Source organism: Lichenostomus cassidix, chromosome 5 (assembly GCF_008360975.1).
Source record: "Lichenostomus cassidix isolate B80296 chromosome 5, HeHo_3.0, whole genome shotgun sequence".
In the NCBI taxonomy this organism is placed as follows: Eukaryota; Metazoa; Chordata; class Aves; order Passeriformes; family Meliphagidae; genus Lichenostomus; species Lichenostomus cassidix.
Genome location: NC_139486.1, coordinates 21,325,564 through 21,896,932, shown reverse-complemented (window position 1 = coordinate 21,896,932; position 571,369 = coordinate 21,325,564). Strand labels below are relative to the sequence as shown.

Sequence of the window (571,369 nt, the reverse complement as noted above, 5' to 3'; positions counted from 1 at the left end):
AAAACAAGAAATCTTCAATCTGCAAGGCTATCAGGCAGTGCTTTACACTCATACAGAAAAATTAGAAAATAGAAATTGTCTTCTTACTCATGATGAAATGGATATAAGTAGAAATAACAGTCTTTAGTCAAACAACAGAGCACCTCTCCAATCTAACAGAAGTTCGGCTTTAGCTAAACACCCAGAGAATGAACTGGGAATACAGCCCAGCATTTGGGTGGGTTTTTTTTTTGTACAGACTTCTGCATGTGCTGCTCTGATGAGGTTATCATACAAGCAAAGAGGTAAGACACCCTGTTAGTCAAGGAGTGCTTTCTCTCCCACTGATAGAACAGGAAGAAAAAGGTGAGTTTGATTCTCATTTAAATCAAAACCATTTTGTATGCCTGGGAGCAAAAAAAAAAGAGCTCAAAGTCAAGTCTGCATTAGGGAGCACTTCTCTGGGGTAGGTAACCTGTGAAAACACTGCAAATATGCTTGTAGAGGTGAGCAATGCTTTTGTGCATGGAACAGGCTCACTAGGTGAGGAGACTAAAAGAGCTGTGGCCCCAGCTCTCACATGGCTTCCCACCCAGAGCATAAGCTTCCAGACACACCATGCAAAAGTGCTTGGCAACCCTCCTTACCTTCCCCTCCATGCCTGCTGCTGTGTCTTCCTACAGAAAGTAAGATGCATTCCATCTTGTCTCCTTTTCTCAAGTAAAATAACCTCTTCCAAGAAAAGCATGTCTTTGTCATTTTAAACACCATTGACACTAGAAATTCTTATTTCTAGTAGCAAAGCTACACTGGTCAGAAATTATCTGTACCATACTCATGTCAGCAGGTCTAGGACAGAGCAGCCCTTAGATGGAGAGAAAATAATTTTGTGCCAAATTCTAATTTACACCCATAATTTTTTATAGTTCTTGACATCATGAAGAAGCACTGAAAGAGGCATATAACATACCTGTTTCGACCCTGCTTGCACTTCATACTAGTGTGAATGAGAATTTGGAACTGTGAGTCCATATGTGCCTCCAAATTGCTTCCAATTTTTCTACATGCTTATTTTAGCAGTATTTGTCACCCATGTGTATGCAAATTAAGCTTGCAGAGGAGCTCTGAGTAATAGGGAGAAAACAGCCTACCACTGTTTATTAGACTACAGCTGATGCCACAGTAAAAAATGCTGTTGGTAATTTTAGTTCCCTTCCTCAGGGACACTTCCTGCTCTTCCACATCATTATGAAAACTGCTGGTGACAATGCATCCAATCCCAGTACTGGGAGCTCCTCACAGAGACTCATAAAGAAACAGGCTCTTGAGCCTGATTTTTTTTCCTGCTAATCTTCCAAGTCTGGATCTTCTTTATCTTCCAGATCAGATGTGAAATGCATGGCATGGCAGAACAAATGAGGCTTTTCTATCGCTTGCCCATGGATCTCCTTCTCCTAAAGTCACATAACTTCATTCACAAGAACTGTCAGTCCAATTCCTTTCACAGCCATGATATTACCTGAAAGAATTTTTAATGCACTTCGATTTTAGTATTGTATTTTTACACTTTTCATCATAGATTTCATTGTCTGATACATCACCTAAGACTTTGAAAGCCACATTTTCTTCTGAGTTATTATTTTTCCACCTGGCAAGTGTCACAGTTTTCTGTGATTTTCTTATGGCACTTAAAGCAACAGAAACATTTTTATATACTTCTCTCACTGGACATTCACATCATTGCTCATTTCTCTAGAAAAATTTACAACTCCAGGGTTACTGCACCTGCAAAATCATCCAAAGAAGCCATCTACTTTGTCTGACCTCCAAAGCTGGTGGCAAATTTAGCTTTTAATTTAAGCGAAAATTCTGAGTTATTCAGATACGTAGATTCAAGTTTTCAGCCACTTTACATATTAGGCATATACTAAATTTGAATGAAATCATTTGCACATGTGCAACCTACATTTATGCATGCAAATCAGGCAATTAGGTACAAAATTACCTGATTTGCATACATAATGCTAGAACTGAGCAAGTAATATGCAACAAAAACCATATTCTATTAATATTATTTTCTTCTCCTCTGAAATTAGCTGCAACTGGATTAGAAAATACTCAAGATTTTCATCACTCAAAATGATTAGTCTATCTGATGAACATTCCTAGGTCTACTGATATGTTGGCTAATTACACATCTCAAATGATACCGATTTTGTATCATGTTTGGTAACCTAGCATGAAGTTTATAATAAAATGTGCAATACTACCTTTTTTACATTTAGAATTCAACTTAAAATTCATTTGTACAAATAAATCTTGAATGCACGAATATTAAGGCATAGCAACACAGATGCCCCAAAATTTGCTTTTGAATTCAAATTGAAATTTCTTGCTGTTTGTGCAATGCAGCTGCTTTTCCATGCACTCAAATATGGAGCTGCTGTAAAAGCATCTGAATGTGTAGAAAAAGAAGCCAGTGAGAACAGTCTGTGGAGTCTGGAGGGTATTTCCTACAGGACTGCAATTGTAAGCAGACAGGTCACACCTCATAGATAATGAAACAAGAAGCTTTCCCCTGGCACAGCAACACTAGAGGGGCCTGCCTTACTGGAAGGTAAGTGCATACCCTGGGAGGGCTCTGGTGACACCTTTGACCGTGACCTCTCCTCTCCTGTGGCTCTTTCTGCTTCCTACTGCCTCACTGCTCTGCACATGTACCAACACACTTCTTTTGGTTTGCTTCCCTTTGCTGTGCTCCGTCTTGCTCAGATGGCAAACTCCTCAGGCACGGACCTGCCCTATTTGTCTACAAAGTCTTATGCATACTAAGGGGCTTTAGCTGTAGAATAAATAAACAATAACCACACTTCTGCTGTGGTGCAGAAACATTTTTGCATGTCTCTAACTGTTCTCATGGGCTCATCTCCAAACTCCTTTAAGCAGTTCATTATAATTTTTAAGATGGGGTCACCAATACTCTGTCAGATAAGGGCAGATCTTGGTTCCTGTCATAGCAGTACAAAGCTTCACATAGCATCCAGTATTTCATGCCTCCTGCATCCTGGCATTCGCTTTCTGATCAGATGCCCATTCTACAGACATGAGATTTCAGTAAGTTATCTAGTGGCAATCAGATCTTCCCCACAAATACTCTGGTGCCTTTAATGAAACTAGGCAGTGCGCTTAGGAAAATGGTTTCTTAACAGCACACAAAACTTCGTATGCCATAAATAAAACCTGTTACTGGCTGGATCATTCACCTATCACCAGTGTGCCAGGTCCTACTGGTTTGATTTTTTTATGTTCAAATAGCTCTTTCAAACATTTCAATGTTTCCTCTTGCTTTTTCTCCTTTAGTATTTAAATTATAAGCATTTCTAAGATAAACATGTCTTTGTCTTCTAAAAACTGTTGCACATCTTTGGCTGATGCAAGAATATAACAATAAAGATCACCAAGGTATTTGACAAGATCCACATTTAAGAACCATCATCTTGCAACCACCTTGCTGCTCATTGTCTGTTGCCTCTCATTTCAGGAACTTGTTTCTTATTCATTGACAAATTGGTAATGAGGGACTCTTCACCTCACAATCTATTGGTCAACTATAATTAATTTTATTTCCAGTGCCTCTGCTGCTCTGCAAAGTTTTGCTGCTCATAACTACGCAATAATTTGGCTTTTATGTGTCTGTCCCTCACAACAGCTTCAGAGCAACTCCCAAGCATTTAAACCAAGAAAACTCTGCATGTCTCCCTCTCCTTTTCATCCCCACCTGCTGAAGGATAGAGTTTGGATAATTTTCCTTTTTTGCCTTTGCCATCGGCATTTGTTCTTACTTCATCCTCTATTTCAGGTTAAGGGTCTCCAGATGTCCTTGACACAGGTCCTAAAAGAGGTACATTTCCATTTCTTAATCTTTCCTGATAGCAACCCTCCCTTTCAACATTCAGCAATTTCATCTCTGTAAGAAAATATAGACAGAGGCAATTCAGCACCACTTCTGTAAGCTCACGAATTTGTAAGAGGCACTGGAAAGTCCTGCAGGCCAAGAATATAAGTGTATCTGTAAGTGGTGGCTCAGCTGGTTAGAGTACAGTGCTAATAACACCAAGGTTGTGGGTTTGATCCCTGCATGGGCCATTCACTGAAGACCTGGACTTGATGATCCTTGTGAGTCCCTTCCAACTCAGAATATTTCTGTGAAATCTGTGATACATATTTCAAACTATGAAGATAAAAAACAAGAGTAGTTCTTCTGTCCCAAGTAAGGTGTGCTTCATTCTAATCCTAACATCTATCACACTTTGAAAGGAACAATGATTCACAGCCTTTCAACATTCATATTTGTCACACACATCTAATTTAACACACAAATTCTTAAAGAGATAAAAAAAAAAAGCATTTTGTAGGAGTTGCTATACTTATACCACAAATAAAGCTTCCTTGCTACAAATTGCTAAATGTAACATGCCTCTCCTAAGGACCCACGGTCCTGGAGCAAGTCAATTATGAGAAGTTACAGAAAGGACTTAGTAGTGGGAGCAAATTAAATGGGTGTATTTGTGTGGTTTGTCTTGCTGCAGCAAGCAGATGTACGCAAAGGGGGACAAACTGCTGACTGAATGGACTTGGGACCCTGAGAAAGAGAAATCCTTGGGGAAAGCAAACCAGAAGTTTATGCACCATGAAGCACATAGACAGACAAATGGACTGTATCACTAAGAGAAAAACAGAACAACTACATAAAAGATATTGGCAAAACCAGTAGGTAGATACATCTCAAAGGACTCTCGTGCTGTGAGGGGGAAAGACAGCAATGTTATTTATCTGCTGGTGAAAAACCAGTAGCAGACCAGGCACTCCTCCTGCAGAGTCAACAAATGCAACAGGAACTCCAGCTTGCACTCCAGCAGGAGAGACTGCTGCAATGTATGCTGACATGGGGCCATGGGCCTTCTGCTGGACTGGCAGAAGACAGATTGAGCTGGCTTAGCTCAGTGCTGATGGAATTAAATGTTACCCGCAACGAATGTTGCGGATGAGCTGATGGAGTTAAAATGTTACCCACAAATGCACAACTGCATGTCTGGATGCCTAATGCTGCTGCTGTAGAGGGTTAAAATTGAGTAGCTACAGAAAATCTTCCCTCAAGGAGGGAGGGCCATGCAGCATAGAGAGTGTTGAGCTGTTTGGCTCTTGTTCTGGCTAGGCTGAGACTGGCTTCAGAAGCATACTTTCATGGCATCTGGGCTGCATTACATTCATGGGGAGTGTGCCCATTTACACCCAGGGAACATCACTACCTGCGTGTTCAGAGATGAAAATAGCCTTGGAATGACTTCACAGGGCATCCTGCTAGAGCTTAAATGGATTGCCACCCTGAGAACTCCTCTGCAAGTAACATGATGGAGGAAGTAGAGGTGGAGGGGATGAATTCATGTTAGACTACAGAATTTTGCTACAAGAGGTAAAAAAGACTTGTAGCTTGCCCAAAAGTGCCCACTTGCTTTAGAAGTGTTATTAATCCTCCATCAGATTACAGAAGGCCCTCTGAAAGCAGGGATACTCCAATGATGTGCAGCTGACATGCAAACTTGCACAAGAGGGGATTGTTCACTGGAGCACATACAGGTATGCACCTATCATATATAGATCATGTCTGTGCCATCTGAGACATTGGTCTCTGTTCAACAGAGCAGCTTCCTGCATAAGGCAGTTAGAGAAAATCTTGAGTAATAAGTGAGTGGTATAATGTTGAATTGAGACCAAATGGTCATAAATTGTGTGGGAACTCCACTGTGAACCAAATGAAAAACCAAGAGAAGTCTGGTTTTTCTGTGATTGCCAGGAGTCCTTAGGGAACAACAGCCAAAAGGGCTTAAGCAGCTTAGTAAGAGCTATCCAGACCCAGACATCTTTAAGCAGCAAGGAAAGCTGGTGTATCAGAACACACACTCTACAACCCTGAAACAGAACATCACTGAGAAGTCTCCAGATGGCCTCCAGGGTGGAGACGGAGACCCTGGTGTGGTAATGAGATGTGTTCCCATCAAACTGTAGAACTTAGTTTGGACAAGATCCTGAGAGTTAGGATGTGTGCGCTGCCAAGGACTGATGTCTTAAATGCTTGCAGCAACTAATGGGGTGACTCTCAGAGTACTGGCAAGGAATCAGGCAACGCTACAAAGCACATCTGAGGGGGAAATGGTTTGGTGCAGGTGACAACCTATAGTTCCCACAGACTCAGACCATGATATGACCATGAAGGGCCTGCTTTGAGCAGAGAAATAACCTTGCTCTAATCTGGTCCCTTGCTTCTAAGATTTGAAGAACTTTACTGGATTTAAGCATTTTTCATCTTTTCTGGGCTGGAGGACATATCTGAGAGCTATGCATGTGCTGGTCAAATGAGGAAGAATACAACTGTATTTACAGGTTTTATGCTAGAAGGATTATTTTCCTTAAAATATTAGAAAATAAATCTTTAATTTTATGCAAGTCCTCATTTGCAACAGCAAAAAGGAAGTCTGGGGGGTTTTAAAGTGACTTTAACCTGATGTTGTTTTCAACAAAGGTGCTATTAAGAACTTTTATTGTTATACAGTTTATGTTGTAAATGATTTCCACAGCAACATGATCCTGTCATATATTCTGGGTTATAACTCGGAAAGGAGATGGGAAAAGCACAAAATGAAGACTACAGAGCAAAACCTGTCCTGGTTGTTACCTGAATCTTGAATGTTCTTATTAGTCCAATTTGTTTAAACTGTGTTTATTTGCAGGCAATGTTGAGGATCCAGCCAGGCTGCACCTGCCTTCCCAGGCATGCTCAAACACAGCCTAGGATTGCACATCATCAAGGGAGAGCAGGGTGGGGTTCCTTCAAATGACAGAACCTTCTGAGAGGAGGAAGTTTCAAGCTGTAACTTGCAAAATATGTACTGTAAAAATCCAGCCATCAGAACACGGAAGATCTATGCAGAGGCCTGCAGCTAATCATGCAAAAACCTGAAAGGGGCTGTGCTCTTTGTATTAAGCATGTGCAGTGCAGTTCTCAAGAAATGCTGTCATCAGCTCTAGCATGAGGAAAGACAGGTACAAAAGAGCATAAGAATTTCTGCATTGCTTCCTGGTATTTAACTGTCACACAGGCCACTAGACATTCTATAAAGGCTGCTGACTAATGAATCTATCTTAGGCCACGGGTCCTTGTTAGCACAATGTGACTAGACGTCCACAGAGCACACGACTGATACTATCCCTGATGGCTGCACCTCTTACAGCCTCCCCTCTAGCAGAAATGATGCAGTGAGCACAGCTGAATGAATACAGTTGGATGAACAGAAGAGCTGACTGCTGGAAGGGGGGGTGGAGATCTGGGGGAGTGGAGTAAGAAAACTACTCAAAACTACAGCAAATGTGTGCCAAAAAGTGAGTGTGTATGCTTAGCAAGGTACAGCTCTTGAAAGGCTGCATCTTTTTGATATGACACACAGCATAATCTTTCATTGAAGGAGGTGGGATACAATAAAAGTGCTAACTGGCCTTTCTTATCCATGAAGTCTGAGTTCTTCAGTGAGGAATTATCTTTACATGTAACAGGGAGTCAAGCACAACAACACTTGAGCAAGTAATAAGAAATACTCCAAAATTTACTGCTGCAGGAAGACAAGAGTTCCTGCAGTTGTTTTAATCCCAAATGTTTTATATTTTGTCTTTTGATATTACAGAAATTGGTTATAGACACTGAGAGAGTTCTAAGAGAAAATGGCTACCACATCAAGCTAGATCAAATAAACCTTCAACATCTATAAGTCAGTGGCCTATATTTTCCAATAGCAGACCAGATATTCAGGCTTCCCACTCCCTCCCTAATTCTGCCTCTAGCTCTTAAACACATCAAAACTACAAAAGTGCATTGTCCTTACTCCAACTGTGTGCCAGTCTGGACACGTTAAAATGAAAACTTGAGCTACATTATAATCTTGTCTCTTGTTGCCATGATGTGTGCAGTGAAGAGTAAGATTGCCTCAGATAATCCGGAATACAGCAATTCAAAGCAACCCCCTCCTGTCTTTGATTTGGATGTGGTGTGCTTTCCACCATAGCCAAAGGGGAGCTCCTACCTCTGACACACAGGTATGCACTCTCCTTCACCCCAGCCCTCTGTATGTTTCATCAGCAAGAACAGCAACAGCCTCCAGCCTTGGAGCTATCAGAGTGAAGGACGCAGGCTACAGGCAACTGGCCTGGCACCAAACGTTGCTGTTCCCAAACACCTGTGTCACACAAGCACTTTTGAGTCCAGCTGCACAGTCGTTGTAACAACATGCTTTTATCCCAGAAGAAGGGAGAGGAGCCTTTGGGGCAGTAACCAATGGCCACGTTCTCCCTTGTTCTGATAAGCGTTTGCCGTGTGACCTGGCTCGAACATTTGAGATTACCCATCTGTAAAATGGATAAACTAATGTGGTAACTTGAGGAGTAACTTCACCCTTTCCTAGGCACAGTTCTCAGTCATGCTTAGCAAAGCCCCGGCCAGCTTTGTATAAAAAAGCACTTGCTTAAGGAAGGGCAAAATGCTGTTCTGGCCTCGGGGTTGTACCCCCTGGAGAAGGCCCCTACGCCTCGCCAGTCTGGCAGCCCAGAAGCAGAAGCAGGCTGCTAAATCCTGAGGAGTGAGCGGAGGCTGTTTGCCTGAGGAGCGAGCGGAGGCTTGCCGCAGCATGGCTGCTTTCTCTGCACATTCCTCTGGTGACGCTGCTTATTACCCAGCATGCAGATAACCCTGAGTCAAGGCTTTGGTATGAGCGGCACTGCCAGGAGCTGCGTGCTTGGAATAGAGGGTTACAGTTTAAACCGAGGTGAAGCGCCGTCCCCAGGCAGCTGCACCCTGCCTGCCTCTCCTACTCGGTTGGAGCCAGCCACCCCTTCACCTATTTGCAGGAAAGGAGCTTTCCAGTCCCTCCCCTCCACCCCATCGCTCACGCAGGGATCATTCCCATTGAGAAGCTCTCAGTCTAATAGTAATCCCGACGAATTTAGCTGCTGCTAATAAATCCCACCCTCTGCCCCTCCCAACCTGCCTCCATGCAAATCCATTTGTAGGTTACTTGAACAATAGCGGAGCTGTAATCAGCCCTCCCCTCTGGCAGCCTGCAGGGAGGGAGGGGAGGAGGATGATGACAGTGGGGAATTCTGCTCTGTTCCTTGAAGCTGCACAGACATGTTTCATGTCCCCATTCCCATCCCCTGCGCAGAGGCGGGCAGGCAGGAGGGCAGGCAGGCAATCACATGGCTGTCTAGGTCGGCCCAAGCCAGCGGCAATTGCGTGCCCTGGCGACCCTCCCCAGCCCAGCCCGGTTAGGTTCAGTTCGGTTCAGTCCCTGCCGAAGCTGCCATGCTGCAGCAGTGCCAAGCCGCTCCGCGCTGCGGTGGAGTTGCCAGGCTCAGCCTCCACTCACTAAACAAAGTAAAGGGCCTTCGCGCTGGCCAAAAAAAAAAAAAAAAAAAAAAAAAAAAAAAAAAAAAAAAAAAAAAATCAAAGACACACCAGTGAAGTAGACTTGAGGGAACGGGTAGCCTGGCACACCCGGTACTGCCAGCAGAGCAGTGCCAGCCAGAGAGAAAGGAGCAGCTCTCCATTATAGCACTCTTTCGGAACGACAGAAAACCAGTCTTCTTCGCTGTTAAAGCTGATCGTGTAGGAAGGGGGCGTTTTTCTGAAAATAAATTGCTATTTGCAGCAGTTCACATCTCAAAGGTTTCTTTGCAAAGGATCATAAAAGCAGCAGCCAGTGCATATGGCCGCGTAGGGCTGCGGGGGGAGGGCTGTGAGCGGATGCCAAATCAGCTGAAACCTAAGAAGCTTGACCTTCCTCACCTCCACCCCTGCTCCCACCACCTCCAAAAAACCTTACAAGGGCCCTTCGGGAAGGCAAGGCACACAGCAGCGAGGAGAATGCAGGCTCAGCCTGGCAACAGGCAGGATTGTATGGCTGTGTCAGTGAAGGGGGAGAGAAGACACTTCAGGGTAGCTGCATCCAGTCAGCAATACAGATTTACACTAGCATGGTTCATTGCATCGAGCAAGCAGTCAGACCTTGGAATCTTGAACCTACCTAGCCGCAAGTAGCTCAGCCAGTCCAACCAGTCAGAGACCATACTGGCCAGACAGACTTTTGGTGAGCATCCTCCCCCTCCCATTCACGTCTAACTGCTCCCTTCTGATGTTCACTCTGCAGTTTCCCTGAATGGCTGAAAGAGAGTGGGTATGCTGTCAGAAGCTTTAAGTGACATGTAATCTCCCATGTTTCTTCTCATGGAGGTAGGCAAGCTCATTCCCAGGGAGAAGAACTGCATTCCCGCGAAGCCTCCCAGTCGGGGGTGGTGGCAGCATGGGGCTGGGCTGCCCTGTGGCAAACACGTGGAGACAGAGATGTTTGTCTGGCTCATCAGAGGAGCCCCACTCAGTGCACACATGCCTAATTCTTTTTTTAAGACATACATCTGGGAACAGACATTGTATGCAGCTCTTCTCACATCACCCTATCAGCAGAGGCATCACCCCCCGCTTCCCAGTCTGCATTACACGTTTTAAGGCAGGGGCTGAAATAATAAAAGGTTGGTACATGGTTTTCAGACACTTTGAAGATAAACCCAGCAGTGCCTGTTTCTATACAGGAGGGTGTAACTATGCCCTCCGTGTCTTCTGGGGGATGGTTGTAAGGACAACTCTGTAGGTACAGAGCCGTGTTTTGGGTAGAAAATGCATGCTGTAATGAATCCTGATGGCTGAACGCCAAGGGGGAAGCTGTTCTGCTTCAAGAATAGCCTTACAAGAGTCAGCACTACAGTGACAGTTCAGTACTCTGCTGCAAATCTACAGGATGTGTCACTTTGGCAGAGAAAGAGGCTGCTAATGCACAACACAATCCATCCTACAATGAATGGAGAATGACTGCATTAAAAAAAAGGGAGGAAAGAAAAAGGCAAGACCTAGGGAAAAGGCAAGCTGCAAGGCAACTACTGCATAGTAAGCTGGGAACCTGAGAGCTCTGAAGACAAAGCCCTTTCCCTTGAGGGGAAGAAAATCTCAGCTCACAAGACACATAAAGAAGCAGACAACCCTTTTTCCAGTGACTGCTGCAGCCCTGCAAAGCTGTGCTGGCAGCCAGCCTATTTGAAGAGATTGCAGTTTCAAAACAATGTTAGTCCTGACTAGTTTGGGGAGGCAAGCATGCTCATACGCACAACATTACTAAGCAAATAAAAAAGATAACAAGGTTTGTATTAAATTACACCAGTTGCCATTGGTAAACTCAAGCTCCTGTTGGAACTGTGTAGTATTTTCCCCAAATGGACGTAGCATCTCTTCACTGCACAAACACTTCTATCTCCAACTCACACACAGCTGCCAATGCTTAAAAAATAAACATCCAGTGACACACATGTTCTAACGCATTTCTAAGAAAATAGGCTACAAGGCTATTAAAAGAAATGTCAAGAATAATCTAACTGGGAAAAAAAACCCCAAAAACAAAAACACAACAACCCTCCCTGGGAAAATAAACCATTTAAATACTTCCCCATTACAAGAAGGAATGAGAGCACAATAAATGACCACCTGGACAAATAAATTAAACTTACACCATTTATTCAAGCAAACATTGGGCTGTATCTTAAATAACTGGCAAGTATGGGGGATGGGAGCATTACTGTAAAAAACAGAAATCAGCTGAATCTCTGTACATGAGATTTGCTCAGCAGCTCCCTTTTCCTCCTCAAAAAAAGGTTACAACTTGTTTGTCAGCTGTGGACATCTTCAGGAGAAAAACCTATGGAGTGGGTTCAAAAAAATGCTGGCTAATATGCCCAGACTGGCTGCTTAATGAGCCAGAGTAAAAGAAAAGGTCACATGGTTACAAAAAACCTCCATACAACAAATACCCCGTAGCTATGGTTAACTTTAATTAACTGCAGTATTACAGTTCACTTCAAGCTTATTTTCCACCTATGTCTACTGCACCTTACCTTTCCTTTGCCTGCTAAAAATCAAATAGATCAGGCTCATAAGTGGGCTTATGTTTCAAAAAATAAGAGCTTTTCAAAAATGATCTGAAATTTTAAAAAATCCACCCAATTGGTCTCTTTCCACCTATAACTATTGATGAATGATTTCAAGATTACAGGAATGGTTCTGTTTACATAAATCAGGGTATTCACGCTTGTGTGATATAATTAAGTGTTGAATAGCCAGTAGTTCTTCTCTTTTAATGGCAGTTGCAATTCACACATGAATATTATCTCTCAAGTTTAAGCTTGAATTTCAACCATGTGTACAATTTTTTTTTCTCTGCCCATCATGAGCTTACAACGTTAGTTCCCCTATGTCACAATTTAAAAATTAACTGCTGTGTGAGAATTGCATGCTTAGAAATAACTGAAAATAGGATCAGTACAAACCTATACTCTAAAAAACATGTTGTATCCAACAATTAACTCAAATTATATAGGTTAAATCTAACGATTAACTCAAAACATTCTTCCTCTGCGTTATTTCTCTGATCCATTACATAAGAACGGTATGTTTGGAGAATTTTAAGCACCGATGTATCACCTGACAGGAAAAAAATATATATATACACACACAAAGTCATTGCCTGAAATCACAGATATTGTGATGCCAAATACTAAGTCTCAAAACACAACAAACCCCCACCCCCTCCCCACACCCATGAAACAGCCATAGTGTGTATCTGTACAGGAGAGCAAGTATCTGTAGGCACACTAAGCATATAGTCTAAAGGCTTCTACCATCCTTCCCACCAGGAACACAAATCAAATATGTATTAAGACCCAGCAGATACCAAATGCCATCCAGACTTTCCTTTATGCAATTATGGATCTTTGGCAGGTGGGGATCCTTACTATTCAATAAAACTAAGAGCTCATAACCTATTACACTGTTGCATTTGGAACAGCTCTATGTTCTGCTGGTCAAACTGCTAAGATTTCTGCAATGCTGCTGGTTTTGTTTCAGGTTTTCCCCTCTTTCCTCCATTTGCCTCACTGGAAAGGACAAAGTTCACATTAGGTTTGTTTGCATTTTCTAGCTAGCATGAGGCCTGTGTATTTACTTTGTCTGTTGATCACTTAACAGGTATTACACTGATCCCCTATCTCCAGAAAATACCAATGTCACATAGAATAGTTAATTATACAAAGAATCCCATATAATCATTGCCCAAAAAAAAAAAAAAAAAAAATCATTCACTTCAGTGCTTTAAGGAAGCTTCCTTGCCTGAAAACACAATAAAGCCCCATAACTGTTCATCAATTCAAGTTATGAAAAGCCAGTGCCTAAACAGGGTAGCAACCCACCAGCTGCAACATCAACTGTAGAAGCTGTTATTTCGTACTACCCCTTTTTGTGCTGTGCTCAGCTGCAGTCCTGCCTTACCAGGAGTTTATGGCTAATATCAAACTTCCACAACCACTCTTAAAATCAACTGAAATTATTTATCACATGATGCTGCGGGGGGGGGGGTGTGAAAAGGGGGCTTCGTTTTAAATCTCAAGCCTTATTAAATTGCACAGGCAATGTATGCATCCTGTATTGCAAACAGCTTGCAGCTGGAGAGCTGGTGGGGGGGGAGGAGAAGGGAGGAGGAAATGAGATGCAGGAACAGTAAATAGAAAATGCTTAGTCAGCAACCGTTACTGCAACATTAAAGGTGAAATGTAAATAGGCACAGTGCCAAAATTTAAATAAGTTTGATAACACCATCAACATCATCATCTTACTACATATAAGTGAAAATGTGCATACAAGTACCACAATTATCACAACGAACTGCAGACTCTTGGTATAATGGAGACCTTTAAAAAGGCAACATGGCTTGCGCATACTGCCTAAGCTCTGAGAAAAATAAAACTTTCTACTCGAGAAGTATTAATATCAATTGAATTTATTACAATTTACTAAGCTCCAAGGCACATTACAGTGTTCTGTTAACTACAGAAATGTATAAAGGACAAACAGAGCATGTTTCTCATGTACAGCATTTTGCTCTACTGTTCAAAAGCATCCGTGCATCAATAAAAGCAAAAACAAAAAACACATGAAGATTAAAAACGTTCAGATCAATAGAAACCAACTGAAACGTTTTTCTTACAAACTTGCAACAAAAAACACCCTCCCCCCAGAGCCACCCCACCGTTTTACAACAAAAACGAAAACGAAAAAAAAAAGTGAAAGACTAACACTCAGGGCTTGTAAAACATAAGCTGTCACCATTTTTGTAGCAATTTTTAGGCATCAACACTGGCCTTGGCAAAAAAAAAAAATTTTTTTGTCTTTTTTTGTGTTTTTCTTCTTCTTTCAGAGAAGTGCATACATTTACAAAAATACACACCAGCAGCAGGTAATCGCTAAGGGCTATTAACTTTGTACCTAGCCAACACACTGCCAAAGAAATGAGAACAGGTATTATGTAGTAACCAAACAATATTATATTCTGTTTAACAAAAACCAGCTCTATCCTTCAAATGAAGAAGAGTACATACCTTTGTTTCAAAATATAGAAACATACGACGAAAATAATGTCTATACATAAGACTAACTTTTGCAGTTTGTTATATTCACAATTCTACATCTTCAGGAGTCTGAAGCGATTGGATTTCTTACTCAAGGGTCTCTCTCCTTTTTCACTTTAACGTCCCCAGCTAAAATGGTCGCGATCTCGCCCTGCATGAATGCCCAAGGCACATTGGAACCGACTAGGGGGCATTTCTCTCCGCTGGGGCAGTAGACTTCGCCAGTCGCCCCTTGGGCCTTGATGCTCTCTCTGGAACAAGGGAAGCAGAACTTGTGGCTGGGCACAGAGGGGCACTGAACAAAGTGGGTGTCCTCCAAGCGTTCGTGGCAAATGGTGCAGCACAGGGGCCCACTGTTGGCCATTGGGGAGTCCGGAATGTTTTGGGGGTGCACTTGGTCCATGGCGGGGTGGGTGCTGGGGGGAGGAGGGGCCACTTGTAGGTTCATGTCCCCGTTGCGGGAGGCCAGACGGCGCTGGCCCGGCACCGAGGCCGGCGACACGGGGCTGCTGCTGTTCCTGCGGGTGGATGTGGTGGAGTGCACCGAGCTGCCGTCTTTGGGCGAGTGGGCATTGCCCAGCGTGTCGGCCACCGACATGAGCGCGGCCATAGGGGATTGTCCGTTCTGGGGGGCAGACTCGGGTGGCGTGGTCCGGTTGGAGTGAGGCCCGAGGGGCGGCGGCGGCGGCGGGGGGCCCCCGCCGTGCACCGCCCCGAAGCCCCCGGCCGACATGGTGAGCTTGAGCGCTTCGCTCTGGCTGGCCATCCACTGCTGCCGCTGCTGCTCGTCGCTGAGCTTCAGAGCCCCCTCGGCCGAGTCCGAGGGCTCAGGAGAGGCTTTCCTCTTGCGCATCGCCCCGCCGCCGCCGCCGCCACCGCCACCGCCAGGTCCCCTAGAGGCGGCGGCCGTGCCCTGCGCCCCGCCGGCCCCGGTCCCCGGCCGCGGGAGACTCACCAGCGCCGTGGGCAGCATGGGGCAGCTGGCGTCCAGGTAGGGCTGCGGCAGCATGTCGGCGCCCACCAGCTCCTTGAAGAAGCGCACAGACTCGGGCAGCAGATCCCCCAGAAGCCGCCAGTCACCAGAGCCGTGCTTCTTCTCGTACTCCAGGTACTTGAAGCCAGAGGAGAGGCCGCGGCCGAAGTCCTTCATGCAGTCCTGGTACATCTGCTTGGCCACGCCGGAGGCGCTGGAGAAGACGGTGCCGGAGCCGCTGGGGTACTCGATGAAGAGCTTCAGCTCATAGTCCATGCCCGGCTTGGAGACGGCGTCGAAGGCAAAGACGCGGCCCAACAGCGCGTGATCCTTCTTGAAGCGCACCTCGTAGGGGGTGCAGCCGGCCAGAGTGAGCAGCGTGTCCCGCACTATCTTGGGCTTGCTGGCCCACTCCTCAGCCCGATTCCGCAAACTCTCGCTGAGCTCGGCCAGCGCCTCCGCATTACGCTGCTTCTCCTTCAGCTCCCGCTCTTGGTCGCTGCTGGACACCGAGCCAGGCCGCTTACCGCAGGCCTCGGAGGACGAGCCGCCGCCTCCCCCAGCACCGCCACCGCAGGTGCCTCCTTGGGAAGAGGCGGAGGGAGCGGGGGGACCCCCGCCGCCGCGGCCGCTCAGGCCTCCGTGCGGCGGGGGCAGCGCCACGCCGGAGGCGGCGGGGCCGTTCAGCAGCGTCTGCGGCAGCAGGTTGGGGGGCACATTCATCTGAGCGCCGGCGGCCCCCGGCGGCAGGCCAGACACGAGCCCCCCGTGCGCTCCGCGACGGGAGGAGGAAGAGGAGGAGGAGGAGTTGGGGCTCTGCCGGTTCAGCTCCGGCGGCCCGTCCTCAGGCGGCTTGGGGAAGCCATTGGGCCCCCCCAGCCCGTTGGGCAGGCGGGCGCCATGGCTGCTGCCCAGGCTGCCCGGCGGCGGCGGGTACTCGAAGCGGCTGCGCTGCTCCGCCGCGGCGGCGCTGAGCCCGTAGCGGTCCAGGCTGGACTGGGTCAGCCCTGCCGAGGCTGCCTTGGAGGTGGCATCCACATGGTTGAGTTGCTGCTGGGCCGCCGCCGCCGCCGCTTCTTTGGCGGAGAGCGTCACTGCCTTGACGCCGACAGGCGGCGGGGGGCCCGGGGAGCGGCCGTCCTGGAAGCAGCCGTGAGCCCGCTTCAACTGCCGGGCCGTCTCGATCACGAACTCGATGCGGTCGGCGCCCTCGTAATTAACGCAGCCGCGGCAGACGGGCTCTGTGAAGTCCCAGATCATGGCCCAGGGCATGCGGGGCAGATCGCATAGGTAGCATGACTGCCTCCGCGACGAGGACACCTGTGCGGCGGACATGGTTCTACTGGCTGGGGAGCTGCTGCCGCTGCCGCCGGGGTAGGGGCTGGCTCAGTCTTCCCCCCCGGGCTGCAGCGGGGGGTGGCTCTCCGTACCTGATCCTGTTGCCCCTTTCAGCAAGGGGGATCGTCTGCTTTTAATCGACTCCTGCTGCCGGAGATGGCTCCTTCTACCTGGTCCTGCCGCTGCTGTCTCGGTGGGGTGGGAAACGCTTCCACTGTTCCTCCGGGGGGCTGGGTGGGGGTCGCCTTCTAGCCGCTTCTGTTTCCCTGCGCTCTCTAGCTCTCCGCTTGCTGCTGCTCCTCCTCCGGGAGGAGGCGGAGGTGCACGGAGGAAGATGGGGGGGTCACCTTCCACCCGCCACGGCTGCCTCGTGAGCTCGCAGTTCGGTACGTGCCGATCCACCGCCGTGAGCAAGACAGGGGCACCCGCACAGAGCTGTTCGGTCCCGGCAGCGGAGGCTTCCCCGAGCGCCGGCGGAGCTGTGGCAACCCAGGAGCAGCAGCGGCGGCGGCAGCAGCGTGGCGAGCGGCGCCGCCTGCTCCTCACTCACATCCTCGCCGCTGCTCGCAGTCCGAGCGCGGGGTGCTGCGCGCCGCCGCGTGTGGCTGCGCGCCCCCTCCGCCGCGCCGCGCTCCCCCCGCGCCGCGACGCCCCTCCCCTTCTCCGCGCCGCGCTCCCGGCTCGGCTGCACCCGGGCGGGGCCCCGCGTCACCGCCGAGCGCCCGCGCCCCGCTCCCCTCCCCCCGGCCGCCGGCGCGGAGCCCACTTGTTGCGCGGCGCGCGCATGCCCGGCGCGCTGCCCGCGCCCTCCCCGGCGCGGCCGCAGCTGGAGCGCGGCGGGGCGCGGGCAGCCTGCGCTGCCGGCTATGTTTGGAAACTTGAACGCCAGATCGCGCCCTCACCCTCCTCCCTGGCCGCGCTGCCGGCCTCCCGCCGCGGCACCGCGGCCAGGGCGCGCATGCACAGTCGTCGTCGTGGTGGTGGGTGGTGGGGATTTTTTTGTTTGGTTGGTTGGTTGGTTTTTTTCCCTGACTGCGCTTTCTAAGTTCAGATGCCTCGCTTTCAGGATTTTGTAAACCCGCGGCTCGCCCCGCTTTGCTTCCGTGACGGCTGCGCGGCGTCCTGCCACCGCTGCTGTCGGTGGGATTCCCGTGCGCTCCGGCTGCTGAGGCAAATGGGGGGATCCCGCCTTAATATCCGATTTCGTGTTTCTCTTTCAGTGATCCCAGTGACAGAATGACACAGTTTTTGTAAGCCTGTGACTGCATCAGAAGCTCTTCCACTTTTGATTTGTTTAAACCAGCCATGTTTGCCAAGTGTTTAAGGTTGGGCTGGGAAAGGTAGTGCTGTGCGTTGCTCAAGGGTGTAGGAGAGGCCAGGCAGGTGAGTAATCGCTGTGATCTCATCTCGCTAATGCAAAGGGACACAGGATTTCCCCGGCGCTGTGAGAACACACGGATTGGTGTTTTTTTTTTTTCTTCTATTTCCCCCTTTAAATAGCTAGCTAACATTTGCATAACACTGTTAACAGGCAAATTGCTCAAAACAACCTCGATTCATGCAAATAAGCCGAGAATTGATTTCACTGTGAGGAAAACAAAATAAAAACCCCCGAAGCTTGCCTTCTCCCGCCCGCGATCCCCGAAGTTGCCTGCTCCCCGCCCAGCCCCGCGGCCACGCCGGTGCCCGTGCTGGCCGGGAGGGGCTCTGCACAACCCCTTTTTGCTCTCGTTGCAGTCGGCGGCTGTTCCTGCAAACATCGACATCGCTGTCCGCGTCCATAGAATAATAAACTCTCACTACGGGGACGCGGTTCGACCGGGACCCGGCGCGGTGCGCTGCGGGCGGCCACCGGCATCGCGTCACTGGCGCGCAGCCGGGCACATGGTGCCCGCGGAGACAGCGCGCAGCGGGGGGAGGCGGGGGGGAGCTCTCGCACGCTCGGCGAACGCGGAACCTCTCCCAGCTGGGCTGTGTTGGATAGATTTCTTTCTTTCAGTACCTCTTCCTGATTCCTTTGTTGCTCGAAACGCCGAAACCCTCGTCCATTACAGGTTTCCCCCTGCGCTTTAAAGGGACTTGGCGTTTCTACGGCGAGGTGCACGGCACCCTTACACAGGCACGCTCAGCAGCCATGCAGCACCACACAGGAAAGATACCTTTTTATTCGATTAATAACGTTTCAGAACTCACATGAAGAAAAACCCTTGCTTTAAATATTTCGTTTCATATCGCCAATACGTCTCAGTTCCATTTTAGTTGTCTAAAGCATTTTATATGTGTCTGGTTCTAATCTATAAAGCGGGCAAATGAATTTGATTATATATGTGAGTGGAATTATTTTATAGGGAAGACTTAATGAAATGCACACGTTGAAGTTACAGAAATTGTAGGACCAGATAAAAAACAGTTAGAAAATCAATTGTGACAAAGTGACTCTTTTTTAGGGGAAGCTTGTAGAAACAGTAAGTAGAGATAGAAAAGTCTTTGAATTATGTGAGTCTCCTGTATGCAAATTGGCTGAAGAAGATGCGCTAAAGGGGAGTGGATTTCACACTTAGAAATTTCACACCTAAACTGTGGACATTATAGAAGCTTCACAGAAGTATGGCAGATGAAAGCTGGTTAAAGTAAAAGTCTTTGCTTGCAGCCACAGCGATTTCGTGATGGCTGCAGGATTTCTACATTAATATGCCTTTACTTGACTGAACAAGCATGTGTTCCCTCTGATTCATACTGGAAGGTCAACTCCTTTACTATCCTTTTGCTGTCCCATGTTGATCGTCATATGAGGAGCAGAACTGGGCTGTGGTCAAGGGTCAGCTCCTGCTTAAAAAAACTCAGGTTGAGAGAGCTGAAGCTTTCCCTTCATCCTGCATGTCTGGGAATGCAGAACTGCAGCATATCCTGACTGTGTTTCTGTCCCCGGGTTATACAAACCCAACACATGACAAGGCACTTCATGTGCTTGAACCGCCCCTCACTCCACTGGCTCCTCACTCCACTGAATCCTCCTGCAAGAAAGCCCTTTTTTGGTAAACTCACCTCACAGGAACAGACTCCTTGGCTCGCAAGAGCAAACTTTATAGTGGGTGTAAATAATAATCACCTTAGATATAATCTAGCCTCAGAAAACCATTTACAGGTGTTGTCAACTCCCTTTGTAGTTTGGAATAGAAAAAGAGACGAGATTAGCATCTGTGACCCGACCAAACTGCCTTTACTCTTACTTGCAGGATACACAGTTGTGGAAATATGTTTGTCTTTCCGTAATGATTAAACTTTGATTTAAACTTTGGTCATGGGCACGTACTGTACCATTACGCAAGCAGTACTTAAGGATGAAGTGTCAGCATAGCAACAATATGGCCAGCAGCAGCAGTGATCTCTGCAAAGCTGATTGATGAAGAGAACTGCAATGTAAATGCAAATAAATGCCACGTCGTGGCACCTTCACAGGGAACGAGTTGTCAGTATCAATCTAATCTGGGTAGGGAAAAATAGATTGAACGGTGGCAATGTAACAAGCCTCCCATCTATGGCAGTACTGTCCTTGCAAGTATAGCAGCAAGCTTTCCTGCTCACCTTCTGCCTTTCTTTGCCATACAAATGGTGGGGCAGGAGCAATCCAGATCAGTCTTGCTGGATTTATACTAAACACGTCTGGTGTTTATTTAGCTCTGAAATAATCCAGGAATTAATATTGCTTTTGGAGGAGGCAAAGAGGAAGCCCAAACAATGAATCCATTCAGGTGTCTAATCTGGCTAACTGAAAGAACCAAGCAAACAAAAAATAGCATAAGAACCCCCCAAACAGTAGCTTGTTTAATGGGATGGAGGGGAGTGCAAGAAGGCATGGAGCGTCGGCTGCAAACAGTTGCTACCCAGCTACTGCTTCTTGCGCAGGAACACAAGTCAGCACTGTGGATGCAGTGTTAGGAATTCGGCAGAGATTGCCCAAAGTTTACAACCTGCCAGTAGTCCCAAGGGACAAGGACTACAATTTTCACAGTCAGAAGTGAAATCTACTAATTCCTTCCTTTCAGTCCCAGGATAAATACTGCCATTCGATAATCCCTTTCCCTTTGTTCCTATTACCATCTTTATTTGAAGTATGTGTACTTAAGTGCATAAGTACACTTCTGCACACGTCGATCTGTGTAACAATAAAACGACAGGTGAAGCATCGATTTAAATGAAGGAATCAAAATAATCATGCAAAACACAGTGTTCAGGAGCTGGCCAGTACCTTTCCTAATGCCACCAGCAGGCATGGGAAGCAGAAGGTGCGACACACCATGAAGGACAGAGACAAAACCCAGGTGGCCTGACTGCACCCCAGGCACTACTCCATGCCATTTCCAGACAGGAGCTCCCAAAACACGGGGGCCACTGTTGATCTGAACGAGAGAGGAGTACTGTGGGTTATCGATCAGCAGTTCAGTGTTAATTATGCAGAATATAGGACAGCCCCAAAGTTTGCAAGCAATAATTAGGAGCCCATGATCTCAGCAGCTTGGGAATAAACAGTCTGGTCTGGCTCTAAATGCTCACAGCCTGGGAATATGTTTAACCCTTTCCTACTCACTTTACAAAGTTTTGGCACTGATCATTGCAGCAGTTACAGCAGCTGTCTCTTCTGCAGGCACTCACCTACAGAAATGGCTCTTTCCTTACTTATCAAAACAGCAGCTACAGCGGGAAAAAATACAAGAACAAGAAGGGTAGCGCACTCCCGAAAGTGTGATTTACATGGGTTTACCTCAGAACAGCAAATAAAATAAAAGCCATCACAATCAAATGACTGGCTTCAAAACAACACAGAGATTAGCAGTGAACAGAGCACTTCGTGGTAAAGGGAGTGTGTTCAGCAAATCAAAACACAAACACTTCAGGAAGAAGTTGCATAATTTTGTCAAATTAAAAGTTAAACAACATTGTCTTCTACTAGAAGCTGCCAGGAAGTGTCAAAACACTCAGTTACAAAGAACAGGAGTAATTACGTGTTTCTGTTTATCGTTTCAGTTCTCATCTCGTTATAATTCTGGTTTTTTCCTACCATTCTTCAGGTAGTGAGCCTCGCTGACATACAGAGCTTATTGCTTTCCCACCTAGGAGCTCTTCTTAGGACACATTTCTTAACGGACGTTGCCTCTCGTTTCCTGTGCTTTTCCCGGTGCCATTTCCCCATCGGTGCTGGAGCTCGGAGCCGAGGGCACAGCCGGGCGGGGGCTGCCCTGCCCTGCCCTGCCCTGCCCTGCCCGCAGCCGAGCCGCCGCCCCATGTGTCCAGCCGCAGCAGCTCTGCAAGTCCCCCCGACACAGCAGCCTCTCTCTTCTGCCCCGGGGAAGCAGTGAGGGCTCCTCTTGGAGATCGACCCCACACCGATTTTCCTACAGCTGTCTTTAAGGTTTGAAAACCTGCCTGGGAGCCTAGATTTCTGCACAGTAACCTTTGCCAAATCTTACTGTGCAAAATAAGACACCTATAATTAATTCTGCTCGCTCCACAACGGACTAGTGACCGGGCAGTGTGTTTTAGGCTGGAATATGCACAGGTTGGGGCCTTCACTGTTGTTATTTTTACTTTATCCCTGGACTGTTTTCATCTTACATCCTGTGGATGTAGTAAACTATCAACAACAATGAATCAACTAAATCGGTACATTTTTAAGGCTATTCCCACTGAGAGCCACTTGCACTTTCGTGACAGTTAAGAATCTGCCAAACATTAGCTTAGTTACCAGCAAGACAGGCTCCTCCCTCCCTTCACCCCATACACAGATTGTTTATCAAAACGTGCTGCCAAGAAAAATATCCCTGCTTTTGGCCTCCACCAGTGATTAATAACACTTGAGAACTGAACAAAACTGTACTGTGTTTTCCAAAAGAATGATGGAGGTGGGAAAGGGGGGAAGAAAAGACAGAAAGACAGAAAGACAGGCAGACAGAGAAAGCAAGCAAGAAAGCAAGCAAGAAAGCAAGCAAGAAAGCAAAAGAAAAAAAGCAAGAAGGAAGGAAGGAAGGAAGGAAGGAAGGAAGGAAGGAAGGAAGGAAGGAAGGAAGGAAGGAAGGAAGGAAGGAAGGAAGGAAGGAAGGAAGGAGGGAAGGAGGGAAGGAAGGAAGGAAGGAAGGAAGGAAGGAAGGAAGGAAGGAAGGAAGGAAGGAAGGAAGGAAGGAAGGAAGGAGAGAAAGAGAGAAAGAGAGAAAGAGAGAGAGAAAGAAAGAGAGAAAGAGAGAAAAAGAGAGAGAGAAAGAAAGAAAGAAAGAAAGAAAGAAAGAAAGAAAGAAAGAAAGAAAGAAAGAAAGAAAGAAAGGAAGGAAGGAGAAGAAAAGAAAAGAACTGACACTATATTATTTCACACGGCATAACCTCCTTTTCTTCTGCAACTAGGCCAAATGAAAAGACCAAACCCCCTTTTTCTCCAAAACCATGTACAAATGCTGATTAATATTGTTATTGAAAGAAGGATGATATGGACAGAAGATAATGGTGAGAATAGAGGTGGGGGTGGGGGCAGTTTCTTTTATTAGCACATATCAAGATGAGCTATGGGGAGAAACCAAGAGGAAAAAAAAGATCATTTACTTTCTTTACAAAGACTGTTGGTAAAATTCCTGAGGGAAACTAAGTGCCAAAATTAACTGTCTTGGTGTATTACTTTTAGACACCACTGCCTGGGTGAATTAAGTCAAATCTTCAAGCAGTAGCCCAAGATAGCTGCAAGCTGAAAAAGAGGCACTACATTTCCTTGTTTTGTGGTGAAACTCACAAATTTGTGGAGATTGTCTTTGCTCCAGGGTTTTTTTTTCATCTCTCTCTCTCTTTTGCCTTCTGGGCTATTTTTACTATTTTATATTTGTCATTATAAATGTGTTTTGTAATGGGAAGGCAAGGTAAGAAACAAGCAATTGTTCAGAAAAAACAGAAAAGTAAAAAAATGAGAGTACAACCATGTATATCATATCTATTTATATGTATACATACATGTGAGAGTATACATGTGTATGTAAGTAATACCAGGTATTTTTCATTTCTCTGTTCTCCAAAATACATTATTTAGTAAAAGATAATAAACAGCTCTTGAACAGTGGAATATAGACTAGTGAGAAGAGTTTACTGAAATTAATGATGCTGGATTGAACCAAACCTTCCTCCCTTTGGAATTAGTGCCAGACATAGTTTTCCTGAACCCTGTCCAACTGCCTGAGCGACAGACAATTTTCATTCTATTTGTGCTAAAGGCTTATGACTAGTGCTGGAAAATGAAGCCCTTGCCCTTGATCTCAGTGCAGATTAAAAAAAAAAAAAAAAAAAAAGCAGAACTGTGCCAATTTGTTTCCTCTGCCAATAGAAGCCCTTGTGCTTTGGGTAATGCAAAACAATAAAAAGTTCACATGAAAACTCTCCATTGAAAGGAAACCAACCAAGATGTATCTCTGCTACACTCATCAGTCAGTTTCCGAGACTCTCACAATGTCATCAAAATGCAGAGGCTAAGGACAAAAAGTATTTACCAGCCAGCAGTACTATCTTATTTTTCTATTCCATATCTCACTGCTATGCATTTGATAATGACTGCTTAAAAATACCTCCCTGCAAGTAACCACACTCTCCCTTGTGCTAACCCTAATCTCCCCACACTCAGGTACTGCATGTAGACTTAGGGCTGTGCAGCCTCTGTTGTCTGAGCTAATTCTATTTCTAAGGGATGAAATACACATTTGACAAACACACCTCAAGTTATACACAGTGGCTATACCATAGTGCTCTCAGCCAGCTAATCTTATTCCTTTTTCCTAGATTATTAATAAAATTAGAATCCCAAGCAGAAGGCGTTTGCTTTCATTGTACAGTCTGCACTTGTGACATGGTACATGTGGAAAATTTTGAGTGCACTGCAGTGAATGGTCTGGGGGTTAGTTTTAGCTTCCGCTAAGTACCTGGCAGGCTGCCATGGCTGAAGGATTCTGGGAACTGAAAGGCTCCCAAGTACAAACTGCCAGCATTAAGCAGTCCTGACAGCTCTGCTCCTTCCACACTTGGCAGCAGTTCAAAGTGCTCTTTCATTTGAAAGGCTGGAAGGCTGCCATGTGCAATGCAGATTTGCTGTGCCTGCTCTCATAAGGAACTGATAAATGCCGTTGCTGTTGCCATGGGGACAGGAGGCTATCAGAATGGCCTTGTGATCTGCAGCCTCTCAGCTCTGCAGGTTTGGGTTTGGGGTTTTTTTTGGTTTCTCTTTTTTTTCCTTTGTGTGTGTGGGTGGGTGTGGGTTGTTCCCCCCCCCCCCCCCCCGAGATGGTGAAATAAGTGTTCTAGAGAAGGTTAACTCTTGAAGGACAGGAAGCGCTGATTTGAAAGGACAGGGTGACCCTCTGCACGGCTCCTCCGAAGTGCTGGGAACAAGATTAACACATACCTGCCAACTGTCCCTGTTAGGGAAGGAATGGCCCCAGGGTTGTGGGTTTTTGGTCTTTGGTTTTTTGGGTTTTGGGTTCTTTTTGGTGGTTTTTTTTTTTTTCCGGAAGGCCGGGAGGGAGGGAGGGGGAAGGAAAGACCTCCTTCTCCTCACTCAGTCCCTTCTGATTTTTCTTCTAGTTTAGGATCTCCCAACATAATTAAAAGGCCATCCCCTTTCTTCGCCTCACTATCCCCACATACAGTTTTCAGATGCTGTGGAAATTAATTAATTTACCACTGGATGTTGTAGGATGCCTGATGCCTTTAGCTCTCATTAACATCAGTGGACAGCTAGCAGGATTAGACCCATTATGTGGACTCCATGTGTGGTTAATGAGAGTAAAAAGAATGAACAGTGTGATATAAGACTGCATGTTTAAGAGCAATCTTAGTGATGATGCAAGTCCTGAGAGTGAATCTCGGCTTGTCCTAGTTCCCAAGATTAAAATAAATACACCCTTGAGCTATGCACAGTTTGACTGTGTGTATAGATGAGTGTGCACAACTACTTCTGTAAAGGTGTAGAGAAAAATATAGGCAGCAAATATTTTAGTCCGAATTTATACTCTTTTCCTCTTTTCCTTATGCTGTCTTTTTTTTTTTTCACATGTTATTTCTGTACATCTCTGCTACAGCAATAAATTTGTCTTCCCTAAAGACATTTTGCTGCAATCCAGTAAACTGAATTCTGCTTAACCAAGGCGAAGTCTGAGCATGACATCATAGCAGGGAACAATGGAGTGCATCACTGCTCTCCCTGACCACACAGCAAACTTCAGGGCAGCATTTAAAAAGATCAATATGGACATGTATCTATGTTTACAGGCACATGTAAAATGCAATATGCATTCAGAGAATGGTATAAAACAGGAAATAGAAAGCACTGGGGGAATATTATTTATATACTCAAGTGTTAGCAGTCTGAAAGCTTTGTTCAAAACTGGGGAAAAAATCAACCACCCCCCATGTGAACAAATCCTCCCTTCCTTCTCTAAACATGGATCTCTGTCTTTCAGAATTGTATACTTGTATCTTTCCAATATAGATACAAGTATACAATTGTATCTATTGTATCACAGTACTATATGAAATGAAACATTGAAACTGAATAAACAGAATTTCAAGCCATATTCAACAGATAATCTGGTTAACCACCTGCTGGTTAACCTGTAGCTTTTTAAAATAAATATCACCACTCTTACTTATTTGAGTTTCATTTCACTTTGGTTTCTTTTTTTTTTTTTACTGTATTCCATTTTAAAGCTTTTTGGTTGTGCATGTGTTAATCAAAGCTTTGAATGAAGAAAGTAGTCATTTGAAAAACATACAAGAGAGAATTTTTAAGGACAGAGAAATACACACTGTGTATCTACCCATATTGTATGTACATACCTATACTCCCCTTTATCTTTTCTGAATTATCTTTTAGCTTATGTTTTCAAACAAATTAAAGCATATGTAATTCTGAGTTTTGTATTTGACATCAAATCCTGCTGGTTAAAACAATCAGTGTATTCAAATCGAGATAAAAGCTACTTGTATATATTTATAAAGCATTTCAAAATTACAAACAAGGCTATATTTCACAAGACTTTGCACCATAATGAGCTAGGCCAAAGGAAATATTTCTTCCTGATTGATTGCGAGTATTATTATTTTTTAAAAAATAAACATATGCGAAGGTAACTGTAATTCTACTGTAATATCTTTACCTGATGCTATCTGGGTTCTTGCCTATGGTTGTCATGGTAATTTGATAATTCTGGCTTGCTCTCTACACATTCTGTTTGTCTCACTGGATTTCCTGATTATTCAGAAAACTCTTTTAAAAAACCCTCTCATCTCTCCTCCTCTGCCCCCATTCTGAGCTCAGCCCTGGTTTTTTTTCCTTCCTTTCGCTAGAGTTATGTATAGTATTTTGCCACAAATCTGCTAGAGTGAAATTGTTTGCTTCACTTACCTGAAAATGGAGATAATGAAATAAGCATACATACTAGAGCTCTCCTTAAATTATCTTCCATAGTCTATGATGGGATAGAGAGGAAATGTGGAAAGACAACTGCATATAGATTTCTTATAAAGTACTTGGATCTTAATCCTATTGATATGATTTAGGGTTTAACTCTGCTGCATTTCTGACAGCAGAAACATGTATTTTACTGTTGCCTTTTCAAATGTGACAGACACGTTTGTACCTAGAGCGAGAGAGTCAGAAATATTCTCTCTATATGACAGTAGAAGCAGTATTTTTATTCAGGGGTTCAGGTGACAGTTTATGCCAAAAGAAACAAACTGATAATGCTTTGAATGCACTGGTGAAACTCAAAGAAAAATGCACACTGCTAAGTAATATTTAGCTCAGGTGTGTAGTTGCAAAAAGGTTTATGTCATTGATATGTGCATATTTTAAAAGCACTCAGCATAAAATTATGTCTACAAAAATATATATGTACTTATTATAGATGTATACATATGTGTGAAGGTACATAAAATTGTATTTTGGGGGGCAGGGGTTCTTCCCCAGCCTGTACATGCTTTTGTGATAAAAGCATGGAGCTACCATTTGTACCATTATTTAAATACATTTGTATTTAAATACATTTGTATTTAAATAATTTGCTTGAATATTACATCTCATGTTCTTACCTTTCATAGTCCTTGTACATTTAGCCTCTACGCTTTTCAAGAAAGGGTAGGTATTTTATTGTGCTGGTCAATACCTCATACAACTACACTCTGAAATCATAAGAATCTCAAAGAATTATTTCAAGGAAAGTAATTCACCATCATTATGAGTCATAACTGGAACAACAGTCCAATTTATTACAATTTGGACCCACTAATTTCCGCCATCCCCTGTCTCTGCAATGTATCAATGGAATATGCAATCCCTCTGGATTAAAAGTATCTGTATAAACTAAAAGTACCTGTATCAATGAAATCTACAAATTCTTCTGTGTGGCCTCTTTTGCTTACTTCTTCTTCTTCTTCTCTTTCGTGTACTGTAAAGCACATTTGGGATTTCTTACTAAGTCCTTTTGATGGCTACATGCTGTGGAATCTGCTAAGCTCAGTAAGCAGTCCAGCTGTGTCAGTCAGTCACTCTGTCCCAATCTATTGCCATAATCTAGGACATCAGTGACATCATCTGACAGTGTGTGACATCACCCTGTGAATCACAAGACTAGTAAAGGTTGCTGTTGGTGTCACAAGTAGTATTTGTCATGTGAGTGCAATGTTTACACTCCATTTTAACTGTGAAAATGCTGCAAAACCTTGTACCTATACATTTATTTGGGATTTTTTTCAACTGTACAAACCTTATTTTCTTCTTACTTTGATTTTCAAATTTTCATTGTCAGTCAAACAAAAAGGAACATATTTTATACAATTCCTATGTAGCGCAATAAAGCAGCAATGAAGACAATTTTTCTTATGTGCTAAAAACCACGTATTTCTGCTAGTCAGCAGAAAAGATTTCAGTAAATCACATGCAGGACATCTAATGTTAAAATGTTCTTAAATTTACTTTAAATTCCTATTTATTCATGTATTTCTACAATGTAGACACTGCAGAAACTCAATAGACCGTACATGTCATGCTTAGCACAAAAATTATGGCTTCTCGCTTCTGAAAAGAACACTGAGCAGGGCAATGGTCTATTTTACATTCTGCTAACACCTAATTATTTTTCTGAAACATATCCAGTAGCATTTATTATTTGAGCAATCAAAAATATTTACAAAGAAATTACAGTCTTGAAAGTAACCTACATGCTGATGCTTTTTGCTTTTCTTAGAATGTTGTTTGTTTACATACCTGCTAATTGTTAAAATTCAGTAATCTGTAGTGATCTTACTTTTATTTGTGTAAATGAAAAAAGTCTTGCTGCACAATTATCAAGGCTTTGCCACGCAACTGTAATAGGCTCAGCTATTTCATTTAAAAGTCAGTGTGCTCCAGTCCAGTTTTTCATTACTGTTATCTTTAGTTCTGTGAAGCCTTGGAACGTTTCCCAGTCTGGATCTATAGAAAGTTTCTCAGGAAAATGTATAAAGAGCCTGTGTTCTGCTTTACTCTGCAGTGCCTATGTGCTTTTGGTGAGCTAGGTCTTTGAAGACCCAGCCCATGCATGCAGTCCGGTCAGGCTGAAAGATTTAGCAATTGAGATATTTTACAATCCAAAATCTCTTTTAAACAAAGGTGTGGTTTAACAGGACTGGCTGCTTCTGACCTCTTTCAGCCTCTTATTATTGCAGCTGCTATGATGTAAGGCTGAGTATGGTAGAGCTAAAGTAGCTGAGGCTCAGGGAGAAATGCTGAGACCAGCTGTTTTACTGTAAACATTAACAAGGGTTTGACTTCATTTGCAAGCTGGGAGCATTCACAATTTCTGCACAAATAATACTTCGGGAATTTGTTCTAGATGTTCACAGCACAAAGAAAAAAAATTATCCCTTCTATACATTACTGCAGCTTTGAATGAAGCAAATTCTCTGCAGAGAGACGCATTCCATTAAAATCAACAGGGAATTTTTCACATTAATACACAGCTTCACACAGACGATACAGAAATACACACAGGGAAGGAAGCAATATTTATCTGCTTTAGCTATTTCTAAAGCTCCTATCACATTGGCATCTAAGTGCCAATTAGATACCAAAAATACTCAGTTGTAGCAGACACTGATGTCTGCTGATTATTATGGAGCTACAAACAGAATTCTATCCAAGAGGGCAGAGAGGGATTTGAATGCTTTCCCCCTAGCTCAGTGCTGCAATTCATGGATGTTAGGAAACAAATTTCAGACCTCATTTCCTTCACTACATTCTCGAGGCTGCTTTATTCTGAAGCAAATGAAAAATCTCAGAAAAATGACCTTTGCAGGGAGCAGGAGACATTCACTGACATCACATACATCTGCATATGCACACACAGGCATACAGGCCAGATCCTCCAGACACTGAAAGCTCTTTTTTTGCCACATTATCAATGCAATGGCGTCTGTGAGGCAGCTCAGCCAGCTACTTGCGCATCAGCCGGTGCAGATATGACAAAGCCTCAGCTGGTTTGCAGCCACTGAAGGGACTGCAGTGGCTATTCCTTTCCTGAGTCTGTGTGAAAGGCATACCGTTTAGAAATGGCTGGGCCAAGACTATTTCTCATGGATTCCCAGAGTAGTTTCTTGGGTACAATGGTAGCCCCTGCAAAAGTCAGTAGCTCTGCTGGTGTTACAATTTACACAAGGGATTGTGCTGGCAGGGAGACAGCCCTAGGATGATGCAAGGATGGCTTAAAGCTGCATTTTCACCACCTTCTTTGAAGCCTGCCAAGAACTGCTTGGCTAAAGCCTGGAGCCTGGGCAACAGTCCCTACTTACAGACTCCTTCTAGAAACTCTCTATATTAAATATAAAGCTATATCAATCCTCACTATCTTCTTCATTTGCTACTATTACGGTTCACAGGCTAAGTAGCATAAAATCTGCTCAGCCATTTGATAAAAGACCAAGGCAAACTTGGAATCCAGAAAGCCTTGTTAAAATTCATCATTTCATCTTAAAGTTGTGTCCATGCTGTTGGATGTGGAACCCTTAAAATGAGAAATAAAATTAACCAATTAGACATCTGACCTTTTAATGTTCCCAGGACATTTCCCACAAATCTGGAAGTGTTGAATTTAGTACATCTCTACAATTAAAAGCTAGTTAAATATATTCTGTTCTTAATCTGTTTGTGTTTATGCAGGATAAGGGGAGGTTTTTGGTGTCTGTCCTGTTTTATAGTGTTAATCTCTTGTGCAGTGAAACAACTATTTTCTCCTCCTCCAGAGGGGCTGTGTTTTTCCAGACCATGATTTGTTTTTATTTTGGGATAAAACAACATAAAACTCTGTCTGCCTGGTACAGCTGTAAATAATGCTTCTCTTGCATCTCTCTGTATAGTGGAAAACAAAAATATTCTGAGTGCCATTTATTCCTGATCACAGGCATCTTTAAATCTCCAATTAGAGTTTCACCATTCATGTGTGACAATGGAGGCTTTGAAATCCACCTGGAAACATATCTCTCTTTTTTCCTTCCTTCCCTCTGACAAGATTTCAAACCTCTGGAACCACATCTGCTGTGACTTACCTTTCCCTAGTCATCCTTTTTATTGTATAAAAGTTAAAAAAACTACTCAGTTGTTTGCCTAGATGTTGTAATCAAAACAAGGCCCCATCCTTGTTCTACTGCCCATGCCTATAATTTCTTCTCAAGCTGAATGCTGAATGGGGCTAAAGCCAGCATACTGTTATGTTTGGAACCAGGTTCAATCCAGGAAAATGATACAAATGAACCTGGGAAATAGGCTGCAGCTTGAGAAAGTAATAAAGCATGTTACAGTGCTCATATGTAACTAGAGATGGAGGAGTTGCTTCCAGAACAGTGACTGGAAAGGACATACTGGCACCTGTGTAATTTGTGAACCACTGAAGTAAAATTCTTTCCTCTGTGTCTTGGCAAGTGCAGTGATCAGATGAGATGCCGTGGCCTGGCCAAAAGAGAGACTGCTCTGGCACTACACAAAACTCTTCTATAGCAAACTTTTTCTGTGCTAGTAACTCTTCTCACCACCTCAAAAATGCTTCCTGAAGAACCAGCCCAAGCTCACTTTCTACAACCTGATGAAACATCTGTCACCACCACTAGAAACATTCAAACAAAGAGTGTGATGAGGCACCTACAGCACTGGGCCAGCAGAGAATAACCCTGTTCAAGGCTGGCAGCACATATGCAGGCTGCTGTACCAAGGCATGGTGATTCTGAAGGGCACGGAATGCTCTTTCACAAAGCTTCCTGAGAAAACTAGGTCTGAAAATTTTAGGGTTATATTGAAATTCCCATTAAACTTCCCTGTAAATTGAAACATTTGGTCTTGTTTTCTGTTCCCATTTACTAATTCCACCTAGAACCCTTCGTGCCTGCAAACCTGCCAGACACACACAGCTGTCCACCAGAAAGCAGATGAAACCAACAAATTGGGTAACTCACAACACTAGCCTACACAGGTTTTCCTCTATTTAAAACAGGACTGTTAAAGTATTTAGAGATCTGAGAGAGGCTGACCTCGAAACATACAATTCAACGCTATTGACTCACAATCTAAATTATAAATACTTTAAAAAATTCACCCATTTCTCAATTTGTCAGAAATAAAACCTCATTTCTTAAATGAGACAGTGTATTTGAAAATCAGTCTGCCACTTCTGGCCCTCACTGCTGTCCTGCAACTCCTATGTCACCATCACAGCCCACTTCCAAATGTCCCTCATGCCAGTGAGACACCTCTGGTTGTAAAGAAATGCACATATATCCTTTCCTAGTGCTCCCTTTTAGAATGCTGAGCCAGTCATCCTTAAGGAAATCACTGCAAAACTGTAGAAGTTTAGGTCAGAAACTGAACTCTCAGCCAATCATATTGCAAATGTTCTAGTTAAAAAAAAAAAAAAGAGGTGGGGGGAGAGTCCTATGATTTCCCTCAAACATTTTTCAATGTCAGTTTTTCTACAAATATAACCTAAAACTTCATTTGGAAGGGTTTGTGTTTATTCCAATCCAGGCAGTCTTTGGGGGAAATGCATAAAACACCAAACTACATCACAAACATTTTTTATTAGAAAAACAACTCCAATCTAGCTTGTTATCTGAAAATAGGCATAGTCAAGCTTCTGTAATGGAAAAAGGGCTGCATTCTCCAACAGGTCAAAACAGAAATGTACCCTAGTCAAAGATAAAGCCTGACCTGATTTTTGAAGCTTTTAATTTTAAAGCTATCCAAAAGAGCCAAAGGAATAACAGAGCATTTGTAAGGAAAAAAAAACGCATCACTGCCAGTTACACTCGGATGGGGAATATGATGAAGACTGTGGATCTCTGAAATCGACTGCCGAGGTGACAGCCTGAGGATTATGTCCAATATGGGAATTAGTTACCCAGAACTTCAACCCTGCAGTGCCAAAGTGAAAGGTACTGTTTTCCTAGAAGGTAGTTCAGAACCTCTTGTCCTGCGTCTAGAGTTCCTATATAGAGCATGGGGGAAATTAGGTACCTCTGATATATGGTATCCAAAACATCTGTTTCTGCATTTCATCCGGTGACTATTCATAGGAAATGTTTAAGAAAAAGTCCTGAAAGCTGGGAGGGGAATCTAAGGCTTTCTCTGTCAGATGGGTGCCTTAATGAGTACAGTCATGCTTTCTCTTATGCTTTCTCTGCTCCCTGTGACCCCCCTTCTCTTTCTCTGGACCAATGAACTTAAATTATTTTCTGCAGCATGGCACAGTTTCAATAGGAAGGGTGGAGAGTGCCTGCCTCCAAAACAGCTTGCAATCTGGTGGTCAGACTGGTCTCCTGGGACATGTGAGTCGGAGTCTCCTCACGCACAGAACATTCCTGTGCTCAGAGACAGGAAACAGTGAGGGTGCACTTTAGAACTCAATTTTTTATTTTTTTTTAAACTGTAGCTGCTATTATACAGATAATAAAAGGAAATATTTAACAATAACCATGAGAATTATTGACACTTATAGATGTCTTTAATCTGTGAGATTCCAAAGCAAACAATGGACCATGCTGAAGCAACTTTGCCCTTTGGACTTAGCAGAAGCACCCAAGAATGCACAAATAGGCTTTTCTGTACTTCTTAAAATGTTGTAATGCCTGTTTTTTTGTGAGCTTGTCCAGCTCTGTAGGCTGAGTCAGAAGAAGATTCTGCTTGCACAGTATCCTTTTCTGTCCACTCTATGAAGACTCGCTAATACCATTTTGGCTTTAACCTTCTTCAGCTCCTTCCGCTTTTCTTGAGCAAAAGTACAGCAGTTGTATTTAAGCACTGTGCAGTACCTCAGAGGGGTGAGCCTTACCCACAGGTATGTACATTTGAATCACATTGCTCCCTATCAGTTTATCATCTCCTGGGGCACCAGGCAAGCAACAGTGCACAAGCTTAGGCTAGGAGAGGAAGAAAGCTACTTCAACTTGTTATTGGAAGTGCAGGAAAGAGCACAGAAAATAATGCGTGTTGGATTTTGGCCAAGACAGTAAGTATTAATAACCTGACTTCCATCAGCATAGCATGGGGCCTACTGTAACTACAGCTATGGCCAGTTGCCTGCCAGGTTGTCAGTTTCACATAGATTTCACAGTCTTGCAGGGGAGTCCACTTTGAATCTACTTTAATTCCTACTATATTTAAACAAAAGAAAAAAAGGAGGAATTTCTCAGTTGTACAGCACAGCTCCTGCTGGCAAAACTCCACAGAGCTCATAGAACAGTAGGAAGGGAACTTTCCAGAGTATGGATGGCTCTTTTTCTGGCCAAAGCAACACTTGCTGCTCAGATAATGACAGCCAGTCAGTCCCAGGCTGTCTCTGTGCTGCAACCAGCCGGGAGTCTTAACAGTGCAGGTCCCATTTCCAGGGCTACTCCATCATCCCTCCAGCTCCTGCACTTACATGAGATGCAGTTATAATGGCCCCATGCTGTGCCTCCATTTGAGTCAGCCTTCTGTGCCAGTTGCTGTGCATTAGCAGACCTTGTATACTGAAGGAATATGAGCCAAACTTGTCTCAGTTTCTGTTTTTTTAACTCAGGAAGTTTATGCAATGCAGGAAGTTATGGTTTCCCAAGTCCTTTCTATAAATAGTGTCTTTGGTAAGCATTTTGCTCCTCTACGACCCAATCAAATAATGGGCAGTTAGAATATAAATAACTTCATGTCTGTATTTAAATGTTTTGCTGAATATGGGCCTAAGTAAGATGTACTTTAAAAGATTCATAAAATTATGGATTGGGAACCTTAGTGCATACCTTAAAAATTAGGAACTATGACATTTTTCTAATAGCTTCTTCAACATTCTACATAAATTCCTTATTTTTCCTATTTAAAGGTAGAGTATTTAAGACTTGTGAAATGCAAGCTTGTACTGGGTTTGCTGTAATCTTTGCTTTTGTATTTTTTGTTATACAAACATATGTGGTTTTCAATTTTATGCATTAAGGATGATCAATTTTGGTTTTGATAAAGGAGGACCTCCTTTAAAACATTTCCCTTTACCAGCAGAAAATCTCTAGCACACGACAGGGGAGAAAAATGAATGTCACCTATTCTGTGTCATCAAAGATTACATCCTAAAACCTTAGCATGTACTATTTTTTCCCGATTCACACGAATTCCTAATGCTGTATCTTGTTATATCTTATTAAAGATTTTGAGGAATTAGATTATGAATATAACTCAGTTCGTCTCTCACAAGCAAACACTCAGAGACACACATATGCAGTAATATATTCTCACCACTTGTAATTATGAGTCTTTATTGTAGCAATGGCTACACTGGGAAAACACATATTCTAATTGCATCTTTGTTAGGCACGTCACTTTATATACCTGATCATGTGACATGGGCTGCACACACTATTCCAATCTGAGGACCTTTTGAGAAGGCAAGATGTGCCCACATTCTCTGAGCATACACTGAATAAGCAGATTAGAACAACAGCACAAGAGCTACGCTCTTGCTCCTCCTCCCAGTAGTACCAGTCCCTCCAGCATGTGCTCCCCTCTGACTCATTGGCTTCACATAGCCTATGTGTATACAAACAGGACTTCAGCCAGCACTCTGCATCATCTTCTGCTTTGCAACTTCGATACATACACATGGTGCCTCTTGCAACTTCTCCTTCTGCTGCTATTGGTTTGGATGGGATCAGAGTTTGGACACAGTGGAATGGGACACAATTGGTCTCAATGACTAGAGTTTAGGGCTGCAGGACTCTCCCTCACCCTAGACAAAGGGAGACTATTCTGTTTAGAACAGAGCACCTCTGCTACTTATCACCTAGCTTACTCCTATAGCAGAGCTTCTCAAATACACATCTCACCAGCAAATAGAAGATGGGAGAAGAAGATGAGCATGCAATGGGAGGACTGCTTCACATTCTACAGCGAGAGGACAGACAGTCACTCCACCACTTCAGATAAGGAGTCACTCTGTGCAAACAATTGGAGCTTGCCCAGTATCACGATGGGATTTATCCTCATGTCCATAAGCACTGAGATCTGCTCACAAAGTCTGGACATGCCTGACGCCTGCAGCCAGCTTTGCAGTGACAGAAAAGTTAATTCTCAGCTGGCCAGCTCAGATATGCTCAGGTCCACCATACCCAAATGGTGTGGACCACTGTTGCCATGACATCATAAGGCAGTTTCCCAGAAAGTATGCTCAGAGGGAAAGCGGCTAAGGGATTGGCTAATTGTACCTGGCACAGAGGGCCTTCAACAAAGTTATTCAGAAGAGATTTCACTTCCTGACCAACAGAACCTTGCTGGGTACAAGGAAGAATACAAGGACATCATGACACAATGTAAGCACTGAACATGACATTCCTGTATTTTCTGCATTACAATATTGATTACAGTTTGATCAGTGCTATCTATTTTGTGCTCTCCTGGTCATGCTGTCCTACCAGACAGGGAGGCAAACACGAGTATTTCATCAAGCACTAAACTCCTGATGGGTAGAGAAAAAATGAGCTTTCGATCAACTCATCAAGGTTACCATGTCCTCCAAAACTTCTATACTGGGGCCCATGAGAGCCTTTCCAATCAGAATGGATGCTGCAAATAAGAGTCCTACCTAGCAACATCTTAAAAGCACCAGGGTAGGCAGTGAGTCTCCTTCTTGATGGGGAGACAAGTCAGAGGTTATTTTGCAACAGGACTCACAGCATGCTCAGAAAGTGCAAACATGTAGGTAAATGGCCACTACCAGTGGTCATTTCTCTTCCCCATTTGTCTTAGCCACTCTTTTCACTCCTTGTTTTCCCTCATGACCCAGCCCTTCAGCCTCTCATGAGTGATGTCTTATTCCCCAAGAATGTCCATGGGCTTTAGCCTCTAAAAGGAAGCCAAAGGCTAATTAGTGTGATTTTTCAGTCACTGTGTTATGTGCATTTGGTAGGAGCTCCCTCCTACTATGCTAGAAAAGCTTCTCTCCTGTCAATGAAGTGTCATTCTGGGCATGGTAGGGAGTTTCTTCCTCTGCACAAGATGCCTATTTTGCCATAAACACAAAGCCCAGGAAGGTGAGGAGAACATAGCATAAAGAAAGTGCCAGAACCTAAAAATTCTGAAAAACGTAAGAGGCCACATCATTGTAGAGCAGTATTCATTTTACAACTAGCTCGTTGCTTTGCAAAAAAAGCCCAAAGAGAGCAATAAGCTATTTATTCTCAGCAAACAAAGTAATTCAGGATTGGGCACTGATACAAATATAGCACAATGTTTAGGAGTCATGTAGATACTTATTAACATGATGAAAAGGGACTGAAATATCTTTACATTTTGGTATCTCTTCTCCCATCAATTCCTGCTCACTGTCCACCAGGAAGACACCAAGTTTTGCAAGGAAGCATCTTCACTTGCAAGGCCAGAATATTTGTCAGGATATCTCTAGAGACCTGAAACTTTATAATGTTTTGCACAGGTTGAATCTTTACTGTTTGCCTAGCAAACAGAACCAAAGCAAGTTCTCTCTGCCCCAAGACCTATTAGTTTCCCATTTAGTAGAAAACCGTGGCATAAATTAAGCTTGTATTTTGTAAAGATGGATGAGGGACGAGGAGACCAGCATGAAACAGGGGTTCATGGTATACAGATACACACAAAATAGAACATCTGTTAATAGGCATCTCTAATTTTAGCATGGTCTGGTAAACTATGCTCTTTCCTGGGTCAGGTAAACTATAATGTCCCAGATTAAGCCCAGTACTTCTCAAAAATATCAATAACTGTCCAGATTTTCCTCTGCAAACAACTATCACATTAACTGGCAGATCATCTATTTCCAATGTAGTAGCCCAGTGTTGATACAGCTAGAAAATTATTTATACTTCTAATTAGTGGGGATATATGGTAACTGTATTAAATTAGAACTTCTGATCTAAAACAGAACACAAGTTAATATTTTGTTCAAAATTTAGAACTTTTGAAAATCTCACCTAATATGGGCAATAATTCTGTATACTGCAACAGAGATTCTAATTAGCTTTTTACATAAAAAAGGAATTGCCACTATATCTATTTTTAAATACAGTTATTTTAGTGTCTTTGAAAAAAACGACAATAAAACACTTAATGATCAACAGCACTACATAAATGCTAGTGAGCTACAGAAGATAGAAACTAATAGAAATAGCAAGATAAAATTATTCCATTTGCCATATGTAGGTTTGTTTCCAGCCAAATACCAAAATAAGTAAATTGTTTTGTTAGGAACCTATGTTTCATACAAAGGTCTTCAGAAATGTCACAGTTTATAGTGACTAAAAATGCTGAAAGGCGATTATCAAGATTAATTTTTCTGTTTTGAATGCCCTTGCTAACAAAATCTATTATACAGAATCCAAAAGCCCTTAAAAATTATTTTGCAACAATTAGTCTGCTTAGTTTGTTTGATTTCCCTAAATACCGGCAACAAAATAAAGCTGATCTGTGTCAGGGTTGTTTTGAATCAGTTGTGCTTTCTGAGTCCCATGTATCTCTGTACACGTATTGTCCATATTACAGTTTCAGATCTTACTGGGAAAGTTCTGCATTTGTCAAGAGCTGGTTAAACAGAGTGTTAGTCACCTAACGCTTGATGTTATAAGGCCTTGGTTCAGTTGCTTGTAACTGCCAGACTATAATAATTTGAATTTAAATTTTCTGTGCTGTGTGCCTCAGGCTGATGCATTTTACAATGCCAGCATAGATATCCCTGTCTTTTCTGATGAATAACTTACAGACAATTATATTGTTATGTCAACGCTAAAGAATTCTTACACTTATTGGCAGAGGGTTCACTACCTTGATGCTTCAGAACTGCACACCAAATGCTAGAGTAGCCCTGGTGGAGAGAAATTTTTTTATGTTCCCTAGGAAATTTGTGTGAGTGGAAAGCGGCGAAAATAACCTGACATAATAAAGTCTACAATGGCTAGCTGTGTATACTCAGCACATATTAGAGATTAGAACATAAATTTGTTGATCATTTCATCCATACTGAGCACATCCTACCAAAGGCTAAGCTGGGCTGACAGGGAGTTCCTTTCCAAACACAGGAGACAGACTTTAGAGAGTCAGGGCAGAGGATCTGTAGCCATTAGGCACTTACAGTACCAGGACATGGCTTCCTGAGTCCCGTCATTCTTCGGATGTCAGCAAATAGCCATGAAATCCCTTTGCAAAGTGGTTGTCTCATCTTGCCTTTAGAGGCTGGTTGTAATAAAGGATAGCTGCCTGTTGTTAAGGTCAGTTAGCTCAAATAGTAAAGGTCTGCACAAGCATATCTAAGTTTCAGTTCTACTAATGATACTTATGAGACTTACTGTGGTCCCACATGATGGAATTAACACAGGAAATTACATATAAAGACATTATTTTAAAAGAATATTATGGCTGCAAAGTCAAACACTTCAAAATTTAAAATACTAAAATTCACATTGCCATGAAATCTTAATTCATTCTTTTCCTGTTGTTCACATAGAGCACAAGATGAGCAACATGGTCAAAACTGTGGGTACAATCAGGTCCCAGGAAATCAGCTGCATAATTTACTTTGTACTTGGCAGAGGATACATACTTAATTGTTGCACTGAAGAGGACAATGCAGCCTAAAAATAAGGACAATGATATTGATTTTTTTATCAGCCATTCATGTACCATGCAAATATTTTGAAAAATAAAACCTGGTTTCATGAGTGATGCAAATCTTCTCATCATCAAAGGTGCTTCATGATGCATGAATTTAGGCCTTCTTGATAGAAGACGACTTTGTGTTTCTAGGAGTGTGTGACTGGTATAGCCTGCTCAAGACTCCTGATAATATGTTAGCACAACTAGCACCATTTTATGAGTCAAAGTTGTTCTCTGTGACAGAGTGAGTCATGCATGAGTTCCCTTTCCCCTCATTATCAGGCTCTGAAGGTCCTGTGAACCAAGTACACAAAACAAACAGATTTCTTCATTCCTCTCTGCAAGTATCAGGATTCCTGGGCACCAAGCTGACTTCCTTCCTTACTGGCCTGGAATGTCCCAGGTCCTAGACATTGTCACAGGACAGGGAAGCCTAACAGCACACAGAGCACTGTCTCTGTTGCAAACAGTTGCAAGTCCTGAGTGGGGAACTTGGACCAGTCCTGCTGATAGACAGTGAGACTTGTGACCTCCCCATGGCCAAGGATGTCTCCATGGTCATTTGCTTCCTCTGAGGATTAAGTGACTTGAATTCTTTATATGAATTTTGAATCTAGATTATACTGGTTACATTGACACAGCAAAATGTGTATTAAGATCTGGTCTGTTCTGCAGAGGGAGTAGGTGATTAGAAACTGTAAGATAAGTTAAGGTCTAGGTGATTTGAAATCGTAAATTGTATTATAAATTCTGTATTACGCTATTTATAAATTGTACTACATTGATTCTGCTTGTAGAAATCTTGTGCAATTCTAATAATAAATTTGACTAGTCATAATATCCGGTTGAGAAAAGTTTTAATTGTAACTGCATTTTAGTGCCATTATAACTGCCAAGATCCCTAAAAGAATCTGTCTGTCCCCTTAGTGTGTGACAGTTATTTAATCCCATCAAAATTTGTAATAAATTATAATTATTGTGCTATGTAAACAATCAGCTTCATCACCAAACAGAAGCTGGAATGTGAAATAAATTGTAAATTCACAATCGAAAAAAATGCAGATGCTAGATTATACATACACAGCAGCTTAAACCCTGGAAATTTCAGATCTAACATGTAGTGATTTGAGCTTCATTTCCACCATTCTTGGTGTCACTTCTCCTTGATGGAATTATAGCTTTCACTTGCAGTGGTGATTATTGATTTTACGTAAGTCTGCATGCAAATAATTAAACTGATAATTCTAGCTTATACATGATTGATGAACATTAAAACCCAGTGCCTCCTGAAGCTTGGAAATGTTCCTCTCCTAGTGACATTACAATTGATCTTGAATTGGTCATCTGAAGTTTGACTCCATAATTTTTTCAATGTTGTTTTCATCTTACTCACTATTGAACAAATTATCTGTTCATTGATTACCACAGTAAATTTTCCAAGATAAAAATCCTGGGTTCTTCTTCTGATAAAATAGACACTCTTTGAAATAACCCACGGTCTACCAATAAAACATGTACATATTGAAACAGCTCATTTTATTTGCCTGACCCTCAACTATTAGGTACCTTACCTTTCTATACTGTGCCAGCAGAAAATCAAACGCCCCAATCAGAACCTCAAAAAGGATTAGTGGTGTGCTGCACAAAGATGCAAAATGGGAGAGAACTCTGAAATGCTCTTGAACCCAGGACTCGTATCTTAAAGGTGAGAACTCGGAGTACCAGGTTAGCAAATCCTGCCTCTTCTTGTCTGCCATTTTTCTGGAACCATAAATCTTGTGCTCCTTTCAGCACAAAGGCATAGAGCCAACAGGAAGAAAAGTGCTGCCCCTACCTCAACCAGTTTGTTAACTGTTAGGGCAGGCTCCCAGGGGAGGAAGAAGATGGCATAACTCAACCTTCTAATGCAAACCACTAGCTTAGATGGTAAGACAAGAGCTCTAGCACAAAGTAAGGTAACTACTGTATAAAAGGTGATTACATTCTACAATCCCATTTGAAGAAGAAATTAGTTATGATTCCTTGTGTAATTTTCAGTCCTGAAACTATTGTGTAGTATAAAATTCCACTGTTAAACAGCTGCAATATTCCTACCCAGAAGGGGTAGTATTTTAGCCATGAATAAGCAGCCACATGGGATATATGTAACTGGAAAAAAGGGAGAGGATCTGATTATCTATGAAATATTTTTCTATCATCAGGATGAATGACAACAGCAAAAGGTAGTATTTTTTACCCAGAGTTTCATAAGCTGCCTAAACAAAACAGGTAAATCATAATAATACATTTCTCTACCTTCCTTGCTCTTTCCCCTCTGAGTAAATACAGAGATTTACAATCAGCTTAGCTTTGCTATCTTGATAGGAAGCCATCTGCCCAACATGAAAACAAGAAAATTAGCAGTAGAGCATATTTTTACTTGAAGCTATGATACTTTTCATATTTAAATCAAAAGCTCTCCTTAAAAGAGTCCATAATAAACTCAACAGGTAATTTGTATTTGAGGTTTGGCTTCTTCCCTTGTGACCACCTCTAACACCACTTGCTTTTAAATTAACCAGAACTGGCAACTAATACAGAGCCAGATACATTCTCTTACTTGATATTATTAGATGCTTTATACCATTTTTTAAAATTGAAAATGCAGTGATTTTCTTTCACTTTTCCCCCCCATTTTCCTAGCATTCTCTTTTCTATGAGCCATAATAATCAGAGGAGTGGATTGAGAGCTGTCGCATAGAGACAGCCTCCCTCAGTACCTGCTCTGCATACTAATTAAGTGCTTCCAGTCTGCAGACTGGGACATGGATTCAGTCTTTCAAGTCATCCCAAAGCTGAAAATGAAAATGAAAAGCTATAAACCTCACTCAGCAGAATGGAAAGCATAAGGTTGCTGGGATGTTGTATTATGCAAGTTACATTCATGAATACAGTGAAAAGGACTAAAAGAATCTGCTGTGATAAAAATGCAGTGGATCAGGGAGATTTCTTAGGAGGGCTGGGTATGGATCTGAATTCAAGCTACTGATATACTTTCATGTCATCTGCAATATCTGCCATCTCATTGTTCACTCCCCCTTTTATAAGTATATTACATGCAATCGGAGTAGTTAGTACTGTACCTTGTGGCACACCACTATTAACCTTTTGTCATGTGGAAGATTGAACAGTTCTGCCTTTTAATCTGCATCTAATTCATGAAAGTATTACCTCATATCCCTGATTTTAATAATGTTAATAACTTAGTCCGAAGCTCTGCTTGTGAGATTAATGATTAGTAAAGGTATAACTCCTTTGTTCTATAGTATCCCTTCCTACCCTGTACCATCCAATGGGAAGACTGAAAACTCAGGCAGGTAGGAGTTTCCTGTGCAATTTCCATGTAATGAAGCTCGGACTAGGCAAAGTTAAGGCTGATGGTTGAGCTGAGTGGATAATGCAGCCAGAGAGAGATGAGGCATTGTTTTCAAATAATGTATAACTTGGTTATGGAAGACTGAGCTGGCTTCATTGTTCAGAACCTGAAAAGAAGGAGTGAGAGACCTTGGTTATGTACATTTTGTTTCAGTTGCATCTGTCTCTTGCACCTGGAAAATAAGCTCTAGCTTCTCTGTTCTGCAAGCAGAAGCAGCTTGGGGTTCAAGCATTCTCTTGAAGAAAAAGAAGATGACATTTTTCCTTGCAGCAAGGAATGTGGTAGAGCTCTGTTAATGTGCATATTTACCACAGATTCAGAAGACATAAATCTCTTTTGATGAGCTGTTGGCAAACCAGAGCTAGGGTAGAATCCTCCTCCCACCTTTGCTGTGGAAAGATACTGTGGATGTCACAATTTCTAGGGACTCTTCTGGGCGTAAATCTGGCAAGTGGATTGCCCTGGAACCACAGATACCATCTGGATAAGCCTATTCTGATGATGTTTGATTCCTAAAGCCAGGGATTGAATGTCCTCATTTTTTTCTTGAAAGGGAAAAACTGTGAGAATGAGCACATTTTACCATGAAACTGATGCCATAAAATCTTCCTAGTGCACAAAGGAGCACTGTAGCCTGGCTGACAGAAAAGGGAGCTGATTAATGTAAATGGTAGGCCATAGCTTACTGATTGTAAAGTTTTCTCTATGTTGGCATTTTTATCCTGAGAAATATGGAAGTTCAAAAACAGTTCATTACCCTTTCAAGGTAGGGGAAGTACGTAGAGCAATACTCCCCCCCCAGCTTATCTGAGAGCTTCTCAGTCTGCTCAAAACCAAAAGAGAAGCCTATCAGAGACGGAAAAGCAGACAAATACCCATTGAGAACTGCAAAAGCATTTCCAGGGTGTGCAGAGGTGCAGTTAGAAAAGCAAAATCTCAGCTCGAATTGAAATTGCCCAGAAATGTCATAAACCACAAGAAAGGGCTCTTCAGGTATGTAAACAACAAGCAGAAACAGAAGGAAAACACTGACCCATTGTTAAAAAGGAGAGGTGAATCAGTCACCAACAACACTGAAAAGGAAGAGGTTCTCAACGCTTTCTTCACATCTGTCTTTACCAGCACGGTTAGGGTGTAGGCCTTGGGAACAAAAATCCAGGTTGATGCAAACACAAACCTACCATCAGTAAAGAAAGAGTTGGTATGTCAGCTATTACAGGAGCCTGATCCCTGCAAATTGATGGACCCTGACAATATCCACCCAAGGGTAAGAGAGCTGGCTGATATCGTTGCAGGGCTGTTCTCCATGAGCTTTAAGAAGTCCTGGAGACCAGGGGGCAGTTCAGAAGACTGGAAGAAGGCTAATATCACCCTCATCTACAAAAAGGGCTTAAAGGAGGATCCAGGAAGTTATAGGCCCATCAGTCTTACTTCAGTCCCTGGGAAAGTTATGAAACAAATTCTTGTGGGGGCTTTCATCAGAAGTCAGATGAAACATGTGATAGGGGGAAACCAGCATGGATTCACGAAGGGCAAGTCATACAAAACAAACGTTGATCAAACCTTGACAAACCTGATCACCTTCAATGACAAAATAACCTGTTCAGCTGATGTGGGGTGAGCGGTGGACATTGTGTACCTGGATTTCTCCAAGGCTTTCGAAATGGTTTCCCACAGCCTCCTCCTAGAGAAACTGATGTGATCTGTGTGGTAGGTGGGGAACTGGCCGACAGGCAGCACCCAGAGGGTAGTGGTGATCAGCTCCCGTTCAAACTGGCAACCTGTCACAAGTGGGGTTCTTCAGGGATTGATATTAGGCCCACCACTGTTTAGTATCTCCATAAGTGATCTGAAAGATGGGATCAAGCGTACTCTGGCAAAGTTTGCCAATGATACCAAACTGGACTCTTCAGAAGAGAGAGACAACACTGCAAGAAGACCTGGATGGGCTGGAAAAGTGGGTTAAAAAGAACCTTAGGAAATTCAACAAGGATGAGTGTAAGGTCTTGCACTTGAAAAACATAATCCAGGAGTGCAGCACAGGCTGGTATCTACTGGGCTGGTGAGCAGCTCTGTCAAAGGGGGCCTGGGGGTCCTGATGGACAAGAAGCTCAATCTGAAAGAACAGTGTGCTGCCACAGCAAAGAAATCCAACAGTATGTTGGGTTGCATCAACAAGGACATCACCAGCAGAGATAAAAAAGTCATCCCACTCAGTGTTTGTCAGGATGCACCTGGAATACTGTGCTTAATTTTGGTCCCTTCTACATTAAAAAAAAAAAATAAAAAAAAAAAATGGACAGGCTGGAGAGGGTCCAGAGAAGATGATCACAGGACTGGGAAGCCTTCTATGTGAGGAAAGGCTAAGAGGACTGTGTTTGTTCAGCATCAGAAAAGAAAGCTTAGAGAAGACCTTATGACCAGAAGATGGAGACTCCTTTTTTACAAGGAGTTCCATGGAAAAGATGAGGGTTAATGGGTGGGTAAAAGTTAATCCTGGAGAGACTACTGTAAAACACAAGAGAAAAGTTTTCACAATGTGAACAATCAACCATTGGAATATTCTCCCCGGGGAATATTCAACCCGGGGAGGTCGTGGATTTGCCAGTGTTGGACCGGTTAAGATTCAGCTAAACAGAGTGCTGGGCCATTTTGTCTAGACCACACTTTTGCCAAAAAAAGGTCGGGCCAGATGATCCTCAAGGTCCTCTTCCAACCTGGTATTCTATGATTCCATTATTTAAGAGTCGCTCTGGTTTTTTTGAATGGAAACAAATCAGGACTTTTGGAGCAGGCTAAAAGAAGAACACAGTCATCAAAGTATATTTGGTCAGTATTGGATCAAGTCTTTCGTGTCTTGACGGAAAATGCACCAAGTCCAAACTTCAAAGGCTCATTTTGTACTTTAAACTCTCTTTTTCTGGTATAGATCATATCCAAAGTGCATAATTTCAGTATAAAATTAACAAAATAAAGTAACCTATGTATTCTATTGTGGATGTAGCTTGATCTTCTGTTTACACTAAATTCTGGAAGTTATCCAAACACATGTAACCTAAAGCCCTTTTGAGATCCTAAGTGGACTCTGTCAAAGGAAGAACTTGAAATGGGGCAAAAAAAAGTCTTATTTTGACAAGGATTCTTCAAGTAATGTTTCCCAGAAGGCATGAACTACCTACTGTAAAAATGATCTCTAATAAGCAAGTTCTCTAGATAACTAATGCACCTGCAGACATTAACAACAAAGATAAGATAAAACCATTGCCAAGCATTTAATGATAGCCTAAGGACTAATGAAGATCTGAAGGACTGAGACTTGAAAGGCAATAGTCACAGCCCACCGAGAACATGATATACTTTCTTGTCTTGCTGAGAAATTGGTGGAAATGATTCAGAAGCCTAGAGACCCAAATTCATCTTGAATGTTGAAAGAATGGATTACTGTTCTCTAGTAAAGCATGCAGAATTTCCTTCTACTGAAGTATTTGTCCTAATTGTAGAAATTCAAGGCCAGTATATATATATTGTGTGTGTGCATTTGGAAAAAGAAAGAGGAATTGAAACTCTTCTTCCTGGCAATGTCTTCTATGGTGCATATTTTCACAACGGCCACATATTACTCTTCAAGGGTGTTTTTCAGAGCTACAGAGCTAAGGGCTGTTCATCACAGGATATTCTGAATTGGAAAGGACAAGGAACATTGAACTCAATGCATACATGAAAGGCCCATACTGGGATCAAATCCACAACACTGGCATTATTAGCACCATGTTCTAACCAACTGAGCTAATCTCAGGGGTTTCATGAAAAAGATACCAGAAGCAGAAGGGGACAAGACTTTGGTTCTATTTCTAGTCAGAATCCTTACTCTTTTGAGCCTTTCAAACCAAATGACCCGAAGAAAAGGCAAGACAAAGGATCATGATAAAGAGAGAAATAAAACCATCTCCTCTCTGGCTTTAGATCTCTCACTCATATTCATAAATATAAATTTATTTATATTCAACTTTGTCTTTAACTTTGAATATCAGGGGCAATTTTTATTTATTTCAGAAGTGGCAGGAAGACAGAGAATGGCAAGAGGGGTGTTGTTTTTTGCATTCTCTCTTGATTAGGACTGACAGATTCTTGTTGTCTTCGAAAGTAGCCAGTTCCTAAAAGAGGACTGCTGTCAATCACAGAACTGGAAAGATTTTCTGCAAAAGCCAAGTTTTGTTCAAGCCCTGAAAACAGGCTGTGAACTCAGTGGCTTTCAGCTCTTCCCAAAATTTGCCTGCCTTGGGCTGAAGAGATCTCTGTGAATCCAGTTTCTCAGATGAACAGAAAAGGAATTCTCATTTCTCTATTGAAGTTCCTATACTAGCCCAGTCTCTGAGGTATGAGTCAGAAATGTTTTCTGAGAGAAACCATCATGTCTAAAGGCCATCAGCAGCACAAAATATAAAAGGAACATTGAGGAAATGTCCGGACACTTCCCTAGATTTCCCTGAAAAATTCCAGTTACTTCTGAACCCAAGAGCCAGCCATGAACCATGGTGAGTCTGTCTGGCCATTAACTACTCAATAATTGGCAGCTACAAGCACTGAGAGAGCCAAAGAATAAACCTTTCCTCCAAACATGTTCAATTGTTTGGACACTGTCTCTAGGGGCTGATGACACTTCTCTCAGTTTTAGACTTGCAATCTTGCAGCCAAAACCACAACAAGACAGGATAGGATGCAGGAAATAAATCAGATGCCACCCTTTTCTGGAAATTATTTTTCTGCAGCTATTTGGCAACATTTTTAGGTTTGTGGACCGGAAAGTTGTTAGACTGAACAACTCAGGAGACAGGGAAAGGAACAAATTTAATCACTGGAATTGCTATGCATTCCTGACCATCTTCTCCCACCCAGTTTATTATCTCTCCTTTAGGTTTTTTTTTAAACTGTCCTTGAAAAAGCTACAAGAATGGTTGGGTGAGGAGACTGTACTGGATATCTGTGCCACCATATTTAGATGAATCTTTAATGAATGAAATATTTAAAGAATCTTTAATGTTTAGAATATGAACTAAGATTCCTATTAACATTTTCTTCCCCAAAGTAGTGGTGTGCCTAGTTCTCCCACAAATTCTTTTCTGGTCTTTCCCATCTTCCTTATGTTTGCTTTCTGTCTAAAGAAGGTTTGATGAAGGCAGCCCCAACAATCCTCCATTTGCACAATGCTCTGTGAACCAGTGACCACAAAGTGGTGCCTTAAAAAAATCAAAACTAGGGAAAATCTTTGTCGAAGAAGAATGCTGGACCTGTCACTTTCCAAAAACTATTCTCCATGGTATAATAAAAATGAAAGTCACACTCACCCTCTATGCTATTTTTTTTCTTTCCCACAGATCCTCATTTTTTGAATTGATAAAGTAAACCAACGAACAAACCAACCCAAGGCATCTGGTGCCAGCAAGACAATCCCACCTAACTAATAATCCACTTTATTTTTTTTCTTCCTAGACGGAACACTTAATACCACCTTTTAAAGCTTTGTATAGAATGATTCAATTTAAGTGCACACACCTGGTGGACAAGATAAAGACCTTGCTTTGCTTCTTTCCCCCTGTGTCAAAACTCTTTCCCCTCTCTTTCTGTATCTAAGGAAAAATAAAAAGGTTTTAATTGATCACTTGCAGGTGAGTGTACCTGCTATAAATACACTAGCAAGGCATGTCACAAGCCAGTGTGAACATCATCTACAGAAGTATTCCCCTGAAAGAGGGTAATGCCTGAATTTCTATGCACTGACAAGTATAGAAACAAAGTTTCCTCCCAGAGGAATGGGTGATAGAGAAGTAGAATCTTAGCACCAACAGCCCATGCTACAGGATGACTGGAAGAAAATCGAAGTCAGATGGTGAACTCCAGAGCTACCTAAACTATCAGCAATGGCTTCAAAAGTGTTCTCTTGCTTAAACATGATTTTTTTTAGGTGGAGTTCCAAAAGCTGGGCTCTCGAGTTTGAGGGGTTTATGACAGCAAGATGGGATCTATAGGTTTCAGAAATTTGGTGACATAAACTTTATGTCTTTAAACTTTGACTTCCATTACACAAAGCAGTCATTTTCCTGGACTCTCATTTAGTCCAGAGAAAATGCTTCCTAGAGATGATAAGGCACCAGTAACTGATTATTTGACATTTTCTTCATAACTACCTCCAGAGACTTCAGCTGATGGTATCTTAGCCAGGCAAGGTTAAGTGGCACATTGCTATAGGTGAATGACCCAGCCATTCTAGATGCAAGAAGCTTTTGTCCCTAAGATAGGATCCAAGGTTGTTGATTAAACTGAACAGCAGAGCCAACAAATTGTTGGAGCAACTTCTCTTCCTTTCATTGCTAATATTACAGGAGTTGGTTTCCTTCATTTCTTCTGACAAAAGCTAAACATCTAGCACTGGAAACCCCTTAACAGTTCAGTGTCAGGGAAAACACACATAAACCCCTTCCTGGTTCACTTTGCATTTAAATTCTCCCACTGTGTCAAAACAGGAAAGTAGCTCCTTCATGCTGCTTGAACTAATAGCTGTGACTTGTTAGACCACTAGAAAGAGGAGCTGAAAACTCTCTTCTTAGTAGGGGAGACTGTAAAATAGCAAATCAGGAGGAGACAGGAGAATGAGTACATTCCTCCTGGGTAAGGGAGGAGGAAACTAAAGAAAAAACCTGTAAGCCAAGGAGGTGGCCACGGCTTCCCTATAGCTTCTTCTAGTCTGACTTTATAAGAGAATTCCTCCTTTGAAAGATTTCATGAAAAGGACTGTATTGGCCACACCTACTCGATCTTTTAGGAGATGGCTTTTTTTTTTAGGTTTAAGTGGAGAGGCTTGAAAGCCAAAGTTCTTAAGATAAGAACTGTATCCCTGGATACAATGTATTCTGGATCCCTTACGGAAAGGTTTGCAACACCATATCCCATTAACAGCATGTTTTTAATGGCATAAAGGCAAGTTCTGTGTCCTGGAGTGACAAACACTGGGAATGCATGTGCCATATTGAGAAGGGTCAAAATATCAGGTATGTACCCTTAAGATTTTTTTTTAAATAACTTATAATTTTACAAATTTCTTTCCTCCATAAGAAAGGTGTGTTCTGAATACCAATCTCTAGTGTGGCTACTTGAAAATAAGGTCCCCCATAAATAAATTGGTTTCATTGCATTTAGTAATGCAATGAAACCAATTATGTAATATTACTAATACAATTTAGTAATGTAAATTCAGTATCTTTCCCAGCAGCATTTGCAAATAGGAACAACGTTTACCTCTATGCAAATGTTTGGAACATTGTGGTAATTTATTTCAGATTTTTAAAAGTAAACTGAATATTTTATGAGTAGCTCAGTTACTTCAAGAACTCTGTAAAAGCTAAAAAGTGGTAGAAGATAATACTTTTGTCCCATTAGAATTGCTCATATGTCTTTTAAATTCTTCCTTACACCTGGCATTTGAGCTTCATTTTTCTTTTCTAAAGGTAAAAATACTCATTTGTCTTAAATTACAATGTGAACTACTTCACTTAATGTTTTCCTTTACTATTTTTCTGGTTTGGAGTTTAATCATTACAACCCCTTTTAAGGTAGGATATGCTTTTATACTTCATATCATATTTAATAGTAAAGTCATAATAATTTAATAAAAACCTAAGATGATAAATGTTAATGTCTTAGCACAATGTGTCTTAGAAATGGCTCTCTGCAAGACAGCATGATAAGGATTATAAATTTATCTGTCCCATAATTTAAATGCATCCAAACTCTCAAATGCAGAAAAGCATATAGCAGTGCTATACAGCAGTTCAGGAAGTGATCAAATACATCATGCCTAGTTCAAAGTTTAGAGGGAATGCAGTCAGCCAGCTGGTAACTCATCACAAAACTGAAGCTAGAAATTCAATACTTGAGTAAGATGCTACCAAACTTTAATAAAATCAAATGACAAGAACTTGAGTTTATACTTCATCAATAAAACAGTATTTTCTGAATCATATCAATGTCATGTATCAGTTCAATCCTTGAACACAGAATGGAGAAGTACACTACAGGCTCAACAACACACACTTCCCATCTTCCAGAAGTCACTTCTGAGACCTCTATAATGACAGGGGTTTTGTTAGGTGAAATGAACTCAAATGACACTAAAGTGAAACTCTTTACATGCAAGGAAAGGCACCCTCCACCCCATCTTGCACCCTCAAGAAGATCTTTGCCAACTTGACCAGTAAAACAGTTTTTGTTCTGACTTGAAATCAGTGCACCAAAACTAAAATCCCATCAAAGCTCATCTCATGGCCAATCTCACCAGAGAAAGTTGGAAGAGTGAAAAATATTTCAAAAATTAAATTACACTAACAAAAAGGATTGAAGAAAAGAATTTTTTTCTCCTCTTCCTCAGGCGAGGAATGGAAACTCAGAAGCACATGATACATTAATTAATTACAATTAAATACAACAATTACTACTGAAAGCTCATGATCCAGCATGAGATAAATACCCTTATCTAATGAGTGAGTATGGGTGGGCTCAATCCTCTGTCCTTGCACATATTAGCCTTAGAAACCCTTGGAGCCCATATTAAAATCTGGCCTTGAACAGTTGCTTTGCTTTCCTAGACGTGCCTGATATCCACAGGACAGAAACCATGCTATTACTTAGCTTTTTCTTTTGCCTGCGCCACTGTATCTCATTAACAACTTTTCTGGCCTCACTCTCTTTTACTTAATAATTTTACAGCAAAGGTTGTGCCACCAAACACTTCCTGACACAGCCGTACATGGAGAGCAAATCTTCCTTTAGCACTCTTACAAGAATGACAGAAAACCAAATGCACAATGCCTCATTTCACAAGCTTTGCTTTTCAACTTCATGACCATCTCTAGCTTGCCCTTAATTTGCCAAGCTTCACCTTTTAAGCCATTCAGATTGCTTGCACCCATTACTGTGTCTGGGAGACAGTTCCAGAAGTTCATTTTTCTGACGGCTTGAAAACTTCTTTCAACTTCCCATCTAAATGCATTATCGATTAATTCATATCCATCTGATCTTATATTTCAACTTTAATTGTTCTCCTCCCCACTTGCTATTTACCTTAAATGTATTTCTAGAAAACAATCATATCCTCTTTGAATCTTCATCTTGGTCAGCCAAACCAAGCCATATTCTTGTAATCTCCTCTCAAAAGACTTTTTTACCATTCTATTAATAGTCCTTGAAGATCTTTCCTGGGTTTATTCCAGTTTAAATTCACTTTTTTTTCCAGTACAGAGGGTCAGACTGATACCAGTAATCCAGATGAGATCTAACAGTATTTTGTCTTAATTGTATCAATATTTTCCAAGACCCACAGAAAAATCTGGGCTTGACATTTACAAAGCCTTCTTCATGGTTGAAAAATACTACCAGTGCATTTATCTTATTAAACACAGGGGATTAACCTCCTGCTTCCCTGCTGACCAGTGAGCTTCCAGCTGACAGCGGAAGGTCCCTAAATGCATGACTTTGCAGTATTACATTTTTTTCTCATTGTGATGATTCCTGTTGAGTGTCATGTCATTCTTCCTATCTCATAGGCAGATTCTCCTCAATATCTTAGTAATACCTACTAACTCTCTGTTATCTGCAAATTTCATGAGCAGCAACTGAGTTTTGCATTAGGGTCGCTAATGTGAAATAGTACAGCAAATCAGTCATGAGATGAATCTTTGAAAAATATAATAAATAAATCCCCTATGTTTTTACAACCTCTTTCAAAAAAACCTCACTATAAATCTTCAGATAGTTTTTAATTCCAAATCCTGTTGTCTTCTGCTTAAATAAAGATTTCCGTGAACCCAGTTGCAAATGTTTTGCTTAAATCCAGATATATCAGGTCCACTACACTACACTTTTTAAAGAAAACCATTATCCTATCAGAGAAAGATGAGGTTTGTCTGACATGATTTAGTTTTGCTAAAACCATCTCACATCTTATCCCATTCTCTATTTACCTCTAATTCCATGATCTTGATTGCTCCTTCCTTTAAATGTTTTTGGAGACCTTGCACAATATCAAGGTCAAAACAACAGTACTGTAGTTTTCCCTCTCTTTTTAAAAACAAAGAATTTTTGATGTATGCCAATCCCATTGTACCACCCCAGAATTGAAAGATTAATAAAAAATCCTCGCTAGTGAAGTTGCAATTTCAAATGCCAGTTTTTTGTGGCACATAATACTAGTTTCCCATTTTCTCAGGTAAGAACTCCAAATTTTCTATATTCTTACACACTGGTGACGGTAATTTCTATTACCCTGTAATTATTCCCATTGGGTATACTATCCTTGTCCTTGGAATGTAATTATCTTTATTATCCATCTAATTCTCAAATCATGAAGACTACACTTGCACCTTTAAAACCTCTTTTCATATTTAAATACAGGTCACCAAAACAAGAGAAGTACATGCCTTATATTAGCACTGTGGTTAATGGGATATAAGAAATGGTCAATATAATATAGAAGAGTGTTAAGAAAACTCCATGAACATAATTTGGCGCAGTGATATTAGAAGGGTATCACTGAAACCAGGAAAACATTCAAAAGAAGGTATAATTCCCACCAGAGGCACCAAGATTGTTGCACTTTTTCCATTTAGTGTTAAGAAAAAGCTATTACATTGTTTTCATTCCTTACTTCATGACAGGAGGATGAGGAGGAAGATATTGCAAAAGGAAATTAACATCTAAGTTTTATGCCACGAAATTTTTCCAAACAAAAAAGTGTATACTTTGTAAAATGTACGTCATACACTGTAAACAGAAAAGCACATGGATTCGCTGATTTGTTATATTTGCTTTTTATTTCGTATTGCTTTCTTTTTACTATTACTATTCCTTGACAGAAGCCCATTTAAGTTCCTCCTGAAGCAGCATATGTCAGAAAAAATGCCATCCCTATGCCATTATATGCATCTAAGAACAAGAAGAAATCACTAAAATTAACTTCTTATTCTCTTTTTATTCAGAGAGTTATGACATTTCTTCTATCTGCCTTTTCAGCCCACAGAAATGTGAAATAAAATGTTCTCACAGCTCTCCAATCATAGTTTTCAATCATCCTTGAGACTGGAGAACCATGAACAAAATTTGGAGAAATGGCATCTCTTTTCTTTCATTCCAGCATCTCCAGATTCCCATTAAGCTCTGCTCAGTCAACTTTAGTATGCTTGGACAAACAAGGTAACCAATCAATCTGGCAATTAGTTAAACATAATACCCTTTAAGATTTCTTCCAAGTTAACCTACAACAGAACAAAGGAAATGAGGAACTGGTCTAAATAATTCTTTTGAATGCAGAAACAGTCCCTGAAAGGGGCCTATTTCTTCCACAATATTTTTACAGCACTCAATATTCTTCTCAGAGAGATCTGCCTTTAGGATACTCTCTTCCTATTTAACTGCCTTGGCCTCTTTCTCATTCCCTTCGATCTCACTGTTCCCATTAAAGGGTCACAGATGTTGCAGATACAAGCAAGCTTGTAAATGACAGCAGTAGTTTTGTTCATGTATATTCATTAGAAAAAGTTCATAATTGTATGATCACATAGTATTTCCATGGTGCTATTCCACTGCTCTATCCAGGCAGTGTCTTTTATGCATTATCCATTTTCCACATGACTTCGAACATCTAAGAACATGTAATTGGACTATTTCATAGTGCACAGATAAAACAGTTGGGAGAAAATTTGCCCAGGAAGCCTACATGCTGTTTTTGCCCCTTCTGAATGCATGACTTAGAACTTTAAAATCCTTTTGAGGTATTTTTATTGGTAAAATGCATTTTTTTTTCTCTAAATTCATAGGTCAGAAAAGACTTTAAAATTCTTTAGAGGAATCTCTGGTGTATCACAGTCCATTGAATTTCATTTCATACTATGGCTACAAACTTATATTTTACTAATGCAAAAAAAAAAACCCCTTGTTTTGATTAAAGGTTATTCATATTTCTTTAGAGAAACTTTCAGATCTTCATGTTAGGGGTTGAAGAATTTCCATCTTCCTCTATAGATTGTTTCATCACTGTTAAAAAATTTTGAGTTTTGTTCCTAATGTGCATTTATTTGGATACAGGTTCCAGAACAAAAGGATGCTACTGTACTATGCCTATCTTCCCTAAAATGAATAGCTCATTAGAATGTTGGATTTTCTCTACAGGAAAGTATCTATGCATTGTAATCAAACCACTTCTGAATAATTTCTCTCTCCCCCTCTCTTAGAAAAATGAAATAGACAGACTGGGCTCTTCAGTTTACAAACTACAAATTAATTCTCCACAATTATTTCTGTGGCTCTCTATCCACTCAAATTGCTCACCATTCTCTTTAAAATGCAAGTCTCATAGTTATTCAGGATTCCAGCACATTTCCATATGCAAAATTTAAATGACTTCTCAAGTGGTCCATTTCCAATTCAATTTACCTATTTTTGCAAAATCATTACAGTAGGAACCCATGTTGAGTCATTTGTCCACTGTGACCTTGAAATCTTTTCAGAATCACTGTTTTCCAGGACACAACTCCTCTTCCTACAGACAAACAGACAGCATGTTTTCTGCCCACAAACATATGATCTTGCTTTTGCCAGTGTTACAATGTAACTTCCTTTGAATGGCCATAATTTTTTCAACAAGTCCAGGTGGTCCCATAAGACTGCCCTGGCTACATGCAGTATTCACTATTTCTCCTGTTTTTATATTATCCACAAATGTTATCAAATGTACTTGGTACCATTTATTTCTTAAAATAATGGGGAAAATATAGAATAGCACTAGCCTTCCACTAGCCTACTAATAACATGTCAATCCTCGTGGAAGGTAAACTCCATTCATGATGAGTTTACTACCTACTAACAACTACTTTTTGTCTTCTTCAACCAGAGCAGCATGTGCCTTGTTAACTCTGTATAAGGTTCATTCTTGAAGCACAGTGTTTTGTGTTAGTCCCAGTTCAACTGCCTTGTAAGAATCTGTATATATTGTCTTCATAAATTAGTAAATACATAAATGTCAATCAGACTGACTAGACTGATTTTCTGTAAATTGACTTTGACTGGCATTCATTATATTTCCATGATTTAATTTCTTTTTTTAAAAATTAATTCTTAATAACTTTCCATTGTATTGGCATGGTATGATGGCAGAGCAGATCTATAATTACTTGGGACAGTCTGCTTGCCTTCTAGAATGTGAGCACAACCTTATTGCTCTCACACTGTCATGGACTAAATCATTAATTAGGGGTGAATGCAAATGCACCTATGCTGATCTCTATAATAATAGGGTTCTAATCTTTAAATTCATAGTACATGCTGCTGTCAGAGTCAGACTGCACTAATAAAATCACCAGTATAAATGCAATATAGGTCAGAGCATAGAAGTGAGTAAGATGCACTTTGCTAGTAGATATCAGGTATATTTTATGATTGCAAAAGAACATCAGGACTCAGGTTTAATTACATATTCTGCTAATTAAAGAACATTTTTTCCCCCCTTTCTCTTTACCAAACCTAGCTGGTGCTGTGCTTCTTATGTCCTGACAAATACCTGGCCCATGAGTATCCTTTCTTCCTCATTCCTTTTAAGTCAGGTACCTTGCTTTATCTACTTTATTCCCACTCTTAACAAGAGGAAGCAGCTTTAGGATTCAAGGAAAAAGGCTTTACCAGCTTTGTCTCTGGTACTATGGCACTCCAGAATAACAATGTCTGGAAAAGTAATTGACCATGCCAGCCTGTTCAGGGAGTTTTTGGAAATGGACCATTTGTTCTCCCTTTATAAAGGGGATTCATCAGGAGGAAGGAAGATGAGTAGAGACAGAGAATGCTCAGGATATTTGGCAGCTGGATTCTGACAAGCCATTCCAGAATATTTAAAAAGTGTTTTTCAGAGATTAACTGTTCAACCAAATAAATGTGAATCACCAGAGACATATACTGAGCTTGCTGAACAGAACTGTATATATTTTGCAAAACTGACATCTGTCAGAATTTGAGTATCTATTCACTGTGATTCATCTCCCAAATTTCACTCTTCTGACATAAATTGTGGCACAGCTTCTTCCCATACATGTCATGTACAAAGCCTGTTAGTGTTAAAAGGAAGAAAAGTAGGCTTAGAGACTACATACCACATTTCTGCTACTTTTCCCTAATTTAGACCAAAATCCAGCAATTGTATGAATAATCAACGATGATGGCTAAACAACATTTCTAATTATAAAAATCCTGTTAATAATCAAAGAACTTTTCTTCTCCCCGTGCAGTTCTAGCTGTTAAGCAGATGTGCCATTTTTTTCACTCTGACCATGGCTGTAGACTTGCATGTCCATAAAATTTCTATCTCCCAACTTCACAGGGTACTAGCTTTTGTAACTGCAACATCTCTGTGAAAACAAAAACAAAACAAAGACCAAACAACAAAAAAAAACCAAACAAAAAAACCCCCAAAAAACAAAACAAAAAAAACCCCCAAACCCCAAACCACTTGTAAAGTCTGTTGTGTTTTGACCACATTTTGTGCTCAATGGAAATTTGAAAGCCTATGTTATTTTTAATGAAATTATAAAGACCTTTCAGATCTGATTTCCTTTGACCAAAAAATGACATAATGCTGCTTGGATGCTGTAAAATGGACTTACAGGTATGTTTAGGTCAGTGTATGCTATATAAATCATTATCTTTCTGTAAATGACAATCAGGTCCAAAATTTTGCATGGAGTTACTCTGAATGTTCTTGAGAAGGTGCAGCATCAATCCTCTTCTTTTAAGCAAACAAATATGAGATAGATGGTTGCAGGAAAGTATTTGAACTCCCAAAATATGCCATATGATGGTGTCAAATGCTAAATTATTTCACAATTATACTTTCAATGTATATTGAACACCTACCATAGAAACATTTAAAGCGATTATTAATGTAAATAGCTTTATTATTTTTATTTTCATCATTAGAATAAATGAAAAGATTCCTTCTCCAGTTTTCTTTTTAACTAATAGGCAACATTTATACCAGCCTGGACACAATATTCTTCGCTTTTCTTTTCAGACACAAAATCGATAGCATTAAGTAGGAACTCGTTTTCCTCTATGGATACTTGTATCTGTTATTGGATCATTTCTCATGTGCAACGAACCATTTGCTTTAATGTCAAAGTTGATTCTTTTAGTTGTTCCTTTAATTTTTTCCCTCTGTCTCTTCTATTTTAGTATCTAATATGAAACCACAAATTTAAATCTGTCTGGATGAGAGTATTCAGGGCAAAATGCTTCAATCACTTTCAAAATGCTCATTTTTGCTACACTGAAGATGATGTTTTTAGAAGAAAAGAAGTTTGCAACTTTCTATCAAGTTCAAGTCTTTAACTTCATTTCTTTCTTTCTTCTTTTTAACGTGCAGTCACCAATTGATCTGTCATATTGTGGTTTTCAAAGATGAACTGAGAATGCTCTGAAAGGAGTTTGCAGTTGGAGAGCTGCAGGAAGACCTAGAGCAGGGAATTACATTTTCATTGTGGCTAACTTTCAGTGACACTGAAGATGTCTCACTTGGAAGATCATCAAACCCACGTTTTCTCTTCCACTTCAACAGACAAAGCTTCATTCATTTGATGTAGAGACTCTGAAGAAACTAATTTTCTTTTTGAAATAAGTGTGAATTCTTTTTATCTTGTGATTTAACAACTCTTGACGATGCTTACATTTCACTTCAGAAAAATGAGCTGGTTTTGTAACTTCAGCCTTTCCAATCACTTTTCTCCACTAAGTGTTTTAGTATTCCCATTCTCAACCCAGGTTAATATACATGCAATCTTAGTAACAACTACTTCTAAATTACCTATTTGTTGTATTAATACAAAAACTTTTTCATTTACTAAAAACAAAATAAAAATAACCATTTCTTTAATTTAACACTGTAAATAATGGGAAAAATATTTGCTAATCATGATCTTCAATGATTTATCTTCCATTAATTTCTAGCAGATTAAATCCATCCTTGATTACATGATACTCTTAACAATTTTCTCCTTCACTGTATCTAACATTTAGCTCCATCTCTGTTCTCCTGTGACTAAGAATATAATGAATTCCAGCCATAAGGCTTCCACTTCTGTAACTATGCATAGTACAAGGAAATATATATTTTTCCAGTTTTATAATATGTATTTGACAAAGATTTAAAGTGCAAAAATGGAGACAGGAATAAAAGCGAAACAAGGCTTAATTTCTGCAAAAGTATATTATTTGGTACTTTCTTTTTGTAAGAATCCTGATTTTTTCAAGTTGCTGAAGGTCTGAAACTTGTTTTCTATTAAAGAGTTCACACACATTGTTCTGTGACATACCACCATGTTACTGGGCAATAACAATAATATTCCAAGTTCTTATTTTGTAAGCAGAGCAGTGCTAAGGCCTTGTCATGTTCTTTGGTGTGATGATACTTTACACAGACATAACAATTTGTACCTGAACTACAGATACACCTTCCAGAATTTTGTTAGGTGGAGCCAAAACTGTCTAACTACCTTAGAAGTCAGTTTGAAGCTCCCAATACAGTATTTTTAAAAGATAGTGGAGGAAAAATATTGGAAAAGAAAAAATGAAGATGGCTTACAGTTGATGGGTGGCTTTTGCACTGAAAACATTAAAGTTATTTTTGGTTTAAATATCAACAGCATATAAATCAAATAGTTTCTGCCCCCAACTTACATGGATACAGAGAAGCTCTTTCCGACATCTGTATGACAAAAATCTGAATACCTGTTTCCTTTTCACAAAATGTTACTGAAGTGAATGTTGGTGGAAAGTGCTTGGTTGCCATCACTGTTGTCTAAAAAGTGTGTGACATACACACAAGATAGGGACAGCCAAGGTTGGAGAAGGGGAAATTTCTGACACAAGGTGTCAATGGAAAGTACTGTGAAAGCTCATCTCATCTATCTATTGTCCTGATGCAGAGCAAAAGTATCAGTAACATTTCTGAGCACAAGTAATGTGAACATAACAAACTCCAGTAACAGAGATTTGACATCATCTCTTCATAACATATGCCAGTGTTTCATTATTTCAACTTATGCCCCCCAATAACCTGAATTTCTCTAGCTGCATTTTAAAACTCTTGTTTCTTGTCCTAACCATGCTGAACATGGAGAAAAATTATTCTGCTTCTTTTTGGGGTAGCCTAGAAGCTTTATCTGAAGACATGTTTCACCTCAGACTTTTCTTATAGACTAAATGCTATCAGTTCTTCAAACTTTCCTCATAAATCATGATCACCCTCATTTTTCTCCTTTGGATTCATTCCAGTTAACCCACCTCCTCTGTGAAGTGTAATGCTAAATGTTAACGACAATATTCTGCATGAGACCTTACTGCTGCTGAGTACTGTAATTTCCTTTATCTTACAGGCTACATTTCTAGTTTTGCATCCAAGGGAGAGATACTCTATCCCCCAGATCCTTTTTTAAAGGACTAACCAGTCATATTCCAAGATGTTAAAGCTTTTTAATCCCACCTAAATATGAAATTTCTAATTGCTCCATATTGAACTTCATCCGATTTTCCAGACTGCTTCTCCAACCAGCCAAGACCATTTTAAATTTGAATTCTGTCCTTCAACTTGCTCTGGTCAGCCTACTGCCATCTGTAAATGGAATAAACTTACTTGGTACTGCCCAAGCCACTACTGAAAATACCAAATAGTATGAAACACAGGAGAGATGCTCATTCATCCCAACTCATATAACCTTCCAACTTCATAGTGCTGACTACTTTTGCTATTTTGCTACTACTGCTGCTGGTAACAATTGTTTGAGCATGCTTTCTGAATAATTCTGCACTAATCTTACCATCATGATGTTCAAATCAAGGTTTCCTGCTTTGCTAAGGAAAATGTGGCATATGTATGACATGCAAAGATATCGAGAAACCCTGCTGAAGTTAAGATACACAACATCTATTACTGTTCTGTTCACAGTTCTATTAACCCAAAGCAGAAGGAAAACAGATTGGTTTGATGTGGGCTGCTCTCAACAGATCCATTCTGTCTGTCAGACAGAATCTTCCAGAGGTTTACACATAACTCATTTGGTTATTTGTCCATTTTATTTGCTCTAGCATTTTTTTAGGAATTGCAGTTAAAGTGGCTGATGAAAAATTCCCTCCCTTCTTCTTTTTTATCCTTTAAGCACTACATTTTTCCTTTTTCAATCTCTTAGAGCCTTAGCAAGCATCTCCCATGTTATCAGAGATGCCTGCTGACAGCTTTAAATAGTTTTGGCCAGAGCTCTAAATAAGCTAGAATCCATTTTATTAGTCTGTAAGATCATGGTCCTTTGTTTTTCATAATAATTATATTAGCCACATGATTACAGCAGACTTCTGTGGTGAATACGGAAACAAAAATGGCATTAAATTGATCTAAGACATTACTAGTTTTCTCCCTCAGCTGAGAACTGAATAGTTTCTCAGTCTTTCTCTTATTCCTTACAGAATTCAAGTAGAAACTCCATAGTCATAAGTTGTGATGTTTTTTATAAAAACAGATTTTTTAAGCTGGTCACTTATAAAAGGTTTCTTGTTCCTCCTAATTATAACTTCTTCTGTGCCTTGTTCTTTTTGATTTCTGTCCCCACATACTTATGCATTCCTTTATACTAATCCTAGTAATCTCATATAATTTTCATTTCCTGTATGACTCACATGTTTGAGGTCAATGTATATGATTTAACCAGATGACTTCTTGCTATATACTTACTATTCTTTCCTTGCATTGGGATCATTAAATTCCAAATAGCATGTTTTTCATCAAGAAGTGTTTTATTCCTTTAAATTTCTCTTCCATGATATGTGATCTCCCAGTATCCTGAGTTCACTGAAGTCTGCTTTCTTGAAATCCTTTTTCTTCTACTTCACTGTTCTCCGTCGTTTCCTTCAAAAGGATCATGGATACTTTCATTTCATGTTCACACAAGTTCTCTTCCACTCTCATGTTCTCATCCACATCCTATTTAGCACAAGGCTGCTATTCTAACCTTTCTAGTTGCTTCCTCTGCTTCCTGTATCAAGGCTGCCACAAAATATATATTTTGCTCTCTTACTGTAAGCTGTTATATTCCTTTCCAGCTGAAGTTTACATAAACTTTTCCTCTGTTTTTATGAAGTTTCATGCACTAGAGCATGTGGCTAGTTTCTCAAAGAGAGCAAAAACACCCCCAAAAAGTGCCACCCTACAAAAGCCAAAACTGAACTCCAGCCTTATACAACAATATTTCTGGCTTGGGATTGCAACAGAAATCTCCCTATTTTCTCAACAGGTGTATGTATCCTCTTTCTGGACAAGCCACCTGCTGTGCCCTTGTATTTCCATCAAACAAGCCATTTTAACAATCCTTTACCACGTTAGTTGAGTTGGAGTTTGGCATTAAAAATCCCAGATTTTATATTACTATTTGCTATTCCCACCTTCTATGTTTGAAGAAATATTTCTAGATTTGAAAGGAGAGCAGATCACTCAGGCTTCAGATTGCCTGCTTAGCATGTCATCAAAGGAAAAACAACCATTCTCATGGAACTGTTTATAGTAGTTTTTCAATGAAAACCCCCAACTTTTCCCTATGTGCATTCATCATTTAGGTTTTTTTCTGCTGACTCTCAGTCTGAGATTTGGAGTTTGCTTCTATACACTGTAAGTGGAAGAGAATGGCATCTATACTCCAGATTTAGGAGCATTGCTATATACAGAAGAAAAATGGGAGGAATATTTGCCCTCAAAACTAGAAAATAGGTTAGAAATCTCAGGTTATTTTCTCACTCTCCTACTTATGCAGATATTGAGTTTACTAAGAAGAATACATATTTAAAGCAGTTTTCATGTGCTTTAAATGAAGTACAGGTATAATGCTAGTGACGACAAGAGAGCTATAGCAGGAATCCACATTAACTGCTTGAAGTAAACTCCAAGATAAAATCTCTTTTTCTGGTGATGACAGTGCACTGGTGTGTGAACTTTGGGAACTCATTTATCTGTCCTTTAATTTTTGGTTCCCCAGGTGCAAAATGACTACAACAAGAGTTATCAAATTCATGAGATGTTTGTCTTAGAGAATATGTATAAGCCCAAAACGGTCCCTAGATGATAAGTGCCACAGAAAGCAAAGGATTATAATTAATGAGACCCACTCGGAATGATGCTTGTATCTTAGTGATAGCTTCATCTCTAAAATCACTAAAAGAAGATTTAAAAGCTTACTGAAAATGCTGAAATGAGGCAAATTTTCTCTCATCTCTGTAGAGCAGCAGCACTGAGAGCTCCAGCACACATCTGTCATCTGGAGGCCAAGCAGGCCTTCCACAATTCCAGGAAATCAATTCCAAAGACTGTAGATTGTCAGTTGCTTGTACACTGGAGGCCATCCAGGCAGCAGATTAAATTGTATGAGAAAATTGTGGCAGGCTCTAGACTGCATGTAATGGAGACCCTCAATGACCTTTCCAAGGACTTGGGAAATACGCATTGAAATTGCCAGTGGGCCCTTTTGTAGCACCAAAACTGCATACTGAATTTCTCTTACTCATCACACAGGGTCATTCACAACTGATCTGTTTCTGAAGAGGAAAAACAAACCAGAAAATGTAATCACCATCTTCTTGCAGCAAATGTACAAGGTTACAAGAGATGCATTATCTGTGTGACAAAAAAAAAAAAAGTTGGTACTTGTGAAAGTCACAGTCGCTAGGAGCATTTAATGGGGCTACTATTTCAGAATCTTTCACCCCTGAGAGATTTTGGCAGAATACCCAAAACATTGGCCAAAATAATTTCTGATTGAAGAAGGTTCATTTAGATGAGTAACAGTTTCAGTTTTGTTGTTTTATTGAGACTCTGTTAACCACCCCCTGGTTTTTAGGTTACATTTTTTTCTAGATTAGACCTTGACAGTTCAAACTGCAAATATGACCCTTTCAGTGCTGCTGACCTGGGGGTTCAGGATACTGTGTGTAACTCTCCTTGTCAGGAACAGAAGAGCTGCATGTACACAAAGAATGTAATCCCTTTAAAAATATTGATGAGCAACATGAAATCCCGTTTCTTACGTATGATCAGCCTACGGTTTCAAAAATTGGGGAGTTAACAGCCCTGACTTCTACTTTCCCATTTATCAGTGGCAAGGTGGGCTGGTCACTTTATTTCACTCCTTAATAGAATTTCTACTCTTTAGGAAAGCTGCATGGCTTAACTTCTTTTTGTTATTATTGTTTTTTAAATATATTAGAAAATATTTTCAGGGCATTTTAAGCAGATGGAATGAGTAGATTTGTTGGTGTGGAGTGTGATTGTAGTTCTCTGAATAATTCCTTTACATTCACTATGGCAGATAAACATGTCCTTTTGCTTTGCTAAAAGATCATATGGAATCATATCCTAAGCTGTCATAACTTGAGAGTTCTGTGTTTAGGTTCAAAGCAGCTTTTAGGGCATCAAACTAAGGGAGTTTTTGGTTTGACAGCAAGGCTCAACAATCTCTGTAAGGCACATGATCAGAGAGGGAAGTGGTGAATAGGAACTGCCCTTACTATTCTCATGTTTTGTTGACTCTGCCACAGACTTCCTATATGACCTTAACCAAGTTTTTAAAACTATTTCCTAATTCCCTGTACAGTGTTCTGGGGTAATAATTGCCCATGTCAGAAGTATCTGAGTATAAATTTATTGCCAAATGTGTTTTATGCTAATATTTCTAAGTAATATACACCTTCAAGAAAAGTTACCTTTCTTCTAAAGGAGCAGTTGCTCTACTAATTATAAACTAATTATCATATTTTTAACTTTGCTTTATCAGAAACCTTGTTCTGATACATCTGTATGTTATACCTTATGCTCTCACTTACACATCAGTATTTTTCTGTCAGATATTTTTACAAACATTTTGATCAGCTATAGCACTTTTGATGCTAGGCACTGTAGAATTAGACATCCTATGTTCTGGGAAGGAAAGATGGGGAGAAAAGAATAGAGCAGCAATCCTTGCACACACACAAAAAGGAAATCTATCGGCTAAATGACTGAAGAATGGAATGAAAGGCATCTGAATATAAAGGGCAGAATTTCAAAGCCTGTTTTAGCCACAGGCCTTTTCATGTCAAATATCTGGTGTATCCAGGCCATAAAAAGCAAAGCAGGAATTTCTAGGATTGATTTTCATCCCTTTGACTCATCCCTTTCCTTTGCCCATTTGCTCTCCTTAGACAGGTCCAGAGTGTGCAACAGGAAACCAAGCAAAAACAATACAAGAAAAACACATTTTAATTTTAGCCACACAGCTGCTTCTGGGTTCTTTAAATACACTCCTCTCTAAGTGCTTCCATACACCAAGATATCCAAGCACTCTAGACAGGCTGAGTCTCAACTGCAAACTCATTCCACAACTAATCTCTGTCTGGCATTGTTACAGCAATCAAACCAAGCTGGTCAAATGCCCAGTTGGGGCAAACTGGGTCCTTATCCAAGGGCTCTCAGTTATGTGGCTTGAAGTGATGAGCTACATTCTCCAAGTTCTTTGGGCAGAGACAAGTTTGTGGATAGGGATTAAACACAATCTCTTTTTTTCCTTATCCTCTCCCTCTGCACATTAATACACAGCACAAGAAACCAAAAATATCTTCTGAAGGCATGCCTGTGAGTGACACTGTGGCCTAGTATAATGTGACAGGTGACCTATTCTCCTTGCTCCAGACTGCATGTAGCCTTGCTGTCTGGAAAGCTATCTGGGGAATTTAAGGACTACCAGGAGAAAAATGAGAGATCTAAAAGCTCAGTCACATACTCAGTTCTTCATCTTGGGTTGTTTTTTTCCCTATGGCTTTTGAAGGTGAAACAAACCACCTCTGAATTCCAGAGGTTTTTTACTGCCATCATGTGGAGATTCTCCTTAAAAAGAGAGAAAAACTGTCTTTCATGACAAGATAAGATTTTTCCTGCCCTTGGCAAAACTGAAAGAATCTAATCCAGTCTTACATCTACGCAGAGCTAGTCCTGGAGCCTCAATTGCTATAACATCCAGTAAATATTCAACTGTCCTTAGTACACTTTGCTTTTGCCCTACTGAAGCAGTTTATTTGTTGGCATAGCAGAGCTGGACAAGGTTGTGACAGCCTGGGTATGCTTGTTATTTCTGATATTCCATTACAGGTTTCTTTCTCTGGTCTGCAGGAACATACAAGAATTTGATATATAATTGCTATTTCTCTCCATGCAGCAATGCTACAAAGAAAAGCAATATTACAGCAGGGTATCACAAATCCAATTACATAAATTATTTTGGGATCAGAAAAATAATTTTTCAGGCATTCCTATTCCCACTGTGAAATCCTCCATTTTATCTGACCACCATAACAATCACATTTGAGAAATCTGATAAACATTAAAACTGTTCCAGAGGGTTGGAAATTTAGAGAGCTATATTAATTTTAATAAAAGAAGAAGAGTATTTCTACATTCCAGGAAAGTCCAAGATTTCAAAAGTTTTTACCAAAACCAATGATTGTATTTCAATTAGGAATACCACATTTTATTTCTATTTTATTTATTTTTAATTTTGTCTTGTACTGATTAACATTGTATTTACAAATAAACTATGTCATTTTTCAGTGAACTTTTCAGTGATACTGACAGATTTTCCTTAAAGGTTTTCTTTTTATTAAATCAACACAATCTGGAAGACAATTACTCTCAGAACATTTTATAGAAACTCTGTTATTTTCCCAAAGACATGCAAACAAGTGGTCCCATTTTCAAGACTGGTAAGCCCCCAGTAGCTCCTCATGAATTCAGCACAACAGAAATCAGCCTTGCATGTAGATTAAGAATCCAATTGGTATCTTCAGTCCATTCTGCTATATCACTTGAAATAAAAACTAGTTTTTAGTTTCTCCCTGACCACAGATGGCAAACAGTAATTAGGGACCTCAGCAAGGTCCATAAATTACTCCAGAACAAAAGCACGCTTTAAATGATACTGACATGCTCTTAACAAGACTTCTTCAGAAGTGCTGCTACACCAACCAAGTTTAAAAAGTTGGTCTGAATATCTGTGAAGTACTACCACCAAGACTTTGCCTTTTCCTAGTGTCATAAAAAACTGTTCAGATTTGACTACATTATATGCAGTTCACTGTAAAAATCAGCACTTAGAAGCTTTTTCTTGATCTGCTCCTATAAGCCTCACAATTCCTGTAGCACTGGACACAATTTGTTCAGCGTTTTGCTGTGACAGTCACTGCAATGCAGGTTTCTAAGTTAAAGGTAAAATATATCCCACTACTGTTCCCTACCATAAGGGAACATACTTTGCCCTGCGAACCAAGAGACAGTTCTATAATTGTCTTTTAGATGGTTCTAGTAATTCTGAAGGTTTCACAATCATACTGTTAGGCAAAACTTCAACCACTACTAAGAGAACCCACACACACCAGATTAGTTCAGCCATCTAAAAAAACAAGCCCACAGGGAAAGCAACTGAGTCACAGTGGCATCTGAGATTCTCAGAAAGCCTACGTCCAGTCTACATCCTTGGCTCATCTATCCATACTGTGAGGCACAGCACATGGCTGTATCAATGTTACCACATCATATGATCTCCTACTGACTAGTCTGTAGGAAATGTAATCCTTTCATGTGCAACTAATATGGTTGGTCTTTAATCCTCTGCAGCACAGGTCTGTACTGAAGGTTCAAGTTCTCTTCTGCATGGAGTACATTTTTCATCCTTGCATATAAAGTTACAAATTCTTGCCTTCTCATTTGCTTGCAAAAATGATGAAAACAGGCCAAAATCTTTATCAAAATCATAATCTCAAATACAGCCATGTCAAACATAGCTCCCAAAAATTAGGAAAATACAGATTTAAGATCACCAATTCATCCTTAATTCTGCTACGTTATGCATTTATGATATCAGGATTTCTATAATTACCTACTATCATCTTAGTGTTTCTCTACCAAACAAGGTGTTGTTCAGTTGAAAGGCTAAATGGTATTGGGAAGAAATAATTTGTAAAAAAAAAATTTGTAAAAAAATAGGCTGTTGTTTGTAGTATTCCTATCTCATATTAGTTGCCCTCGGTACATAAATAAAGAATCACAGAATCACAGAATATTATGAGCTGAAAGGATCCCACAAGAATCAACAATGTCCAACTATTGGCCTGCACGAGACAGCCCCAAGAATCACACATTTACCTAAACAAATAACATTATTTTCAAGTAAGATTTGGGACTCATTGTAATTCTCTGTAAATTAGATAAAGGTCTTTTCATCCTGAAGAAGAAGCCCACAAGCAGTCCTTGACTGGACCAAGTTTGTTCGTCTCTGTATCCTGTAATCCAAAGAGACTCACGACACCCAGTGGTTGTTAGAAATAATGCAGGCATACCGAAGCCATATAGAATGTGAAGATGCTGATCTCAATTCTCAGGGTCACAAAATTAAGATGCAACTAGAAAAATTAAGAAACTGGACAAGTTACAATCCATTTTAAAGGGTTGGTAGAGATGGTCTTAGCAACAACACTTATGAGACAAAAAAATTCCCAGGGCCTCCACCACCATCTGAAATACAAACCCAAATAATTTTTGAACTCCAGGAAAACATGACATCTAGCCTACTTTGGAGCAAATGGTAGCTCTTTCATGACAACAGTGTAAATCCTGTAGATTTTTCCATCAGAAGAAAAACACTATCATAAGAAGATTTCCCTGACAGCATTGCACTGATTAAGTAAAGCTATCCTTCTACACCCTGTAGCTTTCCACACACTGTATTGAAGACTAGGCAGAGAAGATGACTGTGCTGGGGAAGTGAGGGAATACAAAAGGGGTTGCTGCTCTCCAGAGTACTCTGGAGTACATCAGTGCTCTGATGCTGCAAGGGTTAAAAGCAGTCACTGGGGCTGCACTTTTGCACCGCTTCCCCAAATGCTCAGTTGGCCCAATGGTCTGGGAGTTGCAAAGGGGATATTAAATCCACCTTTGTTCTCCTCCAACATAAAATAGTACAGAAGAGTGTAAGAGCATCAAAAGTGCTTTATTCTTGATATGCCATCTTTGCTAATCACTTGTTATTTTTAAACTCAAATAATTCTACCTTCTCTTAAATTGGATACATTTATGGTAAAGATGAAGTTGTAGATGGACATAACAATATGAAAGATGTGTACTTTGAAAAGAATACATATCTAAAGTTGAAATTTAGAAGAAAAGGAGCCATTACTACAATACTTTACTTAGAGAAAAATCTTGTTAAGTCAACTGCTGGATGAGACCCTATGACCTGTGATAGACTGCAAGCCAGAGCACATGATCACACAATGTTTCCTGCTTTGATATTTATTAAATAAGATACTAATTATTAACAAAATCCATACGTGGAATGTTTTTTCAAAGAGATTTCAAGCTTTAATATTGTTTTAATATCCAACAACACACTTTATTTGCATTAATTAATTCTTTTGTTGAGACCAATGAAAACTTGAAGGCATCATTTGAACAATATTCTTCTATTTATATATTATTACAGAAGTGAATAACAGAAGAAAAAAAAAACCGGCATTAAAAAATCATTAAAATTAGACTAGTTCAATGAAGTGAGATGAATAAAGCTATTTATTTGCAGAGTAACTTAATACAATATAGTACTTGTTAAATTGTATTTTGTCTGTGATAGCAAAACAAAGCAGTGAGTATTTGAATAAAAAAGATTGAGTACACGATGTTTCCAGACCTAACCTTTCCAGTTCAGACCATGTAATATGAAACCACATTCTTCCAACCTTGCTATGCTTTACTTCCACAGTTTGCCAAACATTTCTTTCTACTGCTGTGTTAGGACAAAAGATTCTTTGTCTCATAAGCATTTATGAAGTCCATGCATCAACACCTTTATTAATCGTTCAGTAAGCACACAAGACCTATTATTTAACCACCTCATTGGATTAAAACTTGCCTTTGTCACTCTCTAAACCATGAAAGATGATTTCTACATCTTCTCCTGAAAGAAGAGATTCAACACCTTTTTTAGTAAGTGTTGAAACACCTAAACTGAATAAACATGCAGTCATACTTCACTCCTATTCTTTTCACTCTTTTCCTGTTGTAAGACCAGAATAAACAAGGAAGTGAACAAAAAGTTAATACTTATTTGTGAAAACACTCACCTTTAGGATAAACAAATCAACGACTGTATAACATAAGAAAAAAGAGAAAACATCCTGTTGCCACTGACTGTAATCACTGAACTCACACAGTAAATAATACCTTGGATCAATGAAGAATCAAATGAAAGGAAAAGGGAAAGAAGGAGCAATGACAGAAATATTATTAAAACTACAAAAAAGGCATATTTGGAGGAGGAAAAATCCAGATGATAACTCTCGGTATAAACCTAAGGTTTAATTCAGGTTTAACGGAGGTCTACCTTGACTATTCAAGAAAACTTCTCTTTTAAATAGTATAATATTTCAGTTCTCCTACCTGCTGCCCCTTGGATGAAGGCCTGGTATCACACATTCCAAATCTGTTCTCAATCACCTGAACTGAATAGCAGGTTGTCTGTCCCAAACACAGGCTGCTTGCTCTCTGGTGAGCTGTTTTCACTGAGCACCCACACATACTCCATATCCTGAGAAATCTGGCCTCTGTGGAGGACAGTAAAGGTTGTTTCTGGGTATAAGGCAACCCAGGACCATTCCTGTGCAAATAAGATGATACAACAGCATTCTTAGCATGCTTTTCCTCAGAACTCAAAACTCCTGAACAATAAGGGATCCAAATCCAGAGTCTAGAGATCACTAATCTCACACTACAGTTTAGATGTAATCAGAGCCAACTCTGGCATTTAAGTACTCAAAAATACATCCTAAGAATAGGAGTCGCTAGTGTTTTCTCACAGCATTTCAGATTGGTAGGACTGGAACCCATCAGTGCCATATTTTTTAAAATGACAGTGTCATTTCACATAATCTCAAACATTTTTGTGTTGCATTTGACAAGTTGTTTATGAGACTATGCTGAGATGAAAGGTCCTTCTCTTTTTCATTTAGGAATTCATTAGATCTTGTTGATCTCTTTAATCAGTATATTTCAGGTTCTTTAACAAGACCATCATAACAATGAAAGTGTTTCTTTCATCCATTTCTATTCAAGGAATTCGTTGTGCCTTTGCTCAATTCCTCCGCACAGCCTTTTCACTTTTCTCTAATGAAATGGCTTTCATGTCCAAATGCAAAATATTCTGACAGATTTCAGGGTGCTGGTAGTGTTTATGCAGTTCTCAGAAGAATAGCTATTCTGGTTATATTCATTGATTCAGGGACTCATTTCCTCCTATTTATTTGCCCTTGGTTTATATGCAGTTCATGGAAACCAAATCCACGTATTTCACACTTCCCAACCATGTAAAAGTTGGTTGGTTTTCTTGCTTTTACTCATGACAGGAAGAAGTGATTCTTCCCCTGTACTTGGCACTGGCAAGACCACACCTCAAGTTCTGTGTCCAATTCTGGGTCACTCCACTCAGGAAAGGACATTGAGGTGCTGCAGCGAGTTCAGAAAAGGGCAATGAAGCTGGTGAAGGATCTGGAGCACGAGTTCTGTGAGCAGCAGCTGAAGGAGCTGGGGGTGTTTAGTCCAGAAAGAAAAGGAGGATGTAGTCTGGTGAGGGTTGGCCTCTCCTCCCAGCAACCAGTGACAGGACAAGAGCACACAGTCTCAAGATGAGCCAGGCCAGATTTAGGTTGGAGAGGAGAAGGAATTTCTTCACAGAAAGGGTCATTTAACGTTGGAACAGGCTGCCCAAGGAGGTGGAGTCACCATCCCCAAGGTGTTTAAGACTGGATGTGGCACTTAATGCCATGGTTTAGTTGACAAGGTGGTTAGGTCATAGGTTGGACTCAACGATCTAAGGTTTTTTCCAACCTAATTTATTCTGTGATTCCATGATTCCTCTTTTTGCAAACTTTTCCTCCTTTGAGACAAGTTTGACACCTCTTTGATGCTGCTTTCCTCATATTTGAAGTGCCTGCCTGTGTTTCATCTCTCATTCATGGAGCTAGAGAGGCCGCACAAAAGCCTAACCTTCCGTGTGGGGAAGAACCGTACTTTTTTACTCGGTATTCGGGGGCCCGGCAGCACCCCTCAGCCCGGCTCTGCTCGCCCCGCCCAGCTCCCTCACACGCCAGGCCGGGCAATGACCTCCCGCGAAGCGCGCGCTCCCGCCAGCCCGCCCTGCGCATGCGCGCTCGGGGCGCGGCCGGCCCGCTCCCCGCGGCGGCCGTGAGGGCGGGGCGTGCCCGGGGCGGGCGCGGCGCATGCGCGGCCGGCGCGGCTGAGCTGTGGCGGCCCCGCGCCCAGGTGAGGGGCGGCCCGGCCTGGTTCGGTGCGGCCCGGCTCGGCCCGGCTCGGCCCGGCGGGAGGCGGCGGCTGTGGCCGTGAGGGAGCGGTGGCGGCCCCGGGGCCCCGGGACCGTGCCGTACCTGCTGCGCCTCGCCGTGTGGCGGGGCGGCGGCTCGGGCCCGGTAGCCGGGTGGCTCGGCCCGCCTGCGCGGGCTTTCCTCGCGCCGAAGAAATGTGGCGTGCGGGCCCGGGAGGCGGCCGGGTGGGATCAGCGGGAGGGACGGCCCTGGGCGCCTGGCTCTTGTGGCGCTGCGCGGCGGAGCTGCTGCCCGCCGGGCCCGGGGAGCGCCTCTGGCCCGGGGATGGGCAGGAGAGATCTCACGCCCGTGCCTTGGGGGAGTGGCGCTTCTGGTTTGTTTATTTTCGGTTGTGGTGGTTTGTTTTTTTTTTTTTTTGGTAAGAGAAGATGATGTATAGGCCTTTCCCAAAGCTTCCCTTGATGCAAAGCTGGCAGATGAGGTGTTCTTACCTTATTCGTTTGTAGCCCTCTTTCTGTTTCTTGCTTTCGTTTGAGGTGGTTTTGGTGTTTAGGGTTTTTTTTAGTTTAGCATCCCTGTGTATTACTTTTTTAAAAAATACATTTGTTTTGGAAAGGCCTAAGTAGTGAAAGCATGGATCAGGACTTAAACCACATCTTCCTTTGCAAGGATAGCATCTAGGTTGTGCTTACATAATCGTGTTGGTTCCATACTTGCTAGCAGCCAAGCAGGTGTGACTGGAGATGGAAAGTTAAAATGATGCAAGTAGCTGCTTGAGGAAATTTTCTTCTGTTGAAGAAGATTCCATCGTTTTTGTGATAGACAGTCATATTCCCATGTCAGAATTCATTACTAGTGTGAAGACTCAGGATCTTGGAGCACACTTCTAACAAACAGTTGGCAGGACCTGAAGAAGAAACTTGCATTTTGGGGTAGACTGTTCCAGAATGTCTGCTGCAATGTCATTTGAAGCAGCTTGTCCTGGATACTGCTGCTGCTGGACTGATGACCTGACTATGATGCAGACTCCTGAGTTCCTGTTTTTGTAATTTAAATATAAAACTTAGCACGAGACATAACTTCAGTGGGTTATCTTATAGGAAAATAATTTCTACAAATAATAATAGAAATCATAATTTCTGCACTACATTCTGTCAGTTTTCAGTTAGCCAAACTCTCAATTACCTTCTTTGAGAGAAGCAGAAACTTCGTCTTACTAGAGGCTGCCTCTCCTTAGGAAGCAGCTGAATGTTGTGACAAGTATGTAGTGTGGGAGGCCACAATGTTACTACATTTTTCTCATTTTCGTAGCTTTTCGTTTCAGCCTTTCAGTGTTTTCATGCTGGGTGTGGGCATTTCTAAGGCCCTGTCTCCCCTAGGAGTGCATTGCAGTGTGTGTTTCTCTTTTAGCAGCATGGATTTCTTTAGCCCCCAGTGTGCTCACTGATCACTCACATTCTTTTCTCTGATGACGTACTCTGCTCTTGAAAACTGTCTTAACAAAACCACAGCTTTGCAGGTTCAGATATATTTGTTGTAAGAGCTTCACCCAGCACAACTGTCTTGGTTTTGTAATTCAGCTCTTGGGGCAAAAAAATTTTTTTAAGATAGATATGGCCTGATTAACTTTCATTCTTGAAATAAATGTTGTTTATGAATAGCCTTTAAATTTTAGTTTGTTTTACTTTTTGGGGGTAGAGAGACATGGCCAGTACATTAGGTTTTGATCTGTGTTTCATTCTTTCTGCATTTTGAGATATTTCTTAAGGTCTCCAATTAGCTCACTGGCAGTATAAAAGGAGATATGCAGCTATCCCATTTGACTCAGAGGGACATTGTTTTAATTACAGATGACAAGAGTACATTTTGTATTTGCTATTTTATTTTGGTTGCCCATGTTGCTAAACTTCCTAGATTTGGGCATTACATTTTTAGCAAGTATAGAAATTGTGTTCCTATTTCCCAAGTTTTGTGTGGGCAATAAGGAATTTTTATCTTGTCCAACATGATTTGTAATGGAGTTAGAAATTACTGACGCACTGTGTTCTCCAGGTGAATCTACTATGCACTTAGAAATTTTAAGTATGCAATAGTCCTGCTTCAGGTAATTGAGTAAGATTAAGTAATTGAGTACTGCTTCAGGTAATTGAGTAAAATTGACTGCCCTGTGATCTGCCTTGCTTAGCCACTAAAGAAAGGAGCTGAATACACTGGGTGCGTTCTGCCCCTTCAGCTGCATCTCTACTTCTAAAATACCTTTGATTATTCAATGGCATTCAATAAAGATTTTTTAAGAAGGAAAATACCTGTACCATATTTTTGCTTCAGTTAGTTGCATCCTTCCTATGCCTTGGATGTTTTGGCATCTTTAGCCTGTACTAAAGGATTCAAAGCCATGCCTTGTATGATACTGTTCTCTTGTTGGTGCAGGAAACTGAAGATTGTCTCGTGGAAACTTTCCTGAAATGTAAAAAATTAGCTTAAGTCACGTGGAAACTTCTTTAGTTCTGAAAATTCCACGAAGTGTTAACTTCTTTAGTTCAGAAGATTCCACAAAGTGTCAGTTGATGCAAAGAATTGTTGCCTATGTTTTCTACCCTGTAATGAGTTACGAAACATGCATAGTTTGAAGTTTTACAGAGAATAAACTTCTATGATCAACTTTATTTTCTACTCTGAATGTGTGATAAACAGCAAATGTGAGGCTGGGAGTTTAATAGCACTCTGCAGATTGCTTCACAGATACAGCAAATCTTCCGTAATGAGATTTCCACATTGACAAGCACGGCCACTGTTGTTGTCTTATACTGATGGAACTTTCTTTAGATTCAGATAAAGTTCTTCTTTGTTCTTAACTGTTTCTGTAGTTCCTCAATGGAAAAGGTGTTAAAAACTGCCTGCGACACTATGGAAGCACACAGACAAAATAGTAATCTATGGACACCCTTGAGGAACTGTTGGGCAAAGTGACGGAAATGAAGAGCTTTAACCATCGCTTCAGTATGGCGGCAGCTGAATCTGACAAAGACTCCGGATATTCAGGTGTTGAAAACCACTGTGTTACCTTTTTTGTATGTTGCCTTACTGAGGCTTTGCTTTAATTAGGGATGTTTAACAAATCTGAGTAACCCCTTGCAGTTTGTCCCATTATCTTAGAGGGCCTTTCTATGCAAGACAGTTTTCACTTGCAATCATCATACCATCAAAGTCTTTTGAAGTGAAATATTACCTTGTTATAAAGTTCATCCTGTGGATTTGAATGGCCTGGGAATTTAAAATTAATGAAAGAATCTTACACTTCGGAGTCTAGAAATGGAGATGGCAAAATTACTTTTTGTTCTTTCTAGTGATGAATGAGTTCTTGGATTATGCTGCCCAGAGTGTCTTATGATCTGACCATATTGTCAGTAGAGCCTGATGAACCAGAGAGTAATGGTTATAACACCCATAAAATAATAGACATGGTGTGCCATTTTAGTACTCAACAAAACTGCAAATATTACCTTTAAAGGAGAAAAGCATTTTTATGAGAGATACCTGCTTTACTGGGGTTTTAGATAGAACATTTCAAGACACAAAATGCCTGCATCACAAACTACAGATGTGGCAATGCTGGGGCCTATAGTGCTTTCTTGTATCAGTTTTTAGAGCAACCTTCATGATAGTATGCAGTCTGTTGGAGGCTAAATACAAAAGAACAAAAATTAATAGATTTTTGGGGAGAAAATAATGTCTGCATAAGAACTGATCTGAAATACAGTGCCTTTTATTAGAGTCTGTTTGACAGCTGTCACAGCGGCTTTAATTTTGTTAATATTACAGAACCAAACTTTATTATTCTTTAGGACTTGGTTGAAAGTAGGCAGAATAGTAGAACTGAAAGGCAGTAGTAAGCTTATTGCATGTGAAGCAACTAACAGCTGAGTTCTGCATCTGGCAGATGGAAGTTCAGAGTGCCCAAGTGCTATGGAGCAGACGGACTCGGAGGATGTGCTGAATGCGCTGTGTTGGAATGCAGAGGATGGACCTTGGCAATGCCCGAGGACCACAAGCAGCTCCTTTCCTGCACTATCTCCTATGGTCGTAATGAAAAATGTGTTGGTTAAGCAGGTAGGGAAAAAATAGTATCTTGAAAAATACTGCATTTTCCTAATTTTTTTAAAAAACATTTTTCCTTTCAAAAAGGTTGTGGAAAGTTGTTGCAGTGCAGAAAGTAACTGGTAATTTAAAAAGTTCTGATGTGATTCTCTGTTCATTTGAGAGGCAGCTGGAATCACTGCGATGGAATGTGAAATGTAGAAACTCTGCTCCATCTAGTAAACCTCTTTGTTTCAAAAGAATCCCTCCAAAATTCATCTTTAAGAATGTTATGTGAATAGCACCAAAGATTAAGCAGAAAAGGTTGATGTCTTTTTGAAAGCTGCTGTTGCCTTTCTCATTCAATAAAGGTGGTGAAGTAGGACGATAGGTTTGTTTCCTCATTCTTAGTTTCCAGAAGTGCTTCATATGCAATGGAAAACACTGATGCAGAATGTTATAAATGAAAAAGTTGAATTCTTACCCTAAGTTAGCTGTGGTACTTCTACTTTAATAGTTGTTTCTCTTAATTGCATGTGATGGCTCACATTGCAACAATTCCATTCCCTATTTATGTTCTCCAGTATTTTTGTAATGTATAGTTCCTCCAGCACATCTGTGAGACCCCCATGTGTGACTTTTACATTTTAACAGAATATATGAGAAGTCCAAAGTACTGTCATATTATTAGACCTCCCGCTCTGTACTCACTCATTTTTGGAGCAGAGTGAGTTCTTAGGTGGTATTTTTACAAGAATACTCCTGAGAATACACTGAGAAGGGGGAAAAATAATATATATCCTGATTCTTTCTCTACTGAATCTGTTATGACAGCAAGCAAGACTTAGTAAACACTGTTAGTATTCAGCAGATTATGCATTTGTGGGGGAGGTGGTTCTGTTCTCTGAGCATCGTGCTTTATCTTGACAAGAAACAATTTTATTTCATAGTCACATTCCTAGATGTGTGGACAAAATACTGTGTAAACAAATGCAGAAGTTTTTATATAGCTGGGAATAGGCAAGCTTCACCAAAGGTTGGTATTTTGGCCCAGAGCTCAAAAATTAAGACATTACCTGTGCTGATTCCACCGTTAAACCCCAAGCTGTGTTGCTAACAATCAGGAGAAGTAGCTAATAATAAGTAGCTTGTGTAGATAGATATTAAAAAAATCCAACCACATACATAGAAATATATTTTAAAAAAATCTGTGGTAGTAAAGCAAAAAGAAAATTTGAAGAAAGAGTAGGAGGTGGATGAAATAACCACATGTGGTTCTCTTGAGCAGTGCATCCTAATATCTAAGTCTAATTATGTATGATTAAAGACATTAATGTTAAATTGGAAAACATTTAATACAATAAAGAAAAGCAGCAAGTCTAGGTCAGAATAATAATGAAAAGTCTTTCTGCCTCTTTTCATTATGCCTGGTTATCTCAGATGGTCATCTTCATAAAATGGTTTTTTCAATACAGCACTCAGTTGGGCTTGCTGGGCCAAAAAAATAAAAAGCAGCATCCAGTTAATCCAGTTACTGCTATTTATTTCTTCCAGTTTCAGTTTCAATCAGCATTATCCTTCTGTCTTGGAACCACTGTGATCCTCCATAGTGATGGTTACATGCTGTTACTTGCTGGCCCAATTTCAGAATGTAAACAGCTAACAATAATGCTACTAAAAAAAAATAAAGTGGCAATTAATTCTCTAAAAGTGCTGATTGTGGTAAGGTTTCTGTAAATCTTGTAAAAGTCTTTAATAAATGGGAAGGCTTCTTAAACAAATGACACCCATACATCAGGATGATAGATTTCATAGCTTTCATTAAAAAAAGGCAACAAAACACACAATTTGCAAAATTAGTGAAATAAAGGTCTTTCTCTATTGAAACTGAGATTTTGACTAGAACAAGAGCAGAATGCAATGTGAGAAGGAAAAGAAGAAAGATAACAGAGATAACCCAAGAAAACAAGATAAAGAGTTACCACAATTCTTTTGGCCTGTGTTTATGGGGCTCCACTGTGATAGGTGCTGTTCAGTGGTGCAGCAAATGACAGCTGCTGACTCCAAACCCTTGCTTCTTAAGGCTACATGTTGAATCCTGTGTATGTATAGCTGCAGTATTTATATGCTTCCTCACTCCTTACATCTCCAGATACCTTTCTTTTGACTGTTCTTTCTTCTGTGTTAAAGTAGAAATATTTATTTTTACAGGTAGCTGTTGTCTACCCCTATTCCATAAGCCTCTTGCCCACTGAACCAAAGAAACATTGTGTCAGAGTAGGTAATTGAATATTATCTCCAAGTCTCAGTGTCCTAATTAGCGGGTAATACCTGCTTTTGGTAAGTTCCAAGTCCTTTACTGGGGGAGTGGACTTTAGCAAAGCATGTTAGTGTTTGCCATTTTAAAACTTACAGGACTGGTGGAAAGGATATGGATTTCAGATTACTCAATATAGTACTAAAAATAATGTGTATTTGTGGTAACTAAAAACTGTGCCTTCAGCAGGCCTGCCAGTTGTGTTCCAAGTTGAAAGGAATTGAAAAAGCAGGACAATGTATTAATATAATTGTAGCTGTGATGGCTTAAATATATTGAGATTTTGCTTTAGAAATAGTGTCTGTTACTAGACCATTTGATATCTTTGGAGAAAAGCAGGCATACTTTTGGCCGGAAGATCTCTTGAAAATCTGTAGTGAGGTTTTGGAGGAAAAAGAGGTAATGTCTTGTAAAAATTGGTGTTTTCCCCTATATTCCAGAATATGGCTTGTGAGAGGAGTCAAAACTTGGGCATTGTTCTTGAATTAAAATGTTTTTAAGGTTTATCAGTGTGCACTGCTTCACCAGACGTACGAAGATAAACTCCTCTGGGCTTACAGCAGGCTTTTCTTCTTGCATTGGTTGATATTCAGCATTTTTTTTTTCTACTTCGTGGTTTTAAATTTATTGAAACTGTGTATTGTATTTCAAATTACAAGACTTACAGAACAGCTGTTGTGTATCTTAAATAACCATTTTGAAAGCTTGCTATAAGAATAGAATCGAGAAGATTTGAGTTGCTACCTTTCAACAAAGAGGGAATCTGAATTGTTCCCAACATGTCTGTGCAGTCTTTCCTTGACTCTTAATATATTGCATAACTACAAAGCTTAATTATTTTTCAACTTTCCTGTGCACTTGTAGTTTGACCCCAAGTCTGGGTCGAACTTTTAGATGAACATTGTACGATATAAGCTTGCACTGTAATCCTCATTTTGGAGAGCATGTATAAATTCAGATTGAATTGTTTTTAAATATATCTGCTGTTGCATAGTGAAAGGATTATGGGTTACAGTTTTATTTCCAGCATTAGGCTTTATTGTCAGAGAAAGAGAAGGATGAGTTTGATAGAAAACTCTCAGAACACATTGATTGGATAGTAGGTATATATCAAATATGGAAAAATGACACAGTCCATGTGTTTCATTTAAAGTTTTATCATCTTCTACAATGCTTTTGTAAGACTTGTGGTTTTTCCCTGTTTGTGCTTCTCAGGGGAGTTCATCACAGCTCCAGTCTTGGACTGTGCAGCCATCTTTTGAAGTGATTCCAGCTCAGCCACAGCTAGTGTTTCTTCGTCCATCAATCCCACCTCCCATTAATCCTCACCCTGTTGGGAAAAAGAGAAATGACTCCACAAATTACCTGCCCATCCTGAATTCTTATCCCAAAATTGCACCACAGCCCTGCAAAAGAGATCACTCCTTTGATCTAGAAGAATGTCAGGAAACCACTTGCCATAAACGACTCTGCACAGAAGTACCCAAGATGGAGACTTCTCCTGTACTGACGAGTACAGATTTGCCTACTAGTCCTTTTGCGCACCTACCAGTTAGCTTTAAGACTCCTCAGGATTCGAACCAGCAAAGTTCTTCAGCTCTAGTGACAAGTGGAAAACTGTCAGCTCTTCCTGGTTTTCATCGTGTTTCCAGTGACACTCAGAAAGTGCCAGGTTTGACTTCCCTTTTGCCTTTCGGAACTCTCCAGGCAACAAAGTGCACCCTTCATGAGGGTGAGAGTGCATCACAGACTACAATGCCATCTGCAGTGTGGAGCCCTCCATTGATGCCAGAAGAGACTTGCACTACTCCTGAGCTGCTCTTGCAACAACAAAGCAAGTGCAGACGGTTTCAGAATACACTTGTTGTCCTACGCAGGTCAGGATTGCTTGAGATCACTTTAAAAACCAAGGAGCTAATTCATCAGAATCAAGTGACTCAGGCCGAGTTGGACCGGCTGAAGCACCAAACACAGCTTTTCATAGAGGCAATAAAGAACAATGCACCACAGTCATGGGCAGAGCTAGAAGCATCTCTAACAGGATCTGATAAAACTGATAGCAACCTTGAAGACCCCACATATCCTAACATGTAGTAAAAAGGTGCATAGCTGTTGGTTAAGTTACTTCTGTGCCTCCTTTTTCCTGTATTAAACTTGTACTTGAGCATTTTTTTGAGTCCAAGACTTGCAGAGTTGCATTGCCGTTAACAATTTGTCTTCAGAGCCAGCTGTGGGACTGCGATAGCATGGTGGGTTCTAGACAGAATGGGTACTTAGTACTGCAGTGTGACCTTGAATTCCATGCTAACTCTGTGTAATTCCTTGGTCTCAGGAAGCTTGGATGTGCTCTGCTGGCATGTTACCATTCTTGAAAAGACAGTCATTTGCAGTATTCTGCAAGCATCTTCCTATTCCTATCTACAGGTAGTTGTTTCTGAGCGTGCAGCATGGCCCCACTGTTAGGCCATGATCAGTTCCAAGTAGGTGAAGGGAGTTGGTGTGAGGTGAAATAAGTATTTCTCCCATCCCCTTCCTTTTTATTTTTTTTTTCATTTAGAGAAAGATGAATGTAGTGAGGGTAGGAGGTGTGTCAGCTTAAATAAACTCTAAAAATTTTATCTATCTAAGCTTGAACTTCAAAAAACAAACTCCAAAACATTTTTTCCTCCATATAGATTAATAACATTCCTAGGCTGCTTGCCTTGAGATACTGCTGACACTGCTGTGTGCATAAGATACTGAGTTTGCTAGCAGAGAGCCACAGTAGTCATGTTACAAAAGCTGTTTTACAGACATTTATTTCATTGCCGGACACTTAGCTACATCACTCCCTGCAATCTGAAGGGACTTTTTCCAGAGGCAGTTTGTGTAGAAAATTGAGAACACCTTTGTCTAACGAATCTGGATCATCTGTGATATGTTCCTTTCTGTGTGATAATGTTTTCAAAAACTCATGCCATCTAGATGACTAGATATTTGATGCTTTGATTCCTCCTATCATCTGTTTCAGATTGTTAAAAAAAGAAACTTGAAAGTAGACTGGATGTCTTGCTAATTTGTGACTAGACCTTTACATTTTCTTATGCCTCTAGGAATCAGTATTGCAGAAGACTGTAGAGAATACTTTTGTAGTCCTTCCTCAAGTAGGTGGTTTTGAGAAATTGTGACTTCTCTCTTGTAAGGAATTTCATGCTTTTTACACTGATGAAAAGAAATACTGTACATGTCTTACAAAGCTGAGGCATGTGAGTCTTATTTGTATACTAGTCATGGGCCTAGAGAGAAATGTCGTGGCAGGGTTTGCCCTAGTGGAGCTGTAGCAAGCTTGTAGCCATGCCTTTCAAGGTACCACAGTGCAGTGTAATAATGTAGGACATGTCCAGTATAGACACAATATTACCAGTTGTGATACCTGCACTGAATGACATTTGGCAGGATAGATGTGATGGTACCTTAGGCCATTTATCAAAGAAGAAGGTGATCTTGTTTCATCTCAGCTTTTTACAAGGAGGAGAGGATGCGGTTCCATTGATCAGATACATGTAATAGGCCTAGAGGTGTGAGTTATGAGAATGTGCATAGGGTATTTTTCCTACTTTTCCTAAAGTTCTTATTCTACTAAATAGAGAGGAGAATTTGAAGTTCAGAGTATGTATTTTTAGGAAGCGATTGCCCTAGAAAACAAGATGATGGGCTGAGGGTATCTAGAGATGAAAGAGAGGCAGAAGAAATGAAGACCAATCGTAGCTGTTTGAGACAAGGAAAAATGAGTCTTTCGGTGACCTCCATTCTATTTCCACTGCTCTGATAGAGTATAAAGGAATTCAAAACTTGCCTTGCAGGGTAGTACCCTCTGACTTAGGGAGACTTAGCTGATGGAAATCTCTCATAGTCCTCCTAATACCACATGTATTTTTTCCCCAGCAGTACGGAGGGTGGGCTGAAGTGGGTGTGCTTACAGCTAATGGGTCTTTCAGCTGGTGTAATTTGTATAAATATATGTTCAATAAATCTGTGAATAAAGTCCAGCAGCTGGTTAGAAATCTCATACTGGGCATCAGTCCAGACTTAAATAGTATTTACTGAATTAGAAAAACCCACTCTGGAATTCAAATCTGGGGGCCCTTAGGAAGCATATCCCTAGATAATGGGAAATCTTGATACAACATCTATTTTAAAAAATGGATGTTGACTGTCCCTGGTGGTAAATATGTCATCAGGTACCATTCTGTTCAGTTTTCTCAGCTGCCTTTATTCCTGGAAGCCCTGATAAAGCCTTAAACAATAAGGGCTTTCCTTTCTTGGCTGTAATGTAATAAAATAGGTTAGCTTGGAAATGCGTTGAGAAAATTAGTTGACTACATCAAGACCAGGAAAAGTCCTGATTCTGGGCAGGATCTGGAAGTTGTCCAGTAGATTTGAACAGAAATACTAGGCTCTGAGTGGAAATCGTAAGCAATGAATTCACAGATTTTTTTGATCTTTGAAACAGCAAGACTTGGTGTTAAGAAGTTAGCTGAAGGCAGCTGTCTCAGTCTAATCAGTCAATCGGGTGGCCTGCTGCAGCTTCAGCTGTTGTTGGCAACTTACAAGTGGGGTAGCTTGATGGATCAGACAGACTGATGTTTTTGTATTAAGTTTTAATAAATGTTCGTATTTTTGATTACTTTTACTATGTCTTTTTGAAATTCTACTGTTCTCATTGGAATGTAAATATTTTCTGTACTTTCAAAGTCTGTTGTCTGAATACAGTAGCCTAAGACTTCTGTTATAAAACATGATCTTTTTGGTAAAACTTTACAGAAACTGACTGTGAAATACAAATGAAATAAAGTATATACTTGAAATGTTTGTGGGTTATTTAGTACTGTTGAACTTCAAAGTCCCTGGTCTCTGGTTCCAAAGCATGCTTTAAATACAGCTCCACATCAGCATGTTGCCCATGTGGGAAAGTGCAGATCCAAAAGTGATACTATGATGTATCTCTCTGAAGAGACTCATGTGAGCTTTAACAGTATGTATGAATTAAAGGGTCTCTGGGAGGAGCATGCATAGAAATGGGCTGTACAGGACTCTAAAAATACATTGTCGTGGGTGACCGCTGCCATAGATCTGTCATGAACAACCTGGAAGGATTTTTCCATCTCTGAACTGTTGTCTCTATGATGAGTGTACATTATGCTCACCGTCTGTGCAGGGTGAACTCCTACGCTGTGTCTTAATCCTGTCAGCTGGGTATGCAGAAGTTTGAAACTGTGAAGTAAGAATCTTGGCTACTGGAAGAATTACTAGATTGAAAAAAATTTATACTCTCTCTTGAAGAATATTCTCTGACAAATCTGTATACCAGCTTTTCACCAAAATACATTTCTTCAAAATGTGACTGTCTTTACACGGTCTTTCTTTTGTTCAAACATGACTCTTGTGGGAAGAATTAGGCAGTCATGCCCAAAACATCCAGCAGCCTTGTGGCATGAGATCTTGTCCTAAGATACAAGAGATCTGGTTAAAGCTCTTGACACCAGACAAAACAACTGGAATCTCATTGCCTTATATCCAAAAAGGAGTGCCATCATTTTATTTCCTGAGACTGGAAACTCAGTGTTTGCAAATTTTATATTCATAGAAGTGTGGATGAAATTCAAGCAGGAAATTCTCAGGTTTCTGTCACTTCTGACTGCCTTTTCCTTTATGTGGTAAGAGTGTCTGCAGCATGTCAGGCCTCTTCATCTTTATTTCACTGAGGCCAGAAAGATTAATTTCTTCTTTCAGGTGCATTGCATCTGTGTTGTTTTTCTCTCATGATAAAAACGGACTGAAAGGAGCAGTACCCCTGCAGGCTTGGGCTGAGCAATCTCCTGGCATGCAAAATTTCTGGCATCCACTAGATTGAATATAGCATGCTGTTACTGGTTTCATTTTCATAATTTATGGTACAGAAATGTAGGGTCCCTCCCTACCTACACAATTTTAGACTCTTACTGTACCTAGGTGATGCTTCTTTCAGGCTGGTGCTTCTTTCAGCCATATAGTCTAACTGTATCGCGTGGTCTTACGTGTCCAAAATGTTCATGCTCACTTCTCTTTCCTTTTTAAATCTACCTCCTTTGAGGTATTTCCATGAGAAAAATTTAACAGTTCCAGTGTAATCTGATTCAGAAGGCAGAAGGAAACACCATGTGTTCAGTCTGCTCTCTTGCAGAGCACAGTTTCCAAGACTTCCTCAAATTCTTGTTTGAGCTAAAGCTGTTCTTAGAAGCATCCTGCATGGATTTGAAAGCTCCTAAGATTAGGAATCCACCCAAATTGTTTAAAATTTAATTATTTACTGTTAAACACATGCTTCTTACATTGAGCCTGAATTTGTCATCTTTCTATATCCAGGTGTCAGATCTTTTGTCTGCTGTCTGCAAAACAAGTTTTGCTGTGACGTTGTTTTCACTGTAGGCATTTACAAACTGAACAAGTCACTATTCCATTTTCCTTTTTAAAATAAGTAAATAGACTCAAGTCTTTTGGGTTCTCTATTTGTCTGTGGCAGTCTTCTTTCAATCCTTAAAAATAATTTAAATGCATTTTTAATTGGAACACTAATAGCAGAACAGGACTGCTAAAAAAATTGTATCAACTCTCCCTACTGCTACTCTACCTCATTTCTATAACAGTCTTGGCCGTGACATCAGATTAGAAGTCTAATCCCTGTACCTGTTGCTTCTGTGGCTGATGAACCCCCATCCTCTAAGTATCCACGATCATTTGAATGCAGTTTGTAGCCAGAAAACAAAGTAAGTTAGTTTTAGGAAGTGGCCAATTGTATTCATTACTTTTCTCTGCTTCTCTCCTTTGAAATTTTTTCATCTTTAGATGAGACTTTTAAGGTAATTTCATCTTGTATTTCAATTATTGAAAATAATATTAAATAATTCTATAGTCAAGAACCAATTTTGAAAATACAAATAGAAGATAGTGCTGAATGGATATCTGTATACAATTCAGAAACCATAGTTGCAATGTATTTCATACCAGCTAGTCAATTTTGTACAAATCTGGCTTCAGTCTGTCATGTGGCACACTTTTAAATGCCCGTCAGTAGTATAAATACATGTGTGTTGGCTCTGTCTTTAACCAATTTTTAATTCTAGCTGATAAATATGTCAGTTTTATCTGACCAGCTCTATTTCATATAAGCTTCAGTAACTTCAATTAGTTTTCCTTTCTATCTCCTGGAATAATCAAGATTTACGGGTTATTTCATTATTTTCTTTCCGTTGTCCTGCTATGCAAATTTAAATCAGTCTACCTGCTTACTGGAAAGCTGATGCTGTATTCATTCTTTCCTCACCTCAGTCCTCTGAAATCTTTCCTAGTAGTGTGAAATTCGTTTAAATAGTATTGTGAAATTCATTTAAATAGTATTGGTAGTTCAGAGAGTTTCTTGATTAGCTTAGTTAGATTTTCAGTCACAACTTATTCAGACCTGCTGAATTTAAAATGCATAATAACTGTTGTTTGAAATGTTTTGAATTACTTTTTGAAGTGGAAATCAAGCTACTGTTATGATCTGAGAGGAATAATACATCTGTCTTTTTTCTAATTGCTCAACAGGAATTTTTGTGAAATGCTTTTGCCATTGAGCACTGCAGCAATATAATTTTTGTCTTGAACTGAAGCACTGCCAGCAAAAATTTCTTGTGCATCTTGTACATATTAAGAAATAGAGGAAATGGACTTTCCAGGGCCAAAAGGGGAGTTTCATCAACTTCTTCATTGTTTTCTCCATGTTCTTATTGTGATTAAATTAATTTAGTTAATTGGAATTGAAACACTTTTTACCACGCTCACTTAACACAATCTTACTTTTTTCCATAGCAGTAGTAAGGAATTTTTTTTAGGCCACGGATTAAGACCAGGACCAAGAAATTCAAAGACAGAAATCCAGTCCTTGCTGGTTTTTAATGGATAAGACTGCTTGAAAAATTCCTGTGTTTTCAATTGAAAACTCAGGTGTTTTTACTGAAAATGAAAATACATTTTGGCTGAAAGCTTAAGTGTTTTTCAGTGTTAGTCATAGCATTCACTTTTCAGTAAATCTCAAGTACTATAGAAATAGTCTGCACTGTGGGAAAGGGGGAAGATGTTATTTCTCTAAAGAAGTGAGGTAAACCTTCATCTCCTTCACCTGGATTGTTTTGGGTTCCCTGTACAAAAAACAGGACTCCAGCTTTGATGAGTGATTCCACCACCTCTTGCTGAAGAGGCAGAAGTCTACATAGACAGTCAAAACTGCTCAGTTGTTTGCAATGGCAGAGACTAATAGATTCTGAGTAAGTGAGGACAAAACAGCATCTCCTGAGAAAATCACTGGCTCAGTGAGTAAAAATACCATTTTTAAAACATTTAAATATTTAAAATTCTACTTAAAAAAAAAAAAGGGTTTTGTTTGGCACAAAACATCATGGTTCCAGATAGGTCTTGTTCTACATTTGCCAGGGGCAGAATCCAGTGCAGTGACTATTTTGTGAAATGGGCAGTGTTTAGTGTGCAAAGTGTGAAATACAAGTGGACAGTAGGAAAGCTGTTTTACCCGGGGTGAATGTTAGCAATGCTTATTGTTTTGTGTTCTTGCTAAGTATTGTCTCCCATGCAAATAATAATGTTATACATATCCAAACATGCTTAGAAGTCAGAATAGAATAGTCTATATCAAAGTGAAATTGGCCCTCATTTTCAACATCCTGTCACTAACCATGCTTGCAGCACACTTGCACATTAATGCTTTTTGAGAATATTCTGAAAGTGGGTTGCTGAGAATGTTTGTGTGATAAATGGCCAGAAAGTATTCCAAAACATTTGATTGCAAACTGATTATGCAAGGATGAAAGTCTGAGCTTGATGGTAATCATCTAAATAGTGAAACGCCTCCAGATGTATAATGGGAGCTGCAGCTGACGCAAGCTGGGACAGAGCAGAGCAAGTAACTGCACTGAGGTCTGTTGTTGTAGTGCTTTTGGTCCTGCAGTAGCAGCATTTGGGTAGCAACTGTTAAGAGACTGTAGTTAAGATAGATATTGTCACTGAGAGTGAGATGTTGGTGCACAGATAAACCAATGGCCCTGACTACCTTCTAGAAGTTCAGAAACAAGCTGGCAGTCTGAGCATGCACCTCAGAGCCAAAGGCAAAGGCTCTATTTCTTTGAAAGACTGGGATGCAACGGTCCAACTTGCCTGCACATTAAAATTGTTACTCCATTCATTCTTTTCCTCAGCCAAACTTAAAACAGTGGTGTTAGGAGAAGCAGCGTGATACAATACCTCTGCCTGATCCTCGAGCCAGCAAAGTTATGGGAAGGATAGCTGCAGTTTCTAAGGCTTGCTTTTTTTTCAAATTCCACTGCTTCTTCAGCATCTAAACACCTACCAGCCTGAGACACTACAGCTATCTGATATGAAATATTTATCAGTAAGCTTTGTTGGGTGAATGAAAGGGCAAGTGGCACCCTGATACCACTTTTCCTGTTTCCTGCTTTCTGTTTCCACATTATAACATCTGTTTATGTGCAGATGCACACCTCAGAGGAGTGCCTACATTCTTGCTTCATCTCACTGCTCTGGCAGTCAGCTCAGTAACAACCAAGTGCTCAGTAGCCATGCAGAGATTCACTGTTTCATAAAATATGATTACAATAACAATAACAAGCCACTGCCTAAACTCATATTTGGATGGGGAAGGAAGGAAAACACCCCATTGTTCTCTACAGCTTAGTTTATCTTTGGGCATGCTTTTGTAATTTCTTTCTCAAACCCTGTTCTGATGGAAGATCAGCCCTTAACACCTAATTTTCCAGTAAATGGGCTACTGCATCCATTTTAGGTCCCTTCAAAATATAAATATTACCAAAAATAAATCTCAGTAATTTGCCTGAAATTGTTTGTGTTTGAGATTAGAACAAGTATAGCAGCACTCAATTCTTCTTGGACTCCTCATACATTTCCATGGCACCCAAGCTCCAGATGAGAAGTTCTCTAACCTAAGTATGCATAACAGCATGAAATTGGTATTGGCAATTGTGTTCATACTTAATGCCCTACAAGTGCCATTAGCGCTGACATGTCTAGCATGTGCTTTTGGACTCCTTCCTTATTTTGAGATTTGCCCTGATCTCTATCTTATCAATTGAAAAAAGATCTCAAAGAAAATGTGGTATTTATGTTGTGTAGCATCAGCTCTCAATCTTAGTTTAGTGGTTACTATTAATGTTCAGTATTTCCTTGGCATGAGAAAAAAGTATTTGTTTTAAATCACACACTGTTCTCAATGAACTGTAATTTTCCATTGCTTTTCTACAGTCTAAATTGTCACATCAGGTAGAAGATAAAATAGAAGAACTTTGAGTGAGGGACTGGTTGCCATATGGCTGACACCTAAAATCTCAGCAATTTGACATAAAAGAAGTGGAAAAAGATGAAGTAAATTCCACAAAATTAATGCCATAAGTAGGTGGCAGCTGTTAGTAAAGGAGAAAGAACAAAGGCAAAAGAAAGGAAAAGAATACTGGACAGCAGTGTTACCAAAGATTTCTCTCACAGGTGCGTGAAAATAGATTTTAAGGTAACTGTCCACATGGTTGGCCAGTTTTCCAGGTTTCTTTTTTAAAATCTGTTTTTAAACACGAAGATTTTTTTCCCATTTGATTTAGATATATAAACTGAAGTGTAGCTTGCTGGTGGGGATGAACTAACTTGCTGCTTTCATTGAGTGCTCACTCCTCTCCTCCAGCCAAAAAGTATGCTGTAGACTTAAATTTGTGGCTTTAATCCCACAAATCACACCCACCTCAAAGGCACTTGGCACCAGCATTGCTACTGCTGCATGAAATAATTCAAACAATAACATATGGCTGGAATTGAGATGGCCCCAGGCTCAGTTTCTTGTTTCCCCTTGTAGAAGGTACTTTGATCTTCTCTGCTGTAAAATAAGAAAAGCAAAACTTGTTCCCTATTATAAAATGCTTCAAGGCTCTTGTATAGGAGCTGCAATGAGTCGTGTCTGTGGGCTGTCATGGTTCTGGTGCTAGATTTTCTAAAGGCAGAACATTTGTGTGGTTATACTAACCTACATTTGGTTTCATGTTAATAAATCAAACTACATACTTAGGGTTAATTTCCCTAATGTAATTCCACAAGTGAGCATAGAGACTGTTTCCTTGTGGTTTGGAAAACTGAAAGGAAATACAGCTAACTAAAATCTCTACTTCTATGCCTGTCCAGGGAAACTTTTTTAATATCTCAAGGTTGATAAGGCTAGAGAAATGGATAGAGTGCTAGCTGTCTGTGTTGCAGACACTAAAAAAACCTTTTGTGGTGTAAACAGACATCTGTTGTGCCCTGCTCATGTATTAATTTATGCCCACACATGTAATGTTCCTCCTCAGCACGTAAAACTCTTCATGTAACTGTAATAATGCAACATATGAAACTGGGGTCAAAAGCCTGGTGACTTATCAGATGCCACATTATTCTATCTAAAAAGTTAAAATATTTGAAATTAAAAAAATGCAGTCCTGGAAGACATTGAGTACTGCAGTCTAACCAACATAACTGCACGACACATGAGTAAAATGAAGGGTGTGAGTAGTGCAGCTGCTGTTATGGGTTTATGTCTATGCTTCAAGCTAAGAATATGCTGTAGGATTGAGTGTTTTCATTGTCTTCATCCATGAAGCTTCTGTCCTGCTTGCTTGCATGTGTTTACATAGTTTGCACAATTATCTTGGAGAGGTGCTGCAATTTATCAGAGCCCGTGGTAAAAAGGATCAGGACCTTTAAGTACTGACTTTTGAGTCACTGTAAATTTTTGAAATAATCTCAGGTGGCTTCTTCTATAGTAGTGCATAAATGAGTGGAATATTTGTATGCCTTGAATATTTAGGGGCACAGTATTGCCATTTGTGCATCTATATAACCCAGATGATTGAGCATTCCTCCCAAAATTCACATTTGTTAAAACATTTGATGTTTGGCTAGTTAACAGCCAAATTACTTTAATTACTTTTTCTGATGTAGTGCTGGAGACTTCTGTCCACCAGAGTAATGCTTCTTGTGCCTCAGGGACTTCCTGAGGGGAGTGAAAATCTGTACAGCCTCTTAACACTTCAACTTAAATATGAACCTTAATTTTAGGCTTTTTCTGGAAATCTAAATTATGAATTGGTTACATTTCCACTGGGGTTTCAGTAAGTAAATTTTATCAAACAAGTGTAAAAGGTCATTCTAGTTGATTCATAAATAATAGTAGCCGAGCTAATGAAATGTCTGCTTTCTCCTCTTTGGTATTTCCCACATACTGTAAAGGATTCCCAATTCTTCCATGTAAATCTTTTCTATATGACCTGCTGTGTTTTATCACAAATGTTTTATCAAAAATGTTTCCATGTATTATTTGGAAGGAGGGGGAAAAGGAGCAAGAGTAAAGAAGAAAAAGAAAGAATAGCCTAAAATTATGTAAGAATTCAAAAATTATCTTAAATCTTTTATGACATCTCAGTTTGCATGTGTTTATGTAGCTGCTCTATTTGAGGGCCTTGACATTACCAGAAGTTCTTAGCTGGCAGCATTTTTCCAAACCATCTAAAGGTTGTGTTATGGAAAGTTAACATACATAACTGTTCATTTCAAGGTTAAAAAAAGTCAAATATAAATGCAAATAGGTTTTCTTCATTTCTTATGGACACAGAGTGGTTATTCTGACAGTCTCTAAAAGTCTAAAAAAGGGTGAAAACACAAGCAGCTTGGGTATCTCTTAGTCCTATTGAAATTCTGAGAAATAACACCATAACTCATCATTGAACAAAAGCTACTTTAGGAGTATAACATTGTGATATTCTTGGCTTTCTCTCAATCATTGCTGAAGCATTTACAAACAGAAGCCATGTGGGAATCATGCTCTAATCCCGTGCTTATGAAGGGATGACCAAAACACTGATTTTTGCTTCTTTCCACACATATCACCTATCTATAACTTTATTTACACGATTATTTCTGATTCATGTTACTTTTATTGAATAAATTAGCACTGGTACTAATAAATATGTTGAACCCAGATGAGATGGCAAGAAGTGAAACAGAATAGAAAAGGGTAGCTCCTCTTGAATTAAGCTTGAACAACTGTCTAGGTAAAAAGTGGAAGCTTTTCTGGTTTATTTTTGCCACTATTTTTATTTATTTTTTCCAGCAACAGCAGGCACTTCCCTATTCACTGTGCTTTGCCCTCTTCAGTCTGTAGCTCCCTAGATTCAAAGATTTCAGCTTCTCCAGCCTACGTTTATTCCAAAGGCTGACAGTGGAAGAACTGCTGTTTGGAAGTACTTCCTGAAATGTTAACATATAATTTCCTATTTTAAATTGAACACTGTTTCTAGCTGATGCTTGTTTGTCCAACATGAATTATTTTTCCCACCCTCCAAAATACATGGGTGGTTGCCACGTTTTCCTCACATTGACTTTAGTTGTAGTTTCCTGAGCTAGATAAATACAACAATTTTATAAATCTTAAAAATCTATTTCTCAGCTTCTTAATCACTTATGTCTTTTCTTTGAACTCCATCTGGTTGACTAATAAAGGCAAAGCTGAATATAATATTCCATGTCTTTCTGCATTACAGAACTATGGAAAAGGTTTATTATAATTTTTTGCTTCAAGTTCATATGCAGTTTGAAGTGCTCCCATCTTATTTTGCAGGTCATCTCAGTTTGTCCTTCATGCTATAATTTGCAGGCTGGCTTGGCATGCTCCTTCATGTATATTGCACTTTCCTTCTCTTTTCCCATCAATATAATACATATCCTAATAAGTCCCTGCTGAAATTCATCCTTTCATAGAAGATGCTAATAGCTGATTGGATGATGCTGGACAAGTTTTGGCCAAATTAGTTAATGAGGAGTAGTCCATGCACAAAGTCAAAAAGAGATGGTCAAGGGGAGAAATGTGGTGTTGGCCTCCAGTCTGATGTAGCCAGGTCTGACAGGAAGCTTCTGTCTCATGGGAAAGCTCCTTTTCTGAACTAGGGGTCTTTTAGTGCCCTGTTGACAGCCTGGATAGTAAGATTTTTTCTGAGCTGATGGCATCTCTTGCATCAGGCATTGGCTCTGCGCAGGCTGACTGTGCCTCCAGCTGCACTGATTATAAATAGTCAAATTTCTGACCTGCCTGTCTATCCTGAAGCCATGGAATGATCCGAGGTGATGGTGGGTTGAATTCATACACCTAGAAAACACCCCAGTTCTGGTAGAGAGAAACTGGGTCTTGGGTCTTGCAGTTACTGTTGCTGCTTATGCTTTTTATCCATGCATCTCCTTCTTGTAATATAATTTGCTGTTCAAGAGAGAAAAATCCTTTTGGCTCTGCTGAGACTTTGAAGTTTTTTGAGCAGAAAGTGATTAGCAAGGAGTTATCTTAACTTTCTTTGTGTCCATTCAGTAAACAATCAATGAAGTTAACTTGAATTCTGTTGTCATACCTCATACTGCCTGATGGCTCTCATGATCAAATCACTTCTGCTCTCACTGGGGCCACTTTTTCTGATTGCTCTTGACCTCAGCTTTTCTTTCAGTCCAGGACTGCTTGTTCTATTCCAGCTATATCCTTACAGTTAATGAGTCTTCTCATTCATTCAGTCTGTCTCTGTGCAAGTATTTTTAGACTATGATCATCTCCCTTGAGTTGTCTATGTCTTAAGATAAATGCTATCTCACGTCATCTTTTCTCCTATGTTCCCTGTGCCTTATTACTTGAGACTTTTATGTTTTAACTCTATATCCTCTCAGGATATCTGATGAAGACCTTTTGGCATGCAGGCCTTCAGGGCTGCCCAGTAGTGCAGTATGAAGAAGAATACTACCTACCACTAACTTTGTATGAGATTCTTACCATATATAAGGACCAACTTCTGGTTTACTTCATGGTTGCATCCCCCAATTTCCTCTATAGTGCCATTGCAAAGACTTCTGAGACCTTAGAGGTGACACCATTTTTTCAGGTAGTCACACTTAAAATAGTCAAGCCACTAAGCAAAAGTCTGTGGTTTCTGTGCGAGATCTTTATCAACAGGGAGCTTTTACTTCAGCCACTAGCATTATCAGAGAAGAAATCTGGTGGTCATCTGATTTCCCAAAGCCACAGAAGCCTAAGTGCTTTATTTTTAAAACCTTTGCAAGTGTTTAGACATTGTCACAAGAAATCATGTTCCAAAATATATTTGCTCTTGCAGCTGCTATTTAATGAAATGCAAATAGTAAGTAATGACACTTTAAGCACAGAAGATGAGAAGCTTTTATTATTTATCCTTAGAAAACTTTAGACCCATGGAACAGATTTAGAATTTGTGACATTGCCATTGAGCTCAGCCTCCATTTACTAAATCATAGCTAAGAGCAAAGGTTCTGTTCATAGTTGTTGAGCCCTTTTACATTTTCTTGCCAAGGATTTCTGTAAGTATGGAAAGGTATGACAAGGAAGGGATATCAGGGCAGCTGACTAATTTAAAAAATACTCTTAAGTGGGCATAGCCACTACCCCAAACAGGGCAGTCTGCACACTTGGGAATGAGCAGAGAACTAAGCCAATATACAGGGTCAGTCTAATGTTACATTTTTATAGCTCTTTCCATCCCAGAGGATCATAATTGTAAAGGCTGTATCCATCTGAAAGTCCCACCACGACTGCTGAAATCCAGTAGTTTTCTGCAAATGAACCATTTAGCTGCATAAGATGGTGATGCAGCAATTTCCAGCAAGGAACACAGGTGTCTGACAGGAAGAATAGTTGTGCGTGACTGTGCTGCAGTGACTCAAACTGGGATCTGTCTGCTTCTGCAAGGACTGAAATTTTGTGGTGAGGGCACACAGCTGTAACCCTGACGCAGGGGCCGGGCATGATCCAGTCCTGATGTGAAGAGGCAACAGGCTTCATGGGCAACTAACATACTGGGTGGATTCTGTCCTTGCAGAGTGGCCACTGAAACTCTCAGTTGTTTTGCCCTTCTCAGTGTGCAGCCCCATGGAGCTTTACAGCCCAAGGCACTGTGGCAGCAGGTGCCAAGCACTGTGAGCTGCCCAAGACTGCAGTGTCCTTCAAAAGCCAAAAGCAGAGGGTAAAGATGTCAAACCATAATTTCTACTGGTGGCAGATAGCTTTCTGGCTGAAATGTTGAAAGTCTGTTTTCTTTAAATCTACAAAAGTGGATAAGTTGGATCAGTGAGTCTGTGGAATAAGAATAATCCTTCCAAGGCAAAGTGTATGGCATGAGACTGGCTCTGGTTCCAGTGTTGAGGTGACTGTCTGCTAACCTTGACACCGTTGGCCAGGAAGGAATAATTTATGTTGAGATGCTGTTTGTGGGTGATGATAATAGCTTAATTTTCCCACAGCTTTGAGTTGACAAGCTATGAGTGTGGTAGTGTAATTTATTAATAGAAATTATAATGGGTCTGCGAATTGGTTATTAGATGCATTTTTAGATTGGTCATTACATTAAAGCAGGGAGGATGAAAGGACTTGTCAAAAATCACATGATGAATTATTGGCAAAGCCAATAAACAAATCCTAATTTCTTTAACAAATGTACAGAGACAGCTAATGACAGCTAACTGTCAAAAAGAACAACACAGCTCATGTAAAAATCAGAACACCTTTTATTGTTCACTGTCAGAGAAAATACAGCATATTACACATGGAAATAATGTGTGTTCATGTGAACACACACAGTGTGGAAGGATGTATATCCTCCATGTTTTAGTTATCCAGCTAAAGGTTTTTCCAGTATATTTTCAAGGTTAGTCTGCTCATCACAATAGACTTTGTTTGTTATTGATTCAAACAATTTGTTATTGATTCAAAATGTATTCAAGTGTAAAGCAGTCAAAGATGGTTACAAAGCCTGTAGTAACAAGTGCCTCTGTTCTGGCTTCTGAGAAATGCAAGGACGAAAGCAAGGTACATTCCGCTACTGGGAATGCACCAAGAGCATTTCTGAGGAAGAAATAACTTTTTTCACGGCTTGTCAGTGTACTCCCCAGCCTATTAAAGAGAAGCAATGGATTCCTATCCAGCCCACACTAGCTGATGCAGTTTGCCAAAACAGAGGTTGCTTGTTGCAGCTGCTGGGGAATCCAGCATTGTGATCCTGGTAGAGATGTCATGGTATCCTTTCTTAAGGCACCTATCAGCATAGGATCTCACCACTGATCTCATAGGCTGCTGCTGCCGCTAAAAAATCAACTGACACATTAGGTTACTTAATCCCTGTAGTAATTCTATTAACATCCTTAATGGAGGTATAACAGGAATGAATTTACCCCTCTACACTAATGTGAGAGGGAATTGCCCTGGAGAGCCTGTAACTACAGTGTGGCAGGGATGCATGAAAAAAACCATTTCTCTGTCTGTTTTAGTGCAAAATGAAGTGTCCTGATGGGCTGGAAAACCTCCCTGTCTTCTGGGATTTTGAACTCCTCACAGCACTAATGGTGCAGGTGTTCCCTGTGAGAGGGTGATGTATCAGGGCTCTGGCACAGCAGCAATGCCCTCCTTACTGTTTGCTGTGTGGCCACACTTCCTTCTGTCTCTCTCACAGGTATGCATAGCCTGCCTCATCACACAGCTTCTCAAACACAGCATTTTCATTCACCTTTATGGTTTCTTCTCCTTGTCCCTCCATCTGATTGTGATTTATCTGCTTGCTGCTCCCTGTCAGAAGGGCAGCTTTGCCTGGACTCTGTCACTGGACAAAGGACTGCTAAAAATAAGTAACAGAGCTACAGTCTTGACACAGCATTGTATAGGGAACAGATCAAGAACAGAAATGAGAAATTCTCATTTTCTTTTTGTTTTCCTCCTGATTATCTAGCCTGTGAGGAGAAGATTTACCTGATGCAATACCCATGTGCATAGCCTGTTCCTAGGACAATTTCATTGCAGTGCAGTTCTGTCATAAGGGCTTCTCAGCATTGTGAATCAAGAATCATATCCTGAGTTGGAAGGGACCACAAGGATCACTGAAATCCAACTCTTTGCCCTGCACAGGACAATCCCAAGAATCACACCATGTACCTGAGATCATTGTCCAAACACTTTTGAAATTATGGTCTCATGAAATTACCTCAAGTATGTAGGAGCTAAAAAGTCACCCCACAAAACCTTCCCAAGGACTAGACACCATTTTTACAGACTTCTACAACAGCCCAGCCTCCTGCTGTGGGGTTTGTTAAGACTATATAGGGTGACTAATGGGGCTGGGGACTGGAGGATTCAGACAGGAAGCCACAGGAGAGTCTGACTAATTTTTCTGCTAGCTCAAAGACTATTGCCACATATGCAGGTGCAGTGATGTGACTACTACGCTGCAGTATCTCATCTACATGGTTGGTGATCTCCATGTTAATATACTAAATTTATTCTGTTTGATAGCCCATCCTTTCCTCCCACAGCGGCTGCAATCCCAAGAGATGGAGTAGCCCAGCTCTGTAGTGATCCAGGAGACAGCGAGAGAGAACAGGCAAGGTGTTGTGTGCGTGGGATGCACACACACGCACAGGGATTTTATTTCTCTTTCTGCCTACGGTAGTTACTCTCCACATTCAGCACAGGGATGAGAAGTCCTAGCAGCCACTTCTTCCCAAAGACTTCTTGCAGGTTCTCCCTCCAGGGCCGGGCTCTTACCACCATTCCTTTCCGCACCTGGTACCGTGTCTGCCCACGCAGGATCAGCAGCATCTGGTGGCAGCAGAAGCCAGCACAGGCCAGTCCAATCCCAAGCCAGAGGTAGAGCATGAGGACGACAAACATCTCAGAGCTAAGGAGACGTCCTGCAAACCAAGAGTTGGGAGGAGGGAGGGAAATAAAAGAAAGAGCTTCGACACACCTCACATGCAGCTTAACACAGCCCCAAGAACCAACAAGCCACCTGATTTCACTGCCCACAAGTAGGGAAGTAGGAATAAGACAGGCTGGTTGCTCTAACTACATTAAATTATTTTCTTCATAATGTCTGATACAATGGACCTGCTGGGGAAATACTAAAATGATAATGGTCTCTATACACATCTCCTTTCGCTGTTAATGTGAGGATCTAGATTACAGGGACAAATTCAGCCAGATGTAAAGCACATCTTTAAGACTCCAGCACTATTTTGAAGAATGATTAATTTATTTAAGGATTTACCTGCTCATCACAGTGAATCTAAGATTTCTAGGATTTTGAAAAGGCAAGTGGATCCTACAGCATGTAGATCCTTCAACAAGCCTTCCGGTTTGTATTAACACCAGGCAGAAAGATTTGAGATTTCTCTCTCTTTTTCTCCCTCTCTTCTATATATATACAAATGTTTAGAAAGCAAAATAAATTAATAATGACTTTCCTACCTTTGAGGAAAGGCAGTTTCCATGTGAATGCAAGAAAGAAACAGAAACCTTTCTAAAATACAATCTAAATTCCTTTTATTAGCTGCTGCTAGAATACTCAAAATACTTTGAAAGTCTGAAGCTCCTAATTCAACTGGGGGGTTAGTATATATTTCTGATTAATATATTTGAATAAAAATATTCTGTAGGCCCTTTCCTCTACAATGATTTTAGAACTCCTTCTGGAAAATATTAGTACAACAGCAGGTGTCACTCAGTGACCTTTCAGTGTGTAAGCAGATCTAAACCCATTAATATAATATTCTCTGTGTGCCCATATGATGTTTATGCACATATTTTGTGTATATGGGTATATTATTAAACACCCATATTTACACACAGGCACACAAAGGAAATTAAATGTGTGTCAATGCTGATATAAATAACTGATATATTTTCACTGGTTCCTGTATGATTTAGAAATAAAAAAAGGTCTCACATGCTCCTATTCCTCTGGATGACCATGGGCCCTACAAGCATAACTGTGATGATAGAGCAGAGTTTGCATGGACAGTAGAGGTGTGCTGCCTAGAGGTGATACACTGGTGCTTCAGGTTCAATACAAGGGTCACTGGATATGCATCTCTTGCTTCCCTTACACAGAAGGCTGGATTAGGTGGTAGCATTTGGTTTTGCAATCTGTGAATCCTATTTTTTCCACCTGGCAGTGCTGTAAGTGAGAGATTGGGACAGGCTCCTCTGAGGATAATTTGTAAGGACACTGACTACAGCCTCAAGCTTTCAGAGACTGTCCTCACTTGAAAAAGGCACAGGCACTTCCTAAATGCAATGTCATCTTTCCCTTCTTATTAGATCCCATTCAGCTCAGTGGGCTCCGTATGCAACACAGCAAGAGAAGAACAAGCCCCTTAGGATAATGACAAATCCTCATACCAATTCTGTCAGAATGACTTAATCTACCACATAGGAAACCCAGAGCCAAATATTGGATTCTCTATCCCTCTTTTACTGGACCAGAGCGTGACAGATATTTGTTCTTTCCAGACAGCTGATACTGAGATGGGATAGGGAGAGAGACATTTTCTTTAGACCCTGTGCAAGGCAGATATAAGCTTTATTTATTTGACCTGCTGAAAATCAATATCCAGGAAGTAATTACCCTTGTTTCCCCTTGAAAATATTAAGCATCTCTGAGCCATCCTTTCCAGATACATAATTTTTTTAACCTTTTCTTCAGGTTACCTACATAAAGCCTTTTCTATAATTTCTTTTGTGAGTCCAATCTGCTCAGTGTTTACAATAGTGCTCTCCATTTGTCCCTGATCTCCACAGTCTCTTTTAGGCTTGGATTCTTTTTTTCTCTAAGTGACCCAGTGTGATCTCAAGCTTATATTGCCATATATTATCCATGCCAGAAAATTGGCTGTATTGTAGGCTGCAGTTATAGACTTTGGGTCAGATTCTGAAATCCATGCCTGAGTAAAGTCTGGGTAGAATGAGCCAGCTGAAAACTTTCCCAGCATGAAAGCAGGGAACACTTAGTTGACATAATACCAGCAGATCCACCCTTTGTCCTCCTTGACTACTTCTGCAGTACAGTGGGCATGAAGGAGAAGACGAAAAGATAAAGTTTTTTCCCTGCTATCGCATTTCTCTGCTGGGATCATACAACAACTTAAGTAATAGTTACATTAGATGAAAAATACTGTGTGAGCAGCCCTTCCAGGCAACTGTTCAAGACCATGTTTTTCTTTACTGAAATGGAGGTTAAATGTGCTGGTAGAAACCCAGTAGGCCCTTCTTCCCAAGCAACCAAGACACCACATGCCTGTTTCTTGCTGTGTGAGGGAGCAGTTCGCATCTCAGCAGAACTACTGGTTTGGTGGGAGCTGCTGGGAGCTGCTGGGAGCTGCTGGGAGCTGCTGCTTCTCAAGGGTGTTCTGGCTCTTAGCCCTGCACCCAGCCCCATTGTGTCCCACTCAAACAGTGCCCACATGTTGTCTTCGTATCCCCAGTTGCTGACACCAGAGCTGGGGCACTTCAGTGTCTCTGCAAAGATATGCCAGGACCCACCTCTGTGCAGATGAGCCCTCAGAGTCAGAGAGAACTAATTCCTTGATAATCTCCTCCCACATCCCTGCTCCCCCTCCCAGACTGCTGTGCTGAGCAGAGCTTAGGCACAGGGGAAAATCATTCCCAGTGTTTTTAATGCTAGTAAAGCTCATACAACATTATTTACAAAAATTCTTCTAGATGGAAAAATTACTCCATAAAAATGTCATGGCAGGATTTCATGTTTATTGTCTCTCAGTGATTACCATGACAAATCTGCTAATTTGCCAAGTAGAGAGATATTTGTTTGTTTTCAGATGGCAACCCTGCAAACCCAGCCTGGAATCTGAAAAGCAAGCTGGGGCCTCTCTGGCTTCTGTATCCCCAGCAGTGGAGACTAAACACTCAGATCTTAATCAACACTTCTGGTGACAGTGCACAAGCCAAAACAGACTCCCTTCTTACTGAGCTCAGCTGAACCTGCAAAGCTAAAATTTATGGGATACCTATTTTAGTCTAGTAAAAGCTGATGTAAGTGTGTGAGGTAGGAGCTGCATAGAGGGGAAATGGCAATTTTCTGCAGTCGCTCTCAGGGCAGAGTAACAGTCTAGGCTGTCTGCATAATCCCTTCTCTGAGATCAGGTTCTGTCTAACTCTTGGGTTTGGACAGAGAAAGGATTGAGGTTGGAGAGTTTGAGGGTGTGTTGAAAGGTGAAGAGGAAAGGCTGGAAGACCCGAGGATGAGTTATGGGAGCAAAATCAGGAGGGGGAAGGAGAAGGGTTGTGGAGATTTATGAAAAAGCAGGGAGACAGGGGAAAGGGGAAGAAGCCAAAAGAAGGGTAAGGGGTGGTGGCAAGGAGAAAGGAGGAATTTGCTTTTAGTGTGGAGCTTTTGCAAAGAGCAGCACAGAGAATTTCCCCTGGTTCTCTGTGGACTTGTGTCCCAGACTCCGGTCACAGAACAGGTAGCTAATCACGTCACATTAACTCCTCTCTGTTTCTGTTGCCTGAACCCCAATTCTCCTGTACTGGAAGGATGAAAATATCTCAGTAAGTTTGTGCTGCCAGGAGGCAAGAGGTGGGTGACAGTGAAAGGAGCGAGTGGACCTGGATTAAGAGAATGAAGACATGGAATATGGGATACCTGCAGGGATATGGGGAACCTGCAGATTTGTAGGGTACAGAAACCTCCAGAACCCCCCACCCTTGCCTGTAGGACAGGCAAAAGATCCCCCATACGTGCAGTGAAATCCATCTCCTCTGTCTAATTAAAACACATGCCCTGCACAACAGATAGCCCTATTCTATCGCCACTAAGTTGGTTATGGGGCATTTTCCAGAGCCTAATGCATTAGGAATATGGCTATGGCTATAACCTGGAGTGGGTCCCAGCTTCTATTTCAGATGAAGCAAAGTCTTTTGAAAAGGCTGGCTGTAGCCTCCAAAGAAGGCCAATTGCCCCTCTTGCCCATTTCCATACCACACCTCCACACAGATGGCTATCCAAATAAGATCATGTCCCCCCATCCCAGGAGCCCTGGAGGAGGAACATGCTCCTCATCTCTGAGCAAGGAGTCCTTACCTGAGAAGAACTGGCTGATGGAGTGAGGCAGAAGAGTGAGGAAGGCCAGTGGGTCTGCAAAGGACATGGAAAGTGTGGCAGAAATGTAAGCCATGCCTGCCACCAGGGAGTCAAGGCAAGCCAGGGAGGTGTAGAGGCAGAACATGATGAAGTTTCGCATGTTCTTGCTCCCGATGCAGTTCCCTGTGAAGAAACAGTGGTGGTCATGCCTCTGGGTGACTCTGGTACACAGTCTACAGAAGTGAGTGCTGGGCAAGGCTGAGCCAGGGGACCTGCTTCCATCCAGCCAGTCTGCCACTTCGGCTCCTTTGCCCAAGTTTAAGTCCTTGCCCAAGTCCTCGGGGGAGCTCTGGATCACAAGGACGTAGTTGCCCAGGGCATTAGCTGAGAGGAAGAGGAAGAGGGCCCCATGCAGCAGAGCAGGCGAGAAAAGAGGGGTGGTGGAAGGGTCTCTGAACATGCTGGGGATGAAGACAAAGATCTGGAGGACGAAGGTCACTAGGGAGATGCACAAGAAGTAGGCTGGAGCGACAACATTGAGCAACCTGAGAACTAGCATTGCGGATTACGTTCCTGCAGGGGAAAGCAAGGAGAGAAGGAACATCACCGCTCCGGCTGCACACTTCATCCTTCCATTTCCTGCCGGGTCCCGGCCCCGCTGCCTTCGGGAAATGCCCTCCGGGAGCCGCTCTCCCTCGCCGCCGCCCCACGGCCCCGGCCGGGCCGGAGCAAAGGGACAGCCCGTGGGCAGCGACCGCTCCCCGCTTCCCGGAGGAGACACCCCGGCCCCGGCGCCAGCCTCCGGGGAACTTGCAGCAGCGGTGCCCCGGAGGGGCTGCAGCAGCTGGAAGGGGAGAGGCGGCTCCCGCGGTGTGCTGGCGATGTGAGCACTGCTCTGTTCGCCTAGCAGAGTCTCTCTGCCAGGCAGGGTCAGTTTTGGTATTGCATGAGAGGAAAAAAGGTGGTGCTGGAGGAGGGGGGAGTGAATTGGAAAGGAGGGGTGGGAGGAGGAGAAGGGGAGGGGGGAGAGTTTGCTCTAATCCACTGCAATACGGATCAAATCCAATGCTCTAATTTATCCCTTAAAGCCACGGATCTACAGATTACCTCTATGACCGCTGCCCTATTCTGCACGAAATTAGAAAATATACAAAACAGCTGGTCAAGTGCTGTCCGGATGCAACCTGCGGCGCTCGGCTACCGAGCCGGGGCAGCCCCGCAGCTGCAGCCGCAGCTCCGGCCGGGCACGACGCATCCCCGCCGGACGGGCGGGCACCGCCGGCCCCGGGGCTCAGCCTGCAGCGTCAGGACACAGGAAGCCCGGGGGGGCACACGCGGCGGGCAGCGAGCTGGGTGGCCGTGTGGGTGCTCCGCCACCCCGAGCAAACCCACGCCGGCAGCCCCAAGGACTCTCCAGCGCCGGTGTCTGCAGAGCCCCCGCGGCCCCGGACGCGCCTCGGCCCCGCGGCGCTGCGGGCTGCATCTGCCACCTTGCAGTCCCCTTGTCCCCAGGCGCGGCAGGTGCCGCCCGGTACCGGCATGTCTGGCGCCGGCGGAGCCGCTGCTACAGCCGGCCATGCCGAGATCCCCACGGCAGCCGAGCCGGAGCGCAGCCCAGAGTCCGCCCTGTGCTTCCTCTCCCTCGTCCTCTTCCTCTCCCTTTCTGCTCCTTTCCTGTCCTTCTTCTCTCTGCCCCTGCCCCGTGTCTGTCTCTCTCCTTCCAATGCCCCGTGTCTCTCCCTGTTCCTGTCCTTGTCCCTGTGCTTTTCAACCCCGGAGTTCTCCTTCTCCCTCCCGCTCTTTATCTCCCTCCCCCGCCCTGTTCTTGTCCGGTCTTCTCCCTTCCCGACCCTCCCCGCCCCGTCCCGTCCCCACCGTAGCTGTCGTTCAGCACCACCCGCACCCGCTGCAGGTCCTTCCACCTCCCTCCGAGCACGACCTGGGCTAGCGGAAGAGTGTTCTTGGGGCTCTGAGGTCCTGACAAGTCCCACGGGGAGAGAAGTGTGAGAAGAGGCATTCTGCTGCTCCAGCCTGTGGAACACCATTTTTTCCCACAGTGTGGGTGAGAGAGGCAAGGTGAGGCTTCTGTGTGTCCCTGTGCCGCCCCAAAGCTGCTCCTGTTGGAACCAAGGGGAGGCAAGGGGAAATGTTGGGGGAAGTCTCTGCAGGTTCAAAGCCTCCCTTTACACAAGAAGAGGAAAGGCTCTGAATTGGGCAGGTGGTGCCTGGACAGTATGACACACTGGTAGAAGTTTTGCAGACGTGTGTTTGCTCTCCAACACCTACACACCCTCACCCCCTCTGCCCACTCACTCTATCCTTGTACTGTCTACACAGGCTCTGTGCACAGCCTCTCCTTCTCCTACACACCTACATGCTGCACCCTCCCAGCTCTGATGAATAGCATCCCTGTCTCCCTCCACAGACGAGTCACCCGTGACAGGAGGAGGGGAGAGAAGAGGGCTATTGGGCTACAGTTGTGTCCCTGGAGACAGTCAAACTCTACACTGGTCAAAAGTCAAGGAAAGATGCATTTTACCTAATCTTAGGACCTAGGCTCGCTGGCCAGCTCCTCAGCACAGACTCTGCTACTCCACAAGAGACTCTTCCTTTGCCAGGTTCAGAGCAAAATGAAAATGTGTTTCATGTCTCAGTTTCTAGGGAGAGAGTCCTGGAGGAGAGAGCGGCTGTGCTTGTCTCCTGCACGTGCACTAGCATGGAAGGTGATGGCAGCAACCGAGTGTTCAAGGGTTCTTTATTAGAAATAACTTTTCTCCCAGATAATTTTCACGGTTCAACATTTCTGAGAAAAGCATTGGCAATAACACAAGCAAGTGCAAACCAAGCCTGTAGGCTCTGGATCTGCAGTGACGAACAGCTAAGAGACACCTCTGGCAGAACTGAAGGGGAAGCTGCTCAGAACGGATCTAGTTTTCACTCCCACCTCCCTCATTCTCCTGTCACGACTACTGAGAATAAAAATCCTCCAATATTCCCTTAACTCATCAATTTAAAGTAGATTGAGCCTTGCAATAGAGATACATGACCCAGTCTAGATTTTATCTTTAAATAATTAGACAGTGTTTTCTCCATATTTTAACAGCTTACATCAAAATAATAATAAAAAAAATTACAGAGAAATCTTTTCATGTCATGAAAGACTCCCGACTGAAGGGACTGCATCTCATGAAAGACATTAAGCCTGCCTGCGTAGGGAACATCAAAAGCTATAGCCAAAGTGGGGGAAGGGAAGGGAAGGGAAGGGAAGGGAAGGGAAGGGAAGGGAAGGGAAGGGAAGGGAAGGGAAGGGAAGGGAAGGGAAGGGAAGGGAAGGAAAGGAAAGGGAAGGGAAGGAAAGGGAAGGGAAGGGAAGGGAAGGGAAGGGAAGGGAAGGGAAGGGAAGGGAAGGGAAGGGAAGGGAAGGGAAGGGAAGGGAAGGGAAGGGCTGGTTTTCACTGGAATGAAAGATTGGTGAGGCAGATTATTCCCCACATTCTCCTACACATTGCACAATGCTCCTGCACATTGATGCTTACGATTTGTTACTGTAAAAATAGTGGATTCATATTTTACAATATAGCAAAAAAAATCCTCTTTCAGTGCTCTGCTCTTGTGTTGATATTATGGGCTGTTTGCAGGAGGGGGAGAAGTTGACTGGGGAGGAATTTGCCTATGTATATGCATGTGTATAGAACAGAGAGATGGGTAAATAAGATTAGCACAGGAAGTAAGCAAAGAAAAAGAAAGGGAACAGTAGTTAATTTAGAGTGAGCATTAAAAAGTAACAACATTTACTGCATTAATTGGGTTTTCTCCTGCTGTAAAATGAACATCATGAGACAACTTGGGTGTGTGACACTCAGAAAGATTATCTCCCTTTTTCGTCTCTGAGTCTGGTTGTGACCCAGAAGATGGAGTACTTCCCCATTCTGCTTTTCAACCATAGGTAAAATCACCCATGTGTTAAGATTTTCTTGTCTTTTGAGTAGGGCAAGGATTATGCTATCTGCCTTTGTTTGGAAGAACATGGCAGCTGGGCATAAGGAAGGTGTGTAACGTGTGTATTCTTTTTATTACCTACTATGCAGATTTCTCCAGAAATCAGCACAGCATACCACAGCCAGTCCCTCCCCCACCCCAGCCTTGATGTATCTTGAGTGTCACCACTCCACTCTCCCCTGCTGGCCAATTGTGTGCAGGGATTTTCCTTAGTTTGGACTCTTTCCCAATATGTCCCTTTAGCTAGCAGGGTAGGAAGCCACTGATATAATCTATACAGTTGTCAGCCAGCTGGTGATTTCATCCTCTCATTCAATCATCTGGGCTACATTTGATAATGACTGGCAGATGACAGTTTTCATAGCTTTGTCCCCAGATCTCCTAGCTCTTTTTGCTCAGAGATTTCAAACAGAATAAAATACTGCTGCAGTTAATGCCACGCTCTTATACAGCCTGCCCAACATCTTTCAAGGTTTCACTTAAAATTGCATCCCAAATTATGTATAATTTCTTTCATCTCAAAATGTGCATTGCCTTAGCCCGTACCATTAGTTTACTGTTCAAGATACAGTTCAACGGTGATTTTTCTCTGAAATGAGTCAGTTAACCTCTGCTATTTGCTGTGACATTTTAAAGGAAATTAATGCTCTCTGTGGTAAACCAGGTGCTGCTTGATTTAAATTATCACTTAACTACAAGTTTTACGAAGTGGTTTTTGGTTTGGTTTAGTTTGGTTTTTCTTTTTCTGGATAGTTAGCCTTCAAAATTTGAACATCCACAATGTCTGAAGAGGTTTTGTGTTTGATTAGGTAAAGCTGAATGGCCATGAAAAGTAACAGGGGAGGCCTGATGTCTTCAGTTTAGCAACAAAACAAATTTAGCATGGCTGAGCTGCATGCTTTTATGCTGACCAGCTTCCAATCTGCCAAGATGGAGGCATGAACACTGTGAGAAAATGGGTGCTCAGCCCTTTCCTCATTCAGTTCTGGGTTAGAGTACATAGGTTGTCAGGATGGACCCAATCTTCTTTAAACACAAATCTAATGCTAAGCTTCTACTCACAGTGAGAAATGCCCTTCAGGGGCCAACTCAACCATCTTTCCCAATTTTTCATATCCTTGCTCCAAGTTTACTTGTCCCCTGCAGACAAAAGTCTGATCAGGTCCTGAAGATCTCAGGTGATGGAGATTCCCCACCACCTCCAGGCAATCCATTCAGCTACTTGCTATCCAACTGAGTAGTCCCATCACTCCCAGGTGACTATCACAGGAATGTTATTGGACCAAGGTTCCTGACATTCTGCATCACTTCCAGGCAGGACATTGCAGGAACTAAGATCTTAAGGAACAGAAAATTAAGATAATAACCCCCAGCTGGTTGCTCAACCCTTATCTGCCATCCTTTGATGCTTTGAGCATTGTGTCAAATTTATACTGGGCACATCAAGGTGCAGGAGCCTGGGTCTTCCTTTCTGCTTGTGTAGAGTCAAGCACACCTAGGGAATCCTATAAATAATAAATAACAATAACACATGCACATACGCATAACCAAGTCATTGTTTATGAAGTGAATATTCAGCACATACCAGATGGTTCTACTTTCACTGCCTCCAAAATGGAAATGACCAGTTACTAAAGATATAATATTCCTTCCCTCTGCTGCTTCCCTAGGGCTCCTACTTGTTGTTCTCTAGTAGAACTGCTGCTCCCTAGAGAAGAAAGCCTTTCAGCCCTGGAAACAGTGAAATCAGATCTGAAATATGAAATGTTTCAGGAGAAGCTGCAGATAAATGAACACAGTGTTAAATCAATTCTGGAAAATAGACTTGGATTAATCCTCCTGCCTGCTGCAGCAGTGCTCTGGGAGAAGCAATCTCTCTCCACACTGTCACATGGCTGCTGCCTCTGCTATCAAGATGTCCCTCCACTGGGTCTGTAAGAGCAGTTCCTAAATTACTTCTGCTCTTCAAAAATGCTAGCTAGCAGCCAGTGCACTACACACACTGCACACAACTACCACCCAGCCACACTGCAGGTGGCAATAATTTTAACTGACTACTTGGTTGCTACACGGAGGGCCAGACTCTGCCTGCTTCATTTCCACCCATCCCAGTGGCTGCAGTTTCCATTTATGATCTCTTACATAAGATGCACTGACAGTATTGGGAGCAGAGACCACGCCCTCAGCCACTCAATGCCAAGTCAAACACCATCTTGCTTCTTGCCTTTCTTTGCTCTCACATGCAATACACAAGCTTGCCCAGCTCCATTGAAGACTGTCCCATCCCATCAAGTAGTTTGGTATGAAAGACGCTGGGCTCAAACTGTGGCAGATTTAGGAGGACCTTGAGTCCAGGCACTTCCCTTTCCGAGCACATGTTTAAGCCCTGTATTTGGTGCAGAAGAAGGGCCATTATCTGTGCCAGTCAGGTGTCCACATGGAGGGGATTCACACACTGATCCCTGAGTCAAGGTCCATCCTGTGCAGCTCTGAACTAGACAGCTGTTCAGCTCCATCACCAGCCAGAGCATCCTCTCGGCAGCTCTCTGTCCCTGGTGGTGAGCAACAGCATCTTTTCATAGCACAAATCTGGCTTGCTTTAACAGAAGAAATTCAAACTACTGTTCAGGAAGAAGAGGCAGAACCATGTCCTCTTCCCAGGAGGCTGAAGGCAGCCCCACACTCACCTTTTCCCAGTCTCCATGTGACTCGGACTTTCAGGGGAGGCAACTCTTTCTTTATGCCAGAAGGATGGGGGTTGGGGGGGGAGGGAATGGGGAAGCTATCCCTAAAAATGCTGGGAGCAAATCCCAGGCCCCTGAGGCCAATACCACCTCTGGGCTAGGCAGGGCTGAAGGGTGAACCTTGTTCTAGTAATATCATCTCCCTAGATAAGCCAAGGAAAAATAATTGAGATGCTACTTTCTTTTCTCAGTTGTAGGAAAAGAAAGCCATGATTTGATCATGGGTAACTGCCAGTTTCCAGGACCCACCTGATGTATTTGTTATCAAACAAATTAAGACCTTTGCATTGCTTTGAGTAAGACTAAGGTTAAGCTGATGGCACTGTATCAAGGGCTACTACAAATAAGTCTGCCTGAAGAAAGAGCATGCATCTGTCAGATGGTAATTCCCCTTATCCCTAAGCTTCTGGGCACCTCCAAAGGCCAGTGGGAGTTCAGAGACTATGGAGCCACTGTCATGTCTGCTGTGGGGGATGGCAGCTTCAGTCATATCCTCCCTCCTTTCAGGGGTAGTGGCTGAGTGAAGAAAAACAGAGGATTGCACTGGAGGAACAATGGTTCTCCTCATGGAAGGACTGCAGAGGATGACTAGTGAGAACCAAAGTGTAAACAGCAAGAAGAAAAGTTAATTATACCCATCTCAAGACCCACTGAGGAGCTAGGGGAGGAAACAGAAAAATGAGGAATAAATATAAGGGAGAAATTCCATGGCAGTACGACTTGGACTTTCTCCAGACTTGTCTTCACTTACTTCTCTCAGATTCCTGTCTGGTGGATTTGGGGTAAGCACATCCACTACCTAGGTTTCCAAAATGCCTGCCAGAAGAAGCAGCCAGGATCTGTTTCACTCACAGCTTGGGAAAGGGATCTCTCCCATAGAACTGGAGGGGGTAGTAGGCACATTTCACTCTGGGAGCAGAGAGAGAAGTGGCTGCACAGTAGGCAGCAAGGATAATGTCACTTTTGGGGGTTCGAGGGAACCAAGGCCAAGAAGAGCCCTGTGGAGAGCTCAGGCAGGAGGAATCCTGGCATGATATGGAGGACAGGACATAAAGGAGCTGGGGAAAAAGAGTGGAAGAGGTGGAAACGTGGGGATAGAGAGGATTTCGGTGTGATGTGAAGGTTGAAAAGAACAAGGGTGGTTGGGGTCAGAAAGAGCCAGCAGAGAGACCGGGGTGATCGCCGGGATGAGAGGATCAGAGGGAACTGACTGCCCAGGCACCCTCCCAGCGCCAGCCCTCCTCGCCGAACCTCCTCAGGCACCCGCCCCAGGCCCGGTTTTCCAGCTGCCGCTGGCGCCTCTCCGACACGTTTGCAGCCAAGGAAGGGCTGCGGGTCGCCGTGTGACAGGTGAGTCTGTCACCTCCCGAGGAACGGCCGGCGGGGTGCTGGGGACCGGCTGGAGCACGGAGGGACAGAGCCTGGCACACGGAGGGACAGAGCCCGGCACACGGAGGGACACAGCCCGGCGCACGGAGGGACACAGCCTGGCACACGGAGGGACACAGCCCGGCACACGGAGGGACACAGCCCGGCGCACGGTGGGACACAGCCCGGCACGGCCCGGCACACGGAGGGACACAGCCCGGCGCAGGGAGGGACACAGGCCGGCGCACGGAGGGACACAGCCCGGCACGGCCCGGCGCACGGAGGGACACAGCCCGGCACGGCCCGGCGCGGCACTGGGCGTGGCGGGCATGCCGGGCCGGCCGGCAGGTGGCGCTGGGAGGCCGCCGGGAGCTGCACGGAGCGGCGGGAGAGCTGCGCGGCTTGCCCGCGGTGTCACAGGGCGAGGACATTGTGGGATGGGAGCCAACCATCACTACCCAAGAGAGATCTCTGCCGTGTCTCTCTCTCCAGCTCCGCCGGGGAGCACCCAGCCCTGCAGCTGTGAGCTCCTTTGGGAGGACAGCGCTTTCTTGCCGAGCGGGACCCACCTGCTGCAGAGCAGCATCCCACACCCACAGTTCCCCCAGTTGCCACTGCTGAGGCCTGTAGTCCTCAATACAGGACGATAAAAGATGTATCAGGTGTGAATCCTACCCACTGCAGTCGCATGCTCTTTTGCAACATGGCTAAATGTGCTCCAGCAGTTCTCTGAGCTTTTGCTTGGGAGGTGCAGTGCTTTCTCCTTGTTTGTTATGCCACATATGACACTGGTCACCAACAGGGAGCAAAGGAGCTGCTGCATCTGCCTTGTCTCAGTATGGTGGAGCTCTCCCTGTGGCTCTGGGAGGTCTGCTGAAGCAGTGGCAGAGCTGCCAGCTGCTGAGCTACCTGGGAAGGTGGATGAGGGACCAGATGTAGCGCTGTGATCAGCAGTGACTGTCAGTGTTTTAGGACTCTGCTTGTCATGGGGTGGCATTATTAGCCACAAATTTTTTGTCTGTGACCAACATTTTTCTTCTGGTTTCAGTTCAGTCGAGCATTCCTAGCTTTTCCGGGTGTAAATACAGCCTGATAAACTCCATATTACCTCCACCTGAGTGCTGCCTTCATTTCAGTGCACGTGGAAAGGAAGAGGGGGGATAAAAGAGGTACAAAGAATAGAACCATAGAATCATAGAGTGGTTTGGGTCTGAAGGAACCTTCTAGATCACCTAGTTCCAACGGCCTGCCATTAGCAGGGATACCTTCCACTAGACCAGGCTGGTCAAAGGCCCATCCAGCCTTGGCCCTGAACATTTTCAGAGATGGGGTAGCCACAATTTCTCTGAGCAACCTGGTCCAGTGCCTCATCACTCTCACAATAAAGAATTTCTTCCTAATATCTAATCTAAACCTACTCCCAGTTCGACACTACTGCCCCTTGTCCTATCACTACATGCCCCTGTAAAAGTCCCTCTCCAGCTCTCTTACAGGCTGTCTTTAGGTACTGGAAGGCTGCTATAAGCTCTCCCTGGAGCCTTCTTTTCTCCAGTCTGAACAACCCAAACTCTCTCAGCCCTTCTTTATAGAAGATGAATGAAGTTGGAGATGATAAATTATACACACAGTAAAACCATAGGTAAAGCCAGCAGCATGAGCAGGGAAATTAATAAATAATTATTGGTTGTTGACTAGGCTCAAATGTTGACCACATGTTACAGGCAGAGAAATAGGTGAAAGTAGCTTGTCAGTGGATCAGAACAGACACAAGGAGACATTGTGTCCTTTATACAATATGTGGCCTCACCAGGGAGCATCTTGCTGCAAAGTGCTGTCTATTTTATATGCTTCTGAATCTCTTTCAAGAACAATGTGTTTACTGGTGAGTGTGAGAGGACACTACAGGAGCATCATCCACCTGCTCTGTGTTTATGCTTTTCTCAAGGTGTTTGCTGCCAGCCGCTTCCAGAAACAGAATGATAGCCTACACAAACCTGTTTGCTGACCTAGAACAGCCCTTCCTTTTTTCCTTTTTTCCTTTTTTTATCTTTTTTTTTTCATTCTGATGCTACTCTCTACATAGAAGAAAGGCAAATAAGCTATTTAGAAAACGAGTTTTTGTTGAATATCTTGTTTATGAGACAGCCTATTTAGAGTTAATGATGTTCACAAAAGACTGTGCCACTGTGCATTAGCTAGCTGCACTGCTGGCAACTGTTTTAGCCAGGGAGAACATCAGTGCATTGAGTGTTTGCTCCCAGGAAGGCTGGCATGTGGGCAGAGACACAGCCTGCATACAGAGCCCTGTGTTTGGCCAGAACAGTATGGTTCATTACATGATGTGCATCTTCCTCACTGCCTCTCCCAGCTCAGTCTGTTAGCTTACATCTTTCACCTATAATCCACTGACATTCTCATTAAAACTATCGTCCCTTTTCCCTGGTATATCTGCAATCAGTCTTTCGTTGCTCTAGACATCATCAAAAATGCCCTTTTCTGCTTCAGAAGGTCAAGTGCTAAGCCAGGATCTTTTTGTCCTCTGTCAGGAATTACCAGTTGCACCTCTTGAAGCAGGTGGGTAATTTCCCTGAGATCTCCAGAAAATATTTCACTCTGATCCATGACCTCCACTTCAAACTCCATATAACCACGTATTTATTTTTTCTCTCACACAGACATTTGTCTAAGAGAGGGAGATGTATTTTACACAGAGTAAATGAGCCCACGTTCCTTTCTGCATCCATCTCCCCAAAGGAAGTGACACGGCACGTCCTAGGCTTTGCGAGCAGACACGGGGGGCCAGCTTAGAATCTCTGGTTTTGACAGGGTAGGTGAGCAGCAGGCCTGACCTCTGGGGAAGTGCAGACTAGCTATTTGCAGAATAACGCAAGGATGTTTGGTGCACAAAAGCTGGATTGGTGCTATGAAGTGCAAGTCTGAATGTCTAGCTCTCAACTGGGTCCTTCTGCAAGGAGGTGAGTGAAGTGTACCATGATGCTAAGGCCGTATCAGGGGAGGGGAAAGTGGAGGAACATTCGATTAGTGGCAGGATGTTGGGGTGAAGAGAGGTAAGCCCCAAGCAAGAAGTTGCACCATTTGCTTGATACAGAACAGGTGGGGGCATCCACAAAGACACTGCTCCAGGCAGTAGTGGCAGACAGCCAGGAGGGCTGGGGATGGTATTAGTGAAGATTAACATGCTGGGTTTAGGGTGCACTGGGGACTTGGACAACTTGAGCTGCCGGTGCTGAGGGCCTAGCTATGGTGACTTTTGGAGCAGGGCTGGTGGTGTCCAGGCAGCACCATGGGAATGTCTTGCTTACCCAGGCCAGCCAAAGAAGAGAGATAGAGTCACAGAGAAATCCTGTGCCTGCAAGTACTGAGCCACACTATCCCACCTGACTGGCAACTGGGAAGAGCCAATTAGCATATTTTAATGCAATTGATTAATGCGTGGTCACGCAGCCTGGGTGGTGGATGATTTTTGAAGCAGATTGGAAATTATAAGCATGCAGACACTAAACCACGAGGGAGCCGGCATGGGGGAGAGATGATTTCCCAGCGTGGCAGCTGCGGCCCCAGTTTCTCAGCTATTCCCAATGGCAAGCTGCCTTCAAAGAGCCCCGAGAAGGTCCGGGGTGAGCACTTGAAAATTAAGAAATTAACTTTTTTAATTAACGGAACTGAGGTGGTTGGTGTGATGATGGCTCAGCCTCTGCTGCAGCTCTTCCAGCCTCTCCTTTTGCACAGCCTAAGTCCCATGGTCTCCTGTGGGAAGGGACAAGCACCTTGCCTGGGGCCGCGGGTGCCAGCCAGGCAGCCCCCAGTGCAGGGCACAGAGCCCTCCCTGGCGCAGGGGGCTGCGGTCCTGCGGCAGCCGCCTCTGCTGGATGTCGGGGGGGTGTGCGGGAGCTGCTGCCCCGCATCCGGGCTCTGGGAGCGGGCTGTGGGGCAACCCGGAGTTCCCTGGCCGAGCTGGGGCTGGGGCTGGAGCTGGGGCTGCTCAGCCCGGGGTGGTGCCCGCAGCTCCCCCGCGCTCCGATGTGCGCACAGCAAGGAGCTGCTGCCGACAGGAGCTCCGTTTCCTTAGTTACGGCAGGCAGGAGATATTTCGGGAAGGAGGCGGGCAGCGCTAGGAAAGGCCGGCAGGTCTGGGGAGAGAAAGCCTCGCAGGGCCCGCGCTTCACTAACCCCTTACCCAGTGTCTGAGCTGCCTGGGCTCCGTTTCCCGGGTGTCCGCCCGGCACCAGGGGGTGGGCGCAGCTCCGACCTCCGCAGGTGGGCGGTTCCATCTCTTCCCGGGGGTAATCCCCCACTTGTCCAGGGATAAGACATTCATTTCTTCTTTTGCAGCATGAAAATAATGTAATGATTCTATCAGCCCTCCAAGGAAAAAAGTAATTCTGTCCTAGAAGCAGTTTGCAGGTGAGAAAGTCTGGGCGCACATCCAGGGCTGCGCTATGCCAGCACTGCCATTTTGTGCCTTTGTCCATTCCAAGCCTCACTTTCCAGGTTCTGTATCCAGGCCTGCCCACACTGCAGAGATCCATGGAGCCCTGCATTGGCTCCAGCCCCTGCAATAGGGAGTTCAGGGCTCTCTTCACTGGTTGCCTACAGACAAGCATTTGCCAGGGGCTCACATGCCATGCTTTCCACACCCCAGCTGGCCCACTCATCGTGGTGAGGAGCAGCCAGGATGGGGACATCCTGGCAGTGCCATGCCTTGCCAAATTGGGCTGTCAGCTGGGGACACAAACCCAGTCTGGGCTGGCTCCAGTTGCAGGGATCAGGGACTAAAGGGTGTTTTCATCCCTTGAGCTTCAAGTCTTCCCCTGGTCTGGGCAAATTGCAGTTTTCCAGTTTCACAAACAGCAGTTCTATTGGGGTACTCAAAGGCACATCTTCAGCTAAAGGCCACACCTTTGCCAGTATTTGGCTCTGAAGCTCAGAGACACTGGTGCTGCCCAAGGGTAAACCAACAGTCTTTTTGAAAAACATGGACACAATAGCCTTTTTCTCCAGATGCCATTCTCAGGAACAGCTGCATCATTTTGCTTGAAATGTGTCTAGACAAATTCAGCCTGAGTCCCTGAGTCTGCCTGGAGAAATTCAGTGTAAATATTAAAGCCATAGATTATGGAAAAGAGGAATCACAATTGGGAGATTCACATAGACCACAGGATGCAGTGCTACAATCCCAGCTGCCAAGCAGCTCCCTGTGCCTCATCCTCCTGCTGCCTCTGGCTGCAGCTCCTCGTCTCTCTTGCACTGCTCTAGTGTTATAAGTGATGCAGGAAGGAGGTATTGTGCTCCTTCACACACAGAGCTGGAGCTGAGCTACACTGCTCATGCTTCTCATGCATGTGGAGGACTTAAAAACCATGAGATGGCTGAGCCCTTGTGAAACCATACCTGTAAGGCTCTTCTTGGGCCAAAATCATGGCCACTGAGGCCCAGTACATAACAGAAAATGAAGGAGTTTTTTTCTTTTTTGGGGCTCCTCAGTATTTCCTTTTTGGTATTCTATTCTATTCTATTCCATTCCATTCCATTCCGTTCCATTCTGTTCCATTCCATTAGGCATAATCTGGGCCACAGGCAGGAAGAAACAAGTATCTCTGGGGAATGACCTACACACAGGCTAGGTTTGTCCAGCCTTGTGTGATCCCTGATGTTTTGGCAGGCCAAAGGAAGGGGAGCGGGTGTTCACTCCTTTGGGACTGGGGCAACTCACCAGCAGCAAGGTTGCCAAATGTGCTCAGAGGTCAAGATTTCCCAGCAGCTTTTGCCAATTTAAGTGATGGAACATGTTGGCTTCCAGTTCATTAGGTCAGAGAAGCCATGGCTTATGAAAAACAGTCTTTACTTGCTGAGAAGTAGGGTATCAAATATTGGGGATCCAATGGTAGATCACAGTCATAAGGCATTTTAGAAAATCCCCATGGATTTGTTTCTCCCACAAGCTCCCATTACTCAGTGTTTGCAGAGCACATTGTACTTAGTTGTACTAAGCTGGCAAAGTGGTCTCTGCTCTCTCCTGAGGTAGACAGTGTCCCCTGATGCACAGCAGCAGTCAAGGCGTCCAAGCCTCAGTGATGCTGTGGGACTGGGACTGGCACTGGCTTGTTTGGAGTGAGAGGGCAAGCTATGTGGCTTCTGCACATTATACATATGGCTAAAGAAGATAGCAGTGACAGAGATTTGGAAATATTTTTTTATTCAGCTGTTCCCTAAAGTTTTAGGAACATGTTGTTTGGGCTATGGTGGCTCCTAGAAGTCACCGGCTGGTGACAAAGGTCTCATTTAAGAGAGACTTGCTTACATGAAAATGGAGTTTTATCAAAAGACATCACATTGCAGCCAGCCTGTTTTCTGCACCATGCTCCAGCAGACCAGAAGTCAGCTAAGCACTACCTCAGCCTTGGGGAGCCCAAAAAAAAAAGAAAGGAAAGACACTGTGGGGAGCACCTGGCTTTCACCCCTTGGTTCCTCATGGTCTGTGAGCTGTGCCAGCCATTTCTACTTGCAGTATGAATGAAGATTCTTTGCTGGCAGCTGTTACATTACACTCATTCCCTGATGCTTCTCCTGGTGATTTTCATAGCTGTGCTTGTGAGACTGGAAGGTCCTTTACTTACATGGCTGGGGTTTAACCACTGGACTATGCCTCTTCAGCCCAGAAAAGATGAAATGAACCAAAACAAGCCTTCAGCAGATGCTGCAGAACAACACTATTTACTCAGTATCTGGAGAAGCCACAGATGTGGGACCCCAGGTCTCCCATATGAGGCAGGAGCAATGATGCACTTGGAATGTCAGTGAGACTTCCCTGCAGTTGCATTCTGGAGACTGTTCCCTGGTAGCCCACTTGCAGATGTGTCCCTGACCATCACTTGGAACAGTGCTGGCCGTGTGAGACACCCAGTACTGCAGCCCTGAGGGTGCTGCCAGCGGCTTCTCCAGCACAGAGCGCACTGCCTGCATCCTCATGGACTGGAGAAATGGGGACCAGGCTGGGATGCTCATGGAAAACGAGGCTCTCAGTGCCCCTTTGCCCTTGGTGGGTCAGGTCCCTGTCTCTCCTGCTGGTCGTTCCTGATGAAGGCAGAGACCCTCTGCACGAACAAGACCCCGAGGAAGTTTCTTAGCTACCACCCCTGCTGCCACTCCTGCCAAGCAGCTGAGCAATCAATGCTTCAAGGAGAGAGATTTTGCAAACGATGCTGAGGTCTCAAATGTACCCACCCATCTGCCCCTGCCACTGCGTTTGGGGCTGAGCCCCGTGTGCCCCACCGCAGCGGCTGATGGCCCCGGAGGCCCGTTCCGCTCGCCCCCGGGGCACACAGCGGGCAGCCATCCCGAGGAGCGCCGCGGAAGCTGCTCGGAGCGGCGGATGCGGCGGGCACAGCCTCACACCCAGAAATAGCCTGAGCCGCGCAGACCCCGCACCCAGCGTTCTGCCGGCAGCTCCCCGCCCGCTCCCCGCTCCGAGCGCCGGGCCGCCGCCTCGCCCCCTCCTCCCCGCACGGATGCCGCGGGGCGCACGGTAGGCAGAGCGGCGGGGGCTGCCCGACCCCTCCCGGGCCGGGAGGCGGCTGCGGCTCCCCACGCGGGGCCCGGAGCTCCGGCGGGGCCCAGCACCGGTGAGGCGGGGGGAGCGGCCCGGGCACCGCAGCCCGCCGACCGCGGCCTCTCCGCCGCAGCGGGGCGGGCGGGGGGCGGGGCGGCGGCGGCCCCGGCCCCTTCCCCTGCCGGTGCCGGGCCCGGGCCGGTGCCGGGCAGCCCGGGGCGACCGCGGGGAGGGGAGGAGGGCCCGGAGCGAGCGGGGACGGGAGCCCCCGGCAGGTCAGTGCGGGGCGGGAGGCGGCGGCAGGACGGGAGCCGCGGTCCGGGCAGCGGGGCTCGGCAGCGGGCTGGGGGCCCGGCGGGCAGCGGGACTCCGGCGAGTGGGGCCTGGGGCGCCCCTGGGGTTCAGGACGGGCCCGAAGGCACGACCTGCCCGTGCGCTGGTTGGGGTGGGGAGGAAGCGTGCGCCCACTAACCCCGGCCCGCCCACGCCGAGCTGCGCCTGCCGGGTGCGACTGCGGCGGGGGATGCTCACCGGGCGGGTAAGCCAGCATCTCCTCGGGCAGCCCCGGGACAGCTCGCCAGGGCCGGTCTGCGGCTCCGGGAGGTAGGGACGGGTTTGGTTCGGTGTTGTGGCAGCTTTGTGGGCACTTGGCTCTGTTTAGACACTGTTTGCCTGCCTTCATCTTGGAGCAGGTACCAAAGTGTTTGTAACTAATGCTTGTGTCTGCCCGCCCGGTGGGCGGCTGAGGCCCAGCAAGGCACAGGGGCTTCCCTGGGCTGCTGGAGCAAGTTGGTGGCAGGAGCAGGGAGTGAGCCCCAGCCCCTCAGTGTCCTCTCCCAGTGCACATGCACTGGCCTGCGCCACTGTCCTGTGATGTGAGATAAAATGTCACCCCACCGCTGTGTCATGTTGTGGCTTGTGCTCAGTCCCCACGTCATCCTGGCCACAGAATCCTCCTTCTGGGAGCTACACCTTAGTGTTAGATATGCTTTGTGCTGGCAGGGGAGAGGCGGGGGAACTTCTCCCTGTTTCTCACTCCAGTTTTGTGATACTGATGGTTTTGAGAGGGCAGGGAGGTCAGGATGATCTAATGATGTGGCCAAGCTGCTCTCCCCCAGTTTATGACTTCATCCAGATTTGTCCATGGACGAAGGCCCTGCCTTCTTCCTTGCTTGCTTCCCCATCCTCACAAGCCGCAGCAGTGCTGCACAGTGGATTTGCTGTTCAGAAACCTCCTGAACAGAAGGAGTGTTATCCAGGAGAAAGAGAGAGAGAGAGAGACCTTTGTCTCGCTGACAGATGTTATTTCTGCATGAACATCTTTTTTCCTTTTAACTGTTTAGCCACCATCTCCAGTATGGATGTACATGCCAGCCTTCTCCCCTTTCAGAGAGGTCAGGAGGTAGCAGGGTGGGAAGGGAGAATAGGGTGGGCAAACAAGGTATGAGAAAGCACTTTGCCCCATGTTTGGGATTTACAATGCTGTATGACCAGTCAGGCTGCCTCTCTGAGTAGAACAGAGACAACAAAATATGCCGTTTGGTAGAAAAGGTGCTGTTGTAGTGGTTTGCAATATTTGTTCAGAGGGTAGAGGGGAGAAAGTGGAAAAAAATTGGAAGTCGAAAACTGACCCTGATACCAGACCCGAGCCTTGGCCTTGCTGCCTTCCCTGCTGCCCTGCAAAGTGGTGGTCGAGGCTGGGCAACAGATGGAGAGGGAAGCAGAAGCAGCTCCTTCAGGAAGGATTTGTCTTTAAGTATCCTGGCGAACAGCCATTGGCAAACAAATAAGTAATAAATAAAAGCAGGGAGGCCACCAGCACCCCTGCAGCCTCTGACTCCATAGCACATATGGGCTTTTCCGGCTTCCCTGTGAGCTTAAACCTCTGCCTTCTTACCATGGCTCTATCCTGGCTGCTGAAACTCCATTCAAATGCCTTTCAGCTCTTTTTTTTCCTTTTTTTTTTCTTTTTTTTTTTTTTTTAAATGATAACATTGACTCGATCTGTAACTACTGACCTCTTCAAAGCTTTCCCTGAGGTTAACTATTTCGTCTCTGGTTTGGTCGCTGCTGACAATGGTAAGCATATGGTGATCCTGTGAAGGACAGAAATAGCAGTGCTTGCTGGGGATGCTGATCAGGGCTGTGTGTAGGCCCTTGCAGGTAAATATTGTCCTCCTTCCATGCAGAGTCTTCTGGCCCACGGGAACATAAGGCAGATTTCAGCACCGTTTCAGAGTCTGCATCTGCAGAGTTGTAAAAGGATGAGTTTCTCTGCTTTAAAATATTTCTTGCAGGAAATACTGTTGTCTTAGGAAACTTCGAGAGCTTTCCGAAAGCAGTAAGAAGAGGAAGAAATGTTTCTAACACCCACAAGTGAATTAAATTGATATTAAACGAATCAATCACCTAAACTCCTAGGCAAACATCAGTGTGCTGTGCAAATGCTGACTCCCCCGTGAGTCCTACAGACACCAAAGCCTTCTACTGTTGTCACTCCTGCATTTCTTACTTACTTTAGTTGCTGTAAATATATTTTGTGTACTTAGCCCTAAGTTTGAAGAAAACATTGCACTGCTCATGCACTGTGCTCAGAGCAAAAGCAGGTTTGCCTTGAGATTATTTCAGGAGAAGCAGCTCTACTCCTAATTTCATTCAGCTATGGCTTGAATGCATTCAGTCCCTAACCAGCTGTCAACCTCAAACATAAGAGGTCTTAGAGCTTTAAAAGATCCCACTTGGCATCTACCTGCACTTTAAGGTGCCTTAATATCTTTTCAAAGCTTGTTTGAAGTTATTGCTTCAGATGTGTCTGAGACTGGTAATTAGGCCATGATCACACCTTGTTATTAGGTGGGGACAAAGTCAGCAGTTTGCTCACAGTTACAACAACAATGGGACAGAGAACAGTTCACAGCCCTTCACATCACCTGGGCCACTATTGTTGCTGGTTAATGGGTGAGAAAGGGCACAGCAGGTCGCCCTGGGCCTCTGCAGAGTAGGTGGCAGAGGGGTGGAGACGGGGTGGGCATGGGCTTACCTCTCCCAGCTTGCTGCCCTGGTCCCTGTGTCACCTTCACCTCCCTGGCAGTTCAGCCATCACTCGATCTCACACCTCCTCACCAGGTTTGTTTTTTATGACTTGACTTGATGGTTATCTAAGCCCCAGTGCTATCCTTCCTTGCCAGTTCTGGTACAGCCTTCTCTTGGTTGATGGCTGTGTTGGCTTAAGAACTGCAGCCGTGCTAAAGGCGGCAGAGAAAACCTCTTTGCCTGAGAAATTGACTTACTAATTGAAATTACTATAATGTTGTCCAGCCTCTGAGGAGCATGAGCACAATTGCATAGAAGCATTTCAACACTGGAATCAGTTGTGTAGTTCCAAGCAGAGTCCCCATGAGAAGCTGGGGGTACCATTTTGACTCAGGAGGGGCTTCTTGCAGTCATTGTTTGATCTTAAATAAAGATGTGTTTAAAATGGGGTACCAGAGCAGAGACCTTCAGTGCTCCTATTCAGTGGGAGCATGTGAAAGCTTTGGGTGACCTGATTCACCTATCCCCAGCACCAAAGTCTTGTGTCTTGTCATCCACAGATTTGTGGGTGAACTGAGAGGAAGGCAGGATCTAAACAAGACAACCTCCACTGCACCCTCAATTCTACAAGGCACCTTATGAGAGGCGGAAAAATATGTCGTCATGTAATTCTGAGTTCCTCTAACAGACGTAGGAAGGGGCTCTGGCCCTGCTTCACTGGAGAGCACAAGTACCTGGTTTTAATCTTGCTGTGTTTGTACACTTCTGCTCTTTTCCTAAGGAGAAGCTGATTATCAGTGAGGAGCATGATGTGGTGCTTAGGGCATAGCAGGAAGCTTCACTGTGCTTAAGTGAGTGGGTTTATAGCTAATATGTGGTTTTTTAGATACTTAATGTTTATATTTCTTGCATTACAAAATGGTGAGTGATGCACTTCATATTAGATATCACTTAATTATTTATTATAAATTTGGTCCAGCTGTATTTCAGTGGAAGATAAAGTCCAATTCAAAATGCAGAATGTGAGCATTTAAAAAGTGGTTTCTAGCTGGTTGGATAAAACTGCTTAAAATGTGAGTCCACAAAAAAAAAAGAGAATAAGTTTATGAAGACATTATTTACATATGTAATTAATTTAACAATACTATATTGATATAGTCTATTGTATTACTATAATATCATGTCATAGGAACAGAATTTTGTTATAGGAGATACAAAATACAGCCAGTGATATAACCTGATTATTTCTGGCATTTAAGTATTCAGAACTAGTAGAGATTATCCTCTCACAGTTCATCTTCATTGGGCTTTGAAAGGAAACCAGGCTTTCCTGCATTAACTTGCAGTAATTTTTCAGAACTTTTACTGAACTAATCAGTGTACTAAGTTAATGGAAACATTTTTCCCCTCTACCTTCAAAAAAGGTTGCTGCTGTCACAGCTACTTTTGCAATTCATCAGGCTTTAGCTGCAGGTGCTCAGCCACTGAGTGGATCTGGCAGCAAGGACATACTACATGAATTTCTAGTGACATATTTTTTGCTGATGAGAGGGATCTGAGGTCTTAGCATGTAGGTTTTAAGAACCTGAAGTTTTAAATTGGCTGTCTTTTTAATTTAAAAAGTTTTTAGTTCAGACAAAATCTGATTAGTTTTCAGTCAGGTGTATGTTTCCACGAGTCATAATTCTTATATTTGTTCTGGTTCCAAGTCCTCTTTATTGCTTTTTCCTTTCATATTACTTCTACTAATCTTCTCATCAGGCAGTTTCATTTGATTTTTCTGTTGGGAGGTTTTCATCAGGCTTAATTTTCTTTTATCCAAGTTTTTAGTTTCTTAATTTTCTTTCATGAAATTGCATCAGATTTTTCCTTCTTTGAAAACAAAGAAACCCCAAACAGAGGGAATACTGATAATAATTTTGGTAGTAGCTGTGTAACCTTCTGAGAATGGTGCATTTTAAAGACTTTTATGTTTCGTTCACTCATTTCAGCAGTCAGAAAATGGACATCTTTGCAAATACAGTCCTCTTATATCCTACACATTGGGTTGGAAAAAGCTAGCCGTGGAAAACTTTAGTAGTTGGACTTATTGAAGCTATGACCATGCCCTAAGTCTTGTCTTGGGTGAATACATACACTAGGATGACAATAGCTTTGTGTGTGCTCCAGGTTTCAGGATTCCTTCATCCTGGCAGCTGTATCTGAGGGACCAGCTGTTTATTTGGACAGTCCCTGCAGAGAGTTAAACTTCATAATGAGAAGGTGAATTTCCAGCCTCTTAAGAGGCATGTTGCAGTGTATTTCAGCAGAGAAGGGATTTCTCTCCCCATTTATTTGGGCCTCATTTTTTTTTGTTTTGTTTTGGGATTTTTTTGTGAAAAATATCCTGGAGGCAACATAAGTTTCCGTACATTTGCAGCCTTAAAAGTCCAAGCTGAGAGCAATATTCTGGGCTGCCTGTTCAAAGCTCTGCTTATCCTCCCAGGGCTATGGTTGGCACAAGGATGTTGGGATGAGCCAGAACCTCCTGAGCATCTGATTTTTGTCTCTAGTGAGTGCAGGTGTGCTGCTGGCACCAGTGAAGCAGAGGAGTATTTCGCTGCAGGATGTGTCTGTGCTTTACTGGAAGCACAGGTTGCCCCAGGGAGCTAGTCTGGGAGGTGGCAGCTGTGCTGAGGTCTCATGCATTCGCACCTTGCATTTTCTCAAACTGGCTGGAGGTGTTCCTAGGTGGGTAACACATGCTTCCCAGAGCAGGGATGGCAGCCATGCACCAAACTGCCCCTTCCGTCAGTCACATAGTGGATGAGAAGGTGGAGAACCTCACTCATTTAGTAAATGCCTTGCTGGTGCTGCAGAGCCCTAATGTGGGATCAGGTTCTCAGGGCACTCAGTGCAGGGCTACAGTACACGGTGGCAAGTTGGGATGTGCTGGGTGGGGATGCAGGCAGGGAGAACAGCATATACAAAGCCAGGCATAAAGCAGGAGCTTTAATGGACTGGGCCAGGATACCCAGCCACTCTGCAAACACCTGTGTATCAATGCCATGTCCCCAAGCCTCTCTTCCAAAATGGACATAGAGCCTGTCTGATTCCTGCCAGTTGTGGCAGGGCCTCAGTAGCTGCTGGGCTGGGGGGAGGCTTGCAGTGGCTCTTGCTGGGACACTGATTCTACCAGGTGGGGGAATCAGAGAGAGAGATACCATCCTGCTAACACTGGGTCCCCAAGTCTCTTCAAGCCAGCTGTATTCCTAGTGCTGGCTCCGCTGTGCCCAAACCGCCCTGGAAGGACAAGGAGGCATGAAGTTGGGGAGGTTCCTTTTGCAGCCATCTTCTGCAGTGCCTCATGTTTAATTTCCCATTCTTTTCTGTTCCATGTGAGCAGTGTTTATGTGGAGGGCAGGGGGTGACTGCCTGAGGACCCTGTGCTGCCAGCAGAGTAGGCAAATCAGCACAGGGGCTGCCAGCCCTTTCCTGAGCACCAGCCTGGCTGCTGTGTGCAGGGAAGGCAGGTTTATGAAGAGAAGCCAGTGACAATATCTCTGCCTTCCCTCCCATTTTTCTCCCGGATCCTAGACAGCCTTTTTCCAAGGCTGAATTGCCCATGAAGCGTCTCTTATGCTGCCTTTTGGATGCAGCATGTTTGGAAGGATGCAACCGCCCAGCAAACCTGCCAGGCTGGGCTTGCAGCCCCTATGCAGTGTTGTGTTGTGTGCTCTTGCAGCAGAAAAAAGCTTGCAGGTCGCTCTGTGACCACCTCGCTGCCAAATCTGCCATCTGTCTCACATCCTCTGGGCAATGCTGTGCCTCCCAGCCCACGGCTTCTCTTCTCCCCTTGCCTCATCCCTTTTCCAGCCCGGCTGCTGTACATGTCCAGATGTGACACTTCCTTCTCTGCCTGAAGGGTAACAATTTCTTGTGTTTTTCTCCATCACATCCGTCACTCCCAACACCCCTTGCGCTGGTGTGGGCAGCTGCTGGCCATTGGGCATAGCCAGAGTAGGGCAGGACAGCAGCACAGTGGGTGCAGGCAGTGCCAGCCTGCAGCACTGGCACAACAGAGTCTGTTTGCTGACCATCTGTGTCCCACTCATCCCCTGTGCTAGGCCACCTGCCTGTGATAGGTGTGTATTGGAGGGGAGGATCATGAACCCCAGTTCTCATCCTGAAAGTCCTATGATTTGCTTCTTATCTCTGGTGCTCCAGGGCTGTTTGACTCCCCGGCTCCTTTCCATGGAGGAGATGAGAGCAGGCTCGTGGGTGTGATGGGCTGCCTGCTCTGCTCTGTTTGGCTCTGCTATGCCCTGCAGCAGGTACACAGCAGCTGTGCTCGGGTATTGTGGGCAAGAGGAATTCCTGGGGTTGATGCAAGTGACGGGGACAAGTCTTGTCACCATACATGAGGACCTGTCACCTTGGAAGGAGGTCGAAACAGTCATGCTTTGCAGAGTCACACATCTGCAGCTCCACATGTGCTTGGGAGAGCTGCCTTCCTTCCTGGCTGCAGCAGCAGCTTTCCTCTCATCTCCTCCAAAGGCTGTGTGGGCTGCAGAGACAACTGAAGGTGTGCCCCAGCAACTGGAGGAGAGTGACTACCTGCTCTCTCCACTTCCCCAGTGAAAAGCAGCACCAGGACTGCATTGCATGGTGTACACTATCAAAAGCTTTCCCTTCCCTTTGATGCACTATCAACTCAAACCAGTGTGCTGAGTGCTAATCCCTCTGGCATGGCTGGATGCAACTAGCGTGGCTGGATATGACTGGCACAGTGGCTGTCAGGGCCATCCCCCCTTGTCCAACCCACTGGAGGTGGCACTTTGCTTCACAAAGGCCTTCAAATCCTCCACTGGATGAACACTGTAACCTGAGTGGCAGAAGAAGCAATCTGCCTGTAAATGCCTGACATCCCACCACTGTAGCAGCCTTGCTGAGAGGTGCCCTCCTTGGTCTTCAATGCCACATGGGAGCTACCTGTGCCAAGCTGGCTGTGCGTGGGGGCACGTGCTGTGGTCTCAGAGCTGGCAGGCAGTAAGGAACCCAGAGATACACTTTGCAGGGAAGTTCAAGCCCTTCCCTAGGGCCAGCTGCTGCTGTGTCCCTCAGTCACACAGGCAGCAGGGGCTGGGATTTGTCCTCATCTGCGTGTATCATCATTAATTAATTGCAAGCGCAGGGGTTGCTCTGGGGACCATGAACAGCATGCAGCAGCCCAGCTTGGAGCAGGGGTCTGATGTGTCTCTTTACTGTTTTCCTGAAATACTGTTTTTCTGAATGGACATGCATGAGTAAAGGCTAACTGAGAACCCTGGAATGATACTCTGCCCCTTTCCCACTTGTGAGCTACCTAGGTCTCCGTTCCCTGAAGTCAACCCTGGCTTTATCATAATATCATACAAAAGTTTGGGTTGAAAAGAACCTTTAAATGTCTTCTAGTCCAACACCCGTGCAATGAGCATGGACATCTTCAACTTGACTAGGCTGCCCACAGCCTACCTGACCTTGAATGTTTCCAGGGGTGGGGTATCTGCCACTTCTGTGCGCAACTTGTGCCAGTGCTTTACCATCCTCAACTAAGAAAAAATCTTTCTTGTATCTAGTCTGAATCTACCCTCTTTTAGTTTACAACTATGTCACTACAAGGCCTATTAAAAAGTCTGTTTCTGTCTTTATTATAAGGTCCCTTTCCCATCTCTCTGTTCCCAGCCATCACCTAGCAGCAGCCCAGCAGCACCCTGCTCTCTGCTTGGACTGGGCCTGGCCCAGGTACTCCTTTGTGCACCTACAAGGGTGCATGATACTCATGATTGCAGCCCCATTAGCTGATGTTTGCTTGGTGTATTGCACACACAAAGTGTGGTGTGAGGGGCTATGTGCACAGCGGGAGAGTGAAATGCAAACCAGATATGGGTTAGAGCCAACCTGCATTGGCAGCTTAGTCAAACGTGGCAAAAATGGCTGGGGGTGGAATAAATAAATTCTGCTCCGATTCTTCCTTCCCAATCTCAGTGCGCTGGCTGCAGTAGCCGCTGGCTCACACATGTGTGGAGGAGGCGCTGGAGAAGGGCTGCTCTGTGCACTGTGTTTCCCACGCACTGGCCCAAACAATTCTCCCTGGCTGTAGATCTCACTGTAGGCGCTGTTTGCTCTCATTTCCTGGGGTTTGGCTTTATTCTGCCAAGAAGCACTGCAGCAACTCAGTGTTGGCCCTCTCGGTCCACAGCATCCCTGCAGGAGAAGGGGCTAATGCAGGTGGTTGGTTGGAAGGCCACAACAGTTGTCCTGCAGAGAGTCCCAAGGGAGGCTGGGGACTGGGATGCCTTTTCGTTCAAAACCTTGATGGAACTTAATCTGTCCAAATGCCAGAAACCCACCCTTCATGGTGATGCTGGGGAAGGAGGGGAGGGTAGAGAGCTGTGGGTGATGTGGCAGCCACCACAGGGACACATAGCAGGGGAGGGGTTTGTATTGGTTACAGGTGAGTCCCTGGGGCAGTATGACCTTGCCAGCATTTCCTGAAGGTAGTGGCAACCTGCCACTCCTTGGTGCAGGAAAAACTTGCTTAGCTCCCCAAAATGGAGTCAGTCTCAGCCTCCTAGTGGTTTACATTATTTAGATGAACAGTGTTGGCAGGGCAAGTTGGGAATGGTGAAGCATTAGGGGTAGGAACAGCAGTGCCAAAGGCAGGGTCACCACTGAGGGGAAGGACCTCACTGTGGGGTTTGCATCTCCAGGGCCTGGGTGGGCTCATGGGCTGGCTCTGTCCCCAGCTTTCCTGCCTTGGCTGGACGTGAGCCTCAGTGGGAGAGCAGTCCCAGATGAAGTTTATCTATACCGTTTCTAAGCATGTTTGTGGTATGCAGTCATGAACTCACATTCATTTTCGCATTGACTGGTGGGTATGGGTGTGAGATGGAGTAGGATCAGCGAGAACATGAGTCCTCCTGACCTCTCGAGTGATCATATCTTCATTGGCAATGACAAAACTGGTATTTGAGCATGTGTTTTGTACCTTTTAGGAGTCATCTGCTGCTGCAGAGTGGTCCTTTGCCTCCAAACCTTACTAACTCCAGCATGGCATCAGTATGGTCCTTGTTTGAAAGATTCCTCTGATTTGCAACAGGCTAGCAGATCAGCCTGGTGTATGTCCCATGTCTTGTGGGTGATAGGATGGGGTCTTCTGCTTGTGGGCTGTCTGTCTCGTGCCCTGACAGGGTGTGGGCACAGCATTCACACCAATGTCAGTGAGCCCTACCCAGGGATGCTTCTGTGCTCTCTTTGTGTTTTGTACCTGGAGGCCATGAATCTTAAGAGGGAAGATTGAAGGGAGAGCTAGGGAAGGAATGCCTTGGACCTGTGTAGGGTTTGGAGGGCTGTGTCTCTGGTCCCATCCCCTCTGTGCTCTTACCCCATGGGGACAGATGTGGCCCGTGGCGTGCCTATTCTCCCATGGACCAAACTACAGAAATGGTGAGGTCACCGTGCCCTGTGGTGCCAAAACTGCCCGGGTGTGTGCTGAGCTCAGTGCAGGCTGTTGATGAGCCTTTTCCCATCCTGAGGTACTTGGTTAACCATGCTGAGTCAGTGGCAGTCTCAGGTTTCCTACCCTCCCAGTCACTGCAGTCCTGCAAGGTCGGTCACTGCAGTCCCACGGGGTGGAATGCTGGAGGTTTTGCCTCCCTGCCTCGTCCTGTGCACCTGATCTCTGTGTTACAGCAGTCCTTGTTTTTCCCTCCTGCAGGCTGGCCACAATCTACTTGTGATGGAAGAAGGATGTAGAGGCAGTCGGGTAGCATAGATGCTTGTTTTCTAGGTCTAGGTCCTCAGCCTGGCTTTTCTGTGTGGCCACAGACTGCTCCACCAGCAGCCCTGTGCCCTGGCTCCTCTCTGGCCAGCCAAAGTCAGTAATCCCACCCCTGCTAGAGTGGGATGCTAAGGCTGGATGAGTGTAGGCATGCTGGGAAACCCAGCTGAGTCATCTCAATGCTCCCAAGACTGTTTTGATGTTTTGCTACCCCAGCTGTCCATGAATCCCCTAGCAAATTAGTTTGCTGGAAGGATGCTTCAAGGGAAAGACAAATTATGAAAAATTGCATTCGCATAAAAGACATGCCTTATTTTTAATTGGAAATCTGATTCTCTGGATTAGTGCCCACCCAACCGGAGAGAAGAAACATATGCTGATGTATCAACAAAACAAAGAGGGCACTGAATATTCAAGGCAAACCTTACACACACTGAAAATGCTTCATATAATTATCCAACAAATCAGCTTCAATGGCAAATCTCATGCATTCACTGTCCATTTGCAGCCCACAAAGAGGAGGAAGAATTGCTCTACATGTTTTCTGACTTTTTTATGACCCTATTGTAGTATCTTTTCTCTAAGTAAGACCTATAATGGATCAACCATATATTGAAATTTCTGCCTTTATGTTACTGCTTCATTTTCCCACCTGGAACCATGTCCACTCCTGTGTTTCTTGACATTAGTCCATTGTTGGCACTTCTCCAGGACAGTGGCTGCTCTGAGGGACATCTGTCTGTGGTTGGCATCTAGAGGCCCTACCTCATACACAGCTAGCAGGAAGCTGTCCTGACACCTTCTGGAGGTGAAAGTACCCAGCCAGCTCTGTTATTCACAGCGGTATTTGGCCCCTAAAGATTGGGAAAAGCACAATGGCAGTGGCATAACTGGGAACAGGAACTGGTTTGGTGATGCTGTGGGTTTTGTTGAACCTTTCAGATACTGTTGCAGAGTGCCATCACCTGAGTATTGCAAAATGCTGAATTTTCTCATAAGTATGATGTGAAAATTTAGCTTAGGCATTTCAACAATGACTTTAAGTGTTACCTGCAGTGTCCATGTGATCTCTCACTCTGTATACCAAAAAACTTACCTTTCCAGCCAGAGGGAGTTTGAACATGTTCTACAGGTCTGAGTTCAAACTGTTCTTGGTGCACGTGAGCGGAAATCTCCTTGCTGTTTCTGCTGCATGTGCTGTTCCTGGAACATATACACGATTTTACTTTTAGCTGGTTGCTCCCAATAGTTATTTTAATGGTAATACTGCAGATATATAATTTGCATAAGCTCTTCTGAGAGCAGCACCATAAAAGGTGAGACTAGCTGGAAAAAATGGTCTAGAAAGGTACTGGTTTGGATATTTGGAGGTGAGTTTCTGTGGCTATCTGGCGATGAATGGGCCAGTGAAAAGGCAGGAGGGTGTCTTGAGATCAGGTTCAGAGGTGCTGTGATACACTACAAAGACCTGAGCATGACGTGGCAGCTCCTTTGCACTCCTTTGGAGTTGGAAGTGCTTAAGAGAGAGGGGACAGAGCTGACTGGGTCTTCAAGTATCTTCTACTCCTGAATTTCTCTGTGCAAGTCTGGCATTGAACCAACAGTTCTGTGTGGAGAGAAATGAACTGTTTGGGCTGGGAGGGTGAAGGCTTGCCTTTGGGAGGTTTCTGGGCAGGAGAGCTTGGAGCAGGAGATACTAGCACCATCTCCAGGAGGAACCCATTGCTTTTGGCCACCAGGAGCAAAATATCTGCTATGGGAGAGAAGGGGATAGCAACAAGGACTTGATAGAGAAACACAACTTGTACAGATCCCTGTGAAAATCCCCCTCACCCTGCCATCCTCTGACAGGATGTTCCTCCTACGAGCATGAGCCGGTGCCTAGAAACAAGCTGCAGGATCTTGCTGCTGGGTAGTGGAGTAGTGGTGACTGAGAAGGGACTTGGAGGTTGCTAAGAGTCTCCTTGTTTATTTGCTGATGGTCTAACAGCTCCCTCGGTCAGAGATACACTCTCCTTGTTAACAAAAAGGCAGTGAATTATTTAGCAGATGAAAATGCCAGATGGCAATGGCTCTGCTGCTTACAGAGGAGGAGAGAGAGTGAGATATGCATATGGAGGGGGGAACAGATTGAGACCATTTCCATAGCAAAGAGCAGACCCTGGCCAGAGGTCCTAGTAGCCCAGGTGGTTGCCTGATGGCAAGCATGAGGCAGCCGAGCCAGGGCAGACAGCTGCTGTTTGCCAGAGTACCCAACTCACTTCCCAGAGGTCTCCTGTTCTGGAGGTCCCTTGCCCAAGGGTCATTATCCTGATGGGACCATGCTGACCCTTGAAGTACAGGACTCCCAACCTTGGCTGGGAGGCAGACTGTGACTGAGGGCACTGCAGGGAGGCTTTGCCAGCCCATCCATCACTTCACACCTGGGTGCAAGGGTCAGCCCTAAGTCTACTGGGATGCCTTTTGGAGAAGTATCAGCATATCTCAGGTGACTTGGCAGTTCTTTTGAGAATCACACTAACGTTCAGCAGGCCTAGCTTGGGCAGTGATGTCTTCAGACATCATAGACGGGACAGATGGATGGACATATGGATAGGGACCTCTCCTCCTCCAAGGAGAACTGAAGATGCAGCATGGGCAGGTCTGTAGCAGACACTGAAGCCCATGGCTCAGGTGACAGTGCACCATATGCACAGGAAGAGGGACTGCTGTGTGTGTGCATGTCCTGGGTGCCTGTAGCTCAGCAGCTTCTGACATCTCTTCAAGCCATCTATGCAGGTAGTCAGATGCCAACCTAATCCTGCAGTGGCATGAGACTCAGGCGTTTCTGGGCTCATAGCCTTGGTCCAATCATCCTAGCCACTCTTAGGCTTCCAGTGGAGATTTTTCTTCGGGATGGAATTTATGCTTCAGAAATTAAGAAAATAGCAAGTCACCATATTTTTGTTTGTGTTTAATTTGGAAACTGCAGGCTCCAAGAGTAGTTCGTAAATTCTTCAGCCCTCTGGAGCAGTTGGGTTGAGAATCCTTAGTGTCCAGGCTGTCAGACTCCTTTTTTTTTTTTTTTTTTTTGTGTGTTGGAAAACCTCCCTCCTACTCATCTTTTCCTTTCCCTGGACGAGGAGGTCAAAGATAGTCAGTCTCTCAGACATGTAACTTATGTCAGCTCCTGCACTAGCACTCTTGTCAGCTGTGGGACGGGGGTGTCTGGGCTCCTTGTGAACTTTAGGACAGGACTAATCTCCTCCTCCTCATGAGCTTTGGGCAGGGCTAATCTCTTCAAACAGCAAACTGCAAGGTCTAAGAGAGAGAGGCTGAGGCCACAGCAGTACATACAAAATCAGGTGCTACTGTAGTCTCCCATCTGTCACAGTGACATAGCACAAGTAAATGTTTCCTAACAAAAGCAAATCTGTAGAGCTCAGGAATAACCCCTTTCTAAGCCAAGTCATTTTTTGTGTGCTGTCTCTGTGCTCCCCAAGGACCTCTCAATTAGGATTCTTTTGGTTTTGAAGAAGAGTTGATCCTGTTTGGTTTTGGTGGAATAAACTGCCTTGAACACTTTGCTTCTCCAGATCCGTGGAGGTCCCATCTGTCTTTGTTTGCATTCTCCACCATTGCTTAATCAAACCATGGGTCCTGCCAGTGAAGACTGTAACCTGTGGTATCAACTCCTGGGGAAGGTGGCAGAAAGCCTGGCATTTAGGGTTTTGAGAAGCTAACTCTTCTGAAAAGATCAAGATATCTTGGAAAGAGCAATTCTGCTTATGTGGAAAGATGAAAGGGAGGTCCCATAACTCCTGAGTCACACAGATCATGATGTTGGAGGAGGACAGCAGGCTTAGGGATATTCCATAGGCAGTAGATATCTGGCTGTGGGGAGAGAAGCAAGTGCAGCCCAAGAAGCCCAGTTGTCAATATCATCATTTTTTTCAGAAATTCAGACAAATGCTTCAGCTTCTCATTCCTGCCTGCTGACCATACCAGGGTGGCCATGACTCAACCCAGCTTCCAGGACTGAGGGGCAGAAGTGGTGAGAGACCTGTCTCAGGTATGACAGAAACAGCCAAATAGCATGGGGTTTAATGGGGTGGGGAAAGGGCAGGAAGTACCTGTGAGATTTCTTCAGCAACACCCTCTGCCTTGTGTCCCACAACCTCTCCCTGAGACTGAGACTGGGACTGGGGAAGCTCCGAGGTCACCAGCCAGTCCTCTCCCCTCCCTCCCCTTAGTGAACTCCTTAGACCTTGATGGAGGAGACCTGGGAGAGCAATGGCCCCTTTCCAGGCAAAGGCTTCTCCATCCACACCTCTGCCTCTGTGTTGCAGGGTGAGACCCCACGACAGCGCCGATGGAGAGCACATACTCGATGGAGCCGGCACCTGATGGTGCTGGCCTCACCTCGCTGGATGTGCTCATCTTCCTGGATGCACCAGTGAACAGCACGGAGGAGCAGTGCTTCAGCGCGCGCTCCCGCAGCACCGTCCTGGAGGGGCTGCCGTTCGGTGGTGTGCCCACTGTGCTCGCCATCAACTTCATCCTCTGGCTGGTGAGCGGGCCAGGAGGCTGCCGTTTCTAGGGGCTCTGCAGCTCCTGCGTGCCCTGACAGCCTCACACGAGTGTAGCCAGTGACTGGGGAACTGGGATGAGTGCAGGGGTCCAAGGGCTCTGCCCACATCATGGTGGGTAGCAGGGGATGCTTGGGTAGCAGTGGTGAGATCACTGAGCAGGAGCAGTTTGCAGCAAGAGTTTTTCACAAGCTTGGGCTCATGAGTGAGAAAGCAGAAAAGAGGGATATAAGAAGATCCCATGGGGTGAGACCCTGCAGCAAAACTTTTCACTTCTCCTTCTTCTTCCAGCTTCTCCTTCTGATCTTCTCATGTCTTCGGAAAGCAGCTTGGGACTATGGGCGCCTGGCACTGCTGATGGACAATGACAGGTGAGGAGGATGCAGAGCTGCTGCAGGTGATGGCTCCATTCTCTTCGAGAGGGCTGGAAGGAAGGCCAGCACTGCAGGGTGACACACAGAGAAGTTCGTCAGGTGTTCCTGTCCCTCTTTCCCACTGGGAATGGCCTGGTGCCCGCCTTTCCCATGGAGACACAGCCACCGTCTGCTGCAAGGAGAGGGAAAACCCAGGCCAACTTTCATTCCCTCTAGCATTTGGTGACAATGCTCTTGGTGCCATTGAGGGCACTGTTCTGGGAAGGATAAAGGTCTGAGAGCTACTTTTGAGTGAGGACTGCACCACTGCCTCTTCTCCTGCCACACTCTTGAGATGAACAGGACTGGCTGGTGGAGGGGGTAGAGGGAGACACACAGCAATAACACTGTTCCTCATGTCACCACAGCAACTTTCCTGGCCCATTATTTAGGCTAGGTGCAAAATTTACAAAAAATAAGCAATGTTCTGGTAAAAGTAGAGCCTAAACCATATTTCCAGGTAGGCTGTGCTGCCGACAGCAGCCTGCCTGCTAAAGCACAGCTCACCTGGGGCAACAAAGCATCTTTCTTTGCACAGGCAGGTGCACATAGGAGGGGTCTGTGCAAGGCTGGGCAGCCCACATGAGCAAGCTCTGTGAAAGTCCCTGTTCTGCCCTCTCCCCTCTCCAGCTCCTCTTGGTCTCTGAATCTGGAGCTGAGTCTGTCAATGAATAGGTGATGTTTCCATTCACCAGTGAGATCAAAGGGCAATCAAGACTTGAAATGCAAGCTCTGATTACATTCTTTTTTACTGTAAAATCATTTGAGACATCTGAAAATAGTGGAATCGAAAATATCTGATTCAACAGTCCCTTGTAGTGGAACTAAGGCAAGTTCTCCATGAGCCCATCATGAGTCAGGGCCACGAAGAAGCTGGGGAGACTTGTTGGTGTGGAGGCAGCAAGATGTCTTTGTCCCAAGCCCAGCAGTAATCACTGTTCCAGCCCCAGTGTAGGATGCAGGGAGGGGGGCAGGCATTTCCTGGGCTACTCTCCTAGGAGAGACTTCTGCAAGGATGCTTATCGTCTCCTGTCTGCTGCTTCTCTTCTGCCTCACCCCTCCACTCCTCCCCTCGCTGCAAAGCCTGACGTCGCTTTTCTATGGAGAGCAGAGCGAGAAGGAGAAGTCCCCATCAGAGAGCAGCCCTCTGGATGCTGACAACAAGGATGTGGTGAGTGCCAGTGGCTGTGGCAATGGCAGCCTGGCCTGGGCTCATCCTGGGCCAGCCAGTCCTGTTCTTTGTTAGAAACCCAGAAGTTAAATGGGAGAAATTAAATCTCCTGCTCAACACCCTTTAGCAGTGGGGAATTCCTGGAAGCTGGAGGGGTTTTTTTGTCCTGGATTCTTTGAGTCATGTATTTTGAATGGCAGTTTGGAGGGGATGCTCCTGTCAGGGCAAGTGTCTCACAGCTGTATGGCTGTCCTTGCAGCTGTGGGAACCTAGCTGGATGAATGGCCAGAGCCTTGCTGCATGCCTGGAGGGATATTTCCCACCCCTCAGGACAAAGTCCCCCATACCACATTTCCTCCTCTGCCAACACGGTGAGGCTTTAAAGTAATCTTCTGTTTCTCTCTACCACACCAGACTTTGCTGGAAACAAACACAGATAGACACATTTTGCTGCCTCTTTCTATTTCTTTTTTGGCAGCAAAAGCTCAAAAATCAGTCACTGGTATGACTATGAAAAAGATATCAGGACTTACTTAAAAATCCAGGCAGGAAAGAAGCAAAAGAAGCATAATTCTTGCAGGTGGCAGGAGGCCTGTTTAAAGGCTCTGTAACAGATGCTCTAGGCAAATGTATATTGCTCATTAAAAAAGAAGAGATAAAGACTACAGGGAAAGCCAGCACGCTAAAGAACAGATTAAAGGAGATTATTAGAAGTAAGAAGACATCCTTAAAAAAGTCAAACTGTTCACAAATGAGGAAATTCTCCAGGTTAGATGTAAAATACACTAAGAGGGCAGAAGAGCAGTTTTAAAGAGAAAATTTGTAGAGAGCATAAAAAGCCCAGAATCACAAAATCACAGAAGGGGTAGAGTTGAAAGGGACCAAAGTGGGTCATCTGGTCCAACCTCCTTGCTCAATCAGAGTCATCCTGGAGCACATGGCACAAGGTTGTATCTTGAGTATCTCCAGTGAAGGAGACTCCACAACTGCTCTGGGCAATCTGGTCTAGTGCATGGTGCTTTCTGACAGTCCTCTCCTGATCACCAGGACCTTTCCAGGATGATAATGAGCTGCCTTGCTGTGGTGTCCACCTGCTCTCTCAGCAGTCATGGATGTACCCTGTCAGGGCCCATGGACTTGTGGATGTCAAGTCTGCCTAGGTGTTTTCTAACCCAATCCTCCTTCACCAAGGGAAAGTCTGTCTTCTGACATTCCTTTATCCTGGGCTCTTGGGTCAGAGATTCCTGAGGACTGGTCTTGTCAGTGAAGATTGATGCAAAAAAGTACTGGATTTTTCTTCCCACATCAGGAACAGGAAACCTGCCAGAGGGTTTACAGTGCTTTTAGATATTGAAGATAGAAAATATTCACTGGAGAAGGCAAAAATGTTGCGGGAGAGCTAAATGAGGTTTTGGTGCCTGTATCCAGTGAGGAGAAGTTTGACCAGTTCCTGCCCAGGAGCTCTTTTCTGTGGGGATGCACCAGAACACCTCTCCAGCAGTGAGGCTGGAGGACGAGGTTGCAATAAAAGCAGCCTCACAAATTTCCATTGCCATCAGAAATTCCCAGGAGTAGGCACAGGACTTCTTACCTTGAGATGAAAAGCTGCCTCTGAGTGTGCATGTGGGAATCCTAGAGAATGTAGAATCAGCTAATAAATGCTGTTTTTTCAAGAGGGTTTCTGGACAACCCGAGAAATTACAACCCAGGGAGCTTGGGGTCTGCACAGACAACCTCCTAGACATGGTTATCTGGAGCAGAACCCTGGAGTAGGACATAGGAAGGGAACCTGCTGAGCTGTGCTAAGGAAGTGTCTGGTGCCTCCAGAGCTGTTGGGGATGTGGGTGTGACTGCACCTCCAAAGCCTCCTGTGGCTTTTGGCCAGATGAAGCTGAGTTGTAAGGTAGGAGGGAAGGTCCAGGCATGGCTAAAGCCAGGGGATGGAGAGATGGAAGAAAATGCCAGCTCTCACAGGGCACAGTAAAGGAGTCCCTCAGGGGGCTGGGGGTGTCCCTCCTATCCCAGGTCAGCATAAACAGAGCTGGTGAAGGCTCTGGAGCACAAGCCTTATGAGGAGCACATGAGGGAGCTGGAGTTGTTTAGCCTGAGGGAAAGGAGGCTCAGGGGAAACCTTACTGCTCTTTACAACTGCCTTTGTGAGATGGGGGTCAGTCTGTTCTCCCAAGTAACAAGACACAGGACTAAATGGCTTTAAGTTGTATCAGGGCTTGTTATTGGAATATATTGGATATTAGAAAAAAGTTCTTCCCTAAAAGGGTGGTCAAGTATTGGAGCAGGCTGCCCAGGCAAGGGGTAGAATCACCATTCCTAGAAGTATTTAAAGAATATGTAGATGTGGCACTTAGGGATATGGTTTAGTGGTGGACTCGGCAGTGCTCAGTTAATGGTTAATGATTTTAGGGGTCTTTTCTAACCTTACGATTCTCTGATTCTATAAACCATCTGGAAAGTGGTGAAATGAAGAGGCCAGATGGATGAGTGTTATTTGGCACAGCCATGACGTGGACAACTGCAGAGGGACCTTGAACTTGCATGATCTCTGGTGTTAGTACAGTGTAAAATAATGTACAGGGGAGAAAATCCCTGTGCATGCACAGTGACAGGGAATAAGCTAGTACACAAGAACTTAGGTTGTCCTGTAGCACACTGGAGCAGTGCCACCTCAGCACTTGGTAGTGGTCAAAAAGGTGCATTGAATGTTAAGGACTGTCAGAGAAGGGGAAGAGGAGGGAGCTCTGGAAGCAGGAGCCTGTACCAGTGATGCTCCTTAATATTCAGAGGAAGCTGAGGTCCAGCAAGTCACACCAGACAGTGGGTTAATGCTTGACCTCAGCTTCCTCTGCAAATCCTTCTGCAGCCAAAAATATGCACCTAACAGCCATCACCTATTGGTTGATGTTTGTAGGGAGACTTCCCTGTTCCTTTATACCCCTGCCTCAGCAGACTCCTTGTTCCCCCTCACAGCAATTCTCTAATCACTGCTTTCAGAAAGGTCTCATGGTCCCTCAGGGTTTTCACCCACCTGGAAGAGAGGTTTTGCTCAGCTTCCCACCAGTTCTTTGGAGTATATTTTTCCTGCTTCTGCTGAGGCAGCTGTCTTTGCCACTGGGCTGAGCACTGCTGAGCTGCCTTGGGCACTGCCTGCACTTGCTCAGCCCCCTGGCATAGACACACCACCACCTCTGCTTGTGTCCCCAGCATATGTTGTGACCCAGCTCCTCACTGGGGAGGTGGGGGTGGTTACCCTCATCTCATCCTGAATCTTTTTCCTTCTAGGGGTTCTGCTCCTGGCTCCTTTCTATCTACCAGATGAAGTAAGTGTGTGTCCTTGGCATTATGGCCATGCCCCACCGCTGCCAACCCCTGGGGAGCTGGTGCCCACAGGTAGTGGCCCATCACTAGGAGCTGCTGGGACCAGCGGCAGAGGAAAGCCCTCTTGAAACATCCATTCTGAAGAGAGAGCAGAGAGCTCACCTCTGCATTTCCTCTTGGCCCCTAGATCCTATCCCAAAGAAAAGGGCTTCAACCTCTCATGGTAGGAACCAGTCCTGTAATGAGATGGCAGCTGCAGGCCTGCTTGGGTCCCTCATTCCCTCTGCTCAAATCCTTTGTGCCACAGTCAGGATGCCATGAGTTGGTGTGGGTTGTGGGAGACTGGAGCAAGCCAGTGTCCCCATGGCAGGAGGTGTTGGGGAGGAACCACCAATGCTCACCACCCCCTGCCTCTCTCCAGGGACGAGGAGATTCAGAGCAAGTGTGGGATCGATGCCACCACCTACCTCTCCTTCCAGCGGCACCTCCTGGTCCTGCTGATGCTGGTTTGCGTGCTCTCCGTGGCTGTCATCCTGCCTGTCAACTTCTCAGGGGACCTCCTGGGTAGGTGCTTCCTTAGTCACAGGATGACTCAGGAGTGCCATGCAAGCTTCCAAGCCTTTGGGCAAGCACTGTGCCTCAGGGACAGAAGGCAAAATTCCCTCTCAGAAGCCCCTATGTGAGCAGGAGCCCACCATCAGCTGTGGGACAGAGGAACATAAGAGGCAGGGAAATTCAGGGCAGTGGGGACTTGGTGGGGACCTGGGAGATGGAAAAGAAGGGAGCAAAGACCAGAGCCAGTAACTGCAAGTGCAAACATGCACACCGCACTGGGTTCCCTTAACCTTCTGCTTCTTCTCTTCCTTTGCAGGACACAATCCCACCCACTTTGGCCGGACAACCATCGCCAACATCCCAACTCAGTAGGTGCTCCCACAGGAGGGGGGCTGTGTGTGCTGCTGCTGTGGTGGGCACTGCTGGGAGTACCTAGGCACAGAACTCACTGCAGCCCCACGCTGGGGACAGGGACAGGTCCATGTGAGCAGCACTGCACTCGCAGTAGCTCCCGTGTCTCTCTGTACTACGCATGAGCACAGTCAGGGCACTGCTCATTGCACCCTGCTGCTGGCAAAAGTGCTCCCAGGGGTGCTGCGTGGCCTCATTTCTGTAGTATCTCAGTCGACACCATGGGTAATGCCCCTCTAGTTCCTGGGGTGGGTGTCTGATGGCTGGCATGGGGAGGTCCTCCTGGGTGGAAGGGGTGGCCATGGGTGAGATGCTAAGTGCCAGGCTGGTCCCCATGCCACATGCTCACCACAGTGCTCATTGATCCCCTCTTTCTCTTCAAGAGACCGTCTCCTGTGGCTGCACAGCATCTTCGCCCTCCTCTATTTTATCCTCACCATCCTTTGCATGGCTCACCACTCTGTCCACCTGGAATACAGAGAGAATGAGAAGGTGAGCAACCACCCCTCTTTCAACCGTGCCTTGTTTAGTGCTAATAGACAACTTTTTGCTTTGCACAAATGCTGGTCCCAGTAGGTATGGAGGGCTTTAGGAACACTCTGGAACTGGGCTGGCAGGGAAAGGTAAGGCTGATTTCATGAGCTTCTGGAGAAACTGACAGCCTGGAGGCAAATCTCTCTCTCTTGCTGTCTTGTCTGTTGAGACTGAAGCTCTCCTGTATCCATCTGTCTGGGGTATGGCATTGTCTGGCTATGCCCCCAGGGTTTGGGAGTGGACATTAAGGAGGTTTGTGCTGATTAGCCTCCGGGGTGGCAGTCGGTGCCCCAGCTCACTGCTGGGTGAACAGGGTGGCAACAATATGTCCTGCAGATCACTGCCCACACACCACATCTGCCTCTTCTCTTCCCCCAGGTTGCCCGGACGCTGATGGTTACCCACATCCCCAAGGAGATCACAGACCCTTCCCTTATCATCAAGCATTTCCAGTGAGTAGCCATGTGCCACAGCCTTGCTGGGTGAGTGGCAGACAGGTGGCAGGGATTGTCCCCGTCCCCTGGCTCCTGGTGTCACCGTGCCCCTGTGCTTGCAGTGAGGCTTATCCCAGCTGCACCGTCACCAATGTGCAGTTCTGCTTCGATGTGCGCAAGCTGATGAAGCTGGATGCAGAGAGGTGAGTGCATGCACGTCCATGTTGCCTCTGTGGGTGGGTGTTGTACTCCTGCCCACCGCATCAAGGCACCAAGTCTGGGTTTCTCTTTGTATGGCTGCTGCTCCCAAAATGACCTTTGCCCCTGTTGGCTTCCTGGCAGGCGCAAAGCAATGAAGGGGAGGCTTTACTTCACCACCAAGGCACAGAAAGAGGGGAAGATCATGATCAAAACCCACCCCTGCGCCCGCATCTTCTGCTGCCGCTTCTGTGGCTTTGATGAGGTAGGAGGGTGTGGGCAGGGCTGCAGGCAGCACACCTGCACAATGGCAAGGCAGAGCCTGGCAGCTTGCCCCTGCCCCAGCCCGGCATGCGGCACTGTCCTGGCTGCTCCACAGGTGGATGCTGAGCAGTACTACGGGGAGCTGGAGGAGAAGCTCACGGATGAGTTCAATGCAGAGCGCAACCGCATCACGCTCAAGCGGCTTGACATGGCCTTTGTCACCTTCCAGGATGAGCGAATGACAGCTGTGTGAGTGCCCCTCATGCAAATGGCCATGGGGATGTCCCCCAGCCTGTTGGCCAGCACTGCTGGGGAGCTGGGGTTCCTAGCCAGCTTTTCCAGCCAAACCAGGCAATGAGTCTGTCCCCTCTATGCCTCCGCTATCTGTGGAGTTGGCTGCCCTGTTAAGGCTGTGGGAAGGGTCTCAAAAGAAGTGAGACCTGACCCCTGGCTCCCTCTTCCTGCAGGATTTTGAAGGACTACAGCCACATCCACTGCCGCAAGCACCCCCAGCAGTCCTCTGTCACCACCGTGGTCAAGTCACACCACTGGGGTGTTCGCTATGCCCCTGCACCCAGCGATATCATCTGGTGAACCCCCGTGGCAGAAGGGAGGGAGGAGGGGGGAACAAGCACCCATGGGGAAGCCCATGTCCATACCTATAAGGAGCCCATGCCCATAGCTACAAGGAGCCAGTACTCATAGCTATAGGGAGCCCATATAGCTGTAGGGAACCTGTGTCTGTATCTGTAGAACACTTTCCCAGGGTGACAGGGGCTGAAAATCCCTCCTGTTGCTGTAACAGAAGTCAGCAGGAGTGATTGGGATGATCACCCCAAGGGTGGCAGGGCTCAGCCAGCTGAGACTGGGGGTGATCACCAGGCTCTGATTTCTCCATCATGATTCCAAAGCCTCCTGGTGGTATGGACCTCTGCTGTGGCTGTTCTCTGGTCCAGGGGGCTCTGCATGTGACAGCAAAGCAGTGTGGGGAGGAGAAGAGGGCAAGCTCAGAGCAGCGTCTGCCAGAATGGTTGGGGCAGATAGCAGGAGGCAGAGCTTCATTAAGCTATGCTGGGAGGACACATGGCTTTTTCCACTTAGGCTGGACACATGGCTTTTCCTCCTCATCATGTCCAAGCTGTGTTTTCCTCTTACAGGGAGAATTTATCAGTCCGTGGCACATCCTGGTGGGTGCGATTCATCCTCCTTAATATTTGCTTGTTCGTCCTTCTCTTCTTCCTCACTACGCCAGCCATCATTGTCAACACTATGGACATGTTCAATGTCACACACCCTGTGGAGAGCCTCAAGGTAGTCCCTAACCCATGCCAATTTTCCTAAAGGTCCTAATTTCCAGGCTTGTCTGTGACAGGGGGAGGGTACCAGCTCTACACTGGCCCAAGAAGACAAGCCATCACTAGGATGAGAGACAAAAAGTGGTCATGTCTCTGCTTGCTATCTATCCCCTTCTCCTTGTGTTTCCAGTGGCAGAGTCCTAGGGCAGCTGTGCAAACCTGAGCTTTGGTGCTGGTATCCATGGGGGAAGTCAGGTTCCAGAAGAAGGGTCTGGAAAGAGCTCAGCAGGTGTTAGGAGCTACCAGCAGCACATCTTCTTGCTCATTGGGCTGTGAGCTTTTGGGTGGGCACTGGGGCACAGAACATGGCTGTGGTACCTTTGGATGGCCTCAAGTTCTTACATCCTGAAACAAATGCCCCTGCCCAGGGAGGGGTTGCCCCAGCCCACCTGCTGCACACACCATCATGTGCTGTCTCTAGCATGGCTGTGCTCTGGTGGGTTCCTGAGAGGGTGTCTGGCATCTCTCTTCCTGCAGAACCCCATCATCACCCAGTTTTTCCCCACGCTGCTGCTCTGGGCCTTCTCCGTCTTCTTGCCCTTCCTTGTCTACTACTCAGCATTCTTCGAGTCACACTGGACAAGGTAATGGGGCCCCACAGTCCCCCAGGGCTGCCATAGATGGGAGCAACTGCAGTGGAAGGGAAACCCAACCTGCAGGGAGGCAGGCAGGGGAGCAGCAGACCCCCACAGTGGAGCAGAGCCCCTTGGGTGTTTCTCTCCATAGAAAGAGCCCCAAGTCCATGCACAAAGGAGCCATTTCCTTCCCATAGTCCTGAACACTTTCAGGCTACTGACAAAGTCAGGTGGTTTTAAGATGGATCTGAAGAAGTTTGTGAGAGGGACAGTGTGATGGTGGACTGGCAGCAGCAGGGCCATCCCAGGCATGTTCCCAGCCCTCCAAGGCAGAGGTACGTGTTCAAGATGCTTAAAGGAGAGGAAACTGCCCAGCTCCTACAATGTGTTCTCTGTCTTGACCCTCCATTAGCCCCTACCCCTGGTCTGATGACTCCTTGTAGGCACTTTGTTACCACCTCCCTTCCTTTTTCTGGAGGAAATGGGAGGTCGTGAACTTGTACTAGACACCCATCTGCCTCTTGTTGGGTGTCTATACCAGGAGGGGTGGTAGGAGAGGGCAAGGACGAGGAGGGGAGAGGCTGGGAGTATGAGAGCTTTCACTACAGCAGATTCCTCATGGTGAGGAGCACACCCTGGCCTGGGAGAGGCTTTACAAGGTCCCAGTGGATGCACAGATCAAATGCACATAGCTTCCTGAGGCCGGGAGTAACTATTTGGTGAAGAGCAAGACCCAGCCCAGCCCCTCACCCCTCCTGCTGCTCTTTCCCAAAAAAGTGCAATGTTCTTTTCTTGTCTTCCCTCTCTTCAGGTCAAGTGAAAATCAGATCACCATGCACAAGTGCTTCTTCTTCCTGGTGTTCATGGTTATCATCCTGCCCTCACTAGGTCTGAGCAGGTATGGACCACTCTGCCATGCTGCTTTCCCTGCTCACGAGCTGCCGGGATCACACCCAGGCCCCTCACCCTGGCAATCCAGCCCCAAAGGGCTAAGGTCCCATTGCCACTGAAACACAACCGTCTCTGGGGAGGAAAACACTCTTTATCAGTGCTGAGCCGCTCACAGCTGGTCACAGACAGAAACCTTCCCTGCAGAATAGTGGAGCAGAGCAGTTTACCAGGCTGCCACAGCTGACCCAAGGGGGCTGGTGGCAGTCATCAGCTGCTGCTTGGGCTCAGCAGACCCTAAAAGGACCTAGGCAGGTATCTGCATAGCCCCAGCTACAGCGATCCTGGCCATCCAAGAGGCAAGCACACACTCCACGGTGGTCTCCTGTGGCAGAAGGGGCTGCTCTGGCAGTGTACAGTCCAGAGGGTTTTTGCCCACTCAGGGCAGAGGAAAGCAAATGCCTGCTGGGTGTCTCTCACATCGCTCTGCAGCTCCCTCTCTTTCTGAGCTGCTCCTCTTCTCTCCCCTCCAGCCTGGACCTGTTTTTCCGCTGGCTCTTCGACACCCACTTTCTGGATGAGGCTGAAATCAAGTTTCAGTGAGTAGCAGGAACTTCCCAAACTTCCCAGGCAAGCGGGAGCACCTCTTGTCAACCACCAGCAGCTCTTGCAGCTCCTGCCTGAGCATCCTCTCTGTGTCTCTGGGGCAGGTGTGTTTTCCTCCCAGACAACGGCGCTTTCTTTGTCAACTACGTCGTCACCTCCAGCCTGATCGGGACGGCCACGGAGCTGCTGCGCATCCCAGGCCTCCTTGTCTACACTGCTCGCCTCTGCTTTGCCAAGTCCGAGCCTGAGCGGCTCCACGTCAAGCGGGTATGTGGCTCTGGTCCCCTGGGAGCCTACGTGACCCCCAGCACAGCAGAGAGGCACTCACTGGAAACTCAGGCTGTTATGGTTCTGTGGGAATGCTTGTGGGGACTTCTGCAGCCTTTTGGGGGCTAGTGGGGGTGAGGCAATCCTGTGGGCCAGGGTGCAAAGGCAAGTGCAGGCTTTGCAGTGACAGAGGCGGCAATGACACTGTTGGTTGTGCCCCAGAGTCAAGCATACCAGTTCCAGTTTGGACTAGAGTACGCCTGGACCTGCTGTATCTTCTCAGTTGTCATGACCTACAGCATCACCTGCCCCATCATCGTCCCCTTTGGTGAGTTTGATTCCATGCCCATGGTCCCAGCCATGCCAAGAACAGCCTGTCCCAACCACCAGCAGCAGCGTGGGAGTGCAGGCTTCCTGCATGGTACAGGAGGGCACCCTTGGGCATCATCCTCAGGGCCTGCCTTGCTGTCCCTGTGTCCTGGCTGTCCCTGTGTCCTAGCTGTCCCCATTGCCCTCCACCCAAATGGCTTCTCTTGTCCCACCAGGGTTGCTCTACATGCTGCTCAAGCACATGGTTGATCGGTACAACATTTACTATGTGTACATCCCCACCAAGCTGAACCAGCGCCTCCACGTCGCTGCCATCAGCCAGGTTGTGGTGGCCCCCATCCTCTGCATGTTCTGGCTGCTCTTCTTCTCTGTCCTGCGCCTCGGTAGGGAGAGCTTGGGGCTGTACCCTGCCACTGCTGAGGGTTGTGTCTGATGCTTGGGGGTGGCAAGCCACTGGTGTTACCCCTGAGTTAGGCATGGCATGGAGGGTGGGAAGGGGGAAGGTGTCATGAAGACCTAGCATATGAAGGAGGTGTCAGCTCATGTTTTGGGCAGGGGGTTGAGAGATTGTAAAACCCAAAGCAGGCACCAGCCTGGGGCTCAGCTGGTGCAGCAGGTTCTTCCAGGCTTATGTGCTGCCCCAGTGTCTCTTTGCTCTAGGTCCCACCCGGCCTGTCACCCTCTTCACCTTTGTGGTCCTCCTCTCTTGCATCGTCTTCTCCTTCTTTGGCCTCTGCCTGAAGAAGCTGCAGCCACGGAAACCCTCCAGCTACCAGGTGAGTGCAGACAGCCACCCACTCTGTTCCTTCACCCCAGTGCATCCCCTCCTCACTTGCCATGGGGAGTCTGAGATAGCACCTGGCTGTCCCCAATCAAAGCTGAGCCCCCCAAACCATCGCTTCCTCACGGCCTCCTTCTCCTCAGATGTCTGACCAGTCTGAGAGCGCCTTCAATGACGTTGAGCGGAGCAGTGTTTCCTCTACCCCTAACTCCAATGTGAGTACCCCTCCCCAGCCCTGCTGTGGCCACTTGTCCTTGTTCCCCTGGGTCCTGATGGCCCACTGCCCCCTGGGGCAGCTCTTTGTGGCCACTGTCCTGCAGGAGCCTGAGCTGAGCCTGACGCCAGCAGCTTCTCCGGCACACCAGTCCTATGGCACCATGGGCAACCACCTGGAGCCAGCAGAGGACGGGGAGGATGGGGGGCTGCAGAGCTTCGAGACAGAGCTGGAGACAGTGGAGGGCGAGTACAGGAGTGGCCCTGTGATAGAGAGCCAGGCTCGTTACCAGTGAACATCCCTGCTGCCGGCTGAGGACCGACCATGCTGAGAGCAGAGGATGTGCCATGGGGCAGGAAGGAGCTTTCCCTGCACTGGTGGGGGCCACCTTGCTAATGGAACAGGGGATGACAGGACTGATATGAGGGGGAGACCCCATTGCATGGGCAGTGGCAGGAGGCTCTGATGGCCTCTCCCGCTCCCTGCACTGGCTGAGCCCCCTAGTGTCCCCCTGTCCCTGCCTGCCTCTTTCAGCCCACACTGGGGAAGAGGGGATGCAGCAGTATGGGGAGAGGGTCTTTCTGAGAGGCCATGCTTTTGAGGGCAGGAAGGAGGCCCTGGCCCCTCTGAGAGGAGGAAGCAGCCCAGACAGCCCAGATGAATGTGCCTGCCACCACACTGTCCTGTGGGTCCTCAGTGGCAGGGGACAGCCACCCCTACCCCTTGCATCTCATCTCACCCCACCCACACACTGCTCGGGCAGTTGTCCTGCTGCCTCCCCTGTTGCTGTCCTGGAGACTGCTGCCTGCCCCTACTTTGCCCATTTTAGCAGGGACTGCTGGCATGGGTGTGCTTTGGTGGAAGAGGTGAGTGTCCCTATATCTGCCATTAGAACCCCTACCTAAGCACCAGCAGCCCTGCACCAAGGCAGGCTTCAAATGCAAGCCCAGCTCTTCCTCGACCTCCCACCCCATCCTCCTATCTCGCTGCACTATGCCTATGTCCTTGGGCTCTTGGGGAGAAGTGGGAGGACAAGAGACAAGTGTGTTTAGTGGCTTTGAGGGCAGCTCCTTGTCACTCCTCTTCCCTGGCAGCACCCTGTCATGCTCACACTCTCTCTGGGGCTGCCCATTGGACCTAGCATGGCTCTATCCTGATGCAACAGAACAGTGGGGACAGGCAGGACCCAGACTTCCAGGTTTTCCTGTTCTACCACATCCTGCCTGCCCATCAACAAACTGCAGCTGTGGGATGCTCACCCAGTAGCCACACTGCCTCTTGAGTGTGAGTCCTGCTGTGGTTAGTGTAAATGCGCCAGTTCCTGCTCAGACAGCATCCATGGAGTTTTCCAGCTCGTCCAGAGTAGCTGTGGTGGTCCCTGGGGATGAGGGCTTATCCTTGTCCTGCTCAGCCCCTCTCCCACCACAGCCCACCTGGGTGTGCTGGGTCTCCTCACTCAACCCTGCTTTGGCCTCAGGGCTGATTTTCCTGTCCCTGATTCTCCTGCTAGTTTCAGAGCAACTAGAGTTGTCACCATCCCAGGGCAGTGCAGGGAGAGAAGGGAGGAAAGTGCAGCTCTGTCAGCACCAGGGCTGCCAGCATGGGGAATGCTGTTGTGTGAAGGCAGATGCTCAGCCGTAGCGCTGGTTAGCATTAGTGGTGCCACTGGGATGCAGGGCACCAGTTCTAGGCCAGGGGGAGGTTAAAAGGCAGCCTAGCAGTGAGCTGTGGATCTCAAGTGGGCCCTTGGGACATTCCTTTGGGGCTGGTGTCTCTCAGCTTGGCTGGCTGGCAGTCCCATAGCCCCTGTCCCACCCACACTCCTGCATGCTGGGGCGGTGGCTGCGGCACACTAGCCAAAAAGCGGTTGCCTCGGGGGAGCCTTGAGCTCAGATGCTCCTTTCCAATCCCAGCCCTGGGGGGTTGTGGCCTCCTGCCCAGGTGCAACTGTGGCTGCCCACAGCTCAGCTGCTCCTCTCACTGCCTGCTCCAGAGGCAGCCCCAGACAGGGCACGGGGATGCTGGTGGCCTCTCTGAGGGTAGAAGCAAGTGCCTGCAAATGGCACTGTGTCCTCGGGAGCTCGGGCTGCTGGTCTGATTGCCCTTGGATACCCCACTGTAGGAATGTGCCAGAGGTCTGTACCTTCTCGTGATTTATTGCTATGATCGTGCCTTGAATAAAACGACTTCACCCAGCTGCTGCCTGGTGTCGTCACCTCCACACATCTTTCCTGGCACCCGTATAGGGGAACCCTTGTCACTGGCAACTTTTCCCACCTGTGGGCTGCTTTTCACCCTTCCTGGGGATGTCCTGTGGAGGCTTCAGTGGCAAGGAAACTGCGTGGACACCTCTAGAACGTCCACCGTGGCCCCCACAACCCCCACAAAAACAAACCCCAACAAGTGGGCAGAAGCAGCAAAATTGCAGGAGTGGAAGAGTGCCTCCCTGTGTCCCATCGGATAGACTGGCACAGCCCTTGGCACCATCCCTGTATTGGGATGAGTTACAGTCCTGGGACAGTCATGTGCCTTTCCTGTCCATCTTCTGTCAGTCGTCACTCCATTGGCAGAGCTGGCTCAAAACACCACCAAAGGTGCAGATGCTGCCTGGAGGTAGCAGGAGGGTGGCCTGGAGCCCTTCTGGGACCACAACAAGGGGCAGGGGGAACCCAATGCCTCTGGGGATGGAGCAGTTCCCAAAGCTGACTTGCCCACCAGTAAGTCCCAGGGAAGGGGACTTTTTAAAGTCATTTTTGAAGTCTTCCTCTAAATTTTGAGTAAACTGTGCTCTTTTTTCCCCTCCCTCCCAAAATACACAGTCTTCCATACCTGAATTCCTACTTGAATGATTTGCCTCTGGTTTCAGCAGGTCCCTCCTGCTGGCTCCTCCACAGCTTCCCTGGGGTGAGCCCTGCCACCCTGGTTTATGGCACAGAGCAGAAGGCATGGGAAGGGCTTGGGAAGGCATGGGAAGCTGCTCCCTAGGCATGGCTGCTGGAGTGACTCTGCAGTCCAGCTGGCAGAGTGGATACTCCACAGAGCCAGACAGGGCTTCATTGTGAGGCCGTGTTCTGCTGCTGTGAGTGACCAGCAGTACGTGACCAGAAACAGGTGAACAAAGGCTATGTCAAAAACCAAAGGCAGCAGCTGAACAACAGAATAGAGATTTTTAGGCTGATTGCTTAAAATTCTATTTCCATTAGAGAATTCTAATTCTACTGCTCACTCTTTCAATTACCAGGCACAAAAGCTCCATACAGGCTCCCTTCTCATGTCAGTTGAGGTGCACTACACAGGTGCTCCCAGTGACCAGTATCTCCAACACTAGAATCAAAAAGAAACCAGTAAATCCCTGTTATCCTTCTTTTCTGGCCTGCTTGGGCCTTTTATATTAAACACAAGGCATCAAAAAGGGCTAAGACTCACTGTTGCTCTTTATTAAACAGTACAGCTGGGTATAAGAGGCACACAGACTAGTTCAGTTCTCTTGGGAGTTACACAGAATGTGGCACAGAAGAGCAGAAGTCAAGGAGCTGGGAAAGCTAGAGGGAGCAGGGATGGTTTGGGCATTAACACCCACACCCCACCCATCACACAGCTGCCTACTTGTCACACAGAGCCAGAAGGTGTCCCACTCCCATGGTGCTGAAGGCTGATGCCTCAGAACAGGGTTGCAAAGAGGACATCTCCATTCCCAAACCCTCCTGCCCCATATCATGCCATCAAAGTTTGTGTCTCCCCACAGCCCCTCCTCCTCCATCCCCCACTGCTGGGTGCAACAATGAGGAGGACTTCACCAGACACAGCTGATGGAGGGAGCTGTGGGCCAGGATGCACCACCACACTGCAGGGCTGCAGAGGCAGAACATGGTACCATGGGGAGGACCATGAACATAGCAATGTTCACTGCCTGTTTCACAACACCTATGAGCTTGCCTCCCAAACACAGCTGGAGGACTCTTTTCTTGCTGGAAGCCCATGGCTAGCATCAGGCCTGGTGGCAGGGAGCTAGAGACCCATCTCACAGGGCACCCCATCATCCCCTCCATGGCATGGGTCTAGGAGACCTCAGTTACGATGAGCAGGCAGCCTTCTCCCACTCTAGAGTGGAGGATATCTGAGAGCAGGAGGAATGTGTCTCCAGAACAGAACCATCTCAGACCTCAACACCAGGCTCCTCTTGTCCTGAAGAAGCAAAAAAAGAGTGCTGCCTGTAACCAAATAATTACTCTGTGTCCTTGCTCTGGGGCTAGTGGTGGCTAGAAACATGGTTCTCCTTGTTCCACAGTGACCTCCCCAGTAAGATGAACTCTTCCTCAAAGCGCTCAAGTCCAGCCCCCCCACCAGAACCCTCAGGTGCTGCCTCTCAGCATCTTCTGGGATTCCTTCTAGCAGATGCTGTCTTCTCATTCCTGTGAGGGTGAGGAACTCTGCAGATGGGCACTGTGAGCAGCTGGGAAGTGCTCCAGATTCTGACAGCATCAGCAGAAGGATTCCAGCTATGCTTCCTCTGGCCAAGAGCCAGATTTTCTGGAAGCAGTTGCTATGACAGGATTGCAACCTCCATTTATATTTTAAGACATCTTTTCCTTGTATTTACTTTCTTTTCCTTAACACAAAGCAGTAAACAGAAACTGCTGCTGCTGCTGCTGCTGCTGCATTTCAGATGGCTCTAAGGTTAATCCAACTGGCCAAATCAAACACAAAGCCTTTCAGCTGGCAGCCCAGCCCTGCCAAAAGCAGTCTCATTTTGGGATTAACGTGACACCACTGCCTGAAACATCCCAGGGAAACCTACTGAGTTGTGGCCAACCTGACACAGGGAAAAGCCAGGGATCTCATCCAGGTCAGAGGCAAGGCAGAAGAAAGCACCTGGATTAACCATCTAGTAGTGATGTGTTGGTGAAGGGAGAGGGGGAAAAGCTCTCTGCAAGGTTTGAGGACAGCCGCATAGTGTGACCAGTCCCACCCTCTTGCTGCCTCTGCCCCTGGATGGAGCCAAATCCATCACTGCCACAGCTGAACCAGGTACAGCAGCACAGGAGGATTGAACAGTGCCAGACCTGGCAGGCACAAGCACAGCAAATAGGATCTTGGGCAAATAAGCCCAAGAGGCCTATGCCACCTGTCACCTAACTAGGGTGGGTAGCAAGAGGAGGGAAGATGAGCAAGCTAAAAGCCAGAGTAGGTACATGGGTGCTGATGTTCCTGAAGGAACTTGGGGCAGGGTGGCATACTGTGCTGTGGCACTGCCAGGCTTTGCTGCAGGGACATACCCCACCAGCCCTTAGCAAAGGCAGAGACACGCTCGTGTTGAAGCAGGCTGGAATCACATGAGAGCCCCGCAGCACGTGTGAGTGGTGGAGACAGCCATGGGCTGGTGTGCAGAGAAAGAGGTGGGGAGAGGCAGAGAGTGAGGCGTGAGTGCTCCCCATGCTCAGGACAGCTGCGTGGTCAGGGATAGGGATGGCTGGCAGGATCTAGTCCCCTTCTGGGAGTGTTTCCCAGCCACGTCGCATGGCTTTCACCACAGCACTGTAGAGTTTGCTCCAAGCTTCCTGCACCTCTGGGCTGAAGGCAGCACCAAGGCATTTCTCCAGCATGTACAGCAAGGACTCGCCAACAGTCTGCAAATCAAACAGGGAGGTGTCAAGCACAGCACCAGAGGATGACATGCAGTCCCTTGTCTCACTTCACCTCCTTTTCTGACTTCTCCTATTGCTGGGCACCTGCTCCTCTTCCACCAACAGTACCAGTGCCCCTCCAGTCCCTGGCTGGTCAGAGGGGGCCCAGAATCATCCCATGTCATTCCCTTCCGCTGCCCTGTGCTGGCCCTCACTGTGGATGAGTGGGGAGTGGAAGTCAGGGAGCAAGGGCTGACACTGCACATGTAACACTGGGGGAGAGGTACACCTCCAATTTCTGTGGCTCCCAGGTGCAGGTAGCTGGCTCTATCCCTTGCCATGCCAGTGGAGCAGCAGAGCTGAGCAATGCCCTGACATCAGGAGAGTGGGTCAGACCCCACGCTGGATGCTTAGGGCCTGCCTTGATTACTCTCAAGCTTCTCCACAGGACACTGCTCCTCACAGAGCTGTGAGCAGCCCCATGCAGGAACATCCCACCCTGAGTGCAGGTTGGTAGGGATCACTACCTCAAACACAAGGGAGCCTGCTCCCTCTGAAGAGAACGAAAGCTAGCACTATCAGGAATGAGCCATGTGTTGATTAGAAAGCTTTTCTTCAACCTGTGCTCCCCCACTGCACTTCTGTCCATGCTTGATGGCAGGAGAGGAGTAATCAAAGGTTTAATATGGAAGATGCTCTGGTCTTACTGCCATGGAGGAAGCAGGGGCTGAGGTGCAGCAAACACCATCCCAGTGCAGACAAAGAGAGGTGGATGCTCCCTTTTCCAGGTGGATGCTCCCTTTTCCACATGTGGTGAGGTATGCCCAGAGCACTAGATGCAAAGGATCCAGGGCAAAGGCTGAGCCTGCAGCCCTGTGGCCCAGGAGAGACTGCAGTGTGCCACACCATGGTCCTCTTCAAACAGTAGAAATGCCGTGCTCCCATCTGTCCTTTCTGCCTGGGCCTACTGGCCAGGGCAGAAAACGAGGGGAGCTCAAGGGTTTCCCTCATTGGGCAGTGTCACTACACTGGTATCAGCACCTTGGACAGGCTGCCCTGAGCCACCAGCTTTCTCTCCAGACAGCGGAGACCAGAAGCAGGATGGGGACAGCTGAGGGCTGCAGGCAGGGGTGAACAAACACAGCCACAGCGGGACAAGAGAGGACACCTCACCGAGAAAGACTCAACCTTCACACCAACTGCCTGGTGCTTCTTGCCGAGGTTGCAGAGATACTCCTCCAGGCAGGACAAGTTTTCCAGGTGGCTCACAGCAGCATCGATCACCAGCATCACCTAGTGCAGGAGCAGAAAGGCAGAATGGCATTAACAGAAAAGTTCTGCTTCCCTCCCAGAGAAAACGAGGACTCTGACACCTCTACTTCACCCTTGTCAGCCTGACCTTCCCAGCCCTGACCTTCCCAGCCCAGATGCCCTCTGAGCTTTCCTTTGCTCTGCTGTGATTGGTGTGTCACATCAGTGAGGCTGGCAGCAGCACACACCCCATCCTTCCAAGGGACACTACCAGAGGTGCACAGCAAGCAGCACTGCTGACCACCCTGTCCCAGAAAGGGTAAAAACCCCAGCAGCAGAGCAGTTGCAGGTTAAGACCCAATGCTGATGTAATCATTATGACTCCTAGGACCCCAGGACAACTGCATGGGACCCCCAGAAGTTGCCAGGACTAGAGCTTCCAATTAGAAGTTGCCAACATGGTGCAATTGTGAATAGGGCCACTCCAATTCCAGGATCAGCCAAGGTATTTTGAAGAGATGGGGTGGAGAGTACAGCCAGGTCTCTTGACCTCATCTGGTAAAACACATACCATGGTATCCCAGAAGCATTAAGAGCCAAATGGAAACCAGGCAGAAAAGATTTAAGGAAGGATGAAGGGAACAGACACACCAAATTAGAAGAAGAGATTAAAGCCAGGCCATGGTTATCTTGGCAAAGCGAAGAGGTGATAGAATTGTGCTCTATAATTTCAACAGGCAATTTACCTCCAACAAAAGAACTATTTCAGCTCAAGGCAATAATCTTAACTTTGCCAATAAAGAGAGGCTAGAAAAATAACAAAAAGCTTGCAGCTATCAGAGGAGCAGAGTCCTGGAACAGCATCTTAACAAGGAATAAAGACAGGCAAGCAAAACACCAAACTGGCTTAAAGATGGAGCCAGGCAGTTTATGAAGGGATCTGCAAGCCAAGGCTGTGCTCTGCCCCAGTGTGGCTGCTTTTCAGGGTTCAGCAAACGATCTCTGCTGCACCAGGGATACTTCTGTCCATGCAAGCACCTCTCCTCAGTGTTTCTCCTTTCTCTGTTTTGGGAGGAGGTGAATGTATACTGCAGCACTCCCTCGGAGGCTCTCTGAGAGGTGCTGTGGGCTTCTGGCTCTGCAGCTGCACTAACAGCCTCCCCACAGCAGGGTCCAGGGTAGCCTGGCCCACTGCCCATCTCTGTGACACCTCCTGGTCAGCACATGGCCAAGCAGGAGGCTTCAGTCCTCATTTGGACAGAGGCGAGCTCCCTGAGGCACCTGCACTGTAGAAGGACTCTTCCAGAGTTCACAGGAGGCAATCCACTCTCAGACGAGGGCATGGAAATCAGCATGGTGCCTCTTAGCCACCACAACCTGCATTCTCATCCCCTGCCCACTGTTGTAGGACACTTTGTCCTGGCCTTCTTCTAGCATGTGTAACTCCCTGCAGTTACCATCTCAGGGGGAGACTTCCCATGCATTCCCTGTTCAGACACACCACAGTCCCATATCTGTGCCTAAAGTTTCTTCCTCCATGGAGGCTGTGCTCCAGCCATGCCACAGCCCCTCTCTCACCTTCCTGATGTGATCCAGGAATTCAGGGGCAGAGAGGCACTCCTGAGGGCTGGCAAACTGCTTGCAGTTGTACTGGAAAAGGGGCAGCAGGTCAGGATCCAAGTCAAACAACCTGCAACAGCAAGAAAGAATGCCCCATCTTCTCACTTCCTCAGCTTTATTTGAAGTCCCACTTAACCCATCACCAGCCCACCCACTGCCCACTTCTGCCTCCCTTCCCACCTACTGATCCCTCCCCACCTGTAAAAGATCCAAAAGTTCTGAAAACTTTTAATGTGGGGCAATCCAGATTACCTATAGACAAAAACCTTTCTTTTTCTCTAGCCCATAACTCCAGGTCTCAGATACAGGTTTATGGCACCTGAGAACCTGTCCCAGCTGCCTCCAAGCTCCAGCAGCCGTCTGGACCAAGGCGGGAGTATGCAGAAATTCAGCTGATGCTCCATTCTCCAACACCATTATCAGCTCCCATTTCCTCCCCCTCCATGCCCCCTGCCCCGTCCTCTCTGCCAGTGTATATCAGCACATATGGGACTCAGGAGCAGCCACCTAGGTAGCTATAATCGGACTATCAGGCCACTGGTAATTCAGGAAAGACAGTCTCTCTTCTCCCTCCCCACACCGTTGTCACTGCTCTAGTCCTGCTCTGGGAGGTCTGGATCCCACTCGCTGTGGAAGCTGCTCATCAACTCTCCAGTTGTCCTTTTAAAACAACTTCTCATTGATTTTTCCTTTTTCTCTTCACATAATTGTTACATCAATCTACTTAAGAGAGGCAAGAAGCTGGGTATCAGCCATTCCCCCCGGCACACCATCTCCTCTGCCCTGCGACTGAATCCCTCCCTGGCGGCCAGGTCTGTGCCTGGGGCTGCACAGCACTTCCCTGCCCAGGGAGCGATCAGGCGGCCCGTTCCATACAGTCCCCAGAGCCAAGCGGACGCAGCCCTTCGAAGAGCACAAGTCGCGGTTACAAGGCAGGGATCAGGGGGCAGAAACGCACAAAAGCTGCCCGCCGCTTCTCTCTCACTCTCCGTCTCCGCGTAGCGAAGTTCTCACTCGCGGAGGGTGGGAAAGGCAGGGCAGCAGTGCGGAGCGGAGCCCAGCCCTGCCCCACGCCGCTGCCCCACAGCACCCGCGGCTTGGCGGCGGAGGGGCTTGGGCTCCCCGCGGACAGCCAGCCCCGGGAGGGGAGAGAGGCCGGGGAAGGGAGCCATCCAGGAACCATCGCCAAGCCGAGGGAAGTGTTTTTCTCCAAGAAGCGGAGCCCGTCCATCCCTCCCGCACCCGTCGTGGGGCGGGGAGGCGGCCGGGACGGGGATGCCGGTGGCCGCATCGCGCCGCTCACCTGCTGAAGAGGACGAGGCCGTGCTGCACGGGGCTGCCGCTCACCCGCTGCCAGCTCTCCCGGATCAGCGCTCGCTGCCCGCCCGACAGCGGCATCCCGCTCTCCATGGCGGGCCGGGGGGCCCTGCCCCTGGCCGCCCGCGGCGAGCCGAGGCGAGGCGCTGGCACGGCTGTTCGGCGGGCGGAGGGCCCGGCGAGCTGTGGCCGCCCGCCCCTCGCTCCGCGCTGCCCCCGCGCCCCCCGGGGTTCCGCCCCCGCGCCCCCCGCCGCGGCCGCATCCGCGCTCCGCCCGCGGAACCGCCGAGCCCCGCGGCCGCTCTGCCCCACCTGCGGCTGCCCCGGCCGGGGAAGCGAGAGCTCACCGAGTATTTCCCACTCGGGGGGAGGAAGGAAGGGGGATGGAAGGAAGGAAAAAGAAATTCAAAATCCCCAAACTTCCCAATCCCAGGCCCGGGGGCCGGAGCAGAAAGTTCAGCTGTTTCACGGTTGACATTTCCCGTTGTCCTGATTTTCCTAGTGAAGCAGCAGGGTAGAGCCATGACAGCAAGCGGACCATCGGGACCCAACCACCTTCGGCCACCATCAGCACAGCTCACTCTGAGTGTAACTTTGCTTGGGAGGGCCTCAGCAATATGCCGGAGCATCCTCTTGCTCTTGGCCACTTCCACTGAGACTAGGGATGCCATGCAGCCACCTGCTATCTCCACAGGCAGATGCAGTCTAGACACTGCAAGATACGTGTCTAATTTAAGGCTAATTATGCCTGCTGAACCAGGCGAAGTTGTTAATAACAGATGAGAAGACATGTCATCTTCATCAAATATGTTCAGGGTGCACAGATTCTCTTTCCTGTTCAGACACTGCTCAATTTGGCCCCAGGATTTAGGCAGCACAGAGGAAACAAAGCAAGAAGAGGCAAATGAGGTCTCAAGCCGGACAAGGGAAGTCAGGAAAGTTAAGGTTTTCAGAAGGATGTGAACAACGCAAAAGCGCAAATATTACTGAAACCATTACAGTCTGCACCAAAATAACAATTGCGCTGATCTTATTACAAGTCCTGCTTCTGTACATCAGATTTATTTCTGGTAATCAGGAGAAAAGACAGCAGCCTCCAACCCATCCCAGGAGCACGTTGATTCAGTGCAGGCAGAAAGGAGGTTCTCCTTGTGGGAGAACTGAAAACATTCCCTGGGAGGAGATGAGTTCAAAGGCACAATGTTATGTTCTCAGCCACAGCTTGTCTCCCACGGCCCATTTTCCAATAGAGCTGGAGTGACAGCACTGACTGCAGTGACAGCAGGAAGCCACCTGAGACAGCTCTGAAAGTGCCAGAATGAATTACCTGTTTTCTCAGGATGTTGAAACCTCGTGTTCTCAGCGCAGACCAGAGAAGATGCTACCTAAGAAAAGCTCCACATGCATTAAAGGAAGCTGAAGAACCCTGTCCTAAAGTTGGGCTCTTGAAGGAAGAGTCCAACAAGCTAAAATAAAAAATTAAACTGTCAGATGGAACTAAGGAGTCAGATAAAACACCATCCTAACTGTGTGGTTTCAAAGGGCATGTTCACACTGGGGGCTGCTGCTAAGTCACTGCGATGATAAACTGCTGAAGCCGCAGGGAGCCTGAAAGGGCAGCTGGGAGAGCAGTGGGAAATACAGGGTTAATCCAAGCAGGGCGGAGAACAGCAGCCCAGCAGCGCCAGCGCCAACATTAACCTTTAGCTATCTCACAGCTGATCAAGGGCACAACAACGAGCATGAAGTGTAATCATGTGTGATCTGTGGAAGGTACTCTGACATTTCAGCCACTTGTCACAACCACACAGATGTGCAGCTTCACCAGAGCCTGGCCGGACAGTTCAGCCTGGCCCTGGCTAACAATAAAAGGTAGAACAGATAGGCAGTGCTGTGCTGCCAGGGCACTGGAAAGGAGCATGGAGAGTCATCCTAGGCCACAGGATTCTGAAGAGCAGAGCTGAAGCACGTATGTGCAGTCGGAGCAGCAGCCAAGGCTGAATATTTGCCTTAGCAATATTTTGTATACATTCAGAGCTGGCTGATAGTGGAGGAAGAGAAACTCCACAAAAGTAAGCTGTATTTAAGAGTGACCAGTTCCTGAAGATTAGTTGGAATGTGGGACACCTTTTCTCCCATCCACATAGGGCATCATGTCAGCTACACTATGCCAGGGCAACAACAAAGTTCATGTTCAGCCATTGCTCCTGATGGCAAGGGTGTCTCAGACAGTAGCAGTGAAGCTATGATGGCAAGAAAAAATGGTGGCTCTTGTCCAAAATGTTCCCTCCTGCACCTTCCCTCTGTGCTGCAGGTGGCAGCTGAACACTCACAAACAAGGCACAGGTGTCGGAACAGACCAGACATAACGGCAGCAGTGAGGGTGCTGAGCCTGATGTGCATTCCTTCCATGGAAAATATGGGTGTCTCAGCTGATGAAAGGGGCAGTGGGCTGCACTCACCCCCACCCACCTGTTGGTACCCAAACCCCACACTGGTATGACACAGAGCAGAGTCTAAGAACTCTTCCCTGCCCCCCAGCAACAGCTCCTTCTGGGCAGGATACATCCAGGAGCAGTTTCCCCACCTTCCCTGACCCTCTGAACAGTGAATCCATCCCTTTGCTGCCTTCTGGCACTGATACATCTCCACTCTTAATAAATCCAGCATTTTTTCCCCTGTGACAGCATAGGTCTCCCAGCACAGGAGCTGCAAGGAGGGACTTGAGATGAGAGACAGGGAGATTTCAGGGGTAAGAAACATCCAAACGACCATTCAAATGATTTAAAAGTCTGAGGGTTTGGGAGACACGGTGGTCTTGCCTGTGTGCAAAGCAGCTTCTCCCTTGCAGGTACGTGGCTGTTGAAGTTCCTCCTGCTGTCACAGCACGGAGCGGCTGAGAGCACAAGTGGAGTCCAGAGAGGATTTGAAGTACCAGGAAACAAAGAAGAAAACCTTTCCTCTTGTTCCAAATGTTTTGTGAGCCTTCACGCATGAGAATCTCAGCAAGAAGTTGAACAATGCAAATGTTTCCTTGGTCTGAAGGTTTCCTGTGATGGTTCCCAGCTCCCTTGGCTTCATGCATCTAACCTGACAGTTCAGCTCTTTTCTGAGCTGCTCTTGGATTTCTACAAGACCATCCCTGGAACCCTCATGAGTGAAGAACAAGCAGGTCAGCAGCACAGACTGCTCCAAAATAATCTGTAGACCATCTGAAGAAAGGGGAGGGAGGTTTTTGAAGAAATTTACTGACATGCAAAGAGGATGATAATGCTCTTTTGCTTTGGGAGAACACAAACTTTTAATGTTTTTAGTTTGCAGTGGGTTTCATTATTGTAATCTACAGCTACTTCAAGTTACAGTACCAACACTCTTAACTTCCCTTGCCACGTGTTGGCTGTATTTGTTCAATGCCTTGGTTTACCCACATGGAAAGAAAGCTGCCCAATCTCATAAAACAGTGTGACAGAACTAGGAATAAACTTGCAAATGCCAGTCCCCAACCCAGCACTCACGGTTCACAGTACTTGGAGAACAACCCTCCCTGCCCAGGGATGACTGCTTTGCACGTGCTGCTGTGGCACTGTCAGTTTTCATCCCAACTGCTGCACTAACAAACCCATATCCCCCTTTGAACTCCTGCTCGTTTCCAATTCTATGTCTGTGAGTCTTCATGAATAATGACACTCTGATCTATCTGCCTCAGGCTCCCTGCTCACTTAGGATACAGACTCCTGGGCTTGGCTAATCCCCTTTGTTTCCCCTTGTCTCCAGTCTCAAACCCACAGATTATGACAGGTTCTGTTTTTCCCAGACTCACATCCCCATCCTTAGGTGGGAGCAGAAGTCATGCAACATCCCCAGCAGTCTTCTCAACCTACCCCCTCAGGCCATGATGCAGCACAGCTGAGTGGCAAAGCAAGTCACAAAACATGTTTGCATAACAAGAATCAAAAGCGATCCAGGAGATAATAATCTTGTCCATAAAATGATTAAGATGCAGAGTTTGCTTGCTCCCACCATTACTATGGAGACCTGGAGTATGAAATTTGGCAATATTCAAAAAGACCAAACAGAAATATTAAGTAAGGAAGAAACAAACTAGCCTGATAAAAAACAGCATAGGGAAAAATAATGGGAAACCCAGTAGGGAGTTTATTATAAAAGCGTTTGAAGATGGGTGTACAACTTTTCAGTGATCCATCAGTTCATGCCTTTCCACCTCTGCCAAGTAGTGATCTAATTCTTGATCCATCTCTTACTACCTATGTCCTGACAGTTTTTCATTAACTTTGATACTCCTCTTTATGTCTTCATTTAGTGAAGCAGCTTTTTTGCTTTCCCCTGCCATGACTCCGTCATAGCAGCCCTTAGTAACTTGCATTCTCACTTTCTGGATACTTCTCTCTTGCATTTGAAGTTAATAACTTCTTACTCAGCTTCTTATCTTTGGCTTCTTTGGCTATTTCTGGCCTTGCCTTGTACTGGGATAGTTGGTGCTTGAGCTCTTGTTGACTTTTATTTACATATTGCTTCTCAGACTTGTTTCCAATGGGATTTTCCCTGGAAGTTATCAAATTGTCTAAATTTACTTTCTTCAGCAGCACTGGCTTTATTTGGCTGCTCTCACACATTTCATAGATCTTAAATAAAGATCATAGAATCAAAGAATTGTTAGGGTTGGAAAAGACCTCCAAGATCATGAAGCCCAAGCATTAACCCAGCACTGCTGGGTTCACCACTACACCACATCCCCAAGTGTTGCATCTACATGTTTTCTGTACACTTTAAGGGATGGTAATTCCACCACTTCCCTGGGCAGGCTGTTCCAATGCCTGACCACCCTCTGAGTGAAAAAATTTTTCCTAATGTTCAATCTAAACCTGGCCTGTTACACCTTGAGGCCATTTCCTCCCATCCTGTCACTTAAGAGAAGAGGCTGCCCCCCACCTCTACAGCCTTCTTTCAGGTAGTTGTAGAGATGGATAAGGTTCCCCCTGAGCCTCCTTTTCTCCAGGATAAACAATCCCAGCTCCCTTGGCTGTTCCTCATCAGACTTGTGATCTAGACCCTTCACGAGCTTTTATGGCCTTCTCTGGACAGGCTCCAGTACCTCAATGTCTTTCATGAAGTGAGGGACCCCAAAACTGAACACAGGATTTGAGGTGTGGCCTCACCACACTGAGTGTGGGGCTGAGTAGGGGACAATCATTGCCTTGGTCCTGCTGGCCACACTGTTTCTGATATAAGTCAAGATGTACCATTTTAGGCATGTTCATATTTTCATCTTAACTGATTCTCTCCACTTCCCAGCTGCTTTCATCCTCCACCTTGTAACCAAATAGTTACTGTCACTAAAGCACTGCAAGGCACCAGCACACTGCCAGGGTGTGACTCAGCTGATCCAACACAGATGCTTTCAAAAGGGCAAGTAATCTAAACTCCCTTTTAGTGGTCAATGGAGAAACCCAGATACTTCAGAACCACCTCACCCTAAAATACATGGTGAAAAAAACAGGTCAGCTGAATGAAGCCTGAAGACTACCTTTTGTCAGCTCCATTGTCATGGGAGATTACTGGCTTTGGATGCAACACAGAGACAAAGCAATGACTGCAAGAAGGATAAAAATGGAAAAGCAATTTACAACAATTATCATGCTTATCAGACTTACATCCATAAAGCACCCAGAGTATGCATTACATGGGCCAGAGTTACAGAGGTAGTGGTGATGCATTAGAAAACAACTCCAAAGTGTACAAGCACAATCCTGGGATGTAAACCAGGCAGCAGTGGTAGGTGTAGTGAAGACAGATTTCAGCACATGGACCTGAGGAGACTGAGGTTGGAAGACATGGTACAGTTTGGGAAACTCTGGGTAAACTGAAGAAAATGAGAACGGAGTCATGGGAAATTGAGGGCCAAAGGAAGCAATTTGCATTGTAAGTTCTAGTTGGTTATAAAATAGAAGATTAAGAAGCAGCTTAAAGACACCATAAAATCTCTATTAAACAGCAGGTTGTAAAAAGGCCTCATTTTTGTTGAGGAACAGATAACAGGGTGATGGCTGGAATCTAGAAGCCTACTAATCTGGCAGGTTCAAATCAAGGGCAAATTGGAATCAGTCACCAATGTTCACCCATGTGAGATCACTTACCAGCAGAAAGAAGTCATTCTTCCTTTAGAGGGCAGTGAGAAGCAAAGTTTTACTTCAGGTATTATTAGCATTTTCTGAACAATACTTCATTCTTTTTTGGTCATCTCTGTACATTCTAGCACAGCTTCTGTATCAGCAATCCTCCCTTCCAGAACAATAGCCCTGATCAGACAATATCCAAAGAGTAACTTGCACTGTGTGAAGCAATACAAGAAGTCAATAGGCTTTTCAGTAACCATTTAATAGCCTATTGTATCACCCTGTACAGGCCAGTCCAGTTTCTAGCTGTCCTGGCTGTACTTCAGCAGCCCTTGGAACATGTCAAAACAAACTGGTTGGCTCTCCTCCAGCACTGATTGGGGCATCAATGTGTAGTCCCAGATAAGGTGGCTGTATTTTAGTTTTTCCCATCTAGTTCCAGCCCAAGCAACCCCTTATTACACTGTACTCAAAAGCATACACTGGCCCCTCAGAACAGCCAGATTCTGCACAGATTCTTGCATTTAGTTCCCAGCAAGGGCCTCATTTGTACAAAAGTGTGCACCAGTTAGATGTTATGGACACTATGGATTGAACACAAGAATGAATTACAGAAAAATGTTGGGTTCCTGAATAAAGTGCTTGATCTGTCAAATGAAGTGTTCATAGGCAACCTATCAGAAGCTTGACGAAAATACCCATTAAACCTGATATATGATACATACTGAAAATTTAACACATCTTTAATAGGGAGAAATAAACCTGCCTCAACAGACAGTATTTCATTCTTCTCCAAATGTACCAGTTTCATCTCCTGTTGTGCTTACCAACACACTGCTTGAATTGCAATAAAATCTGATCTCCTAGAATTGCAGCCCACCAACACCTGTGTGCTAAAAGCTGATGTACATCACCACTATCCTAGATTAAACTCTCCAGTGGGTCTGTTTAAAGTTCCTGTTGTTACTTCAAGCACGTCTGTGAGGAAAAGATAAAAGGAGGAAAAACCCCACCCCAAGATTCTAGACACAGAGAATGCTTCAAAGAAGAGGTATTTATTACAAAATTAAATTCCAAATTCTACCTCATTTTCCATTATCACCTGTACAAAATACATTTATAGCTCAAGGGAACATTCTCCCATCCACACCATATGGTACAGTAATTGCACTGTAGTTAAAGACATTCAGTTCATGGACAGATGCACACACACACACACCCCTACACACACAGGCAACACTACTAAGAAAGGTTCAGGATATAGGACAGAATTACAAAAGAACCCCTCTCACTGTTGCTCCAGACTCGTGCTTAGCCACAGGCAAGTTCTTGAAGGCTGGCTCAAAAGAGTGTCTCTTGTAAAACACAGTAAGTTCACTTGCAAAGCAGGATCAATTACAAATTCAGTAGGAGTGGTATCTATGCTAGTATGTCACCACCTCAGATATTACTGGCAATAACCATAGCCCTTGACATTCAAGTAAAGAACATAAAAAAGTTTTAAAAGTGAAGCAACTTGCAACCAACCACACAACCAAGGTCTTAGAACTTTAAAGACAGAGAATTTTCAGTCCTGACTGCTCGCAGCCCACAGCCCTGCTCCAAAGCAAGGATGCTATGGAGATGGTGTTCTTATCCTCAGCGTTCCTTTCCCAGCAGAGAAGAGCCTTATGTTGTTCTAACAGTCCACATGTTTTTGCTGACATAACACACTTGCCCATGAGTGGGGTCACTCGCTGTAAAGGGGGAAAAAATTTAGCCTACATTCCCCAGCTGGCAGAGGCTGGCACTGCGAAGGAGGTTTTCACATTGCCAGCAGGACCCTGAGAGGAGGAAACAGTGCTTGTGCCCAGAGTGCCAACCCAGAGGGTCACTCAGGCACAGCATGGAAGGGAAGCTGCCAAGTGTGGCAATGGAGAATTTCAGGTTAATGCCTTGTGCTTCCATGTTAACAGTTGTTGTGCTCTCCAATCCCTTGAAAACAATTCTCAGAGGGATTCAGGAGGGACAGGAGGGAACTATCAAGTAACACATTTGTTTACCTCTCCGTAACAAGGTTCTGGTTTTGCCCTCAGTACATGTGGCAGGTATTCATCCACTCAGACTACTACAAGATGTCCTGTCCTACCCCTTATTCAGGCATCTGTATGAAATGGATGCATAGCCCAAAAACTGGGGGAAGCAAAGACATCTCCTGTACTTAGGCATACTTCAAGAACCAGAAGGAAGTGGGAAGATATAAAAAGGTATATCCTGTCAATGCCCTTTGTGCATCAATTAGCCTTTCCAATCAGGATGCAAAAAGAAAACCCTGTACAGACTAGAGAGTGGTGGCAGCTTTCACACTCCTAGGGCTGCAAACTGATGGCAAACAGTGATGACACAAAGTTCTCCACCTGGACCAAGGGCAACCTTGGCACAGAAATCTCCATTCAAATCCTCCTCACAGTCACATCTGAGTCTCATAGCATGAGTAGTCCAGTTCCTGGAAACAGGCCAGTCCCTGCTGCTGGAATAAATATGTGTGTGTATCAATGTCCTGAAGCAACTGTTAACAGAAACCTTTTAAGATGGATGGATTGCCTAGGATAAAGCTAGATGAGCCTAGAGGCCCTCTACCTATCCTTCAGAGACTGAAGTGTTGAAAATAGAGTTTACACACCAAAAAGAATTTGAAGCAGGGAATGTGGCAGCCTGCAGTTTTTTGTGATTTGAATCCATGGATACAGTTTGATGAAATATTTTGTCAGTGATAAAAGGAGCCCTGTCAAGCAAGGTTCAAAGAGAGCAGCTGCTCAAGAGAACAGCACCTTCTGGCCTCAGAAAGCACCATTAGCTATTTTCCACATGACTGGAGAAGACGACTAATGAGCAGTTCTCAAAACGAACCTGAACTCATTCCACAAGCACAACTGGAAAAACTGAACAAAAGCAGCCCAAATTCCATCCTGAAGGCAAAGAGTACCTTGCACCCATTACCTCATGTCTGTACCACTCAGATAGGTCAAGACAGAGTCAGGAAGGGAATCCAAATTATTGTATGCTATTGACCTCAAAAAAGATCAGTTACTATTATGTTTCAGCCATGGCTTGACAAATTCTGTTTGAAGAAGCAAATATTGAAGGTCAAATTCTAATTAGAATAATTTTTCAGTATTTTTCTCCTAAAAGAAGAAAGAGCTACATCAATTTACACTTACTTGAAAACCCAACCCTTGGAGTCCAGAGGGTGCAAAGGAAATGTCTGCCCTCTAGTCTTCAATGTAGACCTTTCAATCATTTTAACTCCAGAACAAAAATAAAAATTCGGCTGGAAGTTGCTCCCTCTTGTGGAATAGCTAGATTTTTTTTTTTCACTGTATGCCTCCATCCCCTTACCAGCACAGAAGACCTAAGAAATAGACCGGTCTCAATGTCAATCAAATGCTGTCAAGAGAATTTCTGAAGGGACAGTCCTAAAGAAAAATAAACCTTTTGTCTGTATTGAAACAGAAGCCGGATTTGTGCATGGGAAGGTAGGATGGGAGCATCACATTTGCCACCTTCAGCACTCAGCTGCCAATCCACATCCAAAAGGTTATTAATAATAAATGCAGGAGGGACTCTAGCCATGGAACAGACTGGCTCATCTTCTTCAGGCAACTCCTACAAAACTGACCCCTTCATAGTAACTGAACAAACCAAAGTCACTGACTCAATTTTTGTATTCTCAAGGTTTAATCTGATTAATAAATAGTGTTAGAAACTGTAATTCCAAAACACTCCCAAGTTTCTTAGATTTTTGATGTTGTTAATGCTAAGGGGAAGTGTGTAATTGTATGTGCTGGAAAAAAACTCCACACTTTAAATTACAGCTTTTGCCAGCTCTTCTGGCAAATCCTCCCCATGACAATGAGACTACCTTAGGGAAAGCTCATATTGAGGATAGCAATGTATTAAGTCAATAATCTCACCAAGAGTAGAAGATGCTGAATCACATTGCTGCAAGGCAGCACTGCACTGTCTGCCTTCCACTTTGCCGACAGTTACCAATTTGCTGCTGCTGTCAGATCTGGCAGGTTCTGAAGAGTTTTGCAGCCTTCTCCCACATCCCTCTTGCCTATATATCACCTCTGTGAACCCCTGGCTCATGCAGGTAGGAGCACTTCCTGCAATAACAAGTGGAAAAGAATCATCAAACCCAGCAACTGATCAGCACAATGACTTCCTACCATGTTTAAGCAGCAGATGATTAACTCAAGCCTTTAGAATCAAAAGCACAGGTCCATCCCATCTGAGTTAGTATCTATAGGAGTCAGCTTCTGGAGAGATGTGACATACCAAGCCAGAGCCTTACAAAAGCAAGCAGTTGCCTTACTGAACAATGCTATGGATCTCTACTAAAGAGGAAGAATGAAAGGAAGTCTGACTGGAGTCTAGTTCCCCCCCACAGAACAACTATGCTAATGCAGCCCTTCTTTGTGGAAGAATATATATTAGAATCCAAGATTAGTAAGAGAAATAAATGCACAATCCATGTTTAAAGGCAGACACACCCACCTGCTGCTCTCCCTCTACCTGTAATTTTGATGCAAGGCTATGAAGCAAAGCAAGAACTCTGAAATGAAAGGCATGAGTTCATTGAAACATACACAAAAGAGTTTTTCAAATACTATTTCTTGAGATGGGAACACAGCTGGGATCCAAGTGTCATTCACTCTGGATGCTACAACGTAGAGACTTGAACCATGACAAGAAATTTAAAGTGGATGAAGAGTACGAAATGGAATAAAAGGAACATCTACAAAAATAAACCTAACACAGGATGAAGGCACCTGATAAATCAAATTCCACTTTCTTGGAAGGAGTGGATTCAACATCCAATGGCTCTTGACATTTCACAGACAAAGAATTTTTGCCTGGCCTCACATTTCCTTCAATACAGTAATTTCATGTTCATCAGTCTATGAGAAGGAACTTGTTCAGTATGGGAATATACTGAGCAGATATTTTGGCACCAGCAGCCAGTTTTGCAGATGCCACATTCATTGAGATGAAGCCTTCCCCTAAAAGTACAGGCACTGGCACTGAAATAGCTGGGAACAAAAGCTGAATGACAGCTGTCTGTAAGCTTTCCAAGCTATCATTTCAAACTCTAGTACACCCCCGTGCTGGTCTCCACAGCATACTGGGGCTGAAAATAAATCACCTGCCATTTCCACTGTGGTTTCCTTGGCAGTTTCAGACAGAACTGGAAAGAAGCTACAAAGAGCTGAGCTGGAACAGTCTGGCTCTGGAAAGAGGCCTGCTAGGTGAGTGTTATAAACAATTAAAGGTGACCAGAAAGCAAGGCAGTATATAGGGATAAACAACTTCCATCTCTGCAGAGGGCCTGGGAGACAGGCAAGGCACAATGGCTCGGGAGATTTCAAACGGACCCCTTTCAGTGAAATTTTAAAAATTCAGGGTCAGAACAAAAAAACCTTCAGGCAGGCAAGGCAGGTAGAAGGTCCCCCAGATACTCATAGTAAGCTTTCAAAAACCCCACAGTAAAAAAAGTTGTTAATCATTACAGAAGTCCTATAGTGCTTCAAACTGTAGTGGTGTTTAGATTACAAGAAGGAAGACACACACACACATACAGGGTGTACATGCAACCGCAGACAGCCTCCAACTTGTACTGGTCTGGCTGCTGGAATGCCACTGCTCTTTGACTGGCATATTCTGCTTCAAATAACTGGCATTTAGGCAGCCAGCTGTCCATTGATATAACCTAAGAATTCAGGACATAAGTATTTTAATTTAAGGGGACCTTCTCATCCTCTGCATCTTCCAATGCAGGCAGTGCAAACAAATGCCAAAGCAACAGGGTTACTATACCCAGAGTTCTCAAGAGAGGGCATTTTACAGCCACGTCTTCAAAGCACCAGAATCAGCCTGACATGCAGCAGATCTCATGTTTCTGATTTGCCATTCCCAGGCTTCCGTTGCTCTAGAACTCCCAGGAGTCCATCCACCGGAGTCCTGCCATGGGGCTCCTAGGGTCAGAGGCCATGGGTCCTATCATCCCATAGGACAGCGGATGGAAGAGGTAGAAGCTGTGGAAAGAAACCAAATGTCCATCAAACACTGCACAGTCTTCTGTCTCAAGAAGTTTGCAGCCTATGGGACCTTTGTCTTTGGGCAGCTCTAAGCTCCACTGGGGACCTTCTAATCTCTGCTGAACACAATATATACATAGCACACAGTTTTAACACATGTGGTACTTTCTCTTAGAATCTGATTAAAACCAATAACGGAAAATTTGCCTGTATTTGAGGAATATGTCACCACCATTGGGATTAGAACCACAAACCACTGAAAAGCGGGTTTGGAGGAGAAGAGCATGTTCACACTGTGTGCTACAACAAAAGAAAGATTCCCTGCAATGGAAAGATGTTCTAAAATGCATTACTGGGATACAGATGCTGAATCTAATAAAATTTGAGGGTTTAGGATTGGGCTTGAGGATGTCTGACAAATTCAGCAGAGAGAAGAAAACAAAGGCTAAGGATAACAAACAGGCAGCATTTCTATTGAGATGGCAATTGTCACACCTTAATGAAAAGTTCAGTTTTTAGCACTCACCTGTACAGGATGAGCAGAACCAGTGCTAGGAACCCACCTCCATACACCTTTCTAGCTGTAGTGCTGGGTGACAAGAACCCAGCACAGAACTTCAGTAGTGCATCCCAGGTGATTCCTAGGAGTAGAAAGGGGTAAAAGTCAGGAGAAGAACAGAGCTGCTATGATCACAGACTAGGCTGATGAAACTCTGCTAACACCAGAAGACCATGTCAATTTTTAAATTAATTTACCTTGGTAACCTTCAGAACTATGGAGACCGTTTTGTATCAGCAGAAGGTTTTTTGTGTCCTACCTTTCCATTTGAATAAATACAAAAAAGATCTGGGCCCCAGTTATTAACAAAGTTGGTATAAAATCACAGGAAAAACTACCAAGGCCAAGTTATAAACAAACAGGACATAAAAGTGGGGGCAGCAAACGAAGGGAAGTAATTTATATAAAAGAATATATAAGAACAGTGAAATAGCAGAGACTAGGAATCCCATTGCTAAATTCAAATGCCCTAAGCACTAGATATGGCTGTCTCTTCAGGGTGATAACAACAACAACAAAAAAAAAAAGGCAATTTTGGCACTGCAAGCTGCATTGTGAAAAACATTTTGAGTCAGTCAATGCTTTCAAGCCATTTGCACAAGCCAGCAGAAAGCCTATAAAAATAACAAACTTCTCAGCCTGAAAACATTCAATTTAACAGAATATCACCTGTTTCCCTACCTTGTCTTCTCCAAGACTCTAGTATTTACCTGTCAACATGCTGGAAAAAAGCATGGCAGGAAAGTAGTGGTGGAAGTAGAGAACTCGTCCCATCATAAAAAAAGGAAGGTAATGAAGGAGCCAGCCCAGTGTGATCTGCCCTCCACCACGAAGCACGACTCTGGACAGTTCTGGAACACAAATAAACAGACTTCAGCAGAGAAACTCAGCTACAGTTCCTATGTGCAAATTGTAACATACTAAGTAAACTCAACAGCAATGATCTTTGCAGGAAGTCATGTATTGGTTCGGAATTGCTTCAAGCCTCTGCAACATCCTAGTTGCATTCTTTACAAACATACAACATGCTCCTCTGAAGAGCAGTTAGAAAAGATATACAAAGACAAGGTATGGCAGGAGATCTCAGGATGTGCATCAGACTACTCAGGTGATTCCAGTTTCTAATGGTTTTCATTTTCTCTGCAATGAGACTGTGAGCCATCCAGATGATCTCTTTGTCAGCCTTTCCTGGAAAGAAGTGGTGCCTAGCTTTCAGAGCCTGGGAAGGGGCTAAGAGCACTGGTGTCTGTATACAGCTTAGCCAATAACTTATTCTATAACTGAGTAGTTTCCCATCACAATTTAGAATTCACTTTCCACGAGGAGATCTACAAAATTAAGCAACCATTGATGTAAACTGGAATGGTCAAAGAATGACTAATTATGGCTTGTGAAAAATTCCATAACCTTGGCAATGAACATAATAAAGTATTGTTTTATCTCTTGCATTTGTCATTTGTTTTGCAAAAATATCAGAAAACATTTCTTGTCCTAAAACACTGTGCGTACTACTGAGTACAGAGCACATGCAGAGCTTGACAGCAGGACATTGATTAATTGGCCTGTATCCCTTGCAGCCAGTGTAGGTAGCCGTGCAATACTTCTGTTGATTTGTGGTGTTCGCTATTAAACTACAGATACAAAGTTCTCACTCTATTCCTTGTGGACTCTAATTGATAATCCAAGCTCAGTGGTTTCCCGCTCTTGACACAAAAAGTCCTGCCATCCACACACTTTTAAGGTGCCTGCAAAAGGCATTTATAAAAAGGAAGACTGACCTCACCTTTGAGTTCAGATGTCAGTTGGACACCTCTCTTCAGGGCCACTGCAGTGCAAACTGTTATCAGAAGATATAACCCAATAGTGACCAGATTTAGCCACCAAATCACCTACACAAGAGAAGAAGAAAGATCTGGGACTTTATGCCGGACATAATGGATGGATGTGAGAGGAAATGAAAAGCAACATGCAAACATTTAGAGTACAGTAAGAGAGACAGTTCAAAAGGAGGAGAAGGAAGAGATACTGGCAGAAGCAAGAGTAAGCTAAAATTTGCTAAAGACATTGGCTTGGAACCTCCCACTCCAACTTACCGGGTTTCCAAGCAAATAAACCCGATAATCTGTCTCATTGACACCAGAAAAACGCAGTCCCTGAGGAAAGAGATCAGAAGGGAGAAAAGCACATATTCATCAGTCGAGTTTGTATTTTGCACAGCGTCTAAGGTGAGACAAATGCCCATCCATGCATCTCAGGTGCTGCAAAATAAAGCTGACAGCATCTTCAATGCAATTACGAGGTGCTATGCTTCAAAAGGCACTGCAAAAGCACTTGAAAATAGAAAAGAAGATGGATTGATCAATATACCTGGTAGTTGATGGGCCAGTGCCAAGGCTTGGATGTAACTTCATTGTCCTTCGGTTTGAGGCCACTGTTTCCCTACAGATAAGTCAACATAAAATTTGAATGAGCAGGCAGTTATGCTGTAATGTCTGCCCCAAAATGTCTGTGTACACAAACATACATCAATACTCTTCTGGAGTGAAAGCTCTTTTTTGACCTACATAAACACATCATCTTCCACAAAGGTCACAACGAAGACTATGAATGTTTTAATACTACTGCGCAAATGAAAATGGTTTTTGGGTAGCATAAGAAACTGTATTCTCTCATTTCTCTTCTCCAGCTTCTCTGTCACTGACACATGTTGCATAAGCAAGACCTTTATTCATTAAGAGACTACTGTGACAGGTTTCCCTCCACTATGAAAAAAAAGCCTCAAAGATTATTTCCATGGAAACTCATGCAGGTGCTTCCTCACCTGAGACAGCACTATCACTGATTGCCATAGAAACGCTTTACAATAACACTTTACAAGCACCAACAATAATGTGCTTGATTACTTTTTTTCTCTTAAAAATCTGAGAAGAGCCTTACAAACAGTAGCAAAGAAAACCCTATACTCCTTTCTCAAAATAGTAACTTCTCATTCTTCAGATGAATGATTGAGGAGCTGGAAGCTGAAGTGCTGTGGCCAAGAGCACAAAGAACAATCATGGGAAAAGACTGCAAGAGCAGTCTTGCAAATATTAAATCTGCTCCTTTTTTTAAAATATATATTCAGAGATAAAAAGGAAACTAGAAATCACAGCTCCTCCATTAACCTGAAAAAAAATCAGAAGTTTGCCATTTTCAATCCAAACACTTATTGTTCTTCTACGTGTCTGTTTAGCTAATTTTCCTGATTTTGACCACAGCAATATCCTTCAGTTTCACAAATACTAATTTTACTCTAAAGCCTTACAGGAAGGTAGGGAAAACATTACATTACTAGGCTGTAGCTAGATCACACCAACAGCAGAGCCAGGCATTAAGTCCAGGGCTTCCAAACTTGGACTTGGAAGATTTAGCTCCAAGACCATCCTTTTTTCTAAGTATAAATTCAAGTAGGTTGCTCAGGCATGTAAATTCTGCCCTAACTTGCTGCCGTCACCCAGATCTCTCAGAAGGTGCTATTTTTTTTTGATGAAAGAGAGAGAAGGAAGAAAATTATAATCTAGAATTAATGATACCCTACCCGAATCATAACCATGTGGGATTCTAGCAGAATTTCTGCAAAAGAAGGCTTCAAAACATCCAGGCTGATATTGGGCACTTCAGAAAAGGAGAGAAAAATAGATTAGAAATTTGTATGGTTTACTTTTATTTGCCTCTTTCATAATAAACTAAACTCCCACTTCCTACAACAAATCTGCTTCTAGAACTTCTTTTAATTCTCTAGGCAATTCATTCATATTCTAAACACAGTGGCTTGCAGTCAAAAGATCCTCCAGTGAATTTTACAACTGGAGTACTCCTAAATTTCCTCCTTTTCTTCCAGAAGCAACAGAAATACATAAATGTCTGTGAAATGAATTATTTGTATTTCTGTCTGAAATTAGAGACATACTCTTCATAGGCAGCTCTTTATTTGTAAAAGAGCCCTAAGTGTGGGAATGTAAAATGCATTACAAGAGAAAAAGAAATTCTAAGTCCAGGATTTCTCTCACTTGGTTTGCATGCAGTTGCTCTCACAGGAGGAAGAACAGTAAGTGCTTTAATAACTCAGAACTCAGCCCAAGTCACCTGCAATTCACTGGATGAAAATTGTGTTGAATAACCTGGGCCAGATGAGATTGTGAAACATATGAAACTCCTGGATGAGGCTGCAAGGCCCCTCTGTCATTACTGGCAAACTTAGATCTCTGTTACACAGTATCCATTTCTTGATGGTACTGCAAAGTCATTGTTTAGCACACTCCCAGGGAGAGAAGGAAAAAAATACACCTTGAACAGAGTGGATCCTAGCTTTTCTTAAAAATCACTGAAATATATACAACATACTCATATCAATGACAATAATTCCCAATTAAACAATGTTATAAATAAAAGTCTATACTGGAGTGCTTCACACTGCTGTAACCCATGAAGATCTTAAAATCCTTAAGTCTTTGTATTTCCACTACACTTCAAGCAGTACCACCAGCTTCCAGTATAAACAGTGAAACAGAAAAGGGCTCTGCACCTCTGCACAGGCTCAAGTTCAGCAAGTTTGCACTTAAGCTGGGAAAGAACACATACATTTCAAATGCAAAATGCCAGTTACTGCCACCTGATAGCTCATCCCTTCCTTTAACAGTAAGCCAATTTGCACTCTCGGAGGCAAAGGAAATAAACTACTCACATTTAGGGTTAATATGATCTTCAAAGTTCCAGAGGGAATTGGGGGTCTCCTTCAGGTATGGTGTACAGGTGACTTCCACTTGTTCCCAACCCCTGAGGATCAGCAGAACAGTTAACCACCATCCTACAGGAACACTCAATATTTCCATTTCATGTTTGATTTTTCTCTATTTCGCTTTATACTTCTCCATAACCCCTACCATTATCATACAGCTTCAGCAGTTGCATTCTTACATGCTCTAAGAACCATGTAGAAACCAAAACAGATTTGCAAGGCAGTCCACATCAAAATTCTACTGGATATTTGAACCACATTTCTCACTTTGGACACATAAAAAAACCTAGGCACATATATAAACAGCAGGATTTTTGAAAATTATGCACATTCCCAACTACAAACTACTTCAGCTCAATCCTTATAGTCCCTCCAGAAGAAAATCACCATCGCTAATTTAAGTCAAGCCATACCTACAACAACTGCATTACAGAAACAGAAGAATTACCATAGAGTATACCAATAGCTGTTCTTTAGTCTATCACCCTATGTCTAGCATGTGACATCAAAGACTTTGGGAGAAAATGCATCAAACCTGGCAGTAATATGACAGATTAATCTATCAATCATCACTTAGCAAATTTCACTTAAGTAATCCAGTAATTAATTACCACTTAATTCTCTGAAGGACGGTGATTACTACCCCTTAAATTTCAAATGTATAAAAATCCAATATACTCTAACCATCCTTATTTGCAGTTAACAAATATTTTTTTCCCCTCAGCTTTTACTATCATCAATATTTTGTGGCAGTAACTTCCATTCACATAGTAAGTTGTTAGTGGGGGAAAAAAAATAAAACAACTCACAACCGCTTTTAAATGCTCATGATGGAGACTGGCTTTTTTTTTTTCAACCAAACACATTATTTACCCATGAGCACAGTTTTATGGTGGCATCTAAGTGGCATTTATACTCCTGATCAGGCAGTTGCCAGAGGTACTTGCCTGCTATCACTATGATTCAGCATCCACAGGATTCCTTAGAATCTGGTTTTACCACAATACAGTGAAGGGAAACCTAAGGTAGCAGTAAGGGAGGCAGCTCTCAAAACAGCAGCAACATGACTGCACAGCCTCTGCTTCAGGATCCATGTCACCATCCCACACAACGCAGCTTTACAGACAGGGCAGCTTGCTTGACATCAGTCTGGATGTCTCTGCATACGTCTCATTTTAATGATGAAGATATGTACGTCAAGGACATATAAAATCCTAACTCCTGTTAACAGCTGCTTGTAACCACTGCCTCTCTTCAGATGCTGCATGCAAAAATGGCAGCAGGTCGTCTAATCACAAGGTAAATTAATACCAATAAAAAGCAATTTTAAAGATTATGATACAGACGAGCATGAACTGCCCCAGTTTCTAGCAATTTTTGCGAACCCTAAGGATAAAACGTGACTTAAAAAACATGTATGTCATCCCCTCCTGGACTTACCTGATGACAAGATTTATGTCCATGCCACTCCTAGATCTCTTAGTATGAGGTATTATTTTTCAGACCTGTATCCCTTCACTGTAACAGACTGCACAACCCTAACCCAGATCTTCCTCTCTGGTCATATTTTTAGTACCTGCTAGTTACACTTTTGTTCTTTTAAAGAAATGGAGGAAATATGGTTATTGCTTAGTCTGAAAGCACGATCGAGTAAAGGAACATGTCAGCTCAAGGCCTTGCAGGAGTGGACGGGGACTACAAACTATTTACCATTTTGGCAGAGTCTTTCCAGAAGAGCCCAATATACACCCTGTGGCCACATGGGTTAGCCGGACCTGACTCCGCAGCACTTTGATGAGCTTCCCAGTCTTTCTGCCTACCACTTCAATCCGCCAGAAGTCATTGGAGTCTCCTGTTCCATTCTATCATGCAAACATACCATTGGAGAAAAAGAAAACACAAAAATAGAAAAAAGAAACAAGAATGCCCAAACTAGAAGACATACAGAAATGGAGTTCTGAAACTCTAATGGTGGCAAAGCTAAACAAACTAGCCCAGACCACCCTCACTCACACTTCACATAAGAGATTCCCCATCAGGGAAGACATCATTCTAGACATAAGCAATCACTCACAAATACATCTCTATCTTGCCAACCTTAATTTTGTTTGCTTTCAACTTATTCTTGACTGTAGCTCAGACTTACAGCATAAACAGGGGTAACTTGGCTGCTTCACAAAAGGGGCTTAGGCAACAGATCTTTGTGTTTAGAAATTCAGCCCTCAAAGCAGATTTCATCTTCATGATTCAAAATTCTGTCACCATTCTGTCAAAAAACCACTTGTCTATGTGACAAGGCCAAACACATAAAATAATACTTGTCAGAGCAACTTCAAGGTTGCTCAGTTTGTCATTTCTGGAGTTGAATGCTGCCAAAGCTAGACTGACAGTAAAAGTTTAAATTATTTTTTTATCTGTGTTCACATTAAATAGACCTTAAATATGAGATAAGCCATTTCATACTACATCAGCTTTTTCCTTCAGGATGGCAGATGTCCTTCTATCATCCTGGCTAACAAACTAAAAAAAGCAACAATAAATCCCCTTGGCATGATATGAACTCTCCCCAAAAGAAGGAGCTTTTGTTTTATCTTGCCTTCACTTACTATTCCATAGCCAGTGACCTGAAAATGCTTCCTTGTCAGGGGAGCCTCATGCTGGTGACTGTGCAGATTTCTAGAAGTTCTGAAATGAAATTACAAGTCAAACCTTTGAACCTTGTCAATTTGTGATAAGAACATTGGTTTGAGCCATTCAGAGATCTGCCAGTATTCTAACCACTGAATTCCAGCTGAGGGCATGGCAAGATGCAGCCTTAACAGGATGGGGGACATGGAGTGAAACTCATGCTTCCCAGCATGCGACTCTGAGCTTATGCCACACTGGGCAGTGATGGAAAAGGATGACAGCATGAATACATCCAACCCTCAAACTACAATCTACCACCTCCAAAAGGGAAAGAGATTTGTTTCATTTTGCTCTGGGATTTTTTTTTTTAATTAACAATAAAAGTGTGCCAAAGAAATGAAGAAGGAAGTAAGACCTTTCGTGATGATCAGTTTTGCTTTTGAGGGGAAAGACTGTACCAGTTAGGGGGAAGTCAGTGGCCACCATTTAGCAGCAGCACAGTGCTGACAAAGAGCCTCCCACCCTGGCAGGGACTGCCAGCTGAGGCAAGCAGAGAAACCTGGCCACAGCCCTTCAGCCCTTGGTAGAGTTGCTGTGCCAGTGCCCAGCGTGGCACTGGGGCCTGGCCGGATCTGCACAGACACCACTGTCCCGTGGGATGCACCGCAGGCCAGCCCCGGTGCCACCTGCCAGACCCTGCCCCCAGCACTGCCCATTCACCTCCAGTGCTGCAGACCTCAGCAGGACTTAACCCTTTTGGCCTAACCAAGGTTTTATCATCCTCTTTATCATATATTTGATAGTAAAGTCCAAAATTCAAAATTAAAAAAATTAGTCTTACATTTTTAAAAAAAAATTAGTCTTACATTTTTTCCATCATTCTAGAAACCTAGTCAATGATTTGTGCATATGCCATACTGAATACAGTATGATGTGATTTCCTGGCTCACAGATTTAGAGGTTCTGTTAAATCAAAGCTGTGAAAGCACAGAGCATTTTGGTACAGTGACATTAGATTAGACAAAGACTAAATATCAAGTCTCTAGAGTTCCCCTGCTTCCCCTTAGGTACTCCCTGCAGAAATGGAAGGGACCAGCTTTCACTTTCATTCAAAGTGTTTAACTGCTATGCTCTCAATGCCGTTGAGAACTTCAGCAGGTGGCTACTGCCTATGAACAGGATACTTACAGTATCCTGACAAAAAACCTATATTCTATTTGCCTAGAAAATTCAGCATGGAGACAGGCAACAGAATGAGGGTTTTGAAATTGTTTCTCTGGAAGAGTTACTCTCATTATTGCACCTCACACAACTGAATGGATCTCCCTCCTGCTTTGGTACGTATTTCTAATAAAGTTGTGTGGTTCTGTTAAAAGTTTCTCATTTAACAGACACCTTTCAAAACATAAACCATAAAAGAACAACTCTACAAACCTCACACTGGAAACTCAGATATACAGCTACCTCTGTCACACAGCCTGCTTATGCTCATCTAACCAGTCTCTAGCAGGACAAGACTCCCACCAATTTTATTCAATCACACCCTCTCTTTGAATCTCAGAAATCATCCTTACTCTTTATGTTCCAGACGAATAATATCTCCGTGCCTCACAAACTCCACAGGGCTGGAGGGGTCAGACAGATCTGCTGAAGGAAGACAAACTAATCATATCACTGCACTGATGAATTTACCAGGGTCTTAGAAAGTTTCTTGCTCAAGCAGACAATAAAGCAAACAAATTTGTGTTGATTCTAAGTCTGGTGTAAAACAGTGCTCTACACTCTAACCCTCAGCGCTACTCCAAAGAATGTGAGCTATAAATGACTCTTGCAACACTGATCATAATTTTTCTTATTTATCTAGGTTACTTACATTTTTTGCTGTTTAGACAGTTCCTGTTAATTTTTATGAACACATGCGACAGATAAAAAAAAAGGAAACTGCCAGACCAGCTACATACACTACATAATGTTCTAAACCAACAACTTTCTGTACAAACCACAGATTTTCACATTCAGTACTCTTATCTTGTCCCAAGCAAGCATCCACAAAAATCTGTCAAACACAATGTACCAGACTGTAACAGGACCCAACTCCCCAAGACTCTTAGCCACAATAACAGATTGCAAAAAATATTAACTGAGTTCAGTCTAGTTTCCTCTCTGCTGTTATTTGCATCCCTACACAGCTGAAAAATTGTCAATGCAACCTTCAGCTAAGAAAAGCTTATTTACTTCATCTGTACAATCTGGAGAAGAACCAAAACACAGTAGAAACAAAAAACAGTAGAAACCAAAACAGTAGAAACACACAATGTAAATCAAGATGGAGACAGCTTCCCCTTGTTCTTCCTCTTCTCCCCCTAAAATCAGTGAAGGATACTCTGTCCTGGAAGGAACTCAAAATATTTATGTAAAAAACAGAAGCAGCAGTTATAAAGGGCACTTTACTGGTATTTGTTACCTGTATCTGAATCATGTTTCTTTATAATCCACAGGTTATTCAAATCTTTATGTAAGTAGGCAGTGACCTGAAATGACAGGATTAATTACTTTACCAAACAAGAAAAAAGCTGGTGATAGCAGACACACATTCACCAGCAAATCAAAGCCCCAAATGAATGTACCAACACCACAGAAATCCTGGGGTTACTTTCATGACAGTGCTCCCTAGGAAGTCAGTTACAGGCCACTCCTTAACCCAGATAACACCTCTTAGCCAGTGTATAGCCCACACTCAGAAGCACTACATTTCATGGCACTTTACATGCATCGTGGGGAACAGCCTCCAAAGAGCCTGACCTCTCTCACCCTGTTTCAGAGGCTCCTTCTACAACAACAGGACATCCAAACCTGAACTCTTGAAAAATCACTGACCACTATCCAAAACAGGAGATGGAAGCAGCACTGGCTTTACAGACAGCAGAGATTTATGACAACAGGCTGACTGTGACAACCGTAACACTTCTGCCAAAAGATCCAGGCAAGGTAAGGATTCAAGGATCACCTGTTACAACCACACATGCTACACAGCAAATCCTTGCCAGCCTGCTCAGCACTACTCCATCTACTGCTACCATGGACATGGGAGACTATCTTATTCCAAGGTACTGCTCCCCAGAGTGTATGGAACTGTACTCCCTTTGCCCACTCTCCTCTTACAGAGCAGCAAGCCCTGCCCTGTGGGACCCTAGCCCAGTGTCAGACCTCTGCCTCCCACTCAGGTGGGAGCAGATGGCCCAGTGGGTGGGTGAGAGGCAGAACACAGAAGAGTGTCTGAGGGTGGGGGAAAAGGGAGAGCTGGAGGTAGAACCTCATACCTTGAGGTCAAGCTGTCAGGAGATGAGGGAAAAGTGGAAGCAGAGAGATCACTTTTTCCTCCCTAAACCTCCTACAAGTTCTAAATTTTCTTCCCCTCTCCAGAGCCCTGGAACTCCCCCAGAACCCTACAGTTATCCTACCACCAGGGCAGGGAGCAAGAGGGGAAATCTCCACCCTTTCCCACTTTTCACGAGGAAATCCCATTAGTGTCCTCTCCAAATTGCCCTTCCCTGCTTTTAGTGCCATAAAACATGCTCTGCACTTGAATTCTGCCTTTGCTTGAACCAGTTTTGCATGACAACTCCATATACTGTAATAAACATTAATGTCATGTTGGAGTATTAGAAATTCTGATTGTGACAAGCAGCAGGAAAAAAAGATTGAGACAAAGTTGTCAATTTTGAAAATTTCCTCCTCACCACAGACAGAAGGGAGTTAAAAACCAAATACTTGTGTTTCTTTGGCAACTGTCTTCCAAGGAGCTCAGAACAATTTTTAGACACTAATAATCAAACTGCAGCATACATCCTGGGAGAAGTGCAGAAGCAGCAAAGATTTGGGAAGCTTGATGATGATGGACAAAAATAAGAAATTCACTTAATTTCTGTAATTCTTAATTAGCGACAGTTCTATGATTTCTGATTTCTACTTTCACTTATTGCTTAATCATTTAATGAGAAGCCCTTAGTTCAGATAGTTTCCATAACAGCTGCATTAGCCTACATGTGTCTAATTTAATGAGCAAAGCATTACAAATTCTTTGGTAACAGACAAAGGAAGCAAGGCACAAAGGAGAGGAATTAATGTTAAGGTCACAGAGGCCGGTGGCTGAGGCAAAAACATCATACAGTAGTTCTATTCCCTTGCTTTTAAAATACAGCCAGAAAACCTGAAAGATATGTATTTGTTTTACATGTAAGTTTTACAGCCTTCCTTGAGATAACTTTCATTATGGAAGACTATTCTGAAGTCCTCTTGGACTCCATTTATGGAGGGTGGTCTTGCTATTACAGCAAAGCCTGGTTACTGTACGTCACTCCTCTGGTGCAATGTGGTAGGCTCTCTTCAAGCCTCCTTTTTAGTCAGAGTTCCAAGCCAAGTGCACCGCTGTGGTACTGAGAGGGTAACAGATGCTGAGTATATACACAGCTCCTGCCACGATGGCCCCTAGTGCTAAATGCAAATGCAAAAGTCAGTGGCTGTAATCACAGGCAATACTATCACAGCACACCAACCTGCTGCTGGCGAGCTCCAATGCCCTCCGGGTAGAGGTGCCAGTGGGAGTGAAGGTATCCCCCTGCCATGCGAAGGTTCTTCATTGTGACCACAGACCCATATGCCAAATCTGCACGGAGAACAAAAGACATAAGAGAGCTCTCCTGTATCTCCCCCAGCTAGCCTACAGTGCTCGATTAGGCATGCATTCTCCATTGTTTGGATGGAAGTTTGTTTCCTGTTTAACACATTACTCCACAGGGCTCATTGCAAGCTACCTCCCATCTCTAAGCAGGATTCAGTGAAAATGGTACATAACATTTGCCTGAAACACTTTAAACCCTTCCACTGAATTTTAACATAAACGGAAGTGCTAAGGCATTCTTTTGTATGTAATTTCATAATGAGAGTTTTGAGATAGCTTTCCCTAAGAGTATACAGTCAAATCAAAACACTGCCAACCCCTAGAGCAATACAGTAGGGAAGGGAGGCAAGCTCAGCTATTGGATAGCAGAGCTGATACCCTGGCTTAAGGCATCTTCCCTCCTAGACTCCCAACACAAATAAGAGAACTCAGACTTGGAGAACAGACCTGATGCTCTCCCAGAAGCAGCTCGGGAGCAGGGAAAGCTATAAAGCTAAACCATATTAAAAGCTCAGTAGTCCCTAGCCAACCTGAGGATTAGGGAACTACCACAGAGCCATCTTTCCACTAAATTCAGGTGAATTCTGAATACAACACAGTTGGACCCATGTCACATCGTGTCACGATATTTGATAGCTTCCATTTACACATATTTTGGAAACAAATGCCCCATGTGAACACCTACAAATCTAAGGTGAACAGGACAAACATATTTTTGTTGTCTTAAGCAATAATGGACCAAACAATAACGATATGCATGCACACAGGTCAAAACCCTCAAAATGGCATCTTTCCCTCTCGATGGAATATGATGAAACAGCTAGTGACCATGCACTGAACATGGTGTTATTTTTAGCTTTTTTCTTTTTGTCAATACATAAAACTGCACAGAGGAACAGCAAGGATCTGACCTTGACCCTGGAAGGCATAAGCCACGCTCTCCTGCACAGAGTCACGGGAGACACTGTTTTTATTGAAGCTCTTATATACACTCACAACACTCAGAGAGGTTTATTCATTTGGACACTCACGCTCTGGAATGGAGACATTATGAAGATTGTTCCCAATCAGCTGGGACTGAAATGCTGAACTGAAGAAACCATCCCCAGGACCACTACAAAAGAGAGCAATGAATGTGACAATTCAAAGTCTCATTAAACAGGCATACAAACCTCTGTCATGTGTTACCAAGTTGTTTTTACAGAAGAAAAATTATAAAACCAGACTGGGCATCAGAAGAAGAATAAGAATGGGTGCAGTTCCCTTAGAGGCACACTTCTCTAATGTTGTGAGTCACAGCAGATAGAGACAGTCTTGCAAGAAATTGTCTAGAGCTGCAAGGTCTTGAGGTCAGAAAAATACACATGCTGGCACCGGACAAAGCACCAGAACTGTCTTTGGAAGCATTTTTAGAACAAATAAACTGACCCACTGTCAGGACAGATATAACAAAGCCTTTCTCTGTGGCTACTGTAGTCTTATTTCTGCTGACAGGTAAGTGGCAAGACCAGTCAACTTTAACTGAAAAATAACAGATATGTTTTTCTATTCTCATTTAACAGTGAAATGTTTATTCACCTAATTTTTTAATGCTGGCATATGGAAAACATTACTTGGCCATTTTACTAGCTGTTGTGCTCTTTCCTTGTAAAAAGCATCCCTTGGTTGCAAGCATTCAGAAAAGACCCCTCCCTTCAGGCACACCCAGACTTCTTTAATCACAGCCATTTTTCAGGAATGTAATGATCTTTTTTTATTCACAAAAACACAAAGAATGGAGATGAGACATTTTAAGGTCCCGGAAAGAGGAAAAAAAAAAAAAAAGAGACAGAAAGTTTGGTTAGGTTACTTGCCTACTAATTCAAAAAGTCTCAAGCTCAAATTCAATTTCACTGCCAGCTTGCTTAGAGAGTTGGGGAAGGGAATTAAACAAAGACACAGCTTGTGGCTGTGCTTCTGACACTGAAAGTGGAGGACTATATAATCAATAGCCAGCAATTCAAAGCAAAGACAAGTAATTCTTCTGGAGAAAACATTGTGAAATACCTTTTATTTAACACTGCAAAATGAACAGCAAACATAGCCGTGTAGAGAGCCAACGGGAGCATGATGAGGCAGAGTACACGAGCCAGTAAATGCTTCCCAAACATGACCTGTAACAAACACCACCTGGATCAAACAGTGCAGCTGCAGGAACAACTCCACTCCTCATTTCACAAGATTCTGAGTAGCAACACTGTAGCTGGAGCTTGCTGTACAAGAAAGCTCACCAGGCTGCAGAATTACCTCAGAAAGGCCCAGAGAGAGGTAAAAGCTGAGGCAGACCTTGCTGTGTAACTCCAAAAGCTGAAGCTATGGTACCTTGAAATTTTACGGTGGGAAAAAAGATAAAAACAGGCAATAGAGAAGTTTAGCATTCTGAAGTGCTGAGCATCCCTAACTTTGGAAAAGGAGGTTGGGCAGCTCCCATTGAAAATACTTTGAAAGCAAGGACCTTAAGTTGCTTATCAATGGTACACATCTTGACCCAAAATCACAGCAAAGAGATGGCTTCCAAAATAGTAACTACCAAAGTTACGCAAGAGGGAAAAGGAAAATTTGTTCCCCCAATAAGTCTATGCAAACGTGAATGTAAGCAGGACTTCTTGGGGACCTTAAGTCCCCAAGATTTCTGTGGCTTCACTCACAGAAATCACCTTGCTTAGTAAGGATGTTCTCACACTGCAACTTCTAGTGCTGCTCAGTCAGAAGCTACAGAAAAGTCAGCAGCAGAAACTCTTCAGCTGTCTCAACATGAAAGCAAAATATTTTATTTCAACCAATTGAAAATGTGGTTTGTAAGCAGATGCCCAAGAAGCTATTACATTTTCACATCCTACTGACACTGCTGGTAGTAGAGTAAATAATGTCAAATAGAGGGTGGGTAATAAATAGCTGTGGAAGAAGAAAAAAATTAAATAGTAAAAACTGTTAGCTAAATGCCCACACTAACTTCAAAGTGGATGAAAGCAGATGCACTTGCTATTCTCCATGTTTTTTTAATATGATGCCTTAATATAATCATTAAGCTAATCATTCTCCATCACATAGTACCAGAACCAATTAATTCAGAAGTAATGGAAAAAGCTGAACACATTGCAAAACTCACTGATGTCAAGAAAGGAAAGAGTTGTTCAACTCAAGTACTTTAGCAGAACACTTAATAACCACTGGACACTTGGAAAAATGCTGATTGATGGTATATAACCAAATATAGGCAGCGGAGAGGCACAGAAACTAACCTCCAGTTCTCTATTTAAAAGGGCTTCAATATGCTTCAATTTTCCTGAAAAGGTTTTCTTTAACTAAATACTTCAATGCAAAGTTAAAAAAAGAAAGTGCATGTGAAAGACAGCAGTGAGCAACCAGAACAGCGGAGCAACACAAGCTGAGAATTCTAGAAATCAAGTTAGCTTCCAAAAAATTGCATGCAAATAATAATGAGTAGCTCCTAACAAATGCAGAGAGAACTTATTCAGGCTTTCAGGAATTTAATCCTCACCTTTTTTTTTCCCTCTCCTCAAGCACCAAGGTTGCCAAATAGCTATTCAGAAAGCATCTACCTCTGGAGGAAATTTCTTTACATATTCTAACACTCAGGGGTTTGCTGCCTTTGCTGCCAGCAGCACAAATGAAATCATTGTGCAGCCGTCTCCTGGCAGAAATCTTAGACATGATGGATTTGTTCCATTTCAAATGCAATTAACTGACTTTGCTCAAGAAGTGCTTCTCCAGAGCTGGAACATTGAATCTTCACAGCCCATATTGATTCACATTAATCAAAGAAAACAAATCACACAGCAGGAATATGAAAAAAGTCTCCCCATGCCCCCACTGTTTATGAGACAAACGAGACAAAAACAGTAAGTGAAAGAAATAGAATTTTCAAGCTTCAGAAGAGGCTGAGACAAGAGGAGAACTGAACACCTTTTAAAAGATGTGACTGAAGATTTTGTCTTCCTTCCGGTTGCAAGATAGCAAATGGTACATCAAGGTATTTCTCCAAATACCTGATTTCACAGTCCACAAACACAGAATGCAATGCAGGACACACAAACCCACTAGTAAAATTTTAAGGGCTTAGAAGAACTAAATGTGTGTGAAATCAAGCAGGCTATGGCTGCCTTCATCCTCTGAACTGGCTATGGATACTGCAAGTTGCAGAGCATTTCTATGACTCGTGCTGCCCTGCATGCTCCTGCTGTGCAGCCTATGCCCTCTTACTCTCATGAAGAAGAACCTCAGCTCACACTGCTTATGCAACCTAAGTCATGCAAGACATGCCAGTCTGCCAGGTAGCACATACTCCTTGGAAGGTCATGTAACAGTGTTGAACAGCATCTTGCTCTGGGCCACTGTAAAGCCATTCCCAATGAGCATTTTTAGCTTAGACTGAAAATTTATCCAACTGGAATGGTAACAGTTTCCCTCAGGAAAAAGTAATAATCTTTCCACAGTCCTCTTATGACAACAGGTCCTGATAAGGTGTGTTTGATTTTTTTTTTTCAAAAGCCTGCCAATAGTTTTTTCATTACAACCTTAATCTCTATTTTTCGTCACCCACATCAAATGCCCCTCTTTGCTGCAGACAGAATATCACTGTTTCAGTACAAAGCAAACAAAACAAAGAAATCCTTAAAGTAAAGAAAAGCCTTTGAAACTCACCAGTGACAGGCTGAGGTTCCCCAGCAAGTCCCATAGGTCATAGATTGTGTTCAGGCCAACCAAGAGGACTACAAAAAGGCCAACAAATTTTACCCCCATTGCTCCAGCAAGGTTCACACCAGTCAGACTCAGCCAGAACCACCAGGAGACTGAAAATGGCCTGCAGGACCAGTAGAACAAGTCAGTAAACAAAATGATGGCTACATGAATGGGCAGCCTGCGATCACAAAAATAAACAACAAATCAGTTACCCCACAAAATTACAGTCCCTCTTCTCAGGAGCCCATGAGGAATAGAAAAACAAGTTTTTCATTTAGTCCAGGATCACGCAAGGATACCGGTTTCAGATACAGGCTTGTGAAGCCTTAATACACGCTTTAGACACACTTAAGCCAAGGTAACCCTAGATCTCCCATTCAACAGAAACACCAGGTATAAGCTAAAATACTAGTGTGAAGGAAGTCTGACTACATGGAAGTTCTGAGAACAGAAACAAGAATTTTGCTCCATAATGTGCAAACTTACTTCTCTCAGAAAGCCAGGGGCATGAGGAAGAACAAGACACAAAGAGCACCCACCCATACTAAAGCAAAAAAACCTTAGTGGAAAACATCTATCCAAAGCACAAACAAAAGCTGCAGCAAAAAGCAGACAAATTATACACTGACACAAAACTGAGCCACAGAAGAGAGATGATAAAAAACAACACCAGAATTTAAAACCCTTTTCCTACTGATTCCTAATGCCTTGACGCTTTTATTTTAACTAGACAAAATCCCCATGACCTACTAAGCAACACAATAGCTAGAGCTGGCTTTTAATTTGCAGAATATCAACTACTTCGACAACAGGATTAGTTCTAAGATATGAAAAATAAATTCAGGTCAAGGCACACAGAGCTGATCAAGCACAGCCCTGTAATTTACTGCTTGCACTCCCTGGGAAATGTGCTGTAGATAAGGATGGCCTTGGATACCCCTACATGATGCTACAAGCTGCATTTCAGCCACATGGACTGAAAATACACTAAGATTGATATGATCAGTTCTTGAATGTTTCATGAAATAAAAATTGCTTATACAAAACACAGTATTTTGAGGTTTTATGTCTTTGAATTTGGGATGCATTGCAAGCAAACTACTCTGTGCAGCCCAGCCACAAAGAAGCCTTTTGACATATGCCAATACATATAAATCACCATCCCACTCTGGATGGGTCTACAGCAAATATCCTTAGCAACTTAGCAACTTGACTACTTTATTCAGAATCATCCTGGCTATATTTCCATCTAAGTTTTTGTAGCAATTTCTCTAAACCAAACAAATTGCACTATTTACCTCAGACAGCAGAATTTTTATCCGTGCTTACAGTCACAGATAAGTTTTTTTTCTCTAGCCTGGAAACAAAGTAACTTATGGTTCAAGATAACCATATTTTTGCCATTGAGGACCAAGGCCTTGAATATGCTACAACCAGCCCTCATTCCTCCTTCTCTGACCCACATTGTCCTTTATTGGCTTTCTTTCCTGTCAAGTTTTAGAATGCTTTAACTTTCTTGTTCCAGACTTGCAGTTCCATAAACTGCATAAACTATTTCTGCTGACATTTCCTCTCATGCTAAAATAATCTATTTAACACTCTCTCTTGGTATATCCCAGTCACAACAATTTCTCCCTAGCTATACAAACCCTTAAAGTAAAATTTTCTCTCCCCTACCAACAGTCATTTTCAGCTTCACATTTCCTGAAATAATCTTGTTTCAGCCATTCACACATCACCAATGGCAGACATTACTTTAACCATGTGAAAGCTGAATACCCAGAGTTTAACAAAATTATCATCCTTATCTTACCTGTCCGCACAGCTGTTACACTTCACCATACTTAGAACAGCTCCCATGAGGAAGAACATCAGAATGGGATCCAGCAGAATATATTGGGACAAGGTAATACAGCCTGTATCTGCAAAGAGACACACAGCAATGTCAAAAAGGCTTGCAGTCTTACAGTGCATCTAAGATTGTGGGAATTCAGTTTCCTCACTGTACTCAAGACAAGAAGAAGGAGAAAACTTTTGAAACAGGAGATCACAACATTTCAACTTCTACCTGGGTAACAATTAGAATGAGAGAAAAAAAAATAAACCAAAAAATAGGCAGTACAGTAGTATCTGTGAAACACCATTAGGAAATGCTGCTAACATATTCAGATGGAGAGGATTACAGACAATAATGATCTACCTAAGGCACCACCATGGTGCCAGAGGATGCTACAGGAGAAGTCATCTTTCAGATGGCACCCATAAAAAATTAATATGGCTTTGATATTTTGTCTCCATGCCTTGATACCTGCGTGTCCTCACAAAACCCCTGTTTGGGTAACTCCATTTGCAAGGAGTCAATTTCTCCACTTGGCTCAATTCAACAAGGAACTTCATTAATTTCTTATTGTGAACTCTTCTAAAGTAATGCAAGGGCTGTTAAACATTTCTGTAATTCATATGGGAAACATCAATATCTCACTACCGGGCAAAATCATTCCTGACCACCCATCTTATAAAAATTTTTAAAATAAGGTTAAATCTAATCCAATACTGTGGTTATGCAAATAATGGAAGTACCTGTGAACTACACAGGACTGTAAAGTTCTCAAGGGGACCACCAATTAAAAAGCCGCATACATACATATATATATATACACACATATATACATATATATATATATATATATATATATATATATATATATAAATTACTTTGCTTTTGAGAAAGTCTCTCATTAACTCAAATATCCCCTGGTTAGGTAAATTAAATTATCTGAACAGTTAAGATACCCAATTTTGCCGTAGCAGGAATACCTACCAAAAATAAGGATGAAAGCCGTGAGTAAGGCTGCTGGCAGTGACTTTGACAGTTCCAACACTGTGAGGTAGGCAAACGGAACCAGGCAGGAGCCAAGGAATGCACAAAACTGCAGCAAAAGATCATGGGAGAAGTTATAACCCCACCCAGGGTGAACAAGAGCTCATACCCTTTCCTTTCCTTCATCTTCCATACCTACAACAGGAGCTGTTGCAGCAGAAGAACTGAGTCACAAAGAACATTGGACAAAAGCCAACTGAACAAAGACACTGTTCAGAGGACAGAGGCTTAATCTGTTCTGCAGAGGTGTCAGTAACAACAGTCAGTCACACTCTTGCTAGACTACATCAGATATTCATAAAAGGCAGTGTCAAGTAGGTGCACTACACATCCACTACACTCAACTTTTTGATAAAATACAAGATTATGACGTCTAAGAACAAAATACACCTGTACATTATATCTTTAGCAGACCAGATTCCCCTCCCCTACAAAAATGAGACCTAGGATAGTTGGAGGAGAAAGAGCAGAAGTCAAAACAAAAGCAAGCCACACCATGGTAAAATTTATTCTCTTCAATGTCTGGTTCTAGCACCTCTTCCACCTTTGGCTCAGGAAAATCTAAACCCATGAACTTCTGGTAACTAAACTAAGAAAACACGTCTTCCCAGTTTTCATTTTTCTTTCTAGGTAGCAACAACTGGCCACTGTTTCTCCTTTTTACTTGTCATCTGATGTCAGTTACACGGCTCTTGGTCTTCCTAAATAGCAGTACAAACAGGGTTTCAGATAGAATACAACCCTGAATTCTGCCCCGCTGTCCCAGGCTCCATCAGCATACTCAGCTCAGCCTTACCCCTCTCATCCCTATGTAGTTGTGCTGCTCATATCGATCCCCTGGCTTTTGGAAAGGAAATGTACCATCATATCCACTAAGGTAGCCAGCAAGTCCAATCAGCATCTGAAGAGGAAAGGTGGAAAAAAATGGTCAGGGAAATCACATTGGAGGAAGAAGTATCCAAACTAGCAGCAGGGAAGATCTTTAAAGAAGCCACATTGATCCAGAGCATAACTACTTAATTCAGACACATCATCCAAAAAAGAGTTTATTTACAAAAATCATACACGCACACATGGCACTTTGTCTAAAGGCAAAATCCAAATTATTTTGGCTACAGGCTATAAGGATGACTGCAAGCTCAAGAAAAATACCAGGTGTGGAACTGAGCAGAGAGAATTCTGTCTCTGTAGAGTCTCCCATAGCTCTCTACCCCTTTAGTTTCAGGAGATTCAGTCTGAAAAGGAGATAACCTTGATGAGGCAGGAGCACTGCACCTTCACCCACACTACACACTCTTGCTAAAATAAGTTCCTCTTTTACAGAATAGGAAATCTGTGTTCTCAGGGTCCTTCGTGGTAGGCATCTCATTTGTTCACAAGTTATCAGGAGTTGTTTGCTTCTTTTCAAATGTAGGCCTCTATTACATATGCCCTCCAAGTGTCACATTTGATTTTTTCATGTCAAGCCTTTCAAACACCCAAGATGCAACACCGTTTGGTTTTCTTACATTTGAAACATTTTGTGCAGACAAAAAAGTTGCAAGTTGAGGCTCTGGACACAGAACACAAATTGCTATGATGTCAACAACAGTTAGGAAAGACTTCGCTGTTCGTCACATCCTTTGGCCAGAAGGCAGAGGCAGACTATTGGCCCACTCCTGTGGCTTCTAAAACATGGAACAGAAAAGCAGTTTACCTTCCCCAAAGGCGGGTGGACATCAAAGAAGAAGGTCCGATTAATGTAGTAACTTCCCATCTTCCCAAAATGAGTTTCATCCCAACTGGAAAAAACACACCAAAAAAACACAAACCACAATAACCAATCTGCTATAATGCTGAAGACAGAAAAAAAACCAAACCCAAAAAAAGTCTTTTTACTTATGCTTTTTATAGTATAGAGGCTTACTGCCATACATTCCATATGAGACAATGCATCATACTCAGTGGGAAATCATGGGGAGCACTTCAGCCATGGTAGGAAAGGTCCTTTTTCAAAGAGTGGTACTATCACTCCAAAACCTCTGGTCTGCCCTTTTGATTCCAAATTGACCTTAGAGAGACTAAAAAGTCAGCCTGCTGTGCACAGATCCCCCAAGCCGCCTCCCCGGGACCCGCCGCCCTCTCTGCGGGGAGCGGCGCACGGGCCTGGCCGGGCTGGCCGGAGAGCGCAGCGCTTCCTCGCGGCCCTCAGCGCCAGGGTCCCGAACCTGCACCTGCCCGGGACACACAGGGATCCCTCCCACGCCGGGCAAGGCCGGGGCGCGCAAGGGGCGCGGGCCGGGAGGCAGGGCGCAGTCGCCGCGCTGTGGCCGGGAGGAGGCGGACACGCACCCACCCGCACCCGGGGCTCGGGCAGGGCCCGGCCGGAGGGGCGCACGCCCCGGCCCGGCCCGTACCAGACGTGCGGCGGCTCCCGCAGGCGGTGGAAGCGGGAGGCGAAGCTGAGGAGGGTGACGAGGGCCAGCGCGGCCGGGCGGGTGGCGGCGGGCGGGGCGGGACGCGCCGGCCCTCCCTGCCCCCGGCGGGGCTCCCGCTGGCGCGGCGGCATCCGCGGGGATCCGCCACGCGCTGCAGCGCGCCGGGCGCGGCGCATCCTGGGCGCGGAGCGCGGGCGGGGCGCGGGGCACGCCGGGGGATGCAGTCCGGGGCATGCGGAGCCGGGCAGCCGCCGAGCCCCGAGCGGAGCCGCGCCGGCAATGAGCGCCGCCGCCGCCAAGGTACGCGGGGCTGGCTCCGCGCTCTCCCGCGGGGCGGGCCGGGAGCGGGGGGCGATGGCGGCGCCAGAGCCGGAGGGAGCGGGGCTCGGGGCGGCGGCTCTCCGCCTTCGGCCGGCGCAGGCCACGCTCGGTTCGGCCCTGCCGCCGGCTGTGGCGGCCGACACGGATCGCGGTCACGATCGGCTCCCGGTGCCCCGGCACCCCGGGAAGGCCGGGATGGCTGCACACATCGCCTCCGCTGCCGCGGCCTGCACCCGTGTCTCTGTCGCTGTTGAAAGCAAGGAATTTGCCGCCATGCTAAATAAAACGCTTTCATGTGCTAATACTTTCTTTCTGTGGTGGTGGTTACTTACCAGATTTTATTCGCGTGCGCTGTTAACACCAAGTCCTGCTTCAGAGATACTGAGAATTTAGGAGCAAATCTGTTCTTTCTGCTTTATTTTGAACCCGGCAGCGTGCAAGCAGTGCCTTTCAGACGCAGAGGTTTCCCCTCTGCCAGCCCCCCAGGAGCAGTGTATGTGTGTGTGCAGGCTGCTGGGCTTGATGGGTGGTCTTAGGAGAGGTGAGAGATTGGGCTTTTCCATGTGCATCCCGTATATCGCCTGGAAAGAGGTGCTATCCAGAGGAGAACAGACTGGAGAAGACATGAAATCTGACAGGTCAACACACAAAGTTTGGGGTGTTTCTTCCATCTTTCATGAGAGTGAAATGCATTTCCCAAATTTTTACTCTGAATGGATATTTAAACCCAAACTTTCCTCACTGATTGCTAGAAATGAAAACAGAACCAAACCAGTAATCTCAGTAGATGTCAAACAAATGCTGTCCTCCTGCTATTATCCCAGCTCCAGCCAGTCTAAGCTGCAGTTTTGGAGAATTTTATCCCATGGGGTTGTAAGTGTAGGAAGTTCTTTCCTGATACTTCCCTGGCCCATGCTCAGCACTTCCTCTCAGGAAGATACAGTGTCACTCTGGGACCTGTGCACTGAGGACAAAACATTCCTGCTGTGTCTGGTCTTTACATAGCTAATTATTTTTGCCTGTAATCTGCCCTGCTGCTGGGAGCAAAACAGCATGAACTCAAGAGATCACTCCAGACCCCAGCCTCTAGAGACAGTTCCCAGCTGAACGATGGATTTTTCATGTTTTCCATGTTCTTTTTGGTGAAATACCCCAGGACTTTAAAATTATAGAGCAAGGCAATTAGCTTAGGCACAGTTTATTCCAAATGATAGCACAGGCTGTAAAACCAAAAAAGAACTGCAGAGAGAATCAGGAGAAATGCCTCTGCTAGCTGAGAAGCCAGAGTCCAAAACAGATGTGGTGAAGGACATGAATTTCTGAGGAAAAAAAATCATTAGCAAGCTCCTCAGGAAAAGCAAGTAAAATTAGTATTCAGGAATGCTCTATGTTTCTCTTTTGAAGCCATAGTTTCTTTTTCTTTCCCTGCAACCTAGCAGGCTGGACATTTGCAAAATGAACATAGCTGATGTTTCTAATGTCCTGATCCAAGGAGCAGAAAATTTAAGAAAATCAGTAAATACTTAGTCCACTAAAGTGTTGCCAGTACTACCATCACTTTCCTCCTAATTTATAAATAATTTTCCAGTAAATTTGAGTAATTTAGTCAAAGACATGCCTCATTTAAAGTTATTTGAACCAATCTAAACTGTAAGAGAAGCATCAAGTTTACAAAGAGGACTAAAGCCCAGAGTTCCTTGGTGTCTCTCTAGTTTTCTGTTGACAGACCACCATTGGGCATATCCCTGCTTTCTTTTGTCTTGCTGCCAGCCTCTGGAAAAATTTCTATGCATTTTGGGAGGGTAGAGACGCAGAGAGATCCATGGCATGCCATAGGATCTGTGTAAGCAAGGAGAGACATGATTACAGGTTTATGTAGAGACATACTTGAGTACCAGTTCCCTGTGTGGAAAGAAAAGACTGTAACACAAAAAAACCCCAATATTTTTATTTTGCATGAAGTTGGTCTGGGAGCAGGGTGGCAGCTTCTCTCACGTCTGCAATGTAGAAAATCCCCTGCACTGGCCAGGACTGGTGGGAGGGTTGCAGGAGCACACTAAGGAACCTCCCTGCAAAGGCAACCGCTGTTCCAGGAGCTAGCAGTCATTTCTTAGTGAAACAAATTCTGCATGCAGCTTTGGTTTCCTTGTTTTGTTCTTCAGGGTTAGATTTCTGCAATGGCAACTGCTGACAGGCTGGGAGGCTCTCTAGGTATCTGTTTCTGGATGAAAAGCTGAGGAAATTAGGATGGTTCCCAAATGTGCTTCCAAGCTTAAATCTGGTTAATGGTTTTGACATCAGGGCTGGGGGAGGGTGACTGCAGTGACTCAGGATTGAATCTGACTGGCTGGTTTTTGTGTCCTTGGCACAGACTGGAGGGCATAGTCCTTTCCTCACTGGTTTTAGGAGAGAAGCCTTCCCCCCCTTAAGCTGAGCTAAAAGGGAAAACAAGGTTGTTTTTATTTCATGGAGACAACTGCACACACTTACCATGGCATCTGAAAAGGTGAGCATTTGGACAGGGTGGAAGCATCTGGGAAGGCTGCCTCAGTGTTATAGCTCAGGTAGAGATGAATTGTCTGTCCTTGTGGCTTTCATCTCAAACAGCAGAAACTCTTGTTTGGAAAGAGATCCAACTTTTCCCTGCATGGCTGGCAAAGCTATTCCATGCCATGCAAATACCCACTGCAGGTCCTTGGCCCAATCAGTGCAGAAATTGTTTCAGAAGTTTAAGATGGGATAGAAGTTAGCAATATTGGATAGGGACAAAGAGGGAAGGTTTATGGGGAATTATTTTAAGGTCAGTTGTGCATTGCTGGAAACATCAGGTGCAACAAAACAAGCAGAAGGCTATTATGAGAGACAGTGATGCTACCTATATGCCCACATCAGGAACATCTGCTTTCAGAGAGGAGCCCTCTCTCCTCCAAACATTGCTCTCCCCTGTCTTAGAGTTCCTGAAACGCCTTCTGCTCATGCATTCTTATCGTTACAATACTCTGGTGCTCCCAGCATATAACCATTTTATCTGTCTTTCTCTTCTCAGCCGGTACTTTACAGCTATTTCCGAAGTTCCTGTTCTTGGAGAGTGCGAATTGGTAAGATCCAGTGCTGATCTCTCTTTTTTTTGTTTCAGCATTGCAGTATCCTCCCCTTCACTAACCCAGTTAATCACTTATTAACAGAGAGGTCAGCAAACATGAACTTGGAACAGTGAGGCATACCCCCACAGGGAGGGAGGGGAGCACTGCAGCTTACCAGGAGCAGGTGGGATAGAGGGGAACAGATAAGAGGGCTTCATGATACTGCCTCAGACTCTCACCTGCCCAGGTCTTGAGTGCTAAGCAGGGCTGGGAATGGTCCCTACTTTTACTGAGACAGAAAGGTATTACAGGTGAGCACATGCCCCCTGCCCTCTATAAGCTGCATCAGGAAGGGCTGTGCTGCAAAGAGATGCAAAGCTTATTTTGAAAAATGCAGTGGTTTTGCCAGGACTGATCTTTAGTACTTTGGTCCTTCGTTTGCCAGAGCACTGTCTTCTCAGTGGGCTCAGGCCACCTTCCTTGAGGGATAGGGTCCTTTTTCAAATGTAGATGCTAACAGTTCCCTGAACCTATGAAAGCGGTCACAGTGTACTTGTCTGAAGCTGTATACTCTGCTCTCCCTAGCACTGGCTCTAAAAGGAATTTCCTATGACCTGGTCCCAGTGAACCTCATTAAGGATGGAGGGCAGCAGGTAAGAATAGAGATGCAAACTCTTCTCTCCAGGGGTACTGAACTTGGGGATCATTAGGAGACTTGGGATTAGCACTAGAAACTTCACAGGCACAGTTACTGAATTCCTCACTGCTTCTCTGTAATTAATAGTTCCTCTCAGCCAATATTCCCTGGCATGTGATACAGAGGGAGAGTATGACTCTGGGAGACTAGAGGCTTTTTCCTTTCTCAAACATTTGTGACTGAATTCATAACACTGAATATTTTTTGCTCCAGTTTACCATGATACAACTGAATATATCTGGCACACAGACTTCAGAGAAACTGCGCCAAGTTGAAGACTCGACTTCATTCAATTAGCACCAGAAAGTGTGTGGGGGTGTCCAAAAGATGATAAATGATATTGCAGGGGGCTGCAAAGGGAAGAAGTGGGCTGCCAAGAGAGATTTTTGCTGAGACCTTACTTGGAGGTCCATAGGAGAGAGCTGTGCGCCTCGCAGTACCTCAGCTCAATGTGCCAGTGTGGGCTAAGGCAGAGTTGGAGAACTAGGACAGTAATGGTGGCTCTGATGCAGTACTACCCATCCTGGGCCCTGCAGTGATGGTTTATCAAGTGATCAGGCAGTCTGGCCCTGGATGCAGTGATCCCCAAGCCCCAGTGAGAGCTTACTGTAGGCTAATAACACAGCATAATTTCCTGCAAAGATTAGCATTAAGGTAGAGAGAAAAAACAGGTAGAAAAAAAATTTGATAACTGGGTTCTGGGAGAAGAAAACAAGGAAGAAGAATTTCTTATTGCTGTAGAGTAATCTCAGGTTTGTTTCCACAGTTTTCTGCAGAATTCAAGGCACTGAATCCAATGCAGCAAGTCCCAGCCTTGAAAATTGATGGCATCACCCTTTCTCAGTCAGTGAGTTATCACCACATCCCTGTTATCCTTTCACTCCAGCCTTCTGCTCAATCTGGATGGAATGGCTTTGCCCTGTCTTTTTCCCCAGAGCTCTCATCTAAACTTTGGAAGAGAGATGGCATTTATGATCCCACTAGGGAACAGAAATAGCACATAGTCTTTGATGGGAACCTACTGTCAAGGATTCAAGTTAAATTCTGCTTTGGTTCATAACTCCACCTTTCACTGAGCAGTTTGTAGTCTGACTTAGATGGCTGTTTCATGGTTTGCCTGAATTACAGCTGGACCAAATGAAAGCAAGGTCACAGGCAGATGTCAGAGAGGTTATTCTTTGCCTTGGACTTGGAACAAACTGCATTCAAAAGCTGTTGTATTCTCTTGAATCAGCTCCCCTTTCCAGGTGTCCAGTATCTGAAGTTTTCATTGGCTCTCCAATAACCTCCCATTATCTCTTTGTTCATTACAGCTAGCTATAATTAATTACCTAGAAGAGACACATCCTAACCCCAGGCTCCTGCCCCAAGATCCAAAGAAGAGAGCCCAAGTCAGAATGATTGCTGATCACATTGTCTCTGGCATTCAACCGCTCCAGGTACTGCCTCGTCAGATCCATGCAAATGAGAAAATCAGAAAAGATTTCTGTCTCAGAAATGCTCAGTCTCTTTAAATTGTTGCCAGACAACAGGGTGGCAGAACTTCAGACTGGTGTGCTAGTAAATAAAATCTCTGCTTAACCTCTGCCTAATCTGCCAATGGCAACAATACACTATTTCCCACACAGCAAATGCCATAGCACCCCAGGTTCTTTCCAGAAAGACCTGAATCCATATGGTTTTACTGCTAGGTCTAGGACATTTTAGGAAGCAGATTATTGAGCAACCCAAGGCAAGAAGCAAAGGGATACCCTGGCAATTGTTACAGAAGGGTAGTGACAAGAGGAGGATACAACAGGGTGCATGATTTGGTGAAGGTGAGGTCAGGGCTGACCCAACCAACTGAACTCAGGCCAGGGGTTTAGCCTTGGCAATTCCTCATCTCCCTTCTCCTCCACTGGATGACACAGTGGACAAGATCCAGCCAGCAGTAGTCATCTAACCTAGAGATTTCTTTGCCTTCACAGAACCTGAGTGTCCTGAAACAAATGGGGGAGAAAAAAATGGAGTGGGCTCAGAACTGTATCGCATCTGGCTTTCAAGGTACATCCCACATCCAAAATAATTAGCATTTTGGCTGACCTTACAAAATTATGCATGGCTGCCATTCTACTTGCCTTTTCAAGTAGAACCAAAAATCTTCCTAGGCTGGTGTGCTGGGGTCCTGCCTTGCTGGCAGAGACAGTGCTTTTCCTGCCCAGAGTCCCTCATCCAGGACTGGTAGTTCCCCAGGACCTCAGCAAAAAGATGTCCACAGAACACTTCCACTGCTGCACAAAGCCTGGGGCCATTTTGCACACTGCAGCAGTTGATTCACTCTGAAGCATGAGGGCTCAGCATTTCTTGAGTTCTACATATATATATATATATATATGTATGCTTTTGTAATCAGACATCTGATGGCAAACTCCCACAGAGTCTAGCAATTATATAATCCTGTATATTATTAGCAAGTACTATAATAATAATGATAGAGTATTTCTTTGCCTCTTTGGGAGAAATAAAGTGATTTTTTCCCTCAAAATCCTTTCCCCATGTGCTGCAATGACAGGCCCATTTTCACTTCTGACAGACACAAACTGACTGAACCTTTGCATTTTTCCCCTCCCCACTCACATATTTCTACATTATAGTCACAAGGTTTCAGGTGCATTGTCTGAAGCAGCTGAAATCACTCTGGGTCCAAAAAAGCTAGAGTCCTAAAGACTCCCATAACTATACTAAGATTTCTGTTCCTTCTAGTTTCTGTCCCAAATTGTACGTTTTCCACTCTCAGTTCAGGGTCGAAATGCTCTTATTCAGAATTCCCAGTCTAGAAAGTTCCCTTTGAGTTGAGTTTCCATTGCCTCACTCCAGTGTACCACCTCTCTTGACAGCACTGGAGCAGATTCTGCAGCACACTGCTGGACGCTACTGTGTGGGGGATGAAGTAAGTACCTGAGAGAGCACTGTGTGCCATTGCAGAGCTGAGAACCCCAGTATCTTCCCCTAAAATAGGAAGGAAAATTAGCTGAGGAGACAAGAGCACAACCCTATCCAGTGCCTAGAGTTACATGCAGTGCCTTCACCATAAGAAAAAACAGCTGTATGGATCCTACTTAGGCCGTTACTGACTGGCAGAGAGTTATGGAGATATTTACTAGTCCCTGCCTATAACCTGCTGATGGCCAGATTCTGCAGCTGTATCTAGGCTCTGGCTGGTCCTAGAGGATGTGGAAAATGATGGTATATTTCATCTTTATGGGATTTGGACTTCAAAGTGTTCTGTCAGGGGCAAAGCTGGCTCAAGCAACATGGGTTCAGTTCTTAGCTCTGTTCTGTGGAACCTTTAACCAACTTGTAATTTTCTGCTCTGACTGCCCAATTTTAACATAGACAGATTTCACAGAGCTCACACAAAAGCTGTTTTGACCCTTACCAAACTAGAGGCAGCTCAGGCCTCTTCCATTTATTAATTTTGCTGGCAGGCAAATGGATCTTTACTATAAAAACCTTAGAAAAAATGAGGGCTCCTGCAATATCCTGATACGCAGAGGATTGTCTAGTAGCAGCCTTATGGAGCCCTTGGTACGCAAAGGCTACTTACAAAAACTAATGTTGGAGAATAACATGTGCTCTGAGAGGTACCCAGGGCTTTGTAGCTGGGGGAGCAGGGTGGGAGCAGCTGCCCCTGTCTGTACAGATAGGCGGCTAGCAGCATTGTCCTTGAGTCTTCAGACTGCAAGTCACTGAGCCTGTGTACAGAGGCCCTATCACATATCAAGTCTTGACATTGGCAGGATCTGCTTGACACTCCTGCAGTGCAAACAAGCAAAATTTACTTATCTTTTCCCAGCCATGCAAACACCCCTCTCCCTCCATCACCTCCCTCTCCAGCTTGCCAGCGGACCTGTTTGCTCAGAGGCAGTTGCCATAGAAGTACAGTGTCCTTGATGTCATAATGATCAGCTGATAAATAGAAAGCTCCCTAAAAGCTGATGGCTTCTACTAGTGACTGCTATGAAGTTCTTTTTCTTGTATTGTTGCTGTATTATTAATGCTGAATTAATTAATTAGATTGTCATGACTACTCTGTACTAGCTGATAAAATAATTTCTGTCCTAGTCTCAAAGCCTGCCAGCTGTGTGAATTGTGATGGGACAGGCTCTGAGTTACTCTAACCCCTTTTCTCTGCTACATTTGCAGGTTTCCATGGCTGATCTGTGTTTAGCACCTCAAGTTGCCAATGCTGAAAGGTAATTAAGGCTAAGCTTGAGGCATTCTCCAACACACCTACACCTTATGGTGGGCTGTCAGAACTTACCTTCTGCTGCTCCTTGTGCCTGCTAGAAAGTATCCCTCCTGCCTGCCCTATCTACTTACAGGTCTTCTCTCCATGAATTTTCCTATTTCATAAATACTGTCTCTTTTGGAAGTAAAGAGCTGTGGTCTCCTCTTAGAGGCCCCTGGGAAAACCTGATCTATGTCCTTAGAAAAGCTGAGGTTGTCACATTCTCTGTCCCTGTTTGCTCTATTCTCTACACTGCACACATGAGGAAAAGATTAATCAGACTTTGTTTAAACCCATACAAGTAGGGGCTGCATGATTCCCAGGAAAAGCAGTGCCTTCTTACCTTGTGCTGCACACTACGTAAAAGCCTGGTGAAGATCACACAATCACAGAATCATTGGGGTTGGATGGGAATTCTGGAGGTCATCCAGTTCAATTTCCCTGCTAAAGGAAGTGGCACAGGATTGCATCGAGGAGGGTTTTGAGTATTTCTAGAGAAGGAGACTTTACAACCTCTCCAGGCACTGATTAATCTTTCTAGCATTTGTTTTTAAACTTACAAGGATGAACCTTTTCTGTTGGTGTAAATGCCTGTGAGATTCTCCCATACTGGGCAGGCCTATCACACTGCTCTGCACTCCTGCTCACTGCTGCACTGGCTCTCCAACTCATAGTACTGCATAAATTTTTTTCCTTTTGCAGATTCAAAGTGGACATGGGTCCATATCCCACAATAACCAGAATAAATAAAGCTCTCTTGGAGTTAGAGGCCTTCAAAGTAAGCCACCCTTCTCGGCAGCCAGATACTCCTGCAGAGCTGCGAGCTTGAAGCCTTTCTACTCATTAAATCTAGAAAGCTGGCATGATAAAGATGACAACACCTACAGTTTGAGTAGGACTTCAGTGCCAATAGGAATCCCTAGTACTATTGTCTCCCTTTCATCTGGGTGGGAAGAAGGACAAAGGACCTGGAAATAGCATGGATGATTTACAGGAGCTATGCCTGTAATGGAATGCCTGCAGCTACTATTTTCTTCCATCTAGTCTATCTCCATGAAGCAAATTAAAGTAGAAGTATCCATAATGATCAAAACTTTCCTCTGTATGGCTTTGGGTTGGGGAATGTGGCCACAAACAACTGTGAGGCATTGACCCAATTCTGTATTCCCCATAGAGGCTACTTCTTTCTACCATCTACAGAAAGAGCATCAGGGAATCAGCGTATGCAGTGTGTTTATCCTTGGAGCTGCCTCAGAGCCACAGCAGAGTCATCAGTTCCATGGACATAAACAATAAGATCTAGTCTCTGATGGAAGACAGCTTAACCCTTGTTGGGTTGGGGTTTTGAAAGAGCCAAGTCAGCAACTCTGTCACCCCTTCATGTGGAATTTATAAAAGGTCTGCCTAGAGCAAAGCTAGGTGACTGTGCCATAGAAAGCAAGGCACAACCAGCTCTCTCCCCTACACTGAAAATTATGTTCTTTCCCATCCTCAGATACTGCTCTAGGTGTTTTCCTACTCTTCAGCTGCAGACTGTTCCCCAAGGCAATCCCACCCCAGATTCCCTCCAAATTAGAATCATACCTGTACTTTTACTGTGAGGACTTGCCAGGTGGCAGGAGTAAATCCCATTTCAGTCGTTCCAAATAAAACTAAACACCTGAGTCACCTTCAAAACTTAAAGCAGCCTGGGAATTCCAGCTAAAAAAACCTGTAGGGCAAGAAGGGAACCCGTAACCTTGTGTCTGTGTTCTTGTGCAGACTCAGCTCAGATCCCACTGAGTATTTTGGCACCTGAGCCCAGATACTGTATATCAAGTACCCTAAGAGAACAATACCCATGGTCTTCAGATTTTACAAACCCATGATCTCTTGTACCAAGGTGGGATTCACCTACAGACAGATACCTGGACTGCCATGTTGCTTGGACTCATTTATTGCCATCCATATCTGTATTTAGGCTGATGAAGAGCCTTGCTGTTCAGGCTCATCCTGAGTATCATGCATTATCCTAGGTCCAGCTGGATCTTGACTGTGCTGTTATAAAAGGTCCCAGCACAGTTGGAGCCCCCAAAGACCAACACTGTGTGCAGGTTCTGCTCCTCTTTGTTCTCCTTGTCCATATCCACCAAGTGGGTGGGAGTCAGGTCAAGCAATGTGTGGCCAGCTCGGGGAACAGAGCAGAGGTCGTGGTGGATCACTGTGCTCCATGAAAGAGTATCTGAAGTAGAAAAAGGCTATCAATACTGACAAGACCATTCCTAGTGCAAGGAATGAAACAAATGGACTAGACTAGGTGTTCAGAAACACCACTGCAGCGCCAGAGGCACCTTCAGTATCAAAACAGGCCAGGAGAGTCACTCACCTAAGTGGAAGACAAAGGCATCATGCAGGGCTCCTTTAGCATTGCAGCCTCCACTGATCAGAACCTTCTGGTCCGACACAGCCACAGCAGCATGAAAACTGTGACCCAAGCAAAGTCAAAAGGTGACTACAACAAAACCTGCTGGGATGGCCTCAGTCAGCAATGGGCAGGGATGGGCAGACTTAATCAGGAGGTTTGGGGCTTAAGCTGCAGGAAGAAAGTTGACTTCTGCTTCTCTCTGCCCTGATTTGCAGAATAATCCTGAAAGAGTTGTTTGTTTGCCTCTGCAAGTCAGGCCATGATCAGGCCTGAAGACCAGCTCATTATCTCAGGAGGAGCTATCAAAACTGCTATGCTTTGCTCTGTGGGATGAAATAGCAGGCTAGCTGGGCTCTGCACTGATTTAGGTCATTGTTCTAGTGAGCAATTGTGTCCCTTTAGGAACAGCATAGTCCTGATACAGGGGTTTCTTCCTCTGTGTGGCACAGTACCTCTCCAGGCACTCTGAAGTCCAAACAGCAGGCAATACAGTTTACTATCACATGGCAGAAAACTTACCCTAGCCTGAAGGGCAGATTTCCAGGGAGACTAAGGAATATATCCCCACACCGTACAGGCACCAACAAGGACAGCACAGGAATTCCTGGCCTCACAGCAGAGAGGAGATCCACTATATTTTTACTAGCGGGGCAGAGATATGCAACTGGGTCTGATCACAAGCACTGTTTAAACCTGGATTCAAAGAGAAATAACAGAAGATAGCTCCTAGGTCTGCAATAGAATCTTACCAACGTGCAGAAGGCTGTCCTGCGAGGAGGGGAACTGGTGTGTACTCCATGAAACCTAATGGCCAGAGAAAAGGCAGGTGAAATGTCCAAAAATCTCAGCCTAATAACTAGACAAAACTTACATACTCTGCCACATCAACAACCTGCCTTCCCTATTTACCCAGCTTCTTCCAAAATAGCACTTGTTTTTTCTTCATCCCCTCCCTCATTGCCCCAGGAAGGGGTTTTTAATCCCATACTTTTAATCCCATCCTTAGTCCCATTGCCTAGTCAGGAGTTTGTATAATGTTATTGCTATTTTCCCATTGAACATACCTCACTCCCAAGACCCTGTCTTAGAGCAGACCTTCCCAAAGCACCCAACTGGCACAGACTTTCTTACCCAGATCCAGAATGTGCATGTCACTGAGGTACAGAGAAGTCTTCCGACCCCCAAAAATCAGCAGCTTGTTTTTCAATAGAGTAGCTGAATGCCTGGGCAGAGAGAAAGCAAGTACATAAAATATCTTCAGCAAGTTCCCAAAACTTCCATTTTAGCCTTGGCCTCTTCTATTGGGCTGACATAGTTTCAGTCTACACTTGCCTCTACCTACAGCCACTGCATCCCAGGGACAGAATCCCATCAGGATTCATGACAGGAGGTACTGAGAGTCACATTGCTCTAACACAGCCCTATCATACAGAGTAAATGATGGCGAACAATCACTTAATATTTAGAAAATCACACTGGTGTGGAAGGGAAGGTGAATAGAGGTTTCCTGCACTATTTTGGATAGCTGAAATTAAAGCACTCTCACCCAAGCCTAGGCAGAGGCTTCTCTCCTTCTAAAATGGGTTGATACCAAATTTCATGCTCTGGATTGAAGACATAAAGCACATTGCTGCAGGGTGCAACTGCCAGCGATGCCTTCCTGGGGAAAGTTCCTCCAAAAACAAAGAGCTCCTTCTGGTAGATAGTTGCACTGTGGTAGGTGAGCACTGGTATCCTCCCTTTAGCCTAGAAAAATTCAGTATGTATTTGTTACAAGAAGTGCAGTATTTGCTGCATGACCCATAGGAAAGGGGCCCACATCATGCAGTGAGTTTGACAAGTCTCAATTTTCATTTTATTGGCTCCCCAACCAGATTTTTGCTGCACAGGCAAACAGTACATTCTTTGCATGCTCTACACCACCAGAATGCTCTGATAAGAAGTCAACCTCCCACACCTTCCTCAGAAGATGTAAGGGAACACAAAGATCTCATTCAGACTTAATCTGTAAAAGCCATTTTGTGCTTTAGCCAGGAAGGAGACATAGTCCCATGCTGACAGGGTCCTCTGCTCAGAGTCCTGCTGTACTCAGAGCAGTCCCTGATTTGAGAAGACCAGGTCTTCACCTCAGCATCTTGTGCTTGTTTCAATGGTACCATATAAAATGAGAGCCATTTCCCTCTGCTGCTTGTAGAGTACCTCCCACCCTTGAGCTTGGTCAGACACAGCCCTCTGCAGCAACCATTTTTTCACGTAGCTTCACTCGTAGGCACAGCTTCTGGTTTCTGTCCAGCATGTGGCTTTTCAACACAGCCTCCTAATACCTGTCAAACCCAGCTATGCATCTCAGGAAACCTGAGCAACAGTGGACCCAGACTACTGGACTAAGGACATGGGCATATCAGCTGCCTCATTCAGGCAGAACCTGCCCTCCCCCTTGCACTGTTGTCTTGGAAGAGATGCAGTACTCACAGCCACAAGGAGCCATTTCCAGGTGACTGTGTCCAGAATGTAGATGCTGCTGTGGTCTTTGTCCTCCCTCATACCCCCAAAGATGTAGATACGCTTGGTGTCAGGGTCGTAGGTCGCTGTGTGACCATGCAAGCACGATGGCATGGCATTTTGTAGCTGGAAGCCCACTGGAAGCCATAAATCACTGTCTGTGGGAGCAATATCAGAGCCAAGATGCTCTTGATTTCTCTAGATTTAAAGAATATGCCATAAAATCTTTACTGAAAACCTTGCTCCCTTCATCTCCTCCTCTCCTTTGGTTCAGGGCTAGAGGGAACTCATGCAGAATTGTTTCTGAAAGGAATGAAGGGGAATAGCAAGGTGAAAGAGAAGACCAGTGAGGTGCAGAAAGACACAAGGCACTGCAATTGTACCTCACACTTCCCCGTGAGTCACTACACACAGACTGCAAACTGCATTGTTGCTTTTACCCCTTAAAATTCTCCCAACTCTTTCTAGAACTTGTACCTTAGCTCCCAGAGGGCTCTCAACTACAATCCCAGAACCTCACAAGGCACTCTATGCTGTCAGCCCAGCCTGGTGACATGCTAGATGTGACACCTTTGGTGTCCCCTCCACATGCACAGATGCCCAAGTTTCTTCTCCCATCTGCATGAGCTATCCTCAAGTTCCACTGAACCCATTGCCTTTGACAGCCCTGAAGTCCCCACCAATTTCCAGCTTCCAGAGAGCATCCCTGCAGGACTGTTGATTGACACCTTCTCCACCAATGAGAACAGCTGTTCCCAGGTCACTGAGGCACATGGCATGGCACCACCGAGGGCTGGGACTGCCTGGGAAGGGAAGAGCACAGGCCCATGAGCAGTCAGACAAGACATCCTCAGCTCCCTTTCCTGCTGGGGAGAACAAGACATCTGAATGCTCAGAGAGGGAAAATGGTAAGGCAAGGGCCTCATGTCCCTTCCCTCCTCAGGGGAAAAAGACATACCACCCTAAGAAATATTTTCAGTTGGCTCAGGGGAATAATTGCTGTACTCAGAGAGACCTCAGGAGCAAGGAGTAGCTGGATGTAGGATGCATTCAGGCTGCCACTTCAGACAGGCTTGGATGTCCACCATTCATTACCCCATCTCCAGAACTGATATTGCAGTTGTGCTACCCCACTCCATGTTACTCCTTGTGAGGGAGGGCTACCCAGGGATAGTTTGTCAGTGCCTAAGATAGAACAAACAGAAGCCTGGAGCTGTTTCCAGAGTTATTCCTTGTGCTGCTCTGTTCCTCCTCCTTTCCTCTCTCAGACCCCTGCAATTGGCTGAGCAAACTAAAAAAAATACTTTTTAATCAAAGTCTATTTCACATCTTGCCTTTTTTCTTCAAAGAACTATGTACCCAGAGGTGTGTCTGAGATTCAGAGGGGCTAAAGAAACATATTTGAGAGCCTGACAGTACCGGAAGCACCTGTACTGATGGCACTTGCATCAAAAGGAATAGTATATACCCACAACCTACTTGTTATTCTTGATCACTGGGGAGATACAGGATGAAGCATGAGAGGTTTCTGATGTTCAAGGGAAGGAATAGCATCACCGAGTGACTGAAGAGACAAACCAGGGTCTAGGAACCAAATCCTCACCTTGCAACTCCTTCACTGCCAGATCTGCAGAGGGAACAGAGAGATGGCCTCATAAAGCAAGCAGCCAGCAGACACACTGTGGAAAGTGATCAGCTTCACTGTTTAAGAGCCCTTTGACCTTCCTTTCTCCAACTTCCTTCCAGCATAAAGCTACCTTACTGCAACAAAGTGCAAGACCAAGAATCGTGAACTAAGTTTCATTAGAAGAAATGCAGAAGCAGGTAAGAGCAGGGCACACCTCCTTCGACTGCCATCATGCTGTCACCATTGCATTTTACCCCCCTGATGGAAGCTTCTTTCCCCCCTTCTCACACTGCCTGCAGCAGAAACAACTTTATGATGGAGCTATATTTGCCTTTATGACAAGCAAGCCAAGTCCCAGTTAGTAATTTCTTATGGGGACCACTAAGTTATTGTCAAACTTTTACGAGTAAACTTGGTCACGCTCTGGAGCTGACTTGGAATTCCCACTCCAGAAGCCTAAGGTTTTGTTCCAAACCGCTTGGCAATTACCTTCTCACTACTGAAAAGTCAGTACAATTATACTAATTACATACATATTTTCCTTTTCATAGTCTCTGTACTGTAATAATAACCAATGTCTTCTATGGACCAAATGGTATGCTGTTAGTAGGAATACAAACAGACTAATGCAGAGGATACAGAACATCACAGTAGGTAACTTCCTTGTGCCTCAATTTACACTTTTGTAAAACAAGGTTAACGATACTTGCCTTAATTTATAAAACACATTTACTAGTATGAAAAGATAGGCATTATGTCATGGTACAAAGTGTTGGCACTAAGAATATCCCATGTTCTATTTTTGGCCTTTTCCCAACAGGCAAAAACTCATAAAGCAGTTGGTCCAGGAATAAAGAGCATTCTCAGTATTTGAAACATACAAGCCCATCATGCCTTGGAAGTATACAGAGAAATGGACTGGGAAGTTGCAGCCCAGCAGCATTGACAGATCATTCAGACAAGACCTGTAAAATAAAGTCGGAAGCTAACAGAGTTACCTTCTTCATCGAGATCTCTCTCAGATGCTGTGGGTTCAAATAAAACTTTCCTGGGCTTTTTGGAGTGGACTCTTGGCGGTCCTTGGTCAGGACTCTTCCTCCAGCCCTCACTGGATTCTGCCTTGCCAGATGGTGACATCAGGGCACAGGGTACTACCAGGGTCCTCAATGGTGGCTGGACATCCTTCTTCACAGGCCTGGATGCTCTGGCAGCACCCTCTGAGCTCTGACTCTTAACCTGTGATATGAGTCCAAATCAAATCAGCCCTGAAGAAAAACACCTGAAGCTACTACAAATTGCATCTTGCTGGGCCAGAGATTAGTTTCATGTGGTAACTGTTTTCAGGCTCATATTCCCACTGAAGTTTAAGGGCCAATATGCCAACAGTATCAGCTGCCAAACAGATACTGAGCAATGCAGCTATCTGCTGCTGCGTGCTGTGGTCAGCGTTCAGACTGCTGGGCACAGCCAGAACATGTAAGGCCAAAAAGGCTACCTGTACTAGGAAGGAACGGGCTGGTTGATCATCCCACCAACGACTGCTAAATTCAACCTTTCAAAAGGCATTTCAATGAGAATATGTCTTTCTTCAGCACAAAAGAAACTTTGGCTCCAAATGTTGCTTAGCCATATCTCTGCTGAAAGAGTTTGTTTCAGCAAATGTTTCAGCTAGACATCAACTGAATGGCTGCTGGTGAGGGAGAAGATACTAAGATGACAGTGAGATAACAAGAAGGTGGCTCCAAAACACACATACCCCAGTAGGATTCTCCAGGTCTTGGCCAAAGGGCCTATCATCTGCTGGGAGCACTGGTGACTGGGTGGTCTCTGGTACAAGGAAGGGATGGGCAGGCGTACTGCTAGAGACACCTCGGAGCAGCTGCAGCAGAAACAGTGACAGAATAAAAGGACATACTAAATGTGCTAGCCTACATCCACACAAAGGGTGAGCAAAAAGATATCTCACAAGGGAGAGACTCCCTGCAATGGAATAACCTGCCTTTCATCTCCCACACCAACAAAACAAACAAGGAAAGGGAAAGCCAGGTGCTGCAAGATTAATTGTTTTAATTGTTTTACCTTGGCTTCAGCTCGAGGTAAAACAATTAAGTACCAAAGACTCAGGAGAGAGTGGAACTGGAAGTGAACCGCTCTCTGCTGCCCATTTCCTGTGACACACTAAGTGTTCTAGCAAAATTGTGTTCAGAGAATAGGCCTGGAGTATCAGAGAGGTTTCAGGCTCAGCAAAGATGTGCATTAACAGATCCACGTTTGTCAGCTCTATCTTGGAGTAGCAGAGAAGGAAAAGGAGAGTATGGGAGAGGAGGTTCTGAGGCTCATAAGTAACACCATTTAGGACCCTGGGCAGGAAGAGAGAAGAATGTAAATTCTTTTACCTGTCCATTGACAGTCAGGACAAGCCTCACAGGGTTGCCTTTGTCCATCTCTTTCAATGAGGCCATGAAAATATCTGTTCTCCAGTCATCTTCCCACACCAGAGACCTGCACAAGGGACCATGGATTTTCAGCCCACAAGTGACACTGAACAAGACAAAGTTCCTGCTCCCATACTAGATGGTAACAGCCCAAAGCCAAAAGAGATCCAACCCTGAAAGCAGCCAAAAGGAAGCTGGAATCATCACTAGAGAGAAACACCATGGTGGAGGACCAGAAGTCCTGAGCAACTTTGGGATGACACCAGCAGAATCAGGCAGCACCAGAGATCAGAAAGCTTTTCCAGGATGCCCCTCCTGACACCCTGGCAGCTCCTGCTGTGACCTGCGGGTGGGTTCCAGCGTGCCAACCCGCTGTGGTGGGACTCCAGGGGACACCAGCACATCCACTGCGATGCTCGTGTCCGGAGAGTAACAGCTCCAGTCTCCCAGCCCGAACACAACCAGCTGCTTTGGCAACGGCAGGGGCAGCCAAGCCTGGAAACCCATCTGGCTGGACTGGCTGCAAGGGGAGGGAAGAAAAATTAGAGATAGTAATCAGGGAGTAAAACAAGAGGTGAAAAAAAGGTCAAAACGCCTGAAAACACGTTTATGTGAGGGAAGGGTGAAAGGAGAGGGCTCGTGTCATTTAAAGATGAAACCGTGCAAGGATGCAGTGAAGGAAATAAACGATAGGAAGGGAGAGCCGCCAGGGGCTGGGGCAGTGCAGCCACGCGGGCAGCAGCAGCTCCAGAGACCAGGGCCAAGGCACGGCGTGCAGGTGCCCCCACAGGAGCCCAACCCTGACAGGGACCGGCCGCGTCCGCTCAGCCCCGGGGCCGGGCTGCACCTGCCGAGCCGCCGCGGGGGCTCCCGCAGAGCCCACAGCACGTAGAAGGCAAGGCCGCCCTGCCGGGCGCTGCCCGCGGGCCACGGCCGGCCCCGGCGGCGGGCGGGCAGCATCGCGGTGAGCAGGGCAGGACCTCGGGGCAGGTATTAAGGCGCCCGGCGCAGGAGGGGCGGCCCGGCCCCGGCATCCCCCGCCCCCGGCCCCGCAGCTGCGGAGAGGCGCGGAGAGGCCCGCCCTGCCCTGCCCTGCCCTGCCCTGCCCTGCCCTGCCCTGCCCGTGTTGAAAGCGGCCGGAGGCGCGGCCATTCCCGTTGGCAGCCCTGGCAACCACGGAGGAGGTCGGGGGAGCAGAGCCAGTTGCTCAGCCCTTCCGAAGCCAGGACCAGCCTTGCCTTCGCACTAAATTATCCTCTACAGAATCAAGTAGGTTCGAAAAGATCTCTGAAATCATCGAGAACAGCCAATGACCGAACTGCACCGTGTCAACAAGACATGGGCACTATACGTCCAGTCTTTCCTTAAACACCTCCAGGTATGGTGACCACCCCCCGCAGTTCATTCCAATCACTCTTTCTGTGAAGAAATTCCTCCTAATTTCAACCTAAACCTGCCCTGGCACAGTTTGAGACTGTGTCCTCTTGTCCTGTCACTGGCTGCCTGGAGAAGAGGCTGGCTACGACTTCCTTTCAGGTAGTTGTAGAGAATAAGGTCTCCCTTGAGCCTCCTTTTTTCCAGCCCAAACAATCCCAGCTCCCTCAGCCACTCCTCAAGGGACTTGTGCTCCAAACCTTCACCATTTCTAGAGACCAAGCCACATGCCCCTTTCCAGAGAGAGATAATTTGCTTGCCAATTCCTAAATTAAGGTATCTGTACACATTTCTTACAGCCTTTATGAAGAAGAGCAAGTGTGAACCTTGCTTCTGTAACTCCTGTCAAAGGAAAGCAGGATGGTGGCAGATGCTCCTTAAACAATTACGTGTGTGTATGTGTGTATGTACTGCTTAAACAATTATGTGTCTGTTACTTCAGAGGCTCCTCTGGGTAACTGGTACCACCTGTATAACAATGAGTAGCTCTGCTAAGCTTAAAAATGCTGTTGATAATCACTACTAAAAGCAGTGACAAGACTTCAGTAGCCAAAGCACAATATTCTCCCTATTCACGTGAAACAGGGAAGAGGCACTTCCCTGGCAGAGACAATAAAGCCTGCTGCAAGGCCTTCACAGAGCACCTTATCATCAGAGTGTTTCTGCTGCAGCCCATCTGTGGTGGGTTTTTTGGGTTTTTTGTGTTTTGTTGTGTTTGGTGTTGTTGTTGTGTGTGTTGGGTGGGTGGTGGTGGGGGTTTGTGTTGTTTTTGGTTTTTGTGATAAAATCAAAACAATAAAGGTCATTCCTTCTTGCCACTGAGAACTGATGCATTCGTTACTCTGCTAGCTGCTCAACAGCAACACCCATCCACAAAAATTACAAAAGAGGGAATAGGAGTGGTGGAGTGGGGGTGGATGGGAAAAACTAATGTGAAATTTTGCATCACTTCCCTGCATCCCCACTGTCTTCTTTAGTTTTCCTCTTGGCCTGAGCCAAGCACAAGAATGTGTAGTGAGTGCATGGTAATTAAGTTGCTGGAACACCGTTTCTCTTTGGTGGTCTTAAAATGCAATGAAACATCTTTAATTTAATAATCTTTCCTTTTGATCATCTATCTTTAATCATCTATCCTTTTGGTCAACCTGCTTTATGATTGCTCCTGCCTATCAATTAGTTTTTAAAAGTGCTCCAATGGAAGATCAGACTAGAACAGAGAATTGAATCTCTGCAGCACTTGTACTGACAAACTTAAAATGGGATAGGTGAGAAAGGATGATTCTGGCTGCAGGCATCATTTCTCATTTTGACCAGCAAGTGCAGGACATGTAAATATAGCCTTTGTAGTATGGTTAAGCTGATGGGCAAAGCAGCTGTAAGGAGCTATGAAGGCCAAACACTTTTCGCTAGACAATTTAATGAGTATGTGGTAACTGAAGAGATGTTTTTAAGTCCTCCAGATTCAAAGTAACAAAGGAGCTAGGGGATCTCTGCAAATGGAGGTGACGAGTACCAGTATGAAGAACTGGGGGGTAAAGTATTCAAACTCCACCTATGTCCATTATATGAGTTTGGCTACTTGCTTGTTCCTCTCCAAGTCTTCAAGCATTCAGGACAATCTCAAAAAAAATATTCCAGCAAGTTGTTTTAACAGACAAAAAATTTCCTGGCTGGAACCATCATTAAAAGCTGGCAACAGAGCATTTTCCTATCAGTTTCCAATTGGAATGTTCTGTACACTGCAAAGTATATTTTGAGTATTTGCCTCTTTTTTGCTCCTAAAACTAACTGCATTCCTGTTTTGTTGGAAGGTCAGTAGTTGAATTTTTCGTATCAAGATACTCACTTGCTTTAAACAGAAGACAAAGTTCTTGGTTGCATAGTGAAAAGTTTATTTAAAGGGAATAAGTTCCAATATATTATTACAAATCAACCACAACACATCAAATATAAACAATACAAACCAAGTGTAGAAGGAATGCAAGCACACTATAAATATAGCCTTCATATATGTGCCCTTCAAAAAGAGTCCATTGCCATATTTTGTTAAAATATCCTCCATTTAAAACCCACCTCCTGGGAGCACATGAAAAGCAAACAGTTGGTGCTGAGAACTCTCTTTTGAAATCACAGGACATCAAAAATATTCACATCACATAGATAAGGACTGACAGGCAACCATCACAGTTCACAAGAACATATCTCTGAAAAAGGTATGACCAGTTGCTCCAAATCAAAAGCCTGTGCTGATGGCTTGGAGCTGAGTGGAAAGCAGCCTGTTTCCTTCTGAGGAGAGCAGTCACCTGGAGGTTGCAGGGAGGCCATCTCCAGCTATTTGTAATTTCCAAATGCAGCTCTTAAATGTCAAGGTCATTACTTGGCAAGGCCTCCTTAGCTGTGAGCTTTGTGGCTTGCATCCTGCTTCTTGCCCAAAGGACTTGACTCACCAGTCCAGATGGGTTTAAAACAGATAACCCTCAGAAAATTCTTCCTCTCTCCCTTCCCAATAAAGGCTACATTTAATATATGATGATTCTGAGAAAGCAACATGTAAAATCCAGACTGGAACCTAAAAAAGCCAAGGGGACTCAAATCTGCTATCCACCTGGCCTGATGCACCTTCAGCTGCAACAGCACCACAATTTCAGAATAAGTAGTCAGAGACTTTCTCCAGACAAATGTGGAATATCCTCACAAAAAACTCTCCTCCTCTCAATATACATTTGAACTCTGCTGGTTTATGTACCTTCTAAAATTTTATTTAGTTGGTATTTACTGCAAATCTACTTCTTTAGATAAATGCCTTAGCACTTTGACTCCTGCTAAACTCCTGGCTTCTTTCACAGTCTAATTAGCAATGTATTTAACACAATCAGTTCCCAGTTTTTCATTCTGCCAATTGTGAAGTTCTCATTCCTCTACATGACATTGTCACATCCAACATTTTCCCAGATATGAGAAAAGGAGAAATAGTCTTTCACATTTGAAGAAATAAAACAAACAAACAAACAAACAAAGAAACTTTGTTGCTTTGGTCTCTCATCCACCCTCAATATGCATACGCACACACCACTCACAACTCTGGATTTCAACACTTTTTTCAGAGAAAATTATGAATGGCCGTAAGAAACACTCTTCTGTGTCTATCTAGTGTTCCTCTGGTCCTTGGGTTTAGCATCAGCATATCAAAAGTAGTCCTCTGGTGTTCCTAGACATCTGACAGCAGCATATGAAGGCAAGAACATATGGCGCCAGGAAACTCAAATACCATTGTACTGCTCATCTTATAGCAACAAGGCAGTCTATGAACAGATTAGATCTCCAGGAACAGCCTATAGGGGCTCTCCCTGCCTGACCTTAGCAAGTACCACCCCCTACCCAAATGGGCAGAGAAATAAGAATAATTTCTTGTCATAATGACACCTATAGTTCTTATTTCAGACATGCTCTTTGTTCCTAAGGCACCTTGTGAAAAATCCTCTGCGGAGTGGCTTTAGTAGGGATAGTGGGACAAGAAGAAAGAGTCTAAGCAGTGGGGATGAAAATGAACTAATTTAGGGATTCATTCTCTACCCTAATTCCCCTCAAGTACAACAAAATCTTTCAGCAACTAGACCTGTAACAAGGTTTACATCAAACCCACCTCACCAGGCCCAGCACCACCACAGCTGACCCACTGCAGGCCATAGATGGAGGTTACATGCACACACACGTTCAAGGAGACAAGCTGACAGGGTAGAGCCACAAAGAAAGGCATGTGGCTGCCTCCTAGTCTCAGTGCATAGTAACTCGACTTTCTTAGCACCTGAAGTCAGGCAACTAAGCACATCCTCTTAATGCATTTTCATCTTGCCTGTTCATGCATTAAATGGGTCCCAAGCATTAATTTGCTGCAAAGCTGTGTCTGACACCAGTAACCTTTCCTGAGAACATGTATTACAGGTCTCCAAAGAGTCTGAGTAAATGTAATCAGTACCAGTGGTCCTTGATTTAAGCAATTTTAACTTTCTGTCCTCAGTAAAACACATACATTTTAAGCTCCTGCTGCTACGTTACACCTAAAGGAAAAAAAACAACAAAAACCAAAAAACAAACAAACAAAAAAACAAAACCACAAAGAAAAAAACAAAAAAACCCCCCAACCAAACCCAGAGAAAACAATGGAGAGCTTATTACCTTCTCTGACATAAAAAATGTTCAACAGATTAGTACCATTATTACAACTAACACTTATACAAGGTAATTTTTATACAAGTCTTTTGCTACAGGATTGTCATATGTCTCTGACTGAACATGTAAATTTTATTTAGAGCTAAATTATATTCAAAACAAAATGGAAAACAATTTTGTGCTTTCACAAAAGCAAACCCAAAATGCAAAAGAAGCTTCTTCCTTGATTTAGGTTTCTGAATTTCTAGAGACAATTTAGAGAGAAAAGAAACACATATTAAAACCTATTTGAAATCTTCCACAGAAACAGAGAGGAAATTTTCCTTTCCTGAGGATTAATTTTCCTCTCTGAAGTGCAACTGCATTTTAAATGTATTTTTCTTTCTTGATCCAAGGTCTAATTCCAAAGATCACTATTTAAATAAGAAGGGTTTTCATAACTGCCTAAGCCAGCTAGCAGGATTGCGTATAAATCCAGGAAATACGCCAAACTGTAAAAATGACACATACAAAATAAGATTATTTCTTTGAAACAACTATGGGTTTGATATTGAATGGGAATGGCTGCTGTTAATCACTAGCCACACAGCCAAGCTATTGGACTTATCACAAAATTAATAAAGACTCTGTATCCTTCCAAAAAGAAGTTGTCACTTGGATAATGAATGCTATTTGAATACCTGAGAAACAACATACTTGTATAATGTGGAAATTAAAGAAAATTTAAAAAAGAGGAATTATCCTGTGCAACTGTGAAGCTTTCCTGCAGATGAAATATTCCTAAAACTATCTTGTGTTCATAAGAGATATCAGATATTTCTGGGAAACTTAAGCAGTGAAACAACACACACCAAATGCTTTCAGTTCCACTGCAGTAGGCCTGGGAGTACACTGCATTTGCAGACCGGGCACATACACACTGGGATGACATTTCACATTCTTTTGGGCTTAAGTCAATGAGACCAGGTAGATGGGCACAGTTCCAAAAGAGTGACCCAAGCCTTATTAAAGGTTGGTCCACACTTCAGAAAGCAAGAACTGAACAACAGGTTTGCCATCTACAGTGCAAATTATCTTAACAAAACCCATTAACCAGTGGTTTGAAAACTGGCATATACTATTTAAGTGACTGATTGAAACTGGTTATAAGGCAGGCTTTATTGATTTTTTAAAACATGACAAAATATATTTCAAACCTTATTATGAGCAACAGACAGAAGGGGGAAGTAGCTGCAAGCTAGCAACAGGGATGCCACAGTATTAAGATGTTTTAGTGGTGATAACCCACTAGCCTCCAACAAGCTGTGCGGCTGAGGATCAGTAATTCTGGAGTATCTCATGTACATACAGGTCAGAGTTCACTTCAACATAAATCCTAATGATAAAGTGGAGTAGGTGCCAAATAGTGCATCATACATGAACCACCATGTACACACAAGGTTCTGCAGATCTCACAGCAAAGGACCAACAGCAATCATTGATTGGGGCAGTGCTGATATTGTAATCAGACTGAAAGGTCTATTCCATCTTCTGTTTAGCGCCTAGTGTGACAGTGTGCTCTCCCATCTCACTTCTACTTGAGCAATAGCCACCAGCAGTGGTCATGAGGGCTGTATTTGGCTTAAGCTGGACTCTGAGAAGACAGGTAAGAACACAACAGCTAGGGGTCAGCTGGGGATGAGGAAACCCAAACTACAGCTTGTATGGAAATACGACTGTAAGTCAGTCATCTTGCTCTATAAATAGTGGACAGCCCAAGGCCTGTTTACCCTCTCCTGCATGGCAGTAGGCTGTGCACCAGGATCTCCACTCGAGTAGGGATGCACCTTAGGGTTAACTTTTTGAGGCTCAGAGATCCTTGCTGTAACAAATTCCTGCTAAGTGCTTACTGCACTTAGCATGCAAAACTTCAAAATCTTAGCTGAGATACACAATTGACTGTGCACATATAATCCTCTGGATGTAAGCTGCTGTCCAAGTCTGGGACTCAGTTGGATTCAGCCACACCTAAATCCCCCTCAAGAAAGGAGTTTAAAAAGCAAGGGGGTTCCTTCTGAACCTCATGACTCTGCAGAGCGTCCTCCTGAGAGTTTTGTCTGACCCCATCCTCTATGAGGTAAAAAATTAAGTATACTTTGCCATCAAATCTTGTTAAACTATTGTCCCATTTACTCATAGAATAGTTTGGATTGGAAGAGGACCTTGAAGATCATCTTGTTCCAACCCCTCTCCCATGGGCAGGGACACCTTCAACCAGACCAGGGTGCTGTAGCTGCAGAGCTGTGTGTGGGAGACAGGTTACACACAGGAGTTGGAGTGCTGCACCTGTGCGGCTGTGCGTGCAGGAGATGGGTTACACCTGGTTCACAGCATGACCTGCATGGAGGATACCTGGTGAGGAGGGAGAGGGGATGGGTTTGGAAGCCATGAGAAAAGCCTTTGGAACATCTGGGAACAACTGGGCATGCTCCAGTTACTGCTGCATGTAGTGCTTCATGAGGCACAGATGTCCTGTGCTCTATCAGTAACAGAGGAGTCACACGTTGCAGTCAAGTCATGGTCAGTGCTGATGTTCCTGTCACAGCCCTGCCTTGCAGTCCTTGTCTATTAAAGTATTTTGTACCATGTGTGTGAGCTGACTGACATGACTGACATCTGCTCTCTGAATGATGCTTCATTAATCTCTTTGTCACATTTTTATCAGTAACTTTCATTATTCACAAACCAATACTTTAAAAAGGGCGGGGGAGTAAAATCCCTAAAAATTTTTGCTTGTGATTTTCTTTTCTAACTCAACTCTCTTTTAAACCAGAACCTGTCATGAAAGGATACTGCCAGTTGCAGAATGTGATGGATAACTCAGGTGCCTGGGCTGCAGAAGTGCCCTCATAACACTCAGCTGCTACTGCTGGGTTTGCTTATCAGCTTTTCAAGGAATTATATACTATATTGGTATGAATAGTTGTGTAAAATATAATGAAACTGTTACTGTATTTAGAGTGCTTCCAGAGATTTCACTAATTCAGATTTTATTAGCAATGACAGTTTGAATAAACTTTTAATGAAATGTTTATTTCTTTTATAAAACAGCTCATGAAAAAAATCTCATTTCTTAAAACCAGTTATTTAAACACTTTTCTTAGTCTAAAGGCCTAGTGAGCCTGGGGGTTTTTTGAGATTTTTTTACATCTCTGTCTGAATGTGAATTACTGCACTTCCTCAGATTTTCCTGCTTCACATCGCCTGTTACACTGTGTATCTGATGGATAGAGACCATAATTTGTAAGGATCCAGATACTTTTCCCTCTTTCTCATAAGACCCACTGGAAATGAAGTGTTGTCCCATCTTCTGACAATTTGGCACAGTTAATTCCAGCAGTGACCTTATTTTCAGAGACTGACTTTTGTTGTTAAAGCATTTACTAAACAAACTTGCCATTTTCCTGTCATTGGTACCTTTTATTCCTATATCATGTTTGAAGAAAATTATTAGCCTGATCCTCTCCTGTAAGATTCTACCTGATGCAGTCTTTTAGGGAATGAAACTAAGTGAAATTCCATAAACTTGTGACAATTTGGAGTTCACAGACTGACTTAAGCTCGTACCCACTTTTACAAAAACACTTCCATGACAAGCATTGAGTGATGAAGTATTTTTTCCAAATTAACAACATAAAAAATGATGTAAAGAACAACCCAGTGAAACCTCTAAGAAAATGTAAGTGCTATTTTTTATTTCCTCTAACAATCCTGCAGAGCTTCACCACTGAGTTTCAACACCACCAAGTTTTCCCAGAGCCTGCAGAACAGACTGAAGAATGCTGGCAGTATTCAGCACACATGTATGTGGCTGATCTTACTGCTCTGGGACATGACCAACTGCCGTATTTTATGTGCAGCGTTTCTTCTGGCATTGGCACATAGTGTTTCCTGGGTGATCATAAGTAGTTTTAAGGTATTTTCCACTGACTTGGTAAAAAAGGTTCATAAAATCATAGAATATGTTGAGTTGGAAGGGACCCATCACAATCATTGAGTCCAGCTCCTAGCCCTGCACAGGACACCCCGAGAATTACAGCATGTACCTGAGAGCGTTGTCTAAACGCTCCTTAAACTCTGTCAGGTTTGGTGCTGTGACCACTTCCCTGGGGAGCCTGTTCCAGTGCCAAACAACCCTGTGGGTGAAGAATCTTTTCCCAGTATCCAACCTAAACCTTCCCTGACTCAGCTTCATGCCATTGCCTCCAGTCCTGTCACTGGTCACAAGAATGAAGAGATTGGTACCTGCCTCTCCACTTTCCCTCATGAAGAAGTTGTAACTGCAATGAGGACTTCCCTCAGTCTTCTCCAGGCTGAACAGACCAAGTGACCTTGGCCACTCCTCACACAGCTTTCCCTCCAGGCCCTTCACCATCCTCACTGCCCTCCTTTGGATACTCTCTAAATGGCTTAATGTCTTTTTTATACTGTGGTGCCCAAAACTGCTCACAGTATTCCAGGTGAGGCCACCCCAGTGCAGAGCAGAGCAGGACAATCTCCTCTCCAGCCCAGCTGGCGATGCTGTGCCTGATGCCCCCCAGGACAGAGTTGGCCCTCCTGGTTGCCAGGGCACTGCTGACTTACATTCAGCTTGCCATTGACCAGGACCCCCAGGTCCGTTTCTGCAGCGCTCTTCTCCAGCCTCTCGTTCCCCAGTCTATACAGAACACACCAAATATCAAATGTTGTTAAATTGCTGTTTTATATCAGCAAACATACTACTACTTCTCTGTTAGAAGTGTGTCAGCAATATCTAGGACCTTGATAGCAAAGGATGAAAAAAAACCCAAGCCCCTTACTAAATTGCTCAGGCCTGATTCAAGTGCTGTAGAAAGGCCACAGGATGGTTCTTCATTTCATCCAAGACAGGTTAAAGGAAGGAATAGCCCCCTCCAAGCTGATAAATGAAAGAGCATCTTGCTCTGACAGATACAAAGCCCTACTGTTCTGTCTCCTTGTTCTTGAGCTGCTTGAATAAGGCAGCTTTGCAATTCCCCCCACCCCAGTGCACGTGCTCTCTCTTTTGAGGAAGGTGGCTGTTTTCTCCCCATCTCAGTGCCCAAAGCAGCAACTCTGCTCCTTGCCCACTCCCCCAGAAAACCACTGTGCTCCAAGCAGTGGTCTTTCAATTTCCACTCCTCCTGCTCCCAGCTTGGGCTGCCCTACTGTAGACTGACTACTCCCTCTCTTACCATCTTGACCTACTAAGTGCTCTGGGGTGGTGAATCAGTAAGCAGAGATAGTTAAAAGAGCTTGAATATGGAGCAAATTGCACAGCATTACAATATACCCTTAATAGGAAATATGCAACCCTCCTACAAGAGCAAAATCTTTGGCTTTAACTACCCCAAATAATTTTGTCCATCATTTTCTCTCAATAGAAGGAATAGACCAAGTAGAGGTGCTTTACCTGGACAACTAAAAAAAAACCAAAAACCTCAGAACTTCTCTAGTATCACCATGGAAAGTAATTTTGTGTCTCTGCAAAGAGGTATCAAAATGTAAATACAGCAGTATTCTTAGAAAAGAGAATGATTTCAAGTTAAAAAGTATTAAAATAAACAACAGTTAAACATGTTTTAAAATTCATCTCTGATGGATTAACTTCTCCTTGTTCAACTCAGCCACTACTTAAGCAGGTGATAACTAATACCATCACCAGTCACCAAAACATGCCAAGGAACTTCGTAGCAACACCTTTGCAACAGCAATAGGAGCTGACAAACTGCATTCCTCTGGGAGCCTTTTCCTTGCTACATATGGTTGCAATACCCGTGAACCAACATGCTGCTACTAAGAAACATTTCCTGTGTATTTATTGGTTGTATTCCAACCGATTTGTATTCATTTGGCATAGCAGTAAGTAATGTCTTCTGCTTCACATCTGGATTACACAAAAAGCTTTTGGTAATCACTGAAGTTTGAATCATCTACATATGCCTACAATCAACAGATATAACATCCAATTCTTCATCTATAGGAAAGCCTTCTAATGGACTATGAGGTGTGCATCCTGCTCCCACGCCCTGTTCAAACATGAGCTGTGACTCTCATTTGGGGCTCACCTGTTGTAGCACTGCCATGCCACTGCAGCACGGGCTGCTGCTGGCCAGCTGCACCCCCGCCCACTCGCATGAGTGGAGGAAGCACTGACTGCTGGTGACTGTAGTGACATTAGGTGATGGGGTTACCCTGGCTAAGTGACAAGCCAGCTGTGCTTCTGGATCACTGCAGCTAACAGCTGCCCTCTAGTGATGCAGATGCAGCAGGAGAGTTGGAAAAGTTACTCACAAAATTGTAACAGATTATTTTCACTTCATTTTGTACCAGCACAACAGATTGGAATCACAACCACCTGAACCTGGCTTAGGGCAATTGCCAGCTGTGATGTGAAGGCCAAGCCCAATGCCTGCATGGAGCAGACCTCCCAAAGTTTTAGAAAAAGAGCAGCTGCCTGGGAACAATCAGGCAGCCACAACTACCTTTCTCCCCATGGACACAGGCGAAGAAGGAGTGGGGAGAAACGAGTTCATGTCTGAAGAAGAGCTGGCAGAGTTGTGCCTTGGTTGTGTCCCACAGCAGTGCCCGTCAGGCTGTACCAGGGCTGGATGGCAGCCTGCTACATTCACCACCACCTGCCTGCCATCCCTGCCCCTTCCCTCTTCTTCAGCTAGTGTAATAGACGTGAAAGAACAGAGTCTTATTGCGGAGCAGGGAGTAGGAGTTATCAAATTTCAGCAGGTAGATGCCCTCGCCCGGGTACTCATGGCTGCCTGCCTGTACCTCCCGATGGCTGTTCCTCCGATACACAGGCATGATCTCTCCATAGCGGTTCCGCAGATAGCTTTTGGAGCCCCTTTCCACATCACCTACAGGGGACAGTCCTGAATGGGACACAGGAGACAAGTAAGTACCAGTTAGGCCACTACATAATCCAGGAGAAGACCAACAAGATCAGAACACAACGCAGACATGCAGCTATATGGAAGGCTAACTGTGATAGTATTACCCAGAGCATCTCCCCTAACCTTTCTGCAAATAATTCCTCAAAGTCCAGTCTTCCTTATCATAACAAAGGTCATATTGAGAACCAGTTCTCTTGGGAATACTGATGGGACAGCATTTACCAGATACCAGCCCAGTCTCCTCTCTTTTTAGCTAACCATTTAGACAGTTCACTGCTTTTATACACACAACAGTGCTTCTGTGATATAGACTTGAAGCAAATGAGAGGCAGGAAAGCTCTTAGCTACTACCTCATTGCGTCTATGCCCTCAATGCACTTCTCCAAGAGGATTCCTCATACAGGAGCCTACCTCTGTTTACAGGACCTGCAAAATTCAGACACCAACCCCCCAGCTACACTGGTCACACATACACTGAAGCCACAGAACAGGCAACATTGCTGTGTGTTTCCCAAGTACAGTGACACAGGTAGCAAACATTTCAAATACAGCCAGAAGGAGCTACTGATGTACTGGGGAAAAAAAGAAAACAAGAAAGAAACAACAACCAAGCAAAAATAAAAAAAAAAGAAAAAATTCCCCACAAACATAACAAACAAACAAAAAGCAAAACAAAACAAAAACCAAAAAACCGAACCAAACAAGAAACAGGAAAAAAAAACCCAAACAAAAAAACCCAAACACCACATCCAAAATCCTTTTGCCTCTAGAAATTTTGCTGCCAGAAATTTCTCAGTCTAAGAGTCTAAGAAAAACAGTCAGGTTAAAATTTCAGACTTTAATCTTTTTATCAGCTAGAAGTTGACTGAGTGAATTCTCATTTCATTTTTCAATGTGTTCAATTCTAAGAATGCTCTTGGAGAGGACAGCCATTGCCATATGCTGAAGCAGGAAGGAACAAATGCTTTCTTATCCCTCTAACCAAAACCCCAAAAGGCTACAAGGATAGCAAATGAGCTGGCTAAACAAAGCAGATGGAAATTATAGCATCTGACAGATACTATCAGAAGCACGACAACAAGAACCACAAATTAACATTTATAGGATCTGCACTAACCTTCAATTTCCTCATCCTCCTCTTCATCCTCCTCATCACTGGATTCACTGACCTGAACAGTAATGGCAGTGCTAGTAACTGTGGTCCAGTCAAAATAGACTCCAAACCCAATGTCATAGTCATCTGTAGCAAACTCCCAGCAAATGCATTTCCCATCAGGATGGGTTGGCACACGGACTGTCACCACCTCGCCTCGCTTCACCACCATCCGGCCATTCTTCTCCTTTCCCATCTTGGCTTTGAATTCCTTCATCTTCTCAGTGGTCCACATGGTGGGTGCAGCCAGAGGGGGAGGCTGAGCTGAGAGAAGAGATCATGGGCTTACGTGATTTTTCATTACTGACAAACTGTTATCTGAAAACAGTGAAGCTATTTCTGATAAGGGCCCTGCATTCTGCGGCCTGCTTCCAGAAGCCCTAGATGTGAAGTTTTTCCACTCACTAGCCAGGACCCCAAATTTCCAGCAGGAATTAGAAGTGTCTCCAGGACAGTCTCTGCTCTTCTAGCCAGGGCAGGCACTTAAAAAATTACCCAAACAAGAGTTCTGCCTTCAGGACTCACCTTTCCTCTGCTCCCCAAGGAGGTCTGCAGTCTCCAGCTCAGCTGTAAGGATATCCACAGCACCAGTGTGATCTGACTGAATCATGACTATATCCCCTACTCCCTGAGGTACATGGTAGTTGGTTACTCGAACAACAGGTTCCTGCACAAAGCACATAAGAAACATTGTCACAACAACCATCCTGGTTAAATAGTCTCTGCCTGGATTTGAAATAACTCAGTAGTAATTCAGGCATCTTTGTGAAACCAAGTCAGACCTGCAGAAGCTTCTATTATTAGTGTAAAATAACTGGCTAGCTCTGAGACACCTCTCAGCATTGTTTCCCCCACTGCACCAAAGTCATGAACTTTGAAGTCAAATGCTGCATTAGTGTCACAAATTACTCTCCCCTTGGCCTCCCCAGGAGTCCCTGGGCAGGCACATTTTTGCACTTGCATCAGAGTTAATTGTCACCCCTCAACAACGAAACAGCCTTCTTTGATTTAGCTGACTATTCTTGGAACAAATTCCCAACACACAATCTCTCTAGGACAGCCTTTCAGCTCTGTGGTGCATCTAGACTACAGCCACAATCAAACTTGCTCTATCCTAGTTAAATGTCCATCTGGTTCACTAGGTCCTCTCTCCTCACATATGCAAACTCAGAGGTCCTGAACTGGGTGTCACTTGCACAGGTTTTCCTGACTCTAGCTGTATGGCAAACAAATCAGCTGCTCATAAGAAGAAACCCAGGACTTTCAGTTCCCCCTTACAGAAACCTGCAAGAACAGAATTCCCAGAAGCACCAGATAAGTGCAGAAGGTGAGAACTACCTTGAAGCCTCAGCAAGCAAGGAAGCAAGGACTAGCCAAAGACACAAGAGGGATTTTGCAAATCAGATGGATACCATTTATCTCCCTCTGAGGTATAGGAAAAAAAATGTAACTGAATCTATGTTAATACTACTTTTATCTTAACACAACCCTTAGAGCCTCAGTCCCATAGTGGTAAGCACAGCAGTAGGGTGGGAGAACTGTTGCTGCACCTCTTTGTTTTCAGACATAAGAAACACCCCTCTACCTTCTTGAAGGACTGGATTTGGTCAGGTAGCTTCTCTTCTAGTTCAGCCACTTTTTGGTCCTCTGGGGTGCCAACTTCTTCCTTTGAATCCTCTGTTGTGTCTGCACTCAGATGCGCCCCAGCCTGTGACCTTTTGGAGGAAGAGAGCACTACAATTCAGCACTGGCACCCAGGGCACAGCCAGCAGAGGAATCACTGCTCTGGAAGTTAAATTCAAATGAACTGAAGGGAACAAGCTTCTGTGGTCAGCACCTGCTAACTGGACAAAGAGCCCCTGCCATCCCAGTCCTGCCATCTCTGCATGACCATCTTCCACGTGAGCCAGAGGGAGCAAATTCAGTGGGATGGTCCATACTTACTGTCCTTTAGATGGCAGAAATTCACTGCACTCACCTCACAGCATGCTGGCTCACCAACCCTGTACTAATGCAGACATCAGTAGCAACTTTTCTGCCCAAGAAAGGACAACTTTTATGCTGCTACTGCATGGCATCTGCATACTCCATCAGAAATCAACTGGACCAGTGAAAGAATTCAAAACTATTTTGACAGCCATCCTAAGAATGCCATCTATTTAAATGGCCCATTATGCCTTTCCAATTAGCAATCCCAACAGATACAGGGAGCACACAGGTGTTTCTGCCATATTCAAATACACTCCACAGATATGCAAGCCATAAGACATACAATGGGCAGCACAATAACTTAAGCAAAGAGGCCAAGTACTGCACTGTAACAAAAGAAAATGGACATGTTAAAACAAAAAGAAAGCTACTTAGCAGAAAAAGAACGGGCAAGAAAGGAAACATCTTTGGCATTTATTCTCTGATGAGGTTTTTCTTCTAAATGAAATTGAAAAAAAATTGCTGCATGTTGTCTATAGCTGGACTTATCATTGCAAATGAACTCAGATGGATGCCATAAGAGTGTCCTCTGTAATGCTCTCATTATGTATATGAAAATTCTGTGAGAAGTAATTTAATATTGAATAAGAATAGGAAGAGTTGCCCTTTTGAAAATCAAAAACTTCTCACAGCACTATAACACCAACGTCAACTGCCTTGCTCTAAAGGACTGGAAACATGTGAACAAAGTATTAATGGAAAATACATGCATTTTCTCAGATGTCTCCTTTCAGAAATGAGAAGAATTCTCATTAGCAAGGAAGCAGACTATCAACATAGTTTGGAATAATTAAAAATAAAATAAAATATACACAGCTCAATTCAGACACATTCTGCATCCACAGAGAAGACTTGAAGAGGTCAAATGTGGCTTTTGTTTTCAAATTTGTTACTCCTATGGCGGTACAGAATTTACCCAGGAACAAAGCCATTTTTTACTTACACTCCCTCAACACTGTGATTTCGTTTCCTAAAATTGGCATGATAGATCAAAAGGTCTGTAAGAACAAGTCAAAATGAGTTGAATAGCAGGATGGAAATGGCAGCAGATGGACAGCATAAGAAGGAACACTTGGTGGGAACAATTTTTTAAAAGAAGAATTATTGGACTTCCATGCTATCATTTTCCAGTCCATTTGCATTTTATATTAGCAGTTGCATGAACATACCTAGAAAGGCTATTTGGTAATTTTCTACCATAGGTGCATACATCTGCTCAAAAAGCTCTCCATCAACACAGGAGCTTTCGTAGCTTGGGAATTTTTTCCTCCAGATATCACTGATCCCCAAGAGTCTCACTGAGAGATTAGGAAGAGCTACACAAGCTTTACTAGCAGACTTACAAAGTTCAGCTGGCTCCTCCTCACACAACCCTTTTGGGCCACCTCCATCCCTTTCAAAGAAGATCTAAATTAGGACAAATTTAATAGGTAATGTCCACAAGTATCCATCATCTTCTTTGGCCATTTTGCCCATGGTCTGTATTAATCTCTTCAAAGAAAATTAGATGATGTAATAAAAAGATGGAAGAACTTTTAGAGTCAAGAAGGCTGATAGAGATGTTAGAGGCATCAAACTAAGTAGTGTAGTTTGTTGTGGATTTTTCCTGGTTTTTTGCTGTTTTTTGGATGAAGTTGTGGTTTACCTACTGTAATTAACTCACACATTTCTGAAATTGTATCCTGTGTAACAAATGTATAATGGTAAATTAAACTCCACTGCATAATATTAGTGCTTGTAACCCATGAAATTACTTGGCCACAAACACCACACACCTAGCAGGTACCAACAAGCCAAATATCTGATAACAGGGCTGATCAGCAGCATTAATGGAATGGCACAGAAAACAATGAAGAAAAAAGTCAAAACATTGTCAAGAACATAGTAAAAGGTGTTTTCTTGTACAGCTTCCACCAGATTTATAGACAGTGGGCATGCTCAGTTATGTAAGTATCCTTCAGACAGGATATAGAAAATTTCCCACTGAAAATGTATTAGCTCTTATAATGGGTTACAAAACCTTGCACAGTTCCTTTCAAGCTGACTGACTCTGTGATTTTAATAGCTGAGCCATGAGCTACACAAGTTTTAAAACAACCTTAAAGCCTGTAAGAACAGGCCCTCCTGTACTTATTCTGGTATATACTGTCCCAAAGCAGGCAATTCAGTCTCCACCCCTTCTTTTTACCTCCATAGAACAAATTGCCACATGGAAGAGGTCACAGGAGTGAACAGACTGTCATGCACATGGGCCACAACACACAAAAATATTTTCCTACCCGCTCTGCGAAGTACTGGACTCCAAAGAATCAACTAGCTGATCTGCAGGCTCTGTCTTTTGGGCTGAGTCTTCATTTTCTAACAACAAACAGAATATACGAAGAGAAGGTGAAATAAATGTTGGTGTTTATAATAAACTGACAGGAGGAGAAACTGCAGCCAGCACTCAAACGCTGACAAGGTCACACAGCTGTGGAACAAAGAGCTGTGCCAACCAGTTTTTCATGTTGTGAGCTGTATCTAGCACCTTGTGGAACAAAGATGTTTAATGGGCTCAACCCCAGGTAAGGGAGAACAAAAACTTATGCATGTTTTTGGTGTAAAGCCATTCTCAGAAGCAGTGTTCATTCAGGAATCACTAATCCTAGCTTTAGAAGGACAGAACAAGGCCGAATTTCATCATGTAAAGCTGAGCTGACAAAGCCCTGGAAAAAGCAATCATGCAGCAGTTCACATAGGACACTGACGAGATGGAAATTCCTAGGTCACTGCTAGAAGGACTCTCTATAAACATGGCTCCTGGTCTTCCCCGAGTCTACTGAACTCAGGGAAAGCTCCGGCCCCCTACGACTAAGGTATGCGCTCCACAGCCCTGCTGTCGGAGCGCGTTAAGGCGGTGAACAGCGCACGGACAAGCTGCAGCTTTTGCAGGTGGCTGGTGCCGCTCGGAGCCGCTGGCCGCTCCCGAGAGTCAGGGCGGGAAGGAGGCAGCTCCAGCCCAGGGGCACGCAGCCCGGCACGGTCCAGCTCCCGCCGACACGGGACCTCTCTCACCGCGGAAAGCACAGCCCTCCATCAATCCTCGCTCTTCCCACTGCACCGGGAGGAACTCTCGCTGCAGCTCCAGGCGCCCGAGCAGCCGGTGAGTCGCGCAGAGACCACAGCCCGCCCCTCTCCGCACAGCCCCGGCACCGCACTGCCACCGGAGAGAGCTGCCACCGCGGAAATACGGCTTCTCCGGAAGAAACGAACAAACCCACCGCGTAAAGGAAACTCTCCCCGGCAGGCCAACGCTAAACACGCGTCCCGGGCTGCCCCCTGCCCTGCTCAGCCCGTACCTGCGCGGCCGCGGGGCGCGGTGCCGTCGCCCGGGGGCTCGGAGCGAGAGAGCGCGTCCGACATGGGCACGGCTCGGCGGGCGGCCGGAAACACCCGAGCGGGGCCGGAGCGGGGAGGCCGGAAACACCCGAGCGGGGGGGACGGAAACACCCGAGCGAGTGCGTGTGAGCCGGGCCGCAGGGAGATGGTGGCGCCTCGGTGCTCATCCCTCAGCCTCCCCCCTCGACAACGCAGCCAATCAACATCTGGTTCTGCAGAGCCGCGGGGCGCGGGCGGCGTTGCAGGCTGACAGCTGGGAGCGAGTGGCGGAAGGGACAACGGAACGCACCTCCAGGAAGTGATGGTCGCCATGGCAACGGGGTCCCGGAAAGACGCGTTGCCGCGGTGGCCTGGGGATGGAGCCAGTGGGGCAGCCTGAGCCCCCGGGCGCCGGGGGGACGCCGTCCGTCAGCCCCTTCCTGACCTGGAGCGCCGAGGAGGTGGCTGAGTGGGTGGCACAGCTCGGCTTCCCCCAGTACAAGGTGCGGGGCTGCCGGCCCGGGCGGGAAAGCCCCGCTCTAGGCGCCGCCTGGCCCGGTAGCCCTGAACTGAGTGTGTGCGTGTGTGAGCGGCAGGGGAGGCGGTAGTGGCAGAGGCGACCCGTCTTTCCCTCCGCTTCCCTACCCAGGAATGCTTCAGGGCCAACGGCATCACCGGCCGCCGCCTCATCCTCGCCAACTGCTCCAACCTGCCCGCCATGGGTGTCACGGACTTCGGCCACATGCAGGTGCGCCCGCTGCGGTCCCCGAGCTCCCTCCTCAGCCCCTCGGAGCCCGGCTGGCCCTGCCTGTGGCCTGCCTGCCCGGCAGAGCGCTGATTCAAAGAGTGAGCCTGAAACTGGAGAGCCGACTTCATTCAGTCACATTTTTAGAGTCTTTTCAGATACAGGTCTTTAGCTGTCTGCAGATCTAGGGCTTCTCTGGGGCACCATACGTGCTTAGCCTTCCTTTAAGCTTATGTCTCCCCTCTGGCCCCATAAAATTGCTTAGCAGGATGCACACACTCTCAGAATTTCTTTTCAGTAATTTTCCACTTACTGATTTGTAGAACTTCTGAAAATCTAGTTTTAACCTGCAGCAATTGAGCCACTGATCACAAGCAGCAGAAGGGCCACTCGTTATTTCCTTGTTTTGCGGTTTGCTGGACGCAAACAGGAACTCTGTCTCTTCCTCATTTTATGAACGTGTAATTGGTCTTTTTCCCTTCAAACCCACATATTTTCTTTGACAAACACTGATAGTTAAGGCTGCATTTCGGGGCTATAGTCTGGCCTTCCAAAATTTCCTAAAGATTCAGAAAATCAATAAGTTGACTTAAATTTCATTACCCTCTTTCACTTCCCTGGTGGAGACCACAGGGGGACTCAGGGCTGCATTTACAGAGCCAAATAATCTGTTTCACATCATAATTTGAAGTTGCTTTCCCCAGAAAACACAGGTAGAAGTTCAAGCCAGGAAAAGAGAAGAAGCTTTATGCTCCAGTGACTAGAATATTAACACTGTTTGTTTTATTCTACAGCACCAAAATGCAATTTCACCACTGTTCTGTCTGGTTGCACAGTCTTAACTGTTTGTCTGAAACAAAATATGCCGCCAAAAACATTGAGTGGTGCCATGACTTTGCCTGTTGTTTTGAGAGAAAGGCATTAATTTACACTTAGTTTTTCAGACAGCAGCCCTTCTAGAAAATTCCTGGTACATGCAGATGGAGACTCAATAATCATTTGTGCTTTCCAAAAGGGGCAAGAATTTTATAGGCTTTGTAAGCCTCATGCTCATATTGGGATATAGGGATTCTGTATGGTGTTAGTTCAACTGCTGAGTAATACTAAGCCATGGCTTAGGGATATCAACTGTAACCCATTCTTCCTCCTGTAGGAACTGAAATTCCTCAAGATAAGTGATAGACAGCCAGGACAGTAAGCCAAGCAGTAAGCTTGGAAATGAGACTGTCTCAGTAATGTTTTCCAAAGCTTGCAAGTAAATTGGGAACATCTTACAGACTTCAGTGGAACCTAGATGTTCTTGAAGGTCATGCTGTATCCTGCTAGTTATTTGTGTTTTGAAGAAGTTTTCTCTGATAGAATCCAAACATGCGGAGCTCTGCAAGATGTGGCCCTTTGGGTCTTTCAGAAGTGTGTTCTAGAGCAGGTGAAACGTTAAAGCCGCAATTTCCCAACAAGAAATGTAAACAAAAGGCCATGAGCAGTCAAAACTGATACAGTTACTATTGAAATAAGAGTGATAGCATCAGCTCAGTGAGACAGGAACTGTTTGCAGTTTAGGGGAAATGGCAGTTTGATAGAGAGCTACACAGCTAAGTAGGTGGAAGCTTTGCAGCATGGACAAGTGACATTACTGCTGGTTTTAGTCCTACTGTACTGGTATTTTAAATGTCAAAACCACTTAAGATACCAGTCTGGTGTTCTTTTGTTATCACTAAAAGTAGGGTACTACTCTTCAGAGTCAAGCTAAAGCTGGGGGAAGGTTTTGAGCAAATACTGTGGAAGATCAGTAAAACCTTGCAAATTGTATTTTGAGTCTTCAATCAAATTAGATGGTTAAATTCTCAGAAGTTACTTCAAAAACAATGGCAAGGCTCTGATCACTGACAGTTCCAGGTCCAGCTGGCTCAGGCAGCCATACACTCATCATTTTCTAAATGAACAGTATGACCTTTTGCTAATTATTTTTTGCACCTGTGTGTAGACTCTGTCATTGGCATTATAATTTAACAGCCATGATTTTGCATTCAGCAGAAGAGACTGTAGTTCATTCACTCATAACTTGTCTGCTCTTGAAGAGTGAAGAGGAAAGCAGAGCTATATTCATGCCACTAAGAGACCAGATGTGATGGCATCTCTGATAATAAATCTGGAGAGAAAGTGATCTGCACTGTGTCAGAGAGGGCTTATGGTTCAGATCCCCCTTGTGTTGCAACTTCAAGTGTGACACTGTTCTAAAATTCAGAAAATAATTTTTCTGCTTCTCTGACATGGAATGGATGGTTTTAGCTGTTGCCCTGTTGTCTTGGTTTGAAAAATGAAAATTTCTGGTGTTTTATCTTGTATTTCAGGAAATTTCACGACATGTGCGAGAGTTGCTGGGGATTGAGGAGCCTCTCTTCAAAAGATCTATTGCCCTCCCATACAGAGACAATATGGGTCTCTTCCTAGAGAGAAAGGCACCAACAGGAAAGAAAGCAGATGCCCTCACCTTCTCAGAGTTTATCCAAAAAGCAGGACTGGAGCCCTATTCTTCTATATAGTTCCTTCGTTGCAAGGATCCCAGACCATGGTGGGAGTGGATGCTGTCCCTGCATTGCAGAACATGCAGATGCAAAATTAGAGACTCATGCTGTACTTTTGCCTTTGTAAGAAGCCCAGCAGCAACAGCAGACTGTACCCTTATTACCTTGCAGATTGTTCAAGGAAGTAGAGTTCCATCTTTTCATAATTATAAAAAAGGCCACTGCAGCTCTAAGATATTTGATTACACTAAACCCATTCCCACATTGACTTTTTTCTGCAATCCTTCATTTGCTTACAGGAACCAAGTGAAGTGGAAGCTGTAGACCAGACTGTACCATTGTCTTTCACTTCTGCTCCACAGTTGATTAAAAAAGACCAAAAACCAATCATAGACATATTTTAAGCACAAGTGATTGATAACAACTTCCCAGATGCTCAAGTGAATAGATTTGTCCCAGGCTCCAGTGCCTGCAGACAGGGCTTGCTCTGAAGCCCTGATGTAAGATAAATGGCATATACAATAAGTACTGTACAGGTGTGGCGACAGCTGCTGTCAGCAATCATAATTAAGCAAGGGGTCTAGTTCAACATGCATAACTAATCCCTGGGCACACCACAGAAAGGATTTCCTGTGAGGCAAAACCAGGCAGGCAGTGTTTTATTTATCATGGTAAACAGTGCTGAAACACATGATAGATGGTGGCAGGAAGTGTGGAAGAATACAGAGCTAGAGAATTTAGGGAATAAAAATTGCTTTGTCCTGCGTGGATTTGGACAGAATATCCAGTTACCTCCTTTTCCCTGAAAGACATACTATATTCTGTGGTGGTGAGGGTGGGATGCATTATCAGCAGCAAGGAAGTAGAAGTAAGTGCTGATGAAAGCCTGGCTCAACAGAAAGAGCGCTCCTGACGAAATCATTAGGATGCAATCAGGATTCAATTGCTTTCTTGAAATCCCCCATGGGGAATAAAAAAATACAACAAAAAAAGACTGGGCCTGATCCTGTTTAGATTGTTGCACCAAAGCTGTAGCCACTACAAAATAACTGTAATTTGGTTTTGTGATTCAGTTTTGTATTGAAGCTGCAATAGAAATATGGTGAAACAGAAGCAATTCATAGGCCAAAAAACTATGTAATTAATTTTTCATGTAATTCATAATTATGCAAATTCAGACAAAAAATAATAGAAAAGCTCAGGCAGCCAGGGATAAGCAAGTTGCTGAGAAGTCTAGAGAGTGAAACTCGTAGAAGAAAATGTGTACATAGGGTTATTGGCTGGAATAGTTTTAAGAGTATGAGAGTGAACAGTGCTGGTTCTCACACTGCTCAGTCCCATGAGGGGGCTGGGGTGAGATTTCAGCAAAGCACTCCACATGGGCCTCATTATGGTTTATGAGGATTTAGAATCATACATGGCAGTCTCCTCTGGAATTTCTGAGAAAATGTTGGAAGCAGCTGTGGAGGATGGAGGTTTGTCATCCAGCATCACACTAGGCTACGCTACAGCAGAAGTGAGAGATATATTGGTGCTGACTAGCCCACATTGCTTTGTAGGCCAGTCTCCGGAGGGTGCCTGGTACAGTAGAGCAGCAGGCATCAGATGGCACCAGACAAGCTCTCTCTTTTCTAGCAGCTGGCTAAAGAGAGGCTTTCTCAGTGGCACAGATGTCAGGTCAAACCAGGGGAAGGTTCTGAGAAGGAAAAACAAGTGGAAACATTTTTGGGCAACAACAGTCTAAAGCAGCTTGCTAATAAAGTAACAAATAGTGGTTTTCTTCAGTGTCTGACTGCAAGAATCTTTCTTGGGTGTTTGAGAAACTATCAGACTCAGAGACTTGAATATAAAATGTTCCAGGCATCACTTGGCCAAGTGAAGTAAAACTGAGGCTAATGGCTCTAGAACAGTCCTGCACAAGCAGGAATCCTTTCCCTCAATCAGTGTTCTCCTGACTTAACATCCTCAACAGTCTAGTTCATGAACTGTCCTCTCTATATATTTCCATAGGAACCATAGAAATTTTCTTTTTTTTTCGTTTTCACATCCAATGCGCTAATCTTGATCAGTGGCTTCATACAGCCCTGATACAGAGCCAAACAGGAACTGGGGACAAAATAACTCAGTCTAGGTTTTCTATTGCTAATACATCATCTAAGGCAATTCCCCTGGTAGAGATGTGGTCCTAAGGACAACACAGAGTTCAGCACCTTCCAACCCAACAAGACAGCCCATGTTTTATGTGAGATGAGGCAAGTTGCAGAGCAGAGACAAGCAGTACCTCAACATTCAACCTCTACTTTCTCCTCTTGAGTAATCAAAGAGGCAAAACCTTTGTCTTGCACACAGACCTGGGCAGGAAGGCTTTTGCTCTGCACAGATGAGGCAGCGTTCAGGAAAGCTGCGGTCATTGTGTAGTTTCAGTGCCTTTTGGTGAGGCAGATTCTGCCACATGATGCTGTTCAGGCCTGCATAAAAAATGGCTACCAGCTATTCACTGAATTTTATTTTCCTTGCAGGATTAGTAAAATCATAAATATCAATTACCAGTGTGCACACAGATACGAAGAGATACTCTTGTCTCACACTGCTGTGAGGAATCACACTGGCAATCAGACCTTTTTGGTTTAAAACCTCTGAACTAGGACCATTTTTGGTGAGGGATGCTAAAATTAATAGTAACAAGTCTAATATAGTCTATATTTTATGTAGCTCACTCTAACTGAGCAGAAGTCCTCTACAGGCTGCATAAATTATGGCACGGTGAGCACCACGGGTGCTTTAAGCGCGCTCAGCAACGCAGTAATTACAGGGTGGCCGTTCCGATGTTTCGAGTCCCCTTTCCTAGAAACAATGGGTTCGAGTCCCATCCAGTGGTAAAACCCAGGAATTGCAGGTTTAAGTCCTGCAGTAAATCCTGTAGTGACAATATATGGTGAAAGGTGCACTGTGAAGTTTTTTTAGGCCACATGTAAGTTAGTTGCTTTTACGGTGGCATTTGCTCAGATTCTTTGTGTTCTTTTAACTCAAAAGGAGGCATCAATGTGGTATGTAAATATTTTGTGTGTGTTAAGGAGAATGAGTTGTGTGTTGGGTCTGTCAGCATAAATAAATTGACATAGGGACACCCATGACATAGAGCCTGTTTGCTCGAAGATTGTTTTCTATAAATGTGTAAATATTTATAGTGAAGTCTTGTATGGCATGTGCAGTTGGAATGATTTTCACTGCACATCCGTGGTGGTGCATTCCATCCCACTCCCCGCTCCTTTCCAGGTTGCGGTGTGATCTGAGAAATGCTTGTTAGGCCTTGTCCTTGAAAACACAGGTCATCCTTGCTTTCTTCATCCAGAGTGCCACATCCAGTTCTGGGCTACTCAGTATAAAAGGGACACAGATATATTGGACAGAGTCCAGCAAAGCACCACTAAGATCACTAAGGAAATGGAGCATCTCTTGTATGAGGACAGGCCAAGAGCTAGAGCTGTTGAACCTGGAGAAGGCTCAGGGGGAACCTTATCAATCTGTCTGTGATGAGAGGGAGTGAAGAAAGGGACGCAGACTCTGTTCAGTGGTGCCCAGTGAGGACAAAGGGCACTGGGCACAAACTGAAATGTGATGATCCACCTGAAGACACAAAACCACCTTTTCACTGTGAGTGTTGCCATATTCAGGAACAGGTTTCCCAGAGAAGCTGTGCAATCTCCAGCTGTTATGATACTGGAAACCCAAATATACACAGTCCTGGTGTGCCTGTTCCAGGTGACCCTGCTAAAGGAGAGGACTAGATGATCAAGAGGTCTCTTCCAACCCAAATGACTTCATAAGAAAAAAACCAAACACCAACAGGAAAAAAAAAGTGCAGCAAGGAGGTTGGAATCTAAACCTACTGTCATGTTTGTGTGAACCCCTATGGCAGCAAATTCTCCTACAACATTAAAATTAATTCATGTGTGTTGATGTCATTGAAGGTGTCAAATAAGGTACTGCTACAAGCAAAATCACTCCCTGGTGACATGCACTGTGCTTTTCAGAACATTAAAAAACACCCTGCAATTTGTTTTGTGGGAGGTGATAAATTGCTCAGGATTAGCACACAAAAGTGACAATTTGCTTAGTGAGGGAAGGAAACAAACAACCCAAGGAGAAAAAGACAGCTTTATTTACAGAGTTGAAGTGAGGTCTGGAAGGATGAAGCCTGCCTGAGGAGTTATGTTTCTGAGAAAGTGCAGTTCAATCCTTCCTGGCATAACACTTTCTGAGAAAAGAGCTGCTGGGGCCAGCAGGTTTGTGTTAACTGAGAGAGGTCCCTGCTTGCTCTCCATCCAACCATCAGGACTCTGACCACCTCCGCACTAGGTCTTTCCCTGATAAAGGGATCTTCCAAATGCTGCAGAGTGCTAGCAGATGGATACTGGCAGAGGTTGCTGTCCTGGCTCTCTGCAGGAGTTCATACATCTCTTTTCCTAGGGTGAGCCAGAACCAACAAACAAACGAACAAACAAACAAACAAACAAAAAAAAAATTAAGGTGCAGCTAGTCCTTTCCCCCAACACTTTCACGCAGGGAGAACATGGTCCAGGTTTTACTCCAGCCACAGCCATGATTTGTGATGCCCAAGCCAGCTTGAGTGTTACAGGAACTGGTCAGCACTGTCTAATGGAGAGTGTCACGAGTGTGACTGATACCTTCCTCTTGCAAGAATAAGCCCAGGCACCATCCAGAGCAAACATTAACCTTGCTGTGCCCAGCAACTTCTCTCCATACACACAAGTGATGCCTGGCTTACAGTCAAGTGAAAGACAATCAGATTCCAGAAAGAATCAACCCTGATGGATCAGTACCACAGTTTCACCAGCTACATTTCAGTAGCTGTCTTCAACCAGCCTGAATGCCACAGTCCCACAAGCAACAGGCACCCACTGTTACCGACGAATGTTGATCATGCAAAGTGTAGTAACAGAGCTGCTCTGTTGGCACTGGACTGGGTTTTGCAGTTCCCTCTTTCAGTGACAAGTCAAACAGGCTGTTTCCCAGCAGCTCAGTTCTTCCACCGGATTTGCTAAAAGAGAGAACAAGATATGACTAACAGCAATGTTGAACACAGAGTCTTAGGGGCCAACTTAGTGACTCCCAATCCCTGACAAGGACTGCTATGGCCAGAGTGTGCCATTGCTATCAGTATAACCATTCATTCCAACCCTGAAAGTAACCCCAAACAGAAGATTAGCTTCCCAGTAGGAATAGAAAGTATGTAGGACAGCCATGCCCTTACACCTAATCTATATCTGTTTCTGATGAGAGTGTCTGGAAGAAAAAGTAAGCATTTCTTACCATGTTGTTGAGAATGCTGTTTATCTTCTCTTCTTCTGCAGAGCCCCGCTCCACCTTGCATTTATATGCTGTCAGCTGGATACGATCCTTTAGATCCCTGTAGGTCTAGATAAAGAGCAAAACCAGTATCCAGCTGAGAGATAGGGACAATTCCACAGTTAGACAGTGCTCTGCAGATGAACAGGTCAACTCTACAATCCTCCATCCAGTTCCCAACACAGACCAATTTCACAACACAAATGCTAGTGGCTCATGGGCTTCTACTGAGAACCTTATCACTTTTCCCAGGCCACACTGATCAACAAACCCCACCAGACACATGACAGAAGTGGCATATGGCAGAGCACAGAAAAGCGAGAGAGAAAAAGCAGGCCCATGTCCCATCTCTTTCACACACACAGCAAGGATCTACCTCTATGACAACATCATGGCACTTGTATTTGGTAGCGAGGTTCAGCCGGGTCTCCACATCCTCCACCAGGCGCACATATTCCTGCAGCACCTGTGAGAGACAAAAGAATGTCTCAGCTCCCTTCTGCAGGTATCTCCTGCCTCATTCCCTCACCCCCATCCCAAAGCCTTTCAAGGTTGCTGGTTACAAAGACTTGACCCATTCCTTAGGGAGCAACTGACCTGGACAAGACTGCTCAGGATCTCAGACACCTTGCTTACAAAGCTCAGAATCACAGAATAAGGCAAGCTGGAAAGGACCCACAAGGATAATCAAGTCCAACTCCTGTCCCTGCACAGCACCATCCTCAAGGGTCACACTGTGTGCCTGAGAGCATTGTCCAAATGCTTCTTGAATTGTCAGGCTCACTGCTGTGACCACTTCCCTGGGGAGCCTGTTTCAGTGCCCAACAACCCACTGGGTGAAGAACCTCTTCCAATATCCAACCTAAACCTTCCCTGACACAACTTCAGGCCATTCCCTTGGGTCCTGTCATTGGTCACCACAGAGATCAGTGCCAGCCCCTCCTCTTCCCCTCACAAGGATATTGTAGACTGCAATGAGGTATCCCCTGAGTCTCCTCCAGGCTGAACAGATCAAGTGACCTCAGCTGCTTCTCACACAGCTTCCCCTCCAGGCCCTTCACCATCTTCACTGCCTTCCTTTGGACACTCTCTAACAGTTTTATATCCTTCTTACATTGTAGCACCCCAAGCTGCACACAGGATTTGAGATGAAGCTGCCCCAGCTCAGAGCAGAGCAGGACAATCCCCTCCCTTGCCCGGCTGGCAATGCTGTGCCTGATGCCCCCCAGGACAGGTATGCCCCTCCTGGCTGCCAGGACACACTGCTGACTTATATTCAGCTTGTCATCGACCAGGATCCATGGTGCTGCTCTGCAGCCTCTTATTCCCCAGTCTGTCCATACGTCCAGGGTTGCCCCATCCCAGATGCAGAATCCATCACTTTCCCTTGCTGAACTCCATACAGTTGGTGATTGCCCAGCCCTCTAATTTGTCTCTCTGCAGGGCCTCCCTGCCCTCGAGGGAGTCAACAGCTCCTCCCAGTTTTGTATCATCCATGAACTTGCTTAGTTCAGTCATGCATTGAAGTAATTTATGAAGATGAAGAGCACAGGTTGGAGGATGGACACCTGTGAAACCCCTCTAGTGACCAGTCACCAGTCTGATGTCACCCCATTCACTGTAACCCTTTATGCACAACCCATGAACCAGTTGCTCACCCATCTCATCACTTGTTTATCCAGCTGTGTGCTGGACATTTTGTCCAGAAGGATACTGTGAGAGACAGCATCAAAAGCTTACTGAAATCCAAAAAGATTACATGGAATGGCTTCCCTTGATCAACCAGGTGGGTTACCATGTCATAAAAGGAAATCAGATTTGACAAGCAGAACTTTACGTTCATGAAGCTGTGCTGGCTGTGACCAGTTTGATTGCGTTGTCCTCCACGTTTTTCAATACCTCCCAGAATATTTTCCTCCATAACTTTACCATGCACTGAAATGAGACTAGCAGGCCTACAGTTTCCAGAGTCCTCCTTCTTGCTGTCTTGAAATTTGCGACATTAATCAGCCTCCAGTCATCTGAGATCTCTCCAGATTCACAAGACCACTCAAAAAATAATTGAGAGAGGTTTTGTGATGATGTCAGCTGGCTCTTTGAGGATTCATGGATGAATCCCATCATACCCCATAGATTTGTATGAAGGAACAGCAGATCCTGCACAAAATCAGGGTCAACTGGGAGTTGATAATTCTCACAATCATGGTCCTCCAGCTCAGGGCACGGAGACCCCCTTGGTTCATCACCTGTTTGTGAGGTGACCATCCTCACCCTGTAATGGGCCAATGTTATTTCTACACTGCCTATTGCCACTAAATATTTCTAAAAACTCTGTGTAATGTCCCTCTAAAAACTCTGTGTAATGTCACAGTTCTGGCCAGCTTCAACTGGCCAATAGAGCATTGGCTGTGTGAATTTTCTCCCTGCAGTGGCAAACAGCATCTCTGTATTCTTCCCATGTCATTTGACCTTGCTTCTGTATCTTCCTTTTTTGCCTTATTTCCAAGAGAAGATTCCTGTTCAGTCAAGCTGGCCTTCTGCCTTGCCTGCCTGACTTCCGACATTTGAGAATTTCCTGCTCCTGTACCCTTAGAGGGTGATGTTTAAAAAGCGACTGATGGACCCCAGCGCCTGCCAAAACATTTTACCAGTTCCCTGAGCAGCCTGAAGTCTGTTCTCCTCATGTTCAGAGTTGAGGTTTTGCTGGCACTTTTCCTCCTGTCAAAAGAATCTTAGGCTAACTCATTCCTATGGATCATGTTAACCATTGCCAGCCAGATAAAGCGAGAAAAAAATTAATGTAGCAAAGAAAGGTGGCAACGCACATGGGAAGAGAGTTCCCAGCCAACTCCAGGCCAGCTGTCCCTCTTGCAGTCAGAGCTAGGACCCAGCCCTCAGTATCAGCCACACCTCTTGTTGAGATGAGAGTGCCCACCTGGCAGAGCCAGAAGATTGGTAAGCTTCTCCCACTTCCAGCTGGGAAGCAGCTCATTTGAGGAGTCATTCACATACCAAATCCCGAAAAAGAGCAGGACAATCCCAACAAGGAGCAGGGGCTCCTGCCTCACCTGCACAGGAGCATTGTTCCTCTGCAAGATCTCCACCACCCGGTGGAAGCCAATAGGTGCTTTCTTCTTGGTGTAGCCCAGCCAGTTCTGAAATGAGAACCAAACCTATGTTAACCCAAAAGGGCAATTCCTCCAGCCACTAGAAAATGTGTTCTTTTCTCCCAGTGCCAGCAATGTACTCCACGGCCACCACATGCACTACGTGGCAGAGTACTTCACGCAGTGGCTGGGCACAGGCTGGCTGAAATCCGTTTGGTAACGGAGCTCAGGGGCAGCTCCCTTCTCTGACCTTGTTGCTGCAGCCAAGCCAGGCCCAGCAAAGGTCATGGGCAGGGAGAGGAGGAAAGTATTGCAACACCCTGCAGCAGAGGTGCTAGGCCCTGCTGAAATAAAACCAGTCTGTCCAGTAACTCAGAACAAGCCAGTTATCAGTAGCAGACACCAGTACCTGGGACTGCATCCCCAGCAAGGCTTTCTGCAGCTCACCTTGGTGGTGAGGAGGGCATCCACATCACCCCAGGCTCGCAGCTTGGCACGGGCAGCCAGGGCAGTCAGTACATACTGCTTATCAGGAATCTGCAAGGCAGAAAGTTGCAGTCAGAGCAGTAGCACAGCTCAGAAGGCCTGTGTGGGCTGGACATGAATGGCATCTGCCCCAGTCCCATCAGGACCCACACCAACAGCCAAAGAGGCAAGATGCCATGGACAGCACTGCAGAGAATAGAAGTGGGGATCTGCAAGTGCTGCTGCAGACAGGGTACACTCATTGAAAGTCTCCACATGGCTCCCACTTGCCTTTCTGAGACTCCAGAAGGACCCTGCTCAAAAAGGATGCTCTGCCCCCCTCCCTAGCTCAGTGCTGAGCCCCTCAAATTTCTCCTACCAAGCCCCTTCATTACATACAGTTTGTCTGCGCATGCTTTCAGCTAGTGCTGCCACAATGGGGAGATTCACGCACCTTAAATGTTTTCTTCAGGTTGCTGGGGCTGCTGAATGTTCCCTAGAAAATGCAGACAAGTCAGTGCAAACTCAGCAGGGCAGGCCACAGGAGGGGTTCAGATACCTGTTTTAAGACATCTGCCTTCCATAGGGTCAATCTCAAGATTTTACTGCTTTTTGTTCATGTCAGTGCCACACGGGGAAATAGGTGGCAGAAGAGAGCAACTACCCCACCCCAATAGCTCTCTGACTTGGTTTCCCTACATCCTCAACTGGTGCACATCCAACACTTCCAAGACCAGTACCATGCACCTCAGCCCCATGGGATTTACGGTGGTTTCTAGGAGGTAACTCCCTGACAAACTACCAGGTTGAATGTCTTGGAGCACAAAAGAAAACTACAAACCTTTGTCCCAGGGGACAAAGTCTCTCTGAGGGATGAAATACCTCTTTCCCTTCCCCTTTCTTTCCTTAATATGCCTCAGCTTGACCACCCCACATCTTGAGGGCTACAAGGATGAGATGCAACCCTTGTCTTCTGCCACATCATCCTCACCTCAGCTTCTGTGTAGTGATAGAAACAGGAATAGAAGAGGGTGGTCACTAGTGGCATGTTGAGAATTGAAGCTTTGCGAGGATATTTCCGAAATAGCTCTGACTGCCCAGCCATCTCCAAGTGCCGATCATTAGCCTGTGCAATCAAGAAGACAGACAGAGTGAACATGAGCCAGGACAACTGCCTGTTTAGCTGTGGGGTAGAGACCTAGGGAGAGTGCTGTGATAGCAACGTGCAAGCACAGCCCTAACATGCTATGAAGTCTCAGATCTGGTATTTCACATGTGTCTGGCACAGCAGCGTGAATAGCAATTAAAAACTACACTAGCCAGGGCAGGCTGGTTAGATCCAAAGAGGTGTAAGTTAGAGACAGCAAGAGATCACACAGGTAGTCCCACCCATCTCCTGACCAGCAGAGAAGATTTCATACCTCAATGATGATCTGACGCTCCAACAGAGTATAATGGTCTTGGATGTGGGAGTTATCCTCAGCTGAAAATGGCAGCCTGGCCAGACACGAAGAAAAGAGACACTGTGACCAGCTCTTAAGTACAGAATCCTTAATTTACTTCTAAGTATACTTAGGAGGATGTTTTTTCTACCAAACAAGCTCCCATTCTCCCCAGCTTGAGTGGCTACTGGGTACTCAAGTTCCTGAATCACTGCCCTCTCCAACTGGCTCTCTCCTAGACAGGCTCCAGAGAAAGGAACATTATGTGGCACCTCTCATAGAACAACCTATAGCGGATGCTACTAACTTCCTCAAGTGCTCAGGCACCCACAGTCTGAACCCGTTACAGTCTGAAGGGTCAATGATCAGAAAGTCCCTTGAAGAGTCTTTCCTCCCGAGTAAGCAGCAAAAGCTGCTGGACCAGCAATCACCACAAATGCTTCCTCCTCTCTGGTCTACACTGTGTCCACAACCCCCTACTCCCACTATGGGAAAACCGATTATCAGCTCCCAAACCACATAAGCCATGGCACTGGGACAGAGGTCTGATTTTCTTCACTACCACCTTCTGTGAAGAACCCACATCCCTCCCATCCTTTTGCATTTTTTCTTACCCAATGCAACCCTTCAGAAATTCCCTTCTTTTTTCTACATCCTGGATGTTCAAATGCTCCCGGTACTGAGAAAGCTGTAGGGAGAGGGGAAAGAAGCAGTCTGTTCTCATGGATTTGGGAGATACAGTATTCCTGAGAGTGAAATGAGGATGAGAAGCTTTTGCTGACTACCAGACACTCTTCAGCCAGCTCCCCCTGCACTAAGGGAGCTTATGCTCCAGGGAATACTCACAGCAACTTCCTCAGTCCTGTCTAGGAACCTGCAAAAGGGAATGAGCAAACATTAACTTGAAGGCATGCTCCCAGCAGTGTGCTCCAGCCCCACCACAAGACAGGTCAACAGCCTCACCTGAGCAGATCCAGAAGAAACTTCTGCTCTCCTGTCTCTCTGAGGAAATGGATGAGATGACACAAGGCCACCTGCCGCACCTCCAGCTCCCGAAACAAGATCTCTACGGGGAGAAAGTTTATGTACAGGTGGGTAGAGTAAGATAGCACTACCAAGCAGAGGGGACTTAGCACAGTGCATGGAGCTGAAAGTCACTGGCAGGATTCAACAACCTTATCCTATCCCAAATCATAGCCTTAAAGACTGGAGCACAGATGAGCCCAGTCACTGGGCTGACAGCTGCATTCACAGCCATGTGCTACCTCTACAAAGTCATTTTCGTTCATCCCACCACCACCACCTACCACTGCTTAAAGCTCCTCTCTGGAGCCTTTGTGGGTATCACAATCCACCCCTCCTCCCTGCCCCCATTTCACTTGCTACAAAAATATGTCATGCTTAGTAAAACAGCAATACTTCAGATGCTCTCTTTGCAACTTGAACCAAGTGAAATAATTACCCCCTCTGTCCTTATGTGAAGCACACTATAGAAACCCTGGCCCCAGTCACACTCACCTCTCCTTAGCGTCCGTTTCAGGAATATCAGGACCTGTGAACACAGAGAGACACCTCAGAATTAAGAGAGTTAGGCAAACAAACAGCAAACTGGTCAAGGCCTAGAGAAGCTTTTGCAAAGGGCCTCTGAAAACACAGCTGTTATGGCACAGAACTTATTTCTGGTACCCACTACACCCAGGACAAGCAGTGAGCCTGGGCCACAGCTGCCTAGATGCCTGCCTAAGCTCCTGCTCTGAAGTTTAGATGAGTGAGACCAAAATTTACAAAGAAAAACCTATCCATGCAAGACCTGGATGAAGTAAACTCTGACACAATCCCATTTGCTGCCTGATACTTTGAAAGCCAGAAAAACTGGTGAGGCCTCAGATCCCAAATGCCAGGTCCCAAATCTTCTGTGCTGCAATGAGCAGATTAAATCTTGACCTTCAAGCAAATGACCTGCAAAAATCTGTAAGGCTCATGGATCAGATTCCTTGTTACTAACATCAATTAACATGAATTCTGCAGAGTGGCAGGAAAGACAGCAGGAATATTGAATTTCCCAGTCTTAAGCTTTAACACTTTTCCGTAACTGTTTGATTTGACCTAAAGAATGCACCCCAGTCTTGCAAGACTGGGTGGCCAGCTGACTGCATTTTCCCAAGCATTTTCTGTGGGGCCACCCAGAAGTCCCAGCCCCATATGGCCTTAGCAGGACTCACAGCTGTAATGACATTCCCATCATGCCCTGCCACAGCTTCATCCAAGAGCACCAGCTTGTCCTGCAGGGAGCGAAATCTCTCTAGAGAGCAGACCTAGAGATAGAAGAGGAGTAAGTAGACATGTGGGACATCAGACAGTCCTCAGGCTGAACCAACCCCCAAGGTATTATCTACTGCTCTCCCATGAGGCCTTCACCAACATGAATAACTGCCCTCCCAATGAGTGGAGAAATTCTCATTTAGCTGAAACCACATGCATAATCCCTGAAAATCTGTCCATAGGGGTTGCAGTCAACCCTAATTACAGTCCAGCCTAGGACAACAGACAATGTACACTCAGCACACACACCCTTGTAAGAAGACAAAACTTTCCCGTACACCACAAACCACTAGCCCTGACAGGAAGAGGGAACTCTGGAGGCCCCTTTCCACAGAGGAGACCAGAAAAGCAGAATTGTAACTCTTTCTCCCTTCTTCTTATCCCACATCTGTGGCCTCTCTCAGCCTTTAGTTCACCTCAGCCTTTAGGGAGACACATGCAGAGTAAAACTACAATCTCCCTATGTGTTCACTGCACACTGAGGCAGTTGAGACTAAGATTACTGCTCCAGTGTGACCAAGACCATTTCTGTCTTCCTCCCTCCATTTGCCACCAACTGCGAATGGAGATAAAGTCCCACCCCCTCAGTTTTTTATAACAAGCCCAGCCCCAGGGACCAAAAAGGGTAGAAAGGGACACAGCAGTACCAATACCTACTGTCAGAGCCTTGCTGAGGGGACAACTCAAGTAAACAAAGCAACAAAACCCTGAAGTTCTCCTGCTGCTCCTGAGCTAGTGTGATCCCAGCACTGCCACCTGGCAAAGTAACAGACAGGCAGAGCACCATCCCTGCTAGGTGTTGCAAGCAACACAGATCCCCTCCCTGCTCCTGGGACAGCCAGAAGCACAGGAAAGTGTAAAGCAGTTTAGAACCACCCACCCTCCAGCTCTTACAAGCAGGTGGGAATGCAAAGTCCTTACCTTGCCCCTCTGCATTCGCCTGACCGTATCTTTGGGGCTCCAGTCACTGCTATAATCCTGCCACAAGAAAAATAAAGCGCTCTTAAGCCTCTGATTATGTCAGCTGCTGTCCACTTGTGCTGCATCAGTGATGGCCCACATGCAGCTACTTACACTTATCATTCAGCTGCTCCAGGGAAGGTGTTAGTAAGATGTGCACCTATATTGTTCAGGTGCAGATGCTGAGCCCTCAGACCCTGCATATGCTGGTGTGGAGGGAAGCTGAAGGCTCATATGTTAATACAACCTTTCTACTGCCTCAGTAAGACCTGTCACCATATCCTTTATAAGAAGTGCACTGCATCAGGTCGTCCTCCTTGCCAGCTATGTTTCTTTCAGGACAGACAAAATACATGCAGAATAGACAAGTGCAAAATGAGGGGCAAGGAGTCAGTTTCTTGTTACAAATCAGACAGACTTCTGCTGGTGAGCCTTCCACAGCTGCCTGGAGAGCACAGGGACAACAGCTTCAGGCAAGCACCTGGCCAGGTAGTTGCACAAGACAAGTACAATGTGACAAGGGCATTGAAGCCTGTAGCAGGACCATCTTAAGGTAATATGCTACCACTCCTGCAATGACCAGAATTTTCCCCCTGCAGCCTGCAGACACTATGATCTGGAAGCACTAGATAAAAAGTGATGGTGTCCTGAGCTATTCCTGAACTCAGACTCCATAAAGTCATCTAGGTCTCTGTGAGGCATTGGAGGCAGTGGTTGTAATTCAGCTTTCTGTCTCAAAAGGCCCAGAGAAAGGGAGCAACAAGAATCAGCTCTGAGGACACTGAATTTTAAATCATTGAAGATTTACTGAAAACCCAAATCTAAGGATAAAAGGTCTGACCCAGACCTATTAGGGCACCTCTGCACATCAGTCTCTCAAATCAGTGTATAGCTGAGTGTCAAATACCCTGAGCACCAGGGTTCTCTCCAACACCTCAGGCCAGAGGCAGCTTCTTAGCTTGTCCCTGTCAGGACACTCACGAAAAGCTGCCACTAACTTTCCCTTCTTTGCTCCACCCCACTTACACCACTCCTGTCTGCATTTAAGGATTTAAGGAGCTGTACAGCCCTTCTCCTTCATGTTTCAGTGCCTCTGCAGGCCCAGAACAGAACATGACATGGCACACTTGTTTCTCCTGCTGTGCTTTGAGGAAGTGCTGTCTGTTAGATTATGTCAATGGCTAACTGACATAAACACACCAGCCTGGAGAGGATCAGATGGCCAAGGACAGGTGGCCCATGAACCCCAGCAGCTCAAGGATGCAAGTGTCAACTACTGGAGGAGACTGAGGTCTGGGATTCAGCTACAAAACAAACCGGATGTTGAAGACCAGTGACTGGAGGGGCCCATAGGGTGTGTGTATGCTCCACTAGTGGAACTGGCTGGACAGAAAGGAAGGTCAGGATCAAGCCTGAGATTTTTCTGTACGTCTGTTCATAAAGGCGCTGGTTTCTGCATGTGTTAATCCATGTGGGCAGCTGTGTTAGTATTGTGCATGTCTGCATCTGTAGGGAGTATGTGCTCAGTCCTGTGACTGGCTGGACCTAGGGACATAGAACTACATCCTCACACCTAGTAAGACGAATCTACCCAGTCCCAAAATCCACTAGATTCTCCAACACCTATCACTGCACATCTGGTAGACAATCATTCCTGCCAATTGGAGCACTGCCTCTGCACAACTCTCTCTGTGGTTGTCCAAGTGATTCACAAACAGGAAATTTCAAAACTTTCGTATTTAAAAAAACGTAAAAAACACACGTGATGCCAGTTTATCTGACCCAGCACGAAAGCAGCTTACAGGCAAAGCACCATTTAAAAATCCTTTCCACAAAGACTGCTGAGCTATTCATTAGAAGAAGTAACCAAGACTCCCAGCAAAGCTCCCTACTTCCGAGTAAAAGCAGGGAATGCCTAAATTACTGCAAGGCAGCATTTTGCAGTTCCCTGCCCTATTCCTTGCATTGTCCTCTGCTGTCTGAAACAGCGACTAACCACTTTCCAGGAAACCAACAGAAAAGGTCTCTGATCTTGGCACATGACAAGCACAGGCTGCTCACCTTGTAGTCAGCTTTTGGTCTGCGCAGCTCTGGGGCATAGTTTTTACCTCCTGTGTCAGTGAGGGCTGAGAGGGAAAGGCACAGCTGAGTAGCACATAAAAATCCTGATTCATACCCACTTCCAATTCCACCCCTTTCTTGCTTTTCATGGCAGAAGACCCAAACTTAAGCACCAAATGGCAATACAGCATTGCTCTAAAGCAAACAATTTTCAGTTGTACATAACTAATTACCCCAAATCATAATGTCAATTCTTTAATTTCTTTGACGAAAGACCAACCCATGATTGAACTTTTAGCATATGAGTCAGTTTCCCTTTCTGCATTGTAAAGAAAGGACACTTCCCCTTTTTTGGAAATGCTTTGTTTCACATAAATCTGCACCCCTCCCAAAATGAGGCAGGGACTAAAAACTTACCATCTGAGAGGGACTGAAAACTTGGAAGTTTGTTTCGTCCTGAAATGAAAACACTGATGAGAGACTGTCCCTTCACCTGCAACATTTCTTGCACAGGGAACATAAGCCTAGACTGCAAGCCAGTTTGCTGCAGCTATGCCACTGCAGAACAAGCCACTCTGTACACTGATTCACACTACACCAGCACAGCTGGGGCTCACCTGCTTACATTCTAAGGCTTTGAAGTTGTCGGTGGCATTGCAAACCATATGACATTCCATCACTATCTGCTCTCTGGGTGCTGAGGCCAGGAGAGGTTAAAGCCTGAATTCACTCATCTCCTTGTAGAGTAGAGGCTCAAGCACACAGCACTGCATTGGCCCTAGCAACATGAGCAGCTCTATCCACTAGGGCCGCAATTTGGCTGCCTTTCTTCCTCACTTTATTGTCAAAGTTGAGAGTTTAAAAAAAAAAACCAAAAAAACCACCCCAGAGAAAGAGAAACAAAGTAAAAGCTGTTTTGCTGTCTGGCTGTGAGAGAACAGAGCTGAACTCTTGCAAGCTGTGTATGTTTGCCCATGTCCTGCTGCACAGTTCCCCCCTGTAACCAGCTACACTGCCACTGCTGCTATCATGTGTTTGCTGAGTCAACACAAACAGCAGCCAGCTGAGCTCCAAATAAAGGATAATCAATCTGTCTTCTCTACAGAACTGAAAATCAAATGAGGGCTACGTGGGTCAAGCCAGTCCCTTTGCAGCCTCTTTTCCACCAACCAAATGGATTGCCACACAGTGATGTGCTCTACTTTGCTGTTCTGTGGAACCTGGATTTTAAGAAGCCATAATCTGCAAAGTCCCTTCCCACTCCAGAAAAGCACACAATTTTCTGCACAAGACAGTCTTCAATTTCTGACCAGTGAGCGACACACTCCCACCCTGAGAAGAGATTGGAGCTTCCCTGTTTTGCAATACACTTCACATAAAACAATTTACATAAGATAACACAATTGATCCTTGACACTCTTGAGGGAAAACACGTTTGTCAATATGGTATATAATGATCCTCACCTTTGAACAGGCTGCTTAGGGAGTAGGAAGAACCTTGCTTGGGAAGAGCAGCAAAGGAGGAAGAGCCCTTCTGTAGGCTGGAGTCCCGGCCATCCAGGGAGCTAGTGCTGCCAGAGGCTGTCTCTTTGATTGACCAGGAGATACCTGTGTGCAGACAGAGGTCATTGGCATGGCAGAAATATTACCAAATGTGTGCTGGTCTGCTCTGCACTAGCACATCTTGGTAAGTCTGACCCTCAGCACTGAGTAGACACAGCGCATCTCTGTGCAGAATCCCAGTCTCATGTAAGATTGCTCGTTAAGTACTTGCATGTTGCTCTTCAGAAAGCATTGGTTTCAGCAACATTGTACAACTGGCAATGGCTTGTGTAAAAAAAATACATAGATTCCTCATCATTTATATGTTATTGCAGGGGGCAAAGCATAGTCCTTATTCTAAAAGTACGAAGCAAGACCGAGAGTCCCTAGCATACCTCAAACTGTGGAAGCCAAAGAGCATGCTTTCCTGAACACTGGAAGACTAAGAGTTTTCCTACACAGACAAAACAGCTATCAGTGTGCATATGCTGCTGGCAACAATGCACAATGTACAACAATGCACAACATACATACTTTAGGACCAGGGTGATAGACAAAAAAAACACAATAGGCAGAGAGACCCTGGGAGAGAAAAGAAATAGCCTGGACCAGTGGAAGGAGCTACAGCAAAGGACAAGAAAGTCAGTTTTGTCCTTTGGATATACATACATATGTATGTATGTATATCCTTTCTTACATATGGACCCTTTGTGTGATCCATATGTAAATTTTCATTGTTTAACACTGGCTAGCAAGTGTCACATATTCTGTGGGTCATGAACTCAAAAGCACAGCACACAGCATTGTGTGTGGGCCGTGAGCTCACTCCTATCATCACTAGGAACACATTTGCTTAATGTTTACAGCTCCCTTTCAAATTTCAAGTGTAAGAGTCTTTCTATAAACACACATTAAGCCATAGATTATCTGCTTAAAGTGCTGTGGGGTCAAAACACAAGCTTTAAATAGTGCCATATCCGGCAGTGGTGTGAAGGAAATGATCACCTGGAATCTTGCAGGCCATCTGAGCATGATGAATAACAACCCATCATGGCTAGCACAGGTCTTTCTTGTGAGAACATTCCGTTGTGTTTTATTAACAAAGATAAAGTTTGGATGTTTTTTAAACAGTGTCTCGAGATTTGGACAGTTCAGGCCTGGCCAATCAGGCCTAGGGGAAGGTTTCTGACTGACCAATCTGGGTGACCTCTGAAAAGTCTATATATATGTTGGATTCAAACAATAAAGGGCCTTTTTTCTATGCTATGCTAAGAATCCGGGTTTTTCTTCTCTGCTAGCAGCTCAACAGCGACAACCCATAACCTCCAAAATACCTCTCTAAGTGTGGCTATTTTTAGAAAAAGCACAGTGAAATCCCTCCACTTTTCTGAACTCTTCTTCTTTACATAGTTTGGGTTTCTGCTCCCTCTCTTTTTAGCGGATCTGCTCAGGTAAATCAAGTAGTTTACAGTGTGACCTGGGAGACCAGGATCAGATTAGATACACAGGATTAGATAGCAAAGTATACTCCTGACCTGACTAAGTGATTTAAGCTCTCTGTCTCGAGGATAACTTGCAGTAGTTCTGCACTTACTTCCCACAGGTTCTCCACTCCAGCTGACCCTCTCGAGGTCATCATCATCATCATCGACAATGTCCCGAAGGCTGTTCACTGCCCGTTTGGATTCCTTTAGCTACACACAAAAGAGTGAGCTTGCGTAAGGTCCACCAGAATTGCAGAGTGCACTTCATTTCCTATTACCATCAAACAGTCTCCCACAAAACTTTGGTTACAACTTCTTCAGCTTCCATTGCTTCTTCTTGGGATGGTATTTTAGTCTTGTAGATGTTCAGCAGACATAGTAGCCCTTCCTCAGCACCGGGAACCCCAAGGACACCTACACAGACACTAACAGCTCAAACACTGGGAGATGCAGTTTGGTGCATGGGAGAGGAACCACGATCCTAATGAGATTTCGGACTGGCTACTATGGGAGGAGAGACGGGAGCCCTTGGTACCCTCCGCACTGGGCAGGTGACAATGTGCAGGGCCGAGGCCTGGGCTGGGACGGCCACGGGGGCCTCCCGACGAGGGTGTCTCACAGGCAGTCCCGGGCTCGGACCTTCCCTACCTGCGAGAGCTCGTCATCCTCATCATCGAAGGTGAAGGCCCGGAACTTGGAGCTGTGCCAGTACTCCTCCTCGTCCGCCCGCGCCCTGCTCATCTGCAACGGCACCGCGCGGCTGCCTCAGCAGAGGGAGAGAGCGGCTCCCTCGGGGGCATCACCACCCCGGCCCCTGGTCCCGGTTCCCGTCCCGGTTCCGGTCCCAGCCCCGCCGCCCCGGCCCCTCTCTCACCTCGCCGCCCCTCCCGCGCCAGCAGCACCACCGTCCTCCCGGCACGGCGAGGCGGGGCAGCCGCGCGCGGTGCACGCCGGGACGCGTAGTTCTCCCGCTGGGCGGGGTGCTGCCGCTTTCCCTTCAGGCACTACGAGTCCCGGCGTGCCCCGCGGGCCGCATAACGTGCCACCGGACTACCAGTCCCAGCGAGACGCGCGCGCGGAGGTGCCGTGTCGGGGCCGGCAGCAGGGAGCGGGGCTCCGGGAGCCGTGGGCTGACTCCGGGAGCCCTGAGCCGGCGGGAACGGAGCGGCACGGAAGAGTCAGCCCTAGCTGCCGGTGGCGCTACGGAACCAATTGTCCAGGCGGAACCAATTAGCCGGGTCTCGCGCCGCAGGGGTGCGCCGGAAGGGCCCGCGGCGGGCGGAAGGCGAGAGGCGGCGCGGCGGTTCTAGCAGTTTCCACGGGCGCTCGGAGCGGAGGCGGCAATCCCGGTCCCGATGGCCAAGTGGGGGGAGGGAGACCCGCGCTGGATCGTGGAGCAGCGGGCGGACGCCACCAACGTCAACAACTGGCACTGGTGAGCGGGGTGGCTGCTCCGGGGCGGAGGGGGCTGCCCGGCCGCAGCCCCGGCAGAGGCTCCCCTTGCGTGCGCCCTGCAGAGCGGCGCTGAGGCGAGGCTGTCCGGGCTGCGCTCTGGGCCGGCCCCGGGTCTGTACGTGTGTAAGGGGCTGCCCGAGCCGCTGCCTGCCGGGCCAGTGCGTGGGGGTGCCCGGGGGAAAAGTCTCCGCGTGTTTAAGCGGGGCAGGGAGACAGGAGCCGGCGAACACTGGGTAGTCCCTGTATGTGCTGGCTGCGTGGCCTGTCCCACGTTCTCAGCACGCTCGGTTTTTCTGCAGGACCGAGAGGGATGCCTCCAACTGGTCCACAGAGCGGCTGAAAGCTCTCCTCCTGCCTGTCAGGGTGGAGGGTGAGGAAGGGGCGTGTGAGGTGACAGAAGTGAGCAAACTGGATGGAGAGGCCTCCATTAACAACCGCAAAGGGAAACTTATCTTCTTCTATGAGTGGGCTATCAAGCTGGCATGGACTGGTGAGTGATGTGCACCCCTCCTGTTTCAAGATCAGATTAATGTATAATATTAAGGTTGAAAACCTTATCTTATTTGGGAAATAATAAGAAAGGGAAGTATTGTATTTTGATAGAAGTTTTCTTTTACAACAACCAGAGTAAGAAAGGTTGATCTGGACAGCATAATTGTAATTGCAGGCACCTCAAAGACAGGAGTGAAATACAAAGGTTTTGTGGAGATTCCTAATCTCTCAGATGAAAATGACATCGATGAAGTTGAGGTAAGCACAGCTGGATGTATGGAGTATTCTAACAGGAATATTCACAGCATTAGTGTTTTCTTCCCCATTACCTTTCTTAAAACATTTGTGCAGAACATTTTACTGCTAGAGACTGCTTATGTTAATGGAATCAAAGAATGGTTTGGGTTGGACACGATCTTTAAAGGTCTTCTGTTACCAACCTCTCAGCCATGAGCAGGGACATCTATCACTAGACTGGGTTACTCAGAGCTCCAGCCAACCTGGTCTTGAACACCTCCAGCGATGGGAGGGATCCACAGAGTCTCTGGCCAGCCTGTTCCAGTGCCTCACCACCCTCAGAGTAAAGAATTGGCCTCCAATTTCTAAAATAAATCTACCCTCTTTCAACTTAAAACTGTTATCCTTCATTCTGTCACTACACTCCCTGATAGAGAGTTAACCCCCATAATTTTGTATCTTTAACAAATTAATTCCTGTCTTCTAGATACAAGGGCTCTGTAGCACATGGAGGTATTTAGGCACATGTGTATGGTACTGTAGGCTGAGAGAGATGAAGTAAAAGATGACTAAAACTGCAGCGCTGTTTATGAGAGTTTAGCTGAAGTCTGTGATGTTGAATTGAGTAACAAGAGGACTGTGCATATTTGTCCTTGTTAATAAATGTTTGTCTTTGCTGTTTAGATCCTTGTCAGCCTTGCTAAAGATGAGCCTGACACTAACTTGAAGACCCTGATGAAGCAAGAGGGTGCAAAAAAAATTAGAGATGCAATGAAGACTTACATCAGCACTCTCAAAACGGGTATGTAGCTGGGAGGGAGAGGTGTTATGGGAGCCCATATGGATTAATGCTAAAGAAGGGATGGGAGTAAAGAGAGTAGTTGTTCTCCCTGTCTCAACAGAAAGGTGTCAGAGCAATAACAGTAGCTTTGGAAATTGTTAGGATTTGGGAAGAAGCATTTCTGGCTCTAGACACTATAGCACAGGCCAGAAAGATTTGTTTTAGTGAAATCCTAGTAAAGAACAATATTTTAGGATTTATCTTTTAAAACTGAGCATGTCCTTTACATGCTGAAGCTCAGCTATAGAGAAAATGAAAGCCAGTAAAATGTGTTTGTACCCCAGTGACACAGTCACTGCCTGTGACACGATCTGGCCTTCAGTTTGCTTACTCCCTTGGAAGGTGGTATCTTCTCCAGTTTGTGATTTGTTTTTTTTTTTTTTTTTTTCCTCTTGCCACACTAGTAAAGACATCAGATATTACTTGGATTTTAGAATAACTATATATATATATATATATATATCTGGAAATCGTGGTGCAGGTTTTGTTGGTGGCTTTTAATGAGCTGTCTCAGCAACTGGATCAAATTTTTTATGTTAAATCTGACTCCAGCAGTTGGAGTTAAATCAGTGTGCTTTGGTTGAGTTTGACTTTCCTCTCAAGTACAGGCTGGGAACGCTCAGTTGCTTTTTATAGCCATGTACCTATATTACACTACATGTTCTAAATATTCTGGGTACAAACCACCGCTGATTACTGTTTTTCCAGGATCAGATTTCTGTACTCTTGGTTTTTTTCAGGCACTGTAGTGTTCAGGCTGGGAGATGCAGTGACCCAGTGAAAGATAAGAATGCTAATCAGGAAAAACTGTATGATCTTGTGGGCTGCAATAAGTGAGAATGGGTGGGAAACAAGTGTTGCAGGATACAGGTTTATACACATATGATAAAATTCTGCTATATAACGGAATTTTCCTAGTCTGAGCAGATGAAGAGGAAGAAAAAGAGCGAAATGTAGAATTGGTAAAAGCAAAAGTGACTGAGCTGGAGAAAAAGCAAATGTAATTCTGAAAAAGGCTGGAGGTTCTGATAGAGTTAAAATATGTTAGTGCTGCTGGACAGGGCTCTGGAGAGGCCTTACCTGGGTTTAGTCTTGGTATCTGGTGTTGATAAAAATAAATCAGAGAGGGAGTTAGAAGTTACTATTGTCTCATATACTATTGTATACTTGTATTTCTTGTATGAAGAATGAAAAGCCAGTCTGAAAAGAATGGAAAAGCTTGGTTTGGTGTGTCTAGACCACCAAGACAAAAATTTTTGAGATGTGATTGCAATTAGAGTGTGAGAGGAAAAAAAAGCTAACCTAAGTCCAAGGCTAACCAACATTAATGTTTAGAGCAGCATGTGAAAGATGCTATGTCTAGGCTGTGAAGAGGAGGTGAGTTTGTAATTGTTAATGTAGGCAGGTTCTGACAGGGCCTTTAGTGCAGAGTAGTGACGGCAAGAATTAATTGCTTGTAAAAAAGAGGTCAATTTACTTTTTTAAAAAACTGTTTCACATCATGGATGCCAGCAAGAGAAAGGGGGAAACCAGGAAGCCCTGTTTGATTTTGTATTTCAAAGTACTGTCAGAAGGTTTACTTGATCTTTTACTTGGTTTCATGGGCACATTCCTGTCTTTCCAGAATTCACACAGGGCATGATTTTGCCCACAGTGAACGGTGAACATATGGAAACAGCACCTCAGGTGGCTCCTAAAGCTGAAGACCGCAAGGTAAGCAAAACTGTGCAAAGATGCTTTGGGATCAGTGAAGAAAGGTATGGTGTATTAGATTCCAGGGCTTACAGGAGCAACCTGTGTTGTGTGTAGGATATAAACATTCAGGAATTGGCAATCTGGAATAGGTGTGACTGTTTCCATTGCAGCGCATGATGTTTCTTAAAAGCAAAAAGTGATAAACCTGCTTTTTACGTTTAAGTATGATTGTATCTAATTGCATCTTTACCAAGAGCCTTTGTTTTTCCCCTTGGATTTGTGAACCATTTGTTGATTTTTGGTTTGCTGTTTCTTTGGGTTTTTGGTTGTTTTAAAAACTGTGTATGTGTTTGTTTTCCTTGTTGGTTTGTTAGATGGCTGCCAGGAGCAGCTCTGCCACAATGCAGTCCAAATCCATAGGAGTCAAGATTCCTACCTGTAAGATCAGCTTGAAGGACACCTTCTTAACATCTCCTGACGAGCTCTACCGGGTATTTGTTACTCAGGAGGTAATGCCCGGCTTGTTCTGAGAATTGTTCTTTGCCTATAGGAGCTCTTCCTAATAAGTTTTTTAAGATGTTCTGTAGGACACTCACAATCCATGAAGAATGGAATAAGAAAGCTGTTCTGCAGAGTATTGCTTAAAGCTTGTGTGTGCATCTTTTCACACAGCTGGCAAGAGGGAATTAATGCCAACCAGAAGCAAGTTCCAGACTGCTGTCAGCATCTGTCTGTAGGTGTATCCCTTACTGCATGTGGCCAGATCACTTGGGATTTACAGTTGTGTGCTTCTGGTTTGTTTTTGGTTTTTCCTTTTAAGGTTAGGTGGTGTCAAAGCATACTTAGGGAATAGCTTCCACTTTCCTACACACTATTATATAGTTTAGGAGGAGAGAACAGCATTGTATCATTATTTAAACATGGTCTTAGTCTTTTGTTCCTCCTATTTTGATAAGAAAAAATGAAAAAGCAAAAAAAAAAATTTTTCTTAGAATTAGGTTTTATTAAGAAATTAACAAAGTAAATACAGTGTGACTCAGAACACTGCATAGCATTAGAAAGCTGGGGGTTCTTTTCTTTGGGCAGGCAGACTGTTGCTGTGGTGACTAAAACCTTGCTTTTCTGGCCAGGGCAGGGGTTTTGGCTTTTGCTGAAAACTTTACACTGTTGACTTACCTCCTCTTCCAGAATTTTTGTAGCTGGGTGGGAGGCATTGAGCAACAAGTTTTCAGTCTGACAATGTCAAGTAATACAGGTGTGCTCCTGAATTCTTTTCAGATGGTCCAAGCTTTCACCCATGCACAAGCCACCTTGGAGGCTGATAAAGGAGGCAAGTTTCAGTTGCTGGATGGCAGTGTCACAGGAGAGTTTGTTGACCTAGTAAGTACTAACTAGTTCAAGTGTATCTTGCCTAGACCCAGCATTTTTATCAGGCTGTAACTTTTTATCAGTTCTGAACTATGCTTCTGTTAGCTAGCTGTGGAGTTCTATATAGTGCCCAATAGTTATTTATAGTTTCTGTGGCTATTGAAGCATTCCTAATAGCGTGGATTAATGCATGGAACATGAGTCTGGGGGAAAAATGTGGCTTCCAGTCATAGATCTTCCCTGTCTTCGTGTGATTTTACTTACCAGGGGTTGGAGGAGTGTTGAAGATGGTAACTGACCCTTTCTCTCTTTGGCCCATATGCCACTAAAGTTTTCTGGACAGGGACTCTGTCTCAGTGTTTGGGGCGATACTATTGCCTGCCTTTCTAGAAGGAGATTGAAAGAAAAGGACAGTCAAAAATCTCTTCCCTTCTGTGTGTGTGTGTTTCTCAAGGGATCTCAAAGGTTTCATTCATATCAACACAATTCTAGTTGTTTTCTATTAGACTGCAGTATTTACAAAAAAATTACTACTCAGTCTTTCTCTCCCTTTTCAAGGTTCCTGAGAAGCAACTTGTTATGAAATGGAGATTTAAATCTTGGCCAGCTGGTAAGTAGTCCAGAAACGGACTATAGTATTACTGCCCTTGCCTGTGTTTGAAGGATTCCAGCCACATTTGCCACACTGTATTGTGGCTTGTGATCAAGGAGCACACAGTGTTCTGGGAGCTGCACCAGTGCTACCCTAGCTTCCTATCCCACACTCTCATGTCTGCTTCTTCAGCTCTTGTGTAGAGCACTGACCAGGGATTCCGAAGGATGAAGTAGCTGCTTGTGCAGCTCTAGCTGCAGCTGCTTCAAACCTCAGGAAGAGGGAGCCCTTTCCTGTCTGTGTTTCTAGGGAAGGCTTACAGCTGCCATAAGTAGATCCTCTGGGAAGGACCTCGAAGAGTCTTTTAAGTGGTGCCCTGTGAAAGGAGGGGCAGAGCAGCCCCTTGGAGCTGTATATACTGTACTACACACACTGCTGACAGATTTGGTTTGGTTCCTCTAGGGCACTTTGCAACCATTACCTTGAACTTCAATGACAAAGGTGGTGAGACAGAGGTGTGCTTGGAAGGCAAGGGCATTCCTGCCAGTGAGGAAGAAAGAACAAAGCAAGGTTGGCAGCGCTACTACTTCGAGGGCATTAAACAGACATTTGGTTATGGCGCCCGCTTGTTTTAATACTGGTTGCTGGGAGGCTCTGCCTGAAGACTCTGCCACATGGACTGATAAATTTCTCGCCTGTTCCTTTCTAATCTTGGCCCTGCCGCTGACTAAAGTGTGATGACAGGTGATGAGGAAGGCCATGGAGCAGCACCACTTTCAGTCCCTCACTGCTTTATGCATGTCTTGTGCTGCAGGGGATTCTCTTACATGTACATACTTCTATTGCTAAATAAACCTAACTTAAAAAAACACTGGAATTTGTGTCCTCAAATCGGCTTGAGTTCAAAGGGTTGGTCAATAGGCTGAGGGAGGGATCTGTCTGGAAAAACATGGATCAATGAGGAGTGCTGATGCCAATGTGATTTACTCCTCACTTCTGGGGGAGTAGAGAGCATGAGCTTGATGCAGTTTTTAGTCTGAGCAGCTGCTCGTTTTCTCTCTGCTTTTGATCTGCCGCTAGTAAATGTTTCAAACCCTTCCCATTTTTGAGGGGATCTGTGATCCTGTTCAAGCTGTTCATCTCCTTTGCACATCCCCTTCTTCAACAGTCATTTCCTTCACTTCCACTAGTGTGCTCTAAAGAATGATGATCATTTAGTCACCTGATGTTGAAGACAGCCAGCAAACCAGTGCTAGGGAAACTCCCATCTACAGAATGGTTCTAGAAGGTTGTGGGGCCCAGGGTCAGCTACCTCAAAGACTTTCAGGCCCAAAGCAAGCGTTATTTTACAGAAATAAATCCCACCCTCATATAGAGTCTACAATGTGCAATACTTTTTGCTCATCACACTTCAGCTATTGCTTTCACTGGTGAGGAAGAAGAAAATCACTTGCTTGTTCTTTCTTGCTAATACAGTTAGGTCCTGGAGCTGTCTTCAACAAATTTGTTTATAGGAGGGGTGAAAATCTGACTGATCAGAATTGTCAATCTGCTTAACCTCAAGGGTGACAGAAGTGCTTGATTTTGGTTTTGAGGCATGAGCTTCTCTTGCATACTTGTTTTGTGCTACTGAGCTCCTCTAGTAAGCGAGAAAAGAGTAATGTTACTGGGTGAAATTTACTGGTTTGGGGACTTTTCTTGGGGTTTTTGCTTTCATTTTTTAAATCTGGTATGTGATAACTGTTCCCTTCAATAGAGGAGACAGGAAAAAACTTTGCTGCCTGTTTAAAATCAGAATGTAATTGAGTCTCCTTTTAAACTATAAAAAGGAGCATTTAGTCTGTTCTCATTCCAGTATGTTCTCACAGTCCAAAGTGATGAAGTATGAAAAATTAATGATGTGTACAGATAGACATCAAGAGTGCAGCATGGAACTAAATTCTGTAGTGTGTACTCATCCCTGAGCTGACATGAAAGCGAAGTTTTACAAAGAGGCACCTGTAGGATACGCTAGAGCTTCCCTGTGTCATGCAGGGCTGTCTTCCCTAAAGCACTTTCTGTCTCGGAAAATAGATGCAGGCATTTTGCCAGGATTTTGTGCACGGATGAACTACTATATGCACCTGGTAGGCTGGGGAGGAGTGTGTGTAACATGATGGAGACACACTGATGTCGCTGTACAGCATGCATGCTTTTTTGGGTTTCTGTTTGGGAAATCTTGGACGGAAACATGGGAGACCTTAAACAGCAGGGCTGGCAAGTGAGTTCACAGCCAAAAATTCAGTAAGAGGAGAGCAAAATTATTTAAAAACTGAAAAAACAAGCTCATTCTGAGACAACTTATGGCAGAAGTGACAGCTGAATTGTGATATCCTTGCTGTGCTTCAGCAGCTGTGCTGTGGTAGCAGTGCTCGCCTGCTGCAGGCTCTGCTGGCACAGCTGGGCCAGGGCAGCAGAAGGCAGGCCCCGCTAATCACCTGCTGCTGGAAGGTTAGGAAGTGGGACAGGAAGGCAACTGAAGTGGAATTTTAATTGCCTTCCTTTCATCACAAGCAGGGTTTACTATGGGCATCCTGCTGCTACTCTAATAGGACACACTTTGGCCTCATCCAACAACCCACAGGCATGGGGCTCAAAGACTCAGGGCTTTGCTCAGAGGCTATTTGAGGGCTCTTCCAGCAAAACTGACTACCCTGAGTTATGCTGATGCTTCCCCAGCTGGCTCCCTGCCCCACAGGCTGGAAATCACCAGCCCCACAGCAGCAGAACAGGCTGTATGATGTAGCCATGCCTTGGCTGCTGCTCACACGTGAATCTCTCAGATGGACCCGGTGGCAAGGGAAAGCTAGTGCTGAAGGGCCAGGCTGTGCCAGCTCTAACAGAGCACAGCAGTGGTAATTAAGGCCTTACACCACTTCAGACATTTACTTGGTGAAGGAGATCTGTGCCTTAAGTCATGCTAGAGAAGGTCGCTGCACTACATCTGCCTGCTGCCAGCAGACACACTCCAGCTACAGCTGACCTGTGGTGCAGCTACATGATGCTAATGAGAAACCACAGACCTTTGCTTTACTTGCAAGTGTTGGCAGGCAGACACAGTTTACAGTCCTTTGGCTACTTGGGGAAGGGAGGGATGTATAAGATTAGGGAGAAAAGCAAGGCTCAGTATACTCTGGCCCAAAGGCTCTTTAAGAATCTGTCATAGGAAAAGAGGGAAAGTCCTGTGACTTAAAGAAAACAAAGGTTAAAAAACTAGATAACAAGTGAATTTTTCACAGTGATGAAAATCAGAGGTGTATCCTCACTGACTATGCCTTTGTGAGGCACGTGGAGATGCGTAAGGAGCAACCATCAAACAACAAACAACAAACCAAAGGGGTCTTTGAACTTTTTTAAGACTATAGGCAATGCTCTATATAATACTTTTATTAGTAAATAAGGGAAGGCCTGATAAAGCTGTAATGAATTCAGTACATTTCAGTATAGAAGATAGTATAATTGGTAATTTAAAAGTACAAAAAAAGGCCCATTACCACTGGTGCTGTAAAAAACAAGTTTAGGAGACACATTTAGGATCAAAACTGGTCTTGACCAAGTGGAAAACTGAAGTCAGCAGAGCTACAGCTGAAAACCTGCAGTGTGTTGGGACTTTTTTTCTTTCTAATCTTCTCCTGCTCCAGAGGTGTGCCACCAGCACATAACACTAATGGGGCCACACAGTGGGGTGTGTCCCTTCACAGACCAGAACAGGGGTGTCTGAAAGGTTTGTTTCTTCTCTAGAACTACAGTTTTAACTCAAGGTCCACAGACCACCACGCCTTGCTCTTTCCTAGGCTAATACTAGGCACTGCAGTTCAGGCCTGCTCCACAGGCTTTGGCTGGCATTATCGTTCTCTGTCTTCTCCTTCCAAAGGAGATTCTTCTGGATCCAGCTGGGCTTTTTGCATGCTTTCCAAGAAAAGGATTCTTGGAGCTGGAGCCCTGAAAAAAATCAGACGGGTAACGGGAACTTTGCTGCTGTAAACATTTCCTACAAAATCTCAAGTTCATCCCTGAGAGATGGGCCATACTCACCCCACCTGTGCCCCAGCAAAATCTGGGCATGGCTCCTTCTGTGTGCAAACTCCACTGCATGCCAGATGCCAGGGGACTGGTACAGCTCAGCTCCAGTCCAGGCTGCAAGACTAAGACAACTCAAATGGTCAGGAAGTTTTGTGTTTAAAGCAGGAGGCAAAAGTGCAGCTTAACACTGCCACAGATCCACTCAGTGATTTCAGGTGACATCTCCAGGTCTTCCGCACCTGCAGAATTAGGGCAGGAATTCTTCCTGCTTCTGTCCTCTGGCTGTGGGATTTTTATAACCCAGGAGCTTTTGCAGCAGGGCTCAGCATCCAACACAGAGGATAAAAGCACATTAGGCATGTTATATACACAGCAGTAACTGCTGACTGCCCCTCCGGAGAAGGAGTGATTTTCTCTGAGCAGAGTGGAGCTCAGCCTGCTCCCCCCGGCTTGGGCTCCATGCAACAATGTTTTTGATGTTGCAGAAAGCCAGCAGGAAGCTCCTAGCATCCTTCACTGAGAGGAGTCACCTGCTCCCCCCAGGCAGGGGCCAGCAATGGTGCCAGGCAGCTGGGAAGCAGAGTCCCATGCTGGAGTAGCAGATAACCTTTGACACACGTGCAGCCAGCACAAAGCAAAAGGAGCAAGAGAGAAGGAGGGAAAACAGCTGGAAACAGCAAGAGCTCGGAAGTGGTTGTGATTTATGCAGTAAATTAATGGCAACAAAAAGTTGGAAAGCTTTGCAAATCCCCCTGCTATAATTAGCTGTTGGCCCTGGAGGTGGTGGAAAACCAGTTTTCCAGCTGGGATGATGCTGGGTTTTTATCCCCTGCTTCCATGCTCAACACCTGCTTAAAGTGGTGTGCTGGACCATCAGCCAGTACGCAGCTCTGGTAAGGCTGACCATGGAATAAAACCTGAGGCGAGGGCTGAGGCACAGGTAATGCATTTGCTTCTCAGCGCTGACTCCGATGGTCTTGTAGGAGACTTCCTTCCCTCGTAAGCAGAACTTGGCATAACCCATGACTGTGGTAGTGGGCTCCAGATAGTCTTAGCTTCGACTTTTGCAGCCAGCCAACTTCAAATGCAAATGTTAAGGGAAGGAAGCAAAGCCATCAGGGCCCCAGCTGGGGCTGGGAACCCAAGACATACAGCATAAACATAGCATCATCCCTTTCAACCAAAATAAATAGCAACATATGCTTCAGTCCCAATTGAATGACATCAGCATGACATATACATATATAAAGTGCTTTATTGCAGCATCAGAATAAAGAATTCTTCTCTGTGAAATTTTGTAGGAATAAAAGACATTTTATATATATATTATATATAAAAAACCACAATAAACTTAAGGAGTCAAAGCTTAGAGATTCATCACTTAAATAGCAGTGGGCTGGACAGAATCTTTGACAGGATATAAAAATAAACACTTGCTTAATGTTGTCTACTTTTCTCACGGTGTTCCGCAAAGCCTCACGGTGTGTAAGGTGCTTGTATGAGGAACAACACTGCTTCTTGTTTCTCATGCTCCAGTTCGTGCCTGCATTGTTCAAACCACAGAGGCAGTGAAGCAGAACAGCTATTTGGCTCTCAACTAGCTTTTGTGGGGGCGGCGGGGAACAGGGGGGTATCAATGCAAAAAAATTTTCTATTTCCCCTTGGACAGGAACTCAAATTATTACAGAAATTATAGAGTTTTTTCTGGGGGTTAGACTGGTTGACATAGCCAGTATAAAGAGGAGGAGGGTACAAATAGTGGGGAACACTCTTATTGTAAGAGCACTTCCTTAGAGAGCAGCCAGTCTAACAAACAAATTGGCTGAGCTTTTGCAAGTCTTCTTCAAGAATGGCTGTTTGTACAAGTCCTGCTTCCATGCGTGAGTCCAATACTGAACACTAGGCAGGTTCAACAGGAGGCTGCTTTAAAGAAGTCTGCACTGATGGTAAATAAACTCCTCTAAGAGTCTGATGATGTTAATGATGGCACGTGGTATGGGAGTGGAAACATGCTCTGCTAAATGACCGCAGGTAACAAGCTCATCTATCCTTCCTTCAGCTAATTTTTTTTGCTTCCACGTCTCTTGCTAAGACTCCCTGGCTCCCAGAACCAAGCCACCAGATCAGCCCCTCCTGACCACCTTTACATGACCCACCTTTTGCCAGAAACTAGCAAGTGAATGACCATCTGGGCTAGAGAACATGTAGTGATCACAAAAATTTTCCAGGGTCTAGGTCTCCATCCATGCTTATTTGGTTCTCTTCCTTCTCACCATTTACAGAACACTGGTCATCTCAGACTGCATGCCTATTGGGAAGTGGATGATGTCTGCCTGTATTTGATAGAACCCATATCCAGAGTCTAGGGATACAAGGGTGTAATAATAGTTAAATAAGAATAATTCAGTGATAACTTCATTAATGCTTTTGGTTCACCAGCTATGAAGTCTTAGGTATGGATGACCAAGGATGCAATGTTCTATCAGTAACCAAGGCCAAAGGATCAACATATACTCAACACATATAAAGATGCTTTCAGAAAGACTCCCGAAAGACCTTCCAGACCAAAGATATTCACTGATGCTGGAGAAAGCTCCTATAAGAAGGACAGACAGAACAGGATGGTCAACCAAGGACCTCTGCAATCAGTTTTTTGGTTCAACAGTGCTCTGCAGAAGTACATGGAGTAGCTAGCAGCCTTGGGTAAAACCTCTAGTGTAGAAATGACTCCATTCTTCTTTATGTGTGCTTGACTTTTATTTCCCCTGATGCATAAAATCTGTTAAATAAAAGCTATAAATTTTCTGCCAGTTCAGCAACTGAATATCCAGGGACAAAGGTGCTCAGCCTAGCTTCTCTGCAGAAAAGCTTCCAAAATATGCTGGGAGACACTGCCATGGACCTGTGAAAAGCTGAATGAAACCCAGGCAAGACCAAAGTGCCAACAGAACACATCACAATCCATGATCCGTGGACACCAGTTATTGACACTATTAGAACATGCGTGTCTTCCTCCTCTGGAGCCACACTTGTGAGCCTGGCCTGGAAGCACGCCTGAGGGGCCCATGACTTGGTTTGTCTGGGCTGCCTCTACGTGGGGACATGGGCAGACACAGCATGGAGCAGCTGGGGACATGGGCAGACACAGCATGGAGCAGGGCCTAGGTTGGCTCAGTGCTTTTTGCTCCTCACCAGCAATGGCATGAGTAGTGGCCAAGGTGCCTCCTGCCACTAGCAGGGCTGAGGGGGCAACATGGGACTTTCTTTTGGGCTGGGTCACAGCTGCTCGTGAGACCATCTGGGGACTGTCAGGGGTCCAAGGTCTGGTGGAGATCTAATGCTGTGACTTGCACAGGTACTACCACCCTGCTCCTCCAAACATCAAGGCAGAGGGGCTGAAATGCACACAGTTGGTGTGTGCCCTGTGCTGACCTCCTCTGAGATCCACCTATGTGTAGCTTTGGCAGCCAAAACCCTGGTGGCAAGGCACTCTTGCCAAGGAAGCCCAGGTAGCCAGTCTCCTCCTGCCCCACAGCCCCCTCCCCCAGACCCTGCTAAGCCTTTCCCTGCTCCTTCCCAACTGTGCATGGACAAACTCAAGGATAGGAGAGGCCCTGTTCCATACGCATGGTTGGGACAGCCCTGCACTCTGTAGGAAGACCTACCCACAGTTTCAGACCTAAACCAGCACATGCCAGGGCAGGTATACAGGCAAGAGCAGGCAGCCATGCCTGCAGCAGCTCCTCAGAGGTGGCGTGAAGCCAGCAGGAGCTGAGCCCACTTCACCCGTGCTCAGCTTTCAGGCTGCATTGAAAGATCATAGAGAATAAAAGCAGGCAGGAGCAGCCCCTTGTTCCCTTTACACCTCCCAGCCCCTGCTGCTCTCCACATGCCAGGCCAGGAGCCCTGGACTGCCCTGGGTGGCATGGCAGGGACTGCACCACAATAACCACCAGCACCCTCAGAAATCAGAAGGGGGCTGAGACATCCCTCTGAGAGGATGAGACAGACGGCACATCCTCCCCGTTTTGCCTGGCACCACTGAGGAGCCCATGAGCAGGGTCAGGGCTCGCCAGGCTGAGCAAGGGTGCAAGCCAGTGGTGGTTGTGGCACCTTTGAGAGTGGCTGTGGCTAGTACTCCTTGGCCTCCTGCAGCTGGGAGAGGTACTCCTCCTCGGTGGGGTTGTCAGCACACCGTTGCCCATTGTTGGGGGGCCGGACGGCATGATAGCGGCTCCAGTCACCCTTGCAGAGGATCCAGGGCAGCATGTCCACCTTGTAGTGCAGCTCTGGGGAGAACTCGGTGCTGATGAGGTTGGGGACACCAGCCCCCTTGCCGCGGGTGATGAGGCGGGTGTGCTCATCATAGCAGCAGTGCTGGGCAGCCAGGGTGGTGCTGTCAAGGGAGAGCATGGAGCGCAGGCAGAAGCGCGCCGTCGGCTTGTAGATGTCCAGGCGCTCCTTGGGGCCGCTGGCATCCCGCCATCGGAAGCTCTTGCCCTGCTGCTCGTCGCGCAGGTTGACGGCGCTGTAGACGGCCTCCAGCGGGTAGGAGCAGGGGCAGCTGGGCAGGTCTGTCAGCACCTTGCTCAGGTACTTGGTGAGGAAGTCGCTCTTGCAGTTCAGCCACTTCTCACAGCTGTCCACCTCTGGGAGAAGGGTACCAAAAGGGTGAGAGCATGCACATTCTGCACCGCACTTTACCCAGTTGCCCTTTGCCTGAAGCCATGCCAACACCACCGTGGAGCCTGCAACCAGCAGGCAGGAGCAGCCAGGCTTTTGGGAAGACCTAGAGCCAGGCTCCACCACCAGAGGCAGTGACAGAGAGAAGAGGTTTTGTGCTGGGGTCAGGCTGGAAACATTCCCCCACAGGAGAGGGCACATGGCAGGCTGGCCTCAGCCACTGAACCTCTAAAGCAGGACTGTGCTGTACCAGGGCTGTGGAAGCAACTGGGTTTCCCAGCATGAGCAGTGAAGCCTGCACATGGTAGTGGTTTGGGTGACTTAAGTCTGGACAGCAGACACAGGATCCTCTGGCAGAGCCCTCCCCACCAGCCAGCTACAACCCTCCCAAGGTCTGTCACTGAAGCCCCCAATACAAGGCAGAGGCAGAGGCTGACCTGAGTTGAACAGCTCTGTGGTGTTGTCACTTTTGAAAGGTGTCTCCTCTGTGGGCAAGACCATTTCTCCTTCTGCTCCTTGAGACAGAAAAAAAAACCAGAACAAAGAGCCAGGTTGAACACCAGGAGGAATGGTTTCTTTCCCTCTGTATGCCCACCAGACACCATCCATCTCCCAGCCCCTCTCCTGCTACTTCTTTGGTAACATGGCCCTGTGTTTGGAAGGAAGGGCCAGCAGCAAGACTAGCCCAAAAGACCTGTCTGAGGCTGTCAGTTATGTAAATCTCAGTGGGTCAAACTGTCTCCAATACACCTCAGGAGAGGATTTCAAGCTGCCAGTGTAAGAGAGGTGCAAGAAGTCACACACCAAGCCTGATGCCAGCTCTACCACCCCTGGGCCCCACACAACTGCCTGAGAGCCATGAAGCCAAGTCATAGCTTCTTTGTGGAAACAAAGCCCCACAGTCATTAGCCCTAATCACATTAAACATAACCAGTTCTTGAAGCATGAGCAATGCCCAGCCTGCAGCAGTGGGGGACCAGCCCACATCAGGGTCACACAGTACCCAAGGACTGGCATGGCAGGGTCTCACCAGGGCAGTGTGTCAGATCGCAGGTCCTCGACTCCGTCGCTGTGCAAGCATAGCCACAGGATCGGGTCCTCTTCTGGCTGCCACTGCCACAGGTGATGCTGCAAGGGGACCATGGGCTCCACTCCTCCTCATCTTCATAGTCTGTGCAGGGCAGGGAAGAGGCAGAGTGATGGACCTCAGCAAAGCTTTAGCAGGAGCAGGGACAACAGCCACCTCAGCTCTGCCTCCATCCCTGAACAGATTCAGTGCTGCCTGGGGCACATGGAGGTGCCTGGCCACGCAATGCCAAGGGCCAAACCCATCCCCACTGCCAGCCCCATGGAAGCAGCTCTAAGCAAAGGCTCTCATTCTCACAGCTTTGCTCCCAGTCATACCAACCCCAACAAGTATCGGCTGCCTATCCCCATCCTCACCAAAGCAGCCCAACACACTGGCTATGATGCTGAAGCATCACATTAACAAAGGTTTGCTGGTTTTGGGGTCATGCCCAGGAAGCCACAGGAAGGAGCTGCTGTGGTGCCCCAGCCCATCTACCCGCTAGCATCTGCCAACTAGCCCTCTGCAGCTCCTCTCTGGGGCGTGTCCAGGTCTGTGGAAAAGGCTTCTAGCACTGGTGTCATTGCAGGAACCTGAGTCAATGGCAGCAGGATTTGTCATTAAACATTTACACTGTATTTCTCATCTGAGCATGCCTTAGCTAGAACCCATGCTCCAATGTGATTACATGCAAGGACAATTCCACTGGCATCTCTGACACCTGGCAGCCCCATCTGAGTGCTGGCCTTGCTCCTTGACATGCTTGCTTATTTTTTAAGTAGGAACTAAGCACCAGTGTGCAGGGCTGTGGGCCAGACAGGATAGGGGAGGGCAGTGCTGGTCTGCAGGGCAGCTGCACATGCCAAGAGAACTCACCATAATTGTATTTTTCCTTAAAGATCCAGTTCTTCTGCCCGGGCCATCGCTGGTCCCAGTTACCTCCTACTCCACTAAGCATGGACTCCTCCTCCTCATACTCTGCTGTGTAATCTTCCTCTTCATCATCATCCTCTTCTTCTTCCTCCCTGTCCTCTACATCCAGGTTGTCATCCTCTTCCTCCTCCTCCTCTTCCTCCTCCTCCTCCTCCTCCCCTTCAGCAGGGTCAGTGTATTCCCAGAAGAGTGGCCAGAACAGGTCCTTGTGAGACAACCACTCAGAGGATGTCAGAGACCAGTCATTGCTTGTCTCCTTCAACAAGTCCATCTCCATCTCAGCCTGAGGATCATCCACCACTTCAATGGTCACCTGGCGGGCAGATATGAGGCAAAGCAGTGAGCTGGGGCACAGCCCTTGGACAGACCTACCAGACCATGCACTGGTTCCCAGCCCGAGAGGCCAGGGACACCCTGGGCTGCAGGACCATATGCAAATGGTCTCTTCCCATCCAGAGGGATTGAACAGGGACAGGGTGGGAAGCACAGGGTGGCTGGAGGCCACCCTCAGAAATTGAGAGGTCACCCACACAGGAGTGTTTGCTCCTGCTCTGTAGAGAAGGGCTGGGGGGACTAGGGAAAAGGCTGTGAGCAAATTCCTCAGTTGAGGAGCTTCTCCATGCCAGCTATCTGCAGCTGGTAGTCACCAAGAAGACAGATGACAGTGGCCTCATAGACCACGCTTACAAGATCTTTCCTCTTAGGGAACCAAATGAGGCTGGAGAGCACCACTTTCACCACAGTGCTCACCCACATCCCCCCGTGGCCTTCCCAGACCCTGTCCCCACCTGGATGTTGGGGTTCTGGGCACTCAGGTCCACATTGGCCAGCCCCGGCAAGTTCTGCAGGTCCAGCATGAAGGGCAAGCTCTCGTCCCGGCCATCAGCGCTGGGCTGGGGCACCGCTGGGCTCCTGGCAGCCTGCTGAGCCACCCCTCTGCGCCTGTGCCGCCGCGGGCCAGCCTGGCTGCTCCGCCTCAGCCCCCGCGCCTTGCCCGATGGTGGCAGCTCCTCGTCCCCTGCCGAACGGGGGTTGGATGAGGCCGAGACCTGGAGGGGGAAGAGTCAGCGAGAGAACATCTCTTGAGTGGGGCGGGGCAGGGAGCCAACGGGTTTGGTCTCCTGCACCAAACAGTTCCTCCATGCCATCTTACTGCAGCATCAGGATAGCAATTAACCTGTTAATCAAGTTAATACCAAGTGCCCTGTGCTGTGCCAGCACTCAGCCCCGATGCACCTGAACCTACAGGTACGTCCAGACTGGTACTTCCCAGCCCCACACCCACCCTCTCTGCACCCCTGTGCTGTCCCATTGCCCAAGTCACCAGGCTTTCCATTTCTCACTCTCCCTTTTTGGCTATTGCTCAGTCCCTGGAGATGGGTAACAGCACGGGCTGCTTCTGCTCACAGAGTTACCACAGCTCATGTTTAATAATTTTATATATATATATTGAAAGTTTACAACAAGGGCTTTATGACAAAGGGGAAAACCTCACCCAAATAAATTATTCAGTGATATTGATATTAGGGCAGACAAACTTTGAGCAACACAGGTTTAATTGAGATTTCTGATGCTGCCCAAAGGCTACCACGAAGAGGGAAAGAAACTGCTGGTAGATATAACAGAGCTACCTTTAGCTCTTCAGGAAAGGGAAGATGCCCAGCCAAACAAGCCAACAAAACTCACTTGCAAGTGCCGCCAATGGCTCTAAGGGCTGCTGCCACTCCAGGGGCACATGGCATTTCACAGCCAGCCCTCCAGTCCCAGGAGGAGCAGGGACAGCAGGCAGGGAGCCTTGCTGGAGAGGCAGCATCAGTCATGCGGGGGGCCAGGGAGGCGGCCAGCGAACGCTGCCAAATGACTGCGCTCACACCGAGTTCCCACGTTCCTCGTCCCGCACTCGGTGCGCACTGGCACGAAAGAGCGTGACTCAAGGGGCCAGCAGGCTCCAGTGTGCCCGAGAAACCGGAGATGGGAACAACTGGCAAAGCCCCCCCGTGGCACGGGCGTCCTTGGGAAGGTCTGCAGGGCCCCGCAGCTCAAGGCTGGGAGCAGAGGTGCCCGAACTCCCAGCATCTCCACCAGTGGCTGCCTATTTCTGGCTGCCCAGCTGAAACCCCCTTTTGTTCCCAAGCTCTCACCCTTCGCGTCAGCCCAGTCGAGAGCCGTGGGATTAACGAAGAGCATGGAGTGCCCCCTCCCCACTGCGCCGGGCGGGGGGGACGCAGAGAGGCATTTCTACCTGCAATTAGAGCCAGATGGTTTGGGGAAGGACTCCCCTCCCTTTCATCCTGATCACTGGAGCACTTCAAAGGCAGCTGGAGCCTGGCCAGACTCTCATGAGCGCACACAGCCTGTCCCCAGCCCTGTCCCTGTACATCAAAGCCCACGATCCCTCCATCCTCGGGGGAGGGAAAAGAGCAGCAGGGACGCTGCTGGTCCCTTGGCTGCTGCCCAGAGCAGGCTGAACGCAAGGAAGGGCCGGTGACAGACTTCACCAGATGGGCCCGAAGGGAGGGCTGCAGAGAGGAGCCTCTGCTTCCTGGAGAGAGCGTTTGGAGCTTGCCCCTCTCCCTGGCCTGGAGGGCTCCTGTGGCACTGCTGGTAGCAAATGTGAGCAGACAGTCCCACCTGCATGCACCTTCCCCTCCCAGCTGCCTCTGTCCCCATCCAATGGTTTTGGGAAGGATGCATGGGAATGATGCCTGGCTCTGTCTCTGCCTATCTCCCAGCAACCTTGCTAGGTTTCCTGTCATGTTGCAGGACTCCTTGGAAGGCAGCAAGGAGCCCAGGTGGAGCAAAAATGGCAAGGGGGGCTGAGCGGGCAAACCTGGCCATGTCCCAGTGCTGGCTGCATGACACTGCCTGCTAGTGCTGGGTTTGCTGCCAGCTGCACATGCCCAACACAATCCCTGCACAAGAGCCTGACAACAGCCCTGCAAGGCTGGCGTTCCTGCCTAATTTGCAAAGAGCTTCTTGAGCTGGGTAAGCTCATTTCACAGACAACCCAAATTTAATACACACGGGAAGTGAGGTCTCCTCTAGCAACAAGATCTGAGCTCATCCAAGGACACCACAGCAAACAAGCCAGGAACAGACTCAAAGTCTCCAAATTCACACTCAGTGCCTAATTCAGATTTTACGCCCAAACAAGCTCAAGAAATTCAGAATACTGTTCCCACAGGGAAAATGTGAAACTGCTCCAGGGGAACTGGCTGCAAGAGTGCTGCAGGGCAAATAGAACTCCCTCAGAACCCAGATACTCTGGAGGCATAAGGACAACGGGGTGGCTGCTCTGGATGGCCCAGAGCCCTTCAGCAATGGTCACTGCAATGTACCACCCAATGCTTCCCTCCTGTTGACGTCTGCATTGCTCTGAAGCTTTGCTGGGTTAAAATTTGTCCCTGCGTCAGATGTCCCCCCCAAATAAGGCTCAGTGCCCTGGCCCCAGCCAATCTTCCATAGAATTTAACAAGTTCTTAGGAGGCCCAGTGCTCCTCCCAGGTCAGAACACCCATGGCATCAGATGTGTCTTCTCCAAGTCATCAAGGGTCCCCTGACAGCCACATAAGCAGCTGCCCTTGAGGTTTGCACTCCCACCGTGTGACACCCACCTTCTGCTCTGCACTGTCCCAGGAGCAGCTGGGTAAAGCCATCAAGCCTGGAGCTAAGCTGCCGCAGTGGACTAAGGGAAGAGAACACTTTGCTTGTCCAGACAGAACACTCTATTCCCCTGCTCTCTATAGAGCACAGGAGAAAGCCTGCAAACCATTGCAGAGCTGGTCAGCAGCAGCTCCCTTCTCCTTCCACCACTGTGGAAGAACACTTGCCACCACCCCACAGAAGCAGGGTGTGGTGCTGGGAAGCCATCAATGTTACTCAGCTGAGCTCCAGCCTTCTCCTGCAACCAGCCAGCACCAAGCAAAGGAAAAAGCTGAACAAGGAATTGTTGCAGCTGCTCCTGCATACACTTAGCTGAGAATAAGGGTTCCCAAGCCAGGAACCTGAGAGAAACTCTGGGGCAGCACTCAGGAAAGAGCATGGATTTTCCATTTGTGAAGATCATGTTTTGACTGAAGGCTACAAACAGGGTCACACCCACCGACCCACCAGCCCAGGAGCCCTTCGCACATAGCCCAGGCTCCCCCACATGTAGGACTGACCAGCTAAACATCTTGGGGCACAAGCTTAGAAGAAATGTTTGGAAGGGGAATTAACTCATTAGCAATTTACCCTGGTGTCATGCTTAGTTTGTACATAACATGGGCAAAAAGGTGTGTGGAAAAGGTGTGGGAAAAGGCCACAAATCACTGCTCTAGAGACTAAAGGCTGACATTTTTCCATCTCTAGTCCATACATCTTTATCAGAATTGCTCGAAAATCTGGAGATGATGAAGGGAGCAGCCACAAAAACATTTCAAGGGATGGAAAGATTTTTCCAGTGAAAGACTTGTACAATTCAATTCGTTTGTCATGTTGAAAAAAGAAAGCAACGGCTTGGTTTTCCAGTTCTTTAAGGCAGTAATCCATCAGGCACCAGAGACTCTATAATCCAGAACAGAAACACATAATAGGAATCAATGTGCCCAAGTCAAAGCCAGACAAATTTAACTGAGGAATAAGGATTGTGCTTTTAATGCCCTAGGTAATTATCCACAGGAACAGCTACCAAGAAAAGTGACAATTTCCCTGATGGAGACTATAAAATCCACATCACCAGGCTCAACACATGAATACTGCAACTGCACTAGGAAAGAAGTTCAAGGCTCTAGTAATTTTTTCTGCTCTTAAAACTTGTGATTTTGCTAGAAATGTCCCTGAGGCTTTGAACTAAATCTGGGTTAAGAAAGCAAATGACCAATGTTCATGTGCTGCAGCTCTTACATAAAAACTACAGCAGTTTAATGAAAACATCAACACACTAGTCCCTGTGCTGTACTGCACTTTGGCAATCAGGGACATCACTACACTGTCACTTACACAACCACAGGTACTTGTCCCTCCAGCTCATTCCTCAGCATCTCTGTAGGCATTGCAAGTTGCCAGAGCACCCACCAGCAGTGCTCTTAGTAACCACATACACTGCTGAGCAGAGCTGCCCCTCATCATGGGGTTAAACCAATCCAAGTACATCTGAGAGAACTCCCCTGGCAGGGAAGCACTGCTGGAGCTTGTGCATCAGCAGCCAGTGGAACAAGCAAGTCACCAGCACAAGACAAGCTCAGAAGATGCAGCTTCTGCCTACACCTATCCCAAGCCAATTATTGAGCACATAAACTCATTCAACTTGAACCAAAGAAACCTGTGCACACGGCAGTCAGATCAGAGGCAACATTCAGGCTGTGCTTAGGGCTTGTTAACACTGCCGTGAAGAAAATGACGTATTTGCTAAAGGCTGGTATCACACTGAGCTATAATTATAAGGAATGGGGGCTTTTGTTGCTTAATCATTACTGCTTGTGTTAGGTTTCCTTTGAACAGTTTTACCATGCTGTATTGAAACAAGAAACCACCAGAAGAACTATTGATCTTTTCCTGAATAGACCTTCCTTCTCTTTTCCCCAAGCTCTCTCCAACCTTATTTTAAAATCTGTCCTGCAGCCTGTTGCAAACTTGCCCACTTATGAATGAGTAAAGTATAAAATGCTTTTTTCTTTTTATCTTTTTTACCATAAAACTTTTCTTTTTATATTTACCTAAATGAGCTGCAAGGATCTGGAGAAAGTATTAAAAAAAATTATCTTTGGACTGAAACTAGGAAGGAACAACTCCAGAGCAGGATTTTACTACAAAGCCATACTATAAAGCTATGGAAGTAGAGAAGGCTGGTTGGTTGCTTTAGAAGGAAACCCAGCATGTCTGAGGTTAGCTCTGGGGCTGCAGTTTGGAGAAAGGCTCATGACAGTTTTTGCTAGTGGGATTGGGAGAAAGGGAGGTTTTTTTAGTGCTAACAAATAACCGTGTAGTTTCTGAAATAAAGTAAGGTTGAATGCAGGGTAATCACCAGGAACAAATGCAGTGTGCCATGATGCCTCCCTCCCATAGTGCATGCTTTCTCCTCTACGAGGCACTGCTCAAATAAAGGGCTTTTTTAGCCCGGCCAGGTGAAACCACTACAGCCTCCTGAGGGCTGTAGTTTGATCCTCCTGGCTCATAACCCATCCACCAGCACAAAACCCGTCCACTGGCAGTCTTTCAGCCAGATGGAAAATCCATGAGATGCACGTTAGGCAAGTGACCTCTGCCACCCATCAGCTCATCACCCACTTAAGGGATTTCCCAGAGCCCTGACAGAGCACAGCAGCTTCTAGAGGTGTCAAGCGCTGGGTGGGTACCTTTGAGATAACAGGGAAGGCAAGATGCCGCTCAGTTCCTGCCTGACTGAGCCACAGTCCCAGTCAGCAGATGTAACACATTTAGACTTACAGGCAGGTGGCTTAGCAGGAGCTACCACTTGGGAATTTGACAGGTGAGCTCTGGAAGATCTGCCAGAGGTAATTTAAAGAACTTATCACCTCCAGTTGCCTCCCTCTTCTTGTGCCCTGGGTTACACTCCTGTCCAAAAAGGGGCTGTGGCACAAGTGAAGAGCAGAACCATGACTTCCCAATTGCTGTAATATCCGGTCCACCTCAGGATCAACTTACATGGGTGCTGGGAAGGGAGGTTATTGGTTGGTTTGTTTGTTTGTTTGTTTGTGGTGGTTCGTTCTTTTTTTAAAATAAAGATTCCCTTTAGGTTTTAGAAGAGTTCTACAAGTGCTCATGGAACAGACAAGGCAGTTGGTAATCATGCTTATGTGGGTAGATCCTATTTATGACAGACCAGCAGGAGCCAGCAGCAAACTGTGGGCTGTGCAGATAATTACTACACCCTCATGATTATAATTTTCACACAGTTATCAAAATACTTTAGATCATATGGTATCACTTTCTTTTCTAACTAGCTCCATCCCAACTGTCTTGGGTAGGGAGCTGTAGGAGGCAGCATCAAAGGCTTCCTCATATTTCACATTTATTTTCATGTCTCACAGTTGCAACAACTGTAATCTCAAAACTCTTTCCAAGGTCAGTGACTCAGTTGCCCCTGAGGCAAAGCCAGCCCTGCAGCAGAAGACACCACAGCACGGAGAAGCAGCAGCACACAGTACCATGAGGAGCAAAAACACAGCATAGCTGACTTTGTGCAACACCAAAAATAAGGAAGTTGTCCAGGCTACTGAGAATGCTCCTCACCATGCATCCCGTTGGCACATCCCAGCTCCTCTCACCGCAGTCGGCTCTCCTGTGGGCATCCACACTCCCCACATCACTTGTGACACAAGGAGGAAAAGGAGCAGCCTCATGGCCTTTCACCTCACCATGCCAGGCTGTTGCCCTCCTCATGCAGATCACAGTCATTTCACTGGCAGATGCTTCTCTACCATCAATATCTTCTCCCACTTTAACAGTGAGACAAATTTCTTTGTCTGCAAAACTCCCCTTTTGCAGACAAAGAAAATTACCTGCTCCTCAGGCAGCCTGCAGCAAGGCCAGGAACACATGTGGGTCTCCCACATCATACTTGGAGAGGACGCTTGAGAAGGTTCACCTCAGCTCAGTTTCTCCTCCTCACCTGCCCCAAAAGAGGGACTGGCCTGCTTTCTACACAGATTAATCACACAGCCCTTGTAGTGACAAAGATGGAGCATATGGTTGGCACCACTGACATGTCCCACAGCAGACGGGGCTGTCCTCGCACCAGAGACTCTGTCCAAGTGCACAGATCCCAAGGGCCAATCGTTGATGGATGGTGCCTGCTGCAAGGACACCAGCTGGTGGCAAGGCACACATCACTTAAACACCCAGAGACTTCTGCTGCAGTCGTGGGTACGGGAGCAAGGCCCCTGCAGAGACTGCATGGAAAGGTCCCCCAAAGAGGTGAACAGACACACATCCACACCCTCTGGTGCTCTCTGGCAAATGCTCCTGCCAGGGGCACATGGTTTCTGTTAACATAGTTGAGCTGTAATACACGTAAGCTCCTAATGCATCGGAGGGAAGTGCTGCTAACTTGTTCCAGCTCTAAACCCCATGTGCTTCAGTAACCATTAACCTGTTCCAGCTAATGATCCGCATGTGCCAGTCTGCACACCGTAACCCTCCAACTGCTCCAGCTGCTGCTGCCTTGCCTGCCACAGCCCAGGCAAAACTGCAAAAGGAGGAAAACCCCAAATATTGCAGAACAGATGTAGAAACTGACAGGACCAGATCAACAGCAGCCTCCCCTGCCTGCTGGTGGTGGGGGTGGATCACAGATCAGGAGGGAGTGCAGGGGGCACCTGCTCCCCTTGTCCCACACAGGGTGCAAAGGCTGCCCCTCCATGCAAGCAGTGGGGCAAGGAATGCAGCCAACCAAACAAATGCAAGTCCATCAGGGATCCTTTCAACAGACAAAATGGGTACCTGAGTCAGACTTGGAGCATCTCCATGCCCTGCACAGCAAGTGATCCAGGCAGGGATGCTGCATCTCATCTTCCTGAAGGGCAAAGCTGGGATGACTCTCAGCCAGCAGCCCCTGCCCCAGGTGCTTTGCTGCAGCTCCCCAGCCTGGGGTCAAGCTCAACTCCCCTCCCAAGCCACTTTTGATTTTTAAGGAGCCAGCAGCCTTAGCATGCAATAAAACCACACTGTCTCCAGAGAGGAAGGAGTTGGGAACTGCATACATGAAGATATCTGTACAACACCTTGTCTCACTGGAGGTGTGCATGGTGTGGCCCAGTGCAGCAGGCATTCCCTGTGATTTTGGCTGCTGTGGGGATGGCTGCAGGTGAAGGCGAGGGCAGGGTGGGCAGCAGGAGAGAGTGCCAAAGTGGTGAGGAAGAGAGGACATCCCAGGAAAGCTAAGAGGTATCGATTTTCCATGGATGGGGCACCTCCTGCAGCACCTCCAGGCCATCCAGCAAATACTGCCTCCTCAGCCAGCAGGTCCCTGGGGGCTCAGCAGCTGGGAAAGAGCCTGAGCTGCCTTGCTCACCCCAGGCTCAGGCTGCCAAGGCTGGGATGGAAGGCAGCTGTACCCATGCCATGTGCCAGCCTCCTATTGAGCCTTCTGTGGTAGCAGCTCCCTTGGTTTGGGACACGTTCCCACACCTGCCTTGCAGTTCAGGTCCTGAGCGCTAGATAAGGCTCTGACAGACCAGGCCAACCATCAGCTCCTAAGCCAAGATAAACCCATGCTTCTCCACCTCTTCCCTGCATGCGCAGTCTCCACCTCATGCCTATCTAATGGTGCCAGGAGGCAGCAGAAGGCAGCAATTTACTGTGTTTTGCTCCCTTTGAAGCTGTATCCTTGCCCTGGAGACTAAACCAACCTGAAGCCCAAGAGGCATTGGTGCCCTTCATGCCAAGGGCCACCTAGGACTCAGAGGCAGGTAGGTCACCATATTTCTGGTGTCTTCATCTCATAAGCACTGAGATGAAAGTACATCTCAAACAGCTTCTCAGACAAGCCCCTGGAGCTCCTACACAAAGGGAACGTGGAGAAACAGAATTGCTTGGAAACAACACCATGCAGGCTGACTTTTACAGCTGACCACATAAAAGCATCAGGCTGCCCAGTGAAGGCTGCTTGCAAAAACATTCTACCAAAACAAACAAACAAACAGTCCTTGCACTGCACTTTTGCAAGCTTCTGTCTGAAACAAAAGCTATTTAACACTGAAATATGCTGCAATCTCTTGCTTGCTCTAGTATATTATACAAAACCTGAGCCTCTGGCTGATACCATTTGCTTTGAAGGAGCTGGACAGCACAGGACACCTTGCTGGCCTGTCTACAGCTCAGACTTCCCTATGGGAAGTGTCAGGCTTCTTGTTTTGAGGATTATTCTGAGAGGAAGAATTCTTACTGCTACTGTGGAAAACAGAATATCTCCAGTTTGCACTCCCTACCTCTAAGACACTGATAAGAGGAAAGCAGGAATTAATTTCAAGCACACCCCCTCCATCACCCCACCGGTCTGGGAGGGATCATGGCTGGAGGCAGGATGAGTCCCCTAGCTTGCCTGTCTGGGTCTGCACGAGTTGGACGCTTTCAGGAACCCAGAGAGAGTGCAGGGCAATACCCTGTGGGGCGATTTATGCCTAATCTCTTCCCCTTACATGTGCCTTTTACAGGAACCCCTTTGATTGTAACAATGGGAACGCAGCAGACCTATTTGTGCAGTGAAAATGGAAGAAGCCCCCTTGTTGGGCAGCTTCCCTACACCCGGCTCTCCTTTGTTACTGCTGCTGTCTCAGCCCCAGGGCGGGAGGTTTTTCAACTGTGTTGACTAAGATAATTTGGCACTTCTCAAAAGGAAATTTGCTACAAAGGGCGAAGTACCTCCCTGCACACAAAGAGCCCCTTTCAGAGCGGAAGGATGCTTCAGTGAACGTTTTGTACCCACAAATCCGACCTCCGCCAAGGACAAAGCCAGGGACAAGAACGCTTAATTGCTGAAGAAATGAAAAGGTAAAAAGCACATCCTCGGGCAAAATGACTCTGCTACTGACACAGCCCGCAGTGGCGGCAGGGATCCGGCTGTGCAGGCAGCCAGCACCGACCCAGCTGCCCACTCGTAGCCCAGCTGGGCTCTCCCGAGGAGGCAGCAGCCAGGCAAGGTGCTCCCCGCAGGGCAGACATGGGTGACAACACGAGCTGCAGATCCACAGCAGGGCCAGATGGCTCCGGGGAAACTGAGATACTCTTCTTGGCAGAGCTCTGGAGGAGTCAAGAGGGAGCAAGAACTGGTGGGGGAGGCACAGGGCAGGCTCCTGCAAACCTCTGTGCCTGTGCAGCCCATTACCCTAGTGGTCTCCCCAAACCAATGTGTCCAGCCTACATTACGGCTCTCAAATGACAGGCCTATCCCGACTTACAGTCTCCTGACAAACTCCACTCAAGCCCAGCTGATATTTCTTTCCTTTTAACACTTTTTTATCTAGTACAGCCTAACCACATTACCTTGGAGCTCCTTCACTCTCTGTTTGCTGACATTTCCGGCCAGGCGTCACATCATTGCTATACATATAATTCTTAAACACTCACATGCACTTATGCACAGAGCAGGTTGATTTAAATCAAGACTGCTACCGATGATTTTTAATCAGGTGTAGACCTTCAGTTTTACATATAGTTTCACATTGCTGTTCTCACTGCCTGGTTTAACCAGTAAATAATCTGTACTGTTGTTACTTGTTTCCTTATTTCTCAGAGGCCAGGAACCAGCTGTATCAGGTGCTGCACAAACCCACTGATTTGCAGCCAACTCAGCCTTTATGCTATGCTTGATACTGCTTTTGTTGCCTTCCATTATCTCTTATCGCAGATGCCAGATTTGCTTTGCTCACAGCCTCAGACCAGGGGAACTCCAACAGCAAGTTCCAGCCTGGATTTGCCCCCTGTCCCAGCCCTGCAGTAACACCCCGGGGGCCTTGAGGAGTTTGCTGATGTTGCTCTTGGGCCCCTCTCTCCGAGTGGTTCCCTCCGACAAAAAAGCACCCATCAAGCGCCCCAGAGCTGGACTGGGCGGCTTGCTCTGCCTCACCCCGTCACTGCCAGGATGTTCCAACATCCCCATCACCATTGCCGCTGGCACTGCTATTCCTATGCACAACTATTGAAGCTGTTGTGTCGGTTCACACGGATCTAATCACTCCTAACGTTTACATTTCTCCCATGTTAGGACTTCGGCTGTTTTCTGTTTACCAGAAGAGCACCGGAACTGATTGGTATCAGTTGGAAAGAATCCGAACATCTATTAACAATGTTCAAAGCCAATATTTTGAAATGCAGTGAGTTTATCAAAACATATTTTTTATTTAAATCTCCTGACTTCATATAAATAAACCATTAAGTGATGTGATGAGCTGTACCTTGTCTTTGGAACACAAGCTTTTCTAACTATTACGTTACTCAAATCTGAAGAGCCACTTAGTGGTCAGTGCTCCGTCCTGCCACATTTCTGCCTGCACCAAAATAAGATGCATCCAACCTGCAAAAGCTCGTCTAAAAACCCTGCTGTAGACCTGTCTGCCGTTTCTGAACCCACCTGCTTTCCCAAACATCACCAACAAACCTCCAAACGAGCAGGTACCTTCTCTTGTTAGATTTAAGTCCCAGTTTGGAAAGAAAACTGCCTTTCAGCTTTTTCATTCTGCCTTTTCACTTGCAGTCAAATAGACTTAATAGCAAAATATTCTCACTACATCTGTTACTTATGCTGAGCACAGTATAATTCAGGCAAGGCTTTGCTGACCAGTGTCACTGCTGAGATAATGTAAATGGTAATGTCTGGAAGTAAAGGATCCTGACTGAGGTACATGACTTTGGACATACCAATAAGGCTAGCACCCCAAAAAAAGCATGTGTTCCCTCCATCCTTCCTACAATAAGAAGAAGACCTTCTATCTCAGAAAATTTACTGGAAAACCTATTTGAATTTTTAAAATTATTTTAGTGTAGAAATGCAACTCTAAGGCTCAGCACAGATTACAAAAATTCTCATTCAGTTTTAAACCAAGGAAAAATGCTTGCTTTAAACGAAGTTGTTAAATTAAAATAAGTCCAAGTTATGTAATTGTTTAATGGTTTTGATTGTCTATCTGCTCTGTCATTTCTATTTTTCTCCTCACAGCCCCCTTCATTCTACCCACATCTGTAGGGCATTACCCATACTGTAACCAATACTCCAGCTGTGGCTGCCCTGCTGCCATAGAGACAGGACGTATCAGTGCTGCAACAGGAACCATCTGTGCAGATGACCCAAAATCACTCTGGATTTTTTTTAACCACCATGCTGCTGCGCTTGTGCTCTCTGTTTTAGTTCAAACAGCTGGGCATGACTACTCTAAATTGTCCCCTGCATGCACCAGAAACAGAGGATTTAATCTCAAAATGCGACCAGAAGACACATGCCAATACCTACTGCTTCCTCCCTGCCATGAGAACTGTGCCGCCAGTACTCTGAGGGACGCAGGGTGTGCACAGGAGCACCAAGAGACTGCCAGAGGAATCCATTCTTCAACTTCCTCCTTGCTCCTAACCTCCACCCTCAAACCTTTGCCTATAACCCTCTTGTATGTTTGTATTTCTGCAGGAAGCAAAGGTCCCGGGGACAGAGGCCGCGCTGTGTAAGTGCCGTGTGTGATCCTTGGCTGGCCGCACAACGCTCCCCATTCACAGCCATTCACAAACCGCGGCTGCCCGCAGCTCACCCGCTCTCCCGTGTATTTTAGATGTCAGATAAAAAGGAGCGAGAGACTGTGCTGCAGGGTCCCGTGGCGGGGACGTGCACAACTTCCTAACAGACAGCTTGTCCCTATCCTTGGTCCCTGCCACAGGGCTGCAACACCTTCTTGGATTTCAAATGTAAATCCCTACTCCTTCTGCAGCCGCAGCCTGAGCTCACTCTGCCTGGCATTTGTCTGGCAATTGAAGCAGCACCTATGCCTATGGCTGAAGTTCCACTAGCAAAGTACAACAGCAACACGGTATTATCAGTGCTGCAGTACATAATCCCCAGCAGTCCTCTTTGCATCTGCTCCCCCTGCGCTCCACTCAAAACCATCACCAGGCTTGACTAATGGTATTTGGCTGGATGCAGCCTGTGCCCTCTCTTGCCCCTTGGCCAAGCATTCCATGTGGCAGACTCCCTCCTCACACTTACGCCCTGGATTTCATGCTGGAATGGAGTTCAGTGCATCCGACAGGAGCTGCCAGCATGCCTCCTCCACAGATCAGTATGCTGTTTTGGCACTAACTAGCAATAAGGTATATTCCCATCACTTCCCACCTCCTCTGCCAGTCTGACACTGAAGATCAAATCTGCTGCTTTCCATACCGCTGCGTATCGCCAGCGAGGATTGAGCTGCTCTTTCCCTGTCCTGCTCAAACTCCTCCTATCGCCACTTTTCTCAATCATTCCTTTCATCTACTTTTAGCAGCAGCATTATTTGAAAGAGTACTTTTTAAATACAGCTCTGCTGCCTGAATAACTTTTCCTCCAGAGAATAGTCTCAAGATGGAAACAGCTTGTTTTAACCATCCAGTAGTCTTTCTCACTATCCGCTCTCCCGACGGTTTCTTTCCCATTCCCTTCCTGTCATCCCCATCAGGTCCCACCAGTTGGCTCCGTCTGGCCAGTCCTTCCTTGCCTGCTGCAGTTTCCCCTTCCCCACTCGGCGCTCGGCAGCCAGCGCGGGCCAGGATGTGGCGCTCAGAGGAGCGAGAGGCGCAGCCCCGGGACATCCCTCCTCCCTGCCGGCCGAGGGGCTCCAAGGCCGCCTGTCCCGGGGGGCACTGCCCGGCTGCCGGGGTGAGAAGGGAGCATGGCCGCTCCGGAACCTGCCTCAGGGGCGTCTCAGCGGGGAGGGGAGGAGAGATGGTGGCTGAAATCCATCCCTTTCCTTCAGCCTCTGTGCAGTGCGAAGATCTGAGGCTGCCCGAGAATCCCGCAGGCCGGGAAAGGGCTCTGCCCCATGGCGAGTGAGGAAACAGCCCATAAAAGCGGGGCCCCAAACCCTGCTTCTCCTCGCTGCTGCTGCTCCTCTCCCCGCAGCTCTGGGCGCCGGGCCGCGGGACACGTGCTGGATGCTGCTGCCGTCCGAGATGCACAGCTACCGCCAAGGCAGCCCCGATGACCGCCCAGGCGGCCGGCTGCCCCCCTCAGCTTCCCCGGGCACGAGAGGGGGTGCAGAGGCTGAGGAGGAGCCCGCCCTAGCACCCTCCCGGCCCTCCGTACTTCCCCAAAAATTGCCCTACCTCCGCCAGCTTGGAGCTCCTCTCCTTCGGGCTATTGCTGCGCTGTTTCCCCCTCACGGGTAGCCCTCTCACCGCAGCCAGGAAAGTTGTCAGGAAGACGAATCCTAGGATGAGCACGACTTTCCCTCTAATCAGAGGCATCTCTCCCTTCCTCTCTCCCCGCCTAGCACGTCCAGGGCAGGCAGTCCGGCAGCACGCCCGCCCGCAATGCTCCAAATCCTGCCCTCCGAAAAAGCGAGGGGAGCAGTAAAAACGTAAGGAAAAAAAAAAGAAAAATAAGTAAAAGGAAAAAAGTATATATATATATATTTGTATATTAAAAAACCACCAGAGCCGGGGAGTGCGGTGCCCCGCGGGCGCGGACAGAGGCCGGGCTAGGGGCAGGGGCAGGGGTAGGGTCTGCCGGCCCGGGCCGCTCCGTTCCCTCTGATCGCTCTTGCAGTTTGTCGAGCACCTTCCGCTGTCGCGGCTCCCCCGGGCTCGCCTGCCGGTACCACTGATGCTGAAGGATAACTCTGAAAAAGCTTCACAAATGTGTGCGGGGAGGGAGGGGGGGAGAGAGCTTCGCCTCCCCACCCCACTTCCTAATCCTTTCGGCAATCCGATTTCTTTTGCTCCTCTTCTCCTCCCCTCGCCGAGTCACTCCCCGGTGCCGCCGCGGCTCTGCAGGGAACGCCGGGCACCGGCGGGCGGACGGGAGGCCGCTCGGCGGGAGAGGCTCCTGCTCGCACGAAGCGCGGTCCAGCCTCTCCCGGGCGACCGCCGCGGCTGCCGGCCCCGGGCACGGCCCCGCCGCGCCCCTGCCCCGCTCGGAGGCTGCCGGCACTGCCAGACCTCCCCCTCTCCCTCCGGGCGCTGCCCCCTCCGGGGCGCCGCCGCCCGCTCCGCTCCTCCCCTCCCGGCAGCTGCATGGCCGGGGCGGCCGCCGCCCCCTTCACCCGGCGGTGCCCGCGGGGCGCTGCCCCTCCGGCGGGGCCGGCCCGGCCCGGAGCTCTTTGTTCCGCGCCTCGGCGGCGCCGGCCTCGCTCGAACCCCGCGGCACCGGGCGCTTCCCGCCGGGGCAGCCCCGCCGCCGCAGAGCCCTCCCGGCGGGGCGGGGCGGGGCGGCTGCGGGCCCGGCGGCTCCGGCCCGGCCGCACGAGGCGGGAGGATGGAGGCGCCCCGGACGGAGGGGCGGGAGCGGGGACGCGGCCGGGCAGGGCGCTCAGAGCCTCCCGCCGTGCCCGCGGGGAGAAGAGCTTGCAAAAGCCGCCCCTTCCCCTTTCTCCGAGCGCCGGGGCTGGGGCCGCTCTGCGGGAGAGCGGGGACGGGGCCCCCGCCCCGGGCCGGCCCGCGACAGGCAGAAACGGGGCTCTGTGCTTCCCGGTGAAAGCTCCGGCTGTTCCCGAATTGCGGGAGGAAGTTTCTACCACTCAAAAAAAAGTCTGCTCTCTTCTGCGCCGGCAGCATCTTATCCAACCCTCAAAGCCTGTTGGAAACACGCAGTGGCTGTTTTACTTGGGGTCTAGAGAGTATATTTTCCAGGATTTCCACAGGCGTTCATGAGCCTGTGGAGGAAATTAGGAAAAGGATTACTAAAGAATTATTAGGGAAAGACACTGAAAGGTTTTGCAGTCCACTAAGGAAAAGTGCACAGTCCAAGAAAGGGACACCTAGAAGGGAAAACCCAACATTTCTACAGCAGCCTTAGCATAAAGCTGCAAATCACCTGGGCCCATTTGTGTATCCACAGCTAAAATCACGACCTGCACCTCCTTTTCAAATACCGACATCTGGTTTATGCAGACCTAGGGCTGAGATGAATGGAAGGAAATGTTTAAAACAAGACACAGACTGCAAGACAGATGTGAGGTCAAGAATCCCATGCAAGATGGATCAAGAAGCCCTTTCAAACGTCTCATTAGCAGCATGACAGCTGAGAGCAGCCTGACACTAACAGCACCCAAGGGTAGGAGCCTGCCTTTCGAGCACAGCAGCTTTTTGGGGCCAGCACTGAGCTACAGTGGGCACTCACCACAGGAGTGCTGCACGTCAGGAACAGCAGCTACCACTGCAGGCATCTCTCTGCAACAGAAGTGGCTTTTCTAGACTGCACATCAAGGCTGCTGCTGTGCGATGGACCTGAGACTGCCAAAAAATAGCTAAGCATCCATCTCACATGCAAGGTTTCCTGACACTGGAGCATAAGGCTAGAGGGGAACAATGATCTGTCTGAGCTGTCAAATAGGCTACGGTTTTACCCAGTCATTCGAGTATGAAATTTGTGGGTTGATTTTTTTTGAGCTTTTTATTTTGGGGGTGGGTGGGAGAGGGACTGGGAAGGAAGAGGAAAAGGGTTTGGTCTCCTTAATAGGGAAAAGCCTCATTAGCATTAAGAAAAAAAAAGCCAAAACCACAATATAGCATTTTTTTAAAGTCTTTATTATGCAGAACATAGAATATATTTGAATGAATTTTTTCCCAAGCAGTTTTTTTCTCCAGTGTGTTTTTTAAACATGCATTGTTACCTCTTTAAAGCCAATGTACCATCCATTTATCTTTTTCCCTGCCCACAAAGCATCCATATTCATGTTAATCACGAGTGTAAAAAAAATTAGACATCTGGCATAAAATATTTTGGGGGGAGCCCATTTAAAAATTTTATCTAAAATGTCTTATCTACAAAAAATCCAATATATATGTACATTATAGCAAGACAGAGGCATAAGAATACAGTGCAATTTAAGATGAAGGGCTGTGACTTGGTAATTCTGCCCAGGGCTTGTGGAAATGTGGGCCACCATTGGCTTTGGTGCTCCTGGCCTAAAGCCTCAGGCTCCAGCATTCCTGTTCTCTCTCAAATGGGTCTGAAGTTAATATTGGGAAGCTAGAGATGTATTAAACTTAATATACCATTAGAGGGTAGCAGAAATACTGTCTGAATAGGATGAGGTTTCACAAAAGAAAAAAAAAAAAAGAATGTTTACAGCGGTCAATGGTTTGGTGCATGTTTCACCTCATGATGGGTTTTTTGGAATGGCACCAACCCTTGGCATATTCATGTGAGACCTGTTCACCTACTGTTGAGGAAATGAATTTGCTAGCTGCCACTGGTTCTGAAGTCCCTGACCCTCTCAATGAGTCTCCCACTTTCAGCAGCCCAGGAACAAGTTACTGATGGAACTACATAGGAACTATGTAAGCTACACAGGAACATCAGTGCAGAGAACTGCACTGCTTTTGGCTCCCACGTACAGACATCTCCTTAAACAGCTGCTAGCCAGGGTCACACACAAATTGAGTTTTGAACCTCTCCCTCCCAAGGAAACAGCAGCGCAGAGTATTCTTCCATGGGTTAAAATCCACTGCATTCTTCAAGGTCAGTCTTAATTTAAATTCTTCATAGCAAGAATCACAGTTTAAGGCCTTCAACACACACCACAGTCATCACGTGCTTCACCTGGCCCCTTTTGGTGATATCAACACAACAACTCCAATGTCTGCAGCAAATGTTTCTCCCTTTAGTGAAAGGTAAAGCACAATACTTCACACAAACACTTTATGTTTGTGCTCTACTGATATGTCTGAATCCTTGAACAGGTGAACAACTGCAAGGCTGGGGATGTCTACAGGAATACAAAGCCATCAGAATGGCATTGGAGATTTTTTTTTCTTTTCAAACCATGTTCAGGTCACACAGGTCAAATGAGACGTGGTTTTCCCAAAAAGTGGTCCAATGCTACTTGGGTATCAGGTCCAGCACCAAAGACAACAATGCACCTGCTGAGGGGTCATACTGAGCATTCCAACAGCTCAGCACTTCACTAGTGCTGAAACAGAACAGACTGTAGATGTCTCAAATCTCCATGCAGAAGGTGCCACCCACACAGATCCCAGCATGCTTGACACTTTAATTGGCTGCATATAAACTGTAAAAATAATACATATAAACTATATAAATTCTGACTGAGCATTGTATATTGGGATACATCTCCACAAGTTTGCTTCTCTGTGATGCAGCAAGGGGGGCTCATGCATAGTGCTCCAGATCCAATGCTGAAGGTGTTCTCTTAGATGAAATGAAGAGTCATGCTCATGCTTTCCTCCAACCTATCCTATGATCTCCCTGAACGGACAAGATGGCTTCTGAACGAGCAAACAGCTGTAAGCCAAATGCTTTTCAGAGGTAAAGAAATCAAAATTTGCACAAAAGGAGAATAAGTATTTACTTGGTGTGGAAAAGTTTTAGAGGAGTGTCCCTTTAGGCACTGAAAGCTGCATTCCTGATTTAGGGCTACTTGTTCAAGTACACATGAAAGATCCCCATACAGCTGAAAGTAAGTGATGATTGAGTACCCTTTTTCTCCATCTCTGCTGTATTGGTCCTTCATCCACACAGCACAGAGTCACTGATTTTATGGGCACACTTCCCTTGCCTGTTCTGTGTGAAGGTGCAGCTCTGATACTGAGTACCACTTCTGCACTCTCAGAGGAAACAGCAAGAGGAGGATGGATAATGCAATTCCTTCACTGAGTGACTTCATCACAGAAAGATGTTTGGTTAGCTTGCTCCTGAGTCTTTGGCTAAAGCAGAAGCATACTACATCAGAAACTCAAGAACCAGAACTGTTCATTAGGATGCTACTTAGAAGGGAAAAGATATAGCAACTTAAGAGTTAAATATACCATACATATATATACTATACAAAAGTTGGTGTTGTGTAAAAAACAAAAATGAAAGCCCTGAATATTCTGACACAAAAAAAACTTGGTTTCTTCTCTGCCAAAGAACTAAAGAAAAACTAATAATCAGGTTCCTTAAGACAAAGATTAACTTGGGAAGGCCAGTTTCTAACAAGAAGCAGATCTGCTCTTTGCTGATGCTCAGTAAAAGGAGCTTCTCAATTTTCTTACAAGTGAAAGAATATGGCCATTAGCCTTAAAAATGCTCATGGTTCTAAACTCTTCACTCTGCTCAACAGAGGCAAAAACTTGCTTCTTAAGTTCTTCAGAGAGGTACTGGGAAGGTAACTATTGTATATTTATGAGTAAGTTTAGCCAATATATAGTACAGGGCAAAATCCTTTGTTCAAAAGCAGCCTTCATTTTCTTTTGAATTTTGCATCTCTTAAGAAATACCAGGAGTCATTTTCAATTAGAATGTCTCTGAAAAGTTGGCAGGGACTGAAGTCTTATTTCTTAAGCAGCTTTTCTTCCTTTGTGATCTCTCAAGATTGGTTCTTTCATTCATTTCTACTGCCAGGAGAAAAAGGAGACAGATTTCTGGTCAGTACATAAATACCAAAGCAGGAATCCATCCTACACATTCTGTGATAGCATACATACTGTAGGTTTGCCTAGCACAAACCAGTACTGGTTTTTTTTTAGTAGATGCAAAAAGGTTTTCCTGGCTCTCATGTCCAGTGAATTACTGAATTAAAAGTGTGAAATATTGGACTTGGAAGTTCTTACTTTTTCAGAAGCAGTTTCAACATGTTTCATTATTTTTACCAGACTTTGGCAAAACAGGTTCTCTTGAACAAAAGGCCTCAGAGGGGAGTGGGGGGGATTTGCTTCCCAAAAAGGATATGGCAAGGCTGAAATGTAACCAACCAATTTGCAAATGCTACTAACTGCCAGAATTATTTCTGAAGTGTCTTTGCAACCCAAAACTCAAAGTTATATGCAGGCAGCATGACACAGCAGAAAGATACTAAAAGGCAGAAGCTTGAACACAATTTCCTTAACAACTCTAGAAACCAAATGGACACTAGTAATTTTTAAACACTGACAATTTTGGAAGCATTACACAGGATTTATCTATATTATGAAGATTTTTCCAGATGCTTTTCTCCATTCCAAAGACAAGCTGCTCTAAAACTGATTCCCAGAGATAAGGTTAAGATTCAAGACTTGTAGAATCTATGATAACCTACTTCTAACTTGATGCATCAGTTTTCAAACTGGCTTTATTACCCAGCAGACAAACACACTGTACATTTGTGAATGCTCAAAACAGCTACCCACTGACCCAAGCCTTTAAATTGGTCAGTTTTATCTGCTCTTAAACCATTCCATGATCAAGCTAATAGGATCAAGGCTGAAGTCAGGGCTTCCTGTACTAACCTCCTCTTGTTCCCTAGTACAATCCAGAGAGACAAAAAAAATCAGTAATTCTTTGAGGTAAAGCTTCTTGAAGTCAGAAAGCAGGTCATCTGCTGGAATGTTAGAGCTAGTCCTGGGCAGAACACGAGTGAGAAAGTAAGCTCAGCTAATTGTGGTTTATTCACTCTCTGGCTGAACATGTGAGACTATTTCATAGCTATCTAAGTTGCACATACAGACTTCTCAGACTCCGCACACACTCTGCTCCAGAAGAAGAGCCAACCAACATTAATGGACTAAGAAAGAAATAGTTATCTGGAGCTATTTTCAAACAATTTCAGTTCTTCTCATATAATTAAATTTCTGAAATTCAACGGTTAAAAAATGAACCAGTGTTTTGAAGTCCCATTACATCAAAATGGAACAAGATCTATAAATGCATGAAGTTAGATATCCTATAAAACAGAAGCTAATTCTGCCTTAAATCACCTGATGTATTTACAGAATTGCTTGGTTCTAGTGGCCAAAGTACTCCTTCCCTGTTAGTTGCAGAGTGAACATAAAAGAATTTTTAAAAAAATTAATCTGGTTTTCTTTTTTGCAGCACCACACAAAGAGCTTTGAGCTGCCCTCTGCTTTAGTATTATGATGATGAGTCTGTTTCTAAAACCTGTTACCTGCAAAAAGCATCTTGCTAACCCAAAGTGAAGAGCTGACCCAACCTAACTGAAACAAGGTTAACATTTTACTATCTTTGCAGAAATTGTATATGTCTAAGTATAAAATACAGAAACAAACTATAGTGCAACTGACTCCTATTAAAAATTTTTGGTACCTTTTTGTTGATCCATTCTGTTCACAGAAAGAATTCAAGATGTAAAGACTAAGTAGCAGACCAGTTCTAAGGTGTGTTAGAGCAAAGGCATCTATTTTAAACAGAGAGACAGTATGAAACTTGCAAATAGAGACTCCAAACAGCAGCTGGCTCAGTGAACACTGATTTGATCAGTGTTGATCAGTAACAGAAATACGAAAGAATAAAGATGTCAAATGCAATACAATTGTGAGGATATTCTCTCTCTTCAGGGAAGGCCTACACAGACATGCAGGTGCCAACTGAGACTTTGCTGGCCAGCCAAAATGTAATGTATGATTACAAGACTGAAGTTGTCCACATGTGCAGTAAGGCCAGTGAAGAACACCTCATATATGACAAGAAACGGTGAACTAACATGGCAAAGGGCAGCAGTGTTTCCCAGATCTGCATGAAATAGGTGCTTCTCCTAACAGTCATGTACTGTATAGGCCTGCTTATTGACAGGGCTTAGTCTTAACAAGCACGAGACTTGCTCTAGTTTACTTAAACCCAGGAGCACCCTTCTAGAACTTAGCAGTGACTTGTTCATGACTTTATGATAATTCTAAAGCAAGAGAAACTAACCTGAGGATGAGAAAGCAACACACACAACCCATATTTTTCCTTTTTTTAAAAACAGAAGTATTAAAAAAAACCCCCAAAAACCAACCCCTCTCCATCACTTACCCTCTATGAAGGGGACAATTAGTGTCAAAACCAGGAGACAGTCTGGTATCCATACTGGGAAGGAAAAGAGGCTACAGTTCCAGAAGTCCTTCTGCCTGTGGCTTACAAAACTAAATAATGTTTGGGAACAATGGTCCTGTCAGTGACATATCAACACCACATTTATTTTAAAAAGGCTAAATTCAAGTTTTAAACATAAGTAACTGCAAATGAAAAAAACAACTTTGGTTGATTATCCATCTTGTTAAATATGTCAAAGTTAGCAATCAACAGTTTCTCTAGGAAGTCTCCAAAAACAGACAGGTCAGCTCATTCCTTATTGGGAAGATCAGACACCTAGCAGTGACACTGAAAATGCTGCCATGCCAGCGTCACACATGCTCACAACATCTCAGCCAGCATTTGGGAGTCTAATGGTGCATACAAAGTCTGAACTAATCAGCCACAGCCAACTTGGGTTGCTGTGAACTCACTGAGACAAATAAATAAAAAAAAGCAACAAGAAAAAATAAAGCCAAGCACCTCTAGGGCCAGACCCTGAAGATACAGGAATCAAAGAATTTTTTTTCTCCTCTCCCTATTTACAAAATGCCATTTAGAGCTGATGTGGCCACTTCAGTATTGTGAGGAAATGTCTTTTATGCTAAGCAGTCATAAGTGTGTTGTTCACGGATGTTGTGGCCTCTGGGCCACGGAGTGTCCCATGGGGTGTGTCCCTCCCACTGAGGCACATGGAGGGAGTTCAGTCTTCTGTTTCTTCATATGTTGTTTCGTCAAACGGCCGGTCCAAGAGAGGTACCAGACGGCGACGGGAATATTTCAGTTGTAAAAGGTCCCCAACTTCATTGACTTCTTTTAAAGCCTGACAAAAAGACCACAGTAGATCAGCAGAGGAGACAGATGCAAGTTATCAGCACATCTTCCTTTATGCATGCCTGCAGACTACTCTGACAGCCATTTTACTTGAGATTTTTACTGTGCTAGAAGCCAGTACCTTCAAATGTGCATAGGATTTTTTTTTTTAGCATTCAGAAATTTTGAGACCAAATCAACAGCACTGGTCATTTGACTAAGAACACCTATGCATCCATCTGACTATTCCAGTTCCAAAACAGGATCATAATATCCAGCAAACTCCATGACTATTCCTAGATAGAAAAACAGAGAATAACATTCCTCCCTTCCTGGAGGTAATGAAGCTGAAGTAGAAAAAAAAACGTACATGAAGGTTTCACTCCTCTTTATGTATCATTCAGTATGAAAACAACCTGTGTTAGCATACCTGATCTACTGTATTTTTTAAATAGCAAAATAGCAAAGACAAACTACAATAGTGAGCTGACAAGTTCTACAGATGCATTTTTTTTGTCTACACTTGGTTAATTTGCATTATCCATATACAATGAGAGATGAAAGCTCTGTATCATAAACAACATGGCACAGAATATTTTTGCCAGACAAGGAATGAAAAATAAAAAGTCAGAGTTTGGTCTAGGTAGGACCCCAAGCATTTTCTCCCTAGAAAGCAAGTCCCACTGAGGTTGCCACAAAGGCCACACTCAAGCAATTGATGACCCAGAACACTGCTACTGAATTAGCACAACCTTTCACCATTTTGACCTGAACTCAAATGTTATGAAGTTTACCAGAGATCAACCATCTGCTTGCGTAAGGAATGAGGAAAGTCCCAGCTCAGTTAATCATACTTCCTTTATGTTGCAATCTCTGATAAGACATTGGTCCACAATAGGGTCTGTTAAAAGCCAAATCCTAAACTTCATTTGCTCTACAGAACAATCCTAAAGCAAAGTACAAAATAAATTAGTTGCTGCAGACAAATCTGCAATAGTATGTGATGCTAGTTATACGCTAGTTTATATAGGCAAGTGACAAAAAATGAATTCAGAAGATTACGTCCAAGTCCAATGCAATTTTTTTTTAATCAAAGGTTAAAAAATTTTTAACCTTTGATTAAAAATTAAAATCAAAGGTTAAAATTTTTAAAATTTTTAATTTTCAAGGCATTCTTCACTGCCTTGAACTGTAAATTTATTGAGACAAGTACATTCAGCATTCCTTCAGAATGTCACTAATTCTACATTAATGCTCGAATTTTAATATGTTGTAGGTCAAATGCTTGTCTCTTGAGGACAGTTGGTAGATGGGGGTTAATATCTCTACATGTTTTTCTTCCTAGATGGATAGTTCAAGTTCTTGTTTCTTTAAACAATGGCCTTTCATGCTTGTTATATCTGGCAGCAAAAACCTCTGCACTCTAAAATCTGGGGGAACAACAAACCCAGAAGTTAGACCTCAGTAAAAACAAAACAAAACAAAAGTGTGGGCATAGTCTGCCAGAGCTTTAAGTAAAGATTCCATATGGAAGCAATTTAAAGCTGAATTTTTGTTGAAAGAGTATGTTAACTGTTATTTTTGAATGCAGATTTAGGATTTTATTAATTTAAAACAAAAAGGGCCATGTGACCAGCAAAGACTACAAAGGAAATGGCATTGGTGTACTTTGACTTTAGGAGAGTGTAATATATTTTTCATCACTGAAAATAAAGCACCAGCCCACAGGGATGCAGGTTATGAGAGACTTCACTCTGATCCTAAGCCAAATATTTTTAGGCAAGGAAATTTTATTTACATAAAGCAGTTAAAATTGTAACTAAGAACTGTTTCCCATAATGTGGGTGTATTTAATAAGAAGAAGGAAGCATTACAAATATCACCATTTGCAAGACAAGCTTCTCTTCCCTGTGCTTCAAACCCGGATAAGTTATGTTTACAAAGATGCCATAAGATCCCTAGTTAGCATCCATGAATACACATATGGGATACCAAGTTATCCTCTCTGTCAGTGACTTGAAGAAGCTGTCTGCCCACTCTCCCCCAAGTCCGTTCATTTTAGTTCTTCCGCCTCCTGGATATTGTTGCCACAGTTAGCAGAGGGATTAGATCTGAGGGCTGCCTTAATTATTAGCTGCCTGAAATCAATACCCTTTCACTGCATCACAAGAAAACACAGCACAAAGTCACTTACACAAAGACTCACTCCTTATTAACGCCTCTTGCCAATGTTCTGGGTTCTGAGCATGCAGCTATTTTGAACCTTAAAGGGGTTACACTAACTTGGAACAAAGCCTCCACATACTGAGCTAAATCAGGATTTCTTCATTCACTTCAAACTTCACACCTCATTTTGCTCTGGATTAATTTTCTTAGGCAGACAAGCTCTAATATATTGAACAAGCATTTCCTCAATTTAGTGCATTTAACACTTACAGAGGTACTCTAGCAATGAGTCTTGTGTTAAATGCACAACATTTGAAATGGTTTTTGGAAAATGCAGTAAGAATTGACAGGAAAAGAGCTTTTTAAAGCACAATAATAAAAGTTACAGATAGATTTTGGAAGAGATCAAGTGTGGTACTTATACAGACCCTACAAAAGCAGCTTGTTACGGCAAAGGCCCAAGCTAGTCACTGAGAGAGAAGACCAAGAACCTAACCAACTGTAAAATTGCATGACTGCTCAGGTAGTGCCCACACATCAAGTTTATACAGTTTCAGTTTTAGCTCAATTTGCAGCAATATGATTTCAGAGACTTCAGTTTTCTTTGTTTTCCTTCCTTCCACCTCTTATCCATTCATCCCCACTGCATCTCCACCAGTCCAGAAGTTCCTGCTCCCTCATTTGTGTCAATGAGCTCAGGTCTATTACCATGCTCTGAGCCAAGTCTGATACTATTCATTTTATACAGGGGGAAAGGAAGCAAAGGGAAGGATCTTCTCTGAACATACTAGTTCAAAACTTTTATGTGGATAAACAACTAAATTGAGATAATTAAGGGAAGAGTAGCAGGACAAGTAGCTGGGAAGGAACTCCTTAAGCAGTCTGTTGTTGGAGTGTTAAGTTAGGGAATCTCTCAGAAGGCAGAAACAACTCAGGAGCAGCAAGTACAGCACCGCAGATACACAGCAGGTTAATACTACTCAATGACACTAAACATACATTACGAAACTGCTGTCACCACTCACTGCCTTACTAACTTTCCTAACAAAAATTAAATTTAAAAAGCATGCATTTTTAGCTGTTGGTTTTTATATAAGTTCTGCAATAGTAAAGCGTGAAAAGATTGAGTCTATTTTTTTTACAAGACATTAGTAAACATCTGTTATATGCCCTATTTACTGTTCACATATTGAAGTGTTAACTGATCATATTTGGACACTGGGCATGACTACTACTCCATGACTACTCCCAATCACCTTCTTGTCCACAAAATGATCAAAAATAGTTTCAAGATTTTTTTTCTCCACAATCCTCTCAAGATAAAGGTGAGGCTTTTCAACCTGCAGTTCCTCACACCTTTTTGCCCTTCTTCAAGGTATTGGTGACATTTTCTGTTTTCCAGTCCTCAGGAGCCTCCCCCAACCACCACAAACTCTTCCTCCAAAGATTATAACCAAGAGTGGCCTTGCAGGGACAGCCAGCTCCCTCAACACTTGGGGATGCACCTCATCAGGTCCCATGGCCTTGTACATGTTGACTTTGTTTAAATGTTCCCTCATTGGAGCCTCCTTCACATCAAAGGTAAGTCTTTACTGCTCCACACTTTTCCACTGATCCCATGGTCTCAGGATTCCTGAAGTCTCACGAATAGACTGAGACAACAAAGGCACTGAGTACCCTTGCCTCTTGGACACATTTGTTACCTGATTCTCTGTGCCATTCAGCAGCAGTCCCCCACATTTTCTCAACTCTTTCTTTTGCTACTAATATCCCCATAAAATGCCTGCTGCATTTCATGTCCTTTGACAGTCTGAGTTCCAGGTGGGCTTTGGCTTTCCTGACCCCATCCCTGCATGCTCAGGACTGTGTCTCTATTCTTCCTCGGTCACCTGTCCCTGCTTGCACCTCTTCAACACTTTAATGAAATATTTTTGCTAGTTTGTTCATCCATGCAGGCTTCCCACCACAGTCACTCTCCTGTAAGTCAGGACAGATTATTCTTCAGGGAAGGAGTGGGGAGGAAAAATCAACTAGCTGTGCTGGACACCTCTGCTCTTTGAGACTGTATCCTATGGGACTCTGTCAAGTAGGTCTTTGAACAGGACAGAGTCTACGCTCATGAAGTCCAAATTCATTACTTAGCCTTGTCTAAATTCTGAGTCACATACCCTCAAAGTGAGGAAAAAAGTTCAGTGGAGAACCTTGGCAGTGCCTAAGACAGCCCATGTACAAACATGGGTCAAAAAAGATTATTCAGAAGACACAAAATTTAATGTAGCAGCCACACCAAAACATTCTAAGAATAGTCTGGCTTATTCATATAATTCTCTTTCAACCCTATTGGCCAGAGAGTAACTGCCATCCTTACTTTTTGATGGCAGCATCTCCAGTGATGCAGGCCTCTTTCGAGGGGACCTCTATTCCCTCTGGGAGTGCAGGTAAGAGTAAGTAAGGCGTTGCATATGGCACAGACTCATTAGGACAGGTTCATTTAAGATACAGTGCTCTGAAGCTTTAAGGAACAGGAATAGTAATCTTTGGAATAGATATTCTCACTAGTAATCATGTGCTCCCTTTTGAGAAGAATATCAATATTTTGGAGGTTCTCAGGCCTTTTTATATGTTTTTCTTACCATTAGCATCCAGTGTCAGAAGAAGCAGAAGAAGCAGAATGTTTCCTTCTAACCAGTTCAATGCAAGGTATAGTCTTTTAAGAGGGGAAAAAGCATTGTCTCACAGGAATACGACTGTCTCCCTTAAAAACAGGACAAGAAAAGTCCTGAGATTTACTGTAAGCAGTCATTCCACACTATTGTAGCAAGGAAAGAGATGGAGTCATTGCCAGCTCTACTACAAAGGGCTTTGAAGATTAGGTTCAACTAGTTTGTGTACCAAACATTGAACCAGTGTACAAAAACCAGTGTACAAAAATTGGTGTATCTATTTATTAGCAGGCATGAGCAAAAGGAAGATGAGACACTTACTGTATCAAGCATCTCTTTGGTATGAGCTGCAGACAAACAGAATCTGGCTCTGGACTCGATGATGGGGGTGGCAGGGAAGCCCACAACCACAACACCGATGTTCCGCTTCAGCATCTCACGCCCAAACGCACTGCCAGAGAGAATGAGATCGTCACAACTATTCCAGAGGTGGCAAAGCAGGAGCATGAAGGACTCAGTATGGTAACCCATAAAGGCCTTTGTTGAAGCAAGGCTGTCAGACCACGGTTTGGAGCTTCTAGTGCTTTCTTTTTAGAGACAGAAATGCCGGCTCACAAAAACCTTTTTTTAATTCCATCCCAAGGTGGTCCTTCTCAAAAGGTTTCACTCTATTAAGTTCTAACAAAGCTGAAAGATTGCACGTGGCAGAGACTGGTCTTTTAGCAGGCTGTTTCTAAATGGATTTGTAACCTAAGCTGGGAAATCTTTCCAATAGGAAACAGTGATTTTGGCTCAGAAGTTTGACTATACAAGGAATCCCTCATGCTGCAATGCCCCAAAGCGAATGTTTCTGCAATTTCAGGATTGTTTTGTTTTCATGAATTTAACTTGATTAAAGTACATTACTGCATCACAGAATGTACGACTTTATAACTATCACAGGAATCACTGAATCATCGCAGTAAATTGAGATCATCTTACATGATACCAAATATTTTTAAGGAAGGTGCAAAAATATCATACAACTGTCACACACTATCTTCCACAAAAAGAATTCTTAAGGAGATTAAAGAAAGTACTGGTTGTGACTTATGCAATGAGAGGCACAAAGATTTTGACCCTTTTTGTAATGGCTGTGCAATTGTGAGTGTTTTTACAGGCCACAGGAAATGGTTAATCCTTTTTGAACTGACCTTGTTGAGAAGTAGCAATGAACTTGAGAGGTTTATAAGAACATATAAAAATAACATTCTTTTACTAGGTTTTTAAATTTTCTGCCACAACTGTTTTCCTTATAAACAGGTGCATCCTGATACACTTCATTTCATATTCATTTAGTACTTTCAAGTCATTTTAAAAACAGGCTACAAGGGACAAAGAAATGATCAAGTAAACCCAATGCAGATCCTAAGGGCCAACTCTCATCAGAGCTCTCTGTTCTTGCTCATTTTAAGTAAGTTACTGGCCCAACTGCTAACCTAATAAATATTTCCATGAACATTTCCAGGGAAAAGATTGTACTGACTGGTACAGAAGCTAGGCAGTGGAAACAGCTGCCTCTGTGCTGGAAGTACACTCTGCAGCACCCATAAAGGTAACACAGAGAAGGGTGCAGAAACACTGTATCTAGCTTCATTAAAAGTGCCAGACTGAAGCCAGAGCTAGTAAAGCACTAGAGATGTTCAGTACAGCTTAAAATGAAATTATGCTTTCCAAATTTGAAAGTGTTGATTGAGCACTGCATTATACAGTGAAAAGTAATGATCAAAGCCAAGCTGTCCTTGAATTCAGGTTTTTGTTTATGTTGCAAAAATTTTTAATATATACATTATATATTCTCCTTGCAGAATGTTACCCTTAATTATCCACACAGCACCCCACAAGTCGACAAGCATTTATAAAGCTATGTGCTACAGTTGTATTTACAATGTATTTACAATACCAACAGCCAAGTGATTAAATCCAGACCTCTTAAAAACTTGGGGTTCATTAAATACATGTTGTTGTGTCCGATCATGTCTTGCCCCGCTGCTTTTCCTTTTTTAATTTTCAAAGTTCATCAGCGGAAATGTTGGCTCCTTCTGATCCAGGAGCTAGTTGAAAGACTTCCTCCAGTGACTTTTAATGTTAATTTCCATTCAATTTCAGCTCCTCTTTAGCACAGTTATAAACTTTACTTTAAATAGAATGGAAACACACCATCCAGCCTTTAAAACATGACACGTAAGTGGCAAAATTGCTTCCCTGAAGTGCTTTCTTCATGCCCCAAGCTACAAGCCTTGATTTCTCAATATTACTTATAGGAAGTTTCCATATTTTATAAGACTCAGTAATGACCATAAAAGCAAAAATCAAACGAGGCTTTTCTTATACTTAAAAAACTCTTCATATTCTTACACCATTCTAGCTTTAAAGAAGATGGATAAGAAGTTACGCTGTCAAACCTACCCAATTTTTGCTGGCATGTACAGCATCAGAGGCACAACGGGGGAATCTTCATTTCCATAGATGATAAAGCCCATTTCTTTCAGTCGTCTCCTGAAATATCTCGTGTTCTCTGCTAGCTGCTGCACACGTGCTCTCCCTAAAAAAGGAATGATGGTGAGACTGTGAACTCAATTGTCATAAGTCATGTGCCTAACTGCAACAAAAGATCTCAAACTAAAGTACAAAACATTAATGTATTGCTTGTGCTTATGGATGTGTTAAAAATAAATGCAAATTGGGTTTTGCAGTTTCTCCTCCTTCATGTAACCAAGATTAATCATACATTTTCTGGTAAGTCTGAATGGACCAGGACCGGCACAGCTATCAAGTCCAAGCACTGCCTAATTTTGCCATATCAGGTTTTCTTTCAATCAAGAGGTACCTGGCAAAAAAACCACAGTTACCTGCTTTTAAATAAGATTCAAAGTGTACTCAGAATTCACTAGTAACTGCATCTTGAAGAAGAGTTTGCTTACACTTTGAATAATTAATGGAAAACCTACTGAATCAGCTGGGGTTGTTCACCATGTTTTATCCTGCTTGTCTGTATTAATGGAAATTACTACTTTCCTCTTTAGATCTCTTGGCTTAACAATCACGTGGCTGCTCCCTAACCTTTTCCAGTTAAAATGAGCTGGGTTTAAATTAAACCGATTACTTCTGATAATCCAGCTCGCTTCACTTAAGTGGCAGCAGCCAATTTATCGTGTATTCAGCAATTTCTGTATGGATTTTTTTACTTTTGTCAAAATTAGTACACAGGACATTAGACAACTAGTATAATGAAATATTCCAGCTGTTCCAATATATGCATTGAGCAACCTATTTATCAGTTAATTACATTCTAGCCGAGCACACTGTACTACATTCCAGTATTGCCCACAAGAAAGGTTCATATCACCTAAACAGATCATAATGCATTTCTGATCAACTAATATCCTAATGTGCTTAAGAGATTAATGAGAGTTATAGTCTCATTGATGAGACTATAATAAGTAACACTTAACTTACTTGTCTATGGTCCCCAAAGTATATTTCTGGATAATTGATTACCCAAACATTGCCATGCCCAGATGAGTGATTCATAAACTGAACCACTAAATGTACAGCATGCAGATCTATGCCACGTAGTGAAGACAGCTGCTAGACATTAATCATCTTTCTTTAAACTTGTAGATAACATAAGGTGATTAACTAAAAGGAATGCCAGGTCTCAAAGAAACATCCAACACCCACATAGCTCTGCTCCAGGCCAGAACAAATGTAATTTTAAGAACCTATATAATATTTGTTGCCAAGAGTATCAGACATTCCACCCACAACTGGGCAATCAAAAGCAAAATCCCATCAAAGGCATAGCGTAAGAAACTGTTAAGTTTACAAAACTTGGCCATCATTAGTGGGTAGAAGCTGGTATTTTTAATAGCACTGACTGCCACTTAAGACATCTCTTCTTCTCCATTAACTGCATTGTTTCTTAATCTTTTCTCCCCCAGAGTTTCTCCAGAAGCTTAATTCCTCTTCCCCCAAAAGCAGTAAGATTTCAGTAAAACACAAAGGCTTCTTGAGCTTATGAAACAAAATTTTTAATTGATTCACATCAGATCAGATCCTCTACTGGAGACCCAGCTTTCTCTTATGTTTCCAGACCAATTATTTGGTCATTTTAAATACCCCAGACTGCAAAATGAAGTTGAAAAAAGAAACAAACTCAATAAAATTAAAAGAACCAGGCTTCCTGCAAGATACTAAAACCAGTGGGTCAAAAGTGACTACTTGGCATTTCTAACATTAAGGCAATCAATAAATACACGAGTGCCCACAGCAAACTACATGCAGAAAAAAGATATTTTGGTATCTTCTGAGAAAGCTGCATCTGCACATCTCCTACACAGAAATGCACCAGTTTCTGACATGTCAGGTCAGTGATGTACAATAGCATCAAAATACAAATCAGATTTCAACTCTATGGAGTACTAAAGTAATGTACACAGCTGCTGCAATCAGCCCCTCTCCCATGACTAAGAATGCAGCTTTTGCCATACATACATTTTCCCTGTGTTCCCATAAAGCATGGAGTTTACAGTGTTTAAGCAGAAGGAACTTCATCACCTTTATGGTTTTCCCCTCTACACATTCACACCCTTTCCCATGTTGTTGGGAGCATTCCAGACTAAAGATTAAAGAGCAACCTTAATTTGTAGTTGGCAACCGCTTCACAGTCTTCCCTAAACTCCTACCAATAAAAAGAGATTATGCTTCTAGATTTGTCCTTATAGACTGAAGAGTGCTTTGCGATGTAAACAAGTCTCCAGAACAAGTTTTTCCATTCTCTACAGAGATGTAGTCACCTATTAACAGCAACTGACAGATGTAGAAAATGCTTGCCCTCTTCAGGTTTGTGGGTCTCAAAAGGTTTTACTTGACTCTGGAGCCATCAAGTAATTTAATGAAATTATTACTTCTTTAAAAACTTGTGTCTACAATAATATTACCAAGAACATGAAACTTACTTACAGGCATCTGCTCATTATCCGCCACATGTCATTACCATCTGAAGAGAACTATAATTGTGGTGAAGCAAAGCACCAGGAATCAAAAATTGAGCACAGGTTCCTTGTCCTCTCCTTGCCTTTCTCCCTGCATCCAGTGCAACTACTCTTCTCTGTACTTCAACACATTTAGTCTCCTACTCCACTATAAAATCCTGCACTTAGAAGAGTGATGCCACATGCTAATCGAATGGGGTTTGCATTATTATGCAACAAGCACATATCCAGTTGTTCAGCTCTACTAACATTTGCTAGCTCAGCCCCACTGGTACACAGTATTGTAGCAGGCTGTTAACTGCTACTACAGTTCCACCATGTTTTCCGGGACCACAAAGACAAACCAAGCAGTGCTGGAAACAGCAGTGCATAGGTGTTGTTGCTAATCCCGCTTGCAACCCAAACAGGGCTTGAGCACTCAAACAGGACCTCTAAATCCCTTCCCAGCTCAAGCATCTCCTGTAGTGCAGACCTTTGTCCACAACTGCTCAACTGTAGGCCTAGAAGAATTGTCAGGACTGAAGCAATTCTCCAACAACTGGCTTTTTGGGAATTATGCAGCTTCATTTTTAAGACCATGCAAAAATGGCCAGATCAGACGCCACCCTGTCAGTTGTTCTTGCACAGGAGTTGTGCAATGATTCTGGTAACATCCTTTCATCTAGGAAACTGGAATGTGATGACCTTCAGCAAAGGAAGGAAAGGGGGAAGAAAGGGATGATTACTGGAACTGAGTTCTTCAAAAGTTAAAAAAAAACGTAGAACTGTTTATCAGATCAACTGATTTCAAGTCACTCATGGGTCCTGTAAATGACTTAAACTAGCTACTGACAGAGCAACACTAAAATTAGAGGGTTACTAATAACTTCTCCTGCACTTCTATACCCCTTTGCAACTTTACTGCAGTCATATCAAGATTGCTCTTACAATTTAGTAAGAGCAATTTACACTTCCTTGCTTGCAGCAGCCTGGCCATGACTTAGTCTAAAGTGCACATGTATCTCCTAAAGAACATGCTGCCACTGTATCAGAAGTAACGGTCACATGCCATGTAAAGGGGAGAAACACTCTCCTGTCACAAATATACAACACAAGCAATAGTCTTTTAAAAATGCAGCTAGCATGAACTTGGAAAAAAAAATCCAACAGGCTAGAGAAAGTACTCCATTATGAATCTAAAAGCATGTGAGATGCATATTCCTTGCAACCGCTGGAAGTAAATTAGTGTCTCCGCCAGGACAGGTTCCCACAGGCTAGAACAGAAGAATGACCCTGAGATTAGCTCAAATGATTAGAGCATAGTGGCAATAATACCTTGGTTGTGGGTTCAATACCTGTATGCCCATTCATGTAAGAGCTGGACTTCATGATCCTTGTGGGTCCCTTCCAACTCAGAATATTCAGATTCTGTGAATGACACTTCATCACTTGTGAAGGTGTCTGCTTTAGAAGTCATATTGCTCAGAAAGGCAGAAGTTATAATGAAAACAGGAAGCAGAGAAGGCAGTTACTGAATGCCTTCTTTGCATGGGTCTTCACCAACAAGAGCAGTCCTCAGGAATCTCTGACCCAGAAGACCAGGAAGGGTAAAGGAATATTGTAAGGAAGACTCTCCCCTGGTGAAAGCAGATTAGGCTAGAAAACACCTAGGCAGACTTGACATCCACAAGTCCATGGGCTCTTGACAGGATACATCCACAACTGCTGAGAGAGCAGGTGGACACCACAGCAAGGCAGCTCCTGATCATCTCTGGAAGGTCCTGGTGATCAGCAGAGGTGCCTGAGGACTGGAAGAAAGTAAATGTCACCCCAGTCTTCAAATAGGCAAGGAGGGGTCAGGAAACTACCAGCCAGTTAACCTCACCTCAATCCTCAGAGAAGCTCATGCTTAAAATAACAGTCCAGATACTTAAAGATTCTCATACAACCCTGACTTGTGAAAGTCAGTTTAATAAAAAGACAACAATTGCTCAGAAATTAAAAATTTTTGCAAGGCCAGGATGAACTTAGCCTTTGCCAAAAAAAAAAAAAAAAAAAAGAGAGACACAGTTCTTAGAGCTGATGCCTGTGTAACTTCTCAATTCCATGTTAAAAAAAAGAATCTCTACAAAGAGCCCCAAGAATTTGGGAAAGTTATTTGGGAAAGTTACTCTCTCACAAAAATCTAGTATTTATACCATTTCTGTCTTCTATTAAGGTTGATAAATAAGCTACCATAGATAGTATTGATGGTATTGGACACAAAAGAAAATTCAGTTCAACCAGGATGTTTTTGTTTCCTTCCCTCCCCCTCCCCCCCCCAGCCTTGATCTCTAAGCAGTAAATTAGAGAGCAATCACAAATCTGTTCAAAACAGTGCAACACTTAATCAGCATGGCTTCTGGAGATATAAAAAACATGTTGCATTATACACAGACAGACTACCAACTGACACTGAACTCAGGGGCAAATCAACTTCAGATAGGCAAAACCACACACAGGCAGGATTTTTTATCTGCTTCTCACACTAGAGATCACTGTCTTCTGGATCTAAAACAAATGTATTTTCTGCAGTATAAAGGAAGTATTTACTTTTTTAATTAGTTCTTATGAAGACTTCAAAGCAAAATAGTAGGACACATCTTGAAAATGAGCATTTAGTTGGCCAAGTACCTTCCTTTAGTAAGCTTGATTTTTATTTTTATTTTTTATTCTAAGAAAAACTAAAATTTGTTTTGTTCTGGGAAAGCATTTGTACAAGGGAGGGAAAGTTTTATTATATTGCCTGGATTGTGGCTGTCAGGAGAGAAGAGGACAATAAACCTGCCCAAGTAAGCAATCTTATAAAATTCATAGCCCTCTGTAAGAATTCTGTAAGGATTTGTGAAGATGTAGTCTGACAATAGCACACTGCCTCTGGTAAGACTCAGTATGTGTCTAAGAAGATATAGGTTTTGTTAACAAGGTTGTCTGGTGCATATTAAAGACATGTTTTAAACCACTGCAAGAAGTTTATAGCAAGTTAATATCAGATCCATATGGCATCTTTAAGATGAAAACACTCCATTAATTCTTTGTGGAGAACTTACTTTCAGTCTCTTTTGTAATTTGCTTCACACTGTTTTTCAAGCTAGTCCCATTTTATGAACTCTTGCCAGCACAGAGGCATTGCAGGTGAGACACATTATTATATTAACTACTGATAGATATGCCATCATTTATTTGTGGCAGGATCATTTCTCTTTGTAGAGCTTATTTCAGTCAAGGAAGGGATTTACCTGGCAGTAAGTTAACCCTCACAAATACGACAGCTTTACTGATAATAGCATGACCTCAGCAGATATACTTTGCTCGGAAGGCTATGCACAGAATGGGATAAAGAAGGGACCAAGGTGGGTCATTTCACCAAACCTCTCTGCCAAAGCAGGGTCATCCTAGAGCACATTGTATAGGATTGTATCCAGACATTTCTGTAGTCCCTCCAGTGAGGGAGACTCCACAGCCTCTGTGGGTAATCTGTTACAGTGCTCAGTCACCTGCACGGTAAAGAAGTTCTTCCTCATTCAGGTGGAACCTCCTGTGCATCAGTTTCTGCCTATTGCCCCTTTTCCTGTTCTTGGTACCACTGAGAAGAGCCTGGATCCTTCATCTTGACATCTTCCCTTCAGACACTCGTGTACACTGACGAGGTCCCCTCTCAGCTGTCTCTTCTCAAGGCTGAACAGGCCTGGCTTCCTCAGCCTGTCCTTATTAGAGAGATGCTCTGGTCCCTTAATCATCTTTGTTGCCCTCCAATGGACCTGTTCCAGGAGCTCCAAGTCTCTCTTGTACTGAGGAGCCCAGAACTGGACACAGCACTCCAGATGTGCCTCACCAGGGCTAAATAGAGGAGCAGGATCACCTCCCTCAACCTGCTGGCAATGCTCTTCCTACTGCAGCTCAGGATATCACTGGCCTTCTTGCCCACAAGGAAGGGCACACTGCTGGCTCATTCACAGCTTGCCCACCAGCACCCCCTCGTCCTTCACAGAGCTGCTTCTGAACAGGTTGGCCCTGATGGAAAGCAGCATGAATATAGTGTGAAAGGAGATCAAAGCAGCAGATCTCACTCTCCTTATTCAGAAAATAATCTTAAAGGCATTTTATAACCTAAGCACTAATGTTTACTGACTGTTGTGTAGAATAAAAAGAGCTTGTGGAAAGGGTAGGTTCTGTAGCATCCACCATTGTTCCCAACCTACAACCCAATTTTACAGAAATTCTTGACCATGTAAGCTTACTAAAATTTTTAGCAGACATGGATAAAATTAAAAGTCCTCCATCATAGAAAACAAACCAACCAAAAAAAAAAAAAAAAATCACAATACACTACAAATGCATAGAGAACAATGTGATGTCGTTGTGTCCTGTTCCCCAAACAGATGATGGCTAAATACAACCTACACAGAAAAGATATAGACCAGGCTGCAATATTCTGTGTTTGTTTTTCTGAGAGCACCACCATCAATGACACAGAAGATAAAGAACTATTTCATTAAACATGGATAGTGCTTTTTCTCCAGATACCTTGCTATCAACAGGCCAAACGGAGGACAATAAGATATAACTTCTATTTCAAAAAGCCTATATTTTCAGACATTGGGAAGTGCTTAAATAAAGTAAACTGACAAGGAGAAACTTGGTTACATATATCTTCCTCTAAAAGTTTGTTTCTTCAAGTCAGAGTGATGCTATTATACAATCAAGCTTGTAAATTTTTCCACATTAAAACCCCCTTGTTTTTGCAAAGGCTTATACTTCCATTCTGTTTATTATTCCTACATTTCTATCTTTTGGTTGGCTGTTTCAGTGAAAGACATAATTCAGCATATTCTGTTTTGGAAACAAGCATTTTTCAAATCTCAACCAGGAATTCAATATTCTTCTGCTGATTTAACAGATTCTCCACTAAGCTTTCAGAAGCTAAGTTGCCTCCCAAGGGCTTATGAAGATCTGTTGCAATGTTAACATAATAAGTCAAGTTGTTTTCTGGACACTATACTTGTAAATACCTCATCATTAAAAAAAAAAAAAAAAAAAAATCAACATAACAGCCAATTTCTTCTTTTTTCTGAGAAGACATAAAAGCACTAATACCCTTTTACTGCCATGAACATGTTTTTCAAAGAGGACACAGAAAAATCCCCTCTTGAAGGCTTCTCCTGAAAAGCAGAAGTCACACATGACTTCTAAAAATATTTCCATGATGAAAAAAAATAGCAAAATATTTTTAGATTTGCCAACCAACAGAAAGGACAAGCACAACTTACGACTATCTGACTGGAAGCAAGGGTCAGATTAGAAACAAAGTAGTACCCGTTAGGGGCTACAGTGAGTAACTTAAAACCAGAGAAAGTAAAGTGAGATTTTAAACCAAAAAACACTGGAACACTGAAAAAAATTCCATTTCAACAGTGAGTAAATGCCAAAACTTTTACCTTTTAAGGAAAATTTGCACTAAGGGGGACAGGGAGAGCACAATGTCATTAAAAATGCTGTAATGGATGTTTAAGGACATAGTATGTGCTGATTTCGAGCTGATTTTAAGATGCTTGTAACACCATCTGTAAGAAAGTAGACTCATGACAGGAACTCACAGCCCAAGGCAGAAAGAAAGACCAACAGTGATTCACCTGCACAACTCACCCAAAGGCATCACTCACCCATACAATAACTGAAAGGTAGCCTCCTACAGCAACCTCTTCTGCCAGCCTAAAAAAAGTGATTTACAACAGCTCATAAAAAAAGATGGCGGTATAAAGCAAAGTTTTGCTGGTTTCTTCTAAGAGATCACCCTATAAAAGACCACCCTATAAAAGACAAAGAAAATTTTATTTTACATTACTTACAGATTTCTTATCTTTCAGAATACTTTCTCTATCTCATTAAGTTCCAGGGACAAGGTAGCTCCACATGTTTCAGTCTGCTTCCTCCAAGTTTGCTCATGTGAACACTGCATCACTGCTAATATTTGCAGTAAGAATTTTACATCCTCCACTTCAGATGCTGTCTACAGATTTTCATTACAGATCTTCAGAAAAGTATAATATACAATTATACAATGTAACCTGAGATTGCACAGAGACATGTTTAAATGTATGGGCCAGAATACTATATTTTACATTAGAAAGCACCAGCTCACATCAGCAAATGCCAAGAGAACCTGCCAGAACAATGAGAAACCTCAAGAAAAGTAATTAGAATAATTCCTTAACTCAGTGCTATTATATTACTGTTTAATAGCTCAAACTTTAGTATTCAGCAAACCAGTACAAAGACAAAATCAACTCCCTGGATTTTTTCCACAGGGCTGATGGGGAATCCAGGTTCAAAGCCAATTCAGGAATGGGAAGAGCCTTTGGGCTGCATGTCTCAAGCCCAGGGTCACCAGAAGGACGGGGCAACTTCCACTAGAGGCTGCACCCCAGGAGTCGCCAGCCACGCTACCTGCTCACAGCATGTGCTCCCCACAAAAGGGCTGCACCACAGCACGGCAAGGCTGTGCTTCATTCGCCCAGGAGATGCTAAGGGGACAGCTGAGTTAAGTTATTTATTCTTCTGACATACTTGCATGCTTCCCAAGTTCACCGCTCAGGAGAGAAACTACAAATAACACGGGAGGAGAAGCCCGGTTTAGGAGTCAGCGCACTTGAAAGCGTGGTCGAGGAAATCAAAAGATGGTTGCAAGCTCACGTTCGTTGGCCATATGGCAGCAGCATTAGCAGCGTTTTATTTTAGGAGAAGCAGTGAAGGGCTTGGCTCCTGACCATTCTCAGTTAACCCCATGACTGTGGCTTTTAACAACACTGTATGCAAGGGATTTGCCGGGATTATGTGGGTACTCAGTATGGAGATGCTATAGAGGTGATGCTAAAAATGCTCAGTGCTTTAAAGGAGAGAGGAAAACAGCGAAATCTGATTTTAAAAATTGGCAATAATAATAGAATAGTAATAGAATCAGGAATGGAAAAAGAAGAAAAATTATGGCTGATATTCTTGGCATTAAAATGTATCAGAGAAACAAAATTTATGGTAATATTAAGTATCCATCATTGCATTTGCTATCAAACTAAATAGTTCCAGTGGAGTCTAAAGGCATGCCAAAAAACAGCTGGGTGCATGTACAGTGTACTCACTGAGTTTATATATACTGGTGAGATTGAAGCCTTTGGCATATTCCAGAGCCCAGAGGAGTATTTTTATATTTGCACTTTCTGATTTTGTTTGCAACTACCAGCTGCATTTAGAGAACTCCAAGGCAGCCTGCTCTCCCCATGAACCTTATTATAAAATGATGTGGCTCTCATCGAGAAGAGATCATGTCGCTTGATGTGACTGGAAAGATGCAATCTGTTAGAATCACAGAATGGCGTGGGTTGGCAGGGACCTTAATGATCATCTAGTTCCAACACCCCTGCCATAAGCAGGGATACCTTTCACTAGACCAGGTTGCTCGGAGCCCCATCCAGCCTGGCCTGGAATGATTTCAGGGATGGGCCATCCACCACTTCTCTGGGCAACCTGAGCCTGTGTTCTACCACCCTTGTTGTAAAAAATTTCTTCCTTCTATCTAGTCTGAATTTGCCTTCTTGTAGTTTAAAACTATCGCCCCTTGTCGTACCGCAACAGGTCCTACCAAAAAGTTTGTCCCCATCTATCTCATGAGCTCCCTTTAAGTACAGAAAGACCACAATGGAGGCAATTTGCCAGAGGATCCTACTAATTGTTCAAAATAGCACATGTTTCACAGTTTATTATTCTATTAATAGAAACTCTGTGTTGGTGACCACAAAAGAGCTTCACTGATCTGGCTGCATATGCACTTCAAATACCGCAGCAGTAGCACTGCCCAACCTTGCTGCAGCCAATAAAATAGTAATTGTAATAACAGGGTAAGTCTGATTTCTTCATACTGCCCTGATCTCTGTATCATTTAAACTTCTCTAGAGCAGTGACAATATGTGTACAGCAGTGAGCACAACAGTCTTAGCTCATGTCAAAGGGTTTCTGTAGTATGGGGACACAAAGATGTTACAAAATGCCGCTGTAATAAAATCAGCTAAAATGGCTGCTCCTCTGTGCACAGCCATGACAGTATTATAATTATTTGATTAGTAATCTTTTGCCTCAAACAGCAGGCTTCATCAAGTGAGCAGAGAGACTTTGAAATAAGATACATATGCTAAAGAGACCAGCATGAATAAACATTGAGGAGTTAGTAAAAGCAATATTAAAACGAATTGATTTAAACTGAGCCAATGTTTATCAAACTACAGGAGTCAGCTTTTCTACAGCAAAAACACTCTTTATAAGATCCTGAAAATTCAAGCTTTAAAGAGAAAGTTTAAACCAGTAGAATTCTACTGATCCTACAGAAAAAAAGATGGGTTAGCAGTTCATCCTGCCTCAAATCTGGCCAACACTGGCTCCTAAAATGAGCATAAACCAAACATCTAGCAATAGTTGCAAATACATAAAATGAGTTAATTCCATTAGAGATGTTGATAGCTCCTGAAACTTAGAAATTATTAATCCATAGTCATTAAAATGGAAGGAAAATTATTTCTTGATAACCCAATTCTTTAATTATCTTGTCTGCATGTAGGTTTAATCCTCTGGATGCATATACATCATTAGTAATCAACTTCTCTAATTTTTGCCTTTGTAGTTGGCACAATTGTATAGCAACCTTTCCCCCATGTGATTGAAACAAGGCTAATGGTCAGCCTGACCTGTGTCCTTTACAGTCTCTCAACTACAGAATTCAGTAATATACTCAGGACTCAAAGGAAGGTTATTATGCATGAAAATAACACACCAAGTGTTAAGAAAGGTCAATCTAAAAATCCACAGCATAGAAGACTCCAAGCACTCCCTATCATTACAATTAGCCAAGAGTGGGTCTGAGTCTTCAAAACATACATGAATAGAGGGCTACTTTATCAAACTTAAGATCACTATCACATACTGTACCAGTGGCAGAGATTCTGATGATGTCACAACTGAAATGTAAAATTGATTGACCTGCAGGTGTCTGAAAGACATTTTTAAGTTATCTTGGGCTATGTTAGAATAGTTTAGAAGAGCATGCTTCCACTACTAGAGAAGACTTCTTCTTAGGAACCAGTCCCAATAGTTCATGGAGTGACTGAGCCCTTCAACAAGACTTAATTGCCCTCCATTTCTGGAAGTTTCAGTCCTGAAGTACAAAACTTTAATAAATCTAAAATGCAAGAAGGTAATATTTTGACGTGGACAAAAATCAAACATCACCAGGAAGAAAAACTATTACTAAAAGTTGTCAGTCATTCCTCTGCAGCAATATCATCAAAAAAGTAATCCTCACAGAAGGAAACTGACTGCAGCCCTGATGAGGCAGGTAAGTATAGTAGAAATGAAAACTGGAATTGCCTAAGAGAAGAAGTTTTTTTACGGAAGGAAACAGCTTTATTGGACTGCTTTGGTACTTCAGGACTACATGGTGACTGAACACAGAAAATGGCATCTCAAAGACACAAGAGGCAAGGCAGATGCAAGAACCTATCTAAACAATGGGTAAATTTGTAAGACAGTAATCAAATAGCTACTCCAGAACTGCTGAGCAAGGGACATGTGACAGCTTGTACATGGCACAAAACAGCCAGCTTGGCAAGGTAGGAATGTCCCCTTGGATCTTGTCTGCTTACCAGTTAGCACATCCTTTATAAGTGTGACAGTGTTGTACACATGAGAATCATTCAACTCCAGAGAGAGGTTCCAAATGCTTTTATGATCTCCTGATGTGATTCTGCACAATCAGATCTGAGAGTATGTAATGTATCTATGGTCTGCCCAAGAAATGAGATGCTAGAATTATCCTCACCTGGCCAGGTCTAGTAGGATGGGCTAACTGACACGTTGTATTGGCTTGCCCAAGACCATCAGAAGAAATCTTATCAGAGGACAAGTCAACTTCTCCGACCACAGGCTGGAACTATCCATAAGCAAACAAACATAAATCACCTATGGAGCATCAGGAACTGGTATAATCACAAATGTCAATACAGTGAGGTCATTTGAAGATGCATCTTGCACAGACAATGACTCTGGAAACATCCACTCTGCACCCTTCTTATAGCACTGAAAAAGGTTTTTGTGGAATGTAAAAGAAGCTCTGCAGGTTTATTATCCTCTGCATAGAACTATAAAACGTCCCATGTGGTGAAAATAGCTGTTACTGGCACAGAAGGTACCACTTTCACTTTTCACAAATCCTTTGGATTGGAATAGATGTCCTGAAATCACAGTCCAACTGGCCTGCTCAAGCAGGATCTGCTAGAGCAGGTTGCCCAGAACTGGGTCTACATGGGGTTTTGATTGTCTCCACAGATGGAGACTCTACAGCCTCCGTGAGCAACATGTTCCAATGTTTGAGCACCCTCACAATCTGAGTTTTCAGAAACTCTTTCCCTCTTCAGTAAATCCTAAAATTATCAGAGATTTACATTTTACTAGCGGCAGAAAACATTACACACATTAATTAACATGCGCTAAAATTACACACTCAGTTCTACCTTATACTGTAAGCTGTCTTCCACAACAGAGGATAAAATTTCAAGCCTATTGCTTTGAGAGACTAGTAGTAATGAGCACTCTGTAACTTTTGCTCATCAGCAAACTGTGTATATTAGATATGAGGCATTAGCCTAAATGGCTTGAAGCTGCTGAGGTATTTTGCCCAAAAAAGGTGAAAGTCTAAGCTGCCACACCCCAGAATAACACATATCCGCTTCTTATTTTCCTCTGGCTGCTAAACAGTGAGTCAAACTTGCCAGGATACTTTGCTCATTATATACAGAATTCTTGACTGAATTTTAGTAACAACTCAACATGGCTTCAGAGTTATTTTAACCTGTGGCCAATCCCCACATGCATGTCCAAACTGCATAGCCACAGAAATAACAAGCATAGCAGTGCCAGGTTCAAAGTGTTTTCTCTTTACAGCTAAATCTAAGATAAATGTTATTCATGCCACATTGTGCAAATATAACTGCAAGGATCCATAACTCTAAAACCAGAAGTGGTAGGAAAGTAAGAACTAGTAATGACAGCGGTATTACCGCCATCTCAGCCCAAATAAAGGCTGAAATGTTTTGCAAAGTTAGTTGATGACACTTTCCTCTGCAGCAACTAGCCTCTAAAAAGATATCAGAAGAACTTGTCAAGAATAAGCTTTATCATGGTGTTGCTGTGATTACATTTTTTAAATTAAAGCAAGAAATGGAAGAAATTTCTAAACCAAAACCAGTAATGTGTGACAAAAGAATTTAAAATAGTGTTCTGAAATAAAATCTGGAAGTAGGGACCAGCCAACATTCTCAACAAATCAGACACTATAGGAAGTCATATGCAATATGTTCTGCTCACAAACATTTAAACCTGTCTTACAGTTATAATTTAGACATTATGAGAACCAAAACTCCCTCTCCCCTCCAAGACTCATGCAGACATTTCTGTTTAATAATCACCATTGGCTCAGATGTTTATTTCTGTCAGGGCACAAGAACTGAGCCTGAATGTATCATATAATTAAACAGTATCATAAAATTAAACAGGTTAGAAGAAGAAATAATACTTTGGCTAGGACACCAAGAAAAAGAAGTAGCTGCCAGGAGAACAAATTAGCTAGTGAACTACCTAACAGCAGCCTGAACTTTTCCTTATAGATGTAAGCTGACTACTTGGCAAGCTTTCAGAAAAAGAACCCACCTCCCTGAAGCTACAGCAACAAACACGTAAGTACAACCGGTTCTTGAGAAAAATCCTTTAATAATATGCTCTGTTCTTACTGCTAGGTGAGAACTACACTAACAGTCTTTGGGTGGTAAAGTAAAATAACTGGTGCCAATTACACCTGAAATACTAAAGGTTTCCATCATTATTTTTTCAAGCTCTCCCTCAAGAGATTATTGGAACTTACCTTGCAGCAAGAATTAGTTCTGAAAAAATCCTATACACTATCTTGCTTTCTGAAATCTTCCTTAGAGATACATCTAAAAGCCAGTAAAAAGCAAAAATTTTGTGACTGGGTTTGGGGTTTAACCATGACACCAAACACAGGGAAGTGTGCCATTTATATAAACAATCTTTATTTCTTATTTTCTACCATCTGGACATGAAGCTTTTACGTCACCCATTGGTACCAAACAGCCACAGCCTTGCCAGGGCCATGTAATTTATCACAACCAGATGGTGTGCTGTCAATAAAGGAGGGGCTGCTATCATTCCAGGGCAGAATAATTACCTTTCCTTTGAACCAAGGACAATGTTTTCAATAAAAACCCAAAGCTGTTTAATGCAACTTCCAGTCTGTCAAGACTCCCACTGTGCAGCTCCAGGATTCATTAGAATCACAGAAGTGAAGGAGACCATTTGTTAAAAATATAGCACAAGTATTTCAGAGGACATTGATGACACACAATTAAAAAAAAAAAACCCTGAACAGTAGAGACATTTTGAATCTTCTTTAAAAGATTCAAAGATTTTAGTGTAGACTTTTCTCATCACAAATTTTACAGGAAAAGTAGCTGCACTGCATTAAAATGCCACCTATGTCCCAGGCCTTTTAAGTCAACCATGCAAGATACTGACTGCTCTGCTATGCACTTCTTGCATCTCAAAAACCAGAGCAGCAACATTTATCCTGGGAGGAAGACTAATAGGTAAAGGTTGCTCAGCATAGAGAACTAAAAGGTAACTAACAAGCAAAGCTAAAGAAGAACAGGAAGCTGTCTCTCACATACCAAAACACTACTAGGCTGACACGCTGCCATCTGGAAACACATGGCAAACATAGCGCAGTAATTCAGAGGACTGGACCTCGCAGTGTAATTAAACAAGTTACAATACAACCAAATGGTAACTTCACTTTGAGCAATGCAAGAAACTGGACGATTTTCACTGCATACTAGATTTCCCCTCGAGTTTCAAACCCCGCCAAAGAAAAAGCAGTAATTATTTGAACACTCAAAGTGTTTTCTGAGCCTACTTCCAAGCCAAAAATTGACTTTCAACTTGCCCTTCTTTCAACAGTACATATTTAATGAAGTGGTTAAGAAACACATCCTTTTTTCATAACACCAGAACATTTTGTTCATCTCAAAAAAGTAGAATAACTCTCTAGCTTGGGAAATTAAACACGAGCTGGAAGCCAAAGTGTGACCATTTCCAGGAATTACATCTAACAGAATAGAACAGAAATGTTCACGTAGTTTCAGTTCCACAGTGGTAACAAACATATTAAAAGATGGCTTAGCTCAGTTTACTTTTGACTGACCTCTCTAACTCAGATCAAATCAGTTTGTTCTTTTCTTCATGCAGCAGTTGCCTAAAGGATGATATTATAGATTCTATTACATTTCACATGTGATTTATAGACTTAGAAGAAAAATATATTCAGGGAAAACGTGATAGTAAATAAAAAAACCAAACAACCACAACAACTGAACAGCATTTAAGACTTGTGCAAAGTCTTAGCTGACAAATTTCTGTTTATCAGCTCCAGAAGCTGCAGTTAGTAGCTGATGACTTAACATCCAGAAGACCTCGACTCATTAAAAAAGGGTAGAAGACAAAACATAATCCTTTGGTTCTCCCAAGAAGCACAGTTATGTGCACGTACAAAAATCTTCACAGGGAAAGAATAAGTTGTCTTTCTGTGTAAATGAGCAAAGGTGGCTCTTATCTTAGGATACCAGGACCCAGGATACCAGAATTTCAAATATCACTGGAAAATGTTTGTTGCTCACTCTTAATGAGCACATGCAATGGGGACGTAACACAATGGAGACAGAAACTGATAAACTTCCACAGACACACATATACAGATCTATTTTTACTAACACAAATCGTCTCAGATTTTAAGCATGTCTTGCACCTATGCAGTAGCCTTCAAAGGAGATTTTGCAGGCTTTTCCAAAGCCCAGACACAGGTGCACATCAACTCACACTCAGTGTGCTAGGAGGCATACAAGAAAAAGCTCAATGCCCTTTACAAGTTAGAGGGTCTTGTTTGTTTTCCAACACACGACAATTAGTCTCACCTTGACAACAAAACATTTTTACTGTTCTTGTTTTGTACAATATTGTTATCTCCCACTCTGCCATACTACACAGAGAGTATACTACAAAATAATCTTTTTTAAGATTCCCCGATAGCTATAAAACATTAGTGTTGCCACTACTATTAAAGCCATCTTAATGAAAAAGCAGAGAAAACGGAAATCAGTCAATCCCCAATCAAGCTAAAGGCAACTGGAGGCATTCATCTTTACATGAAGAAAATACATTCAGAACCACCAATATCAACTGACGCACAGTAGCTGGAAAAAGAAAGCCAAAGAACATAGGCTACACTGCAGCACAGATGATCAGCTGCTATTTATGTCAGCACTTACACCAAGGCAGAACCAGACTGAACCTTCCTCTTGATCAATCTGCTCCAGTAAGTGACTGAAGAAGTGATATCAGCTTCTAATTAACACTGTATTAAAATCATGTAATACAACTCTAAGGACAAACATGTCTGAACAGTTTTCATGTAGGTTTTATTATGACTCTTCCTTCTAAGTTGCAATTTAGATTTCCTAATTAAACTTAATTTTCTAGAGCCAGCAACTGAAATCAATCTATTTTATTAACTGAAACACCTTAGTCCTTCTTGACACAGAATGACTTGGCATCTGCACTGAGATGTAATTAAATGAAACAGGAGAACACACCCCAGAAGAGCCCACAACTAACAAAAAACACAAGGCACCAATGACCAATTTTGCTGAGCTTTGTGTGAGCTGTAATGAAGTGAATTTCAGTACAGTTCTGGGGAATAGAGATTTTTAAAGGCTCCACTGGTATGCAGCATTATCGGTTGCATATTGACTAGCATTTTAAAAAATACCAGATATTTTCAGCATTCTGATAAAAATACAGCCAATCGAATACACCAACTATTTCAATGGATGAACTTTCAAATCTCCCCTGTTTAAAATACTGCTCCACAACAGGACCAACACACAACTCTTTGGTACATCCAAAAGACAGGATTATTTGTAATTTAATATGGAAACATTTCAGCTGTTTTAATACCAGGATAATTCCTACACAAGTTTGGCATTTGAGACATGCCACATATTTGTCACTGAAGTGCGTGAATTTTTGTGCTGTTATGTGAGGTTCATCAGTTGATGCCTTGGCCATAACAGTACCTCCTCCCACACATGGGCTCTCAGGTTGCTGAAGAGATCAGCCCTCTGAACATGGAGCTTTTTTATCAGACCATTTATTTGTTCTATAAGGTACATCCAGTCCTCAGGAGTTCACAGCTAAAGGGACACCAAAAGCCTAATCTGGCTGTAATTCAACAAAATGCATGTGTTTACATTTGTCAACCTTTAAAAGAGATCTTAAGAACCTCTGGGCTTGTAGCAGTAACCTTCACAAGGTTTAACACTTGAGCTGCAGTGCTTTCTACCCCAATTTTAAAAACTGCCCTGTCCCTATGTACAGATAAGAAAATGACACACAACAGGGATATGGAGCCATTACCATCTCAGACTCCCTGTGTGATAATCAGAGGAAATGATCTGCTGCCCTCAAGCAGTCTTTCAAGTCTGCACAAACATTACCTAAAGAACAGGGAAGTACTATTCAGCAAGACATACATCACCCCTAGGTAGGCCTGCTGCTGCGAAAGCTCTGCTGGACTGGTGGTTCTCTCAAAACCTGAAAACACCTGAGCTGCCAGAAAACTTGTGGTTACAGACAATATTCAAGGACTGCTGTGAAATCAATTTGGTATATCTGCATTTCATTTAAGCCTAACATGCAACAACTGTCACACAGCAAGCATTGATTTCTTTTTTTATAGGTCTGAATTACTAATAAGTTAGCATCAGGAAAAAACAAAACCAACCACACAAAATCCAATCCCTCTCCAAAAAGCAGCCCCAAATCCAACCACAATTCCCATTTACATTTATACAGGCATTCATCTTATGCAAGATGGCATGCAAAGTAAAATGGAATTCCTCTCATTGTTTAGTGTCAGCAGTCTCTTGATTCTAAAGATACAAGAACTATAAAATAGATCTACATTGCATAAACAATCTACTGGAGTTATCCATGTAAATGAGATCCCCATCCTCAAACATAATGCCAACTTGTATTTTATTTCAGTAACTCAGTTTCAAAAGATGGGAAGTCATAATACCATCTCTTGCCACTTCTCTGCATAGTCAAAATGCACTTTGAATTACAGAAACCTGCCTTTTTTAACACTTAGGGAAATCTAAAAAGACTGCTGGCTGCTGGTACCATCAGATTCCTTAATGACTACTAGAATCACGTGTACCTGATAATTTGCTTTTAAATTCTTTCCCCCAGTGCTAACTCAATGGTATAGCAGACACTGCAAAAAGAGCAACTGTCTCTAAAGTTCACACAACACAGAACTAGGGATCCCAAGCTCTCCATTTGTGTTTAGTGTGACTTTTCATAGGAAATCCACCTAGACAGAAGTAGGATTTGATGTCTTTGATGAAGAATGGATCCTGTCCAAGGCAACAACAACAAACAAAACCAAACCAAAACACTGCCTTCTGTCAGAAGGCTGTCAGAGAAACACACAAGCGCTTTCCACTTAAAGCAGAATTCAAGATAATGACTGGTTGATTAAGTTGGTAAAATTATCCATTAACTCTATTTTACCATTAAAAAAGAACAAGAAAGCAATGGCATGTGCCTGTGTATCTAAAAATCAGTAAGACTGTCTGAACACAAAATAATTTGATACGCGAACAATTGCATGGGAGCAGTTACATTTCATGGTCACATTACAGTCATCTCCTCTGATGTTTCAAGCCCTGTTACAGTGAGAGACTAGGCTCATGAGACCCAAAAGGGTTCCTTGACTCCAGCCCCACAAGCCATCACCATATTTTTCCACACAGATCTTTTCCAGGGGCTGAATTTCTACTGAAAGCAGCTTAAGTTCTCTCTAGAGTCGTCATACCTAAATAGATTAGCTATTCAAAGAAAATCCACTCTGATAGAAAGTGAGAACAAAAGCACACTACCAGCCACCTTCACTCTGAGACTAGCTGAAGGATCTACTGAAGAATAGCAGTATTGCCTGCAAGAATTCCCCTACCACCACCCCCCAAATCAATCCAGAAAGCCATTTCTGAAATGGAATTCACAATAGTTTTTCATGTTTGTTTATACCTTGATCACTGTATCTGGTTGCACTGCTGTCACATGACTAAAATTCCCTGCATCCTAACAATTATGATTTACAGTCATCTTTGTTTTGAAGGTGAAAGTATAAAGCATTGGTTCAGATCAATGGGTAATTTTAAAGTATGTGATTAGGGCTATCTCTCCAGAGCAAAGAAATTAAGTATGTGTTGCCTGGGTACATGTATTATCTAATATTATCTCAATCTACAAATTTATCACCAGGATTTGTGGGATTGTATTAACACATTCGCTTATACAGATTTTTTACTATCACAAATGCAGTAATGATAATAGCACTCATAATCATTAAAAAGACAGCCGTACATATCCTGTTTGACAGCTATTCTTGTGTCCTGCTGAGAAGAAAGAAAAGAAATGTGCCCTCCTCAGACTATTCTCATGAGCTAGTTATGGCACCTTCACCACAAAGTCAGAACCATGAAAAAATGATCTTTATATGGTTTCAGTAAAACTTACCTTGCCAAGTTAATTGAATTGTTGAAAAAAGCAAGCATTTAAAACCCATTTTCTTTTTATTATGATATCATGGACACTGAAATTTAAAAAGCACATCTTTGCTCTTAAAAGTCTCAAGAGAAAGCAAAAGTGAAGAAGACACATAACAAAGAAAGGCTCAAACCTTTGTACAGTACAAATAGGTTGGCAGGCCTTTATGGCAGACGGAAGCCACAGAGAGCAAAAACATCAGGAACACATACAAACACCACATTTCTTTAGAAGCTAAGGAATGTGCAAGCTTTGACAAAGCATATTATATTAAGGATGTTTATAATCTACTTCCATGGAGACAGTTCAGTAGCTTTAAAACATAGCAACAAAGAGCGTGAACTATATTTTCCATCTGTTTTGGGCAGACTGGTTTTTTACAATGGAAGCCAGTATCAAAGCTAATTGTTCCTTGGGATTTCAAACAGCAACACAAGGGGGTAAAGAAATCCTCTTTTCCTTTGCAGCACAAGAGAAGACAGAATATATGAATGGCTATTAAAAATATATACAAAAATAAGTGATGAAGACCACTTGTTTCAATCAGGAAGTGCTACACATAATGTAGCAGTCACCTAGTTTCAGCTAGTATTACTGTGTTTATTAATTGCAAAATATCATACAGATATAAAAAACCTTACAGAACAAAACAGATTATCATCTCCAGCTGAACATGTGCGATAAGAACAGCAAAGCAGCCACTTTCCACATTTTAAGACAGCTATAATCAAAATTGGAAAGATATGGTCTATATAAAACATGAAATCAGCTTTAGGTCAAGCATCAGGAGAACAAAAATGACAGCTTAGTAAGTACTTCTTTCACTTTCCAGAACACAGAGCAATTCCCCTTGTTTACCAGGTATCTATAGAGCTTCCATGAAGACACTTTTATGCAAATCCTTCACTTCATGATGAATTGTTGAAAGAACAAATCCCAAGACAAGACAAACACTCATAGCAGATTATTTTTTTATCTACATAACATCTTCCACAGGTTTCCCTTGGTACTATAATTTCCAAGTTTAGCAGGTACCAAAATCTATGGATTTAACCAAGATATTAGGGCACAATACCTAGAATCAACAGGCTACAAGTTACTAATGCCTTCTCCCTAATGGAGAAAATCCCACCAAAAAAACTACCAACTAAAAAAAAAAACCCAACAAAACCAACCAAAAAACCCCAACAAAATGGCCATGTAGCCTTCTTCTACTCCAAATTGCGCTCATTTCTCTCAAAACATAATGAAGAAAGAAGATACAAATATGAAGCATTAAAAGGTGAAAAGGATTAAAACCCAATAAAAATGACTGCATACAACGCAGGTTATAGCCAAAGCTACAGGGTTAGGAAAGATGAAGAGTCTGACAACCATACCCAATGTCACCGAATGTCCTGTGTTAACAGGAAACACCTCCCAAAACCAAACTTGGAAGAAAGAATTAGCTCTGTTGTGTTCAGAAAAAAAGCAAAGCGACTTTTCCTTGAAATTCTCAAATACAAGAACAGTCTTCAGGGAAATGTAGCGAAGTGTAATCTGTGCAGTTTTATGGAAAAATTATTATTTATCAGCAGTAGTAACATTTAGTCTCTCAGTATATTTATCCTGCCGTTAGGCACATCTCTAAGGAGTTCACGATGGAATCCGTAGACTGGACAAGATTGCCAAGTACTCAACTTTAGAGAAGTAATTCAGTAGCTCTTCTGGCTGATCTAATACACTGGCTTCCCTATGAACTCTTGCTAGCTGGTCATAATAATTAGATTTTTTTACTGCATTATTTTTTTAATTTTACATCAAACCAGTATAAAAGCACAATATCCACAGGCCTTAATCTGTTCTTCGAAAACTCAAAGCCAGTTCAGCCAAACAGAGGGATTTGTATGTCACATAAATCAGAGGCAATAAGGTAGACTAAGAAACAGTGCAAATTAACTGCAGATAGCCACACACTGAAGTGCTGCTCTTAAATATAAAATCAGATAGAAATGCTCTAAGTGCAAGAAACACTACTCAGCAAAAGTCAGCTGACTGGTCACACTCCATTTCAACACCTTAAAAGCTTCTAACAGCATTGTTCCTGAAGCAGCAGGGCTAATGCTCAGGTTCTAGCACAGCAAGGCTTGTCAATCACTGGAAAAGACACACCAGCGCCAGCTATGAAGTGTCCACCTTTGGTTTCAAATAGCCAATAATGAGCTTCATCTAGAAAGCAACAAATTCTCTGACGTGGGTAGTGAGGTGTCCCTGAGGTGATATCACCTGAGGGGTGGGATGTGTTTGACTACGGTACTCTTTCAGCAAACTCCTTTGGGAGGCAGCAGCCTTAAACACTGAAGTACCATCTTCTAGCCAAACTGAACACAAACCAGCTCTATAAAGAAATGATGCCAAGAGTGCTATGAAACAGCCTCCATGAGCTTGAGATAATAATGAACTCCTATACAGAAGTAAGCTTTGACCAGTTACTGATACTGTAAGGTACTGAGAAGTATTTATCTCTGTGTTAGTCTGAAAATCCAGAAAAGTGGCCTGGCAGACAGACTACCTTCTACTATGTCTATTGGTAGAAGAAGCCCTTAAGGGCTGAAGAAAATGAACAGAATAGTCCTCAATATATACTTTTCATCAGTGGTACTAAGTGGGACCTTATGGAATGGAGCACGTCAAGTTCCAAAGCTCTTTCTGTCCTTCAACATGACTGATATACCTCCCAATATAATATTGCCACAGATTTCACCAAACACAAGGCAGAACGGGAGAGACAGGATGCTTCAAGTGTGTATGTGCTCTTCACTAATGTGCCCTAAAATTAAGAACTTCCACTCTGAACAAGCTGGTTTGGTTGGGTTTTTTTTTTTCAATAGGAAGCTTAAGTATGAGATCATTGAGAAGGTAGCACTTGAATCTTTCTCACAGAACATATCTTCATACATCTTTCTGTGAAGACTTTGATCCATTCAATAAGACATTCTGTCCAATATTTCAAGTTTCTTCTTTGACATCAAAGATGCCTATAGCCAAGTACATCTCATGATAAAAACTATACCCTGTAAATTTCCCACCAAGCCAGAGCTGCCGACATCTGCCTGTATACCTGTTATAGTAGCTATACTTGTCCTTCTACAGTGTGCTCTCATATTTACCCTAAAACCCTGCAATAATTTCAACAGGAAGGGTGTTGAGCTTTCCCATGTTAGTAAGTTGTATTTGGCAAGAAGCTCCTGGTATCCTGCCACCTGGAACTGCAGTGAGGTGGAAGAGTAGGCTTTATGCCTGAAAAGGCCCAAACCCTGGAGACCTAGTCTCTCCTTTGACATTTACAGACTTGTTTTCCCTCACAGCTCTGTTTTCCAAGGATCCTGGAAAGATCAAAGCTGTGCATATAAAACCCACAATTGCCTCTACAATGCCAGATCCTGAACAAAAATATATTTGTCAGGAATATAGCTCTAATCCTAGAAAAGACAAGCTATTTTTAATAAAGATTAGAGGTACTAAACATTTTGCTTCCAGCTCTTGGTACAGTTATTCTGTAAGAGTAACACATCTGTTTGCACAGAGTACTTAGTTCTAGAGATGCTAAGTGCAGGACAAATGAGTTCCACTGCCCGTTTAGAGCCTGAATTTGCCAACACACTTATATGATACAATATTAAGCTGAACAGCTGGAAGACAAGCTTGAAAGTCTTAAAAAGCTTCAGAAATATTTTACTGGCGCCGTTTTGGTTTTTTTTTTTGCAATGCCAGTGTCCATGGACAAATAGTTAAGAAATCTTAGGAGCTGCTAGCCAACATGAACTTGAGAAGCATGCATACCCTGTAATACATTTTCCCCCATGCAGGCAGTATTGTAACCACAACTTTTCCACTATGCAACAATTAGGCAATAAACCTGAGCATTAACAGAAACCTACTTGTGGCAGAAAGAAGGCCTACAGGTTGGTTTGTCCTGTCCTTCACAAGTTAATTTGTCTTGAGCTAAACCCGAATACTTAAATTAGACTGCAACTGCAATTACAATCTGCTCAATCTTATTTAAAGCAATCTCAAATCTCTCCTCTACCCATAGGCTCTTAAAACATATTAATTGGTATGCAAATTTTTCAGACAGCTTCTTCCTTCAAATATTAAATCTGTACTATCTAAGAAAGTTTATTAATTCTGAAGCATTAGCAAACATCTACACTGTAGTAGGACAAAAGTACACACTGTAGATTGTCAAAGATTTTCTGCATTTGGGAATTGGTGGTAGGTAAACTGCACTGATGTGAAATGGCATGGAGTTTACCTTGTGCCAACCACATTTTCCATCAGAACCCCCTAAAGCAGGAATGGACAGTAGCTCAGCTGGCCTGCAAGTCCCATGCAGCCTAACACAGCCCACAGAAAGGGCTTCCTTACTGACTATTGCCCATTTCCAAAGAAGATAGAAAAAATTATATTACAAAGTCTTCACAGAAGTCTCTGTACTGCAGACACTATTGCAGTACTAGTATTAATTTTTCTATGCAGAAAATTGGTGCAGTTGCCAGGACTGATGATAGGAGGTGGCGCTTGTGTGAGTCATTCAAATATTTTCTGAAAACTGCTCTAGTAAATCATGTACCACACCAGGAACAATGAACTCTATTTTATACTAACTCAAAGAAAGAGAGAGCGCACATCACCTCATACGTGACTACTCCCATTGAAATACTTTACCTTAACGTTACTGGTTTAGAAGCCTTTTAGTTGCCCTGTCGCTAACAATATATACAGTGTATACTATACATACTAGTAACCTGCTAGCAGTATTTTCTCCTTTCCTTGTATGAGCAGCACACCAGCATGATGTAGAAACTTGGCACCTCATATGCTATTGAGAGTAAAAAGTGAACCACACATTTAAAACCAAATGTAGTATAAGAAATAAAGAAAAATTAAATTACTTCAACAAAGCAACATTTCTAGTTGTATTTCTGCTATGACAGATCAGTGTTTAGCCTGTTAAGACACAGGATGACAGCTCATACCATAACAGAAATAGCAAGAATCAGAATGTAATGAGAACAAAGCAGGTGTATACTTTTACGGTTTATAAGCTCTGTACAAACACCACAATACTGAATAAAGTCCAAAAGAAGAGGCACTGAAGAATTCTCACATTCCAATGTACAACACAAATGGTACATCTCTGTTAATGTCTGTAAACACTCTTCAAAGCATCAAAGACCAAAAGATTTCTCCTGCCCAGCTCAGGTTAAATCAATTTTTCTGGAGACTTGCCATGCTCTGTGGGAGGGAGGTAGGAGTGCAGCAACAAGCTGGATTTAAAAGATCCTCAGCTGGAAGTACAAATACAGAGAACGATGTTTAAAACTGTTAGACCCCTGGAGAGAAGCAGGAAATTCTCTTTATGACCCCCAGAGTATTTGTTTTTCCAACAGTTTCCCAGCTCAGCTTGAGATTCTCAAGGGCAGCAACAAAAAAAAAATTTCACTTTGCTCAAATTAGTTTTGACTGGTCCCCAGGTTCCCAAGGTGATAATTTAACACCTCATTAACAACTGCATTATTGGAGGAAATTCAAATGAACCGATTTTAATGATAATTGAATGTTTGCAGCCTCAGCTTGCAGAAGGAGTATTTTCCCCTTGGAGTACAACAGCAGCCACTGCTTCCATTTGGGGATCCACTGCTAGCAATGAATGGCAAAGTACAGACTTAATTTATAAATATACCATAAGCTACTTAAAATTCAATTCCAGGTGCAGAAACATGGGCTATTCCTTCATTACAGCTTATGTTTGTACTTGCATGTACTTCTGGTTTGTCTTCAAAAAGAAAAAGGTAATGTTACAAAATGTCTAACTTCAAGAAACCCAGGATTAGGCACATGATTGAACTGCTGAGGTCATATCTTCACTTGAGGGCCTGATTAACCACATGGAAGTTAAAATACTAATTGCAATCTTTTCTCCTCCAGAATTTAAGCAGACCATTTAAGCTTAGATTGGCTTGATTTTTTTCCCCCAGCATGCTTCTCCCTGGGCATATTAACAATAAAACAATGGTCTTGAATTCTGAACAGCTCAGTTATGCTCAATTCTCTGCCAAGACAGCTGTACATTCTTATTCTGGTTATAACTGTTTTAACTACCTTCTCTGATTTAACTCACTCAATATTGCTGCACATAGCAATGGCAAAAATAGAAATTGTTAAAGTTTTTCAATGTTTTCACTGATGAGATGGAATCAATTACTAGCTCTTCACAGATGAGATGCTGAGACATACCAATTAGACTGTGTGCTGCTAATTGACACAGTTAAATTAGTTTCCAATAGTTTAGCAGCTGGGATGGCCTATGCAACTGCTACCTCCATTGAACTATGTGGGATAATAATCCTTCATTTCTATACAGTGCTCAAGACAACATTCACTCAAAATTTAAGAGCCATCTTGGGCAAGGTCTACCGACAACTTAATGTATATATGCTATGTATGGTGCTGTGATTAGGCATGGGATATTAGCCTTATATAACTGATACGGACATCGGTAAACTCGTTACAAATGTCAACATGTATAATTGCTATTACTGAGTTAAGGTCTATGGAAAGAAGTAGTCCACCTCTTTTACAAGCTATTAGCACTGCCAGGTTTAGTTCAAACTTAAAACACACCTGGCTTTAAGGCCCATTTTCAGTTTTCAGTACACAGGAGAGCAAATTTTCACCTCCGAAGGTGGTTAACCAGTCCCTGGACTGGTTTTACTTTGCATGTTTTGATTTGCCTGCATCTCATTTGGATTACTTATGATTCCACCTGCCCCCAGCAATGTTATCAGGGCAACAAACAGTCTGGGTCCTGAACACCTACAGTGCCAACAGAACTCCAGTTGTACAGGATGCATCACTGGCTCTCGTGTAAATAACACAAAAGAGCCAGCTGGATTCCCAGTCCTAGTGAGACTGTAGTGGCAAAAAAATCCAGCTTTCAACTCAAACCAAACCATTGATGCTGAAAAATTCACCAAGACAGGTCAAGTACTTAACATCATAAATCACAACAATGTCTCATTTACCATGACAAGCACCAAGCTGTCTCATTTTCCCTACAGTCAATTTAAATCACAGCAAGAATCAAGTGGCTCTATGCTACAGCCTTCCAGAACTCCATTCCAAGAATTAATTTGTCATCTTTGTGTATGTATACTATGACCCTGAAAAGTCTGCTTATTGTGTATTTTTATCATCATTGTTTAAAAAGCTCCTTTATCTACAAAATTATCTGAAATTCATTCATTTCGTGGCTGAACAGAGCACCGTTCACCAAACTGCTGACAAGCATCTGCAACACTTTCTCATTAAAGTACTCAACCGGAGTGACTTTGAATTGGAAAACACTTCCAAAAGTTTGTTTTTGCAGAAAGAAGCCTCCTCCATCTCTCCTGCCCACCTTTCTCTACTATATATATATCAAAGCCAAATGTGCTGATATTCAAGATAGCCACGTACATTGCCACCTGAGTTCTCTGAAGAGAGTCTATATGCTCAACATGTTTAACACTCTTGAGGATGACTGCTCCTTTGAAGAAATTCTCAGAGGAATCACAGATCAAGCATGTTTTGTTTAAGACCACATGATGGTCTTCTAGTCAATTACAGTGCAAGACAAGTAATGCAAAGTAAAATAGGACAGACAGACTATTGATCTGATAACGCAGAGGAACTGCAATACTGGAAGCACCACTATTGAGAACCTGTAACATGGCTCTGCCATTGTTTTAGCTGTCGGCATGGTTTTTGCAGTCTGGGTGAACAACCTAGTAATATATCCATATTTAATTATATTGCTGTAACTGTCTTCAGAGTCACTGAAGTTTGCTAGTCACTTACATGCACACACATTACAAAGAATTAACTGATTTATCTGAATAGAAACCAAACCACAAAAAACTACTGTCCCAACTCAGGCAGCACATTTGCATGTCTTACATTCTCTGTAGAGAAGTTTTTCATAGCATCTGTATTTTGTCTGTGCTGCTTCCTACTAATATCCTATTTAGTCACTGGCAACTTGCTGGAAAAATCTGAAAGGAAACATTAGCTTTTTTTGGTTACGCAAAGTTTTAGTAAATACAATGCCTTATATTGTAGGTTTAGAGTCTTCAGATGCTTCTTTAGATTTAGAAATAACCTGAAGATAATTAACATATTCTAGCAAAATTATATACAAAAACCCTTTCATCTTCAAAACCTACTCGATTCCTATTACTTATTCCTCAACTACAGACTATCTCAATCTGACATGACAATTTCCATGAAGATGCCATGGAGAACAGCAGGTTTTACAAATAGCATGTGGTAAACAGAAGCAGGCAGACAAAGAAGCTGCAAAGGCTCTTTTCAAGAAAGCATTCTTGAAGCTGTTAAAAAATTTAGTTGTGGTCCAAAACACGAGGTTGGGAGCTAGCCATCTACTGTTCTGATTCCAGCTCCAACTCCTATGCTTTTGTAAAACCATTGCCTTATCTCCATTTCCTTCACCCATTCATTCAGCTTGACTAACTTAAAAGCAATGAAATGTTTGTAGTACACAGTCAATTCTGAGGTGCTTACCAGTGACCCAGTTTAACACTGTTTCTCCACTTGTCTTCCACAGTTAACAACTATTACCAGCACCCATCTATTCCTTATTTATTCATAGCCAAACCAGCTGCGGGCAGTGGTCCTCCAGAGTCCCATTTGTAATTCCACAGAATCCAAACAGAATTTTTTCAGCCAAAGCCCTTAAACAAACAAAAATTTTTGTCATACTATCACTAATCAGCTGGCTAGTTCACCCAATTCAACTTTTGCCAACTTCATCCACAGAAAATGTCTACAAAGTAATATTATCTCTAAAGCCTTAAGGCAATTAAACATTGCATGACTGGGAAAAAGCACTCTGCAGAAAATAAACAGAAAAGCACTTTCAAGCAGGAATCATCCTGTGTGAGGTGCTTATCTTAACTCACAGTTGACTTAGATGCTTAAAAAGCCAGTAACACTTTCACAAGACCTGTAGCTGAGAAATCATTTGAGATTTGAGAGGGTTCTGGCTATCCAGCTGTTATATCCATCACTTATGAAAAGCGCTACAGTTCATAAAGAAAGTGGGCATACAGAGCCTTGGAAATGAGACACCTATCAAACACCACAACCACTCATTTTCTCATTACAGTGCCTAGGAATTCTGGTCCTTCTTGGTACCAAATGAGCAGGATGTAGCTCAACATGCATCTAAATCTCATGGTCAACATGAGAACAAAAAAGATCTTTTGAGTTTATTTTTTTGCCAAATTGGTTCCTGATCTGGTTTGCCTTTCAGCTCAGATGGATTTCTCTGGCATAATGGCAGAGCAGTCTGGAATGGAAGTTACTTCCGTTCTCCTGGCTTGAACAAATACCACACTGTAGCATCAGAAAGAGACAAAAATGCTTGAGTTTAAATACTGCAAACAGAAATCAGTTACACATTCCTTGCTTCCCGCTTCATTAAGCAAAACAGATACTGGAAGAAACCCAAAACAAGAAACGCCTAAGCAGACCACAGATTGTCGGCAAATTATCAGCTATAAAAAGCTCAAACAATTACTTTTAAGACTACGGGACAAGACAACTTTTTGAAGTAGTGTAGTTTGAAGCTTGCTTAATATCTGTACTCAAGAGCAGGGAATCAGCTCTTGGTTCTGGGTACAGGTCTCTCACATGGACCATTCAGAAGCACTTCAAAGCTAGCACAGATACAGGCTGCTGCCCAGCTCACTGATGACGTTTCTACTGAGCAACCACCAACACCAACTGCTAGCACTTAAGTCTGTTCTCAGATAATGTAAGCAAATCAAATGAAACCTGTCATAACAGAAAAATTCTCAACTCATTTCTCCAGTGAGCTTTTCCACTGTAAGTTATCCAACAGGTTAGTTGGTCAGTCAGATGATGCATATTCAAAAGTCAATTCATTTCTTCAGCATACACCACCACCACCTTGTGGCCACACACCTCAAGCTCCCAGAACTCACTATATATTGCAGTTGGAATTCTAAGAGCCTCCAAACTGAATGCCACGAACAGATCCTCAGCAAACTACTCTGTCATCCTGTGTGAGCTGCTTACAATTTTTTAATTACCTGTGAAGAAGAAAAAGTATCCTACATGCAAACTGTACCTCTTCAGTTTCAAGGCAGCTTAAAGAGCTATTTACTTCATGCTGTAACTGAAGGAAGCTGTTATCCATAGGCAAATGAGACACAAGAATTTGTCATTACGACTTTGAATGCCCAGAGAGTAGTACAAATTTCCCCTTTTTCACTTCTACAATGAAACAGGAAAACTAAGACAATAAAGACCAATATGCTGAATTTCTTCTAGTCCATTATTAAATTCACTGATTTTGAAAAATGCCTCTAGCTCCCCAAGTAAAAAGGGATTTCAGAAACATTTCCCTACTTTAACTGAGACGCAAATATCAAATTTACTAGAGATTGAAAGCACTGCTCCCACAGTAAACCAGCACACAACTGTAAAAGATACACAGCAAAATACTCTGAAAACAGTATTTGAAGTGGGGCAAATAATAAAGAACAGAAAATGGGAAGGCAGCTAGAATAGCTAGACAGAGAACAAAAACTAATACAAGAAAATAGTACGTCTTAGATAAGACTGAGATGACTTACCTCTAGCTGAAATTCCCTTCATGCTGTTATTAGGCTGATCTGCCAAGTAGGATTGTAAACTGGTTTACTGATCCAGAAATTCCAACCCTACATGTTCTAATAGATAATTATGGAAGTGTCCACTGAATGTGTTATCTGTCAAAGTGATAGAGGCTCTTTTTTGTTTCCCCTTTCTACGTGCTTACTGCTAGAAAGACTCACCAACAGTTGTACCATCTTCACCCATAATGCACTTCATGGAGGTGATGATTTGCTCCACAACAGGAGGTGACATTGATGTTGCATACGCACCACTGTGAGAGTATGTCCTGAGGTAATCAATCAGCTCCTAGCAAAACACAAGAGGCATCAGACATAACCTTCCCAGCATTCAGAGAAATGCTTCTGTTATATCTTTAATCACAATAAAACAGGGCACCACAAAAAAAGGGCACTACAAAAAACAGGGCACCACCTCTTTCAGAACACTCTGTAAGAGAACTAGTATCTCAAGGATTGACTTCACAGTACAAGAAATAAACAGTTGAAATGTGAACAGCAGGGACATGACAACTCATAATAATATCACAGGGCAAGAACGTGTGTTGATCAGAGACAAATGTCTACAACAGACTTGTTTGGCTAACACCATCAGCAGTGGATTGCAACAAGAGTTTGCATTATGTTTGCATTACTTAAGTGCTGCTCAGGGTGAGTTTCCAAAGTATCTATTATAACAGTGGGAATATAAAGAAAACTAAATAGGGGGAAGCAGGATCCATAATGGCTTATCTATCATGCTCAATATACCTTTTTCTCCACAAAAACCACCAAACAAGGGAGCAGGTCAGAAACTCTTCCCTCTCGTTCATCATCACAATACAAATAAAGCAGTAGGTGCAATTAAAGAGTGCAAAAACCTCAGCCTAACCTTTCTGCATTTCCCAGATAAACACATATGCTATTTTTATTAGAGGGCATAAGCAGGTCATATAGGAACAAAGGACCAACACACCTTATATCTAGGCTGCTTGTTAACTGTAACAAAACCATGCTAAAATACCACCCTAGCAAAGTATTATAAAACATCAGTACAAATGCCAGGACAGATTCTGCCTTTTGCTACTACGAAATGAATAATGACAAATCTGTAGCTACCACAAGCTGCAAAAGTATTGTAAAAATATGAAGTGTTCTGTTGCTGTCTGCCTAGGGCCAGAGTTAAATAAAGGAAGTTGTAAAGGGACAAGTAAGGAGATTTAAGGCCTCTTACCTCTGAAGCAATCCCTCATTCAGTAGCTAAACCACAGTTGCAAAGGGCTCTTAGCTGCTTTACCTTATGCCATGGAGATAATCCCACTAGCTCATTATTTTTGGAAAAATATTTATATAGTTTTTTTTGGGGACATTGTCAAAGTAATTTTAATCTAACTGTAGTAAACACTCTACAAGGAATATCTCTAAGTTCCCTCTCCATTTGGGTGGGTGGAAGTAAAATCACAATTAACATGTAAAAAAAGTATTGTCCTGGTAAGAAAATGGTAGAATTTTACCCTCAAATGAAGCTTAGAAGCCTGATCTATGAGATCAGATATTTTTGGCGATGAGAAAGGTAACACAGGGAATTGTTTGCACCATACCTCTGAGAATTAGAGGTTTGGCAAGGGCAACATTTTCTAGCTGTACTTTCCAATGGAAAAGAGATAGTAGCCAAAAAGAAAAACCCACAAAAACCCCAAACCCCCAAACCCGCAAAATGCCAAAATAAACAAACAAAACCCCAACCAATCAATCAGGAAAAAAAAAAAAAAAAAAACACCAAAAAACCAAACAAAAAAAAACCACCACCAAACCCCCCCTCCAAAAAAAAACAGGTGAAAAAGTGTCTTTTCAGAAAGCAAACTGTTTGCGCCCAGGGGAAATCAATTCTACCAGACTAATCCAAGAGGATTTTCCTCCAAACAAGTTGAAAACCTCAAGCTTTTGGCATTTTTCCTTCAAGTCTCATTAAAAGTAACATCAAGAAATCCTTGCTTCCGGGCTCCTAGCAGTTCCTAGAAAGATATTACATCACTACTGTACATTCTGCAGACTGAGATCATCACTGACCATGGAAGAACTAAACAATTATGAGATATTTTACTAGACTAGACTCTTCTGCGCTGTAGACTTTCACAGTATTAGACAGTATGTAAAACTATTAAACAAAAGGACAATAGCGTACTTGAGAAATAGATTGGAAAAATCTTAATGAAGAATTCCACCACCTGCCTGAAATGGACTTCACCACCAGCTGTGAGATTCCCAGCTTTTTACCTTCTTGCCCCCAATGTATCCTCCTGCAGCTCCAAAGCTTTTGGTGAATGTTCCCATCATAACATCCACATCTTCAGGATTGAGTCCAAAATACTCCACTACACCCCGGCCAGTGGGACCCAGGGCACCTATACTATGAGCTTCATCAAGGTACAGATAGGATTTGTACTTCTTCTTAAGGGCAATAACTTCAGGCAAACGGACTATGGATCCCTCCATACTGTTGAGAAACAAAAATTCAGTATAAGTTGTTTTAATAATTGGGACCACCTTATAGAGCCAAAAGTCACTAAGCTTTCATTTCTTCACTCTTTCAGTAATTACGAACACCTAAAATTTGGCAGACACATCAAAGTCTGCAGAGATGCACCTCTCCACCTTGCACCTGGGGCCCAGATCTCTACTTTCTACCTGTTCAGCATCTCTGGGATGCTGACACACAGACTAAACAGTAGAAGCATCAGTAAGTTACGGCACAGGAATGAGTTCAATGATAATTCACTTATAAAATTACCTCAATTTTACTTCCACCCTAATATCAGTATTCTGACTTGACATCTACTTACCTGCTGTTTCTAAGAACTGACTAGGCTCTCATTAGTAACACTCCAAAACACCCAATTTTGTGCTGGAAGTCACTATGATTTAAATGCCTAACACAGCTATGCCTACTGCTCCTACTCACTCTCAGCAAAAATATAAAATTTGTGCAATTCCATTCACACTAGCATAATCCAGCGAGCACAGAAAGAATGGAATGGATAAGCAACTTAAGACCTCGGCTCTGATAAAAATAATCAGTTTTGATTAATTAATTTCTAAAATCTAATCAGGATGTGGGAAGCATTGTGGTAACTAACCAGGTGCAGCTACAGTTCTAGCAACAGAAAGCCCAGGATGTGAGACATACATAGTGTAACTCAATTCACAGATGAGACTAATGAAATAACTATGAAGTGACAATATTCATAGTTTGATTTGGCAAAGAAACCCAAACACTAAGCATTTAGATCTCATGTGGAGGGTCTTAGGAATATAAAGAATAGTTTGTACCTGTATATTCCTTCCACCAAGATAAGAATTTTTTTCCAGGGCCTCCGTGTACGAGGTTGCCCATGCACAATAGCATCTTTGAGCAGCTTCTCCAGGCTTTGCATATCTGCACCAGAAATTACTGTTAAATGGTACCAAAACAGCTACGAGCTTGAGCTTTGACATGACTAAAGACAGCAATACTCCAGAAATGCACAAATTGCTCCAGTGAGAAGGACAGACTGTACACAAGTCAATAAGCACAGGCTTTGTCTACCTACAGGCCCATGGATGAGATTGAAGGAAAGAGGCAACTGTATGAACTCCAAGGAAGAATTTCATCATATTAAGGTAAAAGCACAAGTTAGAGCATTAGGCACAAAAAAAGAAAGTGGGAAAAGAAAAAATAAAAAGAAAAAAAAAGAAAAGAAAAAAAAGAAAAAAGGAAGGTATGTCATTCTGATGAAAAGAAACAGCTATATAGGTAGTAAGAATGTCCTTGTGGATAGAAATAATTCAGAATAGAATAAGCAAGTTCAAGGATAATCAATTAAAGTAGAAGATAGACCAAATTGCAGGACCAGAAGCAAGGCAAGTGTACTTTTTTATTCCTTTCTTTAAAACTGAAGGGATTGGAAGTGTAGAACAGGAAGCTTCTAAACCAAAAGGAGAAAAGGAGAAAAAAAAGAACCACCAGTGTAGGGAAGAGGACAATGTTCAGTGTATCTGAAACTAGATAGATGAAGCTGTTAATAGCATAGTATTCTAAAATCTTGCGAGCTTTGACTACAAACACTTTACAAGATCCTAAGAGACCTAACTAATGTGAACAAATAAATACACATGAAATCAGTCCAGAAAAAAGTCCAAGGAAAGGAGTGAAGATGGATTAATCAAAGCATAAAAGCCAAGTGCTGAGCAAGAGACAGACATAAACACTAGGGCATGAAAAAGAGCACAATTAATCATGAAAAGAGAACTGGTAGACTAGGACAGTTGTAGCAGCAAGAGGAGTTCGTGAACTAGATCTAAACTAAAAATTATACAGCAAAGTAGGTCAGTTAATGGACTGTTAAAAGACACCTAGCATTCAAAAAGTCGACAATGAAGAAACCAGCAATGTAGTCCCTGTCTCCATCAAGTCCCTCAGTGAATGGAAGACAAGGTTAGTGCAGTTAGGGAGAACAATGGAAAATAAACTTCTGTTCTAATTTCTCAAGAAGGAGGGGAAGATTACTCTGACCTTAATAAAATGGACAAACTACAGAATGAGGAAGGAACAAGATAAAACCATTGAACAAAGAATTTCAGAGGAATTTTTCATTCCCCCCCTTAATTTCTAAAAATCTGAATATGAATGAAGCCATTAACATCTCAAGAAAATGACATTAAAAAGGCAGCATAGAGTATAACAAGAGCAGGACTGAGAACACATACAGAAATATGAACTGAACATCATCTTGACAGGCCAAGACCATTGTTTGCATTTTGCCTTCTGATTATAATCTGCCATTACATTCTCTACCACAGAAATCCACCATCTAGAATTTTTCTAGACTATACCCCAATTTCACCACTGTTAGTTTGTACCCCACTGCCACAAATCATCTATTTTTCATCACAGAAGCTTCTAAGTCCTTCTCCTCACAGCCAGAACTATGTTTGTTACCAATGTTCTTTGAAATTCTGCAGCTGGATGTAATGTTCAGAAGCATGTCTATACAAGTGCAGAAGTTGAATGCAAAGCTTTTGTGATCTTGCCCAGCAACCAAAATTTATGAAGAATTAAAAAGAAAAAAATGTTACAATGAGCTCTACTTTTTTGAAAAACAAATTATTTAAAGTACAGAAAACAAGAAAGAGAGAACACAAAAGAAACAGTAAGCACAACAGAGAGAATCCACACTATCAAGTAAGACAAAGAAAGAAAAATAATTGCAGTCACCCAAGTTTTGCTGTTACCACCACACACTTCAAAGAGAGCAAGAGTCATCATGATCTCAGGACTGACTCTATAAAGAGTATTAGGGGTACCTGAAGAATGAAGGTAGTGGCCTTACTAATCAAGAACAGACAGGTACCTCTTTCATCAACAGTAAGAGAAGGAAATCCTAGGTAGTTTTAACCTGAAAGTTGTTAAAAATACCTCCTTTGGAGGAAGACAAACTAGGAAAGTAAAAAATCCATGTATTTTGGAAATAAATACTTAAAGCAAGTAATCCAGTGAACTTAATCTATGTTTCGCGTCCCGAAAACCTTCTAGTACTACATTGTACCAATTCATGACTATCTAGTTCAGCTAGGACATCTGCAATCATAAGCTTTTGTTACTGTAGGAGCATGTTGGCATCTAGGTCTAAAACTAAACTTTCTTATCCCCCAAACTGTAAGCTAGACCCCTATAAGATTGCATTATTATGTGACACAGTCTGTTAGAATTGTCTAACCATGCAAAGCTACCCAAGTAACAAGAAACCATGTTAAAACACCAGAGCCCCTAGACTTGCCAAAGGGTAGCATGCTCTTCTCCATATGCAAAAGATGTAAGCCAGGACAGCTTCAGGATAAAAGTGTTATTAGTTGGGACTGAACATATTAAAAAAAAATCTAATTCAGGTTGATTCAGCTTTCAGTAACAGCAGTCTTCTGACCTTTCAGGTAAACAGCAATTGATTTCCTTGCATGAAATTGGATTTCCAGCTATTAGTAGATATGAAAGATTGTATCTGATCTATAGCATCTGCAGAAAGGCAGAGTCCACCATCTGATACTTACTGTTGTGCTTAAAGATTCGAATAGTTGCTCCTGACAGTCTTGCTCCAAGCACTAGCGATGCATGATTCAGTTCATCACTCAAAATCAGACAGCCCTGAATTAGAAGGGGAAAGAGGAAGATATTGAAAAGGTTATGTTTCACAACCAAGTATATAAAAATTTTTTAGCCCTGAAGTGCTTCAAGATCATTTAAGAAAAGAAAATTCTAACATAAATGCAGCTAGTCCAGGAAAGACTTGCTAAGACCCAATCTGCAGCCTTAGTATGGCAAACAAAAATACACATCTGCTCTTAACTGAATGAACCACTCAAGTTTCACTTTTCCCGGAAGTCCTGCAGCTGAATCTGCCTGAATATCTCATGCTGCTAATGAGTACTCATCCTCCTATGCAGTCAGGTAAAACAGGGAGCAGAGCAGCTGGCTACAGTTCACTCAGTAAGTCTACAGTGCTGCTAAGAAACAGGACACGGAAGTCCTAGATTAAAGGCCTTATCAAAGTTGCACTATTTCTTACATTAGGAGGCAACCACTGACTAAACCCCCGTGTAGATGGAGGTAATATACAAGAGACAGAAAGTGGAAAACAAAATTGCATAGTGAAATGGAGAAGTTTTCTGAAGCCATTTAATATCACATTGGACAATTTGCTTTTTCAAAAAAACCAGAAGCTAAATCCTTGGACAAACATTAAAACAGGATATGTGTGTTTTGAGAGCACTAATGATTACAGGTTAATAATTGATATGCTGAACATTCAGTCACAGCGTTATCACTGTGGACTACTTGAATGTATATTGGGGGATTAACATATAAGGGAGTAACAATATTTCTAAACCTTGGCCCACTGCCAATTACTATGCATAAGTGCTGCAACTTTTGTGCAACAAAGTGACTTTGCTCAGTTAAAAATCCAGAAAGCATGTCAAGATGCTGAAGATCTAACACTGAAACATGCTCATTCCATGCTTCTCTAATAATAATTGGTGGAAGGAAGAATCAAGAGGATTTCTTTTCTTCAATGGAAATTACAAGAAAGGGCTGTGAAGAGCATTGCCCATAGTTACACAAGGAGTGTCACAGGCAACAGGAGTATCTTCTCCACAAAAAAAGGAAACTCTACACTAGAATTGCAATGAACCTAGAAACATTCTACATCCTGAGACAGCTTGAGACTGGATTTCCGCAGAAACTGCAACAAACACCAAGTGTTCATACTGCTGCTACAAACATTCACATTGCATATTTCATAGATTTTGGCATATGAAGTATGAAAATTTCCAACTAGTATTTTCTCTTTGGAACTACTGTATCAGATACAGTATGTATACATCAGAGGGCATTGCTGTTAAAATACGACTGTATCAAAACCCATGAATATAACAATCTGTACTAGTAGCCTTCTTAAATGGTAGAAAGTAGGAAAAGTGACAGATTCAAAAAAAAAAAAAAAAAGAGGAAGAATAGTTTAATAGTCTAGAAAAAGCTTTTCCATGAAAACAAGGACGAGCTTTTGGTGCAGAAAGTAGACTTAACAAATTGATGAGCAGCAGCAGCGTCTTTTCACCCCCTGCTACCAGGACATTCAATTAGAAACAAATTAATTTGAAACTGAAGAAGCAGTAAAGAGTCTAGTACTGTCTGCCACTAGAGAGAGGGCAATGGATCACATAAGCCACTGGCACAGTACAGCAATCACTGACGATCATATGTAAAACTGAATGCTGCTACTACAGTAAGACTGCCATTGCATTTATCAGCAAATTTACATTTGGGAAAGGAGAAAGCTAACAGTAACTGGAGATAATACTACTTGGGCCCTAGAAAAACATGTCAGTGAAGATCAGGCTTACCATCACATCCAACAAGACAGACAAGCAAACTGAAGTGAATGAAAGCACTCAAATGAAGAGTGCTATGTACATGAATTGTGTAATTCAGTCCTAAGCACTTAATTTCCCAACCCACCTATATAAGGAAATGAATTTGCTTACTTACAAGCAAAAAAATATCCTTCAAGCATCATTGTTCTAAATCAATTGTCTAGTCTCTCTCAATCCAGAGCTGTGATGAGAAGCTCTGTGCTAAAGGGAGTACAGAATGCTATAACTATAACTCCTAGTTATACTAACTACGTTAATGACACTAACTCCAAAACAGGCAAGTTTGAGAGCCCAGCTTAGCCTCAACTGGTCTAACAACTTCTAAGTCATCCTCAAATTTCACATTACCTGTGGTCTAGACCCAGCATACTTGGAAGTGACTGTACCAGGCACATGACAACTTGGCTGTGAACAGAGGGTCTCAGCTGCTGAAAACTGCCAGGTGCAGAAAGACCTGGTTCTAGTGATGCTTTAACAGTGCTGAAATACAACTTCCACTCTGCACCAACTATACCTATTTTCAGCATCTGCTTAGTAAAGGCTGCTGTTAACAACACATAGTGCATAAAGATCAAGTAATTAATGATGAAGCTTTTGAATTCCTTTTGCTGACTAATGCTGATCAAATTAGGGTGTAGAGATGGATCTAGGATAGTCACACTGTATTTGCTGCTATTAAAAGAGGATTCAGTATGAACATAAAGTGCTTCAAGATTCCATAGAGCAGAAAAAGAACAGGTGGTCCACAGTATTACATATATGTGAGTAACTATACTCAGTAGCTTGTTTTTTAGCTAATTAAGTAGTAATATAGGAGCCCAGATGCGATTAATTTCAAACATATCATGTTCCAAGTGGCTTTGCAATTGAAAACATAAGTAGGACATGCAGAAAGACACAAACAGTTATGAAAAAAATAGCCCAAGAGTTTAATCAAGCATAGGCATCTCTGAGCTTTACTGAGGACTATCAAAGCATTGCCAAACAGGTTGTGCACACACAATTAATTGTGTACTGGGTGGTGCCAGAATTCAGGATTTATGTGTCCTTATTTGCAGACAATGAAGAAATCAAATGTGTAGCGAGAAGCAACTTCAGGCAGCCAAAAAAAACCCATTTAGTGAACATTCTGAACTGCAAAATGGTTCATTTGATGAGAAGTCTTTTCTTCCCCAGAGTGCATTTTCTGAGTGTAAGGGCATTTTTATTGTTGTGAGGCAGAAGCTTCTTACTACTTTATTTCAAGTGTACAAAAAACTAAGTATCCTCATGACAAACCCAGTACAGACTGCTGTACTCATTTATGACAGGAGTTGGCTTAGTAAATGTACAAGTCAGCTGCATATAACCAGGTATGTTACATGCCTTGAAATTTACTGTTCAATGGTTGTGAAACCTGTTGAAAACTCAGGATCTGAGTAAGCTGTCTTGAGGGTATTCTCATAAGGTACTGAAGATATACAGTGGGCTCCATGTACACAGAAAAAAAGACTGAGTAGGTTTGTAGGAATGAGTAATTTGTACTAACTTACAACAACCAGCAATCTACTTAGATATATCTGACAGTGCATACTGAATCTGAAAGGTCTCACAGAAATCATGAATCATTTTTCTGTTGAATATAAAACTGGAGAGAGGTGGAAAGACAAAGAGCCAAAAAACACAGGTAAAAGATATGTCAGAAGTAACATATGTTGCTCAGATTCATGGCACTGCAGAAGTATTTGACTCCAGAAAGACTAGATTTGAAGCACTGAATTTCTCTCTAGCATCAGACTAAAAAATGGTTTTTATTATGCAAAGCATTTGATATTTAAAACTTAACAGACCAAAAGAAAAAACACATTACATAGACAGTTCTACTTCCTTGCTACAAAAAAAAAAAAAAAATAGTGTGCAGGAAGACACTGCAGCTAACCCAAAAGAGAATCACCAGGAAGAAAAGTTGTCAGGAAGAACAAGGCAGCAAATTTGTAATCTGTAGATAGCACACGTGGAAGGATTTACAAAGTTATCTCAGGAAGTGAAAAAAAAAAAAAAAAAAGGAAAACAATTCAATACACAGGGACAAAGAATTCTAATAGACTAGTAGTATTAGGCTCACAGTGAGTCATTTTCAAAACAAAAACTATTCCAGTACTTGCACTATTTTACACTATGGAGGAGCTAAGAGAATGTGTATTTTGCACCAGAAGATGCAAACAAAAATTTCACTTTAATTTTCCAATAACTAAAAAAAACCATAGCTGGAGATACTGGACACTTGGACTAATTCTATACTGTTTCATGGGGCACACAGTAAACATAATGAGTCTTTGCAGTTTACCTTGATTCTCTCAAACAACTTTTCTACTAGGATTTTGCTTCTTCAAATGGGGGCTTTTTTTAGTTGTCACTCAAAGATAACAAATTGTCTATGTACCAGCATGCAATTCAGCCTATTTGTGTATCTGACAGTCAGTTCTTAGTGTCTCAAAAGCACCGTAATACCTTCAGCCAATCAGCCTGTTAATCAGCCACCATTTCACACACCAAGGGGTAGCCTGAGGCAGCAAGCCTTAACATGCTAGGCTTGCTGTCAGAAAGTTCTGGGCTGCTGCTGGTCCCATGGATGCTATTGCCCAAAGAGATTTTTGCAACAGTTAGAGATGCATACTGTGACCTACAGTTTCCATAGAGAGTATCTGCAGGGGTTGCCACTGAGGAAAAACAAAAGCAAACAAGTAGCTTTTAGAAAAATTAACCACTAGAATCTGTGATAGGTGAACTTTTGTCCATGACTTAAGCCGTACCTTGCCAACTAAAGCAGGAATGTTCATAGAGTTGGTTGCAAATCCCATTCCATATGCCATTGCAGATTCCACACCTAGGAACCTGGCAACTAGCTTTTCCAGCTCCTCATGCTTGTCCAAGTTTCCTGCACATAAAACAAATGGGAAAATTCAGAATAAGGAGAAGCTTTCACTATTGCTGAATGTTACAAAGAGAATTTCCACCAACCAAGCTACACTTTATTTAAAGGCCCATAAGGGAACACTGAAAAAAACCTATATATGAAAATATAAATAAGACAACTGCTGTGCAATGTAAACTAAAACCAGGAAGTCAGTTTGTCTTCACTGAAGTAAAAGCTTCTTTACTGGCTAGTCTAAAGTTCAATGCTGGAACAATTAATGTTTCAAAGGCATGCAATCAGATACAGACTTTGAAATACACGTTCAGGGAACATACTATTGTCCTCCAACTTACCCATCTCCTGCCTAGTGCTGCACACTCCAGCTCCATACTGGGACAGAACTTTAGCAGCTGCTTCTTGGCAAGGCCCAGTGTTCTGTGCAAATCCAAGGTAATTGTAGGAACCCATATTTATAATGTCTTTCATCACTCTCCCTGTGTATCTGTGTTTTAAAAACAGCACAAATTAGGACACCCAAAATTTAAAAAATTATCTACATCACAAGATTATTATTTCACATTTCCAGACTATACAGTGAAATGTTAACACTCAATAGAACCAACCATTAAATTATTTCAGTACTGTCTCTTGTCATCAAACTGCACTCTGATGGAAAGGATTGTGAAAAGGATTCTTTCCCTATCTTACAGCCTCAAATTAATTCCCAGAAGAGTTTACATTTAAAGGTGAATTTGCTATCATATATAAAATTGCTTGAGGCTTCTCAAACCATCTGTTGTTCTGACATGTTTCCCCCTTCATCCCAGAACATACAACTTTTCTTTCAATTACAAAGTAACATCTCTAGATCAATTAACTTGGCAGCCCCTCAAGCGGGATATCCTCTAACCACAGAAAGGAAACACATCTGGCATTTCTGTGCTAACAATACGTGACAAGGAGAATAAGAAAGAAGATTAGCAGAAAAAAATCCATTTTAATTCTTTTGCCCTTGAAAGCCAAGAAGAGACATAACTAGTACTGCGTTGCAAACCTCTTCACATCAAATTTCCAATTTGTAAAAATCCTTTCATTGTATTTCTCTTTTTTTTTCTACAGACTACTTCAGTTCCAACTCAAAACGATCATGTAAATTCAGTTCAGGCAGCAGTATTTACTTCAAGTGTCAGAACTTCTTCTAAATCAACACAAAGTCATAAGCAGCAGTGCAATCCAAAGTATCTACCCAAGGTTCTTGTCATCACACACAAAGGTATTAATTTTATTACAGATGTATGCCCAGGAAATCTTAATACAATAAAGTAGCCAAAAGATTATATACGAATTTTCACCTTGGTGGCTAAATGCATTTCAAACAAGCAAAATTCATTGATTCAAGCTGCTAGAAAGCTCCTTTAACTTCACGGCCTGCAATTTGCTCTTAGAGACCCTATATTTCAAGACAGGTGTTACAAGTGTTTTCTTCAGTTTGGACTCACGTGAATGTCCAGTTATAGTCATGGGAAACTCTCTCCATCATGTCCACTTTGGCCCCTGGCACACTGCAGATTGGACGGTTCCAGCTGTCCCGAATGCGCATGTAGAGGTTTCTGTTGTAGAAATTTTCAAAGTCCTGGTACAATGGGACAAAGTCCTGAAACACATCAAAAGCACTCAAAGTAAAAGGAAAACATGACAGCAAAACTAGAGGAAGAGGAATAATTCTTTTCTCTCATTCTGGTGTAGTAAAAAAACCTCAAAACACAAAACATAAAATAACCGCCTTCATTAAATGCTTGGGCATACAACCTTTGCAAGAGAGGTAGTCAGCCTTCAGAGTTAAGCAGAGCAAGGGAACATGCAATGGCTTTTTGGCACAAAACAGCATACACTGCTCTACTAAATACACAGACTTTGAAAACTAAGGTGGTGCTTTGCTATATTTTACTCTGTGCAAATGGAATGCATTTAATATAGCAGCATTACCATGATTTTACATGTTACCATTAGAACTTTCCACATTTTTTTCTTCTGAATAGAAGCTAATAAGCTACATTATAGCACCTCTCTTCTGCACAGCTTATCAACACTGATGTCCCACATGACTTTTATGAATGAGCATTTCCTGAATTTTAGCTTCCCTTCCAATGTTTTCCAGGAAAAACAAGTGACTGCCTTGAATGGATAACACAAGAATGTCAAACTAACTGTTGCAGCAAGGACATCTGAGCACTCAAGAACGTTTTTTTCTGGCTCTGAAGTCATAAGATTTCCTTTTCACTATTTAATTAAAGAAAGTTTGACATTCAGTAGTGATAAGAATGAATAATTCATTTGCTTCTCTTGGGGGAAAAAAAAAGTACTTTTCTAATCCTCTACAGAAGAAAAAAGTAGAAAGGTATGAGCCAGCAGAGCATTTCTTCCTGTTTTTCACAAGAAAAATGAAAACATTGTGACAGGAATTTTATTTTTGGTGACAGTATGAGAAAGGCAGAGTATCTATCTCACCAAGTACTACAGTGTGAGACATTTGTACCACTGAAGCATTTATGGTAGGTTTTTAATAAAAACACATACAGGCACTGACATGCTCTCACAATGCTTGCCTGCAGGAGGAGTACTTTTTTCATTACCTTCCTATTTTAATGATTTAACAACTTTGCCCTTGCAGTTTGGAGTAAAGGAACATTCAGGTCCACATCTTCTCATCCTCCTACCAGCAGCTAAACAGGAAAGACCGAGCCCAGAAGTGCCAGCTTCTAAGCAGATACAGTTGCACCTAGACCCATTTCTGATTTGCCTGTGCCAAAATGGCACAAAGATATTAATTTTCATCATTTCAACTCTGGAAAAATACACCACATTTAGCTAGCAATCATTCTTCCAGAGAATCACAAGTATATCCTTTCTCAAAGACAGACAGTGGGAATAAAATTTCTAACATGCTAGGATACACAGAAGGGCAATTATTTCTTCCATGCTCCTGTCCCAATTGATGGCACAAAATCAAAATAATTATCGACAATTGTTTCAAACCCTCTGCTACATTAATTGTAGAGGAGTGGGGGAAGTGAAGTCAAAAAGAAACCCTTACACATTAAAAGATCAATACTTGAGAGACTTGTTAAGTCTAATTATAATCTAAGATGCTCCTAAGCGTTTTCAACTCCTCTTAACCATCTATGCACGAGAATTCAGCTTTACAATAGTTATCAAAGCACACCAACTATGTGACCTGAGAAACAATTGATTTTTTAGCCAAGGTTCTTGGCTAGGAGGGCGAGGCTGGAAATGACTCATTATACTAACTTGAGCAGGTATGCCTGGGTTGATACAGCCCAATTCCACTTCAGATTACTCATCAGATGAGTTTTCTTTTGAAACCCAAGCTGACGAAGCTGGAATAGTAACAAGCTCAACTGGGGAGATAAGGACTCACAACAGGTTGGCACCACGATTATATGTAACACAAGCATGATCTTACAAGCCAACATTAGAACTAAGTTTAAAGGGATTTAACTGTGAAGTAGAGAAGTTCTCTGAACCTGATGGATTATGATAAGGAAAAAAATGTGTCTTAAAAGTCAACAAGAACTCAAAGAATAAATTACAGGTAAGGAAATTAAGGTCTAATATAGGACACTAACTTCAGTTTTTTGAGGTACCAAGTTGTAGGATTATAGTGAAGGACTCTAAGTTGAGGTATCACCATACTGTCAACTCCTTTGTTATCTATACACATACCCCTCCCTCAAATAAATCATCCAGATAGATCTCATGAGAAAGTTCCTTGGCATAGGACAGGCAGGAAGTGTTATTTTGGCATAACACAAAACTGGATTGTCTATTTCCTCAGTAATCCTAACCCCACTCAGGGATTCTCGTAACCCATGCATCTGAGAACGTAAAAAGATGAAGGATAAGGATACTGTGCCTTTATAAACTGACACTGACTTTAGGAGTTTGAGAGGCCTCTTTTGGAGCTGGCATACAGGACCAGTCAGTCTGCTGGTTGGTTCGGGAGTTGGTTTGTTTGTTTATTTACCTCCATCCTTCTACAGTGTGGCATTCCAGATGAACAGAAAGACCCCTTGAATTCATCATGCTAATTTAATGTTTTCAATCTTTGAACCAAAAAAACCCCCACAAAACTACCTGGGGAGGAAGGAAGGGATGAAATCTGTCACTCCACACTATACACACAGAGGGTGTTTGGGCACTGGAAGAGGCTTCCAAGGGAAGAAGTCACAGCACCAAGCCTGACAGAGATCAAGATGTTTGGACAATGCTCTTGGGCACATGGTGTGACTCTTGGGGATGTCCTTTGCATGCCTAAGAGCTGGACTTTAGATCCTTGTGGGTCACTTCCAATTTAGCATATTCGATGATTTCAAATTTTTGACACATGCAGCCACAGTGGAGCAGTGCCACAGCTCTAGGACAGCTGCAACAGTGTCCTAGAGCTGGAAGCAACCAGTATTACCTTTTAAAGGCCTTCAGAGCTCTTTATTTTTCCACCAAGTTCTCATCCCATTTCTGACACAACACTTCCTAGCTGTAAGGGTCACGAAGAATATCAGTCTGACATGAAACAGTTTCATTTAGAGGAAAAATAGTCTAGGAGTTGATTCTTTGTGCAATCTTCAGAGTAAGCACAGTCAAACAACTGCAAAAGCTACACTGCCTCCTAAAGAGGGAGCAAAAGCAGCAAGTTCTTTCATTTATGCAGCTAAAAAAAATCCTTAACAGCTCTATTGGTGCCAATTTGAGCCTAGAACACATCCCCTGTTAGTGGGGGGATGCCTGACGAAGAAACCAAAGTACTAGTGGTCTCCCAGAGGCCTGAAAAGCACAGCAATTTCAAGAAAGAGCCAGTCAAGGGAACAATAAAATTCTCCCTTAGGGTGCAACACCTTAGCAAAGGTGATTTGGGAATCCATTATTTCATCATACTGTAAATTAATATTACAACAAGTGAAGGTCATAATGAGAGCTTCGTAGCCTCCAGCTCAAGGCACAGGGTTGTGCAAATGCAGTGATTATGCTTCTTTCAGAGCCAAGTTTTCATAGCACTGCACCTAAGCTAACAAATGGTTCCATGAGCACCAGCAGGGCTTATCTGCAATTCGTATAATGTGCTACCTGATAATATATAACTGACTCTGAACAAAAATCAAGCAGACAATTGCAACAAATTTCAGGCTTCTAAAAGGAAGTAGAAAGACCAGTTCCATCTCACTGCTACATGACTCAAGAAAAAATGGAGCAATAACTGTGGGTAGCATTTATAGCATCAGGAGGCCTCTGACAAACTATACAGATGCTCAGACAACACTGAACAAAAGACTCCAGTTTACTGCCCCTGAGATATTCCTACAGCTGGACTCCTGTGAACAAGTGTTTGAAAACCCCAGATGCTAGAAACACTTTCTAACTGGGCAAGCTACAGAGCATGAAGCAGTATATTAAAGAGTTACAAGCTTCACTTGCACAGTCACTCCCAAACAGAAAACATATAAGGTAATCAAGCAGCAAATCAGACTGAAAGAAAGGTAAGAGTGATTTTCATCCTGCCTATAAAATCCTACAAGCATTTTGCAGATTTAACTACACTGCATGACCAGAGAGCACATTAAATTGGGTATGCATAAATTGATTCCAGGATAATTAAGAATTCTTAATCTTGCCATTTACCCATGCCTAAAACAGACTGGTAATGCTTCAGAGAGGATGTGCTACACAACACTGGTTTCCAGGAAAAGCTCAGCTGGATGTATTTTAAACAAAGCCAAAACCCATGAAACTGTTTCCTGGAAATCAGTACTAGCAAAATCTGTCCCTTTTCACCCTTTTGTGTTTCAACAGTGAGTGAGTATTAGATTTTCCTGGAACCATTCATATCAATGCATGGCTCTAATAAATTCCAAGGAATTTACTTGCCATCAGATACAGTCATAATTCAAACCTGTTCAAAATCCTGTTCTGCTCTTTAAATTAGTTTGGTCACTTGCAGTTTTCTAATTATTATGCAGAATAAGATCATACTATTAAGTGACAATTTAAGGAAGGACTTGCTGTACTGAAATAAACTGCCCTCCATAACACCAAAAACCAGTCTTTTTCTTCTGTTTGTTTTTAATACTACATTTTGGACCTAAGTTATGTTATGCTTTTAAATCTGATCACCTTCAGAATCCCACCACATAAAATCCACATACTTCAATTCTGTGATTTTCAGAACAGGTTCATTCAGCCCCTTACAAAATACTTCCTCATATTATGTAATTTTGTAATTTGTCACCTAAGCAATTATGAGCTATTTCAAAAAGCTAAGGCTAATCTTTTTGCTTGATATTTAAGAAACTTGTAATAACTTAGTTGGCTCTTCAGAATTTAAATAATAAAAATATTACTTTCCACACAGAGGTCACAAATCTACCAGAAAGTACCCCAGGGTACCTGTAATCACAGGGCTCCTCTGATTTGCATGTATTAACAATAATAAAAAGGTGAGTTTTGAGCCTTTTCTGCACATTAGTATCTGCATTCCCTTACCAAAAGGTGATTGGGCTGTCATCCAGCAGAGAGATTCAAATATTTGAAAATCATGACAAAATAATTTCAAAACAAGTAATTGAGCACACACTTCCCCCTCCACCTCCTGCACCAAAATAACCCCTGGCTCCCACACTAGACATGCTGCAACGTGCTCTCATCAACTCATCTGCAGGCAAACAAAGCTTAAAGCAGCAAAGGGTGAGGATAAGTACTGTCTGTTCTAGACCTCACATGATCACTTTTCTATTTGACTGATATCGGAAACAGCTATTACAATCTAAGTGCTAGAAACGTGATTTGGGGCAGTACACTAGGCTGAGATGTCTCCAACACCAAAACTTTTTTTAAACAGGATTTCCTTTTTTTTTATTCTTACGCAATATTCACTGGCACTTCTTATTAGCTCCATCCACAGACATCCTATGCACAAAACAAAACTCAGATACGTGCATCTCTTCATGAAAGCCTTAATCAACACAGAAACTGAAAGAGTTTCAATTCATCTGTCCAGAAGTTACACTTGTTAAGTAAATATCTTTCAGGGAAAGATGCAATGCTGAGTTAATTTATTAAAAAAATTCAAGGCTAAATTTCTTTTAGGACTAGGATAATCTGTTGCTAACAAATTCTATGCTTGAAGGTCCTCTGTGACAATATTTACTGAGAGCCTAATATCAATAATGTGTTACTGAATCAGACCTACTGCCCCCTTTTTGTACACTCACTCATGTAAGAGCCATGACTGCTCCCACAGAAAAGGACTGCTGTAAGCAGTTCTAACATTGTGTAACAGGAGAAGCATTTCACAACAAGTGTGCAACAGAAATGTAACAATTACAGTACAGAGTAACTGCGTCAACACTTCAGTTACTCCTTTATAATCCTCAAGCACCATGAATACATACCGATATTTAAACTTTTATTCTAACGTCTTGGTAGATTTCTACAACTGTTTTGACTGTTCTCCTCTGTATCAACATCTGCTTCATACACAGAAAAATATGAGGGTGTCATGGTCTCAAGTGTCATAAACCAAAGTATCTCAAAAGACATTAATGAACACAACAAGTTTCAAGTTGAAATTTAACCAGCATTCTTTAATCAGATATTTTAACTGTTAAAAGTGTTTTTACTTTCAGATTCCAGAAGATTTTTATTTTTAGATTCCAGAAGCCAGTTTAGTCAATAGTGTAAATTTAAACTCCTGCTCTTTTAACCAATATGAAGTACCTTTTATTCATTAACGCATGTAAGAATATTTCTGCTTTGGAATTTAGTGCTCTACTAGGAATCCGTTTAATTCTACCTCACCATGCTTACGGGAAGAAGCTACTGTGAAGTAATTTTAGGCACTCATCCTTAGCTAATCTACTGTAAAAAGATACGCACTTTACTCCAGTGTTGTCTCCAAAAAAAGGTTCCAAAAGAGCCTTCCCTTTTTTAGTTCCTCTCTGCCACCCTTGATTATTTGTTTGCCTCACTGAGATGTTTTTCCTGTCCCCTCCACTTCGTGCTAGCCAACTGTTTGTGTGGCTGCACAGAGAATCTGAAATCAGCAACTGCAAAAGGAACTCCCTTAACATTTTATAAACCAGATTGGCTCCCCAAAGCAGTTGAGAAAAATGGAACCCAAATTAGCAAGAGTAAGACCTTTGGATAAAGCTCACTGGTAGTCACCTTCTTTGAAGAGGACTTGTACTAAGAGTTAGCAAGAAAATAGTGAACTTCAAGTTTCAGCAGCAGAATTCCTAATAACAATTAACAATAACAATTAATTCCTGTAGGGAATAAAGATCTGTAAAAATAATTTACAACTACAGAAAATCAAAATTATCTATTCCAGGCAAACTGCTGAAGCAGGCAAGACCTTTCACCTAGTAACAGAAGCTTTTGTGAATAGGTGTTAACACGAATGAATTCCTTCTGATTATTATCAGTGAGCCAGGAGTCAGTACATCAAATTACCCACCAGATAACCTGCTCATGTTCTGGACTACAAATGAATTTGAAGTCACATAGCTCGTGCCCTGGATCTGACCCACAAGCTTCTCCTTGCAACTGCTTCAGGTAAAAGGAATGTTTCTAAACCAAAACTCAGCCACCACAGCAGCATCAGAAAGCCTTCCACTGGTGTCAAACTCAAGCCAGAGTCTTTCCGTAGATGGTGATCCTGGTGAATGCAGCCTCTCTCCCCAAAACCCTTGCTTCTGCAGCTGGGGCATCTTTCAGTAAGTTGATATAACTGTTGATGCAGTTTTGCAGTGAAACCAATAACTACTCTGAGGAAAAATAACTCAAAAGAAAGATTTTTTATTTTTTAACAACACAGCAGTACTTGCATAGTATTTGGAGCACCTGGAGGACAAGGAAAACAGCCAAAAACTTTGAACACCACTTTCCGCCAAAGAAACACTTGAGCCTCAGCCTCATCACTTCCCACCTAGTATTATCTCCCAGTGGTTACCTTCTGTTCTTCTCTTTCTGTTGCATTTTGACACTTCTCGATCTTCCACTGCCGCATGAAATCTCGCAGATATCCAAAGAGAGTGAGAACACCATAGCCTACATAGGTCAGCACAGCAACCAGCATCGGTGTTTCTTCAAAAGCTTCATTGAAAGGCCTTTTGTATAATCCTCCATTGTGCACAATATGATTTATCTATAGTAAAAATTTAAAGACAGGCAGTTTGGGTATTAATTCAAGAAAAGGCAGATGGACATTTCAGAGTAGTCCCCAGCCCTCTGGTCAGTTATAGGCTCTGTATCCACCCCACTGAGCAAGAAGTGCTTCTAGCTAAGTTTAGCCATTACCCATAAATACTGCCAGCCTCCATATATGAGGTTGCCAAGCTGCTGATGTAACCAAAGTCACAGTTACCAATCTAGGGCAGTTTAATCTAACATCTCATTAAAATTATTTACCTTGCAAAGCTACATACAGAGCATTGCTTACATCTAAGCAAGGCAAAGTGAAAAAACTGCCTTCACCAAGAGGGCACAAGTAACAGAACAGTGATGCTTCCAAGAATTACCACAGAAAAAACAAAATAGAAAGTAATAGTTTTATTGATCTAAACAATATATTCTCAGATTTGGAAGCCTGTATTAGTGTAACAAAACAAGTATAATCTATGTGTCTCTGTAACTGTAAGCCTAAAGATGCTGACATAAACACTGTACTCATCCATGAGGCGGACATGACACCGCAGACAAAAAAGTCATTGTATATAGAGTCTCAACACTGCATATATGTCAGCACACAGAACAAAGCAAGGCTTTCTGCATAAAATCCACACTAAAAATCATCTTCCTACTTACATATCATCTGAAGGTAAGAGTTTTACTAGCTGCCTAATACACACAGCAGGTTTATCTCAAGTACAATTACTGGAATATGCAGTATTTGTGACTATTACAGAAAAACTTCATAGGTACAGGGCAAGTGCTCTCCCAGCATTAACACTGGGGGGAAAACATCATGGTTTTAACTAGACTACTTTTTCAAATATTTAAGTTAAAGATGAGATCTCATAAGTCAATGAAACAAAACATAGAAACCTGGCCATTAGATGCAAATTGCCCTCTGCATTGCTAAAAGTTATAGAATTGCTGCACTATAATAGCTACATATGAAAGAACACTCTCCAAGACATAAAGCCCCTATGTGTAGTATCAAATATATATATATATATAAACATATACACAAAAAAAAAAGAAATATATTTCTTAAAATCTACTAATCAAAGACACTTCAACACCTAGGAAAGAGACTGAACCTAAATTCAACAAAAAAGGACAACAGCAAATGATTCCTGAGGGCTGTGGGCCAACAGACAGAATAAAATCAGTTATTCACTTATGTCACTCATCACATGGGAAAGTAAGGTAGACTCATACTAACCTCTGCAACAGCTGATGAATCAATGAAGACACACATACATATTTGCTGGCCTCACTAGACACTGCATTATTTGGAAAGTGATACCTGCTCACCTCAGGTGCGGGAGCAAGTCTGTATTTCAAGTCTGTCATTAATACTATGAAAGCAATTATTCAAAAGCAAGGGTCTGCTCTTAGGATACAACTACGTTATAGCTGTGCAGTCACAGAGTATAAACCACAACGGAACCTTCCCACCTGATAGCCATTTCTACAGCTTCCCTTCTGCTAACATAGTTTTCAGCAAAGCAAACCCTTGATTTGGTCACCATAGTTGTGGAGACTTTAGAACCGGTGCAAGTGTGGAAACAAAATAGCAAAAACACAGTAAGAACTTATCTTTCAGCAGCTGCACTTAAAGCCAGGTGCAGGTAACTAACTTGCAGTGCTTCAAGGCCAGGTTTAATACTGGAGTATTATTTTAAAAACATACTGCATACAGTGGTGGCTTAAGTTAGAAAATTACTGTGCTTTGGAACAAGTGTAGGAACACTTGCTCACCACGTTGCAGCTCAAATGCTGGCAATTTAAAGTTTTAATGCAGGCCAAAGGTTCACACATTGTTTTCTTCACAAATGATGCCAGAAGCTTCCCCTGCCCCACTCGTTCCCACTTTGAGCCATCCGCACCAGACTCCAGCTTGCACAACTAAATCTGATTATCAGCATAGCATCTGATAGCCTCCAACACTGAACCGATGCAGGTTGAAAATATAATCGTTTGCAGAAGGTTATTCATTAGACCTTAATAGTCTTTACAGTCCTGCTCTATAAAGTCATTTGATAGAGCTCAGCAAACAAGAACCAGCAGCTTTTGGAGAGGAGGGGCAGCAGTACCATGACAATCCCAGAATCAGTGAGCTAACACTGCCAAGGAAAAACCATGAAAGCCGCCTCTTATTACTCTCATGATTGCTTAACTGTATCACTATGGCTCCAGTACACAAAACTATAGAATTTTATTGCACCCAGGTACAAGAAAGATCACGCACCAAGGCTCCAACCACCACAGTTTCACAGCCTGATGAATTACAGGTTGAAGTTTGCTTCCCCACATTGTCAGACCAGACTGTGAATAGCAGCTGTTCAGGAGCAGGCACACTATATACCTGCCACCTGTGCCTGATTACCAGCAGCTGATTTCTGGATAAGCAGACAGAAAACTGGCAGTGACTACTTCACAAATTACCTAGTATTGAATAAATAGAGATCATATCAAAGTTTCTAACGTCTTTCCCAGGTAACTGGAAGTTCATCTGGAAGACATGAAAGGCTACATCCTAATATAATGATCTGACGTTACCAAACACCAAAAAGTAGCTACTGAAAAAAAACAACTAAGAGACCCAAATCTATATGCAAATTTTATCAGAATAAAAACATACCAATTTTTTTCCAGGTCTTTGGAGGTGCCTGTACTTGTAGCAAATGCTAAGTTATTCCATATGGTCAAACCCAACATTTCACTAAGAAAGGCTGTTTTAGAAATACCTGTATTGTTTCAACCCATACCCCAACCAATTTCACCTCTCAATGTTCTTCCACCAATGTCCTTCCACATCCTTATATTCACATGTCAGCTACTACATCAGCTGAGAAGTTTCTATGTTATCCTGGCTGAATCCAAAAATTAAAGAAAGAGTGAACGCAATTCCACAAACTCTTCATGAAGCATATAACCATAAAAAATCTCTAGAATTGACTACAGAAGAGACATTTGTAGTCACATTAAATACGAGCCTATTCTTTTTTCTAAGATTGCCTTATAAATCCATGCATTAGCCTTCAAATGAAGGCTTACATTCTGCAAGCTCCAAAGCTGCTGCAAAAAAGCAGCAGTTTTAGTTCCAGAGACCAGGAGAGAAGATGGCTACAGTTTAGTGATTTCCTTTTCTCAGGAGGAAAAAAAAAGGCATGGCAGATTAAGACTTTTATGGTTTCAACATGCCTTATGATAATAAAGTGAGCCACGACCTTTGAAGCAGAATATACAGCATATCCAAGCACAAAGAAAAGCCAGAGTTCACTTAAACACGTGGTTCAAAACAGCACGTGTATGCCGACCGACATCTCTTTCCTGTACTATGCAGACTACATGTACACAGAAGAGGACCATCACATTAAGGAATTCAACTGGAAGAGAAACACCAGAGAGCACAACTCAGCGGATTACAGAAGGCAGCAAAGAATCAGCCACAGGAAATGCCTGTGTTGGGCCAAACTCTTGGGGAAACAAATCACATGAAACAGTAATGTAGCAGTTACTGAGCAGCAGCACACAGCTACTGCTAGAAAGGACTCCACTGGTCTAAGCAGACAGAGACTGATGATAATCCCAGAATGTACTGAGCTGGATGGGACCCACAAGGATCATTGAGTCCAGCTCCTGGCCCTGCACAGCACAACCCCAAGAGTCACACCATGTATTTGAGAGAGTTGTTCAAGAGCTTCTTGAACTCTGTGAGGCTTGGTGCTGTGGCCACTTCCCTGGGAAGCCTGTTCCAGTGCCTGACCACCCACTGGGTAAAGAACCTTTTCCTAATAGCCAACCTGAACCTGCCCCAGAACAGCTTCAAGCCATTCCCTTGGGTCCTGCCATTGGTCACCAGCTTGAAGAGATCAGTGCCTGTCCTTCCTCTTCCCCTCACGAGGAAGTTGCAGACTGCAGTGAGGTTTCCCCTCCATCTCCTCTTCTCCAGGCTGAACAGACCAAGTGACCTCAGTTACTCTTCATAACTCTTCCCATTTCGATCCTTCAGCATCTCAGTAGCCCTCCTTTGGACGCTCTCTACATCCTTTGTGAGAAGAAAAAAGCCATGTGCAAACACAGAACATTTGCAGATGCTACTGCAGACAACACATGGGATTCACCACAGGACTCTGGGTACATACCTTGCATGGCAGGCACATGCTTTAGGGAGAGAAGGTATTACAAGTGCAACACACACTGCACACACTGTGAGAGAGGTACACAGTAACTGCTTACAGCTGCTACCCTAGGAAAGGGCCAGCACTCTGTATTAAAGAGGCCATTTCATTTCATGCTGACAGGGAGAACACATTCAGACGAACCTGGCAGACTTTATGTAAACACCTTCAAAAGATTATTTATGCTGGAACACAACTTCGCTAAACTCTTATTAAAATTTAGTAGCTTCCCATTGTTACATACCACACATACTGCAGGAATTTTACTAACAGCTTTGCAGTTCCTATTTTTAGAAACACAATGTGGAAGACCACATCCATGAGTGTGCCTCCATATGCAAAAGTGGTCAGATTTATTACAAAGGATTGAGGAAATCAGCACTACAGAAACCACAGCAGTGATAATTCCACAAAGGGAGCTGCTCTAAACTGTTAGGTATTCTGTGGTAATTTCACTGTCACTTCTAGCCCTTTTACTTGCACTGCTTTGCTTAGACTTCAAATCTCAGACTGTTGCATGGGGAAAAAGACCAAGTATTTATGAGCAAAATTAGAATTAACTGTTTTGAATCACATTTTAAGCTTTTTAAAAAACCCCACAGGAGATAAACTTGTTTTCTAAAACAGATTTTAATAGTATATTCCTAATCAAGTGTTTGTTTTTGATAGGTACTATCAAATATTTTTATTTGCAACTAGTTACTCACACTAAATTTGATAGTCCTTGTTTAAGATGCACTCACCACATCTACAAAAACAGTGTAAATCCTCCTGTTTAAAAGTTGTTTGGGTTTGGAGAGGGGGCCTCCCCCCATTAGCAAGTGAAGGGTAAAATTAAATTTGGATTCTTTTGCTTGCTACATATAGGTGACAATTTGAGTCCTGCTGAGAATATACTTTTTTTTTCTGACAGCTTACCTTATATTACCTTAAACCTTATATGTAACTTTATCCATTACATTCAGCAGATTTAAAGTGTACAGGATTTTGACAGAGAATTTCCTAACTGCATGCTTAATTACTAAACAATGATTTACAATAAAGATTTCCAAAGACAGCACAGGTCTGCTGTGCTTCCCTAACAAGCCAATCTCTAGACTCTCAGATACCTCTGAAAGCATTTCCTCACATACTTTAGAATCTGCTCTCATTTTTATAGACATTAAACTCCATCACTTGCTAAACTTTCCAACTCCTTTTTCTCAACTCTAAGTATTCTTCAAAACTATATTTTTAATTAAAATTCGTTCTTTTTCTAGGATTCATTTCTTAATGATGGCACAAAAACACCCCTGGAAACCTCACTGAAGATGGACCAGTGTTTTATGTTTCACCTAGAGAACCTGGAAGTCAACAGATAATTCAGATAAAACTTTTTTGCCCCCAACAAATTGAAAACATGAAATTTAGAAAAATATTGGTTTTGTTGTACAATTAAGACAGAAAAATACAACCTATCACTCAAGTAGATACAGTAAAAAAATTAACTTGTATAAATTTATAACAATTTCAACAATTTCTTAGAGCATTTAAAGCTTATCACCAGCTAAATTTCAAATGGCAGTCCAAATAGAATCAATATATTTTGATACTTCACCCAAACTAATTTCTCAGTAGCACATACTGAAATCAAAGAGAATCCCATCACATCCACAGCAGCCATGGGCGTTTGTTTTCATACCAGCACAGACACACAAATTCTCAACAAGTACAACACTGGCACTACAACTACTAATTTAATATGATGGCCTCAAACATTCATTTAGCCAGGGAAAATGTTGAGTAGCTATTCCTTCCACAAAGTCTTACAGTCTTTTATAATTGAATTTGGTATTAGAACAAGATCGTTGTGCACAGGTACTTTTTCAAAAATTAAATTTCTGTTAATTAAAGTATCTGAACAAGGTAGCACTCTTTTCTAAATCAGACAACTTTCTTCTTACTTCAGTTTTACATTATGGACAGAATAAATACAGTCAATCATAAAACCAAGCAAGAGTTGGAAAGTAGTAATTTCTTTCCTCAGTTCTGACATAAGCTTCAGAGTACCTGCTACAAGCCCTAAGGCACACATTTTTACAGGGGTTCAAGGATTACATGCCAATGTCTAAACCTGGACAAACTCTCCTGCAATCCATGAGTTCAACTCTGTAACCATGGAATGAATAACCAAGGGAAGGGACCTCCAGTGGTCATCGTGTCCAAGCCCCAGCTCAAAGCAGGGCTAATTACAATAGGTTACCAAGGGCCACATCCAACAAATGGCCCTTGAACTTCTTGAACTCTTATATGGATGGAGATTCCACAACCTCTTTGGGCACCTTCTTCCAGTATTTTACCACCCCTATGGGAAAAATTATTTTCCTTATGTGCAATCAAAATTTCCTATTCTTCCAAATTACGTGCTGCCTCTCACACTATTGCCACAGGCTTCCAAGAGTCTGGGCCCGTTTTATCCACAGGCTACATATCTGGCAGCCAGCTAGTTAAGCCTTCTCTCCTCCTGAGGTTGAGCCAACACAGCTCTCTCAGCCTCTTCATTTCTTGGGGACCCTCTACTGGATCCACAGATTGATGTGGTTATGTCAGCATCTTACTGGGAAGCTCACAACTGGACGCCACTTACAAGATGCAGTCTCACAAAAGCTAAGTAAGGGGGAACAACCACTTCTTCATAAATAAGTTAGTGAGATTTAGTTTCTCAGGATCATTTTTTTTTCCCATCAGAAAATATTTGAATTTCAAATTTGACACTGATGTGAAAAAACCTCACAATTCTGTATTGCAATTTCTTTTTATACCAGTGGATAGGGTAGTTATTTAATATATATATATATCTCATCCTAACTTTCATCTGAAACAAGATTCACATCACTGCTACCACTAACTTACTGCAGCACGAAAAACTTGCAGTATCTGCTGCAGTCATCTTAAGTGAGCTCTCCAAAAGAAGTTACACAAACCTGAATTCCAGCAAAAGCATCTACAAAATCAAGATGAAACCATTGTTGCCCTGCATCCTGAAGCAACCCACAAGATGAATCTACATGCAGTTTGATTCACAGGACTACAAAAGCTGTTTTCTGCATGTACACACCAAAGCTTCCAGGAAAGAAGTATCTATGCTGGCCATTTTAATAGCTGTAAGAATTCAGGACTTGAAACAGTTTTGAAGGAAAGCAAATCTCACAGTGCTCCCACACTTCTCAACCAAACTATTCCTTGTCTTCCTGAGGAAATAGTACAAGACATTGTTTACAAAGGCATGTATGCAATAAGCTATCTGGAAGTCGCTACAGGATGGCATTTGAAAACCCTCTGGAAACCTAAGGGAGATTAAGATTTGTTTATATAATTCCAGCTCCTATCCAACTGTCTTGGAGATACTACACACAACAGAAATGAAGAAGTTGATATCTAAAACCCATATTCCAATTTTTTTTGTTTTTAGTTTGAGACTACTTTTTTAACTTCTAGAAGCATAACAGAACCATTCTAATGTGAGAAGCTCTGTAAAGGAGTAAAATAAAAAAAACACATTACTAAGAATTTCTTCACAATAATAGGTAGATATCTAATAAATTATCTTTGAAAATAAGGGCATCTTATCCCATTAAGGATGTCCCAATCTCCCTATTCTAAGCAAGAAAATTATTTTCAGATGCAGCACTGGAAAACCATTAGTCATTTGCAAAACACTCCAATGGAGAAATACATGCCAGTTTAAAATCACATTGCAGACAGGAAAAGCAATTTTCCCTGCACTTATTCCCACAAGTGTCCTGACAGCTCCTAAACACCATTTTTCTATTGAACTAAATACACTCCCCAAAAGAACAGAGGGGCATAAAAAGCAGAATCATGCACAACTTGAAGAGGTAACCTCACATCTCTTTTACTGCAAATTGCTCTCTTTCTCCTAAATATGTTCAATTTCTCACATAATGACAATACCCATTGAAATGTCAGGCTTTCATCTTACATAGCACAGTAGTACGCAGAGCTCTAAATCAATTTTAAGTCCATCCATAAATTACTATTCTTTCTAACCATGAACTCCCTTAACTGTACAGTCAGAAAAAAGTCTCTTTTCTCTTACATCCCACAATTTTTAATTGCTACATGGTTCTTCAACCTCTCTTAATTAAGGTGTTCATAATGAGATTGAAATTCAGTGAATGCAACAATCTCTAAACAGATCAACTTCAAGCAGGACACAAGTAATTTGAACACAAGAGTTCTCAAGAAAGCCAAGAGCTGTTACTTATCTTAGTATTTCAGCAGAATGTTTTTTAATATGCTGGAACACTAACTTCAAATGGTCACTTTCCTAGTCACTGATGATACTTCATTAGTCTCCAAGGTAGCCAAAGTCAGTTACTGCACAGTCTTAGTGCAAGTTTCCCTCTCCTCTTACCAAAGAGGTTTAGCAGTTCAAAAGGCGATAAATACAACCTCTTTTAAAACTAAAGTGAACAATTTCACCCTCTTCTGCTCATACAGGAGTAACAGTGGAGAACTCATGCTATGTCAAAATACCATTCTCAGGGGAAAAAGTAGTATAAGGAAACCTTTGAATCTAAGCTTTATTTTTTTTTAGGATTAAAAACCCCCAAAACAATATAAACAAACCAAAAAAAAAAACAAACAAAACCCAAACCTTACACAGGTAACCTAAGCAGAAACATCCTAGGTAGAAGAGGACTCCTTTTCTTTTCACATTGTTAAAAATGGGTAAAGCTTTCCTGCACTATAAAGCCCTACTGGAGGGCATGGTAATGTACTACCCCATCTCTAAGCTCTCCTCTCAGAAGCTCCACGGTTTTCCAGATAAATTTTCACTGACTGCAACACTTCTTTAAACTGATGGTTTTCCTTGCCCCTCCTGTTCCCATCATTTTAGCTAGATCTCTTTGCCTCTTATTTCTCTCACAAGCCCCCTGAAAGGCTTTCTTAAAAAAGTTCTTTTCCTCATCCTTACTTTTCTGGTTTGGGGTTTTTTTTTTTCTATTAAACAATTGCATTCTTTCATGCAAGCTGCCTCCTTTTTGGTACTTGCTTACAGCTGCAGATTCTCAAGTGCTGTGTGTGGTATGCACGTAGTATATACATACACAGACCAATATACTCAATACAAAGTAAGCATTAACCTGCTTCCTTTCTTCTGCATAAAGGCCCAAAAACCAAAACTGAAAAGGCAGAAGACTAATCAAGTAGCCAAATCTGTGATATGTCAGCAAACACATCTTTTGGCAGCTTACTACCATTTGATGCTATTTGAGAAAGTTAGTTAGCTAGGGACACAGTTAGTTCCCTTAAACAGCTGCTTCTTCCAGTCCAGTTCTAACATTCAGACCCTCACTTTGAAAGTTAACATAAAGTTAGCCCACATAAAATTGTGGAAAAGAATGTTATACTCCTAATTATAAATCTGTTTGATCAGCAAGCAGCTGCCAGAAAGCTATCAAACTTTCCTGCATTCTTCTCATACCCTCTGACAATGCCACTACGCTTTGTGTTTTTGGTAAGATTTCTCATGACCACTTCTCCAGTGAACCCTCACCTGCTTTAGAAACAATTATCTCAAATGTCTCAGGTGTCCAAAACGTGTCTGAGCATAGTATCACATGCAAGCTACTAAATGAATAGAACATCTCATACACCAGCAAGGTTTTTAAGCTTCCTCAGTTTGACATCTATGGTTATTCCATTCACATGCTGCATTGCCCATGTTTTCCAGATACACAGCTGAACAACATCCTTGAGGAAAATGCCTCCCTACCCCACTTTTCTGTTCTTCTGAAGTAGAAGAATGTAACTATATTCAGACCTTCTTTTTCAGAAAGCACAGGGTGGGGAAAAATACAGAACACTCACCATCACCATGCTTTGTCTTATTTCAATGATTTAAATCTAAGATTCTACAGCCAGCAGTGCTTGGTGTTTGCAAGGCAAGGCTACCAATGCCATGGGTCCCCGAACCCGTACAAGATGACACTGTTCCCAAACGAAGATATTGTACTCTCCTCTATCTGTTCACTCCCAGTACTGTGTTATACCTCCCAAGGGCCAGGGCAAGACTATGAGCACCCATCCAGTCAAAGAAACACAGTAAGTATCCTAAGTTAAAGATAACTCAGGAAAATAAAAGAAGTTTAGTTTAACCCGCATCAGTTCTCAATCTAGTTCACACAGCGACTGCACAAGCCTACATGGAAAAAACAGAAGGGACAGCAAAGGACTGAAAAACAGAAGGGATAGGAGAGATGATGACAGAGAAATGCTTTTCTCAAGCAGCTTGAGGTGTCCAAGGGAACACAATCTCCTGCCATTTGCTGGTAGTGTCTTCACGAGAACCATGAAATTCCCTACACTGTAACACAGAACTCGAGCGTTTGCCAGAGAAACAACTGGCAGTCTGCAAGCACAACTACACACTTGGATCACAGCGTGTTACTCCAGGGAGGTGCTGCATCAACCTCCAGCTCTGCTCTAGAGGGAAGTCCCTGCTCAAGGCTACTTGTACCCACAGCCCCGTGCATCGCGCCTGTCACAGCAAAACAACCGTGAAGAACTGCTAAAACCTTTCCTTCCAAAGCGCAGACCTGCTGGGGTATAACAGGTTTAAGTTCAAAGCTCTGCCACCAGCAAAAGCCTTGCAGTGAAGTTACAGCCGTGACTCGAGGGCCACTCATTGCACAAGCCATCACCGGCGCGGTGAGCGAGCACCCCCGGCCGCTGCCCTCCCTTCCCAGGCGAGGGCCGGCGGCACAAACCACCTGGCCTCTGCCGGAGTCCCTCACAGCCACACCTCGGCGCCTTCCCGGGCCCCGCCGCCGCGCCCCCCGCCCGCCCCGCCGCGCCCCCTCCCCGCGCACACCTGAGTGCCGGGCGGGCCTCGCACGAAGCCGTTGCGGAGCGCGCCGTGGGCGCCGCAGCCGTTGGCGCGGGGCCGCTCGGGCCGCTCCATCGCGCCGGCCCCGCCGCGCCCGCTCCGCCACCCCCGCCCGGCCGCGCCGCGCCGCGCCGCACCGGAAGCGCGACCCGCGCTCCCCCAATGGCCGGCGCGGGCGTCACGCGAGGGGACGGGCGCCACGGGGACGCGCCGGCGCGCGTGCGAGGCGGGCGGAGCGCGCCCAATGAGAGCCCGCGCGGCACCCGGGTGGGAGGGGAGTAAAGCGCAGGGAGGGGATCGCCCAATCGCAAAGCGGAACGCCCGGGCAGGCGGAGCCAGCAGGTGAGCATTGTCCAATCACTTGGCAGAGATGGGACAGGGACGGATAAGAAGGGGACAAAATACCCAATCACAGGGCGAGGGCGAGGGAGGGGCGCGAGCAGGCAGCAGGGTCTGTCCAATGGCGGCCGGAGGAGTGGGGCGGGGCTGAGGCGGCAGCCAATGGGCGGACGCGGGCAGGCAAGGGGCGGGGGCTGCATGGCGTCGGTGAGAGCGGCGCTGCCCGGGGCGGGGCCCGGGCCGGGGATAGGGATGGGATAGTGATAAGGGTAAGGAGTAGGGGTAGGGATAGGGATTAGGGATTAAGGATTAGGGATAGGGATAGGGGTAGGGATTAGGATTAGGGACAGGGATAGGGATAGGGCGCTGCCGCATGGAGCCGCCCCCCCTCCCCTCGTTCTCTCCGGGACGGACCCGCAGCGCCCGTGAGCGCGTTCCCGCACGCGGCGGGGAGGGGACAGCTGCTGCCGTCACCGTCCCCGCTGGGAAACCGGCAGCCCTGCCTCGGGCACGCCGGCGGCTGGAGCGGAGAGAGGGCCGGGGGGCGGTTAAGCAGCAGAAGGCCGTCGCTGCTTCGTGTTGAGGGAGCTGGTGGACGAAGCGCTTCCTCCGAGACCTGGAGGGCTGTCTCAGGACGCCTCGGGCTGTGTCCTGATGAAATCATCCGTCGGAGCCGGGTGAGAGCTCCGGAAAGCGTTTAGGAGATCAGTCGTAGTTACTGTAATGCCCTTAGCAGCAGCTCAGGAGAAATGTATCCTGACCTGAGTCCGCCAGGACATGGAAGGCTCTTGCAGGGAACCCTGCAGACCAGCCTCGGACAGAGTTTAATCCGATAGGATTTATATTTGGGCTCAAGACAGGAGTGAGCCTGGCCGCCCTGCTGAGCTGTATCACCCCTAACAGCTGGAGCTGCCTGGCTGTTCACTCTGCCCACGGCTCTGTTTAAAAACCATACTAGATTTATGTACAAACATGTTTTCTGGCAGGGTTTGGAAATACGCATTTCCTTCAAAGACCAGGTAAACTTAGTAACACCCTACCAACCGCAATACAGTTTGGGTGACCAAATATCACTCAGACAAGGCCAGAAGGAAATCACAAAGCGTCCGTATTTGTGTCCTATTACACACTTGCATGCATCCTGGTGAGGGAGAGGGGAGCGGTTACCGAGCTGCAGGAGTGTTAATTGGCAGAAAGGAAACAGTCTGACATGTTTCATCAGTCACTGAAAGGATGGAAGAGTGTGACCTTTGACTTCTCCAGTGCAATTTAGAGGGAAGGGCTGTGGTGTTTCTTAGCATCAAGAAAAAGCAAAATTAAGAGTTACCAGGTTCAAGCAGATGAATTTGAGAGAATGGTCTCATGCTTTTCTCTATGATTTGCTACTATTGATTGTTATTTTTCCATATTATAGTCACATTTTGGAGCCTTTGTCATGGATCTTATTGTGAATTTGGTACTGGAATTTAGTATGTGAATTTGGTATGTGAATTTAGGGCATGCAGTCCCTAACAAGTGAATTAGCTTCCATGAAAGATAGTAATTTTTCTTCCCTCAGGAACATAGGAAAGCTTCACAGCCTGGTTTCAGCATATTTGTAGGCAGCAGTGTGTGTGCAGCCTGCTGTCTCCATGTCACCTTTGGACAAGAGGGCTTTTTGTAATGAGGGGTATAAACACAGCCTCAGGAGTAACAAGTGGAAGCTGGGTGTTTGACCTTGTTCCTTTTCTTGCTGTCTACAGCCACACCCATATCTGGACTGCCACTGAAGCAGGTATGGACTTGCCTCAGCAGTTAGCTTTCTTCACCTGGTTTCGATATGCAGTGAGAGAGAGTCACCAGCTAAGATGGGCTGGGCCCATCCCATTTCTTGTGTTGCAGGTTGGGGCCATGGGGGAGACTGGTATTACTAGGAAGGACCTTGGGATCAAAGCAGCAAATATCCCCATTTAGCACTTGAGTGCTTGCACTAGTGGACTGGCTTTGGTGTAGGAGCAGTGAGGAGCACTGGTGGGAAAGAGGCACAGATTATTTATTTCCAGATGAGCAGGGGAGGGCTTTTGCAGAGTTGAAGTAATCTATGAGGAAACTAGTAAATATAATGAAAAAAAATGAGCAAGAAAGATGTGTATTAAGGGACCACATACTGTAGAACTTTTTGAAGGATTTTTCCCCCATTGTCATTGTTGGCTATAAGCATTTTCCTCCTGTTTCCTCTCCCTTTGAACAGAACAGATTAAATTATACTGACTGTATATATTGTAGAGTAAAACACAGTTGCTGCTCCCTGGATGGAATGCAGTTGGCATGCTCAAAACCTACTCCATGATGATTCCCCACACTCACAGTCTCCAACCATAACACTTGCTAAGGGGGACGGAGTGGAGTGGAGTGGAGTGGAGTGGAGTGGAGTGGAGTGGAGACACCTCAGCCAGGCTCTGTTGAAATCCTTGCAGGGAGGGGAACTTGATACCACTTTGCAGCTGAAAAACTGCATAGCACCTGTCAGACAAGGGAGACAGGAGATGTCCTGCTGCTGAGCCAACTGCTGTGGTGAAATCATTCTCTTTAGATGAATTTAGTTCATTGTAGCCTATTTGTAATAGTAACTCACATCTCCACGCCAAAGTTACCCACTCCCAAGGTACAACCACCCCTCACTGGGCATGTGCTCTGTATATTTTTGATCGTGTCTTTATAAACAAAGCGAGAGAATTCTACACCAATCAGCAACAAAAGTGTATGACTACAGTCATTCAAACTCCACCTAAACATAGAGAAGTATTATAAAAGTAAGTTGAGAATGGGGGAAAGGTTAGGGAAGACTCCATCATAACTGCTGGGATTGATTGACAGGCTGAACCTGTCTTCTCCCCTGCAGAGATGCCTGTTGGGTAAGAATCAAACTCTATGCATGCTGAATACTTTTGTTGGGGATTAGAGCTTGTCTTTGTATTGCCTTAAATATGTTTTTGCAGTCAGATATTATCACCAACATCCATCAAACCTTAACCTGTCACAATTTTATATTCATAAAGAGTGTTGTTCCATAAACTGTTAGTGTGAGTCCTTAATGGGCACTGGCAGTCACCAGCAGTGGGAAATGTACTCAAAGAAACAGGAAGACCCACTAAGGAGTCATAAAGTGGGAAGACCTGCTAAGGGCTCTCCCTTATGCTATTGGTGTGTGTCCCTGAACAAGTCAGCTGACCCACCCTCTGATCCAGCAGGAGTGTTCAGTGAAGGGTCCCCCTAACAGGGCTCTGACAGACTGGTTGGGCACAAGGAGCTCAGCTTCCCTGGGATGTTGACAGACAAAGGGTCAAGAAAATCTCCACACACTAAGGGTTGAGGAAATTTCCCCTTTTCACATGACGCCACCCCATGATACCACCAGCTTTTTCTGAACCCTGAGTTTTGGATCTTTGTTTATGCCATCACAGTGGAACTGTGTGATTTTGTGTCTTGTCAGGTTGCTTACTGGCACAGTTGGGCCAACAAAGGCTGTAGCTCCAGGAACCTTGTACTTGCCACTGAGAGAAGTTGATACAAGTTAACCTTGCCAGAAATAGTGATTAGTCTGGTGCTACCATGCAATTCACCTTACATCCATGTCAGATACATGGTTTAGCACAGCAGCCTCTGGGAATGCAGAGGCATGTTTGGGAATGAATGGCTGAGATGTGATCAGTTATTTTGTCATTCTTGGCTTATGTTGGCTTTTGTAAATGGAAATATGGCCTGACAGAGTCTGATGTCAAGATCCAGGAGTACTGGGAGAATGGAGGTGTGTGGCTAGCACAGTTTTTCCCATGAGAGGTTTTCTTGTGTTTTGTAAATAAAGATAAAGTTTGGATGTTTTGGAACAGTGTCCCAGAACTTGGGCAGTGCAGGCCTGGCCAATCAGGCCTGGGGGAAGGCTTCTGCTGACCAATCTGGGTGACTTTTGAGAACTCTATAAATGTGATGAAATCAAAACAATAAAGGTCATTCCTTCTTGCCACTGAGAACCGATGCATTCATTACTCTGCTAGCTGCTCAACAGCGACAGAGGTGCAGTCAGTGTGTATTGGGCAGCAGCAGTTTAAAGCAAGGTAATCTCTCTAGCTTCTGATCTCATATTTGGTTCTACTGCAATGTGTAGTTAATTACCCGTGCTGCTTCAACTTTCATGTCCATCCTCCATGGACATTGATTGACACTCATGCCTATTGCCACTGAGACTGGTGAGAGGAGGAGCAGTGTAGTAGAAACTTTAGGTCTCAGATTCAGTTTGTTTCTGATGGTGCAGCTAAACAGGCCTCCATGCCCTGTGTTCAGGGCTCCTTGGTGCATTCATTCCCAATGCCTCCATGTCAAACTCTAACACTTTGGGAATTTGACCTCACGTAATGATAAGGCTCTTATTTCATGATTCACTTCTCTTCTGCTCTTTACAGTCCCATGTAAAAAACAGTCCCATGGCTGTAAACTATGATTGGGATCTCTGCCTTTTTTGACACCTATGTTGGGTGATTTTGAGCTAGTGAGTTCATTTTGTTTGTGCCTTGCTTTCTAAGTCCATGAAATGAGACTAGTGAGACCATTACTGTCCCCACCCCCCATCCAGGATGAAGTGAAAGGCTGCATCTGTGCGGTATAAACAAAGCCCTAATTTACATGTAAATGCATGTGATATCGCTGTAGCAGCAGAGTTGTAGCAGTGAAGCCCTCCTTGTGTGCAGGCAGCTTATGTCAGCAGAATGAGGCTCTTTTTCGAGCAGAACTTTACCGAGCACCATCAGCTATATCAGCAAAAACATTGAATACCAATATAACTACATCCTCATTAGGACCTCAAGGTCCATGGTATTTTAATTTCTAACTTCTTTCTAGGTGCTTAAATACTTTTGAGGATCTGAACCCACCTGTTGGCATTATGGAAGTTACCCTTTTCCCATCAGAATCCTGGCAAACAGGTTCAGAGCAGGTGTGGTCTCACTTCATCAGTGGCTGCAAAGTGCTCTGAGAAGCTCTGGTAAAGGGCCCAGAGCGCAGCAGAGCATGATCAAGCTGCTATGGCTGACTTCAAAGGCAATATAACTGCTGCTGCCTCTGACAGTGCTGTTCGTACTGCAGGAGACTGGACAGGTTCTACCTTATGCATCTATTCCTGTGAGAAGAACAAAACTAAAAATTGTGTTCCCCTGAAAATGTCTTTGTTGGTAGCTTTCATTTAACCCTGTACTGATGCTATTACAAAGGTGGCACATGAGAAGATAGCATACTGTAGAGAAGAGAGACAGTGAAGACAGTGGTCTAGCACCTGAGCAGTGACCAAACCTTAGCTAGGAGAGGACGGAAGGAGCAGTTTGTCACCTTTCCATTAACGGGCATGGTTTTGCAGGTCCTTATTTTCCTACATCTCTTTAGAAAAAAAATGAGTGAAGGAAGAAGATAGACAAGTTGGCAAAAGATGTGGCTAAAGGAGCTTTTTTTTTAAGTGTTCAAATTTCTACTTGCAGAGTGAGTCAGTTCAACTCATCCAACAGAAAATTATCCCATAGAAAATTTTCTTCAGGTTTGTGAACTGGACTGACTTCATGGCTGGAGGAATTAGACATAAGGGGAGATTAGACAGATTAGACATAAGGGGAGACTACCCCATCTGTGCAGCAAACTGCTTTGGAATTAGAAAATCTGGTGTTAGGTATGATGGGAGCACAGAAAGAACTTGAAGTTCAGTCCAGAGAAAAAGGTCCATACAGGAAAACCGAGGGCTGCTGCCTCTCGTTTTGGCAAGGATATTATTACAGATAGAAGAGAGACTTTGCCATACAGTGAAATGGGGTGAGAGAGAAATTGAACATAATCTTTAACAACCCATAACTAGGTAGTTAAAAACTTTCCCTTCAAAGTAAAGGAAGTGAAAGCTTTACCTTGAGAAGATGAAAAATGTAGCAGCTGTGCACTACCAAGAGGGAAAATCTACCCCAGGACCAGGGATTAATATTTGGGCTTCCGTGAGAGAGACAGCATGATGCTGCAGGCAGGACTGAGCGCTCGTGTCTTTCCCACTGACACTGCTCACAGTGTGTGAGCTGATCAGCAGCAGCCAGACAGGGCTTCAAGGCTCACTCGGTGCTTGAGCCTCGAGTGCAAGGGAGACATGTCTGTGTCCAACAAGTGTAAGAGGAAACTATGGGCAATGTCAATATTGATAGGAAAATCACGTCTCCAGTGAAGATACTGCAGGCTTGAGTGGTTGCTGTGTCGGGCATGGCCACAAGAGGGAAATGTGTACTCAGGCATTAGGTGCCTCCTCTGGGCTGGAGCAGCCCCAGCCGGGCTGGCTGTGGGCTCTGCAAGCACCATGGATCTGCCTGGGTCCACCTCCTCCGCAGGACTGAAAACAGAGCCAGTGCCTTCAGAGGCACATGAGCTCAGCCGCAGCCAAGTGTGCAGGTAGCCATGATGGGGATGGGGTGAGAGGGCAGCACGGGTGGGAAAGTGAATTGTCACTTCCTGGAGGTAGGAGAGGATGAGATGTGCAACCCTCACCAGCCCTGGGAGAACTGGGGATGTCTTGTCCAGAGATGATGGGCAGTCAGGCAGGGAAATCTCATTTCAGTTTTCTCCTCACACATTTACATTAGATATCTGGTTGTGTTAGCTGGATCATACTCAGATTATGTCATTCAGGCTTGAGAATGATGGTATTGAGGTGCTTTTAGGAAAGGTAGGGGACTCAGGAGAAAGAGAGCTGAAGTCAGCAAGCTTGAAAGATTTACAAAAAGGAATGAAGGTCCAGAAGGACATGGGCAGGCAACCCTGCTAACTCTCTAAAGGAGACATTTTGCCTGAAGCACTTCTAATAGCATTTTGTAGGCCACATGCATAGAGCACACAAGCTGGGTAGCAGTGACCAGTGGGTATTAGCAACCCTGCCAGACTCAGGTGACTGTTACCCTCAGTGATGGGCCATCCCTGACTGTGTGCCTTTGCTACACACTTGTTACAACTCACCACTGCACAAGGTAGAAAAGGACACTTACGCCATGCAATATGGGAACTTGAGGCTTCACAAAATCTGTGCCTGCTGACTCCCATGGACTGTGGAGCTGTCGTGTATATATGGCTGAGGAGTTTCTACTTGCCTCTGGAGATACTGCAGGGACCCACAGGGTGCTTTAGGGAGGAACAGGACTGAGATTGATTTCCTATAGTTACCTGCCAAGAAATTTGAGCAGCAGGGTCCAGTCAGGAGCATCAAATGACCTGATCACCAGCTTCCCATGAGTTGGCTCTGCAGAGAGGCACCCAGGCTGCTCCTTATAGATCTGCTTCTCAGGGACATTTTTTTTTTTTTTTGGTCAGAGGCAGATACAGAGGAAAATGAATGGGACAGAACTGAATTTATTCCTTGTTCATGCCACAGCATAAGACCAAAATGCATCTAAAATAAACTGTACAAGAGCTATAGGGAGGTGTGGTGACGAGGCTGGGGGAGACAGGGTGGGAGCATCCTTTGGCGCCTGGCTGAGCATGTATTGATCTTGTGGGGACTGGCTGGCTGGCTAGAGGCATAGGTGATGTGAGGGGGAGAGAGCTGAAGGGGTGTGAATTGCTCAGCACATACATGTTGTGTATCCTGTACAGGCAGCAGTGTTGCCCAGCAGGGGATGTGTTGTGTAGGCGTGGGCCGTGGGCAGGGGGTTGCTGTGCTGGGAATGGCTACAAATAACCACAAGAGGTCACTTTGCTGTTAAATGAGCCGAAGAATTACCATGGCGACCGCACTCCTCTCCCTGATAGATGCCAGGCGTCCAGGCAATAATGTTTGTGTGTTGATCTAAAGCCCCCAAACGCTCTCTCCCTGTTTTCAGAAAGGGTGACGACATGCTGTCATGTCTTCAGACTGGGAGAGTGGTAGAGACTGGGATATGGGGTAGTTCCTGCACACTCTGTCTTTTGGTAGAAGGGGCCACTGTCTGGGTACCTCCTACACTGGTTGCTACTGCAGTGCAAAGACAGAAAGGCTGTGGTTCAAATTACTGTGGCACAGGATGGTTCTTGCACTGTGTGTCCACTTAGTGTCATCAGGAGCAGCAAAGTCTGAGGCAGTTGCCAGCCCTTAGGTACAAACTGCATGTGTGTAGAGAGCTGTGTGCTGGAGGACATCACACCCCTGCTGCAAGAGGTGCTCCAGGGAGTGTCACAGTGAGCAACTCCAATCCTGATGCCACCAGGAGCTTGCAGCAAGACTCCAAGGTCAGACAGAAGACAAATGTGCACCAGAACATAAAGCCTTCTTGCACCTAGAGTATTCACACTTGCTGTTAATGCCCACATGGAATATGTTCTCTGTTCTTACTCAGCTGGATCAAATCACGTCCTATGTTGTTTTCCTGGCACAGAAAGTACAGCTGCTTCTTTCAGGTACCACAGGTGGTAAGGTGTGTTCCTCAGAGACTTCTGTATTTCATCTTCAGACATCTTGCTCCTTTTATCTTCAGAAGCCTTATTTCTTTCATCAATTCCCTAGTTCTCAGTGGTCGGTGAGGCTATTATAAATCATAGCTCTCCTGTGTTCTAAGTTAGAGGTTTGGGGAGATGGTTACTTTGTGGTCTGTGGGGAAAACTTGAAGGAGGAAAGGCTTTGTGGACTAAAAATGTTTGGAGATGCTTGGTTTGGGGAGGAACACTGATGCATCCTGAACAGACTGATATGCAAAAGCTGGAAAGAAGAAACCAAGTAGATGGTCACACTGGTCCTGGTAGGCTGAAGTAACACAGGAAACCAGGGAGGTGCTGTAGACCAGCAAGTAGGCCATCATGTCACTTCTGCTGCGCTGGTATGTTCCAGACATGCAGAACACAGGTCAAGGCAAAGGTCCATCTCCTCATTGATGTGCCCATTGCAGCATCTTCCCTTGAGTACTCATCTTTTCCCTGTAAGGGTTTTCTTTAAATCACAGAAAAGCATTCTAGACACTGACAAAGAGATATTGTCATCTTGGAGAGGGCTGGCAAAAGAACAAATAGCTGCACTTCAGTGGAGGTGCAGCAATCTTTCCACACAGCACAGGCTTGCTAATTTGCATGGTCATAAGGTCTCATTGGAAAGATATTTTTAAATGAAAAAGCAAGAAAATGATGCAAAATAGATTTGAGCATATTCCAGGAGATAGCTAAATTTTTCACAGTGAAACCCAATAATAGATCAGTCTGTGTGCTATGAACCTCTCATCACAAAAATGAGGCTTCTGCTATCTATTCTGGGCTGAGCACTGACCTTGGCTATTAGATCTCAATTAGGCATGTATGTGACTAATGTTTCTTTCTCTTACACTTTTCTGCTGCAGAAAATAATATTCATGGAATCAGAGTACTTGCACAGTCACTCTCCAGATGGGACCCAGTGTTTCTCAGCAGGTTTCTGGTGTGAAATTCAGGGAAAGGAGGTATTAAAAATCTGTGGAGCCAAAGATTGCAGCCTTCAGCACTGAGCCACTCTGCTGTTCCAGAATGGTGTGCAGTGATGCTTGCAGCTACAGGCAGGATTGCATAGGCCACAGGGACAGAAAGAGCATACAAAGTCTTCACTTCTTTATGCTTGCTCACCTGAGATCCTTCTTTCCTTTAATTTCATCCTTATCATTTTGATCTAGGAGAAGGGAAGAAATGCTAGTGAAATTGACAGTGGTAGTAATAAGACTGTGCAAGACTTGCTTTGGTGCTTAAGACTCCTATGCAAGCCAGGACCTGCCTGCAGACTTTTTCCACTTTCAGGTCAGGTAAATGCTGAACCATCAAAACAACGAGCCAAACTAAGATCTCTCCTGGAGCATAATTAGAGTGTTGGGGCAGGAAGGGCTTGGAGGCAATCATATCCCTACACTCATATTTGACAGGTCAGGTCTGGGGACTAGAGAACTAGTGAGCCTCATCTTTGTGCCTGGGAAAATCGTGGAGCAGGTCCTCCTAGGAGATATGCTAAGGTATATGCTATGCCAAAAGCAAAAGAGATGACAATTTTTCATCAGCCTTGTGATGAGGATTTGATGGAGCAATGTCATTGAGAAGAACAGAAGACAGTTCTCCTACAAAATGGAATAAAAGCCTTACTTTAAAAGGGCCTGAGGTGTATTTTCAGCTATACACCTGAAAAGAGGCTTATTTGCATGCAGCATTCAGCAGGGTATAGAATGGCTGCAGAGTATTTGCAGTAGTGTGGCTAAAATCTTCCTGACCTGTTATAGACACCTGACAATCAGTAGTTCTGCCAAGTCAGGTTTCATCATAGCAATGAGAACAAGCTGACAAACCAGTGATCACAAGATTGGTGCAGTTCTCTGACAGCCTTTCCAGGAGCTGGTTATATTTGATGAAAGGTCAGGCTAACATCTGACTGTAATCTTAGAGAACTGTTGTCTGAAAAGCCAAGGGAGAAAAGGCCAGTGAAAATGAAAGTATGCTGACTGGAGTGGCAGAAAGGGGTACCTAAGCCTGATCTCAGCCACTGGGACCAGATAAGACAATGCCAAATCAATTCTCTCTGTGCTAGAAAAGATGGGACATGCTATTCAATACCTTGTAGTGAGAGTGTGTTAGATTTTGGTGCTTGTCTCATATTCAGTGTATGTTTTTTTCCATTTCTCTGCCTGCCTAGGCCATGGTGAGCAGTGACACTTTTTCTTTGTCCTTGGAAGAAACTATTTCCAAACATTTTTTTGTTACCACTGCTGCTAAAAATGTCTTGATGCTCCACTCAGGTTTAATTTTTTGGGGCTCCATTCCATGATTCCTAGCTCCATAATCTCAAAATCTGTCTAAGAAGTTACCCCATTATGAGTCAGTGAGTCTTTCAAAAATTTAAATTCTGTCTGAAAACAAATCTAACTCCAAAGCTTTAGTATCAACCAACACCTCTGCCTGAACTAATTATTTTAAGCAAGAACAGTGCTTTGAAAGATTAGTCTCCTTTCCAGGCTGTGTGCTCTCTTTTGGCTACTCCATCATTTCCAAATCAATAGCTGTCTCTGATTGCCCCCCCTCCTATCCAGACCCTGCTCTTTGCTACATCGTTTTGGTTTTAATTTGCCACAGCAAAATTGCAGTCATTTTTCCCCCATCCTAATTAAGAAACCTATCCATTAAGGAGAAAGAAAACAAAAACAAAACCTTTTTATCTAAGCCCTTAGTGCAGAACAGAGGAGGAATGATAGGTGAGATGATCACCTCTAGAAAGCCAAGGCCTTTATTGATTCTTTTGGCCTTCCTCAGTAAATACAGAATGAGTTTTAAATTCACCTAAAAGGAAGCAAAAAGTTAATGTAAAATACTGACTTCCCAACATCAGAGAAGAATGAGACTACGTGTTCTAGGCTGACTCACTTTTTATTCTCTATACATAGTTCAACAAGAATATTTGGAGAGTGTTTCATTGTGCCTCATAGATTCATAAAATCATTTAGTCTGGAAAATACCTCCAAGATCATTGAGTCCGAGCATAAACCTAACACCTCAGCCTAAACCTTGGCTGTGGTGGACAGCCAAGTCCACCACTAAACCATGTCCCGAAGCACCACTTCTACACATAAGTGTGAGTGCCACCTCACATTACCTCTATTTCGGTTTCCCCACATTTTCGCATAAACTGGACTTGCTTCTGAACTTCAGGGGCTAATTGTCCTGACCTATGCTTTGGAAGAGCTTTGAGATCATGAAATAGATTAGAAAAGCTGTTTTGTGGGCAGGTGGCACCAGCACCGAGCTCTTGAGTTAAGGAAATAAGCATTGAGTGATGGTGAAGGAGGGCACAACCTCAGTGCTGAGATGTGTGATTGCATGGACAAAAAGGGACAGGCTACATAGAGAATCTCAGGGGAGAGTCCACTACACATGGGCATTTTGTAGAAGAGGACATTCAACAGCCCCATAGGAAAAGGTCAGAGATAGAATAATTCCTACTGACGCAGGAAAAAAACAAGATAGGAAGTGTCTCCACAAGGTTAAAGCTTTCACTGTCCAGAGGAATAAACATCTCTATTCTGAAGAGAGGGAAAGCTACTACAGACTTTTCCAGATTTTATACCCTCTCTTCTTCACCCCTGATCTAGTGGAAGTGGTATTGTCTATGATGCCTATCTGAATACAAGCCCTAGCTTCAAATAAAAATCAGCTCTGACTCCATGCTGTGCTCCAGAGACTTATTTAACACCTTGGAGAGATAAGCATTTAGCTGATTAAATTCAGTCTCTGTGCATAGTCGGCTCCTTCTAAGATGGGTGATAAAACAGGAGGAACCAGATGGCGATTGTGCCTGATGGACTAAAATTACTCTGATATTCCAGATTGTTTCTCTCCTCTCTGGGACCTCAAGAGCAGAATCCTTCAGAGAAGGACCTGCTATAGAAGTCTAGACCAGCTTGCATTAAGAGTATGAAAATAGCCTTTTGAGACTGGTTTCCTAAGGGAATAAGTTATATGTTCTCATGGGTTGTGCATGTGTTAAACTTGGTGCGCCCTCACACTGCTGTCCAGCAACTTTGAAACCTGTTAGTCTATTTCAATTAGATTTGATAAATTTCACAGCTAATTAAGTTCCTGCAGCTAGTAGGTAGCCAGTTAGAGGAGAGAGACCCTGTAAACACCCTGATTCAGGAAAAGGGTGCACTGTGCATGTATTAAACTGGGAAGATCGCATGGGGAAAAATTACATGTAAGTTCCCATCTGGATGAAAAGCTTCTGTGAGAACTCAGTTTTTCAGGAACAGAAATCCATAGGGGACCATGGTTCATTCATTCTGCACCTTTTATTTTGTTGTGGTGTAGATGGGAGGGAAGAATTATTTAATTTAGGAAACACTGTTAAAAAACCATACAGCCTAAGATTCAGTGGATCTAGCAGATTTAGGAACTAGGATTCAGTACTCAATTTGTTGTTGGCATCCTGATTGTAACAGAAACCAGCCCTAGCCGAGAGAGTGGTGCAGCACCTGAAATCAGACAAGGTTCTGAAGAGGGCTAAAGTGAGGAAATGTGGGGGTGCAGGGCACATTATCTATGGGGAAATATTGGAGTTGCCAGGGTCCTTCCATGCGGCTCAGAGTAGACTAAGGGTAGATGGGTCTAACTGTAGACTTCAATTATTTGTGTGAGAGTTACAAAGAGAGTGGAAACAAACTCTTGGTAGTAACAGATTGTAAGAAAAAGGCAGAGAGAATGGATAGAAGTTGTCCTGGGAAACTCAAGCAGGATATAAGGTGAAATTTCTTCATAAGGTGAATATGACAGCACTGGGCACAAGTTACTGAAAGAAATGGTAGAGTCTTCATCATGGAAGGTTTCTAAGTCTCATGTAGGCAACAGCACAAATTCCTAGCAGGAGTTTGGACTAGACAACTCCAGAGGTCCCTTCAACCACCATTCCTGTGGTCCTTTGACTTCTGTCTAGATGATTATATATATCATCCAGATGATGAGCCAGAAAACAGTCTGTATGAGCAAAGCTGTCACACAGTGGCAACTTTTATCTCACCTCAACTTTACCAGAGGACATATGAACATATTCTTAGCCATTGTTCAATTCCTTGTACAGAAAAACGGTTTTATTAAGGTATTTGTGATTATTATTTGCTGAGTATAAATAATGAAACTTAGTTTGTACTGTGCAAAACTTGCGTCAGACACGTCTTGTGCCTCATTGTACCAGATCTATAGCATTATGCTATAGTTTGTTTTCAATCAGCTTTGTTAAGATTTATGGAGGCATCAGCAGACCATGGATGACTGTCACTGGTTTTCTCTAAGTCTCTTCTTGCACTGAGATTATTAAAAAAAAAAAAAAAAGCCTTTTATATATGGGTCTTTTGAGGCCTCTAGCAACTTATTTTTCTGGGTCATTAATGTCTGCAGGCCATGTACTTCTGTTAACTTTTTGAGGTAATGTGTTCAGAGTCAGGTAAGTTTTACTATTTCATCAGAACTAAAGTGTGCTTAGAGCACATCGAATTATAGCTCAATTAATTCTGCATCCTAATTAAATGGAAGACAATCTTATCACTGACAAGTCTCTTTTCTGTATTAAATCTATCCAGTTTCAGGTGTGATGCAGAGAATAACTTATATGAATAGAAGACAGATCTGAGCTGCTGTCTATTCTACATAAGGTACTGGCCAGCTTCACCCTGGACCTGCAGCTATGGCAGTGCAATGCTGCCACTGCCTCAGCAGTCCCTACCCAGCTTCTTTCCCCAGCCACTTGCTTCTCTCTACCTACTAGCTCAGCAAAGTGCACAGAATAATAGAGGAGCTTAGGTGAGCCTTAGTACAATCTGTAGAAATATCTGCTGTGAAACAGTGAGGGGAAAAATGTCAACAAGCTCTCAAAGAAAGGAAAAATACCCAAGATCAGAATCATTCCAGCAGCAGGCACTGCCTTAGGGACTACCTTGCCCGTAAGTCACTACCTGGCTGATATGGAGAGGCCATGCAGTAAATCTGTCTTGGGCACTAGCCAGCAGTCCAGTTTGTAACACGGAGCTTTTCTAGAACAGTACTCTCAAGAGGATTGAAAATCTTTAGTTTGTGCAGGCAGCTTCCTCTTCTGCTTCTAGTATTCATCCCACTGCACTTTGATTCTCATTTGACTGGAGATTTATTTTCCCTTTATTCTTGATTAAAACAAAGCAGTAATTGTTGGACAGCTAGCTTTATCTGTAGATCACATAATGAACAGCGTATATGTGGTAAACAATGTGCTTAATTTCCAGGTGGCTTTGAAACAAACACGATTATCTTCCTGTAATCAACGCATTACATAAATTTTCTTGCAGAACTGGTCCAGATGTCCTCTTCTTTCCCTCCTCTCCCTCAGAGGAATTAAAAACTAGAGAGGTTCTCTCAGCATGCACCTATATGAACGTAAGTAATCATTTGTGGCACCTACAGATACAAAAATTTGATCAGTGCTATGAAAAAATCATGATGTCATCACAAACCCAAATGCAGTGCAATGTCACACTCTGAAAGCTGTGTGGAGTAGGTCAGTGGTTCCTGAGTGTATCACTGGATGCAGCCCTGTTCCCTGCCTTCTTCCCAGGACTTACTGCCTTGTTGAAATTATATTCTGGAAGCAGTTTGCAAAGCCGGCAGAAATCCCGTGGTTTGCTCAATTGTACTCCACTCTGCTGTGGTCCCAGAATCAATGATCCTGCTATGCTGGCACTTCAGGAAATTCTCTCTTCTTATTGTTGTTTCTCTTGGTATATGGATGCTTTTTTTTCTGGGTCATTTCCCATATGTCCATTTCTGGGTCATGGAATTTTCATTTTCTGGGTGTCTGATACAGAATTAGATCAGGGCTGCCTCACTCACAACGACATTAGGTAAAAAGCTTGACTGCAAGTCAGTAACTCAGCAAATTCTCATCTCAGTTACATAACACTTCAATGTACTGGATACTTCTCATGACCAATTGCTATCAGTAGTTTGCAGCACTTACTACAGTTTTAAACTACAGAGGATAAATAGTATGGTTTCCTGTCCGTGATTCACAGGAACAATCGAATCCTGGATTAAATGACTGCTTGTCATATATTATATATTTATAGGGAACAGAAGACATGAGAACCATGGACTTACAATTCAGCCTGTGACATGAAGTAAACAGCTCTAGTTCACCAACTTCTAGTTCCATGACTGTCTTGTCTCATCATCAGAGATGAGTGAATTGGACAAACTTTGCTTCCCTCTCAAAAATGAAGAACAGTCAGTTTGCCTTCTCAGTCAGGAAAACTGACATTCCTCTCCCTCCTTCTCCACCTTCAGATGCCACTAAGGGAGCTTTGCTGTTTTCTGAGTCTGACTTAGTCAACTTTCCCTTCTGGTCATGTTGTAACCTCTCTGCATAACACAGTCACTCTCCTAGGGCTCAGCTGTAAATATATCAGGCCTAGGCTACAGAAAGGACACACATCTAGCATAGAATAAGATACTAAAACTCATATCTGATTATTTTAGACTTTAAGTTACTGGAGCTCTTGGCATATTGTATAAGGAATTAATTGCACACAAACACACATTCACCTGCTGTGAAATAAGCAGACCAGACACTTTATCCATGAGGAAAAGCTGCCACATACATATTAAATTGGACTTTGATACTGCAGGCAACACCCCTCTGCAACTGCCCAACAAACCATGAACTGCCCATAGGCAAAGCAGCCCTGCAGACATACACAGGGCTTCTCCACCAGAGCTGGCAGATTGCAGAGGCAGTGGATACAAAAGAAGCCTGGAGGGAACTGCACAAGGGATACAGCAGCATTAACAATACACTGAAACAACTAATAGGGAGAAAAAGAAAAGAAAATAGCCAGCCCAAAACTGATAGAGATCTTTAATTTAAAAACCGAGTAAGTTTATTCATTGGGAAAGTGCAACAAAATACCCCAGGGACAGTGCATTCCACTCCAACAATTAAAATTGCATTAAAAAGTAGATAGGAAGGTCTGAGTCTTAAAAAGAGCTAGCATGAAAGCTCGTGCTTTTCTTTGTTTCAATATATTTATCTTTGGGTGACAGAGATAGTCACTGATTAATTTTTTAGGTACTTAATTTACAACTTCTTTGCTTCTATTTGCAAGTCATTCTGTTCCTTACAGATGCTAGTTTGGGACTGGAGAACCATAATCCACAGGCACTTAAGAGAGGGCAGTTTTGAAAAAATGGGGATGTTGGGCTCAGTCACATACTGCTGGGAGGAGACCCAGTTGGGAGCTGCTATATATTCTAAGTAGATATTGCCCCCAATTGTTTCTCTCTAAAATCTGAGATATGAAAAAATGTTCAGTACCATTCATAAAAGCACATTCTGCTGCAGCTGACGGGATGAAAGCAGGCAAAAGGAGAGCACAGGACTACAGCAAGCTTACAGCAGGTGTTGCTTGAGGGAGCTGTCAGTTTCTGACCACTGAACCCATTTTTGCTGTAGAAGTAATTATCTTGAAAAAGTTGCAGGTAGGTCTTGCATCCGTAGCAACCTATTATCATTCACACTTGTTACTGCACTTCAGTTGAGCTTTACAAGCCCAACAGGATTCTCTGTCACATAGCAATTATGTATCTTTTGCTAACACTCTGCCCAATGACTTCAAAATACTTCATGAGCATTACTCCTGCAGCTTAAACCAGGCTTAACCAAAAGCTTAAACCATTTAAACTTAACAAAGCTTAAAATTCTCTGCCATACAGGTATTTTAAAGGAAACAGAGTAAACATCTGCAACAAAATGCTAATAGTTTATCTCCTGAGTTGCAGTCCTGAACTTATCCTTCTTTTCCTTTTACATTATTTTTCTCCACCCACCTATTTATTACAGCAAGGAGGACTACATTTATTCTGCACAAGTTTATTAACCCCAATACAGACAAGTGGCTTCCAACAGTACACAATTTCCTAATTCCACATGGAGATTGCCTGCCCAGTCCATGTTAGTATCATCTCTTGGTCTCAGCTGACTGTGTTTGGTTTATGTCTTTTGGCTTTGCTGTTCTCATGATGACTGTCTTCAGACGGTGTTTCACCCTTTCCATTTGTCCCGGATTCCTCTGGAAATTTCTGACCCTCAGCCAAGACCTGTCGAATAGTCATATTGATGCGGGATGACTGCAGGTACTTGGCACACACCTGCCAATCCTCATCAGAGCTGTGCTCAATGACTGAGCCAACAGGAAGGTCTGAAGGAAGAGCCTGGTCGAGGCAGGAAGGCAGAGCTGTCCCCTCAGGGTTAGGGAGGACCCGGGGCACAGCGTGGTACAGCAGGCGGCTGAAGCCAGACATCACCATGATATCTCCACTGTGCATGAACATTGCTGTCGGGGCCTCCTCCCGCTTCAGGCCCCCAAGCAAAAATATCGAGGATTGCCCAAAACTAGAGATGGTATAAGGATGGAGAGAGAAGAGCAAAACTCAGGTAGAGAGCAGTTTTCTGCACAGTAAGAAAATATCAGTAGTTAAACCCCAAGCAATCATGAAAACCAGATGGACTCCTAAGAACGACTTTTCAGTGGGAACATGGAAAACAACTAAGAGATCTGGTTCAAGATAGGCACAGTGTGAGCAATTGCCCTGCCAGGTTTGAAGCTCTGCTGAGGTACTTCTCTAGTACCCAACTGACGCTCTGCTGCTTTAGAACAGAACTGTGCTCTGTGCAAAAGAACTCTTCACTCCAGGCACTACATCCATGCTATTCAAACAGCTCTTGAAGAGAAACCTATGTCCTTGACCTACAGCCTTCTGCTGTTTAAATCATCTGAAAGTGAAGATGATATACCCAATTAACACACTACATTACACTGCCTTCCTATAACCATATGCAACCCTAGAAAAAAGCCACCAATCTTTCCATAACACTAAAGTGTGCTTTCCTTCACTCACCTGAATGATAACAGGGGCCGAGAATGGTCTAGTTCAGATTCATCCACATGAATTCCCAGTGAAGAGTCAAAATGATAGTAGTTCAAGATGCCTGCTTGGGCTTGGAAACCCCGGAACCCGCAGGCTGCAGCCACTTGTTCTGATAGGAATGCAAGGTCTGAGGGGAAAGGAGTGTGGTGATTTGCTGAGTACTTCTGGAAGGGAGGCAGGAGAAAAAAAAAAGAAAGCCACACCCAACACATCAGAGCAGCAAATACAATTGGAAACTAACACTTAAAAAGAACACAAAAGTCTGGCTGATAGTCATGGAGGACATCACTATTTGCCTAGAAAATGACTACAACACAGGCAGAACCACAGCAAGTTTACCTCCTACCATTAAATTCATGGCCTATGCTAAGACTGCCAGAAATTCAATTAATTGTGGAGTTAATCATTATATCTAGATGCTAAACTTGAAATCAGTAAGATTAATAATAACATCCTGAGGATCTTCTCAGTCACAACCTGAAGCCACCAATGGAAAGACAGTTCTGTAGCTCATCAACAGAACTCCAAAACAAACATCTTTGTTCCTTCATGAATAACAAACAGGAATCAATTGAAAACCTACTTTTTCTCTCTCCCATAAGTGATTCTGAGAGGACTGGAAGAGAATAACCAAACTTTTATTAAGGCCATCCAATAACAGGCTGATCTGGTAAACAAGAGGCTGCAAGCAGATTTTATTACCTGCAATATACAGATAAGATACATATTTACTCTGCCAGTCTTTATCAGCTTCCATCTCAGTCATGAAAAAACGTTTATTTTGATCAGGATCCTCAAAACAGCTGTTAGTTGGTAAGAATGCACTATAGTGATTCAGACTCATTTAAGTTCGAAATCACATGAGGAGCAGTCTCTCCCTGCTCCTGCTCACCCCTCCAAAGAAAAGCAGTTTCCCAGAAGTCATGCTCAGCTTAAGTCGTTAACAACACTTTTGTAATCATCCCTTTTGGTAGGGTAAAAATGTCCCCTTACCCTGAAATAGTTGCAGGTCGAGAGCTGAGTGTATGCTATCATGTTAACTTTCAAAAGAAAGAATAAAGCAATGGACTTTTTCTGTTAAACCCTTCACAGTAAACTAATACAAATGAAAATGTTCTTAAAAGCACAGTTTGTTACTGCCTTTCCTCAAGACTGTCTTGTAGGATCATAAACATCTTATTCCATGATGTCCTTCTCTGTTTGCCATTCTGAGTGCTTACGGCTAAGAAAAATGGAGAAGAATTGAATCTCAATACCTTAGTATCCCAGTTATAATGGTAACCAAGGGTCACCCAGCGCAGCTTCTCCAATAAGCTCCTGGGCTCACATTTATTGGAACCTTTCCTTCTACAAAGACAAAATATAAAAAAAATAAGATGTGTGTTAATTTCTGAGGGGGTCTTCTGGTAGCGCAGCATACTGTAATGAGATTCACTCATCCATATGACAGCCTATTAAAACCAGTCAATGCTTTTAAAACCAATCAATGCTAAACATTTATTTTCAGTGCCAACACTTTCTTCCTCCAAAGACCTTGAAAATTTAGTTCATGCAATGTGTGCAAGCTATGGGGCCTACTGTCAACTGTTGTCATTTTGAAAGCTTGTATTTTCAACATGGTACCTAAGAGGTTATCGGATGGAATCAACACAATGAGCTGTGCCGATTTAGAAATCAGAATTAAACGTGTCCTATTTGAGCACCTGAAAGTGAAGGGCCAGAACGCGAAGACCTGAAAGCTGCAAAGGCAAGGAAAAAATGTTCCAAGCACTTAATGGAAAATTACAAGAAAGGAAAATGAGTTACCTGACAGTGAAGCATATCATGCTGCCTAATACTGCAAAGGATGGTTAGTTCTACTACTTGGTACTTTGATAAGGAGTCCTCAGAATGCACTGACTCATAATTCAGTGAAAAGCAAGACTGCTTTAGCTATGACCACAGTGTCAAGAAGTCTAGACAGCAGGTGTCCCCTCATCCAGACTGCTACGCAGGACAAAGAACTGTTCTTCTCACGTGACAACCCCTAAAGTAGAGGGACTAAGTGGTCTGAAGCCTCACACCAATTTACTATTCTTACTTGAAGGTGATGAAAGAAAGAAGAGGCCTGAAAGAAAGAAGAGGCTTCAAGGAGGGGCTTTTAGTAGGGACTGTGGAAAAGCCCTCGACAAGTTACAGAGCGTACGTAACTAAATCAGATAGAAATATGTTAGTGACAAATACAAAAAGGACAGTACACATCTATCTTCTAGTCTACTCATTCCAGCAATTTCAGCTTATTTTTCTCAAGCCAAGTCACGTTATGGTAAAAAAAGAAAAAGAGAGAAAAGGGAAATATACTCAGAAGATAAACAGTAGCACCAGAAGTTTGCTCTCATTTATAGCCTCATTAGTTCAGCATGACATGCTCTCTTTTACAAAAAAAGATTCATATTGGTGCTGCCATGATCAAGTCTCAGCTGAACATCTGTGTTTAATGTGCATTTCTACCTGGATACAAGGGCAGCTTGTTCCTGCCCTTCAACTGTGCCATACTGATAGCTCCTAAAATCAACCAGGAACAGGAGTAAAAGGCCAGTTTCTTTACCTTTAGTAATTTTTCTTAGCTCACTGACTACTGAAAGTAGTCTTTCCAATTTCCATCTGTCATAGCATAACAGCAATTGCAATTACAAACACCAACACACTATCTGTCAAATACATGCTGCTTGGAACAATTTGTGTAGCCTACAAGCAGGTAACACAGCATTTAGAAAAGGGAGAGCCCACAGCTTGTTCCTGTACATCTTTCAACTGACAAACAATGTTCATAATTAAACATTTTAGCATGTGCCTTTCCAAATTGCCCTTCTTTTGCTACAGTGCTAGAGTATCTACACAATACCAGGAACCCCAATGTGTGTGGGAAGTCCTTATTCCCTAAACTTGGTATTTTGCATATGATTTCATATGTGATTGCTAGGAAGGGGAAAGTCTGAGTGTTATGTATCTGGAAACAATGAGGTCCTAAAAAAAAGGACAGAAAAGGTCTGGTGTAACTATGTCAGAACAAGACTGGGCAGCACAGGAGCTTTGGTCTGAAGGTCCCTCATTTCTTTATTTGCTGGTAATGACTGCATCTATAAAACCCCTCCAGCCTATTCCTTATACACAAGGATGGACTTATCTATATATCTGTATCTTTCTTGTGGGAATGCTCTATCCCCTTTTATGGTTTTAATTGTCCCCACCACTAGAGAAAATACCCAAGCTCCACTTTGTGATGAAAGCGTAACACATATGTCTAGGAACTGTATGGATTTGCTGTACCTTGTGATTCCTGCATCCTGAAAAGAACAGATAAACCATGACCCAAGCACAGGCATGCATCATCCTGATGGCTTTAAAAAGCAATAAAGTTGTGACCCATCTGGAAGTAGACCTCTTTTTAGTTAAGCTCTGTTTCTCACCTCCCTGAAAGGCTTTCACTCTAGATACTAGAGAGACTGGCTAGTTTGATCTGCTGCCCCTAGGTATAAGCAAAAATACAGCAGTTTGCTCACTTGAAGACTCAGGCAAGTGCTTAATAAAACTGCCAGTGTTGCTGCCAACCATCTCTCTTCCAAACACTGTTTTCAACTGAACCGGACTCAGCTGCAAATTAACCTCTGCTCTGATCATTCTCTGCACACAGGAGGTCCTGCTGGGAGAGGCCTGTGGGGCTGGAACAGTACCCCACTTTTTTCAGCCATTGGGCACAATGCACAATCCTGTCAAAGAACAATTTTTTATCCTTGATAGAACACAAAAATGGTGTCTACATTTCTGTAACTAATTCTGACTGAGCCTGGAAAACACAAGTGAGGGCATAACTTCTCTCCTAGGTGCAAATACTTGTAAGTCCAAATCTTGCTTTTGCCATTCTATATCTTGTAGATGTCAAGAGTTTTTTTGAAGAATAATCTCAGCATGTCAATCTCACTAACAGACTGAGGTGGAAAATGAGCATTATAGGGAACTCTGATCACACCATCACATGAAACAATCGTTATGAAAAATGAGTGGTGAAATCAATAAGGTAATGATAAATATCCAAACAGATAAAAGGTTGTGCACTGTAAACAGTCTGTCTTATAAATATTTTTTACAGCTAACTTTATTAAAGTTCAAGCTTTAAAAGACTTTTTCTTTTTTTTAAACTTTTTTACTTGACCTCAAAACTGGGACAAATTCTCCATTAAATTCCAAATCAGGTAGAGGATAGGCAGCTGCATCAGCCACAAAATTCTGAACCTGTAGGAATCTTTCAGATGAAACAGGATCGCCATTAAAATGGTACATTTAATACATTTACTTCAATGTCATGCTGAATTAAGAAGAACCGCAAACAAAACCAAACCAAACCAAAAGAAATGCTTCAGAAAATAAGAACGCAGAAACTGGTAGATTATTTGAAAAGTTCAAAAGAGTACAGCTAACAGCCTTTCAAATACAGTGTACTGGGTCTAAGAGCTGACTGGGAAGAAGTGCTACCATTAGTGTGGAGTTTTGGAAAGGATCTCTTTTGCCGCAGGAAAACTGAGGCCTAGAGGGACTTCACGGTTCCACTTGTAGCTGAGTTTAGCAAGCTTCCAAGCATTACATCAGCCTGGGTCACTATTTAACATTTCACTGATGGCTTTAGAACAATATGCTACAAGAAAATCCCACTGAGCATGAAAGCAGAGAATTAACAAGGATGCACATGAAGCCATGAGATATCCATCTTTAACTTGGCCTGTCTGATACCATCTGTATACTGCCAGCATGCAGTACAGACAATCTTCTTCAGCTTCTCTTCCCCGCTTAACTTTCTCATACCTTCTCAGAGGTGAGATCTGGTTCCTTTTGACCACCATAGGTTATAGCGGACTTACCTCAGCCGCTCCTTGCTCTGTCCCCACAGGTCAATGGTTTTCTCAGGAGCCATGTGCAGGTCCAGGTTGCAGACATTGGGTTTCTCAGGGTATAGCTTGAGACACTGCTTCACCCAGTGACGCTGGCAGCCCGGAAGGAAAGGGTTGGATATGAAAATAAACCCTGGCCACAAAGAAAAAGAGAGAGGATGGAGAGAAAGTATGATTAAGTGTTTCCCTGTTTTCTTCTGAACCTAGAGGAAAGGACAGGAGTCAGAGGTATTGAAAAAAACATCTCAGACATATAATCATTGACTGGGCATATAAGCTGATGAAATCTATTATAGTTAAGTTAAAACTTATTGTTTTTTTCAGAGAAAATAAATGGTGGCACAAGGTAGAAGGCAGACAGGGCAGCTAACTTTGGTCCAAATTAAAAAAGTCAGTAAAGGATATAGCTCTGTAAGGCGTATTGATTACAGGAGATAAAGGAGTAGGAACATGGAAATCCAATTGCTTTGGACTAAATTTTTAAAAAATTATTCAGCATGATTTTGCTCTTAAGCCCTGCAAAGTTAAAGTAATTCTGGCCTAGTTTTTCTAGATATCAAACTAACTTTATCCCTGTCTCTGAACTCATACTATCTTCCTACTGCTACTTCAGACAGCAGTCCCTGGGCTGAGCAAGTGTCTAGTAATGTAAAGTGTTCTCTTCTTTGCTTCATGCTTACTTCCAGGTAAGTCTAGTTATGTCCATATTTGCATTTTGACATGGTAACACTTAGAAAGGGCCATGAAAGTCAAATTATATCCCAAACCACTTGTTGTTGACTGCAAATACTTTGCAGGCATTGTTGATTAACAAAAAAAACCCATGCAGCTATTCTGCACATTCATTTAGCCAGGCACCTCAGGCAGGGTTCAAGCAGCAGCCCAAATTAGAGATGCTAATGATCTGTACAACACCTACTCTGAGAATCAGGGCACTCTCTCCAAGACTGTCAATTCAGTAAGACTCACCAACACAAAAGCCACATGCAAAGAGAGATAAGGGTATAGGAGGAACAGAGGAAAAGGACATTTTTAGGTTTTGGCTTACTGTGTCTTTTTGAACTTCTCAGTCATACCAAGTTAACGGAGACAAAAATAGATGGAAAAAGAAGAAGCAATACTAGGAGTCTCAGTACGATAAAAACTTGCCTTGTGGCCTTATGAAAGTGGTAATAAAAACACAAAAAGAGCTACCTGCCAGCATATCTCACAGACTCAAGATCAATGTAACTGCTTAGAAAAAAAGCCTTCAGTGTATTAATAACATATGGTCATTCACTTCATTCCCTGCACTTTCAGACTATGGCAGGCTTCTGACAGGTTTGGCTACAAGAAATTTCTTTGCCAGAAGCATTACATTTACTTCCTATTGGCCTCTGCATAGAACAGAATAATAATATTTCCCTTCCTGTCTACAGCTTTTGATGTGGGGCTCTTGAAGCACTTTATTACATTAATGAAATTACATTCTACTATGTATTTATTATCCTCAGGTGTTAATGAAGGAATTGAAGCCTGAGGGATTAGATACAAGCAGAGATGAGAACAAGAATCCAGATTTTATGGCTTTTCTATCACAAGCTTAGAATATGCTTATGTCTCTCCAAACCTTTCCTTGACCTATGTTTCTCCTAAGAAACTAGATTGGTCTAGATTTACAAAAAGCAGTAACAACTAAAAAGTGGGCTTTTGCTACTATGCTCACTGTATCAAGAAAGGCAGAAACTGAATTTCTAACAGTTGCAGAGTTTTACTACAAAGTCCTGTGCAAACAAGACTAATAGTGCTAGAAATCAGTGACTTGCATGCATAGGAGGGAGAAGAGTAAGAAATAAGAGATATATTTCTGTAGCAATTTTTCTGAACTGAGTGAAGAACACCACAGACAAACTTTGAAGACAACATAATTGAACCTCTTGGCCTTGAAAGATGTGAGGGGAAAGGAGAAAAGAATTATTCTTTGTGAATCTGTACTCTAAAGAAAATTGCCTTGAGGAAGCAGATGCAACGCTCTTACTGCAGCACTATCTTCCTACATACTAGGAATTAATTTGCACCTAATGAAAGTGGTCCCCAATCTCACTCAAAGGAAGGATAAGACATGCAGATGTTTAACAACAAGAAAAACTCATAAAAAAGAGTCAGTTACAAAGACCAAAGACAGCATCATCTGCTTCTCAAAGAACTCAGGACACCCCAATAGAAATTCACCCACCTTCCTAAGTCTTCTATTTCACTGCTCACTGTGGGGACAAAACCAAATTACTTCCTTTCCACTTGCTCATAGACAAACTAAAGAAATTCTTACTTCATTTAGAAGGCTAATGGGAAAGCTGGTTACACGCCTCCTACTGTTTTAGGATGTCCAGATAATGGTAGCTGGGAAACGACAAAAATATTATTCTTTTCAAGTCCACACATGACTTGATTCTAAACACAACAGATAATTTGTCAAAGTATTTGCATTTCATTTTAGTAAAAGGTTGTCTTTACCAAAGCAGAAGAAAAATTCAGTTAAGTGGAACACCTGTGATTTCCCACACCCCCTATGTAATTACTAGGAAAGTTGTTTAGACAGACAGTAAATAACAATCTGACCAAGTGAGGGCAGCTGTAATATGACAGGTAAGTGGAACAAAACATTTATAGAGGCAAGAAGAGGCGGAAGCCTTTCTCCTGAAGTTACGCAATTCCCTATGCATTAAACATGCCAGATGGGTAGCAGGGCTGCCTCAGTTTCAGAAATGGTAGGCTGGCTTCAAAGCAACTCACACAGAAATTGACTGAGGTCCCAATGAACCAAAAGAAAGATAAGAAAAAACAAAATTATTCAAACAAAAATCCCTGAAATAAGGAGGATCTGGGGAACTACAAACTCATCAGCCTTACTAAAAACCCCTGATAAAATTATGAAGCAAACTTTCATGGCAGCCACTTCAAGACACACAATGGTTGGGTACAGACAGCATGGAAGGCAAATTTTATCTAACCAGCCTTACTGCCTGCTACAATGAGATGTCCAGACAAGGGGAAAAACGGATGCTGTTTACCTTGGCTTTAGAAAAGTTTTCCACTTGGTCTCCTGCAGCTGGGGGCCCATGAATTTTTTTGGCAAATTAAAAGGGTAAGCAGAAGGTGGCTGGATCACCAGGCTTAAAGAATAGCGATTTGATGATTCAAAATCTCACCAGAGACTGTTATGAGCTGCATTTCTTGATCCTGAGGCAAAGACTGATAACTACATCTATATCAACAACCTGGATGATGAGATGTTGAGCCTCATTTCACTTACAGATTACACTAACAAGGGGCAGCAGTGGATATTCTGGAGGCTACTGCTGCCCCTTTGACAAACTTTGACAAATGAAGGAACAGGCTATTGAGAACCTAAGGTAGCTCAACAATGGTAATTCTACATCTGGGGCAGAATAACCCCACACAACAGTACAGCCCAAGAGCAGCTCCAAACCAAGACCAGGCTGCCTTGAGGACCTACTGTGTGAAGCAGCAATGAGGGCTGGTGACACATCCTGGTATTGGTGAGCACTACCAACAGGCATGAGAGAGGGGAGCCAGATTCTTTTCAGATATGCACAGCAAAATTGCAAGAGGCGCCAGACAAAAATTACAGCAAGACAAATGTGTATTAGATCTAAGGTTTAGGAAAAAAAAGTGGCCAAACATTGGTACAGGTGCCCAGAGAGGGTGTGTAATCTCTATCCTTGGAGATTTCCAGAATTTACCCATACAAAGCTCTCCGCATCCTGATCTAATTTGCAACTTCATCCTACTTTAAGCAGGGTTTTTGCCTAGACCTCTGAAGGTGCCTTCCAACCTAATACTTTTCTGTGACTCGGCCAGGCAAACTGCAAACCTAAGCCACATTTCCATTTCTGAAAAAACCTGCCTCATGAAATTACTCTGTATATTGAATAGGCCAGAAAGTTCTTATTCACTTATTATACTCAGTGTCCTACGCTGACAAGTAGATGCCACACTACAACTCTGAAACTACTGTATTTCAGCCACATACCCAATGTGCATGATATATATTGAGGAAAAATAGATTCTACAGAAATAAAGTCTCTGCCAAAGGCAATAGGAATTCATTCTCATGAGCTATGAAAATGGTCTGATTAATCTCACTGTGAAACAACTGATCCTCCTCCTGCACTTACAAAAACATTAAATTACACTTAGGCAAACCAAAACAGCTTTTTCAGGCAGGACAAGAAATATAAGATCGAAGAGGCATGAATTCAAAGCAACAAGGTTGTGTTTCATTTTTTTTGAAATCAGAGGCACCTACCTGGATACCCACTGAGGCCATAGGCTTTCCACTGGCTAACTGGCTGCAATCCTGCTCTGTAGGCATCTTGATCACTGACTGAAGAAATACTGAGCTGTGATCTGACCACCTGGCAAAAGAAAACAGGTCTGGTTAAAAAAAAAAGAAAAGTAAGAAACACAAAAGACATCAAAACAATAGCACCTATAAGGAAGAGTGCTACCCCATTTGAACACAACTCTCGTGAAAATGCCAACTGTTCCACAGAACTACTGTCTGAACAGCAGTGACCAGGACGGGGCAAACAGAGCCAGTGCACATTCAACATAAGAATCAAAAGGTACCTACAGGTTTTACTTCAGGATGAGATGTCCCCCACTCAAAAAACCCCCCAAACAATATATACCAATGAGAAAAAATTCATCGTAATTTGTCCATTTCCACAGTACAGCCTCATCATTATAAAACATTCTGGTAATTATCAACCTCCATTAGAGAGCAACATATTCATAACACTTTATACTTTCAAAGAACATTCCAAATACAAGTTGTTCATGATCCTATAGGGTAGATGACTATTCTCATCTCTAATTTACAGAAGGGTAAGAGGTAAAGTGATGAAGTAGCCAAAGCTGTTGGAAGTGAAGAACTGCAGAAATCCTGTAAATTCTGAATACCACCCTGTCACTCCTGTTTCCAACAGCAGGATTAACAGCTCAAGGCTTGACAAGATGTATTTTCTTGGGATACTCTCTTGGGTTAGAATAACACATGTATTTATGCTAACATCTGCTGAAGAAACCCCACCAAACTTATTCTACTGTGTTCCCACTCCATTCCTCCCTTAGGACAGGGAACTGTCTTGAGGAGGGCTGGGTAGAGGTTGGTTTTGTTATGGCTTAGTTCCCTCCAGTTCTCTATGCAGCAGTGGAAAAGTACAGGCTCATGTAAGGAAAGAGATGGCGAGGCACAGTAGGAATAAACAGACAGAGACTGAAAAGCTTTGTCTACGATAACCTAAAGTGTATATTAACTTAAGGCCTTTGCACACAGCCTCTGTAGTGGTGCATGTGTAAATCAGTCTCTCCGCAGCTGACAGCTCTGGTTAACATTTTCTGAGCAACAGGACTAAATTAAACACATAGAATTTCTAAGAAATTCTGAACTACTGCTGCATAGCACCTTCTGGCGCTATGTAGTCAGTTTTACCCATTTTTCAGCTCTGTCAAAAGCAGCTTTGTGAGTGCCAGCCTTGAAGAGTTTACTTCACAGTTCTGTCCACAGAGTATCCCCAGAAAGGCTCATCCTCTGACTAAGACTCTGCCACCTCGCTGCCTGCCCAAACTGCTTCCACACCAGCTGTTGCCTGGGCTTCTGGAGGAGATTTTCCTCTGCTGAAGAATTACATGTGCTGAATCAGTTAAATAAGCCTGGAAACAGGGCAGATGGGGTATGTCACACTTCACTGAAGAGCTCAATTGCTTGAAGCAGTTTTCCGAGAAAAAAGAAGCAACATTATCCGGGCCAATCTGCCTGGCCTGTAGCTCTTAAAGAGAAAAGCCAGATGTTTTTAACCCGGGGGAAAGAGGAATAAAAGATGTTTTCACTGGTAAACTATCACCTGATATTAGAAGGTAACAGGTGCAAAAAGAACGATATCAAGAGAAAACAAATCCTTCTAATGTTTTCAAATACTTTGAATTTCCCAGAAGAGCCATAACAGTGTAATCCTTTATCAAATACAGGATTGCTGCAAGCTAAAGAAAGGCTGAAATGTTAGCGACTTCCTTGGTTAATTCATATGGGTCAGGTTTTATGTCCCATTAGCAACATTATAGTCCAAAAAGATAAAAAAATAAATATCTTAACAGAACACGTATAAAGAAAAGCCTAAGCATTGAAACTATGAAAAATTAGGCAAAGTTTCATTTTAACTATATTCCCCACTCCTTTGATATAGGTTCATAAGCAGAAAATCCCCGATTAACAACACTTCAGCAGATATCTGTCATCCCTTTGTGAGATGACAAAACAGAAGACAAGTCTTAAGAATCATTTCTTCATCACTTCAGACGTTGTAAACTACTATGGTGGCTACTGCTTTTAGCTGTGCTGCTGACTGTGTGCCCCAACCCACTGCAACAGCTGAACTCACCCTGATGACCAAGCCAAGCATTTAACATACACGAGTGAGAAAGGAGAAGAAACTTGACCGGGGGAAGACAGCACAGCAAGGGGAAACTGATTACAGCTCACCCAGGTATCTCAGGGCTAAGAGAAGGGCCAGCAGGCCCAGGAGACAGTATCAGCTCCGAGAGTGAAACGTCAAGGTTTTATGTCAATGCGCTCCATGGCTTAAGTAACGCCTGGTTCTAGTAGAGGCTTTGGAAATCCCTTACTGCAGTGTAGGGAGCTATGAAAGCAAACATAAGCAAAAGTAGTAGATCTGTGTCTAGGCATGGCGCTGGGCAGGGGCGGCTGCACGCCACCCTGAGCCCTCGGGCAGCGCCCGTAGCCCCGGCGGAGCCTGGGCCAGCCCGGCTGCGGGTCCCGCGGGCAGAGCGGCCCCGGCCCTTCCCGGCTGCCTCTCTGGAGTCACGCAATCATTTTTAACACATCACCGGGACCCGTAAGAGGCTCAGCGCTCGAGTGCGGCGTCCTCTTAGCCAGAAAGGAGGCGGCACTAGCAATTGGGCGTCGGGCACGAAGGGAAACAGCCGGCGGAGAGAACGATGGGCAGCGACGCCCCGCACTGAGACGCCGCGCAGAGGGCGGGACGCGCTCCGAGCCGCTCGCCGCGGGGCACGGGCAGAGGCAGCCTGGCATTACCTGGCCCCCCGGAGCGGAGAAGTCCACCACGCCCCGCAGGTCGGACGCGTCGCGCTGCCGGTAGAAGCGAAAGAGCCTGCGGAACGCATCCTCCCCGCCCTCACGGGTCAGCGCCGCGGCCGCCATTTCGGGCCGGGCAAGGCGGGGCCGCTCCTCCCTCTCTGCGTCCCTCCCTCCCGCCGCACTCCCGACATGGCGGCGGCCAGCGCCGTGCGCGCGGTCGGGCGCCGCTCCCGGCGGCTCTTCGACATCTTCGTGGCTGAGATTCCCTGGACGGTGTCGAGCAGTAAGTCTGCGCCCTCCCTCCCGTCCCTCACCGCTGCTGGGGCTGAGCAGCCCCGCCGCGCGTGCCGGGACAGGCCGGGGGCTCGGGCAGGGCGGCGCGGCTGCGCGGGGGCGCCGGGCCAGGCTAACCAGGTGCGTTTCCCCACAGAGGAGCTGAAGGAGTACTTCTCGCAGTTCGGGTCGGTGCAGAGGTGCCAGCTGCCCTTCGTGAGTACCCGCGCGTCCTCCGCGCCGCACTTCGTGTCTTGTCGGCGAAGCGAGGAAGAGCCGCCGGCTGGTCTTGTGGCCTTGGCCTTGCCCCGCAGCAGCTTCCCGCTTCCTCGGAGCTGCAGTCTGGAAGCCTCATGTTGTAATCTAGTGAGGCTTTCAGTGCTTTCTACCCTTAGCTCCTTTTCCCAGCAGTGTCACTGCTTGTCTGCGAGCTCTAAGTCTCATTGAAGCTTAGAGGTTTCCAGTGGCTTTCAAGGACCTTTACAAAGCACACCCTACACATAGTGTTGATGCTGCCATTTTTGAATAATTAATCTAAAAGTGCTTTGAGCTTTTCTATCATCGTGTTACCATTCTTCTGACAGAGAATAAAGGTTTTATGTGCCTGGTCTAACTGGCCGAAAACTAAAGATGTGGGTATGAAGGTACAATCTTTTCATGCTGTGGATTCACACCCCGTCCAGAGTGCAGCGCTAACACAAAACCTGTAACCTCTGCAGGGTCCTGCCAAGCTGCCAATGCCTTTGCCGTTTAGGCTGTTTATCTTCTGAGTACGTAGGTCAGGGATCGTAGTATCTAGAGCAGTTTTTTAGAGATGAACAGACCAAAAAAGTGTTCCTTTGTGGGCAATTTGCAGGCCATCGCTGAAAGTGTAGAGGTTCTCCTGTCCATTTGTGTTTCTCCATGTAAAGTAATGGTCTGTTAAATTAAGCTCTGTGTGTAGTGAACTTTAGTTAGTGAGCTGATGGGTTCACTCTCAGTTGAGGATTAGTTTGGAAATGGAGATAGTTTGAAACAGGCTGGTTGTTTTGAACATTTGAAGCTTAGGTACCTCCATATCATGTTTTTCATCAGGATCAGGATGGATTGCATTGTTTTGTTGCAAAGTCTGGTTGCAAAGTCTGGTAGTCTGGCTCCATCACTGATTCAAGTGATGCATACATAGACATTTAGATTCAGTGATTACTTAAAGGGTTTCATTAATGCTTAAAACTGCCAGAGGTACAAAAAGCACCAGTGTAGAATGGTCTAATTTAGACATCACTGTAATACTGAAACCAGGCAGTACCTTGTAGGTGAAAACTTCACTGGTGGTTTAGAAGTGTTGCCAGTTATACCTAATGATCAGAGTGGCTGAGCTGTTGTGAGCTCTGAGGAGGATCAGAGTAGGGATAGAGGGTACTTGGATACACCTGGCTTTTCCTCATTAACACCTCTTTATTGACAACTGTCTTTTCTGACTTGCATTCTGCTTTCTTAGTCTCTTAAGCAGCTACTTTATCTTGCTGAATGCTTTTCAAGTGCTCTGGCCATTTAAATGTCAGTACTGTTGTGACTGGCTTATTAGTAAATAAATACTGCAGTTTGAAACTACTAAAGCATTATTCCAGGCTTCAACTATAACTCAAATTCGTGATTTTTAAAAAAAATATTGATAGATTCAAATTGAAAGAGATGTAGAACAGCCTTTGCTAGCCTCCACATGCTGTCCGTGCCAGCAAAGTCTTAGTGTGAAAAAGGCTCTTGAAAAAGCAAGTGTGCCAAGTATTCCTCTGATAATATCTGAATCCTTAAGTTCAGTATCTGTAGAAAGTTTTTAACAGCCTGTGTGAATTTTTGTTTAGTAATTGCATTTTTTTTAACTGATAATTAGGACAGAGATACAGGTTTTCACAGACGGTATTGCTGGATTAAATTCTCAACTCCAGAAGAAGTTCAGAATGTGTTACAGAAGGACTCCCATATACTTGAAGGTTCCAAGGTAATGTGGTAATTCCTTTAATGAAGTAATGTGATGACTTGACCCTAATTCTGCCTTTGATTGGACACAGTAACATGAAAATATTACCATATTCTTTCAAAGTGTGGTTAAGGATTTTGTCCCTCAGCATGCTTTTAGTGTTTTTTACATCATTACTACTTCTGTTTATTCCCTCCTCTCAACTTGAGTTGTAAGGGTATCACAGAGATACCAGAGAGATGACAAGACACCAAAAACTCCTGCTATACCAAAGGAATACGAATGAAGTAAAACTGTTTGGGATTTGCTATGCAACTAGTTTGCAATTTGTAACACAGGTTTGCTGCAGGTGGATTCCAATATCTGATCTGGATGTTGAGTGGCAGGGGGAACACGATAAAGAAAGTAATGCTAAGCTTTGAATTTTAGTGAAATTTGTTTTTCTTCAGCTGTCATTTCATACAGGAGAAATCAGCTGCTTGCTTTCATGTGTTCAAGATAACTTTAATTTTGCTTTAGTTAAGGGTTTTTGTCTCTCAATCTTTAACATTTTAAATGACAGTAAAGGAAAAAGTACAACACTTTGGCAATCTCAGTGCATTAGTGTATGCTGTTGAGACAGTGTAATGGTCTGACACACATACGAAAGTGTCTGTCATTGACTGGTCAGCTAGAGCCAGACACCTGTATCCTCCAGCTTCACTCCAGCACAGAAGCAGAGCAAAGCCATCCCACCACTTTCCAAACATTTAGTATGCTGTGGTGTTGACAGATGAGGAATAAAGAGCAGCAAGTCAATGGCAGCCCAAATCTACTGATTTATGATGAGCTGTCATGTCAAAATCATTAGAAACTTGCATCGGGTATGTTCCCTAAATAGAGAATTTTCTTACAGACTTATATGTGCTACAGCTGATACAACTACTCAGACTGAGTAATATAGAGTGAAGCCATGAGAAACAAGCAGGCTGGTGCATCAGACACAATCAGTTGAAGCCTTTGATTAATTAATAAGAATTCTGCAATGTCCTTTTGACAACTATTTTTCTTATTTTGAGACTTTGAATGCTAGGAGGTAATCAAATGAATGAGCAGGAGACTTCAGTGATGCAGTATTTTGCTTGACATGGTTCATATTACCACATAAGTCATCATTGGTTGTGGTTACTTCAGTACCTATTCCCAGGAAGCAACCTGTGAGTTCCAGCTGTGGTACAGAAATGGAAGCAGAAATTAAGACTCCTTGAACTGTGACAAGACAGGCAGTAGGCTGGTCCCTCATAAATTGTGCTGAACTAGGATGTTATCTGTAGGCAATTATCAAATTAAGTACTAGAAATAGCATAGTATTTAGTACCAATTTCCTGGAAATTTTTGCTGCTTTTTGCTCTTGAAGCTGTAAGGATAGCCACATGCACTTAACTTCCTAGGCTTCAAAGACTATACTCTCACAAGAGGTGCAAGCTAAGAGCCTTCTTTCCAGTAAAATAAAAAGCAGAAGGCAAGCAGTAGGTAATGTCATTTCTTCAAAAATGCAGGCTTCTCTGGAATACATGAGTACTTCTCCCACTTTGTTCTAGGCTAGGTTTAGACAGTTACTTTTTATTAGTTCCAGTTGAAAGCACAAGCTTTTGAGATGCATTTTTTTTGGTACAACTAGCAATTGCTACACATATATGTTCAACTTTCCTGTCAGGAAAGCCCTGGCTTGGGGCTCATGAAACTGAATTGGTTATAAACATATCTTCTGCTTTCCATATCAGTGTTCTGAGTGATCAGAAATGAAACATACCAATCCTTGCCTGACTAATTTTAATAATTCCATTGTTTTCAGCTCGCTGTCAAACAGCAGAACCGTAGAAGACGCAGTCAAAGAAAGAGTCAAAGTGAGTGAGTGGTGGAAGGAGGCTTTATTTCACTAAATGTAAAGAAACTAAAATAAAGATTACTGAAAAACCTATGAATGAGTACTTGTTTTAAAACAGAATCCACCTGTTTCCCCTTCCTTGTTCAAATAAATTGGATGGCCACACTAAAACACTGAATCATAAACACCCCAGCATCTGTTACAGCATAAGACAGTCATTATATACAGCAGGAAAGCTTTTAACAGATCAAAGTCAAAGCTTTAGCTACCTACAAAAACTAAAGCTGTAGGAAGAGGGCTGCATTCTTACCCTGAGATGCTGGGCAATGGGGAATCAGCAACGTCAGAGAACTTGCTAAAGAATAATTAATTCCCTTATGAAATGTTTCAAAGTGGTCTCCATGTCTCCTCTCTCCTGGGGTAGCTGTGCTATGTAGAAGAATTATTGAGTGTATATATCCACACGGCCAGAGTTGTGAACTGCTGTGTAACAATGCCATCCTCCTATACACCCAGTATTAAAAATCCTTTTGCATGAGTCCAAGCTTGCAGTCCGTTTCCCTACCTCTCAAGGAGCAGAGGCATTCAGTCCTTCCTCCTCTTTTTGCTCTCATGCTCATGTTCTTTAGGTCGGCTGCTGTCTGATGGCCGTTTAGAACCACCATGTTGCTTGGCTTCTTCCAGAAACTTGTCCAAACCAAATGGATCTTCCTCAAATTGAACTGGTCCATCTCTGCCCCTCCCTCTTGTGTTACGATCCGAGTTAGAAAACTCTTTGTCAGGAACAAACCTGTAGGAGAAGATGACACTCAGTTGAGTAACTTCAAAGTACTGATTAAGAAGATTTCTTAAATTTATTTTATTTTCTTACCTGTTGGTCTTTATTCGAGCCTCTAGATCATCACCATACATGTCTTTATCCACATTTTTACTTGGCCTGTAGATGTTTTGGGCCATATCCTTGCCACTTCTCCAAGGCTGGTCATAAACATTATAAATTTCATCCTCTCCTCCAGCAAAGCCACTGTCCATACCCTGTTGAAGCAGAACAGCACAAATGAATCTGCAAAACTTAAGCTAACTTATTTTAAAAACAAAAGACACCGATGATGTGAACATGACATTACAAGCCTCAGTCCTACTCTTCCACAAAGCAACAGGAAGGATTCCAGGCCATCCATATTTCAGAATTAATGATCATTTCAGTCTGCCCTGCAAGTACAACTGTCTGTCATAGCTAAGTACAACCATACAGATATGTGTACTATTCAGAATTTCTGGAAAACATTATTTAAGCTGACTGATCCAAATCACATAGAAGCTTATATAAACTGAATGAAGAAGTGTCTGCTTGTTCATTTTTGGTTCATCAGCTTTCCCTTCTGCCTGCAAGTCTTTCATTTGAGACATGAAAAAGAATGATTGACAAACTGCAGGTCTATTCAGGGACTTGCTGAAGTCTAATCTATTTTGTTATCTCTGAATAGTATAAAGTTCAGGGAAAATAAATGTTGCTGTTAACTGTTTATATCATCAGATGCATTATTAACAAAAGCAGTAATGGGAATAGAAAGTATTTACTTGCCTCTGAAAGCAGATTTCCCTATTCAGTCAGTACATTTGTACAAGAGAAGAAAATGAGGTCACTGCAGCTTGAAGGCAAAATAGTTTTTCTCCCCACTCCCCAGTGAGAAAAACCACAACAAAAACACTTTAATCTATACACTTCGAATATTCTTTTTTTTTTTTTTTTTTTTGCATAGGCTCTGGATAAAGGAAATCAATAGTTTCCTAATCAGTTATGTAAACACTTCTTCTGTGTATCCACACCAACCATGAGAACAGGTACCTTTTAGTATTCTAGCCATACCCACCAAGGAAGGATGAGCATGTTCTCATAGAAAGCTACACAGCTGTGAAAAGGTATTTTACCTTGCTCTGGTTGAACAGCCTCTGGTCATATTGGATTTCATTGGACGGCCTGGGGTTGGGTACCCCCAGGGCAATAACTTCACTGATATCTCTGTTCTCATTTCTTTGTAGCTTTGACCTGAATAAAAAATTTAAAGTTTTATGATTTCGGTAAACAATACTTGTTGACATGCTCAATTGCAACCTGATCCTGTGATAGTTGCTAATGATTTGGCTCAGGAGCCAGATTTTGACTGTTCTTCCTTACTAGGTAACATTCAAAATTTGTCTCCTGGCAAAGGAAACATTTGGAAAAGTTATGTTCAGCTGGGCATGACATTTAAATTTGCTTTCACTATCTGCAATTCACATCAAGCTGACTTGGTCTAAAAGGTCATATTTATTTTTTGCAAGAATCAGTGTAGTTATATTCTGGGAAGGTCAAGCAATCAAATTTTAACATATTAGAGATTTTAAGCCTCCAGAAACCAGTTGCACTCAGACATCTCAGTGGCTACAGCTAGTAAGATACTTTAGCCTACCTTCATGAATCTAAGCTTATTTTAAATTAACAGCTTCAAGAAACAAAGCCACTATTGATAACTCTTGTCTCCCCAAAATTAGATGATTCAAGTTTCAATCTTTGCTGTCAACATGTTAATTAAACCTGAATATACTTAAGTCCTGCTAAAGAAAAACCCACCCAAAACCAACACACCACGCCCCTCTCTTCCATTCATGTGTAAAATTGTACATTTTGAAGAGAGTATTGCAGTATTTTAACACAGAAATACCTTTCCATACAATGAACTGTGCTTCATAGCGGTGAGTATCTCCACAAGATACAATTCAGGCACTCACATCAAGAAAAGGAAAGCCCACTGTAATAGGTTCCCTAGTGGGGAAGCCCGTGCCAGTACAGGAATAAACCAGCTTTTTTTTGTGACTCACCTTTTATCAGGGGCTGCCCGGGAAAGATTTCTGTCATGCTGTCTCTCTTTGCGCCGGTCATGTCTGATTTCGTCTCTTTCTCTAGCTTCTCCATCCTCTGAACAAGTGCAAGATTGCTCATTATAGACAAATATTTGAAGTTTGAATTAATTATGCCACAGACACTGGCACAGTAACGCAACTCAGTATTCCTTTACAGAAGAGTAGTGACCCTTAGCACTATTTAAAATGTTACAATTTAAATAAACTGAGCACATGGAACACCATGGCTTTCTTATGCCCCAAGCAACTGACTGTCCTTGGTAAGAGTCAAAGCAGATATATCCTAACAACTATGCTCTTTCCACTTCGAAGAGCTTAGAATACTTGTCCATATAGAAATTAATATTCTAAAATATTTACAGATCATTAGATCATAATTTTAAGTGTAACAATATAATTGAAACATGCAGGGATTTAAGTGTTTTGAAGAACATTCTGTGATGCAATATCAGAAAATCACTCAGGTTGGAAGGAGTCTAATTCACAACCTCCTGTTATCAATGCTGAATTCAAACCAGGTTGCTCAGTGCTTTTCCCACTCAGGTGAGGAAAACCTCCAAGGACAGAGACTGCTAGACTTCCTAGGCAACCTGTTCCACTGCATTTTGTCCTCATGGTGAAATTTTTTCTCCTCACATATAGTTGAAACTCCCTGCTTCAACTCTTGACCACTGTCTCACTCTCCCACCATGCAACTTGGTGAAGAGCTCTGATAATCATGTAGGGATAATTGTGGGATGACCTTGTGGGTAAGTTCCCATTATTTGGCCCCAAAGGCACATCTTCTCCTAGCAGAACAAGCTTTATTCTCTCAGCATGTCCTGAACAGGCAGCTACTCGAGCCCTATGACCATTCTGATGGCCTTCCACTGAACTGACTCCCATTTATCAATGTCTGTCTTGTACCTGGAGGCCCAAAACTGCACAAAGTATTCCAGATGCAGTCTGAGGTCACCAATAAAAGGAAATGATTACTTCCCTTGACCTACTGGTTATACTCCTGCAGATACAGCTTGGTATGCCCTTAGGATTACTGTTGCCAGAGCACACTGCTGGCTTGTATTCAGCATATTGTCCACTACAACTCCTGGGTCCTTTCCATCAGACTGGCTCTCCAGCTGGCCAGCCCCCAGCCTGTTGGTAAGAGGTTAGTACATCCCAGCTGCAAGATTTGGCATTATATGGCCATATCCCTTCACCTTCTAGGGAGACCATAACTGCTCTCTAAGTTCATAATCTCAATCTTTGAATTGTAATTTCAGAGTGTAAGACTTATCACAATGGTGACAATTTAGTTAGGTTGGCAGCAGGGCTTTTTGGGGCCTACTGGCCACCAAAACTACAGCTCTGCAAGACCAGTTACAACAGTGCAAGAGAGAAATACTGAATTTACCAGCTTTGAAAACTTAAGGATGGTTTAGTTCTTCTAAACAAAGTTGCTTTTCAATAAGCTATTTCTAAAAGAATTAGTTTTAAACTGTCCATGAAAGCCATCATTTGCAACAACACATTATTAACTGCAAAATTCTCAGTGTCCTAAAACTGTATACACCAACATACTGATGTGAGGTTCAGACCTGCATCCCATCAAACTAGCCAGTGAATTGACCAATAGAGTGAAGACACAAACAGACAGCATGCTTAGAAACTTCAGCAGGTATTTAGCTATTTTAAACTCTCGGGTTATTGCTACAAACCCACACTTCAGAGCATTAAAAAAACCCCACAGCATCTTAAAAACAAAGAAATGTACCTTTTTCAACGTGGGTTTTGATCCCTGCTCTTCTCTCCCTGGCTTTCTGAGCCATTTCTCGGAGCTTTTCCTCATGTTTCTCCTTCTCTTTCTGAGCCATCTTCCTCTCCACCTGGGCACGCATTTCTACTGCCTCACGAGCCTGCACAGATAAGACACAGTTAAAAAGACAGAAAGCCTGGAACCTGGGCATACAAGCAAATCTGTCATGGAGTTAGCCAGTAAACAGGACAGAAGTGAAACCAAAATTAGGAAGCTTAAAGCCTGACAGCCACAACAGTTAGAGCTGAGAGACAAGACCCATGACTTCCAATAAGAGCGCACACTGAGCCAATGATTCAGAGATAGTGGGGATAAGGCCTTAAGCCTTATGCTAGCAAGAAGCAGGACAAATCAAAAAGCTATAGCCTATTCACAGCTGATTTTCTGAAGGAAATCAACATACAAAGAAGGTAAAACTATACGGAACAAAACTGTTTAAAGAAGTACCTGACCTTTCTGTCAGCAATATAGAGCGCCTCAGCAAGTTTGGCAAAGTTCTCATTAATATGAACGGTCTGCAACCCTCTGCCATCTGCAGCCAGACGCTTATCTAACGGAATGGTGTAACCCTACAGTGGAAACAGAGAAGCAGTTAATCACAGAAACAGGATTTGTAATAACAACCATTATTATCTTTATTGTGTAAGAAAACAAAAACACATACAAAACTCACAGCCCATCATTAATATGCCTCAATGGATCTCCTTTTCATTTGTACTTCAAATTCTTACCAGGTTAATACTAAGCTTCACTCCAATTTCACCCTCCTACCAAATCCAAATCACAGTTTCTCTTCAAGTTTCATCTTAGGACAAAAGACAGTTTTCAAGTCATAAAATCCAATTTTGATTTGTGTTAAGAACTGCAGATAATAGCTTCTCCAATCTCTAAGATGTTTCACCATTTTTTGCTTAAAAATTGTTTTACCTAAACTGTTTCCATACCTGTTAAGAGATGAGCTGATTCAAAATGAGAAAGTAAGGGGCAAGGCTGCTAGCAAAAGTAAGACACACTAAATGCCAATTTTGTTTTCAAAAGCTGAAGCCCAAAATTATTTATAGATTATATTTTAAGATTTTTTTTAGTGAGCTCTACAAAATTTTTGCTTTGGTTTTAGCATCTGTAACCTAAAATTTGATCTCCTAATTAGCATCAGTCCCAGTTAGACAGCTGTGTTGGGGTAGGGAAAAAAAAAGTAACATCCAAACATGCAGCTTTTCCTTCCTCCATTTGAAAAGGCTGTCTCAGGACAACAGCTTGGTAAGTTTTAGAATGATTAGACCAGTTACTGCAGCAAATAAATTCTCTGTACTCTCAGAACATAAAATTAATGGCTGATAAAATTCAAAGGGACAAGACATACCTACTCAAACAAGGAACAAAAATAGCTAGCTAAGTGATAAAAATTAATGAAAGAATGCAACAAGGAAAACTTTCCAGAAACATGGACTGCAGTATTGAAAAGAAACATGCTTTGGTCTCTGATACTCTTCTCTTTTTCAGTTTAGATGGCTTTACTTTGTGAGCTCGAGAGATCTTGAGTTTGGGCTGCACTGTTATGGGGATTTTAACTAATATAATTTTTTCCTCTCAAAACTTACAATCTCTGCCATGATGTAACACATTCTTCCTCAGCTCTATACTCTCAACTGGACAACCTTTATAAGCTCAACAGAAGTAAAATGAGCTGCATGATCATGTGTTCCCTGTATTGGATGCAGTCAGTTTACCCAATGCTAGAGGTTTAAAATCAGTATTATTTGACCTTATATCATTCACAGAAGTTTCCCATCCAGGTGTGACATTAGAAAAATTAATTTATCACAACTTAATTACCTTTGCATTTTTCCAGTTTGAAATGCATGGAGGAATTTTCCACTCTTGCTGCTCTTTCACAGTCATCTGATTTAAGAGAAGAAGCAAAGTCATCCTCAGATTTATAGTACAAGGAAATACTGTTTTCTTTCTTAAAGTCAGCTATAAAACTATTAAATAAGTTAGAATAGAAAGTTCAAGACTCCACTACAAAACCCAAACTTTTTTTAGCAGCAATAAGATTACAGAATCAAGGAATGGTTTGACTGGAAGGGACCTTAAATATCAGCTAGTTCCAAAGCCTCTGCCATGGGGTTTATTTTTGCACCATATCTTTGCCAACACTGAAAAAAGTCCTGACAGCTCTTCAGCCATCCTCTTAAGCTTTCGTCACACAGGCCGTAACTCACAGCCAGCTTGTTAACATTTGCACATTTAGCAGCCATTCAAGTTGTAGCAAACTCATGAACCACCACTACACTCATCTCTCAGAAGGAGCTTATCCTTAATGACACAATTTAGTGTTATTAACAATTAGCTTAACAGTGTTGTCTAAAAGAAAGGTAAGTTAGTAAAGCCTTCATCAGCGCATTCCTGCCATGAACAAAACTAGCAATGCAGCCCTGCATAAAATATGAGACGTCTATTCAACCTTTGACAAAATACATGAAAAGACAGCTACTTACAGAACTGCCCAAATGAAAAAAAACCCAACCAAACAAAAAGACCTCACCAGGCACCAAGTTTATCACTTAACTTCACATCAAACGATCAGAAAGGAGAAGGTACACAGAAATGAACTAGGTCAAAGCAGAATTTGTGAACCCAGCTAAGCATTCCAAACTGACAACAGCTATGGCATTTCATACCTTTCTACTAGGAGAGTGCATTACAGGTGCCGGGGGAGATGGTGGTCCTCGCGGAATCTTCTTGTTAATTCTGAGCAATTAAGAAAACAATTGCAATTACAATCAGCATGTTGCACAGAAATACATTTCAGAATCTTCTATTTGCCATGAACAAGTTGTGAATACTTACTTGAATCTTGGAGGCTCCATAGGGTCCTTCTGCATTTCCACCATCCGAATAACTCTTTGTTTTGCTCCAGAGTTGAAAGCAACACCTTGCTGAGATGGTGTGTACCTGAATAAAACAGAGTGCTCAGCTCTCTGAACACACCTAGATATTCCTTTCCCACCTCCATTTTTACTCAGTTCACTGCTCTAGCTCAAGTTTCACTTTATCCACAACAGTTTAAGACTACTCCACTATGAATGTCAGCAGCAGGTAACTGCACTGAGTGTACATACTGCACTGAGTGCACATACTGCACTGAGTGCAGACTCAGTTACACCAGACAGAATGTAACTTCCCTTCAGGGCTATATTCTCCTGTTTCAATCTAGATTCTGAAATAGAAGAGAAACAAGTACAGTACACACAGCTTGTCACAATACTCTCTACCTATGTCTATGAAACCTTGGTGACTTCTTACTGTTCATTAAGAACCTCTTCACATACTTTTTTGTCAGAATTCACCTTGAGCCAAATGTCAACCTGCCATGAAATGTTTCTGTGTTTGAAACAGAAAATCATCATAAATGAGTATCAGTCTCCTCATAATTCCAGTTCTTTCCAATTGCTCATTTTCTATGAAGGAAGAACTTCATTACATGCCTTGTTGTGACTTGAAACTTGCAGCAAACTTTCTTTTCAGGGCAGCATCATTAATAGTGATCCCTGGCAAATCTGTATTTTGTTGCTAAAACAATAATCCCTCTGAAGTGCCACAACTCATGACATGTTAAAGACCTATTTCTACACACTTCAGAGTAGGTGATCATTAGTGGGTTAATTCAAAATACGTAATCCAGTTTCACATTCCTTACAGAACAGAATTCAGGACAAATTTCTGTTCTCAGAAGTTCATGAAATATGCCAATCTTATTCCATTTTGTATATCACAACATCTTACACAAACACCAGCACTACGTACCGAATGTACTGTGCAGGAGCTAGTTTGTCGGCAGCTCGAACTGGCATGGCTGCTGCAACTTTTTGGGAGACTGATTTCTCCAAGGCTGCTCTTGTCTTCTCTGTTATCTGAAGCAAAAAATACCAGAGAGTGCATCTCATCCCATATGCAAAACATAAAGCATACCACTAGTAACAAGGCACATCAGTGCATACAATACCTCTCTAATTGCCTCCTCATCTGGTCTTTGCAATTCAGGATCATCCACATTCATGACCTCCTTCGGCACAAGATCTGTGTACTTGCTGTAAATAACCTGGAAGATATTAAGATTTTACTAGTGCTGGTGAATAGGAATAAATGTACATATATCAAAGGATATGTTTCAGGCTTAGACTATACTTTGGGTACTAATTAAAATTAACATACAACTATAAATGTGTTACAATTACACATTGTTCAATTACTCTCTCAGAACAAGACCTGGTTACACATATACTCTGGACCCCATTTTACATATGGAGTAATTGAAGAAACAAAGCAATCTGATTAAATATAATTGTATACATTGCTTTTAGAACTGGCATTAGACAGCAGTTTCCTGTTTCTCATTCCTAGTATTTTCCTTTTTTAGGGACCCCAAGACAAACAAAACCCTGCACATTTTTACTTCTGTTTTCAATGATTACTCAAGAACTTGATACAAGTATTTTCCAGCATCTGGATTTTTTCATTTCATTATGTTTACTATTTTCTTGAAAAAATAAGTACTTGAGAAATCTGGTCTTGACACTGTCCCTTATACAGGTACTCGAGTTTTCACACAGCACACAGCTACCTGCTGGCAGCTTTAAGTCCCAGTTTTAAATATAGGGAAAGATTACTATTAGATAGCTACAGAGAAAAATGTATTGGATTGCATTAATGCTTCACATGTATTCAACAAAACAGGAAACTTTAGTTCAAAGGGTTAAAAGTTAAGAACAATTATTTCAAGTTCATTATACAATACAAGTCCAACTACAAAGTTAACCTTTAGCCTCAGCATTAATTAATCACATGAGAGCCATTTTCTGCTTCTCAGCCTTCACTCCTAAAATTTCAATCCTTTGAATTAGTGTCAGTAATATTCTAGCTTCTCAGATGCTGAATGAAGGACATCTGAAAAGCAGTGTTCTTCTAAGGTAATTAACACTTAAGTCCAAGTGTCTTGCTGTATGAAGAACAAAGAATGCTGAAAGAGTTTTAGAGCATCTCAAAAGACAAAAAAAAAGAAAATAAAAGAAGGTGTTCCTTGTGGTGGTCCAAGAGATGCTCTAAAAACTACTTTACACTGAGGTACAAATGATCTATATGAACTATTTAAACCCTGAAATATTGCATGCAAATGCCAAGTTGCATTATTATGGAAGAAATACATAATATAGATTAAATGATCCTGAAAATACAAATATGTCTGTTGCCATCAAAAACTTAATTAAAGCATTTGCATGCTTTAATTGTAGAGCTTTTTTTAAGTGATACAGGGAAGTAGATAAAGAAGTTACATTTCTTTTTTTGTTTTTCTAGACATTTAACTTGTTTTCCAAGAAATGTTGTGACATTTCTTTAATCTAATCTAAAGAGGAGACTGGGATTGTTTGGTATTGTACTGTGCCCATCCACTACCATTTTTCAATCTATGCAACTTAAAAGGAAGCATCAGCCTATGTTTTAGACATTTCACTCTGATTGCTACTGAAAAGCAGAATCTCCTAGGCAGAAAGAAAAAGCTCAAGTTTTGGTACAGCTACATGATTCCCTGGCTGGGGCAGCCTTAACAAGCAGCAATTAGAAATCTGCATGCCACTGCAATCAGAAAGAGAATAGTATTACCTAACTGGCTGTCTAAGATACTGTATCACATGGCAGGATTTAGACATCAATCACATTCAGAGTCTCACAAGGCAATTGATAGATGCAAGTATCTTGAAAGAAATTTCTTAATTTGCTACACAGAAATCCCTTTCCTCGACACATTTTGTTCTATATATCCCAACCAGCCCTGTACAGTGCTCATCAATCCTATATGTAAATCAAGAATTCACTATCAAGCAATGCCAAATTAACTTCTTCCTTGTGAAAGAATGGTTTTTCCATATGAAGCATATAACATTTTAGAAATCATTAAAATTACCTGGTTGTAAGCCTGGTATATACACTACAGAAAAAAAAGTAACAATCTCAAACTAAGCTCCATCACAAAAGCAAGTGTGTTGCAAGTAAGTAACGCTTTTGATGATTTCAGTTAAATTCATGTTCTCTTGACCTGTTCCACAACTGGGACAGAAGTTCCTTCAACAATGGAACTACTCTCTTGTAAATGTTTCCATTGAATTGACAAGCTTGAGGGAAAAAAACTGTAAATAAGCTTTGTGATTATTTTTTCTCCTTTAACAACTAAACCACACCCTTGGGCCACGAAGAAGAAATCCAACTCCAGCACAAAAAGTTATCCTTGCTGGAAAAATGTAAGGGACCTAACAGTTCCATTCCTTGTTTTCACTCTTTCTTCTGTCTTCATAAAAACAGAGGATGCAATTACATGTTCTTATTTTCTTAATAAGGGGACAGCATCATTTTCACCAAAATATATCACTACTAATGCATTATTTTAGCATGGCTTTTAGTAATGTAAGTAGAGAAAGTACTGAAAGAATTTACAGCAGCACAAGAGCCAACCACACAGCTAGGTCAGAAATCCTTCATATCGACAACCAGACAAAACTCCATCCTCAGACCCATAAGGTCATGCATCCAGGTCTGTCAACATTATCCTGCATTTCATGTCTAGCAGACTTTCTGCCAAACCCAAACAGGAGGCTTGTCAGACTACCACATTTATGTCAGTATTTTTCCAAGGAAAATTCTCTGAAGCAACTATTTTTTAAATATCTAAGGGAACAGATGCAAGAGAGATGAACGACTGCAATAGCAGAAACTGCTGACAAGTCATCTAGAGACAGAGGCTGGGTGATGGAACTGCTGCCTCTACAAGAAGGCAAAATACTAAATTCAACTTCAAGAAAATCCATAAGCTGTAGCAAAGCAAAATTTGCGTCTCAACACAGACCAAACAAGTAGCTCCTAGAACAGGTTCATAAACTCCAACTCACTTCTGGCAGGCTGCTAAGTGCCTATTTCTTTTAGCTCTAAGTATTAAGATTGAAGAAATACTGGATTATGGCTTCAGCTCTCTGGAAAATGAAACTTCTGTATCTAATCCTACTGACACCGTACTATCAGAAGTTCTCAAGAGAAAATATTCCACATTATTCAACTCAACACAGACCACTGAAAACCTGCCCTCTATAACACTGCTGACAATACTTCCTGCTGCAAATCAAATCAAACAATAGTAGTTCTGCTGCTTCCAGTCAAATTGTTTCAAGTATCTGTTGCAGCCAGGAAAGTCAATTGTATCCTGAGCTACAACAAAAGCAGTGTGGCCAGCAGACAGAAGGAGGTGATTCTGCCCCTCTACTTCGCTCTGAGGAGACTCTAGCTGGCGTGCCGCATCCAGCTGAGGCGCTAAACACAAAGTTGGCTGGCTGGAATGAGTCCAGATGAAGCCACAAAGTTGATCACAGGGCTGTAGCACCTCTTCTATGAAAACAGGCCGAGAGAGTTGGGTTGTTCAGCCTGGAGAAGAGTTACAGCAGCCTTCCAGTACCTAAAGACAGCCTACAAGCTGAAGAGGGACTTTTTACAAGGGCATGTAGTGACAGGACAATGGGAAAGGGCTTTATGATGAAGGAAAGTAGGTTTAAATCAGGATGAGGAAGAAATTCTTTCCTGTGAGAGTGATGAGGAACTGGAACAGGTTGCCCAGAGAAGTTGTGGATAGTTCATCCCTGGAAGTGTTCAAGGCCAGAATGGATTAGGCTCTGAGCAACCAGGTCTGGCTGAGGGTGTCCCAAACCAAACCATTCTATGAATCTATGATCTAATTTTCCTTCAGTTTTACTTCCCTTTGAATCACAATACTGCACCTTTACTCTCAGTGTTTACATCCAGGTGGATGTAATTCAAGATCAAGCTGACACAAAAGGCAGAGCTCAGGGTTAAGAAACTCTACAGTTCTTGGTTTGGAAAAGCCCCACATCTCTTCCATCCTGGTAAATGAGAATATTACTGCTTCATTATAGACACCATATGGAAAGTTAATGAAAGTACGGATCTTCTTGAATCAAACATGACAAACATTAACAGCTTAAATTTAACTCTGTTTAGTATTTTTCTAACTCTGAACCAAGTAAGACTCAGCAAAAGATTATAGTCACTTTTGCCTTAACCCTACTAACATACCTAGTTATTTTTGAAACATACTAAGATTCCAATCTGAACATTTCTATTATATGCAAATTAATCCTGCAAGTAAAGATGTATTTGACAAATTGTAAAAATGAGGGTTTAACTACACTAATTTCTTATTATTTGGCCTGCAGCTTCCCCAACATTGATATGATTATTACTTCTTGTCTAATTATCTCCTTGAAATTATTTTGTATGTTTTTGACAAAGCAACATTTCTATTTAGCGTGAAAATATCAAATATTCAGTAAAAATTTTTTGAAATAGAATTAATATTTTATTATCTTCCTCTTGAAAAATAATTCCAGACACTAGATAAAGTCTGATGGAACTCCAGTAAAAGTCCCCTCAATAAAAATATTGCCACTGCTTTTTTTTCTGTTTAGTCTAACTACTTTATTCCACATGACAGCATGGAGTCCAATTTGCACTCATTTTTTTCCAAGGTACTGCAGTGAGATATGAGGCATAGGATGAGAATATGCAAGATATGACCTTTTTTTGACATGCAACAGAGTATTAATTAAATATAAAATCCTACTGGCTGTAGAATCTATTTAAAACAATAAATTTAGGTGTTAAAAATGTTTTTCCTGATATTCTTAGAATGCCCATCCCATTTTTTTTTGTTTGAGAGGTAAAGTTTACATTTTGGTTTCCTCCCTTCCTCAAATGCAATAAGAAATGGGACATATTACATACCGATTAGGTTTTCAAGGCACTCTAAATTAAAGCCAAAAAGGCAAATTATTTTGAAAACAACTATTCATATCTATTAGCCAAAATATTCTTTGTAGCTAACACTCTGTTTAAATTTTCTTTGTGATACCCTAATCTTTACACAAGAGGCTTGCTGGAAGAAGCAGCTGGTCGTACACTTGATCATGCCTGAGCAGTTTTCCAGCCCCCAACACCTGCTTAAGATAATTACAGCCCATGTAGCCCACTCGGTTACACTCAAAAAGGCTGATGTAAATACTCCTCAAACCAGACTTAGGAGACCGAAGTACCTGGTCTCCTCAATAGTAGTTAGGACCTCAAGTGTCATCTCTTGGTTTTAGAAAGGCTACTGGATACAAGAAATTGAAGTTCTCCCTTAAAAACTCAATGAGAATCTTGCCATCTCTGAACTCAGCACAAAGCTTTTGGAGTATAACCACTGGCAATACTGTCTGCTGGAACAACAGCAAAAACAGAGCACCCAACAACACTGAAAACAACCAGAAGTGTCAAATATTACATCAGTGAAACACAAGGTCCAGTATTCTAAAGGCTGAACTGGGTTTTCTTTCTGGTTTTCTGCCCCCTCTCTCTACACACTGAAATGAGGTGTGGAACTGTTTTCAGTTTCTTGCTTTCACTGGAAAATGAAAACTGCTAAGCTCTCAAGTAAGTGCTGTGTAGAGATCCTCACCATTTTTCCTTTCTCTTTTAATTACATTACAGAGAAGATCACAATTTCTGTCTGACATTATTTAGTTCTTAAATAAGAAAACAGAACACAATCCGTATGGCTAATGCCAGACCAATAAATCAAATATATGCAAATGTGTACACACAACTTCTCCAAGCATACATGCAGTTGACATACTGGAACAAATATTACCTTGTCCTTCGACTGTCCTTGTCGAGCAATTGCATCGTATTTTATTTTTCCTTCTGCATCCACCTGAACAGCCAAAGCATTGGACATCTTCTTCTTTCGGCCCATGTCCAATGGATATTGGGCCACATGAATTTCTGGGAAAGCACCCCCATCTCCAAAATCCTACAGAAAAGAAAAAGTAGTGAATGTCCAAAGGACAAAAAAATGGTAAATGTAATGAAAGAGCAGACTGATTTCAATAAAAACTAACTTGGCAAAAATGCTTCAGTAATTTTATTATTTTTACTGGTAAGAGAGCAATTAATGAGAGAATTTAGAGTTATTAAAAAACACTGAAATCGAGAGAGATCTTTCAGTAATTATTTATGGGAGTTCGGGGTGGTAGGAACAGGTATCAGTGGCAAGAATGCGCAGGCAATACTATGCTATTAACAATACAAAATTAAGTATTTAAATCTCATGTGAGTTATCAATTAGAATTTCAGAAATTGACCTTCTGCAATACAGCAACTGTGAATACTAAAATGACAAGAGCAGCCTTTTTATGAAGATTTCCACTGGTTATTTGCTGCTTTTCACACCACAATGAAGTGAAAAAGATAAAAAAGCATTCCATTCCTTTCAAAGTCTGTAGCTCATAGCTTTACAATGCTAGAAGTGTCAAGCATTTCCTTACTTTGACATGTAAATACACAGAAAACTGGGCCAGCATCCAACAGCCCAATATTCTTACAGTTCATTTCCTCTCTCCTACAATGTGTTGGTGTAAAAGCATTTAATAAACAGATAACCAAAAGACTTCTTAAAGCAGACCACCCTGTCTCAGTAACACAGAGGATGCAGTGGTACCATTCATAAACAACTTCAGGCTACAGTTTCAAATGCATGAGTATCTATCCCTTCCTCTGCTGCAGTGGCATGGCTTATGTGGTGTCTGGTAACAAAATAGATCAAAAAATAAGAATGGGTGTCTTGAGCAGATCAATCTCCTTCAAGCTCACCATGCAACCAGATAGTTACTACCACTGGGACAGAGTGAACTGAGACTGGAAATGACCAAGCAGAACACTTCCAAGCAGGGACAATGTGCTTATGTCATCAGCAAACGCTCCTTGAAACATAGTTTCAGTTATTTGAAGCTTTCCACTGAATGACCCACGTACAACAATTATTAGTTAAAGTATTAGCCAAAACTAAATTCAATCACTCTTTTTTTTTTTTTTCATAACTCTTAATGTATTAAGAACAGTTTTTTTTTTTTTCCAACAATGGCATTCCAGGATCACTGGACAAAGGCTATGCTTTAGAAGCATTTACTGCTTTTGAATTTGCATTTCTTTATGAAGCAAAAAGGAGCTCTTAACAGGCTTTTTGGGATGTGTATTAATTTGTGGTGCTGGAAACTCTTTGCAAACCTTCAGCACCTGGCTTCCTAAAAATTTCATTTAGAAAGAATAAGCACTAAAATATTAATTTTAGTACTGAACAGTATATTAAGGGAAACCTACACTGGCTATAATGAAAGTATAATATTTTAAATCATACATGTGACTAAATGCTGAACCCACATAAGAATGTTTTCCTTCAGTGAACCACTGGAACTACTATCTGAAGTATATGGATCACTACAGAACAGTGTTGGATTTACAAAAAGAGCACTCAAACATAAATGAAAGAAAACCTGTTACAAGCTCACGAAATTATGGTATTTGGAAAAAATGTAGGATCATACATGAGCTACTGGAATAAAACTTTAACAGCATGCTTGGTCCAAAAGAGCATTGGCTTGTGACTCATCAGAACAGGTCTCAGAAGTTATTGTCAAGGATCATTTCAAACTGCAAGGTTTTTCTGGCTCACAGTGAGACACTGTACTAAACCAGTTTTGTAATCAGAGCTACACATCTGTATTTTCTTTCTACCTTTAGCAGTTCCAGTTCAAATTATACTAAGCTGGCAAGGATTACAATTTATGACACACAACGTTGTCCAAAACCCTTCTGCAAGTAACATACTTAATAAATACCTATGTTTCCTTTCAACTGTAATAATTTTTTCCCCAATAGCAGCTATCTTTTGGACCAGAACACCCATGAGTGTTCTCTCATACACACATGTTCACTTATTTCAGCTATAATCCAGAATATGTATTTAACAAACAGTGACAGAGGAACAATATGGATCTTACTCAGGGATCCCTTGCATTCACAGATTGTAAACCGAAATATTTCCGTATTACAACACAACAATCTCTGAAGAGATGTAGACTTAGACCATCCTGTTTACCATCAAATGTTCAAAGAAATCTAGTGGATTAGAACTTCTCCCAACACAAGAATATATCAAGCAGTCTGAATGATGTATGTTGTGAGGCTTTACAAAATTCTCAGCTACACTCAAGGTGCTCAGAGTTTATTTTTACTCCAGAATTTCCCCCCCACCCCCCATCAGCAGACATATTACCACAGACCAAATTTAAATATTTACCTCTAGCACCCGTGGTATCCATCCTTTCCGATAGCCGTATGGGGGAGGTTCCCTTCGTGATGAGACCAGAGCAGTCTGCCTGGATCTCTGAGCTCTTGCTCTTTCTTCTAGTTCTAGCTGGTCTTGGGACAGCTGGGTTGGAGCTGGCAAAAAACTGGACATCCATGGACAGACACCAAAAGAGAATGACATCAAAGGCTCATTCTGGTAACTTCACTTACTGACACTCAACTATGCTTGAGTCAACTTTTTTCTAAGTTATTACTTTCTCTACAATCACTCTCTACAGATTAAGAAACTATTTAGGAAGCTTAAGCATTGCACTCCTAAATAGGAGAGCAACTTCTGAGATTAGAGTAGCAAAAGCAATGTGTGCTTTCTCAGCGTTGTGGAAGACTCCTAAAAAAACTAATCCTAAATTCACCCACATTCACATCGTGTTTGAATAGAATTCCTGTTGTTTTCCAACCGGAACGTTACATACCACTGGGTATTCTTTCCACTACTACGGAGACGAAAAAGGAATGTATGTTCCTATATCTCTAGTCCCAAAGACTCGCTCTTCCTTTCTCTCACGGCAAACACCCACAAACAGACCTGTCAACAACCTCCCTTCTCAAGGCCTGATACGTCCCTGCCAAAGGCAAGCCGAACCCCAATTTTTTCACTTCCCCTTTTGCAGCTCTTCTTGTCTACAGAACCCTTTTGTGTATTTATAAGAAAATACCCAAAGAAACTCGGGATTGCAGAGCAGCCACCGAAACTGCACTCCCAAGCTCTGCGAGAGACAACTCGTAACAAAGACGGCCCGCCTTCTCTGACGGTGACGGAGCCACAACAAAACCCTACCGACCCAACCGAGGCGGAGGAGCAACTTCCTCCCGCAGGGAACACACGAAGGAAGCAGAGCACCGAACCCGCGGCCAAACTCCCGCTCCCGCCTGGGCAGGGTGGCTCCCCCAGGCCCGACCGGCCCCAGCCGCGCTCCCTGCGGCCGCGGCCCGGCCGGCGGGCCCATTGCCCAGGAGAGGCCGGAGCCCCTCAGCGCGCTCCCCAGCCGCGGCCGCTCTCGTCGGCAGCACCCCGCAGCGCGGCGGGAAAGCCCCGGGCCGGCCGGGGGGCGCAGCGCCCTCACGGCCCGGCTGGGCCCGGCGGACCCACCTGGTGAGCGCCATCTTGATCGCCGTCCGCTCGGCAGGCGGGCCGCCGGGCAGGGGGAAGGTGGTGGCATCTGCGCATGCGCCCTGCTCGCAGCGCGGCCTAGGAGTTGTAGTCCCGTAACGTCACCCGTGGCGCGGCGGGCGCAAGGCATCCTGGGAGGTGTAGTTTTCCAGTATCCCTGTTTATTCCTTCAGCCATCCTATTCTGCTCCCTGGGCTATTCACACAGCTTCCGACAAGTTCGGGAACTTCACAGTTCATCTCGCTGAAAATGTCCAAGTAAAAAGCAGAAAATATAGAGCAAATGGATTGGAATAAAATTTATTCCGATATCTGCTGCTTAGAAATCATTGAACTGTGACATGGGAGTGAAAGGAAGAAGAGAGATTGAAAGTGGTGTAAAAACATTAATTTAAAACAAAAATACCTTTCTGTATTAAAAACAAGGAGCTGCGCTATGTTAAATGGGCATCCCTACGTTACGTAAGAGTCCTTCTTTAAATCAAATCAAAAGATGCACTCTTTAGAGTATAATAAAAATTTGGAAAAATACAACTCAAGGAGTTGTAATAGGTGAGAACAAGGTGGAGCTTTACATAGGCAAGTCACTATTTGTGTCAAAGTAGCAATATATAGCACCATATATAACCAAAGACACTTAGTTATTAATTACTAGTTGCTATTGTTAGATAGCATCTAGTGAATCAAAGGGAGAAGAGTCCCAGTGAGTCAGGCACAGTTCATCTAGGAGAGAAACAGAAGCCACTCAGAGAAGAAAAGGGTAGTATGACTAAAGAAACAAACATGGTCTATCAGAAATGTTAAAAATCACACCATAAGAGGCAGGAATAAAATAAGACGGAGTAACTGTCTGTCTTGCAGTCCTCTAGTCATTTTGTCTGTTTTATAATCTCCTAATCTGCATGGCAAACTACTCCTGCAGGCTAAATTTATCTGCTACAACTTCTAGGGCAGGGGAAATGTGGAGTAAGGTAAGGGCAATCCTGTGCAGTCTGTCTATGCCCAAACTTGTCATCTCCAGTGGGAATCAGCTTTTGGCTTAGCATTTTGGTGACAGCAGCTCTGTCACCATCTCTGTGAATGACAGATACTTGCCCTTCTCTCTGAGATAGCTGGTGTTTTATGAGCACTTCAGACAAAGCTAAAGATACAGCACTTTGTCACATATCATTCATCAATAATTTTCCTAAGCACAACTCATCTGTCATCCCTTCTACCCATTTCTGTCACTCATTTAGTAACAGTATTGATGTTGTCACATCTGGCAATATTGCCATCTGATTCAGTAGCCTCCTCTCCCCCTCAGAAGTTGCCAAGGCTTCTGTGCCCAGCTGTTATACTAGTTTCAGTGGAAAAGTTATGTTTTATCCCTCCTACTTTCACATTTCTCCTTCTTTGTTTGCTGTGGAGTATTATTTAATGCTGTGTGGCAAATATACAACTTTGTGAGCTATTTTGCAACACAGTTTGTATGACAGTCACAATACAAATTTGCTGTTTAGAAGGTAAAACTGTAGGTGAGGAATCTGCTTCAGTTCCTGCACTAAGATACTCTTTTCATGTCCTCAGTGTCACAGCTTGTTCTGAGAACTGTGCAAGTAATTTCCCAACACAGAGAGTGAGCTCTCAGTTCTTGCAGATGTTTATAGTTGTCTGCCTGTAAGCAGCACTGGTTCTTTTGAATATTTTCTTTACCTTGAACCTCTGGGTTTTTTTGTGGTTTAGTTTTGGTGTCTGACTTGGCTAATTTCAATTTTGCCAACATGGAAGGCTCTTTGCCCAGGGTAGAGAAGACCACACAGTACAAAGGGCTGTATGAGCTTATTCAAAACCATATGGCTTGGTAAACTTACCACAGTCTTTATTTTATGCAAGTGCTGCAAATTAAGATGTGAATAATTTCTTGTCCTTGCTCTGCATTACCTATCATGTTTCAAACCTAAATGCTTACAACATATGGTTTAACTGGTCAAAAATATTAACTAGGAAAAAAATACTGAGAAGTTCTGAACTGAAAAACTGTGTGAAGTTTAGAAACATTTTAATCTTTTTAAACATTTGCAAAATGAACTATTCAGGCTTTGGTGTAAAGCAATTATGCTTAGTTTTGTTGAAAACAGGGAAAATAGTATATTTTGTTCATTACAAAAAACTGAGAGGATATTTGACCATCTTGTATATGTACCTGTACAAATTAGAAATGCAAGATATGAAGCTACTCTTTAATCTCATAAAGGAAGGCAAAACAAGAACCAGTGACTAGAAATGGAAATTAGGGAAATTCAAATGAGAAATTAGGTTGAAATATTTACCAGTGAGAGTGATTAACCTTTGAAAACCTGTGGGAGGTGCTGAGTTTTCTATCCCTTGTTATCTTCTAATCAAAGCTGCAATCTCGTGGGAAGAGGCAATTTCATTATTACCAGATCTGCTTTGGGCCAAGCCTGAGCAACCAGAACCCATACAGAAATAGTCAAGTGAAACTTAATGTCCCACAATGCCCTTCTGAATTGATGAACTCTGTGCATCTTCATGTATCTCCTAAGTCTGGACTTTCTCAGAACCAGACCTGGTAACTTTTCAAATGGCAGAGCTCTACTCTGCTTTACTCTGAACAGGAGCAGCTTCACCTTGAGTCCTGTGGGTGGTTTTGGTCACCATAATATAAGAAGGACATAAAGCTATTAAAGGATGTCCAAAGAAGGGCTAAGAAGATGGTGAAGGGCCTTGAGGGGAAGCCATCTGAGGAGTGACTGAGATCACTTAGTTTGCTCAGCCTGGAGGAGACTGAGGGAAGATCTCACTGCAGTCTACAACTTCCTTGTGAGAGGCAGAGGAGGGGCAGGCACTGATCTCCCTGGTGACTAGTGACAGGACCCAAGGGAATGCTATGAAGCTGAGTCAGGGGAGGTTTAGGTTGGTTATTAGAAAAAAGTTCTTCACCCAGAGGGTGTGCTGGGCACGGAACAGGCTCCCCAGGAAGGTGATCACAGCACCAAGCCTGACAGAGCTCAAGAAGCATGAGGAAAATGCTCCGGGCACATGGTGTGATTCTTGGGGTGTGCTGTGCAGGGCCAGGAGTTGGACTCAATGATCCTTGTGTGTCCCTCCCAACTCAGTCTGGGTTTGGTGATTCTCTGAAAAGAAACATTAGGCAAGGAATGTTTCTGCGAATCTAAAACATATTTTCCCCAAATATCTCCCTCTGAGACCAAAAGGATTCATTCCTTTCTGGTTTTATCTTTTTTTTTTTGACAATATCCTTCTATGCCTTCAGAATGCATCTCTATTCACAAAATGATAACACCAAAGTTATCTTTGTTATGGTGAGTAAGGAGTTCAGGGTCTGTGGAGGTCTTGTCATGTCTGGGAGCAGGAACATTTTTAGTTTGATGAAAATATCACAGCTGGTTTTAAGAATATATTTCTGATGCATTCCGAGAAGGCTTTTGGGGTAGATTTTGGCTGTTAAATCCTCTGCACCTTTTTTATCTACTTCAGCACTTTTTACATTTGCAAATCCAGAATTAAATGGTTGATGAAATGTCTTGTAACAAATGATGATGATACAAAGTAATGGAATAAGCTATTGTTAATATCAGATATCTGTATGCCTAACAGCTGCCACACATAGTCAGATGAAAATGATCAAAATAAATGACTCTTCTTAACTCAAGGGGTAAATTATGCCATGGGTAGAATGCTAAACAGTGAAAGAGAAGAGATTTACCTACACAGAAAGGTTCAACCACACCAGCAACCCCTGTACTTTACATTCCCTTAGGCATTACAGGCAGCACTCAGAAGGAATAATTATAGCTGGGGGAAAAAAATCACAAGTTTTATTCGTGTTTTTGTAAAAATATCTTTAAATTTTTCAAGCCATGTCTGTGTTCTCCAGAATTACTGAAATGAAGGCTGGTTTAATTTCTGTTGTTTGTTGTACATTGTAGAAAAGTAAACTTTGTCAGGCAAAAATGTTCTCATGTACTGTAAAAACCACAGCCTCCGGGGGGATTTTGCAAAGCTCTTGGAAGCATTCCACTCCCAGGTGATAAGATCATTTCACACAGGACATATTGGCTCACTGACACTTTCCAACAACCTGCAAGAAGAGGTAGAGTGCCCTTTAGGAACCAATAGCTTTAGCAAATAAAGTAAGGGGAATTTTTTTTGCCAACAGAAATTATGAGAGAGAGTTGTGGAGGTGGCATGCAATTGTCTAAACTGATACCACACAACAAGGTTAACCAAAGGCCTTGAAGGAACAAAATACTGGTAGAAGTGGATTTTGCTGCTCACCTAAAGCCCTGCTCTCCAAAGACCATATCACTTTCTCTTGTCACATTCAGACATTGGTGACTATTGAATCACAGGTACTGAATGTCCTTGGGCAATGGGCATGTTTCTGTCAAGAAATGTCTTATCCAAATATTGGCTCTGTAAAGTATGATTGGTAAGAAGATGCTATTCTAAAATAATATGGCTTCCAGAGTCAGCTCTGAACTTTCTATTGCTGATATAAAGGCAAGAGTTGCCAATCTCCATTTAAGTTTGACCAAGAATGGGGTGGGCTTGGCCTATCAGAAGACCTGTGTGAGTATGTTACCTTCTGGAATTGCCTCCAGGTTGGAGGTTGCTGTATTTCCTATCTTCCACGTTGATTTGCACATCTGTTAACCACTATACACACATATTTGTAGTATTTCATCTGGTTACCCGAACTAATCAGAAAAAAACAGAAAATATTTGAGAAATACAGATCTCTAGCAGTAGAAATCCCACTAGCCACATCTTCAAGTTGTATGAATTGGCATTGCTACAGTGATTTTTAGAGTTGAACTTATTTATAGCTGCAGAAGGTAGATCTGCCTCAATATTTGTATTGCTGACCGTCCACGGGATGGAGGGACAGATAGAAGAGTGAACGGTCAAGGTGTTCTGGTAGCAATTTTTTACCAAACCTTTTCATATCTCCTCATAAGCTATTTCTCTGGGTCTATGAAATCATAGGATCACCTGCTTTCTGGGACTGTTTTGTTCTCTTTTCCCATGCCTCCTCTCCATACATGATGGATATCTAGTATAAGTGAGCCTTTCTGGATATCTAGTCATGTTCTTTATCAAAGTGAATCTAAAAAAGACATTGATTCTCAATAGGAAGGGCTGATGCTGACCTTCTGTCCTCTCTTCAGGCAGTTTGGCTTCTCTTGCTGCTCTGGTGCTTGGGACAGAGAGGCTGAGTCTTTGGGTTTGCATCTGCATTTCATGAGATTCACACCTGGGATGCAAATGTCTTCAAAAGGAATGAAAAGGAAACGCTTTTCACAGTTTGTCTTTCACAGCAATTTGGGGTAATCTGAGATTTAATTTATTCACCAGTTGAAAAGGAAAGGGAAATCAAGCCAGCATCTTTCTTTCAAGCCAAGGTTTTCTTGCATAGCTCCGTGCAGGCACACACAAAAGAGCTCTGATCACTCTAACTAGGTGCTTGTTCTAATTATAGAAAGATTTAGAGTTGGTTACATAATTCCCACTGCACATCAGCACACAGCATTGTTATGCTACAAAAGCCTCCTTTTTATTCCCCTCTCTGCAGCAGACCCAGTGTCAGCCTGTTTAACTGAAGGCTGCAAGGAACAAAATAATTCTGAAGAAACCTCCCATAGCTTTTCCAGGAGAGGCCAGCAAAAATCAGATGCTGACCTGCTCTCTGTGCTGGGAGCACCGTTAAAGCAGGGGATTGATAGCCTGGGCTTCAGGCTTTTAAGCATCCCGGGTAGAAGCAGTGGGCTGTGGTCAGGATCAGTGCTTGTGCTGAGGGTAGAGTCACTATATTTTTTTTAATATGCAATAGCACAGCTTTAAATGGACACCCCTCTACTATGCCCACTATCAGCCTGAGCCATGGAGGTTGTGAATTTGCAAACACAAAAATCTATAGCAAAACTTACACGTGCTTTAGTAGACAAAAGAACAGTAGACCTTTTCCGCATATTTTTAATCTTTTTTAATTATATTATTTAGAGTAGTTATTTCACGTTCAGCCTATACTTATTTCTCTCATTTCCTCAGCAGTACATCGAGCACACATCTCCCTGACTTTTTATTTGCTTCCCCTTTTCTCTTCCAACTGTGAAGCTTCCTTCCAACAAATAGTCTTTTCTACACAATTTGTAATGGTCCAAGACTAAGCTGTGATGCTTCACTACCCCCAACAGTTCAAAAGCTCCCATCTGTCCTAGAAGAGAAAGAAACTTACGGGACTGTAGCCAGTTTAGCCATCATATGGCTGATGCAGCAACTGGCCATGTGGGCCCTGTATCCTCAGTGTGCTGGCAGAGTAATCACCCTTAACTCTGCCCTTCATCATTTGTAGCTGCTTTGTTTCTTAGAGATTATATTTAACAGGAAGCCCACACTCTGCAGGCATTGCCATTAAGGTCTGCCACAGCGTACAAGTGAGGAAAACAAAAATGAAATGAAGTCAGATGGAAACAAATGGAGTACTGTGGCAGGTTGACCATACCTGGATGGCAGGTTGACCATACCTGGATGCCAGGTGCCCACTAAAGCTCTCTGCCATTCCCCTCCTCAGCTGAACAGGGACAGAAAATGACAAAAGCCTCATGGGTGAAGATAAAGACAGGGAGAGATCACTCAGTAATTACTGTCATGGGCAAAACATGGGGATTGGGGGAAATGAAATTATTTTGAATTTATTACCAATCAGATCAGAGAATCTGATCTGAGAAGGATAGAGAAGGATATCCAGAGAAGGATAATAAGAATAAATTAAAAATAATATTTTAAAAAACACCTTCCTCAACTCTCCCTTATTCCTGGGCTCAACTTCACTCCCAATTTTTCTCCATTTCTACTGCAGCGGCAGTGCAGGGTGACGGGGAATGGAGTTGTAGTCAGTTCATCACACATTGTGTTCACTGCTCCTTCTTTCACAGGGGTACAACTCCTCACACTCTTCCCTTGCTCCACTGGGGCGTCCGTCCCATGGAGAGTTCTCCACAAACCTCTCCAATGTGAGTCATTCCCATGAACTTCAGTTCCTCATTAACTTCTCCAGCATGGCCCCTCCATGGCATGGGGGTCACAAGTCCTGCTAGCAAACCTGCTCCTGCATGGGCTCCTCCTTTCATAGGTCCACAGGTCCTGGCAGGTCCTGTTCCAGCATGTGCTGCTCAGAGGGTCACAGCCTCCTCTGGGCACCCACCTGCTCCAGTGTGGGGTTCTCCACAGGCTGCAAGCAGATAACTGATACACCTTGGCCCTCTATGGCTACAGGGGCACAAGCTGTCTCACCATGGTCTTCACCAAGGGCTGCAAGGGAATCCCAGCTCTGAGTCAGTGAGTAATAATACTCATGGAGTATTATGCTCAGCTGGTTAGAGCATGGTGCTAATAACATCAAGGTTATGGGATTGATCCCCACGTGGGCCATTTACTGAAGAGTTGGACTTGCTGTTCCTTCTTGGTCCCTTAGGATTTTCTGTGATCTGGAAATAGCCACCTCCTCCCTCTCCTTCTCCACTGACCTTGTGTCTGCAGAGCTGTTTCTCTCACATATTCCCACTCTGTTCTTCTCTGGCTGCAATTACATCTGCACAATAACTTTTTTTTCTTCTTAACTATGCTACTGCAGAGGTGCCACCACAGCTGCTGATGGGCTTGGCCTTGGCCAGTAGTCAGCCTGTCTTGGAGCTATCTGGTGTTGGGTCTGTCAGACATGGGGCATGCCTCTATCAGCTTTTCACAAAAGCTACCCCTCTAGTCCACCCCCCCCACCAAAACCTTGCCACACAAATCTAATTCAGGTACCCACCAAATGTTCCCAACATTATGTTGATCTTTTGGAAAATATTTAACACACCATGGTCCCACAGCCAGGGAGAAGGAAGATAAATTACCTTTATAGCACTTTTCCACAGGGGTATGGATTAAAAAAAAACTATTCAGCCAGGAAAACAGACTTGTCATCAGGATATTTTCTTGAGTACAATGTCCTGGTTTATTACCTTTAGAAGCTGAGACCTTTTGCTTCAAATGTTTTTTTCCCCCATTTCTACCCTTTTGGGTAAAACTTCAGCCCTGCAAATATGAATGGAAATGCAGTGTGGTGATGATTTCCTTGCTTTGTTTCAGTGTTTCCAGAATCCTGATGGGAACAATAACTCACAAAGAATTACTAGGAACCTTTTGGTATCATTTTGGCTTTGGTCTCTGGCATCCTTCTAAACTATTAATGATTAATTTTGGTAGCTGCAAAATACTGGTATTTGGTAGCTGTCTCAAACATTTCTACCATGGGTTCTCAGGTATTATTGAATTGCAGGTTCTTTTTCTTAGAAAGATACTAACTGGAAACAACATAGAGTTTCCTTCTTTTCACAATGGGAGAATTTCCTTCTTTTCACAATGGGAGAAAAGTTCAATCAGAAATGCTAAGTTTCGATCGGGTGACTATCAAGCTAGGTATTTGCTCCAGAGAAGATGAATATTTTACATTATTTATGATGATTCAGCAACATTTTTTCATTTTTCTGCTTTGTTCTTTCTCTCTTTTATTGCAATCTTTATTGCAAGAAGACTTTAGTGGAAAGATTGGTTTTGCACTGAACCTTGAATATAATTTTATTTATAATTTTCATTTCTTATAGTAAGGAGGTGAAGACTAGCTGCAGAGAAAGCTGGGTTTTTTCATTCTGCAATTATTTTCCTAGTTGCCAACAGCTCTTTTATTCTTGATGAACACAGTTGTTTTATTGGCTCATTCTCATGGATGGAGAACAGCAGGTTTTGAGATATTTCCAATACACATCTCTATGGAATACCCTTAAATATAAACTGGTATTAGACAGCCAAATGTGCATTTCAGGGAATGATCAATGCTAAGTACAGCTGCACAGCTTGGGTTATCAATTTACACTGCTTGAGGATCTGATCACATGATGGACAACATTTGGTTCATGTTCAGCAGGAGCAGGACAAGTGTTGCAACTCTTGTCACTGGAATCCCACTGGTGAGAGCATGAGAGCATCCCTCAGCACCAGGGGCAGATGTGTTGTGAGTCCATGTGCAATATGGCTGTGTAGGTGACTGAGCTCACACCCAACCCTGATGTGTTGCAATACTCAGACTGACAAAATAAAATACTCTTAGTGCCCAGGGCTAAACCATACCCTTCATCAAAGAGCAGTTTTGATTTCTAGTTGATAAAACCATCAGTGCTCCTCCAGCAGCTCTCATGGATGTGGAAAAGGAGGGCTCTGAGTTTGTTATTTATACCTTCTCTCATGATTTCTGATATATGTGTGTACATAAGCATATATGCCTGCAAGCCTTCTCTGCGCTGCAGAAATTTCCGTGAGAACATTGAAAAACAATTGAAAAGGATAATGAAAGTGTTTTAAAGTATAATAAAAATGATTTTATAAATACATTAACAGCAAAAGGAGGGGCAACGAAAACCTCCATTCTTTATTGAATATGGGTGGGAGTATAGTTACCAAAGATTAGGAAAAGGCAGAGGTAGTTAACACATTCTTGGCCTCAGTTTTCAACCACAAGACTTGTTGTCCTCAGGACAACTGGTCTCCTGAGCTAGTACATGGGGACAGAGAGCAGAATACCCCCCTGCAATCCAGAAGGAAGCAGATAGTGACCTGCAGAGCCACTTAGATGCTCACAAGTCTGTGGGATCAGATGGGATCCATCCCAGGGTGATGAGGGAGCTGGCAGAAGAGCTCACCAAGCTGGTCTCCATCATCTACCACCAGTCCTGGCTCCCTGGGGAGGTCCCAGATGACTTGAGGTTAGCTGATGTGAACCCAACCATAAGAAGGGCCAAAAGAAGGATCTGGGAAACTATAGGCCTATCAGCCTGATCTTGGTGCCCAGCAAATTTATGGAACAGATCATCTTGAGTATGACCACACTACGCCTACAGGGTGCGTAAGGAATAAGACCCAGCCAGCACGGATTTTGGAGGGGCAGGACCTGCCTGACCAACCTGATTTTCTTTTAGGACCAGGGGACCCACCTGGTGTATGAGGGGAAGGCTGTGGATGTTGTCTGCCTGGACTAGTGAAGGCTCTGGAGCACAAGTCCTGTGAGGAGCAGCTGAGAGAGCTGCAGTTATTTAGCCTGGAGAGGAGGAGGCTCAGGGAAGAACTTATGACTCACTACAACTATCTGGAAGGAAGTTGTAGTCAGGTGAGGGGTTGGCATCTTCTCCCAGGCAACCAGCAACAGGGCAAGAGGACACAAGCTGCGCAAGGGGAGGTTTAGGTAGGCCTTTAGGAGGAAGTTCTTCACTGAAAGGGCGATTAGACATTGGAACGGGCTGTCCAGGGAATTGGTGAATTCACCATCCCTGGAGGTGTTTAAGAAAAGACTGGATGTGGCACCTAATACCATGGCCTAGCTCACAAGCAGGGGTTAGGTCACAAGGTGGACTCGATGATCTGAAAGGTCTTTTCCAACCTAGTTGATTCTGTGATATATTCTAGTCAGAATTTTTTTTAAGAGCGCAGAAGACAAGTTTTCTGGCAGCCCCACTGATGAAGTGGCATTGCGTTACCGTGCAGTTACCGAACAGCAGGAGAGAACAATCCTGCGATCCGGGATGTGAGCTGCGCGCTTCCCCGCGGCAAGGGCGGAAGCGTCAGCGCAGCGCAGGGGTCGCCGGAGCGCAGGGGCCGCCGGAGCGCAGGGGCCGCCGGAGCGCAGCGCCCGCCGGACACTCCCCCGCCGCTCCCCCGTGGGCTCGCCCAAAGGCCGCCCCTTGCAGTCCCGCCGCACCCCCGCCCCTCCGAGCGGCCGCGGCCGGAGACTACATTTCCCGGCGTGCCACGCGGGCCAGGGCCGTACCGTGTGCGAGCTGGAGGGGGAGCGGCGAGGGGCGCGCTAGTTGAAGTGCCGGCGAGGCGGTCGGTAAGTGCCGCTCCGGCGGAGCGCCCGGGCTCCCTCACCCTCCCACCCTCGCGGTGGCCTCGGCCCGTGCCGGGGACTCCGGGCCCAGGCGGCGAATGCCGGCTGCAGGTGCAGCCCCGGCGGCAGGGACTCGGTTGCCGCAGGCCTCGGTGGGCCGGGGCTGTTCGCGCAGGCGGGAGCGGCGCGGGGCGCGGGCGCTGCGCCGGCCCGGCGTGAAGGAGAACCGAGAGCAGGCGGCGCCGGCCCCTTGTGTCCTTCACAGGGAGGGCAGATCGCGGGCGCGGCGGCGGACGCGGGCCCGGGGACCGGAGCGGCCTGGCCGGGGCTCTGGCGGCCCTGGGTCCGCACTGCCCTCGGGGCGGTCAGCGATCGCCGCCGCTCACCGGGCTTGGGCAGGTGGCAGCGGGGTCACCTTCGGGGCTCCAGGAGGGACCCGTCACCGTCCCGGCTGCCCCTGGCGGGAACAGGAGGAGAAGCCCGGCTGTAAGGCGAGGGACCCTTACGTGCGCGAAGTTGTGTCAAAGTCAAAGAAGCCACTCACGTAGGTGAAAAAAGAGCTGGAGGTGATCCATCAACTCAGGGCTTAATAACGAGAGGCAGTGACATCCCAAGGCTTGTTTCACAGCTGACAAGGCCCTTGAGATACCCCTAGGGGTGTCGTAATGGCTCATTTACATGGAAAAGGCTCCTCTGTACCTTATGCAAAACTTAGAAATACGATTTACTGCAGAGAATTCTATTTCTGTACCTTATATTGGAGGGGTTTTAATTATTCCTTTTTTATTGGTACAACACGTTAAGCATGAAAGCAGGAACTTTCTTGCTGAAGAATTCAACTGCTCTGCCTGTTTATTTGCTACCTAAAGTTCCCATCTTCTCTTGATGACGTACAGCTGGCGGGTATGGCAATAGATGTGATGCAACAAACTGCAGATTATAGCTTCAGGTAGGAATAAGATGCAAGAGCAGATGGACTTGCATCCTGCTTTGAATAAAATGTTCTTTTAGTAATAGAGAGAGTGAAGGGAAAAATAATGACAAAGATAGGCATATTTTCTGTGTTAAGAAAATGTCATTGTACCTATCACTTTCCAATAAATGAAGTTTTACAGAAATGTACAAGGAGCACAAATGGTTTAATTAAAACACGTTGCAGAAAATGACTTTTGAAGGTGACAGAGGATATAAGAGATCTCTGTTCAAAAAAGATTGGTCCTGCAGGAGGAAGCCCTGAAATTTCTAGAATTCCAGTGAGGCAGGGGAAGGAGGGTGGTTTTTTTTTTGTGAAGTGCATGTTCATTTGGCTGCAGTCAGGAGCCCAGGTTTATTTTCTGTTAAGTTTGATCATAGATTTAAAAGAGTCCAAAGTCAGCTGGCTACCCAGAGAGCCGGCTACCCATTCTGACAAGAGAAGGAGCTGGGGGGCTGCAGGCAGCTCTGACAGGCACTGATAGAATATGTCTCAGCTTTTCTGCCTCACAATTACCTAGGGCTTGTAAGGAAATAAAAGGAAATAATAAAGTTTGGCTAAGGTTCATGTACAGAGGTCTCTTGTGTTATATTAGCTTATTTTTCTGGTTGTGTTCTTGTGAACTGGTTTTGAAAGACTTGACCTGTGTCACCGCATATGTTTTTTGGTTACAAGACTTCTGAGAGAAAAGGCACAAGCCAGACTGACCCTGCTAAAGTTTCACAATGAGAAGCAGGAAAGTTTGTCAGTCAAGCATAGGAGTGGGAGGATTACTAGACTCCATCTTGGGGTAAGAGACTGCACTGTGTCAAGGGTGCTCTTAAGAGCTTACAGAGTAGGTGACCATATCTTTTGATTTGTGGTAGTAGCAGAAGGAATGGTCAGTCCTGTTTTCTGCCCAATTCCAGCCATAGGGAAAGGAAAGAAAAATGTACCTAATTCATTATTTTTTTTCAGGTCTGAGTCCTCTAAGGTGACATAAAGAAATGAGTGTAATGAGTCACATATTTACGCTACTTTAAATACTGCAAACGATGAATGTGATGATTCAAAGTGCTTAGTGTGGGAAATGTGTTCATTCCCCACCCTTGAGTCCCAGAGAAAAAGTGGTTGAGAAGTGTCTCACCTCAGGCCTGTGTTGGGCCTGTGACAGAGCCAGGAATAGGCTGTAGATTCCTGCAGATGCCTGTTCTGCCAGTACAGTCCCTGTCTGGCACTAGAATGGGATGGTGATGAGAAAACAAATCTCACTTGGTGACTCTGATCAGGTCCCCCTTCCCCTCCATTGTCTGTGGTTGTCTGGCACTGACTGCTGGAGTGGCATACAACCACCTGGGATGCACTGCCTCTTCCTAGATAATTTGTCAGCAGTGTGAAACTTTTAGAACTAGCCTGGCAGAGTGTCTAACAAGCTTTGGGTGCTTGTGATGCTAAAGAGCAAGAGCTCTTTTTAAACTGCTTTTTATAGCTTCTTTTGTCCCCTTACAAGCTCCCATGCTGTGGTATCTTCAAAAATTTGTGCTGAAGAAGTGCCTGTTGCTGGGATCAGAATTGACTTTGGTGATCTCATGTTTCCTTCTCACTGTCCACCTGTTTCTCCTTGAAAAGCCTTTGGGATCTTGAACAAATGTTTTGTTGCACATGTGCAAGGTCTGGCAGTGAATTACTTCTGGATTTGTGGCTTGTAGACACTGTTGAGTTAGGAATAGCAATGATCAACTTATCCTCAGTTGCTGGGTGATTGCTTGAGCTCTTGGCTGGGGGCAGTGCTAGCAATGTGTCATTAGGAAAGGAGCAATTAAAACTTGGATTGTCAGGTCCTCTGGGGCTGTAGGCATCAGATTGCTAAATCCTTATCAGATGTTACAGTTGCTGTTTTGTGTCTCGGCAGGGTTCATCAGTCATGGCACTAAGGGCCTTGAAATTTGCCTCATTGACAGCAGCTGCTTCTGGCTTCTATCTGTATGGAAACAAGTTCCTGGATCCTAATGATTTTGGAGTTGTTCGTGTGGGCCGAGCCATTGCCACAGTAAGTTCTACTGGAGTAATGTGCAGGAAGATTCCTAGATGAGTAAGGGACTTGAAGTTTACAAGAACTTGGGATTTTCTGTGTTCCCTGTCTGCTTTTTCAGTTGGCAGCTGGCTCAGGAAATCAGAAGGTCCGTGGGGAGCTCTTTGAGTTCTCAGCACGGGGAGAAAGGAGGTGGAAGCATGTAAAGAGTACAGCTGTTTGCACATTTTGGAAAGAGAAAAATGGAGATACTAAGCTGCAGAGGGCCGTCTCTGTTTCCCTGGATAGGGTGGGACCTTCAGAGTGGCTCACTTTGGGCCCACATTTTAATCAATCACCCTTCAAAGTCAGTCACACAGGTATAGTGTCCTGCTGCCTTTTAAGAGTGACTTAGTTCAAACCATCTTGTCTGCATATGCCACTTTTACATTTTGTTACAATGACCCTGGTTATTGTATTGATAAACTATGGTAGCCATTGCCCTATGACCCTTGGTATGAGAGATTTGGGGTGAGAAGGACTGGTGTTTTGATGATCATTCTCAAAGCAAGAGTAAAGTGAGCATGGGTGATCACATACTTCTGAGATTGGAATGGTTTTCAGATTTGTAAAATAAATGCTATATCTGCCTGGCATCACTGATGTTTCTCAGAAAACTGGGAATGGAGACTGCTGCCTTCTCCTTGAGGATATTCACTATGAATCCATGAGCAGCAAGGAACATGGAGAGCAGAGACTCTGGAGGGGGTATCAGTCTCCCTGTACCTCACTTGCACTACACATCTGTCACTTCAGGCCACAATCTCCATCATTTACAGACCCCCAGTGGTAAGCAGCTGTCTGTCTGCATTTTCTATGACTTTTAAGCACTTCATTAATGAGTTTTGCAGGGAGTCAGCTCCTGAGGGCAGATGCAATAAGAAACAAGCTCTGTGGGTTGGCTCAGGTGCCATGTGTATGCACATCATAAACCGTTGTGAAAAATGAATGTTTATTTTGAAAGAGTGAAGGCGGAAATACAAACTGCAATCTTTCCTTCTTACTTAATAAGTGCAAAGCTTCATGCTCTGTCCCTGACCATAAGGTAGTGCTGCCTGGTGGCAGGAAGCAGCTCCTTCCCTTCTAAAGACAGGAAATTGAGCCATGGAGAGGGAATGCAGCTTCTTGTGGCTGGAGTAGAATCTGCTATTCAGGGTATTTGGGCTCTCCAATCAACCCTTGAGTTCTGCCTGCTTGCCCAGTGTTTCTCGGTCTTTAAGTCACTGTTTTTGTGGTAATTACTGTTTAAGACAAAGATAAGTGAGAAGTTCCAGTGATGAGGCTTTGCAGTTGGGTCTGTTTTGAGTGATGGTGAGAGATTACTCTTGTGAAGAATAGGAAGTAGGAAAAAGGAAATATTTGCTTTAGATGCTGGCAAATCACAGGCTTGCTTGACTTTCATGTTCTCTGCCTTCAGGGAGGTCACAAGTCATTGGCTGTAAAGTGCTTCACTAGTCCTGCTCTTAAATGCATTATATGGTTCTGCACCTGTAGCTGCAAGCAGTGACCCCCAAAACCAAGTTACCACTGCTCAGTCTTCTGTAGGTGTTTGCAGCTTGTGTTTAAATCTGTGTGTATACTTTTAAAAAAGAATGTTTTGTCTCTTTCTGAATTCTCTGTTTCCTCTGGTATATATGACTGTGTGTGTCTGAGTTGCTTCTGAGAGGTTCTTTAATCTTGCTGCACCAGAGACCTCTGCCTTCCCTGCTCCTTGTTGAACAGTCAGAAGTCAGCTCTCATCTGAGCCCAGGCAGCCTGAACTGCTGTCATTCCATAACCATGGACCTTATGAAGCCAACAGGCAGACGTGTTCACTTCTAAGCAGCTCAGCTTTGAGCTTGTTCTTTTTGTAAATGAAAGATAAGTCTCTGTAGCAAACAAGTGCTTTTGGATATTGGTGACATCTACATCGACCTAAAGTATCTGTCCTTCAATCTAGCCCTGCCCAGGCTTCTTACCTGGATGGTTGATTCAGTCATTGAACCATAGCCAGACAAAAGCAGACTGTAATGAAGAGACTGCAATTCTTGAGAGCTGATAAGTTTAGCAGCAGCAGACACAAAACTTTAAGACATGTTATGGTGGGGCAAACAAAACAAAAGACAAGCCTGGAGAAAACAACACATTAGAATCAAGGAACCTGATGTACAACTGTGAAACTGGGCAGATTTCATCTGAGTTTGATTAGAGAGGTTTGAGTCTGGTTATATTTTAAGCATGTTGGTTCAGTAGTTCTTTGCAGACTCCATAAGAAACTTGATGAAGCTCACAAGCAAAAAATTTATTTTTAACCCTCAGTTTAGGAAACTGGTTGTTGCTTACGTATGGCTGGACAACTATTCAGGGTGAACATTGTGCCATGACTTGGTAAGATCTGAGCACAGGTTTAGGAGCAGAGGAAGAGTGTACAGTGTTGAGAATTCATTGATACCAAGTGGGACATTTAACGCTGGACAGGATACAAGCTCAGTGAAAGTAATCTGGCATTTGTAAAGGGAGGGACTGGTTGATTTTGTATATCTTTTTATAATTCCAAGCGTCAGTCTCACACTGTAACATGAATGACAGCACTAGTCTTGGATGAGAACAAAGTCAGTGGTGTGGGCAGCATCACGCTGCAGAGAGTTTCTGTATTCTGGTAAAATTAGAAACCTGGCAGAGCCGTTGTGCATTTGCTGTATTCCTTTGAGAGTATTCCAGTTGTTTTGGTTATGTGGAAGGAACATTCTGTGCAATAGCTAGACACTGGGAGGAATTTGGCAATGTCAGAGTTGCCTATCAGGATCATCATAATATTAATTTAGTGTTTAAGATTACAGTGTAATTAGCAACTGCTTAATTAATTCCCTCTTCCTCTGTAATACAGGCAAATCTGTTAGCTGCTTCTTTTTGAGTTGGAGGTGATAATTACCCTCGTGGACCAGATATAAAATAAGAACCAACTCAAGCCTTCATGCAAGACTGATTTGAACCTCCTTCCACTTCAAAGTTGTTCTTTGAGGTTGTGAAGATGCTTTGAAAAATTTTTCTTCTGAATGGTCTCTGTAGCTGTGCAGCTCCTGAGTTCACCAGGGGCAAGAGAGCCTGAAAAGCCAGAAAAAGAAATTGCTGTACTCAGTTTACAATTTGGAAAACAAGAAACATGAGAAACCTAACCTCCGCAAGGAGGGAGTGTGTCTGTTTGTTACTGATTCCCAGCTTGGTCCACTCTTGTATGCATTTCTGAGCTATTGACTCTTTCCCTATTGTCAGCTTCACTGGCTTTGTCTCAAACCAGGTTTGATTCCCTTGCCTCCCTGGTTTTCATGACATGTCGACTGTACTTTGTGCCCTTCTTGGATGTGTTTATGGTGAAATGTGGGGCTAGTACCCTGTGCCAGAATGGAATGCTATCCCTTCAGAAGGGAGATTTTAGGAAAACTGACTTTCAATGGGAGTTACACAAATGGCTCTTCATGGCAAGGGTCTTGAAGTTCAAATGACACATTAATGTACAATTTCCTCTAGGTTTATGTTCTACTGTCTCCCTACAATCATGACCTGTATGTTTCTCTTCCATTCACTGATGTTCTTTCTCACTGTGGAAAGAGAGGAACTTTAGTCATGGGAATTGTGAAATACCCTACATCTGTTTTCAGGAATCATTAAGGCACTTAAGAATATAATTCCATTGTCCGTGGCAATGTCTAACTAACAAGCTTCAGCTGGATCCCATATTCTGGTTTTGTAATTGGGTATTTGACCCTTTGGTACCATAGTCCTTTGTGCAGTTGAATATCTCCAAAACTGCTGCTGCTTGTGCTAATCTATGAGCTTGTCTTCAGTCACTCTGTTCCCTGCTGAGCTTTTACCCAGAGTGAGCTGGTTAGGTGGTTTGGAAGTGTGGGATAACTGATGGCATGCAAACAGAGTCTTCATGGCCTTTGTTACTAGCAGCAGACCTTATTGTGGAAGCCCCAGATGGCTAACTGAAGATGGGAGTCTGCTGTACAAGGTGCTGTACAGAGATTAGGAAAATGCTTTGAGCTTCTCAAATAGAAGATAGTATTAGGAGTGCCAAGTGGTGCTTATTTTTAATAGCTACATATCAATGAGGCCCCTGCACTGCTTTTTATAAATATTTGTTAAAACTAAAATATCTGCATTTAATTTATTAATGATTCTGTTGCCATAGGCTTCACTGTGGAGCCTAAGCTTTGAAGCCTAAGGTACATACATTCTCTTTAACAGAAGTCTTATTGTTTTGATAATCACAGAGCTTGCTCAGCATTTCTGGTTTCATTTGCAGACGGCAGTTATCACCTATGACTACCTCACCTCTCTTCGGAGTGTCCCATACGGATCAGAGGAGTATGAATTCCTCAAATCGCAGGTAGGTAATCGCACTGAACTGCGTTCCTTGGAAACTGCAAGGCACAGGTGTGTTGCCAAAATCACTGCTGTGAAGCTGTCATCTTAATAATTTAATATGCCTTCTACCAGATTGTTAACAGCAGTATTAGATAGCAGCCCCATATTAGATTAGCTTCTTGCAGCACTTGCTTTGCCCAGTGGAGAGGGTCCTTTGTCAAAAGTAGCCATATGCGTTCAGTGCTCAATTATGTCCAGTAGAGACTCAAGTCCTTGGTGAATGGGGTAAGATACATTTGTGCTTTGCTATCAGATCTCTGCTGCCCAATCTGGTTGTGTGGAGGTCAGCTGTTGAGAGTGGCCTGGCAGTGCTTTCTTTTTCTGCTTACTGTTTGGTAATGGCCATAACATGAAGGCTGAGTTACGTAAGTAAAAAGGAGTGTGTTGGAATAATAGAGATGAATCACACTTGCAGATCTCTGAGGAAATGAGAATTGTGCAAAGAAGTGTACATCTCATTGCAAAACACACTGTTGTGTTTTGATATCAGTAATTAACTTTAATAGCAAAAGCATTTGTAGTGAGAAGGAAGACAAGTACCCCTCATGTCCCCTGTTCCTCTCAAGCCTTGTGCTGCAGCTTTCATTCCAGCCTATAGCCCTATAGCTCATTGAGCTGTGACACCCAGTTTTAGTTGAGTGTGTGTGATGAATGTTAGCCAGGGTTTCTCTGCTATTCCAGTTCAAGGCCTCTTTGGAATGGGAAATACACCTTTTGCCAAATTAGGCCAGTCTGCATAATGTGTTTGAAGTAAGGTCTTTAGCCTCATTTTCCTTCTTGGTGCATGTAGGATTTAGGCCACTGATGTGGTTATAATGCATAGAGTGGTGCTCTCCAGGGATTCTCAGGCTGGAGGGACTGTAAAACTGGAAACAGCATTGAATAAGGTAGAAATCAGTGATGTTGAACTCCAGCATGTTTTAGTATTCCTCTGGCAGAAAATCCACGTCATCAGAATGGTCTTAGTGTATTTGGAATGGTTTGCAGAATGGCTTCCTTGGGCTAGTTCTCATCGTCTCCTGTCTAAAGATGCTAATCTGTTTTGATTTAGCTCCCCATCCCGGGTGAGTGGCACTGATGCCCTGGCATAAACTGGAGATACATGTGTCGGGGTCTGAAGCCTCACTGTCCATCTGCCCATGTCTCTGCCCTGTGCCTTTAAAATCTGATTTGCGTAAGGGCTGTGTGTAGCTTCCTTGAGCGACACCCAAGTTATCAGTGCTATGGACAGTTTATCATTTGGCAGAATTTGCAGCAGCCATTGCAAATTCCTGACCTTTAGTTATGTATCTCCATGGTTTCGTTAACCTCTGTCATGCAGGTTTTGATGGTTGTCAATCCATGCCTCAAGCAGTTAGAAAAGGCCCTGTTTGCTGTCATGGCACAGAGCTGCACCCTTCATGCTTGGCAGCCAAGACTGCATGTGGCAGAGCCAGCAGCAAGCACAGCATGGCCAGCACTAGCCTTTGGCTTCATAAAGGGGCATGAGCTGGGAGATAGGAGGAAGTTGGCACAGACATAGCATGAGCTGGTGAAACTCGTGGACCAGTGGAAGCCTGTCCTGCTGTTGGCAGGTATTATGAAATGCCACCACTGAGCCTGGTAGGAACATCACTTGTGGGTTCCTCAGCAACATCCTTGTAGAGCTTGCACTAGTGAAGCATCAGTTTGGCATGGGAGATACTTTGGACCTGCACAATTGCACACCAAGCTGTTCATCTCAGTGTAGTTCTAAGTAGATGGCAACCAAGTCTTTACCACCTTGCAGCTCTTTCAACTCTCTGTGGCAGCTGGTTTTGTTGGTCTTGTACTAGTTCAGAATCACTTGTAAGAAGTTGCCCCATTGGAGTTGGTACTTAGGATTAGTCACTGGATGGGGCCAAAAGGATGTGAATGCCCGTCTCAAATAAGTGTTGTGCTTTCACGATGTTTATCTAGATGTTGCTTCTACTAGATTCTGTCCTGGATAGATCTCTGGTACTCTCAGCCTTTCATTGTACTCCCTTTGTTTCTGTCATTCAAGTGAGGCCAGCTTAACCTCCTCTTCATATACTGAGAGTTTGGAATTTTCTTTTGAGCATGTTTATAAATTGGCTGCTGATTTCCAGATGCAGTTTTGGTGCTGTGCCTAGAAGAGAGATTCCGTGAGGCAAGGTGTATCTATATGTGTGTGTGTGTGAGTATGTGAGATTTGGTGACCGTGGGACTGCTGATAGTGCCAAAAGATCTGAATGTGGTTTTTGTGCCTCTGTCTCCAGTGTGGGGGTGGAGCTGCATATATGTCTGTGGCGTGCTTGCAGCTGGGAGTAGAAGAGCACTTTTTTCAGTGGATCTCCTCTTGATACTCAGCATACAGGTGATGCTACTCCAGTGCAAATAATGCTTAACTTGTTCTCCATGGATTCCCAGTGAGACATGAAACTGGAGTTTCTAAATTACCCATGGCCTTGCATGAGAGATGGGAAGCTTCAGTGGCAGCACCAGTCCCTGAGCCTACTGGGGCCAAACAGGGACATAGTCATTAGGAAACAATTAAATGCAAAGCAGATTAAGAAGGAAATGGGTTCCCCAGGGACTTTTAGCCAGGTTCCTGCTTAGCTCTAAGGAATTATCTTCAATTTTACTGTATATTTCTGTCCCTCATGGACCACTTTTGATGCTAATATTCTAAGCCTGTCAGTTCTCAGCACTTTTTTATGGCCAGCAGACTGGGGATGTTTTACTACTTTCCATGAGGAAGCAAGCAGTAGATGGAAATACACTGAGTGTCCTGAGGTTAGTTTGCCTCTCTGTGGATCTCCTGTCAGCTAGGGGGTACAAGAATCCACTTTCCAGATGGCACTTATAGCTGTTCCTCAGCAACAACCATTTTTCATTCCTGCCCCTGCCTGGAGCTGAGATGAACCTGCTAATATGCTCAGGCTTTATGTCCTTCCCAGTGGTTGCTTCGTCTCACCACTGGTGGCTTGACCTCATTGGAAACTTGATCTTTCTCCTAAGTTAAGGGTTCTTTCCTGGGGTGTGGGACCTTTTCCTGCATATGATGGTAATGTCAGTGCATTGATGTCAAGGCCAGTGGTAGCCATGGTTGGCCCCAAGACATCATATGTCTTTAGGTCTAGTGTCAGGAGCTGTAGGGGAGGTATTGAACTTTCTTCGCTTCATGTCTGTGTCATTATATGATTCTGGACATTGCACATGTAAGCTTGGGCATTTCTTTTCATTTCTGCTCTGCTTGCACTGGGCCAGAGGAAGAAGGAGAGCAGCCTGCTCAGTGCCTTACATATTGTTTTCTCAACAAACCCTTTTATTCTGTAGAAGGCTACATTTCTCTGACATTCTTCTGCGTCCTTGAGTGTTGGCTCTTCTCAGTGTTTGTTTCCTCAGTATCAAGTTGGCCTATTGTGTGACATTTCCAGTTGTGTTCCTCTCAGTGTAGCTGAGATGTCTTGGCTAACACTCCCTACATTGCTGGTATAAATTTCTGTTGATTCTGCTGTCAGTCAGAAGGTGCATCATCACATGCAGTTTTGTTTAAGGGCTGGTATCAATGGAATTCTGAGTTGTCAGTGTAGTAAGAGGACTGCAATGGGTCAGTTGTCTTGCAGATTTTGGCACAAGCAGCCACAGTTGAAAATGATGAGCAGGACATTTTTTGTTCTTTTCTTCTCTAAGACAAAAGGCTACTGCTGTGAGTTTTGGTTTTTTGTAATGAAGAGGAGACAGCAAGGAGAAAAAGGATCTGTGGTCAAGGTATCTCAGAAGACAATGGGAATCCATCTTGAATTAACTTCATTGGCTACAAAATTACTTTGTCAGGGAAAAGCCATTTGGGGAGGTTAATTAAATGTCCTCCTTTTGAGAGCAGAATGAGCATGTTCTCCTCATTCAAACTTACCGTGATTGGGCTGTCAGTACCTGGGCAAATATTTGGAAAGCATAACCTTGTGCCATCATTATACAGGATACAATTTCTTGCTCCTTGGAGGCTCTTCCTGGTGTTTGTTATATTTTCTTCTCACAGTGAAGTGGGTGTTTTCAAAATGAGTTTTGTCTCACAGTGAAGTTGCCCAGCTGAAGGATCTTGGAAAGAACAGGAATGAATGTACATGTGTGTGTATTTTCAGAAATCTACAATTTCTGAGTAGTTTAGACAAATGAAATAGCCTGTGTCTTTGGACTTCCCTTGTGATTCAGTAACACTGTGTGTCTTAAATATTAAGTGATGTCCTGAAATAGCTGCATCTTAGTGGAGGTGGATTGCATCTGGAGAGAGAAAAGTCTCCAGGAACTCTCCATGGTATCCCTTCAAAAAGGTAACTGAATCAGAACTGTGGACTGTTCTACACCACAGCTGTGTGTGCAGTGGTGGGTCTACTTGTGCTTCAGCCTCTGGTGAACTGAGGTGAGAAGCAAATGAACTTCCCTATGAGACATGGAATAACCATTAGGTGGCAGTGACTTTCTGTCACCAAACTAAATGGGAACCAGTAACAGAGAGGTGAAGAGCTTCAGAGCCTATCCACAGTCTCTGAGCTGATCATGTTTGGTTGCCCTATTATATGCTCCCCAGGATATCTCTTCATCTAAAAGGCATGGTCGACACTAATGCAGTCTAAAAAAGCTACTGTCAGGGCCAGCTGGTGGCTTGATGACACTACAGTTGAGCACTGCTGTCTAGCAAACTTCCTGCCAACACATAAAGCATGAAAGCTTTGCACTGAAAACACATTACAAGCTGTAAAATAAATCTTATAAGACACTTCCTTTTCCTCCTTGTGCTTTCTGGAGTGGTGTCAGCTGAACGCTCTGGCCATAGCATCTCCAGGTTTTAATTTTGTAGCATTAGGAAGGTCCATTTTTTGGGCCATCTATGCCTATGAAACAAGATGTTCTTCAGTCATCTGCAGTGATGTATTCAGAGAAATGGACCATCTACTGTGACATTTTTGATGGAGAAAGAAGGAGAGAAGTGAGGGAAAGGAGGCAGTGCCTCATTTATTGCGCCTGTTTCCTGAGTGTGCACACTCATCCCTGAAGTGATTTGCTCCAGCAGCATGAGTGTGAATTGTCAGGCACTCGGCTTGCCTGAATCGTCTTTCTCAGCTTCCCAGCAGGAGTAAGTGTGCCTGGGGAGCATTTAGCTGTCTCTCCTCCAGGTGGGGCTATCCCTTTTCATTTGAATCCCTGAGGACCTCATCACATTGCTTCCTTACAGCTGCTGAAGAGGTACATAGTAGCCAGAGGAGTATCTGAAGAACACATGATTTGGCAGCGTGAGGAAACCATTAGGAAGCCCTTGGAGGATGCAGGCTGCAAGGAGCTTGCACCATGAGGAACATTATAAAAGGAACAAATGAGAAGTGGAGAAATAATAATGTTTTATTTATTGTTAGGACTATGCCTTGAGTCCCAGTGTGAAATAAACACTCAGCAGTGCAAAGTCAAGAGATGGTATCTTCTCTGAAGAGCCCATGGTCATGGTTGATTTGCCTAAATTTCCACCCTAGATGTGAGTGGGACAAATAGCTGCAAACATGGGATTTCTCAGAGGCTGAAGGTCCATGTAAGGAGGGAAGGAGACAAAAAGCAGAAATTATTTGGGATGCCACTGTAAGTGACTTAAGGTAGATCCCATTGACGTTGGATCAGGCCCTGATTTGGGATGATTTCTTAATGAAGGACTGTGTAGCCTGGAACTACTGACAAGTTTATGTGGTTCACAGAACACAGAATCACAGAATATTCAGAGTTGGAGGGACCCACGAGGATCATTGAGTCCAACTTTTAAGGGAATGGCCCATATGGTTGTTGGAGGCCACCTGTAAAATCAGTAGAGCTGACAGGTAGCCAGTACTTAACCTATTCTAAGAATAGGAAGAGCTATTTTACTCTCAGCTGTCTTGAGAGTAAAAATAATCTTATCTGAGACTAGGAAAAATAGATACCTAAAAGTTTCATTTGGGAATACAGACATATACTTGCAATGTCAAATTGGATTACTGAAATATTGTTTTGTTTGCCTTTTGAGTCCTTAATAAGACCCATATTTTGGATTCTGTTCCCTTTTCTAAGGCTATTGTAGTCGGCTTGCAGTGAAACACTGTCTTGAAAGACTCCTAGTTAGGAGTAAAATTTAGATGTAAAACTAGGGGTGAAGAGAATAGGTTGCATGCAGAGGATATTTCATGTATCAGGCCAGGTTGGAATTTCAGAGCAAGACTGAACATTGTAGGTTTGCTCTGCTAAACCAGTGACCTTATCACATTCTTCCCAAAGTGGATCTGATAAAAGAATGTGCTGGAGGGCAGCTCACAATTACCTTACCTGTCAAGCAAGTGTCTTCATTTAGTCAGTTAAGTCAGTGGTGAGGGAATTGCTGTGGTGGATGGTGTCTTCCAAACACTCTTCTGGAGAGACTTGTTGGCAATGTGGGAGGCATCTTAGTGGGTTCCCAGCAAATCCTTTTAACGTATGTGGGGGCTGTTTGCATACTTGAGAGAAAGGTGTCACTGAAAGGAACTGCTTTATTCTTCCATCTGGTGCCCCAGGGCCAGGCAGGACTGTCAGGCCTGAGGAGACCCTGCAGACTAGGAAAAAAGGAAGCTATGTTTCTCTTGAACTAGAATAGTTGATGATTTAGTTCTAGGAATGGGCCAAAGTATATTATTCAATGTCAGGTTTTAAGGCTACCCCTTGGTTTATTTACTAGAGTTCAGGTGCTGTGCCTAGAAATCTGCATTTTTGTACATCAGGAGAGACCCATCGGTTTGCCTGTAGACAGACATGTGCCAGATTGTTCAGGTGGGAGTGCTTATGGTGAAGTAGCCACTTTTGAACAGAGTCAAAGGTTCAAAGATGGCTTTGAAAGAGTTAATCCAAGATGGTAATCACATTCACTGCTACACTAGTTAAGCCTACTTTTGGTCCTATAGAACTGGCTGTGGGTGTCTTCATTTTTGTTGGGTTTTTTGTTTACTTGTATCATTTTTGGCTTGAGAGTTCTGTCTCAGTGGCTGCAAGTTCTGCTGATGGTGCACCATTCAGAGCAGTTTGCTGCTCCTTCCTCTGCAGTAGCATCATTTTGGCAGGTCTGACACCAGTAACAACTTGTTTTTGTCAGTGTACTGAGCCAATGTGACATGGAAGAGGGCCACAGCCAGCAGATAAACAAGGGTCATCTTTATAAAGCTTCTACTTTGTTCCTAGCTCCACTTTAACAATGAATTTGCATGTGAGCTTGCACATATATGATCTTGCCCGGTATTTTATGAAATGCCTTCTGCCAAGCCTGGACCCATTTACTGTGTTGCTAGTTTTGCTGAATTTAGACGTAAATTCACTGAAAAGGTCACTAGCAGAATTGCTTTTCAAAAAAACCCCATTTCTTAAAATGTCTTTACTGCCTGTGCAGTCTTTATTTGAAAATGTACTCATTTTGAGTTGCCTGTGAACTCTGTAACTGTGCAGCCTGTTTGTTATTGTAGGGTTTCTCTCAACACAAGTTATTTTTTACAGAACTGCTGAAGGGCAGCAGGCTTTGTTTATCGTGGGACTGTTGTGTGAAGAGAAGTAGGGAAGATATGCTTTCCTCCTTCAGGCCCTTTCCTTTGCATTCACAGTCAGGCAGCACAGCTGGGCGTTTCCAGAGCTCAGCAGGAGCTGTTTCATCTCTGCAATGCCCTGGTATCACCTGCTCTGTCTCTCTTCTTCCTCTCCAGGACAACTTCCCCGCTTCTATTTCTTGCAGTAAGCTGAGGTTTTGCTGTGTCAGTTTGAATTGGGAGTTATTCAATGCCAATATACAGAGTGAGGATCCTTGACTGGGGAATGTTAAATTGAAATGATGGCTCCTGGGTGATAGGGATTGAGAAACAGCAGACCTGTTAGCTGGAACTGCACTTTCCTCACTCAGCTGGTGCTAGTTCAGGACTGTTTGCTTGAAGACAAGAGGTGTCTTCAATCTGATGCATGTGAGGAGCTCCCAAGAGCAATACCAGCTCCTGCCTCCCTGACTGGCAGGGTTATATCCTCTTCAACTTTCCTTGACTTCCACTCTTCCCAAAGTGGACTGAATCTGTACCAGAAGTAAAGGGTAATGTTTGATTCTTTCAAACCTATGTCTTGATTTTAGGGTAGCAAGTGCTTGGTAATGCTGTTGAGTACTGAGCAAAATGCATGCAGAAGCAGCTTCACACATGCATCTCCCCTGGTGTATGCCCATCTGAATGCATTCAGCTTCCCACACTGACCCTGCACAGCTGAGCTCTCTGTTCACTTGTGCTGCCATCCTGTATCAGGCCTGGATCAGCTTCCTGCCTGCTCTAGCTCTGCTCTTACCTCTCCCCACTGATGGCTTGTTCCTGGCTGCCACCTCCCTGGCCCCTGCCATGCTGCTGGCAGATTGGTTACAGTCTTACCCCACCTGGCCTTTTGTTCCTTGGTAACTTAGGTGAGAAAGATTTGCCACAATCTTAATTTTCTTCAAACTAAGAGCAGATGCTGGGAGGATGCATTGCCAAACTCAGGCAGGACAGCTCTCCCAGGCTGTGGCTTTGAACACATACCAATGGTGGCCAAAACAGCAGGTTTCCCCTTCCCAGTCCCTGTCCGGAGTAGGCTTCCCAGCTCTGGCACAGCTTGGTCCTCATCTGAGAACAGGAGCTCCACACTGTGTGTACCTTAGCCTCATTCCTGTAAATCTCATGCCAGAGACGTTTAGATGTTACGTTCCACAACATACTGAAATCCAGTGAGCTGACTGCCCAACAAACTTTTAATTTACAAAAAGCCTAGAAACCCACTATATTTCGTATTAGTATGGATAGAGTGAAGTGATTAATGCAGACATGTGAATTTTATTTGAAGGATACTAAATTTAAATAAAGTAACAATAAAGAAGTCAAGCTTTATTCTTTTGCAACATCTTTGAAATGGTGGGATGTATATGTAGCTAATACAGGAAAATTGCTTTAAATAGTGTTCACTGCTTCTAATTGTTGGACATATGTATAGTAAATTAAAGAAGAAGCAATGTATTGCTAAGATCATTTCCCCACAGGACCCCCATCCCAGTGACAGATGCTCCTCCTTCCACCTGCATTGCTCAACAAATTTCATTTCAAGAGGGGAAATGAATTCTCAATAGCAACATGCCTAGTGATTAACCACACTGTAATTCTGATGTGCAGTGCTGTCACCCACCATCAGGTGGGAGTGGAAAAGGCACTGCATTTTGTTGATGGTTGAACATTTGTTTTCCTCATCATTTTGACATCAGAGGTAATTGCCATTCCTGAAATATTCTCTCACTACCATTACAAAGCAACTGTTAGGGACAAACTAATTGTGAAGAATCTCATTATGACAGATTAATAGACCAACAGAGGAGATTTCTTTTTTTTCTTTCAGGCAACTGAATAGTAAAATCTAACAGCTTCCATATAACTGCTAGAAACACATGCTTCTCTGTAAGCCAACACATTTTTTATTAGAGATGGGGGATTTGAAAAACTAGGACTAGAGTACAGAATGGATTTCTAAGCTTGCTTTTATTGAGCTTTTGGTTTCTCAACATCATGTGCCAAAATGAGCTAGAGTCTGGGCATTGCCATGTGGAGGGGAGGTCCTCATGGTCGGTATTGGACCAGTGTCTTCTATCTGGGTCATGGTTGAGCGGCATCGTAAAGGCTTGAAGTGAAGAATGGTGGACTTGTGAATTCCATGGATTTTAGAAAAAGTCACAAAGTCACTATCTGGACTGCTTTATTGCCACTAAGGGTTCTCTCTGTTAGGGAGGCCAAACAAGTGCCAGTTGAGTTCCAAGCAGTCACTATGCTTGTGTCCCCCTGGAAGTTGTAGACTACCTGCTCCAAATTATTCTTGTGGGGTGCTCTCTGGGAGCTGTTGTGATGTGGCCCAAACATGGCTGCTTTCATGTAGTAGAGGGGATTGAGGCACCTTGCCTCCCTGTTACTGAACCATTCTGTCAATGCTCAGTGGAGGAGGACTTTGAAATACCTCTATGTCTCACTGCTATGTTTAAAAGCTCATGCAGTGTATGTGTAGTCCGGACAGTAATCCATGTAGACTTGGTAATTGTGCTTTCAAAGAGTCAGTTAGGTACGTATCTTGTGGCTGACTGGCTACTGTGGGGTGCTAGTGAATGCCAGGTGCTGATGAGCAAACCATTAAGAGGGAGCCAATTTTAGGCTTCAAAATAGGCATAATTTAGATTTAAAGATGCTCCTGGGTGAGGTCTGTTCATGTTCTCGGCTTTGCCTCGATGTCTTCTCAAAGTTGTCAGGCAACTACAAGCAGCTACAGATCAAAGGATCTCTGTAGCTGGGACTGAGTCCCCTCACCATCTCCAGCCAAGTGTTTGTCCCAGCAGCACTCCATCCAGAAAAGGAACAAATCTGCAGAGGTAATCAATGCACAACCCCCCTTCATGCCATGATCTCTATAATGCGGGAACAGGGAAGCTCCAGTCTTTTCCAGAGACCAAATCAAGACCATATTTATATAATTTGCCTTCTTCTCCTGCCTGCTGACATCAACTCCTAGTTTCATTGTGACTTCATTCTTCTTTATAGGATCTCTGTGTGGAGTATGCAAATGCTTTAATATTAAATATTTGAGGCTAGAAGTCATAGATAGCATTGGATTTGGATTACTAGCATGTGCTTTAATTTTTTTTGCTTCGTGTTCATCTTTTTTGTGCAAATTGTAGTCCTTTTTTTTGCCATCTAAATGTTGTCTTTGGGAACATACACAGTGATTGTACTTGGCCAGCAAGATGTGATTCTTTGGAGGATCTTGGTCAGTATTATTGTTCTGTTCTGTCAGGTTTTGCACCAATTGCCTTTTGTCTTGAGTTTACTATTTGCCTCCTAGACAAAGGTAGACATTAGCTATCTTTGACTAACCTGTTGGTCAAGATTGCCTCTTGCCTATTCTCTCTGGTGCAGTGTCATCTTTGCTTTTTCTTATACCATATTCTCTCCCTTTTGATAAAGGAACCTCAACTTTTGCTTGTATGAGATTCAGATTGAAACATCTGGATTCCTGGGTGGTGGTTTCTTTTTAAAATTGCGGCAAACACTGCCCAATATGCAGTTTTCTGCCCAGTAAAGTTGTAACTGGGTAGTGGTGGACCAGGCTTCTCATAACTTGCCCTTTGGGGTACTTGCTCAGGAGATCTGTGGTAAAAAGCATCTTTTAAATCAAGAAAATAAGCTACCCTCGATTTTTACTTGATAAAGCCCATTTCCTCATATTTGTTGGTGCTTCTCTGGAAGGATGGGGAATAAAGGTGGGGATGTTCTGTCACAAGCAATTGTGCAAAAATCTGTTCTATAGTGTTATAAGCTGAACCACTTGAATATTGACCAGTCATTCTGATGCTGCATGAGGTAGTTAACTTGGAGACTTTCTGCTCCTTTTCATCTTGTCTGTGTGCCCAGCTCCCCATACACTGGTAGTGTTTCCTGTTGCACCCAATTCCTTGTAAATAAAATAATGACTGGCAATAAGTGTGCAGGTGGAAGGACATTCTGTTTCCTTAAAATTAGAATGGGACAAGACATCCAACAGCTTTCCTTACTGTTTTACTTCAGATTCTTATGATATGTTTGGCGTTTAAAATGCAGCATCACTGCCTCATGGATTCTCATTTATCTCTAAGATGAGAGGGAAGACTCAACAACTAGCAATGGAAGGGGAAAAATGTTGAATGTGTAATTGTATGTAAAGATGATCTCAGTTTTATTCCCTTCACAATCTTGGTGAGCCACAGCCAAGTGCAGGGGAGGCATGTACAGTATTGTTCATTGTGATACCAGCTGCAGTAAAGGCAATTGCCTCTGGTCCTGCTGGAGGTAATTCCTTTTGCTTATTGTGGGAGCAAAAGTAATCTACTCTGGATAACACATGGACTCACCTGGGCTCTGCTTTTGTTCATCTCAGTTTGGTGCCATGTCAGATATTCATGTTTTACTTCATTAAACTGCTATCCCATGCTATTTTAAACAGGCACTCTCATAGCCAATATAGGTGGCTATCTCTTGTGCTGGGTTGCATTCCTAGCAGCCGTAAGGATTCAGTAGACCAAATGCTACCTTCGCTGGCACCCACATAAACTACTTTTTTTCAAATTCTGCTTCCACTGACATCTGCAGAAACCTATTGTTTTCAGTGAGAAAGCACAGGAATGGCTGCAAGGAAGGATTGGGCCTTCTAATTGCAGTTTAACATGTCTATTGATTGTGTATGAATCAGAAGAGACACCAGCTCAGTCTCCCATACTGGTGACATTGATGGGATGCTAATAGACACCAGCTGCCTTTCTTGGTGTGGAGCTGTGTGGTGTTGACTAGATGAAAAAGCTGGAGTTATTTATATATTTTTTTTCACTGAAGTCAGCAACTCTGATGGATAGCCAGAAGGGAACAGACCTGCTGAGTAACAAAGGGACATCCCTTGGGATTTTTTTTCATTTTTAACATGGGCACTTTTAAACGTAGAATTGCACTTTGCCATTGGTGATGCCTTTTTGGCACTGCAGCCACTCTCTTTGTTGGATGTGGGGCTATGACAGTCATTGCAGTTTTTTGGAATTGACAGTGTAATCCCATGGTTGTTATCTTTCCTGACTTCCTCGTCAATCCAATTTAATCACTTCTAGGTATTTCATGTGTTACTGTCTCTTTCCTCTTCAGGCATCCTGTTCCTATGGGAAGAGGTTTGTACTTTAAAGGTCAGAGCTTCTCAGATTAAAGAAGGGGGAAAGAATCTGCCTCTGTCAGTTTGCTGAGGGGCTGCACTCTCTTTAGAGGCACTGCAATAGAAACTCTTCTTTCTGGGGTCTGTCACCAAGCTGAATGCTGGTGTGTGTCTGCGTGGCTGTAAGAGAGGGAGCCAGCTTGCTCTGCTCCCCTGGCTGTTGGAGTGACCTGCTGGGAGAGAAGTTACGTATGTACAGGGGGAGAAGCTGCTGTTGCACGATTTAATCGCCTGATGTTGACTCAGATAGGTCCTGACTGGAGGTCAGCTGTGACGTGCAGCTGGTAGGGTGGGATTCGACTGTTGGGAAGAGAAAAATGCCAGCCCAGATTCTTCAGCGTTGACAAAGTGGATGTGACGATTTCTCCCCTCCAGCTGCAACGGCTGCCTCTGTGCTTCCTACTTTTCTGCACACCCACACTAGGAGAGCAGACTGTGAAGTTACCCTGTCTGGACCCTCAGCTGCTGAACCAGATGAGACTTTGCTGAGCTTTCTCAATGGTGTTTGAGCCATCCATCCTCATAAAACTCACCCTTCAGTGTGCCTTTCAGTCTGTCTTCTGCATGTTGGGCCTTCCTATGGAGTCCATGGCTCTTCCAGCTCCATTTTATTGCAGGCAGGAGTGTGGGATCTAAGGGAGGGGGCTGTCAGACCTCCGTCTTCATTTCTGCTGCTATGATTCTTCATGTAGCTTTGAAAGTGTAGCCAAATCCATATGAGCTTCAGTGACCGCTAATTCTATTGTGGTGGTGTTTAAGCTCTTCCCCCCACCCTGCCCATGGCCCAAGACTAGCCCTCATTTCCCATGCTACTGCTTTTCCATGGTCTTGTTACATCGAAATAGCTGTCTGGGGAGTGTTCTCCCTTCAGGTCATTTTTACTGCATGACATCATCTCTTGCTATTCTGTCAGTAGTATGCAGTTTCTGCAGGGTGTGTCAGCAGCTCCTGTTTAGGGGAACACTCCTGAGTGTAATACACATCTCGGTTGGTACTGTTGCTTACAGCAACTGAAAATAGCAAATGAAACCGGGCTTAGGACTGATGAGAGGGTGTGAGAGAGCCCCCCACCACAGCTAAACATAATGCTAAGTAAGATGGTGTCTTTACAGTACTCAGCTTGTTTCCACTGGCATCCCATGTGGTCTGATCCAAGCTGAACTGAATTAATTTTGTTAGCCAGATTTTGAGAGATGCTGTGTCAAATTTATTATCACTTCACCTGCCTCTGTAACTAGAGCGGCAGGCTCTGTGATCAATGGATCAAGACATGTGCCTAATTTTATTGTGGCTTCTGTAAATGTCTCTGTGCCTTCTGCAGACATGCTGTTGAATTACTTTCTATCCTCCTTGGGTTCTCTGCAATGAAGTACAGAGCTATTTGTATACCAGCTATCTCAACAACAAGGCACTGAATGCACTTTTATGAACCTTTGCAAGTACTGTACATCTGTGTATACGTAGGTCTGATCCTTCTGTCGTGGGCAAATCTGAGCTGCTCTTATCCTCATATGTAAATAACCACGATAATGTACATGTCCCACGAGATAGCCTGTGTGAAGGACCTCTTGAATAGTTACAGGGTAAAACGGCCTCAAGAGCAGAGCCTTGTTCACTGGAGGTAAAGTCTGTGGGTGTAGAGAACTCGACTCTCAGATTCCTTCATTCAGCAGTTTGATCTGGAACTATTACTGGGGGAGAATGTGCAGGTACTGCTATAGGCACAGAAGTTCTATGGCCCAGTTATTTTATCATGTTATTTTCTCTTTATCTCTGACCAGCCCTTCCCTGTGCTCCTTGTTTTCCTGGCTCAGGAGACTTACACAGAGCAGTGTATTATATCACAGGGGTGTCTAGAGGGGAAACAGCTGCTCTCTTCTGATTTTTATCCTGAACTGCCCCACAGATAACTAATTGCAGCTCAGTTGCTTCTATTAGCTATTTACCTAAAATTGAGCTGGCTAATGAAAATGTTTCTAATTAATACGAGGCAGATTAAAAGTCATTACAGCAAGGTCGTCAGTAATGAGAGATAATCAGAGCACAAATGACCGAGCTTGGAGTAAAATGAAGATGGAACACACGCAGGCGATCGGTGCTCGTTGTGAATGCACCAGCCAGCAAGGGCAGGGTTCAGCAAGGTGACTGCTGGTGCTCTGCCCTGCGGTTGAGAAACACTGCTTCCTCCTCTCCAGAGCAGCTTGGGGAGTGACTGGCCAAAGAGGTGAACCTGAGCCTAGTGTAAAAATGTTTCCTGAACCAAGTGGCATCTCACACTAGCGGTTTGTTGCTAGGCCAGCCTTTGGTCACTTATACAAACCAAGCTGTGAATCAGGGTTTTAGCAGGAAGATTTGGGAGTATATGTGGCATGGGTGGGATGTCAACATCTGTGTGTGCATGTGTGTGGAATTGAGTCCTGATGGCTCAGAGGATGTGAGCTTGCATGTCTGTTCAGCATAAAATGTGTTGAGCTAGGTTTGGAAAACTCTGTCATGATCTCCAGGGAAGTTTTGCATGAATCATGGAATGTGTTTGCTTTAATTTCAATTACCTGTAGCACTGCTGATACAATGCCACAGCACCAACACCAGATTTCAGCTGTCTGATGCAGGCCTATTGTCTATATTCCATTAGTACAGAGTTTACTGGCCATCCTGCTAGATGTGTGAGTCCTTGTTTGTGTTTGTGAAACTGAGAAGCTAAGGAGTTGTCACTTTAGTCTGGGAGATCATCTCCATCCTTAATCCTTTCCAAGCTGTAAAGCTCTCTTTCTCACTTCCTTTCTGTTCTACCAGCAACCAACTGTTGTGTCAGAATTTCTGAAGGATCTTATTAAGTTATACATAACATAGACAAATAACCAATTATTAGGTAGTGAGGTACATTGCACCAGGACTTACTCCAATTCCAAAGGCATGGATCTGTCCATCATTGGCAGTATGATCAGTTCGTATTGGTATAAGAAAGCATTTGAATGAGAAATATCCAGTGTGCCTAGGAATGAGCTTTTGTAAAAGGTAAGTAGGAAAGATAATACAAAATGCAGGCAATAACAATTCCATTTAGAGCTGTGTGTCTTCCTGCAGCGTCCTTGCTGCCAGTCAGTTTGATTACCAGGCTGCTAGTGTTAGTGACTACTGCGAGGCTGTAGTAGTTTATATTTACTGTATGCTTATTCAGATTTGTTGAAAGAGGAGATAACAGCCTTTTAGACAGAACTACACTGTCACTGAAATGGGTTCTACATTTTGTATTACTGTTTTTAAAGCACCCAAGTACGCTATTCACATCCCCAGTAGCTGTATCCTCCCCAAACGTCTTTACAGATCTTTTGGCATGGCCATTGATTTCAGTTTCTCAGTGTGTTAAATTGAGGTGGACATCTTTTCATTCCTCTCTGGGTTGTGCTGTTCTAGGCCATCTAAAGCTGTTCTGCCATTTTACTAGTCGTGTGCATACAGCCCTGTCATTATCAGGAGTGGAAAAGAAAAGGACTATTACCAGATTGCGTTCCTATCTTCTCTGTTGTGTCTTTTCTCCCTACCCGACTTACTGTGTTTTGGGGATACCCACCACAGAGGTGATGACATCCTCTTTTCCCTCTGTAGGGAATCCAAAGGACAGCCTGGCTCTTCCAGTCCAGTCTTCTACTGCAGGTGTTCCTGGAAGAGTGTTCTCGTCCAGGATGGCTGACAGCATATATGCTTGGGATGCTCCCACCCACTGTGTGTCTTAGCACACAGCATCGCATCCCAAAGGCTTAATATGAAAGACCATAAGCAGCAGTTCTGTTGTTCCGTGGAAAGAAAGCAGGAGTCCATCACCAATGTCCCAAGTCCTTGGAATGGCAGGTAATTTAGTGAATATGGAAACCCCTTGGAAACAGGTTGACTTCAGCAGAAGATTTAACCAGAATTTGGGAGCTGGATATACCAAATAGGTTCTTTGAAGATTTTAATAATGCATCCTGTTTGCATTCTGTCTCTCATTGTGGCCAGACAATAGTGTAATTTTATCTTGATGCCTTGAGCAATAGTGTTTAAAGCCCTTTAGACATTTTATTACCTGTAATGTTCTTATGAGTTTGTAGAATGTGGAATAGCGATCCTGAGTTTTGTAAAGAGCTTTGTAAAAGCACTTTTAGAGATAAAAAACTCCATATAAAATCAGGTATGGTTGTTTTATCATAAATATCTAAAGCCCTTCTGAATTCCATTAAGCTCTTGGCTTCTCTATCCTCTGACAGTGAGTGCCACTGGTTAATGCTGTGTTGTGCAAAATGGGATGTAAAAAAACCAACAACTTAAAAACGGTTGTTGTTTTGTGGAATGCCCTATTATTTGTGGTTTTATGAGAGTTTGAAATAGGAATGGGAACATTTTTTTTCATTATTGCATACAGCTTTTCTCTCTTATGCATCAACTCTCTCAAATCTAAACAGTCTCTTAACATTTCAAATCTCTTTTTTAATAGACTCTTTTATGTGACATGGTCATATTTCCCCTGTCGTTCTCTGTCCTTCTTTATACCTCCTTTTTTGTGATGGAATGTCTAGAATCCAGGGTGGGGTTGTGCAATTTATACAATAACATTTTGATATTTTTAACATTTTAATCTTTTTTATCACAGTCAAATCAAACACTTTTTTGGGTTTTGCTGACTCACGCTGAGCAGGCTGAGCCATCTGCAACAATGTGATGCAAGTGTTGGATGGTTCCAGTTAATTTAGAGCCCAGCAGTGTGTGCGGGGAGGACAAACTGCACCTCCCAATATGTGTAACCTTGCAGCCATCTATGCTGAGGTGACATCTCCTGGTGTATTGATTTTTCACCTGTCTTTGGTAGGGACTTGGCATGGCTTATTCTTCCACAGTGGTGAATAATATCTGTTGCATCTCATGGAATTTTTATCACTGCGCTGTTCTCTTCTCTGCCATATCACTAGCAGGAAAATTAAACCTTGGTGTAAGAATAGATGTAATGGGACACTGGTTTTGACAGTAATGCAGGTCAATCCATTTATAGTAGAGATCTTCTTCTGCCTTCTGTGCACTACCTGGACCCCTTCCCCCCTTTCATCATGTTTCTTAGTTTTTCCAGTGCTTGTTCATCTTCCTTGGGAGTAACAATGAATGCAGGTTCTAAGATAGATAAGGCTTCTGCAAGATCATGCAGTCTAAAAATGCTCAGAGCAGGTTGAAATGAAACTGTGGTGAAAACAGCAGTAAATGTTGCAGCCTTGTCCTAACTGGAGAGTCTCCCATTGCTTCTGTCTGTAGTACTGGGTTTCTGAGCTGAGGATGGGATAAAATGAGCAAGCGATGTTTTTGTATCTCCAATAATTACTGAGTTTTCCTTTCACGTTTTGTGAGGATATTTATTGAAAGCCACATGAAAGTCCCAATAAATACCTCTTTTCTAAGAGCTCTTTTTTATTTGCCATTGTATTAACATGCTCACAGTATTTTAGTGGACTGGTGAAGAATGGGCTTTTTCCCCACAAAATCCCTGTTGGCTTTCTTTCAGTCATATCACATTTAGCTAGATGATTTTTATTACTCTCTGTAATTATTGTCCCAACTAATTTAGTTGATACAGAATTACAGCTTGCAGGACTATAACTTCCCAGATTAGTCTGGATTTTTCTTAAAAACAGGGCAACATTTATTCCCTTTCAGCCCTCTGGAAGTTAACAGTTTTAATATGAGATTCCCTTTTATTATGGTTATTAGCATCTTAGCTACTTTTTGAATTAACCTCTAATTTTTATATGATTGAAGTTTTCCAGGTGTTTTCTGGAGACACCTTTCTTGAAATTCTGTCTTGGAGAATGTATCTCCATTGTAAGCAGTGATGGGCAGGCTGTTCTCTGTGCATTCCTAATCCTCATTTCACATTTTGCTAGCTAAGAATATGCTCTGTAGAGTTGGGATGACTTTTCTGATGGATTTCATATGAGGAGCAGCTTCTGCCACTTACTTTACTGTCTTTAGTGGCCTGTCTGAGCACTTTTGCCACCAGGTCTGTTACCAGATATCAAGTACTGAAGTTCTCACTGGTGTATTTTAACTTGAATATTTATTTTCTTCTAAATTAGTTCCTTTATTTTAAAAACTAGAGTAGCATCTGCCAGTTTATGACATCTGTACATCTGATGTTCTGATGAGCAGTTCTTTGCCAATATCTGTGTGAGTAAAGCACCCAAATTACTTGAGAAGCCTTTACTGTCCTTTAAAAGCACCCAAATTACATGAGAAGCCAGGTCTGCTTGTAGATCAAGCATAAATTAAAAAATATCCCTTTGCAGCTCTGCTTGTTCAGCATGTGCTTCATCCCACAAGGTGCCTCCTCTCCACACCTGAGAGTTGTTACTTTCACAGTTTTAATAATCAGTGTCAATCCCAGTCTAACCAGGGTTTAGGTAAAGCAGAGGCGTCTGATAGCCACGTGGGCCAGGTAGAATTTGTCCTGCTGAAATTTGGAGAAGGGATTTGAAATGGAAAGAGATGCCTATGTGGACTGAGGAAAGAGCCATGTATACAGTCAGACAGCATTTGCAATCTGAAGGGCTTTCTGATGGAAGCTTGTTCTTGATATTCCTTGGTACATGAAATGCTTCCTTTCTTTGTAGCATTCTCCTAGGTGTGATGCATACAAGTATGTCTGTGTAAAACTAGTTGTTGTTCCCAGCTCTTTCCTCTGATAAAAACAGTCTTCAAAGCATTGCTTGTGCAACAAAGAACAGTATCTTGAAGAAAAGTTCTGAGCCATTCTGGGGATTTCCATTTATCTTGTATTTTGTTCAAGGTAGAGCAGAAACGTGGGCCAGCACTATGGGACACCATAGTAGGAATGTGATGCTTTTACTTTGTCTATGATTAGGGGAATGTAGTCTGTCAGAGAAACAAGTGCTGCATCTGGACTGTGACCTATCTTGGGGAGGTGCAAGAAAATAACAGAGAGCATTAGGAAAGTATTCTGCTAAAAGACCTGATCTGGTTGATAAGAAAAGAGACCTTGGAAGCTGCATTCACAGTCTTGCTTCATGCTCACTGGACTTCTGCCTCTAATGTAGACTGGAGTTTTGTAAGATGTAGGGTTACAGATTTACTTCTGAGACACATTGTTTGATTCTCTTGTTTCTCTAGCAGTTGCAGGAGCTGGAATTCCTTGGTCCAGCCAGCCAGCCAAGGCAGCTATCTCTTAGGAGTTTTAGGCAAGCCAGTTGTGAGAGCGTTGTGGAGGATGCTGTGCATGGCGGTTTTCTTCTGTTTCGTTCCTGGAGCCCTCTGAAAGGATCCTCTTGTCTCTCTTGGCCAGGACTGCTGCATCCATGAGGCCAACCAGCTTCTCAACAGTGTGAATAAGTTTGGGAGGGCCAAAATTTCCTCTCACCTTGTGCTAGAGGAAAGAGGGGCTATTTCCACCTCCTTCTCAGCACTAACTGACATGAAGATACACCCTGCAAGTGGGTCTACAACCAGTTGCATTTTTAGCTACATGAGTTTTCCATCCTGTTTTTTCCATCTCCCTTGGCAATCCATGTGGCGTGGGTAATGCACTGGAGCCAGCACCTCTACCTTGAGCTGGCTGCCTGGCCTGACACCTAGCACTGCACTACAGCCCTAGGTTGCTGCTGCTCTGTTCTCATGCTGCTGCCTGGAGTCATTTGATGGGCTCCTGCTGGGTATGGGAGGTCTCAGGGCCCTGTGCTAGCCTGAGCTCAGTGCTGGGTTTTTTGGAACATATCTGTAAAGAGCCTTGTCCCTGTTTCCTGCTGGTGCCTTTGGCTATGGCTGCCCAGCACCTTGAGGGGAGGTAGCTGGCCACCTCTCTCCTTCACTGCTGGTAGGGCTTCTTTTTCCACAGCTGGAGGCAGTGGTTAGAGGGTGGCTATTGGAGCTACATAAAAGCTGTTTCCCTGTGATGGACTGCACTCTCGGTGCTGTGGCAAACAACTCAGCTGCTCTGGCTCCTTCTCTCCCACTGCCTTTTTCTTTCATCCCATTACTCCCTCCCTGTTTTTCTTGCTCTCTCATCTTCTGTCACAGCTTCCTTTCCTTGTTCCCTTTTGGCTTGCTTTTGCCCTTGCTGCGCACAGGGAAGGAGAGCAGAGAAAGAGCCAGGACAGAGGCTTGTTACAGCAGGAGCTTCAAAGCTGTTGTGTAAAATGCAGGAGAATCATGTGGGAGACTTGAGGCTTGCTCATGGGTGTTATTTGCTGCCTATATATGTGCAAGTGTTTTTGAGCTGGCAACATTCTGGGGGGAAGCTCACTCACCTAGCATGAGTTAGACTTGCCCATATGTGCCCACCTAGGAAAATGTGTGTGTTTGTGTGAGCTTGTGTGTATCAAACTGTCAAGTCTCACACTGAGAGCAAGACTTCACATTAGGCTTTCTCCTCACACTCCCCTAGGCCTGTGTTTCATGTGCTTGCAGCTCAGCACTCAGTCTGCCCCTGACACGTTCTCAAATGTGAGACACTGAGCCTGTCCCATGATGTGACGTGGCACCACTTTGCACAGAGAGCAAAAATAGTCACTGAATGGTGTGGGTATATGTGGTGTTCATGAATGTTTGTGGTATTGTTCCTTTTTTGTCATGTACTTCAAGGCTTTTGGTGGAGTCCATCACCACAGTATCTTGGGCAGATGAGGGCTGCAGACACAGGATTTGACCTTCAGTGACTTCTGACACAGAAGCTGGAGGAATCAGGAGACTTCATGCAGATAGGTGTCAGGCGTTAACAGGAGATGGGTGCACAGTTATTTTTTGTTATTGATTTGCTTAGATTTTATTACTGTATCAGGGTAAACTTATCTGAAGTTCATTAAATATTATTCAATATAGCTATGTCCTTGGCAGGAGGCTTTTCTAGGGAGAGTAATGAAGGCAGAATAAATCATTGTCACTGAAGGATGTGGTGGCTGGTCTATTCTTGAGTAGTGAAATGAACCTTAAGAGCTGAAATACAGACCAGGCAAGTTGTTGGCAATGGGTTTTGTCTTTGGTAGTTGCATTTTGGCCGCTGTGAGCCCACCTGGCAAGTTTTCTAATACTTAGTGGCTCAAACCACTGTCACTGCAGACTTTGTTGGCAATGTAAGCAGTAAGACCAAGACCTGGCTGGACTGGAGGGATGTAATTTCCCCTTGTGCATGTCAAAGGGAGGTGAGGAATATGAAGGACTGCCCACATACTGTCCTTCTCACTGCCAAATAGATATCTGTAATTTTGATTTTTAACAGACTCTTCTTCTAAGTTCCTGAAAGTTCCTGGGATGGTATCTGTGGTTTTTGTCTCATTTTCATTCATTGCACTCATGCTAAGAGTCGAACATAATGATTGTGGTCCTGATTTTTGTCTTTTGAGAAGGGATTCCCCAGCTGTGCATCGTAGTGATGAAACACACTGACAAACCAATGCTGCCCTATGGCCAGACTTGTTATTCTGTGCAAGGATGAGCCAAAAACTAATGTGCTGTTGCTGATCATAGTGCCTGTACAAACATGTGTTGAAGCCCTTTATATTCTGGAGCATCTTGTCCTTAAGGGTCTGCTTCAGACCCTTAAAATCCAACCAGAGTCCTAATGCTGAACTGACACATTAGATGATGATGCCCAGAATCAAGAAATTAAATCCTTGGTCTGCTTAAATACTGGACAAAAAAAGATATATATGTCCATATATAACAGCAAAAGGGCTTGGCTGATGTTCTGATCTCTTTGCAGGTGCACCTGCGCTCTGCTGAGCGCCTCCGGGAGTTGTGCTGCTCCAACCGCGGCACCTTCATCAAGGTGGGACAGCACCTGGGAGCACTGGACTACCTGCTGCCTGAGGAGTACACCCGCACCCTGAAGGTGCTGCACAGCCAGGCCCCGCAGAGCACCAGGCAGGAGATTGAGCAAGTTATCCGTGAGGATCTGGGCAAAGAGGTAGGGGCAGCCATAGCCTGCATTGGCTTCTCAGGCCTCAGCAAGCCCTGGACAACTAGAGCAAGGAAAACTGCTCTTTCTCAGTTACAGGAAATACCAAGGGGAGATACCTCTTCCTAGCCTGAATGCTATGCAAGGTTTCCCTGTCCATCAATGGGTATTATTGGCAAGCTTTGATAAGGTGAAGATAAAAGTGGAGTAAGGATGTGAAAGTTGCCACATGGAAATGGCACGCAGAATACACTGCTCTGCTGCGTTCTGCCAAGACTAACAGGGTTGCTGGAGGTCAGGATGGAGGGCTGTCTGCCACACTGAGGGGTGGGAGCTGGAGGTATTGATGTTCAGGACAAAGATATATTGGCAGAGCTCTGTGAGGGATGACTGCTCTCCCCTGGCTGCACTAGACCAATTCCAGCTAGCAATGACAGCCCTTTACTTTCTCGAGCCCCTAATTAACCCCCAAAGAAAATAATAGCATAAATCACTTCTGGTGCTGCAGTCAGGTAATGCAGAAGCCCAGAAGTTGGTGCCATCATTAACCCTCAGCAGCCCACAGCACTGAGATCAGTAGGTAGGTGATTGTGTTCATTAGGTATAAGGGAAGTAAACACCGTAAATTTAAGAGGGTGTTCTGCTACTTTGCATCTTGCTCTTTACAACAGGTCCCCTCACACTCTAGCCCAGGTTGAGGAGAGGCATTTCAAGGATCACAAATGATACAGTAAGAGGGAGGCAGGAGGCAATAGTGTGCAAAGGTGATGCTAGAGAAAGTATGTGTGAGGGGAAGGAAAAGAGAAGGTTGAAGAATGGAAGTGGTGGGTACATCTGTTGTTTCTCATATATAGGGGTTTTTGGGGCTGTTTTGGTTGCTGTGACTTGTCTGACTGTGTGGTAAGGAGGTATAGAGGAAACACAAGGAGGTAAGTGAGGTATCTGCACCTAGAAGGGTGTACTACGGGCAGATTTGGATGGGATGAGGCTGCCTATGTGTAGTCTGAGGGTCTACATATTGTCTAGCCAGGAATGACCATTAATGTTTCCCTACAGTTTAATGGCAGGGTTAATGTCAGTCCCCAGCTTGCAGCATGCTCCCTCTATCAGCACTGCATCCTTGTAGCATGGCTATTACCAGCTGTGTTTCATAGCTCAGTGGATAGATTGAGCAGGGCAGGCTGTCTGCTCCCTGCAGGCCTCTGCCTCTGTAGGCTTCCATCTGGCAATCTTCCTTCCACAGGAGCTGTGGAAAGCCAGGCAAGGTTAGCCCGCATTAAATTACCACACCAGCCACCTTTGGCACAGTTTGTGTGGTGTCTCTTAAAGGCTGAAGTAGGTGCTCAGAGGGGGGACCTTTTCTCTCAAGTGTGTGTTCAGCTGCCACTGATAATCTGTGGTTTCTTTGTGCTTCTTGGGAGCTAGATGAGCGCTCTGTGCCTCATTGATTCTCAGTGAAGCAGCTCGAATACAGTCTCCAGCGCAGCCTTACCTCATAGCATTCACTTCCTTCACATGGGCAGTGCTGGGCAATATTTAATTTTAAAGGGAGAGAGGAAGGGAGGGCAAAAAAGGTAGAAATGGGAAAAAAGTGATGGGAGAGGAAATGGTAATGAGAGAAAGAGAGCAATGATAAAAGAGATAAATTAAGAGAATAACATATATAAAAATAAAGGACCTTGTAAAACTGGGCAGTATCGAAAGCTGATGTAAATGCCTGTGTTAATAGTTACAATGTACCAAATCAAGGTGTTTAAAACCAGAAAGGATTTGGTAACCTAAAAGACAGCAAAGCTGTCTTTGTTGGAGCCTAGATGATTTAATAGGGTTGCTTCAGGAACAAATTAAATTCCAGTGTTGCTAGATTCTCAGTACATTTTAAGTATGATATACTTAGCTGAAATACAGGTGGCAGAGGGGCAAGGTGGCATGTCAGGGCAGAGAGGAGTGCAGAGAGGGATCCTGAAATTTTCTCCCCTGGGGCCAGCATCACACATGAGAACTTGCAGATGAATTCAAATAGAAGAGAAAATGCCAGTGAGAGAACCTTCCCAGGGTGCCTAGGCCTAGTCCTGCTTTTGAATTCAGTGGTAAGACTTCCAGTTCTCCCATCAGGCCCAAGAGCCAGGCTCTTCAGATGAATCTTAAGTGTAGGCAAGAAGTAATTACATACAGCTTGAATCAGTGCAGAACAAATGGGAGAAGGAGCAACTGGAAATACAGAGATACCTAGAGAGGAATGTGACAAGCTAACAAATTATGCAAGAGCTTACAAAAGGGCAGGAAGAAAAAAGAAGTCAATTTCACGTACAGAAGTATTATATTTTCAGTCAATTAGAAATAGTCTGCCTTCTGATGTGACCTACTCCTAAGAATCTTATCACAGGCTTGGATATTTAACAAATGTTTTGTGGGAAAACTGCCTTAAATGGAGACCGTGTTTGAGCAAAGACAGAGGATTTGTGAAGTGGATTTATGGTAGTTCAACATGGCTGTGTTGTCTTGACACAAACTTCCTTGATACACTGCTGATGGGGGTTCTCCCATTCTAGGCCAGCATCATGGCTGGGGACTGGGAACTGCAGCATGTAGCTCTGCTGCATGAACTAACTGATGTAAAGGCAAATGGCATGTGTGCTGATTTGACGCAGAAGGAGAAGCATCATATATGCTGACTAGTGGGTTGTCCTGTCCAACCCCATTTTAAGTCCAGGGGCAATTTGTACCTATCAGGGATCATTGGCATAAAAATAATAAGCAGTGAGCAGATGCTGGCTTTCTAATCTCAGCCACAGTGGTTTGGATGAGGGATGGTGCGAGGTGATCATTTGCTTGAGTGTTATATGCAAGAGTTTGAGGTGGACAGGGTAGGATTCGCAGGGTAACACAAGCAGCAGTGTTACACAAGTGCTCACAAGTAGCAACAGTGAAAGAGGCTGCACAAAGAAATCTTTCCAATGACTCCTGGAAGCAATCACCAGTGAGATCACAGAGCAAGAATCTTTGGGGAGACAATGGTGATAACACAGGTTGGGCTTGTTCTGGATGTATTCCTTGGAGCAGTTGGGAAAAGCTCTGTTCATAAGAATGGGTGATAAGATATGAATGAAAGAGTCTCTCCTACCTCTGTTGTTATCTTCCTTGCTTGAACAAGGTTCTGAAAGTAAAAAGGTGTCAAGCATGGAAAATGAAAACAAACCGAATATGTTCTTTCTCTGTGGAGCTATTAATGGCACAGGAGAGATAGCTGGTTCAGCTAAGTGCTCTAACTCAACAAAGTGCATGCAGAGCAGAGCTAAGTAACTTCTGGTGAAATGTGGACACCAGACATTTAGGGAGAAAGACTGATGAGGGGCTCTGGAAAATAAATCTTACAGAGTGGATGCACCTTAAAAGCACAAAACCTTTGTGCTTAGAAACTAGAAAAGGTGGTAGAAATTTTGACAGCACTGGGATTAGGGGCATTTCCTCCCTCTGGCAGGTTTGTTGGAAAGGACTGTCTTGTGGCCATAGGATACAGGGGTACTGGGGAGGTGATGCCACTCTGTTCTGATCAAGGGCATTTCACAGCATCCCTTGTCATAGGCTGGAGTGGTTGCAGAAGGACTTGGCAGCTTTTACAGCCCTGGTCTTCCAAATACCCTTTGTGCCTTTCTCTTGTCTGGCTCCACTACTGTCCAGTGCATTCCCTAATATGGGCCTCACTTCTCTGCTGTTGCACGATGATAATGAGTTTAGATACTGTGACATCTCCTTGCTTCACTGTGTACTCCTGTCTATGCCAATGTACACTTCTACCTCTTTCTAGTCCCAAAATACCTCTTCATATTGCACATCCCAATGGGCCACAGCATAGCTTTACCCACTCAGCACCACTGCATTACCTCTCCTTTGCACAGCAAGATGTCACTTTTCACAGCCTGTTGCTCATCAGCTTCCAGCCCATCCTTACATACTGGCATTTTTTGATCAACTTACTTTTTCCCTAAGACTTCTTATTCTCCTTCTTGATATGTTTGTGTACTGTATACTCTACCCAGGCCTTAACTCATGTTGGAGGTAATTTTCCTTGGTGGGAGATACTCCCGCCCCAACTGTCACTCTGTCCTTTCTGGAATATATACCCCAGTTCATGCTCCTTTCTGGTAGGTTCCAATCAGGCAGATTCTCTAGTCATTGCTCCTGTGTCTGGTATGAGGTGATGTGGTTGGGGATTAGGGTGAGGATAAAGTTAGTACCCCCCACTACTGAGGGCAGTGTGGTCCTAAGCAGGGTCTTTCCCAGGTTGATGGGGTGCTTGTGTGGCGCGGCTGCCCAGGTGCTCTGCGTCCAAGCTGTCATTGCTTGGGGGGTGACGGGCTGGTGTAGGGCATGCGACCAGCCATGGGAGTGAGAGTCTCTCCTCTTGACTTACCTTCACATCTAACAGTTGTTGAAGCTGTTGCAGAGAAGAGTAGAGATGGCTGAAGCTGAGCAGTCTCAGATGCTATCAAATGAGGGATCCCAAGAAATCCTGACTGTAGGTATTCGCAGCAGCGCAGTATCACAGTTCACAAGCGGCCACTCCACGCCGCAATGCGGAGGGGGCTGCCCGGGGCCAGAACACGCCAGGCAGACACGTGGCTGTGGCAGGCGGTGGAGCTGCAGGGGACGCGAGTCGCTGTGGAGGCGCGGCGATGAAAGAAATGCAGGATCACCATCTGAGGTTTCCAGGGATTTTATTCAAGGTCCACAGTCGAGGGTCAGAGGATGGTGGAGAGGGGCGGAGAGGCAGGGGAGGATGCGGAGTGCTGGGAAGCCAAGATGGTGAACCCCGAGTCTGGCTTTTGAAGAAGGTTATCAGGAGAGGGAAGAGAGGCGTGGTTACTCAGAAGAGCTAACCAGGGGAAGCCAGAGGGGAGGAGCCAGGGAGGGGAGAGGGGTAAGCCAATAAGCTTACAGCATGGGATGGTACAGGCTTCTGTTAGGGAGAAATCTCTAGAACAGTATCAATATGCAAAAAATCCTATAAGCACACTGCAGCCGGTATTCATATCTGCACGCATACTTATGCCATTGCTGATGATTTTGCTGTGCTCCAGGAAGACTGAGGCAAAACAGGCTCCATATGGATAATACACCAGTGATTGAAAGTTCTGCTTACAATGCTTGCTTTGTTCAAAGCTGGAAGAGAGGGCTGAGGAGAGTCCAGAGGTCAAAGCTTGTCTCTGCTGAAGCCAAATCGTATAAAGGGCTTAAATAGATGGAAAGGTAGTTATTTGGAAGGATGTCATTCTAGCTCTGCTTTGTGGGAATGCAGGTAATGGGAAGTAGTTTCTAATTGCTTGATTACCCAGCACCTCCAAGGAGGCCATCCTTTTCATCCACAGTTAATTGCAGCTTTTACCTGTTGTTCAAGCACTATTTTGCCATTTGCAAGAAACCTCCTGCAGCCATATAGTAAAGGACCTTGTTGATTGAGTAGGGCAGGATACGTCAATGGTTTGACTGTGATTTATAAACAAAGCACATGTGGTAGAGGAACCTCTTGTGCTGTGATTTGTGAAGGAGGATATGTTTTCACAGTGATGTTTGGAGGATTCTGCCTTGTACTCCTGCTGTTGTACCTGGCGCAGCATCAGTGCTGTGCAAGTGAGAAACAGATACTCCTTGTCTGAGAAGTCATTGTCTTTGCAGCAAAACCATGGCTAAGAAGAATACTGCTGTTTGTCAAATGTAAGTGGTAGAGACTAAACAATATAGAATTTTTGTCAAGTCTCTAAAGGGGAGAATGATTCCTAAAGGTTTTTAGCTTTTTATGTTTTTCATGTATTTGTAGCCTTATAGATTGCTAATATATGGCTATAGCTCCTAGTTTTTTTCCTACCCTTTTTCCCCTACGTTTTAGCACAATGAGCTGACCTTCTAACACATTCCTGAAATACTGTTTAGTCTTACTTCAAGAAGAGAACCAACAGCAAGGCTGTTTTCTTTTCCAACCAGAATCTTTGGAGACACAATAAGAAGTGGGATAGAGAAGCCCCTGGACCAATTCCGATGGGGCAGTACCCAGGGAAAAATTACCTAATCAACTGCTCTTCCAATGAGACAATATTTGATAGGTATACTAATCAACTAACCTTATAAAAATTGTAGAATTACTGTACCATGCATGGTTTTTGCCATATTGTGTACCTGAAGGCTTTCAAGTAAAAGTTTGATTTTATATTATCATTCTAACATTGTTTGGGAAGGTTTGTTCTATTTCCAATCAACACTTTAAATTGCTCCCTGTTGTGCCTTAGGAATGGTGTTCTCCAGTTTATTACTCCAGCTAAAACCAACTGGAGGCACAAAAGGCAAAGATCATGGGTTGAGATAAGAACAATTTACTGGAAACAGCAATGAGATAAGAAAAACAATAACAGCAGCAATATTAATAACAAAAGGTATAAGACAAAGAAACAATTTACATGAAAAACCCCTGACAATAAACAATACCAGACTGTTCTGTCCACCACTTTAAGCTGATTGGAAGCAACCCCTTCTCCTTGCAAGAGAAAGGGTCCCTTTCCCCTGCCCCAGCAATTGCAGGAGGTGGCATCAAATAACTTTAGGGTCCTGGCCACACCCCCTCCTGGCTACTGCAAAAAATCAACCATGTCCTGCTTGGAACCAGGACACTCCCAAAGATTCCAAAGTGGTTTTTGGGTTAGGTACGTGAATATTATTCATCTGTTGTGGAAAGGTACCCATATGCAACTGGGAGTATGGTCATGGCAATGATCTGCTGTGATGCTGCATGGCCATTTAACAGGGAGGGACAAAAATCATATGCCCATGTGTATTGCTATGGGAAAGATACAGAATGGGACCACAGCAAGGTGCTAATCCCCAGTGCAAGAGACTTCCCTGTCCTCAAACTGTTATTGGGAGTATGAGAAATAGAGGAAATAGAAGAGACTCTTTTTACTCCTGTTTCTTTATGAATTCTTGTTATGATATGGCAGCCTTTGCTGTGCCAGTGACAGGGAGAAGGATGGACTTGATTCCCTACCTTCTGGAATTGTTGATCAGCATTTTAAGCTCTGGCGAGACATACGCTTATTTCTGATTTGCAGAACAATTCAAGCAATGCTCAGCCCTGTGGGAGAGGAACTAGGCCTTCAATAGGCTATTGGGTGTTGCACTGCATAGCCTACAGCATCCAAGTTATTCCCAAGCTAGTGTGAGCCACTTTCTGTAGCTGACTCCATATGGTGCTCTAGAGAAGATTGATCTACTGTGCTAGATCACAAGGACTTCATGTCATAATGCTGCATTTCTGTTATGGCTCCAGAAAGCCTATTCCCAGGCGGGCAGTGTTGCCTAACCCATCCAGGATTCCAGGACGCATGCCTGCTTCCTCCAGTGTTGGGCAGCCTTGTGGCTGAGTGCTCTGTCCAAAAGCACTGATGTGTTGCACAATGCACTGTCCCTCTCGTGGTTGCTTGGGGCTGTGGACTGATGCAGAATGGCTTTGCTGAATACCCAGGTTTTCTGTAGCTTGTGAACATGGTTCTGTCCTAAAACACCATCTTCAGCAATGCTGTGCCGGGCTGGTCTGTGAAGTCCATCACTCTGCATATATCACTAATGGACTCGAGGCAACCAGATCTAGGTCAGCAACAGCCTCTTACCTGCTATGGGAGTTGTTGGTCACAGGAAATTTCCTCATTCTGCATGATGTTACCAACCCTCCATTACCCACCAAAATGGAAGCTGAGCTGTGGTGGCCATTACTCTGACAGTGTGAGGGGCTGGAAAGTGGGATGGGAGGATATGCCCCTTCTCCCACTGCTCTGTGCTGCTTTCAGTGCACCCGTCAGAGCTTCCAAGCAGACGTCAATAAAAACCACATTTTTATTAAAGCTGTAATGAGGAATAAAAAACCTTCACATTTCTTTCAATAACTTGGGATATAAAAAAGAGATTTTTATCAATTATGAAAAGGATTTTGGCCATAAAAAGGTAATTTAAAGAGTCTGAGATGGATGGCGAATAGCATTAATGTCACCCAGAACAAATGGTCCTGCATTACTCAACTGAAAGGCAGGAGTGGCTGCCTGTGCTGGTCCTGCTGCTGCTGCAGCCTCTGCTATGCTTGCCCTGCCCTGTCTCTGGTAAGAGGCCTCAGTCCCTGGCAGATCCCAGTGTGGCTGCCTCTACACTGAGTCCCTGTGTGGGCAGCAGCTGTCCAGAACTGCTTCTCCAAGGGCAGATGGGGAGAGCAAACAGGGAACTTTGTTGCTCAGGTAGTGAACCTTGCTTTGTTCCTTGTGTCCTTGCTCACTCTGTATGCAAGTTCCAATATTACTAATCCTTAGTGTCATGTCAAGGACAGCCTGGCGTCCTTACTGTCAGGGGAGCTTTAGAAGAGGGTGCTGCCTTCTTCCATGGGTTTTGTCTCTCAGAGATCCTGGGAGAGGATGGCTGGGTCCTGCTCATGGCAGCCTCTTCCTGCGTGCTCTAGGCCCCATTGTCTAAGAGACAAAAGATTTTGAGTATAGATTAGAGGATAATCTCCTTTGACTTCTTTCAAGTTAGTAAGATTTACAGTGTAGCAAGTTGGACTATGGATTTTCTGAAGGATTGTTTGGAGGGCCTTCTGCCAGGAAGAGAAAAATTTCAGATCAAAAAATGCAATGGGGAATGGCCTAGTAAGGAAGAATTCTGAACTGGACACTTAGTGACAGTTTTTTCCTTTAATTTAATTTCTGAATTCTTTAGGTGCCTAGGGGTTAGTGTATGACATACCTGCATGGAATTTGTTGGCTCAGTGTCTGTGCAGAGGGTGAGCTATGTTCAGTACAGTTTTCTTGGAGTTTTGATGACACCTGAAGTGTTGCTCTGATGCAAATGCATCTTGGCTGGCAGTGCACATGACAGCTGTGTTGGTCTGTACTCAGTGTCCACATCCTGCAGAGGTGGTGGATGTGCTGCACAGCAATGCTCAAGCCATTGACAGAAAGCACTTCTCAGCACATGGGTAATCCTTCCAATTCTAAACAATCACTGGAAATTGCAGTCTGTAACTGGGATTAATAGTCCTTATTCTTGCATATGGACTTCGTTTTTTCAAATGTGTATCTTATTTGCTCAGCAATCTCCAGGCATTTCTGACACAGCAGGATCTGTGTAGGGGCAGAAACACTGAGATGTTATGTGGAGGGACTGGCTTCTGTTTCAAAGTCCAGTGCTGATACACTCTGAAATACTCTTGATGCTCTGATCTTGACTCAGGCTGGTTTACTATGCCTGATTTTTCTCTCAGAGAGCAGGGAATCCCGCCATCTGCCTGCCCACTGATCTTTTAATATCTTACTTGATTCTGCCTAGTTATTATCTCCTGATTTTCACAATTTTACGTCTGCACAGTTACTTGGCTCTAAACCCATCAGAAACATGAAAACATAATGTGGTGAGTCAGGCAACTTTTGGCAATAGGTTGTTTGTAGATGAAACAAATGACATGAGATGAAATAAGGAGTTACAGGGCCTGACCCTGACATATCTGCATTTCTCTAACACACAGAATAGACACATAGAATTTTTACGATTTTTAAAGATGTACGGTGATCTAATAAGCTTTGTTTTATGGCACTTCTGGGATCTGTCTGGCAGGCAGCTCTTGATTCTGTGGAAGGATGCTGAGCCATAAAAAACACTTCAACTCTGCCTGCAAGTTTTCTTCCCTGTGAAAAAACTGCCAGGAGCATTGGCAATTCTCCTTATGAGAAGCCACACACTCAACATACTTTTATGTTTAGGCAAAAATTGGGATCTAAGGAGTCTCAGAGTTTTTTACACCATTAATGAGCAAAGTGTGTTTGTTCCTAGTAGACAGACCAGCCTGAGGAAGTTTTCTCATGTTATGTTTGTGAACATTAAGCACGTTTTGCACTTATTTTCTGTAAGCTTTGCAATATTTAGTTTTACAGGATGCGTGGTTCAGAGCCAAACCTGCGAAGCTGTCTGTGACAACTGAAGAAGTAAACTCACATGACCTATTGTTTGTGCCAGCAGAACTTGCTGAAGCAAATCTATGAGTTTCTCCCTTACAAAGCTCATAAAACCACTGCATCTCAAATTGGCAAGTTCTTGGACGGGGCTGTTCAGCACCAATCCTTCCAAATTTCAAATTATTAGTAGAAAATGTACATTAGTTGGCTCATTTTGGATAATGAATGAAACTGAGGTGGTATCAGTTGTGCATGGAGAGCAAAGCTAATTTTCTCAAGCACCTTATTGGATGTAGCTGATTGGTTCAGGTCTATTAACTGCTATTCCCATTTATCAAAAAAGGCTAGAAGGAGGCTAGAGCAATTAAAAGCACCAGGGCTTGTTAAGAAGGGTTATACTAAAGAAATCTCTCCATGTAACTTTTCCCACCTTGCCCTTTGTGAACTGCTGTTGTCTTTGCCCTGGCTGCCAAGTAAACCTCTAAGCCAATGCCTCCTCTCCCAGTCCATTTTTTGTCCTTTGGACCATAACCTAATCTCTTCCTCTTCTATTTTTTTTTCTTGTTTGAAAGAGGTTTGTGGCTGGTTCCTAGAGGAATATCCTGGCCAAGGCCTTTCCCAATCCCTTCCAGTCATTAGAACCAGCTCAGGAATTACAGGTTGGTTTCTCCAAGCTAAACATTTGAGACACTGGGTGGTTTTCAGGGAGTGAGCAGGAAGGAATGGAAAGGTATGGACTGGACTGGGTTCGGTGGGCCTTATCTCTCTAATGACTATACAATCACAGCACACTGATTACAGTGTGTTGGGCTGCGTGTCTCCAGTGATTTAGTGTCTTGTACCTGATGAGGGAGGAAGTGCAGCCTGACCACTTTGGGATACTCTCTCCTGGCTTTTCTCTCCACTGGACATGTCTGAAGTGGATCTCAGTACTTGGCCCTTCTTTGGTGAGGTGAATCCTGGGTAGTAATGAGGTGTTTTTTGAGATGGTTACAATAGATGGAATCCACCGAACTGCTTTTCTGCATCCACAGAAGCCCAAATATTTTGAACTGTAGGAAACAGAGCTAGGTACCAGTTAGTATTTAAAGGCTTCCTGTCCTGCTCCTATTCCAGAGGCTTTGTTGCTTGTTTTTGAGCTGCATCAGCCCTAGGGAAGAAAGAAGGGCAGTTGGATTCTGGCTTTAGAATAGTGGGTTGCTAGATTGCTTGGAAATGCATGTCAATTAATCTAAATTAGCCCCCTACCTTTGTTTCCGTAGCCCACTTTTCTCCTGGTAACAGCCTCTAGTGGTGCACACTGGGGCTGCCAGAGCAAAACATAGGTTCAAGCTGTTTCCCACTGCACCCTGGACTGTCAGCCCTTCTCTCTGCAGTACTTGTCACCCTGCAGTAGCAGCAGCAGTGCTAGGCCTGTAAATGTAGTTGATTTATGTTAACTGTTGAAACGATAATGTTTAATCTGTAAAGTGCTAATCTATTTTTTATGTTGATTATGAATAGGCCAGCTGCGCCTACTTTCCTATTCATAGAGTTTAGTGAACAAGCCCGTTTCACAGGCTGGGTTTGGAGGGTAATTTACATGAGAGCAGACACTGCTTTAACAAAAGTAAATCAGCTGAGTTACACTACTGAAGCAGGCATTTGGCAGCCTTACATGAAGATCTGGGGGCAAGGGAAAAAACATGGGAGGAGGAAGAAGAGATAGATAATAAATGAACTGTAGAAGGAACAGATAGATCAGAGCAGACACGTGAAAAGTAGGGGAAATACTGTCAGTAGAAAAAAGGGAAAGTTGATACTCAGAGGAGAGATTGACAAGAGGGAAACAGGACAGGATGTGGCTTGCTTAGCATAGGACTTTTCTCTTTGCATCAGTGCAGAGAGCTCAGTGCTCCATGGTTTGTATGAATGGTCATTAGGGATTACCTAATGCATGGTGGCAGTGACCCTATTGGCAAAGTCAGTTGTGGATTTAATTTGTTGTGCAGTTGTCTGTCTTGAGGGACTTTTATTAATCTCTGTACATTTTTTTCCTGCAAAGGATACAAACTCCAGGGCCCATCCAGATGTCTTTGTAAGTTATTCTACCTCAGCTTCTCTTTAGTCCCTGCACTTTGGTCTCTGTGAATAGCTGAATAGCTGTGCCTTTTGCATTGACTTGTCTGCCAGGTGTGCTGGTGTTTCAATATCCTGTCAAGGACAGTTAGCACTAGTAACTGGCTTATGAATTTTTCATCTTCGGCAGAGGTTTACTACCTTTTAAGCATTTATCTTCTAAAGTTGTGACCTTATTATATCCCTTTTTTTGATACCAATTCAATTTAGGTAGGGTTGCCCACATCTGCCAGACTGGATGTACTGCCAGGTCTACTGCAGATCCCTGCTCATACTTTGCTGTTCTATTAATCTCAGGCAGGTTGTGCTTCAGTAAGACTTCAGGCTGGCTTGTAACTATGTAATTATAACCAAAGCCAGAGGAAAGGATATAACTGGGCAGAATCTGAGACTGGGCTATGACCTCTGCATATTTTCATTGTACTGTGCCTCTGTCCACCCTGGTGACAGGCTGCTGGATTGTGCAATGCTGCTTCTGTCATTCCTGCTCTTTGTCCCAGGTGATGAAGATCATCAGAGGGCTGGAACACCTCTCCTATTAACACAGGATGAGAGAGATAAGGTTGTTCAGCCTGGAGAAGAGGCCCTGAGGAGACATCATAGCACCTTCCAGTAACTAAAGGGAGCCTACAAGAGAGGTGGAGATGGACTTTTCACAAGGGTGTGGTAATGATAGGACAAGGGGGAATGACTTCAAACAGAAAGACAGTAGGTTTAGGTTAGATATTAGAAAAAAATTATTTTCTGTGAAGGTGGTGAGGTACTGGCACATATTGCCTAGAGAAATTTTGGCTGCCCCATCCGTAGTCGTGTTTAAAGCCAGGCTGGATGGGGCTTTGAGCAACCTGCTTTAGTGGAAGATGTCCATTAAACGGAGGTTGGAACTAGATGATCTTTAAGGTCCCTTCCATCCCAAACCATTCTGTGATTCTATAAAACGAAATGCAGTGCTGTCCTGCACACACATTGCAGGAACCCTCCACTCCTCCTGCACACCCTGCTTCTGCATACGTACAAACCCTGATCCTGTTCTTCATCTATTCTTCATCTAGCTGTGGATGAATTCTACCTACCGTTCCCCATCTGAGCTGTGTACTCAAATGCAGTGCCCCATGCTTCCTTTTTAACTCTGTGCTCAAGCCCTGGCACAACTTCACTTCCTGATCAAATCCTTGTTCCCAGCCTCTTCCAAACATCCCCTCATCATAATCTGTACAGTCACATAAAACTGCCCATACCCATCCCTCCTCTCCCTTCTTTGTGTCATACACTTCTTGAAGCCCCTAGGCTTTCAAAGCTGAATCAGAGGCATTTAAGATGAGGCACAGGTGATGTGTGTTCCCGAAGGTCCCCATATATCCTCAGGCTCTGGCAGCTGGTTATTTCTCACAGGGCTGCTGTTGTTGTGCAGACTTACTGCTGACAGGGCCCTTGGGGCATCTCTGCAGTCCTGGCTCAGCCTCCCTCTGCCTGGCTGTGACTAACATGAAGCTTGTTTGTTGTGGCTCCTTGACCCTTTCCTACACAGGTTTCAGCCCGTGCATGGCGGGTTTATACCTGGAGTCAAAATGGTCTTGGAAGTTCATTTGCTTCTGGGTGCTTTCTTAAATCTAACCTTGCTTATGTGTCAACTGGCCCCATCTCTGGCATTTCAAGAGAGGCTTCATCTTGATGCAGGGAAGAAATCTTTTACATTGAGAACTACCAATCACAGCAACAACTTCCCCAGGGGTGTGGTAGAGACCCCATCACTGGAAACTTCCTTTCCCATGAAAAGTTCAACCAAACCATGAGGTCCCTTTCAACCAGAGCTATTCTATGATTTGGTGATTCTTTACAAATGTTCTGTCTTTGCAGCAGGCTGCTGGCATCTGTAGGAATTTGGGAATATGTCTTCAGGAGTTCAGTCAAGGGATTCTGTGTGTTGGGGACCTCCACACATGTATCTGACTACATGTGGGGCCCAAGAGAAATGGGAACTTTGAGGGGATGGGGGACAACAATTGGCTTGTTTTCACCTGTCATTTGTGAGTGTTAGTACTTGATGTCAAATACTGGATTCAGACCTCGAAATCAAACCTGGAGCAAGGTCAATGTTGATGACAAGGTCAAGGCTGCAGGCATGCTTGACAGAAAGTTGGTGACACTCTCTGTTGTGATGAGAAAGGAGACAGAAGGAATTGTTTAAGTGAGAAGATTAGGAACCGTGCTTAAGCTTTGTTGAATGTGAACAGAGATATGAGTATCTGAAAGAAGATGGCTGAGAAACAGGCTGAAATTGTAGTTTGGCTAGAAGCAGGCTGATGTAGAGTACAGAGCCAGAACTACAAGTCAGCAGAAAGGAAGTGGAAATTTTATGCAAGCTGTTATGCAGATGCAGTGGTGGGGGTAGAGGTTGTGAGCAGAGCTCTGTGCAACACCTCCGAGCAGAAAGCTTGGAAAGGGATAAGCAAGCTGCTCAGATATGCTAACAAAGCCATTAAAAGAGCAGAAGGCTGAGGAGACTATTCCCTTCCTTAGGAGCTACTGGGATGTTCCTGCTATGTTAGCACTTTCAGCTCTGTTGCTTGGGAGCTGAAGAATTGCAGAGAACACAGAAAGCCTTGGAGGTCTAAATAGAGGGGGGCCACTATTGCTTTACCTGAACCATGGAATAAGAATCCCTTTGGGCAGATGGGATGCAGCAAAGAGTTGTCTTCTGCTGTGCTTTCACTCTGCACTGGTGTAACAAATGAGACCCTCCTTTGTTATCAAGGGGAGAAAAGAGAAAGAATGCTTTCAATTAAAATACAGAAGATGTCTGGGAGGAGAGGAGTTGTGTGCTCTTGAAGGGCTGTGATTCCAGTCTGTCTAAACAACTGACCAGTGTGGCTCCATCCTCACAGACAGGAGAGATGCAGAGGAAGTAGCATTTCCCCAAAAAGTCAGAGAGAAAAGAGCGGATTTAATGAGCATTGCTCAACTGGGAAGAAGATAGAAGAGCAAATTAAAGTGAGCATTTGTGTGTGCAAGGGAAGAGCAGGAAAGCATCTGCCCCATAGCCTGCACTTTTGGAGTGAATAAGTACCTCTCAAGTCACTCTTTTCTGTTTCAGCATGATGGAATAGAAAGTAAACACAATTATATATGTCTATATACACCTTGGCTTTGCTTTGCTTTGGTCTGTGCATTTTGCATAGGCTATAAGATACCAGGCAAAATAGAGTGCACTGTGACATTATTTACTGTGCACATGGAGAGGCTGTCATTTTTCATCTTTCCACACAGGATTAGTTGTTAGTGGACTCTTGCTTGACCACTAGGATCAGAAAACACTGGCTGCTGTTGGAGGCTAGCCACAGACAGGCTGGGGTGTGGAAGTGATTTAGGATATCAGGAAGGTGACTAGCTGCACAAGATGTTATATTCTGAGATGGAAAGAAGTGGGGTGCTGAACAAGCCAGGTCGTTGTGCTGACTAACTGCATCTGGAAACAGAAAACCAGCATTTTCTCAATATCCACGTCAGTCTTAGAGGGACTGGTACTTCGTTACCTCTCAGGGATTCTGAGGAAATAGTTGATTCAGTCATGCAAGGCTCTTCCACTTTTCCATCTTTTCCACAGGGAAGTGAAATGGACTTGCATCTTAAACTTATGATGTAGCTTCAAACAGCAAAACCTTTCCCTTGGTAATGGACATTTTTGATAAATAGAACTTCTTGGAATTTATTCTAAGATTGTCGACATGGGGTAAAGCTACCTGTATGGAATACTTTGGCCAAGAATAGTGTTCATACACACGTGGGTGGGTTAGAAACTTGTTTGGAGACATCCCAGCTTTGCTTTTTCCTCTCTCTGTTTCATCTATGTGCTTGTGCTACTGAAGGTATTGTGCTAGCCCTGCAGATGATATCTGGACTCTGCTTTCTTACAGTACAGCTTGATATCTGCCTTACATAGAAGTATATTGTGCAGTTTCTCTGCTTTCAGAGTGCTTTGTGAAACCACCACCTTGTAAGGAACAGCTGAATGAAGCTAAGCACAGAAGAGGCTGTGGTGAAATCCTAGTGGAAAACCTGTAGAATTCCCACCTGTTGAAAGCATCTTTGGGAGCTGAGCTTATCTGTTAATCTTAGCATCCTGTGTCTCTGGAAGGCAGTAGAACATCTAATAGCTTAATCAGTTAAAAACTGATCTTCTTGTGCCAGTCAGGAGGATGTTCCTGAGCCAGTCATGTTCCATTCCGGCCCTGACAACCCTTGCTTTTGTTAGACTGAATGTTGTTTCTTTGTGGGAGCCATGGATAAGTGGCTCACCTTTCAGAGAGATGGGAGATGAGGTCCACCTCACACACAGGGTCTCAGGAGACATATCATCTGTCTGCTCATTGCTGTTACTGCCTGTTGTAGCTGTCACCACTGAGATCCAGGTTTCGATCTAGGATGAGTGATAGTCTCAGACAGTTCTGCCTTGTCTTAAAGATCTGACTTACTCAGGAAAATAAATGAAGCTACCATGAGTGTGTCTGAGCACAGACTATTATGCAGGAGTCATCAGGGCTGGAATAAAAGGTGCTTTTCCTCAAGGTATGGCTCTGTAATAGTTAAAGGTGACATAGCAAGTAAAGTAGACTGATGCTATTGCTGCACAGCTCAATGGATCAATGTGATAAATGCAAGTGTGGCTTCATGTAGGCTTTTCCACTGCTTGTCTAGCCAAAAGAGAGTACAGAAAGAGGATCATAGGTGACCAGAACAGGAAGTAGCCATGATCCTAGGTATCAAACAGTGAATGAGTGAACAAGCGTTGGTCTTTGGTTGATGGGGATAAAGGACACTACCTTTAGCAGAGTTCATTTTCTGTAACACGAATGGCTTTGTGACTGAGAAGTGCTGTTGGTAGGGTCCCATAAAAGATTCTCAGGGTTTTAGAAGGTAGTGTGCTGCAGACGACCAAAGTGGTACCAGGTAGAAGTAACAGGAAAAAATGAACTTTGCACCCCACCTGAATCACAGCCCTTTCCTAGAAGAAAAGCTGATGGTTGATGGACAGCCCTGGTTTTGTGCTATTGTAGTGCAATGTTAGCAATGATTAACAAAGTTAGCAGTGATTTACATGCCAGGAGCAAATGTGTACCATTGGCACGTGAAGTGAGATGTTTGTGGCTGTGTGTAATAACTGTTGTATATGTATTGTACAGATAGGTTTTTAAAAGCAAGGGTAAAAATTTGGTCCTTATAAATTAGAGAAGGGCAGATTTCTAGCTGTGTTGGCAGTCTGAATTCTGCTCATCCAGGCATGAGTGCTGTGGCGTGGTGTGTCCCAGCATCACATGGGATATCAAGGAGAAACAATGTTAGAGTTCAGCTCTTCCAAATTCTAGGCAGGCACCTTACTGCGTATCTCCACCTCAAAAGAACTGTGTTACTTTGCAATCTCGTGCACTGAAAGATGCAGGGATTTTGTGTAATAAGCCATAGGTAATTGGTTCAGTGCATGAGAATACAGACATACCTTTACCTACATTCATTTGGATGCAGTGTATACCTCTCTATATATGCACATGTACATGTAAATGTAATATGAACACCAGCAAGTCCATTGAAAAAAACCCCACTATTCTGTATATATCTACAATATTATTAAAAATACTGAATTAATAAATACATGTTCTTGACAGATGCATTTAGGAACCATCAATTAGGCTTGGCATTCATTAGGTGGGGAGAAGTCCAATCAGATTTCACTGACTCAACAAAGCCGCCTATAAATTGTGGGCTGTTTGTTCTGACGTTTGATGAATTATTCTTCATAATCCACTGTCTACTGCGATAAATCTAATATTTCAGTTTTTGCTGTCTTAATAATTCTCAGAGCAACACTGTGACATTTTGTTTTTGTAGAGGGGATAGAAAGGCTGGGACAATGGAAAAAAACCCTTACTTGCTGTCTGGGAAGTATATTGCTCTACACCAAGGTAACATTTTTCTCACGCCTAGAACTCTGGTCTTGCAGACTTGCAGGGATCAGTGAGTCCTTGGCACCATGAGCAGTTACATGCATCTTGTTGAAAAGATGACCAGCCTAGGATGAGGTTCACATCCCTTAAACCAGGAAAGGCATTCAGATTTCTGAGAGCAAGAGTATGCTATTGTTGATAAAGTGAATTCCAAAAGTTCTGGAAGCTGTAAGCCCTGATAATGATACAACAGACATAGAACTGAATGTCTCTTCAGGTATTCTGCTCCTTTTACTAGAGGGGACGTTGTACTAGGTAGTGTTATGGTGGCAGCTGCAGCTCCCCTACTTTCTTCCTAGAGGGATACTATGTTGATGTATTTTCCAGCAAGCTCATGAATCCTATTGTCACACTGCCCTGCACTGTCTTGGCTGAGAGGCTGGAGACAGCATGATCCCTGTGTAACTCTCAGAAAGCTCCTGCAGACTGAGCTCACCTTAGCCAATTGCCATCCATGGAGCCATGATTTAGAGGGAACTGTTCAGTGCTGTCCCTATCAGTTATAGAAAAGACAGATGAATCGAGTCATCTTATCAAGGGAATTCCAGCTTGGAGAATCACAGCACAGGGAATGTGCAAAATTTACCTACCTTAATCCTTTTCTTGCTGTCCACTTCCTCCATGCACTTGTGTCACAGTTGTATCATTCCCTTTGTTTTGAATGGATTTACACCAGCTTTCCCATGTGCATTTTCCTGTGCTGGTACATGGCTTCAAAATGGTAGAAGACTGTGAGCTGATCCTGACTATTGCAACACAATACTCTTGTTAATGGAGTTGTTGTATCATGGCCTGTGATGAATATCCTGGAGACAAAAACAGTTCCAAGTTAATAATGTGTTACTTGGTCACCCCCTTCTTTTAGCAGGATATCTCATAGATTATAGTCTCCAAATACAAAATGCAAGCTTCAGGAGCAATTACAGTATGCTGTGATCAGAAGAGATCTGATGTGAAATCATAGTTGAGGTTTTGAATGTTTTAATTTGCACTGGTTTTGGTAATAAAGGAATTTTCCTTGTTGGGCCTCTTTTTGTGAATTATTTTGAGCAGCTGTGATTGGTTAAGCTGGCAAGTGCAGTGAAGTGTCTGGAGATGGCCTCTGCCTGATGTGGTCTCAGCTCTTGCTGCATGTCCCCATTTGTACCAGACTCTGTCCAAGTTCCCTGACATAGGCATATTTACCTTTGTTCTGGCATATTTACCATACTAAACAGAAGCAACTTTGTTATCCAAAAGCCACATGACAGACCTTTCATGAGGATGAACTGTTACCAAAGCTCTGGGTTTACCCTGGACACAGGGACTCTTTCAGCTGTGGTTTCCCTGTATGCTTTGCACTCCCAGAAACTTATAGGGTTTATCGGGAACTTTCTAGGCTTCAAACAGTGACTGATAATGTATGATCTTCCCTCAGCTTGCAGCAGGTGAAACAGTTCCTGCACTATCCATCCTGCTGTCATTGAGATGGTCAATCTGTTGGGAGAGCTTCTGAAGAACATAAGGATGACAGTATAGATCAGACCAAAAGCTGGATCTCACCATTCTGTCTCCAAATGCATCCACTGTTGGCTAAGAGACAGTGGGGTTCAGCCTGCAAGCTGAACAGAGCTGGACTTTTGAGATGCTTTCTGTTGTTAGTGATCCTGCATCTCACTGCACCCTAAATTTGTCCTGAATAAACTGCTGACACATGGTCAACATTCATTACAATGGCAGAGCAGAGCCACCACATCTCGTGTGGAATGATGTTATATAGTGCTGGGCTGGGAAAGGGCTCCATGACTTAGGCAGCTGCTCCAGGGTAGCCATGCTAGCAGCCTTTCTGGAAAGGGAAGAGAACATACCTCTCTGTGAACTGGGCAAGCTGAAATCAGGCAGTAATACTCCATCATTTTCCACAGCACATGGATATGAAAAGATTGGGATTAAGAGGCAATGTATTTCAAAAGAAATTAGCTAGCAAGACATGCACATTTAACTTTTATGGTTTAGAGATTTAGATATCAGGCTGGAACGTGGGATATCTGGGTTAAATCCCAGCTCTGTCAAAGGCTTCTCAGATCATGCTAGGGAGGTCGAGTAAGGTAATACTTTCAGAAAGGACTCAGGATCTGGGAGCTTAAATCCCATTGACTTCTAGTATCTTCCTAAGTGTTTAAGGACAGGATTCACAAAAAACACTGAGGCATCATGATGCCCAGCATTGTGGCATCAGGTGGTGTGTGCTGCAGACCTTGGGCAGAGCAGCTGTGCTTTGGGAAAGCACTTCAGCATATGAGAAAGCCTGTAGCTGAAATCTGGGAACTCCTGGAAAGTAAGAGTTTGTGCAGGGCCCGTGTTGGCTGTGCCACCTCATACCGTGGCCATCTGAGTTTAATGTGGTCTCTAGATACAACCTCAGCACAAATACATACTAATAAGTGTCTAAGTAGATAGATCCTGTAAGAGCTTTCATATCAGTTCCCTGAGGTGTGAATACTAATACCAACAATCATGAAAAGATTTTGCATATTTAAAATTAAACGAGCTTCATTCTTTTGAATTAAGCCGTCAGGGTTGTGTTTTCAGCCAGTGAAGTACAGTGCACATTCATTTGCTGGTGGAGCATGTGCCCGATGGGGACCTGGCTATGCAGAAGGAGCAAGGAAAACCACTGTGTGCAGAGACACTGCTCACCTGTACAGCTGTAAACCTGCAGCTGGCTGTCCTGTTCCTTTGAAAGAGCAGACCTAAAGTTCCTTTCAAACCTTAATTAAACCTGTCAGGATTACAGATGGTAACAGCCAGTTTGATGAGACCATTTGAGACCAGCTGTAGCCTGGAAAAAACTTTGGAGTTCCTTAAGTCAGGTGGGCTCCAAGACCGTCCCAGCCCTTTGCTTGCTAATTATCCATCCTGGAAATGACAGTGTTTGGTAAAGGTGCTTGTGAGCAGCAAGAGTCTTCAGCCTGTTCCAAGAACTCCCTGCTTGCATGAAATGGGTGCAGCCACCTTCCCTTGGGAGGGACTGCACTCCCTGGCAGGCTGTGTGGCTCATCTCTTCTCTGCTTCCATGTCATACTGCCTCTTTCTTGCTTTTGTGTCTGGGACACACAGCCTGCAGCAGAGGCATTAGCTACCTCCAGCGAGCCGAGAAAAGACAATTCTGTAATGAACGAGGGTCATTTGCTAAGTGGGGGGTCCTGGAGCCCAGCCGTAATTGTGCTTGTGCTTTATCTCAGCCGCACACCTGCTCATGTAATGGCTCGGCTGTGATCTGCTCCCTTCCCCATGTGCATGCTCTGCCCTTCTACTCCTGGGGTATCCATCAATTATCTCGCCCTGTTGCAGTCCCTTGCCCTGCTCTCCTTGCCTGCAGCCTGTGAATATGCACAAATTCGCCCTGGAATTGCAGTAGGGCCACTTGGATGGCTTTATCAGACATGATGGCTAACCTGACTTTCATGTCCTAAGTACCAAGTTTTTAAATAAAACTCTTCTATCCAAAATAACTCCTAGACACAGCTTTCTTTAGTTAGTTTCTTTAGAAAACTTAGTCACACGATAATGAGGTTTATATTATTCCTGCCAGAGGGAATGTGTGCAGCTTTTTCTTTCCCCCTGCATGCATTCAGTACTGCTGAAAATGGTTGGATTGACAGTGTAGGCAATTAAGAGGTTTTGAAATCCAGAGCAGATGGAATTTTATCCAATTTATGTATGATCTTACTATAAATGTACCTTTCTGGATTCAAGACAGTGAACTCCCAATTCTGTGTTTTAACCTTTGGGGGATGTTACCTAGCCTTATGACAGTTGGACTAGTAACCACTCTGTAAAGGATTCATCCCTCTGATTCAAGGACGTAGGGTGGTGAAAGAGTTGAAGAAAGTCCCAGCTTACCTCATGTGGCAAGTTCCCTGTTTGCATTTTTTTTCGTTATGGAATCTTATAGCATGCTTTTGGCCACCTTAAGTCTTTATCCTTAACAGATCCTCTCTTCAGCCAATAGATAAACTTCACATAAAGGTAGAAGTCCCTGTGTCTTGAACACATTTTCTCTTGAGACACAAATGTCAATAGGTTTGAATTATGGACCTGCTGTAATTAAAAACCACATAACTAGTTGTTTTTAAATGCAGTTGTTTTACTTAATTGATTTTGCCACCAGGACCAAAGGGAATTAATTAAATAAATAAAATGCACCTTCCTAGTGAATTACTGGAGGCAGCTGAGTCTGTGTTGGTATTTAATTACTGCAAATTCTCCAGTTTGTTGCTAGCGGTAGTTTTCTGTGGAAGGGGCTGGGAGAGAAGGGGTAGGGTGGTGTGGGAGGGGGCTCATTCCTTGGCAGCTGCAGGAGGGAACAGGCTGCTCCTTGTAGTATCTTTCTTCCTTTTCAGCAAAAAGAATATTCGTTTAAGGCTTTACATGAAGACTTTGCTTAGAAGGTCTTTATTCATATTTAATTAGTAGGTTGCAGCAGCTCCCATCTTTAATTACCTTTTAAAAAGCAGGTTATAAAAATGCACTGACATTCTTTCTTTTTTGTTACTGCATAAATTACAGGCTTCTCAACTGCTCACTCAAAATCAGTAGAGCCTGTGAGAAGGGTGGGACAGGTTTGCTTTGCTGACTTCTGGAAACTTCAGAGCCTATGTTCACTTTGCCCTACAGAGCAGGACAAAAATCCTCAACTAGCATTACATGAACTATGCCTGAAGCCACATATCTGTGTTGGTCCTCCCTGTGAGCTGATTGTCTGTGTGGAGGGGCCTGGCTAGTCAGCCAGACTGATACCTCACTGCTGTGGTCGTAGTGTTTCCAGAGCCTGTGCTGCCTGGTGCTGCGCTGAGGATCTCTAGCAGGGTGCTCTGTTATGCAGGGCAGATGGGCTTTTGCTCCTCTCCCTTTGCTTCACCCATGTCTACTTCGGATTTTGCTTCTTGGAGCTGCTCCTAGTAAATCTACTTCACTTGCTACTTTCCTCATAGTCTAGTCCTGAGTTTCTCAGCTAGAGCTTCTAATAATTTCCTCTCCTGCTTGCAAAGCGCTTTGCTGTCCCTGCTTGGTGCTTTTTTGAACTGAGAGCACTGGTTACTTTTACAGAAGGTGTGAGAAAGACCATCACATTAAACATGTTTTCAGGCCAAGTTGTCAAGGTGGAAACAGCAATTTTTGTCTCCCTGCCCTGAATGCAGTCCTTAGCCACTGCTCCCAGTCATGTGCTGGCTTTCACCAAGTGAGCTAGCTGCTGCTAGGAATACACACTGTCAGGTTTCAGGGGGTGATGGTAGGTGGTATTAAATATCTGCAAAAGAAATACACTCAAAGAAACCGCTGTTTGCTTCTGCACCCAGGATGCACCCATAATCACTCCAGCTCATTTTCAGAACAGCCTGGAGAAGTCCCTCACTTACTGCCTGGCCACTACAAGTCCAAGATGAAATGTACTGCTGGGGCACTTCCACAGGTTTCCATAAGCAGAGTGTCTCCAGGGCACTTGCATATTTGGCAGGCTTCACTGGGAGGCCAAACAATGACATGGCTAAGGGAGGGGACAGAAGAAGGATGGAAGGGCTTGAGTCTGCCCAGCTTTGGCATGTGAACACTCTGGCCTGTGGGCAAGAGAACAACTGTTTCCTGAGAACAGCCTCTGGCACCCTAAGCTGATGCCTCTTTCTCTTCTCTTGGCAGATAAAAGAGCTCTTTATGAGTTTTGAGGACACTCCCTTGGGAGCAGCATCACTAGCCCAGGTACACAAAGCAGTGCTGCAGGATGGGAGAACAGTGGCAGTGAAAATCCAGCACCCCAAGGTCCAAGCTCAGAGCTCCAAGGATATTTTGCTCATGGAGGTAAAACTACCTGTTGACTTCAACTTCCAGAACAATTGCTGTTGAAATATATGGGGACCACATTCACCCATGGTGTAAGCAGATATAACAACACCAACCTGTAGCCTTGAAACCTCCACAGAGATCAATGCTGTCTTACAGGATTAATACAGAAAATTGGTGAGGATTGCAGTGCTGGAGATTGTGTGGATGGAAAAACTGAACAGCAGGGTAAGAGGGAAGGAGGGCAGAAGGAGAAGACAGGTAAAGATGAATGACATCATAGTTAGTCCATATAAGATTTAAGAACTAGACATTGAGTCCTGAAGTCTCTTTTCAGCCTGTGTGTCCATTAACTGGTCTCAGTTTTCTTGTAGTCAGGGCTGTGTGGTCAAGGAAGATCCTTGTCCATGATTAGCATGTTTTTTTCTATTAAATTCTAGTGTGGATTCAACAGTGGATGAGGTTGCTATGATTCAGTTTTGTTTCTTGATCAGCCCCCTCATGCTGAACTAATTCATGTTACAAACAAAAATACTGAAATGAGGAGAGAGTGACCTAACACGGGCAAATACACAAATGAGGGATTCAGCTAGGAAAAATGTTTCAATGCCTAGCTCCTGTTCCTCTCCTGAATGGTGGGTACTACTTATATTTCCCAGTGCAATGCTGTAGCTTTTCCCAGACTTCTAAGTCTAGCCATGGAAAGAAAGAAATGGAGAAAGACCATGGCCTTGTACTGCATTGCAGCAGACAAAGATGCCAGCGATACCGTATAGAACAGGAAATGGGTACAGGGCTGAGGTGGAGCAGATGGGAAGGATTAGGTCTGTAAGTGGTAACACTAAAGGTTTTTGCTCTCCACATAAAGCATGTATATATATATATGTATATGTATGTCTGTGTAATACAGTAAGTACACATTAATTGGCAGACAGGTAGGTCCATGGTACTAAAGAGGGGAAGCATAAGCTGAAGAGTTCTGATAAGTCTTCAGAGGGTATTGCTGATGCAGTAACACAGTTCTGCATCACAGAAGATCAGAAATCAAAGATCCTGCCAGCACCCTCTCAGAGCACCATGTAACTAAAGCTTCTCTAGGCAGTTAAAATACTGTGCTTTGAGCAATCCTGGCTAGTCTGCATAGAAGCACAGCTGGTTTCAGCTGTGGCACTTTAGTTTGCAGCTGAATATTCATTTTGAACTCACAGTTAAAGAAATTTTTGGGTTCCAAAAAGATGTCCCAATAAGACAGGATCTGTCTGTTTCACTGCTGGTTTGGGAGCACAGGACTGTTTCAGCTGGCTTTGGGTCCAGCTGTAGATTTGAATTTGATTCAGATCTTCTCTAGGACTCACTGCAGTGGTCTACCCAATGAATTTGCTTCTTCTGTGAATCATCACATGCACAAAACTTCTCAGGGGGCTTATGATATCCTTCACTCCCTTCCAAAACAGGGTGGCAGGAAAAGAGCAGTCCGGGATTAAAGATGAGCAGGTAATGAAAGACTGTGGGATCAGGGCCATAAGAGAATTCAGTATGAATGAACCAAAACCTGTGTCTACCTTGGGACATTAGCCCTTTTAACAGTGGGTGTCACAGAAGACATACCTCCTCAAACCATGTTGCTGTGATTGCTGGTTGTAATGGTAAGGGACATTTAAACAAATTACTTTACAATGATTCCTGTATTTTCTGTCTTTAAACTATTCCTCCTGGGAAATTTGAAACTAAAACAGTGTATTTTCTTTCAGTAATTTAGTACTATCCTTCCTCTACAGACAGTCTAGTTTACCATCCTCAGGATGTGTTGTGTATACACAGCTATGAGAATGTAGCTCAGAATATGACACATGCAGTTTTGTTTTTAAAAGGTCTCTCTTGTGGAATCGTAGCTTACATGCATCACCATATCCTTATGTGGGAATGTTTTTGTGTAGGCTGCATAGAAAGCCAGATGACATGCACTAATGCTCTGGTCCTTTAAAAATCAGACAGACATTGCAGCTAAGTAAGAAGTTAATTTAAATGTTGATGGAGATGGTCTTATTTAGAGACTGATAGGAAGGAATCTGAACAAGAAAGCTGGAAAACTCCTAAATTCACTTGAGGTTTCATAGCATCAATGCTGACTCTAAAAATCAGTACAGCATCTGATAAACCCAGAGAGAGATACCTCACTGCTCTCTCTATATCAATAATTATTTCAAGACAATGTGTTAGACAGATGTCAGAAAAGGGGTAAGCAAAATACTTGTTAGTATGTCCCTGCTGATGGTCAAGTTGGCAAATTGATTTAAAAAAGCATTTAAAGAAAGAAAAAAGAAAGTGTCAATTTTCTCACATCAGGCACCAATGAAATAATCTTGGAGGCCCTATGAAGTTTATGTTCATGTTCATGAAGATTGCTGGTTACATTTCATTTGGGTGACATAAATGTGAGAGGATTTATGCCTCTAGATATAACAGTAAAAAATACAATTCAATAGTGTCTGGAACCTGGTGATTACATTTTTAAAGGAACATTGAGTTTGCAACTGACATTTAGATAAGAGAAGTTGAGACGGGGTGGAGAACAAATGTTGTCACACAACTGAACAGGAGCAGTGATGGTTCATAAATTTATTTTTGTCATACATTTCAATGACAGCAGCTTTCCATGTGTACTTTAAATGTTCTTCCTGCAGTGCAGGAGTTCTTACCTCAATGGTGGAGATCTAGAAAGGGAAACTGTGCAAACTTAAAAGCCTGTTTCTGTTTTCAGATGAACGTGCAGAACAGGTGAAATAAAGACAGCAAAGTGCATTGCATTTTTATGGTTTTTTTACTTGTTTTATGACAAGTAGTTAAAAACAGCCAAAAAAATTATTTTTCTTAAGGTGTGGTCCAAATTGTCAGCTTGTATAAATTTGTGACTCTGGTGGAGAAACTGTCCCTTTGTTGGAACAGAAAGCATGCTTGGCGGCTCTGCAGCCCTCATTATGCCATCCAATTGGGTAATGTTGGTTCACTCACCACTTAAATGTTGCTTCAAACAAATGTTTCAAGGAACTTTTTGGCTGGGCTTTTCAATGTGCCATGTCGCTGAATACCTAATCCCTTTAAGAAGGAGAGCATTCCAGGCGGTGGATATATGATACTTGGAAAATACATCCAACAGCCTTCTGAGGATGGCTTTGCCTGATGCTGAAGAGCAGCTTGCCCTCTGATCCCCACCAGAAGTGTTATTTAAAGATCTGTAGCCTACTAACTGTATCCAAACTCCACTGTCTTCTTTGAACCACCCAGAGGATTTTTTTTATGCTCAACAGTGGAAGAAGTAACATAGAGGTGATAAGTCTTACTTTAGATCTTCCTCATCTGCAGTATCTGAGAACTGTTCAAATGAAGCCAAAGAATGACTTGTAGAATGGTAGGACTTAGAAGATAATTGCTGCAGGGTAATGCCCTTGGTGAGATCTGGCTGTGTGGTCTCTTCTCCAGGGCTTTGTTCTCTTACTTCTAGGCAGCAGCCAGCTGGCCTCCCTTTGATGTGTGTGTCATCATTTAACTCCTAGGTGTGACTTCCTCTGTGGAATGGTAGGCCAGAATTTGTTACATGACCAAGGCATGACACTGTGTTGTGTTGTGACACTGGAGGAGCCCTAAAAGCACTTGGTGTGCAGGTTGGTTTTTTATATGTAAATTATATGGAATGATCCTATCAAAAAAGCAGTGTGTGTAGCTGTGTGGCTTTGGAGCCAGGATACAACTGATTGTCTGTTTCCTTGTTCTCAGGTTCTCCTCTTGGTTGTGAAGCAGATTTTTCCAGATTTTGAGTTCATGTGGCTGGTGGAAGAAGCTAAGAAGAATCTGCCCTTGGAGCTGGATTTCCTCAATGAAGGCAGAAATGCTGAGAAGGTTGCTCATATGCTCAAGAACTTTGACTTCCTGAAGGTGAGGAAACACATCTTTCTGTATGTGCATTATTAGTCTCTCTTACTGTGTCATATGCCCCTCATTCACCAAGTGGAGGAGCCATACAGAGGGAGAATGGAGTTCAGCCCCTCTCTGTTGCTCATCCTAGACTGCTTTGCTAATACAGAGCAGAAAATGCTCTGAGACATGCTTTCTCCTTGTTTGTTTCCTACTGAATGCATTCTGTTGGGTCAGGAGTGGTGGCTTGGGACCTGCAGTCTCTAGAGCCTGATACTGATTTTCCCAAGTGTTCTTACTGAACTTGTCCAGAGACTGTGAATTTGCCATTCTCTGCTGAGCCATCTGATGCTACCTTTTCTTGGGCTGTATCTCAGCTGAGGGCAAGAAATTACTTCAAACAGAAAAGCTAGACTGAAACTGATGATTTCAGGTGGTATTGAGGACACCTTGTATCTCAGGAGGAAGCATGTTCACATGAGTCCTTCCTACTGCTAAAAAGCACATTCTTGCTCTAGAATTGTATATTCATCCTTCATACACATCTATGGGTAATGCGTTCATGTTACCTTCATACAGAAACTCAGTTGCACCCATGTGTTCTCTTCCCCACTGACACTTTTGCCCAACCTCCCTTGCCACACACTGAGGTCACTGACAAATGCCTCAAGTACAACCAGACATTTACACATCTCATTCTTGGAAAGACATAAGGTCAGATCTTCAAACTCACATATTCAGAAATCTTTTGCTGACATACAAGAAGCACAAGCCTCCAGTGTGTGCTTTCTGGAAACACACATAGTGTCATGGTCACAGTCACTCATGTGACTGTACCCATGGCATATACAAAAAGGCATCAGAAAATGCACCCTCCTGTGGACCTTCCTGCATACACAGTTCTGAATGAGATTTTCACCTCCTGTTTATGCAGAAGTCCCAAGATAGAAGTGACAGAGGTCCGAAATAAGGTGAGTTTTTGTTGGGCTTTACAGGCTGATATATCTATTTTTCCTTGCTTCCTCCATGCAAGGGCTGTAATTCCATGTTGCCTGGCTCCATCTTTGACGCAGTCCTTTTGGAGCCTCGTGGCAGCAGTGACCTTCCCATAGACACAGACAGCTAAAAAGTCACCAGGGCTCTGGAAGGCCAAAGGCCAGTGATTTTGCTGAGTGGGCACTCAACAGAAGTGATGCACCTCAGAGAGTTGTATCTGTTGCAGCTGTAACTAGGATACAGTGAAGTAAATCCCCATGGAGACGGCCAGTCACCTCGCTGGGGTAAGGAGCTATCATAATATCAATATGTGTAACAATAACAAATGACTTGAGATGGCTAAATAATGGATCCTTCCATCTGACCTGCCAATTCAGAGACCCGTTCATCTCCTAAAAGCAACAGAAGAATTGGGCTCCTGAATCATAAATTTTCCTAAACATGCTAGAAAGCTGAGAAGTAGGTTTTGTGCTCTGAACCTGTTTGAGCTTTTAAAGCCAAAGATAAATTGTTTCCACACACTAGCATTACAGCCAAACATCTGTGAGTAATTAAAAAAATCACTGAAGAATTTGGCTGTGATTGAGAGAGACATCTCTGACAGCATGAATAGTGTTTTACAAGCCCACTGACTTGCCCATGTAAATCCTGAGACAGGAATGAGTGTCATCAGAAGTGATTTAAGGGATCAGTGAGCTAGATGGGATGGGGAGCTGTTAGTTTCAGAGTTAGCAGGCTTTCTCACCAATCTAACTGCAAAGAATGGTCATCCAGATAAGCTGGGAAGGCTGTGAGTATTTGAATTCCCCTTGCTCATAGTGAATCTATGGCATTAAAGTTGCAGCAAAGTTCACATGCAAAGCATGCCAGGAGTGTTGAACGGTGGGACTGAGGGACATTGAAATTACTCAGCAAAGGAGCTGTTGATCTAAAGTGGCACACACATGGTAAAGTAGAAGTGGTCTGTCTAGGACAGGAACAGGACAGAAGCAGATAGTTTGTAAGGGACTGGGACATTGTCAGTAGGTAAAAGCAACAAATGCTGCTTGTTCAGGAGCTACAATGAGCTACAGTGGCCTGGCTGGTCATCCCCTGGTTTTGGTCAGTTGATGGACAACACCTCTTACCTCTTCCTGTTCTGCCCTAAGGTTCTGGTCCTGAGTCCATGGCTGAGTCAGGAGGGTGAGGAGAGGGGACTGCACAGCTAGCTCACTATTTGCGTGATCCAAAATTATTATATCTGTTCTGGAGCACAGTAATGGGAGTGGGCAGAGCTCCCTTATGTCTTTGGTAAAATGTATATGTGTGGCTTCATCCACATGCAAAAGCAGATCTGGGCAGATTGAGGGTTTGGTCAGTACAGCTGACATGATGAATATCCAAAGGGAATTCAGCAAAATGGTTCTTGACAATAGGAACTTCAGCATGGAAGAAATTAGTCTGGAGAGGGAGGCTGGAAAATGGGAAGCCAGCCTGAGCAACGCTTGTGTCTCTGCCTCCCTGGATGACACCAGACCTCTTCTCTGATACCTCACTCAGCTTGATCTTGAATGAAAAGTGCTTTGACATTTTACACTCATTACTGCATCGTTGACAATAAGATAGTTAAGGGTCTCCCAGGGTTTCTGTGACAAGTCCCTTATTTGTGACACTCGATTTTTCTCCCAGTTCAATTGCAGATGGCCTAAGTATGCAGGGTTTGTCAGCTCAAAGGCTTTCGTGTTCTAAGGGGCACTGCGGAGATACATTTTATGACGATGGCTTATAATTTTTAAAGCTGCGTAAGTGGACCCTGTGCATAGCAAACAAGATGCAGTTCCTGTCTAAAGGAGCTGAGTGGATGATTCAGAAACTTGCAATAGGTACTAGTTAAACAGCCCAGCTAGAGGAGCTGCAGAGCAGGTAAGAAAGCTTTCAGACATCACTGGGAATGGGAGGTGGTCAAAATCTTGTAGAGCGTGGCCAGAAATGTTGCATGAGATCAGATCCTGCTGTAGTAGAATCAGTGGGTTATCCTTGTATGCATTGCTGCTGTCCTGGGGAAGAGGCTGATGGATGGATTTACCTCCCTTGTGCTCATCAGAAAAACCAAGTCCTCACTTCAGCTGCTTCTATTTTTACTCCTTTTCTGGGCTGTGTGTGATATATTCTTCTTCCTTTCCCAAGCTGTTGCTTGACCTAACCCATCTGTTCCTGTTTCAGGTCCCCAGGATCTACTGGGAGCTCTCAACAAGGCGTGTTCTTCTCATGGAGTTTATGGAAGGGGGACAGGTGAACGACAGGGCCTATATGGAGAGGAATGGCATCAATGTCAATGAGGTAGTTTCTCAGCCATCTCTGAATTGGGTGTGGTGTGCAATGCAAAACTGATATTGACCTTGATGCAAAATGGAGGCTGGCAGGACAGGATGGGATGGGGCAGAAGAAGGATCACACACAGATATGAACAGAGCAATCAATCTGAGAGATCTCTGTTCTTGTGCTTCTTAGAAAAGTACATAATCCCTTTTGGGGAATGCTCTCCTGTAGGCTGCAGAGCTAGGGAGATCTTCAAGGAGACATAGTGAAAGATGACCATGCTCTTACATTAAAGACACCCATGGTTTGTTCCAAGATGGCAGTTTCTGTTACCATGAGGAAGCAACTTCAGTTTCTGATTATTTTTATCTCATGGACTTTGCTGTTAAGAGAGATTAGAAAAGTTCTGTCTGTAGCAAAACATGGTCAGCTCCATTTATCTGGGCGAGTCAACTGGTCCAAAGCGAGAGAGTTGTTTCTTTGAGTGAGTTTATCCAATACTTCTGCTATAGGCAGAGGTTAAATGTAGCCTACACACTCAGATAGAAGAGTGAATATTCTTCAAGTCTTGAAATAGTCAGAAGGGCTTGTTTTGATGCATTAACAGGAGGACTCTTGAGCAATATGTACATTTAGGTTTTGAGGTGGGCTCCCTCACAAATCTGTTTCTCAGACAGATCATTTTGAGATTGAGGTAGCTAGCCTAGTGTAGCTCCCTGGGATTTTGGTTGCTTCTTTGAATTTTCTCAAACTGCTGGAGATAGCAAAGTTGTAGAGAAGCAACTAATTTCAGTTTTTCTAACTTGCAGAGGCTTTTGCTTGTGATAGAAGCAATGTAGGGTGAAAATTTTTGCTAATTTTTTTGTTTATCCCATGCCTTTGGGAAGGTTGTTTCAAGATGACTTGGCACAATATGTGCCATGCAGCAGTAAAATCAGATATTTTCCTGAGTCTGAGCTTGTCTCTAAATGATAGCTAAGAAGTAATTTTTAAAAAGTTGTCAACAGAGTTCTAGTATTGCAAAGTATAAGCCTCAGAGAGTTCTGGCCATCTGTCAGGTAGAGGATGTTACTCAGCTCAGTGGTAGGATTTAGTTTTCTTTCTTCCTTCTCTCTCCCCGTGCCCTGAAATTAATTATTAACTTTTACTGATTGCCAGTAAAGCAAGGTAGAAAGGAGGGAATATTGAGCCTGTCAAAATCATGTGATGGGAAAAGAGATCTGTTGTTATGGCCACAGTAAGATGAGGTGGGGGCAGTGCACACCCCAGACTTCTCCTCCGGCAAGGTGCAGCAGATGGGGACTAATATTGCCTAGGTTAATTATTGGCTGCTGCTGTTGTTGCCCTGGGTAAAGGACTGCATGGCATGGTGGGGAGATGAGCAAAAGGCAGTAGACACTGAAAGGAGCATGAGGAGGGGGTGGCAACCCAGGTTTCAAAACTGACTGGGCTTATAATATGACAGCAATCTTGACTTTCAATAGATGCATTAGCTCCCTATAAATCACTCGAATCTATTTATTTTATCAATCTCTTTATCATCTTACTCCATTTTGTTTTACTGTGTGGAGGAAGAGGAGTCTTCACTAAGCAGGATTTCTCTTTTGTGATAATGCAGCCTTGAAAAGCAAGCTGAGCCTCTCTCCTCTAAATGGAAAGGATCCCTGAGGTGAAAGCTCCCTTCAAACCAGGTTACTGACATTTACTTAATACCGTCTGTAGCAGGATTATCATTAAAGCTGCCCAAAAGCACATTAATCTCTCTGGATCCGTCCAAGTGCTGGATTGTAATGGCATTTAATCAGAGAAGGCTTTGATTTCTAAAGACAAGTGCAAACACTGAAATATCTGCCTGTGGAACAGTTACTTATTCATGTGTGAGTGTAGCTGAGGAGGAGCATGCAGCTAGGATATTGACAGTGAAAGGGAAATCTGGAGAGGGTAGTTACCAAGAATGAGCTGGCAGGAATTTTAAAGGAAGACCACTGTGGCAGGGCTAAGAAGGGGACACCTGGAAACTGGGCTTTTCCTGTTTCAAAACACAAGAACATTTGCAGTCTTGTTTGGGAAGTTATATTTGGAAGAAGTGGGTATAACAGGGAAGAGAGAAAAATTAGACTGAGGGGCTCTCAAGGGGTTCATAGCATACTGTACACAGGAGGAAAGGAAGGATAATAAGGCTACTTAGAGCATGGATTTTTATAGAAGATCCCAAATGGCACAAATGCTCCTTTTGGGTCCATTCTGATTCATTTAGAGAGACCTTACTTTTATATAAAGCTTAACGTTATCTTTGGTCTGCCGCATGGGTTCTCCATGTCCTTCCTTGTGAGTTCTCTGCCTGTCTCTGCCGAGGCTGCTGTATCAGCAGGCTGTAGGACCTGTGGAGCTTCCAGATGCACTCATGGCATGTGCTGTATTGCCTCAAACTAAGCAGCCAGCTCAGGTAACCAAGTGAAGAGTCCCCATGATCACCATGGTTTGGATTTGAGTCAGGGAAAGGAAATGATGCCATGTACTTCAGCTTGCTGAGAGCCTGGTCATGAGCCATGGTTGATTCAGAAGTCAGGAAAGCGTTTTGTCCAGCTGAGAATTGAAAGCAAACAGCTAAGGTACTTAAGATGAGCTACTGTGCGCAATTACTGCCATCTGTTAGTCTATCCTACTGTGGCTTTTTGCTTCTTTCTATTATGAAATGGGTTTTCCACTGGAAGAGTATCTCTTAGCTTGATAAAGAGCCCAGTACCTTCCTGTAGCTGACAGCTTTGCAACTTGAAATATGCTTTCAGTGTGGGATTTACCCTTCTGCCAAGAGCTGGGAGCTGCAGCCGTGTAGCTGCTAAAATTTAAGTGGGATTTCCCAGGGTGGGATCCTTTTGTCAGCAGTGGAAACCTCTCATGTCTCAAGTATTTGTGCTTATAACTCTCAAATGTTAGATGAAGCAGAGCATGGAGAAGAACAATGTTTCTGGGAAAAAATGGTTATTCTTGCTCTTTGCACTTGCTGAATTAGTCTGGGGAGAGGTTTCTTTGCAGATTCTCCTATGTTTCATCTTGTCTGAAGCTTAGTGAAATTCACAAGGCACTGATAAGCAAAAATAGTGACCTCCAGCATTTACAGCTTTTGAACTGTGCACAGACACCAGGTAAGAGTTAAATTACACACAAATCTGTTTCTTACTGGAAGTGTGTATTGAGCATCAATGTCAATCAATTGCTTCAGTCTCAGCAAGATGCTTTACATTAAATCCAAGGAAATACAACTGCATTTAAAGCCAATGGAAATGATCCCCATAGTCATTTTGGGTCTGTCAGAAATACAAGAAACAATTAAAAGAACAATGACTAGTCTTCTCTAGCTGTTTCCTTTTGAGATTCTGTGCAAACTTGCTGAGTTAGTCCCTCAGTTCCCTGTGTGGATGAGTCACAATATTTCTCCCCACATACATGCTGTGGAAGATGGAGCATTGAGCGGGAAAATAATTTCCTGAGCCCCCAACAGAGAGTACAGGTTCATGCTAGGAGTGCACTTCAGGAGTCCTAGAAACTATTCCTTTATCTTAATGACATCATGTGTGTTCAGACTTCACCTTGCCATGATGCTAGATAAGTGCATAGTGATGGTACTGCCTAACAGAGCACTGTTGATCCTCTGGATCACGGAATACAGAATGTGAAATCAGATCTCTTGTGTGACCACCCTTATCTGCTATGGACAAGAGCCATTTCAGAGCAGAGACAGAGAAGGTTTCAAATTGTGACTATTCTCCATCCACACCCTTTGCTAATTTGACACCAGTTTAATTGGGCAGAATTGCCCTAGCAGGATTAAGCAAACTCTTAGACAATGGCTGTAATAACAACGACAAAAAAAGCAAAAACCCAATACAGTCTTCAATCCAATTAACCTTCGATTAAGGTTCCAAAATCAATGCTATTATTTTGGCCGGAGGAGGTAATATTGAGCCCTGAGAAATGAGCTGCACAACGACCTTTACTTTTAATGAGATCAATAGAAGTTAGTGTCGCCATCTCTTAAAATAATTGGCAAATATTACAGCCAAATTAAGGCCAGAGACTACTATCTGCTCCTGATCTAAAGAGACAGTCACAGATGGAGGTGGGACAGGAAGGGATGATGCCCTATCAGGCAGTTTCATCTAGGACTTATCAGGGGCAGGCAGTGAAATCATCTCTACAGGGCCATGACATAGTATTTTTTTCTTTGATTTTCTTCTTCATGTCAGTTGGAGGCATGGAGCCAGAACCACTCGAGCTTGCTTTCAAGTCCAGGAAAGTATCAGTGACTCTCCCCAGATAACCCAGACTGGTTTGTTACACTGCAGCTACCCATGAGCAGCATATATGTTCTTTTTACTGTAGGAATACTTGTGAGCTCAGATTTGCATTCATTCTTTCTTTCCTGAGATGTTTTTTGCTAACTCTCACATATTGGTGTTTTTAAAGATACTCATTTGTGGTTAACTTTTCCAGAGTTTTGTTACCGTCACGTTGCTCTGTCAGCAGGTCTGCTGCTTTGTTAAGGGTAGAGTTGCATTACAGGGTCAAGGGTGACAGGTTGTCTAGGCTTTCAAAACTGATGGCAGCAACATATTGTGGCTGTGTACATATACAAGAAGAAATATATCATTGCTGCTACCTTCACTACAGCTTGGTATCTTCTGAATTAGATGACAGAAATGCAGTAGGTGTACTTGTTAAAATATTTGGTACACTGGATATGATTCCATTAACTAGAAAAAGAGGGGATTAGTAGGGAAATTGCAAAGTAGGGAAGAAACTCATTGAGGCAATGGTGGAGAGAAATTACCATAGTGGAGTTTTGTGAGGTTTGCTTTTCGAACAGATCTTATTTAATAAATTGTTGATGACCTCAACACAAAAACAGAACTGTATCAAGCAGATTGTTGATGACACCAAGCTGGGAGGTCTGACATTGTAGAGGAGGACCAGAGTAACAACAGCACTTGTTTGCATTAAGGACTGAAGTGCTAGAGATAAAAATGAGCAATATCAAGTGAAAAATCATGTGCTTGAAAACGAAGGAGAAGAGTTTCTTAAATATACTGGGAGTTTGTCAGAGGGAAGTGCCATATTAAAATTAACTTTAGGATATTAGTTGCAGGGTAAGCGTGTCTTTCCTGTGCAGTGCAACTGTGTAAAAGGCAGGTTGACTCCTAGGTCACACCAGGTAAAGGAGCATCCTGTAGAAATGGGGCATATTTATGCTTTTTGTTCTGTTTATCATCTGACTGGTGGACACATTGGAGTAGCAAATACTGGAGAGGAATGGAACTAGTTAAACTCTAGGATTTCCTGCTAGCTCAGGAAATTATTTAAACTGAACATCATTAAAGTTAGGCTGGGATTTAGGGAAAAAGTTATGACCATCTAAAGGGTAAACTTTTGGAACAGCTGCCAAAGTCATACTTTCTGTCTTACATGTTTACAGTGAACTTTACCAGTTTATAGAAAGACTGTGTGACGCTGTACAGTAACAGCCCTTAATGTCTGCACTGCATTCTCATTTTCTTCTTATTTTCTTCTGTATTGGTTTGTAATTCTCATAGGATAGTTTGTGACATGTAGCATCCTTGCCAGATTGAGTACATACAGAGCACTTCATGTGCTTAGGTTGGTGAAGAATTAGTCCCAAGTCTGGCTGCTATTCATGTATCTGTCACTCCATTGTTTGATTGTTGTCAGCAATCTGTTTATTCCTCAGCTCTGTTTTTTTTTTTTTTCTCAAAATGAAAACATTGTGCTGAAAACGTGTGGTTTTCCTGACACAGTGTCATGGTCATGTCACATAATTTGGCAATGGTAGGTTGCTATTTGTATTGACTGGTAAGGCCACAGGCTCACTTGGTGACTGTAGTCATCATGTTCTGCTGCAGCACAGACAGGCAAATTTAACTTCTTTTAGGCAATAACACACCTTCTGGCAATAGGCAAGGACATGCCTCTGGCCAGACCCAGAGCCTGATGTCATCCTGACATATCAAACTAAGCTCTGCTTGCTGATTAGCATAGTTATTGTTCTTATGTGTTATGCCTAAATTATGCCATTCATGATTACACCTGCTTCTGCCTAGTTGTATTTCTTGTAGCACATGCAGAACTACAAGTGCTTCTGCTTCCTTGCTATTCAAACCTCCTAACTGGTAGACTGTTCCTCCTCTGCCATTCCTTAGCTAACTTCAGCTCTTTTAATCTTTTCCCCAAGTAAATACCTCCTGCATCCTGCTCATTTATTTGCTTTCTCTGAACTCCCTCTGTGTAGTCTGCATCTCTTGTGTTAATGAGGTGTCTGGAAGTGAATGCAGAATTCCAAGGGTGATTATTATTTTTTTACAGTGTGGAGCAGAGCAATGCTGAGGGACACTGGTAATGATAAAGACCTTGTTGTGGTGGATGATAAACAGGGAAAGGACTGATGACCTCTCTGTGTCATAACAAAGAGCCCGTGTGTTACTTTGGTCTTTGCTTCTGTAAATCACTGCAACCTTTTTTCTAATTTGTGATGCACCTTCACCCTGAGGTCTTACACATGCATGCTGAATTCTTTCCTTCTCTGAGCAGAGGTTTTCATAAGTCTATTCTCTCATATTATCTAGCCATGTTTTTCCAGAGGGAATTCTGTAGATATTATTTATCCAGTGGCCTTCTCAGTAAGGGTGCAGTAAGGGCCCAAAGTGACAAGGCACAGTACTGCAGAATTAATGTATATAAAGGTTTCATGGTTTTTTTCCTAAACATTTTCTCAAGAAACTTGAACTCCCTTTGTCTGAATTGTAATGATAGGTCGCTATTCACACACTACGCTCTTAAGACCTAGATCTTCTGTATGCTAATGAAATAATACAGAATACATTCATATGTTTTAAAGAAGCCACAAAGTTTAGTTGCAGTGAAGATGCTGGAGATACTCAAGGTTGCATGTTGGGGAAGAGGCAAATATAAGTACAGCAGGCAAGGGAGAGAGGATGGGGATCTTGCAGTGAACATTGTCTTCTACCCATGACCCAGCCTATGGGTCTGAACAGGGCTGTGGCCCCTCTGTTTTCATGGGAGGATGAGAAGATGGATCTTGAGCTGCTTTTGTATTGTATCATGGGCTATAAGAGGCTACAACCATAGATCTATTCTGTAACCTTTCTGCTGATGGTGACTCAGGAGTGGGGACCTTCTATGCATCTGGAGCTTGCAGCCATAAGATGCTGTCATGAGGGTGGCATGGATAATCTGGTGAGAGGCGTTTTTGTAGGATCCTAGAATATTTGGGTTTGGAAGGGAACTTCAGGAAGTCTTTTATCAAATCTCCTTCTAAGGCAGAGTCAGTTGTGAGGTCAGACCAGATTACTCAGGGTGTTAGCTAGTCAGATCTTTAAAACCTCTAAGGATGGAGATTGCACAACCCCTTCAGCCATGACCAGTCAACAAGTTTGTGGAACTGCCAGCCCTTGTCTGGACTTGTGTTTAATGGGTGTGAGGCATCATGTTGGGCCCCAGATTGTCCCCAAGTCCTCATCTTCAATAATTCTGTGCTCTTCCATGCCCCTGGAGGACAAACAGCTGAGACAGGGAGGGCAAAGCATGGTTAGCCTGGTGTGTGCACAAATGTCAGGATTGATGCTGTGATGAGTCGTGATGTCTGAGTCCATTCTTTCTGGTGTATGGGTCCCTGGGAGGCTGTGTGAATGAGTGATGTTATGGGCTTAAAACAGACTATTTGGCATGTCCTTGGACTGTCAGCAAGTGCTATTCAGCTCTTCTAGGAGATCACAATACCTGGTATTTTGATCCTATCTAATTTTAGAGCTTGCCAATTGAGGATACTTGTAAGGGTCACTTCATGGCTCTGGTGATCTCTGCTGGTGATTCAGAAGGGAAACATCACTCCCCTCAGTCTGTACTTGAAATAACACCTGCATGACGTTAGGGACTCTGCACTACAGGAGATTACAGGGCCGTGCTGTGCCATCTCCGTGGGTGATTCATCATGGGACCAGCATTCACCATGATTCAGCAGTGGTTCCCGGTCCCACTTGAGGGACAGAGGACAGGTAGGACCTGATCCTACTGCTGTCCCTATTGGTGTGCTGCTGAAGAGTTCCTGTTCTTTCTCCTTATTTGTAGTTACTTGTCCACTATTCATAATGAATGCTCTTCTCAGAGGTGGCTGCGTTTCAGAGGAGGGAAAAGCAAGCCCTTTCCTGTCTGTCTGGTTTTCTGCAGGACAAGCTGTCATTACTATCCCTGTTACGACTTCTACCACCTCTGCTTATGGGGACAGCAGCCAGTTTGCTGCTTACACAGTGTGTCTGGAGATATGCTTGGAATAATTTACAACTACTGTCTTTTAACTGCTCTGCTGTGGAGCACTGTGCACCTCTGGGATAGCAGGGAGGGCTGGTGGTGGGATGGTGGTGCTAGACTGTTGTGTTGGTGCATGGCAGGGGATTGATCCCATGCCCTGGGGACGTTTGCTTGCTCCTAGGAGGTTTTTAACTTTAATAACATCTCCTGGTGATAAGGATCAGTAGTAAGGAGGGACACAGCAGTGACAGGATGATTTAAACAGCTTTTCTATGCTTCTTCATCTTCACAGACATTGCAAATCAGATTAGCATGGGTTTGAGGAAAGGAAGAGGGAAACTGGGGGACAGTGGGAGGGAGGGAGGGGAGAGGGAACCCATGTTTATTCTGATGAGCAGACTGACAGGCTGAGTCTCCCCCCACCCCTTCTCCACTGTGTCCTGCTACCATCCATGGATGGAAACACCTGAGTCTTTGTCCAAGCAGTCTCCCCCACCCCAGCAGCAATTTCCATGCCTTCCCTGTGAAGGCGTGTCTGTCACTATCTGCTGCCCCACTTTCCTCCTCATTACCAGAAACCCCATTCCTACCCACTGGTAGTATCATCTCTTTTTTATGCTAGACAAGTGTCCTTAAATAACCCCTGATCCCACAAACACCTTCATGGTGCTCCCTGCATGGATCCTTCCCTGAATGCCCTGGACCACCCTGCTACCTGTAGATGCCAGCAGCCACCCTGTGCCTCCCTCAGTGTGAGTAGCTGCAGGAACTCTGCATGAGGACATCAGCATGTACAGACCCTTGCTCCCCCTGGGGTTGCCACATGGAGGCTGCCTCCCCTCCTGGCAGGCACCCTGCTGTGGGTGGCAGCGTGTGACCATCTCCTGTCTCCTCACAGATTTCTCGCAACCTGGGGAAGCTCTACAGCGAAATGATCTTTGTGAACGGCTTTGTGCACTGTGACCCACACCCAGGCAACGTGCTAGTGAAGAAATGCCCAGCCTCTGGCAAGGCTCACATTATCCTCCTGGATCATGGGCTCTACCAGGTGTGTAGCTATGAGGGGCTTCTGGGGCCTTGTGAGGCTGCCTTTGGGCATCAGGCTGAAGGAGCACACTCAGCTGCAGCCTTCCCCCTCTAAGCACATATGAATACATTTTTCCTATTACTTCCATGATCCTCCAATGATATTTTTTGATTCTGAAATGGAGGATAGGGCACAGGTAAGGGGTGTGAGACTCGTCCCCATTTCCTGTCGTCTGTGGGTTTCAGGGGACCATGTCTCCTTTTCCAGGTGCTGAGTGAGTCGTTCCGCATGGACTACTGCCGCCTTTGGCAGGCTCTCATCAAAGCTGATATGAAGAGGGTGCAGAAGTACAGCAGGCGGCTCGGGGCCGGGGATTTGTATCCTCTCTTCGCCTGCATGCTGACTGCCAGATCTTGGGAATCTGTTAACAGGGGCATTGACCAGTCACCAGTCTCCGCCAGCGAGGTGGGTCTTGGGTGTCCTTCCCTAACATGTATCTGTCCTTCTCCTCAGGTACCTTTCTGTGTTGAAATCAGTTGCACCACCAATATTGCAGCAGTGCTAGGCAGCCCCTGGCAGCTCTGAAGCAATTTCTGCATTGATAGCTGAGCTAGAAGAAGCCAGGACTGCTTCTGCAATGTGTTTTATAGTGGCTGAATTTTAATTTCCCTGATACACTTGTCATGGGCTGCTTACATTTTGTATAATATTTTAATACCTAAATGTTCACCATTTCTGTCTGGGGAAACATTTGTAGATTGTCCTTTTCTTAAAAAAATGTTGAATGCAGCTGTGCAGGAAACCATCAAGGAGGCTAGGATAAGGTAGAGGAGACATAAAGGCTTAGTGCGAAGACATGAGAAGGATAATGCATTATCACTATTCATGTAAATGACTATCAGCACTGATATAAACTCCTAAAAACCCCTGGAAATTACCTCCCAATCAGAAACCCTATTAACTTGGAGTCAAGGTTGCTTAACTGCAGATCCTGTCAACTCAATCACTACAAATCTGGGAAATTGCCTCTTACATTCTCCACCCTTTCATGTCCACATGTGCGGGGATCCTTCTCATGCCCCCTTGCACACCTGACACACACACACACACCCCCACCTTAAGAATAGTAGCAGCCCTGCCAACTGTGCTGTTTCTAGAGAGGAGCATACAGTGATGTGATTTCAGCTAATGGACGAGTGTCTGTAAGTAGAAGTGTATTGTACCCTATGGTTTGCTTTTATCTGCATACATTTGTAGTAGAGAGGACAAATTTAATTTAAATAGCATTACAATATTGTTCTATGAAATTCTCTTCTAAAAGTTCCTTCATTTTGATGGATGTGGCAGAATTTGCTGCACTGGCTTGCCATTATCCATAGCAATGAATCTGTCAGATACCTTGGGTAATGGACCTCCCCCCCCAGCTAGTAATTTGATTGGTTTCTGTCTGAGTTAATTTTCTGCACATCACGAATAATATGACTGTCTAACAGATCTGTGCGTGATCTGGTCAGTTCTGGAGCTGGTAGCTCCAGAAACAAATTCGGAGGCACCAAAGCAAATTGGCACAGTGCTGATTCCAATACTACAAGGCCAGTGTTGAATCTGAGTTAGTGAGCAATATCTATTCCCAACTTGCTTGTGAAGGTTATGCCAGAGGTGTAGCTGCAGCCACATGGTACATAGTGTGTGCTAATGAACTTTGTCATTGAGTTGAATTGCGTGTATGGAACCAGCTCTGTTGTCTTTGCCTACATGACACAATTAATGCTGAAACTAGATAATCCTGCAGCAGATAATGGGGAACTGAGCAGATTTGCTGTGGCATTAGGAAATGAGCTGCTGCTTGCCCTTACTTTAGAGGTGAATTTGGAAGATTTTATCAGCAGCAAGAGCTGAGCGCTGTGTAGACAGGTACCATCAGCGCAGAGCTCCAGAGAGTGTGCCTGAGGATGTATCAGCATGACAGTAGCCTGTGTGACAAGGAAGCAACCTTCCTGAAACAAAATCTTATCTGTAGTGCTTTTCCCAGTCTGGGACGCTGCATCTTGAGAAAGGTTTGATGAAACTGGGGCAAGTCCAGTAGGAATCTACAAGGACTGGTGGCCAAGCAGATGCAACCCATGAGGTAATTCTGAGCAAGTTAGGTCAGAAGAAAATCTAGAAAAGTCAGCTGAAGAAGAGTTGTAGAAGTGATTATCAAATTTCTTAGAATGCTGCAAGCAGGAAAAGCAGTCATGTGTTTAAATTCAACTAAACATGTGAAAAGCCAGATCTAGTGGCAAAGCTGTGAAATTCTAGTGCAGATGGTCTGGGGAGATTTCAAGTTGTGTTACTGGAGTGTTTTAGGTGCAGGCTGGGCAAATGTTAAGAGGATTGCCATAGGTGTAGTTGTTCCTGCCTTAAGCCGGGGCCAGGCAGCTGATCGCTCAGGGTGGCTGCTAGCCTCATCTCATCTGATTTTATGATGTGTTATGCTGCATCCTGCAGCAGCCTCAGCAGCTGCAGCCAAGGGGCTTTTCTCAGGCCCTGTGGCATAGCTCATTTCTTCCTCTGCTTTGCCCTTGACAGAAAACGACAGTTCTGATGATAGATCATGTGGTTGTTTTGTGATGTGGACAAGCAGCTGGAGCTAAAAATAAAAAGAAAAGAAATAGAAAAGAAAACCTGTGTGTGGAAAATAATGTAGGCTCTGCAGTGATGCTGGCTGGGAAAAGGGAGAAGAGATAATCTGGGAGGAATTTTCTGCCAACAAATAATGGAACAAAACATTTAACATTTCGGAGAGCTAAGCATCTTCTTGCTGATGCCTTGTGTATCTGGTCAGTGATGGAGGCAGGAGGACACAAAGATTTGTTTGTCAGCAGCAAAGCAACTATGGTGGTGTGTGAGCTGTATACATCTCTGACCATCATGACCTGCACACTCAGTTTGTTCAGGTCTGTTCCTTTATAGTAAGTTTGAAGTTCACAAAGAGTGAATGTGAGATCCCACATCTCATTCCAGAGGAGAGAAAGCTTTTAGAGCTGTCATTTCCCACAAACAGCCCCCTTTCTTTAAGAAGTTATTTACTGCCCCCTGTATGTGTCCTCCTGGATTTTGAAGATTTCAGATGCTCCATGGACTTGTCTTTGGATTTCATGTCATGATTCATGTCATGGCCTCTGTAGGAAGAGGTAGGAACATGGTACGCGTATAGGATCAGCTCCCAACTACACTGTGCTACATTTACTGGTATGGTGAGGGAACTCTCAGATCTAAAAACAGGCAGAAGAGGCAGAGCTGGCTGTCTTACATACTCTGGTGGCTTGTGTTTGGAGAGGAGCTCATCTTTAGTGGCTCAGGCTGTAGCCTGTAAGTTATCACTGAGTTCTTACAGTGGGCAATGTGTTTGTTGGAATCTGGAGTACCAGAGAACATGAAGGATTGCCTCGGACTTACACTCTTTCCTTAATTGTCTGCTACTGGCTGCTATCATACAGGATGTAGGTCTAGATCTGACAGATGGCCGTTTTTGGTGTTTTGGGTTAACATGATGCTTAACTGCCTTCTCACCTCTGCTGAATTGTTTTTAGGACAGAGGACTAAACTAGGGATTGGAAACAGCTTCATCAGTATAGCATAGAGTTGAATGGGACAGCAAAGAGCAAGCAGCCTGGTTGTCTTTGCAGTGTGCCTCCACCTTCCTGAGCAATCCTGCTACCTGCAGCTCTGCCAGTTTTGTGGCTGGCGTGGTGAGACTCAGTCAAAAGTCTCCAAGGGCAGTAACAAGATGTGGTTGCTGCAGGCTGCCTAAGACCAAGAACCAAGATGGCAGTGAGTGGCTGTTCTCCGGCAAGGCTATTAATCCTGCCACTGAGGGGATAGGTCCTTTTCTCACTGAGGGGCAGATGGGATATAGCAAGAGTGATCTGTGCTGTGTGTGCTGTGAGTGCTGTGCCCAGTGTCTGCGGGAAAGCAGGACTTTTAGTCTTTAATTTCTGGCCTAGTGTCATGCTCTGTAAAAATAGTCTCTTCCTGGCAAATCTCAGCTGCATCTGGACTTGGATTTCCTATGCACTCTCACCTTCTCTCTTCTTTCTCCCTGACATGACAGGACATGGAGATCCGGTCCAACGCTGCTGCTTACTTGCCCCAGATCACCCAGCTCCTCAACAATGTCCCCCGCCAGATGCTGCTTCTGCTGAAGACCAATGACTTGTTAAGGGGGATTGAGTCAGCCCTGCACACACGGGCCAGTGCCAGCTCCTTCCTCAACATGTCACGCTGCTGCATCAGAGCCGTTTCCACGTGAGTCTCTTACCAGGCACCGGAGGCCAGACAGAGAACAGCAGGAGTTGACTGTCCCTGTGGTCCATGAGGGATGAGATGAGATGAGGGAGATCCCAGGTACAGCAGGCCAGTCAGGGGCCAGTCCCACTGCAGCTGAGCAAGATGAGCAGAACAGACCCTGAGATGGTGGTCAGGTCCAATCAAAAGTCCACATGGTAAGGCAGCATCCTGGTGATGGGGCAGGTCTAAGAGCAAAACAGAAAGTCAATCTATAGATTATGTCTGGTGGTTGTCAGGCAGGTCCATGGTAACAAGACAGGGCTGAGGTCAAGCAAAGAGGTCTATATGTGAGTTGAGGTCCAGGCCATGGGGCTTCACAGCAGGGCATGAACTGGGCACCATTACTCTTCCAGTGTAGCTCAGGCAGGAACTGAAGGTGGAGGTCTGAGATTAATTGAGGTTCCTGGGCATATGAGCAGAGGGTTGGGGGAGGTTCCAGGCTAGTCAGGGGCATTGAGGCTTATTAAAGCCCCCCACTCAGGGAGTCTGACAAGTCTCTGACTTGACATCTTGAGCTCTTAGCTGTGGATCTCTCCCCGTCATTATGGTCCTACCCCTGCTCAGTTACACATCTCAGCCTCTGTCTGTGCTGTTCTCACATCCATCAGGCTCTTCAAAGGACAAATATGTCACCCTGGGGCTGGGGACAGGGATAGAGTTTGAGACCTGAGGTTAAGGGTTTAGGATTTGTCCTCCCAGAGGAGGGGAAGGGGCTTCCTGCCCATTACAGGCATCATCACTGGGCAGTATTTGTGGCTAGTATAGATCTGCAAGTCCACTGCAGCCTGATTGAGGGGATAGGGCTGACTGAAGATCAGGCTCATGTTTAAAAGCCAAGAACAGGAGTTTTGCAAGTGATTTCCATCTGCGAGTCTTACGAGTTAATGCATTTCTGTCTCAGATTCCTCCTCCTTGCAGATGAAATAACAGTTGTTTCTTGGGCTGATGAAGGACCTATGAATCCAAATTAGCCCCTGCTAAAGCAAGTTGGAGAAATACTTTTCCTGGAATCTGTGTGTCTGGATTGCTGGACTCCTACAAGTGTGCTACCAGGAAAAGCAATAGGAGTGTGCATCTGTCCCTGTGAGCTGAAGTGAAGCTGGGCACAGAAGCAGAGGGATGCCATAACCCAAGATCACTACACCCAGTGGGAAGAGTTCACAAGGGAGGAGGTTGTCTCTTCTGCCATTCTAAGAAAGGCAGTTCCCAGTTCCTCAGAAGTACTGCTTAGAGAAAATCCATGCTTCCTGTAGATTTTCCACATGTGGGATGTTGCCCACCCCTGGGGAGGGTCAGTTGTACTGAAGATGTAGGACAGGTCTCCTTCCTCCTGGGCTGTTTCCTGCTGGATCTAATGCAGCTGTTTCTCTCATTCTAGGTACCAGAGGAGCAAGAGTCACTCGCTTTACAGGAGGGCCCAGATCTCACTCACAGAAGCCCTAAGCCTGTGGCAGATCAACTTGTATGAACTCTTTCTGTGGCTGAAGGGGTCCCAGCTGGGGAACTGGGTCATTGCTCTCCTGAGACGGATGCACCATTTCACGTACTGACATGAACTGGTGGGAGAGGCCCGGGTGCTCCCTCCCTCCCTTCTGCTCTCCATGGCACATTTGACTTTCTGACTGTTTCTGTCTATTTTTAGGTCTTATTCCACATTACACACTGCACTGTCCTTGTCTTTTACAGCATTAACTCCCTTTGTGGCACAGAGAGGTTGAGTTGGTACCAGAGCCCTACTGTTTCGTGGTTTAAGAAAAGTAGGTGTGTGATACCTTGTGTCAGGACAGGAAAGATACTTTCTTTCCTCATTTGTGCAGGTTAAGTTCCACTCAGATTCTAGTGGGATTACACTGGAAGCAAATGCCTCTTTGACTCTTTCTAAAACAATCTTAGAGAATTTAAGAGAACCCCAACCCTACCAGCAATGCCCCAAAACATTTCTCAGATCCTCAGAGAGAGGTGGGAAGTCCCTTTAAAATGCAATAGGGTTTGTGTTAGTTTGTGCAATCTCCTTAGTCTGATTTCTATTCAGGTGTGCAGAAGGCTTCTCAGAGGAGTGAGACCTTGTGGAAAGCTGTCACTAAGGTTTTCTCTTCCAGTGCCAGGGAAGGAGGACTCAAATGGTGAGAGTGATGGACTGGGAGTCTGGCGTTTTAAGGTTCATCTCCAGTCCTGTCAGCAAGTGCCTCTGATTTTGGACTTCTCCTGGCCTGTTTCCTTGCAGGTGAAATAGGGCAAGGGGACAGTGATCTTGCCTCTCTTCTGAAATTCAGGGAAGGCAGTAGGAATGACAACTCAGGGCTCTGAAACTGCTGGTAATGTATGTGTACCGTACAGTACTTCCACACAACAAAATAAATGTGTTGTATTGAAAACCTTTGTGGGAGCGATGCCTGGCTCTGCACTAGAGTTATGTTTGGGCCTCTAATCTAAATCTGTTTCTCCACTGAGTGAATGATGCCAGGCAGTGCTGGCAACTCCTTGTAAGCAAAATGTCCTCTTGGTCTTTCCTCTATCCGAGAGGTTGGTACCACATCTGAGTCCTCTGGTACTGCATCAGATGTCTGTCTGTGTTGGGATGGGATGGAATGGAGGAGCAGGCATCTTTCTGCTGGGAGGACACCTTACACCCTTCCACCCAAATCCATGCTGAGCCTGCCTTCTCCCTGCCTGTGGGAGTGTGCTGTAGGACATCTGTGAGACGTCACTATCCCCATGCCACACTGAGCATTTCACCTTGTCACTGCCTGTGATGTTTTACTGCTCCTGCCTCAGACAAAAACCTGCCATTTGCTCAGTGGTGCAAGTGATAGGTCTGATGGCTCTGATTCTGCAGTTGTGGGACAGCTACCAGGAAGTCTCAGCTAGAGGCCTGCTTTATGTGAGACATGTTTGAGGTACTGGGAGACATCTCTGCTGCTTGAAAGAATTTCCAGAATTACTGAAAAGTGTGTTTTAGGTCTCTCTGTGTAGGCAATCACCTGATCCTGGCATTAGCTGATACCTTCCTACTTGGGGGGCAGCAGTAGGAGTGATGTGCTCTCTCATCTTTGCTAAGAGCAAAAAGGAAACCCCAGTAAGATGGAATGTCCTTGCAAAGCTTGTGCCCAACCCCTGCAATGACAGGTCAGATGTTCCCTTGACTTCTGGGTTGTACGGTTGCATCAGGGAATGGAGTGGTGGTAATTGCAGGATGAGACTCCTGAGTCAACAGAGTCACAGGGGCCCTGGAATACTGGTACTGTAGCCTGTACCTGACTAATCTTTGCTCATGTGAGTAGTCTGGCTGAATCAGTGCCTTGCTCAGGCACTTACAGCTGGCAGGCTGGCCAGCATGGGTGTGCCTGACTTGTTCTCATCATAAGTAGAGCTCTTCTCAGCTGGCCTTATGTGCCTGGTTAAAGTCCCAGAGACCCTCTAGTAAGGGTCACCAGCTGCATATCCTCACCTTGCAGCTGCCTCTGCAAATGCCTTTGCTTGTTCGTGGTTGGATATGCTGACCAGAGCACTGTCTGGGTCTCTCATCTGTGAGTGAAAGCTCATTCCATATTTAAGTCCTCATTTCTAGAGAATCCCATGTTGTGGAGAGGCTCCCTGCAGCTGGCATTTGCATTGGCTGTCAAGCTCACAGTGTACTCTTAGCCATGCATATTCTTCCACTCCTTTAAAATCCCACCACACTACTGCTAGTTCTGCCACCTGAGGAAGGTCCTAACTCTAAAAGTGGTAGGGAACCAGCAGTCCCTAAGACTGGTTTCTGGCAGTGTGCAGCAGGCAGAGAACAGGGTACATTTGGTAGTTTTGTCTATTGTCATTGGTCTCTGCTGGGAGGCTGTGTGTTGCAGTGCTAGCAGAGGGACTCCTCCATCAGTTATGCTCAGCTCTCACTCTTCCACAGTCAGTCAATGAAGTTCTGTCTTAGGAAAGAACAAGCAAACACATGGAGTTTGACCCTTTAACATTCCTGCCGTGTCTTTTTGCTGAAAGCTCTCAAAGGTGAATGTGTTAACAGGGTTTTGAAAAGACACTTTCTCATCCCAATTTGTGGTTGTCAGACATGGATAACCTGGATCAGCTCTGTGCACTTGGCCTCTCCTTCCAAGCTGCATTTATTGTTGTTTTCACAACCAGCAAACACAGCCTCTACTGCTTTGCTTGCAGGCAGCTGGTGGGCTGCTGTCTGCCCAGCTTCAGCTGTGAGCGAACTGAAGTTCAGTGCAGGCACTAAATGTTGGCCTTGCAGCCCACCAACTCTCTCAGAACTAACATGAGGGTAAAGAACTGGCGCCAGAGGTGCAAAACTGATGAGCATCTTTCAGCTCCTGTAATATGAATTATGGTGTTGTAGCCTTATGGAATCTCCAATCGTAATGCTCTCAGACATGTTGGGAAACAGTGGACATTTCATCTAGCATTTAAATGTACCATCATTACATCCACTGGAGGTGGAAAATGGGGCAGTCAGGGTAATTGAAGTTGCTGTGCAAAACTTCAAGAATCTTGGGTATGAAGTAAACATGCTTTTGCACATCCAGCTGAAAAAGAGCCAGAGGGAGCATTAGTCCAGGCTGAATAGCATAGCCTTTGCCTAGCCTGTCTAGTGAATGCTAATGATGACAAGTGGGTGGCATATAGATTTGCAGGTCAAGGCTGCATGGTGCCATCTGCCATCTTGCAGGGGCGTACGAACCTCACGCAGTTGCAGTATAGAAGCTTTGGAATGAATCACACCCTGCTTCCCACAGCATATGGCTTATGAACTGTGACTTGCACGCAGCTTGGCCAGCGTCAAAGTCATTCCCCTCACAATGACTCCTCCTCCTAGTGCTTCACTTGGCAGGGCTCTCCCCCCACCTCCACTCTGCATCTCTGTGTCCCCGTGACGCTATTCCCTCCACCCCCATACCCTGAGTCTAACCAAGCCTTACCAACTGTTTTTGTTTAGTTTGGTTGTGGAGCTGGGTGTGAGCCTGCCTGTGCTGGCAAGTGCCAGCCTGGGTAGCTTGCCTTGCAATTTTTATCAGCCAGCTGCCTCTTGGGCCCTTCTTGAGCAAAACCTGCACATTGCAGTGCCTTCCGGAGAAGAGGCAGTGGGTGCTCCTGTTGTGGCTAATGCAGGCTTTAAACAGGTTTTAAACTGGGAGTAAATTGTATGCACATCCAGCTGAAGGCTTCATGAGTGGGCTGGAGGGATGCTCAGTGATCTCTGTGTGATGATAATCAAGCCCCATCGAGACCGTTCCAAGTTTCCCTGACAGGGCATTTGGCACACACAGGGTAGTTGGAGCTACGCCTCTCTGGGATAGAGATCAGTGCCTCTGTCCCCTGCAGGAACATGGCTGTGTGTCCATCTGCAGCAGTGCCTGAGGGAGCCCTGGGCAGGATGTTGACTGCAAACTTACCCATGCACCTCCTGATGACCCTGTGCAGCTCATGGTGGCCTCGTCAAATGGTAACAACCTTTTTGGATTGACTTGTGTGACCCAGAGAGCATCATTCTGCTTGCCATGCTCCACGTCACTCCAGATCAACCATGGTGTCAGAACTCAGGATGCTCTGTGTACAGCTTTGCCCTTGAGCTGCTTGCTATAATCAGGTACTTGTGACTTCTGGTGGTCTGGTAAAGACTGTTCACCTAGAATGCTTGAGCAGTGGAGTAGGGAGGAGCCTTGGCATTTTACTATTATTTTATTTTGTTTTAATTTATTTTTATTTTCATTTGATTCAGAGTCTTTTTTGCCGAGGCTACTTTTCCATACTCTGATACATACAAGCATAAAAACCACTCATAAAGTCTCTTTCTGTAACTGAAGCTCTGCCAAGAAGGTTACTAGACTTGGGTCTGACCTAACAGGACAAGTCTGCATGTAAAATGCACATTAGTTGCTGGTGGTTTGCAGGCTTGCAGCTCCAGGCTCAGCGTTGATGTACACAAGCAAGCATCTCCCCAGGGTGGCTGCCCTGTGAGCCCTTGCTCTTCTCTCAACCCTCAGCCTAACAGTGCTGATCTAAATCTAGCTTTAATAAAGCAAAGATGGAAGAGGTTACTAAGTGGTAGCTAATAAACAAAATGGCATGCATGAAGTCTGGTAATACCATATTGCTCTTAAAGAAAATGTGGAAAAAAAAATCACAGACATTGTTATTGCTGTCTTGTGCTTCACCAAGGCTAAACTATCCATCATGCTGATAAGGCTGAAAGGAAAACTTGGCAATATAAGATGCATACATCACAGGGCAGCGAGTCCCATGGCCGCCTGCACTGCACCCAGTCTTCTCTGGGACTGCAGTTGCTCTTCTGCATCATCAGATAAACTGGAGCAGGGCAAGCCTGTCTCTGTAGTCTCTGTGAGCAAAAGGTCAGCAGGCAAATAGCTGTTCTGCAATAGCTAGTTTGGAGACCTGAGCAATGAGATGATGCGGACTGAGGATTTACTTTGAGGTATCAATGGGACTAAAACACATTGGTGTGAACTGGAGAGAGCACCAGAGGAAGACAGGGAAGAAAGCAGACTGATGTGGTATGGGAATCAGCTAAGCGTGGTACCACTGATAACTTTTCATGACAGGCTGAACAATCAGTTTTATGGGAGAAGAGTCTTGCTCTGGAGAAACCATACTTGGATGTTCAATTGTGTTCCCAGGGAATGAGAGTTCCTGAAGCCAGGGAATGTGATGGAGAGCTGCACAGGCTGTGTAAGGTTGCCCTTACAGCCCTCGCTGGCCTGCAGTTTGCTCTTCAGTCTTCATCCTGCCCAGGATATGTGGTTAGTGGAGCTCCTTGATTTTAGTGACTGCTCCATGGTCTCTAGGGAGCTGTGTTCAAGGTCTTCTTCCCATGGTTTCCTTTTGTTGCCAAGCAGTAGCTGCACAAGAAAGGGACCCCGTAGGAGTCTCCATGGGAGGGTACAAGGTTGGAAAGCTGCTTGGGTGCTCCTGTGCCATGTGCACTGTCCCTGGCAGCACCCAAATTTTGCTATGGGAGCAGGTACTTGTATGGCCCCTACCCTGGAGCCTTCTGCCAAGTCTGGGCTAGGGAGTCCCACCCTGATGACGTGAATGGCTTTGGGTGCACTGCATAAGCTCTCTCCACAGTCTGTCTTCTGGGAATGGGGAAGGATTATTTATTTGCCATACTGTGCTGTGGGGGAAAAAAAGTCACAACTACATGTGTAGCGGGCAGGCAGCAGAGCACAGAGCTGGCTGTTACCATTGGCAGTTACCTTTGTCACTTGCTCAGGGGCCTGCAGATGTCAGAGCATGGCTGCTGAAATGAAATGCTCTTAAACCTGGGACATAGATCATGGGAAGGACACAGTGCTGGTGTGAAGGCTGCCCCTGATGTTTAGCTTGGCCTTGTCACATCAGCACCATTGCAGGGATGATCTTCTGCTCAGGGATCCTGCTGCACTGGGCCATGATCTCTGTGCATGCAAATGCATCCTGTGGCATTGGCAGCTCACCAGAGTCCAAGATATGGCTCTCTGCCTGTTTGCCTTCCCTGTTGCTTTCCCTCTGGGTTGGGCTCCCATGCTGCCTTGCCATAGTTGCAGCCAGCCTCATCCGTGGCCATTATGGGAGGGTTCATGAGGAGATGGAGCACACCGTGGGAGAGAGGTGCTTTCTGCTGCAGTGGCACACCTTGGTAGAGCACAAGGAAGATGTGAAGAAAAGCCTTGGGAATAGCCCAAAGCAAACTTCCCTCTTGTGGTACCACTCCATGGCACAATGGTGTTGTGTGACACCAGGGTCATCCACAACTTACACCAGGATGATTACCAGGTCCCACCAGGACACTGCCAGGGCATGAGTGTTGGCAGGGGCACAGTATGACCAAGTTGCCTTCTGACTTCTCAACTGAGGCATGGGTATGGTGTGGCATAGGTAGGGGAACAGGGAGAGAGGCTGGCCAAACTGCCCAGCTCTGGCAGTCAGCAACACCTTTGTCTCCTCCAGGGCTGCTGGTCATGAAAACTGTGTGACAAATGCCAAATGTTGGGGCTATCACTGAACAGCACAGGCCATGCTGTTTACTCACACTCCCCACTCCTCACACATCCCTATATCCCCCTTTCTTGTCTTGTTCCTATTCTTATAAGCTCCCATCAGGCCAGGAGAGCCACAGCTGCAGCAGACATAGGGACCCCACTGCCATCTGCACAGCCTCGGGCCCCTAACAAATGCATGCCAGGATGGGAAACGCCATGAGCCACTGGAGCCAGCCTCACAGAGGTAAGTACCCACCAGCTGCCATCAGCCAGTCCAGGACATGCTCCTCTTCCCCATACAGCAGGGTTTTGGCACTGGCTGCCACTGGGGACACCCAGCTGCTCCCACTCAGGTAGTGACAAAGGCAATTACCTCACTGCTGAGCTCCCTGGCTGGCTGCTGAGACACTTACCTGAAATTAGCTGTGGCCAGTGTGTCGCAGAGGTGAATGCGGTTGTGATTATGAATGCACTTCTTGTTTGTCTTTTCAGTGCTGAAATCCTGTCAGCGAGGAGAAGCGATAATAACATGCTATTAAGTTCTTTCTGGATAATGTAATTCAGGAGTCAGGAGGCAGTTTGGTCATTTATGCCTTTGAAAAGCTCAGAATAATTTTCGGTGTCATTATCTTCCATTTTAAAGAGACCGTTTCAAACATCAATACCAAGAGCCCCTCTCCTCACTGCCTCCCCCTGCTTATGTGGTTTTCTTCCACTTTTTGTTCCTGTTTTCTCTGAGCTTTCAGCGATCTGGGGTTTGTTTCCAGTCATTCATTCACCCTGAAACACACCATACCCAGCCCTTTCTTTCGCCCTTTCTCTTTGTATAGTGGGTTTTGGTACTCACTGCTATTTTATTCAGCATCTTTAAGTTGTGGTTGGTGAAACATCACTTTGCGAGGCAGGGGAGCCCTGCTTGGGCCTCAGCGGCAGTGAGAGAAGGGTGGATGTGATGTGAATTCAGGTCTGCAGGATTGCAAGGGTTTGAAGCAGTGTGTGTCCCCCAGGAGCCAGCAAGAGTGTGGGCAGAGGTGCCATGAGAGCCTTGCTGCCTTCGGGAACAGCAGCTGTGTGGGGGCACTGCCCATGCTGGAGGTTTTGGTTGTGTTGGGCTACCCCAGGAACAAGTCCTGCTGCCAAGGCCATGGCAGAGGCATGGTCCTGGGGAGCCCATGCCTTGTGGCTACCCTGCTCCTGACCCACTGCTCCCTCTCCATCTCTCCAGGTATGGCTGCAGCTGATAACTTATATGAGGAGCTTGAGCCTTATGTTTTTTGCTCATGCTTTTTGTAAATATGTGCTTCAGAGTAAGCAGTTAATGGATACTTTTGCCCTAAAATAGCCTGCAAGATAGGGAGCTGAGAAACTCCTTAGCAGATGCAACTTCAACACCAGCATACACTTACAGGCATGAAAACAGACAGATGTCTCCGAGTGAATGCAGCAAAAATTATTATCCAGAATTAGGGCAGGAAAACAATCCAGCTCCTCTCCAGCATGCACAGAGCATGGCTGGAGAAGAGAATTTTATTCAGTAAGTTAACTGGCAATGATCCCTGAAATGTCAGCCTTGGCCTTAAGTTTGTCTCTAGGCTTGGAAAGCATCCTAGCCCTTCTGTTTTTAAAAGAGGAAGGTATATGGCTCCTTCTATTTTTTATGTGCTGGCTCTGCCAAAGTTTCAGTGCAAATAGGAGAGATAATGCCCTTCCATTTGCCACCTACTTCCTTCAGAGGGGAAATGGAATCTCCCAAGAAGAGTACAGAAAATCTGCAGGGAGCGTGCAGGAGTCGCATCCATCATTAAGCCTGGTTCATACTGTTCAGCAGCTTCTGAAGGAACTGTTGGGCACTCATGTGCCAGCAAAGTCAGCGGTGGAGTCAGGCTGTGACCTGGCATGAGCTTATTTGCAGAGAGGGTGTGGGAAGACTTGCACAGAGAGCAGGCTCATTGGCCTCGCTCTGCCTAGAGGATGCAGGAGCATTAGCGGCACAGTGTGGCTTCATTACGGAGCTGGCGAGCATTGTTAGCTTAGAGGATACTGTCTCCTTGGGACAAATGTAAAGAGGGATGAGAATGCTCTTTCCTTTGTGAGAGATGGAGAGGCTTTTTAAACACTTTTGGCAGTCCCAGACATGAATGCACAGTTCAGCGCTGGGCAATGATGCCAGGAAGGGAAGCCACATGGTAGACTGGGTGCAATGGTGCATCTGCTCCCAGATGCTGTGCCTGCTGTCTGCAGAGAGGCCGCAGAAACAGGGACCTGCCTCTGATCTGTTATGGGCTGTGCCTGCCTCCATCGCCTGCTGGCTCCCTGCTCCATGTCCAGCTGCAAGCCCCCTTCTGAGTGTGGAAGCAGATTAAATGTGTTTCCCATGGCCTGCGGTAGTTAGGGGATTTCTCCCATGATGGTTTTCTGGTACTTGGTATTTTAGCTTGCCCTGCAGTCCCTCACAGTGGGGGTGCTGAGAGAGTCCTCTTTCCTCTCTCCACCTACCTATTTTCATTAGGTCTAAAAGACTTTCATTATCTCTGGGATCTGTATGACTCTCTTGGTTGAAACTGGAGAAAGATTTGAATAGATGCTTGTCAGTAGGAAACTGGTAGAGGTTCAGACAGCCCAGTTCTTCCTCTCAGGGCAGCTTGATGGGATAAACTGTCTGCCCTTAAATAACTGGCTAATAAGGGAAACACAAAGGAAAGAAGAGAAAGAAAAGATGGTGAAAAGCAGAGGAAAATGGATCTCTTAAATGGCTTGTTATATCAGCCAGGTGCCCATTCACTCTGCCAGCAGCCTGGCCAGCTTAGCTCCACTCCCATCAAGAAGCCTGTGTCTTGCACTTTGCCTCTCTTGCATATTTGCTCCACTTACAACTGGTTTTCTGAGCCTGATTTCTCCCCAGTTTCTGCTGCACTGACAGCCTGCGTGCTTCATGGCACAGCTGGCTGGTGCTATGGGCATGGCAAACAAGGCACAGGGAGTGACTGATAATTGGCACTGCTTCCCTTTGGTCTCTGCTTTAGGCACAAGGCAGATGTCCCATCTTGGCTGCATGAAGCTGGTAGGGCTGTGCCCAGCTGCCCAAAGCAGTCTGCATGGTACACCCATGTGCTGAGTCATTTCCCTGTTGCTTGTATTGCTGCATCCGTCCTTCTCAGCCCACTCTGCAGTGATGTTTGTCTCATGCTTGGTTTGCCTCTCCAGGCTGAAGGAGACCTGGCTGTGGCTTGGGCCATATTGTAAAGATGCTGATGTTGGTTATCAATAGTCCTTGCTGCAGAGGGATGTTGGGTCTGGTTTAGATCACTCCAAAGACCAGTAGTTTAGTCTTTAATAGTGATGTAACTCAGACCTCTGCTCAGCCTGGGCAGTTGGGACAGGCACAGCAGTCAGGCTGGAGGCGTTTTGGCAAGGCTATGAGGAAAGCCAAGTCTGCAATGGCATTACCAGGCCAGGAGCTTGTCAGCCATTCTGTAGGAGCACCTGCTGTGGGAGGTATGTCTTAAGAGCATTGCAAGAACAGGGCCCAGGAGACCCTGTGTTCTCACAGGATGTGGACTAAGCATGGGCATGATGTTCAGCTCCAGCTCACTTTCATATTTGCTTTAGATAATAACACTATTCAGGTTCCGTAAGTCATCTGAAAACTCTACCTGGCTCTTAGCAAGGGGAGTTCCCCCTGCTGATATAAGGGAGGTCACTGCAGTGTGAGAGCAGGCAAGTTGTCTCCTGACAGCTAATTTATACCTGTGCTTTTCTTCCAGCCATTTCCTGGGATTTGAGGCTGTGGAGCTGCTAGTGTGGGTGTGCATATGTGTGCTCATTTTTATGTGGGCTCATTTTTATGTGTGCACATGCTAGCGGGAACACTAAACTCCAGCCTGTGCAGGTTTTGCTCCCAGAGCATTGCCTTCTCCATGCTCCACCAGTTGTGCAGTCAGAGACCTTCTAGCACAAGTGCCAAAGGACTGCAACACACCCCTGGGTGGCAGCTGGCCATTTGGTTGATGGATTATCCACTCCAAACATGAGACAGTAATCTTCAGAGGAACAGGCCCAGAGAAAGGGGCAGAGTTAATCACTTTGAGCATGGACAACTGTTGGAGAAGGAGGGGGTGGGCAATTCTAAGAGAGAACAGTGTGGTTTGGAAGGGAAGAGGAAGCAAAAGGGAAAATAAAAGCATAGAGCAAAAAGTGAGGGGCTCTTGCTTGGCTAGAAGGGATGGAAGATGACTGGGTTTATTATAGCAGGATGGGACTCAACCTCCACCAGCACCCTCATTTTCTTACTGATTTCTGACATGTTCAGTGGAAAACAGCTGCACACTGGTCTCTCCACTGTGGGACACTGTAGCCTCTGCCCATAAATATACACATGCTGCACAGTTACAAATGGGAGAGGTGGGGGGAGCAGTCTCTGCCCTCATTGCCTATATTGGAATGGCAGTGAGAAGTGCTCAGGCAGGTATTTTATGCCTTACAGATTCAAACGACAGATTCTGCCTGAGACTATATTAAGAAGTGGGAGAATTTAGATAACAAAGGCAGCTCTGTGTTACTACAATATTCACATAAAGATGTTTTGGAACTCCATACTACATTACTCCCGGGAAGCCATTCTGGGCTTCACACCAAACCAGCTGTATGTTGGACAGAGGGTTTTGTCGCTTTTCTGTACATCTGCAACTGGGTCAGTGAGTCTATTAGCCACTGTTTCCAAATCTTAATGTGTTATCTTTAGGCTTCTAGCAGCCTGCACAGCATCTCTCACTTCACAGAAGGGCTTTGAGTATTAATGCCTGAGTTAAAAATTGAATATCCAATGTCAAGAGACAGGATATGTTTATATTGCTATGGCATGTGCCAATGGATGATCCCACTACACATAGTCTTTCAATTTATTTTTCTTATGTTTGGCCAGAGAAGGATATGGCACAGGGATTTTGCAAGGTTTGGGACAGAGTCAAGAGACCTAAAGTGAGAGCCTTGTAAGCATCACTGTTCTGCTTTGGGTTTTTATGAATGTCAGTTCAAGGCAAAATTCACACCAGTCCTGGACTGAGATCCCTGAGAACATTTGCAGGCTCTTCACCACCTTTGCTCCAGGTCTCCATGTATAAAGCAAACATGTACGCTATTCCCAGGCACAAATCTAGTTCTCTTTTGCTGGAAGGACAAACCACATGCCCTAAACATCTGGCATTACACAGACTAAAGCACAATGGATGAAAAAAAGTAATTAAAAATATTAACACTAGGTACAATTAAAAAACACCATTTCTATAATAAAACGGGAATCCTCGTGACCAGATTAGACCAATGCTCCATCTAGTCCAGCCTGCAGCCTCTAGAAGAAGTTCTTCCTGGCTGGTCCAGAGGGCAATGGAAAAGTGACAGAAATGGACACGCTTAAGACTTGCCAAGTGGAGAAGTTTCTTCCTACTTCTGTTTATAGCAGGTCTAAACTTTTAACAAGAAAGTTTATGTATCTTAACATTTTAAAATATATATGTATCTATATATATTGCAGGGGTGCCTGTTTTCACTAATTACTGAGTACCTTGAAACTGTTACAACCAATGCAGGGCACAGTGACAAACTAACTGGCTGTGTCTTTCTGGGCCCAGCCATTCCTTGTGATACAACAGTGGCAAAGTCTGAGTCATAGTGGTCACAAAGGTGTCCTGTCCAAGCCTTCCTAGTCATATGAATCACTTGGCTCCATCACATCACCAGATCATCTTAGGGACTTAAGTTGTGTGGGCTGGAGTTGAATCACCAAGACCACATGAGGCATCTCAGTTCCCAAGATCAGTTCAGTTGCTCCAGTCAACTACAGGTAAATTCCAGAGGGTCTTTAAAAATAAAATAAAGGTATTATAGAAGCCCAGAAGATAAGGGGCTACTATGTGTATTTCAAATGCCAAGAGCCAGATAGTCATGGAGCCAGCCAAGGACTGCTGGTAAGAACATGCTATGCAAATGAGCAAGAAAGAACACAATTGGCCTGGAGAAAGGGGCGATATGGAGGTTGGACAGTGCTTTTCTGGGAAAAATATCCTTGTTCTGGCTCCTGGAGATAAGCACAACACAGGACAGTGCAAGTGCAGGAATGAGGTCAAGAAGTGGGCAAATGTTGAGCAAAGGTCAATCCAGCAGGGGAGGATCAAGACCACCAAAGACCCCCAAAAACTTCTGGCCCATCTTCATAAAGAAACGAACTGTGCATTAGAACTAATTTGCATAGAAGGAGAGAAACAGCCCCAGGGTAGGCAAAACTTGTCTATACAAAGTACCACACACACCCCCCCCCCTCCCCCAGCCCGGGTGTGTGCTCCCAGGACCCTGGATGCTCCATCAGCTGAATCAGTGCTGGAGCCAAGACTGACACTCCCTCCCTCCTTCCAATCTTTCTCTCTCACCCTACCGCTTTTTCAAAATCCACCTCTGTGTATTCATAAGGGAGTAACTGAAACCAATTTCCATGCCAAGTGCATCAGTTGTGTTAATAAAGCGATTTGGGTTTGGAGAACCTCTCCTGTCCCCTCCCACTCATTGGCCTGGTGTTTGGGATGTTGGGGAGCCAATGAAAAGTTGCTGGTCCCTGTAGAAGAAGGAATCACTTGATCATGGGAACTGCTGTTTGTCATGGCTTTTGGAGAGGCAGTCAGGAGCACAAGCTGCAAGGGTTTTGTCTGAAGAATTTGGAGGAGGAAGAGTGGAGGGCCTTTAATTGAAGACAATGGAGAGGAGATGCAGGTGGAGAACTCTTCATGGTATAAGGTCCCAGACTTTATATATGGGATGGAGGGGGGCTGGCTTCTGTTGATCACCACTGCCTGCTGGCAGCGCTGGGGAAAGGTTGCAGTCACCCTTGCAGAGCTATCCGCTCGGGGCATGCCACTTGGTGTGGAGGTGCCTGAGCAGCCTTGGGAGCTGGATGAGGTTTAGCTTGTGGTGACTCTTTGAATCACTCCCAAGAGCCTCTGTGCTTGAGCTCATGAATATGCACCTGTGTTGTATCTGATTGGCTCCCCACATCTCCTCCTCCCCTCTCCTTATATAGTTAAGCTTCTAGAACCTTTGGCTTTGTTCTACAGTTAAGTTGATGATGATTGGTTCAGTCACCAGTTCCTCCCTCCTCCAAGTTGTATTCATTAGTCCCTGTGAGTGTCAATCTTTCCTCCTTGTGATCCTATTGGCCTGCATGCCAAGACTCCTCCCCTTACTGTGAACCTTATAACCCCTCTCAGTGTCCGTTAAAAAAACCATTACACAACCCTTCTCGAGGCTCTCCTGTCGACGCCTCCAGCCTGCTACCATCCTCCCGTCACCTCTCCCTTTTTCCTATAATAAATCCTCTGGAATCCTCACTCGAGAGCCTACATCTCTTCCTTCATCACGCCCTCGCTTCCCTTTGCTACACTTCCCCAGGAAGCTCTGCGCTACCCGTAGGCCAGCTCCCTGCGGGTCCGGCTGGGACTGGGCTCCGCGAATCCAGGACAGTCACAGGGAAACGTGGAGCCTGTGGAGGGACAGGGTCTTGGGGGCACATCTGTAGTTCCAAGCTGAAAGAAGACAAGAAAACTCTTGATGTGATTCAGAGAATAGACTTGCAGATGCATCATAGCCCACCCTGCAGGGATCCCACTTGGGATGATGGGACATTTGCCACCATTGCCTCTCTGGCTCCTCCTGAAGCTGCAACAAGGAGGATGTCTAGGGAAAGTGTGACAGCACCTGAGCTGCATTTCAGCCCTGGGAGTCCCCAGCCCTGTGGTTACCATGCAGGACTGAGTGCATGCTTTTTTGTAAATACCTATTTTGCAGTATTCCCCTGCTAGTGGAATCACTCAGCAGTACTCATTGCTTCAGCCAGAGAATCTTTTAATAGGTACAATACAAAAGAAAAAGAGCACCTTGATTCTAAGCACTTGTTAAAGGGTTTTAAAACCCCCCAACCACAGCACATTCTGTGGTGCAACATAACTCTGTGTCTTTGACTGACATCTTTGATGACTAAAGGTTTTTCCCAAGCAGCAGAAAGTTTAACCCTGATTTACAGCAAGGGGTGATATATTAATACGAGCACTATTTCTCTTTTGCTGTTGTCAGGGTGTGGCACCGAGCAGGAAGAGTGAGTGTATCTCTTCCTGCTGGGCTGAGGGTAAGAGATACATGCAGTATACTAGAAGTTGTCCTGCAACTATGGCTGGGACAAAACAGGAGGCTAGCCAGATTCTACTCATAATAATCAGGAGTTTGCTAAAGATTCTAATCAGGCAGAAATATTTTCCCATCAACTCATTACAAATTATGAAGAGGTTGCAACTCTGGATTCTGGCTGCCTTTTCTCTTGCTGAAGTGCATCTGCAGAAGGCTTTGGTAACTCATTTGGTGAGACATGAGGGCAATGTGGAGAAAGAAGGGAAGAAGGGGCAGAGGGCAGAGCCCAGAGCAGGGAGGGTGTCCCAAGGAGCAGGGTTATTTTGTCTGATGACCTGGAGAAAGGCGAGTATTTGCCTGCTTCTTTGTCTGGAAAAAAAACCGAGGGATGCACGGCTAGTGGAAGCGCTGCTCCTGGAGATGGTGGTGGCTTTTGAATACGATAGTGTATCTCTTCTTGAACTTTGTGAGCCTGACAATGAGTATGTGAGGGTGATGGTGGACTCAAACACTGACAGACAAGATGGTCTTGGGCATCAGCATTTTATTAGCCCCTGGTACACCTTTTTATACTCTTTCTTCATATGCATAACAGATGTTCCTTATTACATTACCATTGGTCAGTAAACTATCCACAGGTGCCTTTTCTAATTAGTCCTACAAATCCTCCTTCTCTGCTTCATTCTCTAACAAAGGTGTTTACACCTCTCTTGTTTAGGAGCACAGCTGTAACTTATTTAGATTTAGGCTGCCCGCAGTCTTTTCCTATCTTACCACAATTCCCCTTTTTGCTTTTCAACCACAAATGCCATGTTCACCATTTCTTGCAGGGCCCTTGCAGAAAAAATAGTAAACATGGTACAAGCATCTTCTATGTAGTTTCCACCAATTTTTGAATGCATTCATAAACTAACATTGATTTGATTTCTAAATTCATATGGCACATACCATCAAAATCCTCACCCTCATGCCATGGGATAATAACAAAAAGTCAATTCAGTGATATTCGTATTCCAGGGAGTTAGGTGAGCTGTGGCCAGGTCCATTGCTCTGAGAGGGGTTGTCCACCATTCCCTGGTACTGAATGGCCACTAGCTCGGTTAGGGCAGTTTCTCTTGAAATGCCCTCCTTGACCACACTGAAAACAATTTTTGGAAACTTGCACAACCACAGCAACTTGTTCTGCAAGCTCCTCCATCTGATACTTCACTGTTCCAACCTTGCTGCAAGCCTCAATCATATCTACCAGTCTAGGATTCTGCAGCAGCAACAAAGCCTGCTTATAGTCCTCATTCACATGATCTTTAGCTAATTGCAAGAGCAAAGCTTTTTGGGCTGCTACATTATCAACTTGTTTCTCGATTGCCTCCCTAAAATGATTATAAACGTTATATATGGCTTACTTAATTTCTCCTGAACTGTTGTCCATGACTGATGAGGAGCCCCTACATCTGGTACACGCCGCATTGCTCGAAATGCGAGCTCTTTCCCTTGCTGTAACACCAAGGAATACAGTCAGGCTTGTAATTGTGGGGAGTTAAGCGGAGGGTCCCCCATGAGCTGGGCTGGACTTGCTCCAGAACGAGCGTCATCTTGAGAGCTTTCTAAATTACCCATAGCGACCTCATTCACTAGCTGTCTCCACTGCGACTCAAAAACCATCATCTGAGTCGGAGTGAAGCAAGTTTGGGCTAGCTGCTGACAGTCAAAAGGGGTAAGCTCATTAGTAAAGATACCTCACGGCATAAACTGTGTGAAATTAGAAACAAACTCATGCTGCATCACTGTGTTTCTTAGGTCTCTGAGTACACTCCAATGAAATAGGTCCCACTCATCTGAGCTGTCACCACCATTTCGGGTCACGGGACATGCTAGAATCGTATCTGCCAAATCTGACTCTCCTGCTTCCCTAGCTTGTTCATACAATCTTGTCCAAAACCTTTTTGGATCCGCCCCCCGTTACCGAGACGGCCACCGGTTTTAGTGTGAATATATCTTGCAGTGGAGGGGCGGATGGCTGACAGCTCACCCCTCCCGACCCCACCGGTCCCGAGAGATCAATCGAAACAGGCTCAGGGGCTTTGTCCCGGAGCCGCACTGCCTGTGCCGCCTCTGGAGGAATTAGTGTTGTCATCGAAGTGCGGGGGAGAGGGTAGCTCTTAGGCGATACTGGTAAAACAGGTTCCTGCACAGGAGCAGCCCCGGCGCAAGGAGGAGCGGGAGGAGAAGGATTCGAAGGGGCAGCGGCTGCAGCAGGGGGGCGGGCCGGCTGCTGCTGCCTCTCTATCAGCTTTCATTTGCAGCAACGAGTCCCGAACCGAGCGCCACCTCGTTAACGACTTTGTGGCTCTTTCATACCCCTTCGTAGCTGCTTCCCATAACACTTGTCCTATTTCCTTCCACGTTTCAAGGAAAAGGGCAGTCTGTATGTCTGCTCTCATTCCGTTTCCTTTTCACCAAATGAGCAGGGTGGGTAACACCTGCTCTTCACATATATCACCTCTCTTCTGTAAAATTTGTAGCAGAATGTCCAAAGTAGAGTTTTCTTCTAACATTTGGGCTGCTAACATTTGAGCCCCCATTTCTGTGTTCCCAGCCACTTACCTGGGATCAGGTGTCTCTTTTTTTTTTTTTTTTTTTCCCCTTTCTTAAATCATCCAGACTTCAGGCTCTTGGTCTGCTTGTTTGCTTGGCTGGGCTCCACCACTAGCTGCTCTCTGGTCCACAGTCTCAACCCTCCTCACATTTGAGTCACCATTTGACAGTGGACTCAAACACTGACACACAAGATGGTCTTAGGCATCAGCAATTTATCATCCTCTGGTACACCTTTTTATACTCTTTCTTCATATGCATAACAGATGTTCCTTATTACATTACCTTTGGTCAGTAAACTATCCACAGGTGCCTCTTCTAATTAGTCCTATACATCTGCTTTCTCTGCTTCATTCTCTAACAAAGGTGTTTACACCTCTCTTGTTTAGGGTCACAGCTGCAACTTATTTAGATTTAGGCTGCCCGCAGTCTTTTCCTCTCTTACCACAGAGGGGACCTTCATCCTGTCTTGTATGTTGGTTGTGGCCCTGGAATGGTGTGTAATGGCAGCTGAGGACAAAAGTGAGAAAAGCAAAGCAGCGCAGAGACTTTTGGAGGGAGCTGTGTTCTGCGGTGGTCTCTGTCAGCCTGTATTCCTCCTCTCCCTGTGTCACTGAGGAGAATTTTGATCAAGTGCCTCCTCAATGCATTGCTTACACAGACACAAAACATTGCTGCCTGTTGGCTCACCAGCGCTTCTGTTTTCCTCCCTGGTCTTCTAAAGGATTTGGCTATGTGAGGAGAAGCTTGCAGTAGAAACATCTCTGGAAGACTCAAAACAAACCTATTTTATTAAGCAGCATCTGCCACTTTTGCTGAGACTACTACTAGGTCTTATTGACTGACCAAAGCTACCACGCCTATTGACCCTGAGAGGCTGCTCTTAAATATGGAGGTCTGTGGCAGGCTGTATTTGCTATGAAGACAACCCATGCTCTTGTTAGTCCCCCTTGTGTCAGCTACTCAATAACCTACCTCACAGATTCCTCTGTATCTGCGAAGCTATTTATCAGCTGCGATAAATGTCCTCCTCTCCTACCATCAGTGGCAAAGGTCATCAAGGTGGAAGCAAAGAGTTTTCCTGAAGTGATAGGAATTTGTGGCAAAATAGGTTTTGGATATATAGTCCTGTAAATTCACCACCTACTTTGATGTCGAGATTCTAAATAACAACTTTTGGTTCTGCAGACCCTACAGACCCTACATCTTTTTATCTTAGTCACAAGGGCTCTCTGGAAACTTGAGGAATGAACAGTGCCAGAGGAGCAATATCCAAGATGGAAAGAATATAAGCAAGGCTCAGAGGCTGCTATCCAAGAAGAGTTTGTAAAGAGATAGGAGTTGTTGAAGGTAAGATAGAAATACACCCTTGGGCTCTATGGCTGGCTCTCCCTTTTTGCAGAGTCAGGAAATGAACCTGAGAAGCATATATTGGATGCTGTTAACATGTCATGGTGCATCTCTTTGGGCTCTGTTGTCCTCCCAATAGCCCTTGTTGAAGGGTGGATGGCTATGTCTAATAGACAGACATGACTGAAGGCCCATTCTTTACCTGTTACAGAGTTTGTGGTCTTCATAACATGAAGACAAAAGCCACATAGGAATTAAAATTATACTATTCCTGCTATGGTATCTAGCTATTGGCTAGCAGCAAAAGCTTACAAGGAAAAAGATGCTTGGAGTCTTTGTGGGGCATTAAATTAGATTTACATTAATTTGGACAGAACATTGTTAAGTACAAAACTGGAAACACACAAGTAATTAGCACGTGAAGCAATTGCAGGAAGCAATTCATGTAGTAATTCCACTGTGAGCTTGCTGGGCTTAAGGTTCTGGGGTGTGTTCTTAGTTTTTTGCTTCTGGCACTCTTTCAGCTGCTATCTCTATGCTACATTGCTTCACACCTGGATTGACCTGCCTTTATAATGTGTCCTTGACATCCAGTCAAGGTGGTTTTGAAGCAGAAACAGTTCTATTAAAATGCTGGTGAGAAATCTGAGGCTCTTTTTCTAATGCTATTAATAGTGGGTTTTTATCCTTCTCTAACGTGGCTGTGCTTTCATGCTCCCATCTGAGCCCTTCCAAGGATCTCTGGATGTGCCTGCCAGGGAGACTTGTTCACAGTACTGGGCGTATGTGTTGGAGCAAATGCAGGGAAGGGCCACTAACAGGGCTGCTGTCCAGTCTGAATGTGGTGAACTACTCGAAGACTAAGGACCAAACCAGACTTTCTGGTGGCACTCCTGCTGCTTGCCTCTTTCTCAGGTTAGAGGTCCCTGTGAATGGTGCCATTTCTCCGCACAAGTGTGAGGAAGCAGTGAGCTTAGTGTGGTGACTATGAAGGCCTCATGAACATTATGGGATTTAGTCAGGAAACTTTCAGGTACTTGTGTGAATTCCTCTCTGCCTCTCTGCCTGGTCTGGATGGTATCCAAGGAGTCATGCGGCCAAGCCATGCTGAAGTGGCTATGCAGTACAATGATTGACAAGTGGTATCCCCTGGGAGTCTGTATTGGGACCAGTGCTATTTAATAGCTTCATTAATTACATAGATGAAGGAATCAAGTGCATGCTCAGCAAATTTGCAGGTGACAGCAAGCTGAGTGGTGTGGTTGACACACCTGAAGGATGGGATGGCATCCACAGGGATTGGGATAAGCTCGAGAAATGGGGTGTTATGATCCAATTATTAAGGTTCTTTGGAAATACCTCTGCCCGAATTAAGGTGCAAATGAGACCAAATGCCAGTCAATAGCATGGGTTTTATTTGATAGTAAATATGAGAGAGAGAGGAAAAGAGAGAAAAGGAGAAGTAGGAAAAGAGGTGGGGGGACAGAAAGAGGGTGACAGAGACAGAATAAAGAAAATATCACCATCTGTGTATCCCAGTGATGTTGCTTTGATCCTCTCCAGCTGGTTTTCTTGGTGGTGATGGTCCCCCTGGAAAGCATAGAATGCCACGGGTTAATATACACTCAGGCCAGGGGCAATGTCCAGGCATGTCCCCCCAGGGGAGGGGGCAGTCTCTAGCAGCAGACTCTGCTTGCATCACGTGTACTCCTGTGGTGCAAGGCCTAGAGCTTTGGGGGGTCTGTGATGGATTGTGACTCCCCCTCAGCTGCCTCTCACGTGAAAGTCCCGGTTTGTGTAATGGAGGATGGGTGTTTATTGCCTCTGACCAGGTTCCATGCATCCCAAACCTCCTTCCCCCACCCTTGGCTGAGAGCAGAGCGGGGAGTCTGTGCAAACTTGGCTTCTGTGAGCTGTGCTCTGCCCCCACCCCAAACTCAGCCAGGGATGATTCTCACAGCAGCTGAGGTTTGGCCTTTGTGGATGCATACCTTTCCCTCAGCTTGAGATGATTGAACAATAGGTTTCCCTTTATCTAATCTCAGCAGTTTGACTCTCAGTCCAAAGTCCCAGTCAGGTATCTTCAGGAAGACTTCTTTGATTGTAGCTTCTCTATACACTTGTTGTTATAATGACCAAAACTTTATATCAATGTTTGAGGCATGAATTATTTCAGTCTCTGACAGCCACCCCGTGACTCAAACATTGTAATAAATGTCTCTTTCCTAGCAATCTTCTTCAGTTTATGGGTTGCCCACAGATGTAATGAAAAAAGATAATAGGAGAAAAGATAGAAACAGTAGAAGCAATAACATGAGCAATCATACAGTGTGCAATAGTTCAAAGTGTATATTCAATTGTTATCGTGGGGCCCTGGGAACCTCATGAGGTTTAACAAGGCCAAGTACAAGGTGCTGTACCTGGGTTGGGGCAACCCCTGGTATCAACACAGGCTGGGGATGTGAGGATGGTGAGACACTGGAATAGGTTGCCCAGAGAAGTTGTGAATGCCCCATTCCTGGAAGTGTTCAAGGCCAGGCTGGATGAGGCTTTGAGCATCCTGGTCTAATGAAAGGTGTTGTCTTTATAGGCAACATGCCCTGTCCATGGCAGGGGAGTTGGAACTAGATGAGGAGCTTTGGGGCTCTTTCCAGCCCAAACCATTCTGTGATTCTGTGTGATTCTATGACTTCCAGCAGGCAGCCCGTGCAGGCTGTGGAAAGGAGCATGATGAGTAATTATGCACTGTGTTGCAACACAGCTACACAGGGAGGTTTAAATGCCTCTTTCCAGCTATTGCCTGATTGCTGCTGTGTTAACAGCAAGGATCCTCTCTCTCTTGGTATTCAAACTCTGCATGTACAGTACAATGTTTGTAGCAAGGACTTTAGTTTTCGGCTAATTTTGCTGCTATTTTTGCAATCTTTTACCTTCACTGTCATCTCTATCCTCCCTTTCTAAAACTCTATCATGCTTGCTATCCATCCTTCTATCACAGCCCCTTGCCACCTGCTTCAGGATATTGGCATTGGGGCGTTAACAAGCAAACACAGTGCTTGGCATGCACATTTTGTCTCAGCAGATACGACGAGTGAAAGCCCCAGAAAAGGCACATTGGCTAAGTTTTATTAATGCACTTGGCTTTGGGAAAGACAAGACATGCCTTGAAGCAAAGGACCTAAATCAAATGCTTCAAATGCATAAAGATCTTAGGACTTTGAACTTTGGAACAGCTACTACTGCAGATTTTTTTTTTTGTTTGTTGTTGTTTTGGGTTTTGGTTTTTTTCAGTATGTTTTATGATGCTACCCAAAGGGGACTTGAAGAAAAATGCAGGGCTTCACTTTGGACTATAACCATCTCCCAGTATACCTAGTGTTTCCTTTTACTTCTGTATCAGCTGGGAAAAGTGGGGGGAAATGGAGCAAATCGGAAGATAGCCTGGCTTGGTTTCTCCATAAAGGTCTTATGTTTCCTGTCGTATTACAGTCACCTCTTCCAGCATAAGTCACTGACTGAGGGTAGTGCATCTCCACCAAATAACCTGTGAGTGGCTGCCCATCTCAATGTCCTCACCCACCAGCTGAGCCACCTGCCCAGCCTTTGCTTCAGATGTAGATCCTTCTTTTAATTTAACTGCTTACTGGGTTCTAGGGCCCAGATCTGGAAGGAAAGACAAGAATAATGTAACAGAAAGTGACAGAACAGCCACTGAGCAGTTAGCATAGAGCTTGGAATTTGGCACTGGGCTGGGAAGATGGAGGCTGGGAAGAATTGGTGTAGTTTTGAACATGGTAAATCCATCTTAAGACAAGTCTAAGAAAGTGAAGTTGGGTTGGGATCTTTTTTCTTATGAACTAATGGAGAATGCTAAGCCTTGGAGAGGGCCAAGATCATACAGTATGGAAGTAAACACCTATTTTTGTTACAAAAAGTTTGAACTGTTCATCCCAGCCTTCTAGTCTCCTGGCAACAGTGAAGAACAGACCTTGCTGGGACCACTATTTTAATCAACCTAATTGTAGGTCTTCTCTCTCCTCCCCCAGCAATCAGCCTCCTGGGAGATAGAAAACCCTTTTGAGAACGTCACCTAGAGGACTTTGAGGCTCTTTCGTTTGCCATGCTGCAGTTACAAGTTTTTCAGTGCAGTATTCATTTCATATTTCCTGCCTGGAAACAAGGCATTACTTTGGGGGGGTTGCATTTTCCTGTCTGTTACATTAAAATGAATTTGTTGCTTTTACTTCACCAAAAATATTCCAATTGGATATTAACTGCAAATAGAAATGCTTTACAGTTCCAACATGTTTCCCTGACTACCTCTCTTCTTGCCCATGATGTTCAGAAGGCCTCTGTACTTCCTGCTCCTGTACAGAGAAGTGGTCTCTTCCCTACACAGATATGCAAAACAATAAATGTTTTGTGTACAAGGCATACAGTGATAAGAAACATTTACTTTGATAATGAGAAATGTCAACTATTTTCAGTCTTCTAAAATAATTCTAGTACTTTATCAGGGAATTGGTTTATCCAAACCATCTCAACCACTTCTGCAGCCCCTGGGCTGCTTTTCCAGCATGGTCAATGACAAAAAGAAGCCTTGGTGGTAAAGTGTCAAAACATCACACAGTGGGAAATTCTGGCATTTGGGATGATACTGTGAACAAGCTCAGAAGTGTGTGGCTACACAGAACAACTGGTGTAATGTCTGGTGTGAAAATGCTTCAGTGCAATGTAATTAAATTGCTGCACTTAGTGGAAAGGAACCAGGCTGTCCCTTTGCCCCTTGTTGTCTTCCACTGTCTCTGTCTATTGGCAGTAAAAGGCAAAAATAACAGTTTTGTATTTTTCTCCTCAAAACCACATACACAGTACCAGGTAACAAAACCCATCTGCTCTCCTTTGCTGCCTGGCAGCAATATAACATTGGTCCCAGTGTCAGCTGGCAGGGCACATCAGTTTCCTCTTGCTTTCTCTTCTTCTTCAGAGCACCTGAAAACAATTAGGAAGCCATTTCTGCCTATTTTGTTTTCTGCTTACACTTTCCCCCCTCTGTGTCCAAAGGATTGACCTCAAATCTATCCTTATCAGACAGGTGACCTGACCTGCATGCTTACGTCTAGCCATGGCTCTTCCAGGGTCACTGCTGGAAAGCCTCCCAGGTGTGAAAACAGATTTCTGTTTCTGCAGCTGATCCTGCAGCGCCCCTTGTCCACATAAAACCTGCCCAAGAAATGGGTAGGACCCACACCAAGCAGAGGATTTTCTGGGGGTTCATGGACCCACTCCCATGTAGGCATCCTGCTGTGCTGGGAGCACTGGATGCCCAGGAAGCTCTCCTGCCTTTCCATGAGTGAGCTCTCAAGCACTGGGCAGTATCTTGAGTAAATCTGGCAGGCACTGGGGGAGGCTGATGCAATTATTTCTTTATTCCCCACTCTGTTCTAGTGCTGTAACCCAGCAAAGGCCTGTCTATCAGAACTGGGAGCAGCATGCAGCCCTCACAGGGGCACTAAATAGAACCCCTGGTGCTGCTCAATGGCTCCTCAATTTCTGTTGTATTGCTGTTGCAGGAACCATACCTTCTTTCTTCATTTGTATCCTTGCTCTCCCTATCCCTTCTTCTTTTTAAAAAATCCATGGAGTGATTAGATTTGCAAATGAATGGGCAGGGAAGTGACAACAGAAGTGAGCTGGAGCTGAGGAGCACAGGTATAATTACTGTAATTAACTCAAGCAGCAGGGGCACAGCCAGTGTTGGGAGCATTGCTGGGAGTTGCTGTGGGCGAGAGATGGGAGAGGAAGAATGGCCAGCTGCAGAGATAGTCCTCTGCCCCGTGGGTCCCCATTCCCCCTTGAGCGCATTGATAAGAAAAGCGTAGTTGTGCCCTGTCCATGTGGCATGTTCACTCAGGCTGCAGGGACCCACATGTCCCCAGATGAGGTGCAGGGTAGCTCGTTCTGTCTTGTACCAAAATTATTCCATGTCCTGCTGGCAGCCCCTGAGGGGATGCCCTGGTTTCTTGTAAGTTCCTGGGAGGTGGGGGCACCCAGTGTGCAACACCAGTAGCCCCATGCCAGTCAGAGCCAGTGTGCAGGGGGCAAAACCCCTCGGCTGCAGCTGAGCCCTTGCAGCAGGAGCTTGGACAATAGGGGTCAGCTGACAGCTTGTCTCAGAATCTCTTTTGCATCAAAATACTTTACTCATTGACTCTTTTAGGTGCTGCTCTGTGACTTTATGGTTGCTCTAAGAAATGGCCTTTATGATCTTCATTGCTGGCGGACTGAATAGAAAGCATGACCTTCTCAGTTTGGAGAGAATCACCATGGGTGCATATGCAGACACATCTGTGGCATGGGAGGTGGTGTTTCATGCACTCCTGATCATAACACCAGAAAAATTTTATGATCACTAAAGAAGAAGTAGTATGTCTTCATCTGCCCTAATTCCACTAGTTACAGTCCTGACATCACTTTTCTCCTCTTGGTAGTATACACTTCCATAACCCATGTCATGTTCCTCTGGGAGCACTGCAGGGCATGGTGTTCCCAGCACATGCTCCCTGCCCATTTCCATAACCACTCTCTTCCCTCCAGCAGAACACTGTGACACGTCTGCCTACATGACAGGTCCTGCTACTGCTCTAGCTCTTAGCAGAAAGACGTCTCTTCTTTTTGTAAAGAGATGGGGGGCTGATTTCAAATACAGGTGTTAAAAACATTAGATTTAGCGTATGAGAAGTTTATCACAGGAGGACAAATAAAACAAGCCACAAAACCTCTGTATTTTTGGAACTGCACAGACCAGTGAGCCTGGGATGTAAACAGTTTTCCTAGCTGGGGCCATGGAGTGAGGGAGGCATGTGCAGGCAACTGCAGGGCTCTGAGGCTCTGTAGTCACCCCTAGGAACAGTTACACAGGCTTGTTGGAAGAGGACTGTGGTTTTGCTGCTGAAAGATTAATGTTCCAGGCTCTGCTCCACAGAGTGTTGAGAGCACATAAATGTGTGTCTGGCGTATTTAGAAAATAGATTTGCTGAAGCTGGGTGGGGAATGGTGTGTGTGTTTTGCTGTACTGTAAAAACTTCAAAACTCTCCCTTTTCATTGTGGAAAATATCTGATGTGAGGGACAGGGAATGCAGAGTTCTGTAAGCAGCTTCTGTTTAAACTTGCTACTACTGATCAAAAAAGCTATCGGAAGTAGGATTGGAAGCAGCTTTGAGAGATCATCTAGTCTGTCTCCTTGCCCAAGGCATGTCCAGCTGCACCTCCTTTGCCTTTGTCAATATCTTGACTGAGCTCTGGAAAATTCATTCCAGTGCTTCCCTATTCTTAACAGATTAACCCGAATCTTCCATGCTGAAGTTGAATTCATTGCCTCTTATTCACCATGGGCATGGAAAACTGATTACTTTTTTCCTTGTAGCAGCTGTTCAGATAGTTGAAAACTGTTATGGTGTGCTTCCCCAGTCATCATTTCTTTATCTGGACATCCTCTGTCTGTTCTGTCTACTCTTGTTGGCCATGGATCCTCAACCTTTGACCATTCCACTCCTCTCCTGGGCTCTCTCCAATTGGCCTCTGTCTCTGTGGGACCCCCAATACTGGACATAATCCTTCAGGGAAAAACCTATATCACAGGTCTTTCAGACTGACATTAGAGTCCCAATATGATACTTGTTTGTCCTGTGGTGGTGAGGCATGTTTTTTACTGCTTTTCAGACTGTGGTGTGCAGTAACTTTCAAACTCCTTTTTGTAGAATTGCCACCTAGAGAGCTGTTCCTTTTTCTGTATCTATGAAGTTGATTATTCCTGCTTAAGTCTAATTACATTAATATATCCTGGTTGAATTTTATCTTGTGTTCTCAGATCATTTGTCCAATTTGGTGTGACTGTCTTGTATTCTATTTCTGTCCTCTACTGTATTCAGTCCCTCCCAGCTTGATGTCACCTGCAGATTTAATGAGTATGCTCTTTATTCCATTATCCAAGTCATTAATGGAAACACTGACTGGTCCTGGACCCTCCAATGAATACCTGTAGGATCCACTCAATACATCTTTCATTTAGCAATGAAATAATAATTATTTTAAAGAAATGTTTTTCTAACCAAATATTATTATCCCACAGTAGGTTCACCTAGACAATCTTCTCTTGAATATCATGAGTCACATGTCAAAATGTTGAGACATTGCACTTGTTGCATCCCAAGCCCTGTTACTCTGTTTGAAGGTCACTGTGACTAGAGATGCTCTTGCAAATTCTTATTGGTTGTTACACCACTCTTTAGGAATAATTTCTACTTTAGGTTCAAGGTTCTCCTGTTTAAAGGAGACAGCCCAGCACTTTAAACCAATAGCTTGCTGTGTACTCATAAAATCCACTTCATGCTTGGAGGTAGTTGCTTACTCCTAGTGGTATTTATATTGAAGGGAAGGCTGAATCCCAGGAAACTTTGATGATCAGTCACACAAAGAAGGTTGAAACTAAGAACCAACCCAAGAAAACCTGCCCCTAGGTCCTGGTCCAAAAATATAGCTCAAGCAAGCCAGGTTGCAATGGGCAACACAATTCTGCAGCAGCATCAGCAGCTTTCCTCAGAGATGCAGGCACCAAGCAAGGCTGGCTATGACAACCAAGCCCCCTCAGGCTGAGGATGCTCACAGCTAGGGACTTCAGCTGCACTGGGCACTAGGCTGCCTAACAGGCACCATGCAGGGGCAGTGACCAAAGGAAACACCACCTTCCCTAAAGAAAAACTTGCATCCTACTTCAGGAATGAGGATAGACTGTGCAACCCAGTTGCTCAGAGGTGTCCTGGGATGAGAGTTTGGGCAGGTTCCTTGCTCCAGGCATGTCCCCTCTCCTTGTGCATGTCCTGCTGCTGTCTTTGGTGGCCTGTGGCCCCATTCACTCTGTTTTGCCCAAGGGGAATGAGGGCACCATGTCCCTTCCTCAGGTGAGGAGTGGCACTGATATCCTGCCTGTGGGCTCTCTGGGCTGAGCCTTGGCACAGCTGGGTGAGCTGCCAAGCACCTCAGCCAGGCTCTAACTGGGCAAATGGGCATTTAAATGCTCTATATTCAGCAGACAACTGTCTGAGAATATCAAACTGCAATTGTTCTCCTCTCTTGTTGCTTGGATAATTGGATGGTAAAAAGCAGAATACCGATTCCCCCACTACACCAGTAAGTGCATTTAGATATTTTTAGCAAGTAAATGTGCCAAAATTTAGAAGCTACTACATATGGAAAGTCTCAGCACTTTTTTCCTTCTTTTTGGTCTTTTCTTAAAATCCTATTGACAAGAACTCACCGTCATGTACTTTGGAAAGAAATGAAACCATCAACAGTAATATATACTTTTTTCCAGTGTGGGGAAATTTTTTTGTTCTGACCCATTAATTTCCAGCTGTATTCCAACATCCCAATGAGTGGTCTTAGCATGAGTGAAAGGACTCTTTCTAAAGTTCTAAAGTTAAGATTTTTAGTTTCTCAGCTCTGCCAAGGAAAGAATCACCTGTCACTGCACCATGCTGTGAATGGGAGAGAACTGGATGGAAAACTCAGAAGAAAGGGAAAAAAGACTATAAAAATCACAACAACCAACATGTTGAATGGTCTCTTAGTAATTCTGGGGTTTTCCCCCTTTCTGCTTGTTCCTTGTCCATATTCATGTCTAAAGCCCTGATGCTGAACTCAAGTCTCCATGTATATGTGTAGGATCAAGGGGCATAGACTGGAGCTTTTCAGGGCAATTATCCCATAATTAGCTGCTTGAAAAACTCATATTACACCTCTAGAAATAAGTTAAAAAATGAGAGCTGAATCAGATTTGTAATAAAATGATACGGCTCATCAAAATGTCATCAAATTACATTAAAAATTGCTTCTTAAAGTGACTTTAAGCTCAGCAAATATACGGTGAATTGTGAATACTACTGGAGCAAGTAAGACTGTCAGCAGAACTGGGATGCATGTTTGCTGGTGCAATAGGTCAAGTGATCAGAGTGGACCTAGTTTTCTTGTGGCTTATGCTATTAGAAATTGAGAGTACTTGTGAGGTAGAAAACAGGTGTTCTGCTATAAAAAGGAGAGCATCTGGCCTTGGATACCAAAGACCTGCTTCCACATGACTTACACTTTTTTTCTCAGATGTTTCTGATGTTGGCATGTTGCTTACTTTAGCCAGAGCCCTTAAGGCAAGGCAGGGGAATGGTATTTGAAAAGCATAAATATTGCTCTTTCTGGAGCTACCTGCACATAGAAAAGGAATGTCTAGGGGTGCTTAAGCAGACCATGCTTTCCCAGCTTGCTAGAGAACCGGGAGCTGGGACGAGCCTTGTTTTCCTTCTGTCCTGAAAACCTCTTCCCAGATGGGCATAGGCCTAGCAGCAGAAATCAGGAGATAACTGATGCTGGGAAAAGTGGAAAGCAGTAGAGCCTTCTCTTCCCTCTCTGGTGTGCAGCACCCTGGCCACACATGACCTCTGAGGCCATACTTCTGCCACAGTTTCTTGGTGCAACCCAAGTCAGTGCAGTAAAGGTCCTGCTGCCTGGGAAGAGCTGCACAGTTCTCTGTAGAGATCCTACATCCTGTAGGATGTAGCCATCTTCTGGCAGTGTGTGTGGGGGGGCTCAGAGTTGCAGGCAGGGAGAGTTTCTTTAAAAATGGTGATTGCTGAGCACTTGGGTTTACATTTGTTCTCAGCAGGTTCAGCTCACTGCCATCTCTGACATACACCTCAGAGAAGGAAATGGCTTTAGGGCATGAACTCAAACAAAATTAGAAGGTGAGCAGGTATCAGCATAGAGCAGAGCATAGGAATCCATCTTACTCAAATTATTGTGGTTTTGCACAATTGCTGGCTGAAAAACTATTTTCCAGAGAGTTGGAGTTTGAACTTTGTGATACATTCATGGAAGCACTCTCCTGTATGGGTTCTCTGCCAGTGTTGAGTTCAAATTTCACATCTCTTCATAGAAATTTGGTTCCTCTCCTATTCTTGGTTTGCCTGTTTTCATGAAACTTCTCAGATAGAGATGTAGGTGTGTCAAAGATTTAGCTGAAAATTTTCCACAAATTTAAAAGCTCTGGGGAGGTGGGGGAGGCAGGAGGAAGGGTATGCTGCTGCAGGTGCACACAATCTATCTGTGTGAGCCAGGCTTCCCTACAAGCAGGCTGATGTATTTAGCAGAAAGTCCCAAGCAGGCTCTTCCTTGCTCTTGCTGTTAGTACTCAGCGGGTTCTTACAGCTTGCCTGCTTGGGAGATGCAGGGGATGCTTGGGTCATCCAAGACCCAAGCTGTGACCCTGGGGATGGAATCTTCTTCATTTCATGCAAGTCTTGCAGGGTCTCCTGTCTTGACATTATGCCATGGCCTCCACATACCTCTTTCCCTAGCCAAAGTTCTCTTCCCTTCCCTGCATTGCTTTCTTCTCTCTTTTCAACAGCTTCTTGTTCTTCTTTCCCTTCTCTGCCACTCTTCCACCCCTCTTACAAAAAGCTGGCTTGGGGAGCAGCAGAGAGGGTTAAACCTGCCAGGTCTCATGGCTGGAGAAGCATTGGTGGCCTCATGCATGGTAAAGTGCCTTTTTGGCATGCAGAGCTGTGAGCAACCATCCTCTCCTCCTTCCCCTCCTCGGGCTCTGTGCCAGCGGGCAAGCATTTGCAAAGCAAAATTACAGAGCTCTCTGGGTAATGATCTGCCCATTCGTTCTGTACAGCAGGTGGCTGCAGGCTGAATCCACGCCACTCCCTTTTAGCTCTATTACCATGCACATCAGGAAAAGATGGCTATTCCTCCCTTACAGCTGCTTCCAGGGAAGTGAGGCCAGGAGAGCCACCCTCCCAGCAGAAGGATGCCGTGGGGTGAATCTATTTCTGCAAAGAGCAGCAGTGGGTTCAAACTAGAAAGGCAAGATTCAAATGCCAGGCACATGCATGGGCAGAGAGGAGATGGTGTCTTCACTCTGACTCATACAATGTGGCTGTGCAAGAGAGCAGCACCATTTCCCAACCTGCCAATTCTTCTCAGGGCGTTAGGGTCAGAGAGGGGCAATTGAGATGCATCAGGCATGTCCCTTCTAAAACCTCTATTCCTCTGCCTAAAACCTCTGATCCTGTGAGTCATAGACTGGCTACAGGGATCCACCAAATGGCTATCATTATGGGGAGGAGTTCGGAGGCTGTTTTGCCTTTCCTGCAAAGCTCCGGGATATCCCACATTTCTCACTTCTGGTCCTAACTGCTTCACCTCTTGCATTAAAGCCAGGTTGGATAAGGCCTTGAGCAACCTGGTCTACTGGCAGGCGTCCCTGCCCATGGCAGGGAGATGGTGGGACTAGATGATCTTCAAGGTCCATTACAACCCCTTAACATTCTGTGATTTATCTGTATTTCTCCTCTGCCATTTGCTTATTGAAAGAAAGGCTAAGCAGGTATGTATGGAGCCAGCAAGGCCATCAGTGAACAGGCTAATCCTGGCTGTGATAATCCATGTGATTTTGCCCTCTTCCCTTCAGAGTGCTGCTGAAGGCTTCCTGTACCAGTACCATCCTGCTTCCCTGCCAAATCCTTCTTGGAGCAGTCAGCCTGTAGGATTCCCTTTCACTGTGTTGGGAAGCACAGTTATTTTACACCAGTAGGAGGGAAGGAGTGTCAGGCCACAGGCAAAGAGGAGCAGAAGACCCCTAAGCATGTCACATATACTTTCTTTTGGCTGCTGGGGAATAAACTCTGAGGATTAGGAAGTTGAACCTTTTTATCTTTTACACTCTTAAAAAGGGTGGGTGGCTGTATCCTGTTCTGGGTAAGAACTCAACCTGTATCTCTGTACCCATTTTATCCTCTGTGACTCTTAGCACTCTCTCCTCCCAGAAGGAATCCTGTTAGGAGTCTCTTATCTGCATTTATCTTGCAAAATAAATATTTAATAAACAAAGACAAATACTGTTAAAGGGCATTCTGAGACATTAACTTATTCCCCTAAGCAATAGAACAAACAAAGCAACTTCATTAGCAGTAATATAGCGTAATGCCCAAGTGTCTCGCTTTGGGTGGAAGAGCTGAGCTTGCTCAGGTAAGCCAGGATCTCTGGGGACTGGGATGGGCCAAATTATGTGCACAAGGTTGGAGGCTCTTCCATGACACTGAAGTGAAGCTCTCCTTCTTGGGGAGTTCAGCTTGGTCTGGCAGTAAAGCCTGTGTGGCCATGGAAGTGACATACAAAGCTGGGAGAGTCACAGATTCCCAGTCCTGTCGCAACTCCTGAAGGCAGTCAGAGCATCCAAAGAAAAGATGTGAATTCTGCCATCCCGGTGTGCTTGCCTCTGGGGCCCCATGTTATTTCTTATGCTTTTTGGCTTCTGCGTGGAAACAAAACCCAGTGAGCAATAACTTCACAATAGCAGACAGAGGAAGACAGGGTGAAATGGGGGATTACAGAAATGTGGATTGTAGTGAAAGAGGAAGTGAGGGGAAAAAAAGACCATATGGACGCCATGAGTCCAGGGGACAGAAGTCCGAATTATGACTTCTTCCTAGTATTCCTCCAGAAGTTTAGTTCTTTTCAATGCAGTGTGGGTCTCCTGTTAGAAATCATGTATGATAGAGCCCATCTTTATATGTAAAGATTGATACATGAAGTACTTTAAAATTTGTTATAATCTGATAAAATATTACATGAATTGCAGTATTTTTCCTGTCTCTTGTATCTTCTCCCTTGTGATCCTAAAGCACATTGCAAGCTTTCCATTCATTAGGTTTCCCAGCATCTTCGTAGGGCAGGCTTATCTCTGGACTACAGATAGCAAAATTTAAACTAAAAGTTCAAAATGCTAAGCTGAGAAAATGACCCAGCATCCCAGGCCATAGCAATGCTGGTTAATTTGAAGCCTGTCCATCAAGACAGTCACCTGGGCAGCTGCACAGGAGGGGCAGTGACTTGTGCAGAGCCCAGGGAAGAGCTGAGGAAGAGGAGGCTCTGCTACCTTGTATTTGTGCTGGCACCTCATGGGAGAGCTTCATTCACTGGCATAGGGCTGACTCCAGCACAGATCCAGCCACGTGAGCAGTCCCCAGAGGGAGTTGTTAAATGTTTAGGACACAGCCACTTTGGGCTTTGAGGTCTGTGGCTGTGCTCAGGGCAGGTCCCTCATCACCGAGGCTACCCAAACTAGCTCTGGCTCCTCCAGCCCTTCTCCAGTCCATTTCTTTCTGTCATCTCTGCATCACTCAGCCCAGAAATGAAGGCTGCTGCCAGGGAATGGGTGCCTACATGCGCTGCCTTGTCGGTGGCAGCCTTGCCCAGTGCTCATTTTGCTCTTAGCACTATCACCCTGTGGAGAACATATTGCAGCACTGGTGTAGAGAGGTCTGTCTCCCTCAACACATAGTGTACCTCCAGCAGATGAAAATTTGGTACTTTCAACACAAGAAAAGGCAAAGCTGGGGATGGGCAATTCAGTCTCTTTAGACCTCTCCCCTATCTGTATTTGTTTTTCAAGAGCAGTGGCTTCTCTGCCTCTCTTTGCTGCGGGACAGCCCTGTCACTGCCTGTTAAGTCAGTGGCATCTCTCAGCACTACCCTGGTGCTCCCTCCTGCCAGCAGCCTGTGTGCATGTACACTGGAAAAGGACTGAGGGTACTCATGCCTGTCCCAGGAAACTATTCCTGACTAGCTTGGCCAGAGTGGGCCAACAGTGGTGGCTTGGTGGTTACCCCTGTGGGCATTGAGTGGGTTGTTTGCAGTCCTGTTCCTGGGACATTTCATCTCAGAGATTGCCACCTACAGGAACGTGACCCCTTGCCTGAACTACTCCTTTCATTGCTAAGCTATTAGTAGAGAGCAACAAAATAGGGCTTGCTGCAGTGTTGCTCCAAGACACAAGACACAAGGATTCCAGGAGGAATCCTCTCAGGCACGTCCTACTGCTGACTTGGGGCTTGGATCATTTCTGTGCCCAAAGAGAGAAGACAGGATTGAATTTAGATCTTGGATGCAGCTGCATTGAGCCAGAAATGTTGGTCTTTGGTAAGCCAGAGCTGGCACAGGTCCTTAGGGCTATCAAAGTGATGCAATTTTGCCAATATCAAATTCTCCTGGAAACTAAAGATGTTCCCACCCCCTGGGAGGATCCACTGTAGAGCCAAGTAAGTCTGGCTTGGAAGAGTGTACTCAGTTTGGATCCCAGTCCTCTCCTCTGACTGCTCTGCAGCACACGCTCTTGAAAATGATTCTTCTGAGTCTCTTGCACATGTGCCACTGAATAAGGAACAGGAGATGCTGCCAGAGTTCACACTGAGTGCCACAGGGATCTAAAATAAATACTGCCATGTAATAGATTTTTATCCACTGCCTTGCCGTAATCCCCATCTGAATCCCTTCCAAATTGCAGTCAGGCAGCTGTTTGTACAAGTCAAACATTGATTCAGCTGCTCTCAAAAGGGATTCAGGAGGTACAGGCTGGAAGGTGTGCTAGCCAGGGAGCTGAAACAATGGGATTTATTTGTTATGAGCTGAAGGGTTAAACTCTTCCCACAGCTCCCAGCACCAGAGTGCCTCCTCTTTCCACACAGGAGGAGGAGGCACCCAAATGAGGAGGAGGTACCCACAGAAAGGATAGCTGCTGAAGCAGTGAGCCTGGCACCTTGAGGAGCTCTTCTGCCCTGCTTGGCAGGGCTTCAGAGGGCAGGATCACAGCTAGCCATGGCTGGCTTGTAGGGCCTGCAGGCTGGGAGACCTCCTTGTGGTGTTAGGAAATCATCTGCTCCTCTGGGGTTGGAGCAAACTGCAGTTTCCTCAGCATCCCAGATAGTGTGTGTATGGGGCTTTGCTTCCTGGGCTGTATCTAAAATTTCAAATAGTCCCTGTTGAAACCCTTGGCAACCCTTCCTAGGAGTGTTTGGTACCAGGGGCACGGCCTGTTGTCCAGCACATGGGGTCACTCTCAGGTGGCTTTAGCTCCTCTTAGCACCTGTGTGAAGAGAAGAATGCCAGAAAAAGTCCTGGGATCCTGGGCAGTGGCTACCAGCACTGCTCTGCTCACACTTTCTGGCTTTCCCAATGTATGCAATGTTTTTTCTCATGGACAGATCTTTCAAGTCCTCACTGTTCTATTTCTACTTCATGCCCCCTCAATGGGCTTCTTCATTGTGCTTTTCTCTTTGCCTATGACTTCCCCAGCGTCAGTAGGGTCAAAGCACTGAGCTGTCACAGACATGGAAAGCCTTGGTCCTTGGGATTCAGTAAGTTTCAAGCTCATACAGGGGAATATGTGCTCTGGTTCAGGCCAGCTCCTCACACCAGCCTTCCAGCTTCCAGAATGATTAGCATTAGAATAATGCCTAGCAGTCAGGATCAGGACTGTTCTGCTCTACTCGTGGTGACTTCTGCAGTTCTCAGCCTCTTGCAGACTTCTATCCCCATGCCACGCTGGAGAGCATGGGAGGAAATCCAGCAGAGCCAGTAGGTAAGCAGCAGACTGAGTAAGCACATCTCAATTCCAGAGACTGGGAGAGAGTGGCAAGAAATGTTGTGGTGACTTATAGGTCATTGCAGTAGACACCAGTTTTTTGTCTGTGCTTTGTACAGCACTGAGCCCAGAAGTGAGTCTTCAGTGAGTACTTTTAAAATCCTCTGTCCTTTGTGCTTGATCTTACCAGGGTTCTGCTGGTGCTGGATTAGCTATGCAGCATCTCCAGCACGTTAAGATCTTACAGGAGATGTTCTCTGCAGTTCTCATGGATCATGCATGATTTGTGAGCACAAAGATCTTGGGAACCACACTGAACCATGCTGAACCATTCTGTCTTAGGCACCAGGTCTAGGTACTGCAGCCTGTGCTCTATAGCCATGCCTGCTGCCTGTAGCAGGGCAAAATGAACGAGACAGAAATAAGCAGCAGGAAAGGATACAAAGTTCCTGAATGACTGCTGAGCACTGTTTCAGAGATGGGGGCTAGATAACTGGCAGTGATGGTCTGCTGGAGCAGGGGAAAGAAATTTCCCTGGCAGTTGATCACCAACAGGTGAATCAGAGAAGTTCAGTCTAACCCAAACAGATCTGAGCAAAATATCAAGTTTAGCCTAGGAGGAGTGTTAAACTATCAGTGAAATGGTTTAAGAGTTTCTGTGTGGGGTATTTAGGCTCATTTCCACAATTGCAGCAAACAAGCAGGATTATGGTGCCAGCCAGCATGGCTGCAGCTTAGGGGCTGGGGCAACCATGTGTAAGGGACCTAGCGGATTGCTGGCAGCATTTGGCTCCTGCTTGACTTGGAACTTTGCAGATCAAGTCAAAATTCATTGAGGGAGAGGAAACAATTTAATCACCTGATTCACAGACAATCCTGCTGCAACAACACTGGCCACAGACTCAGGTCATCTCAGGTTGGGGAGGGAGAGGAATGGGGCTGCCCACTCTCCAGGAGAGTGAGAGCAAGAGGCTTAAGGCTCCTCAGTGCTAGAGAAAGTAACGGAGTGCCCTGCAGCTCACAGCCCTGCTTGAAAATGATGGAGGCTGACAGATCTGGGATTAATCTAAAGGTTTCAGCTCTCTGAGCACTGAGTGGAAATTCGCCTGGAAACCACAGTGCAGGAGCTCAACATGACGAAAGCACTAACTGGAAGGGGGGAGGCAGAGGCAAGTGTGGGTCAGATAGCTCGCCCCATCTGATTATGCACAGAGGCTAGAGCCCTTGTCTCTTGTTCTCTGTGCCATGTCTGGGTAGAGAGGGAAGGTATTTAGTGCTAATAAGAGCATTAAAAAATAGGCCACTTTTACATTAGGTAGGCTCTGCTGCGGGTGCAACTTTGCATTGCTAATTAGATTCAAAGGCAAAGCTATACTCTCCCTGCTCAGCACTCTTGATTGTACCTGCTCATGCTCTTGGAGGAGCCAGCTGGGGTAGCCTGTACAAATACTGCAAGCTGTAGTTTTCCCTATGCAGGTATTTGTAGGTGCTAGGCTGCTTGTGTGGGATGAAAAGACAGAGTGGGAGGCTGACTAAGAGCTGGAGCCAAGGTGTGCTCTGCTGATGCAAACTTGGACTTCTCTTGTTCAGCTTGTCTAGCAGCATATGGGAAAGGCTACCTCCTGCTCTGTCTATAGTTTTCCTGTGAGACTAGGGTGCTGACCTAGTCCTGAATGTGGAAGGCCAGGGCACTGCTTTTCATCTGATTCAGCATCCATTAAAACTGCTACTTTAGCCCATGAAGTTTTGGGGACATATCAACTTTTTTCCTATTACACCCAGGTGCAGTTTGCAAGGAAGAATGCATGCATCCTCCCTTGCCCTCAGAAACGAATAGCCTTTAGTTGAGGCTGATGAAAGTCTTTTCTCTGTGTAAGAAAATCACAAATTCTGTACATTCTGTACTATGTGAGTCTCCAAGTATTAGCACAGCTGTCACACTTAACCGTCTGCACGTTCCTGCCTTCATATCCAATTCCAATACAGCACTGACATCACCCCTGTTGCTCACATCAAAGGACTGAATGCATTACAGTGCACAGTTTTAACTCCTTTCAGTTTAGCTTGCTCTATAAATACATAACCCACAGTGAACGGGCATGTGTAGTATATAGCTGTGTATGGTTCTGCTTAGTGCTTCAGATGGGGCTGCTGATCTGATTATTTTAAAGTCACTGGGCTACATCTGCTGTAGGTATAAACTGGTACAGCACAGTGGTGTTGCCAGTTTATTCTAGGTGAAGATCTGGCCTATAATGTGAATCTATAATAGAAACTTGCTTGTGCTCCTAAAAAGAGGAGATCTTTTGAGTGTATAACCAAATTGTCATTCTTATCCAGACTTCTTATCCAGACTTCTACATGGTATAATAGTATTTTCAAAATTATAATTGTTATTAAATTATTAAATAATGTAGCAGTGGAAGGTTAGTTTTAGGTTGCGATTTTTATCCATTTGAAGTGATATTGTTGAACTGAAATCAGCGTGGTGATATGTCCCAGCACACAAACTGGATATGTACCAGAGATGAATGAACACAGGCACAGTTTCAGACCAACCAGCCAAATCTGAACACATGTCCTCTTCTAAGAAAGGAGTTTAGGAGAAATAATTTTCAGCTCCATGATCCACACACCCAGTCATTATCACACTCATTATGATGGTCTCTCCCTGCTTGTGTTTTAGAAAAGCTCAAAGCCTGAATTGCAATGCAGTTGTTTCTAATTCAGAGTAAGCGGGTTACACTGCAGCTGGTATCTGTTTGTCCATCTGATGTATGAATAGCAATCGATTTGGATTTTCTCTCTAAACACGATGTGATATTGAGTATGAGATCATTTCCAAATCTCCATGAGGAATTATGCTTGGGTTGGCTAGAAGACTGATGCAGATTGGCTATTCTATTAATGGGTGAAGCATACAGTCTTCTCCAGCCTGGGGAGTTGTTTTTCCATGGACATCTTCCTCTGTATTTAGTCTCAGAAACTATAACAGCTTCTACCAAATATAGGAAATAAGTGCACCAGTTCTTAGTCCTGTACTAGACTAATTTCCAATAAATGTAAGCTAATAATCATCCTAGGTTTATTTTATTACTTTCTTTTTGTTCTTTTCCATTATATTTACCCTCCTATAACACCTTACATCTTCTTCAGAGAGACTGCCAAGATTTGGAGATGATGGCCTTTTTATTCTGCTATTATATGATTATTATGTATAATCATAGAATCATAGACTATCCTGAGTTGGAAGGAATGCACAGGGATCATCAAAGTCCAACTCCCAGCCCTGTACATGACAGCCCCAAAATAATACATGTGCCAATAGTGTTGTCCAAACATTCCCTGTACTCTGGCAGCCTTGGTGCCATCACCACTTCCCTGTGGAGCCTGCTCCAGTGCTCAACCACTGCCTTGGTGAAGAACCTTTTCCTAATATCCAACCTAAACCTCCCCTGACACAACTTCATTTTGGTCCCTTGGGTTCTGTCACTGGTCACCACAGAGGAGAGATCAGTGCCTGCATCTCTGCTTCCCCTCACGAGGAAGTTGTAAGTGCAGTGAGGTTTCCCTTCCATTTCCTCTTCCCCAGGCTGAGCAGACCCAGTGACCTCAGTCACTCCTCACACAACTTCCCCTCCAGGTCCTTCACCATCTTCTTAGCCCTCCTTTGGACACTGTCTAACAACTTTATGTCCTTCTTGTATTTCGTGTCCAAAACTGCACACAGTACTGGAGGTGAGGGTGTCCCAGTGCAGAGTAGAGTGGTTACTTAATGGTAGTATTGTTAATTGCTATCATAAACATAGATACACCTAACAGAGCTTTACAGCTATTTCAAGCTCTTTTTAACTTTTCTCAAGTCTGTTCTAGGCTGTTCTGTTAATCTCATTCTAGGACTGAGGTGTGGGGAGAAGCCCTTTTTCCAATCAAGTTGACAGCAAGTCTCATGCTTTGAGATCTTAGGAGACAAAGCATCAGGTAAGCTCTACATACTATTGGGAACATCAGAGAAATAACTCTGTGAAACAGTGCTGTGGTTTGTGTTTGTTCTCCCTGGGTGATATCTGCATTAAGACACTTCGTTTACAAGTGATGACAAAGTTGTTCTCTGCTGCGAGCTGAGCCTGAAGGCAGGAGGCCAGTGTGTGATGGAAAGGATGGAGTTTCTCGGAGCAATACATTGCCTTTGCCTTCTCATAGCACAGTTTTGAGGAGGAAATTCTTTGGCTTGATGTTTAAGTACCAGAGACAGAATCAGTGATGCTGGGAAGAATTCAGGAGTGGGAGGGAGGTAAATGGGCTTGGATGAATCAATAACAAACTTGAATCTTTGATCAAAACATGAAGTGACATGCCTACCTCCTTCCCCTCCCTGCTGTCTGTTCCTGACTTGGATAAAGCTTGGGGAAGTTGGGGAGTTAACAAATCTTCTTTAGTAAGTGACTTTGCATTTCTACACTATCTCCACATATGGGGATATATTGTGCCAGTCCCTAGGATGATGTGACAAGTGAAGAGACAAAAGATATATGAACCTCATGCAAGAGACCATGTGCAACTTCTGTCTTTGTGGAGTGAGCTGTACTGCAGACAGGCTCTCCAGCAGGGGATTGTTAGAGTTCAGGTTTGTCTGGGTCCTGTGCTTGTTGAACATTAGGTTGGAAAAAAGCTAAGCTGCTGAGGCTTGAGTTTTAGTGCTTTCCTTCATCTCACTGCTGCTGTTTCAATACTGGCCTTCCTTGCTTAGCTTGTGCCTCTCACCATGGGTGGTTGGAGTGCACTGCTGCTTCCCTGTCCTCTGCCAAGCCTGATGCTCCATGGCATGACTTCTGGTGCTGCCACTTCCAGGTGGATATGGAGATAACCAGCAGTGTGTTGGCTCTTTCCCAGCCAGTCCCTGCCAGGGAGACAAAAGCAGCACTTAGAACAAACATTATCTTTTGCAGTACATGAATCTGTGATAAGTTGGGATGGTACTTGCGAGAAAAACGGTGATGTGCGTTGAAAGCAAAAAGGACTGTCACCTCAGACCCCGGCTTGCTAGCATGAGATCACTGCTGAATTTTGAAGACATGTTTTTCTACACAGATCTGAGAGCAGCTAATGTCACGACTTTGCATCATCAGTGTGGCAGAAATTAATCTGTGACATTGCAATGGAAATAAAACAGAGCAGTGGTGGAACCTAGCCCAGAATCCCCAACTTTTGAAAGCAGGCTTCAATTCCTGCAAGGACCTGCTTCCAGTGGAAACTCCCCATGGCTTACGCCTTTTTTCTGAGGCAAAGTTTGGAAAATATTCCACTGAGGCACTTTATTACAGAGGTACTGCTTACAAAGTGGACTACTCCAACATGTAATATGTTGTCATGATTTTGGTCACTCTGTATGCTACAGTCTTTGAAGCTTATGGTCTTGTGTTAAAGGTGACAGTGCTGGTTTGTGGTCCTTTTTGTACCATTTACACCATGGTGCTGCCCTGAGTCAGGGTTGAGCCTTGCAGTCGTGTAAGTATAGTTGGTTATGCCTTGGCGCAGGGGGATGGATTATATAACCCTTGAAGACTCCCTTCCAGACCTGTTTTCTGTGATTGCAATGCATATGAACCTTGGAGGAATAACTAACCTGCAGTGCCATGGCACTTCTTCCACCAACTCTTCATTGGATGGCTCCTTTCCACATGCAAATCTTTCACCCATTCTTTCCCTTTGTCTGCAGCTCTCTAATTCTCCAGAAGTGGCTCTGTAAGTGCAAAACCACTTCCATGGGAATAACTGATGCCTTTTACCCCTGGCAGCAGTTTAGCTGTGTCCCCTGCCCCATGGTGGGGCACCCTGCAGCCAGAAGAAGATGCTCCGGAAGCAGCACCAGCTTTTTTCTGCCTCTGAGTTGTGTGTTCAGCCCCTCTTCCCCAGCTGCTGCCGACAAGGTAGCAATTATGCTCCCATCGATCCCTCCTCTTCAGGAATCACCCTGTGCGCACTGGCACACTGTCACAATCAATAGTCCAGCCCTTGTGCAGAGACAGCGAGGGGGCCAAAGAGGCAATTTGCTCACTGGACAGGTTACGATGAAATAATATTGTGTCAGGAGGTGAAGTGGCAGAGTGGCTGGCACTAAATATTTCCCTCTGTGGCCACAGGGAAATCTAGGGCTTGACGAGATTTAAAGTCAGGCTCAATAGCTGCTGCTTAGATTCTGTTGGAGATAAAGTGTGACTGAAAGAATGTGGGGAAACGATTGTTTAGGAGACAAAATTGATGTGGGCCCTTAAACCTATCACTTCAAAATCATTCTGACTAGGACTGAGAGGAGGAGATTAAATACCTTTCATTTTTGACCTCTAGCTTATCGGTATTAAACACATACAGGGTTCATTGTGGATAAAACTCAGGGCTTCCAACAGCCAAGCTCTATCAATTAGCTTATTGGTAAAAGACAAATATTGCAGTCAAAAAAAAGGAGGTTTGTGCCTTGACAGTCACTGCTGTCATCCCATCTTAGAGGTACATTACAAATTAGGCAATCAAAGGTATCACTTTCAGCCAATTTTTGGTAAAGTAAGTGGAATTTCAAGTATTTTCTGAAATATTTTATTTTGTTTTCAATAGCCCCTTGATGTTGTATCTCAAATGAAATGAGTAAATAGCTTTATGCCTGTTACTCCCTGGTTCAAAGTTCGTGTTTAATACATGGCAGCCATCTTTCCCAAGTATATTACAGTCTTCAGCTTTGCTGGGCATAAGCAGAGGACACTGTGAATACTGCTTAGCTCGAGGGCCTTGGAGACCACAATATGCATTTGCACCCACTGCCTTCCTCCCAGCAAAGATCAAATACTTAGAAATACATACAATTACTTAGAAACACAATCCTGATTCCTGCCATAGAATCCATGTTAATTTGCACAGGATAACTGTGGAGGACTATTAATCTGGAAGCTGCAGAGCTGGCACAAGTCATCACGGGGCTCTGTGAGCAGCCTGCATTTAGATTGGCCACAGACTGCTTTTCAACACACAGGGACCTTATCAGTGGCAGCACTGGGATCCATCTCTGTGTTGTGCTGGGCCTGAGAGCATTGCCCCAGAGAAACCACAGAATGGCTGGAGGCTGCAGAAAACTACAAGGTCTTAAAACTCTGTTAAAACAGAGGTTAGTGTATACATGGAAGCCAGTGATAAAAAGGCATTCAGTCAAAGGTAGGTTCATAGGAAAAGAAGGCTTAGTGCTTAGACCTGGGAAACTGCCTGAAGACTGCTGCTGCTCCCAGCTATGCCTCACACACACTTTGCCACCCCAGGTGCATAATTTAGGCCAGATTTTTCAGAAGTGCCCAGTTATTTGGAGTGCTTCATTAGTGCTAACCCAAGTGTGGAGCACCTGCAGATGCCCCTCCATCAATAGGACCCTGCATCAACAAGGCTCTGCACATCTGCTCATCAAGTCAGCCAGCAGTTAGGCATCTTGCAGTTATAATGGAGGCTTTCTTCTTTTAGCATCTCTCCCTTTCCACCTTTGTGAAATGGAAGCAATGCTGCAGGAGATAAAAGCTTAGTGGGAAGCCCACAGACCAGAATATCCCTGACACACTACATGGCAGCAGGGAAACTTGGGAAACCCGGTGCTCCTAAGAAAACCTGGGTCTTAAGTGCCTTCACAGGCTCCCCACCCCAGCTGCATGCTAAGCCCTTGGGGTTTCCTGCAGCCTCCAGCCATCCCGTGGTTTCTCTGGGGCACTGCTCTCAGGACCAGCACAACACAGGGAGTCCTTGTGTGTTGAAAAGCAGTCTATAGCCAGTCTAAATGCAGGCTGCCCACTGGGCCTGTGGATGACTTGTGCTGGCTCTGCAGCTTCCAGATTAATAGTCCTCTACAGTGCAAATGCAAATCCTGTGCAAATGCAATACAGGACTGCTGTCTCTTTGTGGATAAATGGGGGCAGCAATGTTTGAGCCAGGCCTGGCAAGGTAGGGAGCAATTCCCTGGCAAGCAGAGAGCATCTGGCTTCCCCCACTCCTGCAGAGGCAAAGGGCAAAGCATGACCCACCCTCTCCACACTGTACAGCTCCCATCTCTGCCAGCTGAATGGTGCTTCCACGGAAAGGAAAACCCAGCCACGTGCAAGCACAACATCTGCTCGGCGGGGGCTGCCACTGCTCGGCACTCACCAGCACGAGGGACAACCCTGTTTGCTGGACCCCACGGCACCCTCCCTGGGGGCTTTGCAGCAGCGCTGGCTGCAGTGCAAGAAGGGCCAGCACTGCATGTGCCTCCTGCCAGCAGGCTCAGAACTGCTGCACCAGAGCCTAAAGTGAAGATTCAATGGCTGTGTAGGGATGTGAGCTGGGACTGGCAGGCTGAGGCCAGTGGGCTCTGCCAGGGCACATTGCCTGTCTGTTCCTAGGGGTTAGGAGGACCTGGGCAGAGTGGGCTGGTAGCTGATAGGCATTTGGCTGCATTTCTAAGGGTTTGCCATGAGAATCTGGATGATGCCTCCCACTTTCTGTGGGGTAGCTCCTACCTGGAAATGCACTTAACAAAGCATTTGAAGATTTCTTTGTTTTTCTCCTTTGCAGTGCAAATGGATCTGATCCAACTCCCTGAATGCCAACACTTTTTTGGTATTGATTTATCTCTGGGTATGACACTAATGTCTCCCCCTCTCCAAACTACTGTGGTTAAGTTTAGCCATGGCATAGCCCTGCCTGGGGGCAAAGGGCAAAAAGAATGGGTTCCTGTGCAAGGCAGGAAAGCTTTGCCCCAACCCTGGGGCAGCATCAGCCCCCAAGATGCCCAAGGGGTATTGGGGGCCACAGGTCTCCCCTTGTTGAACTGAAGAGTCCATGCCTCTTATCTGTATTTGTGTAGTGATGAGGGCTTTCCACTAGAGAGAGACATGAGTACACACAGAAAACCTGTTTGCTATTTGTATCACATAGTTCACCTGGCCAACATGGTGCAAAAGGGAATGACTGGAGCTGATCATGAAATGAGCTTTTTTGCCCCGCTTAAGTTTTTACTTATCTTTTCTGACTGACACTTTTCTTCAAGATGGGGTTTGGCAAAGAAAATCCTAATTTTTTTTTTCATTTTTGCTTTAAAACAGCCCATTTTTATCCTTTGTAGCTCTTACAGAAGAGGCTAAAATATATTGAAATATTGGACAGACTTACAATAAAAATATCAAGAAACTTGCAAAAAAAATTTATTAGCAATACATTTTTTTTTAATGTTCAGCTGGTTGCTGTTTATCTGACAAGAAAGTAGATATTACCCAGGCAAAACTGGTACCTCCCATGTACCTTTTTTCTCTATAGACAAATATCCAATTCAGTGACCTCTGAAATATGCACATCGTGTGGAAAAACCATGATGATATTGAACACAATACATTTAAAAGCAGAAGTAAGGCATAACTTTCTTAGCTGAAAATCCTAGGGAAATAAAAATATGGCCAAATACAGCAGTGTTAGTACTTCTTTATTTACGTGTCATGCTGCAATCCTTGTAGGCAGCCAGGCCTTTGCTTTGCACACCAGAGGAAGCTGGTCCTCTCAGCTGTTTCTCACCAAAGATCCCCACAGCCAGCAGAACCAAACCCTCTTAGTGTGGTGTTGGAACAGCGCCCACTGGAAGGGAAGAACACTGTTGAATGAGGTGCCTTTAGCACATAATATATTGTTATATGTATACAGTGTAGGTTTTCCTTTGGGGTCAGCTGCAGCTCTGAGTGTGGAGGGTGTGCAGCACCTAAAGCTGCTTTGCCTGTGATTTGTGCTGAGCGTACAACTCAGGGTGGCAGGGCTGTGAGTCACACAATTTCTTCTATTTTTGGATCCTGTTTTTGAATGCTTTCCCCTGTGGTATATGGGTGGTTGGAGGAAACACACACATGCAGGCTTTACATGCTGCAAATAGAAAGTCTGCATTTAAAGGCCTCCTATTGCTTACTTGCAGATCCTGCCAAGCTTCAACCTGCTAGTCTTGATAAACACACTCTCCTGGGGTGTTGCTCATTGGGAACAGATGGTCCCATGGGAAACAGATGGTCTCAGAGCTGGGAACTTCCAGGAGCTTTTGTGGGAGATGGGATCCCATGGTTTACCTCAAAGGCCCATCCCAATGGCACAGTGAGAGCACTCTCCTCGAGCATGTTTCTCATCCCATGAGAAATCCCCCTTCATTGCCATCAGGTGTGAGTGGGTACTTGAAGGGGAAGGGGGCTCCAATGTGCAGTGTGTCCTCCTTTCTGAAGGATGTAGAAGAAATCTGAGGAGTGAAGAGGGAAATAGGTAAAACATATAGACGCAAAGACTATGAAATAATGGCCTTATTCTTTGGTACCTCCCAAATGGCTTCTTGCCCCCAAATATGTGTCTTGCACTACCCAGGATAAGACCATCACAGATCTCCATCATGACTGGAAATTGGGGTATAAATCCATTGCTTTAGGTCTCTTGTGAGTTAACATGTACCTGAACAAGTCACTTTTCAAAATTCACTCTTGAATTACAGTCCCAGCTTTGCTCTATTTTATAACCTTGGGAAGCAGAGATGCTGGATTTAACTGATCCCTTCACAATCAACAGCCATTCCTGGAAATGAATCACTGCCTCTTAGATTGTTTCCCTGATGCTTTCCAAAGAACATCTGATATCTTAAAGAGATGTCTTTTTCTTCTATGTTTATCTCACCTATGATTGCAGTATCTGCAGGATTCGTAACACCGGGGGCAGAAAGCCTCTATGCATCCTGCCCAAGGCACCCCTCTCCAAGTTTCCTGTAGCATTTCTTGAGGGATATGGCATAGACCCAAAAAGATTGTTAAGCTCCCAGTTCATATTTGTTCTTAATTTTTCCTTTGAAAACTGGCCCTCAGCTAGTGCAGTTTTCTCAACACCTGCAACCCTTTGTTATACAAAGTTTTTGTTTGCTCCAGTTTGAAGCCCAGTCTTTCTGCAGGGAGATAATCCCACACATAGGGGAATGACTGTAGAGAGGTACTATAGTTGGGAATTTCTACCTCAGAGTCATGTTTTATTGTATATCACTTCCCTGCACTGTAACACTACTCTGGGCCTCCTAACAAACCCCTCTCTGCACTTGTTTATGGACTTTCATTTTATTTCAGAAATCCGGTAAATGCAGAAGCCTTTAAAAAGAAAATGTAGACTAAAAGCTGTTTCAAACCAATGTTTCTTGCCTCTTCTTTGAAAGCCCAGTGCACATTAAATGAAACTTAAATGCTTCTTGAAGCTGCCTGTGTTATTATTGGAACTGATGCACATTCACTCCAACCAATCTATTTTTATTTGAACCACTTACTCTGTATGAAACCAAGCATAATAACTACAGTCAATATAGATATATTTGTTTTTATTTAAACTCCTAAGCGTGCTAAAAGCAAAAAATGCTTTTCTCTGTGAAAACCAATATATATGTATAATAGACAGAAAATGTATGTATCGGTCAAAGCAGGAGAGGCCGGTGGCGCAGGGGTCACTCCTGGCATCGCTGGCACTGCCACCCGCGGCGGCGGGCGCAGGGACCGGGGCTTCTGCAGGGGGTAGGAGGGGACTGGCTCCGTGCGACATAGCTGCTTCCCCATGGAAGGGAAGGGCAGTGTGTTGCTGCAGTTTAAGGGATGTTATAGCAGACCTTACCCTACAGCATCTCTACCCAGCCCGGTTCAGCGCCTCAGTGCTCCAAACCCTCTGTCCCAGGGCTGGACACTGCGCTCTCACCGGCCGGGGAGCCATAAGGCTAGCTCTGGTTCGTCTGCTTCCACAACCGGCAGTGATAAAGGAGGCGAGGAGGGTCTATGCGTTGTGTCCATGGAAGATGTTTATTCGCATGGTGCAGCAGAGGCCAACGACCTCCCCGAGGCAGAGATGCCTCGAGGGCGAAGGCCTCACATGCACAGACACACGTGGAGCATAGACAGCCACACACATAGACACACGTGGAGCATAGACAGCCACACACATAGACACACGTGGAGCATAGACAGCAAGATGGCAGAGGGTGAGGGCTTTTATAGGGAAACAGAGGGGCAGGGACAGCACACAGGCCCAGTGACCCCTGGGTACAGGGGAGGTACTGGGGCGGAGTTAGAGAACAGGAACCAACAGGGGAAACCCGAGGGAGTGGCCAGGGCCATGCAGGGTGGGGAAGGCAGGACAATAGGTGACAAGTACACTCATTAAGAAAGGGGTGTGGGGAACTTGCAGCTATTATCACAATAGTGTGTCCCGGTGCTGCGTGCTCAGGGCACGGGCGGGCTCGGCCGGGGGCCGCTGTGTGAGCCCCGGCGCAGGGCGAGAGTTTGCCCGAGGGGGCGGCGGCAGCTGAGCCGCCTGGGGACTCTGTGGCACCTCCGTTAAAGCATTTTTTGGCAAGGGCGGCAAGTGCCGCGCTCAAGAACCAAGGAGGCAGAGCAGCAGGGCAGACCCAGGCAGAGTCCAAGGCTGCGCTGAGCAGAGCAGCAGCCGAGGCGGGCCGGGCGGCTGGGCAGGGGCTGCGGCCGGAGGAGGCAAGGCACTCACTCCGTTCTCCCGCATCGCTCTTGCGCTCGCGGGGACGGCGTATAATGTGTGGGGAGGGGACTGGGAATCAGCAAGTAGGGAAGAGAGTCTTGGCAGAGGCAAGGACTGTTTCCCCTGTGTGCCCATTTATTTGTCTCAGTTAATCGATAATTAGAACTTTGTTCATTGACAGTAAATTAAATTAGTTGAAAATCCCCCCAAATCAGTAATCTGTTTTTGCCCATGACATCAAAATACCTCAATGAGTGGATAGAAACGAACCACTCTGGGGAGGGGTTTTTACCTCGAAAAGTTAACACGGCAGTTTACAGGCATCTTCTGTCTGTCTTTTGGGATGTGCTTGTCTGCTTTTGTTCATCAAGCAGCTTGTCACTTTTCATCATCAAGACATTAATACACAGGAGAAGGAGAACTTCAAGAATTCTCAAAATGACTTCTCAAGGTTGGAGGGACTACTTAAGGTAAAATTCAAGGTAATTTGTGCCTATCCTGGTTGCTTTTGAAATGCAAGGTCATACTGGCTATTCTGACAACACAACTCATTGACTACTACTTGTGCAAAGTACAAGCACCTGCTTCCTTCCTATCCTTCCTCCACAACCTTACAGTATGTCAAAGCTTAGGAGATGCTATAATCTGATGAGTAATCCTGGCTGGGTCTTCTGCATTTTACAGCTCCTCCTAGAGCTCACAGACCATCACCTATGTTTTTCTGTGCTCACACATATCTTTTCTGTTAGAGCAGTCCCCTCCTCCTGTGACAGCTTTGTTCACCCTACTCTTCCACAAAGATTCGAAAGTGTCAGTTTAGTTATTCTGTTCCCATGCTCCTAGGCAATCAGTACTCATTACCAGAACCTCACTAAACACACTCAGTTGTGAATGGCGTGTTTCCAATTGCATGGAGTTATATCCAGCATACCACAGGACCTGTTCTGAACTCCACAAAAGAAGGATCTCAGACCGTTAGGGGAACTCAGTGCTGGTATGCAGAGCTGATTGATCCAGGAGCATCAATTTGGGCAAGCTTCAGACCCCAGTACCTCCCAGTTAATCCATTTAGCATTGTGTTTGCATGTTTGCTGAGGCATTCAAAGGGGCATTATGGAAAGAAGGATTTCTCTATAATGAATGGAAACAAACAAGATCAAAAGGCAGAGATAAGCAAACAGACAAGATTTCAGACCTAACCTGCGTTTACACTGAGTGGCTGTCAATATTAATAACATAAAAGCAGCAGTGAAGTTTGGCTGACACATGCCAGGTAGAGAATGCTTAGAGACATCTGAAAATCCCATCAGAAACTGCAAAGGCAAATGTAATTAGCATGTCTGGAATTGTCTTAATTCATTGGGTTTATATTGTCTTGAGAAGCTGGCAAGTATCCTCTGCACATAGCTTGTGCAGGCACAACTTTGTCCTTTTCCAGTCGTTTTACCCCTTTTTGGCAGTCTATAAATGGAGGTAGGGGTTGATGCTAACACAGGACATTCTTGCCTGTGGCAGAAGGCACTTTTTCAGTGTATTCAGGACTTGTTGAAATCGCAGACCCTACTTGTCAGTTTTGAATGCTGGAAGAATTCAATTTTGCTCTGCCTAAACACGCAGGTCAGAGGACAGAGGCATAATCAGAGTGGTGTGGAGGCCTGTGGCTGGGCTGGCTGGTGCTGATGTAGGCTGGGAGAGCAAAGTTGTATGGGGAAAACAGCAGAGAGGCACTTGTGGGACACTGAAATGGGTAATGGCTCAAACATCTTTGAAATCATGGGGAAACTTTGCCTATTGTACCAAACTGTGCAAAGCAGCAACCGCTGATCTGCAACCACTGAAACCCACCCCCCAAATATGCCTCCTGATGGGAATTTGGACCATGAGTTAAGCCACCTGAAGGGAGAAGTAAACAAGGTTGGGGGAGTAGAATGTATCCACAAGGAAAGCCAAACTCAGCAGCTGTGCTGAAAATCAGCCACTGGTGCATTTTCTGAGGCTGGGTTTGCACACTTCTCCCCCCAGCCGAGGGGGAAGAGGAAAGTTTTTGGGTGTGTGATGGTGTAAGCACTGGTCAAGATAAGACAGAGGGGTTGAACACCCAGCACTGGAAGCTACAAGCCAGATAAGAAGGAGACCCTATGGAGAATCCTCCATTGCACAAATGGGCTCAGTTATGAAACTCCCTGCCCTGCCCCTGGAAACGTCACATTCACACGGGACATTCATGTGAGAGGCAGCTGTCATGACTTAAAAGGTGTCATAAACCATCAAAGACCCTCAAAGAGCCCCCAGACTAATTTCTGAGGCCTTCCACCAGAGGACTGTGCATGATCCAAAGTGTTGTAACAGATCCAGAGTATGTTGCAAAAGACAGTGTAAAACACCCCCCTGCAGGGTAAGTGCTTGGGCATTCCCACATATACCTGAACTGTATTAATCCATGGAACTCTGTGTTTTGTGGGACCCCCACCACTGAGAAGACTGAAGAAGAGGACCAATGGGATGCTGCTGGGCCCACAGAGTGGTCGTATCTTTTCACCTAATCTGTTTCTCTCTCACCCTCTTTCTCCCTTCCCTCCTCTTTTCTATTTCTTTCTGTCTATCTTTCTACCTTGCATTTACTGTTAAATAAAATCCTTACTATTGACTTTGGCATGTGGTCTTGTTTGCTCTTTAATTCAGGCAGAGGCCTCTCTGTAATAACTTAAAAAACTGGATCTTAACAGCAAGTGATGCTGTTAGTCAAAACCAAGGGTGGCTGAATTGACTGTGGATGTGCACTGCCTTTGTGGGACCACACCCTACCATACAGTACAATGAGGAGTAGAAAACCAACAGGTAGAGGGGCAGATCTGAGAAATCAGTTATAAAGGAAATGCAGGAGCCAAAGCTGCAGTTTAACGTATCCACAAATGCACATTTAGCAGGCAGTGGCTGATGACAATGTAGGGATTTGGGAGCTCCACAGTAAATTTCCAAAGCCATTTGCTCAGCAGATTAGTGCGTAACCCAGGAAATCAATAGCCAAAAATCTGTTTTATGTTGAAGCTGGCAAACAGGTACAAAATCACAGTAAATAAATGAGGAATGACTACCCTCTCATGTCTGTGTAAATACATCTGGTGGAACGGTGGGAGGGCTGCAGTGCACTCAGCTACATTTTTTTGATGGGACTTTGGCAATGGAGGGAGAGCCTCTGCTGGAATATTTGGCACGATTTGAAGCAGTGGTGGTGGGAGTACCAGTGGGTGTGAGCTCAGAGTGCAGAGCAGGCTGCTTTTAGTGTCAATCAGGGCACTGGCCCTATAGAGGGAGGGTCAGCACCACAAGTGGCAGCTGTAAGGAGACATGATTTGATTTAATGAACTCATCCAGGCAACTAAAGGGCTAATATGATTCCTAAAATACAAGCACTACAGGGAAATCTATTAACTGTGACTAAAATAAAACCTAGCTGGAAGTGAATCACAGACCCAGCTGTCACAGAGCAGAGGTTCCTGGCTGCTAAGTCATGAGCACAGTACACAGGACACAAGTGAATGGGCATTGCTAACCCAGAGACTCCTGACTAGTTCTGAAGAATATCTGCTATTTCTAGCCAGGTTTATGTGTCAGCGTTGGCACTGCTGACACCAATTCCAGAGTTAGTAAGGAAAAGGTGTGACAGCCCTGCAACACCAAGCCAGGTAGAGAAGCGAAGTGAGTGAATACAGAGTTTGGAGGAGAAGGGAGAAAGCTGTGACAATAGCTGAAGTAGAATAAAAGGGCTGAAGAGGTCATAAAAACAGATGCAGAGCATTGCTTGATTTCTAAATGGATTTCAGCTGTAGAAATGCTGTTCTTGAGCAAACAGGTTGTTGCTGTAGCCTGGATCCACAGTCAGGGAGGGCTAGTGAAATACCTGCATGGATCTCAATGCAAGGTTTGGGTGAGTAAGGCCAGAGAGGATGAGGCTGGAATAAAAAAAAGAAAATGGGATGATAGCAAGAGACTAAAGCCCATCTTTCCAGGTGATGTCTAGGTTTGAATTGTCTATGGCCACACTGGCGTTGAAATATCAAGTGAACTACTATTCTTGCCTCCCTGTGGGAATGGTCAGAGCTGAAATAACTCAGCAGTCCTGTGCTGGTGGATTTGTTTTTATTTAAAAAAATAATGATATTATTTCTCTCCTCCTACTGCCCTTTTTCCTCAAGTGTTTTGAATTGGTATTTCTGCTATAACTAGGTCAGGGAACCTAAGTAGGTCAGGGTGACTCTCTAAACGTGGCAGATCTAGAAGCAAAGCTGGAGAGGGAAGACCTGACTGTGTGTATAAACAAAAGGTGGCAAGCTGAGCCTGGTGGGAGGGATGATCCTGCAGCAAAGTGGTGAGAGCTGAGAAATACCTGTGTGGAAACTGAGAAAGGGAAGTGAGGTGTGGGGCAGGGAACAGGGGCTGAGGGATCAAGAAGGTTTGGGAGTGGAGTACAAGCTGACAGGAGGAGTATGGAAGAGAATGGGGTTTCCACTGTAGATGTGAGGAGAGCAGAGAAAGGGTGAAAGGGTTAGAGAGGAGCTAAGGCTGAGAAGGGAGAGAGCAAGAGATGTGTAGGTGGGAGCAGCTGAGAAGGACTGGGAATGGGGTTTCATGGAGGACAGAAGGTGGCAAAAGGTGGGGAAACAGCTGAGATGGTAAAGTGTATCTGAAAAGGAAAGGAAAGAGTGTGAAGGGCACAGCAGGGATGTTTTTCACTAGAGAGTGAAAACTTAGAGATCAGGGAGAGAGGAATGTGGTATTCACATAGTGTGAAGCTGCCAATCCCAGCAAAGATGTGGTGAAGCTGTCATTGTGTCTTTTCCATCCTCTCTGGGAAGGGTGAGCATGCTGAAGGCAAAATTACAAAAGAAAAGGGGGTTATGACTGTGCTTGTGCTTCTCAGTTGCACCTCATTTTGCAGCAGCATTGCTGACTTTGATGTCAAAGCTCTGACTCCCATCCAAAGTTTGGTGTTCTTCCGCTGGAGTCATCAATTTGCTTCCCTCAAAAGCAAAGATGATGAAGCTGCAGCAATGGGAAGAGATGTTTATATCAAACCCCAGGGTTTGAAAGCTAATCATTTTTATGTGCCTAATTTTGAGTCTTTGTCACCCAATGTCTTGCACATTTGGGTTTGCCAAGTTGAAAATGATGCATGCCATCCTGTGGGACCCCTCAAACTGTTGTTCCATGAAAATATGTAGACTTCATTTCCCCATCTGTAGCATCTCCCTCCTTCTTTTATCACATTTTAAGTATGTTCATGGGTGCAAAATCAGTGCATCCATGCAGGCTGCATCTGCTGTGGGAGGGCATTCTGGGTTTGCTTCACACACTTGGGAATACTTTTTTCTGAACTGAGTAGGACACTGCATTGCATTCTACCTTGTGGTCTCTTGGGCAGCTTCTGTCTGCATTCAGCCCAGCTCCCACAGCTCCTCTCCTGATAATGGTTATGCTGCCCCATTATGGTGTGTGTAGAGTTGTTTAGAGGACAGAGTGGCAGCCTGGGGGGAGAGCTATCCTGTTTTGTTATTATTGTCAGCCCTGGCTGTAAGATCCACTGGGGTAGTGTTGGCAGTGGGGCAACCAGAGCTGTCATCTGAGGCTTGTGTACAGAGATCTGTTCTACCTGAGCCCTTGTCAATGGTCCTTACTCCCTCAGTTGCCCTGTTAATACTGAAAGTTATTTTTGTTTTCTTCTTCCATGAAAGTTTTTAGTCCTGACTTAGCTGGTGCTCAATTTTTATTTGATTTATCTTTTTCTATTTGTTTTGGACAGCTATTACCTGATGCCCTACTGAAATTTGCCTCTTAGGGCTAAGAGTGGTGGATTTGGAGGAGAAGGAAGAAGGACAAAGAAATATTTGTTAAGGAGGGGGTCAGTCTCCTAGTGATACCTGGTGAGCTTTCCTTCCCTCCTTCATTAGCAGAGATGTTGCTGTGAAGGAGGTGTGCAGCTTTGGTTCTAGCAGCCAAATCCACTGATCATCTCTGGGCCATTGGCAGCTCTGGTGTGTAACATCTATAAAATAATCTCTGCATAGGCATTGTACTCTGTAGACAGATGTAATCAGTTGGAGTCAGTGTGCAGTGGGTACACAGACCTGATCGGGATACAGTGTTATGTTGCTGAGATATTAATAAAAAATATCTGAGATTATTCTTACATACCAGCATATGCATCCTCCAAGAACAGGCCAAGAAAGGCTTTAGGATATTGACTGTAAGTTTTTTTTGTTGATTGTTTGTTTTTTTTTAAAAATCAAAATTGCAAGTATATGTGTAAATGCAAGAGCAAGACAGGGCAGCAGCATTTACTCTTCACTGGCAGTAGAGCAGAGTTTTGTCTATGGACACTCTGCAATATTCACATTGGAGTAGAGGGTAAAGTTGGGTTCTTATACAGACCAGTTGGATGTCTCATCTGGGGATGCTCTGTAGCATGAATTGAGTATTTGGATACTCCTAACTTGACTGTAATTCCTAAGCTGTAATTTGATGACACCCTCTAGTGACCAGGTTAAGAGTATTAAGCAACAGCTTAAAAAAATTGAGAAACATAAAAATTAGTTTGTTTGGTTTTTTTCCCTCAGTTATTTCAGAGTATTATTTCATGGTGAAATTTTTGCTCAGTACTTTAATTTACTACGGAAATTGGAGTACAGTTGTTAACTTCCTTTGGGCTATAATTTATAGCCATTTGATCTTTTTCTTTACTCCAAATACTACTTCTGACCAGGAATACTTGTATTACTTTCAAAAAATGCAAACCAAATATGAGCTTATTTTGATGGTGAACTGTGTCTGGAAAGAAAATATCATAGTTAGAATTTTTCCAAAATTTTATTTGATGAAACACCATGGAATTATGTGGAAACTAGAATGCAATATGAGAAAATGAGCTGTCCAATTGAAACAGAGAATTAATGTCACAAATTCATAATTGAGTTTTTTGAATGCAAACACAAACTTTGTGAAATCAGTAGCAATTCTCCAGAACTGTGATGACAACATCTGATTTATTATTATTACCCCAACAACTATTATTATTATTATTAACAATAATTATTATTAAGTTTTACTCAACTGCTTTCTTCTTGCACACATTAAGAGAAAAGGCCACTCTGGGACTTGGCAGCAGAGTTCAGACAGCAGTAAGGCAGTGTAGCTACATGCATTAGACATGAGGAGGAATCACCACTGAGATGAGGCAAACACCTGGGGTCAGTGATGAGCAGAGTCACTAGAATCCATCATGGCACTGATACCTCTTAAAAAGGAGTAGGGACAGTTGAAGAATTACAGAATACTGGTATGCCTTGTCTTGTTGTTCTGAAATCGAAGACAGGGCTGGAATCCAGCTGGTTCAAGTCTCCACTTGGATGAATTTCTTCTTCTCTCAGCCTTCCACCTTTTTTTTTGGTTCAATGTACTCTTCTCTTAGTGCCTTCAAAAGTACCCTCCTGCCATACCTGCCCAGTGTCACTTCCATAACAGCTCAGCTCTGTTCTATCTTCCTGATACCCTGCTGGTTTCTTAAGGAGGCTTTATGGTTTACAGTACTCCTACATTTCCCCTGTGGAGACAATGTTGTGTCACTCCTAGCTTCAAAACACACAAAAGGGAGGACCCACATATGAGTTAAGAACATGGAATGGTTTGGGTCAGAAGGACCTCAAAGATAATCTCATTCACACCATGGGCAGGGGCACCTTCCAATAGACCAGGTTGCTCAAAGTCCTGTCCAAACTGGCCTTGAACACTTCCAGAGATGGGGCATCCACAACTTCTCTGGGCAACCTGTTCCAGTGCCTCACTTCCTTTTGAAAGCCTGAGGGCTAAAAGCTTTTTAGGGAGAGACAGGAGGGAAACATTACATGTATGGGGAGAAATCTGATCACATATATCAGTGGGATGCATCTGCAAATGAAAGAAGAGAAGGAAGGTTAAAAGAGTGTTTTTAGCAGAAGTTCACATAGCAAGCAAGATTTGAAGGTGCAGATAAATAGTTATTAAACTGTAACCCTGACACTACCTGTAGCACTACTAAAATCTTTAATCTGTTAGCAAGCCTTATGTTAAATTGCAAAGATGACTCCATGGTTGCATTTTGTGAATTCTGCACATTATATGTAGTGTTGATGTCAGATTTTGCCCTGGACTAGTAGTATGCCCAAGAGAAGAAGGCTATAGGGGCATATTTGCCTTGTACAAGAAGTTGATAAGGCCTTTCAAAACTTTTCAGGTAGATTCTGTGTTGCTTTCCTCTTTGCTTGACCTTTGATATTTACCTGATTCTTTGAAATGTATCCAATTCTTCCTACAGATAAACTACATGCAAGATGTAGCACCAACACACTCATTCCTACAGAGGGTCTTGCAATATGCTTGGAACTTGATCTCCACTGTGCCACTAGGGCAGAAAGATTTTGTGTTCTGGGCCTTGACCTGCAGCTCTGGAGATCTGCATTTAATTTTCAGCTCTGCCACATACTTCCCAAGTGACCTTGTGCGAGTCATTTATTCTCTCAGCATTTAATTATCACCCTTTTGCAGATGAGAAGTTGACACTTCTCTGCCTTCCAGAGAGTAATGTGAGGATAAATTCATCAACCTTCATGTTCTGCTGTGAACAATGGGAGTTCACTGAGGCAAAGCAAAGTCCAAGGAGGAGATGAGACAGCATAGGGAACCAAAGCAAGGATGAAGCCCATTTTAGCTAGCTAGAGAGCTGTCCTGTATGAAGAGAGTGTATGATGTCTTGCAGGGATTTACATCAATGCTCTGAGTGTGCAGTGCTATGACCTCAGTATCCTAGCCTTCATTATAGTGACAAACCCGAGGGAGGGGGGAACACGAGGTTCCTAGGTCTCTTTTAGTAAGCAGTCATCAGATGGCTCATTCGCTTATGTCACTTTTTTGTGTAGCTCCTGCCTTTCATTTCTGTAGCTGGTCTGAGTCAAGCATGGAAAATGGTCATTTACTGAGATTACAGAATGTGGGTTGTGTCACAAATAGGAGGAAAAGGTGCAAAGCATAAAAATTCTCTCTTGGAGAGAGAATGTTCCATATCACTCTGTGTTGTCATTGTGATTAATTGCTCTAGAACAGTTGAACATTTCTACTCTCACTGCCAAAGGACATCAACTGTATGCAACATTTCCAGCATTCCCTAAGGAGATGACTTTCATTTTTACAGGCTACAGCTGCAGGTCTGGATCACATGAACATATATTGTGATCTTGGAGTGAAGTTTTAAAAAAGTAGATGTAAGGCAGAGGAGTAGGACTTGCTGCCGAGGTGTTGGAGTCAGCTGCCTATATATCTCTTGACTTAAGTGCACACCACAGACACTTAACAGTCCAAACAGTGCCTCCCTTGGCTGGTTTCAGCTGGAGACATCCAAGACTTCCAAGCAGAGGACTAGCTGCCCCTTCTTCCTTTGTAGCTGTTCTTGCAAGTAATTTGAACTTGTTGATTGGTATTTTGCGGCTGTTGCTCTGCTGATGTTCAGAAGGGTGGATGTGAAGTGCCTTTCAAGTCTTGCTCCTTTAAGACCAGGTGAGCATTGAGCATCCTTCTCATCTTCTACAGGATGAACTCAACCTTGAAATCATTTGGGATGCCAAGTTGCATATGGCAGTTGGTCTCTTTTCTGATATGGATGAAGGCGTTTACTTGCCCCCAGTATAGCAAAATACTATCAGACAGATCTGGTCTAATTTTTGGTTTATTCTTCACAGAGTTTATTAAAGCTAAATGGAGCTTCAGATTTTTAGCCTTTGGAATGTCATGTCACAAGACAGACCTCTTTTCTTTTAATGGAGGTTACTGACTGTGTAGATGGAAAACACTGATAAGAACTAGACTTCATTATTTTTATTATTTTTTTGGGTACTGGAAAGATGCCTTTCCTACTTGCTGCTTGATATTTGATTAAAAAAAAAAGAAAGCCTTGGTAATTGATTTAACTTCAGAATGAAGTTCTCTTGTTTTGCAACTTCCAGGAAATACACATAGTCTGTTTGGATGTGTGCATTTTGGGATCTTTTGGAGACCTTCTGCCTGTTAGTCTCGTGGTTTTATAAGATGATATGGTATCTTGGCTAGCAGGCTCCAAGATGCCAAGTAAAAAGGAGAATAGAGACTTGGGGGACCAGATTTTTGGATATTCAAGTGGCTAATGGTAATCTTTTTCCAGTTTGAATAAGGTGCTTGGATATCTTTAGGATGTAAGATCTCTTGGGGAAGCAAGTTTGTGTGGGTTTTTTTTTTTGTTTTTTTGTTTTTTGTTTGTTTATTTGCTTGGAGGGTTTTTTGGTTTGTTTTTTTGTTCGTGTGTTTTTTGATTTTTTTTTTCCTTTCTTCTTTCCTTTCTGACCCAATGGCATTTAAAAAGTCTCCTTCCCAGCATTTCTAAGGAAGAATTCCAGGAAAATCAAGCAGCACGTGAAAGGTAGATGCTGCCTTTGCTGCATCTTCATCCTGGCTTCTCCAGAGTAATGTAGGGGTATAAACCATGTTTCCTGTTAGGAAAAAAATATGCTATAAAGAAGGAAGCCTAAGTAAATAGACAATAAAGAGATGTATAAAAGTGTCTGCAAGAGACAATTCATGGCTCTGTTAGTATCACAATGAGATTTTTGTGTGGGTTTTTAAGGGCCCTTGCTGTAGTACAGGGAATGACTCTAATGCCAAATTTTAACTTTTAAATCCCATGCTGAAAACAAACAGCCAGCATGTTCTCAGCCTTTTCAGCATCTGTTAAATAAGGGAGTATAAAGAGTTGTGCTGTGGATATTAGAGGCTTGGCACACTCCTGGTATAGCTGTCACTGGGAAAAGGTATTTATAAAATGTGCTATGGAGCAAATATGGTATTGCTGCTAACAGTGAAGCAGCCCCAGCAAAATGCCTTTGGAACTCACATGAGGGATGATAATGCAACAAGACCTTTCATCAAAAGATTGCAGAGTGGGGAATGAGCAAAACCTTCCCCTTCCTGCAGTGTGTCAGGTCATATGGGTGGCTACAGCTGATACTTAGGCACACGTAACAAAACTTGGCAACAGGAAGTGAAGGGAAGTCACATGCTTAGCAGAAACTTCAAGGGCACACTCAGGAGATGGAATGTAATTACTCAGTTTGGATTTTAGCCATGACAGTGAGTTAACCCTCAGAGCAAGTAAGATTTTATTTATCTCTCTTCCCCATCCTGAGAGTTCCTAATATTAGAGGTAGGCACTTAGGACCCTTTATTTAATTTTTCTGATAAGCTTTTTCTATTACTTGCATTCTTATAATACAAACATGAATGAATTTAGTCTAATATATCTCTACGACTCTGAGAAGTATTTTCCCAGCTGCTTTTTCATACCTAGAAGTGGTCCTTTCACAAGGGAAGGGCATAAATATCCAGGTTAGAAAACAATGGGTAATTTAATGAGCCTAAAAAGACCTAGTGGAAAACAGGGCATTTCCCTTCACTGCTGTCCTTACTGATGATGAGTGCAGAATGAGGGGCCAATCACTGTATATTTCATGAACCAAATATCAAGTTTGTTCCTGTATAGTGCATTGTATGCTAGGCAGCTGGCCTGTCCCCCCTTCCTTCTGCCTCACAGTAGGATTCTCTGATCAGGTAAGGTTTCCTGTTATGTGAGCCCTACCAGGGGAGTGCACATGGGAAGCGTGTGCTTCCTCTCATTAAAGTGTTGTTTTTGATGAAAGAGATGGGATGTTGTGCTGGTTTGGGCTGGAGTAAAGTTAATTTTCTTCACAATGGCTGGTATGTGGCTGTGCTTTGGATTTATGCTGAACACAGGGTTGATAATAGAGACATGTTTTTGTTATTGCTAAGCAGGATTTACACAGAGCCAAGGCTTTTTCTGATTTTCATACTGCCAGGCTGGCAAGGAAGTTGGAGGTTCACTGGAGGTTGGGAGGAGACACAGCCAGGACAGGTAACCAAAGGGATATTGCAGACCATGTGGCATCGTGCTCAGTACAGAAAGCAGGAAGGCAAGAAGGAGGAAAGGGGGCATGTTCAGAGGGATGGGGTTTGTCTTTCAAAGTCAGTGTTACATGTGATGGGGCCCTCCTCTTCTGGAGATGGCAGAACACCTCCCTGCTATGGGAAGCAGTGAACCAATTCCTTGTTTTGCTTTGCTTGCAGGTGTGGCTTTCGTTTTACTTATTAAACTGTCTTTATCTAAACCCATGAGTTTTCCAGCTTTTACCATTTCAGTTCTCTGCCTGATCCTGCTGATGGGGAACTGAGTAAGTGGCTGTGTGGTTCCTGGTTGCTGACTGGGGTTAAACCATGACAGATGTGTTTTCCCCCGGTTTTTCAGACCATTTCCTGCAAAACCGATGCACAGTGCTCTGAGGCTTGCTGCTGGCCAAGGCCTCTGTCAGCATGGAAATAACTAGATAGGTGGTGAACCAGAATTAAAAGATAAAGGCAGGTAAGCTGCAGACAGAGATCCATCTTTATTCTCCCTTCCAAGTAATATTTAACTTATTTGTTTTGTAATCCATAGTGTGCAGCTATTCCTCTTGCCTTTCCCTGTCATAGGAATAGATGAGTGATGGACTGCTGTAAGGCCATGCTTCAGGGTGCAGAAAGCCAGGTTCAGAGTGCTCCACAGAAGACTTCTGTACACAGAAAGATTTAGACCCATTGCATGCACAGAACTCTCCGTGACTTGAGCATAAGGAAAGACGCTCATACCGTGAAGTCTGGTGAGATCACTGACCAGCTGTGACCTAAGCCGCCTCTCATCAGGAAGCCATCAGGCCAGTAAGTGAGGGCAGCATTATCCAGACTCGAAGCTCAGGTTTGCGTGTTGAAATAATCCAAGGACACGCTGCAGTGATTGGCGGTGCAGCCATGCAGCCTAGCCCGCAGTCACGTGGAGCAAGTGCCTTTCGAGGGGAGGCGCAGGTGGAGCTCCCCGGGCAGGTGTGGCCAAGGGCAGGCGCAGGTGGAGCTCCCCGGGCAGGTGTGGCCAAGGGCAGGCGCAGGTGGAGCTCCCCGGGCAGGTGTGGCCGAGGAGAGGCGCAGGTGGAGCTCCCCGGGCAGGTGTGGCCAAGGGCAGGCGCAGGTGGAGCTCCCCCGGCAGGTGTCCCCAAGGGCAGGCGCAGGTGGAGCTCCCCGGGCAGGTGTGGCCAAGGGCAGGCGCAGGTGGAGCTCCCCCGGCAGGTGTAGCCGCGGAGGGGACGCGGCGCGGGCAGCACCCGAGAGTTTCAGCACCGTGGAGAGCGGCACTGGCGGCGGGCACGGCGCAGCGATCTGCCTCCCGCCGCCGCGGGATAACGAGCACCTTATTTCAAGCCACTTGCTGCTTTTATAAAGTCTTTGTATGCCAGGCAGTTCCTAAACACTCACCTGTCTGAAGAGAATTGTAAAAAAAACCCAACGAAGTTTTTTCAGAAGAGCACTCAGCAAAATGGCAGGTTTTACAGTCAGTACTTGGGCAGCACTTTTCATGCAAGGGTCTCCACCACTTTGTGCATATTAATGAAGGCAGCTGCAGAATCAATCATCCCTTTATAACGTAGGCAGGCTTCATTATCCTTGTGTAGTTGGGGAAACTGAGGCAGACAAGGATAATGTGGTTTGTCTCAGCCAGTATTGAACCTAGGAAATAAAAATTATGACCTTTATGCTCTCACTAATACAACACCATACAGCTTCTATAGCTCTTCCTGTTTGGGTTTTAAGAGATTTATTTCCTTCTTCAACTACATTTCTTCACTTAACTGATCTAGATTGCCAAGCTTATGGCAAAGGATTTTCCAGCTAGCCTAATTATAGCAATTCTCACCTACTGCCCTTCTGTTTCTAAAGGATTTCTGCTGTTTTCAAAAAGAAAGACAGTCACTAGCCTTATTTCAAATGCACACCAGTACATGTGTGGTGCTGGATTTGTTATTCTTGAAAATGTTGTTTTGAAGCAAAAGCTTGCCCCTTTGATGCTTGGAAATAGAGAAATATGTGTGCTATTTTGCACTCAATTGTCAGGCATGTACCACAATGTTTTGTTGTTTCCCTGGACAGGTGGAGACAGAGCAGTTAGGCACTGACGGCTTCTGTCTGGTGAGCTGGCTCTTGATTGACTGATTAGCTTCTTTGTATGGCAGGCACTTCTCCCAGCTCTGTCATTAAAGATGCATCATAACCCCTTGAAAGAGCCTTTTTTTTTCCCTGACACAGAGAAAGAGGGAAAGAGTAGTTTTGAATGTTTTACAGTAGGAAAACTTTTGTTAATATGGAAGGTCTTTAAAGATGGGATTTAGCCAGATTTCTGTCTTCAAAAATTTGGATAAAAAAAAAAAAGAAAACCCAAAAAAACCCCTAAGAAAATTGCGTTCATGGTGGTAACTCATCTGTCTCCTCAAGATTTTTCATGTATAGTCTTCCATTATTTTTGTTTATAGAGGTATCTTTAGCGTTAAATAGTTAACCTTTGTAAAAGACATGGGAAGTGGTTGGAAAGGTGCTTTTCATTTTCAAGTTTGATAAAATGAGGTATGGAGAAGGAGACTGGCTTATACACATGATTGCAGGTGTCTGGACTGCCAGGTTCCAGCTCTCAGTCATTTCAGCTTGCCATCAAACCATGGTTTCTTCCAGAGGTAGGAGACAAGACCCAGCAGATGACCCCAATTCTCTGTCAGTGCTGGTATCTGATGTAGCTTCTTTCCTTTTTGCTGTTGATAATGCTATGAATGTCCCTTATCTAATATGTTTCTGCCTGGAGAAGTGATACTGGTATGTGTATGTGAACTTAAATTGATATGCCAGTATAACTTCATTGTTTCTTTATAAGATAACTTTTCATGAGACAGCTTGCATCACTTTGGAAGGAGCTTAAATCAAGGGAAAGAAAAAAAGGCACCTCCGATTCTGAAGCGAACATTTACACAGGGAATTGTAACGCTTGTTTAACAAGATTTCTGAAGTTTCACTGATATGCCCAGGAAAACTCTATCCCACACAAAACACAGAATAATTTACAGCAGCAGCACTTTCTGCATGATTCTTGCAGATATTGTGATGAACTCAGAGATGATGTGGCCCTTTCTGCAGTGATGATCAGTAATACCACAAGCAGCTTGAGCTGTAGCTCTCAGATTGTGCCTGGCAAAAATGGACAAGATAATCAATGTCTTCTGTCTGCAGGCCAGCATCTCAACAGTCAGCTGTGGTTTGTAGCTGGGTGGGGTAGGATGGAGTTATCTGTTACAAATTTGCCTGTGCATGGGGTGATCAGAAGCATGTGTCTCATGGAGCACAGTATGTTCAAGACTGCAGTTCATCCATGACTGACACTTGCCTGGGTCTGGGTTATAACAGTCCCACTGACTTAACCCCTGGAGCCTTTTGCTGAAGCCATCTTGGGCTAAGCAAAGCTTTGTTAATTAGAACCTGTTGGAAACCTTCTTGTTTATTAGGATGGTAATATGAAATGTAGCCACTGCAGACCTGTTGGGTCTTCTGATTATTTCTTCCTTTGGCTGGAGGATTAGCTCCTATAGGAGGATTCTGACTTCTCTGTACCAGAGGCCAATTCTGAGAGGCACTGCCTCATCTTTTAACCAGGTACACCGAATATTTTATTAAAGTTCAAATCCTGATCCTCAATCTGAAGGGTATAAAGCTTCAGTGCCTCCAACTCTTGAGTATAGGTATCCAAATAACATTTTACCTAGTAGGAACCTACTTGTTAGAGAAATGCAATGGTCATTTCATAGAAAGCCTGCATAAGGATTCACATACCTTTCTGTGTGAGGCGAATCAGGTCTATGAAGATATTGACACATCAGCATATGGATCTTTGTTGGCTTCTACACGTGGTCTACATCTGAGAGATTTGTAGGTCTTTGAAGTTGCATCTTAAAATAATAGAAGCAATCCTGTCCCTTCAGAGCTCTACAGTTCTCCATTGAGAGCTAGACATAGCATAAGTCCATCCTGGGATGTAGTGTTGTTTGGTTTAGTAGAAGTGTGGGGAACTGAGAAAAACAATAATTCAGTGGAGCTTAACAATGACTCCCTTTTAATTCTGTCTTGTTGACTGGCTTCTAAGAATGTTCTATTAAGTCATCTTCAGTCAGGGGAATATTGATGACAATGGATTGTTATCGAGCTGTATTTGTGGTGGTGTGAGAGGTACGCTGTGGGAGGGCTGTGAAGGCTACTCTATTTTTGGGATATAAAATTGCAGTGCAAGGAGGAATGGATGGCACCTTGCTGTGAAATAATATAATTCAAACCCATTGCTTTACAGTACTGCCCTTTGAATAGCAGTGACATGGCAGCCTTGTCTAAAGGGAGCTGCCCAACCTTTCCTCATCCATGTTCAGTGCAGTTTTTAGCTCTGTTAGGAATCGTTTGCATGCAGCAGAGCTCATTCTCTCCCAGTTGCATTGGTGCAGTGCTTGTCAGCTTGGGGAGGAAAGACAAACCTGTTAACAGGAGCTTTTGCTTGTGTATTTATATCTGCCCTTCAATCTTTGGGTCTTTTTCTCTAAAATTTAAATATTTGATGTCAGTTCATTTATTTTTATGACATTTTTTTTCCCATTCCAGAAACAGAAAGCAATAGAGATGCCAGAATCATGGGGGCATCTGTTCTCTAATTAGTCCTTCCCCCCACACTCCATTCCAGCCCATATACAGAGATGCATGACTCTGTTTTTTGTTTGTTTTGTTTTCTTTTTTTTTTTCAAACTACCTGTGTCATCCATTACAATCTGCCTATCTGGGTGTTATGCCAAAGACAGATCATCCATGAGGTCTTAAACACTGCTAAATGATAAATAAAGGCCTTTGCATGCAGCTAATTCTCAAGGGTCAAAGTCTCTGTTCCATGAGGTTTGCCCTCAGGGAAGATCATTGCTTTTTCCTTTAAGTGCCAAGTACCATCATGCAGATTAATCATGAATCTGTTACTTTGGAGGTGTAATACAGCAACCAACGCTTTGTTTTCTTTTGTGAAATGCCATCTGCCCTCCCCCCCCCCCCCGTGGGTTTTTTTCCCCTTAGTAAGAAGACTTGATGCTATGCCACCTTCCTATGCCTTCATACTGGGTCATGTCTCAGAGACTTCAAAGGCATCTGGGAGTACTCACTTCCAGAACTGACTAAGATTCTGGGCATCATGGACTGTGTCTATTCCAGATCCCTTTATGCTTACTACTATAAGTTCAGGTCAAATTTGGTTGATAGAATGAAGGAATGAATCTACTGGGGCCTGTAGTCAGTAGTCACAGCTAGTTTTGCTAGTTTACACTGATTTCAAGGAAAAGAAGAGTGAAAAACCTACATCAGGAAAAGGAAGCATGAAAGTTGGGCCCTTAAACCATAACAGGCTATCATGAGTTTAATTTGAGCAGGAAATATATACATGTAATGGCCCTCAGTTTATGTCAATGGTGAAATATGAGGCTCTCAAAGGGCATCAGAAGGGGGAGGTAGTGAGTGTTGTAGGGCATGGGAGAGTTTAAGTGAGGTGACAATGTCACCAACAAATAGATCATGGGGAATAATCTTGTTCTGATTGTGAGTGGAATGGAAGAACTATCACCTCAGCTGATCTTTCTCACCTCTAAGTCTCATGTGGATACAACACTTTGAAGTGTTGAGAATATCCATCAATATCCATTGAAGTCTGTGATAACTAAAGGTACGGATCATTCTGCAGTGGATGGTAATTCTTTTCTGGGTTTGAAACATCCCTCTCTGTTTTCTGTCTCAAACACAGCTCACTTTTCTGCATGTTTCAGCACTCTACATTTTTTGCTTGCCTCACTCTCTGCTTCACAGCTGCTGCATTAAATCCATCCGTGGACACTTAAAAGATGCTATGGAAATGTATTGCTTGCCTTCAGCAATAGCGGTGGTTGGCCAGCACATTGCTCCCCTAGCCCATCAGCCCCAGCACTGTGGTGCTTGTGTTTGCTGGACTGTTCCTTCTGAGTGTACGGAGGTGAACACATGTTCCGTATTAATCTTCATTTCAATGAAGTTGTTTTAGTTCATGCTTTATTGCAGCGCTTTGTAATAATGCATCTGTAATGGCAGCCCTTGGGGCAGCAGTCGCATGTGGCAGGCTGAGTGCCTGAACTGCTCCTGAGAATGACTCCAATCATACAGAATGAGGCACTCCCTGGTGCACCATCTGAATTTATAATACCAATTTATATAGTGCCCTAAAGCAAGGGTTGTATTTGCTCTGGGACACAGGGGCCAGGCTATAGAAGGGGAACTGCTCTCCATTTTTTTTTTGCTGTCCCTTTTTTTGAATATATGCATTTGTCTAGCTTTCCAACTTGCCTATCTTAAAGCCTAGACTGAGCCCAGGAAATGCAAGAATATGCCTTAATACAGAGTGATGGGTGCAGAATCTGTCAGGGGATAACACAGGCCTGCTGCCAGTCTCATGGCGTCAGTCAAACCTTTCACCAGGTGCCAGGGGAGACAAGTAGGAGGGCACAGCCCTGCAAGCGGTGTAGGGCAGAGTCCTGCCTGATAGCTCATTATGGACCTCCTTGTGTGCTTGGGAGTCAGTTGCTTGCTCTCTTCTCCTTTGAGAAGAGAGGTGATGAGACCAAGGTGGTTAGGGCTCGATTTTCCTAGATAGATACTGAGTAGGATTTTCAGAAAGTGCTTAAGTTCCATGGATACCTTATGCCTATTCATTTTGAAAAAGAGACATATAGTGCTTTAAAGGTCAAATCCAATGCTTCAGGCTTGCCCTGGAGATATGCCACGTCTATCATTAAATAGCTTTTGTCAAAAATAGTGTTTGCTAAGTGAGAAGGTGTGTTTTGCTCTGTTTGGCTCCCTGGAGGATTTTGTTGATGCTACAAAATTTCCAGTTCCCACTGTACTATAGCACCAGGAAGAGAATTTCCCCCCTCACCCCAACTCTATTGCAGTCCTATTTGTGGTTCCTCATCTCACCTTAAATCTTCACATTATAGATTCATGCAAAAAAAAAAAAAAAAAAAAAAGACATTTATTGTCATTTGACTGTGAATGAGAAGTACTTCCCCCTATGGATAGAATGATGTTTGAAGGCATTTTGTTTGTCTGGCATGTGAGCAGAGAAAATAGAAATGGTTTCATTTTTTAATGTTTATCCAAAATGGTGCATAAGGTTTTAAAATTAGATAGTTGAACCATTAGAAAGACACTGGCTGCAGCAATTGTTCCTTATTCTAGGAGCTTCCCAACTGATTAGTTACTTATAACATGATGCTTGCAAGCACCGTTCAGGAGCTCATGGGATAACAGAAATTCGTGACTTGAGATGGTGTTGTACTCAGTGTGAGGGGTCTGCTTCTTGAGAGAAAGAGACTGCAGTCTGTCTTGTGCTGCCCCAATGCTGATATTCTGCATTGATGTTGTAATTCCACTTGCTCCTCTTAGCTGGGAAGGGTTTCTATCCTGTGTGGATAAGTGGCTAACTACTGGTAAATGTTTGATGTGAGACTACTAGAGGTTGATTCTGAAGACTGAATGCAGTACCAGATACAAACTCCCAAACTGTGTTTCCTACATTGTTTGGAGTGTTAACTAGTGGATACAGCAGGAAATGTCCCTGTCTAGTACCACTGGTCTTGAGCAATCAAGATGTCTGTACTTCAGGGTCACTGAAGGGGCTGAAGGCAAAATGGAAATAATATTTAATCTTCCCTGACGAGTTGCTGAGGTTCTTCAAGGAGTAGCTCCTGTGGATGCATTAGATTAGCATTTTATTGTAGAGAGATTTATCTTTCACTCATGTTAAATCCAGCTTTTCTGATTGCAGGTCTTTCTAGCTCTTTCTCTGTTAGTACTCATCAATTCCTATTCTTACCCGACCCTGTTGATGGACAAGCAGGTATGACATGATATTTGTTGCCAGGGAAGCATGCTGTGATGTCATTGGTTAATTCTCATGGCTCCATCTGAGGATTCAGAAACAAGGAGAGGAGGCAGAGCTCAAGTGAAGGAGGTAGTATGCAATAAAGATCTACTGAGTCTTACTGCAGGTGGGGGGCGGGGTAGATGACAGCATGGAAACTCAACTGATCCCATGGAGTTATAAGACACAAGAAGCAACAAAGGATGGAGTTCAAAACTGGTGGATATACTCGTTGGAAAGTTGTGCTTTAACTCCAAACTGTGGCTTTAGTTTTGGCCATTTCACTGGATGCTCCCTGCTGCCCCTAGGAAGTGGTTCTCTTCCTTTTGGGGCAGTGCTGAGTCAAGGTCACAGTGGGCTTGTTGACAATGGGAGATGGCAATGGATGTTGGTCTGTCTTAGAATGAAGTGTGGATATATGTTTAATATCTGGTAGTGGAGGTCATAAAGCCACTGTGACAACCATTAAATTTTCTATCACTGGCTTAAAGAACGTACAGCTCTTATTTTTTTTCTCCCTTGCAGAATTGAATGTACACACACATCTGTCTCATCTGTTGTTATGCTTATGTATAAATGCCCACATACAATGTATCCTCTTACAATGATGCCCTTAAAGATGGTGGAAAACAGCATATGAACCTTGGAGAAGGGCTTGCCTAGTTTTTCCCCCCAAATTTGTCAGTTGATGCAATGAAATATACCTTCTTTTCCCTACATGCCTTGCCTTGAATTTTCTCCTGCAGCGCTTGCACACACACCACTTAATCTCTCTCATGCTCTCTTCCCACAAGGAGTCCTTTCATTTGAATGGGCTCACCCTTACATTCTTGGCTACACACATCAAGGTTTTTTTGTTCATTCATACACTTCCACACACTCAAAGGTGTATCTGTACAGTTTCTGTCCCCTGTACATTCAAACAAAATGGTGCTCAGAAAATTACTTCCTCTATACACTGTGGAGAGTTTCTATTAAATAAATGCAACAGAATGTGCTTGGAGGAGGAAAAAGCCTGTGAATCAAGAATAAATGGCTATGTCCTGCAAGTGGTCAGCATAACTTTGGAGGTTGAACCTCCAGCTGGAGTGAAAAATGGCGTTTGCAGAAGAGCTTAGAACTAATCCTCTGAAATGATGGTAAAGGGAGCTCTGACCAAGTGCTGTCATGATTACTTTTTCCCCATCTCTCTTATTTCTTATTATTGTAATGAGTTTTGCTCTCTCAAGTAGAATAAGGTCACCAGTGAGATAAGATCAGCTTCGTTTGGCACAACCAAGAAGGTCTGATCACAGTTTGGACTGCAGCTTCTGAATTCACCTTGGGTATTAACTTCTGGGCAAAAAGACACTGAAAGTGCTAACTTGGCCAAAAAAAAAACAACAAACCACCAACCTAAAAAAACCCAGAGAGATAAATTTCATTCTTGCCATGTTGCACAGATTTTCCTGCCACTGCTCCATTGGCAAATTCCCCTTGAGCCTAATTTCCATTTAACTGTATCATACAAATGCTTAATTTCAAGAATTTGGTGAATGCCATTCAGAGAATCTAAGGAGACATATCAGGAGATTATACTCTATGGGACAATAGTGCAGCTTCTCTTCCTCTCCCCTGCTATCACACTCAGGGCATTAGCTGAGACTGAATCTTCTAGATCTTGTGGTGCAGCATTTGGACATCCTGGCATTATGGATGATGCCTCTAACCGCTTCTCAACAGGAAAGCAGGGGACAAAGAACTGATGATAATGGGAAGTGCAGTTTCTGTTGCATCAGGGAGATGGGTCGTTTCTGTGAGCCAGCTCACTCCTCTAGCAAGACCTAGGCAAAAGCTGGCTGTGGTGGCTACTACAGCTGCTGCCCTGAATTAGCAAATCCAGATCTTGGAGCACAATGAGTACCTTGAAGATGAGCAGTCCCACACAGCAATTTATTGCAATTGCACTGACTGAATTGCCTCAGTTGATCACAACATTTTCTCTTTTATTTATAATAAGCACATAGGCTTGGTAAAAAGTTTTGGGAATTTATTCTAACGGGAACAAGCAAAAGAACATGAATGGCTTTTCTATGAATTTGTGTTCTTGCCTTTGCGTCTTCTCTCTGGTGATGTTGGGAGGGAATTGTCAGGTGCCTAGGTCTATAAATCTATGCCACTGCTAATTTTTAAGGTCCTTTGGAAAGAAAATTGGCTATTTTCTTAACGAAGACACTGAAAAAATTGGATGTATCTATTTATCTTCTAGATGGGGACAAAGCACTTTATCTAGAGCATGTCATAGATTCTGAAAAGTCTCACCACAATGCCAGTGGCATATGCTGGGGAAGGGAGTAGTATTAGAGGGGTCTGGTACAAACCTCGCTGTAGGAATCATGTTTTTCTTTCCTCTCCATACAACTTATTTGCAAACTGCAGGGCTAGATCTAATGATATGAAAGAAAGAAAGAATTAGAGGAATTAATCAGAAAAATCCACTCCCCTGTTGAGCAATTAGAACATTGCTTGCTGGACAAAGCATTTGTTGTATTGCATTGCTTTCCTCTTGTCTCTGTTTTGCTCCACACCCCAGCAAAGATGTGCTTTGCAACCTTAATGAAACTTCCCTGCTCTTGTAATATTTTCTCACTACTTTGTGCCTATTTATAAAATGATGTCTGCTATTTTGGTGCCTAACTGTAACAATTTTTCAGGAGTAGAGGTCTATGCATTCGAGTTAGGCACAGTAAGATTTTTTTCAAAGCAGTTGTTACCATCCTTGGTTCTATGTAGCACTCTGAATAGAAGTTTCTCAGTTAGATGAAGTCTTCTATCCTTCTTTCTAATTTGTAGACATTTCATGTGTGGACATGCTAGGTATTTCTTTTTCCAGTTGAAAGGATAGGATGAAAACTAGTTTATTTTCCCCAAGTCTTCTTTGGCTCACTTTACCCTTGGTGATTAAGCTGGTTAGAAGTTGCTAATTTGTTTTTTCTCTCAAAGGACATGCTGTTTTCTGTCTGCTAAACTGAAGAGGTTTAATTTGGAAGTGGAGACTGTGCTGTTGTCCTTGATTTTACATAGAAGATGGTCTATTGATAGGCAGCCAGATCAAAACATGGTGCAAATATGTGTGTGTGGACTTAGAAGACCTTGGAGAGGGAAGCGGTAGAGGCGACACAGTTTCAGAAGACTATCTCATCAAATCATTACTTTGATAAACTGCAAGCTACAAAATGCTGGATTGCCAGATCTACCAGCAAGTGAAGAAATGTACTAGAAGCCAGATTTTATTGCCAGATGCACTTTTTAAATCTGGAGTTAACTATTGAAGTAAATGAAATAATACCTGGTTTTCTTCAGAGTAATTGAGGCCAGGATCTAATCGCATGCTGAAGAGGGATTGACAGTTCTTATTGCTTCTATGTTGTCCATATAAAACAGGATGTTTAACAATAACCTGCCTTTGCACAGACATGTGACAGGATGAAATCTTGCTCTTGGGATGCTGATTTTGGGTCAGGAAGATGCCTCTTTGTCCAGACCATTGTCACCTTTTTGAAACAGGTCTCTATTATCTTCTCTGTGCATGTGTCTGAATGTGTTAGGGTGTGTGAAGGACTGTGTTTTCCAGAGAAACTTCCCAACGGTCTCCTAATACTACTTGTAATTATTATTTAGTGTTTCTGTGTGGCTGATATCCACCTCAGACACAGCTGCATTTTGATAGTAGGAAGGTGATCAATACATACTGTATAAAATAATAATTATTTATTATTTATTGAGTACTGTGGGTAGGCTGCCTGCTATGCAAAATGTAAAAAAAAGACAAGAACCCTTGGATCCATGATCACAGGGGGAAGGAAAGACAAATAGCTTTACAGTCTGTCCCTAAGGCAAATGCATTCCTAAGTGTCTGGCGTTGCAGTATGAGCATCATACACAAATTTTACAAGACTACAGGGTCCAGAGAGAGGGGCCAGAAGGTTTGATTTCTCACTTTTGGGTTTGTGTGCCCTTCATGTGCATAAGGTTCCTGTCTGCTAATCTTCTTTGAGGTGGACTTTTAGCATGATAACACATTAAAAAACTTTACATGCATGTTCCCCACAGTAGATTTACTGTGCTAAGAGCTAATGGTGATAAAACGATAAATAATAGTATCTGGG

At 44.0% G+C, this 571,369-nt stretch overlaps 19 protein-coding genes and 5 long non-coding RNA genes across 56 annotated transcripts; 11 read left to right on the top strand and 13 right to left on the bottom strand.

Annotated features, from left to right (window-relative positions):
• The first annotated feature begins 232 nt into the window (after positions 1-232).
• LOC146436116 (uncharacterized) lies at positions 233-4,229 on the top strand. Its single transcript, XR_014852529.1, has 3 exons — positions 233-284; positions 906-1,001; positions 1,362-4,229. It is a non-coding gene; the product is annotated as an uncharacterized LOC146436116 (long non-coding RNA).
• Positions 4,230-13,937: 9,708 nt separating this feature from the next.
• IRF2BPL (interferon regulatory factor 2 binding protein like) lies at positions 13,938-17,489 on the bottom strand. The gene has a single exon (XM_085061692.1). It carries the CDS (start codon positions 16,889-16,891, stop codon positions 14,675-14,677), a length of 2,217 nt encoding a protein of 738 aa, XP_084917818.1. The 5' UTR covers positions 16,892-17,489; the 3' UTR covers positions 13,938-14,674.
• On the top strand, positions 17,229-19,213 carry LOC146436114 (uncharacterized). Its single transcript, XM_085061693.1, has 2 exons — positions 17,229-17,874; positions 18,115-19,213. Exons 1-2 carry the CDS (start codon positions 17,229-17,231, stop codon positions 18,132-18,134), a joined length of 666 nt encoding a protein of 221 aa, XP_084917819.1. The 3' UTR covers positions 18,135-19,213.
• Positions 19,214-72,834: 53,621 nt separating this feature from the next.
• On the top strand, positions 72,835-84,213 carry CIPC (CLOCK interacting pacemaker). The gene is made up of 4 exons (XM_085061690.1): positions 72,835-72,952; positions 75,840-76,014; positions 76,913-77,082; positions 80,582-84,213. Exons 2-4 carry the CDS (start codon positions 75,909-75,911, stop codon positions 81,458-81,460), a joined length of 1,155 nt encoding a protein of 384 aa, XP_084917816.1. The 5' UTR covers positions 72,835-72,952; positions 75,840-75,908; the 3' UTR covers positions 81,461-84,213.
• An 11,825-nt stretch (positions 84,214-96,038) lies between these two features.
• Positions 96,039-102,976, bottom strand: ZDHHC22 (zDHHC palmitoyltransferase 22). Its single transcript, XM_085061689.1, has 2 exons — positions 102,418-102,976; positions 96,039-98,227 (listed from the first exon to the last, which is right to left on the bottom strand). The coding sequence occupies exons 1-2, from the start codon at positions 102,974-102,976 to the stop codon at positions 97,962-97,964; spliced, it is 825 nt and encodes a 274-aa protein (XP_084917815.1). The 3' UTR covers positions 96,039-97,961.
• Positions 102,977-117,760: 14,784 nt separating this feature from the next.
• Positions 117,761-148,024, top strand: TMEM63C (transmembrane protein 63C). 4 transcript variants are annotated; one of them, XM_085061683.1, is made up of 24 exons: positions 117,761-118,074; positions 132,869-132,983; positions 133,261-133,481; positions 133,792-133,871; positions 134,997-135,084; positions 138,382-138,419; positions 138,839-138,981; positions 139,289-139,340; positions 139,767-139,875; positions 140,296-140,369; positions 140,474-140,554; positions 140,694-140,814; positions 140,929-141,062; positions 141,281-141,403; positions 141,971-142,124; positions 142,646-142,752; positions 143,555-143,641; positions 144,165-144,230; positions 144,342-144,504; positions 144,727-144,832; positions 145,050-145,217; positions 145,495-145,610; positions 145,759-145,830; positions 145,912-148,024. In XM_085061683.1, the coding sequence occupies exons 3-24, from the start codon at positions 133,284-133,286 to the stop codon at positions 146,122-146,124; spliced, it is 2,493 nt and encodes an 830-aa protein (XP_084917809.1). In that variant the 5' UTR covers positions 117,761-118,074; positions 132,869-132,983; positions 133,261-133,283; the 3' UTR covers positions 146,125-148,024. The 4 variants fall into 4 exon arrangements, with proteins under 4 accessions (XP_084917809.1, XP_084917810.1, XP_084917811.1 ...); XM_085061684.1 differs by lacking the exon at positions 117,761-118,074 and adding an exon at positions 118,235-118,373; XM_085061685.1 differs by lacking the exon at positions 117,761-118,074 and adding an exon at positions 118,613-118,636.
• Positions 148,025-149,245: 1,221 nt separating this feature from the next.
• Positions 149,246-155,841, bottom strand: NGB (neuroglobin). Of its 3 annotated transcripts, XR_014852528.1 has the most exons (5): positions 155,628-155,841; positions 154,283-154,394; positions 152,627-152,746; positions 150,048-151,456; positions 149,246-149,635 (listed from the first exon to the last, which is right to left on the bottom strand). XR_014852528.1 is itself a non-coding variant. In XM_085061687.1 (4 exons), exons 1-4 carry the CDS (start codon positions 155,732-155,734, stop codon positions 151,310-151,312), a joined length of 486 nt encoding a protein of 161 aa, XP_084917813.1. In that variant the 5' UTR covers positions 155,735-155,841; the 3' UTR covers positions 149,246-151,309. The 3 variants fall into 3 exon arrangements, 2 of the variants coding, with proteins under 2 accessions (XP_084917813.1, XP_084917814.1); XM_085061687.1 differs by having other exon boundaries at positions 149,246-151,456; XM_085061688.1 differs by lacking the exon at positions 150,048-151,456 and having other exon boundaries at positions 149,246-150,014.
• Positions 155,842-162,810: 6,969 nt separating this feature from the next.
• POMT2 (protein O-mannosyltransferase 2) lies at positions 162,811-190,717 on the bottom strand. Of its 4 annotated transcripts, none has more exons than XM_085061674.1 (21): positions 190,521-190,717; positions 189,821-189,905; positions 188,921-189,025; positions 188,065-188,173; positions 187,057-187,165; positions 185,205-185,364; positions 182,547-182,653; positions 181,532-181,614; positions 180,376-180,485; positions 178,284-178,350; positions 177,394-177,466; positions 175,798-175,876; positions 174,902-175,053; positions 173,138-173,229; positions 171,992-172,068; positions 170,782-170,853; positions 170,508-170,567; positions 170,198-170,303; positions 169,125-169,265; positions 168,382-168,496; positions 162,811-167,852 (listed from the first exon to the last, which is right to left on the bottom strand). In XM_085061674.1, the coding sequence occupies exons 1-21, from the start codon at positions 190,715-190,717 to the stop codon at positions 167,747-167,749; spliced, it is 2,205 nt and encodes a 734-aa protein (XP_084917800.1). In that variant the 3' UTR covers positions 162,811-167,746. The 4 variants fall into 4 exon arrangements, 3 of the variants coding, with proteins under 3 accessions (XP_084917800.1, XP_084917797.1, XP_084917799.1); XM_085061671.1 differs by having other exon boundaries at positions 177,394-177,463; XM_085061673.1 differs by lacking the exon at positions 170,508-170,567.
• A 39-nt stretch (positions 190,718-190,756) lies between these two features.
• Positions 190,757-200,005, top strand: GSTZ1 (glutathione S-transferase zeta 1). Of its 3 annotated transcripts, none has more exons than XM_085061679.1 (9): positions 190,757-190,841; positions 193,909-193,960; positions 194,531-194,598; positions 195,409-195,489; positions 195,956-196,081; positions 196,610-196,685; positions 197,519-197,571; positions 198,828-198,877; positions 199,615-200,005. In XM_085061679.1, the coding sequence occupies exons 1-9, from the start codon at positions 190,821-190,823 to the stop codon at positions 199,739-199,741; spliced, it is 654 nt and encodes a 217-aa protein (XP_084917805.1). In that variant the 5' UTR covers positions 190,757-190,820; the 3' UTR covers positions 199,742-200,005. The 3 variants fall into 3 exon arrangements, with proteins under 3 accessions (XP_084917805.1, XP_084917808.1, XP_084917807.1); XM_085061681.1 differs by lacking the exon at positions 190,757-190,841 and adding an exon at positions 193,215-193,368; XM_085061682.1 differs by lacking the exon at positions 195,956-196,081.
• Positions 192,797-196,613, bottom strand: LOC146436108 (uncharacterized). The gene is made up of 2 exons (XR_014852527.1): positions 196,436-196,613; positions 192,797-193,083 (listed from the first exon to the last, which is right to left on the bottom strand). It is a non-coding gene; the product is annotated as an uncharacterized LOC146436108 (long non-coding RNA).
• Positions 200,006-200,496: 491 nt separating the features above from the next.
• Positions 200,497-208,961, bottom strand: LOC146436105 (uncharacterized). Of its 7 annotated transcripts, XR_014852523.1 has the most exons (14): positions 208,728-208,957; positions 208,224-208,400; positions 207,842-207,947; positions 207,202-207,324; positions 206,444-206,681; positions 205,422-205,445; positions 204,499-204,621; positions 203,789-203,976; positions 202,863-203,062; positions 202,448-202,539; positions 202,066-202,120; positions 201,278-201,375; positions 200,820-201,133; positions 200,497-200,623 (listed from the first exon to the last, which is right to left on the bottom strand). XR_014852523.1 is itself a non-coding variant. In XM_085061675.1 (13 exons), the coding sequence occupies exons 1-13, from the start codon at positions 208,838-208,840 to the stop codon at positions 200,919-200,921; spliced, it is 1,752 nt and encodes a 583-aa protein (XP_084917801.1). In that variant the 5' UTR covers positions 208,841-208,957; the 3' UTR covers positions 200,685-200,918. The 7 variants fall into 7 exon arrangements, 4 of the variants coding, with proteins under 4 accessions (XP_084917801.1, XP_084917802.1, XP_084917803.1 ...); XM_085061675.1 differs by lacking the exon at positions 200,497-200,623 and having other exon boundaries at positions 200,685-201,133; XR_014852525.1 differs by lacking the exons at positions 200,497-200,623; positions 202,066-202,120 and adding an exon at positions 201,836-202,009 and having other exon boundaries at positions 201,111-201,133; positions 208,728-208,958.
• LOC146436106 (uncharacterized) lies at positions 205,833-206,451 on the top strand. The gene is made up of 2 exons (XR_014852526.1): positions 205,833-206,099; positions 206,266-206,451. It is a non-coding gene; the product is annotated as an uncharacterized LOC146436106 (long non-coding RNA).
• A 2,221-nt stretch (positions 208,962-211,182) lies between the features above and the next one.
• On the bottom strand, positions 211,183-227,260 carry TMED8 (transmembrane p24 trafficking protein family member 8). Of its 3 annotated transcripts, none has more exons than XR_014852521.1 (7): positions 226,909-227,260; positions 225,850-225,928; positions 223,167-223,296; positions 222,107-222,248; positions 221,546-221,845; positions 213,427-220,407; positions 211,183-213,372 (listed from the first exon to the last, which is right to left on the bottom strand). XR_014852521.1 is itself a non-coding variant. In XM_085061669.1 (7 exons), exons 1-7 carry the CDS (start codon positions 227,258-227,260, stop codon positions 220,190-220,192), a joined length of 1,095 nt encoding a protein of 364 aa, XP_084917795.1. In that variant the 3' UTR covers positions 211,183-220,189. The 3 variants fall into 3 exon arrangements, 2 of the variants coding, with proteins under 2 accessions (XP_084917795.1, XP_084917794.1); XM_085061669.1 differs by having other exon boundaries at positions 211,183-220,407; positions 221,546-221,597; positions 221,724-221,845; XM_085061668.1 differs by having other exon boundaries at positions 211,183-220,407.
• A 36-nt stretch (positions 227,261-227,296) lies between these two features.
• SAMD15 (sterile alpha motif domain containing 15) lies at positions 227,297-230,589 on the top strand. Its single transcript, XM_085061670.1, is given in 4 exon segments — positions 227,297-227,430; positions 227,577-227,675; positions 230,024-230,212; positions 230,215-230,589. Coding segments are annotated over 4 exon segments (495 nt in total). The 5' UTR covers positions 227,297-227,304; the 3' UTR covers positions 230,296-230,589.
• Positions 230,590-234,336: 3,747 nt separating this feature from the next.
• On the bottom strand, positions 234,337-249,916 carry VIPAS39 (VPS33B interacting protein, apical-basolateral polarity regulator, spe-39 homolog). 5 transcript variants are annotated; one of them, XR_014852520.1, is made up of 21 exons: positions 249,825-249,916; positions 249,599-249,691; positions 249,061-249,160; positions 247,389-247,532; positions 246,342-246,380; positions 245,925-245,989; positions 243,825-243,881; positions 242,804-242,896; positions 242,100-242,133; positions 241,545-241,647; positions 241,428-241,455; positions 241,196-241,269; positions 240,561-240,636; positions 240,131-240,265; positions 239,594-239,635; positions 239,122-239,211; positions 238,636-238,722; positions 238,216-238,285; positions 235,944-236,033; positions 235,532-235,636; positions 234,337-235,259 (listed from the first exon to the last, which is right to left on the bottom strand). XR_014852520.1 is itself a non-coding variant. In XM_085061662.1 (21 exons), the coding sequence occupies exons 2-21, from the start codon at positions 249,689-249,691 to the stop codon at positions 235,239-235,241; spliced, it is 1,584 nt and encodes a 527-aa protein (XP_084917788.1). In that variant the 5' UTR covers positions 249,825-249,916; the 3' UTR covers positions 234,337-235,238. The 5 variants fall into 5 exon arrangements, 4 of the variants coding, with proteins under 4 accessions (XP_084917788.1, XP_084917789.1, XP_084917791.1 ...); XM_085061662.1 differs by having other exon boundaries at positions 239,084-239,211; XM_085061663.1 differs by lacking the exon at positions 238,216-238,285.
• A 135-nt stretch (positions 249,917-250,051) lies between these two features.
• Positions 250,052-256,501, top strand: AHSA1 (activator of HSP90 ATPase activity 1). Its single transcript, XM_085061667.1, has 9 exons — positions 250,052-250,385; positions 250,705-250,895; positions 251,073-251,155; positions 251,819-251,936; positions 253,600-253,688; positions 254,045-254,179; positions 254,949-255,050; positions 255,597-255,648; positions 256,093-256,501. The coding sequence occupies exons 1-9, from the start codon at positions 250,306-250,308 to the stop codon at positions 256,263-256,265; spliced, it is 1,023 nt and encodes a 340-aa protein (XP_084917793.1). The 5' UTR covers positions 250,052-250,305; the 3' UTR covers positions 256,266-256,501.
• Positions 256,502-262,985: 6,484 nt separating this feature from the next.
• On the bottom strand, positions 262,986-282,208 carry ISM2 (isthmin 2). 2 transcript variants are annotated; one of them, XM_085061661.1, is made up of 7 exons: positions 281,136-282,208; positions 276,970-277,102; positions 267,163-267,423; positions 266,318-266,687; positions 265,406-265,546; positions 264,813-264,890; positions 262,986-264,341 (listed from the first exon to the last, which is right to left on the bottom strand). In XM_085061661.1, the coding sequence occupies exons 1-7, from the start codon at positions 281,294-281,296 to the stop codon at positions 263,824-263,826; spliced, it is 1,662 nt and encodes a 553-aa protein (XP_084917787.1). In that variant the 5' UTR covers positions 281,297-282,208; the 3' UTR covers positions 262,986-263,823. The 2 variants fall into 2 exon arrangements, with proteins under 2 accessions (XP_084917787.1, XP_084917786.1); XM_085061660.1 differs by lacking the exon at positions 276,970-277,102 and having other exon boundaries at positions 281,156-282,207.
• A 1,347-nt stretch (positions 282,209-283,555) lies between these two features.
• On the bottom strand, positions 283,556-359,339 carry SPTLC2 (serine palmitoyltransferase long chain base subunit 2). Of its 3 annotated transcripts, none has more exons than XM_085061658.1 (12): positions 359,185-359,336; positions 347,903-348,097; positions 340,380-340,534; positions 339,234-339,382; positions 338,777-338,901; positions 334,104-334,197; positions 331,350-331,455; positions 330,297-330,516; positions 328,203-328,329; positions 296,912-297,047; positions 294,785-294,914; positions 283,556-286,390 (listed from the first exon to the last, which is right to left on the bottom strand). In XM_085061658.1, exons 1-12 carry the CDS (start codon positions 359,272-359,274, stop codon positions 286,388-286,390), a joined length of 1,530 nt encoding a protein of 509 aa, XP_084917784.1. In that variant the 5' UTR covers positions 359,275-359,336; the 3' UTR covers positions 283,556-286,387. The 3 variants fall into 3 exon arrangements, with proteins under 3 accessions (XP_084917784.1, XP_084917783.1, XP_084917785.1); XM_085061657.1 differs by lacking the exon at positions 283,556-286,390 and adding an exon at positions 288,922-289,644 and having other exon boundaries at positions 359,185-359,335; XM_085061659.1 differs by lacking the exons at positions 283,556-286,390; positions 294,785-294,914; positions 296,912-297,047 and adding an exon at positions 321,025-322,628 and having other exon boundaries at positions 359,185-359,339.
• Positions 359,340-375,921: 16,582 nt separating this feature from the next.
• On the bottom strand, positions 375,922-390,168 carry ALKBH1 (alkB homolog 1, histone H2A dioxygenase). The gene is made up of 6 exons (XM_085061655.1): positions 390,034-390,168; positions 387,226-387,334; positions 382,887-383,049; positions 379,248-379,338; positions 377,962-378,155; positions 375,922-377,455 (listed from the first exon to the last, which is right to left on the bottom strand). Exons 1-6 carry the CDS (start codon positions 390,157-390,159, stop codon positions 377,035-377,037), a joined length of 1,104 nt encoding a protein of 367 aa, XP_084917781.1. The 5' UTR covers positions 390,160-390,168; the 3' UTR covers positions 375,922-377,034.
• An 11-nt stretch (positions 390,169-390,179) lies between these two features.
• Positions 390,180-394,229, top strand: SLIRP (SRA stem-loop interacting RNA binding protein). Its single transcript, XM_085061656.1, has 4 exons — positions 390,180-390,319; positions 390,467-390,525; positions 392,183-392,290; positions 394,104-394,229. The coding sequence occupies exons 1-4, from the start codon at positions 390,226-390,228 to the stop codon at positions 394,161-394,163; spliced, it is 321 nt and encodes a 106-aa protein (XP_084917782.1). The 5' UTR covers positions 390,180-390,225; the 3' UTR covers positions 394,164-394,229.
• On the bottom strand, positions 394,161-412,374 carry SNW1 (SNW domain containing 1). Its single transcript, XM_085061654.1, has 14 exons — positions 412,232-412,374; positions 411,071-411,224; positions 408,584-408,745; positions 402,845-402,940; positions 402,646-402,752; positions 401,689-401,793; positions 401,520-401,589; positions 400,672-400,737; positions 399,288-399,404; positions 398,794-398,935; positions 396,999-397,095; positions 396,069-396,186; positions 395,008-395,171; positions 394,161-394,926 (listed from the first exon to the last, which is right to left on the bottom strand). The coding sequence occupies exons 1-14, from the start codon at positions 412,243-412,245 to the stop codon at positions 394,722-394,724; spliced, it is 1,617 nt and encodes a 538-aa protein (XP_084917780.1). The 5' UTR covers positions 412,246-412,374; the 3' UTR covers positions 394,161-394,721.
• Positions 412,375-416,071: 3,697 nt separating this feature from the next.
• LOC146436095 (uncharacterized) lies at positions 416,072-420,590 on the bottom strand. 2 transcript variants are annotated; one of them, XR_014852519.1, is made up of 3 exons: positions 420,285-420,590; positions 416,861-416,975; positions 416,072-416,356 (listed from the first exon to the last, which is right to left on the bottom strand). It is a non-coding gene; the product is annotated as an uncharacterized LOC146436095 (long non-coding RNA). The 2 variants fall into 2 exon arrangements; XR_014852518.1 differs by lacking the exon at positions 420,285-420,590 and adding an exon at positions 417,429-418,745.
• Positions 420,591-423,058: 2,468 nt separating this feature from the next.
• On the top strand, positions 423,059-500,540 carry ADCK1 (aarF domain containing kinase 1). 7 transcript variants are annotated; one of them, XM_085061653.1, is made up of 11 exons: positions 423,059-423,202; positions 426,064-426,201; positions 430,511-430,594; positions 453,149-453,352; positions 477,120-477,278; positions 481,035-481,193; positions 484,371-484,487; positions 493,705-493,854; positions 494,101-494,298; positions 497,930-498,123; positions 499,544-500,540. In XM_085061653.1, exons 2-11 carry the CDS (start codon positions 426,076-426,078, stop codon positions 499,713-499,715), a joined length of 1,563 nt encoding a protein of 520 aa, XP_084917779.1. In that variant the 5' UTR covers positions 423,059-423,202; positions 426,064-426,075; the 3' UTR covers positions 499,716-500,540. The 7 variants fall into 7 exon arrangements, with proteins under 7 accessions (XP_084917779.1, XP_084917777.1, XP_084917776.1 ...); XM_085061647.1 differs by lacking the exon at positions 423,059-423,202 and adding an exon at positions 424,124-424,148; XM_085061648.1 differs by lacking the exon at positions 423,059-423,202 and adding an exon at positions 426,305-426,542 and having other exon boundaries at positions 426,063-426,201.
• Positions 500,541-509,986: 9,446 nt separating this feature from the next.
• LOC146436093 (uncharacterized) lies at positions 509,987-521,674 on the top strand. Its single transcript, XR_014852515.1, has 3 exons — positions 509,987-511,992; positions 518,134-518,264; positions 518,789-521,674. It is a non-coding gene; the product is annotated as an uncharacterized LOC146436093 (long non-coding RNA).
• Positions 521,675-571,369: the final 49,695 nt, after the last annotated feature.

What these genes read in the sequence shown, in the direction of transcription:
- POMT2 (XM_085061674.1), bottom strand. Translation starts at nt 190,717, where the DNA reads ATGCGCCGCGCCCGGCGCGCTGCAGCGCGTGGCGGATCCCCGCGGATG. An exon ending in TGTAACAGCTGTGCGGACAG is followed by an intron (nt 185,365 to 187,056) that starts GTAAGATAAGGA and finishes CTGGTCCTGCAG; the next exon opens with GCCATTTTCAGTCTCCTGGT. An exon ending in AGATCATATTAACCCTAAAT is followed by an intron (nt 172,069 to 173,137) that starts GTGAGTAGTTTA and finishes CCTTTTCTGAAG; the next exon opens with TGCCCAATATCAGCCTGGAT.
- LOC146436114 (XM_085061693.1), top strand. Translation starts at nt 17,229, where the DNA reads ATGGGGGGGTCACCTTCCACCCGCCACGGCTGCCTCGTGAGCTCGCAG. An exon ending in GCACAGTCGTCGTCGTGGTG is followed by an intron (nt 17,875 to 18,114) that starts GTGGGTGGTGGG and finishes TTTCTCTTTCAG; the next exon opens with TGATCCCAGTGACAGAATGA.
- TMED8 (XM_085061668.1), bottom strand. Translation starts at nt 227,260, where the DNA reads ATGGCGACCATCACTTCCTGGAGGTGCGTTCCGTTGTCCCTTCCGCCA. An exon ending in CCTTGGGGAGCAGAGGAAAG is followed by an intron (nt 221,846 to 222,106) that starts GTGAGTCCTGAA and finishes CTCTTCTCTCAG; the next exon opens with CTCAGCCTCCCCCTCTGGCT. An exon ending in GGAGGATGAGGAAATTGAAG is followed by an intron (nt 220,408 to 221,545) that starts GTTAGTGCAGAT and finishes TGTCCCATTCAG; the next exon opens with GACTGTCCCCTGTAGGTGAT.
- VIPAS39 (XM_085061662.1), bottom strand. Translation starts at nt 249,691, where the DNA reads ATGAGCAGGGCGCGGGCGGACGAGGAGGAGTACTGGCACAGCTCCAAG. An exon ending in ACAGGACTGAGGAAGTTGCT is followed by an intron (nt 241,270 to 241,427) that starts GTGAGTATTCCC and finishes CTCTCCCTACAG; the next exon opens with CTTTCTCAGTACCGGGAGCA. An exon ending in TCAGGCTGCTCAGGGAACTG is followed by an intron (nt 236,034 to 238,215) that starts GTAAAATGTTTT and finishes TGTCTCTCACAG; the next exon opens with GTGCTGCAGGAATATGTGCG.
- AHSA1 (XM_085061667.1), top strand. Translation starts at nt 250,306, where the DNA reads ATGGCCAAGTGGGGGGAGGGAGACCCGCGCTGGATCGTGGAGCAGCGG. An exon ending in CATCAGCACTCTCAAAACGG is followed by an intron (nt 251,937 to 253,599) that starts GTATGTAGCTGG and finishes CTGTCTTTCCAG; the next exon opens with AATTCACACAGGGCATGATT. An exon ending in CTAAAGCTGAAGACCGCAAG is followed by an intron (nt 253,689 to 254,044) that starts GTAAGCAAAACT and finishes TTGGTTTGTTAG; the next exon opens with ATGGCTGCCAGGAGCAGCTC.
- SNW1 (XM_085061654.1), bottom strand. An exon ending in CAAAACCCACGTTGAAAAAG is followed by an intron (nt 397,096 to 398,793) that starts GTACATTTCTTT and finishes GCACTTGTTCAG; the next exon opens with AGGATGGAGAAGCTAGAGAA. An exon ending in GGCTGTTCAACCAGAGCAAG is followed by an intron (nt 395,172 to 396,068) that starts GTAAAATACCTT and finishes CTGCTTCAACAG; the next exon opens with GGTATGGACAGTGGCTTTGC.
- SLIRP (XM_085061656.1), top strand. Translation starts at nt 390,226, where the DNA reads ATGGCGGCGGCCAGCGCCGTGCGCGCGGTCGGGCGCCGCTCCCGGCGG. An exon ending in AGAGGTGCCAGCTGCCCTTC is followed by an intron (nt 390,526 to 392,182) that starts GTGAGTACCCGC and finishes ACTGATAATTAG; the next exon opens with GACAGAGATACAGGTTTTCA. An exon ending in ATATACTTGAAGGTTCCAAG is followed by an intron (nt 392,291 to 394,103) that starts GTAATGTGGTAA and finishes CATTGTTTTCAG; the next exon opens with CTCGCTGTCAAACAGCAGAA.
- SPTLC2 (XM_085061657.1), bottom strand. Translation starts at nt 359,274, where the DNA reads ATGGAGCGGCCCGAGCGGCCCCGCGCCAACGGCTGCGGCGCCCACGGC. An exon ending in GATACATTGGGGGCAAGAAG is followed by an intron (nt 328,330 to 330,296) that starts GTAAAAAGCTGG and finishes GTGTTTTGCTAG; the next exon opens with GAGCTGATTGATTACCTCAG. An exon ending in TACATGCCAGCAAAAATTGG is followed by an intron (nt 294,915 to 296,911) that starts GTAGGTTTGACA and finishes TCTCTCTGGCAG; the next exon opens with TGCGTTTGGGCGTGAGATGC.
- CIPC (XM_085061690.1), top strand. Translation starts at nt 75,909, where the DNA reads ATGGACACCCTTGAGGAACTGTTGGGCAAAGTGACGGAAATGAAGAGC. An exon ending in CAAAGACTCCGGATATTCAG is followed by an intron (nt 76,015 to 76,912) that starts GTGTTGAAAACC and finishes TGCATCTGGCAG; the next exon opens with ATGGAAGTTCAGAGTGCCCA. An exon ending in AAAATGTGTTGGTTAAGCAG is followed by an intron (nt 77,083 to 80,581) that starts GTAGGGAAAAAA and finishes TGTGCTTCTCAG; the next exon opens with GGGAGTTCATCACAGCTCCA.
- TMEM63C (XM_085061683.1), top strand. Translation starts at nt 133,284, where the DNA reads ATGGAGAGCACATACTCGATGGAGCCGGCACCTGATGGTGCTGGCCTC. An exon ending in CTTATCATCAAGCATTTCCA is followed by an intron (nt 140,370 to 140,473) that starts GTGAGTAGCCAT and finishes CTGTGCTTGCAG; the next exon opens with TGAGGCTTATCCCAGCTGCA. An exon ending in ATGAAGCTGGATGCAGAGAG is followed by an intron (nt 140,555 to 140,693) that starts GTGAGTGCATGC and finishes GCTTCCTGGCAG; the next exon opens with GCGCAAAGCAATGAAGGGGA.
- NGB (XM_085061687.1), bottom strand. Translation starts at nt 155,734, where the DNA reads ATGGAGAGCGGGATGCCGCTGTCGGGCGGGCAGCGAGCGCTGATCCGG. An exon ending in GGCCTCGTCCTCTTCAGCAG is followed by an intron (nt 154,395 to 155,627) that starts GTGAGCGGCGCG and finishes TTGCTGTTGCAG; the next exon opens with GTTGTTTGACTTGGATCCTG. An exon ending in TCCTGGATCACATCAGGAAG is followed by an intron (nt 152,747 to 154,282) that starts GTGAGAGAGGGG and finishes CTCCTGCACTAG; the next exon opens with GTGATGCTGGTGATCGATGC.
- ZDHHC22 (XM_085061689.1), bottom strand. Translation starts at nt 102,976, where the DNA reads ATGCTAGTTCTCAGGTTGCTCAATGTTGTCGCTCCAGCCTACTTCTTG. An exon ending in CATCAGCCAGTTCTTCTCAG is followed by an intron (nt 98,228 to 102,417) that starts GTAAGGACTCCT and finishes CTTGGTTTGCAG; the next exon opens with GACGTCTCCTTAGCTCTGAG.
- IRF2BPL (XM_085061692.1), bottom strand. Translation starts at nt 16,891, where the DNA reads ATGTCCGCCGCACAGGTGTCCTCGTCGCGGAGGCAGTCATGCTACCTA.
- LOC146436105 (XM_085061675.1), bottom strand. Translation starts at nt 208,840, where the DNA reads ATGCTGCCCGCCCGCCGCCGGGGCCGGCCGTGGCCCGCGGGCAGCGCC. An exon ending in GGCAGTGAAGGAGTTGCAAG is followed by an intron (nt 204,622 to 205,421) that starts GTGAGGATTTGG and finishes TTCCCTTCCCAG; the next exon opens with GCAGTCCCAGCCCTCGGTGG. An exon ending in CATGCACATTCTGGATCTGG is followed by an intron (nt 202,121 to 202,447) that starts GTAAGAAAGTCT and finishes TCTGGCCATTAG; the next exon opens with GTTTCATGGAGTACACACCA.
- GSTZ1 (XM_085061679.1), top strand. Translation starts at nt 190,821, where the DNA reads ATGAGCGCCGCCGCCGCCAAG. An exon ending in TTAAGGATGGAGGGCAGCAG is followed by an intron (nt 194,599 to 195,408) that starts GTAAGAATAGAG and finishes TTGTTTCCACAG; the next exon opens with TTTTCTGCAGAATTCAAGGC. An exon ending in TATCGCATCTGGCTTTCAAG is followed by an intron (nt 196,686 to 197,518) that starts GTACATCCCACA and finishes CTCTCTTGACAG; the next exon opens with CACTGGAGCAGATTCTGCAG.
- ALKBH1 (XM_085061655.1), bottom strand. Translation starts at nt 390,159, where the DNA reads ATGGCGGCCGCGGCGCTGACCCGTGAGGGCGGGGAGGATGCGTTCCGC. An exon ending in CAGAGCAAGGAGCGGCTGAG is followed by an intron (nt 379,339 to 382,886) that starts GTAAGTCCGCTA and finishes TTGTCTTTGTAG; the next exon opens with AAGGAAAGGTTCCAATAAAT. An exon ending in ATTATAACTGGGATACTAAG is followed by an intron (nt 378,156 to 379,247) that starts GTATTGAGATTC and finishes CCTCCCTTCCAG; the next exon opens with AAGTACTCAGCAAATCACCA.
- ADCK1 (XM_085061653.1), top strand. Translation starts at nt 426,076, where the DNA reads ATGGCACTAAGGGCCTTGAAATTTGCCTCATTGACAGCAGCTGCTTCT. An exon ending in ATGAATTCCTCAAATCGCAG is followed by an intron (nt 430,595 to 453,148) that starts GTAGGTAATCGC and finishes ATCTCTTTGCAG; the next exon opens with GTGCACCTGCGCTCTGCTGA. An exon ending in TGCATCAGAGCCGTTTCCAC is followed by an intron (nt 498,124 to 499,543) that starts GTGAGTCTCTTA and finishes CTCTCATTCTAG; the next exon opens with GTACCAGAGGAGCAAGAGTC.
- ISM2 (XM_085061661.1), bottom strand. Translation starts at nt 281,296, where the DNA reads ATGCCTCTGATTAGAGGGAAAGTCGTGCTCATCCTAGGATTCGTCTTC. An exon ending in AGAGCCCAGCTGGGCTACGA is followed by an intron (nt 267,424 to 276,969) that starts GTGGGCAGCTGG and finishes TTCCCCCTCCAG; the next exon opens with GTCTCGGCCTCATCCAACCC. An exon ending in CACAGAGCTGTTCAACTCAG is followed by an intron (nt 264,342 to 264,812) that starts GTCAGCCTCTGC and finishes CCCTTCTCCCAG; the next exon opens with AGGTGGACAGCTGTGAGAAG.